At 40.7% G+C, this 450,140-nt stretch overlaps 2 protein-coding genes and 1 pseudogene across 6 annotated transcripts; 1 reads left to right on the forward strand and 2 right to left on the reverse strand.

Moving 5' to 3' along the window:
- Positions 1–4,987: 4,987 nt before the first annotated feature.
- On the reverse strand, positions 4,988–35,213 carry LOC134344330 (DOMON domain-containing protein FRRS1L). Of its 2 annotated transcripts, none has more exons than XM_063043915.1 (5): positions 34,610–35,213; positions 27,028–27,112; positions 22,788–22,926; positions 20,139–20,259; positions 4,988–11,278 (listed from the first exon to the last, which is right to left on the reverse strand). In XM_063043915.1, the coding sequence occupies exons 1-5, from the start codon at positions 34,848–34,850 to the stop codon at positions 11,106–11,108; spliced, it is 759 nt and encodes a 252-aa protein (XP_062899985.1). In that variant the 5' UTR covers positions 34,851–35,213; the 3' UTR covers positions 4,988–11,105. The 2 variants fall into 2 exon arrangements, with proteins under 2 accessions (XP_062899985.1, XP_062899984.1); XM_063043914.1 differs by having other exon boundaries at positions 20,013–20,259; positions 34,610–35,209.
- LOC134344627 (U2 spliceosomal RNA) lies at positions 33,565–33,701 on the forward strand (annotated as a pseudogene).
- Positions 35,214–46,689: 11,476 nt separating the features above from the next.
- LOC134344331 (band 4.1-like protein 4B) lies at positions 46,690–449,895 on the reverse strand. Of its 4 annotated transcripts, XM_063043918.1 has the most exons (26): positions 449,438–449,570; positions 448,263–448,330; positions 342,580–342,684; positions 301,657–301,699; positions 301,392–301,470; positions 289,989–290,033; positions 289,619–289,671; positions 280,509–280,629; positions 273,463–273,550; positions 273,281–273,369; positions 273,105–273,174; positions 270,588–270,757; positions 270,385–270,494; positions 260,501–260,531; positions 258,358–258,391; positions 258,205–258,263; positions 202,791–202,969; positions 184,582–184,703; positions 173,098–173,211; positions 149,643–149,710; positions 118,005–118,106; positions 99,613–99,736; positions 91,472–91,549; positions 86,767–86,814; positions 62,860–63,311; positions 46,690–56,827 (listed from the first exon to the last, which is right to left on the reverse strand). In XM_063043918.1, the coding sequence occupies exons 3-26, from the start codon at positions 342,598–342,600 to the stop codon at positions 56,758–56,760; spliced, it is 2,370 nt and encodes a 789-aa protein (XP_062899988.1). In that variant the 5' UTR covers positions 342,601–342,684; positions 448,263–448,330; positions 449,438–449,570; the 3' UTR covers positions 46,690–56,757. The 4 variants fall into 4 exon arrangements, with proteins under 4 accessions (XP_062899988.1, XP_062899986.1, XP_062899987.1 ...); XM_063043916.1 differs by lacking the exon at positions 448,263–448,330 and having other exon boundaries at positions 449,438–449,895; XM_063043917.1 differs by lacking the exons at positions 448,263–448,330; positions 449,438–449,570 and adding an exon at positions 378,199–378,300.
- Between the last annotated feature and the right edge of the window lie 245 nt (positions 449,896–450,140).

Here is a 450,140-nt window from a genome sequence, read left to right on the forward strand (position 1 = left end):
GGTTAGTAAGTTTGCTGATGACACAAAACTTGGGGGTGTTGTGGATAGTCTGGAAGACTGTCACAAGGTTGCAGTGGAAAATCGATAGGATGCAGAGCTGGGCTGAGAAGTGGCAGACGGAGTTCAACCCAGATAAGTGTGAAGTGGTTCATTTCGGTAGGTCAGATTTAAAGACAGAAGATAATATTAATGGTAAGACTCTTGGCGGTGTGGAGGATCAGAGAGATCTTGGGGTCCATGTCCATAGGACATTCAAAGCTGCTGTGCAGGTTGACAGTGTTGTTAAGAAGACGTATGGTGTGATGTCCTTCATCAACCGTGGGATTGAGCTCAAGAGCTGTGAGGTAATGTTACAGCTATATAAGACCTTAGACCCAACTTGGAGTACTGTGTTCAGTTCTGGTCATCTCACTACAGGAAGGATGTGAATACTATAGAGAGAGAGCAGAGGAGATTTACAAGGATGTTGGCTGGATTGGAGAGCATACCTTATGAGAATAGGTTGATTGAACTTGCCTTTTCTCCTTAGAGTGATGGAGGATGAGAACTGACCTGATAGAGGTGTATAAGATGATGAGAAGTATTGATCATGTGGATAGCCAGAGGCTTTTTCCCCAGAGCTGAAATAGCTAACACGAGGGGACATAGCTTTAAGGTGCTTGGAAGTAGGTGCAAGGGAGATGTTTCTATGTTCTATGTAGTACTACTAGCATAGTTTCACTATGAGACTGGGTGCTGGAGGTCCCTTATTAAGGACCTCCAGTGCCCAGGGCATGCCCTTTTCTCAGTGTTACCATCAGGTAGGAAGTACAGAAGCCTGAAGGCACACACTCAGCGATTCAGGAACAGCTTCTTCCCCTCCGCCATCCGATTCCTAAATGGACTTTCAACCCTTGAACACTACCTCACTATTTAAATATATACTTCTGTTTTTTGTACGATTTTTAATCTATTCAATATACTTATACTGTAATTGATTTACCTAATTATTATTATTATTTTGTTTTTTTCTTCTATATTATGTATTGCATTGAACTGCTGCTGCTACGTTAACAAATTTCACCACACATGCTGGTAATAATAAACCTGATTCTGATATTGTATAATTGTCATGATAAATATTTAACTCCTGTTGTCAAATTGCTGGTGTATGTTAGTTGTCAGTGTTTTATGTACAAGGACACCCAGCTCAGCTGAAACATTATTATTCCTCAAGTCTGACCATTTAAAAATGTGCCACATTTCTGTTATTTCCACTGAAAATCTGCAAGGTGGAAAAACAAAAGGTAATGGTTGTTGTAAGTTTTATAATGGGAGGGATACACTGGGGTTTCATGGGGTACTAACTAAGTTTCTTGCTTGTTGAGGTCTTAATTGACTTCAATTGGAAATAAATTGGAATGAAACTGGAAAATATGATGTTTAAGGTGTTATATCTATGCACTTTCACTGCAAGTCCTTAATTAATAAAATTGCAATTGTTTCCAGAACATTAGAGTGGAATTTGCAGTCATCAGCTTAGTGTTGAACCATGAGAAAAGATCTCCTAAGACAATGTTCTACCTTCAATAAGAGGCCCAAGCAAATGCTGAAAAAACTTATTGACAGCAGTATGTCATGCTCAATTGCTTTTCCAACCATTGAAACTCCCTTTTTGACATCCAGAAGCAGCCAAAAACATTCCCAAGTTATTAAAATCTCACAAAGATAGTTGAAGTCAAGTAAAGAATTAGTTACTTTGAAAATACACTTAAAGCAGTTAAATAAACATAATCGTAATCCAAAAATGCTAACATTAATTTCCCACAGCTGTTCTCCCCCCTTATACCAGGGTGAATTTGGTACTGGCTCTTCAAGCAGGTTTCCTCGCATAGGTGCATTGCACTCTGAGACTGGACTTCACAAGCCGTCACGGACTGAGATGTCTAACATTCAAGCACAATCAGGAAATAACAGATAAACAGCTACCAATTATTTTAGGATTCGTGTGGTCATGCAAGTATGAGCAGAAATCCAAGACACGCTCCACTCAGTTGAGAAAATGCTTTATTGGAAATGTCAATATTTCTTTAGAAAACCTGGTTCGTAAGTTCTCATAGCAGTGGTCAGTTTTATAAAAGCTGAAACAGTAAAAATCAAGTATAAAAACATGATATATAATTGTCCAGATTTAATTGGTGTATATATATATAAACAAACATAGCATTCAATATTTAAAATTGCTGTGTGTGTGTGTGCGCGCGCGTCCACATGAATTCAAAAGAGGGGAAAATAAACTAAACAATGCTGAGTAACACTGGCAGCCATTTAAGCTGCTCTTTTTCCAAGAGGATAAGTCTGTCTTCATATGCTAGGAAATAGCCCACAACCAAATCGTAACCTGCCTGCAAAACATTGGGAGGTTTGGCCTCCATCCGTTGGTGTCAGGCAGTAATTGGTAGGGGGCTAACAATTCTCTTGAAGTTTCCAAGAAAATTTTGGGAAAGGTTTTCAACATTTGTGGTTGCTGAGACTGGGTAGAAACATGATCAGCAGTCAGGGGATACACCTGAAAAAGGCAAACGGCCACAGTTAGAAAATGGAAAAATAGGGAAGGCAGTCTTGTCCTCACCAAGAGTGATGAATAGTTTGTAGTAATAGGGTTGAGAAGTGGAGAATTGGGTGGGGGATGTAGGGGGAACAGAGAAGGAAGAAAACTGATGGCAGGGTAGGTGACAAAGGTAGAGTAAACTAAAGCAAGTAGGTGATCAGGGTAAGGATGGGTGTGAGGGAATGGAGCCAAGGAAGAGGGATTGGGTAAGATCATGTGTTTGCTTCCATTTGTATGAGTGAGTAACACAGACAAAATGCTGGAGAACCTCAGCAGGCCAGGCAGCATCTATGGAAAAGAGCATAGTCGATGTTTCAGGCTGAAACCCTTCAGGACTGGGAAAAAAAAGCTGTGACACCTGAAAGTAGCGTCACAGGTAGACAAGGTTGTAAAGAAGGCTTTTGGCATTCCGGCATTCATAAATCAAAGTATTGAGTATAGGAGTTGGGATGTTATGGGGAGGTTGTATAAGACATTGGTGAGGCCAAATTTGGAGTATTGTGTACAGTTCTGGTCACCTAACTATAGGAAGGATATCAGTAAGATTTAAAGCGTGCAGAGATTTACTAGGATGTTGCCGGGTATTCAGGAGTTGAGTTACAGAGAAAGATTGAACAGGTTGGGACTTTATTCCATGGAACGTAGAAGAATGAGAGATTTGATAGAGGTTTACAAAATTATGAGGGGTATAGACAGAGTAAATGTGAATAGGCTCTTTCCACTTAGATTAGGAAAGATAAATACGAGAGGACATGGCTTTAGGGTGAAAGGGGAAAGGTTTAGGGGGAACTCCTTCACTTAGAGTGGTGGGAGTGTGAAACGAGCTGCCATCTGAAGTGGTAAATGCGAGCTCACTCTTAAGTTTTATGAATAAATTGGATAGAGGTCTGGAGGGTTATGGACTGGATGCAGGTCAATGGGGCTAGCGGAATAATGTTTCGGCACAGCCTAGAAGGGCCAAATGGCCTGTTTTCTGTGCTGTAGTGTTCTATGGAGGTGTAAATTTGAAAGGTGGGAAGAGGGGAGAGAGAAACACCAAGCGATAGGTGAAACCTGGAGGAGGAGGGATGAAGTAAAGTACTGGGGTTGATTGGTGAAAGAGACAGAAGGCCATGGAAGAAAGAAAAAAGGAGAGGGGGCAGGAGCACCAGGAGGAGACGATAGGCAGGCAAGGAGATAACATGAGAGAGGGAAAAGGTGATGCGAAATGGTGAAGGTGGGGGGGGGGGCATTACTGGAAGTTAGAGAAATCGATGTTCATGCCATCAGGTTGGAGTTACCTGGACTATCTCCGGAGACAGCTTATCCACCAATGTTTATTATAAACCAAAGGACTCTCACAGCTACCTGGACTATACCTCACCCCACCCTGTTACTTGTAAAAACAGCATCCCTTCCTCTCAATTCCTGTTTCACCACATCTGCTCTCAGGATGAGGCTTTTCATTCTAGGACAAAGGAGATGTCCTCCTTTTTCAAAGAAAGTGGCTCCCCTTCCTCCACCATCAATGCTGCCCTTGACCACATCTCTTCCATTTCACATACGTCTGCTCTTACCTCATCCTCCCGCCACCCTACCAGGGATAGGGTCCCTCTTGTCCTCGCCTACCACCCCACCAGTCTCCGCGTCCAGCACATAATTCTCCGAAACTTCCACCACCTGCAACTGGATCCCACCACCAAACACATCTTTCCCACCCCCCACTTTCTGCTTTCCACAGGGATCGCTCCCTATGCGACTCCCTTGTCCATTCGTTTCTCCCCACTTATCTCTCACCTGGCACTTATCCTTGCAAGCGGAATAAGTGCTACACCTGCACCTACAGCTCCTCCCAACCATTCAGGGCCCCAAACAGTCCTTCCAGATGAGGCGGCACTTCACCTTTGAGTTTTTAGGGTCATATACTGTGTTCGGTGCTCCTGGTTTGGCCTCCTGTATATCGGCGAGATCTGACATAGATTGGGTGATCACTTCACCAAGCAACTACTCTCTATCCACTAGAACAAGCAGGATTTCCAAGTGGCCACCCACTTTAGTTTCATTTCCCATTCCCATATGTCAATCCATGGTCTCCTCCACTGTCGTGACAAAGCTATGCTTAGGTTGGAGGAACAACACCTTGGATTCTGTTTGAGTAGCCTCCAACCTGATAGCAGGAACATCGATTTCCCAAACTTCCAATAATGCCCCCACTTCACCATTTCCCCATCCCCTTGTCCTTCTCTCATGTTATCTCCTTGCCCGCCACCCATCGCCTCCCTCTGGTGCTCATACCCTCTCCATTTTTCTTTCTTCAATAACTTTCCATCTCTTTCATCAATCAACTTCCCAGCTCTTTACTTCATCCCTCCCTCTCCAAGTTTCACCTATTGCCTAGTGTTTCTCCCCTTCCCCCAGCTTTCAGATCTACTCCTCAGCTTCTTTTCTCCTGTCCTGCCAAAGGGTTTTGTCCCAAAACGTCGACTGTGCTCTGTTCCGTAGATACTGCCCGGCCTGCTAAGTTCCTCCAGCATTTTGTGTGTATTGCTTGGATTTCCAGCATCTGCAGATTTTCTCTTGTATGAGTGTGTGATCAGTGTGCATTTGTGTGTGCTTAGAATCTGTGTTATTTCAGGAACTTGTGAAGACCTGGTAGCCAATTGTATAAGACTCCTTACCATTGGTCCAAGATTGTACACTGTCATATTGATGAGCTAACAATTCATGCACAGGACTCTTTAGTACCTCAGAAATAGAAAGAAAGTCATCCTCAAATGGATAGTCAAAGGAAAAGATATGGTATATATGTAATGATTTATTTGGATATTTACATAATTGTAGATGAACATGCATGTAAATAATATAAAATTGAGTATTTTGTAATTTCCTGTAAAAGTTAAGTCTGCACTGTCAAGATTTTGACAAGTACACTACCGTCACAGTTTCTGTTATATGTAATAGCTTATATTATAATATTCACCTAAGAGAATTAGATACAAGATTGGAAAGATAGAAGATAAGCAAATCATTGGGATTTTAAATTAATATAAATTCCGGGGACTGGAATCTCACCAGATATGAAAATATTCCTTTTTGCTCCTGTACTAAGTGCAAATTTACACACAGTGTCAATGCAAGTATCTAATCAGCTAATCATGTGGCAGCAATTCAATGCATAAAAGCATGCCAACAAGGTCAAGAGGTTCAGTTGTTTTTCTGACCAAACACAAAACAGGGAAGAAATGTGATCTACGTGACTTTGACTATGGAATGATTTATGGTGCTAGATGGGGTATTTAGAGTATCTCACAAACTGCTGATCTCCTAGGATTTTCATGCACAACAGTTGTGTAGTAGTGTAAAGAATGGTGCGAAAAACAAAAAAAGTCCAATGAGTTCAGTGGTTGAAAATGCCTTATTAATGAGAGAGATCAGAGGAGAATGGCCAGACTGGTTCAAGTTGACAGGAAGGCAACAGTAACTCAAATAACTATGTGTTACAACAGTGGTGTGCAGAGGAGCCTCTCTGAATGCACATCAAACTTTGAAGTGGAAGGACTACAGAAGACCATGAAAAACACTCAGTGGCCACTTTATAGTAGGTATGTCAGAATTGTTTTTTAGAAAGCCTGAATCATTACATTTGTCAACTCCAAATTTGTTTTGAGATTCTTGTTTGAGGTATCATACCATTAGCATCTCCCACTTAGTCTTGCTTGATTCCATTTCTTGGGTTGTTTAATTTGTTTTCCATATTTTTTGAATTCTTCCCCTTTTAACTACCTTCATTGCAGTTTTAAGCTGAGATCCATTTGCAATTTGCAAACTTAAGTGAGCTTAAAGGTCAGAAAGAGTAGCACTGAAATTTAACCAAGTACACAGGTTACACGCAATAGGTTTGGACCATACTATATAGGAGCAGAAGTAGGCCATTTGGCCCATCGAGTCTGCTCTGCCATTCAATCATGGGCTGATCCAATTCTTAATAGCCACTTAATAGGTAGTAAGGCAAGATGTTTGTTGGATTTGTGTATTTGGCTGGAGTCTTCTTAGGCCATTTTATGTCCTGCTCAATTGATCTGCTGGTGGACATTATTTTACAAAGAAATTGGAATGTAGCCATTTGAAATTGTGAAGTACTTGGATATAGCCTGTGACCATCAATTAGGAATCTTGACAGAAGTTCATAGGATATAATCACATATATGTAGCAGTAAACATATAACTAGTGGCTATGCACTAGTAAAGCACTAATTAGCATGAGCAATTTGACAATGTAAACAATGTTAACATGCAATTTTTACTGTAAGCCACAAGGTATTGGGCTTATTGTACACAAAATTAACTTATTTTTATACATTTACTCCATATTCTAATGCACCCATGACTAAAAGTCTACACAAACACTTTGAACATTTTCTCTGAAATAATTCTCTCCAAATACTGATATCAGGAGATTTGCTGGCATGGTGCCCAATGTTGCAAAAGATGGTCTTGATTTGCTGCATTCAGAATACTGCAGATCCTCTGACTCACAACATCGGTACCAATCTATTTATTCCTATGTGCGTGCATATGATCTATGTCCCTCTATTCTTTACCTTTTCATATGTATGTCTAAATATTTTTTAAAATATTGCTATCATATCTGCTTCTATCACTTCCCAGGTAGCATGTTCCTGGCACATACTAACCTGTCTGGGAAAAAAAAAGGCTTGTCTGGTAAATCTTCTTTAAAATTTCTCCCTTTCATTTAAACATGTGCCCTCTAGTATTTGACATTTCCATCCTGCAAAAAAGATGCTGATGACTTACCTTGTCTCTGCCTCTCATAATCTTACATGTTTATAAGATTGCTTGTTGGCTTCCTACCCTTCAGTAAAAACAATCCAAGATTATCCAACCACTCCATATATCTAAGACTCTCAAGGCCCCCACCAATAAAGGTAAGCATGCCCAATGCCCTCTTTGCCACCCCATCCACTTGTGTTGCCACTTTCAGGGAGTGGCATCACCTCACACTCGTCTGCTTTAAATCTGATTTACCAGTCTTCCAGCTAGATCCAAACCCTGCTGTATCCTTTAATAACCTTCCTCACCATCTGCAGTTTTATCAATTTTTGTAATCAGACCGCCTACATTTTAATTGTTATATATTACATACAATATATGTTTGAACACTGATCCTTGTGGAATACCGTAGATCATAGAACCCCTAACAGAGTTACACTCTTCTACCACACACTCTGCCTTCTAGAAAATTAGGAATAAGGAGAGGTTGGATCAACTTGGATCGTTTTCTGTGGAGTATTGGAGATTAAGGGAAGAACTGAAAGGTTTATAAAGTTATGAGAAGCACAGATAAAGTTGATAGTCTGAGCCCTTTTCCCATGGTAGAAGTATCAAATAATAGAGGGCATAGTTTTTTAGGTGAGAGGGGATAGTCTAAAGCAGATGTGAGGGACAGGTTTTGTTTAAACAGAGTAGTAGGTGCCTAGAATGTAGTGGAACTTAGACAAGAACATGAACATGCAGGAAATGGAGGGATATGAACCATATCTGACTCATTTAATTTGGCATCATGGCTGGCAGAGATATCATGGGCTGAAGGGTCTGTTTCTGTGCTGTACTGTTCTGTATACTTTCTCAAAAAACTTAATTGTGTTTGAGAGACATGAACAACCTAAGCTGACTTCCTTTACTGTCTATGCCTTTCCCGATGAGAATAATTACTGTCCATATGAATCTCCAATGACTTCCCGATCAGTAAGGCTCATCTTCCTAGAATTTCCTGGATTATCCCAAACAACCAAACAAAACTGGCTATTCTCTGGGACTTCACCTGTGGCTTAAAAGAATATAAAGATCAATACCAAGGCCCCAACAATCTCCATCCTTGCTTAACTTGGTTTCCTGGAATAGACCCCATAGGGCCCCAGCAATTTATCCACCTTAATGCTCTTCAAGAGATCCAGCACTTTCTCCTTAATATCAACTTGCACTTCTCTGTTCTCACTATCATCCATGTGTTATTCCTTGGTGAATATCCGATTCAAAGTATTTATATTTAGTACCTTGCCCACTTACTCCAGCTTGAGGCATAAATTTCTTACTTTGGTCTTGAGTGGACCTACCCTTTCCCTAGCTTCCCTGGTTTTTAAATATATGCCTAAATCACCTTGGGGATTTTCGTAATCCTATTTGCTAAGGCCACATCATGGCCTCTTTTTGTCACTCTGATTCCATTTTTTAAATTTTTCCTGCTTCCTTTATATTTTTCAGGGGCTTTGTACAATTCAACTTCTGTAACCTTATCTTATTTACAATCACCAATCAACCAATGTTAGGGCTGTGGGTGGAAACTGGAGCACCCAAAGGAAACCCATGCACCAACGGGGAGAACATACAAACTCCTTATTGATGATACTAGAACTGAACTACGAAATGCTCTACAGCAGCACCCTTTTATTCAGTATGTTCTTCCTTTTCCTTTTTGACTAAATATGCAACATTCCTTGTCATCCAAGGTTCTCAAACTCCAGATTTAATACGGTCTTCTCACCGTCAAGTAGCATGCTTAAGGTCTGAAGAGTTCAAGAGGCAACAAAAGCAATAAGCTCTTTAGCAACATCATCATTTTGGCTCTTTTTTGTCTATTCTTTTGTATTGTGTGATCTATTGGGCATGTCCTACAGTCTTATTATTGGCAACATATTACGCAGACAAAGCAGCTTAATCTGATTTTAACAGCTATCACAGTCTGGTCTCCATCTGTTAGAACTATTTCCTTTGTTCTATCCATCCTCAACCACCTTCTCTGCTGCTGTCTTCTCTCTTTTCCATTCTTACCAAGAGACACTGTTCTTTTTCCACAGATGCTGTTTACCCTACTGATGGATTACAATACTTTGCTTTTATTAAATGAAATTTTAAACATATTAAATTTCAATAATAAATTAAATTATCAATCCTCAAAATAGCTGTTGGATACATATCCCTCAATAATCAATAAAACATTACTATTAGAGATTGTAATTAAAAACTTAACTAATGGTGGAAACTCTATCTGATTATGATATTATCATTAAGTGAAATAGGAAAGTAGATCAAGGATGGCTGGACTGAAGCCATTAGTAAGAGATTACATACATCAATTTATTAAAAAAATATTTTCTAATGGAAATTTAAGCATTAATACATTATCATCCCTCACCTAGATATAATCCTTCATACAGAGCTACCTTCATTTTAAACTTTTATGATAACACCATTTTGATACCCAACATCGAGTATTTACTCAGTTAAAGTGCCAAGAAAGAGTAGATATCAAAGGTTTAACATTCTGAAGGTTAATCTATATGCTCATCAAACCCAGATAAAAGGACCAAATGACTTTCCTAAGTTCTTTATGTGCGGTAAATAGCATTGTCATGCATTCTGGATTATCATTTTTACAAAATGAAGCAGAAATACAGAAAAACTTACAAAGATGAAAGAAAAAACATTCCTTACTCAATCCACATCTTTTACAGATTCTCTCTGCTGCATTTCTACGTGTTTTGATATTGAATATTCACACTGTTTCTCTAATACTTTTCAAAATGGTACTGCTCAATACCATATTTTACTTAAAGCCTGAAATTTTGCATCCTTTGTTATTCTGGGACCCAAACAGCAGACCTTAGGTTACAGTAGTACAAATTCCATAGCAAGAACTACTAAATTTTAGGAACATTGCGACTGATTTATGTCTCACTACTAAATAATTTTTTTAGCTTTTGCAATTACATATTTGAATGATTCTAATGAAGTACGACTTCAATTTTTTCCTTAAAACCTTTCGGGAATGTTCCTCAAGAAACACAAGATAATGATTGGGTTTCAATTGTTGATTATTTTACTGTACATACTCATGAAAAATATATTCAATTAGTTTTGAATTTTTTAGACAATTATTCCTATTAGCTTGTTAGTTCTTTATAAAGGGTAAAAACTTAAGACTGTATGCCACTACAATTTGAATACTCTACCCTTACACAAAATTAATAACTTATTTAATACAAAGTCTTGCATTGATCAAAACAGAGTTTAAAATGAAATATCTGGTACAATAAATACTTAACAAAATATGCAAAATAAAACTATCCTACAAGTGTATCAAGATACCAATTAAGTAGCATGTTAGCTCGGAAATTACTTTCACAGTAACATTATTAATTGTTCAGTTATAGACCGCTTGGCACATGCAGCATAAGATAACCTGGCAATAGGGTGGGGGTAGAGATGCCCTCTTACTCTGTCCAAATAAGCTCTCAGTATGGTCCCACTGATCAGCCAGAGTCCCACAAACAAAACAAAGATTTGCAAGTCTAATTCTTATTTTTCACATTTTCATTTGTCCAAATCCTGATTATTATTCAAGTGTATAGTCATACATTCATCTGAGGGTCCAGTGAAAAAACTATTCTGAAAAGAAAATATGCATTCATTTTAAGATCAAATATTTCTATGTTAATATTCTTCTGCAACAATTTAGTTACGGAGTCCCCATTAATATGTAGAAAGTCAAAGCAACAATTAATAGCAGGCAGAAAGGTGAAGAGAAGGTTTGAAAAGCTGCAGAAGGCATGAACACATCTTCATACTTGTAAATGCTGACAACATCTTCAGATACTGGTGGAGAGTCAATGTCATGCCTGGTAATTGAGCCTTTCAGGTCAAAAAAGCAGAAAGGAAAAAGTTAAAAAATGAAATAGAACATCATGTTATTTTAATTGAATTTAGATGCCTTCAATGGTATAATCAAGGATTTTGACATTTTTTGCTACAAAGAAATATTTTACTTCCTCTTTGTCACTGATTATTTGTAATAATAATGTTTTCATTTAAAAATAATTAAGTGATTTCTTTAACCTGTTTATAGACCCACAGCAATATGAGACATGACATGACAGTGGTGGAGCTCATCACCAACAACAATAAGATGGCCTACACAGAGGAGGTAGAGGAGCTAGAGGCCTGGTGCCAGGCAAATAACCTTTTCCTCAGTGTCAAGACAAAGATGGCTATCAACTTAAGAAGAACTCACACCCCTCTTTACATCAGCAGCATAGCAGTGGAAACTGTAAACAGTTTTAGACTTATGGGAGTGCACATCTCACACAACTTATCACAGTGTCAGAAAACATTAAACACAATTAGGAAAGCTCGCCAATGTCACTACTTTGTGAAGAGGATGAAGAGAGCTGGACTATGAAAATCTATACTCACATCATTCTATAGATGTGCAGTAGAGAGCATCCTAACAAACTGCATCACTGCATGGTATGGAAACTGCACTGCAGTGGACAGGAAGACTCTATAATGGGTAGCTAAGACTGTCCAACACATCAGTGGCACCAGCCTACCTGCTCAAAAGTATATATACACAAAAAGGTGCTGGAAAAGGGGCAGTAATTTAAAGAAGGATCTCATCTACCCTGCTCATGGGCTGTTTGCCTCAGTGCCATAAAGGAGGAGGCTACGTAGCATCCACACCAGGACCACCAGATTCAAAAACAGTTACTTTCCCCAAGCAGTAAGTCTGATCAACTCCTCCAGCCATTAACCCACCCTCTACACCCCCAAACACTACTACTTTATAATTTCCTGTCAATCACATTATGTAGATGTAATTGTGCCTAGTGTCACTTTATGGACATCAATGCTTATAAGCTAACCTGCGTACTTATATTTATTGTGTTCTTTATCTTACAGTGTTTTTTTTTGTGCTGCATTGGATCCGGAGTAACAATAATTATTTCGTTCTCTTTTACACTTATGTACTGGAAGTGACATGAAACAATCGTGAATCCTGAACCTCGACTCCCTTCCAAAATATCCAGTCTTCCATCGACAACAAATACTAGACTTGCCAGCAATGTCCACATCCTGTGAACAAACCTAAAAAAGGAAATCAGTCTGATAACAACTTTCAACTGAAATGCAAACTGCTGGAATCATGCAGTAGGGCAGGAAGTAACTTAAGAAATAGAAAATAAATTAATGTTTCAGGTCAAAATCCCTTCATCATATTGATAACTCCACTTTTTCTTTTCATTTCTTAGTGTTTCCTACATTTTCTGTTTTAATTTCAGATTTTCAGAATATCCATTTGTGGACTTTCAACATTAATTTTGCTTAACCAAGTAATTGCAGTAAGGTTGAATATTTGAATAAGGAAATTTAATTTAAATTTAAAGTGGTCCATAGGGCCCATATAACCAAGGATAAGTTGTCTCGTTTTTATTTAGATATATCTCCGTATTGTGATAAATGTAATAATGGAGAAGCTTCAATCATTCATATGTTTTGGACATGTCTGAGTCTTGGAAAATATTAGAAAGAAGTATTTCAAACTTGCTCGATATTTTTCAAAGTAAACTTTAAGCCTAATCCTTTAACTGCTTTATTTGGTATCGTTGGAGGAAAGGATATTATTTTGGAGTCATCTGACTTGCACATTTTGGCTTTTGTGTCTCTTATGGCCAGGAGGACACTCTTGTTTAAATGGAAAGATGCGGCCCCTTCTATTCACGCTCAATGGTTACGTGATGTGATGTCATGTTTAAATTTAGAGAAGATTCGATGTTTAATCTCTGAATCTAGCGAAGACTTTCAAACATTGTGGGGACCTTTTTTGAATTACTTTCAAAACCTTTGATTTGCTGTTAAAGCACAGATGATGACTAATAATTTTTTTCCCTCTTTATTAATCAGCTTCGGTCTTGGTAGTGGGTTAGATTTTTTATATAATAAAATTACTATACTTCAATGTTACAAATTAATCAATCTGTATGATTATAGGGTTAGGAGTCTTTATATGCGATTTAGTATAATGTATTGATATTTTTTTTCTTGTACTCTATATGTAAAATTAATAATAAAAATATTGAAAGAGATAAGGAAAGCAGAATATCAAGACTAATTACCAAAGGTTACCCAATAGTGTGTTTTGCAATTTTTACCTTAAAACAATTAGTGCCTTTGCTGTAAAATTTCAATTGATTTTCTGAGAACATTTGATTGTAATTGATAAATAATAGTATGATGGCACTGCAAAGATGATTCAATGGGTTATGAAATTATCTGTGACGCCAAGCAATAATAATGTTCTGTAACCCTTGAAGATTAGTCAACATCACCTATAATCAAATTTAGTTTAAACCACAAAAATATGTGCTTTGTGTTTCTGCAAGTAGGTGCATATGGTTTCTGAATTTTCCATTATGATTAAACTGAACATTGGCCAGCTCAACTGATATGACCATAAATAGAAATTTAAGCTTCAATCTCTAAGCTTGTAATGGACAGGATAATATTGTTAAAACTCAATCTCTACAGTACAGCAATGGGAAACTGATTCTTTTTGAAGATGGCAGCATTAGTGCTTTGTCTATCATTTCAGAATTACCATAAATCTTAATAGTCATGTGAAGCATGAGAAAGTTAGGAGTTAGGTCTTTGTCCAATGTATGAAACCATTTTATGATAGAGATGGGAGATTATATAAAACCTATAAAGAATTTAGACAACACACAAGAACAAGATGTGTTGCACCTTCCTCATATTTCTGATGAACTAATATTTTCGTGAAAGTATAAGTTTCTGAATAATAACCTATTTCTTTAATCTGAGCACTTGTTTTTTTTTCTGGACGATTAGTCTGATAACAGAAAAGTTACAATGCTATGTAATTTTATTATAATATGTTCAATATAATTCATGTTAATAAAAGAATCAAATCAAATCATTAGAAAGAGGTGCATAAGATTGGAAAGTTTGAATTGTTGTAGGTAGAGCTAAGGAACTGCAAGGGTAAAAGACCCTGATGGAAGTTATATACAGAACCCCCAAACAGTAGTAAAGAGGAGGTCTACAAATTATAAGAGGAGATGGAAAATGTATGTCAAAAAGACAATGTTACAATAGTCATAGGGGATTTCAGTATGTGGATAGATTGGGAAAATCAGGTTGGTGCTGGATCCCAAGAGGGAAAACATCTAGAATGCCTATGAGATGGCTTTTTGGAGGAGCTTGTGGTTAAGCCCACTAAGGGATCAACTATTCTGGATTGAGTGTTGTACAATGAATTGGAACTGATTAGAGAGTTTAGGTAGAGAAACCCTAAGGGGTCAGTGATCCACCCTGCAATTTGAGAAGCAGCAGCTAAAGTTAGGTGTATCAGTATTACAGTGGAGTAAAGGGAATTACAGAGGCAAGAAAGAAAGGAGCTGACCAAAAATGTTTGAAAAGGAACACTAGCAGTAACGAAGGCACAGCAGCAATGGCTGGAATTTCTGGGAACATTTTGGAAGGTACAGGACGTATACATCCCACAGGAAGTATTCTGAAGGCAGGATAACACAACTGCAGCTGACAAGAGTAGTCAAAGCCCATATAAAAGCAAAAGAGAGGACATATAATACAGCAAAGATTAGTTTGAAGTTAGAGATTTGGGAAGCTTAAAAACGAACAAAAGGCAACTAAAAAAAACATAAGGAGAGAAAAGATGATATATGAGGGTAAGCTAGCCAAAAATATTAAAGAGGATACCAATTTTTTTTCAGATATATGAAGACTAAAAGAGGCAAGAGTGAATATAGGATTGCTGGAAATTACATTGGAGAGGTAGTAATGGGGGACAAATGAACACAGGTATTTTACATCAGTTTTCACTGTGGAAGACACTTGCAGTATGCCAGAAATTCAACTGTCAACAGGCAGAAGCGAATGTTATTGCTACTTAGAAGAGGGTACTTAGGAAGCTAAAAGCTCTGAAGGTAGATTTCAGCTTTACCTATCTCTTTCAAAAGAGATAGCTGCGGAGATTGTGGAGACATTAATAATGAACTTTCAAGAATCACTAGATTCTGGAATAGTTCTGGAGGACTAGAAAATTCCAAAGGCCACTCCACTCTTCAGGAAGGGAGGAAGGCAGAAAAAAGTAACTCACAGGCCAGTCAGCCTGACTTCAGTGGTTGGGAAAATGTCAGAGTCCCTTATTAAGGATGAGATTTTGGGATACTTGGAGGCATATGATAAAGTAGGCTAAAGTGAGCTTAGTTTCCTTAAGGGGAAATCTTGCCTGACGTTGGAATTCTTTGAGGAAATGATAGGCAAGATAGAACAAAGGAGTCATTGGATATTGTTAGCTTGGATTTTCACAAGGCCTACGACAAGGTGCCAGACTGAGGCTGCTTAACAAGATAAGAACCCATTATGTTACAGGAAAGGTACCAGCATGGATAGAAGACTGGCTGATAGGCAAGCGTGGGAATAATGGGAATAAGTTGGCTGTCAGTGACTAGTGATGTTCTGTATGGTTCAGAGTTACCACTGCTTCTGTTTGACATTACATGTCAATGATTTGGATGACGGATTTGGTGGCTTTGTAGTCATATTTCCAGACAATACACAGATAGTTAGAGGGCCAGGCAGTGTTGAGGAAGCAGGGAGTGTAGAGAAGGACCTGGACAGGTTGGGAGAATGGGCAAAGTGGCAGATGGAATAAGACCATAAGACATAGGAGCAGAATTAGGCTATTTGGCCCATCGAGTCTGCTCCGCCATTTAATCATGGCTGATCCTTTTTTTCTCCTCCTCAACCCCAGTTCCCGGCCTTACTCTCCATAACTTTTGATGCCATGTCCAATCAAGAACCCATCAATCTCTGCCTTAAATATACCCAACAACCTGGCCTCCACGTCCGCATGTGGCAACAAATTACACAAATTCACCAGCCTCTGCCAAAAGCAATTTCTCTGCCCTGTTTTGAATGGATGCCCCTCTATCCTAAGGCTGTGCCCTCGTCCTAGACTCTCCTACCAGGGGAAACATCCTTTCCACATCTACTCTGTCCAGTCCTTTCAACATTCAAAAGGTTTCAATGAGATTCCCCCCTCATCCTTCTAAATTCCAGTGAGTACAGACCCAGAGCCATCAAACGTTCCTCATATGATAACCCTTTCATTCCTGGAATCATCTTTCTAATCCACCTCTGGACCCTCTCCAATGCTAACACACCTCTTTTAAGATAAGGAGCCCAAAACTGTACACAGTACTCAAGGTGAGGCCTCACCACAGCCTTATAAAGCCTCAGCATCACATCCCTGCTCTTGTATTCTAGACCTCTTGAAATGAATGCTAACATTGCACTTGCCTTCCTCACCACAGACTCAACCTGCAAGTTAACCTTTAGGGTGTTCTGCACAAGGTCTCCCAAGTCCCTTTGCATCTCAGACTTTTGGATTTTCTTCTTGTTTAGAAAATAGTCTGAACATTTATTTCTACCCTAAAGTGCATGACCATGCATTTTCCAACATTATACTTAATTTGCCACTTTCTTGCTGTCTAATTCATTCTGCATCCTACCCATTTCCTCAACACTACCTGCCCCTCCACCAATCTTCGTATCATCTGCAAACTTGGCAACAAAGCCATCTATTTCATCATCTAAATCATTTATATACAGCATAAAAAGAAGTGGGCCCAACATCGATCCCTGCAGAACCCTACTAGTCACTGGCACCCAACCAGACTTGGATCCTTTCATTTCCACTCACTTGCCTTCTTGCAATCAGCTCTAAGCATCTTAGTAACTTTCCTGTAACACCATGAGCTCTTAACTTAGTAAGCAGCGTCATGTGTGGCACCTTGTCAAAAGCCTTCTGAAAGTCCAAATATACAGCATCAACTGCATCCCCTTTATCTATCCTACTTGTAATCTCAAAGAATTCCAACAGGTTCGTCAGGCAGGATTTTCCCTTAAGGAAACCATGCTGACTTTGTCCTATCTTGTCATGTGTCACCAAGTACTCCATCACTTCGTCCTTACCTCTTGACTCTCAACATCTTCCCAACCACTGAGGTCAAACTAACTGGTCTATAATTTCCTTTCGGCTGTGCCTTTTTCCTTTTTTAAAGAGTGGAATGATATTTGCAATTTTGCATCCTCTGGCACCATGCCAGATTCCAATGATTTTTGAAAGATCATTTCTAATGCTGCCAGAATCTCTAACACTACCTCTTTCAGAACCCCAGGGTGTAGTTCATCTGTTCTGGGTGACTTGTGTAGTTTTAAGTCTTTCAGCTTTTTGAGCACCTTCTCCCTTGTAACAGTAACTGCACCGTCTTCTCTTCCTTCACACACTACAACATCTGGCGCACTGCTAGTGTCTTTCACAGTGAAGACTGATGCAAAATATTCATTCAGCTCATCTTCCATCTCCTTGTCCCCCATTATTATTTCTCCTGCCTCATTTTCTAGCGGTACTATAGGAATATAGTACAGGTAATAATCCAGGAATATTGAGAATCCATTCCTGCCCTGGTGCCAGCCAAGTCTCTGTAATGGCCACTACATCATAATTCCACGTATGTATCCAAGCTCTCAGTTCATCACCTTCGTCCCTGTTGCTTCTTGCTTTGAGGTACACACATTTCAGCCCTTCTACCTTACTGTCTTCACACCGTTTATTCTGCTTCACCTTCCTCAAAGCCTCTCTGTATGTTAGATCTGGCTTTACTTCATGCACTTCTTTCACTGCTCTATCGCTCTGGGTCCCATTCCCTGCGCAAATTAGTTTAAACCCTCCCGAACCATGCTAGCAAACCTACCTGCAAGGATATTGCTCCCCCTCAAGTTCAGGTGCAACCCATCCAATCTGTACAGGTCCCACCTTCCCCAGAAGAGATCCCAATGATCTAAAAATCTAAAACCCTGCTCCCTGCACCAACTCCTCAGCACTCATTCAACTGCCATCTCCTCCAATTCTTACCATCTCTGTCACGTAGCACTGGCAGCAATCCTGAGAACACCACCCTTGAGGTCCTGTTCTTCAGCCTTCTGCCTAGTTCCCGAAACTCACACTTCAGGACCTCATTCCTCTTCCTGGCTATGTCGTTGGTCCCAACATGTATCACGACTTCTGGTTGCTTTCCCTCTCGTACCAGGATGTCGTGCACCCGGTCAGAGACATCCCGGACCCTGGCACCTGGGAGGCAACAAACCATGCGGGTGTCCTTCTCACGTCCATAAAATCTCCTGTCTGCTCCCCTGACTATAGAGTCTCCAAAGACGACAGCTCTCCTCTTCTCCGTCCCACCCTTCTGCACCACAGGGTCAGACTCAGTGCCGGAGGCCCTGCCACCGTGGCTCACACCTGGTCAGTCGTCCCCGCCAACAGTATCCAGGACGGTAAACTTATTATTCAGGGGAATGGCTACAGGGGTGCTCTGCACTACCTGTCTGCTCACCTTCGCTTTCCCCCCTCTGACTGTCACCCAATGACCTGCTTCTGACAGCCTAGGTGTGACTACCTCCCTGTAGCTCTCATCTATGACTGCCTCATTCTCCCTTATGAGTCGAAGGTCATCCAGCTGCTGCTCCAGATCCCTTACACGGTCTTCCAGATCGCCCAGCTGTATGCACTTCTGGCAGATGTGACTCTGCGGGAGAGAGGAGTTCCCCCAAGACTGCCACATCTCACATGAGAGGCACATCACCATCTCAGGAGACATTGTAAAAACTAACTGCGAGCTAGCTTGTCCTCCCTCTCTTCGAGTCAAAGCCTCCAAGCTCTACTCCTTCACTGGCCACTTTCCACTGGCCACTTCGCTTGAGCTATCCCTCTATTTATCTGTTTGAGCTTTTCAGACCGCTTGGTCACCTGACTTCAATTGCCCAATCAGCTGCTTTCTGCTGAGTCTGAGCTATTCAAATCTTGATTGTCTAATCAACAGCTTTCTGCTGATCTACTCAAATCTTGATTGACTTGATTGCACAGACCAACTGCCAAAACTGCCAGAATCTTTCGAGTCAAAGCCTCAAAGCTCCACTCCTTCACTGGCCCACTCACTCACTGGCCGCTTTCCACTCTGGAGTCAGGTCAGGGCTTTGCTTTGCTACTGGTACCACGTAGCCCAGTACTACCTGTCTCGGGTCAGGTTGTCGGCGACTCAACCGGCACACCCCGGTGCACTTTGGTTAACCAGGGAGGAGGGTGTGTAGGCACCCAGCAGGACTGAAAACAAAACCTGTCAAAGGGCGGATGAATTCTTTGAGTCAACGGCCACCTACGGTCTGTGTGACAGGTGGCGCGCCTTTGTTTTGCACCTTGTAAGGCAAAAAGTAGAAAAATACTTTATTAAAATAATTGGCCTCATTTCAAAATATTTTGAATTGATGATATAATATCAAAAGAATTGCTATCATTGGATATCTATAGATTTGCGATATTTGAATAGACAATGAAATCTGTAAATCCTTTTAAAATGGTCTGAATGAATTGCACACTATGTAATTGTACTTGTAATTAGATATGTAGAAATATTAAGATATTATTGATAAGCTAATGTTAATTACTTATTATAATATTCCTATAACATTTAAAATGCTGACATACCTTGTATGGCAGGACCCCATGCAAATAAGTAATACCAGCTCAAATGAAGGTCGATAATTGTTTCATCTCTAGGAACATACACAGGTCGTTTAAATCGACAAGTTACTCGGTTGTCCTCAAAAATACCTTCTTCATCTCTGGCTGGATTTCTTTTTATTTCTTTTGCCCATTGTCCAACATTATAAAAGTGTTGGATTCGAACTCTGCCATTGTCATCATGAACACAAGCCATTACATCATCACCGCCCTACAAGAAAAAAATAAGAACATTTCTGCATTCAAATCAATAGAGATATCACATTGTACACTGTATACATGCTTTACTGACTGGAAGTCTGTAACCAGTACTGGACTGCAGACATCAGTGCTGCAATTCTTGTTTGTGATTCATATTAATGACATAGATGTAAATGTAGGCAGTACATTTTGTAAATTGGAATTATATGGAAGTTGTTGGTATTCCAGATAGTAAGGAAGGTTATCCAAGGCTATAGCAGAATATAAAAAAATAGATGGATGGATTCACAGATAGAATTCCAAGAAGCGTGACGTGATATATTTTGGGAAATTAAATAGAGGCAGGACATACACAATAAATCGTAAGGCACCAAGGAATACTGATGAATAGTGGGACTGTGAGGTTGAAGTGCACATTTCCCAGAAACTGCCACACAAGTTAAAAGGATGGTGATGAAGGCATGTGGCATGTTTGGTCTACAGTAGTCAAGGTACAGAACATGAAGGCTGAGATTTTATGTTACAAGTCTACAAAGGGTGGTTGCACCATACCTGGGAGTATTATGTGCAGTTCTGATCACCACACTATATGAAGGGTGTGGTTGTGCTCCAGAGAGTATAGATAATTAGAACTTTTTTTCTCATGATATGAAGGTCAAAAAAATGAAAGGGTATCAGTTTGGTGAGGAAAAAGTAGTTTTAAGCGTGGATTTGATGGTAATTATTTTTACATAGTGATCTGAAATTTGCAGCCAGAAGAGATAAGATTCTGGCAGGCACTTAAATAGGCAGGACATAGAAGGATATGGACTTAATACAGCCAGATGGGATTAGTGTGGATGGGCAAAAAAAATCAGCATGGACAAGGATAGTTTCTCTCCATATAACTTCAAAACTTTATGCTTCAAGGCAATATTAAATATGTTGACAAAGTGTGCAGATATGCAGGAGATGCTGTGTAATGTGGAGCTTTCAACTGGCTAGCCGAGTGATGCCACTAAGCATCAGCTATTTGTGGTTCGAAGAATGGAAGTTGAAACTTTTGTCTGTGCTGCTATGCTGAAAAATGTGCCACTTCAGGCTGTACATCTACAACTACAACATTTTAATGAGCCCTAAATATACTGTATGATGACTAACATATCCTGAAGGTATGGGTACTTTATATATACTCCCTACATTTTCTCACATAGATCAGTACTATCAGTTGTGGTTAATCTGTCCATGAGAAATGTTAGGTGATGGTAGCATATGAATGCTCAAATGTGATCCTTCTGCAATGAAACACTTCACCAGCTCATGCATATCTGCACAAAATGCCATTAACTATATAGGCTATATGTGCTGTGTGTGACTATTGGTACTATGTTTTACACCTTGGCCCCGGAGGAACAGTTTCTTTTGGCTGTATTCCTGTGTGTGGTTGAATGACAACTGAATTTGAACTTGATAACAGAAGCCACTTGTATTCAGCAAATACCAAGGCCCCAGTTTGCATTATCTAATTATCTATCTTCATGTTTTTTTTATTAAAACAAAATCTAGGGGACTGAGTCTCAGTCAGACTGAGACTGAGATGGAGGTGGTGTTAAGATGGTGCTAAACGGCGAGTCCTTTGTTTGCATCTTCAGAAACAGTTCTATTTCCACCTTTAATATCTTTATTTTTCCCTTTCAGGGTTCTTTTGAAGACCCTGACCTGGAGTTACACGCTGACTTTGGTTCTTTGTGGGAATGGGATCCATTCTTGGGGTCACAGGACTGGTCAAGGGGTAGGCCTGAGAGGCAGCCTAGTGTTTGGAAGCCTAAGATCACGGGGCTCCGGAGTTGGGCCGATCGAGGGTTAGTGTCATAGCAGGAGACTCATGTGTCATCAGGAAGGCCAGAAAATCTTTCACTGTGGGCCCAAAGACCCGAGATCTTTGCGATCTTTGGGCACAGAGCTTGTAAAAGGCTACAAAAAGGACTTTTTAAACAGCATAAAGCAGCGGGTTGTCGTTATGTCTCCTGCTCACTGTGAAAATGGAGGACACCTCCCTCTCCCTTGCCAGGGAGAGAGAGAATCTGTGGGTTGCCAAATGCTGGATGAATTGCGATAGTCTTTGGGGTAACTGCAAGGACTGTGTCTTTGCTATCACTTAGCTCATGCTTGTGGTCAGTAGCAGGTGCGCTTTTTGTTTTGCCGGTGGGGGGAGGGGGGATTGTTGCTCGCTGCTGCTTACGTGCTGGGGGGGGGGTTGGAGTTCTTGCGTTTAACTGTCATTCATTCTTTGGGGCACTTTTCTGTTTTCTTGGATGTTTTGTGAGAAAAAACATTTCAGGATGTACATTGTGTACATTTCTCTGACATTAAGTTGAACCTTTGAAACTGTTCATTATTTTGGAAAGATAACATTATAGACAATGTATCTTTAAACCCTGAGGAATAATTCATTTATTTGCATTACTTTATTAATAATGAAAAATTATAAAATGTTTACGTATTTATTTCTCACATTTCATCCATATTTCTATTAAACATGTGGGTGAGCTGGTTTACCATCAGTTTGTCAGATGAGAATCCAACTGCAACCCAACCATCAGTGTCAGCACTTAATTCAAATTCAACATCAGCACCTATTCTGCGATAACTGAGGAAGTAATCACATGTGTCTGCATCACAGCCAGGTTTCCCGTACCTGTAATAGGAACAGAATATCTTCATACAACATACAAATCACATTCCTTCATCTGATTCTTTAAATCATTTTATAGGGATATAATTTGTAAGTTTGAACATTTACCACACTTATCTTCTAAACATAGCCTCATACTTCATGGTTAGCTTACACAACATTGCAAAAGGATTATATTTACCCTGAGTTTCAAAGAGTTTTACAATATCTGTAAAATGTTTTTAAGTAGTCTATTGCCATTCTTCATTCAAATATAAAAGTCTCAGGATTCCCAAGATAAAGAGAATAAAAGTGATACATGTTACAGAATCTGGATAAGAGTTATAATAATAGTCCTTTTCTTAAGAGTAATAATCTCTAAACTAATATCTCACAAAGCATAAAATTAGCTTGAGTATATGTCCTCAGGTTCCTGCACCTCCTCCCTGATGGTACTAATGAGAACAGGGCACATCTTGGATGGTGAGGGTCCTTAATGATGGATGCTGCCTTCTTGTATCACCACCTTCTGAAGGTGTCCTTGATGGTGGGGAGGCTAGTGCCCATGATGGAGCAGGCTGAGCCTACAACCCAATGTAGCTTTTTTTTGACGCTGTGCATTGAGTCAGAACGCTCTCCATGGTACTGTAGATCTGAATAAATTTGCTCGAGTCTTTGGTGATTGCCAAATTTCCTCAAATTCCTAATGAAGTATAACCACTAGTGTGCCTTTGTGTGTGACGTCTTTAATCTGTTTCCCTTCCTGCCTTCCCCTGTAGGGCTAAACCTATATGATTCTTCTGTGCGCTTAACTTTGCTCTTCAATCCTGAAAGTTCCCACAATCAATGTCCATATGGTCCTTAACACATGCTGCAACAAAGATTTCCATTTATGGTATGGTATGGAGAAAATATGGCTCCCACCATAAACCTGATCTGATGTGGATAAATGAACAGGATCATAGAAGGTTTCGCATGCAATAGAGAATAAAGTAAAATAAATGGGAAAGACTGCCAGAAAATGAAGAGGTGAGAATAAATGAGAAGGAGCAGGTAGAAATGGAGAATAAAGGATGGGAGCCATGATTTCTCCATATCATACCATTCTTCGCTGCAACACAAGGTACCACTGAATATCATGAAAAGTCAAAAGAACCAAAGGAGCAGAAGACAGAGAAAATGGTGTCAAATAAACCCCTCTTGATCTTTTACTTGTTAATGTTAGTAAAATTGGAAACTTAGGTAAGATGGAAAGCCTGACTAGATTAGTTAAGGGTTGTGTAACTGCATACTTAATATGCAAGCTGTATGTGCTGGATTTCTGTTAACTTCTACACTGATCTTCAGTTTGTAATTACCTAAGGAGACACGGTGAACTGAGATGAGGAGCAAATGTTTCATCATTAAAGTGACCTTTATATGGACTAACCATTGGTACAATCAGTTACCCGTTTACTTGCAAAGACAAGCCAGCTCAAACCTGGAATTAACCAGTCATTAGGTAAGGGATGTGAGAAATTTGCCACAAAATGGAGGAAGAATGAGTTAGAAACGATGTGAAAGAGATAACAGAATGACGGGGAAAATTGTTATAGGTGCAAAGATACAAAAACAAACTATCAAAATAATATGAGGTGCTGATTTAAAAGGTCATCTGGAATCTTAAGTAGGAATGTCATTTTCAAGCAAATTAAATCAAACTGACTCTGTTAAGAACCCTGATTATGGAACCTTTCAGTGGATTGAAGAACAAAATTAAGCACATGGAAGAAAGAATCATATAGGTTATGCCCTACATGGAAAGGCGCAAGAGAAAAACATCACACATTATGGACAAAATGCTGCAGGAACTCAGCAGGCCAGGCCGAAAAAAAAAAGTCGACGTTTTGGGGCGAAACCCTGGGTTTCGTTGACTGTTTCCCCCCTCCTCCCCCATAGATGTTGCCTGGTCTGCTGAGTTCCTCCAGCACGTTGTGTGTGTGTTGCTTAGATTTCTAGCACCCGCAGATTTTTTCTTGTTTGTGATTTGATCACACATTAAGGCTTCATTAATCACCAAAGACTCTAACAAATTTATACAGATGTACGATAGAGAGCATTCTTACTGATTGTATAACCTCCTGGTATGGAGGCTCAATGCACAGCATCAGAAAAAGCTGCTGCGGTTGCAGACTCAACCTGCTCCATCAATGGCACCAGCCCCGCCGCCCCCCACCATCAAGAATATCTTCAAAAGGTGGTGCTCAAGTGAGCAGCACCGATCATTAACGACTCCCACTATCCAGGAGTTGTCCCCTTCCAAACAGCAGCAACTGGAAGGTATTTGTATTTGGAGTTATTGACTGTGATCAGTTTTGTGTTTAGAAGTCAATTTGTGTAAAGTTTGAAGCTTGAATAAAAGGCATTGAGAAGACTGGGAAGACAGATTTATACATACAACGATTTGGTTTAGTTCAGTTGTATCTCTGAGCACAAACTGGAAGGTATTGTTGCACCTCTTATGTTTCTAACTGGTACGGCAATTCTAATTTTTTTTTAAAAAGCTAGGCTTTTTGTTTTCTTAAGTTGTCATTAATTTCTAAATACTTAAAATCTCAATGTGGTAAAAAAGTGTACATCTACTTAATTTAAACTTTTTCATAATTTAAATGTTATTGAAAGTTAACATTCATATTTGCTGCATTGATGAAATTATAAAGTGATTTAAAGTAGTGTATCCCAAGTAGAATGAGTCTTGCACAGAAAGAATCAGCTTAGCAAATAACCAATGTGAGAACTCAACTGCTTTGAGGTGTTGGCAAGAGATATAGCAAGTGTTGGAATCTGGAACCGAAAACAGACATTGGAAAAACTCAGCAGGTCAAGCAGCACCTGTGGGGCAGACATGGACATTGGCATTTCAGATCAAAATTTTGCATTAGAACCAAGAGGGAAGAAAAGGGATACAAAACAATATACAGTATACTGGCATTCTTTCCTCTTGTCTCTCCATCTGGATATGCAAGGCCTCAACCCAAATCATAGACTTATAACATTTGCCTCCAAAGATGCTGCTTAACCCACTGAATTCTACCAGCATTCTGGTTTTGTTTTGGTAAGTTGATTTATTGCTTTGAGATGTTGCTGACCTGCAGTGTTGAGAATTGTAGTTAAAATTGTTGCAGCTATTGGTATATTTTGCATGAATTAATTATAGTTGTCATACCCATGGCATAGTTGAACTGTAAATGTAAAGTGTAAATGGAAAGCAGTAATCTGAAGTTTAAAAATAGTTTTGCAAACACGCTCTGTATTTTTCAGATGTTCTGTGTAGAAGTAGATGCGAAAGATGATTAGTTTCTCTGCATCTTATTACTATGTCTTTTTAGTTTATAAGAATTGTACCTGAGTTTTGGAAATCCTCTGAGTTTAACAAATTCTTAATGCTTTGCACTTACGAAATGCTTTGTGCTTTGGAAATAGTTTGTGTTTTAGAAATGATCTGTCATTTGGAAATATTTTTTATAGTATTTCAAGATTCAAGATAATTGAATTATTGAATTCAAATATTCAAGATAGAAATCCTCTGAGTTTTCTGTGTTTTAAGAGTCTTGCTTGGATTTAAATATGTATCACTGAAAATAAATGAACTGTGCTTTAAACTACTTTGTTAGCTGGAAGTATCTTCTCCCTGGAAGGGAGATGGTACCCCACTGCTCGAATAGTGAGTACTGACAGCTAAATTTGCTGTGGAAATAGAGAAGTAAACTAGCTTTTAAAGATTGGGTAGTTTCTACTTTTAGTGAGAGTACTTGCAGCTATTTATATCTGAAAGATCTTAAAGTCTACATTTGAGTTTAAAGCTTTACAGTTAGCAAACCCAATACCATCACAGTTGCTATAATGCATTGTCACAAAATATTAGTTTGGAACTTTTGATGTAGTAAACTCTTGTATTAGTTGCAGAAAAATCCCAGAATCCTGTTCTCTCCTTGTGTCTCTATAACTTTGACTTCATATATTTATTTTCCAAATGTATTTGTGAATGGCGTAAGGCAAAAGGGACTGGATTATAAAGAAAACTGCGCAGCTATTTCAGGAGTGGAATGAGAGGGAATGGCATAGGCATGCACTTCAGATACCCACCTAAAGCAGCCTTTAGTTTTTCCACAATCATCTACCCGTATTTTTGCAAAAGGATCCACTGGAGGAGGGGATGGGAAAGCATAACCTGCAAAAGCAAAATATAAACTACTACTGTGATGACTATAAAAATGAATGTTTGTCAATATATGAATGATTCAACAATCTATTAAATGCACATCGAGTTATTAGTCTGTAAATAAATTATTTTAACTTTTCAATGTCCTGAAACAAGCTAGTTGTATAGTTACTAGAATTAAATACTTAGCATTTATACCTAACTTTGTACAGTAGAAAATTAATGTTGTTTGAAATGACAATATTGATAAACAAAGATTTCACTTTTTCCTTTTGCTCTGAAGTTAGAAAACTAAGTTCATGTTAGCAGGCTACATTACTGATTGCTGCTAAGTGTTCTCTATGTATTCCCTACTAATACATTGGAAGAGAAAAGGGGTTGCATCTGAACAATTTACTATTTAGAACTAGAAAGAAATATCTAACTCCACCTAAAAGACTTTACAGGGATAAAGTACCGACTTAGGCTACGTCCACACGAGACTGGATAAATCTGTAACTGAAGCTTCTTCTCTTCGTTTTGACCCTCCATCCGCACTGAAACGGCGTTTTCCTCCCCTGAAAATGGAGCTTTTCTAAAACACTCTCCAGAGTGTTTAAATCTGAAAATGCCAGTTGGCCATTGCAGTGTGTATGGGGTAACTGGCTAATTTTAAAAACACTGTCATGATGTGCCGGAACAAATAGTGGCAGCAGCACGGCATTTCATTGTTTTCTTGAACGCGACCTCCAGCACCACAACAACAATATCTGACAATAGATGTGTAACATCCTAATGTAACATTGTATGGAAATACAAGGTAACACCGAAGCACACATGCTTTATACATTTAACAAGGTGCTTTATTAATGTAGTGCTTGTGCAAACATTCAATAGATGCAATTGTCACTTTTACCCAGTAACTCGTTTTATTGCACATGTTAAATACAGCAAAAATAATACACAAAGACATGGCAAAAGTAAAGGGAAACAAATGAGGTAACAGCAAATTTCACTTTTGCCCAGTAACAAGCCTTATTGCATTTAGTTGTAGCTGTCGTCCCTTTCACCAGTGAAGAGACTATGGCTGTCGGAAATGTTTCTGGACAAACGCACACCAAGTCTTTCGTTTGGCAATTTCCTTTTAAGTTTTTCCAGTCTGTAACTGGACCAACACACACCAAGTATATCATTTCCTCTTTGCTTGTTTTCTGTGTGTCCTGCGCATGCCCAGTAGGAGGAGATTCGCCCAAATATCTGTTCTCATGTGGACGGAGGTATTTTCAAAAATGCCTGGTATGGACGCCTATCATTTTTACGCAAAACCGGTGTTTTCAAAATTATCCGGTCTAGTGTGGACATAGCCTGAGAGAATAAAAAAATGACAGGTTCTTGATACAGCCAGCTATCATAAGACCATAAGATAAAGGAGCAGTAAGCCATTCCGCCCATCGAGTCTGCTCCGCCATTCAATCCTGGGCTGATTCAATTCTTCCAGTCATCCCCACTCTCCTGCCTTCTCCACATACCCTTTGATGCCCTGGCTAATCAAGAACCTATCTATCTCTGCCTTAAATGCACCCAATGCCTTGGCCTCCACAACCGCTTGTGGCAACAAATTCCACGGATTTACCACTCTCCAACTTAAGTAATTTCTCCACATTTCTGTTCTAAATGGACGTCCTTCAATCCTGAAGTGGTGCCCTCTTGTCCTGGACTCCCCTACATGGGAAATAACTTTGCCATATCTAATCTGTTCAGGCCTTTTAACATTCAGAATGATTCTATAAGATCTCCCCTCATTCTCATGAACTCCAGGGTATACAGCCCAAGAGCTGCCAGACGTTCCTCATACGGTAACCCTTTCATTCCTGGAATCATTCTCGTGAATCTTCTCTGAACCCCCTCCAATGTCAGTATATCCTTTCCAAAATAAGGAGCCCAAAACTGCACATAATACTCCAAGTGTGGTCTCACGAGTGCCTTATAGAGCCTCAACATCACATCCCTGCTCTTATATTTGTGACGAAAGAGGGTTACAAAGAGTACACATAGATTAAGATGTTAACTGTCCTGTGCTGGCACCAGTGGGATCAACAGTTGATCTGCCACCTGTCTTCAGGAGAAAGAGAGATAAGGAAGACAATGGAGCAGCATTTGGAAATGTTAATGAAGAGACGGGAGAGTTTAACGGAAGGAGACACGGTCTGAGAGCTGTCAAGATCGGCTCCTTTTTGAAGCCTGAACTGTTTGAAGTGTGATGGACAGGCGATACCCCAGCAGGGGGATAAAAAGGGACAGGTTCGCTAAGGCAGGACACACACGACACCACGAGGTAACGAGACCCTGGAAGCGGTGCGCCTCCAACAAGTCGGTGGGAGTTTTTGGAGGGCTGGTCGCGGGACCAAGCCATAGACGCACAGGGTGGAAAGGTACGATTGGCGGGAACCTGGTGTGTGTCTGCCCTTTCCTGGGTGCCAGGTTCACTGCAGAGGAACGATCGTATCTGAAACGGAGGGGTCACAGTCGGTGACCTCAGAAGACATAACAAAGGGCTCGCCCGAAAGCTGACTGCGAGGAATATCAAAGGTCTGTGTGGAAGCCATTTTGAATATTCATTCGCTTTCGCTCTCTCTCTCCTCCCCCCCCCCCCCATCCACCGGCACCGCAGTGATTACTGTGAACTGAACTGAACTCAATTGAACTGAACTGAACTCAATTGAACTGAACTTTGCGTCACTTTGAAACTGGTCATTTACCCCTAGACGACGATAGAGCTTGATTGATCCTATTATCCTAGTTCTGTGTACATGTGTATTTATCATTGCTGAACTGTTGCATTTATTATCCTTTTGATTAGAGTACTGTGTTGCTTATTTCTTTAATAAAACTTTCTTAGTTCCAGTAATCCAGACTCCAACTGAGTGATCCATTTCTGCTGGTTTGGCAACCCAGTTACGGGGTACGTAACATATTCTATACCTCTAGAAATGAATGCCAACATTGCATTTGCCTTCTTCACCACCAACTCAACCTGGAGGTTAACCTTTAGGGTATCCTGCACGAGGACTCCCAAGTCCCTTTGCATCTCTGCATTTTGATTTTTCTCCCCATCTAAATCATAGTCTGCCCACTTATTTCTTCCACCAAAGTGCATGACCGTACACTTTCCAACATTGTATTTCATTTGTCACTTCTTTGCCCATTCCCCTAAACTATTTAATTCTCTCTGCAGGCTCTTTGTTTCCTCAACACTACCCACTCCTTCACCTATCTTTGTATCATCAACAAATTTAGCCACAAATCCATTAATCCCATAGTCCAAATCACATACATTGTAAAAAGCAGCGGTCCCAACACCGACCCCTGTGGAACTCCACTGGTAACCAGGAGCCAGCCAGTATAGGATTCCTTTATTCCCACTCACTGTTTTCTGCCAATCAGCCAATGCTCCACCCACGCTAGTAACTTCCCTGCAATTCCATGGGCTCTTATCTTGCTAAGCAGCCTCATGTGTGGCACCTTGTCAAAGACCCTCTGAAAATCCAAGTACACCACATCTTCTGCATCTCCTTTGTCTACCCTGCTTGTAATTTCCTCAAAAAATTGTAGTAGGTTAGTCAGGCAGGATTTGTTAATATCGGAGTCTACAAAGCAAGAACTTACTGTTCCCTGAGAAGACCGGATTGAAGAGGCCAACGAGTGCAAGAGGGCTAAATACACGGATGTTGTCACAGAATGCTGGAGCAGTGGCTGGAGAGCTTGCTGTGAGCCGGTCGAAGTTGGGTGCTGGGGCTTTGCTGGCCATTCATTACAGCAGACTCTAAATCTCCTCGGAGTTAAAGGACTGCAGTGCAGAAGAGCCACCAAGAACATTCTGGAGGTGGCTGAAAGGCCTCATGGTGGCTGTGGATCCGGAGGGGGGGATCCATGGATTAGTGCGCCACTTGGATACAAGTCGGGGGTTAATCACCCCCGGCTGGGTCGCCCGGTCAAGGGTGTCTGATGGTTAAAGACCCAAAATACCCTATGACCCTGGGTTCATCACTGAAGACGTGCTCAAGTAGCACCAGAAGGTGTATTCTGCAACTTCCTTTCAGGAAACCATGCTGGCTTTGGCCTATCTTGTCATGTCCCTCCAGGTACTCTGTAATCTCATCCCTAACAATCAATTCCAACAACTTTCCAACCACTGATGTCAGACTAACAGGTCTATAGTTTCCTTTCTGTTGCCTCCCACCCTTCTTAAATAGTGGAGTAACATTTGCAATTTTCCAGTCATCCGGTACAATGCCAGAATCTATCAGTTCTTGAAAGATCACTGTTAATGCCTCCGCAATCTCTCCAACGACTTCCTTCAGAACCCGAGGGTGCGTTCCATCAGGTCCAGGAGATTTATACACCCTCAGACCATTAAGCTTCCTGAGCACCTTTTCAGTCGTAATTTTCACTGCACATACTTCACTTCCCTGACGCTCTTGAATGTCCGGTATACTGCAGATGTCTTCCACTGTAAAGACTGATGCAAAATACACATTCAGTTCCTCTGCTATCTCTACGTCTCTCATTACAATATCTCCAGTGTCATTTTCTATTCATCCTATATCTACCCTGAAATCTCTTTTACCCTTAATATACTTAAAAAAGCTTTTAGTATCTTCTTTGATATTAGTCACCAGTTTCCTCTCATAATTCATCCTTCCTTCCTAATGACCTCCTTAGTTTCCTTCTGCAAGTTTTAAAAGCTTCCCTATCCTCTGTCTTCCCACTAGCTTTGGCTTCATTGTATGCTCTCTCTTTTGCTTTTACATCAGATGAATTACACTGGACAAGAAAAATTTTGCTTCCTGAATACCTTTGGGTGTATCTTATGGATTTTGGGCTGTGATTTGTGATCTGCGATTATGTGATTTACGATCACATGGCCTGCCAAAGGGTCTTGGCCCGAAATGTCAACTGTACTTTTTTCTTTAGATGCTGCCTGGCCTGCTGAGTTCCTCCAGCATTTTGTGTGTGTTACCATGTTTTTGAAATTGCCTATTTATATTCATAATTCATATTGCGTGTTTTTCATTATAATAAACTATTTGTATTTTCAGGAGTAGTTGTGATAGTAAAATGTCTTGGCAATGTGCAACAGCCGCAATAATTTCTGTTATTTGCGGCGAGTATACGCTTAAATCTCAAAGATGGAGCACAACTCCTATTATTAAAAAAAGCCTGTTTTGGGTGTAAAATTGATGACCAAGACAAAGCCAGGGCTCCTCACATTTGTTGTACAACATGCGCTGTCAATGCCAGAGCTTGGCTCAGAAGTCAATTTCATTCGCTGTCCCGATGATGGCGAGAGCAGGATTATGTGACAGACTGCTACTTCAGTCTGACCAGTGTGCCTGATTTCTCTGCTAAAACAGGAAGTCCACTGAATACCCCAATCTCCCTTCAGCCATGAGACCTATGCCGCATGACGAAAGTCTTCCAGTACTGCAGCCACCAGAGCCATGGAGTCTTGAGGAGGCAGATGAAGATGCTGTGACGCACAAACCAGGAATGGATGACGACACTAATATTGATCCAGATTTTGAACCTCTTATGTTGAGTGAGCCTCATCGGATAACTCAATCTGTGTTAATAACCCGACTGGAGACCTGGGTTTGTCAAAGGCTAAAGTAGAATTACTGGGTTTAAGAGTACAAGGATGGAATCTGCTGTCACTAGGCACAAAAATTTCCAAGAAGAATTTCAATATTTGAGACAGATGTTTCCCAGAATAACTGATGCCAAGATTAAGGAAGATATTTTTGTTGGTTCACAAATCAAACAGGTCATCAGTGACAAGCAATTCAAGGAACTTCTGGTGGGACTCAAGATTATTGCATAAAGGCATTCAGGTTGACAACATGCTTCAAGCATACAAAACCATGAAGTGCAACATGTCACTAAAGATTCATTTTCTGCATTCCCATTCAGACTTCTTCCCTGCAAATCTTGGTGTTATCAGCATTGATAAGCATGGTAAAAGGTTTCATAAAAACATAGAAAACCTACAGCACAATACAGGCCCTTTGGCCCACAAAGCTGTGCCGAACATGTCTCTACCTTAGAAATTACTAGTCTTACCCATAGCCCTCTATTTTACTAAGCTCCATGTACCTATCTAAAAGTCTCTTAAAAGACCCTATCGTATCTGCCTCCACTGCCGTTGCCGGCAGCCCATTCCATGCACTCACCACTCTCTGAGTGAAAAACTTACTCCTGACATCTCCTCTGTACCTACTCCCCAGCACCTTAAACCTGTGACCTCTTGTGGCAACCATTTCAGCCCTGGGAAAAAGCCTCTGACTATCTACAGGATCAATGCCTCTTTCACCAGGACATTTCATGGAGAAACAGTACCAGGGCAACTGGAATCCAACAATACTGGTTGATTATTGTTGGACACTTAAGCAGGAAGCCTCAGACACAGAGTGAAGATAATCAACAAAACATCTCGGCCTTTTGGCTAAGATCAAGTGTAGTATTTGTAGCTTAGTTGAACTATTGCAAAGTATCAGCACTGTAATGCAATTAAATACATTATATTCAATAAAAGTTAATTTCTTGTTTCTCCAAACCCCTACCTGATACAAGTAGTCTGAAATTATATTTGTGTTCAGCGTCAAGTGGTCTATCATTAAAAAAAAATTCTGAGGAAGCAACACATTCGAAAAAAAATTGCTAACCAGTGTGATTATTATTTAAAGCTACCACCTGATTTCCTCAAAGAATAGTGATTGGCAATAAAAGGATTAATGGAGTTTTCTTTATTAAGGGAATAAGGATATGATTTTGATGCTGAATTAAAAGATCATCATTGAGCTGAATGACTGAGCAGCCACAAGGAGGCAATTGGCCTGTTCCTGCTTTTATTTTTAATTAAGCAGCAACGAATGAAAAGGATACTTATAATTTTATCGATCTCTTCACCCCTGTTATTGGTAATTATCCATATTTAGGATCTTTGCTGCTACTAATTGTTAATAAGATATTTTTTCAGTTAGTAGCCAAGCTTTTTCATCTGATATGAATCCGCAGGCATCACATTTAGCGGGGTAAAAAGCGAAAATCAGAATTTAAAAAATACAAAAATTTATCAGAAACCTCGAGGCCAAAACACCCGACGCTGAGCAACGGTTGCGACGGAGTAATAAACTGTGATGGATGAAAATTTCACTTCCCTTGGTGCTGAAAAAGACTAAAGCCTCCTGCAACAGAACTGCCAAATACAGAACACCGTACAAATTCAAAATGCTGGAGGAACCCCAGCAGGCCAGGTAGCATCTATGGAAAGGAGTGCAGTCGATGTTCCAGGCCGGGGTCTCGATCCAAAACGTCAACTGTACTCTTTTCCAGCTGGCCTGCTGAGTTCCTCCAGCATTTTGTGTGTGTTGCTTCTGCAGATTTTCTCTTGTTTCTACGCGGCCGAATTATGTATTTTACCTCACACAAATTAATCCTTCCTTTTTACAACCGAACGACAGCACCAACCTTCATCCCCCCAATAACGTGGCTCCAACAGTTCCGCCGCAAACGTGTTGTAGGATTCCTGGTGCTTCTCAGCGGCGCCCGAGTCCTCCAACTGCAGCCCGCTCTTCTCCAGCTCCTCCAAGGCCACCCTGCCTTGCTCCTCCAGCTCGGGTTCGCTCGTCATCGCACTGCCCGGCAGGGGTTCCTCGGCTGCAGCAGCGCAGGCGAGTAGGGAGACGACAAGTGCCCATGTCGCCGACATCGTGGCGGCAGACAACCGGCGAAAGATGTCGATCTGATGAGCGAAGGACGGGTCAATCCCAGACCATGGCTTGTCTCAGCATCAGCAGAGCTGAAGGCGCGCTGACGCACGCAATCGGCCCCGGTCGGTGGGCGCGCTCCGCCCCCCTTCGCGGAGGGTTAACGGCGACACCTTGGGCGAGCTGACCTCTCCAAACGGGCCCAATCCAGTCAGAGCTGTGTGGATGTGGGGGTCTTGAATCGGGACAACATTCGGTGTCGGCCGAGCGCTTATTGCAGGCCAGTTTGAGCGAAAAGCAAACTGCAGTAAGGACTCGGCACGACGATTGTCCCTTTCGCTCCACAGAGGGTGCTCGGCTCCAGATTCCAGATTTCACCAAGATTGAAGATAGACTGGCAGAGGGCAAAGCGTGGGAATAAAGAGGGCCTTCATTGGTTGGCTGCCGGTGATTAGAAGTCGGTGTTGGGACCACCTCTTTTAATGCTATGGAAATGATTTGGATGGTGTAATTGATGGTTTTGTGGCCAAGTTTTGGACCATACAACAATAAGCAGAGGGACACCTAGGAAGCAGTGAGTCTGCAGAAGGACTTGGACAGATTATAATGGGCAAAGAGGTGGCACATGGGCTATTGGTGTAAGGGAGTGTATGGTTGTGCACTTTGGAGGAAGGTATAAAGATGTAGACTATTTTCTAAATGGAGAAAATTTCAGAAATTGGGTGGGAAGGCACTTGGGAGTCCTTGTGCAGAACTCCCTAAAGATTAACTTGCAGGTTGAGTCTGTGGTAAGGAAGGCAAATCAATGTTAACATTCCTTTCAAGAGGATTAAAAAGCAAGGATGTGATGTTGAGGCTTTATAAAGCATTGGTCAGACCATACTTGCAGTACTGTGAACAGTTTTGGGTACCTCATCTAAGAAAGGATGTGCTGGCATTGCAGAGGGGCCAGAGCAGGTTAATGAAAATGATTCTGGGAATGAAATGGTTAGTGTCTGAGGAGTGTTTGATGGCTCTGGGCCTGTACTTGCTGGAGTTTAGAAGAATGGGGGAAATCTCATTGAAACCTATTGAATAATGAAAGTCCTAGATAGAGCAAACATTGAGAAGTTGTTTCCTATAATGGTGGAATCTAGGACCAGAGGGCACAGACTCAAAATAGTACAATGTTCCTTTAGAACAGAGATGAAGAGGAATTTCTTTAGCCAGAGTGTGGTGAATCTGAGGAATTCATTATCACATTTGGCTATGGAGGTTAAGCCATTGGATATATTTGAAGTTGGTGGTTAGTAGTTCTTGATTAGAAAGGGTGTCAAAGGTTATGGAGAGAAAGCAGAAAAATGGAGCTGAGAGGGATAATAAATCAGCCATGATGGAATAGTGGATCAGACTCAAAGGGTGGAATGGCCTAATTCCACTTCCATGCCTTATGGTTGTCAGGGAGCAGGGTGCCCACCTGGAGCAACACACAAATGCTGGAGGAGCTCAGCAGGCCGACTGCACATCCCCCCCCCCACCCCACAGATGCTGCCAGACCCGCTGAGTTCCTCCATGTTGCTTCAGATTCCAGCATCTGCAGTCTCTTGTGCCTTCTTTGCAGATCAGTGTGAGTCGATGCCAGTGGTTGGTCGGACAGCGAGCTGGACAAGTGGTCAGAGAGCCGACCAGAGATGACAGGAGTCAGGGGAACCTCTCCAAGGCCTTAGCCTTGCTCAGAATGGGATGTGGTGAAAGACTTCAACTGGATGTGGAAAGTCTGCAAATGTCTCTGGATTAGATTGAGTATGGAAAATATTGCATGTGACTGTTGTGGATTATCTGTGGCGATGTCAAATTTTAATTTTATAACTAAGAAGGACTTTACTTCAAAGAGAGATAAACATGTGTATTGGTTCCTGTTATCCTGTGCACTGCGATGTCTCTATAGTCAACAGGCACACGTGAATGGTGGCTAAATACCTGCACCAATTGTTTGTAGGTCCAGTATATTGCTTTACAGTAATGGATAGGGTATTTTCCCAGCTGTTTACATTTTAGCTTCATAATGGTGTTAAGTACACACCAGTATGAAATTAACCATTCATCAGTTTCTGTGACTTAAAACAGCCAAATAAGATCATGTTTAGCTGCCCATGCAAAAATGACGGCAAACTGCAACACTCATTGAAACAATGCATTTGTCTCCTGTTAACTGTTGCTTAGCTACAAAGAAAAACAAAAATGTCACGGAGATATCCAGTATTTATCAGATATTTGAATTTGAAAAGAACAAATGAAGCATATACAATGTTTAGGAAGCTAAAATCCAACAGGGCCTTTAAGAAGTCTTAAGGAAGCAGCACATAATCGAGAGGGCTAAACAGGTTCATTAAATGTCCTCTGTGAGCAGGATTAAAGGTAATCCCAAGCACTTTATATATACATTTAAAATAAAGGGTAACTAAGGAGAGGTTAGCACCACACAAGGACTAAGGAGGAAATTTATATCTGGAAACAGATGTGGGTGAGATATCAAATTAGCACTTTGCATTATTATTCACGAAGGAGAAAGATATGGAGAAATCAAAGAGCGGTATGCTAATACTCCAGGCCATGTTGATATCCAGAATGAAGAGGTGTTGGAGTTCTTGAAGAGCGTTAAGGTGGATAAACTGCAAGGCATCAGACCACAAGACCCTACAGAAAATCACAAACAAGAGAAAATCTGCAGATGCTGGAAGCCCAAGCAACACACACAAAATGCTGGAGGAACTCAGCAGGCCAGGTGGCATCTATGGACAAGAGTACAGTAGACATTTTGGGCCGAGACCCATCATCAGGACTGGAGAAAAAACCATCTTACTGCCCCCCCCCCCCAACGATCTCTGCTACCCTTCAACTCTTTGCCTTTGACCACATAGTCGAAAAGTTGGAGGGCAGCAGAGGTCGTGGGTGGTGGGGGGGGGGGTAGCAGTGAGACAGGGTTTTCTTCTCCAGTCCTGATGAAGAGTCTCGGCCCGAAATGGTGACTGTACTCTTTTCATAGACGCTGGGTGGCCTGCTGAGTTCCTCCAGCATTTTGTGTGTGTTGTTTAGTATAGTAAAAACTGCCAAGAGGATCACAGGGGTCTCCCTCACCCCTATTTGTGATATTTACCAGAAGCATTGTACACAATGGGTCCAAAGTATTGTTGAGAATCCCTATTACCTGTTCTACAATCTCTTTGACCCTCTAAATCAGGAAGGAGGTACTGGAGCATCAGGACTAGGACTGTCAAAACTGGGTAACAGCTTCTTCCCTGAGGCTGTGAGACTAATGAATACTTTACTACAACCGAGATCTTGTCACTAGGACAGTGAATGTTAACAGTTTACCTATGCTGTACTCTAAATGTATTTTTGAATTACATTTTGTTAACTTATTGTAATATTTTGTTTTCTGTGCTGTATGTGTTATATGTATTGTGGGTGCACTATGGTTCAGAAGGACGTTGTTTTGTTTGGTTGTATATTTGTACGGTCAGATGACAATAAACTTGAACTTGATAATTCCCCCACCTTTATGTGATACATTTTATTGAAAAGCAAGAGAGCAAGATTGTCATTCAACCATACACATGCATATAGGTAAACAACAGCATTCCTCTCCAGCCAAGGTGCAAAACAGAATACCAACAGTCAGACACGGCATTTTCTAGCTTGTATAGTTACAATAGCAGAAAAACATGCAGTTGCCAAAAAAGAGGAGACTGCTTGGCCTTCATGTGATATCTTTTTGAATCACAGGCAAGCTCTGAGAGCACTGGAGGTCAGTTGATGATATTCCTCTTTTTAAGATAGATAATGGAGACCAACACCAAAACTATTGGCCAATGAGCCTTGCATCAGTGATGATGAAGAAGATTCTTAGGGATAGGATTTGTACACATCCGGAAAAGCATAGACTTAGTGGGAGATAATCACCATGGCTTTGTGCAGAGATGTCCTATCTTACAAACTTAATGGTTTTGTTGAAGAGGTGACAAAGATGATTGTTGAGGGTAGGGTAGTGCATACATAAAGCTTGCAACAAAGTCCCACGTGTAGGCTGATCTGGAAAATGAAAGCACTTAGGATCCATGGAGAGTTGGTAGTTAGATTTCAAAATTGCCTTGGCCATAGAAGACAATGGATAAAATTGGATGGGTGTTTTTTTCTGACTGGAGATCTGTGACTAGTAATGTTTTGCAAGGATTATTGCTGAGATCTCTATTGTTTGTTATATATATGGTTTTGATGAAGATGTAGTTGAGCTGTTCAGTAATTCTGCATATGATACAAAAGTTGGCAGAATGCTTTTTAGTGAAGTAGGTTGTTAAAAGCAGAACATTGACCAATTGGAAATGTGAGCAGAAAATGTTAGGTGGGGTGTAACCTGGATAAGTGTGAGGTGTTGAACTTTGAGAGGTATAACTCACAATTGAACTTTCAGATGTAAAGTGGGGAGCAGTGATCCAGTCATGTAAATCAAAAGGAGTTAATGATAGTATTGGAACAAGGGAAAAGGCCTCAAATGTTTCCATAAAAGCAGTGACCTCCAGAAATTCTGAATACAGCAAAGAGTCAAATTTTATGAATCAGTAAAAAAATTAGAATACAAAAGTTAGTGAGAAACTCAAAACATAGTCCACTCAAGTACTCATGGATATGTTTGTAAGGAAAATAGTAGCTAATGTGTGTTTCTTATAAATTGTGGAGAATAATGATATAACAGAGAAGTTAAACAAGTATTTTGTGTCTAGAATAAAACAGAAAATTTGGGAAATAGCTGTGGGAGGAGGAACAGTTCAACTCAAAACATTAAGACTTTGTCAGAACTAGGAAGGAGACAAAAAAAGCTGATTAAGCTACAGGGAGGGTGGATGACGTCTCGGACACAGTAAAACCTGGGTGATCATAGGAATAATCTGTAAACAAGGTTAAATGGCCTCATTGTAACAGTACCTGTCTATCTGTGGCTGCCTGTACTGTTAACATTGAGGCCCAATACAAGCGTAAGTACATTACAGTCTTTTGGATTTAATACTGAATTCTGCAACCCAGGATAACTGTCTGTATGAACTATCCATTTGTGATGTTGGCTCAGGTTGTTTATGGCTTTTATTCTTATGTTTATTTTTTTCCTCTGGGTGAGGGGAATATGCTTAGTCTGGCCTGCTGGGTGTGTCTTCCTGCTCTACATTTTGCAATATCTGTGTTCCTTTGTGTACATTCTCACTCTCATTTATTAGTTGGCCATTTCACAAGGGTTTATGAAAATCAGATTTGATAAATCTGTTAATAGCTTTTTATCTGGCAGGATAGATGACAGTGAACCAATCATTGGGGTGTATTTTGACCTTGAGATGGCCTTCAATAAGGTGCCTCAGAAAAGGGTATTAAAATTAGTGTGCAGTTTTTTGGCGTAAGGATTGAGCAATTGTCTGAGAGAATAGATATTTAGTGAAGTTTTAGTTATTTGGAAGATTCTGCATGGATTTGTTAACAATGGATTTTGTCTGACTAGCAGAATTGAATGTTGATAGATGGGAATATTGGTGGAGAGAATCTTATAGATACCTTGTGTATTGATTTTCTGGTTCCTTAAGGTTGTTATAGTGGGGGAGGTAGTGTGGATTAGCTCCCATTACTTACTAAATGGTCCCAATTGCGTGCATCTCAAATAGCCTCCGACAATCAAGTCCAGTTCCTGGCCTTCATGTGTGGCTTAACTACTGAGCCCAGCTGAAGCATTTTTACTGACAGAAGGGGGCAAATGCAAGTTACTGGCACCTTAAGACCAGTTGCTTTAGGCAGATGGGGCTCATCAGCTGTGGTTGGCAACTCATCTAGGAGATGGAAAACTCGGATCGCGAACCTCCCCTGCCTTGCTGCTATACCCACTCATGGAGAAGGCTTTGGGAGTAAACCCCGAGGGAGTAATCCAAAGCTGGAGTCCATAAGGCAGTCTGACGTTAAGTTTAATGGTGACTGACAACTCCTATGACACCACTAGTGCCAAACTGTATTGGTTTCTGACATTCCTTTAGATACATCAGTTGTGTGGAGAGGGGCAGCCTGCTACATGGGGAATGGTTTGCTCTCCATATCGTACTGCACTGGATAGTGTATTGTGTTAATGACTGGGATGCAACATTCATGGTTGATCTTGACCAACAGAGAGCCTTTATCTGATTTTCAGAAGATGTTTGACAGAGTCTCATACAAAAGTTCATTACATAGAAACATAGAAACATAGAAACATAGAAAATAGGTGCAGGAGTAGGCCATTCGGCCCTTCGAGCCTGCACCGCCATTTATTATGATCATGGCTGATCATCCAACTCAGAACCCAGCCTTCCCTCCATACCCCCTGACCCCTGTAGCCACAAGGGCCATATCTAACTTCCTTTTAAACATAGCTAATGAACTGGCCTCAACAGTTTGCTGTGGCAGAGAATTCCACAGATTCACCACTCTCTGTGTGAAGAAGTTTTTCCTAACCTCGGTCCTAAAAGGCTTCCCCTCTATCCTCAAACTGTGACCCCTCGTTCTAGACCTCCCCAACATCGGGAACAATCTTCCCGCATCTAGCCTGTCCAATCCCTTTAGGATCTTATACGTTTCAATCAGATCCCCCCTCAATCTTCTAAATTCCAACGAGTACAAGCCCAGTTCATCCAGTCTTTCTTCATATGAAAGACCTGCCATCCCAGGAATCAATCTGGTGAACCTTCTTTGTACTCCCTCTATGGCAAAGATGTCTTTCCTCAGATTAGGGGACCAAAACTGCACACAATACTCCAGGTGTGGTCTCACCAAGGCCTTGTACAACCGCAGTAGTACCTCCCTGCTCCTGTACTCGAATCCTCTCGCTATAAATGCCAGCATACCGTTCGCCTTTTTCACCGCCTGCTGTACCTGCATGCCCACTTTCAATGACTGGTGTATAATGACACCCAGGTCTCGTTGCACCTCCCCTTTTCCTAATCGGCCACCATTCAGATAATAATCTGTTTTCCTATTTTTGCCACCAAAGTGGATAACTTCACATTTATCCACATTAAATTGCATCTGCCATGAGTTTGCCCACTCACCCAACCTATCCAAGTCACCCTGCATCCTCTTAGCATCCTCCTCACTGCTAACACTGCCACCCAGCTTTGTGTCATCCGCAAACTTGGAGATGCTGCATTTAATTCCCTCATCCAAGTCATTAATATATATTGTAAACAACTGGGGTCCCAGCACTGAGCCTTGCGGTACCCCACTAGTCACCGCCTGCCATTCTGAAAAGGTCCCGTTTATTCCCACTCTTTGCTTCCTGTCTGCTAACCAATTCTCCACCCACACCAATACCTTACCCCCAATACCGTGTGCTTTAAGTTTGCACACTAATCTCCTATGTGGGACCTTGTCAAAAGCCTTTTGAAAATCCAAATATACCACATCCACTGGTTCTCCCCTATCCACTCTACTAGTTACATCCTCAAAAAATTCTATGAGATTCGTCAGACATGATTTTCCTTTCACAAATCCATGCTGACTTTGTCCGATCATTTCACCGCTTTCCAAATGTGCTGTTATCACATCCTTGATAACTGACTCCAGCAGTTTCCCCACCACCGACGTTAGGCTAACCGGCCTATAATTCCCCGGTTTCTCTCTCCCTCCTTTTTTAAAAAGTGGGGTTACGTTAGCCACCCTCCAATCCTCAGGAACTAGTCCAGAATCTAACGAGTTTTGAAAAATTATCACTAATGCATCCACTATTTCTTGGGCCACTTCCTTAAGCACTCTGGGATGCAGACCATCTGGCCCTGGGGATTTATCTGCCTTCAATCCCTTCAATTTACCTAACACCACTTCCCTACTAACATGTATTTCGCTCAGTTCCTCCATCTCACTGGACCCTCTGTCCCTTACTATTTCTGGAAGATTATTTATGTCCTCCTTAGTGAAGACAGAACCAAAGTAATTATTCAATTGGTCTGCCATGTCCTTGCTCCCCATAATCAATTCACCTGTTTCTGTTTGCAGGGGACCTACATTTGTCTTTATCAGTCTTTTCCTTTTTACATATCTATAAAAGCTTTTACAGTCCGTTTTTATGTTCTCTGCCAGTTTTCTCTCATAATCTTTTTTCCCCTTTCTAATTAAGCCCTTTGTCCTCCTCTGCTGAACTCTGAATTTCTCCCATTCCTCAGGTGAGCCACTTTCTCTGGCTAATTTGTATGCTACTTCTTTGGAATTGATACTATCCCTAATTTCTCTTGTCAGCCACGGGTGCACTACCTTCCTTGATTTATTCTTTTGCCAAACTGGGATGAACAATTGTTGTAGTTCATCCATGCAACCTTTAAATGCCTGCCATTGCATATCCACCGTCAATCCTTGAAGTGTCATTTGCCAGTCTATCTTAGCTAATTCATGTCTCATACCTTCAAAGTTACCCCTCTTTAAGTTCAGAACCTTTGTTTCTGAATTAACTACGTCACTCTCCATGTTAATGAAGAATTCCACCATATTATGGTCACTCTTACCCAAGGGGCCTCTCACGACAAGATCGCTAATTAACCCTTCCTCATTGCTCAAAACCCAGTCCAGAATAGCCTGCTCTCTAGTCGGTTACAAAGGATCAGTGGCATGAACCTGAGACAGAACGCAGGGAGTCTTTGTAAAACTTTGTGAGACACGAGGTCCCCAGATTATGACAGGGTTCTGTTACAGAAAACTGTTCACAAGTCAACAATGAACAAAACTCTGTGGGAGAGGGTCACAGAAACAGCTGTAATAGAAAAGTGAACAGGGGTGGGAAGAGTAGCCACCAGCTGGACTCTCGGACTTGGTGTATGAGAGAATGAATCTGCTCAGGGGTCCTAGCACTGTTCAGCTCAACCCACCTCTTGAATATTTGAACTAGGATTGGAATAGGATGTGAGGGGTTGGGTGGTAAGAGAATCTATGTGGAAGCACTCTGCTCTCAAATGGCAGAAGATGCCAGGAGCCCAGCAGCAGCTGGCAAATCCATCCCACAAGTCTCCCAGATGCTCATATGTGCAGTCTGTGAATAAGTCAGGCATTTGAAACCTGGGAAGGATCTGTACTGATGTTCACTAGGGGAAGTGATAGGATTGTTTTATACAGTATAAAGTAACAAAAATGACTTGGATTTGGGCTTGTAGGTGAATTTCAAAACTTTCAGACAGCACCATACCCAAAAGTAGTAAGAAAGACTATGATAGACTACAAGAGGACATAACCAGACTAGGAAAATTTAGAAACGAAGGGTTAATGAAAACAAACCATATAGTGAAAAGACAGTCTAAATGGTGTGCAGGAGCAGAGGGAACGGGCTGTACATTTATATAAATCTCTGAAAGGACTTGTCGAAAAACTGGTTAGCCAGTACAAAACCAGCAAGGCTGCAATAACTGTCGTAAAGTACTGGCACCGTGCTTAGAGCACCATATCCCATTGTCACCACACTTAAGGAAAAAGGAGAAGTCCTCGAGAAGATTTAGGAAACAACAGTTAGACCACAGAAGCCAAGGTTATTTTGCTTTAGAGCAAAAAGTTGAGAGGCATTTTAATGGATGTATGTAGGATTTATAACTGGTTTAGTTAGAAAAGAAAGTTAATCTATTTACCCTACTTATGTATTTTCCAGAATCTGCGAGTGACTGCCAGTGTCAGCACTTTTCCCCCCTCGATCTTAATTGCTCTTGAAGCTGGAGAGCTGCCTTCCATGACCGAATGCAGTCGGCCTGGTGAAGGTACTGCCTCAGTACTGTTCTATAGGGAATTTTAAGTTTTAAACATAATGATAATTAAGAAATGGAGATATTTTCAAATCAGAATAGCATATAATTTGTGAAATGTCTTGGTAGTGGTGCTTATATGCATTTCCTATCCTTGTCCATCTTGTTGGTAGAAGGGTTTGAGAAGTGATGCTGTTAGCATTTTGGTTTAGTATTTAGTGAACTGCATTCATTTGGTAGGTGATACACACTGCAGCCATTGCACAACAGTGATGGAGGGGTTTCCTACAGGTAAAAGATTCAAAGTCCAGGGCATACAGATTCAGGACTGTGTGCTGAGCCCATACTGTATACTCTGCTTGCGCAGGACTACACAGCGAAACACCCAAGTAATCAAATTGTCAAGTTCGCTTATGACATGCAAGTAGTGGGGCTCATTACCAAGAATGATCAGATGCCAGGTAAATAACCTCTTTCTTGATGTCAACAAGACAAAGGAGATGGTTATTGACTTTAGGGAACCCGCACCATTCACATCCCTCTTTACATTAGCAGCACAGCAATGGAAACAGCAAACAATTTTAATCTTTTGAGAGTGCACACCTTGCACAATTTCTCATGGTCCCAGAACACATCTTACATAATCAAAAAAGCTCACCAATGCCTCTACTCGCTGAGGAGGCTGAAGAATGCTGGACTACGCACATCAATACTCATAACCTTATATGGATGTGCAGTAGTGAGCATTCTAACAAGCTGCATCACCGCATAGTACAGAAACTGCAATGTGGAAGGGTCTATAATGGGTAGTCAGAAGTGTCCAATGCATCATTGGCACCAGCCTACTCGCTATCAAGGACATACAGTATATACAGAAAGGTGCTGGAAAAAAGCCAGTAACATCATGCTGGATTTTACCTATCCTGGTCATGCGCTGTTTGTCCCACTCCCATCAGGGAGGAGACTACTGTACGTATCATCCACGCCAGGACCACCAGACTCAAAACAGTTAATTTACACAAGCAGTAAGGCTGATCAACACTTCCACAACCATCAACAAATCAATTATTAATTCCTGTCAGAGTTACTTTATGTACAAACACTCCTCTACCTAGCATTGATTCATGTATATACAATTAATCTATGTATATGGGTTGTCTTATGTATTTACATTCATTGTTTTTTTTATTGTTGTGTTCTTATCTTATTGTGTTTTTTGTGCTGCATCCAGAGTTACAATTATTTTGTTCTCCTTTACACTTGTGTACCGGAAATGACATTAAACCTTTTTGAAAATGATACAGGTCAAGATGATAACTGTTTTCAAATCAGAAGGTTGTTTGTTCTGGACCTGACTGACTGCAAAACCAGAATCAGAGCATTTGGAAGGTAACTAGATGGGCACCAGGGAAAGTAATTTTTGGAAACAGCAGGAGAACAGGACTGAATGGATAAACCTGTTGTGGATTTCACAGGTCAAATTACCTTCTCCTGCATGATTACAATTCTATGATTAATGTTCTTACTGTTCTCGAATTGTCACTAAAGATCTTTTAAAAATCAGTCAACATTATTTCTTTCTTTACTTAAGAACCTGACAATTTGTGTCCATACACATTGCTAGCCTTTTTGTGTTTATTGTATCTAATATTTCACACACTTCCTTCTTACTTCTCTATATTCTTTTGCAAAAGAATCTAAAGTTTACATTTTAATTTTAACCACATTTTTCCATCTTTTTGCTTGGGTTTCCTTTTTAGTTTCTTACTTGCTGTTTTAAAAATGTCAATTACTGACAGACAGTGTTTCCTGTTAGATTTAATTTGCTAAAGCTCAATAAATTCAATTTAAATAACTGACATCATTAATTACATTTAACTATATAGTACATTATCAATTAAGGTTACGAGTCAATTTGTATTATTTATTGTCCAAAAAAGTAAGTGTTCGTGTTGCCTTGAGGGTTAACTTGGAGAATAGTGGAAGAAATCTTTTCGAATTTTCATTTTAACACAAGAGTTGGAGAACATTATTTTGACTTTAATAGCAGATAACATCCAAAATAACTGCATAACTCATTTGAATACTTTACATGAAACAGAATGACTATATTCAATTTCAGAACATTTTATTGGTACAAGGTTGTGTGTAATCAACATTGATCAGCACACGTAAATAAATGCTATTAGCAGCAGTGTACCACAATGCAAATTTTGTAGGGTTGGTACATTATTTAATGCAGGAATTGCACAATAGTTGTTGACATAACCTTTAAGTGCTAAATAACTAGAGTCATAAAAGCAGTACAAGACTAATATCACATGGAGAAAAGTTACGGGCTTTAACAATGAAATTTTCATCATGGCACCACAGATATAATTTTTCCGATTATCATTCTGAAAATACAGTCCATCAAAAATTCATCAGTCAGCTAAAGCCCACCGAAACACCCATCAATCAGGTACAATCATCATACAATTCAACACCAGTATTTTACAATTTCTTTCTGAAAATTATTCAAATACCAAGCCTCCAGAAAATTGGTTTCCAACTAAAGAATGCTGATTTAAAATAAAAAGCATTTGTAAATCATACACATCATGTAGAAAGTCTTTAATATTGTACTTTAACTAGTTGAGCATCATGTCATTCCTTTCTTAGCATTTTTTAAAATACACATGACCCACTGATTTACTGTGACACTCTACTAAAAAGTGGAAATAAGTACTGAAGAACTTCGTGTACAATAGTGGAGCAAGATCAGTACTAAATATAAAATCATATGTTCTGATAGCAATAATTAACTGTGATTTAAAGGAAATACCAGTTAAATGACATAGACCTTTAACCCCAACACGCTCATTAAAATGTTTCACAGTTAATTGCAATCCTGAGGCCTCCATTAATAGCTTAATGGATAAATGTTACATAAAATTGGGCTATGCCAGTCCAGATGGTTCTGTGCATGTAGTTTTGGTCTGTACTGACCATTATTAATTACAATTGGCTTTGGAACTACCTAGAAAAGGATTTGGGAAGGAGAAAGAAAGGTAGAGGTGGACAGCACAGGGGCAGATAGAACCATATGCTCTTCATTTAGGTACTGGGAAACCTTTATTGACAAAGATTTTTTTTAAGTCAAGTTTGAAAAGGGTGATTATTATCTGTTGTGCTATCCACAGTCAAAAAGCCTACTGATCTACTAGACTTGCATACAAAATTAATGGCTACTTGGATTCTGCAGTGAAGAGCTCCCAGTATCGGTGAAACCAGATTCCTAAATGCCTCATTGACCTCTGGGGGTAGGAGATAAAGTAAAACAATAAATTCTGAGCATTTATCCTGTTTCATTACTGATTATTAATGCATTCCATTAAATTCTCCACTTAAGAATTGCCAAGATAACTCATGAAAATTATAATCTCATTAATACCCAGAGGTACCGACATACACAATATTTTACAGTAGTACTAAAATTGCTAGGTTTATCAAATGTCATTACTTAAAATTAACAAATTAAGGCGCATTTTCACTGTAAACATTCCACTTATCATTGTTGATCTTTTATTAATTCAAAAAGTAAAAAAAGTAAATTGAAAGTAAAGGCAATATTCTCAAAAATATCAGTATTATTTTACAAATTTCCTGAATCGTTCAGGTCTAACCATATTTTGTAATATTTTGGCTCTTTCACAGGCTCAAATAAAACATTTACAGTTTGCAATAAAACTATTAATCTTTCACAACACAAAATAAAATCATCACTTAAGACCAAATCCACTCTTAGTTTGTTTTTACATCAATACAATACAGACACCTGAGTCACTAATTTGATATTGTTTCCAATTTACATATCATTTTGGCATCTTAACTGGACAGCCTGAAACATACTTAAATAACTTTACTAATTATTTTGAGCCAATAAATATCCAGTTGTCTTGTTGGCACTTAATTAATTTGAAAGTATATTTTTTGCATATTTGAGCAAGCAATTTAATGTTAGTCAAAATGCTACTGATCTGAAATGGCCTATCACTACAAAACAGTATCTGCAATATTGTTTTATCATGCCGTGATATTAAATAGGTTCTCAGCATTCAGGTCAACTAAGAACACTCCACGTTAACATGAGTGTATTTTGTTGTTGCTATTATTTGAGATATAATGAAGTGTTTATGGCAAGATTATATAACAAAACAATGCTCTTCTCCACAGTTTGCTGAATGGTTATCAAGGTGTCCTTTACTGTTGAAAACCCGAAGTGTTGCTGATTCAACAGTGTCAGGTGACCTGTGATTTTTGAGTAACGTTGACAAATTTTAGCCAGTTTTTTTTCTTTCTGCTTTCCCCTCCCCAGTCAAAATGAACATAGAGAATAAGATTATAGTAATTGGCTCATGCTGCAATTGATGATAAACTTTAAATGTTCTTTGCAAAGCATTGCAGAAATATTTATGTTAGTAATGAACAGCAACCTTCAAGAAGACATGCAAGGAATCAACTGGTGCTTTATCATCTCCTGAAACATTCCAAAATAATTTGACTGAGTAACTTATAAGTAGTAGGCAAACACAGTAACAATTTTACACAAAGCCTGATCTCATTAACATCTTATTGTGTAATTGCAACTAATCAATTGGTTGTTGGCCAAGTTCTACACTAACTCTGTCTAGTAGTTTGCAGATGATACCATCATAGTGGGCTATATCTCAAACAATGATAGAGAGCCCTGTAATATGGTGTCACGATAACAACTTTTCTCTCAATGTTGGCAAAACAGAAGAGCTGGAGCTGGTCATTGATTTCAAGAAGACGTGCAGTGCAAAAGTTCCTGTTTACATCAACACTGTTGAGGTCGAGAGAATTGGGAGTTTCAAGTTCCTAGGAGTAAACATCACCGATAGCCTGTCCCAGTCTAATAACTTTGACACCACAGTCAAGAAAACTCACTAATACCTCTACTTCCTCAGGAGGCTAAAGAAATTTTGGCATGTACCCTTTGACCCTCCTCAGTTTTTATTGATGCACCATAGAAAGCATCCTATCTGGATGCATCACAGGAAGGTATGGAAACTGCTCTGAACATGACTACAAGAAACTGCAGTGTGCTGTGGACACAGCTCAGCACATCATGGAAAGCAGCCTCCCCTCTATGGAATCTGTCTACACTTCTCATTGCCTCAGTAAAGCAGCCAGCATAATCAAAGATTCCACTCGTCCTGCTGTTTTCTCTTTAACACCTCCCATCAGGCAAAAGATAGAAATGCTTGAAAGTACATACCACTAGGTTTAAGGACAGCTTCTACACTACTGTTAAAAGATGTCAAGTGTTTGCCTTGTATGATAACATGGACTTGACCTCATGATCTACCTTGTTACATTGTACCTTAAATTCATCTGCACTGTACTTTCTCTGTAACTGTAACATTTTATTCTGCACTGCTATAGTTTTACCTTGTAATACTTCAATGCACTATTGTAATGAATTGATCTGTGTGGGTGGTATGTAGATTTTTCACCAAACTTTGGTACAGGTGACAATAATAAACCAATATATCAATTTATTTGTTGTACAAACTATTGTCATGGACTCAGGGAATATTCTGGGTATTTTTGAAAAGGAACAGGAATTTGGGTGAATAGGTTTACCAATGACTGCTCCAAGAAAGTAAAGATGGATGCTGAGGAAACAATTCTCAATAAACTACTTATGAATATACATCCTCAGTAGATTTATGCTGACCATACCAACTTCACTACTGATATAAACCTGTAGTGTATGCACGTGGCCAAGTGGTTAAGGCATTAGACTAGCGAACTGAAGGTCGTAAGTTCGAGCTCCAGCCGAGGGAACGTGTTGGGTCCTTGAGCAAGGCACTTAATCACACATTGCTTTGCGACGACGCTGATGCCAAGCTGTATGCCCTTCCCTTCGACAACATTGGTGTCGTGGAGAGGGGAGACTTGCAGCATAGGCAACTGCTAGTCTTCCATACAACCTTGCCCAGGCCTGCATCCCGGAGAGTGAAGACTTTCCAGGTGCAGATCCATGGTCTCGCAAGACTAACGGATGCCTTAATATGCACATACTTCCTCAGGCTTCACTGAATAATTTTTGCTCTGTAATTTGCGATTGATTGAACATCTTGTCTCTTTCCTTTCCAATATACCATTACATTATTTAAGACATTTCTGAAGCAAAATAAAAATAATGTTGCTAATTGAATAAATTATCTCTGTATTTTAAACTCATCTGTAGGTGGTTATCATTAAATTGCTTGAGTGGATTACATGTGATGAATATTAATAAACATTATTTTAAACACAAAATGCTATCCAAGCTGCTATACAGCAATATACTACATGAAATGGTTGCGTCGTGATAATTGGTATTACTCTGATTGAATAGTATAACCATATTAATAAATATGTTTGAATAATTTATTCTTTCTGGCTAACAAGTGGGATTTGAAAACTGCTGATACTGAAATTTAAAAACAAATGTAGGAAAAATTCAGGTCAGGCAGTAGCTGTGGAAAAAGAAACAGAATTAACACTGCAGGTTATTTTTGTAATAATAAACTCTGGTGAAATATCGCAGAAATGTCAGGGTCACTTTTTTGCCAAAAGCTTACTTACTCCACAGAAGACAGGTAAAATTAAGTTTCATTGAATTGACTATTTTTTGTTTTATTGCACAGATTAAAGACAAGTTTTCACAACAGCTAAGTTAGCAAATATATTGTAAACTACTGTGCAAACCTGAGTCTCATGTTCATGCTCTATCCATGGTAGTATCTTTCCTGTAATACCATGAACTCTTATCTTGTTAAGCAGCCTCATGTGCGGTACCTTGTCAAAGGCCTTCTGAAAATTCAAGTACACAGCATCCCCTGGTTCTCCTTTGTCTATCCTGCTTGTTACTTTCTCAAATACTTCTAACAGATTTTCCCTTAAGGAAATCTGGCTGACTTTGGCCTATTTTATCACGTGCCTCTCAGTACCCTGAAACCACATCCTTGACAATCGACTTCAACATCTTTCCAAACACTGAGATCAGGCCAACTGGCCTATAATTTACTTTCTTCTGCCTCCCTCCTTTCTTGAAGTGAATAGACATTTGCAACTTTCTAGTCCTCCAAAACCATTCCAGGATCTAGTGATGCTTGAAAGATCATTACCAGTGCCTCCACAATCCCTTCAACTATATCTTTTAGAACCCTGAAGGGCAGTCCATCTGGTCCAGGTGACTTATGTACCTTCAGAACATTCAATTTCCCAAGCAGCTTCTCACTAGTAATAGTAACCACACTCTCTTCTGCCACGATACTTTTGAACCTCTGGCATACTGCTAACATCTTCCACAGCGAAGACTGATAAAAAATACTTACTTAGTTAGCTTGCCATTTGCTTCTTCCCCCATTACTATCTCATCAGCATAATTTTCCAGCCTCTCATTTACTCTTTATATATCTGAGAAAACCTTTGGTATCCTCTTTGATATTGTTGCCTAATTAACCTTTATATTTCATCTTTTCTTCCCCTTATGCCTTTTTAAGGTGCCTTCTGTTGGTTTTTGAAAGTTTCCCAATCCTCTAACTTCCCACTAATTTTTGCTCTATTACATGCTCTCTCTTTGGCTTTTATGTTGGCTTTGACTTACCTTGTCAGCCACAGTTGTGTCATTCTCCCTTTAGAACACTACTTCTTCTTTGGGATGTACCTATCCTGTGCATTCTGAATTGCTCCCAGAAAATCAAGCTATTGCTGCTCTGCCGTCTTCCCCGCCAATCAACTTTGGCAGCACCTCTCTCATGTCCCTGTAATTCCCTTTACTCCTCCATAATACTGATACATCTGACTTTAGCTTCTCCCTCTCAAATTGCAGGGTGAATTCTAGAATACTAAGATCACTGACTACTAAGGGTTCCTTTACCTTAAGCTCCCTAATCCAATCTGGTTTATTAGGAAACATCCAATCCAGAATAGTTGATTCCCTAGTGGGCTCAACCACTAGCTGCTCTAAAAAAAAAGCCATTTTGTAGGCATTCTACAGATTCTCTCTCTTGGGATCCAGCACCAACCTGATTTTCCCTAGCTACCTGCATATTGAAATCCCCCCAAGATTATAATATCATCGCCCTTTTGATGTGCCTTTTCTATCTCCAGGTATAATTTGTAGCCCACATCCTGGCTACTGGATCTTGATCTAGCATGTGTAGCAAATCACTTCATGGCAGCCAGTAATGAAGAACCATGAAAGCATCCACTGCATGTTTGTTCTAGATCATTTCTCCTGTTAGCTTGTAACTGTAAATGTAAAGACCATCTTTCCTCTCAATAGACCAGTGAAGTAACAAGTAAAATGCTGGAAATGAAGATTAATTCAATTATATAAAGTATTTCTCAGGTGGGATCTAGAATCAGATGGTTCAGGCTCATTACAATATATAGTCAGAGGTAAGACTGAAATCTGCACAGAGTGTTCATGAGCTGTACACAGTGGGTTCCAAAAAGAGATTAACATTGTAACTTTCAGGAGACACCGTCAATTCATCTGCAAGCTAACCAGACTGAGGAAATGCAAGAAAATGAAGACGTTTGAAATTATGCAGGTATGTAACAAGGTAGTTAGAAGTAGTCAAGTCTCAATTTTTCAAATAAGGAAATGGGTATGAGATGAAATTCATAGCATTTTAAACTAGAGCAGCAGAACCTTCTTTACAGGATAGTAAACCAGAGATCGTGATCAAATCAGAAATTGTATCAACTTCCTAGATCAGACCAGATAGAAAAGAGGGCAATAGCCATCTGGGAAATGTAATTAAACCTTATGTATATAAAGATAAATCCCAACAAAAATTTGTAGCCTTTTGATGTTAATTAACATCTATTTTCTATTTTTAGGTCAGAATTATGGCATGTTGACATTTTCATCTTTATGTCTCTTTGTAGCTGAGAAATAGTTTTAATTAGGTATGTGAACTCCAGTATATGCAGGACTTTCTATTCAAAAACAGTATCATTGCAAAGTTGCAAATAACAAAACATTTAGCCATAATGGCAACTATTGTATATTTGAAACACAGAATACCCAATGTTGTTAATGTTTTATTTGGGCCAATAATGTAAATTGAGGTTATCAAGCTAAAATATAATCCACAGTCCTGTTGAGGTATCACTGCATTGAGATACTGGAGTTAATGCTCATCATTTCAACCCATTAGTTTACATGGCAAAACAGTTCATGGTGGACTACCCTCAGATTTGTTAAAGGAAACTTCCCCTAGAAAATCAGAAATACCAAAATGACATTAAATATGGATTTTATATCATACATGATAATCTACACTTTCATACATCTTTGTAATAAGTACCTACAGTACATATTTGCCATAACCTCCAAGCAAAAGCTCTCAAATTTCTGGTTCCATTAGCATAACATTTATAAATTATTAAAGCAACCATCTTTAAACACTTTAAAAATCATTCCAGTTTGTTTAGACAAATCTCTCAAAGTATATTATTTACAAGGAAATATTTATAATCACAACTTTTTTGGCTTCAGTTGGCACTGTCAGGCATGTGCAAATACAGTGAATTCCAGTTAACTGGACCATCAGATAATTGGGACAGCCGCTTACTTGAGACAACTCTTAAAAAACAAAAACTAATGCGAAAATTGTCAGAATTCCCTTTGTTTTTTTGGGACTCTATCCTGCTTAATTGGGGTAGGAGACTGTTGCTAAACAATTTCTAACCAGCATCAGATGTATGTACTTGTGTGGCATTTGATACTACAACATGCTTAGAATGAACAGTTTTTAAAATATCAGTTGTCCAAAAAACAGTGATTACTGTTGCTGATAATTGACCGGAGTTAAGCAGTAAGACAATTCAGAACTTCTGCTCACTGCAGTTTCAAGCATTCAGGCCTGGAAAAGCCAGAAACGGCTGGGAGTGAAAGTGAAATGATTTTACTACTTGGACAAGTTAGGACCTATGAAGAATTCGACAAACATCTTGAATGTGATAATGAAAATGAAGATTTAGAGGATGCAATTATTGAAAGTATTGTTAAGAGGCAGTCCATTATCTGCACTAGGTGTTCTGCTAATTTTGTTCACTTGCATCAATCAAAAGAACACGGTAGCGCACACTGGATGAATTTCTCCTTCAATAACTATTAGGAACTAACACAGTTTAATAGTACTGTAGTAGTATTGATCGTGCTTTAATTCATTCAGTATTTCATCCAAGTACATAATTTATTACTCAACTTATCTTTTTTATACCTTTTTAACTACTTCCATGAATCTTCAGCTAATTGGGGCAGCTATTTAGTTGGGCCAAAATGTACTGATCCCACTGTGTCCCAATTAACTGGAATCCACTGCATATCAGTAAAAACAGCCAGTACCATTCTGGAAAATGATTAATGAATCATTGAAGTCTCCTGTCTTCAATGTGTAAGTCACAGTACTGGTATATTTCAACATATATTTGTGAAAATATCTTAATGAAAATCAAATAATCTTAAGACATCATCACTGGAAATTTCCTCTAGATCAAAAATGATCAGTTATGTGACTCTGGAGTCGCACTCACAATCACCATTAATTAAAATAGTCATATGTTTACTGTATGCCATGTGCACCATTCCATCAATGCAAAAACATACAGCAGTCCACAAGAGGAATGTAAACGATTGTTCAAAGAAGCATTTTTTAAACTAGTGTCCTAGTGTTAAGCAATGTATAATGGAAAATACAGTATAATTATTACACTCTAATACAATAAAATTTCATATTCTAATACAGAAATCAGACATATGAGTATCACTGCTCTACAGGATTTCTCAGTTACCTTCCAAAATTTTCTTCCGAACCCACGGTCTGAGCATTCTACCAAAGTTTTGAAGACTAAAAGAGAGATCCCATCCCCATTCACACTCTGTCCAAAGAAAATCTCTACAAACTAGGTTTAGTAAATTGTAATGAGAAACATTTTGAAAATTTGAGTGTTACTGTAAGATTAAACAATTCTGCATCAGCACTAGTATATGATAACCCAAGTATAGTTGTGATTTCCTGGAGCACTCTTTAAAAAAAATTAAAATAAAATTAATTACAATTGAATTTTAAAAATCTTTAAATCTGATTTCCAAAAATATTATTTATAAAATGTATACCTATATCCTCCCATTTTGTACACATACACACAGATAACTGGAGAAATAATGTACCTGAACTGTTCTTTTTTAAAAAAAAAGTCCTGTGACAAAATTGTCTTGCCTTACAGTAAACTATGACCAATACTACAAAATTATTTGAAAATAGGTTTAACTGAACATGGCCTTTTGTCAACTTTCCTTTTGGAAAAATATCAGTTAAAGGGCATTTTAATAAAGGTTTTCATTCTTGGTTCAGAAGTTCTTGTAGAATGCTGTTAACATCCTATGAATTGTATGTAAAGCACAAATATCTGGCCGAAGTCTATGTCTCAATTTTAGATTTATCTAGATTACTACATTATGGGAATATACAAATATATTAAATACAAATTTGAGTATTGCACATCTCAATCCTATTATTTAGACATTTAATTTGGCAGCAGAATATACAATTTATGTTCAAATGATTTTTTTAACAATATTAAATATTATAGTTTACTCTTTCCTTTCACCTAAAACTAGACCATCAAAATGTAGTGGCTCAGTAATAGCTCCAGATATACAAAGTGACGGTTTTCCACATTCTTATGAAAATATTCTCCAAAACGTAGTGCAAATATAGACAAACTTTTTTTTCCTTACAATTAAATAAGCTGTGTACAACGTTTTTTGTGAATGGCCTTTTCCCCCTCCAAAGCAAACCTTCACATTGTTGCATTGGTGACACTGGTTACAGAGGCAGTGTCAGGGATTAAATGTATACTGACCTTTGTAAAGCAAGCCCTTCCTGATTATAGCAGGAAAGTAATATAAACATCTAGTTCAGTATGATAAAAAATGCTTTTCTATGAATCACAATGAAGAAAGTGTAACAAACTACACACATCAAAGCTTCTTTGACATTCAAAAGGAATGCCAACAGACAAAAGGCACACAGAGGCCCTGATCCAGTTCTGCCACTTGATCCAAGCTACGCTTTCACAATTCTGTCATTAAAAGGCGTTTCATTATCTTCTCTCGATCCAGCTCACGCCTCAAATTATCAGCACTGCAAAAAAAGGATAACTTTGTTAAAAACTCAAATCATAAGTGTAGCATTGTATTATATAATAATAATATAACTATTTTACAAGAGCACAGGATCTCCCTGTATTATGAACATCTGAATTAAGGACTGGCTGTACATAACAAATGAGCATCTAGGAACCTGCTGGAATTTGCTAAGTGCCATGGGCTGCAGGCATCTTCTGAAAACTGGGAATTGGGCAATCCACATGCTTTTTCTCCTCAGTGCACCCCCTCCTTCTTACCTGAACCATAACAGCAGGGGCTAAGTTGAGCAAGAGCAAAAGCGCTGAGCAAACTCTCACTGTTAGATTCAGACTTACAAACAGTGTGGGTTAAAAATAGTTCGCAGGACCAGGACCTTGACATAACCTGGGGACTGCCTACAGTAGTTTGTTATGTAAAAAAATAAAAGAGAGATGAGAGTGGATATAGGACTGCTAGAAAATGAGGCTGGAGAAATAATAATGGGGGGCAAGGAGATGGCAAATGAATTAAATAAGTATTTTGCTTCAGTCTTTGAACTTCGGCCATTGAACGTGCAGCTCCTCCCGTGGAAGGTCAGACACCCTGAGCCAATAGACTGGTCCTGGACTTATTTTCCATCTGGCATAGTTTGCATTTTGTTGTTTGATTGTTGGGGGTTTTTGTATTGCTATATTTACCCTCTATTTTTGGTTGGTGCGGCTGTAATGAAACCAAATTTCCCTCAGGATTAATAAAGTATATCTATCTATCTTCACTATGGAGAACACTGGCAGTGTGCCAGATGTTATGGTTTGTGAAGGAAGAGAAGTGAGTGCAGTCACTATTACAAGGGAGAAGGTGCTTAAAAAACTGAAAGACCTAAGGGTACGTAAGTTATTACCCCAACCAAATGAAACTGCACCCAAGGGTTCTAAAAGAGGTAGTGGTAGAGATTGTGGAGGCATTAGCAATGATCTTTCAAAAATCATTGGACTCTGATATGGTGCCAGAGGACTGGAAAATAGCAAATGTCCCTACACTCTTTAAGGAAGGAGGAAGGCAGCAGAAAGGAAATTGTAGACCAGTTAGCCTGACCTCAAGTGTTTGGGAAGATGTTGGAGTCAATTAAGAATGAGGTTATGGAATACTTGGTGACACAGGATGAGATATGACAAAGTCAACATGGGTTCCTTAAGAGAAAATCAAGTCTGATAAACCTGTTGGAATTCCTTGAGGAGATTACAAGGATAGATAAAGGGGATGCAGTGGATGGTGTACATGTGGATTTTTAGATGGCCTTTGACAAGGTGCCGTACATGAGGCTGCTTACCAAGTTAAGAGCCCATGGTATTACAGAAAAGTTACTAACAAGGTTAGAACATTGGCTGAATGGTAGGAGGCAGCGGGTGGGAATAAAAGGATCCTTGTCTGGTTGGCTGCCAATGACTAATAGTGTTTCGTAGGGGTCGGTGTTGGGACCATTTCTTTTTATGCTGCATATCCATGATTTAGATGATGAAATCGATGGCTTTGTTGCCAAGTTTTTTAGATCATACGAAGATTGGTGGAGGGGCAGGTAGTGTTGAGGAAACGGAGGCTGCAGAAGAACTTAGACAGATTCAGAAAATTGGCAAGAAGGTGGCAAATGGAATACAATATTGGAAAATGCATGGTCATGCACTTTAGTAGTAGAGATAAATGTGCAAACTATTTTCTAAATGGGGAGAAAATCCAAAATTCTGAGATGCAAAGGGGCTTGGGAGTCCTTGTGCAGAACACCCTAAAGGTTAACTTGAATGTTGAGTCGGTGGCGAGGAAGGCAAATGCAATGTTAGCATTCATTTCAAGAGGTCTTGAATACACGAGCAGGGATATGATTCTGAGGCTTTATAAGGCACTGGTGAGGCCTCATCTTCAGTATTGTGAAAAGTTTTGGGCTCCTCATCTCAGAAAAAATGTGCTGGCATTGGAGAGGGTTCAGAGGAGGCTCACAAGGATGATTCCGGGAATAAAGGGCTATTTTCAGGAAATGTACTCCGAGATATCTCAGTTTTACAACACCCTCCAGGGCCATATCATTCACTGTGAAAGTCCAATCTTGATTTATCTTTCCAAAATGTAAGACCTTGCACTTATCTGAATTAAACTCCATTTGCCAATCCTCAGTCTACTTACCAGGTTGATTAAAATACCACTGTAATTCCTGATAACCATATTCACTGATAATCATCTGGCCAAGTACTGAAGAACTATGCTAATTTGGAGTGTTTACTGACATCTTCAACCTCTTGCTTCGGCAGTCTGAAGAACCCACCTGCTTCAAGCAGTATTCAATCATACCAGTGCTCAAGAAGAATGTGGTAACCTGCCTGAATTTCGATTGCCCAGTGGCATTTACACGCAGTGGCCACTTAATTAAGTACACCTTTACACCTGCTCATTACACAAATATCTAATCAGTTAGACATGGTCAAGAGGTCCATTTATTGTTCATATCAAACATCAGAATGAAGAAAAAAAAGTGGTCTAAGAGACTGACCATGGAATTATTGTTGGTGCCAGATGGAGTGGTTTGAGTATCTCAGAAACTGCTGATTTCTTGGGATTTTCATGCACAACAGTCTCTAGAGTTTACAAAGATTGGTGTGAGAAACAAAAAACATCCAGTGAGCAGCAGTTTTGTGGACAAAAATGCATTGCTATTGAGAGAGGTCAGAGAAGAATGGCCAGCCTGGTTTAAGTTGCCAGGAAGGCAATATTAACTCAAATAACCACATGTTACATCAGTGGTGTGCAGAAGAGCATCTCTGAATGCACAACACATTGAACCTTGAAGTGGATGGGCTACAGTGGCAGAAGACCACGAACCTACACTCAAATCTACATCCACTATGATGAAATGTTTTGAGAGGTTGGTCATGAAGCATATCAACTCCAGCCTAGGGAGTGACTTGGATCGACTCCAATTTGCCTACCATCACAACAGGTCCACAGCAGATGCCATTTCATTGGCTCTTCACTCAGCCTTGGAACATCTGGACAGTGAAGATACTGTACATACATCAGGATACTCTTTATTGGCTCCAGCTCAGCATTCAAAGGTTCATTTATTATCAAAGTATACAACTCTAAATTTTTTCAATTCTCCAGGTAGCCATGAAACCAAGAAAGAAAGGCAGCATGATCATCAACTCCCAAATCCCACCGGCTCGCAAAAAAAAACGAACAAAAAATGGAACAGGCACATCAACCCCTAAATCCCTCCTCCCGCACAAAAAAACAAGAAAGATAAAAAAGAGATGAAAAACACAGAATAAAAACTGTAGGACTGAAAGAAAGTGTCTATAGTCCAAGTCCACATCCAAAATGCGCAAAAAACCTGGGCGGCACCCTCCAGGCACAGTGGCATTCTCTCCCCTCACCAGTACGAGTAATCGATCAAAAGGCAAGCAGCCGGTGCTCACCCTCTGCACTCACTTTGATGCTTCAATCTCCTTTGTTGATTTAATCAGTTTGTGCCCCATCCTGCCCGCTACAAGGTTCGCGCACACTGCCCCTGCCTCTTGGAATCCTCTTGGAGACTGCAGAGTGCTGAAACACCCACATGATCTCCAAACTTCCGCACTCGCCTTGACGTTTCAATTGTCCTCATCACTTTAATTAACAAACAATGGAAGTTAAAATTGGTGAAATGGGGTAAAACATCAGCTCAGATGTCATCCTGCAGCCTTCTCGCTAAGAGGTTCGCTCATGCTGTCTCTGCCTACTGGAATCCTCTCGGAGACTTCAAACAGCAAAATAATCTCCAAACAGCAAAACACCGGCTCCAACAGTTCCACAATCACATTCAAGACGAGAAACAAATGTAAAATACATAAAAGAAGTGAAAAAGATGGTTTCATAATCTATCCAGAAGATGTTGACCAAAAGAGCGCTATATGCAGGCGCCATCATGACTGGAAGTCAACACTAGCATCCCCTCAAAACTAATCAATACATTCCAAGGTACTTCCTTGTGCAACTGGATCCTTCATTTCCTCACTTGTAGTTTGGACTGGCAACAAAATCTCCTCCATAATCAACGTCAGCACAGGTGGATCACAACGCTGTGTGCTTAGCCCCTTGGTCTCTGTATCTTATACTTATGACCATGAGGCTAAGTACAGTTCCAATGCCATATTCAAGTTTGCTGATGTTGGCCAAAACAAAGATGGTGACAAATCAGCATATAGGAGGCAGATTGAAAATATAGTCGAATGATGTCAACAACCTCTCACTCAAAGTCAGTAAAACCAAAAAGAGCTGATTACTGACTGCAGGAGGAAGAAACCAGAGGTCCATGAGTCAGTTCTCATTCGGAGATTGCAGGTGGAGAGGGTCAATAACTTTAAATTCCTTGGTGTTATCATTTCAGATCATATCATATGGTGTTCTCGTATCATATCATGTTCTGGGACATGCACGTAAGTGGCATTTCAAAGAAAGCACGGCAACACTTCTGTTTTTGTAGAAGTTTGCATAAATTTGGCATGTCATCTGAAATTTTAACAAATTTGTATAGATACACAGTGGAAAGTATCCTGACTGGTTACATTATAGCCTGGTATGGAAATACCAATGCCCCAGAATGGAAATCATACAAAAAGTGCTGGATACTCCCAGTCTATCACAGGAATAACCCTCCCCACCATTGAGCACATCTACAAAGAGAGCAGCCACAAGAAAGCAACATCCATTCTCAAAGATAACCTCCATCCAGTCCATGCTCTCTTCTCGCTGCTACTATCGGGAAGGTGGTATAGGAACCTAAGGTCCCATACCACCAGGTTCAAAAGCAGTTATTACACTTCAACCATGAGGCTCCTCAGTTACCTCAACATTGAACTGATTCCACAACCTGTGGACTCACTTTCAAGCACTCCATAACTCATGATCTCAGTATTATTTATTATTATTTGTAATTTTTGTATTTGTATGGTTTGCCTTCTTTTGCTCATTAGTTGTTTGTCAGTCCTTGTGTGTAGTTTTTCCATTGATTCTATTGTAATTCTCTGTTCTACTGTGAAAGCCTGCAAGAAAGCGAATCTCAGGGTAGTATATGGTGGCATATACTCACTTTAATAATGAACTTACTTTGAACTTTGAATCACTGTTTACTGCTCCACCTATTTTAGTGTAATCTGTAAACTTAGAAATCATACTGATATTTTCTCATTCTATCATTATAAATTACATATAACAATGGGCTGAGCACTGATCCCTGAGGACACCTCAAATATGGGTCTCCAACGCAAGAAATAACCTTTCACTAGTACTATTTGCTTCCTACCATCAAGCCAATTGTGGACCCAATTAGCCAGGTCACCCTAGATCCCATGTGTTCTAACTTTCCATAGCATTATGCCTTGTAGAACCTTATCATAGGGGCCTTAATAAACATCATATAGACCATGTCTACTGCCCTGCTCCAATCAACCTTCTTGGTTGGTTATTTCTTCAAAAAACTCAGTCAAATTTGTGAGACATGATCAGCCAGGCACCAAACTGTGCTGACTATCCCTCATCAACCCACCTTCCCAAGTACATGTATCCCTCAGAATCTCCTCTAGTAACTTACTTACCACAGATGTTAGGTTTACCAGTCGCTGGTTCCCAGGTTTTTTGCTGCAGCCCTTCTTAAATAAAGGCACGCCATTACCCATGACCAAGTGTTCTGGCACTTCACCTGTTGCTAACAATCCTGCATACAGTATAGCTCAGCCAGGGTTCCTTCGCTAGTTTCCAGAGTGATTCTGGATATATATGATCAGGTCCCAGAGATTTGTCTGCCTTCACACTTTTAAGATACCGAGTACCTTATCTGCTGTAATGTGGACTACCCCCAGACATCCCCATTAACTAATTCAATTTCTGAAGTGTTTCTCCATGGATCATGGATTAGAGGAGAAATATTCTTTGCCTATCTCCTTCATGTTTGAAGTATACTCTGAAACAAGATATAACCCAATACAAACATCGATCCATTACAGAACCATCATGTTCCCTTACCTGTCTGTTGGAGATGTGGCATGTTGAACTGGTGGGAGTGGATCACTTAGATACCTAATTGCATGCAAAGGCATTACTGATGTAGAAACTCCTGGATCAGTCGTATGTCTTGCTGCATGCAACGGTGTTACTGATGATTTTCCTGGATCACTTGGATATCTGATTGCATGCAAAGGTGTTACTGATGATGACATCCCTGGTTCAGTCAGGGGTCTTGTGGCATGCCAAGGCAGCCCTGATGAGGATTTTCCTGGATCATTCAGATGCCTGTTGCCATGCATAGATGTCACTGATGATTTTCCTGGATTAGTTGAAGGTCTAGCTGCATGTACATATGTCACGGTTGAGGGGTCGCTCGGAGCTCTAACTACATTCAAAGGTGTCGCAGATGATGATTTTCCTGGTGATGGTGGGAAGTCATAACACTGCAAAATGTTGTCTGTTAGTTCAACCTGGAAATAATGGACAATAATGATGAAAAATTGCAACATTACTGACCATATTTTAACATACACAGTGGAATCCATTATATTAAGGGAGGAGATCTTCTTGATGCATATACGATATTATCTATGTGTGATCATGTGTGTGTGTGTGTGTGTATGTGTATTTCTATAAATATGCATATTGCAGAAATTTGTGAAGACAGTAGGGATACCTAGAGCAAGGATGTTAATGTCCGCAAATTAACTGTGATTGCCTTAGCACAAAGGGCTTAGATAGGGTTGAAGATGTTAAACAGGCACAAGGTTTTTGAGACAGTATTTCAATCAACCAGAAATGGGGATGGTATTTGACTTCATCTTGGGAAATGAAACAAGGCAGGGATTGGAAGTGTCAGTTGGGGAATATTTGGGAAACTATGACCAAACCTCTGTGAGATTAAAGGTAATTGAGAAAAAGGATAAGGTTGGTCTTCAAGTTAAAGTCAAAAGTTAGAGGAAGGCTAGATTCAATAGCATAAAAAAGAATCTGGCAAAAGATATCTGCTGTAAAATACATTTGACAAGCGGGAGTTTTTTTTAAAGAGTTAGCAAGCATGTTCCAGTAAGGGTGAGAGGCAAAGATGGCAGGACTAAGGAACCTTGATGACAAATTATTGAAAGTTCGATCAGGATGAAAAAGGAAGAATATGACAAATATAGGCAACTACAATTGAGAACCCTGAAGAATACAGAAGGTATGAAGAGAAAGTAATTAAGAGGGCAAAGAGAGGGTATGAAATATCCTTGGCAATAAAATTAAGGAGAATCCCACATTACTGAGAACATAGATCATTACAGCACAGTACAGGGGCTTTGGCCCACAACGTTGCACCAGCCTTTTAAACTACTCATCAATCCCCTAAGCCTTCCCTCCCACGTGTCCCTCCATTTTTCTATCATCCATGTGCCTGTCGAAGGGTTGACAAGTGCATTAGGAACATGAGGACAGAAAAGGAAAGAATGGGTCTCCTTTAAGACCAAAGGGTATGTGGTACCAGGAGATGTGGGAGAGGTCCTAATGAATTACTATTGTCTATAATTTTCCAAGAGGACAAAGAAGGTAGTCAATTCAGGGAGGGATACATTGGTAGTCTGGAGCATGCCAGTACTAAGAGGTAGAGGCATTAGAACACAGAAAGAGTGGAAGCCCATTTGAGATCCATTCCAAATGCAATGGGAAACAAGGGAGAAGATAGCTTGGGTCCTGAAGGAGGCTTTTGTATATATCTTAGCCACAGATAGAGTACCAAAAGACTAAGGATAGCTAATGTTTTTCTTTCATTTAGGAAGGCCAACAGGATTATTCTAGGTAACCTTCTATCCAATGGGAGGGAAATTATTGGAAAAATATTTTAAAGGACCAAGATTTACATATAGACCATAAGACATATGAGCACAATTAGGCCATTCGGTTCATCAAGTTTGCTGTACCATTTCATCCTAGATGATGCATTTCCCTCTTAACCCCAACCTTCTGCCTTCACCCCATAATATTTCACATCCTGTCCAATCAAGAACTTTTAACCTCCACCTTAAATACACCCAATAACTTGTTTCTACAGCCACCTGTGGCAACGAGTTATACAGAGTAACCAACCTCTTGCTAAAGAAATTCTTCCTCATCTCTGTTCTAAATAGACATCCTTCTACTCTGAAACTATGTCCTCTGGTCCTATACTTCCCCACTATAGGAAACATCCTCTCCACATCCACTCTATCTAGGTCTTTCAACATTCGACAGGTTTCAATGAGATCCCCCCCCTCCATTCTTCTAAATTCCAGTGAGTACAAGTACAAAGCCATCAAACGCTCCTCATACGATAAGCCATACATTCCCAGAATCATTCTTGTGTACCTCCTCTGAACCCTTTCCAAAAACAGCACATCGTTTCTTAGATATGAGGCTCAAACTGCTCACAATACTCCAAGTAAGGCTTAACCAGTCACTTATAAAGTCGCAGCATTACATCTTTATATTCCAGTCTTCTCGAAATGAATGCTAACATTGCATTTGCCTTCCTCACCAGCAACTCAACCTGCAAGTTAACATTTAGGGAATCCTGCAAGAGGACTCCCAAGTCCCTTTGCACCTAGTACTTTTGAATTGTCTCCCTGTTTAGAAAATAGACTTTGCTTTTATTCCTTCTACCAAAGTGCATGATCATACAATCCCCAACACTGTACTTCAACTGCCACTTCTTTGCCCATTCTTCTAATCTGTCCAAGTCCTTCTACAGCCTCCCTGCTTCCTCAACACTACCCGCCTCTCCACCTATCTTTGTATCATCTGCAGATTTGGCCACAAAGCTATCAACCCCATCATCCAAATCATTGACATACAACATTAAAAGAAGCGGTCCTAACACCAACCCCTGCAGAACATCACTAGTCACCAGCAGCCAAACAGAAAAAGACTCCCTTTATTTCCAATCTTTGCCTCCCACCAAACAGCCAATGTTCTATTCATGCTAGCATTTTTCCTGTAACACCATGGGCTCTTATCTGAAAATCCAAGAATAAAACATCTACTAAGTCTCCTTTGTCTATTCTTATTTCCTCAAAAGAATTCCAACAGATTTATCAGGCAAGCTTTTCCCTTAAGGAAACCATGCAACTTTGGCCTAAGTTATCATGTGCCTCCAAGTACCCCAAAGCCTCATCTTTAACAATTGACACCAGCATCATCCCAACCACTAAGTTCAGGCTAACTGGACTATAATTTCCTTTCTTCTGCCTTCTTCCCTATATACAGTGGATTCAGGTTAACTGGGGCACATCAGGACCAGTACAGTTTGGCCTAATTAAGCAGCTGTCTCAATTAGCCAAAGTTTCATGGATTTAAAAAAAGCAAAATACCATTTAACTGAGTAACAAATTATGTATTTAAGTGAAATACATAACAATTAGAACACTACCAACACTACTACAGTACTATAAAACTGTGTAATAGTTCCTAATAGTTACTGACAGAAGACTTCATCTAGTGTATGCTGCCATGTTATTTTGATTTACTGTAAATGAACAAAATCAGCGCAAATACCTAGTGTAGATAATGGACTGACCTCATTGCCTAACTGCATGAAGTAATCTCACAATCCAACAATAAATTTCCTGGAACAAGCACATGCAACTGACGTTATTTACAAACTGTTTACTCTAAGAACAATGTAGTGTCTGAAAGTCACGCAAGTGCACACAATTGATACTAGTTAAAAACTATTCAGCAGCTGTCTCCTGTCCCAATTAAGTGTCATAGCACCCCAAATAAATGAAGGAAATCCCAGCTATTTTCTCAATTAGTTTTTGTTCTTTAGGGGTTGTCACAAATAAGCGGCCGTCCCGATTAACTGATGGTCCAATTAACCGTAATCTACTAGATTTTGGATAAACAGGGACTGATGGTGTTGTGCAGGAGAAATCCCCGTGTCTGAGAAATTTGAGATTTTTTGTTTTGAGAAGATGACAAAGGAGAATGATGAAGGCAGAGCAGTAAATGTTGCCTGAACAGACTTTAGTAAGGCATTTGACAAGGTCCTACATGGTAGGCTGGTCCAGGCACATGGGATCCAAGGCAAGCCATCAAATTGGATCCAAAACTAGCTTGGTGGTAGAAAGTAAAGGGCTGTGGATGAAGGATGCTTTACTGACTGAAAGCTGGTAACTATTGGTTTACAGCAGGGATCAGTGTTGGAATCTTTGCTGTTTATGATATATAATAATACCTTGTGAATAGTGCAGGTTGACTAGTAATAAGTTTTCAGATGATAAAAATGTTTTTGAAGTTGTGGATAGTGAGGAAGATTTTCTACAGCTACAGTAGAACATAGATCACATTTAAAGTGGGCAGATTATTGGCAAATAGAATTTAATTTCAACAAGCATGAGGTAATGCACTGTGGGAAGTCAAATAGGAGTAGGACATACACCATAAATGACAGAGGCGTGAAGAACCTTGATGGACAGAGAGACTTAAGAGTCCAAGTCTATACTTTCCTGTGTGTGGCAATATAGGTAGATAGGATGACAAAGGCAGCGTATGTCACTCTTGCATTTGTAGGTCAGATCATAATATATAAGAATTGAAAGCTGCAACTTTACAGAACACCAGTCAGGCCACATTGGGAATATTGGGTGCAGTTTTGATGGAAATACTGCTGTTAAGTATGTGATTGTGCTGGACAGGTTACAAGAGGAAATTCACCAGGATGTTATCTGGACTAGTGGACAGATTCGATTAAGTTGGACTTGTTTTCCCTGGAGTTAAGGAGGCCAAGAGATGACTTGACAGAGGTATATAAAATTATAAGAGGTGCAGATATGTTAGGTAGCCAATTTTATTTCTCATTGTAGGTATGTTAAAAAAAAAGGCAGCATGAGTCGAGGTGAGAATAAGTACTTTTAAAGGGACACTGTGGGGAAAGTTTTTTATTTGCATAAGAGAGTGGCTGCCAGAGGAGGTAGTGGAATCAGATAAAATGATCAAGATTAAAAGGCATTTTGGCAGATAATTAAAACAAACAAATCATAGAAGGATACAGATCTAATGTGAACAAATAGGATTACTATAGATGACTAACAGGGTTAACATAGGTGGCCAAAGGAACTGCTTCTATACAAATGGTTCTATGACTTTAATGTTTAATTTTATTGGACAGCAATGAAGTGAACATATGCTGCTAATTTCAAATACCACAAGACATAGCTTTAAGGTGAGATAGGAAAATTTAAGGGAGATCTGTGGGGCAATTTTATTTTTACACAGAGTGGTAAGTGCCTGATATGCATTGCCTGGGATGGTGGTGGAAGCAAACATGATAGTAGAGTTTGAGGCATTTAGATGGATACTTAAATACGAAGGGAATGGACGGATTTGAATCATGTACAGGCAGATTGGATTAGTTTCATTTCAAGTCAAGTCAAGTTGCTTTTATTGTCATTTCAACCATAACTGCTGGTACAGTACACAGTAAAAACGAAACAACGTTTCTCCAGGACCATGGTGCTACATGAAACAACACAAAACTACACTAGACTACATCAAACAACACAAAACTACGTGAAACAACACAAAACTACCTACACGGGACTACATAAAGTGCATAGTGCAAGACAGTACAATAATTAATAAACAAGACAATAGGTACAGTAAAGGATAAATTACATTATAATAAATCATGTAAATGTAAATGTAAAAAATGTTTTAGCAGGAATTGAGAAAGAAATGAGCAAAAATTGCAAAGGGAGTGGAGTGGTGTTCAGTTCAGAGTGTGTGTGTGTGTGTGTGTGTGTGTGTGTGTGTGTGTTGGTGCTAGACTCTGGGAATTGAGGAGTCTAATGGCTTGGGGGAAAAAACTGTTACATGGTTGACACAAATATTATGTGCCAAAGAACCTGTTTCTATGCTATACTGTTCTATGTTCTAACAAAATCTTTCTTGAGCTGTGACATTAATTTATGTGAGATAGGACACAATTATTATTCGTACACTCAATTAATCTAGCAACATTCTAGGTGAAAATGCAGGCAGAGGAATTCTTAGTGAACAGTTAATGGAGGATCAAATTCTTCTTTTAAAAGAATACTATAATGCGTAACACTGAGCTGTACTATGATTCTGTTTATGCAAGTCTTACATTATGTCTGATGACAAAAGCAGCAGCAATACCCAAACTGTGGAGTAGTTTGATTAATAGGTCTGGATGTTATAATCCCTAAAGTTTCTGCACTGCACTTGACTTGAGTGGAAGTTGTTCTTAAAGATGACCACTAGATGATGTTACCACCATTACAACACATCTTCAGTTGTGTACCTCGATATCACTGGGTGTTTTGGCCTTTTATCACAAGACACCCTCAGCTGAGGCAGGCTCACCACAGGATGATCAGACTTGGGTGTGTGTCACATGGTTAGTCTCTAGATGGTCACTTGGCAGCCCAGACAGTATCCCTTCTTTTCAGCCACAGCCAGTGATTGCTCATTTCAGCAGCATTAGCAAGTGCTTTCATTGCCTTCCTATGGGCCTGCCCTCTGACTCCAATTTCCCTCAGCAGCCTTACGGTGGAACTGGCTACAAAGCCCCTGCACCCCACCTCAACTGGGCGCACTTTTACATTCCAGCCTCGCTCCTCTGCATCAACTGCAAGGTTGGCATATCGCAGCCTTTTCCATTCGTAGGCGTCATCCACAGCATCCTCCCAGGATGCTGGGAGGATGGACCAAAGGACCAGGTTAGGCCGCAGGTTGGTCGTTGCAATTTCAGATGGGAAAGTAAGTTTCTGGCCTAAATCGACACGCATCTCCCAGTCCCTGGCTGCACTCAGTGGGCATGAGTCCTGAGGCAAGGGGTTAACCCCCGGTTTTTCTCCTTCCCGGATGAAGGATGGTAGTTGAGGGACCTTTGTCTGGGCATTGAGAAGCCTGGTGTTGGTGGTTACTCTCTTACACTCAAGTTCAGCTGCCAAGCACCTCAGCACTTGGTTGTGTCACCAGGTGTATCTGCCTCGTATTAGGCTGGTCTTGCAACTAACGGTTGTTATGGGAGATTTTAACGTGCAGGTAGACTGGGAAAATCAGGTTGGTACTAAACCCCAAAAAAGGGAGTTTGTGGAGTGCCTCCGAGATGGATTCTTAGAGCAGCTTGTACTGGAACCTACCAGGGAGAAGGCAATTCTGGATTTAGTGTTGTGTAATGAACTGGATTTGATAAGGGAACTCAAGGTAAAGGAGCCATTAGGAGGTAGTGACCATAATATGATAAGTTTTAAACTACAATTTGAGAGGGAGAAGGGAAAATTGGAAGTGTCAGTATTGCAGTTGAACAAAGGGGACTATGGAGCCATGAGGGAGGAGCTGGCCAAGTTGACTGGAAAGATACCCTAGCAGGGATGACAGTGGAACAACAATGGCAGGTATTTCTGGGAATAATACAGAAGGTGCAGGATCAGTTCATTCCAAAGAAGAAGAAAGACTCTAAGGGGAGTAAGGGGCGACCGTGGTTGACAAGGGAAGTCAAGGACAGTATAAAAATAAAAGAGAAGTAGTATAACATAAGCAAAGATGAGCAGGGAGCCAGAGGATTGGGAAACTTTTAAAGAACAACAGAGGATACCTAATAAGGCAATATGGGGTGAAAAGATGAGATACGAAGTCAAGCTAGCCAAGAATATAAAGGAGGATAGTAAAAGCTTCTTTAGGTATGTGAAGAGGAAAAATTTAGTTAAGACCAAAGTTGGGCCCTTGAAGACAGAAACAGGTGAATTTATTATGGGGAACAAGGAAATGGAAGATGAGTTGAACAGGTACTTTGGATCTGTCTTCACTAGGGAAGACACAAACAATCTCCCAGATGTAATAGTGGCCGGAGGACCTAAGGTAATGGAGGAACTGAAGGAGATTCACATTGGGCAGAAAATGGTGTTGGATAGACTGGTGGGACTGAAGGCTGATAAATCCCCAGGGCCTGATCGTTTGCACCCCAGGATACTTAAGGAGGTGGCTCTAGAAATTCTGGATGCATTGGTAATTATCTTCCAATGTTCTATAGATTCAGGATCGGTTCCTGAGGACCGGAGGGTAGCTAACATTATCCCACTTTTTAAGAAAGGAGGGAGAGAGAAAACAGGGGATTATAGACCAGTTAGCCTGACATCAGTGGTGGGGAAGATGCTGGAGTCAATTATAAAGGATGAAATAGCAGCACATTTGGATAGCAGTAACAGGATCGGTCCGAGTCAGCATAGATTTACGAAGGGGAAATCATGCTTGACTAATCTTCTGGAATTTTTTGAGGATGTAACTATGAAAATGGACAAGGGAGAGCCAGTGGATGTAGTGTACCTGGACTTTCAGAAAGCCTTTGATAAGGTCCCACATAGGAGATTAGTGGGCAAAATTAGAGCACATGGTATTGGGGGTAGGGTGCTGACATGGATTGAAAATTGGTTGGCAGACAGGAAACAAAGAGTAGCGATTAATGGGTCCCTTTCAGAATGGCAGGAGGTGACTAGTGCGGTACTGCAAGGCTCGGTGCTGGGACTGCAGCTATTTACAATATACATTAATGATTTAGATGAAGGGATTAAAAGTAACATTAGCAAATTTGCAGATGATACAAAGCTGGGTGGCAGTGTGAAATGTGCGGAGGATGTTGAGATAATGCAGGATGACTTGGACAGGTTGGGTGAGTGGGCAGATGCATGGCAGATGCAGTTTAATGTCGATAAATGTGAGGTTACCCACTTTGGTGGCAAGAACAGGAAGGCAGATTACTATTTGAATGGTGTCAAGTTAGGAAAAGGGGAAGTACAATGAGATCTTGGTGTCTTTGTTCATCAGTCAATGAAAGTAAGCATGCAGGTACAGCAGGCAGTGAAGAAAGCTAACGGCATGTTGGCCTTCACAACAAGGGGAGTTGAGCAAAGAGGTCCTTCTGCAGTTATACAGGGCCCTGGTGAGACCACACCTGGAGTATTGTGTACAATTTTGGTCTCCAAATTTGAGGAAGGACATTCTTGCTATTGAGGGAGTGCAGCGGAGGTTCACGAGGTTAATTCCCGGGATGGCGGGACTGTCATATGTTGAAAGATTGGAGCGACTGGGCTTGTATACACTGGAATTTAGGATGAGAGGGGATCTGATTGAAACATATAAGATTTTTAAGGGATTGGACACGCTAGAGGCAGGAAACATGTTCCTGATGTTGAGGGAGTCTAGAACCAGAGGCCACAATTTGAGAATAAGGGGTAGGCCATTTAGAACGGAGTTGAGGATCTGTGGAATGCTCTGCCTCAGAAGGCAGTGGAGGCCAATTCTCTGGATGCTTTCAAGAAAGGGTTAGATAGAGCTCTTAATGATAGTGGAGTCAAGGGACATGGGGAGAAGGCAGGAGCGGGGTACTGATTGTGGATGATCAGCCATGATCACAGTGAATGGCAGTGCTGGCTCGAAGGGCTGAATGGCCTACTCCTGCACCTATTGTCTATTGTCTAACCAAGATGTGCTTGAGGGATGCCGGAACTGCACACAGAGGACAGGCTGGATCCTCTCCCAGCCAAAGATTTAGGTTTGTAGGAGAGGGCAGGACGTCATATGTTGCTCTGATGAAGAAGCTCAATCTGTTTGACTCCATGCTCCACAGCTCACTCCATGTGATTTTCCTCCTCTCAACACCCTCCCACCTCATCCAGCAGCCTTTCTTGGCTTGGGATATTGCTTTGGCACATCTGGCTGCTTCTTCTTGGTGGCGCACCTGCTCCACCACCAGGTGCCGGCGTTCAGTTGTAGTAGCCTTTTGCCAGGTAGGTTTAATCACTCCAAGGCCAAAGCCTCCTCTGCCTGTTGGATAGAGCCCACTATGTCCCGGTGTCAAAGGGCAGCTTCTGCATCCAGTACTGCTGTGGCTGGGATCCATTTCTTCCCTGTTGCTAAAGCAGGAGCAATGCCTCTTACGATTGGGTGCTACGATTTTTTGAGTGTCATTTCCAGCCTTGCTTTGGCATATTTGTATTCCTCGACCAGGCTAGAAATTGGCAGAGAAAGGGCTCCGTTCCCGTAAAGTCCTATGCTGCTAAGGCATCTTGGTAGCTCAAACCACTTCCTCACATGTGAGTTCACCAGCCTCTCCAGCCGATTTGCATGAGACATAGAGACCTCATAGATGGTAATTGGCCACACAAGTCAGGGCAGCAGTCCAAACTGAAAGCACCAAAGCTTCAACCTCCCTGGGAGAGCCGTGTTGTTGATTAGCTTGAGGCCACTGATTGTATCCTGCCTTAGTTGTTCCACCTGCTCTGTGTCTCTGAGGTTTGCGTTGTCCCAACATCCGAGGCTTTTGATGGGCTTCTCCAGGACAGCTGGTATTGGCTCAGCGCTGATATAAAACCTTATGTCGGTGAGCCAGCCTTTGACAATTGAGATACTGCGAGACTTACTGGGTTGGGTCTCTATTCATGCTCATTTGATGTTTCCCTGGAGTTTATCCAGCAGGCGTTTGGTGCGTGATTTGTTGTTGTTATTGTGGTCATGTCACCCATGTACGCCCTGATTGGAGGAAGACGCAGCCCATTCTTCAAGCGTTTCTCTCCGACCACCCATTGTGATGCTTCGATAATGAGCTCCATTGCCACGATAAACGCTAGAGGAGAGATGGTACAGCCCGCCATTATGCCTATCTCAAGGTGCTGCCATGTGGTGGTGTTATCTTGTGTTGTGACACAGAACTGCAGATCCTGTAGTACGCTTTGACCAGCTTTGTGATGGCCTCTGAAACCTGGAAAAAGCTGAAAGCTGCCCACAGAGTCTCGTGAGGCACTGACCCAAAAGCATTGGCAAGATCTAGGAAGACCACATGCAGGTCTTTCTTCTTTCTTGGCAGTTTGTATCTGGTGCCAGATGACAATTGCGTGTTCCACACATCCTAGGAAACCACGTATTCCTGCTTTCTGCACTGATGTGTCGACGAAGTTGTTGCTGCACAAAAACGCTGAGAATCTCTGAGCTACGACACCAAAGATCTTTTCTTCCACATTCAGGAGACTGATCTGGCAGATCTGACTAATTATTGAGGAATTCTTCTCTTTGGGAATTAGTATCCCTCCCACCCTTTGCCATGCCTTAGGTATAATTCCTTTCCCCCATGCCACCTTCATTAGATTCCAGAGGTATTTCAGGATGCTGGGGGTGTTCTTATAGAGCCTGTATGGGATGCCATTGGGCCCTGAAGCTGATGCTGATCTTGCTTGTTTAATTTTACTTTCCACTCCCCTCCATCTTACGTCCATCTGGTGCTCGGGTGGGTGGATTGGTGGCACGTCATTTGGAATGGTGACTGGCTCATGCCTCTGGTTATCAGAGAGGGTCTTCCTCAGATGCTCCTCCAGTTCCCTCACAGGTACTCTAAGGACCCCGCTCTTCTCCTTACCAAAGAGGCTTTTGACGAACTTGTAAGGGTCTCTGTAAAAGCTTGCCCTCGCCTGTTCTTTCCTCTTATGTTGTTTTTTCAAGCATTCTGCTCTTCGCAGCTTTGTCAAGCACTGCTTTATTTCTGCTTGTAATACCTCGAGTCCTTTCCTTTCTCCTTCTGTGGATTTCCTCCACTGCCTCCTTTCCTTCACCAGTCTTTCAATTTCCTGCTATCTCCTAGACTTAGGCTGGACTGAAGGTTTCTTTTGCAAATTTGCAAATCATTGCAAATTTAAGAATTCATTTCCGAATTCACTTCCATCACCAGTCTTTTGATTTCCTGCTGCCTCCTAGACTTAGACTGGACTGAAGGTTCCTTCTGTGTCCTCTGCAAATTTGCAAATCATTGCAAATTTAAGAATTCATTTCCGAATTATTATGTTAACAGCCAATTCTAATACAGTTTTTTCCCTTTCTCAATGTATACTTGTAGTTAATTACTCTGCATTATGTACATCATTATTTTCAAACTTTTAAGTTTTTTAATCTCCATATCATATATGATCCTACATTTAATATTGCTATCAGCTTCGCACTCAAAGATTGGCCCTTCTTCAAATCTGCAAAACCCTAATCTTTGCAAGTTATAATTAAATCTACTTAGCCTAGCCTGAAGATCAACTTTCTACTGCTGCTTTCCCCTTCCCATCATTTTGGATATGTTTCAACCATTTTTCATCAGCTCTTTCCAATTTCCTGTCTAGACCCTCTCACTAACATCATCAGCTTCCACATTTAAAATAACAATACCCAGCTGTACCCTTTACCATATGTCCTGGCATTTCTTCTGTCTGAATTATCGAATAGCATCTCTAACACATGCCACTGAAGGAGTATCAATTTCCTCCAGTTCAATATTACAAAGCCATTTACCTTAAACCCTAATATAAATTCCATTCCCCTACATTACTTGACAACTATCCGGAGTAAAACAAATTATCTGCTAAAATGGTTTTATACTTGACCCCAAAAGCACATCACTACCTAGACTGATTATTTCCAACTTCAGAAAATTTGTTCTATTACTCTTGCCTCAGTTTATTTGCTGCTGAAACCATCAGTTATGACTACTGCAACGTGTGCTTAACCAATCCCTCTCCTCCTACCCTCAGTGGACTTATTGCTCATATCTTAACTTGTACTATAGAATATAGAACACAAAACAGTACAGTACTGCACAGGAAAAGGCTCTTCAGCCCATGATGTTGCGCCTAATCAATTAAATTAGTAATCAAATGGACAACTGAACCAATCACTTCTGCCTGCACAATGTCCATATCCTTCCATTCTCCTCACATTCATATGCCTATTTATTCTTCTTCTTTATGTGCCTTGCACATTACACGCTTGGGCGATCATGGCTTTCCACATCGAACGATCCCATGCAGCATCAACAATATCTCGCACATTTAGATCTGTTAGTTCTTTCACACTGTCCATATATTTTCTTCTTTGCCTTCCTCTTCCGCGTTTCCCGGCATACGGCCTTGTAATGTAAGGCATTCTATTTCTCCCTTTCTGATGACATAGCCCAGGAATTTAAGTTTCCTCTCATTTAATGTTCTCATTAAAGATCTTTTTGTATGGGCACGTTGGAGTACTGTCTCATTGGTTACCCTATCTCTATATGAAATTTACAGCATTCTTCTAAGAAACCACATTTCTGTTGCTTCTAAGTTTCTTTGGAGTTCTGGTGTTACAGCCCGTGTTTCGGAAGCATACAGCAAGATTGACCAGATGTAACATTTCAGTAGCCTAAGCCTTGTTGTCATAGAAATGTGTCTGTTGGTAAAAATGGTTTCATTTTTTGAAAGTTGGTTTTGGCAATGGCAATTCTTCTTTCTATTTCTACTTTACCATATAACCATATAACAATTACAGCACGGAAACAGACCATCTCGGCCCTTCTAGTCCGTGCCGAACTCTTACTTTCACCTAATCCCACTGACCTGCACTCAGCCCATAAACCTCCATTCCTTTCCTGACCATATATCAATCCAATTTAACTTTAAATGACAACATCAAACCTGCCTCAACCACTTCTGCTGGAAGCTTGTTCCACACAGCACTTCTGCTGGAAGCTTGTTCTCCCTCATGTTACCCCTAAACTTTTGCCCTTTAACTCTCAACTCATGTCCTCTTGTTTGAATTTCCCCCACTCTCAATGGAAAAAACCTATCCACGTTAACTCTATTTATCCCCCTCAATTTTAAATACCTCTATCAAGTCCCCCCTCAACCTTCTACGCGCCAAAGAATAAAGACCTAACTTGTTCAACCTTTCTCTGTAACTTAGGAGATGAAACTCAGGCAATATTTTAGTAAACCTCCTCTGTACTCTCTCAATTTTATTGTCATCTTTCCTATAATTTGGTGACCAGAACTATACAAAATACTCCAAATTTGGCCTCACCAATGCCTTAAAGAATTTCAAAATTACATCCCAACTCCTATACTCAATGCTCTGATTTATAAAGGCCAGCATACCAAAAGCTTTCTTCACCACCCTATCCACATGAGATTCCATCTTCAGGAACTAAGCACCATTATTCCGAGATCCCTCTGTTCTACTGCATTCTTCAATGCCCTACCATTTACCATGTATGTCCTATTTTGATTAGTCCTACCAAAATGTAGCACCTCACATTTATCAGCATTAAACTCCATCTGCCATCTTTCAGCCCACACTTCTAAGTGGTCTAAATCTCTCTGCAAGCTTTGAAAACCTACTTCATTATTCACAACTCCACCTATCTTAGTATCATCTGCATACTTACTAATCCAATTTACCACCCCATCCTCCAGATCATTAATATATATGACAATATAATATATATATTACTTCTAGCATCTTGTGATATAAAGCTACCAAGGTAATTAAAGCTGGTCTTTTGTTCAATCTCTTGGTTACCGATGCACAATTGGCAGTTGGGAGTATCCTGCTGTTTTGATATTACCATACATTTGGTTTTTTTACAGTTGACGGTTAGTCCAAAATCCGCACTTGTTTGTACTACTTTGTCTAGGAGGATTTGTAGATCTTCTGCAGCACTTGCTATTAGGGTGGTATCGTCTGCATATCTTATATTGTTGATGTTAACACCTCCAATTTTTATCCCGTCTAGGTCTTCTATTTCTCAGAGAATCATTTCACTATAGATATTAAACAATTCTGGTGAGGCAAGGCATCTGTCTAACTCCTCTTTGAATTTTAGTCCAATTGATTATATTATCATACCGCTGTCATTTGGTTTCAATATAAATTTTGAAGCAGTTGTTGGTCCCTTCCGCCAATGTTTAGTTTAGCAAGAATTTGAAATAATTTTTCATGTTGCACTTTGTCAAATGCTTTAGTGGAATCAATAAAACATAAAAAGACATCACTTTGATATTCAATTGCCCTTTCTGAAAGCATTCGTAGTATGAAAATTGTGTTCCTAGTTCCTCTATCCTCAATAAACCCATATTGTAGTTTAGAAGTTTCTGGCTTTAACTTGTTTATAATTCGACTCAGAACAATTCTCAACAAAATCTTTATCATGTGACTCATAAGACTGATTGTTCTATAGTTTTCAGTCAGTAGTTCCAGGAATTTTTGGCAGTTATAAATACTGATTTCAAGAGATTGTCAGGCATACACCAGACTCATATATGCCATTAAACAGTTCACAAAGAATATCTATGCCCAGATCTTTTAGGGCTTCTAAAAATTTCATCAGGTCCAGTGGCTTTACCACATTTCATGCTTTTCATTGCTTTAGTTATTTCTTCTTTGGTAATAGGTGGGCCAGAACCAGGGTGTTCAATCTGGGGGTTCCCCTCTATTATCCTCAAACAGCTGCTCTATATACTGAATCCACCTCTCATATACTTTATCTGGATCTGTTAGTATGGATCCGTCTGCTGATCTTATGCATCCTGTAGAGGAGGTTTTCTTAATTCCAGCAATTTCCTTAATTTTCTTGTGCATTTCTTTGCTGTTGTTAACATGGCCTTCTACTTCACTGCATTTCTGATTCAGCCATTCTTCCTTTGCAATATTGCACAACTGTCTGGTCTGTCTGTCTAGCTCTCTGTATTGTACATTATTCTTCACTAACCTTCTTTGTTCCATCAGATCTAGAATTTCTTGGGTTACCCACCCCTTTTTAATGTGTTGGATTTTTTGTACTGGGATTATCTCCTCTGCTGATTGCGGTATAGCATATTTAAATCTGTCCCAAATAGGTGTTGTTACATTTTCGTTGAGGTGTTCTTCTACAGCTGTGTTGAATTGTTGCTTAAGTATGCTATCTTTTTTAAGTTCTCCCAACATATACTTCTTCCTCTTTTTTCTACGTTTCAGTTTCTTTAATTTTGTTTTAATGGTAGCTATTACTGGATGGTGATCTGAACCACAGTCTGATCCTGGGTAGGCTCTAGAATTTGTGATATTATTTCTAAAGCATTCATTGATGGTAATGATATCTATTTGATTCCTTGTTCTATCTCCAGGGCTAATCCAAGTACACAATCTACATGGATGGTTTTTATACCAAGTATTGGTGATCACTTGGTTGTTTCTGATGCACCAATTAGTAAACCTTTCCCCATTTTCATTTTTCTCCCCTAATCCAAAGGGTCCTATTATGTTATCAACCCTTTCCTGTCCAACTTTGGCGTTAAAATCTCGCATGACTAGTTTTATATCCTGAGATTTACATTGCTCATAAGCACTGTCAAGATCTTCATAAAACTTGTTGATATCCTCTTCATCTGCATCATTTGTTGGCGCCTAGGCTTGGATTATGCTAATGTTAAAAAGGTTACCCCTTAATTTAACTAAAAGCAGCCGATTGGATATCGCCCAATATCCCATAAGACATTTTGATACTTGTTTGTTTAAAATAATTCCAACTCCATACATATGCTGTTGACCTCCAGGACACATTATCAGAGAACTACTCTTAGTGAATTTGCCACTGTTGGTCCATCTAATTTCTGACAGGCCTAAGATATCAACTTCCAGCCTTTTCATTTCATTTAATGTGTTGTCCCAACTTTCCTTTCTGGTAAAGTGTATGGATGTTCCATGTTGCTACCCTTAGCCTTTCCCTATTGCTTACAGTCTCTGATGACGGTCTGGTGTCACCTGTAGCACATGACTACCCCTACTGAGTGAGGTGTTGTTCTGTTGATTGGAATCAACCCCATTCACGCTGTTGTCTGGTTTCCTTCTTTTGTTCCTTTCCATGGTTGACAAAGCAAAAATTTCAACAGTGGTTTGCCGTTGCCTTCTGTTGCCGCAGTGCTCATCTAACTAGCACATTTGACCTCTACTGGTGTTCCCAATTGGGAATCGTACACTAGACGTCGCCCAGCCTTTGCTGTTGTTGTACAAAGACAATCTTCCACCAAAGCCTGGAATCCATCTCCCTGCTGCCAGAGACTTCAGTGATTTTAGGTGACACCACCGCCATTCATTTGCTTATTTTTCTGGTGCCAAACATTCACCATAGACAGAGCTCCTTCAGCGAGACATGGTGCATCCGGACCTAAGCCCTACGTGAAGGCAGAGTTGTCTTGCATGGTAGAAGCTATATAATCACTATAGTATTGGCATTTCCTGATATTTAGTCAGGACCTAACCACCCCATACACCCCATGCCTATTTACACATCTCTTAAAAGTCCCTAATGTATCTGCTTCTACCACCATCCCAGGCAGTGCATTCAAAAAACTTGCCTCTTGTATCTTCTTTGAAATTACCCCTTCTCACATTAAATGCATGCCCTTCAACCCTGGAAAAAAGATACTGTCTGTCTTATTTACCTATGCCTCTCATAACCTTACAAACCTCTATCTGACCTCCTCTCAGCCTCTGTTCCTCTAGAGGAAGCAACCCAAGTTTGTCCAAACTTTTGTTATACACATGCCCTCTAATTCAAGCATGATACTGGTAAACCTCTTCTGTACCCTCTCCAAAGCCTCAACATCCTTCCTACAATGGAACTGCATGCAATACTCCAAATGTAGCCTTACCAGAGTTTTATAAAGCTACAATATAACTTCCTGACATTTGAACTCAATGCTTTGAATAATAAAGGCAGGCATGCCATAAGCCTTTTTAACCAAACTATCAACCTGTGCAGCCACTTTTAGGGAGTTAGCAACTTGGACCCCAAGATCCCTCTGCTCATCAACACTGTTAAGGATCTTGCCCTGAATAGTGTACTATCTTTTTACATTTGACCAACCAAGGTGCAATACTTCAGATTTGGCCAGGTTAAACCATCTGCTATTTCTCCACCATATCTGCATATCCCGCGGTATTCTTTGCCAGCATTCGACACTATCCACAACACCACCAATCTTCATTATCATCTGCAAACTTCCTAATCCTCCATCTACATTATATTTTCATTCAGCTCATTTATATATATCACAAACAGCAGAGGTCCTAGCACAGATCCCTGCAGAAATACCATGAATCACAAATCTCTAGCTAGAAGAGTCTCTTCAACCACTACCCTCCATCTTTAATGAGCAAGCCAATTCTGAATCCAAACAGCCAATTGACCATGGATCCCATGCATCTTAACCTTCTAGATAAGCCTCCCATGAGGGACCTTGTCAAAAACCTTACTAAAATCCATGTAGATAACATTCACAGCTCCAGCTTCAGCAATAATCCCCATCACCTTGTCTAAAAATTTAACTAAGTTAGTAAGACAAGACGTACCCAACAGAAACCCATAGTTGCTCTCCCCATTAAGGTCATGGGTTTCCAAATGCTCATATATTCTATCCCTCAGAATTCTCTCAAATAACTTTCCTCCCACTGACATGAGACTCATCAGTCTATAGTTTCTAGGACTATCCCTTGGTCCTTTCTTGATTGATGGAACAACATTAATTACTCACAGGTCCTCAGGGACCTCCACTCTTGGTAAGTACTGAAGTAAATACTCATTAAGGACCTCACCCACATCCTACACATCCAAGCAACTATTCCCCCTGCAGTGTATTTAGTATTTCAGCAATATTGTAAATATATTGTTCAATTAAGTATTCTTTGTTAGTTTACATAATACGTAAGAAGAACGAGAATGGCATATGTCATTACGACACCACTCATTTGTGAATGCCTCTCCCTAGTTATCATCTTGCTCTTGATGTATATAGAATGCCTTGGGATTCTCTTTAATCCTACTTCCCACGGACATTTCATGGTTCCTCCTGGCTTTCCTAATTTCCTTCTTGAGCTTCTTCTGACTTCTTTTTAATCCTCAAGGGCTCTGTTTGATTCTAGTTTCCTAAGCTTTACATACTTCTCCTTTTTCTTCTTAACTAAATTCATCACCTCTCTGGACATCCAAGGTTCTCTTTCCTTGCCATTCTTGTCCTTCCATTAGACTGGAAAATACCTGTCCTGTACTCTGTGCAGTTGATCTTTGAACACCCTCCACAAGTCGATTTGGACTTGCCCAAAAACCAAGTATCATTCACCCCTCACCCTATAACAAAAAATGGAAATTCTGGAAATACTCAGCAGGTCAGGCTACATCTGTGGAAAAGAGTCAGTATTTTGAATTGGAGAGCCTTTGTCAGAAAGTACAGACTGAAAGGTTCTGACAAAGGTTTTCCAACCTTAAACATTTACTCTGTTTCTCTTCCTACAGTTGAGGCCTTACCTGCTAAGTATTCCAGCATTTTCTGTTTAAAATATTCTCAATATTTGCACAATTTTGGGAAGGATTCTCACTCACTTGTTAGCTTATACAGTACACGCTTCCACTCAATGTATCTCTATGTGTTTAAATATACCATACTCAGCTTAAGTAGCTTCACCATCACACATTTACTACATTTATGTGTTTTGCCTCAAGGACCAAGATTGAAACAGTGGCAATATTTAATGCTGAGTAGAAAACTGTTCGTCTGTTTGTTATGTGCCGTGCTGTATGACATGGGCGATCATGGTCTTTCCATGACCATGACTGTTCTTGGCAAATTTTTCTGCAGAAGTGGTTTGCCATTGTCTTCTTCTGGGCAGTATGACCCAGCCAATTTCAATACTCTTCAAAGATTCACAAACAAGAGAATATCTGCAGATGCTGGAAATCAAAGTAATACACACAAATTGCTTGAGGAACTCAGCAGGACTGGAAAAAAGAGATGAGAAGTCAGAGTAAGAAGGTGGGGGGGAGGAGGGGAAGAAGTACAAGGCAGTAGGTGATAGGTGACACCGGGAGGGAGGAGGTGTGAAATAAAGAGCTGGGTAGTTGATTGGTCAAAGAGATAAAGGGCTAGAGAAGGGAGAATCTGATAGGAGAGAACAGGCCATGGAAGAAAGGGAAGAGGAAGGAGCACCAGAGGGAAGTGATGGGCAGGTAAGGAGATGAGGTGACAGAGTGAAACAGAAATGGGAATGGTGAAGGGGGTAGGGTGGCAATACCTGAAGTTTCAGAAATCAGTGTTCATGCCACCAGGTTGGAGATTACCTAGACTGAATAGAAGGTGTTGCTCCTCCAACCTGAGTATGGCCTCATTGCAGCAGTAGAGGAGGCCATGGACTGACATCTCTTCAGAGGGTGTCTGCCTGGGGTCAGTGGTCACATAATCAGTACTTGTGATATGCACCAGTTACTCACATGATCATCCACCACCTGCTCCCACGGCTTCACATGACCTTAACTGAGGGGCTAAGCAGGTGCTACATCTTGCCCAAGGGTAACCTGCAGGCTAGTGGAGGGTAGGAGCTCCTTACACCTCCTTTGGTAAAGACATATCTCCACCCCACTACCCAATAAGACTGTAGCTCACTCTTAAGGAACATGTTATTTCATGTAAATTTTGCCTCAATGCCCATACTTGACAACTTTCCATCTATTTTTAATTGGGTCAGATTGTACTGTCCTTGGCCACGTCTTATTATTATTGCAGGTACTAGCCTAGAAAAGAGGATTTCCTTCCTGCAGCACTCACTGTCTACCATCAGCAGGACGAAAGGCGTCTCCAACCACTTAGTGCAAAACAATGAAAATGTCAGAAATCTTTAATGAGAACTGAAAATGCTAGAAATACTGAGAAAGTCCAGCTGCATTAGTTATTGTAATTAAAATTAATAACAAATCTGACAAAAGCAGCTTTTCACTTTTACTCACTCTGCAGGTGCCCCTCAAGGCGATGGATATTTTCAGCATTTTATATTTTTATTTGCTGTTTTGTTTCTTCTGGCAGATGTTGCAGTTCAGTATGCTCTCAGCACTTTTGATGGATAATTAAAAGTTTCAAAAACTTACAGGGGGTGATCTGGCTAATGCTGAAGTACTTCTTGCTAACTTAAAAGCTTTTGCAAAGTTCAGTTGCTACCAGACAAGGGAGCTGAACACTTATTGCCACTGGAAGAGTCTGGGAGAAAGCCAGCAATACAACCAGGAAAACCCTGCTACAAGAGGCCTTTTCGGCATTGAGTGATTAGGGGAGAATCTTCTACCATAAGATTAGTGACTACCATGCATTCATTGGGCAACATTTCCTACCCAAGCACATTAGCATACCTGATAAATGCTAAAAGCTGTTAAATCAAAATTACATATATACAAAGTTTGTAAAAAATTATGGCCAAAGCAACAAATTCCATTCACGACAAAATTCTGGATAAGCCTTGCTGTACTTGGCTGAGTTGGTTTAGGATTTGACCATGTGGCCAAACTCCAGGCAAGAAGCTGGGAGAGGTAGAGGCTGCTGGATAGCCACTTCTGCACCAAACTCCATGAAAAAATAAATAATGGAAAAAAAAATCAGTTACTTCATGTAGGTTACATGGTCGGCACAACATTGTGGGTCAAAGGGTCTGTAATGTGCTGCACATTTTTATGTTCTATGTTCATTGCAGTAATTAATCATTTCGCTGTTTATTTTTCCACAATGAAAAATAAAATCCAATTTAAAATACACAGTTCAGTCAAAGTTTATAAATTAAATTGTCATACTATAGCAAATGAAATAGAATGTTTGTGTATATTCCCTTAGTAATGTTAATTTGAACCTTGTCCTGTCCTAGTTTTCTTATGAAATGCTTTCTTTGTGGCTGAAGTATAGCTGGTGGACGGATGCTGACTTTTAATCAGGAGACTGCAGATACTTTCGGAGAGCAAACATGTGCAAGTGTGGGGCTAGTTAGAAATCACTCACTCACTCCAAACTGCAGCAAGGAAAGCTGGTATAAAAGCTGCCATCCAGAAAGAGAACATATTCAAACTCATGGAGTTGCTGCTACTCTCCTTAAGCAATCCCTTGGGTTTAGAGTGGTAGAGCAGATTCTTGCACAATAGGCTTTACATTAATGATGACAGCAATATATGTTTGTATGCTAGTAAGATGTGTTTGCATGCTGACAATCCAATGTTTCACAGGAGCACTTGACAATGGGTGTCTGCCCCTTGTACTGCATTGGAAGCTGAGATAAGGGCCATCAGACCCTGCATAGCGTTTATAGGTGGCCATCATTCCATGTTAGAAAGTGTTTTGAGATTTTTGCAGGTACTGAGTCTGATCAGTAACACTCAGGCTTTCAAACAGATTTTTAGCACTGCTCAGCCTTTTGAAGCCTGGCTCAAAATCATCATCTGACTCTGCAACAGAAATTACATACTTATAGAACATACATTACAACAAGCTATCACCTTGAAAATTCTTTGTCATGTCCTTCCTGTGATGTGCATATCTCACCACAGGCATTTTCATACCTCCATGCCGTATAACACCTAAGCTGGTCAGTGCCACAGCAAAACTGGTTGATCATGTACCCCTGCCGTGACCAACTTCTTGCTTTCTTTCACAGTCAACATAGGTTGAAGTTTAGGTTATTTGAAAAGAAATGACAAGTGTACAATTTTGTTAAATGTAAGTTTAAAGTAGTGGGGTTGTAGATCAGCCAGCAAAAGTCTGTGTACCTTACCATTTACCATGGCTTCAGTCTATGGATAACCACAACCCAAGCAACAGCACCACCTATATTGAGAGACAGTGTAGACAAGCCTGTTCTTCTTGGTTGATCCCTGATGTTTTTGTTGGTGCACTATCTTCTCCTCCAGGAGAGAAGTATGTTGGTGAGTACCATGAAATCTGTTTGGGTGACATTACTTGAACAGCTGCCAATGTCAAGCTCCTTTCCATAGATGCTGCCTGGCCTGCATTTTGTGTGTGTTGCTTTGTACAGCTGTGAGATGCAGATGTTAGAAACAGGAGTGAGCTCAACAGACCCTTGAGAAAGCTCGGCCATTCAATATCATGGCTGATGTAATGTTGCTCTGGTTTCTGTCTAATCTCTATGACCCCTACAGACCAAAAATCAGAAAATATTCAAAGCCAAAACAGACAGTGAGAGCCTCCACAGCTCTCTGTGGAAGAAAATTCCAATTATCAGAAAGAACTAATTCTGTATTTCTATCTCAAATGTGTGTCCTTATTCACAAACAATTCATCCATAAAGGTGAAATACCTTCTCGGTATTATCTCAACAAGCTTCCCAAAAATATTATACATTTCATTAAGATCAACAATTTCCCTCTCTTCTAAACATCAGTATGAATAGGCCAAACCTTCTCAACTCCATTCAAGGAATGTATCTATTGAACCTTTGAACTATATGCAATATTCTTCCCTAAGTGAAGTGATACTAAATGTAGAACTCCAGATGTGGTCTACCTAATGCCTGTAAAGTTGTAGCTGTAGCCTTCCCTACTTTTATATTCACCTCATTTATAATAAAGGCCAACATTCCATTTGGATTCCCAATTACTTCTTGTACCTGCAGACTAATGCTGTGTTTCATGTACAATGACATCTGAAATCCTTCTACACTAGACTATTCTGGAGTCTCCTTCTAGTTACTCTGCTTTTCCATTTCTCCTACCAAATTAGTTTGCTGAATTAAACAGTACCTGGTGATAGTGATGCAAATGGTAGATGCCTGCAAAAAACAAGAATTTCAGGTTGTATATTGTATACATTCTCTCATATTAAATGGAACTATTGAGTATAGCATTTTAAGGTTTACTTGCGAATTTTGACCACTCCTGTGAAGTTGTTAATTGCTATACTGCTTTCATTATTTTGGAGCTATATCTTCACATGCCATCATTGTTCCTTCTCATTCTTGCTTCTATATGACGGCTACAGTCCACTATCATCCACAGTTTCCAAGCTGCAAAGTTCGCTATAACAAATAAAACCTAATACTGTCATTCTATATTACACTACTGTGCAAGTATAATTAAGAACTCTGTTAAAGAAACATCAGCAGATCTGCTTCTGTAAAGATTGCTTAACACCTGAAAATGCAATGTGGCAAAAGTTATGATGAATGAAGACAGAAAAACGACAAACTTATCCAGCAGCATATTCAATATACTATATGCTGAGTGTTAAAACAAAACTTAGCAATTAACCACTTTCTTGTTTGCTAAGTACTTACTGGAAATTGCTGTACAGGTGAAAAAGGATGGGCTGGCACAGTCTTTACCTGCAAAATGAAAGAAAGCTCAAAAAAACATTGAAGCAAGTTTGGTGCTGCCATGATATTGCTATATTGTGAAACACCAGTATTGCAATTAATTGCACAGAAACCATTACTCACCATTTTGTCATGACAGAGATTTTAAGAAAAAGGATCTAAATGTGTGAATACAACAAGCAAACTAAATTCATATCCTTCTAAATGCCTTCAAATTGACCTTAAATTTTCCGGTTGACTCCTAGTTTACATACAGTACCTTACCTGCAAGAAAGAAAAAGTAATAAGGCAATATTGCCTTAAAGGATGTAGATTAATTTAGTAGTATATTACTACACTTCAATGGACTTTGCAAATGTGAACCCAGTGATTTTAAAGGAAGCTAAAAATATACAAACACTATGGACCCTGACTCAAGGAAGACATCAGAGATGAATTATTATTAAAGAACTATAATAACACTTTGGTAATCTGGCAATATTTTGCCTTTGATGGTGTTGGACTGTAAAATTTTCATAACTATTGCATGTTACTCCAACTAATAAATAAGCACACTTTCATCTGTGAGTTTAAAAGAAGTGTGAGATAGACATGCACTCTGGACGCTGGCTGCAAACCTAGCCTCATTCCTGACCCTTGGTATTCCAGATCCCAACTCTGGGCCCAGCTACATTCTACACCCCCAGCTCTGATCACACATTACATATGTACATAAGGTTACTTATGATCACTTATGAGCTAGGGTGCACTTGATCCTAGCTCATATTCCAGGCTAATGAGCAATACAAACAGCAAATCTTCAACTATTGGACATTAGTTTTACAGTAATTCATTAGCATGTTCCAAAAGCAGACCAATTAATTCCACATTAATGGTTCACATTATCAAGTCTTATTTAGAAAGATCCACTTTTAATCCTCCACTCTCTTCATCTAACCATATATTCAAGCACTATTGCAAGTCTGTTCAAGAACACAACAGGAGCAGAAGTCCACCAACCCATCAAGCCTGCCCCATTATTCAATATAATCATGGCTGATCTGTACTGGCCTCAATTCCTATTCTCTACTTCTCTGAACCCTCAGTTCCTCAAACTTTCAAAATAATATTCAAATAACAGAACAAAGTGTAATTATTCTTTTAATGTACAATTCTTTCCAAAATGATATATGGCTGAGGCACCTTCACAGAACAGTTCTCAGACTTTGCCAAATTAATCATCCCTGTTTTAGAATTGCTGTTTATGCTTTAATTAAATTACTTAATAATAAATGCAAATAGAAAGATATAAAAGGATGCGAAATTAACACCGATTTTCAAGGAAGAATTTTTGATTTAATTTGCATATTTAATGGATATATATCTGAGCAAATTAGACCAAGTAGTTTCAGGTCAATTCCTGGACAGTCCTGAATTAATTAAGCTCAGACAAGCAAAAAGTTTGTCCCACTAGTGGACTTGTATTAATATGGTTATAGGAGAATACAGGGGAGGAAGTTACTCAAGATTCCAGACTTTGAGCATCATCTCTGATGCCATTGTGTATCACAAAAGAAGATCCAAAAATATCAGAAACTCTGGATGAAAATTACAGTACTGTGCAAAAGTCATAGGCACGCTAGATCTTTTATATAAATTTAGTTTTAGATGTTTATTTTTGTCTTCTACATTAGTGTGTCAGTAGAAAAGAGCAAATTTTAGATTTCTGAACTTTTTTCCCAAAAAATTAAATGTTACAGAAAAAGATTTGAATTTTGTTAAAGAAAGTAACATTCAGTAATAGACCACTTTTCAGCTAAAAACTTGATCACTTTGTAGGCATACAACATATTGCATGGATTAAACTAAGATAACAAACAGGTGCTAATGATCTGGGGTTGTATACACTGGAATTTAGAAGGATGAGAGGGGATCTGATTGAAACATATAAGATTATTAAGGGATTGGACACGCTAGAGGCAGGAAACATGTTCCCAATGTTGGGGAGTCCAGAACCAGAGGCCACAATTTAAGAATAGGGGGTAGACAATTTCGAACAGAGTTGAGGAAAAACTTTTTCACACAGAAGGTTGTGGTTCTGTGGAATGCTCTGCCTCAGAAGGCAGCGGAGGCCAGTTCTCTGGATTCTTTCAAGAAAGAGTTAGATAGAGCTCTTAAAGATAGCGGAGTGAAGGGATATGGGGAGAAGGCAGGAAAAGGGTACTGATTGTGGATGATCAGCCATGATCACAGTGAATGGTGGTGCTGGCTTGAAGGGCTCAATGGCCTACTCCTGCACCTATTGTCTATTGATCAAAGACATAATGAGCTGACTGAACTAAACTGATTAACTGAAACAGAAATGAGTGTAGAAGGAATCAAACTGGGCGAATTAAAAGGTGAGGGTGTGGGAGATGTAACAGTTTTCCAGAACCAGAAGTAGACCCATTCCTCCTTTTTCAGCTTCAAGGAAGCAGTGCAATGTCATCAGCGTTGATCACAAATAAATATTTAAATAATAAATGGGGATCTTATCTGAAGATTTTTACTGATGACTCAATGGATCCAGAGAGCGGTAGGGCAGGATTTGGGATGTATGTGTCTCAACCTGGAGTTAAGATTGGTCACCAGGTTTCAGATGGTGTTTCTATCTTTGCAACAGAATCATTAGCAATCCTCTGGGCTTTATGGTGGATAGAAGGCTCTCGACCATGTAGGGTTATCATCTGTTCGGATTCTGCTGCTGCTTTAGGGGCTATAAAAGGGAATAAATCAAAAGCTCATCCTGACATAGTTATTGAGATTCTCTTAGTGTTGTTTAGAGTACGGAAGATGGGTTGTGCAGTTAGATTTTCATGGATACCTGGGCATGCTGGGGTGGAGGGAAATGATATTGTGGATGGCATTGCAAAGTCTTCCTTACAGGAGCAGGCAAGTAGAAATTAGAGTTCCCCAAAGGCAGAGCAGAATTGAGAAGTAGGATTAAAAAAGGTATAGAGAAGAAGTGACAGGAAGATTGGAAAAATGAATTAAGGGGCAGGCATTATTTTTCTAGTCACCCACTAGTTAAAAAGGTCTCGGACTCTTACCTTTTAAGTCGTAGAGATATGGTGAAATTAACAAGACTTAGGTTGGGGCATTGTGGGTTAAACTATTATTTAAAGAGAACAGGAAAACATCCTACTGGATTATGTGACTGTAGTAGTCCAGAGACAGTTCAGCATGCTTTGCTAAGCTGTAATTGATACAAAATTGAAAGAAGAATGTTGTTCAAGAGGTTATCTGGCTTAAATTTATTTTGGTTTTCTATTAAATCTTTGTTTGGCCATCAAGAGAATCAACATCTGATTGAAGAGTTTATTATTCAGTTTATACGTGAGACTAGGTTATATTCGAGAATTTGAGTTCCTTGAAGTTCTATAGTTAATTATACATCCTGCGGAGGGCTGTAATACGCCTAGATGCGTCTAAACAGCTGGAAATAGAAGAAGAAGATATAACAGTTTAACCTTCAAATCATCAGTTCCTGCACCATGGCAAGAGTGAGCATAGCAACAAGACACAAGGTGGTCAGCCTGCACCAGTAAGTTTTCTCCCAAGCAGAAATTTTGCAGCAGACAGGAGTTTCACGATGTGAAGAAGCACAAAGAAACTGGCTAGGGCTGAGGACCAGAAACACAGTGGTCGGCCACAGAAACTGAGCGCAGCAGCAAGAGATACGTCAAATTGATGCCCCTTTGAAAGGAGAAAAAGTCTAGCATTGCTTTCAGCTCTGAACTCATAGCAACCACTGGAACCCAAGTACAACCCTCTACAGCCAGAGAAGCACAAGGACTGGGGTGCTGAACAATGACAGCAAGTGCTCTGGACTGATGAGTCAAAATTTGAAATTCTTGGCTCAAACAGGAGGCTGTTTGTCTGTTGACAAGCTGGAGAGCACTACATGTTTGAGTGTCTGCAGCCAGCGATGAAGCACAGCGGAGGTTCCCTGTAGGTTTGGGGCTGCATTTCTGCAAATACAGTTGGTGATCTGGTCAGAATTAGTAGAAGCCTCAATGCTGAGAAGTACAAGCAGATTCTCATCCATCACACAATATCATCAGGGAGGAGACTGATCGGTCCCAATTTCGTTCTGCAGCAGGACAATGACCACAATCACACAGCCAAGGTCATTAAGAACCATGCTCAGCGAAAATAAGAACAAGGAGTCCTGCAACAGATGGTATGGTCTCCACAGATTCCTGATCTCAACATCATCGAGGCTGTCTGGGAAGCAAGCAAGATATCAAAAGACTGCAGAGCTATGGCAAGCTCTCCAAGATGTTTGGAAAAACTTATCAGCTGATTTTCTTATAAAACTGCACAACAAAGAGAAATGATACAGTTTGAAAGGTAAAGGGTGGCCGTGCCAAATAATTGATTTGATTTAGTTTTTTTTACTGGTTACTGTACTTTATGGTAATTTGTTTGATATTTAGGAACTCTTTCCATTTCATTATTTGAAAGTATCTTCACTTTACAGATTCTTAACATGTGCCCAAGACTTTTGCATAGGACTGTATAAGGGCACAGATTTGAGAAAAAGCAAAATTGTATTATTTCCTTGAATAATCACAAGATTATGTTCCAAATCAGTATTTTGGTCAATAAATTGAATTATATAAAACTGCAAACACTAAATACAAACCAGAGGAGTAGCTTCAGTGAAGTCCATCAGTAGATCTCCTGGAGAAGCTAAATCTGTTTGGCCTTCTTCTGAATTATTCTGTTAAAATACAATTGTAATAAATATAAACAAATAAATGTTTCAAACAATTTGGGCCTATTTCACATTATATTTAGAGCCGTAGAGTACTACAGCACAGAATCCGGCCCTTCAGTCCATCTAGTCCATGTTGAACTGTTATCCTCTCCAGTGCCATCGATCTGCACCTGGACCACAGCCCTCCTTACCCATCCCAGCCATGTATTTATCCAAACTTCTTTTAGATGCTGAATTCGAACCTGCTTCCACCATTTCTGCTGGTAACTAGTTCCATGCTCACACCATTTTTTGAGTTACAAAGTTCCCCGTCAAGTTCCCCTTAAATATTTCACGTTTCACCCTTAACCTCCAGCTTTGCTCTCATTCCACCTCAGTGGAAAAAGCCTGCTTGCATTCACCTTACCCATACTCCTCATAATTTTGTGTAGCTGTAATGAATCTCCCCTTATTCTCCGACATTCCAGGGAATAAAATCCTAACATATTCAATCTTTCCCAGTAACTCAGTTCCTTGGGTACCGGCAACATCATTGTAAATTTTCTCTGTACTCTTTCAATCTTACTGATACCTTTCCTGTAGGTAGATGATCAGAACTGGGCACAACACTCCAAATTTCACCTTACTAATGTCTTATTCAACTTCAATATAACATCCCAATTCCTCTACTCAATACTTGGAATTATGAAGGCCAATGTACCAAAAGACCTCTTTATGAGCCATCTATATGTGATGCCTCTTTCAAGGAATTTATAAAACTCCCCATAAGAAATGGCAAAAAAAATGTTCTTGATCTGCAAATGTGTGCTCATAAATATTTATAGTATGTTGTTTTTTTTGCCAAAATTTTTATATGTGTTTCAGGCATTACCAATTTTCGTTCCAAAATCTTTCTTTGATAAAGTTGACTCTAAAATTTCTTCATTTATTTGGCAGAATAAGAATCCGAGACTGGGTAAAATACATTTACAGAAAGCTACGAGAGATGGAGGTTTAGCATTACCTAACTTTAGATTTTATTATTGGGCTATTAATATTCGACATATGAAATTTTGGTTACTTGACCAGGACATACTATCTATTCCTAAATGGGTAGCATTGGAATTACAATCTGTTCAGGGTTATACACTTGGTTCTATTTTAGGCTCCTCTCTCCCTTTTGATTCGAAACGTCTTAAGCAGGTCTCTAACCCGATAGTTAAATATGCTTTGCGCATTTGGTTTCAATTCAGAAAATTTTTTGATCTTAATCAATTCGGGTTAGCGATTCCTATTTTAGGTAACATATTTTTTCCTCCCTCTTTTACGGATCGCGCTTTTCAAACTTGGAAGACTAAGGGTATTTTACGGTTTTTGGATTTATTTTTAGATGGTTCCCTTATGTCTTTTGAACAATTATCTAATAAATATAACTTATCAAGAATACATTTTTTTAGATATTTACAAGTTAGAAATTTCCTAAGTACTATACTTTCTTCCTTTCCAATGCTTCCTCCTACATATATTTTAGATTCGATAATTAACCTCAATCCATGTCAGAAAGGTGCACCGGCTATGATTTATAATATTATTATGAAACTTAGGAAAGCTCCATTTGATAAGATTAGGGTAGATTGGGAACAGGAATTGGGGCTTACCATTTCTGTGGATGATTGGGGGCAGATTTTACAATTAGTTAATACTTCCTCTATTTGTGCTAAACATTCCCTAATTCAATTTAAAGTGGTTCATAGAGCACATATGTCCAAAGATAAGTTAGCGCGTTTTTACTCGCATATTAATCCTTTCTGTGATAGATGTTCGGGGCAGATAGCCTCTTTAACTCATATGTTTTGGTCTTGCTCTACTTTGGAAACTTTTTGGAGAGATATTTTCAATATTATTTCTAAGGTATTAAATATAGATATCTCTCCTCACCCTATTACTGCTATCTTTGGACTACCTAAAATTTCTAGTAATCTTTCCCCTTCAGCCCGTAGAATGATTGCATTTCTTACTTTAATGGCGAAAAGATGTATTTTACAACATTGGAAAGAGCTTAATGCTCCAACTACCTTTTTTTGGTTTTCTCAGACGATTTTATGTTTGAATTTGGAGAAAATTAGAAGTAACCTTTATGATTCTTCATTTAAATTTGAACAGATTTGGGGACCTTTTATTCGATATTTTCATTTAATGTAATATTTACCCTTCTTGTTTTTTTTCACTGTTTTTAATGGAGGTCGGGATTGAGGACGTGATTTTAAGTTTAACTCTGTTTGGTTTCAAGTTAGCCCATTGCTTTGCCTTGCTTTTAGTTAGTTGCACGGTGGGTTTTTTTGGGGGGTTTTTTTTTCTTTTTTTTTCCATTGATATATATAAAATTTAGTATACTATTATGTTATCTTGGTTTCTTATGTTTAAATTACATTGTTTGTAGTATTTTTTTTGGTATTGATATCTTTTGGAATTTTATTATACTTTAACATTGTATTAATGTTTATATGGCTTACCTTTTTTGTATACTTACTCAATAAAAAGATTTAAAAAGAAAGATAAATATTTATAGTATGTAACTGGGTCCTAATTCTGAAACGTTGTATGTCACAAACAGGAGGCAGAACTAAAATACAAGGCCAAGGAATAATACTTTCAATTCACTATAACATTGGAAACATCAATTGTTGTAGGCTCTATTTCTTTATTGGTTCCAAAGAGAGTGAATGAAAGAAATAAGCTTAGATTACAAACAGAAATTGGTCTTTCACTGGAAAGTTTACCTGTGAATAATTAAGAGAGGCTTTTAAAGACAGAGCAGAATAGATTTAACCAAAAGATTCCAGAGATATGTGGAAAGACTAGAACAGCTAGGGTTGATCTTGTTGGAAATCATGAGCCCGTCGGGAACTGATTGAGAAAAATCACAAAGGCTATAGGCCACATACTGTAAACAAAAATTCTCATGGTGATGGGATCAAGCATTTGCAGAAATAAGCCATAGATCCATAATACATAGGAGCAGAATTAGGCTATTTGCCCATCGAGCCTGCTCCACCATTCCATCGTGGTTGGTTTATTCTATCTCTCAACCCTACCTTCTTCCTGTAACCTTTGATGCCCTGACAAATCAAGAACTTATCAACCTCTGTTTTAAGTATACCCAATGACTTGGCCTCCACAGCTATCTGTGGCGATGAATTCCATAGATTAGCCACCCTCTGGCTGAAAAAATTCCTCCTCATCTCTGTTCTAAATGGATGTCCCTCTATTCTGAGGCTCTGTCCTCTGGTCCTGGACTCCCACACAACAAGAAAATTCCTCTTCACATCCACTCTATTTAGGCATTTCAATATTTGATAAGTTTCAATGTGTTCCTCCTTATTCTTCTAAATTCCAGCGAGTACAGGCCCAGTGCCTTCAAATGCTCCTCATATGAAAACCTGTTCATTCCCAGAATCATTCTTGTAAACCTCCTCTAGCCTCTCCAATGTCATCACAGCTCTTCTTAAATAAGGGGCCCAAAACTACTCACAATACTCAGTGCAGTCTGACCAATACTTGGAATGCAGGGCTTTGGCTCAGGTGTAGGTTGATCTGACTAGGTGGAATAACAGTAGGCTGAAGGGCCAATTTCTGTGCTGTAGTTCTATATTACTGTATGACATGACATTAAAAAAATGTACTGATTTTGTACGTTGTTAAGATGTGGAATACAGTGGCATGCAAAAGTTTGGGCACCCCTGGTCAAAATTTCTGTTACTGTGAATAGCTAAGCGAGTAAAAGATGAACTGATTTCCAAAAGGCAAAGTTAAAGATGACACATTTCTTTAATATTTTAAGCAAGAAAACTTTTATTTCAATCTTTTACAGTTTCAAAATAACAAAAAAGGAAAAGGGCCTGAAGTAAAAGTTTGGGCACCCTGCATTGCAGTACTTAGTAACACTCCCTTTGGCAAGTATCACAGCTTGTAAACACTTTTTGTAGCCGGCTAAGAGTCTTTCAATTCTTGTTTGGGGGATTTTCGCCCATTCTTCCTTGCAAAAGCCTTCTAGTTCTGTGAGATTCTTGGGCCATCTTGCATGCACTGCTCTTTTGAGGTCTATCCACAGGTTCTCAATGATGTTTAAGTCAGGGGACTGTGAGGGCCATGGCAAAACCTTCAGCTTATGCCTCTTGAGGTTGTCCACTGTGGATTTTGAGGTGTGTTTAGGTTCATTATCCTGTTGTAGAAGCCATCCTCTTTTCACCTTCGGCTTTTTTACAGATGGTATGATGTTTGCTTCCAGAATTTGCTGGTATTTAATTGAATTCATTCTTCCCTCTACCAGTGAAATATTCCCCGTGCCACTGGCTGCAACACAAGCCCAATGCATGATCGATCCACCCCCCGTGCTTAACAGTTGGAGAGGGGTTCTTTTCATGAAATTCTGCACCCTTTTTTCTCCAAACATACCTTTGCTCATTGCGGCCAAAAAGTTCGATTTTAACTTCATCAGTCCACAGGACTTGTTTCCAAAATGCATCAGGCTTGTTCAGATGTTCCTTTGAACCATTTGAATAGAACTTTCTGTCTGCGATGAGCAAAGGTGTTACTAAGCATTCCCATGCAGGGTGCCCAAACTTTTGCTTCAGGCCCTTTTCCTTTTTTGTTATTTTGAAACTGTAAAAGATAGAAATAAAGAAAGGTTTCTTGCTTAAAATATTGAAGAAATGTGTCATCTTTAACTTTATGCCTTTTGGAAATCAGTTCATCTTTTACTCGCTTAGCTATATTTGACCAGGGTGCCCAAACTTTTGCATGCCACTGTAACTTCTAACAGTAGTAGAAATAGCAGATGCAAGTGCAGCGATCCATAGGGATCTGGATAAATATCTGAAAGACAAACAAATATTTGCAAGACTTGGAAGGAAGAGGGAGCAGATGTGGTCAGCTGTTTTGCTCTTCTATTGATTTGATAGTCCCCGTAGTAACCATTTTGTGATACATTGCATATCAGGAGAAAAGCTGCAATCTCTCTAATGGACAGTCTTGCCCCTCTAAGATCACATAAAAATAGCTAGGTTGTAAATTTCCAGAAGATAAACCCAGTTTTATCTAGCCTTTTTCGTGGTGTAATAAAATTTATATCTAGTCATTGTATATGCACATACAAGGTGGCTTTTTCCAACCTTTCAATCATTATTTGATAAGAAATTTCGTTAATTTTAGATAAAACTTTTGATGCATTCTAAATTACTGTGAGATGTACAGTAAATTAAAAATAACTAAAATTGAGGATGGAAACAACTAGGGAAAGCAGGATGAAGCTCACTATAACACTGATTATGAGGCTGGAGGACAAGAGGTGATTCAGCCGTTCCTCAAGCAAGCCAGTTGTAGTCTCCTTACATCTCTTCACGCACCCTCATACTTCCCTTACTCCCTTATTACCAGTGCAATGAGCCCTAATTTTCTCTCATTATGTCCCCTCAACTCACTATTGTCCTGCAAATTTTGTCTCCCATCAACATCTTATTACTGTGCCCCAATTTGACTCTCACTTCTTCACAAATCAGCTGTGCTGTTTACCCTCCCACCATACTAGAGTTTCTCTGATTGCCAGGAATCTATCTGGGTTCTCTGATTGCGAGTAGTTGCTGAGAAGAAAAGAAAAACAAAATAAAAATTAAAGCAATAAACAAACAAATGGAAGAACTTAGTGGGTTGAGCAGCATCTACAAGAGGGAAGAGACTGTCAACATTTCAGAAACTGATGACTCTTTTGGTTCTGCAGATTGTCACTCAAAATTCAAAAGATGGAGACTTGCTGTTAAATTTGAGTAGTTTCCCAGTTTCTTCCCACAAATACTGGGAGTCCAAAATTTCAAAATTTGGCTAATTTTGGTTAATAACCTCGGCAGATCCTTGGGTGTGTTGGTTGTTAACATAAATGGTGCATTTCACCCTATGTTTCAATGTACAGGTGTCCCCTGCTTTTCGAACGTTCGCTTTACCAAACCTCACTGTTATGAAAGACCTACATTAGTTCCCTGTTTTCGCTAACAGAAGGTGTTTTCACTGTTACGAAAAAGGGCAGCACGCGCCCCGAGCAGCCGCTCCTCCCCCGGATTTGGAACGGCATTCTAGCCGGCATTGCTTAAACACATGCCTGTGAGCAGTCGTTAGCAAGAAGAGTTCTAAGGTATCGGAAAAGCCAAAAAGAGCTTGTAAGGGTGTTACACTTAACGTAAAACTAGACATTATTAAGTGTTTCGATCGTGGTGAACGAGGCAAGGACAAAATGAGTTTGCTTGTAGAAGTTGACGAAGGTGATGTTGAAGAGGTCTTGGCATCCCATGACCAAGAACTGATGAATGAAGAGCTGATGCAATTGGAAGAGGAAAGGATAACAGTCGAAACTGAATGCAGTAGCAAACGGACCGAAAGTGAAGTCGTCCAGGAACTGAAGGTGAAGCAACTGTGTGAGATTTTCGCTGCAATGATAAAGTACAACTTTAATTTTGAAAGGGTACGTCGGTTTAGGGTATATTTTCAAGATGGTTTGAGTCCTTACAAAGAACTGTATGATCTCAAAATGCGCGAGGCTAAGCAGTCAAGCAAGCCTTCCACATCAGCCACAGTAGACGATGAACCTCGACCTTCGACATCGAGGCAGGCAGACACAGAAGAAGACGACACGCCTGCCCTGATGGAAACAGACGACACCCCAGTGTCCCACCACCCCAAGCCCCGGGCCGCGGACAGATACCTATCCGCGAAGAATGCAGGGGTAGCTGGGACGCGCCCAGCACATCTTTAAGAAAAAAAGTTGAAATAAACAAGCTAATAAACAACCATACCCCAGACATATCTTCTTTTATGCATGTAACCCTCAGCTATATTGGCTCGTATTTATCGAGGGGAAACCCTGTCCGACGCCCACCTGGTCTCCTGGTTATGTCAGTTGCTGTAGAACTGCCACTGGATTCAGCTTCAAACATCAATCATCAGCCAGCACACAATGTACGTTTTACCAAGTACACTTCATAGATATTACTAAATCTATGAGATTAATAGAAATTCAATCCAAAAAAAAGAATGGAGAAGGCGCCAGACTTATCAAAGTTCAATTTCTTCGTGCACACGTTGGAGCTCGGGGACCTCTTTGGGACCACCTTGACTCCGTCGACTCGTAGCTCGGGACCACCCGGAGTGATCAACCTGAGTCTTCCCACACGTCCGTCGTCCTCACGGTCTCTCCTCCAACTCCCCACCAAAACCCCCTGGTTCCCAGCCGTATGAGACAGCATACCACCCCGAGAAAGAATAACATGGACACCCATTGGCTGATAGTACATCTACTACCTGTTAGAACCCAAACACATTGCTAACTAGAGACTTTCTCAGCATTTAACATAACATAGAAGCCATTTTAATTCACATACGCAGCAGCTTAAAAGATTAACATAACAAAGAAGCCATTTTAATTTTAACATAACAAAGAAGAAACCCCGCACATGTACAGTCATGTACAGTACTGTATCCGTCAATGTGGAGTGGAGAGCAAGTCTGTAAATCTGGCGGGAGCAAAGGATGGGACAGCAGGAGTGGTATGGAACAAGTGGAAGAGAAGGAATGCAAGGAGTGGGTATAGGTGCTGATGCAAATGCACCCAGCCCTGAGGCACTAGGCAAGGTCATTTGACGCCAAGCAATTGGTTTATTGATCATTACAGAATGTCTGTCTGGTATTTCCTGCTCCCTCTCCTCTCCTCTCCCAACCATGACTCCCCTCTCAGGCCCCCTTGCCATTCTCAGTACACAATAGAGACCCATATCAGAATCAGGTTCATCATCACTCACATATGTCATAAAATTTGTTTTTTTTGCAACAGCAGTACAGTCCAATGCATAAAATTACTACAGAACTGTGCAAAAGTCAGGCACCCTAGCTACATACATGTGCTATGTTCACACTATAGTTTAAAATAACCACTTAGTTCATTACTGATCTGTGGATTTGTTGTGTGTTTCAAAATGTTCCCACTCTGTGACAGCTTAATCTTTAAGAATTTTAAGTTGATTTCAATAAAATGAACTTCATACCTTGATGCAGGTGGGGTACTGTAACTGCTGAACATCAGTAGCGGACAGTCTACTGACTGGGGGAGGACTGCTCCGTGTGGCTGCAGCTAAGGCAGGAGGCAGGTCATCCTCATCACTATGATTACTGTAAGATAAGACAAGGACATTACTATCAATCTGCAATCAACAAGGAAGTTTACAGTTTCTAAAGAACTACTCAATCCATAAAGAATCAAATTTTATTTATCAATATGTGTTACACATATTGTGAACCTTTAAACTGAGCAGTTTTCAATAGAACCCAGGCAAGAAAAATAAATTTATTTGGGTTTTGAAATGTTAGTCTTGACTCACTCACATATGCATGTATAGATTTCTGCCAATTTTCAGAAACATTATTGAGAAACTGGTGGGGTAAGGAAGGTAAAGGAAAAGAAGGTGGTGGTAAGTACGTGTGACTAAAGTAACAAAATTTCAGCATGAATCCAACCTCTCCAAGCATTGGAAAATACAAGTCAGGTCATTAGAGTTACAATTTATTTAAATCTTACATCCATCCCACAACATGAGGGAGTAAAAATCTTTGCGTTATGACTCAGTTGTAATGTATATACATGTTAGTGGCTCGTAGAAAGAAGCTGTCCAGTAGCCTGTTGGTCCTGGCTTTAATGCTGTGGTGGTGTTTGCCAGACGGAAGCAGATTATGGTTGGGGTGATTGGTGCCCCCGATGATCTTCCAGGCTTTCTTTCTGCACCTGCTGCTGTAAATGTCCTCAGTGGAGGGAAGTTCACATCCCCCACGGATGCGCTGGCTGTCCGTTCCATTCTCTACAGTGCCCAGCGATCAAAGTTGGTGCAGTTCCTGTACCAGGCTGTGAAACAGCCAGTCAGTATGGTCTCAATGGTGCCCTTGGAGAAGGTCTTGAGGATTTGGGGCCCTTTCCTGAATTTGTTCAGTCGCCTGAGGTGGAAGAGACACTGTTGTGCTTTTTTTTTTGCCACAAAGCCGGTGTGTACAGTCCAGGTGAGATCATCCATGATGTGTATAATGAGGAACTTGAAACTACTCACCCTCTCATCTGCAGACCAATGAATGTTGATTGGGGCGAGCCTGTCTCCATTCCTCCTGTAATCCACAACCAGCTCTTTTGTTTTTTGGACATTAAGGGAGAGGTTGCTATCTTGGCACCACTGTATCAGGATGTCAACCTCTCCTCTGTAGGCTGTCTCATCACTGCTAGAAATAAGGCCAAAGTCCTGTCATCTGCAAATTTAGTGAGCAGGTAGGAGCTATGTATGGTAGTACAGCCATATACAATGGCAGTTAAGTTCATATATGAATAATGGGTAGTTCAAAAACCTACCAGAGATGGGGTTAACTGATATAATAGTACACAATAGCCCCAAAAGAGCAAAAGGGAGGGGGGAGTCATGAATGATTTGAGTAAGACATACCTAATAAAACCTCAAAAATGCATCCAACTGGCAATAATGCAAATATTCATTGTAAACACGCAGATGACCTGCATAAAATCTTATACATAACCATGAATTATAAATGTCAATGGATTGATATCTTCCCACTGTCTGAAAAAAATCAAGTTCTGTCAACTTGAATATTCAACTTCCATCCACCAACCAAATACAGCAGATTCCAGTTAATAGGGACACACTGGCACCAGTGCATTTTAGCCTGATTAAGTGGCTGTCCCAATTAGCTGAAATTTCAGGGGTATAGTTAAAAAGGTATATATATAAAAAAAGAAAAACTACCTTTTAACTGAGTAACAAATTATGTACTTAAATGAAATACAAAACAAATTAGAACAGGAAGGAGTGTTGTGTATTTAATATTTCAGTAATATTTGAATAATATTGTAAATACATTGTTTCATTAAGGATTGTTTACATAATTCATTATGTGTCATATACGATAGTATGTGAATGGCATACATCATGATGCTACCACATCATATGTGCACACCTCAATTAAGTAAAAATTCTGTGATTTTCTTTCAATTAGATTTAAGTTTTGGAGCTACATAACAGTGATGATGAGGAAGTTCTAAAGTGAACCTGAGATGGCCACCTAGTACCTGATGAAATGTAGCAAGACATTCAAGTAAAAAAGGGCGCAGCAATTTTCTACTTCACAAAAGGACAGAGACGGTTGAGTAAATAAAAATGACACAAAAACGGACAAAATTCACAAATAATGAGTAGCGGGTGATAATAATCATAAATCAAAAAAAGCAGAAATGGCTGGCTACATTGGATAGATTGACATGTTCGACAGCACAAAAGGTAACTGGGTGATGTATACTAAGCGAATTGAGCAGTATTTTGAGGCAAAAGAAATAGCCAATGAGAAATGAGTGGCAGTTTTGCTAAGTGCATTTGGTGGAAGAGGATACAATTTGCTTAGAAGTTTAACTGCTTCAACCAAGTTAGTTGAAATATCATGAAAGTAATGCTTCGAACCGAAACAACTGTTGAATGCAGAATGCTTTAATTTTCATAAATGGAATCAAAAGGAAGGGGAATATATTTCAGCTTATGTAGCTAGCTGAACTGAACATCTGAGCATTGTCAGTTGAATGATGGGCTTAATGATGCACTGAGAGATCGTTTAGTTTGTGGACTCTTACAAGAAAGCATTCAAAAATGACTCTTACCTGAAGCACAATTCACATTTAAAAGAGCAGTTGTAATCGCTGTTATCACTAGAAACCACAGCCAGAGGTGCAACTGAGTTGCAGTCAGAAATGAAAATGAGCATGAACATATTTGCAACGTCTGAACAGAAACCTCCCTGGCTGAACAAATTGTGTTATCATTGTGGCAGGAGCTCACTTACACCACACCAACGCAGGCTTGAAGGTGAAACTTGTAGAAAATGCAACAAAGTACGATACATACAAAGAGCATATCAGGCAGGTAAAAATAAATGGACTGCATAGGAAAGAGAAAAAGCTAAGTTGCTGTTTCAAAAAGCACTAACCTGCATGCTGTTGATCAAAAATCTGATAATGATGGGAGTGTCACATGAGTGGGTAGATTTGAGATTTACAACGTGGAAACTAACAAGAAACAAGCAACACACACAAAATGCTAGAAGTACTCAGCAGGTCAGGCAGCATCTATGGAAAAGAGTAAACAGTTGAAGTTTGGGCCGAGATTCTTCATCAGGTCTGGACAAAAAGAGACAAGCAACATGGCTTACACCAGAAGTGAACAGTAAATTAATTAAAATGGAATTGGACACTGGCTCAGCTGTTCAGTCATTCCACAAAATGAGTTTGAATGGCATTTCAAAGATCCTGAACTAAAGTCTGCAAATATTCAACTAAGAACTTACACTGGAGAAAAAATAACTCCTGTGGGAATGAAGTTCGTGACAGTTAAATACAACAACCAACAAGCCACATTGGGCATGTACGTGGGAAAAACAGGAAGGCCAGCATTGTGGGTGCCTGATTGGCTGAGACAACTTCAACTTAATTGGAGGTCCATCCAATGTTTGCATGCCACATCCTCTGCAATAGAGTCAACCGAAAGCAAATTAAGAAAGGTACTGCACAGCAGTGTTCAAAGATTGAATTGGAAAACTCAAACATATTAAGGATAACATAATGTTAAATGAAAATGCCACACCCAAGTTTTACAAAGCCCGTCCAGTTCCTTATACCATTGTGATAAAGTAGCCAGTGAGCTGGATCACGTGGAAGCTGAAGGAATTCTTTCCGAGGTTGAGTGGATCTCATGGGCAATGCCAGTGGTCCCTGTAGCTAAAAAGAATAGATTTGTCAGAATCTATCGTGATTTTCAGGTCACCATCAACCTAGTACTGAAAGTAGATAAATACCCTCTGCCCAGGATAGAAGATACCTTTGCAAACCTTTCCGGAGGAAAACACTTCAGCAAAGTGGATTTAGCTGAGGCCTAACTATAGATGAAGGTGGAAGAAGAGCCCAAAGTATTTCTCACCATTAGCACTCACAAAGGACATTATTTCTGTACTATGCATATTTTTGGAGCAGCATCTGCACCTGCACTTTGGCAGAAAGCAGTGGAACAGGTGCTGCAAGGATGCCCAGGCACTCAGTGTCACCAGCAAGGTTGACAAGGAATATCTCCAAAATCACAAGACAGTGTTAAAAAGATTGGAAGATTATGAGCTCAAAGCACAATGCAACAAGTGTGAATTTTTTAAACCAAGCATTGCTCACTGTAGTCACACCATTGACACACAAGTGTGCTGAGAAAATTCAATCAGTGGTGGATGTCTCAATGCCAAAGGACATGTCACAGTTGTACTCCTTTTTCAGACTTATCAATTACTGTAACAAGTTCCTGCCAAATATGGTTATGGTGCTCCACCCCTGGGACTCATTACTACAGATCAGGAAGAAATGGCGATGGACAAAGCAGCATGAGGTGGCTTTCCAAAAGATAAAGGAAATGGTAACGTCAGGCACCACACTCACACATTATGATCCACATCATCTAGTGAAGCTTGTCTGTGATGCCTCGCCTTATGGTACAGGTGTAGTCATGTCACGGTATGAGTGGTGGAAGTGAATCCCCCACAGTCTTTGCATCACATTCCCTTATCGTTGCAGAGAAAATTTGCTCGTCAACAGCTTGCCTCCATTTTCAATCCGCAGCAGGGTGTTCCACTGACAGCTGCAGCACAAGTGCAGAGATGGGCTCTGTTTCTTGGAGGACACAATAACAAGATTGAATTCAAGAGGATGATTATGCTGATGGATTGTCTCATTTAGACTTGGAAAAGGAAGTGCCTGAAAAATTTACAAAAGTATACACTCCTCTTGATGTATTCTCCCTGATGCAAATCGAAAGTCACCATATTAGAGCAGAGATGATCCAAAGAGAAACCAGAAAATAAAACACACTGTCTCAGGTTTACATGGCCACCCAAAATGCCTGGAATGTTATAAACTTTTTTTCAGTCTTATAGTTTTTGTTATATTCTGTGTTTTTTCGCCCGATCTTTCTCTTTTTTTGTGTGTGCAGGGGAGGGAGATTTGGGGATTGATGTGCTGTTCCATTTTTGTTTGTACTTTGTGTGGGGAGGAGGGATTTGGGTTGTTAATTGTGCTGCCATTCTTTTCTTTCTTGGTTTCATGGCGATCAGAAGTATTGTATACTTTGATCATAAATGAACCATTGAATGTGCAACAGAAAGACCAGTTCCCTATTTTTACCAGCACTGGGATGAACCTACCCTTGACGGGGGAGGGGGGGGGTTGCCTTACTTGGGGATTGAAAATTGTTGTACCATCCAGGCGGAGAGCTAGTGTTGGAGGAGGTGCTTACCAGTCATCTAGGCATGGTCAAAATTAAAGCGTTGCCTCTAAGCTTTGTCTGGTGGCCTGGGATAGATCAACAAATTGCCATGCGCTGTTCAGGGTGCCAATATGAACACAAGATGTCAACAGCGATGTCTCTCCATCCCTGGGAATGACCTGTACTGCCCAGGCAAGGGATTCATGTTGATTTTGCCAGACCATTCATGGGCACAAATTTCTTGATAGTGGCAGATGCAGCTACAAAGTGGCCAAAAGTGTTCCCAATAGCCTCCACTACAGCCTCACACTCTATAGATATGTTGAGAAGCCTCACCTGAAAGACTGATGTTCCAGAACACTTAGTAACAATGGACCACAGTTTGTTGTGGAACAATTTCAGTCATCCCTGAAAATGAATGGAGTAAGACATATGACACCTGCACCGTACCACTCAGCTACAAATGGCTTGGTGGAAAGGTTTGTCCAGAGTCTAAAGAATGTATTGCAAATAATATCAGCACAACACACTACACTGACACCGAATCAGAAGCTTGCCAATTTCCTCCTTGCATATCGCAATGCAGCACACTCCACAAACAAAAACTCTCCAGTTATGCTGTTCCTGGGTCGTTAGCTTATGCACCTGCTTGGATCTCCTCAAATACAATCTCAGAAAGAGTGTGCAGAATAAACAGCTGAGATAAATTGAGGGCTCCTCAAATCAGGAGGTTCAATGTTTCACTCCTGAACAAGCAGTCCTGGTGAAGCACTATAGAGGATATCAAAAGTAGATACTTGAAAAGGTTAAGAACAGAACCAGATCACTCTCCTACACAGTGGAGATTGCGTCTGATGTCATCTGGAGATGACACATTGATCAGCCGAGGAGAACAAAGTCAATTGTTAGAGAAGAAAGGTATCCAGAGCTGTCCAGTCCACTTCCTGCAGTCCCAGAGTCAACTCCTCCATCCACCGCAGAGGGTGCCCCAGAACCTGAGATTATTTCACAGCCGCAAGTCTCACTTGCCAAGCAGAGTGACCACTCCCCAACTTGTCAGGAAAGGTGTTATTCCACAACAGTAAGAAATCCACAACAATGATTAATATTTACTATGATGTTATTTATATATAGTCATTGTATAATATGGTATACTGTATATACAGTACATATAGGTATATAAAGTTGAGACACATTGAGTTGGAGTTTATGGCTACGCAGGGAAGAGTGTGCATGCCTCCCTAAAGTAAGAACAAAGTTGACACAACCTCCAACTGCGACTCCAGCCTTGAACTCCAGGCCAGGCCTTCATGTGGGCAACATCTAACTGCAACTCCAGCCTTGAACTCCATGCCAGGTCTTCACGTGCTGCTATTGTGACTCCTGTTTCCCCTTCCTCCACCACCACTCTGCAAACACGTCTCCCTCTGATCCCACTGTCAGCTCCTGGGCCCTCAGAGGCTCTATCTTCCTCTCACCCCTCCCCTCCCCTCTCACTCCTACCAGCCTCCCTCCCCTTCCCCCCTCTGATTCCAGCTCTCATCCGTGACAGGTCTTTACCATGCCCTCCGACCTTCCACTCTCTGAGGCAGAGTGCCCTGTCCTCAGTAAGGGCCTTACCTTTGTCCCCCTTCGCCCACACCTCAGTGAGTTCTGCGTACGCCATGACGCTGAACTCTTCTTCCACCGGCTCCGTCTTCGAGCCCACTTCTTCGGCAAGGACTCTCCCACCCCCACTGATGACCCCTTCTCCTGTCTTCAACACTCCTCCTCTTCATGGATACCCCGCTCTGGTCTTTTGCCTGCTCTGGATCTCTTTATTGCTAACTGCCGACGGGACATCAACCGTCTTGACTTCACCACACCTTGCTCCAATTCCAACCTCACTCCTTCCGAACGCTCTGCTCTCCACTCCCTCTGCACCAATTCTAACCTTACTAAAAAACCCACTGATAATGGGGATGCTGTTGTAGTCTGGCATACTGACCTCTAACTTGCCGAAGAACAGTGACAACTCGCTGATACCTCCTCTTATTTACCCCTCAATCATGACTCCACTAAGGAGCACCAGGACATTGTCTCCCACACCATCACCAACTTAATCAGCTCTGGGGATCTCCCATCCACTGCCACCAACCTTATAGTTCCCACATCCTGCACTTCCCGTTTCTACCTCCTACCCAAGATCCACAAACCTGCCTGTCCAGATAGACCCATTGTTTCAGCTTGCTCCTGCCCCACCGAACTCATTTCTGTATACCTCAACACTGTTTTATCTCCCCTTGTTCAATCCCTTCCCACATAGGTTCATGACACTTCTCACGCTCTGAATTTTTGTCAATGATTTTAAGTTCCCTGGCCCCAACCACTTTATTTTAACTGTGGATGTCCAGTCCCTATATACCTCCATCCCCCACCAGAAAGGTCTCAAACTTGTCCATCTCTTTTTGGATTCCAGACCTAACCAGTTCCCCTCGACCACCATTCGCCTCCTTCTAGCGGAATTAGTCCTTACTCTCCTTTGGCTCCTCCCACTTCCTCCAAACTAAAGGTGTAGCCATGGGCACCGTATGGGTCCCAGCTATGCCTGCCATTTTGCTGGCTTTGTGGAACAATCCATGTTCCAAGCCTATACTGGTATCTGTCCCCCACTTTTCCTTTGCTACATCGACGATTGCATTGACACTGCTTCCTGCAACGTATGCTGAGCTCATTGACTTCATTAACTTTGCCTCCAACTTTCATCCTGCCCTCAAGTTTACCTGGTCCATTTCCGACACCTCCCTCCCCTTTCTTGATCTTTCTGTCTCTATCTCTGGAGACAGCTTAGCTACTGATGTCTACTATAAGCCTATGGACTCTCACAGCTACCTGGACTATTCCTCTTCCCACCGTCTCCTGCAAAATGCCATCCCCTTCTCGCAATTCCTCCGTCTCTGCCGCATCTGCTCTCAGGATGAGGCCTTTCATTCCAGGACGAAGGAGATGTCTTCCTTTTTAAAGAAAGGGGCTTCCCTTCCTCCACCATCAACTCTGCTCTCAAACGCATCTCTCCCATTTCACGCACATCTGCTCTCACCCCATCCTCCCGCCACCCCACTAGGGATAGGGTTCCTCTCGTCCTCACCTACCACCCCACCAGCCTCCAGGTCCAACATACAATTCTCCATAACCTCCGCCACCTCCAAAGGGATCCCACCACTAAGCACATCTTTCCCCCCACCCCCTTTCTGCTTTCCACAGGGATCGCTCCCTACGCGAATCCCTTGTCCATTCATCCACCCCCATCCCTTCCTACCGATCTCCCTCCCAGCACTTATCCTTGTAAGCGGAACAAGTGCTACACATGCCCTTACACTTCCTCCCTCACCACCATTCAGGGCCTCAGACAGTCCTTCCAGGTGAGGCGACACCACCTGTGAGTCGGCTGGGGTGATATACTGCGTCCGGTTCTCTCGGTGCAGCCTTCTATATATTGGCGAGACCCGATGCAGACTGGGAGACCGTTTTGCTGAACACCTACGCTCTGTCCACCAGAGAAAGCAGGATCTCCCAGTGGCCACACATTTTAATTCTACGTCCCATTCCCATTCTGATATGTCTATCCATGGCCTCCTCTACTGTCAAGATGAAGCCACACTCATCTTGAGGAACAACACCTTATATTCCGTCTGGGTAGCCTCCAACCTGATGACATGAACATTGACTTCTCTAACTTCCGTTAATGCCCCACCTCCCCTTTTTACTACTATAAGAAGTAGTACTACTATATCCAGCCCTTCTTTCTTTCTTTCCCCTTTCTTTCTCTCTTTTTTTCTCCCTCTGTCCCTCTCACTATATCTTCCTCTGGTGCCAATCAACTTTCCAGCTCTTAGCTCCATCCCTCCCCCTCCTGTCTTCTCCTATCATTTTGGATCTCTCCCTGCCCCTCCCACTTTCAAATCTCTTACTATCTCTTCTTTCAGTTAGTCCTGACGAAGGGTCTTGGCCCGAAATGTGAACTGTACCTCTTCCTATAGATGCTGCCTGGTCTGCTGCGTTCCATCAGCATTTTGTGTGTGTTGCTTGAATTTCCAGCATCTGCAGATTTCCTCGTGTTTGTGTAGATACATTATTCCCGGCTCTGTGTTTTTCTTTCAATTAGTTTTATGTTTTGGAATTACAACACATAATACTGTCAATACTATGACAGTACTATAGAACTATGTATTAGTTCCTAATACTTGGTGACGAAGGAATTCTGCATAGGCTGCTGCATTGACACCTAGTGTAGATAATGGATTGCTTTCATACAATGTTATCGATGATTGCATCTTCCAAATCATTGTAATGTTCATGACTATTGTTGATACTTTCAGATTCTTCATAGTACCTAACCTGAAATAGAGAAATCATTAAACTTTCACTCCCGACCATTCCTGGCATCTCCAAGCCTGCATGCTTGAAACTGCAGTGAGCAAAACAGTTCCGAATTGTCTTAGAAACTATTCAGCAACAGTCTCCTGCTCCAATTTAGCAGCACTGAGTCCAAAGTAAATGAAGGGAATCCTGGCTATTTTCTTGATTAGTTTTCGTTCATTAAGAGTTGGCCCAAATAAGCAGCTGCCCCAATTAACCAGAATCCACTGTATACAGTATTAACATTTCTTGTTCCTTATCAAAAACATTAAAGTGTATGATTTGGCAACGTCACAAACTCACAAATTTTAGAAAAGAAAACCATTACCTTCGCAAATAAAAATATGAACAGTAAGTCTTCCACTCAGTTTTGCTGATAAGCTTTATGCGTTAAGGCTTTTACACAATTATGCTAGCTTTCTTGTTCAACTATTAAATTATATCTTACTTTCATCAATTCAGATGACATGATTGGTCATTTAGCTCTATTGAGTATTATGCTTTCTTCCCCTCCAATTAATTTTACCTGCAGCATAATTTCCCAAATTCTCATCAACTCTCTGCAAACTCTACTACCCAACTACGAATAAGGGAATTACTTGGCTAACTAACCTACCAATGCTGGTCTTTGGGATGTAAGAGAAAATCTGTGCAGTCACAGGGAGAATGTACAAACTTCACACAGACAGTACCAGAGATAAGATTTAAACCTGATCACGAAAACTGAGAGGCAGATGCACGAACTGTGGTACTATTGTGCCAATGCCAATTGAAATGCTCTGCTGCCAAGAATGGCAGGGTAACACTTCTGTCTAAACCTCTGATGTTTCAGCATATAAGCTTTACTTCTCTCATTAATATGATCCAAAGGTCCACGCTTTATTTAATTACCCACACTTTGCTGCTACCTACACTTATTTATTTCTATCTTTTTATGTTGCTAAGCATTTCCCTTTCCACAGATGCTGCAAGACCTGCTTAGTTTTTCCTAATATCTTTCATTTTAGAATAATAGAGCTGTGCAACACAGAAATGGGTCCTACAGATAACCACATCCATTTTTCCCCTACCTACTGGTTATGGGTTTGGTTCACCGGTTCAGGGGCTTGGCAAATGGAGACAGAAGATGGTCACTGCCAGTATGTAATTTAAGTATTTATTTACAGGACAAGATGGGCACTTATCATTCAGTAACCCATTCAAGTCACACACAGTGGCAAACACTTCAGATAAGTATTTATGCCAAGTGCGCATCTGGGCCCTCTCTCACTGCAGCACACTTCCACTGTTCCCATGCCACTGTCTACAACCTGACCCATGGTGACCCAGAGAGCAGAAAGAGAGTATGTGGTTTCTGTGGATTAGATTTAAATTCTACTGGCACTGAGATCATCAGCTAAATGGCAGCTAGGCGGAGGGGCTGCAGCGTTCCTTAAACAGGCCAATCCCTAGTTAGCACAGGGAGTGGGTTTCAATGAATGGGTAAGATGAACACTTATTGCAACATATACACCACTTGTCCAGATTACGACTGTATCCTTCTATCTCTTCCTATTTAAGTGCCTGTCCAGATGTCTCTTAAACACTGCGACGGTATCTGATTCCACCTGCTCTTCTAGCAGCAAATTCCCGATAATAACCATTCTGTTTAAAAAAACATTGCTTTCAAATTCCCTTTAAAACGCAGTCCTCACACCTTAAACCTATACCCACACTCACAACATGCTGGAGGAACTCAGCAGGTTGGGCAGCATCTGTGGAAACGATCAGTCAACGTTTTGGGCCGGAACCCTTCGTCAGGACTGAAGAGGGAAGGGGCAGAGGCCCTATATAGAAGGTGGAGGGAGGGTGGGAAGGAGAAGGCTGGTAGGTTTCAGGTGAAAAACCAGTAAGGAGAAAGATAAAGGGGTGGGGAAGCGGAAGCAGGGAGGTGATAGGCAGGAAAGGTGAAGAAGGAATAGGGGAAAGCACAATGGGTACTAGAAGGAGATGGAACCATGAGGGAGGTAGTAGGCAGCTGGGGGAGGGGGCAGAGTGAAATAGGGATAGGGGAAGCAGGGGGAGGGAATTACCAGAAGTTGGAGAATTTGATGTTCATACCAAGGGGTAGGAGACTACCCAGACGGTATATGAGGTGTTGCTCCTCCAACCTGAGTTTAGCCCCATCATGGCAGTAGAGGAGGCCATGTATGGACATATCCGAATGGGAATGTCAAGCAGAGTTTAAGTGGGTGGCAACCGGGAGATCCTGTCTGTTGTGGTGGACGGAGCGGAGGTGCTCGACGAAGTGGTCCCCCAATCTGCGTCAGGTTTCACCGATGTAGAGGAGGCCGCACTGGGAGCACCAGATGCAATAGATGACCCCAACAGACTCATAAGTGAAGTGCTGCCTCACCTGGAAGGACTGTCTAGGGCCCTGAATGGTGGCAAGAGAGGAGGTGTAGGGACAGGTGTAGCACTTAAGCTTACAGCGATAAGTGCCGGGTGGGAGATCTGTGGGGAGGGACGTGTGGACCAGGGAGTCGCGGAGGGACCAATCCCTGCGGGGAGAGTGCGGTCCTGTTGAAGGTGGTGGAAGTTGCGGAGGATACTGTGCTGGATCCAGCAGCTGGTGGGGTGGTAGATGAGGCCAAGGGGAACTCTGTCCCTGTTGTGGTGGTGGGAGGATGGGGTGAGGGGCTGAAGTGAGGCAAATGGAGGAGATGCAGCTGAGGGAATCATACCCTCTTGTTCCTGGCACTCATGGCCTAGAAAGAAGATTCCCATCCACTCTATCAATCTCTTTTTAGTATTAATATTTAGGGGAGCAGGTGAGGTCTGGGCCTGATGTCCCGCTCACCCAGGGAAAGTGAACACCTCTGCTTTCCCGGTGTAGTGATCACCGCGTGGTCACTGTCTGGCCTGCTAGGCAGGAGGCCACTGCAACTGGTCTCTCCTACATTACTGCGTCTGTAGGAGCACCTTCTCGTCAGTGCCCCCTGTTTCCACCGAACTTGCTATGTCATGGCGCGACCGAGTGTCCGGCGGTATAACTAGATGGGTAGGGGGGCTCGTCAGCCTTGGTTGGCAGCCAGCCTAAGAGAAGAACAACTCTGAATCCAAACCCGGACAGGTGGGGCTCGTTAGCCTTGTCAGGCCATCCACCTAGGAGGAGGACACTCCGACGTAACTCCTATGACCCGAGGACCTCGCTGTCACCGTCCCAGCTTGCTAGGCTACGGATGTAAAAGGTGGAGCCAGTACCGTGCACACTGCACTCCACCTAAAATACCATTGTGCAGGTTGAAGGACACGCCCACATCTACGACCATCCTTCCCGACCATTCATCAAGCCCTGCAGCGATAGGAAAGGGGCGAAAATGGCAGGTGGAAGACGACACTGGAAGCCGCAGTTCCGATCCTGCATGCAGGCGGTTCAGGTGTATGGGTCGTCTGATGTTGACCCCGGAGACGACGATATCATTCAGCAGCACCCTGAACGACCAAGCAGCCTTCTCTGGGGACAGCACTGCTGCTCCACATGGAGAGGGGCATAGAAAAGGTGGCCTAACCAAAGCTCGTTTCCACTTCCCCCAGTTGGCTAGCTGTGGTCAACAGGCATCCTCAAATGCAGTCAAACAACAACAAAAAAGAAAAGGTACACACCTGCCTCACAAGGAGTGCAAGGACTAAAGCTCGCATGCCGGAACATCAGAACCATGCTCAATACAGCAGACAGTGGTCACCCAGAACGACGATCCGCTCTAGTTGCGCATGAACTTTCAAGACTGAATGTCCGCATCACTGATCTCAGTGAAGTCCGCTTCCCAAAGGAAGGCAACCTTCAAGAACATGGTGCCGACCACACCATCTACTGGTCAGGCAAGCCAGCGACTGAGAGACGCCTTTCTGGCGTTGACTTTATGGTCAGGAAATCCATTGCCTCCACACTTGGAAAAACTGCCAACGGGTCACTCCAACTGCATCATCCCCATGCGCCTCCCACTTCGAACCAAGCAGCATGCCAAGCAGAGTGTCATACGGACCATCGTCTTGTCTGCTGCAAACTCAGTCTCCGTTTCAAACCTAAGCCAAAGAAAGGAGGCACTCCAAGGAAGAAGTTTCAGGTTGGCAACCTCCAGTCAGCTGAAGTGAAAGCTGACTTTCAGACGAATCTTCAGTTGAGGCTTCAGGATCCCAGTTTCCCCACAGACTCCTCTCCAGAAGTGCTTTGGGAACACCTAAAAACCACCATCCTGCAAACCCCTGAAGAAGTCCTAGGGTTTTCCACAAAGAAGAACAAGGACTGGTTTGATGAAAACAACCAGGAGATCCAAGAATTGCTGCTGAAGAACAGATCCACCCACCAGGTGCACCTTACTCAGCCGTCTTGTCCTGATAAGAAAGCAGCCTTCCGCCTTGTATGCAGCAACCTCCAGCGCAAGTTTCAAGAGATTCAGAATGTGTGGTGGACCAAACTTGCGAAGAGAACTCAGCTTTGCGCAGACACCATTGACTACAGAGGGTTTTATGAAGCCCTGAGAGCGGTGTACGGCCCTTCGCACCAGGTCTAGAGTCCCTTGCACAGTGCAGACGGTCAGGCACTCTTCACAGACAAGGCGTCCATCCTGAACCGGTGGTTGGAACATTTCCAGACTCTCTTCAGCGCCAACTGCATGGTCCAAGACTCAGCAATTCATCAAATCCCACATCAGCCAGAGAAAACAGAACTGGACAAAATTCCAACCCTAGAAGAGACAGTCAAGGCCAAAGAGCAGTTGAAAAGTGGCAAGGCAGTGGGAGTTGATGGAATTCCACCTGAGATTTGGAGGCATGGGGGCCCAGCGTTACCCAAACTCCACAAGTTCTTTGTCTGCTGCTGGGAACAAGGTAAACTACCACAGGACCTCCGTGATGCAGTCATCATCGCCCTGTATAAGAACAAGGGGGAAAAGTCCGACTGCTCCAACTACCAGGGGATAACTCTTCTCTCTATCACAGGAAAAATCCTCCCAAGAGTAGTCCTTAACAAACTGGTGCCCGTCATTGCAGAGGAACACCTCCCAGAGAGCCAGTGTGGTTTCAGAGTCAACAGGAGCACCACTAACGTGGTATTCGTTCTCAGTCAGCTCCAAGAGAAATGTAGGGAACAGAACAAGGGATTGTACGACCTTACCAAAGTGTTCGACACCGTGAGCAGGGAAGGTCTGTGGCAAATCATGGAACGACTGGGATGCCCCCCAGAGTTCCTCAGCATGGTCATCTAGCTACATGAAGATCAGCGTGGTCAAGTTAGACACAACAATGACCTCTCAGAACCCTTCCCAATAGGCAATGGAGTAAAGCAAGGCTGCGTCCTCGCACCGACTCTCTTCACCATCTTCTTCAGCATGATGCTCGAAAGGGCCACAGAAGACCTTGATGACCAGGACGGTGTCTACATCCGATACCGCACCGATGGCAGCCTGTTCAACCTGAGGCGACTACAGTCCCACACCAAGACACTGGGGCAACTCATCCAAGAGCTACTCTTCGCCGACGATGCTGCCCTTGTTGCCCACACAAAAACAGCCCTGCAGCATATAACATCCTGCTTCGCAGAGGCTGCCGAACTCTTTGGACTGGAAGTGAGCTTGAAGAAGACAGAAGTTGTCTATCAGCCCGCACCTCAGGAAGATTACCACCCTCCCCACATCACCATCGATGAGATAGAGCTGAAGACAGTCTACCAGTTCAGCTAGCTGGGGTGCATCATCTCGTCAGATGCCAAGATCGACAAAGAGATTGACAACAGACTGGCAAAGGCAAACAGCACATTCGGCAGGCTGTACAAGAGAGTCTGGAACAAGAAAGACACAAAGATCAGCGTGTACAGATCCACTGTACTGACCACCCTCCTGTACGGCTCCGAGTCGTGGGTCACCTACCGTCACCACCTACGACTCCTTGAGCGTTTCCACCAGTGCTGCCTCCGTACCATCCTCAACATCCACTGGAGTGACTTTTTCACCAACATCGAAGTCCTCGAACAGGCAGAGGTCACCAGCATCAAGGCCATGCTGTTGAAGACGCAGCTGTGCTGGGCAGGGCACGTCTCCAGGATGGAGGATCATCGCCTGCTCAAGATTGTGCTGTATGGCAAACACTCCACTGGCCACCGTGACAGAGGGGCACCAAAGAAGAGGTACAAGGACTCTCTGAAGAAATCCCTTGGTGCCTGTCACATTGACCATCGCCAGTGGTCTAATCTAGCTTCCGATCATGAGGCCTGGCGACCCACCATTCACCAGTCTGACTCCTCCTTCGAGAATGCATGCAGGGCTAGCATTGAGGACAAAAGGAGAAGGAGGAAGAACCGTGACACAGTAGCACCAAACCCAGAACAGAATTTCCCTTGCAGCCGCTGTGGTCGGACCTGCCTGTCCCGTATTGGCCTCGTCAGCCACCAGCAAGCCAGCAGCAGACGTGGGCAGCCCCTTCCTAAATCTTCGTCCGTGAAGTCAAGCCATGATGATAATGATGATGATTAATATTTAATACTCAATGATTCCAGAGCAGCTTCTGTCCTTCTGTGACCAGATGTCTGAATGATCTGTGAACACTACCTTGTTATTCTCTTTTTTGCATAATTTATATATTTTTATACAATATAGTAATTTCATATGTTTGCACTCTACTGCTGCTGCAAAAGGACAAACCACATCATAAGTCAGTGACAATAAATCTGATACAGATTTTCTCTAAATGATCTACTTCCCCTTTCCTGAACTTAATGCACTGCATATCCTTCTCCTAGGTGAATACTGACGACATTGTCTGGCTCCACACACATAGATAATCCCTATAGTCCCCCAGAGGATTCACTCTTTCCCCAGCATCATACACAGAATTCTGGAGGATCTCAGCAGATCAGGCAGTATCTATGGGAGGAAGTGAATAGTCAATGTTTCAGGCTGAGAACCTTCGTAAGGACTTGAATGATTTTTACAGAACTGAACACAATATTCCAAACATGGCCCAACCACGGTTTTAAACAGCTGCAACAGAGACATCCCTCCTCTTCCGGAAGTTCCGGGAGTCTCCTGCATATTAATAGTGGCTCCCTGATGCCTGCAAATTATATACACTATCACGGAAATCAATTTTTTGAGAGCGAGCGCAAGAGCGAGAGAGAGAAAGCAAAAGAGAAAGCAAGAGAGAGTGCGAGAGTGACCACGAGAGAGCGCGCGAGCAACGAGAGAAAGAGAGTGAGAGCGCGCCATGGCAGAGTGTTCCAAAAAAAGAAAATATAAAGCGTACATCACCCCAGACTACACTAAAGTGTACCCCTGCCTAATAGAGCTCAAAATAATGACGGTGTTGCTGGCTGCGCTGTTTGCAACAGTGACTTTTCTATTGCCCATGGTGGGTTAAGACTGTAAAAGACATGTTGAGGTGAGTTTAACGGGTGTCATTCATTCATTAGCATAGCTAATGTTATTTAAACTAGCTGGCTAGCTGCTCAGGAGCTACTCCATTGCTGACATCCCACCTCTCCCGGAAGTTCCAGGAGTCTCCCGCAAAATGATGGTGCTACCTCCCTGAAATGAGTTTTTGCAGGGTGGGATGTCTGGCAACATGACTTGCCAATTTTCATACTCAGTGATCCAACCAACGAAGGCAACTATGTTATATGCCTACTTTGCCATATTTTCCACCTCTGTTGCCACTTTCTGGGGCTTGCATCTCAAGATCTTTTGATACATCAATACTCCTCAGGGTCTTGCCATTCACTGCATACTTTCCTTTTGCATTTGACCTCCCAAAATAAATCACTTTAGTCTTGTCCAGGGTAAACTGTATTTGCCATTTGTTCAACCCAACTTTCCCCCAGATGTCCAATGGACCTATATCCTACTGTATTCCCTGGTCACACCGTCCACATCAATTTTCATATTGTCTGCAAATTTACCAATTAGATCACCTGCATTTTCAAACAATCATTTATACATACTATAAACAACAGAGTTCCCAGCACAGATATTCTCAGAACATCACAGGTCATAGACCTCCAGTCAGAAAAACAACCCTTCACCATTACACTCCATTGTCTTAGATCAAAACTATTTGAATACAAATTACCAAGTCATTCAATAAGTCAACATTTTGGACTAGCCTACCAGGACAGACCTTGCCAAATGCTTTATTAAATTCCATGTAGACATCATCCACTATCCTCCCCTATCAATCTCCTTACGACTTCTTCAACAAACTTAATCAAAGACAGAGCCTCCCCACCCAAGGCTATTTAGGTACAGTAAAATCAACAGTTATGTTCTATGACACCGCAATATGAAAAACTGATACAGTTAAATTGCAAAATGATCCAAAAAGACTCTACATATTATATTAACCAGGTATCCTGACAGCAAGAAGTATTTCTGCCGATCACTTTTTCTTTGACCTCAGAAACAATTTGACATTATGGCTGATAAATGGAAGTCATTCAGGTTCACATGTACACTAATATTATACCTCAGTATTCTACTGAACTAATCCATCTGTGATATGGTATGCAGTACATTGCCATACATTATACACTAAATACATAATGGATAATGCATGAGGTTCTGTTACAACAGACCAAATTAGGATTGGAATATTCAATTATGATCTAAGGTGACTAATCTGAACATTCAAATCTTTAACAGAAAATGCTAAAAGCTTTGCTGAGTCATTATACTCACAAGCTGTATTGTCTCGTCAGTTTCCTGATACGGGAACTTTTTGATCGTGGCCTTTCCTGAACACCGGTTGTTTTTGTGCTCTCTTGTGATGTATCCAGGCATCTAGCATTGTTTAAGAGTACAGTCAAATTTTGATTTGTTCACTTCAAAAAACAGTTCACTTAATATCAATTGTTTTTCATCATATCGTCTAAAAAATTTTACCATTGATAATGAAAAGGCAATCATCTTTAAAGAAACACTTTTTTATGAATATGTACTGCATCTAGATTATAAAAAAATGACACAAATTCCATCATAATTTTTCATGAATGTGAAGAATAGACAGGCAGTGTTTCGCTTTCAAGAACTCTCTTGGGAATGGAAAGTGGAAGTACACTTTCATTCTTTACATAAAGATCCACAGCACCACTGATAAAGATATATACAATATCCATACAATTCCATTTGGGATTGCATGGGATTCTACACTTTAGATGCTACATAAATATTAGTTATTTTTTCTCTAAGATCGTGGGAAGAATTCAGAAGTAAAAACTATATCACAGATTGCAGAATTTATTAAATATTTCTTGAAAGTATTCATTTATGCAGTTCTAAGGGGAACAACCAACATACCTTAACCTGATCCCACTGTATCCTTTAAGAAATTAAATATTTTAGTTGGATGTAAAAAGAAACAAATTTGTGCACAATCCATTTTCATTGATTGTCATAATGTACACACATTTCAGTAACAAACTGTATTGGAGGTTTTCCCTGCTTCAGTAACATGGGGCAAATTTCAGCAATTATAAGAGCTTGAATTTCTTACCTGCCCCGCTTATTTTACCCACTACCTTGCTGTGCATCTTACAGTACTTGTAACAATGCTCTGGGTATACCAAACAAGATCACCGGCAATCTGAAACCTGTTGTTCCTCATAACCTCAGAGTGAATAGTTGATTGATTTCCTAGCACTGATAAAATCATGATTCATTGGCAGCGATTCTTTTTCCTTACATCAGAGCCTTCCTAAATAATTATACATTTCATTATTCTGCCGAATCATTGATTGTTTGTGTACAGTCGATCACTTAATGGTCCTTAAGTGCAGAAGGTGACCATCGGCACTTCCAGATGGTCTTCATTTTCAAGTGTCCGCGTCTACCCTGTTGTTACCACTTGTTCATGGAAAATATCCAAAGTCCCTTAAAGCTGCACTCTCACCTATTTAAATTTCACAGCTTAACTCTCTACAGAGCATGAATTCCTGCTACATTTTCTCCCCCATTTACCTTGAATGTAGCCAGCGTCATCCCCATTAGGATTATAAACATGACTACACCAGATGTCCATTCCAATATTCTGGTTTGCTCTACTTGCAAGTATTTTGTGTTGTCCTTTCACCTTTATTTTATTTTACTAAAAATAGCTCCAGAGTAAAAAATTATATTCTCAGTTACTTGTGACCATAATCTTATCTCATCTTCTCCAAAGCATTTCATACTGTAAATCCTCCATTTATCTTCCTTTAATACTTCTTTCATCCTTCAACTCAGTGGAATTTTCTTGGCATGGCTTCATTTAAAACGCCAAGAGTTTTGCCAGTCCAAATAAACAGCATCTTATTTTACCCTCTGCTGAAGTTCCTTGCGACTTGTTTTGCAACCTGTCCTCTTGCTTATTGGTACATTGCTTCTTGTTGTCAACACCTACAGAAATGAGATCTTCCAGAAGCAATCAATATCACTCAGAACGCCACCACCTCTACCACTGTTGTCAGTTCTCTGTCTGATATTTAGTCTTGAATACAGTCATAGCATTACAAAGACTAATGCTGGATTTCAGCACTAACAACATAGATGTACAGCCTTTCCCAGCTGGTGCGGCAGATAGCACCAATGTTACTTTGACATCAAAACCCATACCTGTCAAACACATACTCTACTTGCACCTTTGCAATAATCACCTCTCTCTACTCTTCATCATGGTATTTCACCCTGGCTCCAACACATTCATTGCCAGTCTTCCATTCTCCACAGAAAATATTTCATCACTGCACTTACCATCTCATGTAGAAAAACACCTGTCTGCTCCCACAATGCTTACTAATTAGTAGCAGGTTTATACTCCGACAAGTCTTAAAATCTTTGCAATGATTTTCCCACTCTGCAGAATTCTATGGATCTAGATTCTTCTTTTGCCACTTTTTTTAAACCTGCCTTTCCCTTGTTATTTTTTTTGTGAAAACTTCAACAATTGGACTCCAGTCTTTTATTTTCTTCCTTACCTATAGTCCAATCAACTTTCTTCAACATGATTGGAAGTCAGGCACCTTTTACCCACAAGGCTTTAATGATGTAAGTGATTTGAATTAATACTGGAAATATAATACCATTTTTCACTGTTGCTGGGTCAAAATCCTGAATCTTTCTTCCTAAAATCATTGAAAGTACAACCATACATCAAGGACTGCTGCAGTTCGTGAAGGAAGCTCATTACCACATTCTCAAGGGCAGCTAGGGAGGATTAATTAAATGCTGGTTCAGCCTGTGAAGCTCATATCATTTGAATGAAGATTAAAAAAAACAATTAGAGCTTTAGTTCTTTTTCTTGTGCACTACTAAGCTGGGCATTTAAAGAAAAATTTACCATAGTTGTCATCAGTCTAAAATATTTTATACACCAGATTTAGAAGAGTGGATATAATATACCGGAAAAGTTAGTCGATGTAGTAATAATTACCAAATAACACACAGAATTTCAGGAATTGCCCATCTCAGAAGTATTTCTATCTCACAGCTCCAGCTTGTTTCTGACCACTGGAGTTAGAATCTGCATGTTTTCTGTGAGCATACAGGTTTTTTTCCCAGATGCACCAGTGACCTCCCACATCCTGAAGACAAGCAGGTTGGCAAATGCCTGATTTAAATTGCCCCTTATTTGTAAGTGGATAATAGAACTGATGGAGGTGTGGGGAGAATAGGTTATTGGTAAAAATAATTGGGGAATCGGATTGTCATGTGAAACAATCAGATTTGTTAAATTGATTTTGTATGTGAATTCAAGCAATGAAGCTGAATGATTGTTTTGACTATAGAGGGCACTCTTTGCAATTAAATGTGCCTGTGTGAAAATGAATAAACCTGGACTGAATTCAATTACACTACTTTGCGAATGTTCTCAGAAATAATTCTCGTTCAAAACATATGTCAAATAGAGAAAATTGCTACTTCCACTATAAAGCAAATTTTAAGAAGAAGAAAAAGAATGTTTTACAGGAAAAGATGCAGCTGACAGAATCCACTGGTTAACATGAAAGGTAGTGTGTTCATAAACAAATAATCCTATAGAAATCTACTGTACCTGAGGATGTGAAAGCTCAAACCGTGAGGAAAGTAGTCCAGGAGGAATTATGGTGTAAAAAGAACCATAGAGAGATTTGGGTTTAATGTAATGGCATACGGAATAAAACTACAGGTCTTTTTAATGACTTAGTAGCAAGATTACAGCATGTGTTCTTTAATAATAGAAGTTATGGGGGGAGACTTCCGGTAGAGCTCATGGAGTGAAGTCGTGTTCTTGACTCGCTCCATTACCTCTGAGTTTTTCTTCTTATGATCAGCTATATTTTAATTAACAATTAAGGCATCGACTTTTACAATATTTTGAAACAAATTGGGCTCTTTGATAATCGGATGCGTTTAAGGTCTGCTATGTCTAAGAATGGAAAAAACGGGAAGGACGGCAAACCTCCGGTTAGACCGAAAGGTACCGATTTTCCTCCGACTGAACCACCGTTGACTTTGAAAGCTGTATCGGAGCTAATTCAAAGGGAAATTTCAACCTCTGTTACGGAGCTGATTCGTGCGGAAATTTCAACCTCTGTTACGGAGCTGATTCGAGCGGAAATTTCAATTAATTTCCAGAAAATTGCCGATTCAATCAATAAGATACAAACATCTATTACGGAACATCAGTCGGCTATATCTGATCTTCAAAAATCCACGCAACAAGATGAACTTAAGATGGAGAAAACTGAAGAAACAATTAATGTAATGAAGAAGAAACTTGACTTTCTGACCTTTAAAAACTCTGACTTAGAATCCAGAATGCGACGGCAGAATCTTCGAATGATTGGGGTGCGTGAAGCTGTTGAATCTGATAATCCTATGAAGTATTTTTCTCAACTTTTAAAAGATGCATTTCCTACTGTATTTCCTGACCAACCACCGTTATTGGATCGCGTTCACAGAGTTCCATCATACTTGTCTAAGTCAGATAAACCTCGACATGTCATCTTACGTTTTCATTACTTTCAAGACAAGGAGAAACTGTTTCGTTTCGTTCGATCTAAAGGTTACATTGATTTTTTGGATCTTAAGTTCCGATTCGTGGAGGATTTCAGTAAACCAATTCGGGATCAACGGGTTCGTTACAGATCTGTGATGTCGGAACTCTACAAGATGCATTTAAAACCAGCGCTGCTTTACCCTGCACGTCTAAGGATTCGTACGTTGGATGGAGCCCTCCGTTTTTTTGAATCTCCATCGGATGCCCAGAGTTATCTGGATCAATTTTCACCTTCAACATCTTAATCGTAATTTTTAACTATCTCCGTTTGATCAGAGGTTGTGAATTTGTCAGTCTTAATTTTTTTTTGCCCTATATGGGCAGAAAAGTTTATTTTTGATTAATTTAATATGGTTGCTAAACTTGCTTTTTATCTGCGTCATTCCTTTCTTTTTCCCAGGGGATTCTGGGTGGTTATTCTCTCACCGTCATTCTACGTATTTCCTTTGAGGCCTTAAATTTTGTAGTTTTTAAATCTACTTCTTTTTGTAGGTTTTCATAACTAGTTTATGTTAATAATTTCATTTCTCTTTTTGTTTATTCATGGGTCTGGGGTTTGTTGCGGTTTTTTTTATATTTTCTGGCTTTTTCTCTGTTATATTGTGTTTGTTTTAAATGATTTACCTTTTTAATTTTTTTACTGGTTTATAATTAGCTGATCTTTTTTATATTTATACTTTTTTTAGGGAGCGTATACCGGAAGTCATGGGGGTAGTTTTAGTGCTTGCTTCTTTCTGGCTGGTCTGTGTTAGATTTAGCCTTGGAGTCATGGGGTGAGGGGTGGTGGGAGGGGCTTCACGTTTTAGTTTCTTTCTTCTTGGGCTATGTACACTATTGAAGTATTGGTTGCGTTCTCCTTCCCGGTATCTCTTATCTGTTCTGTTCCCTTTCCGGGTTCATGGGTCGAGCCTATCGTCAATCCTCCTTGTTGCGGGTTGACTTTAGGGTTTATGGAGTCTATTATTAATTTTGTCTCCTGGAATACTAATGGTCTTAATCTTCCTATTAAAAGGAAAAAAGTTTTTAAAGTGTTCCGGAGACTTAAAGAACAAATTTTATTTTTACAAGAGACCCATGTGCGGAGGGGGGACAGACTACGTTTTTTTAAATTCTGGAAGGGAGAACAGTTTCATTCGAACTCCAACGCTAAGATTCGAGGTGTCTCTATTTTTATAGACTCCTCAGTTACTTTTATACAACATGATATTATTTCTGATCCGAATGGTAGATTTCTACTGGTTAGTGGTCTACTATTTAATAAAAAGGTAGTTTTGGTTAATGTTTATGCTCCTAACATGGACTGTCCAGAATTTTATAAATCATTATTCAATCAGTTCCCGAATTTGAATGAGTTTTCATTGATCTGGGGCGGAGATCTTAATACCTGTTTATCTCCAGCTTTGGACCGTTCAGCTCCTCTACGGACCTTACCTAATAAATTTGCAACTTTGATTAATTCATTCCTCTCTGATTCTGGGTCGACGGACATTTGGCGTTTTTTGCATCCTCAGGAAAAAGATTTTTCTTTTTTTTCACATGTTCACCATTCCTATTCAAGAATTGATTATTTCTTTATTGACGCTCGTCTTATTTCTTCAGTGATTAAATGTGATTATGACTCTATAACCATTTCGGATCATGCTCCACTTAAGCTTTCTATTAAAATTCAGGCCAATACACAAAATAATAGACAATGGTGTTTTAATTCGCTGTTGCTTCAGGACTCGGACTTTGTTAACTTTATGAATGAACAGATTGATCTTTTTTTTACAATCAACTATACAGAGGATACTTCTGTGAACATTCTTTGGGATACTTTTAAAGCTTATATTCGTGGTCAGATTATCTTGTATTCTGCTGCTTTGAGGAAGAAGCTGAAGCAGGAGGAGTTGGTAATTGTGGACAAGGTTAAGGAAATTGATAAGAAATATGTTACAGCTCCCTCTGAGGAGTTATATAAACAAAGAACTGAACTTCAAATGGAACACAGTTTATAACTTTCGTCCTCGATTGTAAACCAATTAAAGAAAACAAGAAGTGAATTTTATGTACATAGTGACAAAATTGGCAAACTGCTGGCTAACCAATAGAAGTCTAATTATGCTAAATCTCAAATTAATCAGATTTATAATCAAAATGACCGACTGATACTTGATCATGCGGGGATTAATCAAACCTTCTGCGATTTTTATTCTTCCTTATATCAATCAGAGTCTCCTCGAGACTCTAAATATATGAATGATTTTTTAGATAACCTAGACTTCCCTGAGATTTCACAGGATATGTCTTCTATGTTAGATACTCCCATTACCACTGATGAGATTAAGAATGTTATTTCCTCTATGAGTTTGGGGAAAGCTCCTGGCCCTGATGGGTTTACCGTAGAATTTTATAAATGTTTTGCACCTTCATTAATCCCTTGGTTCTGTAGGGTTTTCGAGGCTTCATTAAAACTTGGCAAACTTCTCGAATCTTTCAATAGAGCGTCAATCTCTCTAATATTAAAGAAGGATAAAGATCCTGCTCAATGTGCATCTTATAGACCAATATCTTTATTAAATGATGATTCTAAAGTTTTTTCTAAGTTATTAGCAAACAGATTAGAAAAAGTACTTCCTTTTATTATTTCAGAAGACCAAATGGGTTTTATTAGAGGTCTTTACTCTTTTTATAACATTCGCACACTGTTAAATATTGTTTATACTCCTTCACAAAATGTTCCTGAGTGTGTTATCTCTTTAGATGCTGAGAAAGCTTTTGATAGAGTAGAATGGCCTTACTTATTTAAGGTGCTTGAAATGTTTAATTTTAGCTCGAAATTTATATCCTGGATCAAACTGTTATATCATTCTCCTGTGGCCTCGGTCCGTACTAACTCTTTAAGCTCACCTTTTTTCCCTCTTTTTCGAGGCACTCGACAAGGTAGTCCTCTTAGTCCTTTATTATTTGATATTGCATTAGAACCTCTTGCAATTGCCAATCGAGAATCTCCAAATATTACTGGGATAACTCGGGGCTTAAAGTCCCATAAAATATCACTCTATGCTGATGACTTACTTTTATATATTTCTAATCCTCAAAAATCCATCCCATCTGTTTTAGAGTTATTAGCACAATTTAGTCTCTTTTCAGGTTATAAATTAAATCTTAGTAAGAGTGAACTTTTCCCGATTAATAAACAACTTCCCTTATATCATAACTTTCCATTTAAGTTGATTAATAATTATTTTTCATATCTTGGGATTAAAATTACTTGTAAATACAAAGACTTATTTAAGATTAACTTTTTACCCTTAATTGACCATATTACTCAACTTTCATCTAAATGGTTTCCTTTATATTTAACTTTGATTGGTCGAATTATTTTTTTTATTTTATTTTTATTTGGATAAGGAGTTCACAATTATCATGTACTTTTTTCACACATATAACCTTTCCATTTTTTTATATGTATAAAACTACAATTATTTATACATTCTTAAGTACACATTGAGATGATATAAAAGCAAAATAAACATTTAAATAGATAATTATGTACTGTGGTAAATCTAACCTATTAGGCTAAGTAATGAAATTAGTTGTTAAGAAAAATGGTAATAATAGTTTCCATACAACCCTTCTGGACCATTTCCACTGGTCCAAAATGTTGCATACAAGCCTATATACCAACCATTGTAGGTGTTTATATCCCAATTTGTTTGTGCTTGTTCCTGCCCGCAGACATAATTATCCAATCCCTATGTACTTATTTACTTAATTTTTTCATTTTTTGACCTACTCCCTGAGAACTCAAAAAGAAACATTTTATCGAATCTGGAATAAATGGATTGAATATATAACCCCAATGCGAGCAGACTTTAGATGACTCTCCTAATGATTTATATTGCTCTTCTCATCAACACAGTAATATTGCTAACGTAAGCACCCCTAGTCTAAATGTTTGTTGTTGTTTTTTTTTGGAAAATAGAGAATTAACACAAGTAAAGGGAAAGATTTGGGAAAGGGATAAAAAAAAATGAAAAAAAAAAAGATTGGTCGAATTAATACAGTTAAGATGTTTTTTTTGCCAAAATTTCTATATATATTTCAGGCATTACCAATCTTTGTTCCAAAATCTTTTTTTGATAAAGTTGACTCAAAAATTTCTTCATTTATTTGGCAAAATAAAAACCCGAGACTGGGTAAAATACATTTACAGAAAGCTAAGAGAGATGGAGGCTTAGCATTACCCAACTTTAGATTTTATTATTGGGCAATTAATATTCGACATATGAAATTTTGGTTACTTGACCAGGATATACTATCCATTCCTAAATGGGTAGCATTGGAATTACAATCTGTTCAGGGCTATACACTTGGCTCTATTTTAGGTTCCTCTCTTCCTTTTGATTTGAAACGCCTTAAACAGGTATCTAACCCGATAGTTAAATATACCTTACACATTTGGTTTCAATTCAGAAAATTTTTTGATCTTAATCAATTTGGGCTAGCGATTCCTATTTTAGGTAACAAATTTTTTCCTCCCTCTTTTACGGATCGTGCTTTTCAAATTTGGAAGACTAAGGGTATTTCACGGTTTTTGGATTTATTTTTAGATGGTTCCCTTATGTCTTTTGAACAATTATCTAATAAATATAATTTATCAAGAATACATTTTTTTAGATATCTACAAGTTAGAAATTTCCTAAGTACTATACTTTCTTCTTTTCCAATGCTTCCTCCTACATACATTTTAGATACTATAATTAACCTTAATCCATGTCAGAAAGGTGCATCAGCTATGATTTATAATATTATTATGAAACTTAGGAAAGCTCCATTTGATAAGATTAGAGTAGATTGGGAACAGGAATTGGGGTCTATCATTTCCGTGGATGACTGGGGGCAGATTTTACAATTAGTCAATACTTCCTCTATCTGTGCTAAACATTCCCTAATTCAATTTAAAGTTGTTCATAGCGCACATATGTCCAAAGATAAATTAGCTTGCTTTTATTCTCATATTAATCCTTTTTGTGATAGATGTCTGGGGCAGATAGCCTCTTTAACTCATATGTTTTGGTCTTGTCTTACTCTGGAAACTTTTTGGAGAGACATTTTTAATATTATCTCCAAGGTATTGAATATAGATATCTCTCCTCACCCTATTACTGCTATCTTTGGACTACCTAAAATTTCCAGTAATCTTTCCCCTTCAGCCCGTAGAATGATTGCATTTCTTACTTTAATGGCGAAAAGATGTATCTTACAACATTGGAAAGAGCTTAATGCTCCAACTACCTTTTTTTGGTTTTCTCAGACGATATTACGCTTGAATTTGGAGAAAATTAGAAGCAATCTTTATGATTCCTCACTTAAATTTGAATAGACCTGGAGATCTTTTATTCAATATTTTCATTTAATGTAATTTTTTTTCTCCTCTTTTTTTGCTCCATATTTATATACCCTTCTTGTTTTTTTTTACTGTTTTTAATGGAGGTCGGGATTGAGGACGTGATTTTAAGTTTTTTAACTCTGCTTGGTTCCAAGTTAGCCCATTGCTTTGCTTTGCTTTTAGTTAGTTGCACGTGGTTTTTTTTGGGTTTTTTTTTTCCCTTTTCTCTATTGAGATATATATATATATATAAATTAGTATACTATTATGTTACCTTAGTATGTTATGTTTAAATTACATTGTATCATTTTTTTTGTATTAATATCTCCTGTAATTTTATTATTTCTAACAGTGTATTAGTGCCTTTATGGCTTACCTTTTTGTATACTTATTCAATAAAAAGATTTAAAAAGAAAGAAAGAAAGAAGTTATGGATTTAAAATTTAGTAAAAATTCTCTACTATTTTAATATGTGCATGCAGTTATTAGGCCAATTAATCAATCATCAGACATTATTTCAGCACAACTTAAGGCAATTTCAAATTACTATTCTGGAGAATTGTGACAGCAATCTGTATCAGTAACTTGTGCTCACTTTCCTGTAGAAACGTTTTGTCCAACTTCGGATTTGTTGTGAGTTAGCAAGTACTGAAATACAAGGATGTGACTTGATAGCTATCTTAAAAAGTAATCAAATGTGATTACTGTTTGCAGACCATTACGGGTACAGTGATGGGAAAGTGGTTGTTACCAGACCAATAACTTTAAAGCCTGTATAAATAATACAGAGATCATAGTTTAAAACCTATCCTGGTAGCTGTGGAATTTAAATTTATTTGATCATTTAGAATTTGAAAGAGAACAAAAAACATTAGTAATTATGACCACAAAAAAGTGAGCTGTTTAAATCTCACTGTTAAACACCATTCATTGTTAATATGGAAAGGAGGTCTGCAAGTGACCGCAGCTCCAGACCTCATTCATAGAATTGACTTTTAGATGCCCTTTTAACTGTCCTGGCAGACCACTCTGATACAACACATCTACAATGCTAAAATGGAAAAAGGATACAACTGGATAGACAGTCTCCATTGAATCAGATGCCGAATTTAAATGAAGCCTCAATTTAAATAAAGTCCAATGGTTAGAAGGTTCCAAGGCAATTGGAGAACATGCTCTGCTGCACAGACTTAGAGCATGGGTGTGCATGCACACAATTTAAATGCACATGTACAAACACTGAGCATACATTTACAACAAACACAAGAACAAAATTATCCATACATTGTTTTCCACAGCTCGTATCCTAACCTCACAAAATTGATCTCTCCCTCAGTTTCTCTGTTTTTGATCATCTTCCCCCTACTGCCTTTCTCGGTTTCCCCATTCATTGTCCCTCATGGTTCCCTCACTCTTTGATCACTTCATTCACAGTCAGACAACTCCCTAAGACATAGACAGAGACCATAAACATAGGAGCAGAATTAGGCCATTCAGCCCATCAAGATTTTTTCTCTGCCATTCCATCATGTCTGATCCCAGATTCCACTCAATCCCATACACCTGCCTTCACGCCATATCCTTTAATGCCCTGACCGATCAGGAAATGATCAACTTCTGCCTTAAATATATGCACAGACTTGGCTTCCACTGCCATCTGTGGCAGAACATTCCACAAATTTACTACTTTCTGGTTTAAAAAAGATCCTCCATATCTCTGTTCTAAAGGCTGTGCCCTCTAATTCTGGATACCCCCACCATAGGAATCATCCCCTCCACATCCACCTTATCTAGTCCTTTCAACATTTGGTAGGTTTCAATGAGCTCCCCCTGCGTTCTTCTAAATTCCACTGAGCACAGGCCCAAAGCTGCCAAATACTCCTCCTATGTTAACCACTTCATTCCCAGAATTATCCTTGTAAACCTCCTCTGGCCTTTCTCCAATGACAACATATCCTTTCTGAAATATAGGGCCCAAGACTGTTGACAATACTCCAAGTGCAGCCTGACTAGTGTCTTATAAAGGCTCAGCATTATCTCCTTGCTTTAATATTCTATTCCCTTTGAAATAAAGACCAGCATTGCATTTGCTTCCTTTACCACAGAATCAACCTGTAAATTAACCTTCTGGGCATCTTGCACAAAGACCTCTTCACTTCTGACATTTGAACCTTCTCCCTAGTTAGATAATAGTCTGCATTATTGTTCCTTTTACCAAAATGCATTATACATTTCCCAACACTGTTTTCCATCTGCCACTCATTTTGCCCATTGTTTCAATTTCTCTAAGTCCCGCTACAATCGCATTGCTTCCTCTATCTTTGTATCATCTGCAAACTTTGCCACAAAGCCATCAATTCCATTATCCAAATCACTGACAAACAATGTGAAAAGTAGCAGTCCCAATACTGACCCCTGAGGAACACCACTAGTCCTGGCAGCCAACCAGAAAAGGCCCCTTTTATTCCCATTCACTGCCTTCTGCCTCTGAGCCATTCCTCTATCCATGCCAGTATCTTTTCTGTAATGCCATAGGAATTTATTTTGTTAAGCAGCCTTCTGTGTGGTACCTTATCAAATGCTTCTGAAGATCCAAGTAAATGACATCTGATGCCTCTCCTTTGTCCACCCTACTCGTTACTTCCTTGAAGAACTCTTTCCCTTTATAGAAACCATGCTGACTTTGACTTATTTGCCAACTAGTGGAATGGTGCCACAGCAACAACCTGGCACTCAGCATCAGTAAGACAAAAGAATTGATTATGGACTTCAGGAAGGGTAAGACAAAGAAACAGGTACCAATCCTCATAGAGGGATCAGAAGTGGAAAGAGTGAGCAACTTCAAGTTCTTGGGTGTCAAGATCTCTGAGGATCTAACCTGGTCCCAACATATTGATGTAGTTATAAAGAAGGCAAGACGGTGGCTATACTTTATTAGGAGTTTGAAGAGATTTGGCATGTCAATAAATACACTCAAAAACATCTATAGTTGGACTGTGGTGAGCATTCTGACAGGCTGCATCACTGTCTGGTATGGAGTGGCTACTGCACAGGACCAAAAGAAGCTGCAGAAGGTTGTAAATCTAGTCAACTCCATCTTGGGCACTAGCCTACAAAGTACCCAGGACATCTTCAGAGAGTGGTGTCTCAGAAAGGCAGCGTCCATTATTAAAGACGTCCAGCACCCAGGGCATGCACTTTTCTCACTGTTACCATCAGGTAGGAGGCACAGAAGCCTGAAGGCACACACTCAGCTATTCAGGAACAGCTTCTTCCCCTCTGCCATCCGATTCCTAAATGGACTTTGAAGCTTTGGACACTACCTCATTTTTTTAATATACAGTATTTCTGTTTTTGCACTTTTTAAAATAATCTATTCAATATACGTAATTGATTTACTTGTTTATTTATTATGTTTTATTTTATTTATTATTATTATTTTTTCTCTCACTGCTAGATTATGTATTGCATTGAACTGCTGCTGCTAAGTTAACAAATTTCACGTCACATGCCGGCAATAATAAACCTGATTCTGATTCTGATTATTTTATCATTAGTCTCAAAGTACCTCGAAACCTCATCCTTAACAATAAACTCCAACACTTTCCCAACCACTGAGATTAAGCTAACTGGCCTATAATTTCCTGTTTTTTGCCTTCCTCCCTTTTTAAAGAGTGGAGAGACGTTTGCAATCTTCCAGTCCTCCGGGACCATGCCAGGATCAGGATTCTTGAAAGATCATGGCCAATGCATCCATTATCTTGAGCAACCTCTCTCAGGACTGTGGGGTGTAGTCCATCTGGCCCAGGTGACTTATCCATCTTAAGACTTTTGAGTTTGCCTAGCACATTTTCCTTTGTAATAGCAATGGCACTCACTCCTGCTCCCTGACACTCACGGACCTCTGGCACACTGCTAGTGTCTTCCACGATGAAAACAGATGCAAAGTACCCATTAAGTTCATCTGCCATTTCTTTGTCCCCCATTACTACCTCACCAGCATCATTTCCAAGTGATCCAGTATCAACTCTGAACTCCCTTTTACTTCTTATAAAAGATACAGGAGCAGATTCAGCCCATCAGATCTGCTCTGCCATTTGATCCTGGTTGATTTATTATTCCCTCTCAACCTCATTTTCCTTCCTTCTTCCTGTAACCTTTGACACCCTTACTAATTAAGAAACTATTAACCCTTCGTTTAAAACACCCAACAATTTGACCTCCATAGCCAACCGTTGCAATGAATTCCAGAGATTCAGGACTCTAGCTAAAGAAATTTCTCCTCATCTTTATTCTAAAGGGACTTTCTTGTATTCTGAAGGTATGCCCTCTGGTACTAGACTCCCCCTCAATAGGAAACATCCTCTGCATGTCCACTCCATATAGGCATTTAAATATTTAATAGATTTCATGAGGTTCCCCCTCATTATTCTAAACTCCAGCGAGTACAGGCCCAGAACCATCAAATATTTCTCATATGTTAAACCATTCATTCCCTGGATCATTCTGTGAACATTCTCTAGACCCCTTCCAATGTGAGCATTTAAATACAAGGCTAGGGCTGTTTACAATACACCCTATCCTCGTTATATGCATCTTCAGACTATGCGGATTCACAGTTATGCGAGGAACCTATTTCTACCAACGTCTCGTTATTTGCGTCCAAACTTTAGAGTTATGCAAGGAGCACTGCCTTTCTGCCAATACGAGTCACGTGCGCACACCTCATAGACTCCCTATTGGGATGAGAAACACCGCTTTCCCGCCAATACAAGTCAGGTGCATGCGCCTCACAATTTCACTCCCGCCACTCTTGCATTGGTTTTGGCAAGGTGTGGATGCACGATCTTAAACTTTTGTTGGTTTTACCTACGGTGCAGTCATTTTGTGCTTGAAATATTTAATTATGCCTCCTAAGCGTCCGGTGTCATGTCCTGGGCCATAACTGAGCGGCAGAGAATCGCTTTAACACTTGAAAAAAAGTTGGAAATTATAAACAGCACAGCATCAGCTGCAGCCGGAAACAGAATCTTGCCTTTAAAGTTCTTTTGTTGCTTGACAATGCGCCAGCCCATCCTAAACATTTGGACAGCATTCATCCTAACATAACAGTGCGTTTCCCACCGCCTGACACAACATCGCTGATTCAACCACTCACCCAAGCTGTAATCCACACTCAAAGAGTGCGTATCTTTTTTTACCGCGAACTATCTCTCAGATGCTGCAAGCAACAGACGATTTTGAAAATCCTGGGAGTTTACCAACGGTGAGGGAATGGTGGAAGTCGGAACACTTGGCACCTTATCTGTGTAAAGCTGCCCAACACCACAACAACCACTCATCTCCTGGAGCGAACACACCTGCCACTGTTGGTGAGTACTGTACACCAGAGGATGTTAACTTTCTATGATTTATTACATTGAATATTACCTTAAATTGATTAAATATAATACAAATGTTGTCTTGTAGTACTGCTTTTGTGTCGTATTGGTATAAAAATGTGAATAAATTACAGATAAAACATATTTAGGAAGCCCTCTGGAATCATCCCTATTTTCTCTATTTAAATAATTATTCACATTATGCGTCAACTTCAAGGAACGTATCCCTCACATATAACGAGGATAGGGTGTACTCTAAACGTGGTCTGAACAATGCCTTATAATGCCTCAGAATTACAATCTTGTTTTTGTATTCTAGTCCTCTTGAAATGAATGCTACCATTGCATTTACCTTCCTTACAACTGACTTAACCCTTTAAGGAACCCTGCACAAGGGTTCCTAAGTCCCTTTGGATGTCTATTTTCTGAATTCTCTCTTCATATAGAAAAAAATGTCTTCATTCCTTCTACTGAAGTGCATAACCAGATATTTCCCTGTGCTGTATTACATCTGCCGCTCTTTGCCTGTTCTCCAAACTTGTCCAAATCCTTCTGCAGAACCCCGATTCCTAAACATTACCTGTACTTCCACTTATCTTTGTATCGCCCACAAAAATCAATTCCGTCATCCAGATTATAAACATACAATATGAAAAGTAGCAGATCCAACATCAAACCTTGCAGAACACCATAATCACACGCAGTCAATCAGAAAATATCACCTTTATTCCCATTTTTCACCTTCTGTCAGTCAGCCGATTGCTGTCTATGTTTGTATATTTCCTGTAATATCATGGGCTCTTTTCGCAACCTCATGGGTGGCACCTTGTCAAAGTCCTTCTGAAAATTCAAGTAAAAAACATCCACAGACTCTCCTTTGTCTATCCTACTTGTTAGTTCAAGTTTACTTGTCATTCAAGAATAGACTTGAATACAGCCAAACGAAACAGCAGTCCTCCAGGGCCGAGGTGAAAAAAACACAGTACCAACAGTCATACAAGCACAAGGCACAAATAGCACATATAACTATGGTAGCAAAAACAGTCACAAATAATAATAATATAGCCGAAGTCCTTGAGTGTCATGGCCTTTAGACTGATGGTGCATGGGATGTTGTCCCGGAGCCATGTTTTCTGCAGGAACAAGCAGCAGTTCCTCATTTCACACCACACAGCCACAGATGAATGCAATCCAGCTTGTCTTCTCCCAAGCAAATAGTGGAGGGCAGCACCTATGAGAGGCACCAGCCCCCAATCCAGCATAGACATCAGCCACGCCGAACCTCCTTAAAGTGTCTCCTCCCCTGGGCGACCCCATGGTATGAGAGCTTGATCCTCTCAGCAACCAAGGCCGTGTAGCTACTTACCCCCGTTCATCTTGCACAGAACCAGTGAACCGGGCTAACAGAACCAATGGCCAACATGCTCTTGAGATCACAGAAAAAACAACCACAAGAAAAGTAGCAACACACATAAAAGTTGCTGGTGAACGCAGCAGGCCAGGCAGCACCTCTAGGAAGAGGTACAGTCGACGTTTTTCATCAGGTCTCGGCCCGAAACGTCAACTGTACCTCTTCCTAGAGATGCTGCCTGGCCTGCTGCGTTCACCAGCAACTTTGATGTGTGTTGCTTTTAATTCCAGCATCTGCAGATTTCATGTTGGCGACAAGAAAAATAGACAATTATTTGTCTCCGTGTGCAGCCTTGGACACCTTCCTCGGGTTGCTGTAGCAGTCAGCAGCAACACAGTACACAACAAATCCAGTTCCACTGCTGTTGAGTAACTCGCTGATGGAGCAGACTTGCAGTACTTTATGTCTTAATATCGAGCAGCGTTTTGCGATCATATAAACAAAATATAAAGAACAAACAACTGCACCCAAAAGAGGCTGCTGCAACCAAACGTGCTGGCATCTTACCGGAAGGAACTTCCTCACAGAATTCCAGCAGATTTGTCAAGCAAGGTCTCCTCTAAGGAATCTATGCTGACTCTAGCCTATTTTATCAAATGCCTTGAAGTACCATAAAACAGCTCCCTTAATAATGGACTCTATCATGTTGCCAACTACTGAAGTCAGGCTAACCGGCCCAAAATTTCCTGTCTTGCCTCTCTCCCTTCTTAAAGAGTGGAGTAACATTGACCTCCACAGCTATCTGTGGTAATGAATTTCGCAGATGCTCTAAGCTCTGGATAAAGAAATTCCTCATCTCTGTCCTAAAGGAGCATCCTTCTATTCTCAATTCCCATGCACCAACATTAGCCTTGCTGCCTCCCAGTTTCCAGCTGCTTGCTCCAAGAGTGAAGCTGCTAACTGATCACTGTGGCTCACTCTCTTCAGGATCACTCCCAAATTGTCACACCAAATGAAGCCTGGACAAGAACTTGTAGTTGCCTCCCAAACGATCCTCATGAAAACCTTTGTGTGCTCTCCTGGTGCTGCTCTATGTAAAGAAACTCCATCCTCCTGCTGCATCCCAGTGTCATTTCCCAGCAGATGATGGTAGATTTACTCTGCAGAAGAGGGAGATCTACTCAGCTTTCAATTACAAAACAGGAACAATGTGCTAATATCCAGGAAGCCATTTTACCATGCCTTTTTAAAGCTCCTCTTGCTTCCCTCTCCTGCACTCCTTCTGAGCTCCACATGCTTTGCTCTTCTTTTTCGTAATTGCTGTATACTCTCTCATAAACTTTGAGGACAACTTTAGCCTAGTCCCATCAGTGCTCTGGCTTAGCTTAACAACTACCTGTATCTTTAGACCTGACGAAGGGTCTCGGCCTGAAACGTCGACTGCGCCTCTTCCTATAGATGCTGCTTGGCCTGCTGCGTTCACCAGCAACTTTGATGTATGTTACCTGTATCTTTAGAATTGATTTTAAAGTTCTGTTACTGTTTTTTAAAGCTCTCAATGGTCTGAGACTGGAGTACATCACAGAATCGCTTTCATTTTATAATCCTGCTGGAGCTCTCAGGTCTTCTTCCACTGGTCCCTTAAATTTAAACAATCTCCCTCAAAAGATAATTGGCAGGCCAGCTTTTCTGAACTGTGCTCCTAAACTGTGGAATTCAATACCTAAAACTATAAGAGATGCAAACTCAGTTGACACTTTAAAGCTACAAAAAGTTGTAAAATTAGTCAGCTCCATCTTGGGTACTAGCCTCCAGAGTATCTAAGGTACCTTTAAGGAGTGGTGCCTCAGAAAGGTGATGTTTATTAAGGACCCCATCACCCAGGGCATGTTACCATCTTCTCACTGTTACCATCAGGAAGGAGGTACAGAAGTGATTCAGGAACAGCTTCTTCCCCTCTGTCATATGGTTCCTAAATGGTCATCGAACCCATGAGCACAACCTCACTTTTTAAAAAATATGTATTATTCCTGTTTTTGCACTACTCTTAATCTCTCTCTCTCTCTCTCTCTCTCTCTCTATATATATATATATATATATATATACATACACACACACACAATTGACTTTCTTATTTTTTTTCTTTAAATATTATCATGTATTACATTGTACTGCTGCTGCTAAGTTAACAAATTTCACAACACATGCTGTTAATAAAAAACCTGATTCTTATTCTGAAATGCTAGCTCAAAACCTATTTGTTTAACCTTACTTTTAACTAACATCTTTTTGCCATTTATTTTCACAGAAAACCATAGAAACCATAGAAAAACTACAGCACAGAAACAGGCCTTTTGGCCCTTTTTGGCTGTGCCGAAACATTTTCTGCCTAGTCCCACTGACCTGCACACGGACCATATCCCTCCATACACCTCCCATCCATGTACCTGTCCAATTTATTCTTAAATGTTAAAAAAGAACTCGCATTTACCACCTCGTCAGGCAGCTCATTCCACACTCCCACCACTCTCTGCGTGAAGAAGCCCACCCTAATGTTCCCTTCAAACTTTTCCCCCTTCGCCCTTAACCCATGTCCTCTGTTTTTTTTCTCCCCTTGCCTCAGTGGAAAAAGCCTGCTTGCATTCACTCTATCTATAACCATCATAATTTTATATAACTCTATCAAATCTCCCCTCATTCTTCTATGCTCCGGGGAATAAAGTCCTAAACTATTCAACCTTTCTCTGTAACTCAGTTTCTCAAGTCTCGGCAATGTCCTTGTAAACCTTCTCTGCATTCTTTCAACCTTATTAATATCCTTCCTGTAATTTGGTGACCAAAACTGATCACAATACTCCAGATTCGGCCTCACCAGTGCCTTATACCAGCGGTCCCCAACCACCAGTCCGCGGACCGGTACTGGGCTGTGAGGAAATGATAGGAGTCAGCTGCACCTTTTCTCATTCCCTGTCACGCCCACTGTTGAGTCATTACACATGCGAGGTCATTACCCACGCGTCATCCATGTCAGCGCGGGAAGATCAACTCCTCCAGCTTGCAAATGACGGCAGGCTGAAGAGTATGTTTGACATAACATCTCTGCCGGCATTATGGATCAAAGTCAAGGCTGAATATCCTGAGATAGCCACAAAAGCACTGAAAACATTGCTTCCATTTGCAACGTATCTCTGCAATGAATGCAACGACAACTAAATTGCGGAATAGACTGGACATAAGGAACCCCGTTCGAGTATCGCTGTCTCTCGTCACCCTTCGATAGGACCGTCTTGTTGCAGGAAAACAATCCCAGGGCTCCCACTGATTCAGCGATATTGGTGTGTTGCAATGATTTTATATGTGCATACGGGGAAAATATGTGCTGCGAGTTTAATATCCAAAAGATACTTAAAATGTTATGATGCTATTGAATTATATAACTATATAACAATTACAGCATGGAAACAGGCCATCTCTGCCCTTCTAGTCCGTGCTGAACGCTACTCTCACCTAGTCCCACCGACCTGCACTCAGCCCATAACCCTCCATTCCTTTCCTGTCCATATACCTAACCAATTTTTCTTTAAGTGATAATATCAAACCTGCCTCTACCACTTCTACTGAAAGTTCGTTCAACATTTACTTCAAGCTCCCTTGTCCTCCCCTGATAATTGACTTATCACTATATTCATGCGAGGAAAATATGTGCTGTGTGTTTAATATTAAATTCGTTAGATAAACCCTTTTAGAAATGAAATTGAGTGTATTAGCTAATTATCATCTATATTCCGGTCGTGATCAACACCCCCCCGCAACAGAATTGCCAAAAACGATTTGTAGAAAAAAATCGTACACGCATGTGCACTGGTGCCCGCGCAAGGCTTCATGGTCATTGTAGTCTTTCTTGGGGCAAACCCAGCATATTTGACTGCTACTCTTGTCCGTTGGCAACCCCCCCACCCCAGGTCGGCCGGTCCGCAAGAATATTGTCAATCTGAAACCGGTCCGCAGTGTGAAAAAGGTTGGGGACCCCTGCCTTATACAACCTCACCATAACATTCTAGCTCTTATACTCAATACTTGGATTAATAAAGGCCGATGTACCAAAAGCTCTCTTTACTACTGTGACACCACTTTTAGGGAATTTTGTATCTGTATTCCCAGATCCCTCTGTTCTACTGCACTCCACAGTGCCTTACCATTTACCTTGTATGTTCTACCCTGGTCTGTGCTTCCAAAGTGCAATACCTCACAATTGTCTGTATTAAACTCCATCTGCCATTTTTCAACCCATTTTTCCAGCTGGTCCAAATCCCTCTGCAAGCCTTGAAAACCTTCCTCACTGTCCACTACACCTCCAATCTTTGTATCATCAGTAAATTTGCTGATCCAATTTACCACATTATCATCCAGACAATTGATATAGGTGACAAATAACAATGGACCCAGCACTGATCCCTGTGGCACACCACTAGTCACAGGCCTCCACTCGGAGAAGCAATCCTCTACTACCGCTCTCTGGCTTCTTCCATTGAGCCAATGTCTAATCCAATTTACCACCTCTCCATGTATACCTAGCGACTGAATTTTCTTAACTAACCTCCCATGCGGGACCTTGTCAAAGGCCTTACTGAAGTCCATGTAGACAACATCCACTGCCTTCCCTTCATCCACTTTCCTGGTAACCTCCTCGAAAAACTCCAATAGATTGGTCAAACGTGACCTACCACGCACAAAGCCATGTTGACTCTCCCTAGTAAGTCCCTGTCTATCCAAATGCTTGTAGATTCTGTCTCTTAGTACTCCCTCCAATAACTTACCCACTACCGACGTCAAACTTACTGGCCTATAATTTCCCGGATTACTTTTTGATCCTTTTTTAAACAACGGAACAACATGAGCCAGTCTCCAATCCTCCGGCACCTCACCCGTAGACACCGACATTTTAAATATATCTGCCAGGGCCCCTGCACTTTCAACACTAGTCTCCTTCAAGGTCCGAGGGAATATCCTGTCAGGTCCTGGGGATTTATCCACTTTAATTTGCCTCAAGATAGGAAGCACCTCCTCCTTTTCAATCTGTACAGTTTCCATGATCTCACTACTTGTTTCCCTTAATTCTATAGACTTCATGCCAGTTTCCTTAGTAAATACAGACGCAAAAAACCCATTGAGATCTCCCCCATTTCTTTTGGTTCCGCACATAGCCGACCACTCTGATCTTCAAGAGGACCAATTTTATCCCTTACAGTTCTTTTACTCTTAATATACCTGTAAAAACTCTTTGGATCATCCTTCACTTTGACTGCCAAGGCAACCTCATGTCTTCTTTTAGCCCTCCTGAATTCCTTCTTAAGTATTTTCTTGCACTTTTTATACTCCTCAAGCACCTTATTTACTCCCTGTTTCCTATACATGTCATACAACTCTCTCTTCTTCTTTATCAGAGTTGCAATATCCCTTGAGAACCAAGGTTCCTTATTCCTATTCACTTTGCCTTTAATCCTGACAGGAACATACAGGCTCTGCACTCTTAAAATTTCTCCTTTGAAGGCTTCCCACTTACCGATCACATCCTTGCCAGAGAACAACCTGCCCCAATCCACACTTTTTAGATCCTTTCTCATTTCTTCAAATTTGGCCTTTTTCCAGTTTCAAACCTCAACCCTAGGACCAGATCTATCTTTATCCATGATCAAGTTGAAACTAATGGTGTTATGATCACTGGAACCAAAGTGTTCCCCTACACACACTTCCGTCACTTGTCCTAACTCGTTTCCTAATCGGAGATCTAATATTGCATCCTCTCTAGTTGGTACCTCTATATATTGATTTAGAAAACTTTCCTGAACACAATTTACAAACTCTAAGCCATCTAGACCCCTAACAGTATGGGAGTCCCAATCAATATGTGGGAAGTTAAAATCCCCTACCACCACAACTTTATGTTTCCTGCAGTTGCCTGCTATCTCTCTGCAAATCTGCTCCTCCAATTCTCACTGACTATTGGGTGGTCTATAATACAACCCCACTAATATGTCTGCATGTTTCATGTCTGCACTTTATCCCATTGCAAAGTACTTCGAGCTATAGCGTCTGTATGAAAAGTACTATATAAATAAGTTATTATTATTGTTATTAATTTCCTATGATTTCTCAAATCGTGATTAATGATACACAGAAGGAAAGCAAAGGGATTCTCCAACTTCCAGTAATTCCCTCCCCATCCCTTCCCCTATCCCTATTTCACCCTGCCCCCTCCCCCAGCTGCCTATCACTTCCCTCATGGTTCTGCCTCCTTCTACTACCCATTGAGTTTTCCCCTATTCCTTCCTCACCTTTCTTGCCTATCACCTCCCTGCTTCCCCTCCCCCACCCCTTTATCTTTCCCCTAACTGGTTTTTCACCTGACACCTACCGGCCTTCTCCTTCCCACCCTCCCCCCACCTTCTTTATAGGGCCTCTGCCCCTACCCTCTTCAGTCCTGATGAAGGGTTCCGGCCCGAAACGTTGACTGATCATTTCCACAGATGCTGCCCAACCTGCTGAGTTTCTCCAGCATGTTGTGAGTGTTGCTTTGACCCCAGCATCTGCAGAGTATTTTGTGTTTACAATTCGCTACTCCGCTGTGAAGTCTCTTTGAGGTATGGCTACCCTGAAGAAATTTAAATCTTCCCTTTGACGGGAGTTCAGTGAGACCCTCTCTCACTGCTCCCTCTCTGTGATCTCCACCTCTCTCCAACTCTTCGACCACATCCTCACCCAGACCCACTACCACAGCCACGTCTCCTTCCTGGGAATGTGTCTCCGCCGCCATCTTGTACCGCAGGGATTCCAGCTCCGGTTCCAGGCCTCCCAGTTCGGGCCCAGCGAGGATCCCAGGTACCTCTGTTTCATTGACCGCTGCTCCCGCTGGATTCTCCGCGCCACGCTCGCTGCCATGCGAAGATACCTACGGGCCCTGTCCCTCTCTCTGCCACCACTCCCAGCCTCGCTCTCCACCATCTGCCATGGACCTCTCCTACACCATTCTCCGACGGATTCACGCCTCCAACCGCCATTTCTTCTCCTTCCTCGCGTCCAAGAAGGACCACAAGCTCGCCCGCCTGGAGCCCACGACGACGACCGGCTCCAGCCTGGACCCCGACCCCTTGGACCTCGACTTCTCAGGCCTTCAGCAGGCCAAAGACCCATCCACCTCTGACTCTGACCCCGACTGGAACCACAGCCTCCCGGACACAGGCACCAGCCCCGGCGGGCTGTGGACTCACTCGTCTCCGACTCCGACCTCAGTTCTGGGGCCCTGCAGGCTACAGGCTCTGCCACCCCCAGCTCCAGATCCAGCTTAAACCGAGGTCCCAACCATCTCCAGACCAGGAACGCTCTTACTGCCACTGGGTCCCACCGCCCACCTTATTCCCCCACTACCCTCTTTCCACCCTGCGACTCCCAACCTTCCCCCTACCCCTCATCACCCCTCCATTCCTCTGATCCCTCATCCACCCCTAACCCCACTCTCCCTGAATATTCCAACCCCCCTCCTTCCTCCTGAGACCTCCCACTCTTTACCCTCCTCTGATCCCAGCCCCAACCCTTGCTGTGTCTTCACTATCCCCCCCTCTGAGGCAGAATGTTCTGTCCTTAGCAAGGGCATCACTTTTGTCCCCCTCTGTCCACACCTCAGTGAGTTCCGTGCCCACCATGACGCTGAACTCTTCTTCCGTCACCTATGTCTCTGAGCCTACTTCTTTGGCAAGGATTCCCCTCCCCCTACTGATGACCCCTTCTCCCGTCTTCAACCCTCCTCCTCCTGGACACCCCACCCAGGCCTTCTACCTGCACTTGATCTTTTCATCTCCAACTGTCACCAAGACATCAACTGTCTCATCTTCACCACTCCTCTCTCCTGTTCCAACCTCACACCCTCTGAACGCACTGCCCTCCACTCTCACCGCACTAATCCCAACCTCACCATCAAGCCTGCTGACAAAGGTCGTGCCGTAGTAGTCTGGTGGACGGACCTCTACCTCACTGAGGCCAAACAGCAACTCTCTGACACCTCCTCTTACTTACCCCTGGAAAAGGACCCCCCCAAAAAACATCAAACCATTGTCTCCCGCACCATCACTGCCCTTATCAACTCCGGAGACCTTCCATCCTCGGCCGCTAAACTCATTATTCCCACACCCCGTACCGCTCGGTTTTACCTCCTTCCCAAGATCCACAAGCCTGACTGTCCCGGTAGACCCATAGTTTCTGCCTGCTCCTATCCCACTGAACTTGTATCTGTCTACCTGGATTCCATTTTGTCACCCATAGTTCAGTCCCTCGCCACCTACATCCGGGATACATCCCATGCCCTCCACCTCTTCAATAGCTTCCAGTTCCCCGGTCCTGACCACTTCATTTTCACTATGGATGTCCAATCCTTAGCACCTCCATTCCCCATCAAGGAGGCCTCAAAACCCTCCGCTACTTTCTGGACAATAGACCTCACCAGTTCCGCACCACAACTACCCTCCTCCGGTTGGCGGAACTGGTACTCACACTTAATAACTTCTCTTTTGGCTCTTCCCACTTTCTTCAGACCAAGGGTGTAGCTATGGGCACTCACATGGGCCCCAGCTATGCCTGCCTCTTCGTTGGTTATGTGGAACAGTCTGTGCTCCAAACCTATACTGGTACTGCTCCCTAACTTTTCCTTCGATACACTGACGACTACATTGGTGCTGCTTCCTGCACCCATGCTGAGCTCCATTTCCTGCACTTCGGCCCTCACCCCATCCTCCCACCACCACAACAGGGACAGAGTTCCCCTTGTCCTCACCTACCACCCCACTAGCCTCCGGATCCAGCACATTATCCTCCGCAACTTCTGCCACCTTCGACAGGACTCCACCACTAAGCACATCTTTCCCTCTCCACCCCTCTCCGCTTTCCGCAGGGATTGGTCTGTCGCAAACCAGAGTCCAGTAATGTGCAAATGTCTTGGGTGCATATATATAGCTAGGATGCCCAAGACTTTCACACAGTATTGTAGTAATTTTATGTATTGCACTGTACTACTGCTGCAAACAAATAAAAAAAAATTTCATGACATTGTGAGTAATGACAAACCTGATTCTGATATGGGTCTCTATTGTGGACTGAGAGTGGAAGGGTGGCAGGGAGAGGAGAAGGAGTATGAAGCACCAGAGAGACATTCTGTAATGATTAATAAACCAATTGTTGGGAAACAAATGACCTTGACTTCTCCTCCACTGTGCCACACCCTTCTCGCAGTATATATATAAACAAAACTTTTGCACAGTACTGTAGGACAAACACAGTGATTAGTAGGGCACTGAGGAGTGCGATAGAACAAAGAGATCTGGAGAGAGCTTTTGGCACATTGGCCTTCATAAGTTAAAAGTATTGAGTACAAAAGGTCCCTTAAGGTTGTTACAGCAGGGAGTGGTAATGGGGACAAGCTTCCACTACCTATTACATGCTCCCAGTGGCGTGCAACTCAAATAGCCTCTGACAACCAAGTCCAGGTCCTGGCCTTCATGCATGCCCAAAAGAACCATTTCTACAGACAGGAGAAGGACCAAAGGTGGTGTACTGGAACCTTAAAACCATTCACTTCGGGCAGATGGGGCTTGTCAGCCATGGTCGGCAGCTCATCTATGAGAAGGAAAACTCTGATCTCAAACCTCCACAGCCTTGTGGCTATACCCACTCATGCGGAAGGGTTTGGGAGTAAACCCCGAGGGAAAATTCCAGAGCTGAAGCTCTTAAGGCAGTTCAACGCTGACCGGCAACTCCTGCAATGTTGCTGGTGCCAAACTGTATCGCCCTCTGCCGTTCCTTTGGGTTAATCAGATGCATGGAGAAGGGGAGCTTGCTACATGGGCAACAGCTTGCTCTCCATATTGTACTGCCCAGGCTTATGTATCCAGACAGCTAGGATACAACATCCATCGTCGACCCTGACCGACGGAGGCCTCATCATCATTGCGTACAAAAATTGGGATGTTATATAGAAGTTGGTGAGGCCAAATTTGGAGTACTGTATTGTGTGCAGTTTTGGTTACCTACCTATAGGAAAGATATCAATAAGATTCAGCGGGTACAGAGAAATTATACAAGAATGTTGCTGGGTCTCGAGGACCTGAGTTATAGGAAAAGGATGAACAGGTGAGGACTTTATTCCCTGGAGCGTGGGAGAATGAGGGGAAATTTGACAGAAGTATATTAAATTACGAGCAGTATAGGTAGGGTAAATACAAGCACGCTTTTTCCACTGAGGTTGAATGAGACTAGTACTAGAGGTCAAAGATCAAGGGTGAAAGAGGCGCAGGTCAATGGGACGAGACAGAAAAACTAATTGGCACAGACTAGATGGGCTGAAAGGCCTGTTAGTGGGCTGTAAGATTGCAAAACCAAAAAACATAAAGGCAATAAAATACAGTCAAGTAGTCACAGAAAAGAATAAATAAAATGAAAGAAATAAATGAACAAAAGCGAATAAAAATCTGAAAAGCAAAATATTAATAGACATTAAATTAAGCACAATAGCTAAGGTAAACATACACCAACACGTTTCTGGCAAATGAATGAGGTTAGTTCATTTGAACACGTTTTCTGCAACTCTATTTTTTTACTGCGAGACGATTATTGATTACAGCTTAGCATTCACCACCATCATCCCTCAGTACTAACCAACAAGCTTCAAAATCGCAGTTTCTGTACCCCCTACTGGAACTGGATCCATGACACCCTCATTGGAATACAACTGTCAATGCCACTTCGTAATAACACACACACCTCAAGGCCGTGTGTTTAGACCACTACTGTTCTCTCTGCACCAATACTGTGTGGCTAGGCACAGCTCAGATCCCATTGCATTCCTCCAGAAGATTGATTGTTGCTGCAGATTCCAGCATCTTTAGTCTTGTGTTTACTGTATTATTAGCCTTTCCAATCTCTATCTGCCTCAAATATTTCTGCTTGAGACCTCTCTTGGCCTAGAGTTGATCAACAACTAATATTACTCTGCCAGAATTAAATGTCAAAGAATCAAAGTAGATAGGCAAATGTGATAGAATAACTTGCAGAACCACAGGGAAGTAATAAGTGGAAGTGCAGGGTTTGCTGGAGTGATTTGTCTGCCAGGAGTCAGCATGGACTTCAATAGACAAGTGTCTAGCAATGAATTTATATAACTCTAAAAAAAACCTAATTAACACAAAAAAAAACTGGAGGTAGTTGTGAAAGAACAAGCCTAGTAGTGACAAAATTGAAATAATATTCCATAAGATCATAAGACAGAGGAGCAAAATTAGGCCATGTGGCCCACTGAGTCTGCCCTGCCATTCCTTCATGGTGATTTACTATCCCTCTCAACCCTATTCTCCTGCCTTCCCCCGTAACCTTCGGCACCCTGACTGACCGAGAATCTATGAACATCGCTTTAAATGTTCCCAATGATTTGGCTCCACAGCTATCTGTATTCCACAAATTCACCACCCTCAGACCAAAGAAATTTGTTCTCATCTCTGCTCTAAATGGACATCTCCCTACTCTGAAGCTGTGTCCTCTGGTCTTAGACTCACCCACTATAGGACAAATCCTCTCCACATCCACTCTATCAAAGCCTTTTGATAGGTTTCAATGAGATAATCCCTCATTCTTCTGTACTCCCAACAAGTATAGGCCCAGTACCATCAAACGCTCCTCATATGTTCATTCCCAGAATCATTCTAATGAACCTCCTCTGGACCTTCTCTAATGCCAGTCCACCTTTTCTTATATAAGATGTCCAAAACTGCTCACAATATTCCAAGTGCAGTCTGAACAATGCCTTGTAAAGCCTCAACATCACATTCTTCCTCTTATATTCTAATCCTCTTGAAATTAATGCTACATTGCATTTGCCTTTCTTTGCACTGATTCAACCTTCTTAGCTTTTACAGAATCCTGCAAAAGGGCTCCCAAGTCCCTTTTCACCTCTGATTTTTGAATTTTCCCTCCGATTTAGAATACAGTCTACACTTTTATTTTTTCTACCAAAGTGTATGACCAGACACTTCCCTACACAATATCCCATCTGCCACTTCTTTTCCCATTCTCCCAATTTATCCAAGTCCTTTTGCAGACTCCCTGCTTCCTCAACACTACCTGCCTCTCCACCTATCTTCCTATTGTCTGCAGATTTGGCCACAAATCCATCAATTCCATCGTTCAAATCATTAATATACAATGTGAAAAGAAGCAGACCCAATTCTGACCCCTGCAGAACACCACTTGTCACAGGCAGCCAACCTGAATAGACACCCTTTCTTTCCACTCTTCGTCTCCTGCCAGTCAGCCAATTTTCTGTCCGTGCTGTAATCTTTCCTGTAATACCTTGGGCTCTTACCTTGTTAAGCAACCTCATGAGTGGAACCTTGTCAAAAGCCTTCTGATAATCCAAGTAAACAACATCCACTGACTCTCCTTTGTCTATTCTGCCTGTTATTTCCTCAAAAAATTCCAACAGATTTGTCAAGCAAGATTTCCCCTTAAGGAAACAATATTGACCTTATCATGTGCCTCCAAATACCGAGAACCTCATTCTTAATAATGGACTCCAATACCTTTTCAACCATTGAAGTCAGGCTATCTGGTCTAGAATTTCCTTTCTTCTCTCTCCCTCCTTTCTTAGAGTGGAGTGATATTTGCAATTTTCCAGTTCTCCAGAACCATTCCAGAATGTAGTGATTCTTTTAAGATGATTACTAATGCCTCCACAATCTCTTCAGTTATCTCTTGCAGAACCCTGGGGTATAGTCCATTTGGTCTAGATGACTTATCTACCGTCAAGACATTTCAGCTCCCCAAACATTTTCTCCTTAGTAATAGCAACTACACTCACTTCTGCCCCCGACACTCTCGAACTTCTGGCATATTCTTGAGTCTTCCACAGTCAAGACTAATGCAAAATTCTTAGTAAATTTATCTGCCATTACTACCTCTCCACTGCCATTTTCCAGCGGTTTGGTATCCACTGTCGTCTCTCTTTTACTCTTATGTCTGAAAAAACTTCTTGTATCTTTTTTATTATTTTTTTATCTTCATCTTTTCTCTCTTTATGGGTTTTTTAGCTGCCTTCTGTTGGTTTATAAAAACTTCCCACTAATTTCTATATGTCTTTTCTATTGCTTTTATGCTATCTTTGAATTCCCTTGTCAGCCACTGCTGCCTCATCCTCCCTTTAGAATACTTCAACTATGGAATACATCTCTTCTGCATCTTTTGAATTGCACCCAGAAACACATCCATTGCTGTTCTGCTATCATCCCTGCTAATGTTCCCTTCCAATCAACTTTGGCCAGCTCCTCTCTTGTGCCACTGTAATTCACCTTACTCCACTGTATGACTGATACACTTGACTTTATCTTCTCTATCTCTCTCTTTCTCAAACTGTCTCCTATGGATTCCCTTACTTTAAACTCCTTATTGAAATCTGGTTCATTACACATCACCCAATCCAAAATTGCCTTTCCTCTAGTAGGCTCAACCATAAGTTGCTCTAAAAAGCCATCTCATAAACACTCTACAAATTTCCTCTCTTGGGATCTACCACCAACCTGATTTTCCCAATTTACCTGAATATTGAAATCCCCATGACTATCATAACGTTTTCCTTATGACGTGCCTTTTCAATTTTCCATTGAAACTTAAATCCCATACTGTCCACTGTGTGAGGACCTGTATATAATTCCCATCAGGGTCTTTTTACCCTTGCAGTTTCTTAACTCCACCCAAAAGAATTCTACATCTTCTGACCCTATGTCAATACTAAGAATTTGATTTCACTTTTTACCAATATAGCCATCCCACCGCACCCCCCCACCCCCGCCTATGTGCTGGTACTTTTGGTACAAAGTGTATCCTTGTATGTTATGCTCCCAACTATGATCTTCGTTCAGCCATGACTCATTGATGCCCACAGTGACATACCTGCCAGTCTCTAACTATGCTACAAGAGCATCTACCTTATTCTGTATACTGCAAGCCTTCAAACATAACACCTTCAGTCCTGTAATCATCATCTTTTTCAATTTCACTCCCATGTTATACTTCAACATCCACTGACTGCAATTTTGCCTATAATCTGTCTGTCCTTCTTCATAGTCCCACTACACACTGCAACAACTTGTATACCAACTGCTCCATCCTCAGCCTCATCAGTTCCCATCCCCCTTAATTTAAACCCTCCCCAGCAGCTTTAAAAACATGATTGCAAGGATATTGGTCCCCCTCGGGTTCAGGTCTAACTTGTTCTTTTTGTACTGGTCATACTTTCCCCAGAAGAGATCCCAATGATCCAGAAATATGAAACCCAGGGACTTGCATCACTTCCTCATCCACTCATTCATCAGTACTATCACCTATTCCTGCCCTGACTAGCACAATAAGGAATTTGCCACTTTAAATGAATACATGATCCTTAGGAATTCTCACAAAAAAAGAGATCTCTAAAATACATTAATGTGACACTATTTGGGGAAACATCTTTTGGTTTCCCACATACTGTGCAAAGACAACAGAAAATCTGTAGATGCTGGAAATCCAAGCAACACACACATAATGCTGGAGGAACTCAGCAGGTTTAGTCAACATTTTGTGCTGAGACCTGCTTGGAACGTCGATTATACTCTTTTCCATAGATGCTGTCTGGCCTGCTGAGTTCCTTCAGCATTTTATGTGCATTCCACAGGACTCTAATATGCTTCCTAGCCATGACCTGAGCACATTAAATATAGACTAGTACTTTGGTTACCATAACATTGCTATACAGAAGTTGAGGCACATTGTACAGTACAGAAGAAAGAGGATCGACTCTTTTTAACACTTAACAGCATGGGCTCCTTAAATTTCAAGAGGAATAATATGATCTTTTTTGGTAATGCTGGTTGCAAAAAAAATTGAAAGCTAATGTACTAATCATTTCTGAATAATCACTGATGAAACTTGCATGTTTAAGCTGTATTAAAATTATAACTTTAATATAAGCATAAAAAATAATTCAGTTCTGGCACATTTGACATTTTGCAACTAAACTTGTGTGCTCATGCCTTTACCACCAGTTAAGAGGAAGGCTAACTTGATCAGTCTTAGTTTTAGGTAACTTTGCTCATAAGAAGATCTGTGTTGAAAGGTTCTGACTGACCTTGAACCATCTGTCAATGTGCCTGAGGACTTATTGTTGCTGCTCAATGCTGGCTCCTCTTTCTTACACTGTTGAAGGAAAATGAACAATTAGTAATAAAAATCGTCTTTATTTTAATTTGTTACCCAGAGTCAACAGCAGCTCAATTCTTACCAACGTATGAATGTACAATTAATTGACTTTGGGTAACATCTGAGACAACAGAAGACAGCAAGATGGAGATAACCTGCATCAGCCATTCTTTTGCACAAATATGGCATTACATAAAACAAAGAAAATGCAAATATCTAATTCAAAAGTTGTATGAATACAGCTACTAAAAATAGCTCACTTTAAAAAAAATTTTGAATCACTATGATTTGAATTTATTGACATCTGATAAGGTACAATTTTGCTCATATGGCCATCAACTGCTTCAGATAAATGATTTCAACTTTAAAAAGTTAACAGTTTTTCAGTAGTATAGTTGCTTAATTAATTGGTGACAACCATAGCTCTGCATTATTTATCCAAAAACAGGAGTTTGAATCTCAAAATAGCACATGGGGAATTCAAATTCAAATAATTACATTGGTAGTCGGGCTTTAGGAACAGAAAAAAAACCCAGAATTTCAGGAACCTACTTCAGAAATTGTTTCTTATTCTCACTAAAGTCTGCCAATATTCAGCAGTGACAACTGCAGCTCCATCCAATATTTCCTCTCTTCGAAGAAGGAAGTCTGAGAATCGGTGCGGGAGTGCGGAGGAAGACATTTTTGAATTTTTCGGGTTTTTTTTCCATCGGCGTTCAGAGAGGCAGGGCTGCGCAGGCGTGTGACGTCGGGCAGTGAAGCGCGGAAGATTTAAAAGGAACAGAGCCTCATACAGCGGGCAGCATAGTTGCGGGCTGTGGAGTGAGCCGGGAGCAGAGTGAAGGCTTAAGGGCTTTGGTTCACCGGGCTTAGGAGGAAACGGGCGAGGCGAGGCGAGGAAGGTTTGGTATTCATTTTTTTTTTGTTGTTATTTGAGGAGAGGGGCAGTATGAATGTGAGGGCAGTTTGTTGTTCTCGGTGCCGGATGTGGGAGGCCCTGGAGTCTCCAAGCCTCCTGGATGTCCACATCTGCGCCAGGTGCGCCGAGATGCAGCTCCTAAGGGACCGCGTTAGGGAACTGGAGCTGCAGCTCGATGACCTTCGTCTGGTCAGGGAGAGTGAGGAGTTGATAGAGAGGAGTTACAGGCAGGTGGTCACACCGGGATCACGGGAGGCAGACCAGTGGGTCACAGTTAGGAGGGGGAAGGGGAAGAGTCAGGTAATAGAGAGTACTCTGGTGGATGTGCCCCTTGACAATAGGTACCCCTGTTTGAGTACTGTTGGGGGGGGACAGCTTACCTGGGGGAAGCGACAGTGGCCGTGCCTCCGGCACAGAGTCCGGCCCTGTAGCTCAGAAGGGTAGGGCAAGGAAGAGAAGGGCAGTTGTGATAGGGGACTCGATAGTAAGGGGGTCAGATAGGCGATTCTGTGGACGCAGTCCAGAGACCTGGATGGTAGTTTGCCTCCCTGGTGCCAGGGTCCGGGATATTTCTGATCGTGCCCAAGATATCCTGAAGTGGGAGGGTGAGGACCCAGAGGTTGTGGTACATATAGGTACCAATGACATAGGTAGGAAAAGGGAAGAGGTCCTGAAAGGAGAATATAGGGAGCTAGGAAGGGAGTTGAGAAAAAGGACCGCAAAGGTAGTAATCTCGGGATTACTGCCTGTGCCACGCGACAGTGAGAGTAGGAATGCGATGAGGTGGAGGATAAATGCGTGGCTGAGAGATTGGAGCAGGGGGCAGGGATTCAAGTTTTTGGATCATTGGGACCTCTTTTGGCACAGGCGTGACCTGTACAAAAAGGACAGGTTACACTTGAATCCTAGGGGGACCAATATCCTGGCAGGGAGATTAGCGAGGGCTACTGAGGTGACTTTAAACTAGAATGGTTGGTGGGGTGGGAATCAAATTAAAGAGGCTAAGTGAGAGGAGGTTAGTTCACAACAGGGGGATGGGAACCAGCGCAGAGAGACAGAGGGGTGTAAAATGACGGTAGAAGCAAAAAGTAGTAAGGTGAAAAGTAAAAGTGGCAGGCTGACAAATCCAGGGCAAGCATTAAAAAGGGCCACTTTTCAACATAATTGTATAAGGGCTAAGAGAGTTGTAAAAGCGCACCTGAAGGCTTTGTGTGTCAATGCAAGGAGTGTTCGTAACAAGGTGGATGAATTAAAAGTGCAGATTGTTATTAATGAATATGATATAGTTGGGATCACAGAGACATGGCTCCAGGGTGACCAAGGATGGGAGCTCAACATTCAGGGATATTCAATATTCAGGAGGGATAGACATGAAAGAAAAGGAGGTGGGGTGGCGTTGCTGGTTAGAGAGGAGATTAACACAATAGAAAGGAAGGACATAAGCCGGGAGGATGTGGAATCGATATGGGTAGAGCTGCGTAACACTAAGGGGCAGAAAACGCTGGTGGGAGTTGTGTACAGGCCACCTAACAGTAGTAGTGAGGTTGGGGATGGTATTAAACAGGAAATTAGAAATGTGTGCAAGAAAGGAACAGCAGTTATAATGGGTGACTTCAATCTACATGTAGATTGGGTGAACCAAATTGGTAAGGGTGCTGAGGAAGAGGATTTCTTGGAATGTATGCGGGATGGTTTTTTGAACCAACATGTCGAGGAACCAACTAGAGAGCATGTTATTCTAGACTGGGTATTGAGCAATGAGAAAGGGTTAATTAGCAAACTTGTCGTGAGAGGCCCCTTGGGTAAGAGTGACCATAATATGGTGGAGTTCTTCATTAAAATGGAGAGTGACATAGTTAATTCAGAAACAAAGGTTCTGAACTTAAAGAAGGGTAACTTTGAAGGTATTTAACGTGAATTAGCTAAGATAGACTGGCAAATGACACAAAGGGTTGACGGTGGATATGCAATGGCAAGCATTTAAAGATCGCATGGATGAACTACAACAACTATTCATCCCAGTTTGGCAAAAGAATAAATCAAGGAAGGTAGTGCACCCGTGGCTGACAAGGGAAATTAGGGATAGTATCAATTCCAAAGAAGAAGCATACAAATTAGCCAGAAAAAGTGGCTCACCTGAGGAATGGGAGAAATTCAGAGTTCAGCAGTGGAGGACAAAGGGCTTAATTAGGAAGGGGAAAAAAGATTATGAGAGAAAACTGGCAGGGAACATAATAACTGACTGTAAAAGCTTTTATAGATATGTGAAAAGAAAAAGATTGGTTAAGACAAACGTAGGTCCCCTACAGACAGAAACAGGTGAATTGATTATGAGGAGCAAGGACATGGCAGACCAATTGAATAATTACTTTGGTTCTGCCTTCACTAAGGAGGACATAAATAATCTTCCAGAAATAGTAGGGGACAGAGGGTCCATTGAGATGGAGGAACTGAGGGAAATACATGTTAGTAGGGAAGTGGTGTTAGGTAAATTGAAGGGATTAAAGGTGGCTAAATCCCCAGGGCCAGATGGTCTGCATCCCAGAGTGCTTAAGGAAGTAGCCCAAGAAATAGTGGATGCATTAGTGATAATTTTTCAAAAATCTTTAGATTCTGGACTAGTTCCTGAGGATTGGAGGGTGGCTAATGTAACCCCACTTTTTAAAAAAGGAGGGAGAGAGAAACCAGGGAATTATAGACCGATTAGCCTAACATTGGTGGTGGGGAAACTGCTAGAGTCAGTTATCAAAGATGTGATAACAGCACATTTGGAAAGCGGTGAAATCATCGGACAAAGTCAGCATGGATTTGTGAAAGGAAAATCATGTCTGACGAATCTCATAGAATTTTTTGAGGATGTATCTAGTAGAGTGGATAGGGAGAACCAGTGGATGTGGTATATTTGGATTTTCAAAAGGCTTTTGAGAAGGTCCCACACAGGAGATTAGTGTGCAAACTTAAAGCACACAGTATTGGGGGTATGGTATTGATGTGGATAGAGAATTGGTTGGCGGACAGGAAGCAAAGAGTGGGAATAAACGGGACCTTTTCAGAATGGCAGGCAGTGACTAGTGGGGTACCGCAAGGCTCAGTGCTGGGACCCCAGTTGTTTACAATATATATTAATGACTTGGATGAGGGAATTAAATGCAGCATCTCCGTTTGCGGATGACACGAAGCTGGGCGGCAGTGTTAGCTGTGAGGAGGATGCTAAGAGGACGCAGGGTGACTTGGATAGGTTAGGTGAGTGGGCAAATTCATGGCAGATGCAATTTAATGTGGATAAATGTGAAGTTATCCACTTTGGTGGCAAAAACAGGAAAACAGATTATCTGAATGGTGGCCGATTAGGAAAAGGGGAGGTGCAACGAGACCTGAGTGTCATTATACACCAGTCATTGAAAGTGGGCATGCAGGTACAGCAGGCAGTGAAAAAGGCGAATGGTATGCTGGCATTCATAGCAAGAGGATTCGAGTACCGGAGCAGAGAGGTACTACTGCAGTTGTACAAGGCCTTGGTGAGACCACCCTTGGAGTATTGTGTGCAGTTTTGGTCCCCTAATCTGAGGAAAGACATCCTTGCCATAGAGGGAGTACAAAGAAGGTTCACCAGATTGATTCCTGGGATGGCAGGACTTTCATATGATGAAAGACTTGATGAACTAGGCTTATACTCGTTGGAATTTAGAAGCTTGAGGGGGGATCTGATTGAAACGTATAAAATCCTAAAGGGATTGGACAGGTTAGATGCAGGAAGATTGTTCCCGATGTTGGGGAAGTCCAGAACGAGGGGTCACAGTTTGAGGATAAAGGGGAAGCCTTTTAGGACCGAGATTAGGAAAAACTTCTTCACACAGAGAGTGGTGAATCTGTGGAATTCTCTGCCACAGGAAACAGTTGAGGCCAGTTCATTGGCTATACTTAAAAGGGAGTTAGATATGGCCCTTGTGGCTAAAGGGATCAGGGGGTATGGAGGGAAGGCTGGTACAGGGTTCTGAGTTGGATGATCAGCCATGATCATACTGAACGGCGGTGCAGGCTCGAAGGGCCAAATGGCCTACTCCTGCACCTATTTTCTATGTTTCTACAACAATATTCTTTTAGAACACGAGCCTACAGACATTTTCTCCAATTATCATCGTAGAAATGAGCAACATGGTGGAGCACAACCATTTGACCCCCTATTTGTTTTAATCATCACAAGTGAACCAGCATTTTACTAACAAACATAAAATGCTGGAGGAACTCAGCAGGCCAGGCAGTATCTATGAAAAAAGTACAGTCGACTTCTCGGGCAGAGATGCTTCGACAGGACTGGAAAAAATAACTAAGGAGTAGATTTAAATGGTGGAGGGAGGGGAGAGGTGGTAATGAAACCTGAAGAGGGAGGAATGAAGTAAACAGCTGGGAAGTTGATTGGTGAAAAAAATACAGGACTAGAAAAGGGGGAGTCTGATAGAAGAGGACAAAAGGCCATAGAAAGAAAAGGGGGAGGCGATGGGCGGGCAAAGAGATAAGGTGAGAAAGGGAAAAGGGGATGGGGAAAAGGTGAAGGGGAGGGAGGGCATTACTGGAAGTTCAAGAAATTGATGTTCATACCATCAGGTTGGAGGCTACCCAGACAGAATATAAAGTGTTGTTCTCCATTCTAAGTGTGGCCTCATCAAGACAGTGAAGGAGGCCATGGATAGACGTATCTGAATGGGAATGGCAAGTAGAATTAAATGGGAGACCACTGGGAGATCCCATTTTTTTGGGGCGGACGGAACATAGGTGCTTGGCGAAGCGGTCTCCCAATCTACATCGGGTCTCACCAATATACAGGAGGCCACACCGGGAGCACCAGGCACAGATATGACACCAAAAGACTCACATGTGAAGTGTTGCCGCATCTGGAAGGACTGTTTGGGGCCCAAATTGGTAGTGAGGGAGGAGTTGTAGGGACAAGTGTAGCACTTATTCCGCTTGCAAGGGTAAGTGTCAGGAGGGAGATCAGCGGGGAGGGAAGAATGAACAAGGAACTTGTGTAGCAAGCGATCCTTGTGGAAAGCAGAAGCTGCAGGGCGGGGGAGGGAGGGAAAGATGTGCTTGGTGGTGGGTTCTGTTGGAGATGATGGAAGTTGCAGAGAATTATGTACTGGACATGGAGGATGGTGGGGTGGCAGGTGAGGACAAGAGGAACCTTATCCCTGGTAGGGTGGCGGGAGGATGGGGTAAGAGCAGACATATGCGAACTGGAAGAGATAAAGTTGAGGGCAGCGTTGATGCTGAAGGAAGAGAAGCATTCTACTACATCTTATTCAGCAGCTTCTTGTTATTTATAAAATATGCTCCAATGTCTATACAAATTTATTTTTGAGGACTAGCAATAATTTAGTATTTAAATTTCTGCCATAGTGGTTCAGGTATTTTTACTACCATTCATTGTACTGAGATAATTTGGTTGTTTTACCTATTTCTATTAATCACAAAAAGCATTAGATTATACACATTTCGTAAATGCATGCATTTTAATGAGCTTTATTTTGCTTTCATTGGTATTAGACATCCCAAATAAACCTAAATGATTGTATCAAATTTGACTCAGTAACATCAGAACCAGTTGCTCTGAGACATGAAGCTGACAAAGGATCTTTGATTTGAAACATTAACTCTGTTTCCTTTCCCACAGTTGTGGCCTAGCCTGCTGAGTATTTCTATCAATTAAAAAAAAATATTTTGGAGATTTTCATATAATGCAGGTAAAAAAATTAACAATATACTCAAGTCTTCCTTGAACAATGACTCCACAGAATTACAGGCACCTGTTCAAAATGGAGAAACAACATTCAGGATAGCACCAAGAACTTCAAATCCCTTCACCAGGAACACAAAGAAGTGCAGCAAAAATGGAAGGTGTGCATGTTCTCACTTTCTATCGTCCATTCCACCAGGCACCAGATGTCCCACCTGTAACAACATTGTGTTCCATATTTGCCTTATCAGTTACCTCGGCACTGGAATACAGTGGATTCCAGATAATTGGACCATCAGTAATCAGGGCAGCCTTTGATTTGGGACAACTCTTAAAAGAACAAAAATTAATCAAGAAAATAGATAAAATTTGCTTTGTGTATTTGGGATGCTATGCCACTGAATTGCAACAGGAGACTGTTGCTGAACAGTTTTTCAACTGGAGACAGTCGCGAGCACTTGTGTGGCTGTTACACACTACGTTGTGTTTAGAGCAAACAGTTTTTAAATAGCTTCAGTTGTGAGTGTTTGTGTTCAAAAAGCAGTGTTTTTTGTCATTGATAGTTGGTGAGAGTAAGCAGTAAGACAATTCATAACAGTTTTGTTAACTGTGGGTCAAGCGTTCAAGCGTTCAAGCTTGGAATTGCCAGAAACTGCCAGAAGCGAAAATGAAACAATTTCACTACTTCAACAAGTTACGAACTACAAAGAATTTGAAGGAATCAACAATTATTCTTGTATGTTCCAACTAAAATGAAGGTTTGGAGAATGCAATCGCTGAAATCATTGTATGATGCAAGTCTGGTGTCTGCGCTGGATTTATTCATTTACAGTCAATCAAAAGAACATAAATTGAATGAATTTCTCCATTGATAACTATTAGGAACTAATACAGTGTTATAGTACTGTAGCAGGATTAGTAGTATTCTAATTTGTTCTGTATTTCATTTAAATACATAACTGTTATCCAGTTAAATGGTAATTTGTCGTTTTTTTAAAACCTTCTTATCTATTTACATGAAACTTCAGCTAACTGGGCCAAAATGTACAGGTCCTGATGTGTGCTAATTAACCGGAATCCCCTGTATATATAAATCATCTTTGACTCCAAACTGCTACCAAATTGAAGATCACTTTGCTAATCTAGATTTTTAAACTTTATTGTCTTAACTAAGCAAGTTAAATAATTGAATTTAGGTATGAATTATTGAGGTCAACTCAAGGAATTGTAATTGTCAGGCTCCTGTCAAAGAATAATCTTCCTTAAAAATGGATATTTTTATTTATGTTTAATGGTGTGAACATTGACATGCATGCCTTCACTGGGCAAGAAAACTTCATATATTACAAGTTTTACTCTAATATTACAAAGTATTGCATTGCCTTCATGTAGTGACAGTATTCTACTATGAAATGCAAAAATAAATTGTTCTCCCATTACACTCGATCTATGCTATTAAGGTGAGAAAATTGCTGCAGAGACAAACTATTAAATTTGTACACTGGTACCCATAAATCTTAATAAAAACATAGAATTTAGTATATTGCAAATATTAGAAAATGCAAATGCATGCATTGTATTTTCTATGTATTACAGTATTTACTCAACAGTATTTACTCAAATGCACACATTGTATTTTCTATATTTACTATGTAACCACTGCTAGCTCAATAGAAGGTATTCACTATGTAGCCATGACTTTTGACCTGTTCACTATTAATTGATGAAGAGAACTAGAATGAAACCAAGTAGAAAGATAACGGTGGCGAGTAAGGTGATGAAATATGTGGCAGTATGTCAACGCAAGACTAATTAAGAAATAACTGTGGTTAGGGATGAGAGGACATATGGTCTAAAATGTAAACTAGGACATAATTAAGTTGGGGAGTAAAACAATAGTGGAAAGTCGAGAGCGGATATATTGATGATATGTAGTCACAGGCCGACTGGGTATGATAATGTAGCTAAGATAGGAAAATTGCTATAAAAATGCTGTATACAAGCCTCAACGGGCAGTCAGCTACTAGCTTTCTGATTGTCTCAGCTTTGATTTGCAAATTAAAGTTTAAAACGTCTTGACGAGTTTTCTGTGTCTCCTTGTCGTTTGTGAGAAACGAGAAACCATGACACAAACAGCACAGCCTTCACACTGTATTAAAACTTGAATATGAAACACATTTCCTGTATCATGCTTTTCCAATCCAAGGTCTATATTGTTTACAAGACACAATACAGAAAAAAAACACAAATACAAACATTATGCCTTAGTTTTTGTTGAGAAATGTTGGCAGATGTTGGAACTCACTGCACTTCCCCCATCTCATCAAGAAGCACAGGACACCCCGTGCAAGTATCAAAAGTATTGAGCAGGCTCTCAAAAGCAGTTTTCCTATTTGCACCCAGGCATCAGGCTTCTTATGGAGCCCAGTGGCAGAGCATCAACTCGGCAGTTCCCAACAATTATGCAAAGAAGAGAAGTAATTTAATTTTAAATAGTACAACATAGAACAGTATAGTAAGGAATAGGCCATGCATACCACAATGCCGTACCAAACTGATTAAATTAGTAATCAACTGTCCAACAAAGCTGTGCATATCCAAGAGTCTTTTGAATGCCTCTGTTATATTTGCCTGCAACACTTCCTTGGGCAGCACATTCCAAGCACTCACCAATCTCTATGTGAAAAACTTACCCTGTATATCTGCTTTGAACTTACCGCCTCTCACCTTATATGCATGCCTTCTGGCATCAGACAATTCAACCTTAGGAAAAAGATGAGAGCACCTTGCTGGCAGCCGATGGGGTAACATCTTTTTGAACTTGCTCCTACCTTATCTATTCTTTTGTTTCCTACCAGTTTTTTGAAACATTATTATAAATCTCAACATTGCTCTATTATGTCTTTGAGAAAGACTAAAGCCTCTGCAAAAGAAAAAGAAGATGAGTCTCCAACCACCTTGGAAGCAATTGGAGATTTCCTTAAAAAGCAAAGAACAGAACTTTCTGAGGAATTTCAACATCTTCATGCCAAGTTGGACAGTATTCAACAAACTCTAATCGAACATGATAAGTGAATTAAGGAGAATAAAGAAACTTTATCCATACTGGAAGCGGATTTAGAAGACATGAGTAAGCTCTGCAAAAAGTTATCATTATCTAATGAAAATTAACAAAGAAGATTACCAACCTGGACGGCAGAAGCAGAAGAACAATCTACATATTCTGGGTCTTGAAAGATCAGTTGAAGGTGCCCACCCCACGGAGTTTTTTGCAAGCTTTCTGAAGCAGCTATTCCCTGATTTATTGCCGCCTGTGCCTAAGTTGGACTGCGCCCACCAGTCACTGGCCCCGAAACCAAAGTCGGGGCAGCTACCAAGGTCGGTTATTTTAAGTTTTCATGAATTTCATACTAAGGAGCTTTTAATCCGTCATACCCATCGAATAGGAATGATTGATTACAATGGGAAGATGATCAGATTTGTGGAAGATTATACACTGGAGGTTATGGCTGAACATGCCAAATATAAAGAGGTTATGTCACTGCTTTATAACAAAGGGTTTAAGCCCTCCCTTTGCTTCCCCGCACGTCTTAGAATCATTCAGAAAAATGGTGTGCAGAAATGGCTGGGATCGGTTGAACACGCACAGAAGTTTTTGAAAGCAGAATATTAATTGCGTTATATCTGTTACAAGAGCAATTATCTTTTTAATGTTGGATAGAATAAGGTTTTAATAAACTTACGTTTTGACCATTTATATATCTTGCTTTTTAATATTTTCTTTGATATTTTTTATTACTTTACTTTTTTTTGAGGCTTTTCTATATATATTCTTATGTTTTGGATTTCTGATCTAAGTTTATTTTGTCTGTTTTCTCTTGGTAGGAACATAATAACCTTGAATGATTAGAGTTTGGTCAGCAGGATTTCTTTGGGAGGGTTGTCTTTAGGGTTCAGCATGCCGACTGTTCTTTGGCCGGCTTTTTTGGCTTTGGGAGGGGGAGGGAGTGGTGTTTCTTTTTTCTCTGGAAGCTGGGTTTGGCTACCATCCAAATTTTCTGTTTGAGTACCTTATTTTATGGTTCCTTCTCTGGTTCTAATATATTATGGTCAGATCTTTGAACTCTTCTGTTAATTAGTATTTAAAATGGATCGAAATATTAATTTACTTAGTTTTAATGTGAAAGGGTTAAATCATCCTGTGAAACTGAATAAGATTTTTGCTTATATTAAAGTTAAGGGCCCCCATTATTTTCCTACAAGAAATGCATGTATGTAGTTGTGACAACACACGCCTTTTTAATCGGTGGAGGGATTTATAATTTCATTCTTCATACAGAGCAAAATCTCGAGGGGTCTCGATTTTTACAGACAACACAATTTCTTTTGTTCAACATGAAGTACTCTCTGACCCTAATGGGCGATTTGTCATAGTGTCAGGGAAACTAGATAATAAATAAATTGTACTTGCTAATGTGTACACCCCCAATGTGGATGATCCAGGATTTTTTGAGCATTTCTTTTCATTCCTGCCAGATTCGAGTCTATATTCTTTAGTAATGGGAGGAGATTTTAATTGTTGTCTAGACCCAGTATTAGATCGTTCTTCTCCTAAATCAGCCACACCTAATAAATCAGCTTTATTTATTCAATCTTTTCTAATGAAATGTAATATTGTTGACGTCTGGTGTTTTTTTCACCCGGCAGAAAGGGAATATTTATTCTTCTCTCATGTCCATCATTCCTATACCAGGATTGATTTTTTTTTAACTGATAGTCAAATGATTCCATTAGTTCGATCCATTGAATATCAAGAAATAGTTGTATCTGACCATTCATTCTCCTGTATTTCTATCTTTAAATCTTCCTGGTTTCATTCATATGAACAGATCCTGGTGTTTTAATTTAACTTTGTTACCTGATAAGGATTTTCTAAAATTTCTAGGGAATCAAATTACTCTTTTTTTTTGAAGAAAATGTGTTGGAAGAGACTTCCAGTCTTATCATTTGGGACACTTTTAAAGCATATATTAGAGGACAAATTATCTCCTATACTACATATATTAAGAAAAAAGCTAATAAAGAGAGAACTGACTTAGTTAATCAATTAAAACAATTAGACCAGAAATATGCTTTGGCACCCGACCCTGAACTGTACAAAAGACATATTGAAATTAAAACTAAATATGATCTTCTTATAACGTATCTAATTGAAAGCCAACTTTTAAAAAATAGAAGCTAATTCTTTATACATGGAGAAAAAAACTGGTAAACTATTGGCTAATCAATTGAAGACCTTTATAGCTAAATGGCAAATTAAATAAATTTGCAAAACCAATGGTGATTTGACAACTGACCAGTTTGAAATAAATGACACTTTTAGAGAATTTTATTCTAAACTGTATAGTTCTGATTTTGTTAAAGATAATACTGCAATGAACAATCTTTTAGACCAATTAAATTTTCCTGGACTTTCGGTTGATAATCAAAAGCAGTTAGATCAGCCTATTTCTCAGGAAGAAATCACTGAGGCTATATGTTCATTGCATTCTGGGAAATCTCCAGGAACTGACAGATTCTCTGGAGAATTTTATAAGGCTTTTTCTTCATTGCTTATACCTTATTTATGTTCTACCCTTACTGATTCCTTCAAGGTGGGTAGGTTGCCAAAGTCTTTTTATAAAGCTTCCATTTCACTTATTCTTAAAAAGAATAAGAATCCCACTGAATGCTCTTCATATACACCAATCTCTTTATTCAATGTTGATGCTAACATCCTATCTAAAGCTTTGGCCCGTAGACTCAAGAATATTATACCTTCTATAATATCTGATGATCAGACAGGATTTATTAAAAATCAATATTCCCATTTTAGTATATGGTGATTGTTAAATGTTATGCATTCTCCATCCAAGGAAAGATCGGAATGTGTGATTTCTCTGGATGCGGAGAAGGCTTTTGACCAAGTTGAATGGAATTACCCATTTAAGACCTTAGAAAAATTTAATTTTGGGCCCAGTTTTATTCTTTGGATTAAATTACTTTACTTATCTCCCTCCGCTCGGGTCCTTACTAACTTTCAGAATTCTAAACCAATTAAACTCCAACGTGGAACCAGACGAGGATGTCCGTTGAGCCCTTTGCTTTTTGATTTGGTATTAGAACCTTTAGCAATTGCCTTTCCAGAGTCTAAAGATATCACCGGTATCTTAAGAAAAGGTACTATTCATAAAGTTTCGCTTTATGCCGATGACCTATTGCTTTTTATATCTAACGTTACAACTTCTTTACCCTCTATGTTTCTTTTACTGACTAATTTCAGTCAGTTTTCAGGATATAAATTGTATTTACATAAGAGTGAATTTTTTCTTTTAAGTAATTTGATACCACCTGATATTAACCTTCCTTTTAAAATTGAAAGAAAACAATTTACATATTTGGGTGTAATAATCACTAAGAGTTATAAAGATCTATTCAAAGAAAATTTTCTAACCTTAATGAATTATGTGAAAAAGACACTTTCTAATTGGTCGCCTCTCTCTTTATCATTGATTGGTTGAATTAATTCTATTAAAATGAATATTTTACCTAAATTTATATACCTTTTTCAAGCCGTACCTGTTTTTATTCCTAAGTCTTTTTTTGATTCTTTCTTCCTATATATGGAAGAACAGAAAACCCTGATTAAATAAAGCCCACCTTCAAAAAATTAAAAAGAGTGGAAGCCTTGCTCTACCCAATTTTAGGTTATATTACTGGACAATTAACATAAGAAATCTCACATTCTGGTTATATTATATTAATCATGAGGATTGTCCAATATGAGTCTTTTTGGAAGCCAACTCTGTTACGAAAATTTCTATTTTCCTGGAAGAGGAGAGCGGTAGTGTTAGGGGACTCGATAGTTAGAGGTGCAGATAGGAGGTTCTGTGGTCGTGACAGAGAATCCAGGATGGTCTGTTGCCTCCCGGGTGTCAGGGTCAAGGATGGCTCTGATAGCTTGCATGACATTCTGAAGTGGGAGGGTGATCAGTCAAAGATGTCGTGGTGCACATTGGTACCAATGACATAGCAAGGAAGAGTGAGGAGGTCCTGGGGAGTGAGTATAGAGAGCTTGGTAGGAAGTTGAAAAGCAGGACCTTGAGGGTGGTAATCTCAGGATTGTTACCTGTGCTACGTGCCAATGAGGGTAAGAATAGGATGCTCTGGAGGATGAACAAGTGGCTGAGGAACTGGTGCAGAGGGCAGGGTTTCAGATTTCAGGATCATTGGGACCTCTTCTGGGGCAGGTGGGACCTGTACAAGAGAGATGGGTTACACTTGAACTAAAAGGGCACCAATATCCTTTCAGGGAGGTTTGTTAGTGCTATTGGGGAGGCTTTAAATCTAGATTTGCAGGGGGATGGGAACCAGAGTGCCAGAGCTGACAGTGGGGCTGGGGTGAAAATAAATGATATTAAAAGTTCAAGCAAAGCTGCAAATAGGAAGGTTCTGAGTGGTAGTAAAAATCTTCTGAGGTGTATATACTTCAATGCTAGGAGTATTGCGGGGAAGGCGGACGAGTTGAGGGCGTGGATTGACACATGGAATTATGACGTTATAGAAATTAGTGAAACCTGGCTACAGGAGGGGCAGGACTGGCAGCTTAATATTCCAGGGTTCTGATGTTTCAGATGTGATAGAGGCAGAGGAATGAAAGGTGGGGGGTAGCATTGCTTGTCAGGGAAAATGTTACAGCAGTGCTCAGGCAGAACAGATTAGAGGGCTTGTCTACTGAGTCCTTATGGGTGGAGCTGAGAAACAGGAAAGGTATGGCCACATTAGTGGAGTAGTATTATAGACCACCCAATAGTCGGCGAGAATTGGAGGAGCAAATCTGCAGAGAGATAACAGGCAACTGCAGGAAACATAAAGTTGTGGTGGTAGGGGATTTTAATTTTCCACATATTGATTGGGACTCCCATACTGTTAGGGATCTAGATGGGTTAGAGTTTGTAAAATGTGTTCAGGAAAGTTTTCTAAATCAATATATAGAGGTACCAACTAGAGGGGATGTGGTATTAGATCTCCTATTAGGAAACGAGTTAGGACAAGTGACGGAAGTGTGTGTAGGGGAACACTTTGGTTCCAGTGATCATAACACCATTAGTTTCAACTTGATCATGGATAAAGATAGATCTAGTTCTAGGGTTGAGGTTCGAAACTGAAAGAAGGCCAAATTTGAAGAAATGAGAAAGGATCTAAAAAGCGTGGATTGGGACAGGTTGTTCTCTGGCAAGGATGTGATCGGTAAGTGGGAAGCCTTCAAAGGAGAAATTTTGAGAGTGCAGAGCTTGTGTGTTCCTGTCAGGATTAAAGGCAAAGTGAATAGGAATAAGGAACCTTGGTTCTCAAGGGATATTGCAACTCTGATAAAGAAGAAGACAGAGTTGTATGACATGTATAGGAAACAGGGAGTAAATAGGGTGCTTGAGTAGTATAAAAAGTGCAAGAAAATACTTAAAAAGGAAAGCAGGAGTGCTAAAAGAAGACATGAGGTTGCCTTAGCAGTCAAAGTGAAGGATAATCCAAAGAGCTTTTACAGGTATATTAAGAGTAAAAGGATTGTAAGGGATAAAATTGGTCCTCTTGAAGATCAGAGTGGTTGGCTATGTGCGGAACCAAAAGAAATGGGGGAGATCTTAAATGGGTTTTTTGCATCTGTATTTACTAAGGAAACTGGCATGAAGTCTATGGAATTAAGGGGAACAAGTAGTGAGATTATGCAAACTGTACAGATTGAAAAGGAGGAGGTGCTTGCTATTTTGAGGCAAATTAAAGTGGATAATTATATTCCACACATATTCGACTCTCCCCTCCTACCCCTCCCAACAATCCCCCACCCTGCTCTCATGACGATACCCCTTCCCCACACGAAACCACCACGGTGGGCTTCACAGCTGAACAGGTGAGGAGACAGCTGAAATGTCTCAACCCAAGCAAGGCTGCAGGACCAGATGGTGTCAGTACCAGGGTGCTCAAAGCCTGTGCCCCTCAGCTATGGGGAGTACTTCGCCATGTATTCAACCTGAGCCTGAGGCTCCGGAGGGCTCCTGTACTGTGGAAAACGTCCTGCCTCGTCCCTGTGCCGAAGACGCCGCGCCCCAGTGGTGTCAGTGACTACAGACCGGTGGCATTGACCTCCCACATCATGAAGATCCTGGAGAGACTTGTTCTGGAGCTGCTCCGGCCTATGGTCAGGCCACACTTAGATCCCCTCCAGTTTGCCTACCAGCCCCGACTAGGAGTTGAGGATGCCATCGTCTACCTGCTGAACCGTGTCTACGCCCACCTGGACAAGACAGCGAGCACTGTGAGGGTCATGTTTTTTGACTTCTCCAGTGCGTTCAACACCATCCGCCCTGCTCTGCCGGGGGAGAAGCTGACAGTGATGCAGGTGGATGCTTCCCTGGTATCATGGATTCTTGATTACCTGACTGGCAGACCACAGTACGTGTGCTTGCAACACTGTGTGTCCGGCAGAGTGATCAGCAACACTGGGGCTCCACAGGGGACTGTCTTGTCTCCCTTTCTCTTCACCATTTACACCTCAGACTTCAACTACTGCACAGAGTCTTGTCATCTTCAGAAGTTTTCTAATGACTCTGCCATAGTTGGATGCATCAGCAAGGGAGATGAGGCTGAGTACAGGGCTATGGTAGGAAACTTTGTCACATGGTGTGAGCAGAATTATCTGTAGCTTAATGTGAAAAAGACTAAGGAGCTGGTGGTAGACCTCAGGAGAGCTAAGGTACCGGTGACCCCTGTTTCCATCCAGGGGGTCAGTGTGGACATGGTGGAGGATTACAAATACCTGGGGATACAAATTGACAATAAACTGGACTGGTCAAAGAACACTGAGGCTGTCTACAAGAAGGATCAGAGCCCTCTCTATTCCCTGAGGAGACTGAGGTCCTTTAACATCTGCCGGACGATGCTGAAGATGTTCTACGAGCCTGTGGTGGCCAGTGCTATCATGTTTGCTGTTGTGTGCTGGGGCAGCAGGCTGAGGGTAGCAGACACCAACAGAATCAACAAACTCATTCGTAAGGCCAGTGATGTTGTGGGGATGGAACTGGACTCTCTCGCGGTGGTGTCTGAAAAGAGGATGCTGTCTAAGTTGCATGCCATCTTGGTCAATGTCTCCCATCCACTACATAATGTACTGGGTGGGCACAGGAGTACATTCAGCCAGAGACTCATTCCACCGAGATGCAGCACAGGGCGTCACAGGAAGTCATTCCTGCTTGTGGCCATCAAAGTTTACAACTCCTCCCTTGGAGGGTCAGATACCCAGAGCCAATAGGCTGGTCCTGGACTTATTTCATAATTTACTGGCGTAATTTACATATTACTATTTAACTATTCATGGTTCTATTACTATTTATTATTTATGGTGCAACTGTAATGAAAACCAATTTCCCCTGGGATCAATAAAGTATGACTATGTCTATGACTATAAATCCCCTGGACCTGACTGGGTATTCCCTCGGACCTTGAAGGAGACTAGTGTTGAAATTGCAGGGGCACTGGCAGATATATTTAAAATGTCGGTGCCTACGCGCGAAGTGACGGAGGATTGGAGAATGGCTCATGTTGTTCCGTTGTTTAAAAAAGGATCGAAAAGTAATACGGGAAATTATATGCCGGTAAATTTGACGTCGGTAGTGGGCAAGTTATTGGACAGAGTACTAAGAGACAGAATCTACAAGCATTTGGATAGACAGGGACTTATTAGGGAGAGTCAACATGGCTTTGTGCGTGGTAGGTCACGTTTGACCAATCTATTGGAGTTTTTCGAGGAGGTTAACAGGAAAGTGGATGAAGGGAAGGCAGTGGATGTTGTCTACATGGACTTCAGTAAGGCCTTTGACAAAGTCCCGCATGGGAGGTTAGTTAGGAAAATTCAGTCGCTAGGTATACATGGAGAGGTGGTAAATTGGATTAGACATTGGCTCAATGGAAGAAGCCGAAGAGTGGTAGTAGAGGATTGCTTCTCTGAGTGGAGGCCTGTGACCGGTGGTGTGCCACAGGGATCAGTGCTGGATCCATTGTTATTTGTCATCTATATCAATGATCTGAATGATAATGTGGTAAATTGGATCAGCAAATTTGCTGATGATACCAAGATTGGAGGTGTAGTGGACAGTGAGGAAGGTTTTCAAAGTTTGCAGAGGGATTTGGACCAGCTGGGAAAATGGGCTGAAAAATGGCAGATGGAGTTTAATACAGACAAGTGTGAAGTATTGCACCTTGGAAGGACAAACCAAGGTAGAACACAAAGGGTAAATGGTAAGGCACTGAGGAGTGCAGTAGAACAGAGGGATCTGGGAATACAGATACAAAATTCCCTAAAAGTGGTGTCACAGGTAGATAGGGTCATAAAGAGAGCTTTTGGTACATTGGCCTTTATTAATCAAAGTATTGGGTATAAGAGCTGGAATGTTATGATGAGATTGTATAAGGCATTGGTGAGGCCGAATCTGGAGTACTGTCTTCAGTTTTGGTCACCAAATTACAGGAAGGATATTATTAAGGTTGAAAGAGTGCAGAGAAGGTTTACAAGGATGTTGCTGGGACTTGAGAAACTCAGTTACAAAGAAAGGTTAAATAGGTTAGGATTTTATTCCCTGGAGCGTAGAAGCATGAGGGGAGATTTGATAGAGGTATATAAAATTATGATGGGTATACAAGGGATGACAGTGGAACAGCAATGGCAAGTGTTTCTGGGAATAATGTGGAAGGTGCAGGATCAGTTCATTCCAAAGAGGAAGAAAGGTCCTAAGGGGAGTAATGGGAGGCCGTGGCTGAAAAGGGAAGTAATGGACAGTATAAAAATAAAAGAGAAGAAGTATAACATAGTAAAGATGAGTGGGAAGCCGGAGGATTGGGAAACTTTTAAAGAGCAACAGAAGGTAACTAAAAAGGCAATATGCAGAGAAAAAATGAGTATGAAGGTAAACTAGCCAAGAATATAAAGGAGGATAGTAAAAGCTTCTTCAGGTATGTGAAAAGGAAAAAAATAGTTAAGACCAAAATTGGGCCCTTGAAGATAGAAGTGGGTGAATTTATTATGGGGAACAGGGGAACGAGGAAATGGCAGACGAGTTGAACAGGTACTTTGGATCTGTCTTCACTAGGGAAGACACAAACAATCTCCCAAATGTAATAGTGGCCAAAGGACCTCGGGTAATGGATCAATTGAAGGAAATTTATATTAGGCAGGAAATGGTGTTGGTTAGGCTGTTGGGTCTGAAGGCTGATAAGTCCCAGGGACCTGATGGTCTGCATCCCATCGTACTTAAGGAGGTGGCTTTAGAAATCGTGGACGCATTGGTAATCATTTTCCAATGCTCAAAAGATTCAGAATCAGTTCCTGTGGATTGGAGGGTGGCTAATGTTGTCCCTCTCCTCAAGAAGGGAGGAAGAGAGAAAACAGGGAATTATAGACCAGTTAGCCTGACGTCGGTGGTGGGAAAGATGCTGGAGTCAGTAATAAAAGATGAAATTACGACACATCTGGATAGTAGTAACAGGATTGGTCCGAGTCAGCATGGATTTACGAAGGGGAAATGGTGCTTGACTAATCTTCCGGAACTTTTTGAGGATGTAACTATGAAAATGGACAAGGGAGAGCCAGTGGCTGTAGTGTACCTGGACTTTCAGAAAGCTTTTGATGAAGTCCCACATAGGAGATTAGTGGGCAAAATTAGGGCACATGGTATTGGGGGCAGAGTACTGACATGGATTGAAAATTGGCTGGCTGACAGAAAACAAAGAGTAGCGATTAACGGGTCCCTTTCGGAATGGCAGGCGGTGATCAGTGGAGTACCACAGGGTTCAGTGCTGGGACCGCAGCTGTTTACAATATATAGTAATGATTTAGATGAGGGAATTAAAAGTAACAATAGCAAATTTGCCGATGACACAAAGCTGGGTGCACTGTGAAATGTGAGGAGGAAGTTATGAGAATGCAGGGTGACTTGGACAGGCTGGGTGAGTGGGCAGATGCATGGCAGATGCAGTTTAATGTGGATAAATGTGAGGTTATCCACTTTGGTGGTAAGAACGGGAAGGCAGATTATTATCTAAATGGAGTCAAGTTAGGAAAAGGGGAAGCACAACGAGATCTAGGTGTTCATGTACATTAGTCACTGAAAGCAAGCATGCAAGTACAGCAGGCAGTGAAGAAAGCTAATGGCATGCTGGCCTTCATAACAAGAGGAATTGAGTATAAGAGCAAAGAGGTCCTTCTGCAGGTGTACAGGGCCCTGGTGAGACCACACCTGGAGTACTGTGTGCAGTTTTGGTCTCCAAATCTGAGGAAGGACATTCTTGCTATTGAGGGAGTGCAGCATAGGTTCACAAGGTTAATTCCCGGGATGGCGGGACTGTCATATATCAAAAGATTGGAGCGACTGGGCTTGTATACTCTGGAATTTAGAAGGCTGAGAGGGGATCTTATTGACACATATAAGATTATTAAGGGATTGGACATGCTGCAGGCAGGAAGCATGTTCCCACTGATGGGTGAGTACAGAACCAAAGGCCACAGTTTAAGAATTAGGGGTAGGCCATTTAGAATGGAGTTGAGGAAAAACTTTTTCACCCAGAGAGTGGTGGATATATGGAATGCTCTGCCCCAGAAGGCTGTGGAGGCCAAGTCTCTGGATGCTTTCAAAAAAGAGATGGATAGAGCTCTTAAAGATAGCGGAATCAAAGGTTATGAGGATAAGGCAGGAAATGGATACTGATTGTGGATGATCAGCCATGATCACAGTGAATGGTGTTGCTGGCTCAAAGGGCCGAATGGCCTACTCCTGCACCTATTGTCTATTGTATAGATAGAGTGAATGCAAGCAGGCTTTTTCCACTGAGGCAAGGGGAGAAAAAAACCAGAGGACATGGGTTAAGGGTGAGGGGGGAAAAGTTTAAAGGGAACATTGGGGGGGGCTTCTTCACACAGAGAGTGGTGGGAGTGTGGAATGAGCTGCCAGAGGAGGTGGTAAATGCGTTTTTTTTTTCAACATTTAAGAATAAATTGGACAGATACATGGATGGGAGGTGTATGGAGGGATATGGTCCGTGTACAGGTCAGTGGGACTAGGCAGAAAATGGTTCGGCACAGCCAAGAAGGGCCAAAAGGCCTGTTTCTGTGCTGTAGATTTCTATGGTTTCTATGGTTTCCATTATTTCTCTTCTCGGATCCTCTCTTCCTTTATCTTTAAATAAATTAACTGACAGTTTGGTGGTTAAACACACTGAGGATCTGATACAGTTTAGAAAACATTTCTGTTTATTGAGATTTTCTCTTTCTAGTCCTATTTTTTCTAATTTTTTTTTAAACCATCTACGACCGGTCCATTTTTCAGAGAATGGGATAGATTAAGCATAAAACAATTTCAAGATCTGTTTGTTGGAGGGATACTTTCTTCTTCTGAGCAGCTCTCAGTGAAATATAACTTATCAAATGCCCACTTTTTTCGATATCTACAGATCAGAGATTTTTTAAGATCTAAACTACATATATTTCCTACCTGCTCGGATAAGAACATAACAGATGTAATTTTTAATTTGAAACCTTTTGATAATGGCTCAATATCTTATATTCATGGTCTGTTGTTGGGACTGAGAATGGCTCCTTTAGACAAAATTAAAGAAGATTGGGAAAAGGATTCACAGACTTCATTATCTGATGAGACCTGGAGGGCTACCAAAAGGGGGTTAATTCTTCATCATTATGTGCTCGTCATTCCCTCCTACAATTTAAAGTGGTACATAGGGCTCCTATGTCTAAAGACAAGCTCTCTCGTTTTTTTGCAGATATATCTCCTTATTGTGACAGATGTAATAATGGAGAGGCTTCATTAATTCATATGTTTTGGTCATGTTTGAGCCTCGAAAAATATTGGAAAGATGTATTCCAAACTTTTTCTGTACTCTTTAAAGTTAATTTTAAGGCCAATCCTTTGACTGCCTTATTTGGTATTGTTGAGGAACGAGCTATAATTTTGGAGCCTTCTCATTTGTGGGTGCTGGCTTTTATTTCTCTTATGGCTAGGAGGGGGATCTTGCTTAAATGGAAGAAGGATCCCCTCCCACACATGCACAATGGTTATGCGATGTTATGTCATGTTTAAACTTAGAGAAGATTCGTTGTTCGATTTCTGATTCTAATCAAGATTTTCAAACGTTATGCGGACCCTTTCTGAACTATTTTGAAAATCTTTGAATTGTTATTGTTATTAAAATATAGATCTGGGCTATTATTATAAAACACTATATGGTAAAGTACTCTTTTTTTTCTTTTGTTTTTTTTTACCAACTAGTTTTGTCTTGGTAGTGGGTGTAGATTTTTTTAATAATATAATTAACCATATTATTGTATTTCATAATTCAATTTATTTTATTCAATTGATCATCAATATGGGATACCATGGTTGTATCAGTGTGATTTATATATAGTGCATTTTGTGCTACCTTATTTTGATTTATAATAAGTATCCTTATGAATTCTGTATCTGTGTATATGAAATTTAATAAAAATATTGGAAAAAGGAAAAAGATACTGGCTGTCTACATGCATTGAAACAGGCATTCAACAAGCTTATGAGCTCAGAATGGCAAGATAGACTCCAACACAGCAGCCTGAGGCCATCCCCACCAATCTCTGGCATTTTTTGACATATTGTTAGCCATCAAAATCTGTAAAGTACTTTTTAACAGATTTTGTATTCTGTGTCAGATACATTTGAAAACTATTCAAAGAGGTCTGAATAATTATAAGAAATTAATATTAGGGCAAATTAACAAAGAAAAATAATTTTAGTTAAGAGCATCTAAATGCCAATGTTTTCACAGGTGGGAACTATTAATTGTTGTAATTTAGTCCTGTTGAAGGGTTTCTGCTGGAAACGTCGAGTGTGTATTATTCCACTGATGCTGCCCGGCCTGCTGAGTTCCTCCAGCATTTTGTGTGCATTGCTCGCATTTCCAGCATCGCAGATTTTCTCTTGTTTGTAATTTATTATTCATTTTAACAGCACAAAAAATGCATCAAAATCCATGAAATGAGCCTCTCTTACATGTAAGTTAACTTAGGTTGTATGTTAATAACAGCAGGTTAATAACCTTGGAATATTAATTATTCCCAGATGTAAAATGCAATCCTCATCTGCACTTAAAAACATAAATAGGTGGGTATGATGATTAGTTAATCAACCCTGAATGTTATTAAGCCACTCATATAATCTTCTGCTACACGTTGGGAGGGTTGAATGAGATTAGAAATCATAGTTCCTCATTCCTTGTTTAATAGAATACAATTTCTTCAGCTACTTGTAGTTAGAGGGATAATTCTGAAAAGAGTAAAAACATTAAATGGAAAGCGAAGAATTGTACTGTTCAGCCTATTGAATGTCTTTTTTTGAAATTATCACACTTAACGCATCAGATAATGAACAGATAATCATCCTACTTTCTACATTACCTGATGCAATTAAGTTTGATATTTTCCAGTTTAATATCTTTGAAACAACTAGATGCAAGAGGTTTGCTTTTGTTTGTTGTTAATCAGAAGTACATATCTATTTGTCCAGAAATCTGCCGCATTTGTGTCATATGCAACTGAAGGAAACAAAGAATAGAAATATATACTTGCTGTGGAATGCAATAATGCATCAGGAGACTCACCTTCAATGCAGCATCCATTTGAGCTTTAATGATGTTGCTCTTCATCTGATCAGGATGAGAAGAGGGTGATGCAGGAGAATGCAGGCCCTTTTCTAACAGTTTCTTTTCCTCACCCTGGTGGTTACAAATAGTAAATAGCTTTAATGATTTATAAACACAAATGAAAACTTAATGACTAAATACTAAGCAAATATTTCTCATCAGTATTCACTAAGGAAATGGTCTCTTTATTTGAACAGTTTAGCAAAGGCAAGGTGAAGGTCTAGAGCAAGTCTCAAATAAAGAGGATATTCAATGCCTTAGTGGGCTTAAAGATGGATAAAAATTTGGATAGGATTTATCCCAGGCTGCTGTGACAGGCAAGGAAAGAGGTTGTGTTCTTCAACTGAGATGGTTAAATTCTCACTGACAAGTGAGATTCCAGTTTACTGGAGACAACAAATGTGATCTCCCTTTTCAAGAAGGGCACAAGGTAAAGTAATAATGCACCTGTGTGTCTAATATCAGTAGTAGGGAAATTATAGAAGAAACTGCTAAAGGGCAGGATTAATAGTCACTTAGAATGACAAGATCTAACCAGAAATTGCTAATGTGGCAAGGGCAGATCTAGTCTAACCAATCCAAATACATTTTTTGAATTGGTAACAAAAGCATATTGAAGAGATAAGAACAATTGATGTAGTTACATGGACTGGTCAGTTACATAACAAGTTCTGATATGGGAGACAGGTCCTACAGATTGGGCCTTAGGAAGGAATATGAGATACTGGTTTTCATTTGTCAGGGCACTGGATACAAAAGCAGGTAGGTTATGTTCCAAATTCATATACCTTTGGTTAGGCCTCTACTGGAGAATTTCTGAGTGCCACTTTACAGGAATCATGATGTAGTGGTAGAGATCAGTACAGACAAAATTCACAAGGATGTTGATGCCTCCTTTTAGTTCAGAGGACAGAATGGAGGAGACAGGTCTGCTCTTTCTGGAGCAAAGGAGGTTAATCACTGACTTATATGATGTGAAATTTGTTGTTTTGCAGCAGCAGTGCGGTTCAAAAGCACAAAATTATTATAAATTACAAAAACATAGTGCAAAATAAAAAGGAATACAAGGCGCTGCTCACTGAGCATTTAGAAATCTGATGGTGAAGAGGAAGAAGCTGTTTCTGAATCATTCAGTGAGAGTCTTCCCGCTCCTGACCCTCCTCCCCGAAGGTAGTAATGAGAAGAGAGCATGTGAGGGTCCTTAATGATGGGTGCTAACTTCTTGAGGATGTTTTTGAAGGTTGGCAGAGTTGTGTCTGTGATGGAGCTGGATGAACATACAATCCTCTGCAGCTTTTTGTGATCCGGCACAGTGAAGCTTCCATACCAGGCTAATGCCCTCTGCCATGCATCCTTATAGAAATTTGTAAGAATCTTTGGTGACATGCCAAATCTCCTCAAACTCCCAATGAAGTAGAGTTAATGGTGTGCCCTCTCCCTGATTGCATCAATGCGTTGGGCTCAAGATAAATCCTCTGAGATCATGAAACCCAGGAACTCGAAGCTATTCACTCTTTCTACCATTGCCCCTCAATGAGGACTGCTGTGTGTTTACCTGACTTCCTATTCCTGAAGTCTACAATCTATTCCTTGTTCTTGCTAATGTTGAGTGTGAGATTGTTGAGGCAACACACTCAACCATCTGATCTATTTCATTCTTGTACACCCACTCATCGCTGTCTGAGATTCTGTCAACAATGATGTCATCAGCAAATCTGAAGAAGGGACATGATTGAAACATAATTGTTAGCACTATAGATAGCATGAAATACAGAAAACTTTTCCCCATGAGAGGTTAAACAAAATGAGGGTACATCAATCTAGAATAAGGATGAAGAAACGTAGAGGGGATATGAAGAGGACCTTAATCCACCAAAAGAGGTTGAAGTACCTGGAAGGCACTGCCTGAAGTAGGACCACTAACAGCATTTAAGCAGTGTCCATACTTGAATCACTTGGGCAAAGAAGGTTATTTAATGAATGTTAATGGGTGTTCACTTATCAGTGTGGATGTTGTGGTCAAACGGCCCGTATCTAAGCTTGATGTCTCCATGACTTTATGACAATGATCATTGTTACAGGCTCCACAGAATTTTAGAACCATAGAACATTACAGCACAGAAACAGGCCTTTTGGCCCTTCTTGGCTGTGCCGGACCATTTTTCTACCTAGTCCCACTGACCTGCACCTGGACCATATCCCTCCATACACCTCTCATCCATGTACCTGTCCAAGTTTTTCTTAAGTGTTAAAAGTGAGCCCGCATTTACCACTTCATCTGGCAGCTCATTCCACACTCCCACCACTCTCTGTGCGAAGAAGCCCCCCACCCCAATGTTCCCTTTAAACTTTTCCCCCTTCGTCCTTAACCCATGTCCTCTCGTTTTTTTCTCCCCTTGCCTCAGTGGAAAAAGCCTGCTTGCATTCACTCTATCTATACCCATCATAATTTTATATACCTCTATCAAATCTCCCCTCATGCTTCTACGCTCCAGGGAATAAAGTCCTAACCTATTCAACCTTTCTCTGTAACTCAGTTTCTCAAGTCCCGGCAACATCCTTGTAAACCTTCTCTGCACTCTTTCAACCTTATTAATATCCTTCCTGTAATTTGGTGACCAAAGCTGCACACAATACTCCAAATTCGGCCTCACCAATGCCTTATACAACGTCACCATAACATTCCAACTCATACTCAATACTTTGATTAATAAAGGCCAATGTACCAAAAGCTCTCTTTATGATCCTATCTACCTGTGACACCACTTTTAGGGAATTTTGTATCTGTATTCCCAATCCCTCTGTTCTATTGCACTCCTCAGAGCCCTACTATTTACCTTGTACGCTCTACCTTGGTTTGTCCTTCCAAGGTGCAATACTTCACACTTGTCTGTATTAAACTCCATCTGCCATTTCTCAGCCCATTTTTCCAGCTGGTCCAAATCCCTCTGCAAGCTTTGAAAACCTTCCTCACTGTCCACTACACCTCCAATCTTGGTATCATCAGTAGATTTGCTGATCCAATTTAGCACATTATCATCCAGATCATTGATATAGATGACAAATAAAAATGGACCCAGCACTGATCCCTGTGGCACACCACTAGTCACAGGCCTCCACTCAGAGAAGCAATCCTCCACTACCACTCTCTGGCTTCTTCCATTGAGCTAATGTCTAATCCAATTTACTATCTCTCCATGTATACTTAGCAACTGAATTTTCCTAACTAATCTCCCATGCAGGACCTTGTCAAAGGCTTACTGAAGTCCATGCAGACAACATCCACTGCCTTCCCTTCATCCCCTTTCCTGGTAACCTCCTTGAAAAACACTAATAGATTTGTTAAACATGACCTACCATGCACAAAGCCATGTTGACTCTCCCTAATAAGTCCGTCTATCTAAATACTTGTAGATCCTATCCTTTAGTACTCCTTCCAATAATTTACCTACTACCGACGTCAATCTTACCGGCTTACTTTTAGAGCCTTTTTTAAACAATGAAACAACATGAGCTATCCTCCAATCCTCCGGCACCTCACCCGTAGATACCGACATTTTGAATATATCTGCCAGGGGCCCTGCAATTTCAATACTAGTCTCCTTCAAGGTCTGAGGGAATACCCTGTCAGGTCCTGGGAATTTATCTACTCTGATTTGCCTCAAGATAGCAAGCACCTCCTCCCACTTCAATCTGTATAGGTTCCATGACCTCACTACTTGCTTGCCTTATTTCCACAAAGTCCATGCCAGCTTCCTTAGTAAATACAGATGCAAAAAAACCATTTAAGATCTCCCCCATTTCTTTTGGTTTCATACGTAACCAATCACTCTGATCTTCAAGAGGACCAATTTAATCCCTTACTGTCCTTTTGCTCTTAATATACCTGTAGAAGCTCTTTGGATTATCCTCACCTTGACTGCCAAAGCAACCTCTTGTCTTCTTTTAGCCCTCTTGATTTCCTTTTTAAGTATTTTCTTGCACTTTTATACTCCTCAAGCACCTTATTTGCACCCTGTTTTCTATACATGTCATACAACTCTCTCTTCTTCTTTATCAGAGTTGCAATATCCTTTGAGAAACAAGGTTCCTTATTCTAATTCACTTTGCCTTTAATCGTGACAGGAACATACAAACTCTGCACTCTCAAAATTTCTCCTTTGAAGGCCTCCCACTTACCAACCACATCCTTGCCAGAGAACAACCTGTCCCAATCCATGCTTTTTAGATCCTTTCTCATTTCTTCAAATTTGGCCTTCTTCCAGTTTAGAACCTCAACCCTAGGACCAGATCTATCCTTATCCATGATCAAGTTGAAACTAATGGTGTTAGGATCACTGGAACCTACACGCACTTCCGTCTCCTGTCCTAACTCGTTTCCTAATAGGAGATCTAATATTGCATCCTCTCTGGTTGGTACCTCTATATATCGATTTAGAAAACTTTCCTGAACACATTTTACAAACTCTAACCCATCTAGACCTTTAACAGTATGGGAGTCTCAATCAATATGTGGAAAATTAAAATCCCTTACTATCACAACTTTATGTTTCCTGCAGTTGTCTGCTATCTCTCTGCAGATTTGTTCCTCCAATTCTCGCTGACTAGTGGGTGGTCTATAATACAACCCCATTAATGTGGTCATACTATTTGTTTTTACAAATCAAAATAAAGGTTCTTACATTAAGGTTTTGACCTTTTTTTGCAAACCAACTACAGCTGCAAGGGGAATTCTACAGCTGTACAAATAGCTTGGTTCAATGTTATTCCACCATAATAATTATTAGAAAAAATAAATCTGTGTTAGTGTGGCTCTATATCAACACAGTTATGTAATGGCTGTTCACTTTAGACCCAGTCCATTATAAAGAAACATTTGACTTTTAAGCAAATATACTCAATTCAAAGTTCAACCAATTCGGGAAAAAAATGTCATGATGTGGATTAAAATAACTAACAGTCTGTATTCATAACGTAAAAGTAGATGAACTATCAATATTAGATACGAATTATTTAAGATTTTCATTCAACTATATTGGTAGGTTTCTCTGTCCATTCTAATTGTATGTTATTTTATCCAGAGTGATATTGCAATTTGATTTTGCATCTTATTCTTCTGAAGGCAATGAAACCTTGTAATCACAGGATAATCTCTCGAGGCATTATTCAGTGGTGGCAAGGACATTCTCTTTTTTTAATTCAGGCAGAGTCAAAGGGCTGAAGGGGAGGATGGACACTAGGTGGGAAGGTGAAGGATCAAGGTCAAAGACAGGAAAAGGAAAGCATAGAAGCAAAGTAGGGAGAAAGAATGTAAGAGGAGAGAAATGGAAGACAAAGCTAAGGGGAGAGAGATGTAAAGAAAAATGCAGGAAGAAATCTGGATGCAGAAGAGAATCAGGGAGCAAAAATAACCGGCCCACAATGTTGTGCCAACCCGCAAACCCTGCCTCCCATATAAGCCGACTTAAATTCTTCCAAATACCTGTCCAGTAGTCTCCTAAACTTCACTAATGTATCTGCCTCCACCACTGACTCAGGCAGTGCAATCCACGCACCAACCACTCTCTGAGTAAAAAACCTTCCTCTAATATTGCCCTTGAACTTCCCACCCCTTACCTTAAAGCCATGTCCTCTTGTATTGAGCAGTGGTGCCCTGGGGAAGAGGCGCTGGCTATCCACTCTATCTATTCCTCTTATTATCTTGTACACCTCTATCATGTCTCCTCTCATCCTCCTTCTCTCCAAAGAGTAAAGCCCTAGCTCCGTTAACCTCTGATCATAATGCATACTCTCTAAACCAGGCAGCATCCTGGTAAGTCTCCTCTGTACCCTTTCCAATGCTTCCACATCCTTCCTATAGTGAGGCGACCAGGACTGGACACAGTACTCCAAGTGTGACCTAACCAGAGTTTTATAAAGTTGCATCATTACATCGCGACTCTTAAACTCTATCCCTCGACTTACGAAAGCTAACACCCCATAAGCTTTCTTAACTACCCTATCCACCTGTGAGGCATCTTTCAGGGATCTGTGGACATGTACCCCAAGATCCCTCTGCTCCTCCATACTACCAATTATCCTGCCATTTACTTTGTACTCTGCCTTGGAGCTTGTCCTTCCAAAGTGTACCACCTCACACTTCTCCGGGTTGAACTCCATCTGCCACTTTTCAGCCCACTTCTGCATTCCATCAATGTCTCTCTGCAATCTTTGACAATCCTCTACACTATCTACAACACCACCAACCTTTGTGTCGTCTGCAAACTTGCCAACCCACCCTTCCACCCCAACATCCAGGTCGTTAATAAAAATCATGAAAAGTAGAGGTCCCAGATCCGATCCTTGTGGGACACCACTAGTCACAATCCTCCAATCTGAATGTATTCCCTCCACCACAACCTTCTGCCTTCTGCAGGCAAGCCAATTCTGAATCCACCTGGCCAAACTTCCTTGGATCCCATGCCTTCTGACTTTCTGAATAAGCCTACCGTGTGGAACCTTGTCAAATGCCTTACTAAAATCCATATAGATCACATCCACTGCACTACCCTCATCTATATGCCTGGTCACCTCCTCAAAGAACTCTATCAGGCTTGTTAGACAGGATCTGCCCTGCACAAAGCCATGCTGACTGTCCCTGATCAGACCATGATTCTCTAAATGCCCATAAATCCTATCTCTACGAATCTTTTCCAACAGCTTTCCCACCACAGACATAAGGCTCACTGGTCTATAATTACCCGGACTATCCCTATTTCCTTTTTTTGAATAAGGGGACAACATTCGCCTCCCTCCAATCCTCCGGTACCATTCCTGTGGACAATGAGGACATAAAGATCCTAGCCAGAGGCTCAGCAATCTCTTCCCTCGCCTCGTGGAGCTCCCTGGGGAATATTCCTTCAGGCCCCGGGGACTTATCTGTCCTAATGTATTTTAACAACTCCAACACCTCCTCTCCCTTAACATCAACATGCCCCAGAACATCAACCTCACTCATATTGTCCTCACCATCATCAAGTTCCCTCTCATTGGTGAATACTGAAGAGAAGTATTCATTGAGGGCCTTGCTCACTTCCACAGCCTCCAGGCACATTTTCCCACCTTTATCTCTAATTGGTCCTTCCTTCACTCCTGTCATCCTTTTTTCTTCACATAATTGAAGAATGCCTTGGGGTTTTCCTTTACCTGACTCGCCAAGGCCTTCTCATGCCCCCTTCTTGCTCTTCTCAGCCCCTTCTTAAGCTCCTTTCTTGCTTCCCTATATTCCTCAATAGACCCATCTGATCCTTGCTTCCTAAACCTCATGTATGCTGCCTTCTTCCACCTGACTAGATTTTCCACCTCACTTGTCACCCATGGTTTCTTCACCCTACCATTCTTCATCTTCCTCACCGGGACAAACTTATCCTAAACATCCTGCAAGAGATCTCTGAACATCGACCACATGTCCATAGTACATTTCCCTGCAAAACATCATCCCAATTCACACCCGTAAGTTCTAGCCTTATAGCCTCATAATTTGCCCTTCCCCAATTAAACACTTTCCTAGCCTCTCTGATTCTATCCTTTTCCATGATAATGCTAAAGGCCACGGAGCGGTGGTCACAGTCCCCCAGATGCTCACCCACTGAGAGATCTGTGACCTGACCCGGTTCATTACCTAGTAGTGGATCTAGTACGGCTTTCCCCCTAGTCGGCCTGTCCACATACTGTGACAGGAATCCATCCTGGACACACTTAACAAACTCTGTCCCATCTAAACCCTTGGAACTAAACAGGTGCCAATCAATATTAGGGAAGTTAAAGTCACCCATGATAACAAACCTGTTATTTTTGCACCTTTCCAAAATCTGCCTCCCAATCTGCTCCTCTGTATCTTTGCTCCAGGGGGCCTATAGAATACCCCCAGTAGAGTAACTGCTCCCTTCCTGTTCCTGACTTCCACCTATAGTGACTCAAAAGAGGATCCTGCTACATTACCCACCCTTTCTCTAGCTGTAATAGTATCCCTGACCCGTAATGCCACCCCTCCTCCCCTTTTTCCACTCTCTCTATGCTTTTGAAAGCACTGAAATCCAGGAATATTGAGAATCCATTCCTGCCCTGGTGCCAGCCAAGTCTCTGTAATGGCCACTACATCATAATTCCATGTATGTATCCAAGCTCTCAGTTCATCACCTTTGTTCCTGATGCTTCTTGCATTGAGGTACACACATTTCAGCCCTTCTACCTTATTGTCTTTACACCATTTATTCACATGCGCACTGAAGCATACAGTGAAATGTTAACACTCAACACCACCTAAGGATGTGCTGAGGGCAACCCACAAGTTTCACCCCACATTCTGGCACAAACATAACATGTCTACAATGTTCAACAGAACAACACAAGCAACTACAACAAAATCCACATTCCTCCCTCCTATCCACCCACTCACAGACACAGACAGCCCTCCAACTCTAGGACACACCTTTAGAGGACTTGAGCCTCCGACTGCACCTGTGGACTCGCAGACTTCTGTCTGGACGATCTCTGATCCTAGTATCTTCTGACCTGGAAGGCTACCAGCCCTTGCCTCATTGGTCTTTGTCCACAGCCCTTGCCAAACTGACATCCATCCACAAATGTCCTTCATGCCATGTCTATGACACTGGCCTTCAAACACAGAATGCGAAGCACAGAGTAGAAGCTTAGACTCTGGCCTGACCTCTAACTTCGCCACATCCTTGTCCCTAAACTTCCTTTGACCAGAACCTCATTTTTGTCCCCAAACCCATCTTTACAAACCCAAAAAACAACTAAGTTTGAGCCACAACCTCAACGGAGGCTACAGCTCAGAGTAATCTTGACTCAAAACTGTTTCAACCATGGTTCTGTAACTGCAGATAAATGAATAACATGACTTTAACCTTTTAATGATTACCCTAACATAATACCAGAGCCATCACATTCAACAAATATCAGAAACCATCAGATAAACTTCAGTATGCAATTTTGCCTCACCTAAAGTTGAACTTAAACAAGTCATACAGTCTATCAGCTTCAGAAATATTAATCTTTGAAAACTTTATCCTTGCCACTCAGAATGCAAACATATGCATTCCATGGCACAAATTGACTTCAACAACAAAATATTTACTTTCCTCCACAACTCTATATTACACTCGTTTCATAAGTTACTGGATTCAACACTTTATGCTCTGTCCCCTTCCTTCATTAAACTTAATTCATCTTGACACCCCATAACGTCAGAATCAGGTTTAATATCACCAACATACATCATGAACTTTGTTAATTTAGCTGCAGCAATACAACGCAATACATGATAAATATAGAAAATCATAAATAAATGAATTACAGTAAGTATGTAGGTGTATATTAAATAGGTAAATTAAAAATAATAGTGTAAAACAGAAATAATAAAAAAGTGAGGTAGTGCTCTCATGGGTTCAATGTCCATTTAGAAATCGGATGGCAGAGCAGAAGAAGCTGTTCCTGAATCACTTCTGTATCTTCTTCCTGACGGTGACAGTGAGAACAGGGTATGTACTCGGTGCTGGGGGTCCTTAATAATGGATGCCACCTTTCTGAACCTCTACTCACACCTCTATCTCTACTGCCAATGACACCCACAAGTTCCTTCTGCATCAACCTTATTATAATCAATGTTATCTTTAAGTTTTTACAAGTAACATTTTAACTTTTAACTTTTAGCCATAAAACTCATTTACCGAAGTCCAACTTACAGAATTCTTTCCCATATCTCCACTTCACCCTCAGTATCGTTTTAAAGATGTCTGAACAGCATATTTTCATCAATGTTATGAGACCATAACAATTAGGAGCAGAATTAGGCCATATGGCCCATCCAGTCTGCTCTACCATTTCATCAGGTGTATGGGGTGTCAGGGAGGGGTAGCACCTCTGGTGGGGGAACATGTCGTGTCCTTTTCAGGGTGGTTAGTCCACCTTTGGTCCCCACCTGGCACTCAGCTCTCACCTGTGGCTCCCCGTAGCTGTTTGCATGCGACAGCGGCCACACCCCGGGCAATGGCTTCGACAAGCCGGCTAAGCCAGGTGAGGGTAGCCGACGGGTCTCAAACCCTCGGTGTGATACGGAGTTGTCCATCCCAGCATGTGAAGACAGACTCCGGCGGATTGAGCGGACGAGACCTATGGAAGGTCCAACGGTCAAGAAGGCGGTCTCTGCAAGCGTCGTGGAACGTGTAGAGCGGGACAAGACACAGACGACGTCCTGGTCATCCACTGCACCTAGTCCCATCTCCAGCCGTCTAGACTCTGTCTTGCCACTGGATCCGGATGGGAATTGGGAAGAGAGAGTGAGGCTGACGCTGCGCAACTCTCCCTCACTTAAATCCAAATCACATGCTAGTCTCGACACCATCATAATGGTGTCGAGGTCCTCATCGACGTCAACGACGGACGAACGACTATTTCATCAAGGTAGATCCAATTTTTCTCTCAGCCCCAATCTCCTGTCTTCTCCCTGATTAAAAAATCAATCTACCTCTGCCTTATATAAAGACTTGGCCTCTACAGCTGTCTGTGGCAAAGAATTTCACCAATTCAACACTCTCTGGCTAAAGAAATACCTCCTCACCATTCTAAAAGGATATCTCACTATTCTGAGGCTGTGTCTTCTGGTGTTACACTCTCCCACCATAGGAAACATCCTCTCCACATCTACTCTAACAAGGCCTTTCACCATTCGACAGGTTTCAATTCTTCTGAATTCTGAATACAGGCCCAAAGTCAAAGTCTCTTCAATCCTGGAATCATTTTTGTGAACAACCTTAGAACCCTCTCCAGTTTCAGCACATCTTTTCTAAGATAAGGAGCCCAAAACTACTCACAATACTCCAACTGAGGCCTCACCAGTGTTTTATAAAGTTTCCACATTATATCCTTGCTATCAAGAAGTGGCCGTGCTAACGCAAATTTTAAGTAATTAACTACACATATCCTTGCTTCTGACTATTCAGAAGTCACACATTGATGAGATATTTTTGCTGACTGATTATCCCCAGTGTATTTCCATTTTCTATTCACAGGCATTTCTTGAAGTAAAGGTTGTCTGCATTTGTTGAAGTTGTGTCATACACTATAAGCACAATTAAATGCTCCCAATTTCATTTCAAAGCTACATCAGGACTAAAAGCAGTTATTCTTTAAGAAATAGACTTGTACAAAGGTATGTTTGTCATGTAAAATAATCCAGCTTGAATTTAGACTAAATGAAAGACCAAATAAATCACAATACATCATTACCTCCAGGAATTAGGAAGTAAGCAAATAGCATTTTCAGTGTGAGACATGTTAATATTTGTAGGGAAGCAAATAATTAATATTTATTTGGCTTAACACAGCCAATACATACTTCAAGAAAGAAACAATATAACTGGTTTAAGTGCAATGAATTACCTTGTTATTTATGTTGATATGCAGTGAGGGCCACTGCCCAACCACCTTACTGGAATCAGCTTCCAACTGCTTAAAACACACTCCAACCTCATCATAGTGTGGAAGAACAGTTGAGCTCAACTCTAGAAAAAATATAAAGTTTATATAAAAATAGAACCATATTGCAAGTGCAAGCTTTATAAATAACAAAGGAATAACAAAAATGACATTCTGACATCTGTTAATATTGTCTCAGAAGAAATCTGGTTCAAGGAAAAGTTGAATAAAGGACACCATTTAATCAAAGAAGAAACCTGAAGAACCTTTTTTATTGCAATTTTAGGGGACTCAAAGGGTGATGAGATTCAGGAACAAGGATGGAGTGGATGGGGGGGCATTAAGGTCTGGGACGCAGTAAGCAAATTCATCTGTACCTTAACCTATGAGACTGTATACCAACAGAAGACTGTACACAGACCCATTGTATGTGCAAGAGAGCACATGTTCATGCAGCAGAGCCTGGTACCAATTGTCTTTAATCCCTTGTTACTGGACTAAGACCTCAGTTTGTCAAGTCCCTGTGGTGTTATGTATGCAAAGGTTCTCAAAATTACAGAAAAGTCACAGTATATTCAGCTCTTTATTGGAACATTCTATCTAATCCCTTTCTACAGACTTTAACTTACTGCTCTGAAAATATTCATTTCCTTTATCTCAAAAGATAGGAGTAACCATCTTTTGAATATAAAGATAGCCAACTAAACTAATCCCTTATGCCTACATAATGTCCATATCCTTCCATTTTCCTCACATTCATGTGCCTATCTAAATGTCTCTTAAAAGTCTCTCATAACCTTATAAACCAGATCTCCCCTCAGCCTCCGCTGCTCCAGAGAAAACAACCCAAGTTTTCCCAACATTTCATTGTAGCACATGCCCTCTAATCCAGGCAGTATCCTGGTAAACCTCTTCTGTACCTTCGCCAAAGCCACAAAATCCTTCCTATATTGGGTCAACCAGAACAGTATACAATACTCCAGATGCAGCCTAACTAGTTTATAAAGCTGTAATACAACTTCCTGCCATATGCCTTCTTGATCACCCTCATGTTACTTCTGGGTTTTTTTTTGCCAAATACCTTCCTTGTATGCCCCCTAATTTTTTTAAACCTCTCCTTTACATTGCAACAGTTTGATTCGGCATACACGATCGATATCCTTCATGATTTTAAATACCTCTTACTCCACAAGTACTTTTGCCCTAAGAACAATCCCAGCTTTTAGTCAGTCAAATTCATTCAGCTCAGAATCATTCTGGTAAGCTTGCACCTTTCCTAAATTTATGGCAGCCAGGAGTAGTCACAAAACCTTTGTTGTAGCCTAAACAGTGACTATATCTTCGTGAATTATTTGCTGTTATACTCACTGCCTATATTTATAGAGCTCAGGATTCTGTATGTCTTTTTAACCACTTCAACTTGCCCTGTCATTTTCATTAGCATATTTGCCTTGATCTCTCTATTTTTGCATTCCTTTTAAAATCTTGCACTCAAGTTTAAGTTCAAGTTCATATTGTCTCTTCATGTTCTTCCTACCAAAATGTAACATACACATTTCTCAGCATTAAATTTCACATATCCAACATTTCTACCAGCCTGTCTGCATCTCATTCAGAAGTCTACTAATAATTGGCTTTCTCATCAGATTGTGTGTCATCTTCAAATTTGGAAACTATGCTCTGTAACTCCAAGCCCAAGCCTTTTAAATAAATCAAATAAAGCAATGCCCAGGAAACACTACTGGACACCTCCCTACAGTCTGAAAAAATTAACAATTTTCACTACTGCTCTGTATTTTGTAACTTTGGCATTTTTTTATCCATTCTACTAAATTTACTTTTACTTCAAAGCCTTCAAATAATATCACAACCATTGTGAGAGTGGATCAATGTTCAATTGTAAAGTTAAACGTCTTTGGCTGGTGAGCTTTGGCAACTGGAATGCAGGTATGGTACCTTGAAATTCCTCAGAGCATTCAATGGCAATTACGGTAGTGGTATGTTCCTCCTGCAAGATCTGTGTGAAGTGTGTCTAGCTGCAGTTCCTAACTGACCACGTGAAAGAGCTGGAGGTGGACGCAGTCAGGATCATCTGAGATGCTGAGTTTCATAGATGTGAGTTTTAGCAAGGTGATCACACCTAAGGTGCAGGCAGAAAGTAGTTGGGTGACCACCAGGAAAAGGAAACAGACAGTTAGCACAAGATTCATCTGTGGCCATTTCCCTCAAATAAGGATACTGTTCTGGATACTATTGGGTAGGGTGTCCATCCAGGAGAAGGCACAACAGCCAGATCTGTGGCTCCAGGACTGGCACTGGAGCTCAGCAGGGAAGGGTGAAGATAGAAGAACTACAACAATACGGGATTCAACAGTTAGGGGTGGGGGGGGGGTGGGGTGGGAACCACAGACATGAGATGCTATGTCCACAAAAGGAACTCTAAAAATGGTATGTTGCCTCCCCCGTGCCATAGTCTAGGATGTCACAGAGCAGCTACAGAATGTTCTCAAGGGGGAGGATGAGCAGCACGTTAGCACAAATGACATAGGTAGAAAATAGGATGAAGTCCTATGGGGTGAATATATAGAGGTAGGGAACAAGATAAAAAGCAGGACCTTGAGGGTAGTAATCTTTGGATTACTTCCAGTGCCATATGCTAGTATGGGTGAGAATAGATGGATATGACTTAAAAATTGGTGTAGGGTGCGGGGATTCCTATCTTTGGAACATTGGGAACTCTTCTAAGGCAGAGGAAATCTGAACTGGAGGGACAACCAATGTCCTGGCAAGCAGAGTTGCTAGCATTACCTGGATGGGTTTAAACTATATCCGCAGGGCAGTAGGACCCCAAGATTCAGAGAGGCAAATGAGAGGCTGGAAATCAATGCAGAAGTCAGTGACAGGAAGCTTACTAACCTGGGGCTTGGACAGCTATGTTTAAGTGGGATATTATAACCATTACAGATACATGTCTAAGGGAGGGACAGGGCTGACAGCTTAACGCTCTGAGATGAAATTACTGAAGGGTCATCCAGTGACGCTTTATGGATGGAGCTGAGAAATAAGGCGATGAATGATGACCTTGTTAAGATCGTTGGCCCCCAGAACTGTCAATGGGAACTAGAAGAACAAATATGCAGTGAGGTGTGCAATGAAATAATAGGGTTATATAGAAGGGGATTGTCGAGGACTTAGATGAATTGGTATTTGTTAAGTGTATTCAGACAAATTTCTTAATGAAATATATTGAAGGCCCGACCAAGGAAAGGGCAAAGTCCTACCTTTTCTTGAATAAGAGGGCAGGCAAGTAACAGAGGTGTCACCAGGGAGAACTTGGGACAAGTTACCATAGTTCTAATAGTTTTAAAATAGTTCTGGAATGAAACAGAACTGATCCACAGGTTCAAATGCTAAATTAGTGCAATGTGAATTTCGACAATTGATACAGGAGCTTGCAAAGCTGATTGGGGTAGATGTTTGCAGACAAAGGGATGGCTGGGTGGCTTTTAAAGGTGAGATAGTGAGAACTCAAGGTCTGTATGTTCTTGTTAGAGAGTAAAGGACAAGGCAGATAGGATTAAGGACACTGATGACAAGGGATATTGTGGCGCTAGTCAGGAGAGAGGAAATATGGGTCAGGACAAAGACTGTTGGGATGAAGTTAATCCCTGGAGTACAAGCAATGCAGAAGCGTACTCAAGAAGGAAGTCAGGAGGGCAAAAAGGAGGCATGAGATAAATTTTGTGGAGATTAAGAAAAATCCAAGAAGTCTTCATAAGTATATTAAAAGAAAAAGAGTCACTCAAGAGAATAGGGCCCATCAAAGATCAAAAGAAATTTCTTTGTGTGGAGGTACAGGAGATAAGCAAGGTCCTTAATGCCTATTTTTCCTCTTTTTAACTGAGGAGAAAGACATGAAAACTTCAGAACCAGGGAAAAGTAAATGTGAAGGTCTTGGAGATTTGTATACCTCTATGCCTTTTAAGACATCCAACACCTCCTCAACTTTAATGCAGACTATCCCCAAGGCCTGACCAGGTTTATTCAAGAATATTACAGGAGACTAGAGAAGAAATTGCAGGAGCCCTGCTTGAGATACTTGCATCATTGTTAGCCATGGGTGAGATGCCAGTAAATTGGGGTGTAGTGAACATGCAGCTTTTAATTACGAAAGGTAGCAGAGAAAACCTGGAAACTATAGAGCAGTAGGTCTAAAGTCAATTACTAGAGGTGATTTTGGGGGATTAGATACATGTACATCTAGACAGACAAGAGTTGATTAGGGATAGTCAGCATGGCATGACAATTCTGCCAATTAATAAGATCATGGCTGATCTGATCACAATCTCTCCTCCACATTCTAGTTTACCCATCATTACCTTTCAATTTCTTTGCTTATCCACTATTGCCTAAGACATATTCAAAGATGCGGCTTCCACTTCTCTTTGAGAAAAGGTATTTCAAGAACCCTTGATGTTCAGAGGAAAGAAATTTCACCTCACATTTGCTTTACATAATGACTGGTATTGCTAGATTCTTCCTCACAAGGAAAAAGTCATCTTCATATCCAATCTGTCAAGACCCTTCAGGAATCTGTGTCAGTGAAGCTGCTCACTTCTGAACTCTAGTGGATAAAGACCTACTTTATCCAATCTTTTCGTAACTAGATATTTCCAGGGTCTTGACCAAAAATGTTAACCATCCCTCTGCTCCACACGTTGCCTGACCTGCTGAATACTTAAGCTGTTTTGTTTCTGATCCAGATAAGGATTTCCAGTCTCTTCTCTTCATTCTAGTTATTACTATAATAATTCTCCAACCTGCCTTTTATCTTGCCTTGAGGAGGAGACCGGTACTATATGCAATATTCCAGGTGCACTTTGACCTAAACTCCACATAACTGGAGCATAAGACCACCTTATTTTCTTATTTAACTTATCTACCAATAACATTTATTAGCTTTTGTAAAGTACTTGCTGTATGTGCCTAATAGCCTTTTACAACTCATGCCTCAGACACCTATATTCCTTTGTATCTCAGAGCTCCTTAATCTCTCACCATTCAGATAATACCTTTTCAGGTATTTTTTTTATTACAAAAATGGAAAATTTCACACTGTCCCACATTGTGCTCCATTTACCATATCTCAGCCCACTCACTTAACTATTCCTCCAAGGCCTCCTTATGTCCTTGTCATAATATTTATACTATATTTTCCTGTCTATCTTTGTAAACTGTCATCAAGTAAACTCAACAACCATATCTTTGGCAATGTCATCCAAACCATTCATATAAATCAATAAAATTGAAGCAACATGCTCCAATCTCTATGGTACACCACCCATCACATCTTACCAACTAATAAAGATCCTCTTATATCAACTCTATTTCCTGATAACTTTCCTAGTTTATTATGCATGTCATTATGTTATCTTGTACACTGTGAGCTTTTATGTCCCACCATAAACTTTGATCTGAACTTTTATAAAATGCTTTCAAGAAAATTTAGAACATCAGCAAGATTTCCTTAACTTCAACCTTCCTATGTCTCTAGGATCTGCCTGGTACAGACTCTCATGTCCCAATTCTTGACTCCTAAAACAGACATTCCATTCCAATGTCTGCCACAGGTAAAGATTACCTTACAAATATAGAAAAATACTCTGGGCTGTTAAGAGTTTCTTGAACATATTCAACCTCCCCACAAAATCCTGTGCACCTCTCTTTGTGATAACTGCACAAAGCAGAGAAAGAAGATTTGAAATGATGTTGAGAATCTCAACTCCATCCACCAGGAACATCTTGTAAGTGGTGAAAGAAGCACACCATTTCAAAGACTACTTAACACATCGACTACCTCCTCTTGCCTGTTAGAGCATTGTAGTTCCCACATTGGCTGAATAGTACCCTCAGAACCTACAAAAACAGAGAGAAGGTGGGGCTGCTGCAGAAGAAGATAGCAACCTAAACCACCATTTTTCACTGCTCATTCTACAGTTCTCAAAGATCTGTCCATCCTGGAGCTGGTTTTATTTAGATTAGAATTTCATACTTTTGGCAGGCTGGTTTGATGATGGATAAATAGTATCAGTCAAACTACATAACATCAGCACCAGTTTGTGTCCAGTACATGCCACTACTTAATCTTGACACTTAGTGTGCATGACACTAAGTGGATAGAATAATAAATTAGTATCTTCATGAAAATAATCAGAAAATGTCAAAATCATTGCTTGGAAAACTGCAGTTCAGGAACATTAATCTATTTAGTTAATTTTGTTAACAGTCCCATTTAATATATTATAATGAAAAAAAAACTTCAGGTTAGTACTTTGCATTGAACCTTTAACAGTTTTAATTTATGGAATGCACGTAAATCAAAGGGAAGAAATATAATATCAATAAATGTCTACCATCAGAGGTCTCTAAATAATTAGGTTTAAGGAATGGGCATATTCTTAATGTCTAACTGTGCTACATTTCAATAAAAAAAGTCAAGAAGGCAATCTGCTATATGGACTTTTTATCTTTTGGTTCTCAGAGCTGCTGCAAAGGGAACACAGAAACACCAGTTTACAAATTTGGAGGCACTTTAAATAATTAAATAAGGTTTTAAGAAATTGAATTAACATTGAATCAGTTAACTCAGCTGACAAATTCTGCTACATCCTGCCTCTCCTTCGCTTGACATCCTGAACAGTTTTCCAGATTTCTTCTTCCTCAACTTACCCACAAGAGGTTTTTTGTCCATTCTTGGCTTTTCCTCAACCCCGATTAATTCATCATACTTCTGGCATTCACATTCTAATTATACTGCTTCCCTTTCTTTTCCTAATCTTTTTCAAAAGGGTAGTGAAAAGGGATAATAGAATCCTTTTTCACAGAAATTATGCAACAGATATGGAGAGGTGGGGAGGGCATGGGAGGCGAGTAGTGGTGTTGATGGTGGGCGAAAGCAGCAATGTGAAAATCAGTTACAGAGATATATAAGCTGAGTGCTAGGATAGAAAGGATCATAAGACCATAAGACATAGGAGCAGAATTAGGCCATTTGGCCCATTGAGTCTTCTCCTTTCTTCCCCTCTTCAGCTCCACTCCCTGGCCTTTGCCCCATAACCTTTGGTGCTATCTTTGCTTTTCTTTTATCATCTGTACTACCCTGAGTCCTCTCACTCTGGTTCCACAACAACCCTACCAAATTAAGTTTAAAACCTCCCCAACAGCTCTAACAAACTTACCTGCAAGAATATTGTTCCCCGTCGCTTTCAGGTGCACTTTTGTACAAGTTATACCTCCCCCAGAAGAGATCCCAATGATCCAAGAACTTGAAGCCCTGTTCCTTGCACCGGCTTCTCAGCCATGCATTAATCTGCCAAATCATTCTGTTTCTACCCTCACTGGCACATGGCACATGGCACAGGCAGCAATCCAGAAAATACTACCTTGGAGGTCCTGCTTCTCAGCTTTCTGCCCAGCTCTCTAAATTCTCTTTTCAGGACCTCTTTGCTTTTCCTTCCTATGTCATTGGTACCAGTTTAACTTCGTAGGCAAAGAGGAAGGGTTAGCAGCAGATCAAGTGTCTCTACTTTGAATGTAAGGAGGCTTAGGAGAACACAGAAGAGTAGGAAAGGCACTTAAGATAAGTAATACTGGTAGTAAAGATAAAGAGCCAAGCAGTTTTAGCTTTACCAACACAACCTTTCTTCCTACTGCACCCCCCCCGCAAACAAATGACATGACGTGATATGACATGCATTTTTCCAATATGCCAGTTCTGTGTCCTGTACTGTATATTCAAATGAGCACAAGGAGAAAAACAAAGGGAGTTATTAACAGCTTTACTTAATGATACACCAGAAACGCACAGGCCAATAGGTAGTATAACCGACGCTTCTCCACATTTAACTACTCAAGAAACACCTCCGACTTCAAATTTCCCATTCCCCCCATCCAAAAAACAACTACTTACTATGAGAAATGAAACAAAAACTTATAAGGCTCAGTCTGTTTCTCGTCAACCATGGATGCTGCGCCCTAGCTTTCTAGACATGCAAGCCTAGCCAGTACGACATGGAGAGCAAGCTGTTACCTTCTCCATAGATCTGATTAACCCACAGGAATGGCAAAGACCGATACAGTTTGGTACCAACAGCGTTGCAGTAGCTGCCAGTCAATGTTGAACTCAACATTGAACTTCCTTAGGGACTCTAGCTTAAATTTTCCCTTAGGGTTTAATCCTGAAACCTTCCCCATGAGTAGGTATAGCCGCAAGGCTACTGAGGTTTGAAATTAGAGATTTCCTTCTCCTAGATGAGCAGCCAACCATGGCTGGCGAGCCCTACCTGCCTGAAGGAGGGACCTTAAGTTACGTAAATTATTAGGAGCATTAACAGGGTAGATAGTAGGAAAATTTTTCCCACAGCAGAGGTGCCCGAAGTTCAAGGACACAAGTTTAAGGTAAGAGACAAGAGGCCTTAAGGATCCAAGGAAGATTACTTTCACCAAGAGATTGATTTGTATCTGGAAAACAGTACCTGAAGGGGCGATGAGAGCAGGCATTCTGACAACATTTAAGAAATACATAGATGAGCACTTGAATTCGATAGGATACTACGACCAAATGCTGGTAAATAAGATGTGAATAGATGAATATTTGGTAGTTGTTATGGACATGGTGAGCCAAAAGGGCTTGTTGCTGTGCTGTATGAATGCCACAATGGTCGATGCAGGTAAAAGCCTCATACAGTGCCTATAAAAAGTATTAACTTCCTTAGGAAGTTTTCATATTTTATTCTTTTACAACACTGAATCACAGTGGATTTAATTTGGCTTTTTTGACACTGATCAACAGAAAAAGCCTCTTTTGTATCAAAGTGAAAACAGATCTCTTCAAAGTGATTCAAATTAATTACAAATATAAAACACAAAGTAATTGATTGCATAAGTATTCACTCCCTTTAAAATGGCACCCCAAATCATCACTGGTGCAGCCAATTGGTTTTAGAAGTATGTAATTAGTTAAATGGAGATCTGTTTTTGGATACCTGTGTGCATTCAAGGCGTTTCAATTGATTGTAGTAAAAACCTGTATCGAGAAGGACCAACTGCTGGTGAGTCAGTATCATGGCAAAAAGTACACCATGAAGACAAAACACTCCAAGCAACATCACAAAAAGGTTATTGAAAAGCACAAGTCCCAAGATGGATACAAGAACATTTCCAAGTCACTGAATATCTCTTGGATACAGTTAAGCCAATCATCAAGAAATTGGAAGAATGTGGCACAGCTGTAAATCTATCTAGAGATGTCCATCCTCAAAAGGTGAATGACCGTGCAAGAAGAGGACCAGTGAGGGAAGTCACTAAGAGACTTATGACAAACTTCAGTGGCTGAGATGGGAGAGATTGCGCATACAGCAACTGTTGCCTGGGTGCTTCACCAGTTGCAGCTCTATGGGAATGTGTCAAAGAGAAAGCCACTGTTTAAAAAAAACTCACATGAAATCTTGGCTAGAGTTTTCCAGAAGGCATGTGGGAGATTCTGAAGTCAACTGGAAGGTGGTTCTAAGGTCTGATGAAACCAAAGTCGAGCTTTTTGGCCATCAGACTGAACATTATGTTTGGCATAAGCCAAACACCACACATCATCAAAAACACACCGTCCCTACGGTGAAGTATGATGGTGGCTGCATCATGATGGTGTTTCACTGCAGCAGGCCCTGGAAGGCTTGTGAAGGCAGAAAGTGAAATTAATGCAGCAAACTACAGGAAAATCCTGGAGGAAAACCTGATGCAGTCTGCAAAAGAACTGCAACTTGGGAGAAGATTTGTATTCCAGCAAGACAATGCCGCCAAACATAAAGCCAAAGCGACTCAGGAATGGCTTAAAAACCACAACACCCTGGAGTGGCCAAGTCAGAGTCCAGATCTCAATCCAATTGAGAATTTGTAGCTAGACTTGTAAAGGGCTACTCACTCACAATCCCATTGCAATCTGACAGAGCTTGAGCAGTTTTGTAAAAAGGAATGGGAAAAAAATTGCAGTGTCCAGGTGTGGAAAGCTGACAAGAGTCCTACCCACCAGACTCAAGGCTGTAATTGCTACCAAAGGTGCATCTACTAAATACAGACTTGAAGGGGGTGAATACTTATGCAATCATTTATTTGTGTTTTATATTTGTAATTAATTTAGATCACTTTGTAGCAATCTGTTTTCCCTTTGACACGAAAGAGTCGTTTTCTGTTGATCATGTTAAAAAAAGACAAATTAAATCCCCTGTGATCCAGTTTTGTAAAATAATAAAACATGAAAACTTCCAAGGGGGGCTGAATACCTATAGGCACTGTGCGTAAAACTGGAGTGACATCATGAGTGATTCAATATGTGTGCACACAAACAAACAGAATACATAGAAAATGTGTAACCTCCTACATTTTATACAAGGTATTCATTACATATTCCTTGTTAACTTGTATGATTGAAATATTCCAAATTTTACATTTGCCTGGAAGAATATCAGCAGACTTATTAAAAGTAAAGAGATTTTGCTCATTATCTTATTGATTGTTCTCTTTCCATGACATCTTACCTTATTATTTTTTAAAGATTTCGTTCATTTGACTGTGTAATGAACCAGATTTGATTAAGGAGCTTAAGGTAAAAGAACAATTATGAGGCAGTGATCATAATATGATAGAATTCACCGTGCAATTTGAAAGGGAAAAGCTGAAGTCAGATGTATCACTATAACAGTGGAATAAAGGGAATTAAATGGGCATGAGAGAGAAGCTTGCCAAAGTTGATTGGAAAGGGGCACTAACAGGGATGACGGCAGAACAGCAATGGCTGGAGTTTCTGGGAGCAATTGGGAAGGGACAAGATAAATACATTCCAAAGATGAAGACACATTCTAAATAGAGGATGAGGTAACCATGGCTGATATGGGAAGTCAAAGACAGTATAAAGGGAAAAGAGGGCATATAACATAGCAAAAATTATTGGGAAGTTTTTCAAAACCAAAAAAGGCAATTAAAAATACCATAAGGAGAGAAAAGATGAAATACGAAGGTAAGCTAGCCGATAATTTGAAGGAAGATAGCAAAATATTTTTCATATATATAAAGAGTAAAAAAGAGGCAAGAGTGGATTTTGGGCCACTGGAAAATGACACTGGAGAGATAGTAATGAGGTCAAAGAAATGGCGGACAAACTTACTGAATATCTTGTGTCAGGAAGACACTAGCAGTATGTCAGAAATTCGAGAGTGTCAGAGAGCAGAAGTGAGTGCTGTTGCTATTACTAAAGAGAAAGTGTCTGAGAAGCTCAAAAATCTGAAGGTAGCTAAGTCACCTGGACCAGCTGGAATACACCCCAAAGTTCTGAAAGAGATAGGAGAAGAGATTGTGGAGGCACTAGTAATGATCTTTCAATGATAGTGCCAAAAGACTGTGAAATTTCAAATGTCACTCCACTATAAGAAGAGAGGAGAGGCAAAAGAAAGGAAATTATAGGTCAGTTTGCCCGACTTCAGTGGTTGGGAAGTTGCTGGATTCCATTATTAACATTGAGGCTTTGGGGTTCTTGATGGTACATGATAAAATAGGCCAAAGTCAGCATGGCTTCCTTAAGGGGAAATCTTACCTGGCAAATCTGTTGGAATTCTTTGAGAGAATGACAGGCAAATAGACAAAAGAGAGTCAGTGGATGTTGTTTATTTGGATTTTCAGAAAGCCATGACAAAATGCCGTATTTGAGGCTGCTAGGCAAGGTAAGAGCTCTTGGTATTATAGGAAAGTTAACAGCATGTATAAAAGATTGGCAGGAGGCAAACAGCAGGAACAAAAGGAGCCTTTTTCTGGTTGGCTGCCAGTGACTAGTAGTGTTCTGCAAGCATCAGTTTTGGGACCGCTTCCTTTCACGTTATACATCAATGATTTGTATGCTGGAACTGATGGCTTTGTGGCCAAGTTTGTGGATGATACAAAGATAGGTCATGGGGTAGGTAGTGTTGAGGAAGCAGGGAGTCTACAAAACGACTTAGACAGATTGGATGAATGGACAAAGTGGCAAATAGAATACAGTTTATGAAAGTGATGGTCATGCATTTTGGTAGAAGGAATAAAGGTGGAGACTATTTTGTAAACGAGGAGAAAATTGTAAGTCCTCGTGCAGGATTGTCAAAAGGTTAACTTACAGGTTGAGTCTTTGGCAAGTAAGGCAAATAGAATGTTAGCATTCCTTTCAAGACTAGAATATAAAAGCAAAGATGAAATGCTGAGGCTTTAAAAGGCATTAGTCAGACCACACTTGGAGTATTGTGCGCAGTTTTGTGCCCCTTATCTAAGAAAAGATGTGCTGGCATCGGACAAGATCGAGAAGAGGTTCACCAGAATAATTCTGGGAATGAAAGGGTTAACATATGAGGAGCGTTTGGTGACTGTGGGCCTATACCTGCTGGAGTTTAGAAGAATGGAGGAGGTGCGGAATCTCCGTTCCTATTGAAACCTATCGAATATTGTAAAGCCCAGATACAGTGCATGTGGAGAGGATATTTCCTATAGCGGATGAGTCTAGGACCAGAGGGCACAGCCTCAGAATTGAGGGACATCAGTTAGAATAGAAATGAGAAGGAATTTCTTTTGCTGGAGGGTACTGAATTTGTGGAATTTATTGCCACAGAGAGCTGTAAAAGGTAAGTCATTGGGAATATTTAAAGTGGAGGTTGATAGATTCTTGATTGGTCAGGGTATCAAAGGCCATGTGGTAAAGGCAGGAGAATGGGGTTGAGAGAGATAACAAGTCAGCCATGATGGAATGGCGGATCAGACTCGATGGGCAAAATGGCCTATTTCTGTTCATGTATCTTATGGTTTTACGGACAGTTTTTGGTCTACGATTAAAATCCTGATGTATTACTCCCTGTCTTGCCTCACTCTTACGGCTGCTTTAGCTGTAAATTTATAGGCCACATTCTCATAATTATTGCTTTAACTCTAGAGTTACTACAGAAGAGCAAATACAAAATGCAGCACTGTATATAGTTCATGTCCAGAAGGCTGCTGTTGGCATTGATGGTGATGGTGGGCAAGGACATTTAAAGATGGGGCTTTCAGACTGAGGTGGTTGTAATCAGCAACAAAGAAAAGGGGTAATCACCACAAGATGAATCAATTACTCCAACAAAATCTATTTTCTCCAAATGAGTTATGTTTTAATTGCTTTCATTCACAGTAATTGAATGTGGTAGTAATGGAAAATATATTTTGGCTTTCTTATTTAAAATAAATTACTTCAACCAGAACTTGGGGTAAGCTTTTGCCACCAACCCTTCACAACAAACAAAACACAGCTTAAAATAAAATATCAGCAATCAAGAGCATCTGATATTCTCCTATGAGTCATTGCTCATAGTGAGAAATAAAATGGCTCTCTCAATATAGATTTGATTTTAAAAGGCCAACTAGAAATACCTGACAGATCTATTATACAACAATCGCGAGAAGAGTGGAACACTCAATAGGAAATGTCAGTGAGGAGGAGGAGCAGGACCAAATCCAGAGCACTAACAGGCTTTAAATGATACAGCATAATAGGCACTTACTACCTAGTGGCAAATACATACATAAACAAATCATCTAAAACGTGACTCCATATTACATTTTGGTATTATTTTAGCAGGCTTTAAATCCATACAATGATGTTAAATAATGTCTGCCTGACATAACCAATCTCATTTGATATTTTACAGATAGCTATTCTGAACATGGCTAGTATTTTGTCTCAATTACAATTAAGTGCTTTCCATCCTTAAATACAACTTACGTAATTAACTCTATGACTTCAGGACTCAAAAGGAATGATGTCACCGTTCATCCTAATATCCTATCAGAATATTATACATTATTGCTGCCAGCTGGTAATAATGATTGAGAATAAAAACAAAAAGCAACATTACTGAATATTTATAAAGCAGTTGGCGTAATAGTTAGTGAACTCACTTTACATCCAGAGTCAAGTCATAGATCATCCTCCCATTAACTAATTAACAGGAGTTTGTTCAGATAATGGAACCTTTTACAAGAGCAGCAGGAAAGCAGATATCATCTAATTAGCTTCTGCCAGCACATTAGTTGATGTTTAAATTATACAAGGCAAGAGCCCTCTGTTACATTTCTCTAGCCCAGTTTAAGTCAGGTAAAAATTTGCATGACAAGTTGCCTTCATTTATAAAGCACTTCATTTTATCAAAATATTGTAAAGTCATGACCAACATATGCAACTCCAGACACATTAAATATGGCTGACTCTTTTAAAAGGCCCAGTAAAGCACAAAGCTGGGGAAGTGGTTGGGGGTATCAGGATGGAGAATTAGTGAAGGCCTCATCAGCAACATCTACATACTGTGAACAAAGAGCCAAAACATAGTTTGCATCACTTAATTTGAACTAAAACCTCATGTTGTGCTGATGGCATTCTACATTAGGGCTATTATGCTTAAGGATGAGATTTGCAGCACAGGCCTCATTTGCTTGTTCACAAAGATGTAAGGTATGAGATTCTTTATTTCCAACCATCACTAAAAGAGAAAAGGTAATCATATTCACCTTTACTATTGGTGAATGTTTGCATGCAAATCTGTTGGAGGTATTTGAATGGCTCAAGTCAAGAACACAAATTATAAAATTTGTTCAACCATGTTCTCCAAAATCTTTTGGAGTCACTACACCACATGTTCGATGATCTTGCCCTTAAGTATAATGGAAAGAAGTAACTGTTATATTCATTTGAATTGTTCTCAATACATTAAAAAATAAACAGGCTAACATAAGTTTTCAATATTACATAGAGCACTGATTAAAAAAAAGACTCAAACTTCTTGCAAGACAAGGATTCAAAATGCCCAAATTGAACATTCATATTATAAATAAATGGGAATTAAAACAGAGCTTTTGCAGACAAATGGCTGAAATTATGTCATATGTTAACTGGAAAGATGATTGCTATGAAAACCATATAACATACAAATTGCTGGAGGAACTCAGCAGGCCAGGCAGCATCTATAGAATGGAACAAGGAGTCAATATTTTGGGGTAAAACCCTTCACCATGACTGGAAAGGAAGGTGGAAGAAGCCGAAATAAGAAGGTAGGGTGGGGTGGGGGAGGGGAAGGCATGTAAGCTGAAAAGCGTTAGGTAAAACCAGGTGAGGAGGAAAGTAGGTAGGTGGGGGAGGGGGGATGAGGTGATTTCCATAAATGCTGACTGACCTGATCTTCTCCAGCATTTCGTGTGTGTTACTCTGGACTTCCAGCATCTGCAGAATCTCTTGTGCTTATGAAAAGCATAAATGGCTTTTAGTAACATTTAAATCGGTAAATGGATGTGATGAGAGGATAAGTTTGTTTACATTCTAAAAAGAAATCTGACTTTTCAGTTAAATGACCTATTTTCAAGATATTTTGTCATTGCATTTGTAAAGATCATAGATACTTTCAGCATCCTTAAAATAAAAGGTAATGAAAGTGTTGAGCCACCTGCAGCGAATGTGTATTACAAGTATGGGATCAGAACACAATTTGATAATCAGTTCTAACTGTGCATATGTTCATAATCACAAGAGATTCTCCAGGTGTTGGAAATCTTGAAGAACATGCACAAAGTTCTGGAAGAACTCAGCAGGTCCGGCAGCATCTATGGAGAAGAATAAATAACATTTTGGGCCAAGACCTATGTTCATAGTATTATTTTAAACACAAATTATAATTTTTTCTTTTAGGTTTATCAGTCAACTTAACTCCCTTTCTTTTTCAATCTTTTTATTAATTTCATAAAATAGAACCAAAACATAGCAATAATACAAATAGTAGGAGATACATTGTTACACTTAAAATAAGTAATTGTAAGACAAAATAGTGTAAATTAACAAAGCTCCCAATCGTGTAAAAATAGCAATGAATAATACAAAGCAAAAAAAAACTAGAAAAAAATTATGAAAAAGAAAAAAAAATAGAAAAAAACAACAAACCCCATCCCCCAAAAAATTGAACTAAACAGAATTAGTCAACTAAACTAAAAGACTTGGACAATACTAACAACTTAAAAATGGGAAAGAAGAAAACCTTAGTGTCGACGACTCCATTCCTCTCAACCAGCAGTACAGAGAGATAAAACAAGTTTGGAAATTATCAAATTACATCAAATGAAAATGCTGAATGAATGGCCCCCAAGTTTTTTCAAACTTAATGGAAGGGTCATAAACCGCACTTCTAATTTTTTCCAAATTCAAACACACCATAGTTTGTAAAAACCAATGAAATACAGTAGGAGGGTTAATCTCTTTCCAATTCAACAGAATGGATCTTCTAGCCATTAAAGTAAGAAATGCAATCATCTTACGTGATGAAGAGGTTAGATAATTTGAATCTATCACTGGTAATCCAAAGATAGCAGTAATTGGATGAGGTTGTAAGTCTATATTCAAGACCGTTGAAATAATGTCAAAAATATCTTTCCAATATTTTTCCAGCAAAGGACATGACCAAAACATGCGAGTTAAAGAAGCTATCTCGGAATGACATCTGTCACATATTGGATTAATATAAGAATAATAACGAGATAGTTTACCTTTGGACATGTGAGCCCTGTGCACTACTTTAAACTGTATCAGCCTATGTTTAGCACGTACAGAGGATGAATTAACCAATTGAAGAATTTTTTCCCATTTTTCAATCGGTATAATAATCTTAAGTTCTCTTTCCCAGTCAGCTTTAATTTTATTAGAAGCATCAGGACATAAATTCATAATTATATATAATTGCTACAACACTTTTCTGAGAAAGATTTAAATCTAAAATTTTTTCCAAAGTGTCCATTGGATATGGGTGTGGAAAATTAGGAGAAACAGTAATTAAGAAGTTTCTAATCTGTAGATAAGTAAAAAAGTGAGATCTGGGTAAATTATATTTATTAGAGAGTTGATCAAAAGACATGAAACAATTATCCAAAAATAAATCACGAAAAGTTTTCCAATCAAAGTAAGCTTGATCCATAGTGGAAGGTTGAAAAAGGAAATTAGATATAATGGGACTTGCTAGAATAAATTGATTAAACCCAAAAAATCTCCGAAATTGAAACCATATACGTAAAGTATGCTTAACTATTGGGTTATTCATTTGTTTATACGATGTAAAAGAAGTAAAAGGAAGTGAAGTTCCTAAAACCGAACCCAAGGAAAACCCTTGTAATGTATTACATTCAAGATTTACCCAATGTGGGTTTAAAGATACATCCAAATCTCGTAACCAAAATTTGAAATATCGAATATTAATTGCCCAATAATAGAATCTAAATTTCGGGAGGGCAAGCCCCTCCCCCCTCATTTTTAGATTTCTGTAGATACCTTTTACCTAACCTAGGATTTTTGTTCTGCCAAATATATGAAGAAATTTTTGAGTCTACATACAGAAAAAAGATTTTGGGATAAAAATTGGAACCGATTGAAATACATACAAAAATTTGAGCAAAATGATCATCTTAATAGCATTAATCCGACCAATCAAAGACAAGGAGATTGGTGACCATTTAGTAAACAAAAGTTTAATCTGATCAATTAAAGGTAAAAAATTAGCTTTAAATAATTCTTTATATTTTTTCGTAATTGTTATCCCTAAATATATAAATGAATCAGTAACCAATTTAAATGGTAAACGTCCATAAATAGGTACCTGCTTATTTAAAGGGAATAATTCACTCTTATTAAGATTCAATTTCTAACCAGAGAAGTTGCTAAATTGAGCCAACAAACCTAGAATAGCAGGAATTGACTTCTCCGGATTAGAGATGTATAACAACAAATCATCTGCATATAATGATAATTTATGTATTTCCTTTCCATGGGTAATACCAAAAATATTTGGCGAGTCACGGATAGCAATTGCTAAAGGTTCAAGGGCAATATTGAATAGTAAAGGACTAAGAGGGCAACCTTGCCTAGTACCACGAAAAAGACGAAAAAAAAAGATCTATGATTATTAGTACAAACCGAGGCTACTGGGGAGTAATATAACAATTTAATCCATGATATAAATGTCAAACTAAAATTAAATTTCTCAAGAACATTAAATAAATAAGGCCATATCAGTCAACTTAACTCCCAGGGTGGTATTCAAACTTACTAGTTGGACTTGGCATTCCAGAGTAAGCATCTGTGTCTTCCAGCTCCAAAGTAATCAGACCATGGTTTGGCAGATGATGTCTTCCAGTGGCTGTCCCAGTAAATGGTGTTCCCCCGTTCTCTTCTACACTGAATTGCTGTATATTCGTGCTGTTTAACAGTGGTGATACCAAAGGATGGCTGTAATTTTATGTACATTAGAGTCAAAAACCACTTTCCATGAGAAATCAAATAAAACTTGTGAATTACTTGTCTTAAAAGTTATCAAATAGTTGGTGGTAGTCATATAAAAGTTAAGTGAATGAATCTTTGCAAACCTTTCAACCCAGCTTTTCAGTTTATCTCAATTTGGTAACATCTAATTTCCAATGAACAGCACTTAAGTCAACCAAAATTTTTCATAGGGTGGAATACGAAATGAACAAACAGATCAGAAGCAAGATTGGGCCACATGATGCTGCTTGACCACTTATCGACCAAGACTGGCCTGAAAATAACCTCAACTCAATATTCCTGTCTTTAACGGTAACTTTTTTGTCACCCTGCATACAACAATTTAGTTACGTAACTCTTAAATATATTTAAAGTATTTGATTCTATGAGGAAGAAAGTTCAAAAGACTTGCAAAATTCAGAAAATAGTTCACTTCATTCTGGTCATAAATCAATGACCCCTCATTATGACTTCAGTTCTAGACTCTCCCACAAGCAGACATTCCCAACTACATACACCCTCAAGATCTTGTGTTTCTATTATGATCTCAGTCACCTTTTGTAAACTCCAATGGATATAAACCTAACCTGGTTAACCTTTTCATGTAAGACCATTGACCTATTAATCTTACATGAACCAATGCAATTACCTCATACATACTAGCCTATATTAAAAGAATCAAATCATCCACTCAGACACCCAGATCCATCTGCACTCAAAACCCTGCAATCTTTCAATGTTCAGAAACATGGTTCTTCATTTTTTCCAGCTAAAATGGATAATCTCACATTACCTGGAGATTACACAATTTTGAATCATCATTAATTGAGGAATATTCTTGGAAAAGCAGGATATGATGATGTAACTATTCACAAGGATGTGAAGTGCTGGTGGAAAGTTTCAAATTAATACTCATTTGTTAGTTCAATCAACAAAAAATATAAAATATGTACCACGGCAAATTAGTCATCAATGCACAGTAGATTTCTTCTCCCAGTGTTAAATAAATATTTTGTTTCCAACCATGATAGCTACACAGTACATACAGAAGAATAAAATTTACTAAGCTTCCAAAATACTTCACAGCCAATTTAAGTACTTTTGCAATTTAGTCACTGTAATACACAAAAATGAGATGGAATTTATATAATCTATTTTTCTCAAAAAAACTGTTGATTGAGGGAAGAAGTGTACTATGACTCCACAAATTTTCTCTGAATAGCACAGTGACATTTTTAAACCTACAAAGACAGACATTTGTAATACCTTGCCCAAAAGGTAGGAATAAAAGCAGTGCAGTATCCCCTAGCATTTCCTATGGAAGTCTATGCAACAAATTCCAGTTTGATTCATCCCCCATCTAGCTCCAAACATAGCTCTCTTTCACATTCTGAGAGTTTCTGCTCCCCCCAGTAAGAAAAGTACGCATACAAATTTCCATACTTCAATGATAGTTCTGAAAATGATACCACCTTAATATTTTAAAAAAAATCCCCAGGGCCATGGAGAAAGAACAAGAGTTTAAAATTAAATGAAAATCTTGCAAAGGGATGGCAGAGGCACATTGGGGCAAGTGATCTCCTTTGATGCTATATAGTCTTATAACTAATTCTCAGTTTCCTGAACTAATAGCTAAATAATTTTGGAGTAAAACACAATGTTCAACTACAACTTATCTTTAGGTATTATTGATGATTAAGCAGCTTTAATACGCAGATGATCGGTTAACCAGTTTTGGAAATAAATTCCTTTCCTTGCTATTCTTCCTCAAATCAAAGAATAATAAAACATAGAAAGTGCTATCTGGTCTACTGACCTGTGGCAGCTCTTTCAAAATGCTATCCAGTTTAGTTCCACATGACTTCCATTTCATTATGACCCTACAATATTTTCTTTTCTAAGTATCTATGTAATTTGCCTCTGAAAGTCAATATTGAATTGAGCCATCACTCTTTTGGACTGTTCTATGAGAATAATAGCAACCTAATGTGAAAATGAATTTTGGCTAATTTCTCAGATTATTTTATGAATTACTCATAGCTAACTCTACATTCTAATTCACAGCAGCAGTGCTGATAGAAGCAAATTCTCTCTGTTTTAACAAAATCCTTCAAAATTTTGAACTCTTGGAACAGTTTCATTCAGTCTTCCAAAGTTAAATCAGTGCTTGGAGACGCAAAAAGATTGCTGACCTGAAACATCAACCATCTGCTTGGCTCCAGAGATGGCACTTGACCTGCTGAGTTCCTCAGAAGTTTGATTTTACTTAAGACTGTTTTTGCCTTATCTACCTCTAAGCAGAATAATCACAATTTCCTCTCACATGCACCACTACACTCATTCTTTTCTTTCTGGTACCAATTACTAACTAGGAAAGTATTGGTATTAATTTTTTTCCATCTCTCCTCAGATATTGCTTGACCTATTGAGTATTTTCAACATTCTGTTTTTTCCCCTTTCATTGAATTCCAGGTTATTAATGTATTTTAAAAAAACACACCAGTTGCACTGTGGGCAAAACAATGTATTTGGCACCAGTTTCCAAAAATAAGTTTACTGTTATTTTCTGTTTTCTGTCCCTCAGTCAATGTTGTATCCAATAACAAGTTATATTTTCAGTGAAAATGAAAACAAAACTGGTTTAGGAAATATGAAATATGAGAGAAAATGCGAAATAATGCCCAGCAGATCAAGTCAAATCTATGGGAAGAGAAACAAAAGTTAACATTTCAGGTCAAAGACCCTTTATCAGAACTGGCAAAATCTTGCAAGTTACAAAAAAAAAATCTCTACTACCTTTCCCTCATTGACACACACTCCCGTACCATTTATTTTTAAAGCATCAACATCTCAGATTCTTCCTACCATATCACAGGGTTTATCTACTACATTTTTGAAAGTGTGCAGGATTTGAAATCTGCATTTTTCTGAGACAGATTGTATACGTAAGGATTCAGACCTAAATATACTAAATTTCTACCCCATGACCAGAAGCCTCAAGATACACTCTATTTAAACAAGCTGATTTTTTTCTACTTTGAACAGCGAATCTGCTATTTTTAACCTATCCAATTTCTCAATTGCCACCTCCTCTTGACTTTCGCAGCATCACCTCCGTACAGACTGATGTAATGAACTCATTTAAAAATTCAAGTGCTCTCTGCCTCCACAAGATCACCAAGCCTGGAATCAACACCATTCGTACTTTGACTGACACCGAAAGGCCTCTGCATTCTATTTTGTTACTTTACTTTGATAGATTCTTTATCTCATTTCCTTTTTCAGATTTCCCTATAACTCCTGTACACAGTTCGATTTTCTACTGTATTAGTCTCTGCTTATCTTTGAATATCCAATTTAAAAAAAATGAATATCATCAGAGCTAATAACTATTTATCATTATAAAAGAGCAGTCAGTATCGACAACGTAGCAGTGTACATGCATTTAGCTCCTTTAGCAGGCTCAGAACCTCCCAGGTATTTTACCAGAATCTTAGAAGATAAAATATGGCATTAAGGTGAACACAGATATTCAACGAGAAAGCAACAAGTTTTAAGGAGTGTCTTATAAGACATGATGGAGGTAGTGAGATGGCAAAGTTTACAAGGAAATTCCAGTATTGAGACCTTTGACATCTGAAGGCAAAATTACCAATGGTAATGAAATGAAAATTATAAATACCCAGAACTTAAATGGTCTGGAAGATTGTAGGGCTGTAGGAGGTTGTGGAAATTTGGGGGGGGGGGGGGGGGAGGGGTGCAATTCCTTAGGATAACTCAGACAGAAATATAAACTTTAAATCAAGGTGTTATTGGACAATGATCAGTGATTCATGGCACATTGCTCAATATCTGTAGAGCACATAAGCAAGATATGCGCAGTTAGAAATGTAAATGTGCTTCTAAAGGAGGAAAAGGGTGGGTGGCTCACAACTTCAAAGCCCAATGGAGTAAATGACAAGCTACTAATTATATTTTACCAGTGACTAGGATGGTTATGCTCCTGAATGCATTATTTGCTGCACTAGTATAAATGTGTTACTTTGACTAAGCCGGGTCAAAATTACAACACTTAGTGCAGCTGCCTTCTTTCAGCAGAAGCTTTTACAGTGAATGGAAAAAAGCAACAATACAAAAACAATTCAGGATAGAACCATGAATATGTACCATGCTCATATTTTTTATATTTTTGTCTTGTAACATTTAACATTATTTTTAAATTTTGGATCATTATCTACATAAACATCCAACATTCAGTGCCATGAGTGTTTTCACACTTTTTTTTCTGTCTTATCTTTAATTTTTTTTGAGATTGGGTACTTCTGGCCATCATTTATTGCTTATCCCTTGATGGTACCAGCAACAGAGTTTAATTTTCCACTGCTGCCTGTCAGGAATGTGTATGCTGTCCCTGTGACTGCATGGGATTCCTCTGGTTTCCCCCCAGAGACAGTTTAGGATGTTAATTGGTTACATGGATATAATTAGGTGGCACGTGCTCATTGGGTCAGAAGGGCCTGTTACCCTGTTGTAAATCTCTAAATATAAAAATCTAGTATTGAAGCTTCATATAAAAGCAAAATAGTGCAGATGCTTAAACTCTAAAATAAGTCAGACACTTCATTAAAATTGAGATGATACAGTTTTATGATGCACAGATTGGAAGAGAGAATAAAATGAATGAAATTGAATGTGGTGGATCATGAGTCAGATTAAGTTACAAATTAAAGGGACAATGGAGCATTAAAGGTTAAAGGTAGTGATTACGGGACAAATGAAACAACATATTAGCCTGTTCATATTGTAAATAGGGAAGAAGAATTTTTATTTTCCTTTGGTAATTTCAGGTGTTCAGGGGAACGTAATGGTGCTTGAAACATGAACAAAAATAAGCTGAAAATGATAAACACTGTTGCTCAATCCTGCAATGAACTTAAGAATATTTTAAGAAGCAAAGGACAGAAGGGTCAGAGTAGGAGTGGGAGAGAGAATTAAAGAGATAAATAGCTGGGATTCAGAGTCATATGTAAACTGAATGGAGCTGTTCCAATCACTGCTTTGTCCCCTCAGTTTAACGAGATAATTAGCCACCAACACAATATATTAAATTGAAAGTAGCTCATGTTATTATCTCCCCTGGAAAGTGAATTTTAGGCATGGAAAGTATAGAGGGAGAAGCAGAAATGACAGATGTTGCATCTCCTGTAGTTTTGAACAAGGTGCCATGGGAAAGGCAGTGGGTAAATAGAGAAGGTAACTAATGCCTCACAAAAGGTACATTATGTGCAAACTGTTGAAAAGTAAGGTCAGAGAAAGAAATGCTTGGTGATGCCACAAGTTTGGAAGTGTTAAAAATTAGGAGAATAATCCTCCGGCTGGATTTGAAATCAGATGTTGAGTGAGGGCAGGGGGAAAAAAAAACTATTTTGGTCCTCAAAATAAGGAGAAAATAAACTTTTTGGAAACACATTTTTAATATTATTTCAAAGGTATTGAATATAGATATTTCTCCCCATCCTATTACTGCTATCTTTGGATTACCTAAAATTTCCAGTAATCTTTCCTCTTCAGCCCGTCGAATGATTGCATTTTTTACTTTAATGGCGAAAAGATGTATTTTACAACATTGGAAGGAGATTAATGCCCCAACTACGTTCTTTTGGTTTTCTCAGACGATACTATGTTTAAATTTGGAGAAAATCAGAAGTAATCTTTATGATACTTCTGTTAAATTTGAACAGACCTGGAGATCTTTTATTCAACATTTTCATTTAATGTTATTTTTTTTTCTCTTTGCCCATATTTACATTCCCTTCTTGCTTTTTAACTGTTTTTAATGGAGGTCGGAGTTGAGGACGTGATTGTTTTAAGTTGTTTAACTTAGTTAGCCTATTGCTTTTTAGGTTAGTTACACCATGGGTTTTTTTTGGGGGGGTTTTTTGGTTTTTTTCTTCTCTTTATTGATATGTGTGGAAAATTAGTATATTATATTACCTTGTTATTTTATATCTAAACTGCACTGTTTGTACTAACTTTTTTTTGTGTATTAATATCTCTTGTAAATTTATATTGCAACAGTGTATTAGTGTCTACATGGTTTACCTTTTGTGTACTAATTCAATAAAAAGATTTAAAAAGAAAATGAATAAGGAGAAAATAAAAAAAATAGAAGTGCAGTAAATGTACCAAATTAGGGATCCTCAGCTGAGGGTAAAAAGGAGTGGGGAAAAATCAGAGGGTAAATATAAAATAGAAATTACTAAAATACTCAGCAGATCAGGCAGTATCTGTGGAGAAAGAAAAAGTGTAGGAGGTATGTTTCTACCAGCATGATTTTCTTAAAACTGAGAAAAGATTGAGCATAGAAAAAGATATAAAATATTAAAACTTTTTGTACTGATAAAAATAATGTCAATAACATAAAATGTTAATGCTGCTCCTCTTCACAAATGTTGTTGAGTGCAGAATCGAGCACTCAGATGACATTCTCAGAATAGATGTGATGGAGGTAGAAAAAAATGAGTAAATGGAACAAAGTTTTTACCAGAACTGGTGTGGGAGGGAGTGTAGTTGTGGAAGTCAATGGATACTAATTACTAGTTTATCTCCTGAAAATGGAAATAGCAAAATCAAAGTGAAGAAACAGACAATGATTAAGATTAGCAAACAGTGAAAATTGGCTGCAAAAGTTTATGAATTGTTCTAGTCAGAGACTGAACAAGAAATGATACTGATATAAACATCAATGTGCAGAAGAAAAGGGTGATGAGGCAACCCCTGTAGGACTGAAAAATTGCTTGCATATTCCACAAACAGACAGGTATAGCAGTTATTTTAAAGATCCGCCAAGTCACAGAAGTTGTTCAAGGGAAGGCAAAAGGGCTCACATAATATTAATGGGCTATGTTGGGTCACATGGGCTATTGTTGGCCACCTATATATCCACTGAGCCACCACCATATCCAGGGATCATGATAGGGAAGTCTGCCCCTCAAGTAAAATTCTGCAAGTGTGATTATATCATGCTTAAATAGTCTCTGGGACAGCACTCCCAGTTTATTCACAAATGTTTGAGAAGAATTGTGCAAGGTATTTGCTAGGTCCAAATTTAATTCCAAGGTCAACACCAGGCAGTCTGACTGACTTTCAAAAAAAACCAGTTTGAGCAACTCTAAGATATGTGTTTAGCCTGCTGCTCTACTCTCTCTACACTGATGACTTTGTGGCCAGGCACAGCTCAAACACATTTATAAATTCGCCAAAGACATAACTGTTGTTGGCAGAATCTCAGATGGTGATGAGGAGGCATGCAGGAGTGAGGTAGATCAGTTGGTTGAGAGATGTCACAATGACAACCTCAGTAAGACTAAGAAACTGATTGTGGACTTCAGGAAGGGGAAGTCAGGAGAACACACACCAGTCGCATCAAAAAGGTCAGCAGTGGAAAGGATGAACAATTTCAAATTCCTGAATGTCAACATTTCTGAAGATCTATCCTGGACCCAACGTATTGATACAATTACGAAGAAGCAGTTATATTTCATTATGTGTTTGAGGAGATTTGGTACGTCACCAAAGACTCATGCAAATTTATACAGATGTACCGTGGAGAGCATTCTAACTGGTTGCATTACCACCTGGTACAGAGGTGCCAATACACAGGATCAGAAACAGCTGCAGAGCTGTAAACTCAGCCAACTCCATCATGATTTTCCCCACTATTAAGAATATCTTCAATAGGCAATGCCTCTAAAAGGCAGCATCTATCGTTAAGGACCTTACCATTCAGGATATGCCCTTTTCTGATTACTACCATCAAAGAAGAGGTACAGGAGCCTAAAGACACACACTCAATGTTTTAGGAACAGCTCCTTCCCCTCTGCCATTAGATTCTAAACAGATAATAAATCTGTGACCACCAGCTCACTATCTTTGCACTACTTATTTTTATATATATTTCTTAGTGTAACTTCTAGTGCTTTTATTTCAATGTATTGCACTGTGTTGCTGCTGCAAAATAACTAATTTCATGACGTATTAGCTACACCTTTCTAGTACTGGGTAGGACCCCCTTTGATCCCAGAACAGCCTGAATTCTTCACGGCATGGATTCAACAAGGTGCTGGAAACATGCCTTAGAGGGTCTGGTCCCTGTTGACATGATAGCATCACGTAGTTGCTGCAGATTTGTCGGCTGCATATTCGTGCTGCAAATCTCCTGTTCCACCACATCCCAAAGGTGCTCTATTGAACTGAGATCTAGTGACTGTGGAGGCCACTGAGTACACAGGACTCATTGTCATGTTTGTGGAACAAGTTTGAGATGAGATGCGCTTTGTGACATGGCATGTTATTTTGCTGGAAGTAGCCACTAGAAGATGGGTAGACTGTGGCCATTAAGGGTTGCACATGGTGAGCAACAAAACTCAGGTAGGCTGTAGCATTTAAACGATGCTCAGTTAATATTAAGGGGCCTAATATGTGCCAAGAAAACATTCCCCACATCATTACACCACCACTACCAGACTCAACCGTTGACACAAGGCAGGATGGATCTATGGATTCATGTTGTTTACGCCAAATTCTAACTCTAGTATCTGCATGCTGCAGCAGAAATCGAGATGCATCAGACCAGGTGATATTTTTCCAATCTTCATTGGAAAATTTGGTGAGCCTGTGGCCACTGTAGTCTCAGTTTCCTGTTCTTAGCTGACAACAGTGAAAGTCAGTCTGGTCGTCTGCCGCTGTAGCCCATCCACTCCAATGTTTGATGAGCTGTGTGTTCAGGGATGCTCTTCTCACACCACTGTTGTAAGGCATGGTTATTTGAGTTACTGTTGAACTTCCTGTCAGCTTGAACCAGTCTGGCTGTTCTCCTCTGACCTCTCTCATTAACAAGGCGTTTCTGCCCATAGAAATGCCGCTCTGTTTTGTTTAGTTTTTCACACCATTCTGTGCAAAATCTAGAGATGGTTGTGCGTGAAAATCCTTGGACATCAGCAGCTTGTGTGATACTCAAATCACTCCACCTGGCACCAACAATCATTCCACGTAGGAACACTGAGGCTGTCTACAAGAAGGGTCAGAGCCCTCTCTATTTCCTGAGGAGACTGAGGTCCTTTAACATCTGCCGGACGATGCTGAGGATGTTCCACGAGTCTGTGGTGGCCAGTGTGATCATGTTTGCTGTTGTGTGCTGGGGCAGCAGGCTGAGGGCAGCAGACACCAACAGAATCAACAAACTCATTTGTAAGGCCAGTGATGTTGTGGGGATGGAACTGGACTCTCTCACGGTGGTGTCTGAAAAGAGGATGCTGTCTAAGTTGCATGCCATCTTGGTCAATGTCTCCTATCCACTACATAATGTACTGGGTGGGCACAGGAGTACATTCAGCAAGAGACTCATTCCACCGAGATGCAATACAGAGCGTCATAGGAAGTCATTCCTGCCTGTGGCCATCAAACTTTACAACTCCTCCCTTGGAGGGTCAGACACCCTGAGCCGATAGGCTGGTCCTGGACTTATTTCATAATTTACTGGCATAATTTACATATTACTATTTAACTATTTATGGTTCTATTACTATTTATTTATGGTGCAACTGTAACGAAAACCAATTTCCCCCGGGATCAATAAAGTATGACTATGACTAAACTCACTTAGATCGCATTTCTTCCCAATTTTGATGATTGTTCTGAACAACTGAACCCCTTGACCATGTCTGGATGCTTTTAGGCATTAAGTTGCAGCCACATGATTGGCTGATTAGATATCTGCATTCTAGTAGTTCCAATTTCCCACCAACATACTTGTACTGGCTTTAACCATGTTTTCTAAATACTCAACATCACCACCAAAACCCTGCCTGTAACCCAATAAAAAATGCATACAATTCTGTTTAGCCAAGACTGCATATGCTTTCGTAACCACTCTCTCAACACATCTGCCACTTTCACAGATTAATGCACATCTCCTTATTCTGCACACCCTTTAGAACTGTGCTATTTCTTCTCATTCTTTTCTTGTCAAAATGTATAATTTTACACTTCTCACTTGTCATCCAATCTGCCAGCATGTTACCATGTAAAAGCTATCCTTTGTTTAACCTTCCACGTGAGCACATGCACATGTATCTTTGAATTCCCAGTCCGCTGGCTTAACTTGGTAATGATCTAGGTTATTGGATTAGTGGACTCCCCATGGAGTACAACAGCGCAGTACAGACATCAATATTTTATAGCTCTCAAGCTGGGGTATTTTTCCCACTGAGCCTACATCACGTTAAACCTGCACATAAGAGCCCAACTGACATCAATGGAAATGAAAATATGCCAAGATAACTGGACGCATCTTTCTTATTTAGAATCATGGAGTCATACAGCATGGAAACTGGTCCATCGTATCCAGATGCCAATCTATGGTAGTCCCATTTGATAAAGTTTTGCGCATAACCTTTTAAACATTTTCCATTCATGTACTCGCCAATGATTTTTCCTGTGTAAAATAAAATGTTTAATTCCAATTAACCCCTGATTTAACTCTAAACTAATCATGGGACAATTTACAATGACCCAATTATCCTACTAACTGGTACATCAGTCTTTCCAGCTGCATGTACATCTTAACCTTCAAAATTAAACAAAAACTAGAAGGTAATCAAATCAGAAGTTGATTTAATTGTCACTTTCCAAGTACTTGATTGTTACTTAGTGGTTTTATTGGTTTAACTTTAAGAATCCAGTCATCTGTGCATGATCCCAAACTGGGGTTCTACCTGCAACCTCTCTGTGAGCATTTCGATATCACCCAAACAAACCAAGGAGATGCTAATCAAAAATAAAAACAAAAATTTGAAGAGTCTTCAACTGGTAATTTTCATTCCATTTCTCCATTTAACTCTATAAAGCTGACTCTTCTCAGATGGTGCCTCACAAACAACGTAACAACTCTTCAGCTGCAGGAAACACAAACTGTCCACTGCTTACAAACTGCCCTAAAGTCAGACATAACTGGCACCTGGGAAGATACTTTTGGCTTCTCTAAAAAGAACCTGGAATGGTTTAATGTGAATGACCAATTTCTGAATTGGTAGTTCCTCTATTAGTCAAGAAAAATGAAACAGTATAACATGCACCTGAAGGCAAAGGTCCATCTGAAAAACCAATCAACAGGTGGTGAATGGCAAGAGAAGGTGGTTCAGAAACTCATCAACAGCCGTGACATGCATGGGTTTTTCAGTGCTTCTAATGGAGGGAGTATTGGTGAACGTTCATTTCTTAAACTGGGGGAAGATAAATAGTGGCATCCCCCAGGGATCAATGTTGGATTCAATGCTATTTATCCCCACTATTTTCAAATTTGCAGAGGGCACATTTGGCAATATTATGAATTTTAAGAAAAGTGATATGTTGTAACTATAGTTAGGACGTGGATGGCAATGCCAGCAGACATGGAGGAAGCAGATTGCATTGTGATCAATATACTGAGAATTGAGCTATTCTGTTATGGAGAAAGTGTGGAAACAATGGTCTCAATGGTGGCTTCAGTACCAAAATCATTCTATAACTGATATTAACACAGCTGGATCCATTTTACAGCAGCTTATCTCGGCCAGCCTTGCAGCACTCTTGACCAACAAGTTCGCTTCTTAACTAACAAATACGACAAAACATCCAGATCAATATTGTCAACGAAATCCTAAAAATCAGTGGTGAAGAACTTCAGCACCAAATCCATGATCTCATCTGTAAATTAAAACTGAGAACACTGCAGTTGCTGAAAACTGAAGTAAAACAGAAAATTCTTCAAACATTCAGCAAGTCAGGCAGTATCTGTGGAAAGAAAATCAAAATTAACATTTCACATCAGAGACAGTATTCATCAGAAGTAGACACATTGACTCAGCTTCATTTTCTATTTTCATCCATAGTCATTCTCCACAAATGAGAGGAGATTCCAGGGGTCCCCAGATGTTGTAACTGTGACCATGTTTACGAAACAACCCAACTCAATATGTGGTAACCATAAAGAGGTTTCCGTGCTGGCTGTCACTGGGAATGCTTATGGGTAGAGTTAAGAAATTGCACGGGTAAAATGACCCTGACAGGAGCTGTATACAAATCTCTAAACAGTAGTCAGAATGTGGGCTACAAATTACAACACGAGATTTTTTAAAAAGAGCATTGAAAAGTGCGATGTATGATAATCATGGGAGATTTCAATATACAGGTAGATTGGGAAAATCAGCTTGGTGCTGGATCCCAAAAGAGAGAATGCCTACGAGATGACTTTTTAGAGCAGCTTGTAGTTAAGCCCACTATAGAAAAGGCAATTCTGGATTGAGTGTTGTGTTATGAACCAGTTTTTATTAGAAACTTACAGTAAAGGAACCCTTAGGAGGCAGTAATCATAAGATAGAATTCACTCAGCAGTTTGAAATAGAGCGACCTAAGGCAGATACATCAGTATTACAACAGAGTATAGGGTATTACAGAGGCATGAGAAAAGAACTGGCTAATGTTAATGGGAAGTTGACACTAGCAGGAATGATGACAGAACAACGATGGTCAGAGTGTCTGGAGGCAATTCAAAAGGTGCAGGATAGATACATCCCATGAATATAGAACAGTGCAGTACAGGAAAAGGCACTTTGGCTCACAGCATGGTACCATGCTAATTAAATTAGTAATCAAATGGCCAACTAAACTAATTCCTTCTGCCTACACATCCATCCATTTTCCTTTCAGGTACTTATCTACATGTCCCTTAAAAGTCTCTAATGTATCAGCCTCTACCACCATACCAAGCAGTGCATTCAAGCACCCATCACTCTTCGTGTAAAAACAAACTTGCTCCTCACATCTCCTTTGAAATTACCCCCTCTCACCTTAAAATGCATTCTCTCTGGTATTAGACATTTCAACCCTGGGTAAAAGATACTGTCTACTCTATATTTGCCTCTTATAATATTATAAACCTCTAACAGATCTCCACAGCCTCCGCTGCTCCAGAGAAAATAACCCAAGTTTGTCCAACCTCTCATAATAGCACTCTAACCAGAGTTTAATAAAGCTGCAACATAACTTTCTGACTTCTGAACTCAATGCCTCATTTAGTACAGGCAAGCATGTCATATGCCGCCTTAAGCACCCTGTCAACCTGTGTAGCCACTTTCAGGGAGCTATGAACGTGGACCCCAAGTTCCCCCTGCTCATCAGTACTTCCCCTTAACACTGCAGTTTCTCTTCACATTTGACTGATCAAGCTGCAATTTGGCCCGGTGAAACTCCATTTGCTATTACTCTGTCCATATCTGTAATTCATCTATATCCTGTGTATTCTTTGCCAGACTTCTGTGATATCCGCAACACCAACAATCTTAATATCATCTGCAAACTTACTAACCCCCCCCCCACTCAATATTTTCAATCAGGTAATTTATATACATCGCAAACAGCAGAAGTCCCAGTACAGAACTATGTGTGTAAATGTGTCTCCCCAGCAGACTTCATCATAATCATCATGACTCCAGTATTTCTACTATTTTTAATGTTTCTTAATTGTACATTTGATTTTTTTTGTGTTCTATCGCTGAGCAGCAGTGAACCATCTGATTGGCCTATCAGAGTTCTCTTTGGGAACTAGTTGACTTGATCAGCATTTCTGATCTGGCTATTGTTCACGATTGTACTTAATAAAAAAAAACTACCTTCATCAATCACTCTTAGGTAGTAGTATTCTAAAGGATGGATGAGGCAACTGTGGCTGTGGGAAGTCAAGGATAGCAAAAAGCAAAAGAGAGGGCATACAATTTAACAAAAATTAGTGGTAAGCTAGAGGATTGGGAAGCTTTTAAAAACCAACAGAAGGACTACAGATGGACTACACCCCAGGGTTCTGAAAGAGGTAGCTGAAGAAACTGTGTAGGCATTAGTAGTGATCTTTTGAGAATCATTAGATTCTGGAATAGTTTGGGAGGACTAGAAAATTGCAGATATCACTCCATTCTTTAAAAAGGAAGGGAGGCAAAAGAAAGAAAATAATCTGCCTGATAGCCTGATTTCTGTGGTGGGAAAGATGTTGGTTCATTATTATGGATGAGGTATCAGGGTATTTGGAGGCACACGATAATATAGGCTAAAGTCAGCATGGTTTCCTTAAGGGAAAATCCTGCCTGACAAATCTGTTGCAATTCTTTCAGGAAATTACAGGCACAGACAAAAGAGGGTCAATGGATGTTGTTTATTTGGATTTTCAGAAAGCCTTGCCTTGACAAAGTGCTGCACATGAGGCTGCTAAACAAGATAAAAGCTCATGGTATTACAGGAAAAATAACAACATGGATAGAAGATTGACAGAAGATAAGAGATGACTTGATAGAGGTGTACAAGATAATGAGAGGCATTGATCGTGTGGATAGTCAGAGGCTTTTCCTCAGGGCTGAATTGGCTAGCACGAGAGGGCATAGTTTTAAGGTGCTAAGAAGTAGGTACAGAGGAGATGTCAGGGGTAAGTTTTTTTTTACGCAGAGAGTGGTGAGTGCGTGGAATGGGCTGCCGGCGGCAGTGATGGAGGCAGAAACGGAAACGATAGAGTCTTTTAAGAGACTCCTGGATGGCTACATGGGGCTTAGAAAAATCGAGGGCTATGGGTAAAGCCTAAGTAGTTCTAAGGTAGGGACATGTTCAGCACAGCTTTGTGGGCCGAAGGGCCTGTATTGTGCTGTATGTTTTCTAAGTTTCTATGAATGGCAGGAGGCAAAGACTGGGAACAAAGGAGCCGTTTTTTTGGTTGGCTGCCAATAACTAGTGGTGCTCTGTAGGGGTCAGTTCTGGGACCACTTCTATTCACGTTATATGTCAGAGATTTGTATGTTGGAATTAATGGCTTTGTGGCCAAGTTTACAGATGATGTTAAGATAGGTATAGAGGTAGGTAGTGTTGAAGAAACAGGGAGTCTGCAAAAAGGATTTAAACAGATTAGAAAAATGGGCAAAGAAATGTCAGATATAACTATAGTGTAGGGAAGTGTATAGTCATGCAAATTGGTAAAAGAAATAAGGGTGTAGATTATTTTCTAAATAGTTAACAGGGAGATAATTCTGAAATCACAGCTACAAAGGAACTTTGAAGTATTTGTGCAGGATTCCCAAAAGATTAATTTGCAGATTGAATCAGTAGTAGGAAGGCAAATGCAATGTTAGCATTCATTTCAATAAGACTAGAATATAAAAGCAAGAAACATAGAAATCCACAATACATTACTGGCCCTTCATCCCACTACGTTGTGCCCAGCATGTAGCCTACTCAAGAAACTGCCTAGAATTTTCCTACCGCATAGCCTTCTATTTTACTAAGCTCCATGTACCTATCTAGGATTTAAAAATTGAATAACAAAATACAATTCCAAACTGTGCGAATCAGCAGTTACATTGAAATAACAATAGAGTCAATGGAAAAACCACAGTTGATAGCACCACAGTGCAAAAAATTGATAAGCAAATATCATGATTATAAGACCATAAGACCATAACACAAAGGAGCAGAAGTAGGCCATTCGGCCCATCGAGTCTGCTCCGTCATTTTATGATGAGCTGATCCATTCTCCTATTTAGTCCCACTCCCCCGCCTTCTCACCATAACCTTTGATGCCCTGGCTACTCAGCTACCTATCAATCTCTGCCTTAAATACACCCAATGACTTGGCCTCCACTGCTGCCCGTGGCAACAAATTCCATAGATTCACCACCCTCTGACTAAAAAAATTTCTTTGCATTTTTGTTCTGAATGGGCGCCCTTCAATCCTTAAGTCATGCCCTCTCGTACTAGACTCCTCCATCATGGGATACAACTTTGCCACATCCACTCTGTCCATGTCTTTCAACATTCAAAATGTTTCTATGAGGTCTCCCCTCATTCTTCTAAACTCCAAGGAATACAGTCCAAGAGCGGACAAACGTTCCTCATATGTTAACCCTCTCATTCCCGGAATCATTCTAGTGAATCTTCTCTGTACCCTCTCCAACGTCAGCACATCTTTTCTTAAATAAGGAGACCAAAACTGCCCACAGTACTCCAAGTGAGGTCTCTCCAGCGCCTTATACAGCCTCAACATCACATCCCTGCTCCTATACTCTATTCCTCTAGAAATGAATGCCAACATTGCATTTGCATTCTTCACTACTGACTCAACCTGGAGGTTAACTTTAAGGGTATCCTGTACAAGAACTCCTAAGTCCCGTTGCATCTCAGAACTTTGAATTCTTTCCCCATTTAAATAATAGTCTGCCCATTTATTTTTTCTGCCAAAGTGCATAACCATACACTTTCCAACATTATACTTCATTTGCCACTTCTCTGCCCATTCTTCCAATCGATCCAAGTCTCTCTGCAGACTCTCCATTTCCTCAGCACTACCGGCCCCTCCACCTATCTTCGTATCGTCAGCAAACTTAGCCACAAAGCCATCTATTCCATAATCCAAATTGTTGATGTACAATGTAAAAAGAAGCGGCCCCAACACTGGTCCCTGTGGAACACCACTGGTAACCGGCAGCTAACCAGAATAGGATCCTTTTATTCCCACTTTCTGTTTCCTGCCAATCAGCCAATGCTCTATCCACGTATGTAACTTTCCCATAATTCCATGGGCTCTTATCTTGTTAAGTAGCTTCATGTGTGGCACCTTGTCAAAGGCCTTCTGAAAATCCAAATGTACAACATCCACTGAATCTCCCTTCTCTAGCCTACTGGTAATTTCCTCAAAAAATTGTAATAGGTTTGTCAGGCAGGATTTTCCTTTAAGGAATCCATGCTGAGTTCTGCCTACCTTGTCATATGCCTCCAGGTACTCTGTAACCTCATCCATGACAATCGACTCCAACAACTTCCCAACCACTGATGTTAAGCTAACAGCTCTATAATTTCCTTTTTGCTTCCTTGCCCCTTTCTTAAATAGCGGAGTGACATTTGCAATCTTCCGGAACCATGCCAGAATCTATCGACTTTTGAAAGATCATCGCTAATGCCTCCGCAATCTCCACAGCTACTTCCTTCAGAACATGAGGGTGCATTCCATCTGGTCCGGGAGATTTATCTACCTTTAGACTATTCAGCTTCCTGAGTACTTCTCTGTCGTAATTGTGACTGCGCACACTCCTCTTCCCTGCCACCCTTGAGTGTCCGGTATACTGCTGATGTCTTCCTCAGTGAAGACTGATGCAAAATACTCGTTCAGTTCCTCTGCCATCTCCTTATCTCCCATTACAATTTCTCCAGCATCATTTTCTATCGGTCCTATATCTACTCTCACCTGTCTTTTACTCCTTATATACTTGAAAAAGCTTTTAGTATCCTCTTTGATATTACTTGCTAGCTTCCTTTCATAGTTAATCTTTTCTCTCTTAATGACCTTCTTGGTTTCCTTTTGTAAGGTTTTAAAAACTTCCCAATCCTCTGTCTTCCCACTAATTTTTGCTTCCTTGTATGCCCTCTCTTTTGCTTTAACTTTGGCTTTGACTTCTCTTGTCAACCACGGTTGCATCCTTTTTCCACTTGAAAATTTCTTCTTCTTTGGAATATACCTGTCTTGCACCTTCCTCATTTCTCACATAAACTCCAGCCACTGCTGCTCTGCTGTCTTACCTGCCAGTGTCCCTTTCCAGTCAACTTTGGCCAGTTCCTCTCTCATGCCACTGTAATTTCCTTTACTCCACTGAAATACCGACACATCAGATTTCGGCTTCTGTTTTTCAAATTTCACAGTGAACTCAATCATGTTATGATCACTGTCTCCTAAGGGTTCCTTCACCTCAATCTCTCTAATCACCTCCGGTTCATTACACAATACCCAATCCAGTACAGCCAATCCCCTAGTGGGCTCAACAACAAGCTGTTCTAAAAAGCCATCTCGCAGACATTCTACAAATTCTCTCTCTTGAGATCCAGTGCTAACCTGATTTTCCCAATCTACTCGCATGTTAAAATCCCCCACAATTATCATAACACTGCCCTTCTGACAAGCCTTTTCTATTTCCAGTTGTAATTTGTAGTCCACATCCCTGCAGCCGTTTGGAGGCCTATAAATAACTGCCATCAGGGTCCTTTTACCCCTGCTATTTCTTAGCTCAACCCATAAAGATTCTGCAGCTTCCGATCCTATATCACCTCTTTCTAATGATTTAATCTCATTTCTTACCAATAAAGCCACGCCTCCCCCTCTGCCTACCTTCCTATCCTTCCGATACACCATGTATCCTTGGACGTTCAGCTGCCAGAGACATGCATCCTTTAGCCACGTCTCAGTAATGGCCACTATATCATACCTGCCAATCTGTAGCTGTACAACAAGATCATCCACTTTATTCCTTATGCTGCGTGCACTTAAGTACAACACCTTAAGACCAGTATTTGATACTTTTCGCTTTGATTTCACTGCAACTTTATTGCACTGCAACTAATCCCAATGGCTACAAATTTGCCTCATCACCTGCCTGTCTTTCCTGACATCTTTACTGCTCACTATCTTAGATTTATTTCTGTTTTCCCCTTCCTCCACTCTGTCATTCCGGTTCCCATCCCCCTGCCAAATTAGTTTAAACCCTCCCTAACAGCTCTATTAAACTTTCCCGCCAGGATATTGGTCCCCTTCGGGTTCAGGTGTAACCTGTCCTTTTTGAACAGGTCATACTTCCCCCAGAAGAGATCCCAATTATCCAAGAATCTGAAGCCCTGCCCCCTACACCAGTCTCTCAGCCACGCATTCATCTGCCTGATTTGACTATTCTTGCCCTCGCTAGCACGTGGCACAGGTAGCAATCCCGAGATTACTACCCTGGAGGTCCTGCTTCTCAGCTTCCTCCTAACTCCTGGAAATCTCTCTTCAGGACCTCCTCCTTTGTCCTATCTACGTCATTGGTACCAACATGTACCAGGACAACTAGCTGCTCACACTCCCCCTTTAGAATATTCAGGACCCGATCCGAGACATCCCGTACCCTGGCACCTGGGAGGCAACACACCATGCAGGTATTCTGTCAGGCTCACAGAATCTCTTGTCTGTTCCCCTGACTGGAATCCCCTACGACTACCGCATTTCTCTTCTCCCTCCTTCTCTCCTGCACAACAGCGCCAGGCTCAGTGCCAGAGACCCGGTCACCGTGGGCGTCCCCTGTCAGGTCATCCCCCTCAAAAGCATCTAGAACAAGATATTTGTTGCTGAGGGGGACAGCCACAGGTGTGCTCTCCACTATCCGGGCATTTCCCTTCCCTCTCTGGTTTCATTCTTCCTTCTCAGACATGGGAGTGCATGCTGTGGATTTGTCTCAGAAGTTCTTCACCACTAAGCTTTAGAACTAGCAAAGATACCCTCTACTCCCTAAGACCTTCTTATTTTTCAGCTGAAATGGAGTTAACAGTTTTTTGTTGCTCAAACGTGGTGATGAAGCTGGACAGATAGCTTGCAGGGTATAGAATCAAGGATAATGTCACAGTTTTCATCAAATTGTTCATACTAAGTTGTGATTGCTTCTACCTTTGATAAGTTCACCTCTGTTGTTAGATTTCAGTGGTTCGGGCTCTAGGTTGCATGGTCTGTGGAGAGCCTTAACGGCACTGAAGGATCTACGAGCATTATACATGTCAGCACCTTGCTGGAGCTCCTACTCTCTTTAAGTCATGGATTTTTAGGTACCCATACAGCTATAACTTTTCTCTCAAACCTGAGTGGATTTTATGACTGAGAATATATTGAATTTGCCTCAATTAGCCCCTGGAAACCAGTCATTCTCAAATTGTAATCGATCATATGCCATTTCATTCAGATAAATTTGTTGCCAGGCTGATAGATACAACAGCAGAATGTTACTGGTCAATCCAACAGTCATTGGCACTGATTAAGACATGGATTATGTGGACAGGTTGTCCAGTCATTGATATAACCTAACATGTACCAGTGCTTGGATCTGTTGTGTCAAGAGGTTTAATGTTCCAGTCTCCGATGAAGTTGCACTAGTTATGACAAATCTCTACTTCAAGCATCTTGTCAAGAGTACTCTGCAGAAGTTAGCTTTCCTGATGCCATCACAACTTCCAGAGCATCGCATCTTCTGGCATCCCTTGCATCAGAAACAGTTTGTATTCTTTAGGGATGTGGAGCAGACTTCATGCAAGGTTTAAGTAGGAATTCTCCTCAACTGTACTGATGATCATATCATGATGTTTCTGTCCTGAAGTGAGCTGGATGGTCAAGGTGTATTTACTTACCTTACAGGGAAAGGCACTAAGATGCCAGAGTAGTTCATTCTTGATGGTGAAACCTACTCCATGAAAATGATAGTATAAAAATGCTTACTGGTCTTAGTAAACTAAGATTTCTGATGCATGTGGTTTCAAGCGCGTTCTCACTGGATTTACAGTTATTAATTTGTATGCAAAGACAGCGGATTCACAAAATATAATTCATATCAGCAATGTTTGCAATGCTGTTTTTGATGTTATGACCATTTTACACATCTTAATTTCATCTATCTTGAGTAACCTTAAATTGTCCTATTGCCAGATTGAATTTCTGAATGGTATAGAGTGTAATTATTCATCATGAATGGAAATGGAGCAAAAATTGAACTGATCGAAATGGAGTGCGCCCTGAACAACTGCAACAAATGTATCTACAACATTTGGAGGTATGCAGTATGCATCTAGTCCAGAATCTCTTAACAAGCAAATTATGACCATCAGAATATTAAACAGTTCTAACAGACATGAAAATACAGTCATAAGTATTTCAAAGTTGCATTCAAAACATGATAATGGGCTATGTCAATATCTGCCAGCCAGTCACTCTCTAGTTGTGGCCATGTATGCCACAATAGTAAGTTTGCCAAGCTCCTAACGGCTCTGCAGCTTGACCAAGTGGTGAATTCAGCACCAAGCCCTGATCACAGGTGTATGGAGGGTCACTTTCCCACAAGCACTGATGATTACAGTAATATTTATTTTGATGAAAGCCATTCTTTCCCAATCCTCATGTGGGTTGTAGGGATACTGTTTTTAATTTTTAATAATCTTCTTGTTCAATTGAAATCAACATAAATTGTAAATCTTTCCAGGGGAATAATCCAATTCACGGAACAATACAGAATTCTAACTGGGATTATATTAAAAAGCTTTATTCCACAGGAAAGTCTATGTTTAAAATTAATATACTCATGTTAATAGAATCTTTATAAAAGAACATGAAGGAAGCAAAGTCAGTCTGAAACATAAGTTTACATTCTTAGAAGCAGGATATTGAGACAAAGTTCCTGCTCCATTCCAATATTGTATAATTTTTGATTGATGTACAGTGTTTTGAAAAAAAATTCAGCTCCCACTATTTTCATATTTTACTGTCTCATTTTCTAAATTTAAAATATATTGAAGTTGGATTTTTTTGAACTAATCTACAAAACATTGTGGATCATGTCAAAAGAAAAATTCTAAAGCCTGTCAACAACCTACTAAAATTTAAAAACCAAAATTATGAGACTGAAAAGGTATTTATCCCCTTTGTAATCACTGCACTACCATTCTTCAGGTGCAACATTCCCTTACTAATTCACCCAATTTGTTGATGTAGAAAACTGGAGCATCACCTGTTTTCAATTAATTCATAAAAATAAATACACTCCTCCCTCCGTAAGGTCCTACAGTATGGTAGATTTTGAACAGACCAAACCAAAATGAAGACAAAAGAGCATTCAAGACAAGTCAGGGAAATGATAATAGAGAAGCATAAATTTGGGGCAGAGTACAAAACCATCTCAAGGGCACTGAACATACGTTGGAGCATCAACCAGTTAACACCATCCCTACTGTAAAGTATGGTGGAGGTAGTATCATGCTATGAGGATGCTTTTTGGCAGCAGAGACGGGAAATCTGAAAAGGATTGATGGAAAAATGAATGCTGCGAAATACAGAGAGATCCTGGATAAAAACCTGCTGGCCTCTGCCAGAAAGCTTAGACCGGGGAGGAACTTCATCCTTCAGCAGGGCCATGACTCAAAAGCACACTGTCAGAGCAACCAAGGAATGGCTTCTAATGAAGGAAATTTATGTCCTTGAGTGGCCCAGTCAGAGTCCTGATCTTTACCCGACTGAACATCTCTGGCAAAACCTCAAGGCTGCTGACCACCACCACTCCCCAACTAACTTGGCTCTGCTTGACCAATTTTGCAAGGAGTAATGGCAAATCCTGCTCCATAATGTTGAACAAAACTACTACAAATTTATCCAAAAAGAGAGACTACTAGCTGTAATATCAGCGAGTGGTGGTTCAACTAAGTACTGAGCAAAGTGGGGGGGGGGGAATGTATACTTTTGACCTGCTGACTTTTTAAGTTTTTCATGCTTTGTAATTTTCCCTGTTTCTTTTGGGCTCTACTGTGATAAAAGGAGCATGTGATTCACAAATAACAATTTTCACGTAAATTGACCAAAATCCCTACTTGTGATTCTAATTTACGTGAACAAGGTTGGGGGCTGAACACCTTTTCAAGGCACTGTATCTGACATTAAATGTGTGAACCTTCTCTGACAATCCCATCTGAATAATAACTTAAAAGGAAAATAAAAATTATTCTAGCCATAAAGTTGGAAATGAGACAACCCATAATTACATACAAAACTTGTATAATTTTATTTCACTATTCGTGATTTAAATTAATGTACAGTTAGTTTTCATGAATTGAGTCTTAAGAAGTAATTCTTGAATTAATTATTAGAAATATGAAATTTATTTTATTACTTGATTGGATCTAATTTCAAACCTGAAGCCACAAATATACTATCAAATTCCCAGTCACGGAATAGTTTTTCTTTGAATATTGACCTGCTCCCTCAAGTCACACAACTACTTTGTGATCTCCTCTCAATCTGTTATACAACTTTCTCTTCTTCTACAACTACACCCCTCAGCTGTTCTTGGGTCCCAAGAGCTTGGCCCTAATCATGTTCTGCTGCCCCAGACCTCTCTCACAGATCACACTTACACACCAGCTCATGGTTCCACCCATACTCTGCACAAATCTACTTTCATTCAAGACCACACTCCATATAAACATTTAACCTGTTCCCCTCAATGCCTTGGCAGAATGCTTAGCTCTGTTCTCTGCCGAGCTCCAATTGAACCCAGTCTGTTCCAATCATGCATCAGCTGTACACTTGACCCCAATAGCTACCATAAGAAAATGAAACACAGGAGCAGAATCAACCTCCCTCCATACCCACCTATTCATCTAAATACCAGCTAGTGTAGGCCTCAAGCCACCAACTGCTCCTCATACATTAAACCTTTTATTCCAGAATCATTCTCATGAACATCCTCAAAGTTCCCAGTAAATTTATCAAAGTACATATATGTCACTATATGCAATCATGACATTCATTTTCTTGTGGAGATTTACAGTAAGTACTCAAAAACACAATCGAACCACTGAAAGACTGCACCTAACAGGACAGACAAACAACCCACGTGTGTGGGGGGGGGGGTGGGATGGGGAAGGAAAAAACATGAGATGAAGAGTTCTTGAAAATGAGTCCACAGGTTGTGGGAACAGTTCAGTGATGGGGTGATTGAAGTTATCCCCTCTGGTTCAAGAGCCTGATAGTTGAGGAGTAATAACGGTTTCTGACCCTGGTGGTGTGGGTCCTGAGGCTCCTGTACCACCTTCTGATGGCAGCAGTGGGAAGAAAGAATGGCCTGAATGGTGGGGGCCCTTGATGATGGATGGTCCTTTCCTGCAACATCATTCCATGTAGTAGGGCTCAATAGTGAGGAGGGCTTTACCCGTGATGGACTGGGCTGTATCCACTACTTTTTGTAGGCTTTTCTTTCGAGGGCATTGGCGGTTCCATAACAGGTCCAGGTTGCCTCTGGATCCTCACCAATGACAGCATATCTTCTCTTAGATAAGGGGTCCAAAAATGCTCACAATACTCTAAAAGTAGGGCTTCAGATTCTTGGATAATTGGGATCTCTTCTGGGGGAAGTATGACTTGTTCAAAAAGGACAGGTCACACCTGAACCCGAAGGGGACCAATATCCTGGCGGGAAAGTTTAATAGAGCTGTTAGGGAGGGTTTAAACTAATTTGGCAGGGGGATGGGAACCGGAATGACAGAGTGGAGGAAGGGGAAAACAGAAATAAATCTAAGATAGGGAGCAGTAAAGATGTCAGGAAAGACAGGCAGGTGATGAGGCAAATTTGCAGCCATTGGGATGAGTTGCAGTGCAATAAAGTTGCAGTGAAATCAAAGCAAAAAGTACCAAATACTGGTCTTAAGGTGTTATACTTAAATGCACACAGCGTAAGGAATAAGGTGGATGATCTTGTCGTACAGCTACAGATTGGCAGGTATGATATTGTGGCCATCACTGAGACGTGGCTAAAGGATGCATGTCTCTGGGAGCTGAACGTCCAAGGATACACGGTGTGTCGGAAGGATAGGAAGGTGGGCAGAGGGGGAGGCGTGGCTTTATTGGAAAGAAGTGATATTAAATCATTAGAAAGAGGTGATATAGCATCGGAGGGTGTAGAATCTTTATGCGTTGAGCTAAGAAATCACAGAGGGTAAAAGGACCTTGATGGCAGTTATTTATAGGCCTCTAAGCAGCTGCAGTGATGTGGACTACAAATTACAACAGGAAATAGAAAAGGCTTGTCAGAAGGGCAGTGTTATGATAATTGTGGGGGATTTTAACATGCGAGTGGATTGGGAAAATCAGGTCGGCACTGGATCTCAAGAGAGAGAATTTGTAGAATGTCCGCGAGATGGGTTTTTAGAACAGCTTGTTGTTGAGCCCACTAGGGGATCAGCTGTACTGGATTGGGTATTGTGTAATGAACTGGAGGTGATTAGAGAGATTGAGGTGAAGGAACCCCTAGGAGGCAGTGATCATAACATGATTGAGTTCACTGTGAAATTAGAAAAAGAGAAGTCAAAATCTGATGTGTCGGTATTTCAGTGGAGTATAGGAAATTACAGTGACATGAGAGACAAACTGGCCAAAGTTGACTGGAAAGGGACACTGGTGGGAAAGACGGCACAACAGCAGTGGCTGGAGTTTATGCAAGAAGTGAGGAAGGTGCAAGACAGGTATATTCCAAAAAGGAAGAAATTGTCGAGTGGAAAAAGGATGCAATCGTGGTTGACAAGAGAAGTCAAAGCCAAAGTTAAAGCAAAGGAGAGGGCATACAAGGAAGCAAAAATTAGTGAGAAGACAGAGGATTGGGAAGTTTTTAAAACCTTACAAAAGGAAACAAAGAAGGTCATTAATAGGGAAAAGATTAACTATGAAAGGAAGCTAGCAAATAATATCAAAGAGGATACTAAAAACCTTTTCAAGTATATAAAGAGTAAAAGACAGGTGAGAGTAGATATAGGACCGATAGAAATGATGCTGGAGAAATTGTAATGGGAGATAAGGAGATGGCAGAGGAAATGAACGAGTATTTTGCATCAGTCTTCACTGAGGAAGACATCAGCAGTATACCGGACACTCAAGGGTGGCAGGGAAGAGAAGTGTGCGCAGTCACAATTGCAACAGAGAAGTACTCAGGAAGCTGAATAGTCTAAAGGTAGATAAATCTCCCGGACCAGATGGAATGCACCCGCGTGTTCTGAAGGAAGCAGCTGTGGAGATTGCGGAGGCATTAGCGAAAGTCAAAAGTCGACTTTCAAAAGTCGATAGATTCTGGCATGGTTCCGGAAGACTGGAAGATTGCAAATGTCACTCCGCTATTTAAGAAAGGGGCAAGGAAGCAAAAAGGAAATTATAGACCTGTTAGTTTGACATCGGTGGTTGGGAAGTTGTTGGAGTCGATTGTCAAGGATGAGGTTACAGAGTACCTGGAAGCATATGACAAGATAGGCAGAACTCAGCATGGATTCCTTAAAGGAAAATCCTGCCTGACAAACCTATTACAATTTTTTGAGGACATTACCAGTAGGCTAGACAAGGGAGATGCAGTGGACGTTGTATATTTGGATTTTCAGAAGGCCTTTGACAAGGTGCCACACATGAGGCTACTTAACAAGACAAGAGCCCATGGAATTACGGGAAAGTTACATACGTGGATAGAGCGTTGGCTGATTGGCAGGAAACAGAGAGTGGGAATAAAGGGATCCTATTCTGGTTGGCTGCTGGTTACCAGTGGTGTTCCACAGGGGTCCGTGTTGGGGCCGTTTCTTTTTACATTGTACATCAACGATTTGGATTATGGAATAGACGGCTTTGTGGCTAAGTTTGCTGACGATACGAAGATAGGTGGAGGGGCCGGTAGTGCTGAGGAAACGGAGAGTCTGCAGAGAGACTTGGATAGATTGGAAGACTGGGCAAAGAAGTGGCAAATGAAATACAATGTTCGAAAGTGTATGTTTATGCACTTTGGCAGAAGAAATAGACGGGCAGACTATTATTTAAATGGGGAAAGAATTCAAAGTTCTGAGATGCAACGGGACTTGGGAGTCTTCGTACAGGATACCCTTGAGGTTAACCTACAGGTTGAGTCAGTAGTGAAGAAGGTGAATGCAATGTTGGCATTCATTTCTAGAGGAATAGAGTATAGGAACAGGGATGTGATGTTGAGGCTCTATAAGGCGCTGGTGAGACCTCACCTGGAGTACTCTGGGCAGTTTTGGTCTCCTTATTTAAGAAAGGATGTGCTGACGTTGGAGAGGGTACAGAGAAGATTCACTAGAATGATTCCTGGAATGAGAGGGTTAACATATGAGGAACGTTTGTCCGCTCTTGGACTGTATTCCTTGGAGTTTAGAAGAATGAGGGGAGACCTCATAGAAACATTTCAAATGTTGAAAGGCATGGACAGAGTGGATGTGGCAAAGTTGTTTCCCATGATGGGGGAGTCTAGTACGAGAGGGCATGACTTAAGGATTGAAGGGCGCCCATTCAGAACAGAAATGCGAAGAAATTTTTTTAGTCAGAGGGTGGTGAATCTATGGAATTTGTTGCCACGGGCAGCAGTGGAGGCCAAGTCATTGGGTGTATTTAAGGCAGAGATTGATAGGTATCTGAGTAGCCAGGGCATCAAAGGCTATGGTGAGAAGGTGGGGGAGTGGAACTAAATGGGAGAATGGATCAGCTCATGATAAAATGGCGGAGCGGACTCGAAGGGCCGAATGGCCGACTTCTGCTCCTTTGTCTTATGGTCTAAATGCAGTCTGACCAATGCCTTATAAAGCTTCAGCATTGTATCCTTGCATTTATATTCTAGTCCTCCTGAAATGAATGCTAAAATTGCATTTGCCTTCCTTACCACCAATTCAACACAAATGATAACCTTTAGAGAATCATGCATGAGGATTCCATAATGCCTTTGCACATGTGATTTTTGAATTTTCCCCTCTTTTAGAAAATAGTTAGTGTCCTTATTCCTTCTACCAAAGTGCATGACCATACACCGCCCAATATTATCATCCATCTGCCACTTTTTTGCCCATTCTCCTAATCTGTCCAAGTCCTCTGCAACCTCCCTGCTTTCAACAACTTCTTGCCCCTTCACCTATCTTTGTATCATCTGCAAGTTTGGACACAAATCCATCAATTCCATTGTCCAAGCCATTGACATATAATGTGAAAGTGGACAAAACACTGCAGAACACCATTATTCACCGGTAGCCAACTAGAAAAGGGCCCCCTTATTCCCACTCTTTGTCTCCTGCCGATCAGCCAATTTTCTCTCCATGCTTTCCTGTAATACCCTGGGATATTATCTTGTTACACAACCTCATGAGTGGAACCTCATCAAAAACCTTCTGAAAATCCAGGTAAACAACATCCACCGACACTCCTTTGTCTATCCTGCCTGTTAATTTCCTTAAAGAATTCCAACAGATTTGTAAGACAATATTTTCCCTTAAGGAAACCATGCTAACTTTAGCCTATTTTCATGTGTGCCAACAAATACCCTGAAACCCATCCTTAAGAATGGACTCCAACATCTTCCCAACTACTGAAGTCAGGCTAACTGGCCTATAATTCCTGTTCTTCTGCCTCACTTCCTTAGACAATGGAGATTTGATTGATGTCGTGTACTTGGAGTTTCAGAAGGCCTTTGACAAGGTGCAACACATGAGGCTGCTTAACAAGCTATGAGCCCATGGTATCACAGGAAAGATTCTAGCATGGATTAAGCAGTGGCTGATTGACAGGAGGTAAAGATTGGGAAGAAAGGGAGCCTTCCAGTTACTAGTGGTGTTCCACAGGGGTCAGTGTTGAGATAGCTTCTTATTATTACATGTCAATAATTTGGATGATGGAATTGATTGCTTTGTTGCAAAGTATGCAGACAGTATGAAGAAAGGAGGAGGGGCAGGTACGTTTGAGGAAGTAGAGATGCTACAGGAGGACTTTTCTCTATTCATCTTAACCACAAGCTGCTCTAAAAAGCCACCTCCTAGGCATTCTACAAATTTCATCTCTTGGGATCTAGCACCAATTTGATTTTCCCAATCTACCTGCATATTGAAATACCCCATGGCTGCAGTAACGTTACACTTTTTTCATGCCTTTTCTATCTTCTGTTGTAATTTGTACCCCCTACCTTGGCTACTGTTTGGAGGCCTGTGTATTACTCCCATCAGGGTCTTTTTATCCTTGCAGTTTCTTAATTCTATCCACAAGATAGAATAGCAAGATGGCGCTGGGGTATATTGGCGACTCTCTGCAGGCTACAGAAAGTTGTTCTAGTTCTCCTCTTAAATATACTTCTTCTGAATTACTTTTGCTGCAATTAGCAGCACGTAGATTTCCTCTTAACAACAGACTACGAAATTACATCAATGATCTTCGAATCTCGTGACCAATGATCGAATGCAGAGAAGAAGTCATGAGCTCCAGCGGAGCAGTTAAGCGCGGCATCTTTAAGGGTCAATGCCATGGATGGAAATGTGGCAGGACAGGTGGAATTCAAACCAGGCCTAAAAGCCCAGGAATAAGGCCTGCTCTACCCAGTATCTTGTTGAATATGCAGTCACTGGAATATAAGATTGACGATCTCAGGGCAAGGCTGCTATATCAGAGGCAGATCTCGATTGGTTGTTGCACCGAGACTTGGTTAACAGCAAACATGACAGACGCAGCTATCCAACCAGAAAGTTTTCCAATTTTCAGAATGGATCGAAACATGGAACTCTGTTAAGGAAATAGGTGGATTTGTGTGTTTTTTAGTCAATTCTCTTTGGTGTTCTGACTTGTGGGGGGCGGGGGGGGGGGTCATATCGATCTCTTGTTCCCGACTTAGAACACTTAACGGTCAAATGAAGACCATTCTACTTGCCTCAAGAGATCTCATCCATGACCCTGACTGCAGGTTGTATACTATCAGTGGCTGATTATAAGCAAGTATGTGCAAAACTGCACGTTGTCATCTGCAGGCAAGAAACAGCCCATCCTGACCCCAGCGCCATCTTGCTATTCTATCCTTATAGTTGGTGACTTTAACCAGGCCTGTTTGAAGAAAACCCTACCCAATTTCCATCATCAAAAAATCCTCACCACCCAGGCCATGCTCTTTTCTCACTGCTCTCATTAAGAAGGAGGTACAAGTGCCTCAGGACTCGCACCACCAGGTTCAAGAATAGTTACTACCCTCAACCACCAGGCTCTTGAACAAAAGGGGATGATACACTCATTCTATTTCTGGTGTTCCCAGAACCAATGGTCTCACTTTAAGGACTCTTTATCTTGTTATTTATTGCTATTTATTTATATTTGCATTTGCATAGCTTGTTGTTCATTGATTCTGTTCAGTTGCTGTTCTATAATTTGCTAAATATGCCCACAGGAAAAAGAATCTCAGGGTTGTATGTGGTGACATGTACGTATTCTGATAATAAATTTTACTAGGAACTTTTGGACTTTAAAGGATTCTACATCTTCCTATCCTATGTCACCTCTTACTAAGGATTTTATTTTATTCTTCTTTTACCAACAGAACCATCCTGTGCCCCCCTCCCCACCTACCTGCCTGTGCTTTTGAGCCAATGTGTATCCTTAAAGGTTAAGCTATGATCTTTTTTCATCTGTATCTCAGTGATGGCCATAGCGTCATACCATCCAATCTCTAATTGCATTACAAGATCATTTACATTATTCTGTATACTGCACGCATTCAAATTCAATCCTGTTTTCATCACTTTTTCCGGATTTTACCCACATGTTCACTTCAACTCATCCTAATGACTGCAATTTTCCTGTTTGATCTGCCTCTCCTTCCTCACAGTCTCACTATACACTGCATCTGTTTGTAAACTAACTGCCCATGCTCAGCTCTATCACTCTGATTTCTGATCCTTGCCAGCCTAGGGTCTGGTTGTACAACTAGTCTCATTCAGCAGTGTGCTCTCACCAAATGCATAGACCTCCTCTGCGCGCCCCCCCCCCCACCCCATGAGCTTTCAACCTCCTACAGTGGAACTAATCTACAGGACCAATCAGAAATCAAGGTCATGCCAACGTTAGTAGTCAAGTTGCACACAACATACCTAGATGCATGCATTCCAATGGTCAAGTTTTAAGTTTTTAATCAACTCATTCATCTACCAATCTGCCTCCAATATACAAAACTATCATACAATATAGACTAATTGTGATAACCCAGAAAACATGGATCATTTCCCACATCTCAGGAGTTATGTTTCAGTGAAGACAGACACCGGTGATTTTCAATATTCCAGCACAGCCTTTTGCAAATTGAGAGAGGGAAAAAAAAACATTTGAAGATCAAGATTTCAAACCTGGCATAAAACTCTCAGTCTTTCGGGCAGTGTTAATCCCTGGCTTCCAACACATTTCGGAGACCCAGACCATATCAGCACTCCCAAATCCGGTCCTCTGCCCGGTCAAAAACCATCACTGAAGCATTAAATACTCTTAGTCCCCTTCAACGGGGAAGACCCTTACATTCCCATTTTTGAGCTCTGCCATGGGAAATGATTACCAGGTCAACAAATAAATGATTCAAAGATGTTCTCCTTGGAATCTCTGGATCGTGATGAGATCTTGGGAGATCTTAGCTGTTACGGTGAGTGGAGCAAGGGTCCTCGATGAAGCACCCCCCCCCCACCAATCTGCAATGAGTCTCACCGATGCAGAGAGGATGCACGAAAAGCAGAAGATGCAATAAAGGACACCAATGGATTCACATGCAGAATGCTGATTCACATGCATAATGCTGCTTCACAGGGAAAAACTGCCAGGGGCCTGAATAGTGGTGAGGGAGAGGGTGTAGGGGCAGGTGTAACACTTGGAATGACTGGAGAGATAAGTCCTAGCAGGGAGATCTGTGGGGAGGGACAAGCAGAAAGCTAAAAGAGGATAGGGGAGGGGAAGGTAAGACATGCCTGGTGGTGGTATCCCTTTGGAGATGGCAAAAATTGTGGGGAATGATACATTGGATTTGGAAGCTCATGGGGTGGTAGTGAGGAAAAGGGGAACCCTATCTCTGTAATGTTGTGGCGGAGGGTATTAGGTGAGGCCACTATATAGGAACTAGAGGATATGTGGGTGAGAACTGCATTGATAGTAATGGAGGAGGAAACCACGTTTTGAGGGGAAAAAAAGGTAGAGAAATCCTCATCCTGAGAACAGATGTGGCAAATGCAGAGGAACTGAGAAAGAAATAGAAGCCTTGTGAGTGGCAAGTGGGAAGAGATGCAGCCACGGTAACTGTGGGAGTCAGTGGGTTTGTAAAAGACATCAATAAATAATCTGTCCCTAGAGATCAAGAAAGGGGAGATTGGGTTTCACAAATGGACCAAATGAACTCGAGGGCAGGGTGGAAGTTGCTGGAAAATTCGATAAAACTGCTGAGTTCCACATGGGTGCAGGAAGCAGCACTAATACAGTCGTCAATGTAATGGAGAAAGAGCTGGGAGCATTACATGTGTAGGTTTGGAATATGGTTGCCATTGAAAAGGCAGGCATAGCTGGGTTCCATGCGAGTGCCATGGCTAACCCCTTATTCTGGAGGAAGGCGAGAAAAGCTGAAACAGAAAACAAACAAATGCTGGAAATCCAAGTCACCCACACGAAGGATTCCGGCTGATCTTTTCCACTGATGCTGCCCGACCTGCTGAGTTCCTCCAGTGTGTTGTGAGTGTCACCCACACAAAATGCTGGAGGAACTCAGTCGGCCAGACAGCATCTATGGAAAAGGGTACAGTTGACATTTCAACCCCGCTGAAGGGTCTCGGTCCAAAACGTCGACTGTACTCTTTTCCATAGATGCTGCCTGGCCTGCTGAGTTTCTCCAGCATTTTGTGTGTGGAGCTGAAGGAGAAACTGTTTAAGGGCAGTGTCAGTTCTGCCAGACAAAGGAAGGTGGTGGTAGTGGAGGGGAACTAGTCTGGTCTGTTATTAAATGAAGCAGAGTGCCTTGAGGGCTTCCTGATGGGCTTTTACACCTGTAGTCCCAAGAAAGTCAAAAGAGAAGTTTTTAAGGGCAAGTGCCAGTTTATCAGTTTTTTTTTAAAGTTTCTTTTTCTGCTTGAGTAAACATTACAATGATGCCCAGTGTTGGTCAGTGTAGTAAATTCACAGCATTTTAGTGGTACATAAAATTTGAAAGGCAAAATAATGTGGATGTTAGAAATCTGAAATAAAAATAGTGAACACTGGAAACATTCAAAAAGTCCGGTGCCATCAAAAAGAGAGAAACAATATTTCAAGTCATTGATCCTCTAGAAGTTAATATCATCATCAGTACAAAACCAGAGTGTTAGAGCAGATAGTGAGGGGGTGAGGATAAAGGTCATGTGAGAACTGCAAGTATAGTGCATGGAGTAAAGCCAGATCTAACATATAAACAGGATTTGAGGAAAGAGAAACAGAATAAAGGGTGTTAAGGTAGAAGGGCTAAAGTGCATGTACTTCAATACAAGAAGCATCAGGAACAAAGGTGATGAACTGAGAGCTTGGATACATACATGGAATTATGATGTAGTGGCCATTACAGAGACTTGGCTGGCACCAGCGCAGGAATGGATTCTCAATATTCCTGGATTTCAGTGCTTTAAAAGGGATAGAGAGGGGGGGAAAGGGGAGGAAGGGTGGCATTACTGGTCAGGGATACTATTACAGCTACAGAAATGGTGGGTAATGTAGCAGGATTCTCTTTTGAGTCAGTATGGGTAGAAGTCAGGAACAGGAAGGGAGAAGTTACTCTATTGGGAGAATTCTGTAGGTCCCCTGGTAGCAGCAGAGATTCCAAGGAGCAGATTGGGAGGCAGATTTTGGAAAGGTGCAAAAATAACAGGGTTGTTGTCATGGGTGACTTTGACTTCCCTAATATTCATTGGCACCTGATTAGTTCCAATAGTTTAGATGCGGCAGAGTTTGTTAAGTGTGTCCAGGACAGATTCCTGTCACAGTATGTTGACAGGCAGACCGGGGGAATACCATACTAGTTCTAGTATTGGGTAACAAACCGGGTCAGGTCACAGATCTCTCAGTGAGTGAGCATCTGGGGGACAGTGACCACCACTCCTTGGCCTTTAACATTATCATGGAAAAGGATAGAATCAGAGAGGACAGGAGAATTTTTAATTGGGGAAGGGCAAATTATGAGGCTATAAGACTAGAACACACGGGTGCGAATCGGGATGATGTTTTTGCAGGGAAATGTACTATGGACATGTTGTCGATGTTTAGGAGTCTCTTGCAGGATGTTAGGGATAAATTTGTCCCGGTGAGGACAATAAAGAATGGTAGGGTGAAGGAACCATGGGTGACAAGGGAGGTGGAGAATCTATTCAGGTGGAGGAAGGCAGCATACATGGGTTTTAGGAAGCAAGGATCAGATGGGTCTATTGATGAATATAGGGTAGCAAGAAAGGAGCTTATGAAGGGGCTGAGGAGAGCAAGAACGGGGCATGAGAAGGCCTTGGCGAGTAGGATAAAGGAAAACCCCAAGGCATTCTTCAATTATGTGAAGAACAAAAGGATGACAGGAGTGAAGATAGGACCGATTAGCAATAAAGGTGGGAAGATGTGCCTGGAGACTGTGGAAGAGAGCGAGGTCCTCAATGAATACTTCTCTTCAGTATTCACCAATGAGAGGGAACTTGATGACTGTGAGGACAGTATGAGTGAGGTTGATGTTCTGGAGCATGTTGATATTAAGGGAGAAGAGATGTTAGAGTTGTTAAAATACATTAGGACGGGTAAGTCCCTGGGGCCTAACGGAATATTCCCCAGGCAGCTCCACGAGGCGAGGGAAGAGATTGCTGAGCCTCTGGCTAGGATCTTTATGTCCTCATTGTCCATGGGAATGGTACCAGAGGATTGGAGGGAGGCGAATGTTGTCCCTTTGTTCAAAAAAAGGTAGCAGGGATAGTCCGGGTAATTATAGACCAGTGAGCCTTACGTCTGTGGTGGGAAAGTTGATGGAAAAGATACTTAGAGATAGGATCTATAGGCATTTAGAGAATCATGGTCTGATCAGGAACAGTCAGCATGGCTTTGTGAAGGGCAGATCATGTCCAACAAGCCTGATAGAGTTCTTTGAGGAGGTGACCAGGCATATAGATAAGGGTAGTGCAGTGGATATGATCTACATGGATTTTAGTAAGGCATTTGACAAGGTTCCACATGGTAGGCTTATTCAGAAAGTCAGAAGGCACAGGATCCAGGGAAGTTTGGCCAGGTGGATTCATAATTGGCTTGCCTGCAGAAGGCAGAGGGTGGTGGTGGAGGGAGTACATTCAGACTGGAGGGTTGTGACTAGTGGTGTCCCACAAGGCACTGTTCTGGGACCTCTACTTTTTGTTATTTTTATTAATGACCTGGATGAAGGGGTAGAAGGGTGGGTTGGCAAGTTTGCAGACGACACAAAGGTTGGTGGTGTTGGAGATAGTGTAGAGGATTGTCGCAGATTGCAGAGAGACATTGATAGGATGCAGAAGTGGGCTGAGAAGTGGCAGATGGAGTTCAACCCGGAGAAGTGTGAGGTAGTACACACCATCCAAACTCCAAGGCAGAGTACAAAGTAAATGGCAGGATACTTGGAAGTGTGGAGGAGCAGAGGGATCTGGGGGTACATGTCCACAGATCCCTGAAATTTGCCTCACAGGTAGTTAAGAAAGCTTATGGAGTGTTAGCTTTCATAAGTTGAGGGATAGAGTTTAAGAGTCGTGGGGTAATGATGCAGCTCTATAAAACTCTGGTTAGGCCACACTTGGATTACTGTGTCCAGTTCTGGTTGCCTCACTATAGGAAAGATGTGGAAGCATTGGAAAGGGTACAGAGGAGATTTACCAGGATGCTGCCTGGTTTAGAGAGTATGCATTATGATCAGAGATTAAGGGAGCTAGGGCTTTACCCTTTGGAGAGACGCAGGATAACAGGAGACATGATAGAGGGATACAAGATATTAAGAGGAATAGATAGAGTGGACAGCCAGCGCCTCTTCCCCAGAGCAACACTGCTCAATACAAGAGGACATGGCTTTAAGGTAAGGGGTGGGAAGTTCAAGGGGGATATTAGAGGAAAGGTTTTTACTCAGAGAGTGGTTGCTGTGTGGAATGCACTGCCTCAGTCAGTGGTGGAGGCAGATATACTAGTGAAATTTAAGATACTACTAGACAGGTATATGGAGGAATTTAAGTTGGGGGGGTTATATGGGAGGCAGGGTTTAAAGGTTGGCACAACATTGTGGGCCGAAGGGCCTATACTGTGCTGTACTGTTCTCTGATCTAAGATGCTGACTTGCTGAATACTTGCAGCATATTTTTCACGGTTGCATCCAGACAAGTAAACGAAGCTAGTCACACCTTCCAGATCCATAGCATAGTAAGGCACTTCTGTAACAGATTATTTTCTAGTTTGTTGTAAGGCTCCCTTTTGCATAATGTGCAATCATAAATCACCAGTGAAGATGGCTAGCAGCCTAGTTCATATCTGAAAGAAGATACAGTTCTGGAGCCTGTACAATAACACATGGTGAAAGTAAGCAATCAATCACAGTAGATTTACTTGCCTAACAAACAAGAGCCTAGTATGGCAAGCAAATGATCAAAATATGATCCAGTTCAATGTAGTGTCTGTAAAAGAAACTAAGCAGAGCTACCAAGGTTCTAAATCTGGATAGGTCTGCTTTCCATACTGACTGCTTACAGTGAACTAACTGGACAAATCCACCCACAGACATAACCAATAAGAAGTGGGAGCTGTTCAGAGTGAATGGGATTCAGAGTGAGTTCATACCCAAAAGGGACTAGAGCTGTATTTGACATCAATGTGGGCAAGATTGAAGAGTTAAAGGTACAAGACGAAAGACCAAAATAATTACAAAAGGCAAGTACCAAATTATAGACCCTGGTGACGAGGGGGGATACAGCAAAACGTTGTTTTAAAAATGCAAGCGGTATCAAGTGAACCTTTCCTTCAATATTAAAGAAAGGGCAGTCAAAAGCAACGTGACCCCTCAATTGAATCATGGTTGAGGTGATAATCTGACAGAAGTATATTAAATTAGAAGCATAGATAGGATAGATAGTTCTTTTCCCCCCAGGATGGAATTAACAAATACTATAGGCTTATTGCAAGAAGAGAAAATTTGAAGGAAATGAGAGTGGCAAATTGCCAAGGGAGGTGTAGAACCAGATACAACAGCAACGTTAAAGAGGCAGATAGATCAACTTGAGTAAACAATGAACAGAGCAATGCAGAGCAGGTCAGGTCAGGCAGACGGGATTAGTTTGATCATGGATGATAATGACATGGAGGGCCGAAGGTCCTGTTCTTGTACTGTGTTATTCTATGTTCTATAATGGTGATCAGTCTGAGAAAATTCATTAAAAATTGCATCATGCTGAGCAGAAGATTATTATTAACCATCCTATGATGACCACTTCTTAGAAAATAATTAAAGCCTATGATTAGGATAGAAAAGTTAATCACTTTGATATGAGTCACCAGGGATTTATCAATCAATGTTGTGTCATCTGATGATATAGAAGGGAGTGTTTATCAATGTGCAGAGTATTTGTTCATATAGATTTTCTGAAGACATTTCATAAAGTCCCTAATACTAAATTGTCAGCTAAGTTGAAGCTCCTGAAGCCGGAGGCAAGAACTGATTTAATGCAGGAAATGAAAAGGCAGATGATTGATGGTCAGGAGAATGGTCAGTTAATCAAACTGGATTGATGCTGGTGTGGTTTGTTGCAAGGATGCCTGTGGTGGAACAATCGTTCAGGATCCGTGCTGAGGAACAGTCACATATTACTCAGCTAATGAGATAGAAAGTCATTCATACAAGCCTATAATAATAAAAAGATTGGTGATAATGCATTCAATTTGAATTAAAGCACCAAAACACAGGACTGTTAATAGACAAAATCATGACAAATGGATCTCAACTGGAGCAAATAAGAAGTTAACCATTTCAAATAAAAAATAGGTAATTAAGAACTTCCTACATGATCAAAAGCAAAGCACTGTTGCATTCCAGAATAAACTTTGCAGGAGTGTGTGACTGTTATACCACAGGTAATGAGGCCCCAATCAGATCACAACCAAGTGATGTGAAATTAAATGGAGAACACGCATTGGAGGGAAATATAACATTAATTGCTGGTGGAATATGAGATTACACAAGCTGTTGCTTGAGGTGAGTAAGCACAAGATTAAAAAAGCAACCAGGTCTTGTCAGGACTTTTGGTGGAGTTAGACATTGTTTTGGGTAATAGGCACATGGCGGGGCCAATAACAAGAAGTTACATTTAAGCTTTGTTGAAATGGGTCAGTGTTAGGGTGGGGATCTGAGACTTTGGTGGGAAGAGGCAGAGACTAAGGTAAGCTTCTGGTAAGTTGCTTTCTTATTGCATAGTTAGAGTAGTGGAAATGACAGTCAAGATAGTGGAGTGCCCCTCTTGCAGGATGTGGATTAACAGGGAGATCTCCATTATCCCTGAGGACTGGCAAGAAGTGCATCCAGCTGCGACTTCTTACACACCATATTAGGGAGTTGGGTGAACTCTGAATCACTCAAGAGGTTGAGGGGTTGATTAACAAGAGATACAGAGAAGTAGTTGCACCTAAGGTAGCAGACAGGGAAAGGGAACAATGTGCAAGGTGTACCTGGGGCTGATCTCCCCAGTAAAAGTATATTGCCTTGAATACTACTACAGGTGGTTGGGGGGCTGACCTAGCAGAGGAAAACCACAGCATTCAGGTCTCTGGCACCGAGCAAGGCTCTGTGACTCAGAAGAGATGAGCAGTAGTGATAGGGGTTCATTGGTTAGGGGAACAGACAAGAGATTCTGTGGATAAGAATAAGATTCCCAGATGTATACTGCCTCCCAAATACCAGGATCAGGGGCATCTTACAGCAAGTCTGCAGCTTTCTTAAGGGGAAAAGTTAGCAGTCAAAGTTCATGGTCCATGTCAGTATCAATGACAAGGAAGGGTGATGAGGTCCTACAAAATGAGTTCAGGGAGTTAGGTGCTAAGGTAAAGAACAAGACCTCCAGGGTGCTAATCTCAGGATTGCTACCCATGCCACATGCCAGAGATGAGGTTAGAAATAGAAAGATAATGCAGTCTAACACTTGGCTGAGGAGATAGTGCAGAAGACAGGACTTCAGATTTTTGGATCATTGCACTCTCTTCCAGGGAAGATGGGACCTGTAGAAATGGGACAGATTGCACCCAAACTGGGGGGACATCAATATGCTCATGGGATGGTTTACTGGTACTGCTTTGAGGGGTTGAAACTAGTGTTGCAGGGTGATGGAAACCAAAGTGCCAGGGCAGCTAGTGGCAAACAAGAGAAAATCTGGAGGTGCTGGAAATCCAAGCAACACACACAAAATGCTGGGGGAACTCAGCAGGACAGGCAAAATCTAAGAAAAGGGTGCAGTTGATATTTTGGGCCTCTTTTCCTAGATGCTGCCTGGCCTGCTGAGTTCCTCCAGCATTTTGTAAGGGCAGTTAGTGGAGTGGTTATGGGGAATAATATTAAACCTACATACAAAGGCAGTAACAGAAAAGTTGAGCACTGTGGGAGTAATGCTGAGTTGCATCTATATCAATGCAAAGTATACTATAGGTAAGGCAGATGAACTTAAGAGGATGGATCAGCAAATGGAATTATGGCATTGTAGCCACTTCTCTGTTGCAGGAGGCGCAGGACTGGCTGCTCAGTGCTGTGGGATTCTGTTGTCTTAGACATGATAGGCTGCGAGGGTGGCATTACCAATCAGGGGAAATGTCACAGCAGTGCTCAGTCATGACAGATTCTTGCGTTCATCCACTGAGGCTATATGGGTGGAACTGAGAAATAAAACAGGTATGACCATGTTAGTGGTATTATATTATAGATCTTCCAACAGTCAGCTGGATTTTGAGGAGCAAATTCGTAAAAAGTAGACAGTTGCAAGGAAAATCGTAACTACAGGAAGTGTGATACTGGTTAAGAAGAAGGAGGTGCACAGCAGATACAGGCAGCATTGTACAAACCTGGTACTTGAGGAGTCTCGCAAATTAGAAGGGCTAAAAGAAGGCATGAGGTTGCTCCAGCAGACAAAGTGAAGGAGAATCTCAACGGCTTCTACAGATATATTACGAACAAAAGGATAGCAAGAAACAAAATTAGCTCAGTGTGGTCATCTATGCATGGATCCAAAAAGGATGAGATACTTTGCATTTGTATTTACTCAGGAGGCAGACACAAAGTCTATAAAACTGAGGTAAAATGGTAGTGGACCATATCCAAATTAAAGAGGAGGTACTTGCTGCTTAAAGCAAACTAGGATGGACAAGTCCCTGGGGCCTGACAAGGGTCCCCTTAGACTTGTGGGAGGCTAGTGAGAAATTGCAGGGGGCCTGGCAGAGATATTTAAACCTTCCCTAACCACAGGTGAAGTGCCAGAGGACTGAAAAATCGGTCCTGATGAAGGGTCTCAGCCCGAAATGTCAACTGTTGATTCATTTCCATAGATGCTGCCTGACTTGCTGAGGTCCTCCAGTATTTTGTATGCGGTATTCCAGGTACAAATAAATCCCTTAAGTTGTTTAAGGGCAGGGTTAAGAGGGAAATCAGAAGAGGAAAAGGTGTTATAAAGACAGACTTGGCACACAGGTTTAAAGTAACAGGTGATGGGGAAGAGACTTGGTCACCTTAAAGACTATCAGGATGCCTGTGTGTGGAGCTGCAGAAGATGGCCGAGATTTTTAATTCTCAAGTACTTACTTAGGAGAATATCATTGATACCAAAGATATGAAAGTAATAGGTCGTGAGGTTTTAGATCACAGGCTTATAATGAAGGAGGTACAGTATTTGCAGCCTTTAAGTACATTAAGGTGGCTAAATCCCCAGGGCCTGACCAAGTGCACTTCAAAACGCTGTGGAATACCAGAGAAGAAATCACTATAGAGATAATTGTAAATAAGCCAAGTTATTATGAGCCAATCAATCCACTATTTATTCAACACTTTAAAATTCAGCGATTTCATAGATTTTAAAATAATACAAATTATGTATAAAGCAAAAAATGGAGTTAACACAAAGTATCCAAAGATTGTTTAAAATGAGAGAAAGTCAACATGATTTGAGAGGAACATGTATATTTCAAAAATAAAGGATAAGAACAAATGTAAAAAATCATTGTATTTTAGTCAGAGGGGTGAATCTATGGAAGAGTTGTAGTGAGAATTTAAAAACATGCACCACACTTACAAGACAAAAAATTATTTAAAAATAATTTAATGAACAAATATAAAGTACATGATTTAAAATGAATGGGAGCAATGTAAATAAATGATACTTGGAATTGGATTTTGTGTTAAAAGATTATGAAAATTTTTGTTTTGATATGATGACTGACACCTAATATGTTTTTGTATAAGTAAGAGGGGTAGGCGTAATAGGCTGCAGGTTCAGCCTACACCCTTTGGTCTGATTTAAAGATTTTTTATTATGTAATTTTGTCTTATGAAATCATCATTGAAAATGATGCATTTTGTTATGTTTGTACTGATGGAAATAAAATTTCATTCATTCATTCATTCATTATTAGCCACAAGTGAAGTTCCAGAAGACTGAATAATAGATGTTATTCCATTGTTCAAGAAAAGTAGCAAGGACGGGTCAGGGAACTACATGCCAGTGAGCCTGATTTCAGTTGTAAGGAATTTTGAGGGAAAAGATCTACCATTATTTGAGGAGTCAACACCTGATCAAGAATAGTCAGCATAGTTTTGTACATTGAAGGTCACATCTCTCTAATTTTTGGAGTTTTTTGAAGACGTAACCTAGGGAATAGATGAAGATAGGGCAATGGATGTTGTCTACACTGGCTTTAGTAAGGTCTTTAACAAGGTGCTGCGTAGCAGGCTGATAAGGAAGGATTCAGGGGGAGCTAGCGAAATGGATTCAGAATTGGCTCAATGAGAGGGAGCATAGGGTATTGGCTGAAGGTCAACTAGAGGCCTGTGACTAGCAGGATGCTGCAAAGGGCAATCTGTTATTCTGTATATAAACAGAGTCACAGAGCCATAGAAAAGTACAGTACAGAAACAGGCCCTTCAGCCCATCTGGTCCACACTGAACAATAGTGAAATGATTTGGATACGACTGTACATGACACAATTAACAAGTTTTATGATGATGCTAAATTTGAGGGGTTTGTTGACGGTGAAGAAAGTTATAATGAATTGCAAAGAGATCGTGATCAGTTAGACAATGGGCTGAGGAATAACAGATGGATTTCAACTTACCTAAGTATGAGGGGATACATTTTAGACAGTCAAACTGGGGTAGGACTTGTACAGTAAATGGCAGAGCACTGATAAGCGCTGTGGAGCAGTGGAACCTGGGAGTACAAGTGCACAATTTGCTGAAAGTGGTTGTGCAAGTAGACAATGTGTTTAAGAAGGCATTTAGCATGCTAGTCTTCATCAGTCAGGCGAGGAGTAGGGATGTTATCTTGCAGTAATGCAAGTCGTTTGTGAGGCTGTATTTGCAGCATTGTGTGTTTGTTTTTGGTCACCCTGTTACAGAAAAGTCATTCCCAAGCTGGAGAGGGTACAAAAGAAATTAATGAGGATGCTACCTGGACTAGTTTGCCTGATTATAGAGAAAGGTTGGCCATGCTGGATCTTTACACCTTGGAATGTAGGAGATGTGATGTGACAGATATCTATAAATTCATTAAGGGTATGCTAAGATGGATGGTCATAGTCTTTTTCCAACTGTGGGAAGTTCAAAACTAGAGGGCACAGGCGCAAAAGGACAGAGATTAAAAGAGACCCAAGAGGCAACTTCTTTACACAGCGGTAGTGAGTGCCTGGAATGAACAGCCAGAGGAAGTGGTTGAGGCAAGTACAAATTCAACATTTAAGAGACATGTAATTAGATGCATGGCTGAGAGGGTTTTGGTGAGTTATGGGCTAAATACATGCAACTCAGACCAGTGGGGAGGAGGTGGTGGTCAGCATGGCCCAGCTGGGCTGAAGGGCTGTTTCCATGTTGTATTACTCCATGACTCTAAACCAACTATGACAACTTATTTTTACGTTGGGGTGTTTCAAACTCAGTGACATAGTTTAAAAATTTTAAGGTGCATTATTCAAATAGGACACTTTCTCATTTGTTACAGTTCCATACAACTCTTAATAGCACTCTCTAAAAAAATCTACCTCCATCTTAAGTATTTCTAATGATCAGGCCTCCACAGCTCTGGACTGAGGAGTTCTTCAGATACACTACTTTCTGAATAAAGAATTTTCTACCCCACATTGGTCACTGGCCCCTTAAAATAATATTATCTTATTTAAAACTCTCCTAGTAGTGAAAATATCTTAACATCTATCATGTCGTGACCCTGCAGAATTTTATATGCCTCCATAAGTTCACCCCTCATTTTTCTAAACTGCAGTCGATACCAATCTAAACCATTTATCCCTTCTTGACAGGACAACCCACTCATCCCAGCAATTAGCCTGGTAAATCTCTATTCAGTTGTTTGGAAGGATTTCAACTGCTCCATGCAAAAGAGAATTCAACACTTGATAATACTGAATGGTAACACTTTTGATTTGAAGAATATAAGGAAAAGGTAGGTCAATGAATTTTGTCACAGATAGGCAGAAATTCCTATTTCTTTTTATATCTGCATTATAATCTGACTGGCCTGGTTGAGCACTACACATAGCAACCACTAGTTGCCCTCACAGTTTATGTAATTTTCACATCTTCAGAAGCAAAAATGAAATGTTAAATACTCAAAATTTTGACTGCTCATTTTTTTAATCCTTCCTCAAATCTATCCACCTGTATGTTACCAAAAGGATGCAACTTGTCAGTCAGTCATCTTGCTTTCCTTCGGGTGATATCCTGGGAAGTGGCGATCAGCTTCAATCTTCATGAAAGTTGTTCTATGTTGCAATGAGGTTACAGTTCAGGGATTCACTGAACTTACCAAGTCTGTTCTGCTGCAGGTTGTGGGATGTACAATACCCTTTGCCACTCTTCCAACAATATATGCAGCAATTTGCTCAGAAGATGATCTCTCTCTACATAGCAGCACATATTTCGATGTTGCCCTCAAGTACATAGGGATGTATATGGCAAGGGAGAGAGATAGGGCTATGATGAACATAGTCTGCACAGATAGTACGTCAAAATTTAGATATTTCTCTCTTGTGACAACTTAGTTCCAAAGATTTCTACTGAGATACAGTAGCCAGTTGCATCATGGAAGCTCAACAATCAAATGATACTTTAAGGGATGGTACACAATCAGGGCCATAAGTCCAAATTTGACCACTGACAACGAAGGGCAATCCAATGGTAAAAGTGAAAACACTGTAAGGTTTCAAATGAAGTTGCAATGTTGTTCAAGTTGATCCAGTCACTATACTTGGGCATTTTGTTAGTGATATGACAAAGTAGGATGAATGGGAGATCTTTCATTTGATAAAAAGTACTGTACATCATGGTGCTTTGTTGATGACAAGCAAAACAGGTAGACTTAATGCATAAACCAGATTGACCATTAAGACTACACTAACATGAATGACCTTCTCATGCATCTTAGTTAGTCCGTTCCTGTTCCCCTTTGACATCTTCTATGAGGCTTTCATTAACAGATTTTACTGTGAGACAATATTATACTACAATCAATACATTTCCAGATCTCTGGCTGCTGTACAATGCATACCAGACTTAGCTACACAACATAAATACTATTTTGATAGCTTATATATGAACTCTACCAATTACTTTTATAGAAGAAATAATAATAACATTATTTTGCAAGATCTGAGAAAGTACATCGGTACCACCTGAGCCAAAGGAGGATCTTCTGAGAATGTTGATTAACCATGAACCACAGAAATCCTCTGTGTTTTCAGCCAAATAATACCACCATGGTGCAGAAACAGACAACACTGGAAATACTTAGCAGGCCAAGAAACTTTTGCAGAAAGAAAAACAGACAATGCTCCAAGCAAATGAAAAGTCAAATGCAATGTTTCATTGATAGCAGAGATCTAGGGAAGAGGTCCAGAATGAATGGGAACTCTATAGCAGAAAACAAGTGTCTGTGGTCTGCAGTGAAGTCTGCTGGGCAAAGAAAGGGGCACACATATAGTTAGCAGCAGAATAGTTCAATGTCACATTAAGTTTGGAATTCATTAAGAGAAGCACATAGGGGGATGATGCTTCTGTGGATGACAGATCTTTTGAAGTCAACAGGGGAAGATTACAAGGGATGGTGGAATCTTTGATATCATAAAAGAAAAGGGGAAAATGCTGCGTTTTGCCGCAATGAATGTGGCGAAGAAAGATTACCTGCATGTAGGACTGTCCAAAAAATGAAGGATTCTTTTAACCTATGAACATGAATTACTTAAATGAAATTTGTGCTGTGTGCAAATGTGCAGTACATTCATACATTTATTTCACTTAATGTTGACAGATAGATCAAGGTCATGCATAAATTCACACAGATGTAACTGAACCCTGAAGAACTGCCAGTCAAAAATTATTAAACACTGCCCTACAGTCTTCGGTATTTCATACAGCAGGCAACAAATCTTAATTTGCTTTATGAATGTGCATAAGATGTCCTCAGTTGCAGTCCAGCATGTTCTCACATCACAAGTTTCCTGAAATTATACTCATCTTATAGCTATGACTAATGGTAATGTGGGGCAGTGATTTGTTTGAAGTAATATATTACCATTAGTTTCCAGTGCAAAGAGCTGTTTGCAAGTTATAGTAACCGGTGTTAGTTTGGCATCTTTAAAGTACAGCAAGATGTGCAAATACCACTCCACATGAGTGCTACAAAACAAAGATTGACCACAAGCCTTATTTTAAGTCAGATTATTAAAATGTCATTAAAACATGGTTAAAAAGTGTCTAAAGGAGGGTCTTAGAGAAGGAAGGAAAAAAAAGAGAAGTCCAGGTGGGAATTGCAGACCTGACCACTTTGGTAACTGAAGGCTTTGCTATTGATGCCGGAGGCATTAAATGCAATACTTACTTTCACAAAAATGGTAGAGATACGTCATGGAAGCAGAATTTTCAGCACACTGAGTCTGTGTCAACTATCAAGCACCCATTAACATGAAGCTATTTTATTGGTTCCACATTTTGATCAATTCATTCCAAATACTACCACTCACCCTACACACTAGGCTCAATTTTAACCTACAAATCTGCAATTCTTTGGGATGTGGGAGGAAGCCGGAGAAAACCGACATGGTCTGAGAGGAGAGACCACAAATGCTGGAAACTGGAACAAAATACAGAACTCGGGAAGAATTCATTGTGTCAAGTAGCATCTATGGAGGTAAACAGTTGCTTCCCTATCTGATTCCACCTGTCACCTACCAGCCTCTGTTTCACTACTCTCTCAGACTGATAGGCACTGGTTATCCTTCCTCTAGCCTCCCAGTCCCGGTGCAAGGTCTTGACCTGAAACATCAGCTTAAACCTTTTGCCACCACAGATGCTGCCAGACCACTGAGTTCTTCCAGAGTTCTGCTTTTTCGGTCACAGGAAAAAATATGCAAACTTCATGTAAACAGCTCCCAAAGTCAGGATTGGGTCCAGGGTCACTGGAGTCATTGTGCTGCTCCTTAATTCAAATAAAACCTTTAAATCCAAGTTCAATTGATTTTGGCTTGCCAATGATGCCAAATGGATAAAGAGCTAATATGTTAAAAGAGTAGAAGCTCAGATTGGTCACGATCTCATTGTACGGTGAAATAGGAAGCCTTCTCTTATTTTAATGTTCCTAACTAACTGGTAGTTACTAAAATATGTTGAAGCCTTCAACAGATTATTGCCAAGCACTCTGTGTATTGCCTGACCAGCTGCCTCCATCAATGCTCTTCCTCAAGTTTGTCTTTTTTTAGAATTGAATAGGTGTAATGGGAGCTTCAGAGCAAAAAACACTCAGTAGATCTTGAAGTAAATACCAACAGAGGAGTAAAAGCTCCATTAGCTAAGAAATTATCTTGCCATTCATCCTTTTAACAATATGTTAGTTCTTAAAAGAGAACTGCTGTCTTTTGTTTATAGCCATGGCATCATTGGATATCCTTGATAAGTTTTGCTGGGTTCTAGTTATCAGCTGAACACTTCCATTGCAGGAATAAAAATATTGTAGGTCAGAAAGATATTAAAATTGATAGGGTGCAACAAATTCTTCACCTGATACCTAAAAGTTAGAAAGTATTCTTCAGAAAAACTCTGCACATTCAAAATTAGCAAAAACAAGATGTTCTTCATGTACAGCAAAACCGCAAAGAAAATGAGAGTACTTGAGTTATAAGGTGTTCACCTTCACCTACCCATCTTGTGTACTTCCCTTAATTTGTCCAACATTGAAAGGAATATAATTTCTGCCTTTACTACCTGCATGGCTCAGGTCCATTACATCAGGCAACGAGGCTCCTCAGCAACAGAATCAACAAAATGAGAACCTGGGCAGATTTCAAAGCTAAATTCTAAGATATCAAATAAAGCCAATTTAAAGCAGTGACAGGAGTAGCAGCTATTATATTATGTAATTTCCCATATTTTCTGACATTGAGAGTTTCTAGTTTAATATAGAAATAAAAATATATCATTATTAATATAATAATATCTGAAGGCCCAAGCAGTGGCAGAAACAGGCCACAGCGACAAGGTTTCTCGCAGGTCGGTGACGCTTGTTTAAAAGTACAGAAGAGACAAGAGGGCAGCCATTGTAGCGAGTAGGCCAGTGGTGAGAGTAGGAGTGTAACGCTTTGGCTCAAAGGAGGTATCCGCTCAGAAAAGCCACTAGCTCTGGTTAAGTTTCTGTTAAGGTTCCCTTTTTCTCCCCCCCCTTACTGTACCTAGTGTAGTACATGGCCGTGGTGTGTTCTTCACGCCAGATGTTGGGAGACCCAGACTCCCAGGAAACTAAATCTGCATGAAGTGCATCCGCCTGAAGCTCCCTCAAGACCCTGTTGGGGATCAGGAGCAGCAGGTGGATGACCTTCGGCTTGTACAGGAGAGTGAGGAGATCATTGATCGGAGTTACAGGGAAGCAGCCACACCGAGTTGCAAGAGGCGGGTAGCTCCTGAAGAAATGGAAATGTGAATAGGCAGTTATCACAGAGCACACCTGTGGCCATTCCCCTCAAAAATAAGTATACTGCTTTGCATACTGTTGTGGGGATGACCTCCCAGGGGAATGGCACTGAGCATGGGTTCATGGTGCAGAAGAGAAAGAGGGAGAAGAGGGGAGCAGTAGTGATAGGGGACTCAATTGTGTGGGGAACAGACAGGAGATTCTATGGACATGAACAGGACAACTGGATGGTATGCTGCCTCCCAGGTGCCAGGGTCAGGGATGTTTCAGATCGCGTCTACAAAATTTTGGGGAGTGGGGGGAGCAGCCAGATGTCTTGGTACATATTGGTACCAACGACATAGGAAGGAAGAGCAAAGAGGTCCTGTAAAGAGAATTTAGAGAGCAATGTAGAAAGCTGAGAAGCAGGACCTCCAGGGTAGTAATTTCTGGATCGCTGCTTGTGCACATGCCAGTGCGGGTAGAAACAGGATGATTTGGCAGATAAATGTGTGGCTGAGAAGCTGCTGCAGGGGGCCGGATTTTAGGTGCTTGGATCATTGGGATCTCTTCTGGGGGAGGTATGACCTGTTCAAAAGTGACAGGTTGCACCTAAACCCAACAGGAACCAATAATCCCACAGACAGGTTTGTTAGAGCTGTTGGGGAGGGTTTAATTTAATTTGGCTGGGGGGGGGGGTAGGAACCAGAGTGACAGGACTCAGGATAGGACAGATGGTGAAAAAGCAAAGATAGCTTGCAGTCAGATGATAGGACATAATTTCAGCCAGCAAATTGAGTATCAGTGCAATATCAAAAAGGTAGCAAATGCAGTACTCAAAATGTTATATCTCAATACATTGAGTATAAGAAGTAAGGTGGATGATCTTGTTGCACTATTACAGATTGCAAGGTATGATGTTGTATCCATCACTGAATCAGGCTAAAGGATGGTTGTAGATGGGAACTGAATGTCCAAGGTTACAGGTTGTATCAGAGGGATGGGAAGGTAGGTAGAAGGGATGACGTGGCAAGGTTGTTGTATGACACCACTCAACCAATCTATCTCACTCCTGTACGGCTCTTTGTCACCATCTGAAATTCTTTCAACAATAGCTCTGTCATCGGTACATTTATAGATGGTGTTTGAGTTGTACCTAGCCAAACAGTCATGGCTGTAGAGACAGCAGAGCAGTCCACTAAGCGTGCATCCTTGAGGTGGGCCTGTATTGATTGTTAGTGAGGAAGAGAAGTTGTTTCTGATCCGCAGACTGTGGTCTCCCAGTAAGGAAGTCAAATCTCCAATTGCAGAGGGAGGTACAAAGGTCCAGACTTTGGAGCATGTTGATTAGAACTAAGGGTATGATGGTATTGAATACTGAGTTGTAATCAATACGCTGGTATTACTACAGACCAGGTGATCCAAGGCAGGGTGGGGAGGCAGTGAGATTGTATTTGCTATAAAATTATTGCAACGGGTCCAGGTCCTAGCTTAGGCAGGAGTTGATTCTAGTCATGAACGACTTCTCAAAGCACCTCACAGTAGATGTGAGTGTCACTGGGCGATAGTCATTGAGAAAGCTTACCCTGCTCTTCTTGGGCACTCAAAAACTGTCGCCCTTTTGAAGCTGGTGGGAACTTCTGACTGCAGCAATGAGAAATTGAAGATGCCGTTGAACGCTCCTGCCAGTTGGTTGGCACAGGTTTTTGGTGCCCTACCACGTACACCATTAGGGCCTGATGCCTTGTGAGGGCTCACCCTCTTGAAAGCTGTTCTGTCATTGACTTCTGAGACAGAGATCACAGCGGCCCTCCAGGGACATGCAGGTATATAAAGGGTGATTGATAAGTTCGTGGCCTAAGGTAGAAGGAGTCAATTTTGGGAAACCTAGCATATTTATTTTTCAACATAGTCCCCTCCTACATGTACACACTTAGTCCAGCAGTCATGGAGCATACAGATCCCTTCTTTGTAGAAGTCGTCCACAGCAGGGATGATTGATAAGTTCGTGGCCTAAGGAAGAAGGAGATGAGTTATATAGCTCTTGTTAAACGCACGTGCAGTTCGACTCTTTGAGTGATTATGCAGAAAGTTTGAAGTTAATAACTCATCTCCTTCTACCTTAGGCCACGAACTTATCAATCACCCCTGGTAATTTTATTCTCTCTTTCAAAGCATGAATAAAAGGCATTGAGCTCATCTGTGAGTGAAGCATCACAGTAATTCATGATCTTGAATCTTGAGTATGGTGTTGAAATTATTCTCTGTTACTTTCTCCAATGTCCCTTCAGTTCAAACAATAACAGGCTCTCAAAGTAATTTAGGAGACAAAGTCCTTGCTTTTAGAAAGCAGTATACATATACAAAAAGAAAGGCACTAACTTCAAGCGTCACTAATTGTCTGAGACTGTTCCTTGCAAAGATCAGGGTAAACAATATTTATGCACAAATGGAAGCCTATTCTGTCACAAGCATGTGTGGCTAAGAAGAAAACGGGCAACTAAGTTGTCCCATTTTTTTTGTTACAGAGGAGGAACCTCGAAGTTACAAAAAAGTGCCTGCTTTCATTATTATTAATTTTGCTGTGAAGAATAAAAATTGAAGGTTAAATGCTTAGAAATTGGTCAATATGCAACAAAGACTGAGAACTGCGTGTGGGAATTCAAATTATTGATATTCAAGATGAAATACTGCCAGTAAATTTTATTAAGAATCATATTAAACTGTTTGGCTGAATTGGGTGATAAATAATGGACAAAAGTTTTTGAAGGATTTTTTAAAATCATGTTCAGATCTTCAATTGAAGTAACTGGACCTCAACATAGTAACTTTCTCATAATACATATCCCATGAAGTGTTTTAATGATGAACACACAAGCTTTTGCTCTTGTGTCTAAATTTACAATAATCTGAAGCTCTTTTTAAAGAAAAAATATACTCCTTCTAACATCTCACACAGGAGGCAACATGGGGTGGGGGGTCTCTTCAGCAACTATACACTTCTCACCAATGGCTCACCATCATCTACAGCCAGTAGATAAGCATAAAAAGCAACTGGGATACTTCTGCCCAGCATGTATAATAAAGTTTAGCTGTATGTAAAACAAGAGAATATTTATAATGTGAATATCACAGTTATTTTGATTAAAAGCTTCCCACAGATATACAATATGATTATAAAACAAAATTGTTCCAGACAGGATTTAAAATGAATAACCAATAGCTATGTCGACTACAAGTTTCTACAAGTTTTGATAGAATAAAACCACAAAGACTTCAAACTGTGAAATTATGACTTTGTTCAGGAGAGGAATAGTAAAGTTCAGTGTTGCCTCTACTGCCAATGGCTGTGAGCTTAAGTCAGTACAAGGTTATGAAATCTAATTCTAAATACATAAAGGCCAAGTGACGTGATATAACCTACATTGATTAGACTTCTGCTGGATCAACACTAATGTATGCTGCCATTAATCTTATTTTGTTAACCCTTTGAGAAAGGAAGGAATTTTTACTTCTAGATGTAACAATCTGCAGATTCTAGTCATAAAAATGTACGTTTTTACAACAAATTTGTTTTACAATCAATGTGATGTTCCGATTCTACCTCACACACTCCACTTTTATTTTTAGAAAAACATTCAATCTGAATCATGTTAGAAATTAACATTATGTGATTGTTTTAGCCTAATTAAAAGCACTATGGGTTATAACTGAAGAATTAACTATCATGAACTGATGACTAAGGAATAATGTTCAATTAAATTGCTCACCAAATAGTCACCATGTAGCACTGGACTGCTTGCAGGGATGGAAGGGAAGAAAATTTTATTTAAAACTTTTGAGATATTGCTTTGTATCCAAGATGATAGAATATATAATGTTCAGCAACAAATACTTGGAGTAATTTATTCTGTTTCCTTTTACTTCAATGCAACCACCCTCAGGCATAAATTAAAATGCTTCATTTTAAAAAGGTTTTTTTAATCTATTGCACGAGAACCATTTGATACTACTCATCGCTCTCATCAGTGTCATACTACCTAAGTTTTGATTCATTCATATCAGGTCTAACAAATATAAAGGCAACTCAGAGCACTGTTTAATCAAGCCCTAGAACATAGACTAAGTGCCAAATGATTCTTGAAATAAACCGTGCTATATACTGATTTTAACAAAAAAGGGGCCATCTTAAAATTAGCGAGAAATAATTTTCAGCGATATATTCATTTAGCAACATATCCACTTTCATAATAAATAAGCTCCAAAAGCGTTACAAATATTTATTCTGGGAAGCATTCAATTCAGTCCATATTTATAAGGTGACAGATTAACACCAGTTGGCCAGAAGTCATGAATTTAGTTTTTCTAAAATTCATTTTTAATTAAATCAGCAAGGCAAACTGAAATTCCAGAACATTGCAACAGTGTACAAGCCTACTTGATCCTATTTTTAATATTTCACATTCTCAGCTCCAATGTAAAGACAATGAAGGCTATGTGCATCCTTACAGAATACTGATATTTCTCCTTCAGCCTCTACCAAATATGTTCACTCATGGTTCAGGTGATAGGCCTCGTGAGGGTCCAGTGTCATGAAAGCCAAAAGATGGGCAATTGCCCATGTGAAAGAGTGCAGACAAGGTTTACAAGGATGTTGCCGGGACTTGAGAAACTCAGTTACAGAGAAAGGTTGAATAGGTTAGGACTTCATTCCCTGGAGCGGAGAAGAATGAGGAGAGATTTGATAGAGGTATATAAAATTATGATGGGTATAGATAGAGTGAATGCAAGCTGGCTTTTTCCACTGAGGCAAGGGGAGAAAAAAAACAGAGGACATGGGTTAAGGGCGAAGGGGGAAAAGTTTGAAGGGAACATTAGGGTGGGCTTCTTCACACAGAGAGTGGTGGGAGTGTGGAATGTGCTGCCAGACGAGGTCGTAAATGTGAGTTCTTTTTTAACATTTAAGAATAAATTGGACAGGTACATGGATGGCAGGTGTATGGAGGGATATGGTCCGTGTGCAGGTCAGTGGGACTAGGCAGAAAATGTTTCGGCACAGCCAAAAAGGGCCAAAAGGCCTGTTTCTGTGCTGTAGTTTTTTTATGGTTTCTATGGTTGATTATTCTTCAGGTGTGTTGCAACAGTAAAATGTTCCCATCAAGAAATGAAAAATCACAGTTGACAATAATTAATTTCAGCAAGGGTCACTGCATAATAAGCAACAATTGGAATCACCAGCATGGGAACTGAGAATTAAATAATTGAAACAGCTTCCAAAAACTTTCTGCTGATTTCAATGTAATGAGCACAGTTGAATGTGTGACCTTCATTTCCTGCAAGTCTTAACTTCAGCACTTAGATGCTCTTGCTCTTGGAGCCTGAAACGAATACTCTTAAAATATTTTAATTTGCTTAAGATTATTCCTTATAAATCTACTTGCAACTGATTAAAAAACTGTAGATTAAAGGCATATTGGTGGTTCCCCTTGTCTTGATACCTGATGGCACTTGAGTAAGTGATATAGCAAAGCCTCTGAAGAATGGAGCAAAAGTATAAAAACAATGAACATCTTGATTAATAAGCACAGTTCAAATTTAACATTAATCAGGATAAACTGACATGATGCTCATAAGCAATCACAGCTTATCCCATTAAATGTAACATTCACCTTCAGATAGAGCAAAGGGTACGAAACTCCCAAAGTACAACTTCAAATAAAATTCCAAGAACAAGGCAGAATATTTGAAGAAAGCCCATCTAGACACTAATCATTATCTATAGTCTTATTCGAATCCACTCGACTGACAATGAGATTTTGCATTAGCTATTGCCCTACTTTTGCAAATAATTTTGCCTGCTCAAACTTCTTTTGCAATCATAGATCTGGTTCATGAAAAAGATGAACTACTTGTCCTGTATGATGCACTTTGTATCAAGAATATCCAGGCAATTTAAATGGTCTTGTAAATGTTTCATAGAAATATTGAAAACTTGTGATATAATGCACTGAAGAGATTAGCATCTTCAAAGTATGCAGAGATGTCAAACGGGAATTGTACATCATGCTTGGAAATGTGGTTCTTTTCACTTTTAATTTTTCTTCACAATTCTGGATTACAGCTTGAATGGAACATGAGGTGGGTGGGAGTATGGGGTTCCAAACCAGAGGTGGGGTAAACACTTTGCCATTTGTTTTTCAAAGTGTGGTCATGAGTTTATCTTGATCAATACTATGCATCCTGCCTCCCATGTTCTTCATATTCTGCTCTTGAACATATCTTGCGTTTCTCCCATTTCCTTCCGATGCTGGTGTCCGGTTGTAATATTTTTGCCTGTCATCATTGGGTGGTGGCCTGTACCATGTGCACAGTGAGCAGTTAGTGAGACGAGACTTTTTGGTTACTGATCAAATGAAAATGAAATAAAATGTGGGAGGGAGACAAAAAAAGCATAAGAGGTAGAATATAGAAATAAATGCAAATAATTGTTAAAATGTAACCTTGTCCCAAATAGCTTCCATGGTATAGGTACCAGCTTCTAACATAACTAACGTATCAGATCAAAGGTGAGGAGCACAGCACAAGATTACTATGTCATGCATTGAACAATCTGCAGATTGAAGCTCTAACTTTGGAGCTTTGCAAAGAGAGACAAGTTAGTTTCCGGCACATGCAGGGACATGCAAAATTCAACTTGTAAAGAACATTCCTTCCCAAAGGCTTGGGCTCCCGTAAATTCCATACATACTGATTTCTTTTGAACAGACTGCGTTTGTTTTGTTTAAAACCTGAAGAGGCTCATGGGCTCTTTTATCTTATTTCACTCACTAATGTCGATAACAAGTTAATAAGCATCAAGTTCAAAGAGTTAAAAATAATTTATCACAGCAGAGCTATCAAATTCTCTGACTGAAACAACCACATCCATGCTGGCGGATGTGCACACATACACACAAACACACACAAAATTAAGCCATTTGGAAGGATAGTTGTAAAATTGAATGAATTGCTCCACCACGTATTTCCCTCCACCAAACAATTAAATAGGTCAAAGAAATTGAGATCACCCTTCACCATATGATTAGGTACACCAGAATAGCAAAGATAACTCCCAGCAACGGAAACAGTATTTTTGTTTTACAAAGCACCATTAAGTCACTTCTTTAGCAAAATGTGCAATCCATCAGCACATCACATTTGACAATTTAATTTACAATATAAAAGGAAAGGCTTAGTAGTATTTTTCATAACTCATTTTACTTAATTTATCATAGTTGTCCTTTGGCATGCAATATGTTCAATTCAGGAAGTACTTAAAACATAAAAGCTGCATCAATTGATGCAATTCATTAAGGCTTAAATACAGATAGAACTTTGCTCTAGACACTCATGTCATTCTAGAAAATATATATTCACTTAATCGGTTCGTTAATCTTTAAGTACGTAATTAAATATAACTATTAATTCTTCATTTTAAGTATTTTTAATACATTGCACAATCCAAGTAGCCAATCCAACTGAGGATGTAGAATATAGTCATTGTTAAAATTAATTATAACTTGATCAGATTTTTAAATTATAGACTGACCTTACATTACTGGAATGCCAGTGCTGCTGAACAAGGGGAATGTTGCACATATATGGAGTCTAAAAACAGATATTCAAGTGGATAATTACTACCATTTTAAGACAATTATCAGATGTGTAATAGCCATTTGCTCATTTAATAATGTATTTTTACCTGGTATCCACACATTCCTGTATTGCTCTGTGCACTGAAAAATGTGAAAAGAAATTAAGTTCAATCAGTAATTAATCTTCAAACTATTACAAAAATGGAAACAAAACAATAGAAGATACTGAAAATGTATCATGAACACCAGAATCATGCCAAGTTACAATATATGATTTGGGCTTGAAGATCTATCAAAAGTCACTTCCATCAAAATATGCACTTTTTATCCACTCCAGATACAAGGCAATAACCTGGAGTTTGCCACATTAAGAATTTCTGTTAATGACTGTCCCTCAAACATATTCCATTGGACATAGTACTGTTGTTCTGACCTGATAGAAATATTTTCCTTTTTTAATAGGATGACATGTACAAGAAAAGATTGATTATCAATTGCTATGCCTTAAAAGTTAATTTCACTCTAATAAAATCTAGATACAGATTAGCTTATTACCTTTGCAAACACGAGGAATTCTGCAGATGCTGGAAATTCAAGCAACACACATCAAAGTTGCTGGTGAACGCAGCAGGTCAGGCAGCATCTCTAGGAAGAGGTACAGTCGACGTTTCAGGCCGAGACCCTTCGTCAGGACTAACTGAAGGAAGAGCTAGTAAGAGATTTAAAAGTGGGAGGGGGAGGGGGAGATCCAAAATGATAGGAGAAGACAGGAGGGGGAGGGATGGAGCCAAGAGCTGGACAGGTGATTGGCAAAAGGGGTATGAGAGGATCATGGGACAGGAGGCCCAGGGAGAAGGAAAAGGGGGAGGGGGAAACCCAGAGGAATGGGCAAGGGGTATAGTCAGAGGGACAGAGGGAGAAAAAGGAGAGAGAGAGAAAAAATGTGTGTATATAAATAACGGATGGGGTATGAGGGGGAGGTGGGGCATTAGCGGAAGTTAGAGGAGTCAATGTTCATGGCATCAGGTTGGAGGCTACCCAGACGGAATATAAGGTGTTGTTCCTTCAACCTGAGTGTGGCTTCATCTTTACAGTAGAGGAGGCCGTGGATAGGCATGTCAGAATGGGAATGGGATGTGGAATTAAAATGTGTGGCCACTGGGAGATCCTGCTTTCTCCGGTGGACAGAGCGTAGGTGTTCAGCAAAACGATCTCGAGCGTAGGTGTTCAGCAAAACGATCTCCCTGGGAGATCGTTTTGCTGAACACCTACGCTCTGTCCACCAGAGAAAGCAGGATCTCAGCAAAACGATCTCGAGCGTAGGTGTTCAGCAAAACGATCTCCCTGGGAGATTGTTTTGCTGAACACCTACGCTCTGTCCACCAGAGAAAGCAGGATCTCCCAGTGGCCACACATTTTAATTCCACATCCCACTCCCATTCTGACATGTCTATCCACGGCCTCCTCTACTGTAAAGATGAAGCCACACTCAGGTTGAAGGAACAACACATTATATTCCGTCTGGGTAGCCTCCAACCTGATGGCATGAACATTGACTTCTCTAACTTCCGCTAATGCCCCACCTCCCCCTCGTACCCCATCCGTTATTTATATACACACATTCTTTCTCTCACTCTCCTTTTTCTCCCTCTGTCCCTCTGACGATACCCCTTGTCTATCCTCTGGGTTCCCCCCCCTTTTCCTTCTCCCTGGGCCTCCTGTCCCACGATCCTCTCATACCCCTTTTGCCAATCACCTGTCCAGCTCTTGGCTCTATCCCTCCCCCTCCTGTCTTCTCCTATCATTTTGGATCTCCCCCTCCCACTTTTAAATCTCTTACTAGCTCTTTGTTTCAGTTAGTCCTGACGAAAGGTCTCGGCCTGAAACTTCGACTGTACCTCTTCCTAGAGATGCTGGCTGACCTGCTGCGTTCACCAGCAACTTTGATGTGTGTAGCTTATTACCTTACTGCTTTGTCTGAACATGATAAGTTGAACCATCCACAATTCCACCAAGGCTTCTTAATAATTTTATAAAAGCTAAATTCATTATTCATTTTGCATTCCAAAATGTTTTCACAGATGTGCATTTTATCAATATTAAACTTTGTTCACTTTACATCTAACGGTTTAAATGATTGAAATTGTCTGTAAATTGTGAATAAAAATGCTGCAGATTTGTTTTTAAATAGGTGAAGAAAATGGAACTGTCACACAATTTAACGTTAAACAAGAAAGAAATATTTCAAACCTGGTGTGTCCGTATTTTACTGGATTTGAACCTGCAGAACACAAACAAATTATTAGGTGATAAAATTGAAGGGGTGCTGGGCAACATTGTAATATTTACAAGACAACCAGAAAACAGTATTATTTACTAGGTTCCTCAACCCTGCCCTACCATTTAATATGATCAATGGTGGCTTCCGTTCTTCTGTTCTCCAGTTCTCCATAACCCAATTCCTCAAACTCCTTAAAGTATTTATCTAGCTCCATCCTAAACATATTTAATCACTTGATCTCTGCCACCCTCACAGCAGATAATTCCAGAGATTTATCAACTTCTCAAAATGTAATGTATCTTGGTTACTATGAACTAAAAGTACAAGTACAAAAAAGCTTTTCTGTAAACATGCCACAGGGGTAAGGCAGGTACTTTCAACATTGAGTTTGGTCTTGTAATATTACCACCAGACTTCACGGAGTTAGAATCAGGATTATTGTCCCCGACTTATGTCTTAAAATTTGTTAACAAGCAGTGATGCAACCAATCAGATTGCTCTCCATGGTATATCTATAGACATTTGCTTGAGTATTTGGTGACATACCAAATCTCCTCAAACTCCTAATGAAGTATTGCCACTGATGTGCCTTCATGATTTCATCAATGTGTTGGGCCCAGAAAAACCATCTGACATGTTGACGCCCAGGAACTTCAAACTGCCACTGCTGACCCCTCAGTGAGGATTGGTGTACATTCTCCTGACATCCCCCCAAGTTCACAATTGTTATTGGGACACCACTCAACCAGCCACTTCATCTTGCTCCTTGAGCTTCTCTGAGATTCTGCCAACAGCGATATCATTGGCAAACTCATAGATGGCGTCTGAGCTGTGCCTAGGCACCGAGTCACGAGTGTAAAGAGAGTGCAGCAGTGGGCTAAGCATATATCCTTGAGGTACACCTGTGTTGACTGCAAGCAGGAGATGTTATTACCAATCTGTACTGACTGTGGTCTCCTGCTGAGGAAGTCAAGAATCTAGATGCAGAGGGAAGCTTCTGATTAGCAGTGGGGAGATGATTATGTTGTATGAATTGTAATCGATAAACAGCGCACTGACATACATATTGCTATTGTCCAGGTTGTCCAATGCTGAGTGGAGAGTCAGTGCAATTGTGTCCGCTGTAGACCTCCTATGGAAGTAGACAAATTGCGGTGGGTCCAGGTTCTTGCTCAGGCACGAAATAATGCAAACCATGACCAATCTCTCAAAGCACTTCATCACAGTATACGTGAGTGCTATCAGATGATATCCTTTGATGCATTTCACCCTGCTCTTCTTGGGCACCAGTATGATTGACGTCGTTTTGAAGCAGTTGGAAACATCCGAATGCAGTAGTGAGAGGTTAATAATGTCCTTTGACACTCCAGCCAGTTGGTCAGCACAGGTCTTCAATACCTTGCCAGGTCCACCATCGGAGCCTGACGCCCGCCAAGGGGCTACCCTCTTTAAGGATTTTCTGATGTCGGAATCTGAGACAGATCACAGAGTTGCCAGATGCTGTCTAGGTTCACACATCTTTATTCACCTTTTCAAGCATGGGGTCATCAAAGAGTGAAGCATCACAGCCATTTATGCTGTAGGTTTTGCCTTAAAGGAAATAATGATACGAAAACCCTGTGACAGCTGTCATCCATTTGACTGCATCACTAACTTCACATGGAATTGCCTTTTCACCCTCACAAAGGCCTTCCATAGGTTGTACCTGGACTTCTTGTAAGATATTAGATCACTGGTCTTGACCACTACAGATCTAGCCCTCAGTAGATTACAAATGTTCTAATTCAACCAAGCCTCTGGGTTTAGTACTTTCTTGGCTAACAAACTCATCCACACAGGTCTTAATGAAATCAGTGACAACTACGACATATTCCTTCAGATCTGAAAATGAAGTTATAGTTTTCCTAACCTAGGTGCATATATTTGTCAACTTCTTTCTGAATTATTTAGATTTATTTATGGGTAGTGAGTAAAGCATTAGATTTCTGAATGGACAATGAACCCATGTACACCACCTCACAATTTTTTTTTGCTCTCTTTTTGCACTACTTATTTAATTTTTTATGTATAGATTAAATTAGATTAGATTCAACTTTATTGTCATTGTGCCGAGTACATATACAAAGCCAATGAAATGCAGTTAGCATCTAACCAGAAATGTAAAGAATAGTGTTATTTACAAAATAACTGCGAATAAAAAGTAAATGCTACAGCACACAAATATAAAAGTACTGAGACAGTACAATATGGGTGCAATATTGCTTAGCACTGTGATATGAGGTGCAGCAGGGTCACAGCCTCAGGGGAAGAAGCTCTTCCTGTGCCTGTTGGTGCGGAAGCGGAGGCTCCTGTAGCGCCTACCAGATGGGAGGAGAGTAAAAAGTCCATGGTTAAGATGAGATGCATCCTTGATAATGCTTTTTGCCCTGCCCAGGCAGCGTTTATGGTAGATGTTCTCAATGGTGGGGAATTGGGTGCCGATAATCCGCTGGGCAGTTTTCACCACAGTGGACAATTGCCATACCACACTGAGGTGCAGTTGGTGAGTATGCTCTCAATAGTACAGCGGTAAAAGTCCATCAGTATCCTGGGACAGAGGTGAGCTTTCTTGATGCTCCACAGGAAATAAAGGTGCTGTTGCGCCTTTTTGATCAGGATGAAGGAGTTCAGGGACCAGGTGAGATCCTTGGAAATGTGGACACCAAGGAATTGGAAGCTTGATACAGCTCCGTTGATGTAGATGGGGACATGAGTGTGGCTCCTAGCATGCCTGAAGTCCACAATGATCTCCTTGGTCTTCTGGGTGTTAAGGGCCAGGTTGTTGTCGGCACACCACGTGGCCAGGTGCTGGATCTCGTCCCTGTAGGCCATCTCGTCATCCCCTCTGATCAGGCCAACCACCGTGGTGTCGTCTGCGAACTTGATTATGGAGTTAGAACTATGTACAGGAATGCAGTTATAGGTGAAAAGGGAGTACAGAAGAGGGATCAGCACACAGCCTTGAGGCAGACCGGTGTTCAGGGTGAGAGTGGTTGTCTATCTTAACTGATTGGGGTCTGTTAGTCAGAAAGTCCAAGGTCCAATTGCAGAGGGATGAGCTGATACCAAGCTGGCAAAGTTTGGCGATCAGCTTGGAGAGGATCACAGTATTGAATGCTGAACTAAAGTCAATGAACAGCGTTCTGACGTAAGAACTGGAGCTGTCCAGGTGGGTCAGGGCAGAGTGAAGTGCCTTGGAATTTACAACTTTTTAAATTATGTATTGCAATGCACTGCTTCATAAAATAACAAATTTCACAATGTATACCAGTGATATTAAGCCTGATTCTGATTCAATTATTCTTTATCTCTAATTGCCCTAATTGAGGTAGTTAAGTCAATATATCCCAGAGCAGTTAGTTAGCTAATTTGCCTTCTTGAAGAATCAGATTGTTTTAATTTAAGTTATTATTACTGCTGTTCATTGCCCTTGAAATATATTTTCATCCTTTTGATCCAAGATCAATTAATTTTCTGTGCAATCATCAGCCATATCACATAATCCAAATTCACTCTATTGGATGTGCTAACTAATAAAGATGAGATCTTTCATCTTGGCACAAAACAGCAACTGTTCATGTCCCTCCACCTTGCAGAGTTCATCCAGCATTTTGCTCAACATTTTCAACATCTGCAGAATCTTGTGTTTAAGAAACAAGCTACACTCTCTTTCCACTTTCTCTTCAGTTGTCTCTAACGCCTTTTCTTTCAGATATTTATCAAGCTCCTATTTGGACTCAACATTTGAATTTGATTTTGGTACTAACCCTAGCAGTGCACACAAACCCTTAATACTTGCCAGCTACAAAAATGATTTGTTTTTATTTCAGGTTCTTTTGCAAATCTATTCCTTTCCTTAACTTTTCTGTCAATGCCAACCATCGCTTTCAATCTTCTTTGCCTGTGACCTTTATAATATCAAATACTGGATCCCACCACAACAACCTGTCCAAAGGTGAACAACCACTGCTTCTCCAATCTATCCACATCACGAAAGTCCCTAATCCTGAGAATCAATACAATGAATCTCTTAAAGGCATATCCTTTGAAGCCTTTCAATGTGGCTGCTGGAATTAAACATCTCATAAGAGGTGAAACAGTATGTCAAAGATTCATCATGACTTGTTTCTACTTATAAATTCCACTCAATTCTGTTCATCTTAAAACTATCTTGTGTGTGCCATAGTAGCATAGTGGTCAGCATGACGCCATTGCAGCTCAGGACATTCTGGAGTTCGGAATTCAATTCCAGCATCATCTATCAGGATGTTGTCCCTGTGGGTTTTCTCTGGGTGCTCCAGTTGGTTTCCTCCCACAGTCCAAAGATGTAGCTGGTGGGTTAATTGATCATTGTAAATTATCCTGTGATTAGGTTAGGGTGGATCAGGGTTGTGGGGTTGCTGGGATGGTGTGGTTCGAAGAGCTGGAAGGGCCTACCCCACACTGTATCACTAATAATCCTGTCACTTTTCACTAACCATACATATTTACTGCCAGAATTAGCTGTTGTTACTTGTGCTTTGGAATTGCGCCATGTAATTTACATCGTCGCCTTCTCATTCTTTCTAACTTTCCATTTTTCAGCATTAAATTTGCAAGTTATCATTTGTAAATAGATGTACAGGACACAATTTGCCCAAGTTCAAGTAATTAATATACAGTAACTACATATAGTTATCTTCATACCATCCCCTGGAGAAGTCCACCATACACTTTCTTCCAACCTGTTTCCCCTTGAAGATTAATTTTCTGTTACAGTTACAAGGAAAAAGTTTGTGGTTTTCTCCATTAATTATTCATAAAATGTGGTTTGATCTTCATCTCAGTCACACTAGTAGAAAAACACAATCTGTCTAAACTAATAACACATAAATAATAGTATTTTTCATGTTTTTATTGAACACATTGTTTAATCATTCACACTCCAGGCTGAAGAAAGTATGTGAACCCTTGTATTTAATAACTGGCAGAACCTCCTTTAGCAGCAATAACCTGCACCAAACTTTTTTCCTGTAGCTGATGATCAGACTTGCACAATGGTAAGGAGGAATTTTAGACCATTTCTCCATACAAAACTGTTTCAGTTCATCAATATTTCCAGGATACCTTGCATGTACAGCCCTCTTCAGGTCATGCCGCGGCATCTCAATTGGGTTAAAGCCTGGACTCCGACTTGGCCTCTCCAAAACACATATTTTCTTCTTTTTAAACCATTCTGATGTTGATTTACTCTTGTGTTTTGGATCGTTCTCTTGTTGCAAAATCCAACTTCTATTAAGCTTCAGAGGATGGTCTTCTACCCTGAATTCTCCTGTAATATGTTTTGATACAATTTTGAATTCATTGTTCCCTCAACGAATGCAAGATGTCCAGACCCAAAGCAACAAAACAGCCCCAAACCATGATGCTCCTTCCACATGCCTCACAATTGGGATGAGGTTCTAGTGTTGGTGTGCAATACCAATTTTCCTCCAAACATAATGGTGTGCATTTCTGCTAAGAGGTTCAGCTTTTGTCTCATCTGTCCACAGAACATTGTCCCAGAAGCTTTGTGGAACATCCAGGTGGGCATTTGGAAACTTGAGACATGCAGCAATGTTTTTTACTAGAGAGCAGTTGTTTCCTCCATGGTGTCCTTCCATCCTTGTTCAGTGTTTATCTTCTAGTGGACACATGAATGGAGACTTGAACAAGTTCTGGAGATTTCTGCAGGTCTTCTGCTGTTACCCTTGGGTTCGTCTCACCTCCTTCAGCATTGCACGTTGTGCTCAGTGTGATCTTTGCAGGACGCCCACTCTTAGGGAGAAGCAACAGTACTGAATTTCCTTCCATTTGTAGACAATTTCTCTTACTGTGGACTGATGAATACTCGGGTATGGAATTACACCATAATTCCCTCCAGGCTCAACAAGAAGCTCAAAGACCTCGGCCTTCACTCTGCCTTATGTAGCTGGATCCTGGACTTCCTGTCAGATCGCCAGCAGGTGGTAAGAGTGGGCTCCCTCACCTCTACTCCTCTGACCCTCAACACAGATGCCCCTCAGGGTTGTGTACTAAGCCCCCTCCTTTACTCTCTGTATACCCATGACTGTATCACCACCCACAGCTCCAATCTGCTAATTAAATTTGCTGATGTCACTACACTGATTAGCCTAATCTCAAATAATAATGAGGCAGCCTACAGAGAGGAAGTTATCACCCTGACACAGTGGTATCAAGAGAATAACCTCTCCCTCAATGTCGCAATAACAAAGGAGCTGGTTGTGGACTACAGGAGGAATGGAGACAGCTAACCCCTATTGACAACAATAGGTCTGGGGTTGAGAGAGTGAACAGCTTTAAGTTCCTCAGCATAAACATCACTGAGGATCTCAAGTGGTCTGTACATACCGGCTGTGTGATGAAAAAGGCATAACAGTGCCTCTTTCACCTCAGAGAGTTGAAGAAGTTTGGTATGGACTCCTAAATTCTAAGAACTTTCTATAAGAGCACGATTGAGAGCATCCTGACTGGCTGCATCACTACCTAGTATGGGAACTGCACTTCCCTCAATCACAGGACTCTGCAGAGAGTGTTGTGGACAGTTCAGCACATCTGTAGCTGTGAACTTCCCACTTTTCAGGACATTTACAAGGACAGGTGTGTAAAAAGGGCCTGAAAGATCATTGGAGACCAGAGTCACCTCAACCACAGACTGTTCCAGCTGCTACCATCCAGGAAACGGTACTGCAGTAAAAAAGACAGGACCAACAGGCTCTGGGACAGCTTCTTCCACCAGGCCATCAGACTGATTAACTCATGTTTACACAACAGTACTTCTATGTTATATTGACTATCTTGTTGTACATACTATTTATTATAAATTACTATAATTGCACATTGCACATTTAGACAGAGATGTAATGTAAAGGTTTTTACGCCTCATGTATATGAAGGATATAAGCAAGAAAGTCAATTCAATTCTTTAGAAATGCTTATGTAGCCTTTTCCAGCTTCATGCATCTCTATAATTCTTCTTCAAAGGTCCTCTGAAAGTTGTTTTGATCAAGGCATGGTGCACGTAAACAGATCTTTCTTGAGAAGAACAGGCTCTGTCAGTAACCTGACTTTGTGTGTCTTTTTTAAAGGAAACGGCACCTCTACAACCCACACCTCCAATCTCATCTCATTGATTGGAACACCTGACACAAAATAGCTTTCTTAGAAGGTATTATCCCAAGGGTTCAAATACTTTTTTGACCTAGACTGTGATTGTTTAAATGGTGTACTCAGTATCGATGAGAAGTAGTACAATTGTTTCTGTGTTATTAGTTTAGGCAGATTGTGTTTGTCTATTATTGTGACGATTATTGTGTTATTTACAAACTTTTTCTTGCAACTGTATATATTTAATGAATTTCATTTTTTGATGTTACATGGCAACCTTTCAAAAGACTTGAAATTTGATCCATGAACTTCAGCTGCATTTCCTTGAATGCCATTGACTGTACAGTTTTGCTATTTGAGCTATGATTAAGCAGACTGGGCTTACATTCAGGTGAGTTTAGACGAATAAGAGGCGATGTTATTCAAAAATATAAAACACTTGGCAAGATAGGTATGGAGTTGATGTCTCAGTGGCTAAGTGGCCAGTGAGTGGAGTGGGGAGGGAATTAGCAGGGGGTTTGTGGGTTCACAGAGTAAAGGTATGGGCTGTCTATTCAGGACAGGAAAGAGAAAATAATTTCTTCACCCAGAGAGTGGTGAATCTCAAAGAGACTGCAAAGGCTGGAGTACATTCAAGATCGAGTTTGAAAGATGTTTTAGGGAATCAAACGAGGTGGAATTAGTGCAGGTAAATGGCACCAGGAGAAAAGATGAGGCAAGATAAATTAAATTACTTACCCTTGCTTCTATTTCTTACAGTCAATTAACCCTCTCTGTATTACTTCATCAGGATACTTTATTATATTAATTAGACACTAGTTATCTTTAGCAAATCCATGCTGACTTTTTTCCAAATCAGTCACAGCTAATACAAGAGACTGTTGATTCTGACCCTGCTTACTGTTTTTTGTCTGACTCATCCACTCCAGAATCTAGAGTCACAGAAGGAGAAAGAAGTGTACACTTGCAAACAAACTAACATTCCAACAAGTTCAGGGAGCAGGAGTGAGTGCCATTGCTATTACAAAGGAAAAAGTGCCAGGTAAACTCAAAAGTCTTAAAGTGGCCAAGTCACCTGGACCAGATGGACTACATCCCAGAGTCCTGAGAGAGGTTGCTGAAGAGATTATGGAAGCATTAATCATGATGTTTCAAGAACCATTTGATTCTGGCATGGTCCCAGAGGAGTGGAAAATTGCAAATGTCACTCCACTCTTTAAGAAGGGAGGAAGGCAAAAGAAATTATAAACCAATTAACCTAACCGCAGTGGTTGGGAAAGTATTGGAGTCTTTGTTAAAGATGAAGTTTCAAGGTACTTGGAGACTAATGATAAAGTAAGTCAAAGTCAGCATGGTTTCTTTAAAGGGAAAGAGTTCTTTGAGAAGTAACAAGCAGGGAGCACAAAGGAGAGGCAGTGGATGCCATTTACTTGGATTTTCAAAAGGCATTGATAAGGTGCCACATACAAGGCTGCTTAACAAGATAAAATCCTATGGTACTACAGGAAAGATATTGGTATGGATAGAGGAATGGGTGATAGGCAGGAGGCAATGGGTGGGAACAAATGGGGCCTTTACTGGATGGCTGCCAGTAACTAACGGTGTTGCTCAAGGGTCAGTATTGGGACCACTGCTTTTCACATTGTTTGTCAGTGATTTAAATAATAGAACTGATGGCTTTGTGGCAAAGTTTGCAGATGATGCAAAGATAGGTGGAGGGGTAGGTAGTGCTGAGGAAGCAATGTGATTGCAGCAGGACTTAGACAAATTGGAAGAGTGGGCAAAAAAGTGGCAGGTGGAATACAGTGTTGGGAAATGTGTGATAATGTATTTTGGTAAAGGGAACAATAATGCAGACGTATCTAAATGGGGAGAAAATTCAAACCTCAGAGGTGCAGAGGGACTTGGGAATCCTCGTGTAAGACTCCCAGAAGGTTAACTTACAGGTTGAGTCTGTGGTAAAGAAGACAAGTGCACAGTTGGCGTTTATTTGAAGGGGAATAGAATATAAAAGCAAGGAGACAATGCTGAGCTTTTATAAGACACTAGCCATGCCACACTTGAAGTGTTGTCAACTGTTCTGGGACCCTTACCTCAGAAAGGATGTGTTGTTATTGGAGAGAGTCCAGAGGAAGTTCATGAGGATGATTCTGGGAATGAAAGGGCTAATAACCGAGAAGCGTTTGGCAGCTTTGGGCCCGTACTCACTGGAATTTGGAAGAATGCGGAGTGATCTCATTGAAAGCTACTGAATGTTGATAGGAATAAATAAGGTGGGTGTGGGGAGGATGATTCCTCTAGTGGGGCCATCCAGAATTAGAGGGCACAGCCTTAAAATTGAGGGTCGACCTTTTAGAGTGGAGGTAAGAAGGGATTTTTTCCAGCCAGAGGGTAGTGAATCTGTGGAATGCAGAAGTTGATAGTTTCCTGATTGGTCAGGGCATCAAAGGGTATGGTGAAAAGGCAGCTGTATGGGGATGAGTGGGATCCGGGATCAGCCATGATGGAATGGCAGAACAGACTCGATGGGCTGAATGGCCTAATTCTGTTCCTCTGTCTTATGGTCTGAAATACAACTTGATCCATACAGCACCTGTTTAGTGCATGACCAAGTGCAAGTATATAATTAATGGGTCTTGCTTAAAATAGCTGAAAGCTCAGTTAATACCTTTAACAGTGGAGTGTCTTCTTGAGGGATATCGCTTGCTTGGCCGCCTTTCAAATGTACTTGTCCGTCGGAGTCTACTTTTATGCGTTGCTTCATATTCTGTCCGACCACTGGAAGAAATATTGGTTCAGTGTTACATAAAATACAAACGTTTGTACATTAAAAGAGCTAAATACAAACAAAACAAAACTGTAAGATGATACCTGAAACGAAAGCGAGATCCCAAACGCAGCAAATCTGATCGTCCTTCTTTAGTTTGAGTTGGTGCTCGTAGTCGGAAAAATGCATGATTTTCCACAGCACATCTCCATAAATGTTTACATGCTTTAGAATTATCTAACCGGAAAACAAATGTATGCTCCTGTTCTCTGCCCTTTGATTAAGGTGAAAAAATTATAAAGAACATAATTAGAAATGCAATTTAATGGAACACAGCCTTTTAAATAAAATACAGTACTTCAATGAAAGCAAATGTGAATTGACCTATTCTGGATTTGCTGATGATAAAATAAAAAATCTACTTTCTCAACATCAGTGTTGGGAAATCATGTACATGGATCATTGCAATGTCATGAAATGTTGGTTTCACATCTAGAGGCACAGAGAGCATTGGGTCAGAAGTTAAACTACATCTCTGTAAAGCCTTGGTTAGACCACCCTGTGGTATGATGAGCAATTATGGACATTTACCATAAGAAATTTATACTGGCTTTGGAGGGAGTATAGTGTAGATTTACCATACCTTACTCATATTTCCCAAAAAGATAAAAAGCAGCTATTTACTTCATTGTGCCTATGCTAGCACACACAGCAATCCCATCAATCTATTCCTTTATTCATTTCCCTACCTATTTACAATAACATGGCCATTAACTTCACTCTAGTTCTATCATAGATCCACACTGTGGGTAGCTCACAGAGACTCATTAACCTAGCTACTAGCATGACTTTGGTTGGGAGGAAATTGGAACAACTGAAAGAAAACCACATGATCACAGGGAGCCTCTGAAAACTCCATACAGGGATGCAGTAGAGGTCAGGATCAAAACCAGGTCACTGGAGCCATGAAGGAGTAGCAATGCCTGCTCTTTCACTGTGCCACACTCTTTCCTTTGAGTCAGTGATCCTTGGCTCCAGCCATTATCTAGGGGAAACATCTCTGCTTCTCTCATTATATCACCAAGTAAATTTGAAGGCAGAGTGGAAGTTATGTGCAAAGTTGATGAAATTGATAAACTCAGTATGCGTACAGGAAGCAGCACCAATGCAGGCGTCAATGTAGGACAGAAAAATGTGGGTAGTGTTACCAGTGTGGGCTTGAAATATGGACTGCTCCACATAGCCAACAAAAAGGCAGACATACCTGAGACCCACGCAACTTTATTTGTCACATATATATCAAAACATACTGTGAAATTCACCATTTTGCACCAAAGATCAACACAGTACAAAGATGTGCTGGGTGCAACCCGCAAGTGTCACCATGCTTCCACTGCCAACATAGTGTGCCCACAACCTACTAAACCCAACCCTAATCTCTACGTCTTTGGAATATGGGAGGAAGCCCACGTGCTCATGGGGTGAATGTACAAATTTCTTAGAGACCCCAGTCAGTGATAACTGACATAGAGGTGATGAAAGAGAAATTGTTGAGGGTGAGAACCAGTTCCGTCAAACAGTATCATACCATGAAGCATATCTCCCCTTCCACCTCGCCACCTCCACCCCACTTCCTCATAGAGATGGCACTCTACACAACTCCCTTGTCCACTCATCCCACCCCAATGAACTCCCTCCTGGCACTTAACCCTGTAAGCATGACAAGAGCTGCACTTGTTCCTACACCTCCTCCTTCATCACCATTCAGGGCACCAAACAATCCTTCCAGGTGAAGAGATACTTCACTTCCAAGTCCGTCAGGGTCATCTGTTGTATCTGGTACTCTCTGTGCAGCCTCCTCTACATAGATGGACCCAACAGAGATTGTGGGACCATTTCATTGAGCACCTTTGTTCAGTCCGCCAAAAAAGGCGGGGTCTTCCAGCGGCTACCCATTTCAATTTGACTTACTATTCTGACATGTCTGTCCCTCTATTGCCACAATGAGACCAAACCCAGGTTGGAGGAACAACACCTCATATACCATCTGTGAAGCCTCCAACCTGAAAGCCTGATTTCTCTAACCTGTGGTAATTATTCCCTTCTTCTCCCATCTCTTCTCTTCACCTGCCCATCACCTCCCTCCGGTTCCCCTTCTTCCCTTTCTCCCATGGTCCACTGTCCTCTCCTATTAGATTCCTTCTTCTTCAGCTACTTATTTCTTCGCCTAACACCTTCTAGCTGTTTACTATATCTATCCCACACACCCACCCCATCCATCCACTCCACCTGATTTCACCTATCATCTTCCAAATTATACTCTTTCCCCTTCCCCCATCTTCTTATTCCGGCTTCTGCCTCCTTCCTTTCCATTCCTGATCAAGGTTCTCGGCCTGAAACACCAACTATTTATTCCCCTCCATAAATGGTGCCTGAATTGTAGAGTTCTTCCAGCACTTTTTGTATACATTGCTCAAGATTTCCAGCATCTGCACCATCCTGTGCTTATGATTGGAAAAAGTAAATTTGTAAATCAAATCAGGCACAGAAAATAACACTGCTGTGTTCTAATGCACTGTCCTATATAGATTCCTTAACTGTAACTTACACTAATTGCTCACCTGCTCATCATCCTCCACAACAACGAGAGTTAGTTTGTTCTTTCTGAAATCCAACTGGGTAATTTTGGGCCTGCATAACATAAAGAAGAAAATGCACTTACAGGGGAAATGAAGTAGCTTCCTAAAAATATTAATTACAAACAGGAAAATATGATGTAAAATTCGAATAGCTTTACCAAAAAAACAAGCCTATTTTGTTTGATCCTTCAAAAACCAATATGCCTGTTGGTGTTAATCCAAGAGAATATTCATAGCCATCTCTTCCCTAGTTAAGAGAAAATATTACAGAACAGTTATGCAATAAACACATGTAAATGTATACATATATATTTTTAAACAAAAACTTTTATTATCTTACCTTGACTATGTGCATGTCGACTCCGTACATTTCCAACCATTTGGCTTTGTTCAAATAGCATAATTCTGCCTGTGCTGGGCTTTTCCCCCTACCACAATGAGAAAGTAAAACCAGATATTACATCTAACACCAGTTTCTATTATACAATTATTCCACATCATAACTTTAAGAAAAATTAAGCACTGTTTTCCCTTTAATCTTAGAAATTCTTCATGAGTTTTTGCATAAAGTGTTAAACAAATTTTACCCTTCTATACATTTCAGTAGGTGTGGAAGAAATCAGAAAAAGACTCAATATGAATTTAAAGCTGAGGCTATTTCAGCTAAATTTCCTATCATCTGATAAAATGTTCTATGTTTCATCAAGCCTTGGGACTTGTCATTACATATTTATTTTATTTTTGGTTCATTTATAGGATTATAACTTACAACTACTGTGAAGTCTAGATTCCAAACTGCCTCATTCTCTGATGGCCGTCATGACACGAGCTATGTAAAGGGAAAACCTGAGTATTTTCAGACTGGGAGGGCCACAACAATTTTTAATATAGTTTGCTTCATGAAGCAATCACTGTATCCATAATGCAGCCAACAGAAATAGATGAAGTGACTTTACATCTAGCTCTACAGCTTTTTGAGACTGTTGTTGAAATTGCATTCATCCAAGCATGTAGATTCTTGTTCATTGTAGATAGCTTTTTGGTGTCGAGAGGTGAAGCAGTGGCTACAGGATACCTAGCTTCAGAGTGGCTCTCGAAATCAAAGTATTTATATGTCAAATTCAGTTAAGCTTTTTAACAATGATGACCCTTTGATATTGATGGTTGTGCTGTGGCCATTCAATTTTAAGGGTAGGTGATTTGACAGATGCCATGATGCACTTGTGTCGCTAGATGATTTTTTAACCTCCATGCACAACCATACCCTATGAATTTGCTGGGGTGGAGGAGATTATAGAGATTGAGAAAGATGAGGCCATGAATGGTTTTGAAAATAAGGAACAAGAGGCACCAGTGGTCATCAAGCACAGGGATAAAGTAATATTACTTAATGTGTTGTGTGTGAGTTATATAGTATGTACCGTGTTATCCACCTTAATCTGGAGGAACATTGTTTCATTAGGGGGTATACATGTATACAGCGGAATGACAACAAACTTGAACTTGAACTTGGATGGCAGATAACGGCACTAGAGTACCCAATATACTGAATGGAAGTGCATGAAAAGTTTGGCACATTTGGAAGTCACCTTGTCTAATTAGCAATGTAATCATTGTTAATTAATTAGTCATTTTCAAATTAATTAGCACAGTGTTAGGAACTATTTTAAGTGACAACTTCAGCATGTTTTGTAAAATCTAGTTTAATATTAGCAGCAGTATTCTGCAGAGTCAGAACAGGCTATTTCCATCAAATATACCAAGGAAACTTTTAGCACTTTGTCTTTATAGTGAAAAAATAATAACTTACATTAAAAAGATTACTTTGAAGAAACTTACAGGACTGGTTGAAGACAACACCTGGAACGTTGGGCTATATTACAATTCTTTGTAAGCTTTCTTTGTCCTGTACACCAAGTTTAGGTTTGGTTGAACTAATAACCAAATGTGTCTTTTTCAGAATCACTGTATTAATTGTTATGCTTCATGACCCAATTCATTCACTTAAGTATCATAAAGTTACATGAACATTACATTCCTGATTAATATTCCCTCTGATTTGTAATGACCAATATGTGCAAAAATCCTGTGCTGTGCAATATTTTGACCAGTGACAATAACATGTGTGCACTGAATTTTAGATATAGAGGTACTCATTTTAATAGCTAGCAAAACACTGTCAATAACAACTTTGACCTCCTCGAGTTTGATAGTTTTCGCTCTCATTCATCCGCACTCTCACAAAACATACACAGCAGACCTGTAATGGATAATGAAGGATTTTCTCGCCAAAGTTTTTGCACACCATCCATATGTGAATTGCTTGCTAAATGATGCTTCCAAATATCATTCCACTTCTTCCCACTTGCATATTCTGCAGCAACTTTTGCATTGCAACAATACATGCAGGTAACACCAGTTTCTGTATTATACATAAATATTTCTCATAGCAGAACTTCCTGACCTCATGAGCTTTCAATGTAGCAATTTCTAGCGTTTTATTAAGCAATTCCGCTTTAAATGAGCAAGCAGCTCTTTTGCACTTCATGCTCTTTGCTTCTTTGGAATCTGACACAGTGAATCAATAACTTCTTCAATAAAAACATTATTAATAAGCCAGTTCTAAAATTTGCAGACAAATCATCGCTAACTCCATGTTGTCAACACTATCCGCATCAGAAACTAGAAAAGGAAATGCGATTGTGTAAGATTGTGAAATATACTTAACATGCCAATGAGGTAGAGGGTGATAACCTTGTGTGCAGTTTAAATTCCTTTGTATGCGAGTAGCAAAATATGTATGCACACACATCTTAGAGGGAATTTTGCTCCTGATATAGTATTACTCTAATTGTTAAAGGATCTAATAATCTTTTAACAATCAAAAGAATAAAAGAAACACAAATGGATCATTTGGCCCCTTTCACCTATAGTAAAACATTAGAAGATATGTTATACAGATGTTCCCCGCTTTTCGAACGTTCGCTTTACGAAACCTCACTGTTACGAAAGACCTACCTTAGTTACCTGTTTTTGCTAACATACGGTGTTTTTTACCAATATGAAAAAAGGCAGCGCGCGAAAAAAAAGCAGCACGCGATAAAAGGCAGCTGCTCCTCCCCCAGATTTGGAACTGCATTCTAGCCCGCATTAATTAAACACGTGCCTGTGAGCAGCCGTTAGCAAGATGAGTTCTAAGTTATCGGAAAAGCCAAAAAGAGCTCGTAAGGGTGTTACACTTAGCATAAAACTAGACATAATTAAGCATTTCGATCGTGGTGAACGAAGCAAGGACAAAGCGAGTTTGGTTTGTGGAAGTTGACGAAGATGATGTTGAAGAAGTTCTGGCATTCCATGACCAAGAACTGATAGATGAAGAGCAGATGCAATTGGAAGAGAAAAGGATAACAATCGAAACCAAATGCAGAAGCAAACAGACCGAAAGTGAAGTCGTCCAGGAACTGAACGTGAAGCAACTGTGTGAGATTTTCACTGCAATGATAAAGTATGACTTCAATTTTGAAAGGGTACATTGGTTTAGGGTATATTTACAAGATAGTTTGAGTGCTTACAAAGAACTGTATGATAGAAAAATGCACGAGGCTAAGCAGTCAAGCAAGCTTTCCACATCAGCCAAAGCAGACAACGAACCTCGACCTTCGACATCGAGGCAGGCAGACATAGAAGAAGATGACCTGCTGCCCTGATGGAAACAGACGACGAGATGACACCCCAGTGTCCCACCACCCCAACCCCCGGGCTGTGGACAGATACCGATCTGCGAAGAATGCAGCAGTAGTCGGGACGCACCCAGCACAACTTTAAGAAAAGAAAGCCGAAATAAACAAGCTAATTAATTAGGTGCCGCCCGGCATGTAAATGTTGGCCCAGATCAGAGGCGACGCAATCGGCAATCGCCTCTGATCTGGGCTGACACTTACGTGCCGGGCCGCACCTAATTAATTAGCTTGTTTACTTTGGCTTTTTTCTTAAAGATGTGCTGGGTGCATACCGGCCATCGCTGTACCCCTGCATGCTTCACGGATTGGTATCACTTCGCTGCCCGGAGGGTGGGGGCCACTGCACCACCCCAACCTCCAACGACTCAGCCTAACACACCATCATCAGTGTGCTCGGCGCTGTCTTCCCGATTCCCTACACTGTACATACATTATTTCTACTTTATATCGGCTGTGTATTTTTATGTGTTATTTGGTATGATTTGGCAGCTTCATAGCTTAAGGTTACTGGAGAGAGTATTTCTGCCGAGAGCGCTTGCAGGAGATTTTCGCTACAGAGAATAGTGCAGACAATGATTGTAGAGAAGTATTTCTACTTTATATAGGCTGTGTATTTATCATGTCATTCTTGCTTTTACAATATGTTAATATGTTACTGTTATTTTAGGTTTTATGTGTTATTTGGCAGGATTTGGTAGGTTATTTCTGGGTCTGCGAACGCTCACAAATTCTTCCCATATAAATAAATGGTAATTGCTTCTTCACTTTACGACATTCCGGTTTACGAACCATTTCATAGGAACGCTCTACTTTCGGAGGAAACCTGTATTCATTGTATAAGGTCATGACTCATCATTTACCTCAGTGCTATCTTCCTGTAGTTACTCAATATCCATCAATTCCTTGAATACTCTAAAATCTATTCATCATTTTTATTTATATGCAAACAGGCTGAGCCACAAGAGTTCTCTGGGATAGAGAAGATTCTATACCTTCTGGATATAGAAATCACTTCCTATCTTAGTCTGAAATCCTTAATGTTACACTGTAACCCTTGGTTCTGAATACCTTCACTGGGAAAACATCATCACTGCATCAATCTGTTAAGCTTCACAAGAATTTTCTATGCTTCAATGAGATTGTTTCTCATTCTTCTGAACACTTCAGAGTACAGGCTTAATCTCACCACAAAATCATTCCCAGGAATTAATCTGCTTTACTATCTATGTGATCCCATTTTCCCAACATATCTTTTATTAGATTGAGGGACCAGATCCATACATAATCTTTTAGTGCAGACAAACATGCACCCTAAAGTTGTAGAAAGTGCTCTTCACTCTGCTAATTAAATCTTCTTTTAACAAAGGCTAGCATACTGCTACCCTTCCAAATTGCTCAGTTTTCCTGCATGTTAAATTTTAACAATCTGTGAGAAGACAGCCATGTTTCTCTGAACACAAAACTTTGTAATCTATCATTCCAAAAGAATATTAATTTCTCCTTTGCCATCAAATACTCTTATGGTTCTTACTTTGGCAGAACCTTGGTAGCATAGAAAATAATGGAAACAGCTGCTCTCATTTCATCCATCATCTTCATATTTCTAGCCATAATCAAAGCATATTTTCAGAAGGATGTTTTTATTTGTAAATTTTCCGGTATTTTTACCTCCAATTATTGAACGGGTTTCACAAAAATGTGCTTCCTTATTTGACTGGTTTGTTGGAAGAAGACAGAGGGTGGTCGTGAAGGGGTGTTACTGAGAATGGGTGCTAAGACCTGTGGTGTGCCACAGAGGTCAGAGGTGGGTCTGCTGTTGTTTATCATCTATATTAACCAGTTGGATGACAATGTTTTTAACATGGTTAGTAAGTTTGTAGTTAATGGACAGTGAAGAAGATTATTTAAGATTATATCAGGGTCCAGATCAACTGATGAAATGGGTCAAGGAATGGCAGGTAGAATTTAACTCAGTCAAATATTAGCTGTTGCATTTTGGTATAACAAACCAGGGGAGAACTAACATAACAAATGGTAAGATCCTGAACAGAGAGCTCTAGAGAAATGGGCACATAGTTCACTGAAAGTAGCAATACAGGTAAATAGAGGAGGGTGAAGGTGATATTTGGCATGCTCACCTTAAAAGTCAGGCCATTGAGCACAGGAGTTGGATTTCATGTTACAACTGTACAAAACACTGTTGAGACTACACAGAATATTATGCAGGATTTAGGTTTGCTAGCTATAGGAAAGATGTCATTAAGCTTGAAAGGGTGCAGAAATGTTACTCAACCTCCTTTTCTTCAAAGAAAAAGTCCTAGACTATTGAGTTTCTCCTTGTACCTCAAGCTAAGGGGTGGCTAAATTGAGGTATATAAATCATGAGAAGATGGATTGCCACAAGTATTTTTCCCAGAGTAGGGTAGTCTTAAACTAGAGAAGATAGACAAAGTAGAGAAGAAAGATTTAAAAGACACCTGTGGGTAGTGGTATATGGAACAAACTGCCAATGTTTAAAAGGTATTTTGACAGGTACTGAGATCAAAAAGGTTTAGAGGGATATGGGCCAATGCAGGCAAATTGCACTAACTGATAGACACTTTGGGCAGAATGGATTAGTAGGGCAGATTTCAATACCATATAACTCTATGACACTAGATCTTACTGAAGGTATTTTTTTCAAACCCTTCTGAACAGCTTAACAAAAGCAATTCAAAATAATTCACCACATTATATTTTACTTCCAGATGTTTACAATTTATCTACCTTTCTCAATAAACCCTGTACTCTTTCCTTCATTCTATTTTCTCCATTAGTTGAGAAGTTTCACTGGGTGCTATTCATTCTCTGGATCTTATTTGTTCTTATACTAAGCATTCCTAAAATATGCCAGCAAACGAGTACCCTATGTTCCTCATTTCTCCAACTGCAGTCCCTCAATGCATATGACCTATATTTATCTAACATCACTGGTTGAATCAGTATACTCTAATTTTTCTCCATAATAAATGAAGTTGAATAGTAAGAGTATTATCTTTCATGATGTATTAAAGCAATAACTATTTTACCTTTCAGATAAATGAAAAGATACAATGTCTCCATGGCTCATCCATTAAAAATCAGAACTAAAACTGATTATTTGTTCATTACCATGTTTTTTAGGACCTCGTTTTACGCAAATTGGCTGCTGCATTTTGTTGATAGGAAATTTCAGTAAGATCTTCAGTCATAAGAGTTACACAGTATGAAAACCAGCCCTATTCATCCATTCCGCCCTTGATGTCCATCAGAATTGGCCCAATTTGTGCATGTCTCGAAAGCTTTTTTTAAACATTTCTAATCATGCAAAGTTTTATTTTTTTCAATCAGAAATAAATTTATTTATAGAGAGACGGTTAATATTGGCTCCTTTTTCAAAAGTAAATTAGTCTATAAGGAAATACTGTGAATGTCATATCTATCCATTTTCAGTTGCAACTTGCAAGGTGACATGTTTAAAAGCAATCAAGAACATGAAACTGGTATATTCCCATATTGTTAACAAGTAAAAATCTTGCTTGATTGTCTACAAATTATTATGAGACTGGCAATAAAAGTGTGCTCAAAAGATATTTCCCAAGAGATTTTTTTTCTTTTAAGTATTTACCTGCAATCCTTCCACTTTGTAAAAATATCTATTTCCATATCCTCTGTCTGATTGGGATTAAATCTGAATTCTGACACCAGCTCCGAAGTATGTTCAAGAGGCTCACAGTCCCCAAGCTCAGCTAAAGAAAAATCAACATTTTATCTGTAGTTATATCAATATGTTCTTGCCACAGAATATAACACAAGTTTACAATGAAATAAAAATAGAAAATGCTTGAAATATTCAAGAAGTCAGTCTGCTTCTGAGGAGACAGGAACAGTTAATGTTTCAGATTGAAGACTCTTCGTCAGAACTGGGAAGGACAGTAAAGATCATAAAGCTGCAGTGGAGTTGGAAGGGAGTATGTCTCCAGGATAAAACTGGAATGAGAATGTCTCCTGGATAAAACCGGGATGAGTATGTCTCCGGGATAAAACGGGGATGAGTATGTCTCCGGGATAAAACCGGGACGAGTATGTCTCCAGGATAAAACCGGGATGAGTATGTCTCTGGGATAAAACTGGGATGACCATAAGGCTAAGCAATAAACAAGATAATCAAGTCAATGAGTAAATAGGAACAGTTAGAGAGTGATAACAGGCATAAAAGAGAAGTTTTTCCCCCCTCTCAGTTCTGATGAATGGTATTCCACCTGAAATAGCATGACTTGCTGAGTATCTGCAACATGTCAGTTTTATTTTTAATCTCCAGTTTTTTTTAAATTTTCATCTCAGGTTGACAGAGAAAGACATAATAATACATATCAGCCTTTACAATTACACAACAAAATTATATTCATTTCCATTCAGTAAACAGAAAACTACAGGTTATTCATCTAATGATAACATTTGAAATTAACTCTGTTGTTCCAAGCGAAATACTACACTGATAACTTCATTCTGCTTTTAATCTCAGTTTCACCACCTTCAGTGGCCTCATAAATGAATGCTATTGATCAGGAAAAGAGATTCAGTGATAATTTCAGGGGTTTATTTTCAGTTTAATCACAACTATTTGAATAAAGCAGCTTGTCAACTCTACAAAAAAATTTGGACAATATCTATGTTTGGCTGGCAAATTGTAGTAAACATTTCTAAAAAACATACTTAGTTTTTATTCCTCCATCAACTGACAGCAACAGCAATGAAACATTTATAGTGTTTCTCCATAACTTTCAAGGAGATTGAATTGGCTTAAAGAATGATTGGGCTTCTAAAACACTGACCTTAAATTCTATACTTGTGTTCCTAATGGAAAGTTAATTAAACTAGCAGGTGGACATTATTTTTAAATAAAGGTGTCTTTTTTGGCATATGCTTATGCCTGAAGCTTTGTCCACACTGGAGTATATTCTAAATATAATTGTGAAAGATTTAAACAAAAAGCAGTGTCCATACAACTGGCTGCTAAGGAAAAAAATGGCTAGCAAATTCAAAGGCTTAAACTTAAATATTTAAACTTGGTTCAAGATTATAAAGCCAGTTTTATAAGCAAGTTTTGTGTTACGAACAATAACACCAATGGGAAACATTTTACTTGACATAGAGAACTGATTTAAGAAAATATATTAATGAATTGTTCATTAAAAACATGTCATACAAACACCTGCAAACTTGTATTCTATTGGTGGATGTGAAGTTGTTTAGAAGTGCTTTATGATGGACCTATATCTAGGCACACTCAAGTAACTGCTGGTGAATACCAAATAACCCAGCCTATAATATGAAAAGAACAAGAGGAAAGCCAGTCACAGAGGCTGGATCAGAGTCCATGAGCACATTGATCAGGATTCTCAACAATTACACACAAAAATTATTTTATTGGATTTACCTGAGGAGAATTAGAGAACTAATGTAAGGAGAAAACACATTCAAATCACATTAAAAAGTAGGGGGGAGGGGGGACTATTATCCTTATTTTTCTTTCTCAACTGCTTTACAATAGTTTTCTGGGTATATTTCCTTTAGCAATTCATATTTTTATAAAATTGAATCCAATAATATCTTTAGTTCACCACTGATTTTTAACATTATGTTAACCAGGAGAAAAAACATGTTAATCCTAAATCCAAGCTACCATTGCTTGCTAAAGGCAGATGGGAGCACATCAATACAGAAATAGGATAAGCTGAACAGTATCAAATTTGGCGCACACTACTGGCTGCACCCTTCCAAAGTAGTGGCCAGTGTTCCAGTGGTTACTCCTCATGTTACTCTACACGGTTAGGAAGTGAGATACTCATCACAGGATAATCAACAGTAGTCCAGTTACACTCTTGTCATCAGGTGTTGATTTAGCTTGGACAGTTCAGACTCTGGTCAGTACATAAACCTTTCTTGAAGTTCAAGACTACTCTTTTCCTTCTTGTTCTGTTAGATTTGGTCATTATTTTGTAACATATGCATTCTTGATATGAATAACACTGCTAAAGCCAACATTTATTGCCTAACCCTAATATGCCTTGGGAAATAAATGGTGATTTACCTTCTTGAACTGCTACAAACCATCTGATAAAGTTCTCCCATAGCACTATTTGGTAGAGCTTTGACACCGTAATAATAATGATTTGCTAAAACTTCCAAGGCAGAATGCTTTGAGACAGCACTGCTCTCACTTGATTGTTACCATCCAGGTTACAACTATCATGGGACCTGGGAGATACTATTGAAAAATCCATGACAATTTGAAGTTAGTTGTATAAATGGTGAGTCATTCATCAAAGAACACCCAGCCACTATTTATGTTCCTTTCAAGTTTCAAGTCTGGGCATTTGGTGATGGTACTGCCAATGGTATCACAAAGGAAGGCAAACAGGTTCTTTGCTGGAGATGGTATTTTCCTCTGAGTCAACAAACACTAACCAGGTCTTATGCATGAAGACACTGATTGCTTCATTATTTATGTCTCCCTCAATGAATAAGTACTTTCACATTTAACCCTAGGGGTTCCCATTGCCTCTTTTAACTGGAAGCTGCCAAGAACCTAACTTCTAATGTGCTGCAAATTCCACTCTCGAAGAATTAAGCATCCAGTATTTAGATTCCTGACAATGAGAGTTGACAGTCATTATTTACAGTAAATGGCAGGATTCTTAGGGGCACTGATGTACGCAGAGACTTTGGGCTACAAGTCCAGAGGACTCTGAAAGTGGCAACATGAGGTTGCAAAGAAGCTGTATAACATACTTACCTTTACCAGTCAGAAAACCTAGTATAAAAACTGACAAGTTGCATGGAAGCTGTATAAAACTTTGATTAGGAGTATTGTGTGTACTGGTCACCATATCATAAAAAGAGCAGACTTGGGTAAAGCTGGTCTTTATTTGGTGCTCAGGCACAAGGAGTGTGTCAGTATCAGAGCCCTACGGAAGTTGGGAGACAGAGGATAAAAGGAGAAGATTTGGGCAAGGCTGGTCTTTTTGGGCAGCATAGGTGTGCAAAGTGTTGGCACCAGAGGCTTAAACTCAGCTGCAAATAAAAGCAGGGTAGGCTCAAGCGGATTAGCCACTGTTGGAGCGTGCCAGTGATGGAGTGTGAAGGCTTCAGCATGAATAGGCAAAGGAACAGTTAAAAGAGGTAAGCCTCTTTCTTTATTAAGCATAGAGAAGTCAGGATGGAACGCTCCTCCTGTCTGATATGGGAATTCAGGATGTCTGATGGTGTCCCTCCTGACTACTTCTGCAGGAAGTGCACACAATTTCAGCACCTGAATGACTTGGTCAATGAGTTAGATGTACTCAGGATCATTCCGGAGGCTGAAGATATTATAGATGGGACTTTCAAAGAGGCAGTCACACCCAGAGCACAGGCTTCGGATAGCAAAGATAAGGGGATTAAGAAGTCAGTGCAGGGTTCTTCCCCTCACAAGAATGCCTCTTTGGATAATGCTGGGTGGGGGGTGGGGGATATGCTGGCCCATCGGATCACGGCCGCAGCAGCAAGGCTGGTGGCAAAGTGGCTGGCTCTGAGGCTCGACAGGGAAAGGTAAAGTCAGGCAATGGAGTAGTTATAGGGGACTTGATGGGGGACAGAGAGAAGATTCTGTGGCTGCAAAAGAGACACTAGGATGATATGTTGCCTGCTGGGTACTAGGGTCCATGATGTATCAGAGCAGCTGCAGGACATTCTCAAGGGGGAGGGGGAACAGCCAGAGGTCGTGGTACGTATTGGCACCAATAACATAGGCAGAAAAGGGGAAGTGCTCCTATACAGTGAGGGTTATGAAAGAGGCTGAAGAGAAAGACCTTCAAGGTTGTCATCTCCAGATTACTCCCTGTAGCATGGGCTAGTGCAGGCAGGAATGGGGTGATAGCACAGAGGAATAAGTGGCTGGGGAAATGGTGCAGGACTTGGAACATTAGATCATTGGAACTTTTACTGGAGAAGGTGTGACCTGTACAAAAGGGACAGGTTGCACCTGAACTATCGGGGAGCCAATATCCTGGCTTGGAGGTTTGCTGATGCTACTCAGGACAGTTTAAGCTCGTTTTGCAGGGGGCTGGGAACCAGAGCACCGGGTTAATAAGGGAAGGATCAGACCAGAAGGTAGATGCCAGGGAAAGTACTGAAAGGAAAAATTGAAATAACGGGTGTGATGGGTCAGACAGTTTGAAGTGTATATATTTTAATGCTAGCAGTATTATGGATAAGGGCGATGAATTTAGAGCATGGAACTATGATGTTGTAGCCATTACTGAAACTTGGTTGGGGAGGAGCAGGAATGGGTGATTTATGTACCAGGTTTTCAAAGTTTTAGAAAAGATAGAGGAGGAGGCGAGGAGAGGCGGAGTTGCACTACTAATCAGGGACAATATCACAGCTGTATTCAGGTAAAACAACCTGGAGGGGTCAGACACTGAGTCAATCTGGGTGGAGCTCGGGAATACAGATCTCCCTAATAGCCACTGGGACACTGAGGAACCGATATGTAATCAGATTAAAGAAATGTGTAATAATAGGGTGTTGTCATGGGGGATTTCAACTTCCCTAATATAAATTGCGACCTTCTTAGTGCAAGGGGTTTAAACGAGGCCCGAATTTGTTAAGTGTATCCAGGAAGGTTTCTTAAATCAATATGCGGACTGTCCAGTGAGAGGAGGGGACATACTGAGCTTGTCCAGATGACTGACCTTTCAGTGGGTGAACAATTAGGGAACAGTGACCATACCCTCCTTAACTTTCAGGATAGCTATAGGTAAGGATAGGTATGGTCCTTGTGGGAGAGTTTTAAATTGGGTAGGGCATTAGGGAGGAACTAAGAAGCATTAATTGGGAACACCTTTTCTCTGGTAAGTCCACATCAGACATGTGAAGGGTGTTTAAAGATCAATTGTACAGAGTACAGGAAAGGTATGTTCCTGTTAGAAGGAAGGAGGAGGATGGAAAAATAAGAGCCCTTGGATGTCCAGAGAGGTGATGAATTTAGTCAAGGAAAAAAAAAGGGAAAATATGTAAAGCTTCCGAAACTAGATTCAAAGCAAACACACGATGAGTGGCTGGATAAGCTTGGGTTGTTTTCTCTGGAGCACCAGAAGCGGAGGGGAGATCTGACAGAGGTTTACAAGATTATGAGAGGCATGGATAGAGTGGGCAGAGAGTAAGTATGTTTCCCAGGGTTGAAATGTCTAATACCAGAGGGCATGCATTGAAAGTGAGAGGGGATAGGTTCAAGGGGGATGTGAGCAGTAAATATTTTATTCAGAGAGTGGTAGATGCCTGGAATGTGCTGCCTGATATAGCAGTAGAGGCAAATGCAGTAGAGGCTTTTAAGAGACCTTTGGATAGGCACATAGATGTAAGGAAGATGGAGGGATATGAACGTGGTGCAGGTAGTAGGAAATAGTGTTTGAGTGATTTTGATTTGCTTTTTAGCTGGTTTGGCACAGCTCTGTGGGCTGAATGGAACTCCTATGCTGTACTGTTCTATATTCTATATTTACAGGAAAGATGTAAAGACTTTAAAGAAGGTGAGGAAGAGGTTCGCCAGAATGTTGCCTGGATTAGTGTTTTAGCCATAAGAAGTTGAACAGACTTGGACTATTTTCTCTGCAGCATCGGAAGCAGAGAGGCAACCGGACAGAAGTATGTAAAATCAGAAGGGTAGACAGGCTGGATAGTCAGAATCTTTTTCCCACAGCAGAAATGTCAATACTTTAAGGTGAAATTGTAAAAGTTTAAAGAGGATTCATGTGGCAGATTAGTTTCCCCACACACAGGAAGTGCTGTATGCTTGGAACTAACTGCCAGGGAGGAGGTGGAGCGGTTAGCAATGTTTAAGACAGGCACATGAACAAGAAGGGAATGGAGGGATACAGACCATGTGCAGGCAGATGGGATTAGTTTAAATTGGCATTACAGTCTGCACAGACATCTTGAGCCAGAAAATTCCTGTTCTGCGTTTTATTGTTCTTTAAACTGAACCTGCAAACACTCCACTATATTGTGCCCACATCTCGGCAGGCTAATATATGCTACATTCCAACTCTTTCCAGATAGGGTTTTAGTTTCAGCAATATAAAAACATATTGGAGCAGTCATCAAACAACTTATTGTCAATACATACTGATACAAATACATCCCAAGATTTCTAATTAAACAGACAAGACCTTGTACTACATAGATCAACAATATGTCATTAAATTTAAAAACAAGTCTTTGAAAAACCTGTAGACTTCACCTTCCCATTATTAACCAGCAGTGACTATCAATTTCTGTGATTGCCAAACTACTGTTCTTCATTCCCCCTGAACATCCACACACTCTAACTTTTTCTCCCACCCCTACTCCCAGAAGCATAACTTTTAAGATGGTAATCTCACACTTATTCGCTATGCCATGTGCCGGTCAGTATATAAACAGGAAGATAGGTCAGTTAACTGTGTGGCTGAAGAGGTGTGTGGAAGGAAGGTCTTCAGGTTTTTGGATCATTGGAAACTCTTCTGGGACAGGGGTAACCTATTTAAGTACTAAACCGGAGGGGGACATATTCCCTTTTGGCTAATGCTACCTTGAAGGGTTTAAACAAGCGAAGCAATAAGGTGAGACCCAGAATGACAGTGAGGTTATATGGATAAAATTTAGGAACAAATAAAAGGGATGGTCACATGTAGATGTGCCTCCCAGTAGTCAGTAGAGGTAATAATACTAATTGAATTTAAACAGGGAATTTAATCTTCTTGGTATTGACTGGGATATTATCAGAGCAGTAGATTTGGTTTACAAGAGCTCTGATAAGGCTTTTGACAAGACTCCACATAGCAAACTTGTCCAAAAAATTAAGACACAAGGAACCTGAGGTGTGTTGGCAAACTTGTTCCAAAACTGGCCTGATGACAGCAGGGAGAGGGCCATGGTGAATGGGTGTTTCTCTGACCAGAAGTCTGTAAAAAGTGATGTATTACAGGTATTGATGCAGGAACCTATATTGTCTGTCTTATACTGCATATAAATTACTTGGATGAGAATGTAGAGAGTGTGATTAGTAAATCAGCAGACAACATGAAATTTGGAGGAGTTATATTATGCAAAGAAGCTGGTCTAAGGATATAGTGGGACACAAATCTCCTGGAAAATTGGACACTGTGATGACAGATGGAAGTTAATCAAGACAAGTATGAGTTAATGCATTTTTGGAGGTCAAACTCAGCTAGAACATACAGGTATAAAATAAATAGCATAGACCTCCAGACTTAGAGAGATACACAGAAAATCTCAGGTGCAAGTTCATTGATCCCCAGAAGTGATGACACAGGTCGAAGAGATAGTGGAAAAGGCATTTGGTATGCATGCCTTCATAGGCCAAGGCACTGAAGATAAAAAGTGGGATATTATTTTGAACACAGTCATGGCAGATATAAGTATGAGGATAAGAAATGGGATATTGTGTTCCAGTTGTACAGAACATTGGTAAGACTGTAATTAGAGTAGTGTATATTTCTGTGCATCACACTACAGGAAGAATATGACAGGAATGGAGAGAGTGCAGAAGAGATTCACCAGGATGTTGCCTGGAATGGGGGGCTGTAGTTATAAGTGGAGATTGTAAAGGCTGGGTTTATTCTTACTGGAAGGCAAGGCGAGTGAGGTGTGACCTTATAGGGAGTTATAAAGGTAGGAGGAGCATAGATAGAAATAGTCAGATCTTTTTTCAGGGCAGGGAAGTTTAGAATTCAGGAGCACATGTTTAAGGTGAGCGAGGAGAAACGTAAAGGAAATCTGAGGAGCAGGTTTTTCACACAATGATGGTGAACTCCAGAACAAGCTGCTGGTGGAAGTGGTAGAAGCAGATGCAATGGCAATTTCAAAGGCACTTTTACAGGTACTTAGATAGAAAGGCATAAAAGGTTATGGGTCTAATCAGGCAAAGGATAATAGTGTGGATAGCATTACGGTCAATATGGATGAGGTAGAACATAAGACCTCATTTCTGCTGCTGTATTTTTCTATGATTCTTGATTCTTCTATGAAAATTATTCAATCAACTTTCTACGAATGAAGATAATTGAGAGTCCACAAAACATAATCTGAGTCCTGACGAAGGGTCTTAGACCGAAACGTCGACTGTACTTCTTCCTATAGATGCTGCCTGGCCTGCTGCGTTCCACCAGCATTTTGTGTGTGTTGCTTTACTTAACCTTCATCAGTGGTAGCAAATAATTGGTTACATGTTTCTGGTAAATGGACCAATTTTAGATTCTTTGGTGCTACAACTACTGGATCAATTTGTCAGCAAAAGCTTCAGTTATTTTAAGTTTGGGGCCAAACTTAAATGGGGGTTCTGGTTGCATATCCATCAATAAGAATATTCAGCAGTGGTCAGCTTAGCTTTGTAATGACTGTGCAGTATATCATAACTAATACATATTCTTAAATTGATGTCCTTTTCATTTTATAATCATAAAATCATGGATTAACATACCTTAGTGGCCTCAGTCAAGGTCTTGGCATTACAAGGCCTCCTTGATGATAAGCAGGTACTAACTGAGAATTTTTACAAGATGTACTATGCTTTCATACTGCGAGTCAGAAAGTTGTATTGCTCCCAAATAATTCAATAAGACTCCTAAACAGCTACATCAAAAAGCAGTAATAACATTCAATCCTTTTTTCCAGAAGTGACATTCCACTTACATTGAAGGCAGTAAGCAGCTAATTCTACACCAATTTCATAGGGGCATTTCAATCTGCAAAAAATAATAAAGTTAAAGAATGGTTGGATTTTATTATGTAGTTCCATTACACAACTGTTCAAAGGCTAACTATATTGTAAGCTTCCCTTATTCAGTGGATTCAACTGAAAATGTCATCAGCTGTGTTAAGAAATTAACTAACTTAAATGTACTCAGATCTTTTAATACACTTGTTCTTGCAGTAATAGCCATAACATGACAGGCTGGATACTAAATATACAAAAATCACTTATTTAAATAGAGTATATTTTTTGGAATGAACTGTGTGTGGCTCTACATGAAAAAAACATGATGGTCTGACATCAACTTACTTTCCAGACAGAATATCTTGTCTAAGCTGTAACACAAACAGGTATCTGAAAAACAATACAATGAGTTAAAGGTCTGATTTTACTAAGCCATCTGTTGTGCATTTTCAGTAATTTATGCCATTATTTCAGATTATTAGAAAGTCAGTGTTTCTGAATATGAAGTATACGATAGAAGGCAGGTTCTAACCAGGGAATTCAGATGATAGAATATGTTCTAACAACAAAACACAAGCAATCTATAGTTTTTCTGTATGCAAACCTAAAATCAGACAAGTTTTTGAAAAGAAAACGATGATCTTTAAGAGGAGATTCAAGAGACTGCAGATGCTGGGATCTGGAGCTAAAACCAAACTGCTAGAGCAACTTATTTGTTGGACAGCTTGGGTCAAAATCCTTAATCTGAACTGAAAGATAGAGGGGAGAAAGCCAGTTTTAAAAGGTGGAGGGGAAGGGGCAGTGCAAGAGTTGGCAAACAATAGGTAGATCCAGTTGAGGAGAGAGTGATAGGTGATGATCTTTAAGATATTGTTTGTATTTTATTTTGCCAACCACAATTTTATCTTGTCTCATTTGAAAGATGAATAAATTGAAGGATGAAGAATGATTGGTTCGATATTGGTGCAAATGTCAGCTGGTTATGAGAAATTAAATAACAGTCTAGGTTACACAACAAAAATTTCATAACTTTATACATGAAGGAAAAACAATCACTAACTCTGTTAAAGGTTGTATTTATCTCTGGTAGTTTACATCAATACCCAATATATAGAACATTCAAATAAATATACAAAATATTAATGTATCTGATGGATCCAGGAAGGTGTTTTGATATAACATGTGGCATAATCTGACCAGAAAGAGGCCACACTAGACCTTGTATTAGGATATGACCCTGGTCAAGAAATTGGAATTTCAATGGGAGAGATTTTAGGAATAGTATTCATACTCGGCAAGTTTTTAAAAATGAGGCAAGGTTAACAAATTTAGTCAAAAAGAAAAGGGAAGCATGTAAGTTTAAGAACCCGAACTCAGACAGGGCTTTCGTGAAATACAGACGTGAGAAAGAACTCAGTCAGGGATCAGGAGCACCAAAGAGGCTATGAAATATCCTTGGTGAGTAGGATTAAATAGAATCCCACAGCATTTATATATATATTAAAAACAAGGTGGCTATTAAGAAGAGCCTAGGACAAAGGAGGGAATTTATGTCTGGAATCGAAGGAAGTGAACGAGGTTCTAGACAAATACTTCACTTCAGTGTTCAACAATGAAAAAGACATGGAGGGTAGTACAATCAGAGAGTGGTATGCTGATATTGAAGGGCATATTGCATTTTTTTTTAAAAGAAGTGTTTTTTTATGATCACAAGACAATGCTGGGCATTAAGAACTTCAAGTACTGCAGGTCTATTCCAAAAGCGAATTGCCCGTTGGTGGCAGAGTTGGACTTGGAGTGCGAAGGCTATGTGCAGTCTAACAGTGAGTGATTTTCTTGAACATTTTTCTTGCGATCGCAAGACCATGTTTGACATTGGTAATGTAAATTACCGTGAGTGTGGTTTACTGGTTTATTGGTGAGGCTAATGATAGGGGAGCTACATGACCTCGACTAGGCCTCATTCTGCGAGCTTGCCTGTTGCAGCAGTCCAGGAGGGGAGACGCCAGAGGTGGTGTGGCACAGCATCCATGCTGGATTGCATGCATATGTACATTTGTCTACGGACTGCTGAGAACTGCTTGCTCTTGCTGATAACACCCATGCATCATAAATTCACAGGACATGTCACTCAGGGACTTTGGAAATATACGTACATTTATTGCATGATTATATATTTACTGCTACCTTATACAGTGTGTGCTCTATGTGCCTTGTGCTGTGCATGAATGTTGGTACTACGTTTTGCATCCTGCACCTGGAGGAAGGCTGCTTTATTTATTTTTCAGTATTCATGTATGGTTGAATGATTATTTTAGTAAAGCTTTCAACAAGATCCCTCATGGTAGGTTGATCTGGAAGATGCGGACACATGGGACTGGTAGAGACAGCAGACTATTGAAAACTGGCTTAGCCATGGAAGACAGAGAATAGTGGCAGAGGGGATTTTCCTGACTCTGGGACCATGACCAGTGGCGTTCCACAAGAATCAGTACTGGGACCTCTGCTGCTCATGAAAAAAAAATTGATTTGGAGAAAAATGTAGTTCAGCTTATTTTTAAGTCTGCAGATGACACAAAAATTGGCAGAATTGTGGATAGCGAGGAAGGTTGTCAAAGAATGTACAGTAGCTGGATAAGTGAGCAGAAAAATAGCAAATTAAATTTAATCCAGGCTAGTGTAAGGTGCTAGACTTTGGAAGGTCAAACAGAATAGGCCAACTTTGGTGTGCAGTTCTGGAGGCTGCATCAAGGAAAGGAGTGTAGGTTTTGGAAAGGGTGCATGAGATGTTCACCAGACAGTAGACAGCAGTAGCTATAAAGAGAGTTTAAACAAACTTGGATGTTTTTTATGAAATGTTGGCAGCTGAGGGGCAACGCTGTGGAAGATAGAATTGTGAGAAGCAAATAGAAGGTAGATAATCAGAGCAACACACACAGAATGCTGGAAGAACTCAGCAGGCCAGGCAGCATCTATGGAAAAGAGTATTATTGACGTTTCAGGACAAAACCCTTCAACAGGACTGGAGAAAAAAAAGCTGAGGAGTAAATTTAAAAGGTTGGCGGAGGGGAGAGAGAAACACAAGGCAATAGTGAAACCTAAAGGGGGAGGGATGAAGTAAAAAGCCTGGAAGTTGATTGGCAAAAGAGGCAGAAGGCCATGAAAGAAAGAAATGAAGGGAGGAGCACCAGAGGGAGTCAATGGGCGGGCAAGGAGATAAAGTGAGAGGGAAAAGGGGATGGGGAAAGGTGAAGGGGAGAGAGGGCTTTACTGGAAGTTCGAGAAATCGATGTTCATGCTATCAAGTTGGAGGCTAACCAAACGGTTGTTCCTCCATCCCAAATGTTGCCTTCATCACGAGAGTGTAGGAGGCCATGGATAGACATATCAGAATGGGAACGGGAAGTGGAATTAAAATGGGTGGCCACTGGGAGATCCCGCTTTTTCAGGCGGATAGAGCTGAGGTACTCAGCGAAGCGGTCTCTTAAACTACATCGAGCTTTACATTCTAGAACGAAGGAAATGTCTTCCTTTTTCAAAGAAAGGGGCTTCCCTTCCTCCACCATCAAAGCTGCCCTCAACCTTATCTCTTCCAGTTCACACAGATCTGTTCTTACCCATCCTCCTGCCACCCTACTAGGGATAGGGTTCCTCTTGTCACAGAAACCCGACAGCACAATACAGGCCCTTCGGCCCACAATGCTGTGCCGAACATGTACTTACCTTAGAAATTACCAAGGGTTACCCATAGCCCTCTATTTTTCTAAGCTCCATGTACCTATCCAGGAGCCTCTTAAAAGACCCTATCGTATCTGCCTCCACCACCGTTGCCGGCAGCCCATTCCACACACTCACCACTCTCTGCGTAAAACACTTACCCCTGACACCTCTTCTGTACCTACCTCCAAGCACCTTAACACTGTGCCCTCTCGTGCTAGCTGTTTCAGCCCTGGGAATAAAGCCTCTGACTAGCCACACTATCAATGTCTCTCATAATCTTATACACCTCTATCAGGTCACCTCTCATCCTCCGCCGCTCCAAGGAGAAAAGGTTGAGTTCACTCAACCTATTCTCATAAGGCATGCTCCCCAATCCAGGCAGCATCCTTGTAAATCTCCTCTGCACCCTTTCTATAGTTTCCACATCCTTCCTGTAGTGAGGTGACCAGAAATGAGCACAGTACTCCAAGTGGGGTCTGACCAGGGTCCTATATAGCTGTAACATTTCCTCTCAGCTCTTAAACTCAATCCCGCAGTTGATGAAGGCCAATGCACCGCATGCCTTCTTAACCACAGAGTCAACCTCCACAGCAGCTATGACCTATGAACTCAGACCCCAAGAACCCTCTGATCCTCCACACGGCCAAGAATCTTACCATTAATACCATATTCTGCCATCATATTTGACCTACCAAAATGAACCACCTCACACTTATCTGAGTTGAACTCCATCTGCCACTTCTCAGCCCAGTTTTGCATCCTATCGATGTCTCATTGTAACCTCTGGCAGCCCTCCTCACTACCCACAACACACCCAACCTTTGTGTCATCAGCAAATTTACTAACCTATCCCTCCACCTCCTCATCCAGGTCACTTATAAAAATCATGAAGAGAAGGGGTCCCGGAACAGATCCCTGAGGCTCACCACTGGTCACTGACCTTCATGAAGAATATGACCCGTCCACAACTATTCCTTGCCTTCTGTGAGCAAGCCAATTCTGGATTCACAAAGCAAGGTCTCCTTGGATCCCATGCCTCCTTACTTTCTCAATAAGCCTTGCATGGGGTACCTTATCAAATGCCTTGCTGAAATCCATATACACTACATCTATTGCTCTACCTTCATCAATGTGTTTCGTCACATCCTCAAAAAAAATCAGGCTCAAGGCATGACCTGCCTTTGACAAAGCCATGCTGACTATTCCTAATCATTTTATGCCTCTCCAAATGTTCATAAATCCTGCCTCTCAGGATCTTTTCCATCAACTCACCAACCACTGGAGGAAGACTCACCGGTCTATAATCTCCTGGGCTACCTCTACTTCCATTCTTGATAAGGGAACAACATCTACAACCCTCCAATCCTCCAGAACCTCTCCCGTCCCCACTGATGATGCAAAGATCACTGCCAGAGGCTCAGCAAGCTCCTCCCTCACCTCCCACAGTAGTCTGATGTACATCTCATCTGGTCCTGGAGACTTATCCAGCTTGATGCTTTCCAAAAGCTCCAGCACATCCTCTTTCTTAATGTCTATACGCTCAAGCTTTTCAATCTGCTGTAAATCATCTCTACAATTGCCAAGATCTTTTTCCATAATGAATACTTTAAGTATCTCTGCTCTCTCCTCTGGTTCCATACACACTTTCCCACTGTCACACTTGAATCGTCCTATTCTCTCACATTTTACCCTCTTACTCTTCACACACTTACAGAATGCCTTAGTGTTTTCCTTAATCCTGCTCACCAAGGCCTTCTCATGGTTCCTTCTGGCTCTCCTAATTTCATTCTTAAGCTCCTTCCTACTAGCCTTATAATCTTCTAGATCTCCATCATGACCTAGTTTTTTTTGAATCCTTCATAAGCTTTTCTTTACTTCTTGATTACATTTTCACCAGTCATTGTACAGCACAGTTTCTGTACCCTACCATCCTTTCCCTCTCATTGGAACAGACCTATGCAGAATGTCATGCAAATATCCCCTGAATATTTGCCACATTTCTGCCATACATTTCCCTGAGAACATCTGCTCCCAATTTGGGCTTCCAAGTTCCTACCTAACAGCTTCATATTTCCCCTTACTCCAATTAAGTGCTTTCATAACTTGTCTGTTCCTATCCCACTCCAATGCTATGGTAAAGGAGATAGAATTGTGATCAGTATCTCCAAAATGCTCTCCCACTGAGAGACCTGACACCTGACCAGGTTCATTTCCCAATACCAGATCAAGTACTGCCTCTCCTCTTGTAGGCTTATTTACATATTGTGTCAGGAAACCTTCCTGAACACACCTAACAAACTCCACCCCATCTAAACCCCTCACTCTAGGGAGATGTCAATCAATATTTGGGAAATTAAAATCTCCCACCACGACAACCCACTTATTATTACACCTTTCCAGAATCTGTTTCCCTATCTGCTCCTCTATGTCCCTGTTACTGTTGGGTGGTCTATAAAAAAAACACCCAACAGAGTTATTGACCCCTTCCATTTTCTAACTTCGACCCACAGAGACTCAGAAGACAATCCCTCCATGACATTCTCCTTTTCTGCAGTCGTGACACAATCTCTGATCAGCAGTGCCACGCCCCCACCTCTTTTGCCTCCCTTCCTGTCCTTCCTGAAACATCTAAAGCCTGGCACTCTAGTTGCCATTCCTGCCCCTGAGCCATCCAAGTCTCTGTAATGACCACAACATAATAGCTCCAAAAACTGATCCACACTCTAAGCTCATCCACTTTGTTCATGATGCTTCTTCATTAAAATAGACACATCTCAAACCATTGGTCTGAGCGTATCCCTTTTCTATCACCTGCCTCTCCTCCCTCCTGCACTGCCTCCAAGCTTTCTCTATTTGTGAGCCAACCACCCCTTCCTCGGTCTCTTCAGTTTGGTTCCCACCCCCCAGCAATTCTAGTTTAACTCTCCCCAACAGCCTTAACAAACCTCCCTGCCAGGATATTGGTCCCCCTCTGATTCAAGTGCAACCTGTCCTTTTGTACAGGTCACACCTGTCCCAAAAGAGGTCCCAATGATCCAGAAATCTGAATCCCTGCCCCCTGCTCCAATCCCTCAGCAACACATTTATCCTCTACCTCACTCTATTCCTATGCTCACTGTTGTGTGGCACAGGCAGTAATCCTGAGATTACTACCTTTGAGGTCCTGCTTCTCAACTTCCTTCCTAACTCCCTGTACTCTGCTTTCAAGACCTCCTCCTGTTGCCTACCTAATGCTGTTGGTACCAATATGTACCACGACCTCTGGCTGTTCACCTTCCCACTTCAGGATATTGTGGATGCCATCAGAAACATCCCATCCCTGGAATCTGGGAGGCAATCAACCATCCGTGTTCCTTTCTTGTGTCCACAGAACTGCCTGTCAGACCCCCTAACTATAGCAACCCCTATTACTGCTGCCTTCATCTTTTCCCTACCCTTCTGACCCACAGGGTCGGACTCTGTGCCAGAGGCGTGGCCACTGTTGCTTCTCCCAGGTAGGCAGCTCCCCGCAACAGTACTCCAACAAGAATACTTATCGTTAAGGGGGACAGCCACTGGGGTACTCTCTAGCATCTGACTCTTGCCCTTCTCCCTCCTGACTATTGCCCACCTATCTGTCTCCAGAGGTCCCGGTGTGACTATTTGCCTATAGCTCCTCTCTATCACCTCCTCACTTCCTCTGACCAAGGCCATCGAGCTGCATCTTCAGTTCCCTAACACGGTCCCTAAGGAGCTGCAGCTCGACACACCTGGCGCAGATGTGGCCATCCAGGAGGCTGAGAGTTTCCCGGACTTCCCACATCTGACACCCAGATGTCAGATGTAAGCCTCACAGACATACATTCTATTCTACACAAGTATCTTACCTCGCCTCGAATCGTTATTGCCGAAGCCCCATTGAGCCAAAGCCCTCCTACTCTGTCTACCTCTATTTCGTCGTCCTCTACTCCATCACCCACTCTATAAAGCTGTCTTCTTTTAAAATTCTTCCCGTTGGTCTAACTCACTGACGTCCACGCGCCTGCACAGTCATTCCTTGATCAAGCAACCAAAGAAAAAATGATCGCCCTTTTATGCTCTTCCCGCCGGTCTAACTCGCTGACGCACGCACATCTGCGTAGTCATTCCTCAATCCTACCACCCGACCAGTCTCTGCATCCAGCACATAATTCTCCGAAACATCTGCCGTCTCCAACGGGATTCGACCACCAAGCACTTCGTTCCCTCCCGCCCACTTTCTGCCTTCTGCAGGGATCGCTCCCTACGTGACTCCCTTGTCCATTCGACCCTCCCCACTGATCTCCCTCCTGGCACTTAACCTTGCAAGTGGAACAAGTGCTACACCTGCCCCTACACTTCCTTCCTCACTACCATTCAGGACCCCAAACAGTCCTTCCAGGTGAGGTGACATTTCACCTGTGAGTCTGTTGGGGTCATTTACTACGTCTGGTGCCCCTGTTGTGGCCTCCTGTATTATCGGGGAGACCTGACATAGATTGGGAGACCACTTTGCCGAGCACCCACGCTTCATCTGCCTGAAAAAGCAGGATTTCCCAGTGGCCACCCATTTTAATTCCACTTCCCATTCTAATATGTCTATCCATGGCCTCCTTCACTGTCGTGATGAAGCTACACTTAGACTGGAGGAACAACACTATATATTCTGTTTGGGTAGCCTCCAACCTGATGGCACAAACATCAATTTCTTAAACTTCTGGTATTCCACCCCCCCCCCCACAACTTCGTCATTTCTCATTCCCTTTTCTCTGTCTCACCTTACCTCCTTGCCCACCCATCAACTCCCTCTGGTGCCCCTCACCAGCTTTTCCTGCTTCTATGGCTTTCTGTCTCTTTCAACTATCAACTTCCAGGCCCTTTGCTTCAGTCTCCACCTTCAATTTTGACTATCACCTTGTGTTTCTCTCTCCCCATCTTTTAAATCTACTCCTCAGTTTTTTTTTCCTCCAGTCCTGCTGAAGGGCTTCGGCCCAAAACGTCGACAATACTCTTTTCCATAGATGCTGTCTGGCCTGCCAAGTTCCTCCAGCATTTTGTGTGTCTTGCTTGGATTTCCAGCATCTGCAGATTTTCTCTTATTTGTGAGTAAATAATCAAAGTCTTTTTCTCAGGATGGAAGAATCAAATACCGTAGGGTAGAGGTCTAAGGTGAGAGAGGGAATAATTAAAGAAGATATAAAGGCAGATTTTTTTGCCCAGAACATTCGGCCAGGAGTGGTGACTGAAGCAGGTACATTAGCAAAATTTTTATAAGGCTTTTAGCCAAGCATCTGAATAGGCAGGGAAAAGGGAGATTTAGACCATGTGCAGATTAATGGGATTAGTTAAACTAACATCAAGGATGGACAAGATGTGGTTGTCTGAAGAACATGTTCCGTTGCCGTACTGTTCGGTGTTTTGGACATATGTCACATGGAATTTGTTGTTTTCTAGCAGCAGTACAGTGCAATACATAATCATAAAAATTGTATTTTTGCGAAAAGAATATCTTTATATATAATAAATTAAATAAGAATGCAGAAAGAGAGCAAATTCAGACAATGATGAGAGTGACAAAGGACTAGCAAGCCTTAAGATCTAAATGTGAAAATTAACACTAGGCAAGCAATATGGCTTATACCAGGAGGAAAAGCAAAGTAATTTAAATGGATTTGGACACTGGCTCAGCTGTTTCAGTTATTCCACAAATTGAGTTTGAATGGCATTTCAAAGATACTGAACCAAAGCCTGCCAATATCCAACCAAGAACTTATACTGCAGAAAAGGTAACTTCTGTGGGAATAACATTTTTAACAGTGAAATACAACAACCAACAAGGCACATTGGACTTGTATGTGGTAAAAACAGGAAGGCCAGCATTGTGAGGATGTGATTGGCTCAGACGATGATTGGAGATCCATCCACCATTGGTATAGCACATCCCCACATCCATCCACCATTTGTATTCCACATGAGGCCAACTGGAAGCAAATTAAAAAGATACTGGATGATGCCACCATTGTTTCCATGTTGTACACCGTGAAGTGTTCCCCAAGAGAGGACGAACAGGTGTTGGTGCCAACCTCTGTGCCTCTGGTTGGAAAGCATATTGGACCAAGGAAGGACCGTGTCACTCAGAGGAATCTTGAAAGTGATGAAGTACTGGTCCAACTACACAATTCTTTGTTGGCAACATATCTGAGAAAGTTTCTGATATGTTAATCAAGCAATTACTTGTGAAATGTGGCTTGGTTTTAAACTGGAAAAGAGTTCAAGGAGCTTCAGGAAAGTTAAAAGCATTCGGATTTTGTGTGTATAAAGAATCTGAATCTGCTCTGTGTGCATTAAGGTTATTGCATGAACTTCAACTGGGAGACAAAAAGAAAGGAGTCAATGGAGATATGAAAATAGAGGATTCATCAAATGTTGTTGTGGATGAGGAAACCAAGAGGAGAGCAGATTGTAAAGGGAGCAAGAGAAAGATTAATAAGAGAATACTCCAGTGAACTAAATGCACTTTCTAAAGATGAAGATGCACATCCTAGAAAGAAGAAAAAGGAAAAGCAAAAAAAAAAGACAAGTTGAAAAGGAGAGGAGATAGATAGAAAGAAAGAACATGAGCAAGAAAGAGAAAGGCATGAGAAGGAACACAAAAAAGAAAAAGCAAGGAAAAAAAGAGACAACAGTTGAGAAGAAAAGTGTCCAAAGCTGTCAGAACCATTTCCTGCAGTTTCAGAGTCAACTGCTACACCAACAATGGAGGAGGCCTCAGAACCTGAAATTATTTCACAGCCATAAGTCTCACCTGCCAAGCAGACTGATCCTCCTTGTTAGGAAAGGTGTTATCCCACTAGAGTAAGAAATCTTTGCATATATCACGCTACCATGAGATATGTGTGCACCTCGTTAAAGTAAAGAACTAAGATTTGCATTTCTCAGCTCGCTTGTTGTCCTTTGAATTCATTTCATGTTTTGAAGTTACCCAAAAAAAGAACAAAATGGAGCAGCTGAATGGTCAACTGTGAAATGTTGCAAGAGACCTTGACATGTATAAAAAGAGCAATCAAAGCAGATATAAATACCATGTAATGGCAGACTCCTCAGTTCACAATGACAATTGGAGAAAGGCACTTGTCCAATGTGATAATACGAATGAGAAAGGAGGCACAACAAAAAAAAAGTCATCATGTCAGCAGTACATCATGTCCTGATATTTCAGGACAATGTTCACTATTCCTGAGAACATACGAGTCTATCCTCTTTCCACTATTCCAAGTTTTACAAACAACAGCCAGAAGGTAGGAGATGGGTGTAGAGGATGTTGAAGAGAATTAAAAGAGCATAAGTACAAAGGAATGAACAATTAAAAGAGAAATTGACAGAGAATGCCCTTATGAAAAAATTTATTACTGAAGGTTAATAGGTAACAAGGTGTAAAGTTATATTTACTAGCGCTGATCCCTCTCAGCTATGCATTTGTGCATCTGTGCAGTAACTGAAATGCTTCTTTGTTTCGGCACAGCTGGAATTTTTTTTACACTTAAACATTTAAAGTGTCGAACAGTTTTCAGGCCATGTAAAAATTTCCTGCTAAGACAATGGTTGGTCTACACAGCTGTAAAAAAAGAGTGAACATTGTTTATGAGATCCAAAATTTATTCCCCTTTAATAGTGCTTTTTGTGGTGTGATTATTATGCAAAATGAGAATGCTCAAATCATCACTGGAGCACTAAATTTATTAAATATAATAATTTTTGAACTATGACTAGAAAGAGAGTTTATGAAAGCTGCTGATTTGTTTCTAAATACTCAAAAGGCTCACTATTGATCTCAATGAAAGAAGGAAACCTGTTACTTATAGTATGGTTCCCTCAAGTCCCCTCCTACAAACTTGACTCTCAGTGATTTAAGATAACGTGGATGAACAATAATTTCCACAATTAATCACATCCCTAAAGCAATTATAATATTTAGAAAGGTAAAACTTACTGCTATTTACTATAATTATTATATCAACATGACATTCCTACCTTGTAAATTCTTCACGAAGATTGTTTGGTTCAGAGGAATAGAATTTTATTCTGAAGTGTAAGCTGTAAGGAGGCCCAACTGGGAAAAGTAAATATATTATTTTCCATGTTGGATCGTGACTTTCTATCAGATTTATCAAATACTTCATTACAAAATATCTATGTTACATCATGTAAAATGCCTGTCAAATTATAGATTTCAATCAAAATAAATACTACATACTGAGCTTTGAATCTATTGTTGTATTTAACGACAGGTACTTACTTTTCATTTGTTTCTTGATGAGTTTTGTATGGTCTAACCAGTGCTGTTCAAATAAAAAGACATCACAAACATGTCAGTATAGATGCAGTTCTTTGGAAACAAATCTGCTTAAAACCTATATTCTAAAGATGCTTTTTTATAGAGAGGTTGTAAAGAAAACATCCCCCTTGCTAATATTAGGGATTATTATCTGTAAATAACTTTTGAGAATGTTGTAAACGTTCATCAGATCAGTTTTCTGGAGAGGTATTAACCTGAAATGTTAACTGTATCCCCTTCTGATGATGCTGCTGTCTCACCTCCTGAGGATTTCTAGTGTTCTCCATTTTTATTGCAAATTGTATCTTTTAGACTTTTATAGAATTCATTGAATGAAGACTCACACATACGAGCAGATTTCCCAAGTCTTCAGATACAACTCAAAGTATAGACCTTTGAAAGAATGTGCAGTCCGACTAAATTATTGCAAATCTCATTCTCTAAAGGATTATAGCATTAGTAATTTGCATTTATATAATGGTTTTAATATTATGAACCATCTCTAATACTATGGGTTATCAACAAATAAAAATATCAAATTTGATATTGAAATTGATCTCAGAACAGATACCAAGTACTTGTCCAAAATCAGATGTCTTTAGGAGTTTCTTAAAGAAGAAAGCATCAGAATTGTTGCTCTGAAATTACAGAGTTTAGCAAGTGAAAGCTTAACTACTAAATCAGAATTGCATCAAAAGGCTGAAATTAAACTTCATAAGTTATCAACACCTAAGATGCTATTACCTATATTATTTCAGCTCAACCTCCATCAAACATGCAAAATGCTTTGATGGCTTAATACCTTAAAAGATTTATCTCACTATAACAACAGCAAAATAGATTAAAGTCACAAGCTAATGAAATGCATTTCAGAATCTTTTGCCAGATTCCAACATCACAATTCAGCAACAAAATATCAACACAACATTAAAGACTGGTTTCTGGTAACAGATGCAACTCTTTCCATTTTAACTTGCATCCTGAGCTGCTCCTTTTTAAATATTTATGCACAGAAGTGTAACAGGGAAAAGGAAGTGTGAACTTGCACAGTGATTTTATTGAAACGATCTTTGGAGTAATGCGAGTGTTCTGTGAATAGGATGAAGTAATAAAAAGAAACCCATTATCTCCAACTTTGAATTATTCAAACAAGATTTCTGCAATTATCAACCTGAACTTCTAAATAATTGTACATAATTATGTAAGCAAAATTAAATACATAAATTATTGTTAAAATAACTTGCAGATCTACAATTTCATAATGTTTATAAAGCAGTATACCACCAAAAGTATCTTCCAGGGAAACGTATCGATACTAAAATAACATTGAAACATTGGGCAGATGACCAGTATCTTAGTCAAAAATGGTAACAGTAACTTTAAAAATAAAATCTTAAAAGATGAAAAAGAATTGCAGAATTTATAGCCTGACTGCTGAAGGCTGATAGTGTTGCCGATGGTATAAGAACATAAGATATAGAAGCAGGAGTAGACCATTTGGCCCATCGAGCCTGCTTTGTCATCAATAAGATCATGGCTGATCTGGCCGTGGACTCCGCTCTATCTACCTGCTTTTTACACATAAACCTTTACTGCTCTGAATGGCAAATTTTTATCTGTGTCTTAAATGTATTTAACGACGTAGCATCTACATGTAGCCCCACTGGCCAGCCTCAGGGTCACTCGGCTCGCTGTCGTCTAGGGAAGTAGCCCTCGGCCCCGCCAAACTGGGTCATCGGTTTGTGTGGATGCTGTGTGATGTACCCCACCCCGCCCAAATAACAGACAATACACCAGATAATTAAATGATTTACAGTTTATAGATATTACCGGAACTATATAATTAACAGAGAATAAAATATAAAAGGAAAATAAAAGGCGCCACACTTATCAAGTTCAATCTCTTCGTGCACAAACAGTTGGAGCTCAGGACCCTTCTTCTTCACCCTGTGACCCCTTGGACCACCTCGACTGGCCGCCTGGGACCAACAACAGTGGTCGACCAGACGCTCCACACGAGTCAGTCTCCGTCTCCTCTCCTCGCCAAATGCCCCGCTGGGGTCCGACCCCATTAGCAGACTCACAGCACCTGGTCCATCCTCTGTCTCTCTCTCTCCCACCTTCTTCCCCAAAACCCCGCACATACAATATCTTACAGATACACCAAAAACATAACAACTATCCCAATTGGTTCACAGCATCTTCTTATCAGTAACGTGATTCAAACAAACTGCTAGTGGGAGGCCTTTCTCAGCAGTTAACATAACAAAGAAGCCCTTTCAATTATAACATAACAAAGAAGCTATTTTAATTAGACTACGCAGTGACACAAAAAAAAAGAAAACCTGTACATACCGCTTCCATGGGCAAAGAATTCCACAAATTCATTACCCTCTGGGAAAAGCAGTTTCTACTCATCTCCATCCAAAATCTATTCTCCAGAACCTTAAGTTTATGTCCCTTAGTTCTTGTCTCACTCACCAGTGGAAATAACTTTCCTGTCTCTTTCTCATCTATCCCTTTCATAACTTTATGTTTCAATAAGATTCCCACTCATTCTCCTGAATATTAGCAGTGCCATGAAGGCTTGGATGATAAACCTCTAAAAATGAAGAACCAATTACAAAGAAAGCACAGCAGCAACTCTACTTCCTTAGAAGCTGTGAAGGTTTGGCATGTCATCTAAAACATTCATGCACTTTTATAGATGTGTGATGGAGAGTATACTGCTTGGTTGCATCAGAGACTGGTATGGAAACACCAACGCTCTTGTATGGAAAAGCCTACAAAAACTAGTGGATACGGCCCAGTCCATCAAGCGTAAAGCCCTCCCCACCATTGAGCACATCTGCATAGACTGCTGTCGCAAGAAAGCAGCATGCATCTTCAGGGACTCCTACCATTCAGGCCACGCCTTCTCCTCATTGCTGCCATCAGGAAGATGATACAGGAGCCTCAGGTTCAGTATCAATTATTACCCCTCAACTATTAAGCACTTGAACCAGAGAAGATAATTTCACTCACCCCATCACTAAACTGTTCTCACAACCTGTGGACTCACTTTCTAGGACTCTTCATCTCATATTCTCAATATTTATTGCTTATTTATTTATAATTATTATTACTATTATTATTACTTTTTTCTCTTTCTTTTTGTACTTGACCAGTTTGTTGGTTTTTTGAGCACATTGTTTGTTGTCCATCCTGTTGGGTGCAGTCATTTATTGATTCTGTTGTATTTCTTGTGTTTATAATAATTGCTGGATAGAACATGAATCTCAGGGTTGTAATACTGTGACATATATGTACTTCGATAATAAAATTACTATGAACTTTGAGCCATAAGCATTTTACTTTGCAATATTACAACAGCCAATGGAAGGTTTTCTCAATTGTCACTGGCGTTCTTCAGTAGCACACAGGATCAAATGCTGCTGTTGATAAGTGAGGTTACTCTCAATTCGCTTCTAGTATTCATAGAACATAGAATAGTACAGCACAGTACAGGCCCTTCGGCCTACAATGTTGTGCCGACCCTCAAACCCTGCCTCCCATATAAGCGCCCAACTTAAATTCCTCCACATACCTGTCCAGTAGTCTCTTAAACTTCACTAGTGTATCTGCCTCCACCACTGACTCAGGCAGTGCCTTCCATGCACCAACCACTCTCTGAGTAAAAAACATTCCTCTAATATTCCCCCTTGAACTTCCCACCCCTTACCTTAAAGCCATGTCCTCTTGTATTGAGCAGTGGTGCCCTGGGGAAGAGGTGCTGGCTATCCACTCTATCTATTCCTCTTATTATCTTGTACACCTCTATCATGTCTCCTCTCATTCTCCTTCTCTCCAAAGAGTAAAGCCCTAGCTCCCTTAATCTCTGATCATAATGCATACTCTCTGAACCAGGCAGCATCCTGGTAAATCTCCTCTGTACCCTTTCCAATGCTTCCACATCCTTGCTATAGTGAGGCAACCAGAACTGGACACAGTACTCCAAGTGTGGCCTAACCAGAGTTTTACAGAGCTGCATCATTACATCGCGACTCTTAAACTTTATCCCTCGACTTATGAAAGCTAACACCCCATAAGCTTTCTTAACTACCCTATCCACCTGTGAGGCAACTTTCAGGGGTCTGTGGACATGTACCTCCAGATCCCTCTGCTCCTCCACACTACCAAGTATCCTGCCATTTATTTTGTACTCTGCCTTGGAGTTTGTCCTTCCAAAGTGTACCACTTCACACTTCTCCGGTTTGAACTCCATCTGCCACTTCTCAGCCCACTTCTGCATCCTATCAATGTCTCTCTGCAATCTTTGACAATCCTCTACACTATCTACAACACCACCAACCTTTGTGTCATCTGCAAACTTGCCAACCCACCCCTCCACCCTAACATCCAGCTCATTAATTCAGTGCTTTTATGTCCACATTTGTACCAGGGCTATAATGCAGTCTAGAAATAGAGGTATATTAATTAAATGGCTTGGTTCCCTGGGGTGTAATTAATGCAGCACTTGGAATCTGATTTGCAGATGAGGAACTCAAGGACAGGAGATATTGAAAGAAAAATACTACAACTGCTGAAAATCTTATGTTGTACAGAGGACACTGTAAATACTTAACAGCACAGCCAGCACTTACGGAAAGAGAAACAGGGTTAATATTTCAAGTCAATGCTCTTATATCAATTTTGCTGAAAGTTCATCAATATTAATGTTTCGCTTCACAAATTATGTTGTACATGCCGAGTCCAACTCATATAATCTGTTTAACGAAGGATGCCAAGCTTCTTGGCAAGATGCTTCATAATAGCACCATTCTGGTTTAACAAGCTCTTTTATGTGTGAAGGTATTTTATATTTATGTTATCCAAACACCAAAATTACAAAATAATCATAACCTCTCTTGAAGGAACATTGTTGCTTCCAAGGATTATTACAACTCTTCCTCATTAGCATTGACAAAATAACATGCAAAACAGACTCAAAAATTCCAATCACTACAACTGCAAAGTCAAAATTCCCATGTTAACAAGTTCAATCTATGTTATAATTTCCTAGCTCATTGTGAATCATGGAGTTCAAAATTGGTAAAATGCTCGTGTTCTACCAGTCAGTAGTAATCTTGCCATCCCATGTACTCACAGTATGTACCAGAGACATACAGGACCTACAGTAGGCATGTCAAAGCATTGCAGAGATGCCACAAAACCTCTATATCAATTAAGTACTATAAAAAAAATCAACATTAACATCCCAGTCCGACATTACCAGCATTGAGGGTCAAATTTCACAAAGCTGACTTGATGGAGAAATCACAGATACACCTGGCACCAGAATCCCAAAACTGGTATTCTGTTCTAGCTCTACTTTGGCAAAAGCTTTTCAGGAAGAAAGAATCCAAGGATGTTCTTAAAGTCTTCCTGAAGAAAATGCCACACCTTCTCTGATTCACTGAAACACAAGAACAATAACCAAACAAAATGTGGAGCGACATCTGAAGTGGAACTGAATCTCTCAATGAAAAATGAAAACAGCTGGAAATCCAGCAGAAATGGCAAAAAAAAAAATCACCATCACCCAAAATATCCAGCAGGGTGTCCTGTCAATCATCTCCTGCTTAAACTTTGGCTGCAACTAAATTATATAAATTTATATAAATTATGGCTTCTGGTCAAGATGGTGCTAAGATGCAGTCTCTGTTAACGTTGTGGCTCAGACTATTGTTTATTAAGTTCGTAGGGATGTTTTTAGAGACAGAGAGAGAAGTTAGGGCTCAGGTACAGGGATGTAAGGGAATGAGAGGTCAGGCTGGAGTCTAGGCCTTTGCTCCTTGCTTAATGCCAGCAACATGGTCAGATATCTGGCCAGCAGACTAGCGAAGATGATGCCTAGTGTCCCACCCATGTCCCTGAGTTTTTGCCAGATTCCAGGATTGGAGTTCCATGCGTGTAGGAGGCACAAAGGCCTGTAACTCCCTAGGCATTCCAGTCAGCAAGACCAGAGTTCAAGGTTCCAGTCATTAGAGTCCGGAGTTTGAAGCCTAGAGTTCAGGGTCATTATCAGCGAGTCCTGCGTTCGACACCAAAGATCAAAGCCCGATGGTCAACTGGAAGTCTGGAAGTCGAGGCCTGATGGCTAAGGCCCTGGGTCTGCTAGTCTGCCAAGGTCTTTGAGTCCACTGGAGGCTGGAGGTTCCGGAGGGTCATACCTTGGTGGGTTGGTGGGCTATCTGTGTGTGTGTGCGCGCCTGTTCAGAAGGAGGAATGAGACTTGTTTTGCTGTTGCTGTTTAGTTGTTGTTGCTGCTGCTGCTGCTTGTTTTGTTCTGCGAATATAGTGGGCGTACTATGTTGGCGACAAAATATGTTACGACCCTTGCTGGCTGCCCCAGTACATCCTTAGATTGTGTTGACTGTTAATGCAAACAATGCATTTCAGTGCATGCTTCAATGAAATGTGATAAATTGATGAATTTGAATCTGCAGATTCCTCAGAACCCGAAGAAATGCAGAGGAAGCAAATCATACTTAAACCCAATTGGATAGACAAGAACTACATCACTCTCAATAGATGATATTCTCATGATGCGTCCTCCTCTACAACATTCATTTATGTTGAAAGTGAATAAACCTCCAGTTCCGAGTCAAGAAAATCTTCAGTGGTCCACTTGATATTGTAATGCATGATGTCTTGTGGTCTTGACGCTTCATCACATGGCTAACATTGAAACAAAGCACAGATTAAACTGGTTCACTGCAATCAATGATGCTTCCTGATAACAAGATTCCTCGTGTGACATTTTGTACAAATACTGGGGCATTAGCTTCAAATGGGTGATCATGAGCTCTGGCAACATACCATTTCTTTGGCTTTTCTTGCTTGGAACATAGCGCAGCACTAAGGTCCTGCTAAAGCAAATTCAAGTGTATTCTGATATTTCTGTTCTTTAGCAACTCAGTGTGCTCTTGACATTTTTTTTGTTTTTGTCATGAAATAGAGAAATGCATAACTTTGGTCTGGATTTCATTTCCTTTCATGCTTCTCAGTTTATCTTTTATAACCTGAACTATTTTCGGGACAGGACTGCGCAAGCGCATGTACGTCGGTCCGTGCGGCAGCGGGAGTATTTAAAAGAGAGCAGTTTGAGGGAGAGGGCGATGGAGTAGAGGGAGACAGAGTAGAAAGGTTTTGTCTCGAGAGGCTTCGATGAGCAGAGGCTGAGGACGAGCTTCACTCCAAGTGAGGTAAGGCCGGGCAAGTTCCTTTAAAAGGAGAATGGTCTGCAGCGGTATTTTATTTGAAGCAAGGAAGGCGGCGAGGCTGTAGTGTATTGGGGAGGTCATGACAGCTGAGGCAGGCCCCGAGGTTTGTTCATCCTGCAGCATGTGGGAAATCAGGGATACTTCCAGTGTCCCTGACGACTATGTGTGCAGGAAATGTGTCCAGCTGCAGCTTCTGTCAGATCACATTGAGCAGCTGGAGCTGCGACTGGATCCATACTGGAGCATCCACGATGCTGAGAAAGTCGTGACTAGCACGTTCAGTGAGTTGGCCACACCGCAGGTAAAGGCTACACAGGCAGAAAGGGAATGGGTGGCCACTAAACAGCGTAGCAGTAGGCAGGTAGTGCAGGAGTCCCCTGAGGTCATCTCCCTCCTAAACAGATGTACTGTTCTGGATACTGTTGGGGGAGGTGTCTCATCAGGGGAAGGCAGCAGCAGCCAAGTTCATGGCACCGTGGGTGGCTCTGTGGCACAGGAGGGAAGGAAAAGGAGTGGGAGAGCTATAGTGATAGGGGATTCGATTGTAAGGGGAATAGATAGGCGTTTCTGTGGCCGCAAATGAGACACCAGGAGGGTATGTTGCCTCCCTGGTGCAAGGATCAAGGATGTCTCTGAGCAGCTGCAGGACATCCTGGAGTGGGTGGGTGAACAGCCAGTGGTCGTGGTCCACATAGGTACCAACGATATAGGAAAAAAACGGGATGAGGTCCTACAAGGTGAATTTAAGGAGTTAGGAGATAAACTAAAAAGTAGGGCCAGAAAGGTAATAATCTCTGGATTACTACCAGTGCCACATGCTAGTCAGAGTAGAAATAGGAGGATACATCAGATGAATACGTGGCTTGAAAAATGGTGCAAGGGGGAGGGATTCAAATTTCTGGGGCTTTGGAACCAGTTCTGGAGGAGGTGGGACCGGTACAAGCAGGATGGTCTGCACCTGGACTGGACTGGAACCAATGTCCCAGGGGGAGCATTTGCTACTGTTGTTCAAGTGGATTTAAACTAATGTGGCAGGGGGATGGGAACAAGTGCAGAGAAACAGAGGGGTGTAAAATGAAGGTAGAAGCAAAAAGTAGTAAGGTGAAAAGTAAAAGTAGCAGGCTGGCAAATCCAGGGCAAAAATCAAAAAGGGCCACTTTTCAACATAATTGTATAAGGGCTAAGAGAGTTGTAAAAGCAAGCCTGAAGACTTGGTGTGTCAATGCAAGGAGCATTCGTAACAAGGTGGATGAATTAAAAGTGCAGATTGTTATTAATGAATATGATACAGTTGGGATCACAGAGACATGGCTCCAGGGTGACCAAGGATGGGAGCTCAACATTCAGGGATATTCAATATTCAGGAGGGACAGACATGAAAGAAAAGGAGGAGGGGTAGCATTGCTGGATAGAGAGGAAATTAACGCAATAGAAAGGAAGGACATGAGCCAGGAGGATGTGGAATCAATATGGGTAGAGTTGCATAACACTAAGGGGCAGAAAACGCTGGTGGGAGTTGTGTACAGGCCACCTAACAGTAGTAGTGAGGTTGGGGATGGCATTAAACAGGAAATTAGAAATGCATATAGATTGAGTGAACCACATTGGTAAGGGTGCTGAGAAAGAGGATTTCTTGGAATGTATGCGGTATGGTTTTCTGAACCAACATGTCGAGGAACCAACTAGACAGCAGGCCATTCTAGACTGGGTATTGAGCAATGAGGAAGGGTTAATTAGCAATCTTGTCGTGAGAGGCCCCTTGGGTAAGAGTGACCATAATATGGTGGAATTCTTCATTAAGATGGAGAGTGACATAGTTAATTCAGAAACAAAGTTTCTGAACTTAAAGAAGGGTAACATTGAAGGTATGAGACATGAATTAGCTAAGATAGACTGGCAAATGATACTTAAAGGGTTGACAGTGGATATGCAATGGCAAGCATTTAAAGATCGCATGGAGGAACTACAACAATTGTTCATCCCAGTTTGGCAAAAGAATAAACCAGGGAAGGTCGTGCACCCGTGGCTGACAAGGTAAATTAGGGATAGTATCAATTCCGAAGAAGAAACATATAAATTAGCCAGAAAAAGCGGCTCACCTAAGGACTGGGAGAAATTCAGAGTCCAGCAGAGGGGGACAAAGGGCTTAATTAGGAAAGGGAAAAAAGATTATGAGAGAAAACTGGCAGGGAACATAAAAACTGACTGTAAAAGCTTTTATAGATATGTGAAAAGAAAAAGATTGGTTAAGACAAATGTAGATCCCTTACAGTAAGAAATAGGTGAATTGATCATGGGGAACAAGGACATGGCAGACAAATTGAATAACTACTTTGGTTCTGTCTTCACAAAGGAGGACATAAATAATCTTCTGAAAATAGTAGGGGACCGAGGGTCCAGTGAGATGGAGGAACTGAGGGAAATACATGTTAGTAGGGAAGTGGTGTTAGGTAAATTGAAGGGATTAAAGGCAGATAAGTCCCCAGGGCCAGATGGTCTGCATCCCAGAGTGCTTAAGGAGGTGGCCCAAGAGATAGTGGATGTATTAGTGATAATTTTTCAAAACTCTTTAGATTCTGGACTAATTCCTGAGTATTGGAGGGTGGCTAATGTAACCCCACTTTTTAAAAAAGGAGGGAGAGAGAAACCAGGGAATTATAGACCGGTTAGCCTAACATCGGTGGTGGGGAAAATGCTAGAGTCAGTTATCAAAGATGTGATAACAGCACATTTGGAAAGCAGTGAAATCATCAGACAAAGTCAGCATGGATTTGTGAAAGGAAAATCATGTCTGACGAATCTCATAGAATTTTTTGAGGATGTAACTAGTAGAGTGGATAGGGGAGAACCAGTGGATGTGGTATATTTGGATTTTCAAAAGGCTTTTGACAAGGTCCCACACAGGAGATTAGTGTGCAAACATAAAGCACACGGTATTGGGGGTATGGTATTGATGCGGATAGAGAATTGGTTGGCAGACAGGAAGCAAAGACTGGTAATAAACGGGACCTTTTCAGAATGGCAGGCAGTGACTAGTGGGGTACCGCAAGGCTCAGTGCTGGGACCCCAGATGTTTACAGTATATATTAATGACTTAGATAAGGGAATTAAATGCAGCATCTCCAAGTTTGCGGATGACACGAAGCTGGGTGGCAGTGTTAGCTGTGAGGAGGATGTTAAGAGGATGCAGGGTGACTTGGATAGGTTATGTGAGTGGGCAAATTCATGGCAGATGCAATTTAATGTGGATAAATGTGAAGTTATCCACTTTGGTGGCAAAAACAGGAAAACAGATTATTATCTGAATGGTGGCCGATTAGGAAAAGGGGAGGTGCAACGAGACCTGGGTGTCATTATACACCAGTCATTGAAAGTGGGCATACAGGTACAGCAGGAGGTGAAAAAGGCGAATGGTGTGCTGGCATTCATAGCAAGAGGATTTGAGTACATGAGCAGGGAGGTACTACTGCAGTTATACAAGGCCTTGGTGAGACCACACCTGGATTGTGTGCAGTTTTGGTCTCCTAATCTGAGGAAAGACATTCTTGCCATAGAGGGAGTATAAACATAGAAACATAGAAAATAGGTGCAGGAGTAGGCCATTCGGCCCTTTGAGCCTGCACCACCATTTATTATGATCATGGCTGATCATCCAACTCAGAACCCTGCCCCAGCCTTCCCTCTATACCCCCTGATCCCCGTAGCCACAAGGGCCATATCTAACTCCCTCTTAAATATAGCCAATGAACTGGCCTCAACTGTTTCCTCTGGCAGAGAATTCCACAGATTCATCACTCTCTGTGTGAAGAAGTTTTTCCTAATCTCAGTCCTAAAAGGCTTCCCCTTTATCCTCAAACTGTGACCCCTCGTTCTGGACTTCCCCAACATCGGAAACAATCTTCCTGCATCTAGCCTGTCCAATCACTTTAGGATTTTATACGTTTCAATCAGATCCCCCCTCAATCTTCTAAATTCCAACAAGTACAAGCCTAGTTCATCCAGTCTTTCTTCATATGAAAGTCCTGCCATCCCAGGAATCAATCTGGTGAACCTTCTTTGTACTCCCTCTATGGCAAGGATGTCTTTCCTCAGATTAGGGGACCAAAACTGCACACAATACTCCAGGTGTGGTCTCACCAAGGCCTTGTACAGCTGCAGTAGTACCTCCCTGCTCCTGTACTCGAATCCTCTCGCTATAAATGCCAGCAAACCATTCGCCTTTTTCACCGCCTGCTATACCTACATGCCCACTTTCAATGACTGGTGTATAATGACACCCAGGTCTCGTTGCACCTCCCCTTTTCCTAATCGGCCACCATTCAGATAATAATCTGTTTTCCTATTTTTGCCACCAAAGTGGATAACTTCACATTTATCCACATTAAATTGCATCTGCCATGAATTTGCCCACTCACCCAACCTATCCAAGTCACTCTGCATCCTCTTAGCATCCTCCTCACAGCTAACACTGCCACCCAGCTTCGTGTCATCCGCAAACTTGGAGATGCTGCATTTAATTCCCTCATCCAAGTCATTAATATATATTGTAAACAACTGGGGTCCCAGCACTGAGCCTTGCGGTACCCCACTAGTCACTGCCTGCCATTCTGAAAAGGTCCCGTTTATTCCCACTCTTTGCTTCCTGTCTGCTAACCAATTCTCTAGCCACATCAATACCTTACCCCCAATACCCTGTGCTTTAAGTTTGCACACTAATCTCCTGTGTGGGACCTTGTCAAAAGCCTTTTGAAAATCCAAATATACCACATCCACTGGTTCTCCCCTATCCACTCTACTAGTTACATCCTCAAAAAATTCTATGAGATTCGTCAGACATGATTTTCCTTTCACAAATCCATGCTGACTTTGTCCGATGATTTCACCGCTTTCCAAATGTGCTGTTATCACATCTTTGATAACTGACTCCAGCAGTTTCCCCACCACCGACGTTAGGCTAACCGGTCTATAATTCCCCGGTTTCTCTCTCCCTCCTTTTTTAAAAAGTGGGGTTACATTAGCCACCCTCCAATCCTCAGGAACTAGTCCAGAATCTAACGAGTTTTGAAAAATTATCACTAATGCATCCACTATTTCTTGGGCTACTTCCTTAAGCACTCTGGGATGCAGACCATCTGGCCCTGGGGATTTATCTGCCTTTAATCCCTTCAATTTACCTAACACCACTTCCCTACTAACATGTTTTCGCTCAGTTCCTCCATCTCACTGGACCGTCTGTCCCCTACTATTTCCGGAAGATTATTTATGTCCTCCTTAGTGAAGACGGAACCAAAGTAATTATTCAATTGGTCTGCCATGTCCTTGCTCCCTATAATCAATTCACCTGTTTTTAAAGAAGGTTCACCAGATTGATTCCTGGGATGGCAGGACTTTCATATGATGAAAGACTGGATCGACTAGGCTTATGGTCGCTGGAATTTAGAAGATTGAGGGGGATCTTATTGAAACGTATAAAATCCTAAAGGACAGGCTAGATGCAGGAAGATTGTTCCCGATGTTGGGGAAGTCCAGTATGAGGGGTCACAGTTTAAGGATAAAGGGGAAGCCTTTTAAGACCGAGATGAGGAAAAACTTCTGCACACAGAGAGTGGTGAATCTGTGGAATTCTCTGCCACAGGAAACAGTTGAGGCCTATTTAAGAGGGAGTTAGATATGGCCCTTGTGGCTAAAGGGATCACGGGGTATGGAGAGAAGGCAGGTACAGGGTTCTGAGTTGGATGATCAGCCATGATCATACTGAATGGCGGTGCAGAATCGAAGGGCCGAATAGCCTACTCCTGCACCTATTTTCTATGTTTCTATGTTTCCTTCCAACCTGTTTGAGACTGGGTGGAATTACGTGCCTGCATGATTCCACTCCTTCCATCCTGAGAGTCAAGCTTGTTCATGCTCACAAACAACTTCAAACACATTGGCAAAAAAAACAGTTCAGACTGTTAAGGTCAAATGGTAAAGGTTAAATTGAGACGCTTATTCAACGCAGTAATACTGGTTAGCATGTGACATTTCAACAGCTGTACAAATCAGAGGTGACAGAATCTTAGAAACTTAACCACAGAGACATTTTCCCCATTGTACTTGTACTGGTCAAAGGAAAATCCTACACAAACTCATTCCAGTTTCTAGCACGAGGTCTATACCCTAAAATAGGGGTCGCCAACCCGTCGATCGCGATCGACTGGTCGATCTTTGAGACTTTCCCAGTAGATCCCGAAGAAAAATCAAAAATAAATACACAAATACTGTTGTAATGTGAGCATTATAAAAGTAATACTAATTAGGATAATGGTAATATAGCAATATTTTCGCTAAAAAGCTGTTTGTAAAGAGAGATTGTTTCCGGGTTGCGGGGGTTTAGTTCCGTTCTTTCTGCCCAGTGCGCATGCGTGTAGTTCCCCCGCCATGCACCGCGTTTTCAGCGTAGCCTGTGCTGCATCAAAGTGACCAATCAGATTAGATAAGAGTACAGACTGTCGCAAACATCAACATATGGCACTGTCCCCAACCTCCGGGCCGCGAAGCATGCAGGGGTGCAGCGGTAGTCGGGACGCGCCCAGCACATTTTTTAAGAAAAAAAAGCCGAAATAAACCAGTTAATTAATTAGGTGCCACCCAGCACGTAAATATCAGCCCAGATCACAGGCGACGCAATCGGCAATCGCTCGTGATATCCTGATAGCATGGCGGAGGCTCCACGAAAGAAGGCGAAAACGTACAAATTCCATCCAGAATGGGAAAAGGAATTTCTATTTACCTTGGTGAAAGACAAGTGTGTATTATGTTGTGCCACCAAACACAAGCACTGACTAAAAATGGGAATCTGGAGCGGCACCTCAACACTAAACACCAGGAATTTAAAGACACCTATCCCCCCAAAGAGCGCAATTCGTGCCTGGAAAGTTGAGGAGCTGAAATCGGGGTTGAAGGCCCAGCAATCGTTTTCCACAAAACATGCTGCTCAAAATAAGCCTGCTATTGAAGCATCATTTTGTGTACGTCACCTTTTGGCTAAACACAAGAAGTCTTTTACAGATGGCAATTTATTCAAGGAAGCAATGGTTATTACCACAGAGACTGTTTTAATGACTTTAAAAACAAAAACGGCATCACAACTGCAATACATAATATACTGCTTAACCCTGCAACAGTGACAAGGAGGGTAGAGTCACCATCAGAGGACGTGGATATTTTTCACTACGGTTCGATGAATCCCTGGATGTAATGCAAACAGCTCAGCTTGTTGTACTTGTCAGAATGGCTTTCCAGGATTTTACAACAAAGGAGGACTTCCTCACTCTTTTGCAATTAATAGAAAGAACGAGAGGTGAGGATATTTACAATGAGTTTAAAAAAATATGTCCGTGAAAATGACATCCCCATTCATAAACTGGGGGCAATTACTACTGATGGGGCCGAGCAATGCACGATGTGCGCGTTGGTTTCATAGCACTAAAAGTCAGTGCCTACTTCGGGTCAACTGATCTATGTGAATTTGCATTTTCACAGATGAAAATTATTAAATCTAAGTACAGGAGCTGACTTACTGACAGACACCTCACTAGGATTGCCAACTTTCTCACTCCCAAATAAGGGACAAAAGTAGCAGTCAAATCCCGGGACATTTGTGTTTACCCTGGGAAAGACTACCATGACCATGAAGCTTTGCGCGGGCACCTGTGTGCGCATGCGCGTACGTGCCGATATTTTAACCCCACGAATCGGTTTTGGCTTAATTTTCATTATTTCTACTTCATATTGTCTGTGTATTTATCATATCATTCCTGCTTTTATTATATGTTAGTGTTATTTTAGGTTTTATGTGTTATTTGGTATGATTTGGTAGGTTATTTTTTTGGGTCTGGGAACGCTCAAAATTTTTTTCCATATAAATTAATGGTAATTGCTTCTTCGGCGTAAAGCACTTAGCCACAAAAGGTTTCATAGGAACGTTCTACCTTAGCGGGGGAAATACGGGACAGTTGGCAACCCTACACCTCACAGACTGTCTCAGACTGGCTGTCTGTAGTTATGAGCCAAATTTCAGGGAACTAGCAGAAAGTATTCAGCCCCAGTCATCACACTGAATGCAACAGTCAATTTTTAACCATTTATTTTTCGTGTTGAAATAAAATTAAATAATGAAACTTAGAATTAAAGGTGTGAAGTATTGTAATATTCTTAAAGAAAGACAGCTATGGCCTGTTTGATATGCTAGTTACAGTGTTTTCTTGTTTGAATTAATTTGAAAGTTTGACAAAAGTATTTTGTGTAATTCAAATACAATTCGCCCATATAAAAGGCCTCAAATTGGAAATACAATCTGAGCTGTTTTTTCTCTAAGCCATTTAGTAGGTAGATCTTGCCTTTCACTGAGGTCGAGGTAGGGGATCTTGGGCTTAAAAAGGTTGGTGACCACTACCCTAAAAGATCCATTCAAATCAATGTTTAAATGTGGTAAGCATCTCTGTCTCTACCTGCCTTTCACACAGTGAGTTCCAGATCAGCCAAAGTAAAGCATACATTTCCTCAACTGTAGTCTAATCCTTCTACTAATACCTAAAGGTCTGCCCTTGGCAATACTCCACCAGCAGCAAAAGACTGAAAAACTGTACTCAAAATCTTCTGCCATTTCCTGCTTTGCCCATACTTGAAAACAACCAATATTTCAAATATTCTTTAACATTTATCCATTCTCCTGATACTTGCTCTTTGGTATTTTTATCCCAACCAATGTTTCATTCTTATTTGCCTCAACTTTCATTTTGTGAAAAGTTATTCATTAAGCCCTTATCACATAACTATCTCCACACATAGAATGTTCCTTGTGCTCCCAACAGCTTTTACTACTTCCTAGCTATTGTTTTGTCCTATGTATTTTTTTATTTTTACTCAACAATATTTTGTCACATTCTTCTTTTCTTTTCCCAACAGCTCTTTTGATCTTACTATGATGAATTACAGATAGTGATGAGTCGATTTAACAGAGCGAGATAGAACGCCTGGTTGAGTGCTGCCACAACAGCAACTTCTCACTCAGCATCAGTAAAATGAAAGAACAGACTGTTGACTTCAAGAAGAGGATGGAAAGAAAACCTGCACCAGTCTACACTTAGGGATCAGTAGTGGACAGAATCAGCAGTTTTAAATTCTCAAGCATTAACAAATCACGTGTCCTGGGTCCTTCACATAGATGCATTCACAACAGAGGTTCAACAGCATCTTTACTTCTGTAGGAGATTAGGGATGCTGAGCTGGTCACTGAATACTGTAACAAACTTCTGCAAATGCACTATTGAAAGTATCATCATAGTTTGGTATGGCAACTCAAATGTACAGGAACTTAGGAAGCTGCAGACAGTAGTGCACTCAGTCCAATAGATCATAGGCACATTCATCCCCATCATAAGTAGTATCTACCACAAGAAGTCAAGATGTCTCATCAAAGATCCCCACCATAAAGGCCATAACATCTTTTCACAGCTACTATAGTTAGCATTATTCAAATCTATATCCAGCATTTCATTAAAGGGAAGTCTAGATTCAGCGACCAACTAATTTTGGCTGTTTGACCCTGTTTACTCAGAACTCTCTGAACCTCTTTAAATACATCTCATTACTTCAAATCTGGGTTAATATCAAGAAGCTGCTTCCAACTGACTTCTGCTGAATCACCTTAAAAGACCAGGAAAACTGGTTATACGTATTTTGAAATAAACATCATCCTTTCCAATATATATGCTAAATCTAAATGGCTCAGAGCCAAACCAAAAAAAATACTTATTACTAGTATTCTGTAATGCTTTGTAACTCCAAAACATAAAACTGGAAGAAAATCAAGGGAGTCCGGAATGCCAGTCAAATTTCATTTTTACTTTAAGTGATGAGTGTTCTTATGACACGGTGGTGTAACGGCGTATGCCATTTACATACTTGTACATTTAATTTGCAATACATTAATTAAACAAAGAATGCTTAATCAAACAATATATTTTCAATATTACTCAAATATTACTGAAATATTAAATACACAAAACTCCACCCTGCTTATAAACTCCAATTTGACATAAAATACATCTCTTTCTTTCTTTTTAAATCTTTTTATTGAATAAGTATACAAAAAGGTAAGCCATATAGGCACTAATACACTGTTAGAATATAATAAAATTACAGAAGATATTAATACAAAAAAATACTACAAACAATGTAATTTAAACATAACATACCAAGGTAACATAATAGTATACTAACTTTTATATATATATATCAATAGAGAAAAGGGAAAAAAAAAACCCCCAAAAAAAACCCACCGTGCAACTAACTAAAAGCAAAGCAAAGCAATGGGCTAACTTGAAACCAAACAGAGTTAAAAAAACTTAAAATCACGTCCTCAATCCCGACCTCCATTAAAAACAGTAAAAAAAACAAGAAGGGTATATATTACATTAAATGAAAATATTGAATAAAAGATCTCCAAGTCTGTTCAAATTTAAATGAGGAGTCATAAAGATTGCTTCTAATTTTCTCCAGATTCAAGCATAATATCGTCTGAGAAAACCAAAAAAAGGTAGTTGGAGCATTAAGCTCTTTCCAATGTTGTAAGATACATCTTTTCGCCATTAAAGTAAGAAATGCAATCATTCTACGGGCTGAAGGGGAAAGATTACTGGAAATTTTAGGTAGTCCAAAGATAGCAGTAATAGGGTGAGGAGAGATATCTATATTCAATACCTTGGAGATAATATTAAAAATGTCTCTCCAAAAAGTTTCCAGAGTAGGGCAAGACCAAAACATATGAGTTAAAGAGGCTATCTGCCCTGGACATCTATCACAAAAAGGATTAATATGAGAATAAAAGCGCGCTAACTTATCTTTGGACATATGTGCTCTATGAACAACTTTAAATTGAATTAAGGAATGTTTAGCACAGATAGAGGAAGTATTGACTAATTGTAAAATCTGCCCCCAGTCATCCACGGAAATGATAAACCCCAATTCCTGTTCCCAATCTACCCTAATCTTATCAAATGGAGCTTTCCTAAGTTTCATAATAATATTATAAATCATAGCTGATGCACCTTTCTGACATGGATTAAGGTTAATTTATAGTATCTAAAATGTATGTAGGAGGAAGCATTGGAAAGGAAGAAAGTATAGTACTTAGGAAATTTCTAACTTGTAGATATCTAAAAAAATGTATTCTTGATAAGTTATATTTATTAGATAACTGTTCAAAAGACATAAGGGAACCATCTAAAAATAAATCCAAAAACTGTGAAATACCCTTAGTCTTCCAAATTTGAAAAGCACGATCTGTAAAAGAGGGAGGAAAAAATGTTACCTAAAATAGGAGTCGCTAACCCAAATTGATTAAGATCAAAAAATTTTCTGAATTGAAACCAAATACGTAAGGTATATTTAACTATTGGGTTAGACACCTGTTTAAGGCGTTTCAAATCAAAAGGAAGAGAGGAACCTAAAATAGAGCCAAGTGTATAGCCCTGAACAGATTGTAATTCCAATGCTACCCATTTAGGAATGGATAGTATATCCTGGTCAAGTAACCAGAATTTCATATGTCGAATATTAATTGCCCAGTAATAAAATCTAAAGTTAGGTAATGCTAAGCCTCCATCTCTCTTAGCTTTCTGTAAATGTATTTTACCCAGTCTCGGGTTTTTATTTTGCCAAATAAATGAAGAAATTTTAGAGTCGACTTTGTCAAAAAAAGATTTTGGAACAAAGATTGGTAATGCCTGAAATATATATAAAAATTTTGGCAAAAAAAAATCTTAACTGCATTAATATGACCAATCAAAGTTAAATATAAAGGAAACCATTTAGATGAAAGTTGAATAATATGGTCTATTAATGGTAAAAAGTTAATCTTAAATAAATCTTTGTATTTACAAGTAATTTTAATCCCAAGATATGAAAAACAATTATTAATCAATTTAAATGGAAAGTTATAATATAAGGGAAGTTGTTTATTAATCGGAAAGAGTTCACTCTTACTAAGATTTAATTTATAACCTGAAAAAAGACCAAATTGTGCTAGTAACTCTAAAACAGCCGGGATGGATTTTTGGGGATTAGAAATATATAAAAGTAAATCATCAGCATAGAGTGATATCTTATGGGAGTTTAAGCCCCGAGTTATCCCAGTAATATTTGGAGATTCTCGAATGGCAATTGCAAGAGGTTCTAATGCAATATCAAATAATAAAGGACTAAGAGGACAACCTTGTCGAGTACCTCGAAAAAGAGGGAAAAAAGGTGAACTTAAAGAGTTAGTACGGACCGAAGCCACAGGAGAATGATATAACAGTTTAATCCAGGATATAAATTTCAAGCTAAAATTAAACATTTCAAGCACCTTAAATAAATAAGGCCATTCTACTCTATCAAAAGCTTTCTCAGCATCTAAAGAGATAACACACTCAGGAACATTTTGTGAGGGAGTATAAACAATATTTAACAGTGTGCGAATATTATAAAATACATCTCAACCTATATACACACATATCAACTTATATATACACAATATAATATATAATACAATTACTGTATAGACATCCGCAACAAAGTAAACCTTATATTGTTCCATTCAGGCCAAAAGATTTAATTGCGGAGGATTTCCTACTCTTGTGGAATACTACCACACTGTTTGGTAGGTGAGTCTTGTGGTTGTGAATCAATCTCAGGTTCTGGGTCCTCCTCCACGGCGGTTGAGGGAGTTGACTCTGGAACTGCAGGAAGTGGCTTTGATAGCTTTGGACACCGTTCTTCTCTAACAGTAGACTCTGCTCTTAAATGATCGATTGTTGTCTTCAGATGATATCAGACACAATCTTCACTGTGTAGGAGGGTGATCCAGATGTGTCCTTAATCTTTCCGAGTAACCACTTTAGATCACCTCTGTAGTCCCTTACCATAAGTATTAGTCCAGGAGTGAAGCATCTCAGCTGTTTGTCCTGCATACCTCTTTTAAGATTGGGTCTGAGGAGATCAAAGCATGATCACAAGGGACAACGCAGAAACAGCATAGCTGGTGAGTTGTTGGTTTTAGAGTGTGCTGCATTGCGATATGCAAGGAGGAAATTGGCGAGGTTCTGACTCAGTGTTAACATAAAAGTGTGTTCTGCTGACATTGCTCACGGAGTGTACTTCAGACTCTGAACAAATCTTTCCAACAAACCATTTGTAGATGGGTGATATGGTACATATGTAATACAAGGCCATAAGATATAGGAGCAGAATTAAGACATTTGGCCCATCCAGTGTGCTCCGCCGTTTCATCATGGCTGATCCATTTTCCTTTCAGCCCCAATCTCCTGCCTTCTTGCCGTATCCTTTCATGCCCTGACCAATCAAGAATCTTGCAACCTCTGCCTTAAATAAAGACTTGGCCTCCAGAGCTGCCTGTGGCAACAAATTCAACAGGTACATCCCTCCCTGTCTAAGGAAATTCCTCCTCATCTTTCTAAAAAGGCACCCCCTCTATTGTCAGGCTGTGTCCTCTGGTCCTAGAATCTCCCACCACAGGAAACATCCTCTCCACATCTACTCTGTTGAGAACTTTCAGCATTCATAGAAACATAGAAAATAGGTGCAGGAGTAGGCCATTCAGCCCTTCGATTCTGCACCGCCATTCAGTATGATCATGGCAGATCATCCAACTCAGAACCCTGTACCAGCCTTCCCTCCATACCCCCTGATCCCTTTAGCCACAAGGGCCATATCTAACTCCCTCTTAAATATAGCCAATGAACTGGCCTCAACTGTTTCCTGTGGCAGAGAATTCCACAGGTTCATCACTCTCTGTGTGAAGAAGTTTTTCCTAATCTCGGTCCTAAAAGGCTTCCCCTTTATCCTCAAATTGTGACCCCTCGTTCTGGACTTCCCCAACATCGGGAACAATCTTCCTGCATCTAGCCTGTCCAATCCCTTTAGGATTTTATACGTTTCAATAAGATCCCCCCTCAATCTTCTAAATTCCAGAGAGTATAAGCCTAGTTGATCCAGTCTTTCATCATATGAAAGTCCTGCCATCCCAGGAATCAATCTGGTGAATCTTCTTTGTACTCCCTCTATGGCAAGAATGTCTTTCCTCAGATTAGGGGACCAAAACTGCACACAATACTCCAGGTGTGGTCTCACCAAGGCCTTGTACAACTGCAGTAGTACCTCTCTGCTCCTGTACTCGAATCCTCTTGATATGAATGCCAGCATACCATTCGCTTTTTTCACCGCCTGCTGTACTTGCATGCCCACTTTCAATGACTGGTGTATAATGACACCCAGGTCTTGTTGCACCTCCCCTTTTCCTAATCAGCTCAATAGGTTTCAATTAGGTAATTCTTCAATCTTCTGAATTCTTGTCAATACAGTTCCTGAGACATCAAACGCTCTTCATGACAAGCCATTGAATCCTGGAATAATTTTTGTGAACCTCTTTTGAACCCTCTCTAGTGTCGGCACATTCTTTCTAAGAAAGGGGGCCCAAAACTACTCACAATACTCCAAAGTGAGGCCTCACCAGTGCTTTTTATAGCCTCAACATCCTATCTTTGCTTTTATATTCTAGTACTTTTGAAATGAAGGCTAACATCACAGTTGCCTTCCTCACCATCGACTCAACCTTCAAATGAACCTTTAGGGAATCCTGCACAAGAACTTCCAAGTCCCTTTGCAGCTCAGATATTTGAATTGTCTCTCCATTTAGAAAACAGTCAACCCTTTATCTTAAACTTCCAATTTAAAATGGCGCTACTGAAGGTGGATGACAGCTTACTGGTAGTTTCCAAAGCAAGAAATATGACTACATACTCCATTATTAAAACATTTTCTATGGAAAATTGTGATAAATGATATCTGCAAACAATGAAGAGGCAAGCAATGGTGAGGCTGCTCCGAGGGTTAAGGACAAAGTCTGGAGTGAGATCGGGGCATGTTCGAGTGGTCAGAGTCAGGTCGAGGTACTTTTCCGAAGGAGTCTGAGTCTGTGATGGTGTTGGAGTGAGCAGAGAGGAGAAAAGATGGAGTGGGGTTGTTTCAGAGCCTGTCCACCTAAACTGGAAACAGGATTGGATCCATCTAAGCACCAGGCCGATAAGGAAAGATTAAGTATGGGCCGGAACACTCAGTCGGGCCAGCGTCCATGTGAGGGGGATGATCTGATGTTTGGACAGTTTAAACACTGGGCAAGATGGACTGAGAAGGCACGGTGTCAGGACCAGAGGCAAGGATTGAAGCCAGTTCTGCTCCAAAATGTTTACTCTGCTCTCCTCGGCACTGAGGCTGTGTCCTGCTCTGATTGCTCCAGGGTTGGTGCCTGTGAGCTTCACAGAGATTTGCCCCACAGTGTGATGAGCTGAGAATCAGGCTATGAGCCTGATCTAAGATTCAGGTCTTTGGATTCAATTTCATTCTGAAAGCTGTTGCTTGCTTTATTGTTTGTATGATCTGATTTTTTTTTCCTCTCGCTGCACTTTAGGTGTTGGTCTTTTTTTTAAATTGGATCTTTCAGGCTTCTTACTTTGTGGCTGCCTATAAGCAGACGAATCTCAAGGTTGCATAATTTATACATAAACAGTACTTTATAAAGTTTCAACATTACATCCTTGCTTTTATATTCCAGACCTCTTAAAATGAAGACACATTTTAATCACATTTTTTTTTCCTCACCACTGACTCAACTGCAAATTAACCTTTAGGGAATCCTGCACAAGGACTCCCAAGTCCCCTTGCACCTCAGATTTTGTACTTTCTCTCCATTTAGAAAATAGTCAACCAAAGTGCATGACTATACACTTCCCATCACTGTATTCCATCTGCCACTTCTTTGTCCATTCTCCTAATATGTCTAAGTCCTTCTGTAGCCCCTCTACCCCCTCAAAACAACGCAGCTCTCCACCTTCACATTGTCAGCAAACTTTGCAACAAAGCCATCAATTGTGTCATCCAAATCACGGATATGTAATGAAAAAAAAAGTGGTTCCATAATAGAACATCAATAGTCACTGGCAGCCAGCTGGAAAATGCCCCATTTATTCCCATTCTTTGCCTCCTGCCAATTAGCCACTGTCTTATCTATGTTGGTACCTTTCTTGTAATACCATTCTCTCTTAACTTGTTAAGCAGCTGTAACACCCTGGTTCACATATTTATGGCTATGCTGTAGGTATTTCATTTTAACAGTTCTGTGAGAGCAGTCTGTTCTGCTTTCAGCCTGTTTGGGTTATTGTTGAAGTTAAGAGATGCTAAGAAGTTAAGATGTGGCATTCAATTAGGATGGTGGAACTGGAAGAAGGTTCGCGAGAACACTGGGGGGAGTGGTTTCGTGAGGGAGACTAAGGTTAGCCTTGGGTTTTATTGTTCACTGGGGGATGAAGAGAGAAGACACTGGAGAGGACTGGTCATGGGATTTAACCCTGTGGGGAACTGTGATTCAATGCAGTCAGGCGCTGAGATCGACTGAGGATCGGTGGATATGAATTTTGGAAAGAGTTGAGCACATTTAACTGTTTAATTATAAAGGGCCCTTTTTGTTTTTTCTCTTTCCTTTCTTTACTAACCCTCTAGTTAAGATTCATAAATATAATTGATTTTATCGTATGAGTGTGCTGTCTTATTTCTTGGCACTGAGTTGCTACAGGGTATCAAATTACAAAGCATCCACACAAACCGGGTTTGGGCTGGCAGAGCAGTCTGAATCTCACAGGTTTGGCAGGACCGAAGTGTGTATTCCCTAGACTTACACAGCCAAGGAAACCAGCAAGGTTTCATTGTGGGGGAATCGTCCCAGATCGATTTCATTGAATGCTGTGTGATTGCTCTGAGCATTCATCCAGTGGATTGTGTGTTTAAGCCTGTGTTAAACTTATCTGGTAAAGTGATTAAGATATATGGTTATGGACACTGCAGGGGTTGAGCAGTGGTGCGAGTCTGCAGGGTTACCAGTAATATAGGCATGTGGGGTAGACATTAGTATCCCCGACGAATTGTGAATTCGGACTTTAATTACCATTAAAGCATTAGGAACAGTTATGATCATGGACCAGAGGTTTGACAAAATGGCAGTCAAAGACTTTGTTTTAGTTCAGACTAGCACAGATCTAACAGCAGGGGCCCCAGGAGAGGCCCCAGTATTTCTGGGGGGAGGGGAGTGTAGGTGAGTGTGCTGAACCGGAAGCCGAGTTTCCCATAGCTGGGGGCAGAGGCTTTAAAGACAAGTTGCTCACGTTTCTGTGGAGCAAGGGGAAGGTCTAATGAGTCCTCCAGCGAGGGGTGAGCATTCTGAGTTGGTAGCAGCCTTTAAGCCTTGGCAAATAAATGGCAAAGTGCACAGGTTCAAAGTCCCAGTTATCGTAGGCTCAGCATGTTCTCAGGAACAAAGCCCACACCCAATGGGGAAGAGGAGCATGACACCTGGGTAGAGCAAACCTCTCAGATGCTGGACGAGTGGTAATACTCTGATTACATGAAAAGACAGTGATTGATAGAGAGTCTGAGGGGGCCGGCTGCTGACGTATTGAGATCCTTAAAGGCACAGAACTTCTACTTCAGAACTTGTTACTTCTGCAGGCTACATGCAACTGGTAGAAAATGATTTTAGCATGACGGGAAGCCCAATGGAGCTTATGACAGGGTTTCAAAACATGTTTCAGGAGGAGGAGGAGAAATTTTCTGCTTACATTTTTCAGCTAGAGGGGCAGTTGTGTTGCTTGTGACGTAGGGGACCAATTCAAACGGCTGAGGTTAATCAGTTAAGAATGGACCAAGAGGCAAAAGTCACAGGTCATAATCACTTGGGGTCCCTTAATGTCTCATAAGATGTGCCCTTCTCCCTCATTTGTCGAGCTGATCAGAGAAGTAAGAGAGGAGGCGCGGGAGGCTTCCGTCAGCAAGGTACAGCCCTCGGTAGTAGCCCCCTTAGTACGGACGACCATTCACATGATGGTTGTGATCACAATATGTCTGAGTTCAACTTGAAATCTGATACGGATAAAGTAAAGTCTGGTGAAACAGTATTTCAGTAGAGTAAGGAAAATTACATTGGTACGAGAAAGGAATTGACCAAAGTAAATTGGAAGGAGCTGCTGGCAGGGATGTTAGCAAAGCAGCAATCGTGTGCGTCTCTGGGAAAAATGAGGAAGGTGCAGGACATGTGTATTCCAAAAGTGAAGAAATACTCAAATGGTAAAATAGTACAACGGCGGCTGACAAGGGAAGTCAAAGCTAATGTAAAAACAAAAGACAGGGCATACAACAAAGCAAAAATTAGTGGGAAGGAAGAGGATTGGGAAGTTTTTAAAATCTACAGAGAGCAACTAAAAGAATCATTAGAAGGGAAAAGATGAAATATGAAAGCAAATAATATCAAAGTGGATAGTAAAAGCTTTTTCAAGTGTGTAAAAAATAAAAAAAAGATGAGAGTGGATATAAGATCGCTAGAAAATGAGGCAGGAGAAACAATAATGGGACAAGGAGATGGCAGATGAACTAAATGAGTAGTTTTGTACCTGTCTTCACTGTCTTCAAAAATCATTGGAATCTGGCATGATGCCAGAGGACTGGAAAATTGCAAGTGTCATTCCACTCTTTAAAAAAGGAGGAAGGCAGCAGAAGGGAAAGTATAAACCAGTTAGCCTGACCTCAGTGGCTGGGAAGATGTTAGAGTGAATTGTTAAGGACAAGGTGATGGAGTAATTGGTGACACAGGACAAGATAGGACAAAGTCAGCATGGTTTCCTTCAGGGAAAATCCTGTCTGATGAACCTGCCGGAATTCTTTGAGGAGATTACAAGTAGAATAGATAAAGGGGATGCAGTGGATGTTGTATATTTCGACATTCAGAAGGCCTTTGACTAGGTGCCACACATGAGGCTGCTTACCAAGTTAAGACCAATAGTATTGCATGAGAGTTACTAACATGGTTAGAGCATTGGCTGATTGGAAGAAGGCAGCGAGTGAGAATAAAAGCAACACACATCAAAGTTGCTGGTGAACGCAGCAGGCCAGGCAGCGTCTGTAGGAAGAGGTGCAGTCGACGCTTCAGGCCGAGATCCTTCGTCAGGACTAACTGAAGGAAGAGTGAGTAAGGGATTTGAAAGTTGGAGGGGGAGGGGGAGATCCAAAATGATAGGAGAAGACAGGAGGGGGAGGGATAGAGCCAAGAGCTGGACAGGTGATAGGCAAAAGGGGATACGAGAGGATCATGGGACAGAAGGTCCGGGAAGAAAGACAAAGGGGGGGGGGACCCAGAGGATGGGCAAGAGGTATATTCAGAGGGACAGAGGGAGAAAAAGGAGAGTGAGAGAAAGAATGTGTGCATAAAAATGAGTAACAGATGGGGTACGAGGGGGAGGTGGGGCCTTAGCGGAAGTTAGAGAAGTCGATGTTCATGCCATCCCTTAGCGGAAGTTAGAGAAGTCGATGTTCCTTAGCGGAAGTTAGAGAAGTCGATGTTTCCCCACCTCCCCCTCGTACCCCATCTGTTACTCATTTTTATGCACACATTCTTTCTCTCACTCTCCTTTTTCTCCCTCTGTCCCTCTGAATATACCTCTTGCCCATCCTCTGGGTCCCCCCCTCCGTCTTTCTTCCCGGACCTCCTGTCCCATGATCCTCTCGTATCCCCTTTTGCCTATCACCTGTCCAGCTCTTGGCTCTATCCCTCCCCCTCCTGTCTTCTCCTATCATTTTGGATCTCCCCCTCCCCCTCCAACTTTCAAATTCCTTACTCACTCTTCCTTCAGTTAGTCCTGATGAAGGGTCTCGGCCTGAAATGTCGACTGCACCTCTTCCTACAGATGCTGCCTGGCCTGCTGCGTTCACCAGCAACTTTGATGTGTGTTGCTTAAATTTCCAGCATCTGCAGAATTCCTGTTGAGTGAGAATAAAAGTATCCTTGTCTAGTTGGCTGCCAGTGACTAGTGGTGTTCTGCAGGGGTCAGTGTTGGGACCACTTCTTTTTATGCTGTATATAAATGATTAAGATGATGAAATAGTTGGCTTTGTTGCCAAGTTTGCAGATGATACAAAGATTGGTGGAAGGGCAGGTTGCGTTGAGGAAACAGGTAGGATGCAGAAGGACTTAGACAGATCAGGAGAATAGGCAAGAAAGTGGCAAATGAAATATAATGTTGGAAAATGCATGGTCATGCACTTTGCTAGTAGAAATAAATGTACAGACTATTTTCTAAATGGGGAGAAAATCCAAAATTCTCAGATGCAAAGAGACTTGGGAGTCCTCGTGCAGAACACCCGAATGGTTAACTTGCAGGTTGAGTTGGTGGTGAGGGAGGCAAATGCCATGAGAGACTTCATTTCAAGAGGTCTAGAATACAAGAGTGGGGGTGTGATGCTGAGGCACTGATGAGACTTCACCTTGAGTATTGTGTACAGACTTCACCTTGAGTATTGTGTTCTGGTATTGGAGAGGGTCCAGAGGAGGTTCACAAGGATGATTCCAGGAATGAAAGGGTTATCATACGAGGAACACTTGATGGCTCTGAGTCTGTATTCACTGGAATTCAGAAGGCTGAGGGGGGATCTCATTGAAACCTTTCGAATGTTAAAAGGATTAGACAGAGTAATGTGGAAAGGATGTTTCCCATGTTGGGAGAGTCTCCGACAAGAGAGCACAGCCTCAGGATAGAGGGGCATCCATTCAAAACAGAGATGAAGAGAAATTTCTTCAGCCAGAGGGTGGTGAATTTCTGGAATTTATTGCCACATGCAGCTGTGAAGGCCAGGTTGTTGGGTGTATTTAAGGCAGAGATTGATAGGTTCTTGATTAGACATAGCATCGAAGGTTACGGGGAGAGGGCCGGGAACTGGGGTTGAGGAGAAGAAAAAAGGATCAGCCATGATTGAATGGCAGAGCGGACTCACTGGGCCAAATGTTCTAATTCTGCTCCTATACCTTATGGTCTATTGTCGTTGAATCTGGAGTTTTCAAAGGCAGATGTGGAAGTAGCTGAGGTCCTTGATACTGGTTTGTCCAGACCCAGTCAAGAAGGGTGAAGCTTCAATTCTTGTGGAGACAAATACTCCTAATGTGAAGAGGGTACAGGGAGCCTGTAAGGAGAAAGTTGGAGAGAGCTTTCTGAAAACGTTGTCCATTCAACCTATATTATGAGCTGTTTTTAATGAAATGCATGTCCATACTGGGCTGGATGATGGGCATAAACGAGGGACTGTATGGTATACCCAGTCCAAATGAGTTGTGTTACGGCCTGAGGAGGTGTGCCAGAGTGAAAGGAAACCCCAAATTTCCCAGAATGCCTAAGGCCAAGGCCCTCTTGGTGGATGCTCCGAAAGACCATGACGAGAAGTCATGCTTAGCTGCTGGAGTACTGGTGAGGCCTGAACTACAGAAGCCCTCGGTTGTACAGGTGGAATTTGGAGAGAGAGGTCACCCTCAGGCGGGAGATGCCACTGGCACACCTCCTCCTGGTGACGATAATGTCTAGTGTCCCTGTGAAACAAGCTAGGGAGAAACTCACTCCAAAAAAGGGAAAGTTGGCTGCTGAGTCGTTCAATTTTGTGGACTCTTCGGCATCTGGAGGTTGGAAGAGGACGTTGATAGAGCAGATGCTGAAGCTGGAAGATGTCTTTTCTACTAACAAGTTTGATGTTGGTGGTTCCAAGAGCACTTGCCACACCATCCGGGAGACAGAGGACACCCTGTTCAGAGAAAGATTGCGGCAACTGGCGCCTGCAGTGGTGGAAGACGTTTGGCAGCATCTGTGAAAGCTGGGATCATCAGTGAGTCCAGAAGTCCTTATGTGTCTCCAATAGTGGTGGCCATGAAGAAGAATGGGAAGGTACAGATGTGTGTGGACTACTGGACTCTGAACAGGGGTACAGTCCCCAACCAGTACATGGTCCCCAGAATCAAGGACACGCTGGCCTATCTGAGTGGTATGAAGTGGATCAATGTGTTGGACTTGAGGAGTGAGTACTATCAGATCCCCATGAGTGAGGCTGACAAGGAGAAGACAGCATTCATATGTCCACTGGGATTCCTCCAGTTTGGGATGCCCTAGGACGACTTTTCAGCATGTCATGAAGAAAACGTTGGTGGTTATGAACTTGCTTGAGGCTTTTGTGTATCTGGATGATCTCACAGTGTTTGGGTCTACCTTGGAGGAACATGAAGTGAGGTTACTGAAGGTGCTGGGCCACCTGAAAGCTGAAGGGCTAAAACTTTCCCTGGACAAGTGCCAGTTCTGCAAGATGGCTGTCAGCTATGTTGGGCACATAGTCTCATGGGAGGGAGTAGCTATTTATCCATCTGAGGTAGAGGTGGTGACCAGATAGCCAAGGCTCCAAAATGTGCGCACCCTGCACTCATTCCTTGGATTCTGAGGGTATCATCGGAGGCTTGTGAAGGACTACTCTAAAGTGAGTCACCCTTCAAATCAACTTCTGTGCGGTTACGCTCCCTTGGGGAAGAAAAGAAGAAGGACAAAAGTAGAGGATGGTTAAGATTATCTTAACCCTTCAGAGCCTTTTGGAGAGAGATGGGATGTGAAATGTGAAGAGGCCTTTCAGTTGCTGAAGGAACTGCTGACGAAAGCGCCTGTGCTGGCTTTTGAAATCCCCCAATTGCCATAAGTACTGCATGTGGATGCCAGCAGAGAGGGCTTACGGGGTGTTGTGTATCAGAATCAGGTGACAGGATTGAGACCTGCTGTGTTTGTCAGCCTGAGTGAAATTAGCCTACACCCAAGTTGGAGTTCCTGGCCTTGAAGTGGGCTGTGGTGTCCAACCTAAGTGACTACATGGTGCCAAGTTTGAGGTGAGATCAGGCAACAACCCATTAACTTATATTCTGACCTCAGCAAAATTAGATGCCACTGGTCACTGGTGGTTGGCGGCGTTGTCTATGATTTCAGCCTGAAGTACCAGCCAGGAAGTCAGAACATTTAATGCCGATGCTTTGCCCTGAACTGCACATGTTGGGCTGGACAAGGACAGAGAGTAGGATAGCGTTCCTGCCCCAGGAGTGAAAGCCATGTTCCAGTTTTCCATCACAGGGAAGGCAGAGGAAAGGCAAGGGCAGAATCTAGCGGTTGTTCAATTGTGAGCTTTTGATGGTGCTATTCCATCAGCTTACTGCAGCTTGACTGCTCTGAAGACAAAGCAGTTGCTGGGATTGATTCCTGGGGAACTGGCAGCCACTCAGTGAGCTGACCCTTGCGTAGGCACCACTTGGTCAGCGGTTGCAGAAGGGGACATGGCCCAAGCGGACAAGATGAAACACTCTGCAGTGTCTCTACTATTGAGAGGATGGCCCAGATTGGAGATAAGGAACCAGATTCTATATCGGGTCATGTCGCCTCCAGACAAGCCTCAATGTTCCCAGTTGGTTCTGCCTGTGAAGTATCAGAGAAATGTGTTGAAGTCACTTCATGATGATTCCGGTCACTTGGGGATCATCAAGACCTATGGATTGCTCAGAGATAGATTCTACTGACCTTGAATGAAGCTGGAGGTCAAAGATTACTGCAAGTTGTGCATTCGATGTATACGAAGATGCCATGTACAAGGGCCACCCTGCTCTCCCACCTGCAGGGCCACTTGATCTGGTGTGTATGAATGTCCTCTCAATAGAGCCTGATGCCAGCAACATGGCGTTGTCTTGGTTATTATGGGCCCTACACCAGATATGCGCAAGCTTCCCCTACCAAGGATCACAGGGCATCCACCATGTTATGGGAGAAGTACTTTGTTTATTATGTCTTCCCCAGGCGATACATAGCGATCAGGGACCGGGATTTCGAGAGTAGGCTCATACATGGGTTACTGGGCATGCTCGGAGTTGAGAAGCCGAGAACTATGCACGTTCACCCCGGCAGTGTGATCCCCAGCCCGAGAGGTTCAATCGGACCTTGCTAGACATGCTTGGAACTTTGGAGATCAGTAAAAGGGACAAGTGAATCAACATATTGAACATCTGTACACAGAATGAAGCTACCAGATACTTGTCATATTATCTGATGCTTGGGCGCGAAGCAAAGTTGCCCGTTGACTTCTGATTTGGACTGGCGAGGAGGGATCTACCACAGAAGACTTATCTGAAGTATGTGTCTGATATACGAAGGGAGCTGAAAAAGGCTTATGAACTAGCTGAGGTCTCAGCTACCAAGCAGAATCAAGGAAATAAGAGGAGGTATGATCAAAAGGTTAGGTTCTCTCAACTAATATTTCAAGACCGAGTCCTCAAAGGATTTGGGGCTTCCTGGGAAGCATAAGTTAGTGGACCGCTGGGCAGCTATGCCCTATGTAGTGGAGAGTCTGATGCCAGGTGTACCAGTTTTCTGAGTGAAACCAGAGCACAGGAATAGGCCTGTCAAGATCCTTGATCAGAACCACCTTCTACCTCTGGGACAAGAGGTGCATGTTGACCCAGAGTCTGACTTGGATCCTACACCTAGTAAGAGGACTCTGCAACGATGTGGGGGACCAGCAGTGAGAAAGATTAAACCAGACCCCACTCCTGAATATGATATGGATTCAGAGGATGAGGAAATGGGGATGTGGTATATGCTGCCCTTCATAAACTCCCCAATAATTGAAGAAGAGATTCCCAACCCTTCTCACACTGAGGTAGGTGGAATGGTGGGGGTGGGGGGACTAGCAGTGGACAGACAGGCTTGCAGCTGGACAATGAAGGGAGACTGGGCTCTAAAGAAACTGGGAATGAAGCTGAGCTCAGCCAAGTGACAAAGGGATCTGAGTTGCTAGAAGGCATCAGCAGTGGGCAGGGGGAGGCCTCGCCATGTAGGCCAGAAAGATCCCAAAGAGTGTCTGAAACTGAAGAAACAGACGATAGGATAACGATATCTCCAAGAGTCAGGAGACCCCCAGATAGGCTGGCTTATGTCAAACGGGGGGAACAAAGTCTTGCGCCCATCTCCCAGTGAGATATGTCACTACCATTTACAAATGGATTGGAGGTCCTGACTTCACAAAATTCCTTTGAAATCTGTGTTATTAATGAAGCCCTGGTTGCTATTGATGTTAATGTGATACAAGAAATGGTAGACCATTTCTCGTTTGCTGCCACTCTTTTTGGCCTAAGAATCAATGTCTCCAAAACCGAACTTCTGTACCAGCCTCCTCCTCTGTGTAGTCCCAGTGAGACCCAACTACCAGTCATATCGGTCAATGGGGTAGCGTTGAAATGTTCTGACTCTTTCACATACTTAGGAAGCGCTGTGACCAACACCAATTCATCAGATCTGGAAGTTGAGAGGAGAATTCAATCAGCTACAAAAGTCTTTGGTGCTTTGCAGAAGCGACTTTGCTCTCGCCAGTACATTAAAATGGCAACCAAGGTCAAGGTGCATAACACAGCTGTTTTACCATCTCTGCTTTATTCAACTGAAACGATGACATTGTATCGGAAGCACATCAAAAAATTGACCAAGACACAACACAGGCATTTACGCCAAATATTACACATCAAGTGGCAAGAGCGGGTACCAGATGTGGAGCTGCTCAAACGTGCTGGGACAGTCAGCGTAGAATCGCTCATTGCAGCTCCTCAGCTGCGTTGGACTGGTCATGTCACAAGAATGAGCAATGATCGTTGACCCAAAGCTGTTCTCTGTGGCAAGCTACATGAAGGAAAGAGGAAGCAAGGTGGTCAGAAGCCGTGCTACAAAGATGTGCTCAAGCACCATATGAAGAACACTGGCAATGAATGTCAACACCTGGGAGAAAGATGCTTTGGACAGAAGAAGTTGGCACTGCACTGTCAAGAAGTCAATCCCAGCTATGGAGGGGAAAAGGCAGAAGAAATATGAAGCAGGTCATGAACACAGACGTTCAGTGCTAGACCAGTCAAATCACAAATGCAACCACTGTAGGAGACAGTGCCGATCCAATGTGGTCTTGTGGTTCATAAGTGTGCCTGCAGAGACTAAACTCTCAACAAAGTCAACATCGAAATCGATGGACAGCCGAAGAAGAAAAAAAATGAAGGGATGATAAATTACTTCAAAGTCATGAGGACATGACTATTTTTGGTGGGGGGGGGGAGGGAAGAGTATAACACCCTGGTTCACATTTTTACAGCTATGCTGTAGGTATTTCATTTTAGCAGTTCTGTAAGAGCAGTCTGTTCTGCTTTCAGCCTGATATTTCTTGGCACTGAGTTGTAACAGAGTAGCAAACTACACAGCATCCACACACACCAGGGTTTCATGGGTTTGGCGGGACTGGAATATGTATTCCGTAGACTTGCACAGCCAACGAAACTAGCAGGGTTTTACAGCCTCATATGTGGCACCTTGTCAAAGGCCTTCTGAAAATCCAAGTACAGAACATCCACCGATTCTCCTTTGTCTACGCTGCTTGTTAACCATGCTGATCGTGGCCTATTTTATCATCTGCCACCAAGTATCCCAAAACCACATCCTTAACGATCAACTCCAACATCTTCCCAACCACTGAGGTCAGGCTAGCTGGCCTATAGTTTCCTTTCTTCTGCCTCTCTCACTTCTTGAAGAGTGGAGTGACATTTGCAATTTTCTAGTCTTCTGGAACCATTCCAGAATCTGATGATTCTTGAAAGGTCATTACTAATGCCTCCACAACCTCTTCAGCTACCTCTTTCAGAACTCTAGATTGTACATCTGGTCCAGGTGACTTATCTATCCTCGGACCTTTCAGTTTCCTAAGAACCTTCTCCCGAGTAATGGCAACTTCACACACTTCTGACTGCTGACATTTTCAAACTTGCAGCGTACTGCTTGTGTCTTCCACGGTGAAGTCTGATCCAAACTACTTATTCAGTTCATCTGCCATTTCCTTGTCCCCCATTACTACTTCTCCAGCATCGTTTTCCAGCAGTCCAATATCCACTCTTGCCTCTATTTTACTCTTTATACTGTACATCCGAAAATACTTTTGGTATCTTTTTTTTATATTACTGGCTAGCTTACCTTCATATTTCATCTCATCTTGCTTTATTCCCTTTTTAGTTGCCTTCTGTTGGTTTCTAAAAGTTTCTCAATCCTCTAGCGTCCCACTAATTTTTGGTATATTGTAGTCCTTCTCAGTGGTTTTACCATGTCGTGTCATCCTTCCTTTGGAATATTTCTTTGGGATGCATTTATGCTGTGCCTTCCGAATTGCTCCCAAGAAATTCCAGCTATTGCTGTTCTGCCATCATCCCTGCTAGAGTCCCATTCCAATCAACTTTGGGCAGCTCCTCTTTCATGGCTTTGTAATTCTCTTTACTCCACTGTAATACAAATACATCTGACATTATCTTCTCCCTCTCAAACTGCAGGGTAAAGTCCATCATATTATGATCACTGTTTCCTAAGGGTTCCTTTACCTTGAGCTCCCTTATCAAATCTGGTTCATCATACAACACCCAATACCAAATTGCCTCTTCCCTGAAAGGCTCAGCCACATGCAACTCTATAAAGGCATTTAGTAGGCATTCCTTCTCTTGGGATCCAGCACCAAACTGATTTTCTCAATCTATTTGCAGATTTAAATCTCCCATGACTATCGTAACACATTACCTTCTTTTTTTACATACCCATTCCATCTCCCATTGTAATTTATACCCATATCCTGGCTATTCTTCAGAGGCTTGTATATAATTCATGTCAGGATCTTTTAACCACTGCAATTTCTTAGCTCTACCCATAAAGATGCAACATCTTTCAAACCTGTGTCACCTCTTTATCTTTAGAAACTTTTGGGATCCTCTTTAATACTACGGGCGAACATACTTTCTTATTCCATCTTTTGGTTCTTGATGACTTCTTAGTTGCCTTCTGTTGGTTTTTAAAAGCTTCCCAATCCTGTAACTTCCCATTAAATTTTGAACTCCCTTTGGCTTTTATGTTGGCTTTGACTTCTTGTTTTGTAACTCCAAAACATAAAACTAATTGGAAGAAAAACAAGGGAGTCCAGAATTCGAGTCTAACTTCATTTTTACTTTAAGTAAAGAACATACGTATGACGTGGTGGTGTAATGACATACGTTATTTAAGTACTTTTACATATAACTTGCAATGCATTATGTAAACAACAAAGAATTCCCAATATTACTTAAATATTAAATACACAACACACTCCTTACACCTACCCAATCTTCATTCCATAAAACTAAATGCAGAATGGCATTCCTACCTCAAAACACAAATCTCTTATTTGGTAACCTTGCTAATAAAGATTTTTTGGAACAGAATTCAGAGCCTGTGCCCATTTACAATGAGTCTATGGTGGTAACTCTTATCGCCATTAGAAATCTGTTTATGGATCTGTTCTACTTTGCTTGTCTACAGTATATTTCCATCACTGCTACTACTCGTTTTTCATTCTGTACTGCAATCCATATAACTGTGTGATGTTGCAGTTCTGATGCTTGAAAGACCTCTGACTCCAATGGCTGAAAGACCTCTGACTCCAATGGCTGCACAACATCGAAAGCAGGTAGTTTTGAGGAAGCATTGCGTCTACAGAAGGACAGATTGGGAGAATAGGAAATGAACTGGCAGGTGGAATATATTTTAAGGAAGTGTATGGTCATGCATTTTGGTGGAAGGAATAAAAGTGTAGATTATTTTATAAACAGGGAGAAAATTCAAAAATTTGAGATACAAAGGGACTTCAGAGTCCTTGTCCAGGATTCCCGAAAGGTTAACTTGCAGGCTGAATCAGTGGAAAGGAAAGGAAAGCAAATGCAATGTTGGCATTCACTTTGCGGGGACTAGAATATAAGAGCAAGGATGTAATGCTGAGACTTTATAATGCATTGGTCAGACCGCACCTGGACTATTGAGAGCAGTTTGGGTCCCTTATCTAAGAAATCATGTGTTGGCCCTGGAGAGGGTCCAGAGAAGGTTCACCTAAATGATTTTGGGAATGAAATGTTTAATGTATGAGGAGCCTTCAATGGTTCTGGGTCTGTACTCACTGAAGTTTAAAGTAATGAGGGGGTTCTCATTGAAACCTATCAAATATTGAAAGGCCTAGATAGAGTGGATATGGGGACGATGTTTCCAACAGTGAGTGAATCTAGGACCAGAGGAGACAGACTCAGAAATTTGGAAAAGCTGGTTAAAAAATGGCCTATTTTTGCTTCTGTGTCTTATGGAATTATGATTCTCTGCAATGTCATTTCTAGATAAAGTGCCCTATTTTTTCCACATATTCAATCATAATTTTACTGATTTTTACTCAAAAAAGCTAAAGAAATTTGGCCTGTCCCCTAAAACCCTCACTAATTTTTATAGATGCACCGTAGAAAGCATTCTTCTAGGGTGCATCACAACCTGGTATGGAAGTTGTCCTGTCCAAGACCGAAAGAAGCTGCAGAAGATCGTGAACATAGCCCAGCACATCATACAAACCAATCTTCCATCCTTGGACTCACTTTACACCGCATACTGTCAGAGCAGTGCTGCCAGGATAATCAAGGACACGACCCACCCAGCCAACACACTTTTCGTCCCTCTGCCCTCCGGGAGAAAGCTCAGGAGCTTGAAGACTCGTACGGCCAGATTTGGGAACAGCTTCTTTCCAACTGTGATAAGACTGCTGAACAGATCCTGACCCGGATCTGGCCATACCCTCCAAATATCCGGACCTGCCTCTCAGTTTTTTGCACTACCTTACTTTCCCTTTCCAATTTTCTATTTATGATTTATAATTTAAATTTTTACTATTTACTATCGATTTGTACTCTAGGGAGTGCGAAGCGCAGAATCAAATATCACTGTGATGATTGTACGCTCTAGTATCAATTGTTTGGCGACAATAAAGTAAAGTAAAGAATAGAAGGACGTCCATTTGATGAGGAGGAACTTTAGCTAGAAGGCAGTGAATCAGTGCAATTAATTGCCACAGGCAGCTGTGGAGGCCAAATCATTGGGTACATTTAAAGCAAAAGTTAACATGTTCTTGATTAGTCAGAGTGTCAAAGGTTAAAAGGGGATGGCAGAAGAATGGGATTGAGAGAGATAATAAATTAGCCATGATGGAATGAAGGAGCAGATTCAATGGGCCGAATGGCCTATTTCTGCTTCTGTGTCTTATGGAGTTATGATTCTCTGCAATGTCATTTCTAGATAAAGTGCCCTACTCTTTCCACATATTCCATCATGATTTTACTGAAATTTTGAAACAATAAATATTGGACTATTTTATCTTGAACTACATCTCATTGCAATTGATAGATGCATGAAATATACAAATCATTGAATTCCAACTGTTTCAGCAAAGCAAACAATTTCACAGCGCCAAAAGGGGAATCAAGTATCTCTCATTCGCAATAAAAGAAAGTACACCAACTTCAATGACTGTTATCATTAATAATGTTTCATCCTTTAAAACCAATTACACCAATATCATTCTATCTATCCAAACATAAAACTAAAAATGCCAACGTTAGAAATTCAACAGCTTTCTCTATACAAAGTCATTTTAATTACATCTAATTACACCTTTCTCAAACAGGCACAGATACTTTCTCAATACAATCACCCCTCCACTTTCACTGCATAACCACTTTGTCTGTAGGGTGGCATGGTAGTGAAGCAGTTAGTGCAATTGCTTTACAGCATCAGTGATCACCGTCAGTGTTCAATTCCCAACGTTGTCTGTAAGGAGTTTATATTCTCTCCATGATTGCGTGGATTTCCTCCGGATCCTCCATTTTCCTCACAAGTTCCAAAGGGGTTCGGGTTAGTAAGTTGTGGCCATGCTATTTCGGCGCCACAATCAAGGCCACACTTGCAGGCTGATTCCAGCATAACTCTCGGTGTTTTGATTAGACACAAAGGTCACATTTCACTATATATTTCAGTGCTTCAAAGTATATGTGACAAATAAAGCTCTGCTTTCAATCCCAGTAGGGGTGACCCTTGCTTCCAGTTACCTGTCACTAATTTTCCATTCCATTCCCACTCTGATGTTCTTACCTTTCTCAATGAGGCCCAATGCAAACTTTAAGAACTGTAAACCAGGGAGCTCCATATGGAAATCAACAGTTTTGACAAATTATTGTTGATAGCTCACTTGTAATTACTAGAATGTCTTTATAAGTATTGTTGAGAAAACTGACATATTTGTCCCTCGTTACATAATATATTACACAAATATATTCTTTCCTAACTGCTCAGATGACTGTAAGTGTCACAATATACTCAGTGAGGGAAACTTGTTCATTTATCATGGTGTGATGTCATTCCCTTCACATATTAATGTGGATTCAATATAACTGGTCGACTTCCTCATCTAATGTGAAATAATGGACATGCAGTTCTCAGATTTTATTAAAGCTTTATTTACATAAATGACAAAATAATCCATTCCTACCACAAATCAAAGGCAACTCACTTTTTGATTCCACAACCACAGTACAAGTCAGGAATGTGCTGAAATGTGCGTGTCTAAATTAGTCCAGCTCTAACAAAGCTTAAGTTACATCAACAATATCGAGGATAAAGCACCTGCTCAAACATCTTCAACATCCTTGCTCTCTACTGCAGGTGCACAGTGGTGTACCACCAAGTCAAACATCAAAGTTCTTAAAAAAAAAATCACCTATCCTTCATCATGGCTTGGTTAAAAATTCTGAAACATCCCCCCCAAACACTACTTTTAATAGTACTGGCAAAAAAATCGCACTGATTCAAGAAATATATTCACCATTATCAATCTGACGTTTCCAGTAACAGCTACATTCAATTAATGAGTTAAAAGAGCTCAAATGGCATTCTGGCATTCATCTGTGCTTTTCCCAGTATTTCCAAATATCCAGGCACTTCAGCTGCCCTGACCAACAATACCTATACAACAATACAAAATCCCATTTCACATTGTTGTTCCAGGCACTATTTTATTTAAAAAAATAGAGAATACTTCAAGCACTCAGCAATTCAAGCAGCAGCGTTAAAAAAGGTTGAAATTTCAGGTCAAGAAGGGTCGATATTTCAGGGTAATGATCTGTTGAGTTTTTCCAGCCTTCTCTATTATTGTTTTAGATTTCAAACATTGCAGGTTTTTTTTTGCTCTATGCACTTTCCTGGTATGGGCAATAAAAAAACGTATATTTTGTTAATAACCAGTATCCTAAAATTGCCTGTCTAATCACAAAATTGGAGCATCACAGGCCCAAGAAAAGCTTCAAATGGAAGCTCAGTACAGGGAATTCATATGTCAGAATTCCCTATATATAAGTCAATGAAAGCTACTTAGTCACATGAGGAATTATAATTAATACATGGGACAAATTAATGACTTAGCTAATGTTCGACAGTCAATCAAGTATTTAAAAACATGACCTTAAACACCTGGAGATACAAAAAGTCTTCTCTTTAATAAATGAAATACTTAGAATCCACTTAAAATTGTGTATTTAAATTAATAGATTCTGAAAAACTCTTACCATATCCTACCAATAATTTGTAGCAATCTCTCTGGTTCTTGGAATAAAACCTTGGATCTGCCTTGATTGGTTCCTATTGGCACATCTGACCCAGAGAAGATATAGAACACAGAACATAGAGATTTACAGCCCTTCGGCCCACAATGTCATGCCAACCATGTAACCTGCTCTGAAGACTGCCTAGAATTTCCCTAGTGCATAGCCCTCTATATTTCTAAGCTACATGTACCTATCTAAGAGGCTCTTAAAAGATTCTATTGTATCCGCAAATATGGTTTTCTTAACTAGAAGTCCAACCAATAATGGGGTCTGCTTTCAAAATACCATACCTTAAGTCCATACAATTGTGCTCCATTTATAATCGTACCTCCCCTTTGCCACTTTAAGCTAGCATTATTTGGTATGCCTGTTGTAGGCATTTGTAGAGAAAATCAAGAGTTTATTCCTGTAAGAATAATTGAAAAATGATAGTCTGCCATCTATACTATGTTTGCAATGGTCTATCCTTGGGTTTCTTCAGTGAAGATCCTCCAGGCTAAGACTTCCAATAATACTTCCTAATGATGAGAATCCTTTCAAAAGACAAGCAAAACACAACCCTGCTTTTTATCCCATTTCCATCTATTCCTCTCAAACATGCCTTTACTCTGCATCAGACTGTGCCAGTACCTTGTTTCCTCAATGAGCATCAACAAGCCATGTATCTTTTCATCAAAATGAACATTTCAAATCCAATCTGTCTAGGGCTTTTAAATGAAAGTCAGAAACCCCTTTCTCACAAGATGTATGCTGGGTCCTCCCTAGTCAAGAGAATTGGTAACATTTCAGTGACTTATGCTTATCAGTTGAAGAAATGAAGGGCGTGCCCAGTGCACTAATTTAATTTGTGGTTCTTTTTCACCTACACATAATATTATGCGATCATATGTTTTTTAAGCTGTTGGTCAACTTTGTTCACTATTGAGTTGGCATTTTCGGATCTATTTTCTCTCATTCCACAAAGAAACATCAGTAAAAATGACAAATTCAATTTTTAAGATCAGTTCAATTTAACTTCTACCTAACTGCCTTCCTGAATCCAATAGAAAACATTAAGAATTGTTTGGACATAACCTGGGTGAAGCAAATTGTAAAAATGTTATCCTTTAATATAAACAACAGAAGATAACTTACTGAAACTTGTAAAGCGTCCATGAACTGCAGGCTGAAATATTCTGTTTCCACAAGGTCCAAATGGTAAACAACCTGGTCAAAGAGATCTTGGCCTTTTGCATTTTTCTATGAAAATAAAGAGCATGTGAAATTTGAGTTGTTGTTTTGAAGATTAAATTATATGAAAAACATAATCAAAACAATTCTTATTAAAACCTAACATTAAGTACACTGGATAAACTAAGACATTGAGAAATGTAAAATAACTCATTCATGCATATTTACTTTTAAAAATTTTATTTTAGAGATACAGTGCAGAACAGGCCCTTCTGGCCTACCGAGCTGTGCCGCCAAACCACCTCCCGATTTAACCAGAGCCTAATCACAGAACAATTTACAATGACCAATTAACCTACTAACTGGTACATCTTTGGACTGTGCAAGGAAACCAGAGCACACAGTGGAAACAGACGCACTCATGGGAAGAACGCACAAAATTGAACTCCGACGCCCAAAGTTGTAATAGCACTATGCTAACTACCACAATAACATGACGCCCCAATGTAGCTTTGATGTAGATGCATCTAAACTCCAATCTTGTAGAATTATGGATAAAGGTTATTAAATTATTTCACACACTATTCCTTATGCAATGACATGCCATCAACTTTTGATAGTATGTGCAAGTCTACTTGCAATTTTATGTTGACGATATGTTGAGGTACCAACACAATTACAACAAAGTGTACAACAATGTACTTAGATCCAATCAATAGTCACTTAAATTACTTATCCACAATTATAACATAATAATAATTTGCGACTGTGTGAACCAACCAATCAAGCTCCAGGCATAGCTGCTGAAACAACCCTACAGACAACAAAACCAGAGAGCCTATTCTTGGAATGTCATATGCCTTCTGAAAGCTCACTGCTGTCAAAATGACTGAACTATTTTTAAATGTTTTTGACAATCCAAAACATTTAAAGACAGCTTAAATACAGCTAAATAATTGAAACAGGATGATTAAAAAGATAGCAATCACTTCACAAGAAAGCTTAAAATGTTAAGAAATAATTTGGAAGTACAATTGAAAGAAGAAAACTACTTTCCTAATGCACCTGCATTTTTATCAAGATCCCACTCACGCAACCTATGTTAACCTCTCTTGGCATATCGTGAAGAGCCTTCCCCATCCAAAACCACTGACTTTCACACTGCAATGAACCAAACTGCCCTCAAATGCTTAGACATTTCACTGCCTGTCACAAGCGGGCACTAACACTGCTGGAGGTTCTTTAATGGAGCATGAATTTGCACATTTTACCCACTCTGTAATACTCTGATTCAATGACAGTCTAAAAATTGGGAATATTAGTTTGTTATTTGACCAATATCTCAAAAATAACAGTCCTACATTTAGTTTTTGCTTTTCCCCTATGATACAGGTAGATACCTATATAGGAAACACTTCCTATAACCTCCAATCCTCTGGAGCAATTTTTCTCTCTAATTAATTTTTGAGCAATTTTAGCCAAAACATAAATTACTTCTTCCATAACTTAACTTGAGTCTTTAACAGTATTATAAATCTTAATCCCAAAATTCCCTTCCCACTATTTCTAGTATTGCCTCATTTTTCACAATGCATTTGCCTCTTATTTCCTGACAATTCTACAACTACTACTTTACAACAATCATCAACTTTTTAATTTTTCCAACTGTGTAGCCACAAATGGGACTCTGGCTATCTATCCACTATCTTTCAAAGTTCAAAGGAAATTTATTATAAAAGTATGCTCAGTGTATGTCACCATATACTACCCCGAGATACATTTTCTTGTGGGCATTCACAGTTGATACAAATCAATGAAAAACTACATACAAGCAAAGACTAACAAACGACCAATGTGCAAAAGAAGACAAACTGCAAATATAATAATAATAATAATAATAAATAAGCAAGTAATAAATAATACGAGAACATAAGTTGTGGAGTCCTTGAAAGTGAATCCATAGGTTGTTGAATCAGTTCAGTGTTGAGGCGAGTGAAGTTATCCACGTTGGTTCAAGAGCCTGATGGTTGAAGGGTAATAACAGTTCCTGAATTTGAGGGTGTGGGTCCTAAGGCCCCTGTACCTCTTTCTTGATGGCAGCAGCGACAAGAGAGCATGGCCTGGATGATGGGCAACCTTGATGATAGATGCTGCTTTTCTGTGGCAGCCCTCCTTGTAGATGTGTTCAATGGTGGGGAGGGCATTTTCTGTGATAAACTGGGCTGTATCCACTACTTTTTGTAGGCTTTTCCATTCATGGGCATTGGTGTTAAAATACCAAGCTGTGATGCAGCCAGTCAGTATACTCCCTACTGTGTATTTATAGAAATTTCTCAAAGTTTTAGATGCCATGCTAAATTTGCAAACTTCTAGAGGTGCTGAAATGCTTTCTTTATAATTGCGCTTACACGTTGGTCCAAGGATAGATCCTCTGAAATGATAACGCAAGAAATTTTAAGTTATTGTTCCCTCTCCATCACCGCTCCCTCCATGAGGACTGGCTCATGGACCTCCAGTTTCCCTCTCCTACAGTGAATAATCAGGCCCTTGGCTTTGCTACCATTCGGTCAGAAGTTGCTGTTATGGCACCTTTAAATCACCCTCCTATCTGCCGATTTGACATCACCTTTGATTTGGCCAACAACAAGTGTTGTCAGCAAACTTGAAGATGGCATTGGAGTTGTAGTTAGCCTCAAGATTTCTGCGGTTTTCCGTAAGAGCTAAAAATTCAACTTAATACTTCCAAAGGAAGTTTATGTTAAAGAAACAAAACAGACTGCTGGTGGAGCCCGTTATATTAAGCAGCATCAATGAAGGCAAAGGGATGGTAAATGTTTCAGGTGAACACCCTGAATCAGAGTATATGCCATTCCTGGTAGACCTGTTGAGTTTCTCCAGCAGTTAGTTGTTTTTCCACTTCTGATTAGAGCATCTGCAGTATCTTGTGCCTCCTCTTATATCAACAAAGCTTAGCTTCAATATTCCCTTTTTGTCCCCTGAAATGTACCTGCTTTACACTTATTTTATCACCTTAAATATTTCCTACTTTTTCTTCCACTTAATCTGGACAGGATTCTATTATTTCAAGTCAAAATTCTGATCTTTATTTTTCCTTTTCCATTCTTGCACCAAACTTACCTCAGTCATCACCTAAATGATCTTTTAGATCAGCAGTCCCCAACCACCAGGCCGCAAAGCATGCACTACCGGGCCGTGAGGAATCGATATGACTTGGCGATATGAGTCAGCTGCACCTTTCCTCATTCCCTGTCACGGCCACTGCTGAGCCATTATGCATGCGAGGTCATTAACCGCGCGTCATCCATGTCAGCGCAGGAAGGAGATCAACTCCTCGAGCTTGCAAATGACAGCGGGCTGAAAAGTATGTTTGACATAACATCTCTGCCGGCATTCTGGATCAAAGTCAAGGCTAAATATCCTGAGATAGCCAAGAGAGCACTGAAAACGTTGCTTCCAACATATTTCTGCAAAGCGGAGTTTTCTGCAATGAACGCAACGAAAACTAAATTGCAGAATAGACTGGACATAAGGAATCCCCTTCGACTATCACTGTCTCCCATCACCGTCTTGTTGCAGGAAAACAAACCCAGGGCTCCTACTGATTCAGCGATATTGGTGTGTTGCAATGATTTTATATGTTCATACGGGGAAAATATGTGCTGTGTGTTTAATATCCAAACGTTACTTAAAATGTTATGATGCTATTGACTTATAAGTGACTTATATAGCCATATAACAATTACAGCACGGAAACAGGCCATGTCGGCCTTTCTAGTCCATGCTGAACGCTACTCTCACCTAGTCCCACTGACCTGCACTCAGCCCATAACCCTCCACTCCTTTCCTGTCCATATACCTATCCAATTTTTCTTTGAATGATAATATCGAACCTGCCTCTACCACTTCTACTGGAAGTTCGTTCAACACTTACTTCAAACTCCCTTGTCTTCCCCTGATAATTGACATCACTATATTCATGCGAGGAAAATATGCGGTGTTTAATATTAAATTCGTTAGATAAACCCTTTTAGAAATGAAATTGAGTGTATTAGCCACTTATCACCTATATTCCGGTTGTGATTAACATCCCCCCCCCCCCACCCCCCAACCGAACAGAATCGCCAAAAACAATTTGCAGGAAAAAAATTGGCAGGTACACGCATGCGCAAGTCAAGCACATGCACTGGTGCCCGCGCAAAGGCTTCATGGTCATTGTAGTCTTTCTCTGGGTAAACACAACGTATTTGACTGCTACTCTTGTCTGTTGGTAACCCTACCCGCCCCCCCCCAGATCATTTCTTATTTCTGTTTCAGAGAATTCTGTATATTTGCAGAAACTGCAACAAATTAAGAAAACACCTTACAAGCACTGCAACAAAGACACAACTTTTCCCCAACCTCAAATACAGTTAACACAGAAGCATTACAATATTTTTAATGTTCCAAAACAACTATGAATAAAACATCATAAATAAAGCAAATTAACTTAAAAAACACAAAATTGGGCAGTATGTCAGATGTATTGAAATTGTGTAACAAAAGATTTCTCCCAGTTGGATGTCCCAATCTGACTTGGTTAGTTTCATTTTTACTTAAATAATGTTGCATTCAAAAGCTATGTTACTCAAATACAAATGGATTAGAAATACTTACCATTAAAATGCATGAGCTTATCATTAATGATTTTAACAAAAAGAATTAAATTAGATACTTGAGTAAATCATTTGTTTTATCATTATAATTAAAAACCAATTAACAAATTACGTCAAAGTAGGCAAGTCTTCGAAGATTTCATTTTGCATAATACAAGCTGCCTCTAATTATACTCCAATTACAAGTCAAGACTATATAGTGTCTTATTAAACCAAGAGCAAACTGTATACTAGAAATGCAGAATAAAAACTGGAAATAGTAAAGAAATAGTCAACAAATCAAGTAGTGTCTTTGAAATACAACAAGATTTCATGTTTTTGGTCAATGTCCTTTCATCAAAACAAGAAAAAGCTGGAGAAAATAGATACTCGGATGCAGAGAACTGAAGGATGGAAGCGAAGGGAAGAAAAAGAAGAAAAATTACCACCGGACTATATTAAGATTAAAGTAACACACTGTAGATGCAAGACAGTAGCAAGATCTGATATGACCATAAGCATAATGAGAACAAATTGATGTTCATACAATTTTTCAGTGTTTCTACAGCTCTTCTTCTAAAGTTTCAGTAATTAAAATAACTCTGCAAAAATTCACCCATTGTCACCTAGGAAGGAGCAAAAAAACAAACCATTGGAGGAATTCATTTAGTGAAGCAGAAACTGTGGTAACAGCAAGAGGTCTGACAATTCAAATGAAGACCCTGCATCAGCTAACAGTGTTTGCAGTCTCGAGGCTCCATTTATTTGGGAAGATTAGCAATACACTAAAAGAGGCGTTTTTGAGAAAGTGCATGGACAGGAGGGCTTTAGAGAGGTGTAAGCCAAATGCGAGCAAATGGATTTAGCTTGGTGGGAAGCATGGTCCACATGGATGAGTTGGGCTAAAGGGAATGTTTCCATATCATAATTAATCTATGATTCTAAGAGATCTTATTTCAAATTGTGGTGCTCTAAGCTGGCTAATTGAATGGCCATAAGTCTACAGTTAAACTCATGTTCATAATGGTGAGGTCATTAGACGTTACTATTTTTTCAAACAGCCACCTAACATCATTAAATGTAAAAGTCATTAAGGTGATGGTGAGTGGCTCCTCTGAACTCCACGCTTTACCAGCATTTTGCTGAAAGGCTTGGCATTGAAAATACATGAAGTGACATGACATTTGATGCAGACCAACATTGCCAGAAATAAATTACAACTTGTTTGTTCAAACTCAAGCTAATTTTAAACCGTATGACAAGTATTAATTAGCACTAAACAACCTCCCTACCACTGAAAAACAGCACTGGTAAGTTTAATTCCTCAACTTTTTAATTAGCATTGAACATGTTAAAAATGAAATATATTTTATAAAACTTTTTCATGTCTTCTCTCTTATATTCAGTTCATTCTTTCCCATTTACCTTTTTGCACATATTGTAGCAATTAATTATATATTCTGTAATTTTTCAACTTGGGCTTTTTAATATTTTCTTTTTAATTTCATGGTTGATGGGACAAGTATTTGCTTATACAGTTACTCAAGACCCAGAAACTTAAGGTTTATTTAGGTTAGTTGACACAGTTTATTGATACTCGATCAAAAGTTGTCTCCTAATCAAATTATGAAGTGTAAAATGCAAACTGCAGCTACTAACCATTTGCTGCAAGTGAGCAAAAAATGGCCTTAAACATACATTAAGCATATAAATGATTTCATAATGATCCAGTAATCAGTTCAAAACACTTTAACAAAAAGGGAAACATTGATGTGGGATTACCTTTAAATTGGGTTTAATTGGAAAGACGTTGCAGAGGGTTGTAAATTTAATCGGCTCCATCTTGGGTACTAGCCTACAAAGTACCCAGGACGTCTTCAAGGGGCAGTGTCTCAGAAAGGAAACATCCGTTATTAAGGACCTCCAGCACGCAAGGCATGCTCTTTTCTCACAGTTACCATCAGAGAGGAGGTACAGAGGCTGCAAGGCACACACGCAGCGATTCAGAAACCGCTTCTTCCCCTCTGCCATCTGATTCCTAAATGGATATTGAACCCATAAACACTACCTCACTTTTAAAATATATATTATTTCTGATTTTTGCACAATTTTTAATCTATTCAATATATGAATACTGTAATTGACTTATTATTATTTTTTCTTCTTCTACATTATGTATTGCATTGACTGTTGCTGGTAAGTTAACAAATTTCACGACACAGGCCAATGATAATAAACCTAATTCTGATTCTGAAATATTTTATTTCAAGTCAGTATTTACTCATTTTTTAAAAATTAGTGTTCAGCAAAATCTGATTATGAGAAGGCTTAATCAAGAAATGCATCAAATGTTAAGATCTATAAACACAAGCAATTCAGACTAACATGTTCTTTTCCTCAATAAGTACAAATACACTCTGATCAGAGCCCTCTGATAAATATTTGCTTTGAAGCATGCATTTACTTTACGCATGCTCATGCAGAGCAGAAGTCAAGTATGTTTTCCCTGAAATGCAGGAAATTAAAAGGAGATATGATTGAGGTATATATTATTAAGGGTACACTGCAGGAAACATTTCTCCACATCCAATGTAAGCAACACCATGTGACTCAGATTTAATGCATGGAATGAGGGCTTTTAAGACTGGATCTGAGAAGGACCTTTTCCACGCTGAGGGCCATGATTACCTGGAACACATTGCCAGAAATACATGCTAATTGTATTTGAATGCTCTATTTTATGCTTGAATTATGCATTTAAGGTGATATAAGGAGTTTGGGTTCATAAGATGAGTCAGACAACATAGAATGCCTATTTACTAATGCAGCCATTAAAAATCTCTCTCCATCTGACTGGTTTTGTGTTCTCATATATAATAGTTTCCCTTATGACTCAACTATGTTCCTTCAAATATTGTAAAACTCTGATGTGGTTAAGATCCCCCCCCACAAACACCAGGGCACTGGTTTCTGTACCCTTATAAAACTCACTGAGGACCCGTAATAAGGTGGATGAATTGAAAGTGCAGATTGTTATTAATGATTATGATATAGTTGGGATCACAGAGACATGGCTCCAGGGTGACCAAGGATGGGAGCTCAACGTTCAGGGATATTCAATATTCAGGAGGGATAGACATGAAGGAAGGGGAGGTGGGGTGGCGTTGCTGGTTAAAGAAGAGATTAACGCAATAGAAAGGAAGGACATAAGCCAGGAAGATGTGGAATCGATATGGGCAGAGCTGCGTAACACTAAGGGGCAGAAGATGCTGGTGGGAGTTATGTACAGGCCACCTAACAGTAGTAGTGAGGTCGGAGATGGTATTAAACAGGAAATTAGAAATGTGTGCAATAAAGGAACAGCAGTTATAATGGGTGACTTCAATCTACATGTAGATTGGGTGAACCAAATTGGTAAAGGTGCTGAGGAAGAGGATTTCTTGGAATGTATGCGGGATGGTTTTTTGAACCAACATGTCGAGGAACCAACTAGAGAGCAGGCTATTCTGGACTGGGTTTTGAGCAATGAGGAAGGGTTAATTAGCAATCTTGTTGTGAGAGGCCCCTTCGGTAAGAGTGACCATAATATGGTGGAATTCTTCATTAAGATGGAGAGTGACATAGTTAATTCAGAAACAAAGGTTCTGAACTTAAAGAGGGGTAACTTTGAAGGTATAAGACGTGAATTAGCTAAGATAGACTGGCAAATGACACTTAAAGGATTGATGGTGGATATGCAATGGCAAGCATTTAAAGGTTGCATGGATGAACTACAACAATTGATCATCCCAGTATGGCAAAAGAATAAATCAAGGAAGGTAGTGCACCCGTGGCTGACAAGAGAAATTAGGGATAGTATCAATTCCAAAGAAGAAGCATACAAATTAGCCAAAGAAAGTGGCTCACCTGAGGACTGGGAAAAATTCAGAGTTCAGCAGAGGAGGACAAAGGGCTTAATTAGGAAGGGGAAAAAAGATTATGAGAGAAAACTGGCAGGGAACATAAAAACTGACTGTAAAAGCTTTTATAGATATGTAAAGAGGAAAAGACTGGTAAAGACAAATGTAGGTCCCCTACAGACAGAAACAGGTGAATTGATTATGGGGAGCAAGGACATGGCAGACCAATTGAATAATTACTTTGGTTCTGTCTTCACTAAGGAGGACATAAGTAATCTTCCAGAAATAGTAGGGGACAGAGGGTCCAGTGAGATGGAGGAACTGAGTAAAATACTTGTTAGTAGGGAAGTGGTGTTAGGTAAATTGAAGGGATTGAAGGCAGATAAATCCCCAGGGCCAGATGGTCTGCATCCCAGAGTGCTTAAGGAAGTAGCCCAAGAAATAGTGGATGCATTAGTGATAATTTTTCAAAACTCTTTAGATTCTGGACTAGTTCCTGAGGATTGGAGGGTGGCTAATGTAACCCCACTTTTTAAAAAAGGAGGGAGAGAGAAACCGGGGAATTATAGACCGGTTAGCCTAACGTCGGTGGTGGGGAAACTGCTGGAGTCAGTTATCAAAGATGTGATAACAGCACATTTGGAAAGCGGTGAAATCATCGGACAAAGTCAGCATGGATTTGTGAAAGGAAAATCATGTCTGACGAATCTCATAGAATTTTTTGAGAATGTAACCAGTAGAGTGGATAGGGGAGAACCAGTGGATGTGGTATATTTGGATTTTCAAAAGGCTTTTGACAAGGTCCCACACAGGAGATTAGTGTGCAAACTTAAAGCACACGGTATTGGGGGTAAGGTATTGATGTGGATGGAGAATTGGTTAGCAGACAGGAAGCAAAGAGTGGGAATAAACGGGACCTTTTCAGAATGGCAGGCAGTGACTAGTGGGGTACCGCAAGGCTCAGTGCTGGGACCCCAGTTGTTTACAATATATATTAATGACTTGGATGAGGGAATTAAATGCAGCATCTCCAAGTTTGCGGATGACACGAAGCTGGGTGGCAGTGTTAGCTGTGAGGAGGATGCTAAGAGGATGCAGAGTGACTTGGATAGGTTGGGTGAGTGGGCAAATTCATGGCAGATGCAATTTAATGTGGATAAATGTGAAGTTATCCACTTTGGTGGCAAAAATAGGAAAACAGATTATTATCTGAATGGTGGCCAATTAGGAAAAGGGGAGGTGCAACGAGACCTGGGTGTCATTATACACCAGTCATTGAAAGTGGGCATGCAGGTACAGCAGGCGGTGAAAAAGGCAAATGGTATGCTGGCATTTATAGCGAGAGGATTCGAGTACAGGAGCAGGGAGGTACTACTGCAGTTGTACAAGGCCTTGGTGAGACCACACCTGGAGTATTGTGTGCAGTTTTGGTCCCCTAATCTGAGGAAAGACATTCTTGCCATAGAGGGAGTACAAAGAAGGTTCACCAGATTGATTCCTGGGATGGCAGGACTTTCATATGAAGAAAGACTGGATGAACTGGGCTTGTACTCGTTGGAATTTAGAAGATTGAGGGGGGATCTGATTGAAACGTATAAAATCCTAAAGGGATTGGACAGGCTAGATGCAGGAAGATTGTTCCCGATGTTGGGGAAGTCCAGAATGAGGGGTCACAGTTTGAGGATAAAGGGGAAGCCTTTTAGGACCGAGATTAGGAAAAACTTCTTCACACAGAGAGTGGTGAATCTGTGGAATTCTCTGCCACAGGAAACAGTTGAGGCCAGTTCATTGGCTATATTTAAGAGGGAGTTAGATATGGCCCTTGTGGCTACGGGGATCAGTGGGTATGGAGGGAAGGCTGGGGCGGGGTTCTGAGTTGGATGATCAGCCATGATCATAATAAATGGTGGTGCAGGCTCGAAGGGCCGAATGGCCTACTCCTGCACCTATTTTCTATGTTTCTATGTTTCTATGTTCCTGTAATCTCTTGAAACTCACCAGGCCCTATATCCAGTCCTTCTTTTAAACTTACAGTATTCAATGGGAAAAGTAGAATATTACTCTGGAATATTCTTAAATAAGTGAATTGAAAGTGTGTTGACATGTTTGTTGGAATAACATCCATTGATCATTACTTTCATGTTTCATCTTTTCTCATGGCACTGTAGTAGCTTTCTGTTTTTTTTAAAAAAGCTTTCCAAACCTCAAGCTTTGCATTAATTATTGCTATATTATATGCCCTCTGTTTTACTTTTATGCTGTCATTGATTTCTCAGGTCAGCCACAGTTATCTCATCCTTCCTTTAGAATGCTTAAAGACGAACTGATTTTGCATCTTCCTCCCAGAAACTTCAGCCATTGCTGCTCTACTGTCATGCCTTCCAATCCTCTTCCAATCATCTGGCCAGCAAATTTCTCATACCTCTGTCGTTAACTTATCTTCACTCTTGCAAATGACAGGATGCCACCTAAGGATTCCTTCAAGGTCCCTAATCAAATCCTTCTGACAGTTCTGATCAAAATGCTCCAAAACCTAGGCCTCTGTACCTCTCTCTGCAACTTGATCCTCAACTTCCTCACTGGAAGACAAGTCTATGTGGATTGGTATTAATATCTCCACCTCGCTGATAGTCAACGCTGTGCTTAGTCTCTGCTCTACTCCCTCTACACCCATTTTGGCACAGCCCAAATGCCATCTAAAAATTTGCCAATGACACAACTATTGTTGGCAGAATTTCAGATGGTGATGAGAAAGCACACAGGAGTGAGACAGATCAGCGACTGTCACAGCAACAACCTTGCTCTCACTGTCAGTAAGACCAAGGAATTGATTGTAGACTTCAGAATGGGTAAGACAATGGAACACATACCAGTCCTCATCAAGTGATTGATTGGCAGTGGAAAGGGTGAGCAATTTCAAGTTCCTGGGTGTCAACATCTCTGAGGATCTACCCTGGCCCCAACATTCTGATGCAGTTACAAAGAAGGCACAGCTGTGACTATATTTCATGAGGAGTTTGAAGAGATTTGGTATGTCAACAAAGTCATTTGCAAATTTCTACAGATATACCGTGAAAAGCATTCTAACTGGCTGCACCACCATCTGGTATGGGGGCGGAGCACTGCACAGGATCGAAACAAGCTGCAGAAAGTTGTAAACTCACGTCAGCTCCATCATGGGCACCAGCCTCCCCAGTGTCAAGGACATTTTCAAGGAGAGATGTCTCAAAACGGCGGCATCCATCTTTAAGGATCCCCATCACTCAGGATGTGCCCTCTTCTCATTGCTACCATCAGCGAGGAGGCACAGGAGCCTGAAGGCACACACTCAACAATACATATTTCTTACTGTAATTTACTATTTTTATTATGCATTGCCATGTAGTGCTGCTTCATAACAACAAATTTCATGACATATGCCAGTAGATAGAGAGGAACAGATGCACATTATTTACTTGAATTTCCAGAAGGCGTTCAATACGGTGCCGCATAAACGACTTATCCATAAGATAATGACGCATAGGGTTGGGAGTGATGTATTAGTAGGGATAGAGGATTGGTTAACCATCAGAAAGCAAAGAATTGGGATGCATGGGTAGGCAATCAGTGGTGAGTGGTGTGTCGTAGGAGTCGGTGCTGGGCCCGCAACTGTTCACAATATACATTAACTATCTGGAAGAAAGGACCGAGTGTAGTGTATCTAAGTATACTGATGACACTAAACTGAGTGGAAAAGCAAATTGCGCAGAAAATACGGAGACTCTGCAGAGAGATATAGATCGGTTAAGTAAGTGGGCAAGGGTCTGGCAGATGGAATACAATGTTGGTAAATGAGAGATCATCCACTTTGGAAGGAAAAATGCAAGAGCAGATTATTATTTAAATGATAAAACATTGCAGCAAGCTGCTGTGCTGAGGGACGGGAGTGCTTGTGCATGGATCACAAAAGGTTGGTTTGCAGGAACAGCAGGCTATCAAGAAGGCAAATGGAATGCTCGCCTCCATTGCTACAGGGATAGAATTTAAGAACAGGGAGGTTATGCTGCAACTGTACAGGGTACTGGTGAAGCCGTACCTGGAGTACTGCGTGCAGTTCTGGTCTCCTTACTTGAAGGATATACTGGCTTTGGAGGCGGTGCAGAGCAGGTTCACCAGGTTGATTCCAGAGAGGAGGGGGTAAGGCTATGAGGAGAGATTGAGTCACCTGGGACTGTACTCGCCGGGATTCAGAAGAATGAGAGGAGATCTCATAGAAACAATTATGAAGGGATAGATAAGATAGAGGCAGAAATGTTGTTTCCATTGGCAGGTGAGACCAGAACTAAGGGACATAACCTCAAGATTCGGGGGAGTAGACCTAGGATGGAGATGAGGAGGAACTGCTTGTCCCAAAGAGTGATGAATCTACGAAATTCTCTGCCCAATGAAGCAGTGGAGGGTAGATTTTTGCATAGTAGGAGAATTAAGGGTTATGGGGGAAAGCAAGTAGGTGGAGATGAATCCATGGCCAGATCAACCTTGAGCTTACTGAATGGTGGTGCAAGTTTGATGGGTCAGATGGCCTACTCCTACTCCGATTTCTTATGTTCTTACATTGTTCCTACCAACCAGTATGTCTTTAGACTGTGGGAGGATACTGGAGCACTGGGAGGAAACCCAGGTAATCACAGGGAGAACGTAGAGCCTCCTTTCAGGTAGTGGCAGAAATTGAACCCGGTTCACCAGTACAGTGAAATGTTGTGCTAACCCACCACTCTACCATGTTCTGTCTTTAAATGCATGGATTTCCTCCTTATGCACCAATTTCTTTCCATATAATTTGCTACCATCAATTTCTCTTCGTGTAGGTGGATGACTTGTGTAGGGAGGTGGTAGTCAATGGAATTACTATAAATGGGTGCTGGTGGTCTGTATGATTTCAAAGTTCAAATTAAATTTATTACTAAAGTACATACGTGTAACCATATACTATCCTGAGATTCATTTTCTTGCGGACATTCACAGTAAATAAAAAACACACACAATAGAATCAAAGAAAATCCGCACACATCAACAGACAAATAACCAACGTGCAAACAACAGCAAACTGTACAAAACAAAAAGTGAGTCCATAAGTTGTGGAATCAGTTCAGTGTTGGGGTGAGTGAAGTTGAGTGAAGTCACCCTCTTTGGATTAAGAGCCTGATGGTTGAGGAAAAATAACTGCTCCTGAACTTGATGGTGTGAGGCCTGAGGCTCCTGTACCTCCTTCCTGATGGGAGCAGTGAGAACAGACACCTGGACAATGGGGGTCCCTGATGATGGATGCTCCTTCCCTGTGATAGAACTCTTTGTAGATATGTTCAATGGTGGGGAGCGCTTTACCATGATGGACTGGGCTGTATCCACATCTTTTGTTTTTCCCTTTCCATTCAAGGGCATTGGTATTGCCATGATGCAATCGGTCAGTATACTATTCACTTTGTCTATTGAAGTTTGACAAAGTTTAGGATGACATGCCAAATCTTGGCAAACTTCTAAGATTCGGTGGGCTGAAAGGTCTATTTCCATCAAGTACAGTATGAGTATAGCCCTACCTGGATGCTTGACAACCCACGACTGATAGGTTATCAAGGGTATTCAGGGTTGCAGAGGTTACAATAACTGCATCCATCATCGCATTAAATGGTGCAACACGTTCAAGGAGGACATTGACAAGCTACTGCTCCTAGTTTGCATGGAATGAAGCACTACATCCAGAACTACACACACAAAATGCTGAGGAACTCAACAGGCCAGGCAGCATCCAGGGAAATAAACAAACAGTTGACGTTTCAGGCCAAGAAATATCTTCTGCTTATTCATTTCCATGGATTCTGCCTGACCTGCTGAGTTCCTCCAACATTTTGTGTATGTTGCTTGGTCTCCAGCATCTGCAGAACTTCTTGTGTTTACTATATCAAGATGATTTTACATTCTCTTCATGCATCTTATTCATGCACAAGTTTTTTTAAAAGTCTTGCCAGAAATTGACATCAAAATCCTTATCAGAAACCTGGCCAAGTGTTGAGGACTCTGACGTTATACTCCGAATTTCAAAAATTCTTTAAGGGTTGTGCAATTTAATAATTGACTGTTTGGCAATTATCAAAATAGTGCTCTTCAAATGAAATATGTGATATCGTAACACTGCTGCAGTGTTTATCTGGATAAACAATATATCAAATTTCTTTTTCCTTGGTTCGTTGGGCTATATTCTTTGCTTGCTTTGTAAAATTAAACACATTTCAACTATGTCCCATCACACTGTCAGATACAACAGAGTGCATCCAGTGTCAGAATGAACTGTTGTTTTCACTGCAGTTGATAAGCTGTTGTGACTTGCTTGTCAATAGAAGGTATAAAATAAGATCTATTCATCTATTTTACATTTTTATCTCATTTTCAATTTAATTCTCTTATTATGTTTTGTCCTAATTAATCATGGGAAATATTCTGATCCAAAAGCAATCAAGCACAAGATATCCTGGAGCCCTTGACATCTGTCTTCAACAAACATTCACACCCTACTCTCGAATCGTGCATTTATTCACCGATTGAAGATGGTTTGTCTAGAATTGTACCCATTGCCCATGAGAGCTACATACAACGAATCGGTATTTCAATCATCTTGTGCCAATAAATAATGAACAAATGGAAAAGTGGATATATCAGATGATAGACAGATAAAATAGAATATACTATTCAGGCCATGACAAAAGACCACTGCGGTGAGTCTGGAGCCAAATATGGCCCAGAAGTTGTGATACGTTTGTTTTTCCTAAGAACACCAGTGAATCATATATTTTAAAACATTTATTTGTTCTATGATTGCCTGATACTGTCCAAAAATAACTGATTTAATCAAGCCTAAGTTCCACAAATGCCATGACGAGATTGAACTCACATCACAATATCATAAATCCAGGTGATTTGGAGATGCAGTGGCAATATAATTAAACTAAATGGGTATATGGGAAGCTACACATTATCAATGTTTTTGTTTTGCCTTTTGTCCTGAAAGCACTGATTCTTATAAGCAGTAAATAAGCAAGGGAATCAGGACATAGTCCTTGCTCTTTAAATGTAATCAAGTGAGTCACACCTCATGACCTGCTAAGTTTCACTTTCATTGAATACTTTTCACCATTTTCAAAGGTTGTATCTATCCATATAAAAGTAAGAAAGATCATGAGGAGCATCGATAGAGTAAATAGTCAGAATTATTTTCCCATTGTCATAGAGTTATACACCTCAGAAACAGATCCCTCAGCCTAACTGGTTCATGCAATCAAGGTGCCCCTCCCAGGTAATCCCATTTGCCAGCATTTAGTCCACAACCGTATAAACTTCTCCAATCCATATACAAATTGCAAACTGCCACTGATTAGATTTAGGAAGACACCAATATATACCCAAGTAATTTCTTTAACATTAATCAACATATTTTGCTTACTAATTCCAAACTCAGTGTCATGTCCTAACTGATCTCCAACAGTGACACAGCGGTGTCAAGAAAACAACCTCTCCCTCAATGTCACAAAAACAAAGGAGCTGATTGTGGACTACAGGAGAAATGGAGTCAGGCTAACCCCTATTGACATCAATGGATTTGGGATTGAGAGGGTGAACAATTTTAAGTTCCTCAGCATAAACATTACCGTGGATCTCACGTGGTCTGTACACACTGGCTGTGTGGTGGAAAAGGCATAACAGTGCCTCTTTCACCTCAGATGACTGAAGAAGTTTGGTGCGGGCCCCCAAATTCTAAGAACTTTCTACAGAGGCACAATTGAGAGCATCCTGACCGGCTGCATCATCATCTGGTGTGGGAATTGTATTTCCCTCAATTGCAGGACTCTGCAAAAGGTGGTGTGGATAGCCCAGCGCAACTGTAGATGTGAACTTCCCACTATTCAGGACATTTATAGAGACAGGTGCATAAAAAGGGCCCAAAGGATAACTGGCGACCCGAGTCAACCCAACCACAGACTGTTCTAGCTGCTACCATCCGGGAAAGTGTACCGCAGCATAAAAGCCAGGATCAACAGGCTCCAGGACAGCTTCTTCCACCAGGTCACCAGACTGCTTAACTCATACTTACACAACAATATTTCTATGTTATATTCACTATCCTGTTATACATAATATTTATTATAAATTACTATAAATTACACATTGCATATTTAGATGGAGACGTTAACATACAGATTTTTACTCCTCATGTATATGAAGGATGTAAGTAATAAAGTCAATTCAATTCAATTCAGAAAACTGGAACGACTAAACTTTGGAATTCCAAGAGCAAAATCCATCACATAAAATTCTGTTAGGACTCTGCACCTCCTGTGAAAGTTACAACATATTCCCACATCAGTAATAAATGTTGTATCCCGGGAGTTCTTTTCTTGTTTATAATCAGCATCACAAAATTCTTTCACCAATGCTTGAAAATAACAAATGGTTTTAGCCTTTGCCAGAGAAAAAAATTCTAACCTGTTCTACACATCTCAAAAGCCTTTGTAACAATTTCTACACATCAAAATTGTATATGAATGTAAGGTTGAAGCAGATTCGTGGGTTTGGCGAGTGGCGCAGAAAACACTGATTGCAAATAAGTATATCGATTGTTTATTTACAAATGGTAAAAAAAACAACCAAACATTTAAGCTCCCCCAAGTTACACAAACTGCAGAACTAAATATTGAACAAACAGATATTTAGTCAAAAGTGCATGCAGAGCATACTTTCCCAAGGGCACTGTGTAGCATGCCTTAGACAAAGGAGAGAGAAGGCAAGCCTCCTCCACGTGCTATTTTACACACCTCAAGACACCTGAAAATGGAAATGAGTGTCAAGGCACACAAGCCAACCAATGGGAAAAGAGCATCGTGATTTTAAACAAACCAATCATTGACCAGCACGACAAAGGCGGCTGGTGACCGACATTCCTTCTTGAGAAGCAGTTCTAAAGATCCATTGCCCTCATCACAAATACATTTTTGCTCTTCTGTTTTGAATGACCATATCTTTTTTGTTTGAGGCTGTAGTCCCTGTTTCTGGACACCCCATTAAGAGAAAATATCAGCTCTTTATCTATGGAAAGGATGCTGCTTGACCTACTGAGTATCTCCAGCATTTTGTGCGTCTACCCTGTCATGTCCCTTTAGAATTTTGAGTGTCTTCATGCTATGCTGTTAAAAGACCCTGCTACTATACTGCCAAGATGACTCAGACCACCAAATGGCTCATAGGAGCCATGGGCAGCCATTCCAAGTAGAGGACCAGATCACCAAGATACAGACCACTGCTGATACCTGGGAAATTACCTTTCCCCATCTGGATAATGGAATGATTGTTGCAGTAACAGTGCTAATATCTCTAGGTTCAAATAGGACCACCAGGAAAACCTAGCTATAATAGCTATGTCATGACACTTACATGTCTGTGTATCTATGACACATATAACACCTATAATTTACAAACAGTGGATGCACATGCTAGTTAGCTAACACTGGTTTAAATATATTTATCAACTTACTGATGTGTGGTAAGCTTTGGAAGAGGGTAAAAATAATCTGACACTAAACTAGGGAAGGAAATGTAACAGAGGAAATTAAATGTCACAGGAATAAGTCTGAAAGTGGCATAACATAAGGAGTGAATAAGAGATTCAGGAAGGCAACTCAATGGACAACAGCAAACAAAATTGGAGATCTACAAGAGGTCAGAATTGCAGTTATCTCTGGTATTTATAGTGGTATGTAAAATTTTAAAGTACAGTAATGGAAAAAGACTCAAGAGAAATTACAAAACAAAAATCAACACGAGAGGTAGGAGCCTTTCACCTCTTTGTTTGCTTAATATCTACTGTACTTACTCCTGCTTAAAATATTCCAAGATTCTGCTTCCAGATTTATTCAAGGAAGTGCTGTTGACTCATAACCCTCAGAAAAAAAAAATTGCCTCAAATCTTAAAGTTTTTGGGTTTTTTTTTGAGGGTCACATATCAATAGTGGCTTTGTTGCCCGGTGATCACCGCCCCCCCCCCGCTCCCGTTTCTCAAACAACAGGAAACATCCCTTCCATATCTACCCTGCAAAGATTCCTTTCAACCTTGTGTGCTTTAATCAAGATTCTTCTCAATTTTATAAATTCTAGCAGATACAACATATCCTCACAAGGCAAGTTATTCATTTCAGGTTGTTAGTCTGGTAAGCAATCTTTGAAGTACTTCTAATACACAAATACCTTTCCTCAAATAAGGAGACCAATACTGTGCATGGTACTCCAGATGTAGTCTCACCAATGCCCAAGAAACCTGATGCATAATCTTCCAACTCCCTCAGCAACATATGATAAGAATGCAAATAAAGGGAACATTAACAATGTCCAGATTCTAGCCTTTTGGGAGTCATGGCTGGTGGGGGGGGGGGAATGGAGTTGTCAGTGGAGCATTTGGGGTATGCAGAGAGGTTGTGAGGAAGCCAGGGATTGGGGAAGGGGCAGGTTGGAAGAAGAGAGATGGGGGGAAATGGGGATTGAGGAGAGGAGGCGGGGGGGGGGAAGAAAGAGAAAGCGGAACATTACTGATAGTAATGTTCTGCTGGGGACCTTGTACAAAATCCTGCCATCCCATTTGTATGAGAACATAGCCCTCCTCTGCTGTCCCCACAACAATGAAATGATTAAAGTCATCTGATCATCACATAGCTCAGCATGGCATGAGCCACTGAGATAATATGCAACAAAGATTAGAATTATTTTGGTGGCAAGGCCTAAAATCTTACAGGGGGAGGAATTCAAGTATAATGTAGCACAAATTTGTAAGCTGCAACACATTCAAAGACTTTCGAAAAGAAAAAGGAACTATTTAATATACACCAAGGACAGAAACATCATTTATTTTTCTTTGTGAAGTGAGTATAAATCAAAAGTGCAAAGGGGGTGAAACACATCAAAGAGGGTTGCTGACATTATCCGTCATAAGACCAGGTGGACGAAGGTTAAATGGAAGCAAGGTTGAGAAAACAGATGGTTAGTCTGATATAGAAGACACGAAGAGTGATAGCATAGAAATTAGTGAAACATTAAAATTTTAGAACTCACAGATTGAGCACCAATCAAACATACTACTTTGCCCTGCTGTTCTCTAACCTTAAGTATTATGGAGTTTCAAACAAGAGAAAATCTGTAGATGCTGGAAATCTGAGCAACACACACAAAATGCTGGAGGAACTCAAGAGGCCAGGCAGCATCTATGGAAAAGAGTACAGTCGACGTTTCAGCCCAAAAAGTCAACTGTACTCTTTTCCATAAGTGCTGCCTGGCCTGCTGTGTTCCTCCAGCATTTTGTGCATTATGGAGTTTACTCATTCAGGCAAGTGGAGAGTATGCCATCTGACCTTTGACATTTGCCTTGGCTAATCGTAACTTACTTGCTGCATCATACCCAGACTCTGACCTCTAATAGCTTTTGTTAAAATAGAGTTTCCTAGGGCATATAGCCATCGCTATTTAACATGCCATTCCCATTATTATGTACGAGTAGTTTTCGCTACATGTAATCATAGATGTAAAACCTCAGTGCCAAAGTGAATCTGCATAACAGAAGACATATTGAGCAAATTTACAGTGTACATGAAACAGGCATATGTATGGCAATGAGCTAATTCTTACTGTAAAACAAATCACCAATTTTACTAGACATTTATTAAGAATACACACTAATTAAAATATAGATTGTATTATAGTATGGTTTTAGCTTGGACTATTAGACTCCCAAGTCCTTATTTCCGCCACTCCTACCCTCACGCATATACTTGTCTCAACAGATCTTCAGGTGTTGTAAGTGCAGGTTCAGGGCAAATTACATCAGAATGATGTGAATATTAGAAATCAAAAATTAATTATTTCCTTAAGCAGCACTCAAAAATGGAGATATGCGGTGACAAGAATACACATAGATTAAGATGTTAGCTGTCCTGTGTGATCAGCAGTTGGTCTGCCACCTGCCTTCAGGAGAGAGAGAGAGATATAAGGAAAACAATGGAGCAGCATTTGGAGATGTGTAATGAAGGGGAAGGAGAGCTGTCAAGAGCGGCTCCCCCTTTGAACCCTGAACTGTTTGAAGTGATGGACAGGCGATAACCCAGCAGGGGGATAAAAAGGGACAGGTTCGCTAAGGCAGGACACACACGACACCCGAGGTAACGAGACCCTGGAAGCGGTGTGCCTCTCACAAGTCGGTGGGAAGTACCGGGCCATAAACGCACAGGGTGGAAAGGCATGATCGGCGGGAACCTGGTGTGTGTCCACCCTTGCCTGGGTGCCAGGTTCAGCGCAGGGAAACGATCGTATCTGGAAACGGAGGGGTCACGGTCGGTGACCTCAGATGACATCACAAAGGACTCGCCTGAAAGCTGACTGCGAAGGTCTGTATGTGGAAGCCTTGAATATTCATTCGTTTTTGCTCTCTCTCTCCTCCCCCCCCCACTGTCCATCGCCACGGCAGCGATTACTGCGAACTGAACTGAACTTTGCGTTACTTTGAAACTGGTCATTTACCCTAGACAACGATAGAGCTTGATTGATCCTGTTATCTTAATTCTGTGTACATGTGTGTTTATCATTGCTGAACTGTTGCATTCATTATCCTTTTGATTAGAGTACTGTGTTGCTTGTTTCTTTAATAAAACTTTCTTAGTTCTAGTAATCCAGACTCCAACTGAGTGATCCATTTCTGCTGGTTTGGCAACCCAGTTACGGGGTAAGTAACATAAGTGGGGTTCTCGTCCGCGATTTTGAACGCTAAATTTGGGACGGAGTAAATTGATTGGGTCAAAATTCCCGAAAGAAAGAAAAGACAAACAGCAGAAATGGAGGCTGAGGAATTTATAAAGGCGCCGACCTTGGAGGCATTAGAGGATGCCAGGAAATCGGAATTGGTAGCTGTGACCAAACTGTTGAATCTTGCTAAGGGCAAGTCGACAATGAGGAGAGAGGAGATACACAGAGCTATCGTAGAGCACTATGGATCTAAAGGTGTGTTTCCCCAAGGCGAGCTGGGGGTGGTGTCTACTGAAAAACCTGCTGGAGACGCGGTACAGGTACAGCTTGAAAAACTGAGACTCGAGCACGAGTTCCGGGTACGGCAGTTAGAACACGAAGAGAAGCAGTTAGAAAGGCGGGAGAAAGAGAGAGAGTTAGAAAGGCAGGAGAAAGAGAGAGAGTTAGAAAGGCAGGAGAGAGAGAGAGAGAGACAGCTGGAGCGAGAGGAGAAACAGAGGGAAAGGGAATTCGAGCTGGAGAAGTTAAGGATAAGGGCAGAGCAGGGGCTCGTGCCGAACCAAGGTGGAGGGTTCCGGGCGACCCAGGAGGTTAGGCTGGTTCCCCCATTTGACGATACCGACGTGGATCGGTACTTTCTCCATTTCAAAAAAGTGGCTATAAGTCAGGACTGGCCGAGGGATAAGTGGGTTGTTTTGCTTCAGAGTGTACTGAAAGGGAAAGCCCAAGAAGCTTACTCAGTTTTGTCCGCGGAAGATGCCCAGAGGTATGAGGTGGTGAAAGAGGCCATCCTCAGGATTTATGAGTTGGTCCCGGAGGCGTACCGGCAGAGGTTCCGGAATGCGAGGAAGCAGTGGGACCGCATGTATTTGGAGTTTGCCCGTGAGATGCAGACATATTGTGAGCGTTGGTGCGCCTCAAAGGGGGTAGAGGGGGATTATGACAGACTGCTACAGCTGATCCTGATTGAGCAGTTTACAGGTTGTGTCCCTGAGGGTATGAGACCCTACCTAGATGAGAAAGAGGCAGCCACGTTAGCCGCAACTGCTAAGTTAGCGGATGAGTATGCGTTGACGCATAAAATGAAGTTTGCCCCGAGTAAAGGCTACCAGAAGGGTAGTCAGGACGGCGGGGAGAGTCCGCCGGAAAAGTCAGAAAGTAAGCCGGGGACTAGTGAGAAGGATAAGGTAGACCGGGAGCAGTCTGTTATAATTGCGGGGAAGTCAGACACTTTGCATCCAGGTGCTTTGCCCCAAAGAAGGAGACGGGAAAAGGGAAAGCAGTGATTTTGACTGGCTGTATCGAGCTGGTAAACGAACCGCTAGGGAAGGACAGGTCTGCCAAAGTTCAGGAAGGGCGCGAGAAGTTTATCTCGGCCAGATTGATGTCATTGAAGGAGGGGTTAAAACCAGTTCCAGTGCGGATCTGGAGAGACACAGGAGTGTGTCAGTCACTAATACTGAAGAGTGTACTAGAGTTTAGCTCAGAGACGCAGACTGGGGAGGTCAAGGTCAAAGGTATTGGAGAAGGGACAGAGACAGTCCCTTTGCACCAGGTACACTTACAAAGCAACCTGGTCTCTGGACTAGTCACGATCGGGGTGAGGTCCGAATTACCGATGAAAGGCGTGGAAGTCTTGCTCGGTAATGACATCGCCGGGGGAATCGTGTTCCCAGTCGTGAGATTGACAGGTCAGCCTGCCAGCATTGAGGCCCCGCCCATGGACTCACAGGTTCATCACGGGACCGCGGTAGTGAATTTAGCTGAGACGTTTCTGCCAGCCTTGTACAAGAAGGGGGTAGAAAGTGAAAAGAAGGAGTGCAGTGAGGCAAGAGGTAGTGAGGGAGCTGGGACGGACGTAACATTAGCCAGGAAAGAATTTGTGCAGACGCAGGAGCGAGACGAGGGGCTGATGGTTTTGGCAGAGACAGCACTCTCTGACACTGACTTGACAAGGGAACTAGTAGGCTATTGTGTGGAGGAGGAAGTGCTAAGGAAGCAAGGGAGACCAAGTACCGTGCCCGCAGATGAGGAATGGGGGGTGGTGCAAAAGAGTTATGGGGATGAGGTTTTTAACCTGGCCCACAAGGTACCCCCCAGTGGACATTTTGTGGTACTGGAGGGAACAGTTGGTGGAATCATTAAAGAGGTTTACCGGCTGCCCAGGGGGAAGGATGTTAGTGATTATGACTGACGCGAACCGAGACGGTCACAGGCTTTTGATATGCTAACAAACCTAGTCAATGCTAGCGCGGAAATCAATGAAGCTAGGGTCCCCCCAATAAGAGAAAAAAACCATTTTGGAAAGGTGAGTATGGTATCGACCAGATGGGAGAAGGCTATTGTTTTGGCCAGCTCTGCTGATAAGGTCTCTCCCTTAATCTCCGAACAAAGCGACTCTTTAGGAGAAGTAATTAAACGACTCGCACACGTGTGTTTGATTGTCCCGAGGCGATGCAAAGAACTGGTACGTTGGGTGGTGCCTGTTACAATAGGTCAGCCTAGCAAGCAACATCCATATAGAATGAGTAATTCAGTGACTAAAGGGCTGACAAACACAGAGGTGTGTATTGGCAATTTAATACGGCTGTCTGAAGCCAGCTTGAGAGTGAACCTTGAAAAAAAATGAGTTCGGCCACACGAAGGTCACTTACCTGGGAATTGTGGTGACACAGGGGCAGCTGGCAATGATACAAGCTACAGTGCAGGCTATCGCTGACCTCCCAACCCCGACAGACAAGAGGGCCCTCAGAAGGCTCTTGGAGATGGTGGGGTACTGTAGGAAGTTTTGCAATAACTCTGCGGTCACAACCCCTCCCCCTCCCACTAAGCCCTTGCGAGAGAAAACTAAGTCAGAATGGGACGACCCTTGTTATTGTGGTCCGGGATAAAACCAAATGAGAGGTTACATTGATCGCAATTCATCAGTGTTTTTGGCCGCTATGAAGTTTGCTAAGTTGGAGCCTGGTCTAAGGGATTATTAATAACACATATAAAAGGAACAGAAAATGTGATGGCTGACTGTCTGTCAGGTGTTGACAACTTCAAATTCGCTGTATTAGCCAAATAGCTGTTAAAGCTGTATATTTGTGTGTGTGTCAAATAATGTATTCATGTTTGTAATTTTTACCCCCCGGTAAAAATCCTTAAAGGGGGGAAGTGTGACAAGGATACACATAGATTAAGATGTTAGCTGTCCTGTGTGATCAGCAGTTGGTCTGCCACCTGCCTTCAGGAGAGAGAGAGATAAGGAAAACAATGGAGCAGCATTTGGAGATGTGTAATGAAGGGGAAAGAGAGCTGTCAAGAGCGGCTCCCCCTTTGAACCCTGAACTGTTTGAAGTGATGGACAGGCGATACCCAGCAGGGGGATAAAAAGGGACAAGTTCGCTAAGGCAGGACACACACGACACCCGAGGTAATAAGACCCTGGAAGCGGTGTGCCTCTCACAAGTCGGTGGGAAGTACCGGGCCATAAACGCACAGGGTGGAAAGGCATGATCGGCGGGAACCTGGTGTGTGTCCACCCTTGCCTGGGTGCCAGGTTCAGCGCAGGGAAACGATCGTATCTGGAAACGGAGGGGTCACGGTCGGTGACCTCAGATGACATCACAAAGGACTCGCCCGAAAGCTGACTGCGAAGGTCTGTGTGTGGAAGCCTTGAATATTCATTTGTTTTTGCTCTCTCTCTCCTCCCCCTCCCCACTGTCCATCGCCACGGCAGCGATTACTGCGAACTGAACTGAACTTTGCGTTACTTTGAAACTGGTCATTTACCCCTAGACAACGATAGAGCTTGATTGATCCTGTTATCTTAATTCTGTGTACATGTGTGTTTATCATTGCTGAACTGTTGCATTCATTATCCTTTTGATTAGAGTACTGTGTTGCTTGTTTCTTTAATAAAACTTTCTTAGTTCTAGTAATCCAGACTCCAACTGAGTGATCCATTTCTGCTGGTTTGGCAACCCAGTTACAGGGTACGTAACAATGCTAAAAGCAAAAGCTAATGGCAAACAATTGAAAGATGACAAAAAGTAGCAAGAGTAGGATGAAGGTTTATAGTGTGTAACTGGAAGACTATAGGTTGTTGAGGGGAAAAAGTTATTTTTGGTAAAAAGTGCAAAAAAGGTTAACTTCTGCAATGTTGCACAAAAGCAAAATGGGAGCATTGCAGGGAGACCTCACATACAGAACAGATTGTTCCTAAATTCTCAAATGCAATTACAGAGATTTCAATCCTTCAGTAGGGACAATCCGTATGCAGGAAGCTAACTTAAAATCAAGAATCATCTTTAAACAGGTGTGAGAACTCACAGGTGCATGGGTGTACTGGATTTACAGTACTTCTAGTTAATCAGTAGAAAGTGAACATCAACCGGTGAAGGAACATTTGGAGAGTGGAAATCTTAAATTTCTTATTCTTTATTTTTGAACACAGTATAGATAAAATAGATTAAATATCTATCAGATGAATAAATTACAGAACAGTAGACCTTACAATAGCATGCTGTAAAAAATAAAGTGCACTTAACAATTAAAATAGTACAGTAAAAAATAGAGGCAGATCCTAGAAAATAAAGGAGAACTAAACAAGAGAAGAAAAAATAAACTGATTTAAATAAATAAATATGCAAGTTCTTACAGAAAGTGAAATACTTAAATTTAAACAGGAAAATTACTACAGAGGGAAGCAAATATACTGAAAATATAAAGGACTATGACAGTGTTAAATAGATTCAGAGAAACAGCGCATGCATGCACAACACTTGCAGGTAAAGTGAAAGGAATGTTAGGTTAATTAAATCCTCAGTTTGTGGAAGAGTTGGGAGTGAGGGAGAAATGCGGGAAAGTAGCATCTTATGATGTATAAGATATGGAAGAGGTGGAACTCTTAATATCACAAATACAGATGCAGAAAAAAGTTCAGCCAGCCAAAGATAAACTTGAGTATTCAATATTTTAGTTTTATTTGACTAATACTGTAAATATGTTGTTGTTTAAGCATTCCTAATTTGTTTAAATAATCATTCCAGGTTATACGTAAAGATATGCAAATTATATGTGTCATGACACTACCACATGATACGTATGCATCTTGCTTAAAATAAAAACTAAGACTCCCATCTTTTCCTTTGAATTATTTTTACGTTTTGGAGTTACAAAACATAACAGTGGTGACAAGGAAGTTTTAAACAAACCCAAGATGACTGCCTACCAGTTAAAGCACAGTGAGACATTCAAGTTTTAAAAAACAGTGCCGCGAGATGTGATGAAGTTTTTTTTAAAATGCAGCGCAGCACGTGCAGGAACAGTCAAGCTTTAAAAAATGCAGAAAACAAAAGAATTCACGGCTTCGTAAACAGTGAACACAAAGTGGTAATAATCATAAAAAAAGCAGCAGAAACAGAATCACAATCAGGTTTAGTATCACCAGCATATGTCATGAAAGTTGTTTACAGCAGCAGAACAATGAAATACATGATAATGTTCATGATAACATGAATATACCAACTAACTGGTATGTGTCGCTCCTGTACACCCTCTCATCACCACCTGAGATTCTGCCAGCAATGGCTGTATCACCAGCAAATTTATAGATGGCATTTCGGGTATGCCTAGCCACGTAATCACGATGTAGAAAGAGCAGAGCAGTGGGCAAAGCACACATCCCTGTGGTGCACCAGTGTTCATTGTCAGCGAGATTGAGATGTTATTCCTAAGCCACAAAGACTGTGGTCTCCCAATACGACGGCAGAAATGGCTGGCTAAATTGGAAGGACTGACATGTTTGATCGCACAAAATATAACCGGATTTTGTATACTGAGCAGTATTTTAGTCATAGTCATGCTTTATTGATCCCGGGGGAAATTGGTTTTCGTTACAGTTGCACCATAAATAATTAAATCGTAATAAAACCATAAAGTTAAATAGTATTATGTAAATTATGCCAGGAAGTAAGGCCAGGACCCGCCTATTGGCTCAGGGTGTCTGACCCTCCAAGGGGGGAGTTGTGAAGTTTGATGGCCACAGGCAGGAATGACTTCCTATGACGCTCTGTGTTGCATCTCAGTGGAATGAGTCTCTGGCTGAATGTACTCCTGTGCCCAACCAGTCCATTATGTAGTGGATGGGAGACATTGACCAAGATGGCATGCAACTTGGACAGCGTCCTCCTTTCAGACACCACCGTCAGAGAGTCCAGTTCCATCTTCACAACATCACTGGCCTTACGAATGAGTTTGTTGATTCTGTTGGTGTCTGCTACCCTCAGCCTGCTGCCCCAGCACACAACAGCAAACATGATAGCACTGGCCACCACAGACTCGTAGAACATCCTCAGCATCGTCCGGCAGATGTTAAAGGACCTCAGTCTCCTCAGGAAATAGAGATGGCTCTGACTCTTCTTGTAGACAGCCTCAGTGTTCTTTGACCAGTCCAGTTTATTGTCAATTCGTATCCCCAGGTATTTGTAATCCTCCACCATGTCCACACTGACCCCCTGGATGGAAACAGGGGTCACCGGTACCTTAGCTCTCCTGAGGTCTACCACCAGCTCCTTAGTCTTTTTCACATTAAGCTGCTCACACCATGTGACAAAGTTTCCTACCGTAGCCCTGCACTCAACCTCATCTCCCTTGCTGATGCATCCAACTATGGCAGAGTCATCAGAAAACTTCTGAAGATGACAAGACTCTGTGCAGTAGTTGAAGTCCGAGGTGTAAATGGCGAAGAGAAAGGGAGACAATACAGTCCCCTGTGGAGCCCTAGAGCTGCTGATCACTCTGTCGGACACACAGTGTTGCAAGCACACGTACTGTGGTCTGCGGTCTCAATGCGCCGGTCGTGCATGCAGCCTGTTACAGTTGCTCCATCTAGTTTCTTACTTTTTAAACTTTTTAACTTGGGTTATTTGTTGTATTTTTTTCTCACAGTAACACGTTGAAGCTGCACCCTCTCTAACATGCTGGTGGAGAGAGTTTTATTTGGTTTTTTAGCACTGGAAATAGTTACATCCGGACACGTCTCATTAGTGGGGCAGCAGTATGGTCGCATTGTTTACTCCAGGGACCAGCTGATTGCGCTTATGCCGGCCAGTTTAGCGAACAGAGCAGTGGACACCCCGGCTGAAATCTGGAGGAAAACACACAGAGGATGCAGAGGGGGATCAAAAAGGTGAGGGAAGAGGACCGGGTCGAGACAACAGAGGCTTACGGAGAAGAGAAGTTATAAGCTGTGTCTCCCCTCTCTCATCATGAGCAATGTGAGATCGCTGGGTAATAAAATGGACAAATTGACGGCGCTTGTCAGGAGTCAGAGAACATTTCGGGAGAGCAGTGTCATGTGTTTTACTGAAACGTGGCTGCACAAGGACATACCCGATCAAAACGTTCCCATAGAGAGCTTCCAGACCACTCGGGCTGACCGGAATTGCACTGACAGCAGTAAGCATAAAGGAGGGAGGGGCTTGCGGTTCTGGTAAACAACAGATGGTGCAATCCTGGTCATATTACGATCAAGGAACGTGTTTGTAGCCCAGATATTGAACTTTTTGCTGTTGGACTCCGGCCATATTATTTGCCAAGGGAAATCTCGCATGCAATTGTGGTTGTTGTGTACATCCCTCCCTCTGCCAACCCGACGTCGGCGTGTAACATCATTTACACCGTCATAGCCAGATTACAAACCCAGCACCCGAGTGCCCTCATTACCATCTCTGGTGACTTCAACCATGTTACCATGGCTAGAACACTGCCCCAACTTCACGCAGTACGTAAACTGTACAACCAGAGGGGAGAGGACTCTGGATTTGATGTACGTTAACGTTAAGGATGCATACAGCTCCTCTCCCCTCCCCCATTGGGAAGGTCAGATCACAACCTGGTGCATCTAAAACCCTGCTAAGTGCCTCTGGTGAAGAGTAAACCTGCAACCTCGAGGACAGTAAGGAAGTGGTCGGAGGAGGCTTACGAGGCACTCCAGGGCTGTTTTGAGGTGACAGACTGGCAAGCACTCTGTGAGCCACATGGAGAGGATATTGATGGGCTCACAGAGTGCATCACTGATTACATCAGCTTCTGTGTGGACTGCAATGTTTCGACAAGAACTCTCCTTTGTTATTCAGATAACAAGCCATGGGTAACAAAGGACATTAAGGACATCCTGAACGCTAAAAAGAGGGTGTTTAGAGATGGAGATAGGGAGGAGCTGAGGGCAATACAGAGGGACTTGAAAGCCAGGATCAGGGAGGCTAAAGACAGGTACAGGAGGAAGCTTGAGTGGAAACTCCAGCAGAACAACATGAGAGAGGTCTGGAGGGGGATGAGGACCATCACTGGATTCCACAAACTAGCAACAGAGAAGCTGAAGGCAGTGTGGACAGGGCCAACGAACTTAACCTGTTCTTTAACAGACTTGACATTGTGGCCCCTACCCATCCCCCAGATGAGTCATCTGTTGTCGGCCCCCAACCAACACATATTCCACTCTCCCCTCCTACCCCTCCTCACAGTCCCCCACCCTGCTCTCATGACTATACCCCCCCCCACACGAAACTTCACAGCTGAACAGGTGAGAAGGCAGCTGAAACGTCTCAACCCAAGCAAGGCTGCAGGACCGGATAGTGTCAGTACCAGGGTGCTCAAAGCCTGTGCCCCTCAGCTATGTGGAGTACTTCGCCATGTCTTCAACCTGAGCCTGAGGCTCCAGAGGGTTCCTGTGCTGTGGAAGACGTCCTGCCTCGTCCCTGTGCCGAAGATGCCGCGCCCCAGCGGCCTCAATGACTACAGACCAGTGGCATTGACCTCCCACATCATGAAGACCCTGGAGAGACTTGTTCTGGAGCTGCTCTGGCCTATGGTCAGGCCACACTTAGATCCCCTCCAGTTCGCCTACCAGCCCCGACTAGGAGTTGAGGATGCCGTCGTCTACCTGCTGAACCGTGTCTACGCCTACCTGGACAAGCCAGCGAGCATTGAGAGAGTCATGTTTTTTGACTTCTCCAGTGCGTTCAACACCATCCGCCCTGCTCTGCTGGGGGACAAGCTGACAGCGATGCAGGTGGATGTTTTCCTGGTGTCATGGATTCTTGATTTTAAAGCAAATGAAATTACTGATGAGCAACAACTACAATGTAGCCAGCCATTTCTACCTAACCAGAAGACCACAATAAGCAACAATTTTCCTGACTGCCTTAGATTTAAACACATAGAGTTTGCTTAGGAGTTTGACTGCTCCAACCAAACAGGCCAAAGTCAGTTTTTCTGATATATGAAAGTAATGCAAGAACATTTAGAACCAAAGCCACTGCTGATCGCAGAACATTTTAGGAGCCATAAGTGGAATCAAAAGGAAGTAGAATCCATTTCAGCATTTGTGGTCGAATTGAAGAGATTGGCTGAACATTGCATAATTGGATTTTAAGAAGGCCTTTGGCAAGGTGGCTTCTTAACAAGCTACAGGCCCATAGTATTACAGGAAAGATTCTAGCATGGATAAAGCAGTGGCTGATTAGCAGGAGGAAAAGAGTGGGGGAAAAAGGGAGCCATTTCTGGTTCGCTGGCAGTAAGTAGTGGCGTTCCACAGGAGTATGTTTTGGGACCACTTCTTTTTACATTACATGTCAATTATTTGGATGATGGAACTGATGGCTTTGTAGCAAAGTCTGGATTACATATTAAATTGATCCGAGGATAGGTGGAGGGGTAGGTAGTTTTGAGGAAGTAGAGGCTACAGAAGGACTTAGACAGATTAGGAGAATGGGCAAAAAAGTGGCAGATTGAATACAGTGTTCAGATGTGTATGGTCATGAACTTTGGTAGAAGAAATGAGAGGGTTGACTATTTTCTAAATGGAGAGAAAATACAAAATTCTGAGGTGTAAACGATTTGGGAGTCCTTGTGCAGCATTCTCTCAAGGTTAATTTGCTGGCTGAGTCTGTGGTGGGGAAGGCAAATGCAGCATTACCATTCATTTCAAGAGGCCTAGAATATAAAAGCAAGGATATAATGTTGACACTTTATAAAGCACTACTGCTGCCTCACTTGGAGCAGTTTTGGTCACCTTATGTTAAAAAAGAAACTGGTGAGAGCTCAGAGGAGGTTCACAGAAATAATTCCAGGATTGAATGGCTTGTCATATGAAGAGTATTTGATGGCTCTGGGCCAGGGGTGACCTCATTGAATGGTGGAAGGCCTGGATAGAGCGGATGTGGAAAGGATGTTTCCTATAGTGAGAGAGTCTAAGATCAGAGGACACACCTCAGAATAGCGGAGCATCCTTTTGGAATGGAGATGTGGAGGAATTTCTTTAGCCAGGGTGTGTGAATCTGTGGAATTCTTTGCCACAGGCAGCTTTGTAGGCCAAATCTTTATGTATATTTCAGGCAGAGGTTGATAGATTCTTGATTGGTTAGAGTTTGAAGGGATACAGGGAGAAGGCAGGATATTGGGGATGAGGGGAAAATTTGGTCAGCCATGATGAAATGGCAGAACAGAATCAATGGGCCAAATGGCCTAACTCTGCTCCTCTAATCTTATGGTCTTATGGTCTCATTGGCAGTGTAATGATGGGCTTAATGATCATAAGACCATAAGACATAGGAGCAGAATTAGGCCATTCAGCCCATTGAGTCTGCTCCACCATTCCATCATGGCTGATCCCAGATCTCACTCAACTACATACACCTGCCTTCTCACCATATCCTTTGATGCCCTGACCGACCAGGTAACCATCAACTTGATGCACTGAAGCACTCGAAACTGACGCACTAAGAAATCATTTAGTTTGTGGAATCTTAAAGACAAAATTCAAAAACAGTTCCCAGCTGAAGCACACCTTGCATTTATGAGCAGTTGAAATAGCTGTATCAATAGAAACAGCAGACGTGCAAATGAGTTGCAGTCAGGACTGAAAGTGAGCATGAACAAATTGCAATGTCTATACAGAAACCAGCCTGGCTGGACAAATTGTGTTACCATTGTGGCAGGGGCTTACAAACACCAGATCAATGCAGATTAAAGGTGAAACTTGCAGAAAATGTAACAAAGTAGGTCACACTCAAAGAGTATATCCAGCAGACAAAAATAAACAGACTGCATAGAGAAGAGGAAAAGATAAAAAGTCAGGTTGCAATTTCAAAAACAACACTATTCTTCATGCCATTGAAACAAAAAGACAAAATAAAATACTCAAAAAGTCAGGATTTGTCCTTGGCTACAATCTGCTATCCATTATGGACAATTTGGCACATCCTCTCCATGACCTACTGAATAAGCAGCAGCGCACCTTTTCAAAAAGACTCATTCAGCTCTGCTGTCATAAGGATCATTACAGAAAATCTTTCCTACCAAATGCAATAAGCATATACAACAGTTCATTTCTGAGCGACAGGAGAACATGCATCACAGTCTCTGCTTTATTATATCATACATTATTATTGCGTATTATTGCACATTGTTACATTATTGTGTATGTTATTATTCTGTATGTTATTGTTAGTTAAGTCTGCAAACTGCTAAGTGTGTTTTTAAATATTGCTCCTGTAACGAAAGCATTTTCCACTTGGGATCAATAAAGTAATTATTATTGTTAGAAAGCTGATAGTGATAAGAGTGACACACAGGACTGATTTGTCTTGAGATTTACAATGTGAAAATTAATAATAGACACAATACGGCTTATACCAGAAGTGAATGGCAAATTCATTAAAATGGAACTGGTCATGGGCTCAGCTGGTTCAGTCATTCTACAAAATGAGTTAGAAAGGCATTTCAAAGACACTAAACCGAAGCCTGTAAATATCCAACTCAGAACTAATGCTTTGAGAATGACATTCGTAACTGTAAAACGCAGCAACCAACCAGCCACATCATACGTGGTTAAAACAGGAGGGCCAGCATTGCGGGGGCATAACTGGTTGAGACAATTGCAACTTGATTGCAGATCCATCCACCATTATTTGCATGCCACACCACCTGTGAAAGAGTAAACTGGAAGCCAATTAAGGAAGATACTGGATGATGCCACAACTGTCACCATGCTACACACCATGAACTGTTGCCAACAGGGGGCAAACAGGTGATAGTGCCAACCTCTATGCCTCTGGTTGGAAAGCATATTGAACCAAGTAAGGGCTATGATGTTCAGAGGAATCAAGAAAGTGACAAAAGCAGGGGCCCGACTACAACAGTTTTTGTAGGCAACATATCTGAGAAAGCTTCTTGCAAAATGTGGCTTAGTTTTAAAGTGGAAGAGAGTTCAAGGCGCTTCAGGAAAGTTGCAAGCATTTGGTTTTTGTGAGTATAAGGAACCAGAATTTACTCTGCATGCATTAAGGTTAATTGCATGAACTTCAAGTGGAAGACAAAAAGTTACTTGTAAAAAGCAGACACTAAGACCAAAGCCCAGATGTATGAATGGAAGGTCAAAAAGAAAGGAGTCAATGGAGATATGAATACAGAGGATTCATCAGATCACAAAGAGAGCAATAGAAGGATTAACAAGAGAATACTCCAGTGAACTCAGTGGACCTTATCAAGATGCACAAACTAGAAGAAAAGGGAAGAAGAAAAAGGGCGTCCAGAGCTGTCAGAACTACTTTCTGCAGCCTCAGAGTCAACTCCTGCCACCACCATAGAGGAGACCCAGAACCTGAGATTGTTTCACAGCCACAGGTCTCACCTGCCAAGCAGTGTGACCTCCTTTGTCAGGAAAGACATTATCCGACAAGAGTAAGAAATCCTCCAGAGCAATCTTTCAGTCTGAATAGGACAATTTAAAAATTGACTATGCTGTGGATGTCTGTATAGTAGTTGTATTATATAGTATACTGTGCATATAGTTGAGATGAATTCTAAATTAAGTTGGAGTTTAAAGCTGAGCAGGGAGGAATGTTGTGTATTTAATATTTCAGTATTATTTAAGTAACATAAGTATGTTGCTGATTCAGCAGTTTTTACTTAAGTAATTCATCACAGGTTATATGTAAAAATACATGAATTGAATACGTCATGACACTACCACGTGACCCATGCGACCGACCTTGAAGTAAAAGCTAAGTTAGGCTCACATTTCGGAGTCCTTTTGAATTAATTTTGTGTTTTGGAGTTACAAAGCATAACATAAACAATATTCTAGGTCCTTACAGTCCCACTTAATTTTGCACTAGATGCTACAGAGATCGGAAACCAAATTAAAATCTTGCAAACTTCAAAAGAATAGCGCAAATCATCAAATTTGAGTGTCAGCTATTATCATAAATTAAGAGTACAGAAGGAAGTCTATTCAGCCCATTGCGTTTGTACTATTTCTCTACAGTAACAATATAGCTTGTCCCACTCTCTTGTCTTTTGCCCATAACTCCGTAAATTCTTTGTTTTCTAGCACCATCCAATTCCTATTTGAAACTACAACTGACTTTGTCTCCAACCACTATGAAGGCAATTGTGCATTCCAAACCTTGCCTAAAGTCTCTTCACATCAAAAGTCTTCTCACATGCCACTTTTAGTTCTTTCACGTTTGTTCTACATATCTCTTCACCCTTCACACAGTGGTCTTTATCTAGCTTGCCTTTCTCATCTGTACTCACTTCACCAGAATCAAGAGGTAAAATTACAAATTATAAACATATGATCATTTATAAGAAAGCAGTGGAAACTCTGACAAGGGGCCATCTGGAAGATCAGGTCAGGTAAAGAGGGAGAACATATATTCTGAAGGAATTAAAATATGTACTTACTTTCTTGGAGGAGCTCTATTTTGGTTGGAATGTTGATGTTCTATTCCAAAACCTTAGGACAGGTTACCACATGCAAATTCACAAAGTGTATGCCAATAAATAAAATGGCGAAGTAGAGGGATTTATTGATACCTTTTAGAGACATTATGTGGAGTGACCTCAGAAGCAAAGCTCTTACAATTCCACAGGGGTGAGTATTGGAATCACAATGTACAACTTTGTATAAATGACAGAGGACAGATAAGGATACAACAAAGAACACAGGACAGTACAGCACACAAACAGACCCTTCGGCACACAATGTTGTGCCAAACCAATTAAATTACTAATCAAATGGCTAACTAAACTCATTTCTTCTGATCTCCACACAATGTCCAGATTCTTCCATTTTCCTCACATTTAAATGTCTCTTAAAAGTCTCTAATGTCTCTACCACCACCAGAGGCAGTACATTCAGGCACTGAAAGTAATCCAGTGAATCCTACCTTAGAGGCCCTGCTCCTCGATGTTACAATGAAAATAGTCAGTCACAGGAAATGAGAATGGTCAGTGATATTAATGAGTGCAGCATAATCCAAAGAGTACAGATCATCTAGGTCAATGGACAAATGCAGGAAGTCCAAAGTTCTGGAGTTTAGTAAGAAGAGACAAGCATGGATTACGTATTAAATTGCAGAATATTTGACAGAATGAAGCAATAAATGTTTCCAAGAGTCTAAAAGGATTGGCTATTAAAAATTTACATGAAGTTATGTTTGTCATTTTGTAATGTAATATGATGCTGCTGCAATATCTAACTTTAATGCCATTTATACCGTGTGTGAGTATGCCCATGATAACAATAAACTTGAACACGTTAGTTCAAAGTTTACAAGCAATGAAGTTAGCAAATAAAACATGTGCTTGCTTAACAGACTGTTTTTACAGCCCTTTCTTGATAAACCATACGGATTCAAACCACGTACAAAGGTTTAAAGATGCTTAACAGTCAGATTAACTGGAAGTTTTAGGAGCCCTCCTTAAATGGGAATAGTGAGCCTGATAAAGAGTTTTACAATAATCGGAATTTTCAGTACAGCAACCCATGAATTGATAATGAATTAACTTTAATAACTTGATGATAGGTTTTGAGATCCGAATCCATAGGGTTGCTGACCCAATTTATTGTCCACTATAATTATTAGAAAATTGATGAATGCTGATGTGCAGTTAGATTGTCATGTGCTAGTTCAGATTAAGTCAGCCTTTCCTCGAAGTAGATAGGAATGGCAGGGTAAAGAAGCCTTTCCGAGGTTATACAGAGGTTTGGCTAGATCTCACTTGCACTATTATATATAACTATAGATGCTGAACTCCTTAAATTGGAATTGTGAGCAAGTAAATGCCTGCTGTGGAATTACTGGTGTGCAAATCTGTTAAATAAATTATTGGGATGATGGGACTATCCTAAGCATAGACTGAGCACAAGTTTCTGTTATTTGCTGAAATTTAGCAGATGGGAATTGATCTGATCAAAACACAAGATCTGAGATGAATTAACAGCACATAAGGCAAGAGGCCATATCCTCTTGGTGGAGAGTCTAGAACTAGGGAGTTTCGGTCCTATGGGGTGGGTCATTTTGAAAGGAACTGGGGAAAAATCTATTTCATATAGAGGTTTGTAAGACTTCATAACACGATATCAGAGAGGTGAATAAACTCAGTCATTGACTACATATAAAGAAGGGATCAAAAGACTTTCGGCCATTCAAATCAAAGAATGTGGGGATCAAATAAGAAAATGGATGAGATAGGGCATCCAAAAGAAAAATACTGGATACATGAAACCTGAAATAAAACAGAAAATCTTTTAAAGACCTAGCTGATTAGGCAGTCACCATAGAGAGACAAGAAGTTAATACTTTATATCTATATATGTTAATCAGATGAATTTTATTGGTTTCCATTAGAAGTGGGCGAAGAAGGAGGGGGTGGTGTCCTACAGTTAAATAAATCTGATTATAATTTTATTTCCTAATCTGCATCCTGATTTACTAGTCAACTTTCTGCTTAAGTGATGCAGATTTACCATCCAAGGGGCCTTGCATTTTTTGCCAAGCTCAGCTTTCTAAACAAGACAGCTAACACTTCCAAATATCAAAGTGGTGTTTTTGAGCAAGTTAATCTCCAACCAATATTCTTTGTTTAGCTGCTGGTTGTAAATAGGAGCTTGTCTTTATTTCTTAATGTAATTGACAAGCAATAATCAGTTTGAAGTTGAGAAGACAGCTTTACAAACAGCACTGTCTATAGAGCCATAGACTTGCTGACCCCAAAGCACCTGGGCTAATTGCTCATGATGTGCAATTAAGACAATGAGTATGTTAATTTATCTCACTTCAAACTGGACAATGCTGGCTAAATTGTTTAGTTCAAGGAAGCTTACAGACTATATTGATATTATATTCAGCATAGCAATAGGCGATCAGTTAACAGTTGGAAGGTTTGTATACTCAGTCAGCTTCATAGCATCACATTGGGTACCTAGGATCTGTCTCCCAAAGCTTTCAGATTATTTGTGTTAAAAAGGTATCTGGAAAAGATTCCATATGTGTGTGAAATCACCCAAGAGGCAAAAAGACAGTACAAACAAAGAGAGCAAGTCCTGCTTTTTAGGAATGGTCCAGAAACATCAAGAAGAATGACAGGGTGAACTAGAATCTATTACGCTGCCTTCAATTTCTGCAATGGATGACCTGTTCATCTGCAGCTCATGGGTATGTCTCTTTAACTTATAGGAATTGTACCTGTGATTTGGAGATCCTTGTGTTTTAGAAATGGTTTGTAGTTTGGAAATCTTTTATGTTAGATATCCTCTGTGAGTTTAAATTTGTGCTTCAAGAATGTTGTTTGGATTTAAATGCATATCACTGAAAATAAATGGACTGTGTTTAAATTACTTTGTTAACTGGAAGTATCTCCTCCTTGGTAGGAAGAGGAGATCCACTACTCAAATAGTGGTTATTAGCAGCTAAACTCGCCAAGGAGGATAAACAGGGAAATGAAGTATTCTCTGAAGATTCGGTAGTTACAATATAACCTTCCTTTAGTGAGAGTACAGGTGGCTATTTATATTGGGTAGTGCTTAAGGTCTTCCTTTTAGTTTTAGAACGTCATAGTCAGCAAACCCAATACCTGCACACACAAAGTACAACACTTCTTTTGGTTCTGACTCGCAATTATGGTACAGGCAGTATAATTCCTCATCAAATTCAGCTTATCACTTGTTTTCTTTTTTTAGCCCAAAGACTGCATTATTATTCATTCCTCTTGCCTTGCCAATGTGAAAGGCAATGTATTTTCCATTGGGTTGGAACCGCAGTGCTAAATTATCCAGCCTATTTCTCGTATACTCTACATCTGTTAAACTGGAATGACTATCTAATCCCACAGCCCCAACATTCCTCTTATTAGCAATTTTCTTAACTCTTGCCACAAAATAATGAAATATAACATTAAAGTTAATACATTTCCATACAAAGGCATACATGAATGCAGAGTATGCAACAGAATTGCCTGATCATATTTGCATCACTTTTTTATCTAAATATCCTGATTTATTCACCTTAATGATGGTCTCCATTGTCCTTCAATTAAATCGTTTTAAATACTAAACTCCCAGAATAAGACTTTCTGATGTGCATTCATCCAAATTAGGCTGACTCTTACACAGTGTTTTAGAACAGGGTAGTTGTTGACTGCTCTATGTCAATAATGAATCGGGAGGCAAGGCAGAGCATACAAATCATGAAAATAAACTTAATTTACTCAGAAAATAATTTTAAAGAGAGAACAGATACTGCAGCAACTTTTTCCTGCTATAACCTGGAGAATTTTTTCAAACTTGCTGTGAATGGAAGGTGAGTACATAAAAATCACACTCACTGGTTTACCACATTTAGATCAAGTTTACAAACTGGATTGATAGCTGAACCACAGGTCATCTCTAAAATAGATGTTAAAAAGTAAGAAACACTCAGAAAGTCAGGGATAATCCAAAGCGACAGTTTGCTTTTCAGATTGGAGACCTTTCATGAGAGCAGGGAAAACAAGAAAACAGGGTGATGGCAGAGAGAAGGGGAGTGCAGTACAAAAAGAGCATGTCTGATAGGGCAAGGTCAGAGTTGCCTGGGAGATTACACTGTTTATGGAGTCATCTGGTTGGTAGGTTAATGGTGGAAGTTACAGAAAAGCAAACAAGTAATAGGACATGTAAAAGCTGTCAAATGCAGACCAAAGTTATTGTTGAATTCTAAAAGAAAAATGAGCATGTTAAAAAATACCCAGCAAAGTAGGCAGTGCCTGAACCAAAAATAATGATTAATATAGATATCCTTTATGTTCAGCAAATTCAGGTCATTTTCTTTTTCTGTTTGTATCAGACTGATCAATTCTGATATAATGATATCCATTTACAGCATTTTCAGCTTTTTCTATTTTTATTTCAGACATTATTCCATCAATGTTGGACATCAATGGCCCATTGAGGCAGGGATAGGATAGTAGGGTAGAAGAACCATGGTGTACAAAGGATGCAGAAAATCCAGTTAATAAGAAAAACTTACGAAAAGTTCAAGAAACTAGGTAGTTAGAACTCTAGAAAATTACAAAGGAGCTCAAGAATGAAATTAAGAGAGCTAGAAGGGGCCCTGAGAAGGCCTTGCCTGAGCGGGATTAAGGAAAACCCCACAGCATTCTACAAGTATGTGAAGAGCAAGAGGATGAGCCGTGTGAGAATAGGACCAATCAGAAGTGAGAGTGGAAACATGTGCATGGAGGATGTGCTGGAGCATTTGAAAGACATTCAGTTTGATAAGTCCAGGACATTCGAGAGATACCCCAGGCTACTGTGGGAAGTGAGGTAGGAGATTGCTGAGCCTCTGACAATGATCTTTGCATCAACAATTGGGATGGGAAAAGAACCAGACGATTGGAAGGTTGCAAACGTTGTTCCCTTGTTCAGGAAAGGCAGTAGAGATAACCCAGGAAATTACAGACCAGTGAATCTTACTTCAGTGGTGGGCAACTTGTTGGAGAAGATCCTGACAGGCAGGATTTACGAGCATATGAAGAGATATAATCTGATTAGGGACAGTCAGCATGGCTTTGTCAAGGGCAGGTCATACCTTATGAACCCGATTGTATTCTTTGAGGATGTAACAAAACACATTGAAGAAGGAAGAGCAGTGGAGGTAGTGTATATGAATTTCAGAAAGGCATTTGATAAGGTACCCCATGCGAAGCTCATTCAGAAAGCAATGATGCATGGGATCAACGATGCAGTGACTACTGGTGTTCTGCAGGGATCTGTTCTGGGACTTCTCCTCTTTTTGACCTTTATAAATGACCTGGATGAGGAAGCAGAAGGGTGGGTTAGTAAGTGGATAGTCTGGAGGGTTGTCAGAGGTTACAGCAGGACATCAACAGCATGCAGAACTGGGCTGAGAAGTGGCAGATGGACTTCAACCCAGATAAGTGTGAAGTGGTTCATTTCAGAAGGTCAAATTTGAAGACAGAATATAATATTAATGGTAAGACTCTTGGCAGTGTGGAGGATCAGCAAGATCTTGAGGATCAGCAAGATCTTGAGGTTCATGTCTATAGGACACTAAAAGCTGCTGCGCAGGTTGACAGTGTTGTTAAGAAGGCATATGGTGTGTTGGCCTTCATCAACCGTGGGATTGAGATCAAGAGTCATGAGGTAATGTTAAAGTTATACAAGACCTTATTTAGACCCCACGTGGAGTACTGTGTTCAATTCCAGTCACCTCATTACAGGAAGGATGTGGATGCTATAGAGAGAGTGCAGAGGAGATTTACAAAGATGTTGCCTGAATTGGAGAGCATGCCTTATGAGAATAAGTTGCGTGAACTTGGCCTTTTCTCCTTGGAACAATAGAGGATGAGAGGCATTGGTCATGTGGATAGCCAGAAGGATTTTTTCCCAGGGCTGAAATGGTTAACACATGGAATGCACTGCCAGAGAAGGTGATAGAGGCGAATACAATAGGGTGTTTTAAGAGACTCTTAGATAGGTACATGGAGCTTAGAAAAATAGAGGGCTATGCGGTAGGGAAGTTCTAGGCTGCTTCTAGAGTAGGTTACATGGACGGCACAACATCGTGGGCCATTGTGTGCTGCAAATTTTCTTTGCTCTATGTTCTAAAGTGATAAGCATGCCACAAAACAAACCCATCAGAAACCCAAATGTTGCACAATGTACAGTACCTCTTTCAGAGTCACAGTAATATAGAACTACAGAAGTTTACATGGAAGAGGGATTCCATTTGATCATTGCTGACAGTTTGGTACTCTAATCTGAAATGAATCACACTAACCTGCATATAGTGTGTTGTTTGATAGCTTTCACTGTTTCTTGAAAGGCAGTGAGATGAACATTAATCCCTTCCTCAACTACCATCCATGACAATGTTGCGTGCTCTTATAACTTTCATTGTTCTTCAAATCCTTGAGCCCTTTTCAGTAATTTTCCAATTTGTGGAATAACCACTCACACTTCATCGAATTGAAACCTTGTACAATTTTAAATTGTACTGAATTTCCTTTCATATCTTCATTGCTCTGAAGAACACAGATAAGACGGGAAGTGTGATTGAATACTTTACACCTATTGCATGAATCTGGCTTCAATATCCATGCAGCCATACAAGACTGCAAAAGTCTTACTGTACACCCTAAACTTTTTATATGGTTTCAGATGGTATGGCTTCCACAGAGCCTTGATCTCAACATCACTGAGGCTGTCTGGGATTACCTAGAGAGACAGAAGCAACTAAAAACAGCTAAGGTCTGCAGAATAACCGCAGCAAGTCCTCCAAGATGTTTGGAACAACCTGCCAGTAAAACTGCACAACAGTGTAAAGGTTCTAAAGGTTCAAAGGTTCATTTTATTAGCAAAGTATACAACTCTGAAGGTTCCTAAGGTTGTCATAGCTGGTGGTGATAGTGAGGATAAGCTCCCACTACCTATAAAATGCTCCAAATGGCATGTGACTCGAACAGCCTCTGACAACCAAGTCCAACTCTTGGCTCAGCTACTAGCCCTGGCAGAACTGTTTCTACTGACAAGAGAAGGGGCAGAGGTGAACTACTGATGCCTCAAAACCAGTTGCTTCAGGCAGGTGGGGCTCATCAGCCTTGGATGACAGCCTGCCTCAGAGAAGGAAAACTGACTTTAAACCTCCGCTGCCTTGCGGCCATACCCATCAATGGGAAAGGCTTCAGGAGTAAAGCCCGAGGAATAAATCTGGAGCCGGGGTCCCTAAAGCAGTTTGATACTGTTTACAGCTTCACTCTGGCAACCTCTGCGATGATACTGGTGCCAAGCTGTATCGGCGCTTGCCTTTCCCTTGGACTATGTCAGTGACATGGAGAGGGGGAACCCGCTGCATGGGCAACAGCTGGTTCTTCAAATCTTCCCACCCAGGCTTGCGCCCTGGAGTGGACACAGTCCACCAGAGGCACAAACCCATGATCCCCTGGGATCAACAGCTGTCTGCTACTACAACTCTGAAATTCATCTTCTCCAGATAGCCACAAAGGCAAGAAATTAAAGAAGAGAATGGCAGCACAACCATCAATCCCCAAATCCCTCCTCCCTGCACAAAAAAAAACAAAAACAGAACAAGCACACTGACCCCAAATCCCCCCGCTTTCCCCATACACAAAAAGAGAGGTTTTCTAAGATTGACTTGTCACAAGCCTATCTGCAAATGAAGATTGAGGAGTCAAGCAGGAAGTTCCTCACAATTACCCACAATGGACTGTTCCAGTATAATTCTCTCGCCTCTAGCGTCACATTAGTTCCAGCAATTTGACAAACAGCAATGGACCAAGTGCTCCAAAACATCCCAGGAACACAATGTTACCTTTATGACTTCATCATAACTGGCAAGAATGATGAAGAGCACTTCCAGAACCTTGGTCAAGTGCTTATCAGGCTGACTGAGTATGGTCTGCATGCAAAAAAAGAGAGAAATGTGAACTTTTCAAGAATGGAATCTCATACTGGGGACATATTACTGACAAGCAGGGCTTACGTAAGTTTTAAGAGAAGATTGAAGCAGTGTGCCAGGCGCCCAAACCAAAAAATGTGTCACAACTCAGGACATACTCGGGCCTTGTGAACTACTACCACTGGTTTCTCTTAAACATTGCTACAGCGCTGTACCCATTGAATGCACTATTGCAAACAGGGACAAAATGGGAATGGTCAGAAAGATGTGAAAGAGCATTCAGGGAAACAAAGAGAATAATAACCTCAGATGAACTGCTCACCCTTTATGGCCTATCGCTGCCCATCAGACTGGCGTGTGATGCATCCCCTTATGGCATTGAAGCCATTTTGTCACTTATTATGAAATATGAATCTGAACATCTGATTGCGTTTGCTTCAAGATCACTGATAAGCACAGAATGCAACTAAGCATAGATTGATCAACAGGTCCTTAGTCTAGTATGGGGAATAAAGTTGTTCCACCACTACCTCTATGGACAAAGGTTTACGGTAGTGACCAGATCACCAGCCCCTTGTGTCCCTTTTCAATCCCAAGAAGGGAATTCCAGTGATGACTGCTATCCAGTTACAATGTTGGGCACTGTTCCTATGAGCCCATTCTTATGACATAGAGTTCAAGGGTACCCAACAAAAGACAGCAATGCTGATGGCCTGTCATGTCTTCCACTATTGGCAACTGAAGAAGAAAACTCTTCTAAACCCAGCAAAACAGTGTTCCATGCAGCATTGGTAGACCAGCTGCCGGTAACAAATTCGGAAATACAAAGAGAAACAAGGAATGTCCAAACATTGTCTAAAGTCTATGATATCACCATGCAAGGATGGCCAGCTCATGGTAACCCTACATTTCCAGAGTTCTCAGTGAGACAAGACCAACTGAGTGTATGTCAAAGAACACTGTTATGAACACACATTATGGTTCACTCTAAACTGCACACCATTTAGATCATCTGCATGAAGAGCACTCGGGTCTAGACAAGGTGAAGAGTCTCATACAGAGTTACGTGTGGTGGCTAAGAATAGATAAACAATCTGAAGACTTGGCCAAAAGCTTTTGGGATGCCACATAGTTCAAAATGCACCCCTTCAGGCACCATTACACTCATGTGAATGGCTGTTGTCACCATGGCAAAGAGTGCATCTTGACTTTGCTGGGCCATTCACGGACTCCATGTTTCTGATTGCTGTAGATGCTCATTCAAGGTGGCCAGAGGTTATACCAATGAAGTCTCCACCCTGAGGACTATTTTCACCAGAATTGGCTACCTGAACAAATTGTGAGTGGCAATAGCCCATAATACATGTCAGAAGAATTCAGACATGAAGAAAAATAGCATCAGACCTTTCAAGACAGTTCCTCACCACCCAACAATGAACGAGTTAACTGAAAGGTTTATCCAAACCTTTAAGTAGTCCATTAAAGCTATGGACAAGGAGGACATTTCTCTGCAGCACAAGATGGACAATTTCAGAAGTCTGATCATGCGACAGAATTCCTGCAATGCTGTTCATGAGCAGGAATTTGAGAACTCTCATATTCCTCCTGGAACCAGATCGATGGAGGGAAGTGCAGAATAAACAGTTCAACTAGTTTCCAAGTGAAGCAGCAAGGAGCTTCGAGATTGGTCAGGAAGTCCTAGCACTTGATTACCGAGAAGACAAATGGACACCCAATAGGATAACTAAAAGAACTAAACCACTGATGTACAAGGGGTAATTGATAATTTCGTGGCCTAAGGTAGAAGGAATCAATTTTAGAAAACCTAGCACATTTATTTTTCAACATAGTCCCCTCCTACATTTACACACTTAGTCCAGCGGCCGTGGAGCACACAGATCTTGGACCTCCAGAAAGTGTCCACAGCAGGGGTGATTGATAAGTTCATGGCCTAAGGTAGAAGGAGATGAGTTATTACTGTCAAACTTTCTGCATAATCACTCAAAGCATTGAACTGCATGTGCATGTAAGAAGAGCCCTATAACTCATCTCCTTCTACTTTAAATCATATATGAAGACGTCACATGGACTAGATACTCGATGCTCAACTGAAGAACACACCACAGTCAACTGCATCCAATGAGATGGACACGTTACAGCCACTGGACTTATCCCTCAGGGATGATCATGTCACTGACAGCAATGTGGCACTGGCAACCGAGAACATTGTTTTAGACAAGAAACCATCCAAACCTGGTGCCACTCCACAGGTTTAGAGGCGCTATCCTGAAAGAAACAGAGTGCCACCCAAAAGACTGAATCTTTAGTAGTGTATAGCGAAGTTAGTCATGGGCCATTATTGTGGAAGCATATTTATTTGGAATATAGTTTATGAAAGGGAAATTGAATATTTTGTACATATACAGTTTTATGTTGCATTAATCTAAAGGGGGAAGAAGTGTAATGTATGGACTGTTGTCTACGCATGCACATTAATCTGTTGTCTATGCATGTGCATTGTGCTCTCTCTCTCTCTCTACCCCCCTCACTGCAACGTGAATACACCAGTTAAAGCCATGTCCTGTATGCATGCTTTTATTTAGTTGATATGTAGTTGCACGGACACAACAGTACTTTCACTTGAAACCTCAAGACATGAAGGGATCAGATGTTACACTTATGAAGGTCCTTGAGCAGTGAAGTATTTTGTGCAGTTCTTATTGCTTTAAAGGTTCACCGTACTGATGCTTGGTACCGCAGGACAACTTTATGAAATTAGGTCAAGGAGGCAATTATTTACTGGAGTTCAGAAGAGAGAGGTGATCTCATTGACATACTAGATACACGGCTGACACGCCACTTTTCAAGATGGATGATTTAATATTTGATAGCTTGTGAGCGCATTGCAGGGTCATAAGCTAAAAACTGAATTACAACTAAGTTACTGATGTAAACCATAATCAAAAATGTATAATCCCACATATCCTACAGTATAAAAATGTAACTTTTATAACATTTTTGGGTAACTGAAAGATAGTTGCTTTCTGTCTCTAACCAAATCATTAAATTTAATAATACTCCTTGTCTTCTAAGACATTATTCTTTTAACTAAGACACATCAGTTACATTTTTTAATGTTGAATCAGAATCAGGTTTAATATCAACAGCATATTTCATGAAATTTGTTAACTTTGCAGTAGAAGTACAATACATGATATAAAAATGAATTACACTAAGTATATGTACATATTAAGTAGTTAATTTAAAATAGTAGTGCAAAAGCTATAATAAAAAGTAGTGAGGTAGCGTTCATGGGATCAATGGCCATTTAGAAATCAGATGGCAGTAGAGAAGACGCTGTTCCTGAATCGCTGAATACGTGCCTTCAGGCTTCTATATCTCCTTCCTGATGGTAACAGTGAGAAAAGAGCATGTCCTGGGTGGTGGGGCTCCTTAATGATGGACACCACCTTTCTGAGGCACTGCTCCATGAAGACATCTTGGATACTATGGAGACTATTACCCATGTCGGAGCTGACTTATTTTACAACTGTCTGTAGTTTCTTTTGATCCTGTGCGGTAGCTACCCCACCCCATACCAGAAGGTGATGCAGCTAGTCAGACTGCTCTCCACGGTGCATCTGTAGAAGTTTGAATGTTTTAGGTAACAAATCAGATCTCCTCAAGTACCTAGTGAAAGATAGCCACTGCCTTGCCTTCTTTCTAGTTGCATCGATATGTTGGGACCAGGCTAGATCCTCAGAGATATTGACACCCAGAAACTTGAAATTGCTCACTCTCTTCACTTCTGATCCTTCTACGAGGATTGGTTAGTGTTCCCTTGAGTTACTCTTTCTGAAGTCCATAACGAGTTCTTTGGTCTCAACTGATGTTGAGTGCAAGGTCATTGCTGCGACACCACTCAATTAGTTGGTATATCTCGGTCCAGTACACACTCTCATCTCCATCTGAGATTCTACCAACAATGGTTGCTTGCTTCATCAGCAAATTTATAGGTGGCATGTGAGCTATGCCTAACCGCAGTCATGGGTTTAAAGAGAGTACAGCAGTGGGCTAAGCACATATTCCTGAGGTGCACCAATATTGATTGGCAGCAAGGTGGAGATGTTATTACCAATCTGCACAGATTGTAGTCTTCTGGTTAGGAAGTTGAGAATCCAATTGCAGGGGGATGTACAGAGGAACAGGTTCTTTTGCTTTTCAATCAGGACTATAGAAATTATAGTGTTAAATGCTGAGGTATAGTCAATGAACAGCATCCTGACAAAGGTATTTGTAGTGTCCAGGTGATTAAAGGCCACTTGGAGAACCACTGACATCACATCCACTGTAGATAAGCAAGTTGCAAATGGGTCCAGATTCTTGCTGAGGCAGGAGTTGATTCTAGCCATGACCAACCTCTGAAACATTTCATTTGAGTGCCACTGGACGACAGTCATTCACCATTCAAAAAATATCTAGTGCTTTCCCAGTGCACATGACGAATAAATTCTTCCCGAGCTTCCAGCCACATACAGGTATCAATTATAAGCAACATTTCGATGACAAACACTGCTATCTTCATCAGGCATCATCCCTATGAAGATGGTGGAGTATTTCATCAAAACATTGGTTATAATTAGTACTTGTACCTGGCTGGAAGCCAGAGAAGAGTTTATTCGTTCACCATAAAAGTTCACCATTCCACTCGTGCCATCCCAGCCCCAACACTATCAATTCCACGGTTTATGCCTGACTCATCTAGATTTTTTAAGCTGTACCTTATGTGAAAACAAACTACTGACATACATCAGAATAAATAATGGTTCTAGCACTAAGCACACTGGCACTTCATCCAGCATGATCAGCAACCACTCTTATCAATGCTGCCACAGTCACTTTGACTACATGGATTTCAACTGGTCACTACTTTTCTATTTGTCCACAAATGCTTTAATGCAGGATAATAAACGTGAAGCTCGAGCTTGTCCAACTGACAACCTTTCTACAGAGTTAGTTCTCCTAATACAGAAAACAGCCCGGATTTTCTACATGGTAAAAGATATGCATTTAATAGGTTTGAGATGCCTGCCTTGCCTCTATCCATCACACTAATTCAAATAGCTGAGGTTTCAAATCACTTAATAATTTTAAGGCAACACACATCAAAGTTGCTGGTGAACGCAACAGGCCAGGCAGCATCTCTAGGAAGAGGTACAGTCGACGTTTCAGGCCGAGACCCTTCGTCAGGACTAACTGAAGGAAGAGTTAGTAAGAGCTCCTCTAACATTTCGCCAGTTACAGGCGATTGCCAGCTTAACTGTTAGCTATCAACAACAGGTGTCTTACAAAGTAACTGCCCAAAACCAAATTTTATCACAAGTAAGATTTCCATTAGAGTTAGGATACTGAACTGAATTTCAAATTGATATCCACAAAACAACAAATTCCCTTATTGACCACTTTCCCACGTTAACATGATTATAACTGCACTCTCTCTGTGCAACCATTCATTAACATCCATTTTCATCCATTAACCTTAGTTTTCGTCCATTACCCATTAATACTAGATTTTTTTAAAGATTGGCTTTGTCACATGCACATCGAAACATACAGTGAAATGTGTTGTTTGCGTCAACGACCGACAGTCTAGGATGTGCAGGGGACAGCCCACAAGCGTTGCTGTGCTTCCAGTGCCAACGTAGCATGCCCACACTTACTGCCCATACATCTTTGGAAAGTATGAGTGGGGAAAGTAGAGCAGCCAGAGGAAATTCACACAGTTACAGGGCAAACATACAAACTCCTTCAGTGGGACTTGAACCCCAACCACCTGTGCAGTAAACCTACTTACTGCTTAATGCACTTACTGCTACACTACCACAGCCTCTTGCAGTACTTCCGACTTTGGAATCACCAACCATCATTTACACGACCAAATTTCATCCCTCCCAGCATCAAACCCAGGCAACTGGTACCATTCATGATTTCACAAAAGCTAAAAGGCTACAGACACTGCAAATCTGAAACAGAAACAAAATGCTGGAAATGCAGAGAAAGTGGCATAATGGATAAAGCAGAAGAACCAACAAGTTATTTGCATTACATGTAAACAAAAAAGATGAATAACTTTCTCATCATCAAGGGGTATTTTTAACCTCCAATTGTGTTTTTGCTCTGTGAATTCTTTCCAAGTGTTGTTCTCTTTAGTGGGCTTAGATGGTTACATCTATCCAACTTTTTCCATAACTGCTGCCTGAACCCACTTGTTTCTAAAACAACATTTATAATTCTGATGACTCACTGCAAAAAATCTCCACAACAACTTGTTCAGCACACGTGTGGTGCTAACACATGCGAAGCAGTCACATTTTTGTGCTTTAATGCTGAGTGTCATACAGAATCAGGGAAGTTGCTCAATGTTAAACATCCAAGTGCTGCAAATGATAACATGAAATGGAGCTTCATACTTAAAATAATTGCAAGATTATTAAACACAAACTTCCAGGAAATGAAAGTGAATATTGATAAGGGAACACTTACAAGATTATAGCAATGAAATAAAGCTGATTGAAAAACCCAACAATGAAAATATGCACTTAACAATACCCATATTACTGCAGTTAATTAAAACAGTGCATCACAGACTTAAAGGATCATTTCTTGCATTTTATGGTCAATAAAATAGATTGAAATACTGCCAAGCACATTAAATAGCAAGTTTTTCAATTCCTTCATAAATATTAAATTCTAATTAAAATACTTTATCTGAATACATCTATGAACAGAAGGTATTTTGTGACATATCAGACATCTTATTTTTGATTTAGTGAAAAATAAAACTACTTCAAAAAATCCTTGAGCTGCGTTTGCAAACAGCCTTATGACTGAATCTGGCCACATCACCAAGGCAACCCTACATGAAACATATTTCATCCAGACACCGGGGCGTATTCCTGAAACAAGATTTCTGCTTCTTCTTTCATCCAAAAGTCTTTCCTGAAATTAGACTATCATGAATATTTCTAGAATATTGCATCTTCATGCTGAGCTAACTAGTGGTGTGATATACTAATACTGCAATCAGTTCTTTTCTTTTATTCCTCCCCATTATATTATTTTATTTGGCAAATTGAAGATTTGTACCTGGAATTCTGAACTAAGCTCTTGAGTGAAATCATGACATGGAGTTGCTGTTTCTAGGTTTCCACTGAAAGAAAATGGACTGTATCAAGATTAGTCTCCAAGCAAAAAAGAAACAGGAGCACAGGGTAATTCAAAGTAGTACTTCCTCATGGCTTGTATAATAGCATTCCATTTATCTAGTTAAAGCTGACAGGTGAGCCATTTAAATCCAGTAAAACAAAGCTGTGATAATGTATCAAGTACCTTTTGACATCTTTGCAGAGCCAGTGATCACCAGTTGGGGTTCAATTCGCTCCACTCCACTCTCTGTGAAGAGTCTGCATGTTCTTACCATGACCTCCAGGTGCTCCAACTTCCTCCCACATTCCAAGGATGTACAATTCAAGTTTGGGTTAGTGAATTGTGGGCATCCTATGTTGGCACCAGAGGCATGGCAACACTTGCTCAAATTAAGTTGGTCACTGATGCAAAATATATTTTGATGTAATGTAACAAAATAAAGATAATCTTTAACAATATTGTAATCTCAGCATGGGATGTAATAGGCTTATTAACATTAGATCAGTGCTCCTGGACAGTTTAAGCGCAGAAGAGTAACTGAACTTTTAAACCCTATCAATCTTCATAAATATTAATCAACGTAAGTGATGACTGAGAGGCAAAATTACCAAGTTAAGCTGGGATGCACCCATTGTTCAACGGCCTGCTACCAATTCACCTCCAATGAAAATAGTGACATGTTGATTTTCACCTAATGGTAATAATGAATCTTCAAATATCCTTACAAGACAGTGTTAGAATACATCTTGTAATACATAGTGTATTAGATTAGAGGCATTTAACTCAACAATTAAATCATATTGAAGATCTAACTCTTTTCAAATTCTGCAATAATAATATCCAGTTAAAATAAAATTTAATTCAAAATCTATTAGGACTGAAAAAAGAATCTAGTGTTTTCCCAGAGTATATGACAAATAAACTCTTCTCGGGCTTACAGCTGGGTACAGGCATCAATTATAGATAGATAGATATACTTTATTAATCCCGAGGGAAATTTGGTTTCGTTACAGCCGCACCATCCAAGAATAGAGCGTAAATTTATCAATACAAAAAACCCCAATGATCAAACACCAAAATGCAAACTATGCCAGATGGAAAATCAGTCCAGGACCAGTCTATTGGCTCAGGGTGTCTGACCCTCCACGGGTGGAGCTGCACGTTCAATGGCCACAGGCAGGAAAGACCTCCCGTGCCACCAAGTGTTGTATCACGGTGGAATGTGGCCGAAGTCCAACAGTGAAAAGTTCAATATCCAGTCTGCAAACACATTCCTCGATCGTAATATACTCCGGATTGCACCATCCGTTGTTAGCCAGAACAGTAAGCAGCCAATTCCTGTACGCTTACCGTTCTCAGTCCACTTCCGGTCAGCCGGAACGGTATTACCCAACAATCTCCTCTACTCCAAAAGTCTCTGTTGTCTCGACCCGGTCCTCTCTCCTCTGCTTTGTGATCCCCCTCTGCATCCTCTGTGTGTTTTCCTCCGGATTTCAGCAGGGGTGTCCACCGCTCTGTTCCCTAAGTCGGCCGGTCTTTTTTGGTCCGTGGAATACACAATGCGACCTTGCTTCTGTCCCGCGTGTCGGGATGTAACCATTTCCAGCGCTAAAGAAAACCCAAATAAAACTCTCTCTACCAGCATGTTAGAGAGGGTGCAGCTTCGACATGTTACCGTGAAAAAAAAATACAAAAAATAACGTAAATTAAAAAGTAAGAAGAAGAAATTAAGAATAGATCGGAACGGCTGTACCAGGCTGCATGCACGACCGGCTCATGCGCAAAATTATAATCGAAGCTTCGATAACAAACTCTGCCATTTTCCTTCAAGAGGATGGCAGAGTTTGTCATCGAAACATTGGTTATCAGCGATACCTGTACCCGGCAGGACGCCCAAGAAGAGTTTATTCATACATTAGGACTAGGTCCAAACACATTTTTGGCCCTATACAATTTTGGTAACTGCACAGTCATTATTAGAATACTCAGAATGAAACCAACATCTATTGGCCTTCCAACTTTAAATAAATACTGAATTTGATCAAAGGCTGGGAAAAAGCATGGAAGGAAGAAGGTGCCTTTGAACTGCAAGTTCATCTTAAAACCAATTGATGCCCTTATGATGGCAGAGATAAATGATTATTTCACATATGAACAAATGTGACTAATGTTTGATTGAAACTATCAATTGAACTTGCTCCTCCATTGACCTTCTACTTGCTGTGAAGGGATCGATGGGATGGAGTTGGTCCAGCGGTTTAAGGGATTACTGAGGGCTGGCCATAAGGTTGAGGGAATTTTGGAGGTGGGGGCGGTGGTGTCCAACTTCTTTTGAATTATCCAGTTCTCTGTCACTCTATTTGTTTGGTCCATTAACCTACATTGTTTCAAATGAGTTCAAAGAATATCAAATTGTCTTTTGATTAGAAGTTTCCAGTTTATATTATGCATTTTAAATATTTCTGGTCATAGTCACTGCTCACAGTATTGCATCTAGCTATTCTCATTTCTTGCTCCTTTGTTCCATTGCCATTTACCTTTGCCTTGCCCACTCATCACTTAATCAGTCCAGTTTCCCACAATCTCACTTTTCTCACTCGACAATTCTGTCCCTTCCCTGTTTTCAAGCTTGCTGAAAATAAGTAATAATTTAACTATTTCCTTCCAGTTCTGATAATGGGCCAACAATCAGAAATGTTAGCTCAATTGTCAGCCACCATAAGAGCCAAAGAGAGGGTATATAATAGAGCAAAAATTAGTGGGAAGTTTGAGGACTCAGAAGCTTTTAAAAATCAACAGAAGGCAACTAAAAGAAGTCATTAAGGTAAAATTGCAATACAAAGGTAATTTAGCCAATAATATTAAAGAGAGAACCAAAAGTTTCTTCAGATACATAAAGTGTAAAAGAGAGGCGAGAGAGGATATTGACCACTGGAAAACGATGCTGGAGAGGTAATAATAGGGGACAAGGAAATGGCAGACTAACTGAATAAGTATTTTGCATCAGTTTTCACTGTGGAAAACATTAGCAGTATGGTGGAAGTTGTAGGTGTCAAGGATCATGAAGTATACAAAGTCATCATTACTAGAGATTCTAAATCTCTTACTAACTCTTCCTTCAGTTAGTTCTGATGAAGGGTCTCGGCCTGAAACGTCGACTGCACCTCTTCCTAGAGATGCTGCCTGGCCTGCTGCGTTCACCAGCAACTTTGATGTGTGTTGCTTGAATTTCCAGCATCTGCAGAATTCCTGTTGTTTGCATTTCTAAAAATCTCTGAGCAGGGATTAAGACAGGTAGCTGACAGGTATTTTCAGAGCATTGAAGGAACCTGTTTTGTTTTAAAAGAGCAACAATAAAGTCACAGACTGGGCGAGAAGGTAGGAAAGAAGATTGTTTTGCTGTTGTTTCCTTGTTTTGTTTTTGCTGTTCCTGCTGCTGTTTTTGTTGTTCTGCTGAATATTGTGGACATGCTTTGTCAGCACTGGAAGGTGTGGTAACACTTGTGGGCTGCCCGCAGCACATCTATGGATGTGTTGATTGTTAATGCAAACAACCCAATTCACTTATGTTTTGATGGACTGTACATGCGATACATAAATCTGAATCTGTGAATAAATTCTTGTAGGTACCCAGAATGTCCGGAATTGGAAAACAATGCATTGCATTCAGTTGAATAGATGGATAAAAATGAGCCCAGATTAGTACACTTAGGTACCTCAACAATTCAGAATCTAAATTATAAGCATAGCAAATCACATTTATTTTGCATAAATGGTCAGCTTCTACCCTCGTTCTTTCCAATCCTGATAAAGTGTCTTGGTCCAAAGTGTCATCTATTCATTTCCCTCCATAGATACTGCCTAAACTGCTGAGATTCTCCAGCATTTTATCTGTGTTGTTAGCACAATGCACAAATGTACTTCAGTAAATAGCTTTACTTTCGCCTGTTTTGTTTTCCTATGAAACTCTTAATTCCATTCAAGAAACTTTATTTATTCACCCATCTTAAAACATATTCATGATTTCCGTAAGATTTGGCATCAATACCAGGAACCCCGGATGTTCATCCTTCAATCAAAATTGGTACTGCCTCATCTGTGGCTTACAGGTCCAGTCCACCTTGAAGCAGTGAAGTGTGGGAGAACTGTGAGCTAATGAAATGTTCCAATGTCTCTTAATCTTGACAGCCAAAATCCAAAATTGTAGAAGAGAACTGAGGTGAGAACATTATTTATTCAAATTTCAAATCAGTAATCAATCATGTAATCTCAGATATTCATTCATTCTTTTACAAAAGTATGTTCACTCCATAGTACCATAAGTCTAACACATTGCCCTTTGGGGTACTGAACAGTCTCTCCTAATAGAAGCAAGTTACATAAAAAGAACAGATACTTCAATGAACATAAACATGATATTTTCAACACGCATTCTTCTCCTTTTCCATTTGATACCAACTTGTCTGCTTTTACGGGCTCTACAAAGAAGGCTGCTGTGGAGGAAAACATTGAATCTCTGCATGAAAGCCCCTTGGGTGCAACCATTGTGACCCTACAGCTCATTTTTTCCAAAAAATAATTAAATACATTGCTTTAAGTTACTCTGATTCTATTAACATTCCAGAAGAACCTTAGCTGATACCAAGCTTTCTAGCTGGCAAAATAAACCAGGGACTATAGCAAAGTGTGTGGTTGGGAATATCAAATTACTAAACATAACTTTGTTAAATATTGAAATTTTTAGTGGGTCTCACACTGAACCACTCCCTGACCTTCAAAATACTTCCAAATTGGTGATTACCTCACAGTTTGTTTGTTGTACAAATACTCCAGATCAACAACTTTGCTACCTGCCATCTGAAATAACTGCAGAGTGTCAATTCTAGCTTAAAGTAAGGCTAGGCAGCAACTTAATGTTCAGTTTATAATACTCCAAAAGCAGATTTTAAAACTATTTTAACCAAAAGAAGCAGTCTCAAACTAGGATTTTGTATATTAATCTAATACCCAAATCCAATCATTTTAAATAAACTTGCCATGTGCAAGTACTTAACATTCTACAGCCCTAAATCTACAATCAACTCAAAATGGATTAGACTAGATTTCATAATACAGTTAAGAGATTATTTTTAGATACACGTTTGATGCAGTTTCAGTAACATGGTGAAAAGTGGAAGATTGATAACAGAATGCTGGACTTCAGTGAAATGTGATGGAGGATTCCGACAGTAACCCAAAACTGGAAAGAGTGCATGGCAGAGAAATGGAGCCATGCAAGTCTAATTTCCAATATCATGTTCCCATAACCCCCCTTACCATAGATGACACCAGGACCAGTTCCAAACTGCTAATGCTGTTTTATGAAATAAACTGCATGGCAGTGGGCTAAACAAAACTGAGGATAATCAAATTTTACTTTCCAACCAAATGTAAATACAGTCAATGACATGCATTTTGCCTAAGAATAATAGGACTAGCAATACTGATTACAGGCAATACATTGGCTTGCAAATTCTGATAGATGCATATGGTCAATTAAACAGGCAGAATCAAAGCACCGTTCTTTGATTAGAAGCTAAATCAAATCTGGTGATGAATCAGCATAGAGGAGGAATATTTAAAACCTGGTTGAACGGTGCCACAACAACTTCTCACTCACCAACATCTTCTACAATTTCAACATAACATCCCAACTCCTTTACTCAATATTTTGATTTATGAAGGACAAACTGCCAAAAGCTTTCTTTACAGCCCTATCTACCTGTGATGCCACTTAGAAGGAATTATGGATCTGTATTCCCAGATCACTCTACCACAGTGGTCCGTGACCTACCACTCATCGTGCAAGACCTACCCTGGTTGGTCCTCCCAAAGTGCAACACCTCACACTTGTCTGCATTACATTCCATCTGTCACTCTTCAGCCCATTTTTCTAGCTGATTCAGATCCCACTGCAGGCTTTCATAGTCATCCTAGCTGTCCACTACACCCCCAATCTTGGTGTCATCAGAAATTTGCTGATTCAGTTTACCATATTATCATCTAGAGTGTTAGTATAGATGACAAACATCAACAGACCCAGCACTGATCCCTGTGACACAACACTAGTCACAGGCCTCCAGTTATACAGGCAACCACCTACTACCACTCTCTGGCTTCTCCCACTAAGCCGATGTCTAATCCAATCTACTACCTCATCTTGAATACCAAGAGACTGAACCTTCCTGATCAACCTCCCAAAGGCCTTGTAAAGTACATGTGGACAATATCCACTGGCTTCCCTTTATCAACCTTCCTGGTAGCTTCCTGAAAAAACTCTATAAGATTGGTTAGACACGGCCTACCATGCACAAAGCTATGGTGACTCTCCCAAATCAGTCTCTGTCTATCCAAATACTATACTTAAATATCTGATCCCTAAGAATACCTTCCAATAACTTTCCTGCTACTAATATTAGGCTCTTTGGCCTATAACCTGGCTTCAACTCAGAGTCTTTCATAAACAATAGAACAATATCAGCTATCCACCAATCCTCCAGCAACTCACCTAAAGATGATGTAAATATTTCTGCCAGGGCCTTGTAATTTCTGCACTAGACTCCCACATGGTCGAGGGGAACACCTTGTCAGTCCCTGGGGATTTATACACTCTAATTTGCCTCAAGACAGCAAGCATCTCCTCCTCAGTAATCTGTAGACGATCCTCGACCTCACAGCTGCTTTACCTCACTTCTATAGACTATATCCATCTCCCCTGAAAATATATACAAAAAATCCATTTAAGATCTTCTCCACCTCTTTTGGCTCCACACATTGATTACCATTCTGATCTTCCAGAGGACCAATTTTGTCCCTTGCTATCCTTTTCCTCTTAATTCTGTATATCAGTTGAAGCCCTTAGCTTTACATTTTCTGCTAAAGCAACCTCATGACTTCTTTTAGCCCTCTTGATTTCCTTCTTAAATATTCTCTTGCATTTCTTACACTCCTCACACACCTCATTTGTTCCTGCTTGTCTATACCTCCTGTGCACCTCTTCTTTTTCTTAACCAGGGTCTCAATATCTCTCGAAAACCTGAGGTTCCCTAAACCCATTATCCGTGCCTTTTATTCTGACAGGAACATACAACACTGTACTCTCAAAATTTCACTTTTGAAGGTCTGCTACTTACACCTTTGCCATGAAACAACCTATCCCAATCCGCACTTGCCAGATCCTCTCTGATACCATCAAAATTGGCATTTTTCCAATTTAGATTCTCAACCTAAGGACCAGACCTATCCTTTTCCATAATTACCTTGAAACTAATGGCATTATGATCACTATATGCAAAGTGTTTACCTACACACACTTCTGTCATCCGATCTGTCTCGTTCCCTAATAGGAGATCTAGTATCGCATTCCCTCCAGTTGGGGCCTTTCTGTATTGATTAAGGAAACTTTTCTCAACACATTTGATAAACCCTTTCCCATCCAGCCATTTTACAGGATGGAAGTTCCTGCCAATATGTAGAAAGTTAAAATCACCAACTATCACCACTTGTTTCTTCCAACAGACTGCGCTCCCTCTACAAATTTGCTCCTCTAAATCCCGTGGACTGTTAGGTGGACTATAATACAAGCCCATTAACCCAGTCATACCTTTCTTATTCCTCATTTCTTCCCATAAAGCCTCACTAGACAAGCTCTCTAGTCTACCCTGTCTGAGCAGTATCATGACATTTTCCCTGGTAACACCCCTCCCCCTTTAATCCCTCCCACTCTATCACACCTAAAACAATGGAACCCCGGAACATTGAGCTGCCAGTCCAACCACTCCCGTAAGCAGGTCTCACTAATGGCTACAATGTCATAAATCCACCTATTGATCCATGCCCTTAACTCATCCGCCTTTCCTACAATACTCCATAAATTGAAATACATGCAGCTCAAAACAGTAGTCCCACTTTGCTCAGCCTTTTGATTCCTGACTTTACATGTAGGCTTAACAATATATTTCTCCACCACCCCCGCCAGATGCAGCATAGCAAATTTTCTCATTAGAATATTCAGACCCCACCCGTTCAGGTGCAAAACATTCCTTCCGTGCAGGTCTCACCTTCCTAGGAAGACAGCCCAATGATTCCAAAACCTGATGCCCTCCCTCCTGCACCATCTCGTAACAGTGTGCTGAACTGTATGTTTTTCCCATTTCTGCCCTCACTAGCATGTAGTCCTATCCTTTAACTTCACACCTAACTCCTGAACTCACTTTGCAGGACCTCATCACCCCTCCTACCTATGTCATTGCATGGACCATGACCTCTGGCTGCTCACTTCATTAGGAGATTAAGGAGAGTTAGTGAGTCACTAAAGACTCTAGGAAATTTCTACAGATATGCGATGAAGAGAATTTTGATTGTGACTCATTGACTGATGTGGAAGCTCCAATGTGCAAGATGGAAAGAAGCTGCAAAGGGTTGTAGAATCAGCTAGCTCCATCATGGGCACAACTCTCCCCACCAACGAGGAAGTTTACTGCCTTCTTGAGGCCAGTGCCTCATGAAGGCAGCATCCATTATTAAAGACCCTCACCATTCAAGCATGTGCCCACTTCTCATTACTACCATTGGAAAGGAAGAACATGAGCCTGAAGACCCACAATCGACGACTGCATTGGTGCTGCTTCCTGCATGCATGCTGAGCTTGTTGACTTCATTAACTTTGCCTCCAACTTTCACCCTGCCCTCAAATTTACCTGGTCCATTTCCGACACCTCTCTCCCCTTTCTTGATCTTTCTGTCTCTGTCTCTGGAGACAGCTTAACTACTGATGTCTACTATAAGCCTACGGACTCTCACAGCTACCTGGACTATTCCTCTTCCCATCCTGTCTCCTGCAAAATGCCATCCCCTTCTCATAATTCCTCTGTCTCCGCCTATTTGCTCTCAGGATGAGGCCTTTCATTCCAGGACAAAGGAGGTGTCTTCCGTTTTTAAAGGAAGGGGCTTCCCTTCCTCCACCATCAACTCTGCTCTCAAACGTATCTCTCCCATTTCGCGCACATCTGCTCCCACCCCTCCCTCCCGCCACCCCACTAGGGATAGAGTTCCCCTTGTCCTCACCTACCACCTCACCAGCCTCCGGGTCCAACTTATAATTCTCCGTAACTTCCGCCACCTCCAACGGGATCCCACCACCAAGCACATCTTTCACTCACCCCCCCCCCGCTTTCATCAGGGATTGCTCCTACACGACTCCCTTGTCCATTCATCCCCCCCATCCCTTCCCACTGCTCTCTCTCCCGGCACTTATCCTTGTAAGTGGAACAAGTGCTACACATGCCCTTACACTTCCCCCCTCACCACCATTCAGGGCCCCAGACAGTCCTTCCAGGTGAGGCAACACTTCACCTGTGAATTGGCTGGTATGATATACTACGTCCGGTGCGACCCGACGCAGACTGGGAGACCATTTCGCAGAACACCTACGCTCTGTCCGCCAGAGAAAGCAGGATCTCCCAGTGGCCACCCATTTTAATTCCACGTCCCATTCCCATTCTGATATGTCTATCCATGGCCTCCTCTACTGTCAAGATGAAACGACACTCAGGTTGGAGGAACAACACCTTATATTCCGTCAGGGTAGCCTCCAACCTGATGGCATGAACATTGACTTCTCTAACTTCCATTAATGACTCTCCTCCTGTTCTTACCCCATCCCTTATTTATTTATTACTTTTCCCTTTTTTTCTCTCTCTGTCCCTCTCACTATTACTCCTTGCCTGCTCTCCATCTTCCTCTGGCGCTCCCCTCCCCCCTTTCTTTCCCCCTCAGCCTCCCGTCCCATGATCCTCTCCCTTCTACAGCCTTGCATCCCTTTTGCCAATCAACTGTCCAACTCTTGGCTCCATCCCTCCCCCTCCTGTCTTCTCCTATCATTTTGGATCTCCCCCTCTCAAATCTCTTACTATCTCTTCTTTCACTTAGTCCTGACGAAGGGCCTTGGCCTGAAACGTCGACTGTACTTCTTCCTATGGATGCTGTCTGGCCTGCTGCGTTCCACCAGCATTTTGTGTGTGTTGCATCAATGTTTTAAGGACAGCTTCTTTCCCCCTGCCAGATTTCTGAAGTGTTCATAACTCCATATACATAACCTCACTATTCCTCTTTTGCCCCATTTATTTTCTGCACTTACAGAAACTTTTACACTTTACATTGTACTGCTGCCACGAAAGAACAAATTTCATTACATTTGCCAACCTGATTCTGATACTCCATTTACTGCAAGTGTGTGTTTAATACTTGTGAATCCTAATAACTGCCATCGCAATGATGGCAATTTAAATAATGTAATTTCTTTAACATTTTGCTCGTCTCTCTACTCTTTTATATCTTTTATTGTTCTCTCAGTCGTTGATTCTACATCGATTTATACATGGTAATTGACCTTTCCAGAACAGATTTTTATGATCTGATTCACTGATGACACATGCCTTTGCTTGCCCTTTTCACTGAGGTCCCAGATTCCTGTAGAGGATGCTGTTCTGTTTTCTCTAATCATCACAAATTTCAGACTCAAAGCTTACAGAAAATCTGTAGGCAAGCTTAAGTACATTGAACAATAAGTGCCATTACTTCAATGCTAACTGCAAAATAACAAGCACTGTTCTTAAACACTGTCTCCAATTATATGGTTCTCAATAACAAATTATTTTAACAAAACCACATTGGAGAATGCTTCCTTTCCAGAACTTCAGAGATGTCCTCCTTCAAAGAACGGGGTTCCCCTCCTCCACCATTGATGCTGCCCTCAAACACATCTCCTCCATTTCTCAGATAACCCATCTTCACCCCATTCTCCCACCTTCTTCACAGGGTTAGAATTTCTCTTGACCTCACCTGCCAACCATGAACCTACTCATCGAGCGCATTATTCTCTGCAACTTCCACCATCTTCAATGGGATCCCTCCTCCGCGCCCCCCCCCACACTCCACTTTCTGCAGGGACCACGCCCTCCATGATTCCCTTGCCCTTTTGTCCCTTCCCACTAATCTCTCTCTTGGCACTTATCCTTGCAAACAGAAGAACTACACCTACCCATTCACCTCCTCCCTCACCTCCATTCAGAGCCCCAGTCCTTCCAGTTGAGGCAACACTACACCTATCTATGGGGGTCATCTACTGAAGCCAGAAGGCCCAATATGGCCTTCCCAAGATTGGTGAGGTCCAACACAAACTTGGGGACAACTTTGTTATACACCTTCACTCCATCTGCAGCAAGCAGAATTTCCCACTGGCCAACCTTTCTAGTTCCAATTCCCATACCCATCCCAACATGTCGGTCCATGGCCGCCTCCACTGCCATGATGAGGCCACTCTCAGACTGGAGGTGCAACACTTCATATTCCTTCTGGGTAACATCAGCTTGATGGCATGAGCATTGATTTCTCTAACTTCCAGTAATTCTTACCCTCTCCCCCTTCCCTTTCTCCCGTAGTCCACTCTCCTCTCCAATTCCTTCTTCTATGGCCCTTTTCCAACTATCACCTTCCAACTTCTTACGTCATCCCCTTCCCTATCCACCTAGCTTCACCAATCACCTTTTAACTACATCCCCTTCCCCATCCACCGAGCTTAACCAATCACCTTTTAAACTTGTACCTTTTCCCCTCTCCCCCACACTCTTATTCTGGCTTCTTCCCCCTTCCTTCCCAGTCCTGATAAAGGGCCTCAGCCCGAAACATTGACTGTTTATTCATTTCCATAGATACTACCTGACATGCTGAGTTCCTCAAGCATTTTGTATGTATTATTTTATCAAATTAGTAGTCAGTAGCTGCACAAATGCATCAAAATGAATTACCAACACAGACAGCTAAAAAAGTTTTCTTTATTCCTTAACACAAGAAAATCTGCAGATGCTGGAAATGCAAAGCAACACATACAAAATGCAGGAGGAACTCAGCAGACCAGGGAGCATCTATGGAAAAAGAGTAAACTGTCGTCGTTTCCAGCCAAGGACCTTCTTCAGGATGGAAAGGAAGGGGGCAAGTCAGAATAAACAGGAGTGGGGAAGGGAGGAAGAAGTACAAGGTAGCAGGTGATAGGTGAAACTGGGAGAGAGGGAGGGGGTGAAGTAGAGCTGGGAAGTTGATTGGTGAAAGAGATAAAGGACTGGAGAAGGAGGAATCTGATAGGGCTGGAGAAGGGGGAATCTGATAGGACAGGATAGAAGACCACAGAAGAAATGGAAGGGGAGGAGCATGAGAGGGAAGTAATGGGCCACAAGTAAGGTGAGAGAGAAAAACAGGAATGGGGAATGGTGAAGGGTGGGGTGGGGTGGGGTGGGGTGGGGTGGGGGGGGGGGAATTACCAAAATTTCAAGAAATCGATGTTCATGCCATCAGGTTGGAGGCTCCCCAGATGTAACACCAAAAACAGGGATCTCCCAGTGGCCAGCCATTTCAATTCCCACATGTCAGTTCATGGCCTCCTCTACTGCCACGATGAGGCCGCACTCAGGTTAGAGGAGCAACACCTCATGTTCCTGCTTTTTTTGTTAGGACTTGGTTAAATACTGTAGGAGGCCATAAACAAGCCATGGAATTAGTGACATTCAGTATTTTATGTCCACTTAATAGAGCAGACAACAGCTCAAAGTCTGGTTTGGAAGATACCATTTCAAACAGTGCTGTGCTCGGTCACCTCGGACTATGTGCTTAAGTTACTGGAATCGAACATATATTCATAGCACAATGTTTCCAATACTTTAGTGTTCTGCTGTAGGTCCAAAACCTTGTGATGTCTTTATTTATTATCATAATTATCTTCACTATCTTTCTGAAAATAGTGACATATATGCCATTTCTGGATAAAAGCTGGTTGGGAAAATTACCACAGGCACATAAATGAGTCTGCTGCACAATGGATTCTCTATTTTTACAGGATAATTCATTTCAACAAATCAGTGATGATTTTATCCAAGGAAATGTCTTGGTATAGTCGTACAACAAACCTAAAGCTACTTCGGACTGAAAGTACAAGTGTCAATAATTACATTGCTTCAACTGATATCATAACTGATATAACATACCAACTTGACGTTTATGTCTCTCTCTGCAGCTCTAAAAAAAATCAGCTTCCATGACTGAATCATCAAGCACTGAATAATTCAAAGATTCTTATGAAAAAAAATCTTAAAACTGTATAGAAATTGGCTTGTCTTTTCATTTCCAAAATATACTGCTCATCAATGCATTCATAAATTTAGCAGAAACATTCAATGACTCACTTAATCTGGAAGGACACTAGGCATTCACATAGGTGCTGATAAATAACCTTGACTGAACTTCAACATTTTTCCTTTTTTTTTTACAAAGGTAACCACACTCAAACAAATGGTGACTGTACATAAAACACTATCATACATAATTTCACTTTCTGAAGGAAAACTCTTCCTGCCATTAACCATCTCCATCCCATCAATACTACATTCTGTGGGAATTAAGAAACCACCATGGTTAATGAAAATATCAAGATGTATAAAACACTCCTGTCAAGGGCTCCATAATTTTACTTAACTTATAGTAAAGAATAAATTAAAAGGCCAAGCTGTCACAAATGGTGATTTGTTTTCCAATACAAACCAAAAAAAAGTATATATAATAACTCATAGTAATTAAATTCCCTGGTTAAGATGTTTACTGCTCTGCTGTAGATATTCATTTTTGCAGTTCTGTAAGACCAGTCTGTTCTGCTTTCAGCCTGTTTAAGTATGAGCTAAGATGAGGGGCTTTGTTGTTTAGCTTAGGAATGTTGTGTCAGCCAATCAGGAAGGTGGGATTGGGAGAAGATTCTAGAGAAAGCTGGGCGGGGAGGTTTTTGTGATGGACACTGGTGTGGGTCAAGGTCTTTTTGGGCGGGAGCTGGGAGAAGACAGGAGGAAAGATGACTGAGGATGTTGTCCATGTTGCACAAGGTGCTTTGTGTATATCAATGGTTTCAAGGAAGAAGGATCAATATTCCCAGGGGAGAGCCCATTTGTTCGAGATGGATTTCGAGCGACATTCAGAACGTGGCATGTGCTTTCACGCAGACCGTGGGTCCAGCATGCGAGTTAAAGAGAACTTCAAGATGAGCTCCAACTTATGTGCACATTTGACTGATTAATGATGATGGGCCCTTTTGTTTTTCATTCTTTAATAACTATTTGGTTAACATTCATAAATATACTTTCTATATAATTTTATGCAGTGTACGGTCTGTTATTTCTTGCTGCCGGGCAATTGGTTGGGAGCAGGAAGTTACACAGTTTTCAAACAAATCTGGCTTTGGGTGAACGAGATGTCCCAACCTCGTGAATTTGGCAGGACCCAAGTCATATCTACCTTAGATATATGGAGTCTGAGAAAGGTGGTTTTCTTACACTGAGTCCAGTGGTTGTTAACAAGGGGCTAACAAACCACACCTCTAGAGATGCCTGGTAAAAGGGGTTTCATTGTGGGGGCTATCATCCTGGATTGAATTCATTGAATACTGCGTGTCTGTTCTAAGAATTAATGAAGTGGTTTGTGTGTTTAAGCCTGGGAAAGTGATTAAGATACGTGATATGGATGCCACAGGGGTTAAACATTGGTGCGTTTCACAGAGGATGCCCATAACTAATGCTTGTGTTCTGAGTGATGTGGATATACGCAGTCCAGATGAATTGTTGTTCAGAGTTTTAAGTATCATTATCATATTAGGGAGAGTTGCAATCATGGAACAGCCATTCAACCAAATGGTGGCCAAAGATGTGGCTTTAGTTCAGACTAACAATGACATGACAGGATTGGATCTGCCTCATAGCATTGAGGTCCTGGAAGAGGCAGGGCCATGGAAGATGCTCTTGTAGCTGATCTTTGAATGAAGTTTAGGCACACATTCAGGAAGAAAGAGAAAAGTTGTCTACATTTGCAGGTTAGAGAAGTTGCTGCACTGTTTGTGCCACAAAGGTGGCATTCAACTGACCGAGAGAGATTGCGGAGGATGCAGCAAATTGTGAAGGGAATGTTATCACATGACGTGATTGCTCTACATATTCGAATGACCCACAAAATGCACCCTTCTCAGTCTTTTACTGGGTTAATCAGAGAAGTTGGAGAAGAGGAAAGCGCAATGGGGTAGGAGACCTCTGTCAACAGGGAAAAGTCCTCAGTAGTAGCCTCTGTTGCTAAAGCGACCCCTGATACCACACAACCGGGGGTTTGGCAGGATGTCATGAAAGATCTGAGGGGGGCGAAGTATTTCAGATGATACTGGATGGTGCTGCCATCAAGTATGACAAGGCCGACAGGAAACTGGACCCATTGGTGGGACGTACCAAGGTGAGGGCTACTACTAGGTGGGGTCCCCTGACCAAGGAAGTGATCAGTATTTTGTCTACGAAGGTTCCCAGTCATCCAGGTCATTGTATATCAAGCAGTAGTAAATGAACTTGCTGTGTTGTACAGAACATATTTTTCTGTTTCAGTTCTGATCCATAGTGGGTAGTTTTCCAGCTTAAAAACTCTGTGTGTTGTTTAAAGGTCACTAAGAGTCGTAGCGGTAATGAGAGGGTCATTAGTCTTATCTTTGCAGCAACGCAGATGTGAACTGTTGTGGAGATGCCGGGGTAGAGACGTTGAAACTGCATTGTAAGTCGGTGGTGTTGTACTCACCCTCTCTGTTCAGGGCTGGGAAGAAGCCATCTTTTGTCAAACTGGAAAACCCATCCCTAAACAGAGGGGGTGGGTACGACACTACCTATCAGCTACTCATTTAAACAACTCACAGAGTTTATAAGCCAGAAAACTACCCACCATGGACTAGAAGAGAAGAAGCAAAAGGTTTTAAACTCAACCAGCTTCATCATAGGCACTAGCCTCCCCAGCACAGAGAACACCTTCAAAAGGCGAAGAGCCAAAAAGGCGGCATCCATCATTTAGGACCCCATCATGCAGGACATGCCCTCTTCTCATTGCTACAATCAAGGAAATAGTACAAGGTCCTGAAGACACACATTCGATGTGTCAGGAACAGCTTCTTCTCCTCTGCCATCAAATTTCTGAATGGTGACTGAATCCATGAACACCACCCGACTACTTTCCCCTCACTTTTTTTCACTACTTTATTTTTTTTATATATATACTTATTAAATGTATAGGTTATTTTAATATTCTGTATTGCAATGTACTGCTGCCACAAAACAACAAACTTCACAACATATATCAGCGATTAATAAACTTGATTCTGATCATTTCTGTTCTCTTTTGCACTGCTTATTTAAAGTACTTTTTACATAATGCACATGCTACTGCAGCAAAACAACAAATTTCATGAGATAGGACAATGACAGTAAACTGGCCTCTGATTGTGATCTTCTAGCAAATGGAAACCTCAGACTGAAGTAAAGAGGTTAAAAATGTCTACTTATACTCCCTGCCAGCTAATCTGCTCAGGATCAAATGACATGGCCAGAGTCACTAGTCAGGCCAGTTGCTTTCTGCAGGTTCACTCTCAGGAAGATTAGTCTGATGTTCCACAACAGTGACTGTGTGTATAGGTGCATTGGAGACGGCTGGAGCAGGTGGAGACATTCTATTACCTGTGTTTAAGACATGCAAGCTCATCAGGTAGAGCTGCACAGTTATTGGCAATGCTGTCCAACTTCATTTTATAACATGTAAGCCCTGCCACAACTGGCAGCTGGTCTGGGACTCTATTTATGACTGGTTTTACCTTTTTGCATCCCCAATAGCTGTAGAAAGACTGTATCTCAATTTCTTGTTTAGGTAGGGGTTACCTGAAAAACACCACCCTGCTGGACTTGATTAAGAATTGGATCTGTTAGTTCATCTATGGTTTCTGGGAAACACATTTGGTAAACCTTACGTTACATAAAGCATCACTTAAACTCCAAAACATGGTCACCAAAACTTATGCAGCTGGTTAAACAACATAATCACGCAGATGCAAACATTTCAGTGTTGAAAATCATGATCAATAAAAATTTACTACCATCTTGCAGAAAGTCTACAAGAAACTGCGGAATTCTGGACACAAGTCAGCACATCACAGAAACCAGCCTCCCTTTCATGGACTCTGTCTATATTTTTCACTGCTTCAATAAAGCAGCCAGCATAATCAAAGACACCATCCAACTCCGACATTTTCTTGTCTTTCCTCTTCCAGGGGATAGAAAAGCCTCAAGGACAGCTTCTAGCCTGCTGTTATAAGACTATTAAATGGCTCCCAAGTATGACAGGATAGACTCTTGACCTCACAATCTACATCATTGTGATTTTGCACCTTATTGTTTACCCTCAGAGCACTTTCTTTGTAGCTATTACAGTTTATTTTGTATTGTTATTGTTCTACCCTGTCTCCTCAATGCACTGTGTAATATGATCTGTATGAACAGTATACAAAACAAACTTTTCACTGTATCACAGTACATGTGACAATAATAAAACTATTCCAGTCAAATAACAAGAGAACATCAATACATCTGAATGCCTCAATGAAAATAATTTATTACTGAGAGTGAGACAGTGAGAGTGACGTAAGTGCCAATATATGTATATGCACGCAAAGAACAACCGAGAGAGAATTGGGAAAGTGAAGGAAGCAGGGGTTTGGGATTGTTGCTGAGCCAGTGACTGGCAAGAGCAGTGGATGAAACAGTTTAACGATTACAGTACTGGAGTTAGGTCTCCGTGCCCAGGAGTGGTTGGACCTTTGCTGCACTTCTCCCATCGTTCCCTTTACCAGCCTATCCTAAGATGACTGCCTGCTGACTTGTCCAATAGCAGGTTATTTTTTAAAAATACAATTTATTAAAAAACTAGCTAGCATATACTCATGTTACGACAGTAAGACATATCATTCCACATAAGATTAGAAGTACTTTGTTAGCACTTCAGTTTTTCCTTTCCATATGTTCTAAGACCAAAACTACAAAGGATTTTTTTAAATTAGGTTTCTAGTCTCTCAGCAAACAACAGGGTTGGTCTTTGACTGTCTTTTCCCCTGGAATCTCTTGAGGCAACTGTAATAATCTTTGGTCTATCCTTCACCACGTAGAACTGGATCTTACAATGTTTTGGTCTGCATACTTCGGACACAGACAACTCCTTGCAATTTATAACCACCAGAATCAAATGCCATGTATAAATTTGCAGATGACACTACAGTTGTTTTGGAAAATATCAGAAGGTGATGAGAAAGTGTACAAGAGTGAGATAGTTCAGCAATGTTCCAACAACCTTCTCCCAATCAACATCAGCAAGACCAAGGAATTGATTGTGGATTTCAGAAAGGGGAAGTCAGAATACATATCAGTTCTCATTAAGATGGAAAGGGCAAGAGGCTTCAAATTTCTGGGGATCAACATCTCAGAAGACCTATCCTGAGCCTAACATATTAATGCAATCATGAAGACGACACACCAGTACCTCCACTTCATTAGGAGTTTGAGGACATTTAGTATGTACAAATCTTATTGATAATTTGATATGTGCACATCATATCTTTTATAAACTTCTATGTAGGGTTCTCAGTAATATTAACTGTAATGTTAACTGTTAACTGCTAATAATAAAATGGCTTCTCTGTAACGTTAACCGATGAGATAATGTTCTTTGTAGCTGAAATTTTTGGGTTATAATTATAGATAACAGGGAACTAACCAATGGAAGTCATGTTATTCTATCTGTATGTGTGCGAACCTGAGTGAGTGCGGGGGAATTCGGTGAGGAGAGGTGAAGAGGAAGACATGCGGGAAGCGCTCTGGTAGACCACCAAGGTTGGTCCCAGTCCGAGGGGCGAGGAGTTTGGAGGAGATCGAATGGTGGAGAGAAGACTCTGTTCCTTGAGCTCCAATGATTGTGCACAAACTGATTAACTCTGATAAGTGTGGCGCCTTTCTCTTTTATATTTGTTTCCCTACTAACCACATAGTCACAGTAAGATTTATAAAGTGTAATCATTTAATTGTACGTTGTGTACTGTCTGATATTTTGCCTGTGGGGTTTGTACCAGGGTGCATGACACAGCATCTACGCAAACGTGAGACAGTTTGGCGGGTAACGGCAGTTTCCCCCGAGACAAACGTGAGGTGATAGCGCTGAGTGTTACATCTATAAATGTACAGAAGGGTATGTTGTACATTTGTAAATGCATAGTGGCTGCATTACGGACAATGCTGCAGAATCACAAGTGGTTGTAAAGAGTTATAGACTCAGCCAGTTCCATTACATGCACAACTCTGTCTACCATCAACATCTCCAAAAGGTGAGGCCTCAAGAATGCAATATCCATCATTAAAGAGCCTTACCATCCGGGACATGCCTCTTTTTGCTACAGGCTTTGGGGAAGATTTACAGGAGCCTGAAGACTCACACTCAATGTTTCAGGAACAGCTTCTTCTCCTCCATCATCAGGTTTCTTAACAGTCCCTTGAAATTCTCTTTTCTTGCAGAATTTTGTAATCTACAGTAACTTTTATGTTTTTTCACCATACCATTGCCACAAAACAACGAATTTCATGTCATACAAGTTGGTGCTAACAAACTTGATTCTGATTTGAGGCAGACAACAAGATAAAGGGCGTCTCTCACAAGTTGACAAGCTTCCAACAGTTGGCAATCATCTCAAAGCATGTTCCTGAGCATATCACAATGAGCTGATGAGTTGAATCTCAACAAAGACAACCATTTCTTTCCAAACCTCCATGGCAAATACAAATTCCAGAAGAGACAGATAATGGTCTCAGATTTCTCGCAGTCAATTCATGGTTTGAATGCAGTGGACCTTAGACTCCAGTTATGCATGAAAGATCTAACAAGGAAACTCCTTCTCACTGACAGTCAAGCAAGTCTTGATTCTAATTCAGAGATTTCAGTTATGAGGCATCCTGTCAAATAATTGAGGATAGTCAGCTTGGGAGCTACACAATAATGTTCACATTACTTCACATTGGGCTCAAGAGCATTCCATGCAATACACCCCTGATTGACTACAAAGATAATTTTTCTGCTTAAAGAATTTGAGGAAGAGACTGCAGCTGAATAGAACATTCTGCACCAACATAATCTGAACCACTCTTCACAACACATGATAAAATTAACCTCATTACATAGTGATCTTAGGTGTTTGCATATCACAAGGCCTGTGAACTTGACACAACCAAACACAGATAATTATTGTGATAAGGACCACAAAGGGCATATTACCTCTCCCAGTTCCTCCAACACAGACAAAATGCAGCAGGAACTCAACAAGCCAGACAGCATCTATGGAAAAGAGTAAACAATCAATATTTCAGGCTGAGGCCCTCATCAGGACTGGAAAGGAAAGGGGAAAGAAGACAGAATAAGAAGGTGGGAGGAGGAGAGGAAGAAGTACAACATGGCAGGCGATAGAAGAAATCAGGAGACGGGCTGGCTAGTAGAGGGCTGAGAATTTGTTTGGTGAAAGAGATAGAGAGAATAACAGACCATGGAAGAAAGGGAAGGGGGAGGAGCACCAGAGGGAGGTGATGGGCAAGTAAGAAGAGAAGGTGTGAGAAAGAAACAAGAATGGAGAATGGTGAAGGGGGGAGATCGATGTTCACGCCATCAGATGGGAGGGTACCCAGATAGAATATAAGGTGTTATTCCTCCAGCCTGAGTGTGGCATCATTGCGGCTGTAGAGGAGACCATGAACCGACATGGCCAAATGGGAACAGGAAGTAGAATTGGAATGGGCGGCCACCGGGAAATCCTGCTTTTTGTGGCAGATGAAGCAAAGGTGCTCAACAAAGCAGTCTCCTAATTACATTGGGTCTCACCAATATGCAGGAGGTCACACCAGGAGCACCAGATACAGTAGTTGATCCCAACAGACTTGCAGGTGAAGTGTCACCTCACCTGGAAGGACTGGTTGGGGCCCTGAATGGTAGTGAGGGAGGTGGCATAGGAACAAGTGTGGCACTTCTTCCACTTGCAAGGATAAGTGTCAGTTCCTCCACTTCTGTCTGGACTTTTGAACATTGCTTTTTGCCAACACAAGCTATATTCGATTTCTGGATAAAGTGGAAGGAGGCTAGGATGGCACAGCAAGAATGGAGAGCATGTTATTGCCAATGACAAAGTACTACTCTGCAATCAAGAAAGTATGTCACCTTGGCAATCAGTTTCTGCTTCACCTGCACGACATTCTCTACCCAATTCTTGGTGAATGACGTTAGCTCCTTCAATCCATACTTTCAGCACAAAGTACTTTATTGGTAGCAACTTAGAATTCAGGCCTAAAGCTGTCATTCTGGATGTCAGCTAATCATTTCAGTTAAATTTAGCTTTCAAACCTGCACCACCTGTGCAGGTGGTCTTGATGGTGCAAGTGAGGGGCCATCCAGCTTGAATCAGGAACAAGGTCTCCAAGATCTGAGACAAGACACCAGGCCATATGTGACTGGCAAAAGTATTACGACACCCACCTGGCTTCACCTATCACCTTCTAGCTTGTGCTCCTTCTCCCCTACCTTCTTATTCTGGTTTCTTCCCCCCTTGCTTTCTAATCCTGATGAAGGCTCTTGGTCTGAAACATTGACTGCTTCTTCCTTTCCATATGCTCAACATTTCCTCACATTTAGTGTGCATTACTCATGACATTTATCCTTTCTAAAATTATTTCCTTCCCCATCCCTTAGTACTGCTGTCAACATTAAAGTTGGAGACCTTTTTAGAGCATCTCTCCATGTACCTTTCCCATTGATTCTTAAATGATACCATTATAACTGCTTCAGCCACTTCCTCTGACAGCTCATTAAGTATACTCACGCACTCTTCATGAAAAATGTTGCCGAGGTCCCTTATAAATCTTCCCCCTACCCAAAATTTACGCCTCCTACTTTTGGACACCCTACCAAACCTATGCCTCTCATAATTCTGTAAGGTCACCCCTCATTCTCCCACATTCCAAAAAAATAAACATCCAGTCTGGCCAACAACTCCCTGTTACTCAGGCCCTCTAATCCTGGCAATATCCTCGTATATCTTTTCTGCACACTTTACAATTTAACCACATCTTTCCTATAACAAGGTGACCAAAACTGTACATTGTATTCCAAAATGTGGCCAAAATAAAGCCTCAACTCTGATACTACTAAGAGGAATGATCTCCAAAACATTGCCACTCATTTTCCTCATTGTTTGAGCAAATATGATTTTCTCCTTAGTAAACACAAAGGCGAAATATTTGTTAAAACATCTCAATTATCATGCAGCTCGAGACACAGGCTGCCTTACTGATCTCTAAGGACACCTATTCTCTCCCTAGCCACATTCATACTCTTTGTATATCTATAGAACCTTGGGATATCCATTAACCTTACTCAACAGATCCATCTCATACCCTCTCTTTGCCCTATTGACTTTCCTCTTAAATATATTTATAATCTTTTTATAGTCATCAAAGGATTCAGTCATGCCCAGCCTCCTAAATCCAAGGAGGATTGACCAGTTTCAATAACTCTTGTTAGTCAAGGTTCCCTAAACTTACCAAATTTACCCTTCACCCTAGTAGATACACTACTTCTGAAATGTGATCACTGCGTTTGCAGCCTGTAATTTTGAACCGATTAAACAAACTGGTGTTTTTGCGACCTCCGGGGGGATTCGGCAAATTACGACTCTTGAGTGCCGCTATAGCTGAGACTGCAGTTACTGTGGGTGGATGCTGCATCGAGGCCTGACAGCAGAAGACAAGCCCATGCACCAATTAAAGTTTCGAGCAAGATTAAAATGAACTCACTTTCATGAACTCCACAGTTCATGTTCCATGTGCTATCTGCTTACTTTTTTAAAACTATTTGTGCGATTTGTCCTCTTTTGCACATTGGATATGCAGTGGTCTTTGTTGGGCATCTTTTTTCATAAATTCTGTGCTGTTTCTTTGTTTTTGTGAGTACCTGCAAAACAATGATCTCAAGGTTGTATATGGTATGTAGTATATACTTGGACAATAAATTTGAACTTCAAACTAATAGGAACACGCTGCCTCTGGGCTCTTGATATCATACAGTTAAAAACCTCCCATTTGCCACTTATTCCTTTTCTTTCTAACAGCTTCCCCCAACTGTTAGATCCTACCTAATTTCCTCAAAATTAGCCCTACCTAACATCTTAGGACCCTACCTTTTGGATTTGTCCCATGATTTTTAATCAAAGTGCTCCTTGTCTGCACTACGTTACTCGCCCTGCCTTAATCCCAAGAGAGGTCCAGTATTGCAACCTCCCAAGTAGGGTCCTCTTTATATTGATGCAGGAAACATCCCTGAACACAATTCACAAACTCCCATCACATCCGGGCCGTTAACATTCTGGGTGGTCAGTCAATAGTAGGCAACTTAAAATCTTCCAATAATTCAACCTGGTTATTCTTACAACTATGAGCACTTTCTTTACACACCTGTTCAAGTTCCCACTGACTATTGATGGAAGGGTGTGGTCTATAAAATAGCCCCACTCAAAATGATACTGCCCTCTTTATTCCTTTGTTCTAAGTAAATGGACTCACATGCTTATCTCCAAAGATGTAATTATCTCTATGCAGTGCTGTTATGTCTTCCGTTACCAAAAAGGCAACCTCTCTTCCTTGCTTACCAGTACCTCTGCCATGCCTGTAGCATCTATATCTGAAACACTGAGCTGCCAATCCTGCTCTACTCTCAGCCATGTTTCTGTTATGGCTAATAACAGCCCCAGAGTTGGTACATGCTCCAAGTTCATCCACTGTACAAATGCAATTACCCATTTCTGTAAACAGACAACTAGCACACAAAATTATGCAATATTTTCTAGATTATAATTTCACCTATTTCAGTACATCAGAATTAGCAAGACAAATCTAAAACATCTAAGAGCAGAGAATCTCAAATGGGAACTTGAGACTACATATTTCACTCTTTGTGTGAGCTATGATGCTAAAGGTTGTTGAAAGGCTCGAAGATATTGGAAACATTGGGCAGAATCTGTGAAAAGAACAGAAGGTGACATTTCAGGGATAGACTACCTCAGAAATAGAATGGGAAAGGGAAGAAAAACAATGCATGCAGGAAAAGGAATAGAAAAACATCTAAATCAAAGTATATTAATTATCAAATCACATTCCACCATATACAACCCTGAGATGCATTTTCTTGTAGGCATACTCAATAAATCTACAATAGAATGATAGCCATAATACAATCGATGAAAGACTACACCTACTTGGGCATTAAACCAGTGTGCAAGAAACACAAACTGTGCAAATATAAAAAAGAGAGAAATAATACTAATAATAAATAAATAAGCAATAAATATTGAGAACATGAGATGAACAGCCCCTTGAAAGTGAATCCATAGGTTGTGGGAACATTTCAATGATGGGGCAAGTGAAGTTATGCCCTTTATTTCAAGAGCCTGACGGTTGAGGGGTAATAAATAGTCCTGAGCATGGAGGTGCGAGTCCTGAGGCACCTGTACCTTCTTTCTAATGGCAACAGTGAGAAGGCAGCATATCTTGGGGTGGTAGAAATCACTGATGATGTATGCTGCTTTCCTGCGACAACATTTCATATAGACGTGCTCAATGGTGGGGAGGGCTTTATCCTTGATGAACTGGGCTGCATCCATGCTTCTTGTAGGATTTTTCATTCAAGGGTTTTGGTGTTTCCATACCAGGCCGCGATGCAGCCAGTCAGTATACTCTTTGCTACACATTTATAGAAGTTTGACAAAGTTTTAGATGTCATGCTGAATCTTTACAAACTCCCAAGGAAGCAGAGCCACTGTTGTGCTTTCTTCATAACTGCTCTAACATGCTGGACCCAGGACAGGTACTCTGAAATAATAACACTGAGGAATTTAAAGTTGCTGAGGACTGGCTCAAGGATCTCAGGTTTCTTCCTCCTCCTGAATTCACTAATCAACTCCTTGGTCTTTGTGAGCCAGAGTTTCAATCACCCTCCTATACGTTGATCGATAGTGATGTATTGTGCTGCAATGCTTATTTCAATTTGTGCCCTTTGCTTCATCCTGCAGTGGTTCTCAGCTTGAACGTCAATAGCATAGGAACCTATGTCCATATGGAATGCCAGGTGTGCTCTTGTAATAGACATGGTTGATAATCTTATGGTATTTGACAGTTAGAATTAAAATTTTTCAAAAATACAACTTCTTGGATCCAAAATCTGCCCTCCAAGTAGCCAGATTTCTTTTGCGATGGCAACTTTGCAATCCTGCTTTGATCAGCCGATGCCGACAGCTGCTGTAACCTCACTGAAGCAACCCAAGATGGCACAGAGCTGCGACATGCACTGAGTTGCAGCTCAGATTTAGTAGTTCTTTGATTTTTTTTTAAGGTCCATAAGGATTGTTGTAGGGACAGAAAGGGGTGTTAGGGGTCAGGTTAGGGATTAGAGACAGGGCTGTGGGGGAATTAGAGGTCAAGCTGTAATATAAGCCTCCGCTCCGCATTCAAATGATCTGGACATGAAACATACGTGGTTGGATCTTGGGCTGGCAGAAAATTGACAAGGCCTCCCCCAGGTCAGCAAGTTGTCCGCAGGTTCTGGAGGAATGAGGTCCAATGGCCCCCTGAGTTTGTAGATCAGCAAGACCTGAGTTTGAGGCCTATTGTTTGGGGTTCGGTAATTGACAAGGCCTAATATTCAGTGATCAGTGTGTCCTGAGATCAATGCCATGGACTGTGGTCCAAGGGTTGAATTGGAAGTCCAGAAGTCAAGACCAGTTGGCCAGAGCAGAGTCTGTGAATTTCTGTGGGTCTGCTGGGGAAGGTAAGGCCCAACGTCTGTGAGTCTGACTCTGCTGGAGGCCTGTCCTAGGGTTAAAGGACTGCGCAGATGTGTGGGTGGGCAGGATGGATTGTGTTTGTTTTTGTGCTGTTACTTATTTATTTTATTTAGAGATACAGCACGCTAACAGGCCCTTCTGGCCCAACAAGCCCATTGCTGCCTGATTACACCCATGCGTCTTTAGAATCTGGGAGGAAACCAGAGCAGAGGAAATAAACACAATCACAGAAAAGAACGTACTTTGGGAGAGTCATAGAATAACTACCGCACAGAAACAGGCCCTTCAGCACATCTAGTCAGTGCCAAGCCATTCAAACTGCCTCACCCTATCAACATGCTCCTGGAACATCACCCCCCCCCCCATATCCTTCCCATTCATGTTCCTATCGAAACTTCTCTTAAATGTTGAAATCAACATCATATTCACCACTTGCACTGGCAGTTTGTTCTACACTCTCACCACCCTCTGAGTGAAGAGGTTTCCCCTCATGTTCTGCTTAAACATTTCACCTTTCACCCTTAACCCCGACCTCTAATTGCAGTTTCACCCAACCTCAGTGGAAAAAGCCTGCTTGCATTTACCCTATTTATGCCCCTCATAATTTGTAAACCTTGATCAAATCTCCCCTCAAATCTTTGAGATTCTAGGGAATAAAGTTCTAACTTATTCAATCTTTCCTTATAACTCAGGTCCTCCAGTTCCAGCAACATCCTTGTAAATCAGTTTGAAAGGGTACAGAGAAAATTTACATCTTTCCTGGAGGTAGGTGACCAAAACTGCACATAGTACTCCAAATTAGGCCTCACCGATGTCTTGTACAGCTTCAACATAACATCCCACTCCTGTATTCAAAACTTTGATCTATGAAGGCCAATGTGCCAAAAACTTTCTTTATACCCCTATCTACCTGTGACACCATTTTCAATGAATTATGGACCTGTATTCCCAGATGCATTTGTTCTATTTATGACAGTAGCAGAATCTGTGGTGACACTTACAGGCTACAATCCAGCATACTCTCAGGTGTGTTGGCTGTTAACACAAACGCGATAATTCACTGTATGTTGTTTCGATGTACTAAATTTGAATCTTGAATAAGGACAAACCTTTCATTTGCTGACTTCCACACAGAAAAAGATTATGCAGATACTGAAGTAATTAGTGACTTCTGTCATCAGATTACCAAAGAATGTAACTGTTACAGCTTTTCAGTTGAGAAAAGCTTAACCATTTGAATACCAAGGAGCCTGAGTACCACCACAGGTTTAGCAGTTTGTGATGTGGTTTGACTTGAATGCTCCACTAGAATGTTTTCCTTTGACTTTTCTCAGACTAAACTGATTAATATTTTCCATAATTTTGGTACTGAATTGCAACAAATGAGCCAGTAACAAGATATATTTTATATAGCAACACACTACAAGACTCTTTTCAAACAATACCTTTCCTACTTAAACCCCATCTTACCTCAGTCATGATGTAAACAAAAGCTAGGATTTGCTTTAGCTATCTTTCCGGTATAAAATTAAAACCTGACCTAAACACGGCAATACAACTTGACCCAAACTGCAGAACTTACAATTTTTCATACCCAAACCAAATCCTTGACATTGAGTGGAGTGGCCACACTATAATTTGCGTTAAAAGGCCTGCTGGGTAACACTTCACTTTTAAATATGTATTGAAACTTCTAAAATAACAACTTGATTATCAAGAGTAAATGCCAGATTTTATATTGTTAACTAGCAGCAAAACTAAATTGAGAGGTTCTCAAGTTCTAAGAAGCACATTCAACAAAATAATATACTTTGAGTACAATACATGACAAAATACTCAATTATTACAAAGGGCAAAAAAATTATTCTCTGTATGGTAACTGGTCCAGAAGGTTAGATCACATGGGATCCAGAGTGAACTAACTAATTGGATGTAAAATTGACTTGGTGTTATTACAGCTACTTTTCAGCTTGGAGGCACGTGACCAGTGGTGTGTCACAAGGATCGTTGCTGAGTCCACTGTAGTTTGCCATTGAAATTAACAAATTTGATGAGAGTTCAGGTGGCATGATTACTAAATTTGCAGGTGATACCAAAGTTGGTGCTATAGTGGATAGTGAAGGTAGCCATCTAAAAATTACAACAGGATTGAGATCCATTGAAAAAGTGGACCAAGAAATGCCAACTGAATTTAACTCTGACATGTGGACCTCAGGACCTTCCGGGTTGTAATTTCTGGATTGCTGCCTGTGTCACGTGCCCGTGAGGGTAGAAACAAGATGATCTGGCAGATAAATGCGTGGCTGAGAAGCTGGTGCAGGGGGTCAGGGCTTCAGGTACTTGGACAATTGGGATCACTTCTGGGGGAAGGTATAACCTGTTCAAAAGTGATGGGTTGCACCTGAACCCGAGGGGGACCAATATTCTCATGGGCAGGTTTGTTAGAGCTGCTGGGGAGGGTTTAAACTAACTTGGCAGGGAGGTGAGAACCGGAGTGAAGGGATCGGGATAGGACAGAATGTAAAAAAGTAAAGATAGCATGCAGTCAGATTGTCAGGAAGGGCAGGCAGGTGATGGGGCTTAGTTGCACCCAACAGGCTGAGTATCAAATCTTTAGAGATGCTGAGTCAGAAAGGACAGCAAATATGGTACTCAAGGTGTTGTAACTAAACACGAGTAGTATAAGAAATAAGGTGGATGATCTTGTTGCAATATTACAGATCGCCAGGTATGATGTTGTGGCCATCACTGAATCGTTGCTGAAGGATGGCTGTAGTTGGGAGCTGAACGTCCAAAGTTACACATTATATCGGAGGAATAGCAAGGTAGGCAGAGGGGGTGGTGTGGCTCTACTGGTAAAGAATGGCATCAAATCAGTAGAAAGATGTGACACGGGATCGGAAGATGTTGAATCCTTGTGGGTTGAGTTAAGAACTGCAAGGGTAAAAGGACGTTGATGGCAACTACATACAGGCCTCCCAACAGTGGCTGGGATGTGGACAACAGGTTGCAACAGGAAATAGAAAAGGCAAGTCAAAAGGGCAATGTTATGATAGTCATGGGAGATTTTAACATGCAAGTCAATTGGGAAAAACCAGATTGGTAATGGATCTCAAGAGAGTGAATTTGTTGAATGCCTAGGAGACAGCTCTTTAGAGCAGTTTATTGTTGAGCCTACTAGGGAATCAGCCATACTGGACTGGGTGTTGTGTAATGAGCTGGAGGTGATTAGGGAGCTTAAGGTAAAAGAACCATTAGGAACCAGTGATCATAATATGATTGTGTTCAACTTGAAATCTGATGGGGAGAAAGTAAAGTCTGATGTAGCAGTACTTCAGTGGAGTAAGGGGAAACACAGTGGTATGAGAGAGGAGTTAGCCAAAGTAAATTGGAAGGAACTGCTGGCAGGGATGTTAGCAGAGCAGCAATGGTGTGTGTCACTGGGAAAAATAAGGAAGGTGCAGGACATGTGTATTCCAAAAATGAAGAAATACTCAAATGGTAAAATAGTACAACTGTGGCTGACAAGGGAAGTCAAAGCCACTGTAAAAGCAAAAGAAAGGGTCATACAACAAAGCAAAAATTAGTGGGAAGATAGAGGATTGGGAAGTTTTTAAAAACCGACAGAGAGCAACTAAAAGAAGTCATTAGAAGGTAAAAGAGGAAATATGAAAGCAAGCTATCAAATAATATCAAAGTGGACAGTAAAAGTTTTTTTCAAGCATGTTAGAAAGAGAAATGAGACTGGATATACGACCACTTGAAAGTGAGGCAGGAGAAATAGTAACGGGGGACAAGGAGACGGCTGATGAACTAAATGAGTGGTTGCACTGTGTGAAGGAAGAGAGGTGGGTGCAGTTACTATTACAAGGGAGAAGGTGCTCAAAAAGCTGAAAGACCTAGAGATACACAAGTCACCCAGACCAGAGAAACTGCATCCTAGGGTTCTGAAAGAGGTAGTGTTGGAGATTGTGCTGGCATTAGAAATGATCTCTCAAAAATCATTGGACTCTGGCATGGTGCCAGAGGACTGGAAAATTGCAAATGTTACCCCACTCTTTAAAAAAAATGAAGGAGGCAGCAGAAAGAAGATTATAGACCAGTTTGCCTGACCTCAGTGGTTGGGAAGATGTTGGAGTCCATTGTTAAGGATGAGGTGATAGAATACTTAGTGACACAGGACAAGATAGTACAAAGTCAGCATTCAGGGAAAATCCTGCCTGACGAACCCGTTGAAATTCTTTGAGGAGATTACGAAGAGGATCGCAAAAGGGAATGCAGTGGATAGTGTATATTTGGACTTTCAGAAGGCCTTTGACAAGGCGCCACACATGAGGCTGCTTACCAAGTTAAGAGCCCATGGTATTACAGAAAAGTTACTAACACGTTAGAGCATTGGTTGTTTGGTAGGTGGTGAGTGGGAATAAAAGGATTCTTTTCTGGTTGCTGCCAGTGACTAGCGGTGTTCCACAGGGGTCGGTGTTGGGACCACGTCTTTTTACGCTGTATATAAATGATTTTGATAATGGAATAGACGGCTTTGTTGCCAAGTTTGCAGATGACACAAAGATTGGTGGAGGGGCAGGTAGTGTTGAGGAAACAGGTAGGATGCAGAAGGACTTAGATTAGGAGAATGGCCAAGAAAGTGGCAGATGAAATACAATGTTGGAAAATCCATGGTCATGCACTTTGGTAGTAGAAATAAATGTGCAGACTATTTTCTAAACAGGGAGAAAATCCAGGAATCGGAGATGCAGGGGGACTTGGGAGTCCTTGTGCAAAACACCCTGAAGGTTAACTTGCAGGTTGAGCTGGTGGTGAGGAAGGCAAATGCCATGTTTGCCTTCATTTCAAGAGGTCCAGAATACAAGAGCAGGGATGTGATGCTGAGGCTTTATAAGGCACTGGTGAGGCCTCATCTTGAGTATTGTGAACAGTTTTGGGCCCCTCATCTGAGAAAACATGTGCTGGCATTGGAGAGGGTCCAGAGGAGGTTCATAAGGATGATTCCAGGAATGAAGGGGTTACCAAACAAGGAATGTTTGATGGCTCTAGGTCTGTACTCGCTGGAATTCAGAAGGATGAGGGGAGATCTCACTGAAACCTTTTGAATGTTGAAAAGCCTAGACAGAGTAGATGTGGAGGGGATGTTTCCCATGGTGGGAGAGTTAGGACAAGAGGGCACAGCCTCAGGATAGAGGGGCACCCTTTCTAAACAGAGATGCAGAGAAATTTCTTTAGCCAAAGGGTGGTGAATTTGTGGAATTTTTTGCTACATACAGCAGTGGAGGCTAGGTTGCTGGGTGTATTTAAAGCAGAGATTGATAGGAGTTTGATTGGACCTGGCATCAAAGGTTACGGAGAGAAGGCCGGGAACTGGGGTTGAGGAAGAGATAGAAAAAAATTATCAGCCATGATTGATTGGCAGAGAAGACTCGATAGGCCAGATGGCATAATTCTGCTCCTACATCTTATGGTGTGCAGTGTTGCATTTTGCAAAGTTAAACCATGGCATGTCTTATACAACGGAAGTACCCTGGAGAGTGTTTCAGAACAGAAAGACCCAAGGATACAGAGATATATAGTAGTTCTCTGGAAGTGGAAACACAGGAAAATTGTGTGAAGAAGGCACTGACACACTTGCCTTCACCATTCAGGACACTGAGTACAAAGTGCAGGAGTTGAAATGTTATGTTGCAGCTGAATGAGAGATTGACAAGAGTGCACTTGGAATATTGTGGGTAGACTTTTGCCTAGTTATACAAAGAGCGTAGTTAAGCTGGAAATGGTGCAGAAAAGATTCACACTGATGTTACTAGAACACGAGTGTTGAGTTACAAGGATGAACTGGATATGCTGAGTCTGTTTTCCATGAAGCACGGAATACTAAGATGCATAAAAATCAAGAGGAACATAGATAAGGTCACAGCCTTTTTTCCCTGGGTAGGAAAGACTAAAAGTAAAGGGCATAGTGTTAATGCAAGATGGGAAAAATTTAAAGGGGAACTGAAGGGCAAGTTTCCAGAGACTGGTGAGTATTGGTCCGACCTACCAGAAAAAAAAAGGAAAAGATGGGTACAATCGCAATTCTTGGAAAACATTTAAGTCAGGTACATAGATAGGAAAGATTTAGAGGGATCTAAGCCAAATGTAGGCAAATGGGCTAGTTGAGGAAGGCAATGTAGTCCCCTGTTTTACCCTTGCTCTATACACAAGGCTGGTGTATCTAAGCATAGCTTCAACACCAACTGCAAATTTACCAATAACATAACTGTTATTGGAAAAAATCACAATGGTTATGAGGTGGTGTACAGGAGCGAGATACATCAGCTTACTGAATGGTGTCATAACAACAACCTTCCACTCAACATCAGCATAACCAAAACTGATTGAGGGTTTTAGGAAGAGGAAGTCAGGCAAACTCGCACCATTGAAGGATTTGCAGTGAAAAGGGTAAACAGCTTGAAATCCCTGAGTGTCAACATCTGTCCTGGGCCCAGCACATAGATAAAACCATAAAGATAGTGTACCATCTCTCTATTTTCTTATAGGTTTAATGAGATTCGGCATATCATCTAATTCCCTGACAAATATCTACAGACGTACAGTGGAAAGAATTCTGACTGGTTCAATCATAGCCTGGTATGGAAACTCCAATGCACAGGAACAAAAGAGGCTACACCAGTTCCATCATGGGTATAGCTCCCACCATGACTGCTGACATCTATAAGAGCTGATGTCTCAGGAAGGCAGCATCCATCATTATCCCTGCCATTTGAGTCATGCCCTCCTGTCATACCTGCCAACAGGCAGGATGTACGGAAGCCTGAAAATCCACACCTCAAGGTTCAACAATGACCTGTTTCCCACTGCCCTCAGGTTCTTGAGCTAACCTGTAAAATCATAATTCTAACTCATGTAATAGCTTTCTAATTTATGTAATTTATGTTTCACTTGTTTGTAATGTAAAGTGCTGCTATATAAAAAGTTAATTTTCATGGCACTTCTACTCTGGGTGTGTATGCTCATGACAATAAACCTAAAGTTGGTTGCTGTGAACAACCTCGGCCAAAGGGGTTTCAATGGTGTATAACTCTATGATTTAAAATAAAACTTCTATTCCAAGAACCAGTCTTTTTCTGTTTTTACATTGCAGAATTTCTCTCTCCCCTTCACAAAATGCAAATTTATGATACATATGATTTACACAATTTAGTTCTGCTCTCTATTCATCCATTTGCTTTGAAAGATTATCAGCTAATAGCCTCAGTTCTCTTTTGTGGAAAATACGAAAAATTTTCAGCCTTTCATTTACACCCATACTGCATACTCTTCAGCTCTAAGTGTTTAAGCTTTATAATTTGATCACATCACTGTTGTTTATACAACTAAATTACCCCATTCTTAAAAATTCTACATAAACCTATCTCTGTAATACAATTAATTTAAATGCTGCCCCTCTAGATACCATTACATTAGGTTTACAATCATTAGAATTTTTTAAAAATCTTGTTGATTTTAAAGCAATCATGAAATAGGTGGTAACATTTTAACTATCAAACTGTATCACACAAAGGGGAAAATTCTGTCATAATATTTCTAGAAAATGCAGGAAAGCACTGTAAAGTGACTTTTCCAAGAATCTGAATCAACTGAAGACCAGCATGCATGCCATTGACAATTTGTGATGCAGGAGGTAGGGATGGTGGGGAAGAAGACGGATATACCCACAGAGAAAATCCCTTCAGAAAAGTATCACTAAATATTACGTACAGTGGTGACAGTGTATAAATACTTCCCCGCAGCAGAAATTTTATAAACACAAAGCACAAGACTCAAGATAAGTTTCTAAATATAAATCAGTCACATGCAGTTATTGAAAAATAAACAAAATTCTGTGCAAGTTTGAGTAACAGAAAACATGTACATAAGAATAAGTATTTTTGTTCTGCTCACAATACAATTTGTAGTTTTTATTTCAATCCAAAGTACTTTATCGAAAAACCCAAAATAAAAATTGCTGTAAAGCACTAATGAAAGAAATGAAAATCACTGCAGCATTACCCTTCAACAAAATATTAATGCTGTGCTTGACTAGTCTGAAAAAAAAATTAAAAATCTGAAATTCTTTGAGGTAAATGCATAACCTCATTTTAGTGAATGAAAAGTATCCACAACATTAAACTAAAAACTGCTGTAGTTTCTATGAATCATTACTCAAGTGTTTTCCTGCCTCTTTCCTTCAAATAATCCAATTACAAATATATCTATCAAGTCAAATTCACAGCCTATGTGCCGTTTGACAGCTTGACCATTTTCTTAAAAACACCAATAAAAGCAGTCCCTGAGCTATATAAAGATCCACTCCTGGGAGCTGTCCATAAGCTGTCTTTTCCATGTCAGAAATATCTGTTTTCTATAACTATCCATATCGTATTAATCTGCATTCTTTCATTTTATCAAATGTTCACTGAATAAAACCCATAATTAAACTAATGGAATACATATTGTACTAAGTTTTTAATGAATTTTGTTTTGTGATGACACTCTAAACTGATTTGGCATTAAAAATTAGTCAGATTCTATCACCAAGGTATGAATGTTCATAAACAATATTTGCAATGACAAGCATCAATATTTGATTATTCAGTTGGTCTTTTTTTTAATCAAGCTGAGAGTGACAACTAAGCTGGCCATAGATATAATTTTCTTATAAAATTACAAATAAACTTGAAAATTACAGTATCAACTACAAACTTAGGAAAAGGAACAGATTTAATTAAAATACAATAAATTAAATGATAAAACTAGACAACATATTGTTCAGTGCACAAAAATTACTCTTTTTGGTTTTAGACAGAAAGAATTTGCAAATCAGACACCGAAGGAAAGTAGATTTTTCCAAACAGTGTCCCTTGTCAAAAGAAGAAATTGAATAATCCTACGGATTATTCCAGATTATTTTAGACTGCAGATAATATAAAGACATTTCCTAAAATAAAACTTTTCATATTCATCTACAACTTTTCAATAAAATTGCTCATAAATTACCGGTCCCCATTCTAGTACAGTAAAAGCAATTTCTTCCCATCCACACATTTCTATCAAACTTCACTTAACCTTCTCAGTTTTATTAAGAATTCTAATTTCCCTAATCTTCCACAAAAATGTGTCTCTAACCCAATACATTCCAATTTAAACAAACCCACTAATCTTGCATATTAACAACCTTCATAAATAGTAGGCTAGAATTGAATGCAATACACCAGATACCTTCTAGCTTGTCCAAGTAAATACTTAGCTTCAGCTTTTACCATTTGCAAACCTCCCTACTCCTGCACTCACTTTAGCTCTAACCATTAATTTCAAATCAGCACTCTTAGTTCGTTGTACTAAAATCCATCACTTCACATTTCTCTGCATCTCATCTTCTATATTTTTAAGTTTTAATCATTTTTTAATCCTGAGGTCTGTTTACCATTGTTCGAAGTATTGTGTCATGAACTGAGGTGCAGAAGGCAGTTATTGTGTATATACAGTATCTAACAAAAGTTGAAAGGCATTAGTTCTTGTACTCTCCAGGCAATGTCACCTACATTTTTCCATCTGTCTGGGGAGACAAACGAAAAGTGTTTATGTGTCTCTTTGCCACATCCTGATCCACACCATCAGTGCCCCTAAAATCTCACAGGTTCAATTTTTCCAGCATCTATTATATGACATTTTATCAAGTCCTTTTGAATATGCAATATATTTTAACTTGCCCTCAAAATTATAATTTAAGAAAAATAAATCTTAAGTTTGTCTGGCACAATATGTTTTTAGTAAATTTGAGAGGGCTTTCACATACTCACACACAAATTCCCCAAGTAAAACATATTTTGTCCCAAATAGCCATTTGAATTTCTACTTCACAAATAACTGTATGGCATGTCAAAATCAGATTTACTATCACTGACAGTATGAGTGCAATACATAAAATATACAACAAAATATATCAATAAAAAAAAATTAAAATAAAGTTAGTGTTCCTGGGTTCATTGCCCATTCTGAAACTGATGATATATGGCTGTTTCTAAAATGTTGAGTGTTTGTCGTTGGGCTTCTGCTGGAAGATTTGAGAAGAGGGCACATTCTAGGTGGTGGGGTTCCTTAACGATGGATGCCGCCTTTGTAAGGCACTGTCTTTGAAGATGTCTTCAATGGTTGACAGGCTAGCACCCATAACGGAACGGGCCGAGTTCACAACCCTCTGCAGCTTTTCCGAACCAATGTTGGCAACTACCCAAGTTTATCATCCTCCTTTTGTGAACAGGAAGATGCAATTATTCAGTCCTCTGAGAACATGCCCACATCAAAGCAGGTCTGAAAAATTCTGTGCATAGAGTTTCCACTTCTCCCCCCATTTACTCAGTATTCTGATTTACACTCATTTTACATTGAAATCCTCTAATGATTACTGTACCTCTTTGCCTTTTTATATACTTTTTAATTTCTCTAACTTTTCTATCCCACGTTTTGTCAAGATGTATAAAGTACACAAGTGTATCAGCCATGTTGTTTCCATACTTCACCTTTGTAGTATCTAACCAAGCCCATCCTTCTTTTTATTATTTGCAGACTTGTACTAAAAGCTCTCCTTGATGTTACCCACAAATAGTATGTCACATACCTTCTTTGCTTTCACTGCCTTTTATGAGGATCTATTACACTCTAGCCTGTTACGTGGTAGATTCCCCACATTTAATACCTTTGTCCTTTTGGAAAAAAAAACATTTTGATCTCAGTACCTTTGATTATCTGTGGTTCTCTAACTGTGAATGATTTTCCACTCATCCTCAGAAATGTGTCTGGTATGTATCTAAAAAGTCTCTGCTTTGAAGGGACCTTAGAACTAAATTATCCCAATGTTTGTTTCTAATCCACTTATACTAAATTCTTTTTCAATTCATGAAAGCAACAAACTTCAAAGCACTCACTCGACTTGGGATTCTTCCCTGTTAATTTTCATAACCCCAATAAACTCAATGATACCCGAAATACATCACAAGCCCCAACATCAGGTGAAAGAGTACCTTGTCAATCTGGAGACAGTCAGAAACTTGTCATTTAGTCTTCCTTCAATTGCTTCGAAAGTTGCTCTATATTTCACTATTTCTGCATGTATAGTTTGCATAATAAAAATAAATTCTATGTAAAATTTTATTCCCTTTACAATGTTTACCTATTCTGCCTGGTTTCTTAATCAGAAATTGTTTATCAACACAATTAACTTATAAAATCGGGCTGCACAAGTTCAATCAGCAGGTTTCCCCTCAATTGAATGGATGTGATCAACTCAATCTACAATTGTCTTTTGAAGTCAGCAGATTAATCCAAAGTGAGATGCACTTTGTAATTGTTTGATAAACAAGATCCAACTGTTCCTACCATGCTGTGTGTTCTCGCAAGTGCCAGGGCCTAGCCAACAGAGGTTCAGTGAATCAGAATCAGAATTAGGTTTATTATCACCGGCATGTGTCGTGAAATTTGTTAACTTAGCAGCAGCAGTTCAATGCAATGCATAATATAGAAGAAAAAAAATAAAATAATAATAATAAATCAGTTACAGTATATGTATATTGAATAGATTAAAAATCATGCAAAACTCATAAATAATATATACTTAAAAAGTGAGGTGGTGTCCAAGGGTTCAACGTCCATTTAGGAATCAGATAGCAGAGGGGAAGAAGCTGTTTCTGAATCGCTGAGTGTGTGCCTTCAGTCTTCTGTACCCCCTACCTGATGGTAAATGTGAGAAAAGGGCATGCCCTGGGTGCTGGAGGTCCTTAATAATGGAAGCTGCCTTTCTGAAACACTACTCTTTAAAGATGTCTTGGTTACTTTGTAGGCTAGTACCCAAGATGGAGCCAACTAAATTTACAACCTTCTGCAGCTTTTTTCAGTCCTGAGCAGTAACACCACCCCTGCCCCCCCTCCCCCCCGCCATACCAGACAGTGATGCAGCCTGTCAGAATATTCTCCACGGTACATTTATAAAAGTTTTTGAGTGTATTTGTTGACATGCCAAATCTCTTCAAACGCCTAATGAAGTATAGTTGCCGTCTTGCCCAATTGTGTATGCCCAATTTCAGTGATTGCAATTTTAGGAAGAATGCTTATCCGCACTTTCCTTGTATATCCTTATCCTGTATAGCTTATCCTTCATCTATAGCCAATTATACAAAATATATATAGTATTCCATTATTGCTTCAGATCAATGACTTCAACTGATGAAAAGATCATTGAACTTAAGGCTTTTTTCCATCTTTACACATGCTGCCTGAATATTTCAACAATTTTGTTTGCAATGCTGTCATCCCCAAAACATCCCAAAAATAAAACATGCATTTTAATAAGATTTATAAAGTGATAGAGAGCAATTATATTTTCCCTTTGAAATAACAAATGAAATACTTATCAATTGTAATCATTGGAATCCAAGTTATTCCATGTTTGATTTGTGTTCAATTAACTAATGAGAGCCAAATTAAAAGCAGAACTATTAGGCTTAGTTATCATTGCCCACAAAATCAAATGTTTCCAGCTGTGATTGTTCGTTTGTAACATCCTACTTAAAGTACACAAACACAAGGAGATCATGATTTGCTGCTCATTAACAATCCACAATTTCCTGTCCCACTTCATGTGAATAAAAACCAGAAAGGACTAGTGAACAAGTAGGTTAACCAAACTTATTTTTTCATATAGAGCATAATTTAGGACAAATGGCATCTCACAGTTAATCTATCCAACAATCCTGAAAGTTTTTTGAAATTTTACTTTGTGTTGTACTCACGTCTTCTCAATTTCTCGGGTCGAACAATAAAATCTAAACAAACCACCATCCTGCACTTCCAACACTGTGCACCACAATTCTCAAATTAATACTATTTAAGGTAGTACTTACACAAAATATAAAATTTCTGCCAAACCTACATTTAAACTTTTAGTGGATACTTCCTATCGAATAAATACTTTATATTGACAAAGTGGCTTAAACCATTCAACAATTTCCCTCCCACTTTTATTAGTATGCCATTTCCTTTCCATTTACCCCAGATTCATTTGCAGATTTAATTTCTTATTGTTCAGAACTATCCAAAGAAACAAAAGCAACAGGGCTTTGGTAGCTGACCAGGAAAATTTAAAAACCATAATTCAATTTAATCATGAAGTACATGACATATCATAACATGTAAAAATATTTAGCCAGATCTTTAATTTTCCTATATCAATTGGAACTAAGTAGCACTTAGAAGCTTCCAACTTGAGGAATAAACTAATTATGTGCACAAACATACACCTTCAAACTATTTAATGGGACATAAATTTGGAGGTAAATTTTACATGGCGTCAAATTTCAACAAATTTGGTCTGCAAATTTGGAGCACACCTTTGTAAGCAGAGATACCAAAGGAACAAACCCCCATCAAAAATTCTAACTTAGCATGAAACAAAGCATTGTAAAACCAAAATCAGGACGTATGACCTAGCAACTAGGTTATTAAATGCTCACAGTGGAAAGGTTTCTTAATGACCAAACTACTGGCAAAATATGACTTCCATGGTACTGTAGAGTGCTATTGTCAAATTAACTACATGATTAACAGCTGAACCAATCAAACAATTTTCAATCAGTAATTAACACATGACCCAACTTCCGGTTAGGATTTCAGAAATATGGATCATTTCAATGAAGGTATTTGAAGCAAACAATTTTGAGTCACAATTTAATACTTTGAAAGTTAGGTTCCATTTCACCAACTATGACAAGCAGAAGGGCACACAATACCAAGATTCCAATTTTAGGTCATCAAAACAATGCAATAAAGTTAAACTAAGTAGAGTTTGAAATATCAATTTTACAAACAACTAAAGCATTTGGAACATGAATTACAAAAAATAATTACTGAATATATGCCATATCTCAGATGGCTGGGATCTGCAGTGAACTCAGTCATCTGAGCGAGCATTCCTTAGAACTATTGTGCTTATGCACAATTGTTTACAAATGGACACATGCATTCCTCTATCAATATGTACAAGAAATATCCAGTTAAGAATAAAACTGGCTAAATAATTAATCACTGTATGAATAGTACATAAATCTGTAATACCAATGTCATACTCAGGTCTATCTGATATTAAAAAGTGTTTTTTTTTAAACTTTAATGCTCTCACCATCCAGACAAACAATATCTTCCAGGCAAGATTTAAAAGGAAAAGTATTAACACTGTCACAGTCTCACAATTAATGATTCAAACCATCCATAAAGAAAATTGGGGTGTGCAACCTCTTTGTTCTTACTTTGGAACTCCTCTTATTTTCATCTACTGAAGGTGTATCGAGTAGCTCATTTTCATCACGATGGAGATGATTGATTTCACTATGCCAAATGCCTGGACCATAATAGGTGCTTTTTCCCCTTCTTTCTTCGTTTACACAATATCCAGCTTCATCTCCCATGTTATGGCTTTCCTTTTCTTGGCTGGGACAGACAATGATGAACAGCTGGAATATCATACTTACTGGTTGTGGTTAGAAAAATATGTAAGAATACTGCCTAGTTTCAGATGTATGTGGAACACTGAAGCGCTGTAAAGTGATGCTCTGAGATTAAGTTGCACAAACAGATTACATCAAGAAACAATGTATTCTGTCGGAGTAGGTACTGTGTCAGATGCAAAATATCTTACCTACCCTATGTTGAAGTGAACTAAACAATTTCAAACAGCAAAATAAAACTCCCTCATTATAGCAAAGACTTTGTAATTGTTAAATGGCAGAGAACTATATACAGGCTTTGCTGATCAAACAGCTAACATAAGCAAAAAGCCATACAGCTTCTGGGTAATAATTTATACAATGCAATTTTGTTATTTGGCCAACCCTTAAAGTTGATAACAGCTTACTTTTGCTCACAAGTTGTTCTCACTTTCCTGTGAATACTTAAATGGCTAATGAGGTCAATGAAGCTACAGGTAGGCAAGTAGAGCTCATCAAGATGGGCAAGTGTGTATTATGAGGTTGTGTATTCTTCCTGACATTTATGTTGGTCTTTCACGTGCTTCCAAAGATACTCAAGGGTCTCACTGCCACCTGAGATGTTCGTTCTCTAGTTCGGAAAGTCATAGGCAAGGAAGGGATTCTCATGAAATGGTGGGGATGTTGATATTTTCCAAAGGAGGCTTTGAAAACATTGTTCAGTAGTTTCTCCTGCCTCCTTTGTAATCTCTGGCAGTGACAGTGCTTGAGACAAAGCCTGTTTTAGGATGTCAATCATATGGCCTGCATGGGAGAAGCTGATTGCAATTTGTGTCTCAATGTCTCAATAGTCTTTGCTTTTCCTGCCAGCAAATTTAGAGGATATCTACAAAGGAAACTATAATCAAATATCCACAACAATGCTATCCTGGAATATTACAAACTCAAGAGATTTTGCAGATGCTGAAAACTTTGAGCAACACTCACAAAATACTGGAGGAATTCAGCAAGTCAGGCAGCATCTATGGAAGGGAATAAACAGTCACAGTTTTGGGCTAAGACTTCATCTTGTAGAAGGGATTATGGACACTGTGTAGGTAGAAGGATTAGTTTAGTTGGGCTTTTAATTACTATTTTAATTAGTTTGACACAACATTGTGGGTGAAGGGCTTGTTCCTGTGCTGTATTGTTCTATAAATAATAAGATCACAAACTCACATATTACATATTTTACTTTTCCCTTTTTATTATAAATTACAGTGAACAGAATACATTTTAATATCTTTCCATATTCTTCTCATTCCCCATTCTTCTTCAGACACTTTTTGCATTTGCTGTTAGTTAAAATTTGGAAACCATTATTAAAAATCTGACTAGCAATGTTGTCTTTTAAAAGAAAAATACAAAATTTTCAGAACACTGCATTAACCATAGGGTTACCAAGGTTGATAATCCAGTGGCAAGAATATAAACTAGGCCTACCTTCCTGCATAGTGTTTAACATGGGGAAGAAAAATCAAACAGCATCAATGTGCGCATTACAAACCCAAAGACGCATTCAGGAACAACAGGCCATTCGGTATGTAGAAACCTCTCCATCGCCAATGATCAGGTATTTTAGCCTGCCCGTGATCTTTAACTTTTTCATACCTTAGCTCGAGGGATTTCTTCAATTTAAAACTATTTGAACTGACAGACTAATTTTCAGTGGAGAGTCCCACACTTGTAACTTTTAAGAGTTTAAAAAAAAAGTTTTTTTAAAACAAAATTTCCCTTTTTAGTCTGATTTTCTTCTAGGACATTAAAGACATTAATCAAGTCATCTCTTAATCTTGGTTTACGTACTCTCATATCTCAGCCAACCTCTTGTAGCCACAGCAACGTTCTGATTAATCAGCAAAGCAATCCTTTCAAGGCCAATCCTGAAGTGGGGTGTCCAAAATAGGCCAGAATACTCTGAACATAGTCTAATCAGGCCATTATACAGTTACTATCAAACCTCCTTTCCCTTTTCAAGTTCAGAAAGTCTGAACATTCCATCCATTTTTCTGATTATTTTGTATTTGATTATTATATTTAATTAACATACCCACATGAACCCCTGAAAATCTCCGGATCCCACACTTCTCATTATTTCACTACCTAGGTTGCACCCAGATCCAAACAAGTTAGGTAAGCAAGCAAACCAACAGATGCAGTTTAAAGTGGGTGAATTGGGTGTACTGCTACATCACTGTCGGAAAGCAGGCATTCAATCACAGCAAGTGCAGCAACCATTTTGGAAGGTAAATGATATGCTGGCCTTCACAGTAAGAGGATTTAAATATAGGGCCAAGGATGTCTTGCAACAACTGTACACAACCTTTCTACAGTTAAATTGAATTGAATTGACTTTATTACTTACATCCTTCACATACTGAGTAAGTATCTTTATGTTATGTCTCCGTCTAAATATGCAAAGTACAATTTATAGTAATTTGTAATAAATAGTATGTACAACAGGACAGTCAATATAGCATAGAAGTACAATTGTATCAGCGTGAATTAATCAGTCTGATGGCCTGGTGGAAGAAGCTGTCCTGGAGCCTGTTGGTCCTGGCTTTTATGCTGCGGTACTGTTTCCGGATGGTAGCAGCCGGAACAGTCTGTGGTTGGGTTGACTCAGGTCCCCAATGATCCTTCAGGCCCTTTTTACACACCTGTCTCTGTAAACGTCCTGAATAGTGGGAAGTTCACATCTATAGATGCGCTGGGCTGTCCATACCACTCTCTGAAGAGTCCTGCAATTGAGGGAAGTACAATTCCCATGCCAGGCAGTGATGCAGCCACTCAGGATGCTCTCAAATGTGCCCCTGTAGAAAGTCAGCATGAACTTTTGGTCCCATGGAAGAAGCAGAACGAAGGTTTATCAGACAGATACAAGGACAGCAGGACTAACATGTGGAAGTTGATCCTATATTGACTATAGTGTAGAAGAATAACAGGTGAACTTACACAAACCTACAACATTCCATCAGGCAAAAACAGCTTAAGTGCAGGGCAGATCCTTCCCTATGACCAGGGAACCACAGCCAGAGGGCATGGCTAATGCTGTTAAAAATGAGACCATGAGAAATGTTTACCAAAGGATGATAAACCTGTGAAATTCTATACCAAAGGCAACATTTGAGTTAAATATACAGGCAGTTCCTTTTTTTCTGATTTTTCTATCAGTCAGAAACAAAACATCTTCAATGAGGACTGATTAGCATTAACTTTTATTTACTGTCCTTGCACAAGTAGTTCATGGTGCAGAATAAAAACATCCCACATTCAATGGCTGGATTCAAATTGCTAAAATATCAGTGCTTGTTATATTGTTTTGACAGAAGTATTGTACAATCTATAGAAGAGATTTGCCTTGTCAGTTTCCAAAGGAAATTGTTTAAGAGGCCTGCTGAGAGTCGGTAGCTGCATTCTTTAAGACAATGTATCTGTTTGATAACTGCAGGGAGATAACATGTGAACAGATGGATCTTGAAGACTGGTTGTCTTTTGAATTAACTAACTGCTACTCCTATTCATTAATTCCCAAAAGCGTTTGCATTTGTAACCAACTTTCCTGTCTTAAAAATTGCTTGAAAGATGTATGGGAGAATTTGAATAAAGTCAAATTTCTTTAAGTTGGGTCTTGCATAACCTGGGGAATCCCTGGATCCAAAAAGGAAGGAGATACATTTTAAGCTGAAGGGATCAATGCACATGGAATAAAAGGGAGGAACAGGGTACCATAGAAGATGATCAGCTGCAATCATGTGAGCAGGCCTGAAGGACAGAATGAACTACAACTAGATGCAAAATGAAAATTAAATATTGGCTTAGCGATTAGTATACTTTGAAATGAATGGAACTTCCTACTTTACACAATAAGTTTATGATAAAAATCACAAGATTACTGAAGATGAATATTTATTTATTTATTGACATACAGCACAGAGTATACCCTTCCAGCCACTCACCCAGCAATTCCCCAATTTAATCCTAGCCTAATCACAGGGCAATTTACAATGACCAATTAACCTACCAACTGGTACATCTTGGAACGTGGGAGGAAACTAGAACACCAGGAGAAAACCCACGCGGTCACAAGGAGAACGAACAAACTCCTTACAGGCAGCGGTGGCTTAAGTCCATGTCTATTGACTGTGTTCTCTGTAAGCTTCTCTGTTGCAACTGAGGGAAATCAGCAAATTGATGAATGAATTACTCAACATGAAATAGCCTGAAAAGATAATTATATAAAGTATAGGGAGTTTATAAATGGCACAAGCAAGTTCAAGTGGCATATCATGTGAAAAATTTTAAGATTATCAAGTTTACGCATCAAAATTATTCGCTCAAATAAACAAGACATAATGTATTAAAAAAACTGTTGTATTTCAGTTAATGCACATTCCAAACTTAATTGAAAATAGTACTAAAAACTAAGCTATTGCCTTCCTGGTTTACTGTCCACCTGTTAGAAAAGAAAGATTCCATTATCGCCTTAGCTAGATTGTGTAGATAGCTCTCCTCAAGGTCAGCAGCAAACTGTCACCTGCTTCACTGTTCAATACAAATCCAGGTCAACTATTCAACATTAGCCATTCCCTTATTTTCTCAAGCAAATAATCCTAATTTATTTATGGAATTTCTCATTGGCCTCAACTTAAAACACAAGGTGCTGGAAATAGTCAGATCTGGCAACAATTGTAGAAAGAGAAATAAAAAAAGCTCTTATGGAAAGTCATGAACCCAAAACATTAGCTTTGTTCATCTCTTCACATATGCTGCTCAACTTGCTGAGCATTTCCAGTATTCTTCTAGCTCAGATTTCCACTATGCAGCATTCTGCTCTTCCTTTCAATAATTGTACTCCAAGTGATGTCTCACCAGTTCCTTATAAAGCCTCAGCATTAGAGCCTTGTTTTTATATTCTAGTCCCCTCAAAATGAATGCAAACATTACATTGGCCTTCCTCACCACCGACTCAACCTGCAAGTTAACCTTTAGGGAATCCTGTACAAGGACTTCCAAGTCTCTTTGCACCTTGGATTATTGAATTTTGTGCCCATTTAGAAAATTGGCTATGCTTTTGTTCCTTCTACTAAATTGCATGACCATACACTTCACGACACTGTTGAAAAGACACACTCTTTAATCCGGGCAGCATCCTAGTAAAATTCCTTTGCACCCTCTCTAAAGCTTCCACATCTACAACCACCCTATTCCTTCTGTGGACAAGCCAATTCTGAATCTATGCGGCCAAGTTTCCTGAGTCTCGTGCCTCCAAACTTTCTGAATGAGCCAGCCAAGGAGAACCATGTGAAATGTCTTACTAAAATCCATACGCATTACATCCACTGCTTTGTCTGCAGCAATAACCTGCAGTAGTTCTGAAAGAAGCAGCTGAAGAGACTGTGGATTTATTAGTAGTAATCACTGGATTCTAGAATGATTCTGGAGGACTTGAAAATTGCAAATGTCACTCCGCTCTTTAAGAAGGGAGGGAGGCAAAAGACAGGAAATTATTGGCCAGTTAGCTTACCTTCAATGGTTGGGAAGATGTTGGAGTACATTATTAAGGATGAAAATGCAGGGTACTTGGAGGCACATAATAAAATTGGCTAAGGCCGTCATGGTTTCGTCAAGTAGAAATTTTGATGAATCTGTTGGAATTTCTTGAAGAAATAAAAGGCAGGATAGACAAAGGAGAATCAGGGGACGCTGTTTTCTTGGATTTTCAGAGGACCTTTGACAAGGTGCTGCACATGAGGCTGTTTAACAAGTTAAGACCTCACAGTATTATAGGAAAGGTAGCAGAATGGATAGAAGATTGACCTACTGGCGGCAGGCCAAGAGTGGGAAAATTGGAAATTTTCTGGATGTCTGCCGGGTGACTGGTAGGTTTCTGCAAGGATCAGTGTTGGAACTGCTTCTTTTCACATTATATGTCAATGACTTGGATGATAGAATTGATGCCTTTATTGCCAAGTTTGCAGATGATACAAAAATAAATGAAGGGGCAGATAGCATTGAAGAAATGGAGTATGCAGAAATACTTGGGCAGATTAGGAAAATGGATAAAAAGGTGGCAGATGGAATACAGTGTAGGGAAGTGTGTGGACTGTGCCTTTATTCCTTTGGTAGAAGGAATAAAGACACAGAATATTTTCTAAATGGGGAGCAAATTAAAAATCTGAGGTGCAAAGGAACTTAGCGGTCCTCATGCATGATTCCTTAAAAAGTTAACTTGCACATTGATTTGGTAGTAAAGAAAGCAAATGAAAAGTTAACAATCATTTCTGGAGAATTAGCATATAAAGCATGGTTGTAATGCTGAGGCTTTTTAAGGCATTGGTCAGGCTGCACTTGGAGTACTTAGAGCAGTTCTGTACCCCTTATCTAAGAAAGGATGTGCCAACATTGGAGAGGGTCCAGGGGAGATTCCCAGAAGTGAGAATTAATGCATGAGGAGCATGTGATGGCTCTGGCCTTATACTCACCGGGCTTTAGAAGAAAGAGGAGATATCCCATTGAAACCTATTGAATATGGAAAAGGCCTAGACAGGGCAGGCGTGGAAAGGACATTTCCCGTAGTGGGGAGTATAGAACCAGAGGGCACAGCCTCAGAATAGAAGGATGTTGCTTTGGAACAGAGATGAAGAGGAAATGAATCTGTGAAATTTATTGCCACAGACAGACAGCTGCAGAGGTCAAGTTATTGGGTATATTTAAAGCAAGGGTTGATAGGTTCTTGATTAGTAAGGGCATCAAATGAGAGGGATGATAAATCAGCCATGATGGAATGGCGGAGTAGACTTAACAGGTTGAATGGTCCAATTCTGCTCCTGTGTTGACCACCCCTAATCAGGCTATGCTTATCCGGATGCTCGTAAATCATGTCCCTAAGAATCTTTTCCAATGGTTTGCCCACCACCGATATAAGACTCAAGGACTATAATTCCCAGTTATCCTTATTACCTTTCTTGAACAAAGGAATAGCATTTTGCCACCCTCATCTGATACTACTCCTGTGGCCAGTGAGGGCAAAAAGGTCATCACCTTTGGCACAGCAATCACTTCCCTCAGTAATTTGTTGGATATCCCTTCTGGTCCTGGGGACTTACCTATCCTAATGCTTTTCACAAGTTCCAGCACATTCTGTTTCTTAACACTGACATGTTCCAGCCTGTTCTACACTGGTATCACATTCATCACTGACGAATATTGAAGCAAAGTATTCATTAAGGACCTCCCCCATCTCCTCTGATACCTGGCATACATTTCTCCTTCAATCTCCAATCGGTCCTACTACATCTGTACCCTACATACACGTAGAACACCTTGGGGTTTTCCTTAATCCTATTCATCAAGGCCTTCTCATGTCTCCTTCCAGCTCTCCTAAGTCCATTCTTCAGTTCCTTTCTGGCTACCTTGTAACTCAAGAACCCTGTCAGATCCAAGCTTCCTAAACTTTAAGTACACTTCTTTCTTCCTCTTGACTAGATGTTCCAGGTTCCTTCATCCTACCTGCCACAATGGAACGAACCTCTACAGAACCCCACACAGGGCTCTGCTGCTGGGTGTTTCTGAGATTAGATGTTTCAAAAGGAACAGGGAGGGAGGTAACAGAGCTGGGGGGGTGGCATCTCTAATCAGGGATAATATCGCAGCTGCTGAAGGGGAAGACAACCTGGAGGGATCGTTTACTGAGTCAGTATGAGTGCAAGCCAGAAACAGGAAGGGAGCAATCACTCTTTTGATAGTATTCTAGAGACCTCTTCCCCCAATTGCAACAGAGACACTGAGGTGCACAGTGGGAGGCTGATTTTGGAAGGACGCAAAAAGTATCGAGGTAGTAATCGTGAGTTAGGTTTCATAGAAACATAGAAAACATAGAAACATAGAAAATAGGTGCAGGAGTAGGCCATTCGGCCCTTCGAGCCTGCACCGCCATTTATTATGATCATGGCTGATCATCCAACTCAGAACCCAGCCTTCCCTCCATACCCCCTGACCCCTGTAGCCACAAGGGCCATATCTAACTTCCTTTTAAACATAGCTAATGAACTGGCCTCAACAGTTTGCTGTGGCAGAGAATTCCACAGATTCACCACTCTCTGTGTGAAGAAGTTTTTCCTAACCTCGGTCCTAAAAGGCTTCCCCTCTATCCTCAAACTGTGACCCCTCGTTCTAGACCTCCCCAACATCGGGAACAATCTTCCTGCATCTAGCCTGTCCAATCCCTTTAGGATCTTATACGTTTCAATCAGATCCCCCCTCAATCTTCTAAATTCCAACGAGTACAAGCCCAGTTCATCCAGTCTTTCTTCATATGAAAGACCTGCCATCCCAGGAATCAATCTGGTGAACCTTCTTTGTACTCCCTCTATGGCAAAGATGTCTTTCCTCAGATTAGGGGACCAAAACTGCACACAATACTCCAGGTGTGGTCTCACCAAGGCCTTGTACAACTGCAGTAGTACCTCCCTGCTCCTGTACTCGAATCCTCTCGCTATAAATGCCAGCATACCGTTCGCCTTTTTCACCGCCTGCTGTACCTGCATGCCCACTTTCAATGACTGGTGTATAATGACACCCAGGTCTCGTTGCACCTCCCCTTTTCCTAATCGGCCACCATTCAGATAATAATCTGTTTTCCTATTTTTGCCACCAAAGTGGATAACTTCACATTTATCCACATTAAATTGCATCTGCCATGAGTTTGCCCACTCACCCAACCTATCCAAGTCACCCTGCATCCTCTTAGCATCCTCCTCACTGCTAACACTGCCACCCAGCTTTGTGTCATCCGCAAACTTGGAGATGCTGCATTTAATTCCCTCATCCAAGTCATTAATATATATTGTAAACAACTGGGGTCCCAGCACTGAGCCTTGCGGTACCCCACTAGTCACCGCCTGCCATTCTGAAAAGGTCCCGTTTATTCCCACTCTTTGCTTCCTGTCTGCTAACCAATTCTCCACCCACACCAATACCTTACCCCCAATACCGTGTGCTTTAAGTTTGCACACTAATCTCCTATGTGGGACCTTGTCAAAAGCCTTTTGAAAATCCAAATATACCACATCCACTGGTTCTCCCCTATCCACTCTACTAGTTACATCCTCAAAAAATTCTATGAGATTCGTCAGACATGATTTTCCTTTCACAAATCCATGCTGACTTTGTCCGATCATTTCACCGCTTTCCAAATGTGCTGTTATCACATCCTTGATAACTGACTCCAGCAGTTTCCCCACCACCGACGTTAGGCTAACCGGCCTATAATTCCCCGGTTTCTCTCTCCCTCCTTTTTTAAAAAGTGGGGTTACATTAGCCACCCTCCAATCCTCAGGAACTAGTCCAGAATCTAACGAGTTTTGAAAAATTATCACTAATGCATCCACTATTTCTTGGGCCACTTCCTTAAGCACTCTGGGATGCAGACCATCTGGCCCTGGGGATTTATCTGCCTTCAATCCCTTCAATTTACCTAACACCACTTCCCTACTAACATGTATTTCGCTCAGTTCCTCCATCTCACTGGACCCTCTGTCCCTTACTATTTCTGGAAGATTATTTATGTCCTCCTTAGTGAAGACAGAACCAAAGTAATTATTCAATTGGTCTGCCATGTCCTTGCTCCCCATAATCAATTCACCTGTTTCTGTTTGCAGGGGACCTACATTTGTCTTTATCAGTCTTTTCCTTTTTACATATCTATAAAAGTTTTTACAGTCCGTTTTTATGTTCTCTGCCAGTTTTCTCTCATAATCTTTTTTCCCCTTCCTAATTAAGCCCTTTGTCCTCCTCTGCTGAACTCTGAATTTCTCCCAGTCCTCAGGTGAGCCACTTTCTCTGGCTAATTTGTATGCTACTTCTTTGGAATTGATACTATCCCTAATTTCTCTTGTCAGCCACGGGTGCACTACCTTCCTTGATTTATTCTTTTGCCAAACTGGGATGAACAATTGTTGTAGTTCATCCATGCAACCTTTAAATGCCTGCCATTGCATATCCACCGTCAATCCTTGAAGTGTCATTTGCCAGTCTATCTTAGCTAATTCATGTCTCATACCTTCAAAGTTACCCCTCTTTAAGTTCAGAACCTTTGTTTCTGAATTAACTACGTCACTCTCCATGTTAATGAAGAATTCCACCATATTATGGTCACTCTTACCCAAGGGGCCTCTCACGACAAGATCGCTAATTAACCCTTCCTCATTGCTCAAAACCCAGTCCAGAATAGCCTGCTCTCTAGTCGGTTCCTCGACATGTTGGTTCAAAAAACCATCCCGCATACATTCCAAGAAATCCTCTTCCTCAGCACCTTTACCAATTTGGTTCACCCAGTCTACATGTAGATTGAAGTCACCCATTATAACTGCTGTTCCTTTATTGCACACATTTCTAATTTCCTGTTTAATACCATCTCCGACCTCACTACTACTGTTAGGTGGCCTGTACACAACTCCCACCAGCGTCTTCTGCCCCTTAGTGTTACGCAGCTCTACCCATATCAATTCCACATCTTCCCGGCTTATGTCCTTCCTTTCTATTGCGTTAATCTCTTTTTTAACCAGCAACGCCACCCCACCTCCCCTTCCTTCGTGTCTATCCCTCCTGAATATTGAATATCCCTGAACGTTGAGCTCCCATCCCTGGTCACCCTGGAGCCATGTCTCTGTGATCCCAACTATATCATAATCATTAATAACAATCTGCACTTTCAATTCATCCACCTTATTACGAATGCTCCTTGCATTGACACATAAATGTTTCGAGAAAGCATTTGATAAGGTGCAGCAACAGTTGTTCCTCTGGAAAATATCAGTAATAAACAAAAATTTCCTGATTAACAAGATACAATATAGACATAAATAGGATTTTATCTGGATAGCAAAATATAACAAATATGTACCACAATAGTCAGAAAAATATGAAAATGTTCACTTTCACAGTAAAAATAAAGATACTGAATGCTGAGAGATTGTAAGGTGGTCTCGGTATCGCAGTGTACAATTCACTAAACACTAATATACAGACACAGTACATCAAGCAATTAGAAAAACTAACAGAACATTCATTGATGAATACAAAAATACAACAGAAAAATAGGGAGGCTATGTTCACAAACAGAGGGCTTGGTGAAACCAAATTTGCTGTACACGCAAACTACTTACAATTTATGTACAGAGGACATAAATATTCTTGGAAGAATTTCCCGGGTTTACTAGTCTAATAAGACAAACTGCTCATTCTAGTTATGAGGAAATGTAGGACAGACTAACCTTTAACACCTGGAGATCAAAAAGTGAAAAGGTGAGGTTACAATCAGGTTAGTCATGATCTTACCAAATACAGCTTGAGGGACTGTAATCTACTCTTAATTTGTATATTCCTAAAATTCAGATCTTTGATCATGCTTTTGGTTATGTCCCCTCTCTCTTAGTTTGTATCTTATCTTGCTTCTTTGTAGCACCTTGAAATGGTCACTGGAGCAGAGTTTCAGATTTCTAGATCAATGGGATCTCTTCTGGCCTGTATAAAAAGGACAGGGTACCAATATCCTTGCAGGCAGATTCGCTAGAGCTGCTGGGGAAGGTTTAAGTTAGCAGAGAGATGGGAACTGGAGTGATAGGACTTAGGCTGGCATACAACTCAATACAGTGTGTACTGAGATTGTGAGAATGGACAGGCAGATGATAGGGCAAAATTGCTGTCAGTCAGATGAGGTAAAGTGTTCAATGGGGCAAAAATCAAAAACAGTGATGAATACAGGATAGAAAGTGGTATATTTGAATGTGTGCAGTAGGTGATCTTGTAGCACAGTTACAGATTGGCTGGTATGAATTTGTAGCCATCACTGAGACAACTTTATACTTCATTGTCACCAAACAATTGATACTAGAACGTACAATCATCACAGCGATATTTGATTCTGCGTTTCCCGCTCCCTGGATTACAAATCGATAGTATACTGATAAGATCACATTTGGGAGCTTAACAATCAGGAATATAACTTGTATCAAAGGGACAAGTAGGTAGGCACACAGTGTGGGTTGGCTCTGTTGATAACAAATTAAATCAAACCCTTAGAAGGAGGTTACATATGATCAGAAGATGTAGCATTCTTGTGGGTAGAAACCACATGGGTAATAAGACCCTAATGGGGGTTATACGTAGGCCCCCGAACAGTAGCCATTATGTGGGATATAAATTTCAATGGGAAATAGAAAAGGCAATGTTACGAAAATGATGAGGGATTTCATTCTATCGTAGATTGGGAAAATCAGGTGGGTGCTGGATCCCAAGAGGTGGAATTTGTTGTTATGAGATTGCTTTTATAGCAGCTTACAGTTGAGATCACTAATGGAAAAGCAATTCTGGATTGGGTGTTGTGTAGCAAACCAGATTTGATTAGGAAGCTTAAGGTAGAGGAACTCTTAGAAGACAGTTATCACAATATCATAGAATTTGCCCTGCAGATGGAGAGAAGATAAAGTCAGATGTATCAGTATTACAGTGGAGTAAAAGGAATTACAGAAGCATGAGAGAAGAGTTGGCCAAAGTTGATTGGAAGGGGGCACTGGCAGGGATGATGGCAATACAGCAATGGCTAGAGTTTCTGCCAAGGATAGATACATCCCAAAGATGAAGTAGTACTCTAAAGGGAGGAGGCGGCAACTGTGGGTAACAACGGAAATCAACGACAGCATAAAACCAAAGGCCAGAACATATAATATAGCTAAAAATAGTGGGAACTTGAGAGGATTGGGAAGCTTTTAAAACTAGAAGGCAGCTGAAAAAAAAACAGAAAAGATGATATATGAAGGTAAGTTAGCCAAAAATATCAAAGAGGATACCAACAGTTTTTTCACACACAGGATAAAAATAGAAAAAGAGAAGCGAGAGTGGTTATTGGACCACTGGAAAATAATGCTGGAGCAGGACAAAGAAATGGCAGATGAACTTAAAGTATTTTGCCCCAGTTTTCACTGTGGAAGACACCAGCAGTAAGTTGGAAGTTCGAGAGAACTGGGGGAGCAGAAGTGAGTGCAGTTGCTATTACAAAGAAAAGGAGCTTGTGAAGCTGAGAGGTCTGAAGGTAGGCAAGTCACCTGGACCAAATGGACTGCACCCCAGTGTTCTGCAAGGAGTAGTTGAAGAGATTGTGGAGGGATTAGTAATGATCTTTCAAGAATCACTAGATTCTGATATGGTTCCAGAGAACAGAAGAATTGAAGGGAGTGAGGCAGAAATTATTTGAAGAAATAACAGGCAGAATAGGCAAAGGTGAGTCAGTGCATGGTGCTTATTTGGATTTTCAGAAGGCCTTTGACAAGGTGCCGCACATAAGGCTGCTTAACAAGATAAGAGCTCGTAGCATTACAGGTTAGAAGATTGGCTAATTAGCAGGAAACAGAGTTGGAATAAAGGGGACCTATTCTGGTTAGATTCTCCATAATAAAATAGAGAAGACTTCATGGGCCAAATGCGGCTCCTATGTCGTATGACAGCTGATGACAAGTGGTCAGTACTGTGACCGCTTCTTTTCACGTTATATGCCAACGATTTGGATGACGGAATTGATGGCTTTATGGCCAAGTTTGCAGATGATACGAAGATAGGTGGAGGGCCAGGTAGTACTGAGAAAGCAGGCAGTCTGCAAAAGGGCTTGGACAAATTGGGAGAATGGGCAAAGTAGTGCAGATGGAATGTAGTGTAGGGAAGTAAATAGTTATGCAAACACGAGGAAATCCGCAGATGCTGGAATTTCAAGCAACACACATAAAGGTTGCTGGTGAACGCAGCAGGCCAGGCAGCATCTATAGGAAGAGGTACAGTCTACGTTTCGGGCTGAGACCCTTCATCAGGACTAACTGAAAGAAGAGCTAGTAAGAGATTTGGAAGTGGGAGGGGGAGGAGTAAAAGAAATAAAAACATAGACTATTTTCTAAATGGGAGAAAATTCAAAAATCAGAAGTGCAAAGGAATCTGGAGTCCCTGTGATGGATTCCCTAAAGTTTAACTTGCAGGTTGAGTCAGTGGTAACTAAGGCAAATGCAATGTAAGCATTCATTTCAAAAGGAGTAGAAGATAAAAGCATGAATCTAATGCTGACGCTTTATAAAGCATTAGTCAGACTACACTTGGGAGTATTGGGAACAGTTCTGGGTGACTTATCCAAGTTAAGATGTGCTGGCATTGGAGAGGGTCTAGAGGAGATTCAAGAGAATTATCCTAGCAATGAAAGGGTTAATGTTTGATGGCTCTAGGCCTATACTTGCTGTAGTTTAGAAAAATGAGTTGGGGGGGGGTTCTCATTGAAACCTATGGAATATTGAAATGCTTAGAGATAGTGGATGTGGAGGGGATATTTCCTGTAGTGGGTGAGTCTAGGACCAGAGGGCAGAGACTCAGAATAGAGGGATGTCCATTTAGAACAGAGATAAGGAATTTCTACAGCCAGAGAGTGGTGAATCTGTAGAATCCATTGCCACAGACAGCTGTGGAGGCCAAATCATTGAGTATTTTATTCATTTGGATCATCAAATTGCATGGTAGAAAGGAAACATCTCAGGCAGTTTTTTTTTCCCAGTTAATCGTTGAAAATTTTCCTGAGGACCAGGTCATCCTTATCTTCAAACCAGCTTCATTTAGCTGGGTCTTGAATGGTAAGTGGCCAAATTTGAGGCAAGCAATGAATCAAACTATCAAAGGATATATAACCCTCTAAACACAAGCACTCCCCCACAACAGTGAACGAATGAGACGTCAAAACTTCCATCACAAAAATAAGATTACTTTGTGGAAGAGGATATTGGGAGTTTCTGGTGAAAAACTTTTTGGAGGTGTTCAGATTCTAGTCAATAACATGAATGCGGGCTCCATTTCGAGGTTAAGCTTCTAAAACAAATACTGCATCTTAAACTGACCTCTGGTTCCAAAGATAATTAAGGATTTTCTTTAGCGGCGCAGTTTTTCACTTTATCCATTTCAAAATCTATTAATGTTAAGAAAAGAAAGCATATATTTGCAAACAAAAAACACAAAAGGAAGAAAATGGCAGACAATAGAGATAATATACATCGCTACAAAACAACATGTCTGTATGGTGCTACTTGTAATAGTTTACAGATTCACCAACTGACTGACTGAAACTGAATGAAATGGTCCATGACAGCTCCAGGATTTACGAAGAAACCAAGTAGCTGAGTTTCGATTGCGTTACCAGATCCGCCAAACCCTGTTTTGTGCCCATCGCGTACAACTTCCGTGTGTGGCTCGATAGCTGTTTACCCACTGGTGTGAATTCAGGAACATCCTTCAAACTTTCACCTGAAATCGGTTGCTATTTGGAGTCTCAGCCGTCAGTTCTTAACTCCTAGTCTGCCTGTTTCCTTTCTGCATTTTCAGTGAAGGATGTATTTATGTTTTTAGCTGAATTTGCATGAGACTGCATAAACATTAAGTCAACTAATTACATAACTAACCACATTTCAGTCTGGTTATTCTCCCCCCCCCCCCCACCCTCAGGTGGCTCACAAGCACTTTCTTTCCCATACCTGATCGGCGGTTTATTTCCTTTCATCCCCCCCCCCCCCCCGCTGCAAAATTCTCCTGCACTTTCGCATTCTGAGATGTCTTTTCCCACGGGATGATGACAAACCAAGGTTTGTTCTCATTTGCCCCTACTGTAAACGAAATCACAGATCTCGGGATGATATGAAAATAGTCAAACAAGAAAGAATTGCACAGGATTCAACATTCTTGTTTAAGGAAGCAGGAAGACAACACGCACGATTGCTCCCCTTCAACGCATCTGGTCACGGAGAAATGGAACGATTCTCTAACACTTTTCTCTCAAACGCAGCTACGCTTCACATGGTTATAGAATCACACCGAGACAAACGTACTGTAGATGCAAATAACAGGTATTAAATTGAGCAATACACAGGAGAATGGAACTTAAAGCTACATTGATAGACAGAGAGCAGATCTTCCTCGAAACCAATCCGAATCTGCATGGGTAGAAGAGTTTACAACCTAACCTGCGCACAGGTGGACTCAGATTTCCATCTGCTTAGGAACTGACGCTCCAGAAACTCACCGGCAATTCCACGCTAATGTCCGTTCCATCCAGAAGCTGCACTCTGCAGGTCAGGATCGACTTACTATTGCCAGCCGCGGGAATGTGGACCATGGTCCCAGTGGGCACAGGTGTGGCCGCATGAACTCCAGCGACGGCTCCAGCAACAGTTGCGGCGTCCCGGCCTCCACCGTGACCACCACTTCTTCCGCCATCCCGCTCGTCCATGTAGCGGCGAACTGAGCGGCGTCCGAATGTCCTCCGCAAAAACCTCATCATTTTCGCCCGCTTGGTGTTTCTCGCCCCCAGCACCACCACCGTTGCTCCCCTCCCCTCACAGCTGGCCGATCGGCTGTCACTGGCGGCTCCCGCGCGCCTCGATGTCGTTGAGCGAGTGTGGCCGCCGTCCAAGCATTCACCGACAGCGCGAGCAGCGAGCACCGAGCACGCCCAGGTGAGAGGCAGACGCCAAAAACCGAGCGGTACCGAGCATGCGCGCACCTACACTCAGGCATCCGCAGCAGGCATGCGCGCACCTACACACGGAGTCGCACTGAGCATGCGCTTCCAACCGGAGACGATGTCCCCCACCCCCTAACACTACACCATCCCGCCTTTCCTTTCGGCGCCCAGATAAGCATGTGCGAACGTGGCACCGGTCTCACGTTCACGTTTACCTTCCTCGCGTAGATAGGAAATGACGTAGAATGGTGCTCACCTGGAC

Source organism: Mobula hypostoma, chromosome 3 (genome assembly GCF_963921235.1).
Source record: "Mobula hypostoma chromosome 3, sMobHyp1.1, whole genome shotgun sequence".
Lineage (NCBI taxonomy): Eukaryota > Metazoa > Chordata > Chondrichthyes > Myliobatiformes > Myliobatidae > Mobula > Mobula hypostoma.

Excerpts from the sequence above, each read along its gene's own strand:
- LOC134344330 (XM_063043914.1), bottom strand. The coding sequence starts at position 34,850 with ATGTCGGCGACATGGGCACTTGTCGTCTCCCTACTCGCCTGCGCTGCT. Across the intron at positions 27,113-34,609 it reads ACGTTATTGGGGGGATGAAG|GTTATGCTTTCCCATCCCCT; the intron begins GTTGGTGCTGTC and ends TTGCTTTTGCAG. Across the intron at positions 20,260-22,787 it reads TCTCATCTGACAAACTGATG|GGCGGTGATGATGTAATGGC; the intron begins GTAAACCAGCTC and ends TTTTTCTTGTAG.
- LOC134344331 (XM_063043916.1), bottom strand. The coding sequence starts at position 449,695 with ATGATGAGGTTTTTGCGGAGGACATTCGGACGCCGCTCAGTTCGCCGC. Across the intron at positions 301,471-301,656 it reads CATCAAGAAACAAATGAAAA|TTGGGCCTCCTTACAGCTTA; the intron begins GTAAGTACCTGT and ends TACTTTTCCCAG. Across the intron at positions 56,828-62,859 it reads GCCACATCTCCAACAGACAG|TGCTGATAATTTGAGGCGTG; the intron begins GTAAGGGAACAT and ends CTTTTTTTGCAG.